This window comes from Ambystoma mexicanum, chromosome 1p (assembly GCF_040938575.1).
Source record: "Ambystoma mexicanum isolate Mex_15411 chromosome 1p, UKY_AmexF1_1, whole genome shotgun sequence".
Lineage (NCBI taxonomy): Eukaryota > Metazoa > Chordata > Amphibia > Caudata > Ambystomatidae > Ambystoma > Ambystoma mexicanum.
In genome coordinates, this window is record NC_090921.1 from 1450296912 (window position 1) to 1450873627 (window position 576716).

A 576716-nucleotide genomic window follows, 5' to 3' on the forward strand; every position below is an offset into this window, starting at 1 on the left:
GTTTGCTATGTTGGCCATATGAGGCAATTGGCTTCCGGCCAACATAATATACATACTATACACGGTCAGGGTTGTTTCTTAGACTAACAAACTGCCTCCTCTGAGCAATTCCCTATGTTGACATGGGTATCCAAAAGTAGTCATCCAAGTATGCCATGCAGAAGTCCTCCATCCCATTCAGAACTTGATTCATCATCCTCTGGGATGTAGCAGGAGCATTTGTGAGTCCCGAAGGCATTACCTTAAACTGGTAGAGGCCTCCTTGGTTAGAAAATGCAGTTTTCTCCTCGACATGGTCTGTCAGAGCTATTTGCGTATAGCATGATGTTAGGTCAAATGTAAGGAGAAACTTGGCCAATCACCTTTGGGTGCATTTCTGTAACCCAGGAGACTAAGCACAGGGAGTTTTGGGAACCTCCCTCGCTTCCTGCCCTGCCAGACACGCTGGAGCCAGAGGCGGGCTTCACCAGAATCCCACCAAAGACAAAATGAACAAAGGGACCAAACCTGGTTTGGCACACAGAGTAAATCTCAAGAACGACCTTTTCAACAAGAAATGGTGAAAAAAGAAGATCAGGGCCCTTTTGACAAAATGGGCAACCATGGGTGCAATACTTCGGCTGAGGATTCAGCCTGTGGTAAAAAGACACAATGGTAGGAAAAAGTAAACCACTGCCACCAGCCATTAATTGTTAAAAGGGTAACATAAACATGTTACATGAGAAGATAGACACAGGGGATACTAAGTAACCCCTCCAGCACTCTATGTAAGATATTGTGTGCTGGGTCTACACAGAGAAAAGGGTTAGTCAATTTCACTTTACTACTCTTGCAAACAGTAGTTTATCCAAGAGAAGGTATTTAAACCTTATGAGAAATCCAAAGGACTTCTCCGTGACACTGCACTGAAAGTGTTGTGTGTCACAATGTAAAAAGATGATGCCTATGGAGTTTGTCTGACTCCAAAACCAAAGGAAACACAGGGTTCAAATCAAATAGAAATACACGAGAGAGTGGGAAAAAGGTCTCACTCTCTGCAGGATAAAAATTAAAAGTCCTAAAGTCCAACAAAAGAACTGGGGGTCTCTAATGGTAGAAGGAAATTAGCACAGAAATGAAAATCCTCCCTAACACCTCCTTCCCTTCCACTTCCTGCCTCTTACTCTCATGATCCTAAGACCAACCTCCTCCTTTACTACAATCTCCCTCCTGAACTAGCCATCTCATCTCCTACCACCACAGTCATGTCTTCACTATTTAGGTGTGGCAAAATAACCAGACGGCTGTGAAAACAATGCACAACTTGTTGTGCTTTTTTATGTTTAGATGGGCTTTGAATTATCAGTAACACTCACCCCATGTTACGCAATTATTGTGAATTATTAATTGAATTTGAACAGTTTTAAGTTTCAGTTTTGAAATTGTCAAATTAACTCCCAAATTGTGTATGATTCCAAATGCAGGCTTTTCACACCCTCAATTGATGTGACTATATTAATACAATAGTAAGGTATGATTTATTCACTTGTGTGTGGTAAATAAACATACACACAATTTTTCAGCATGTTTCTTTGGTAATTGTGTGACTATTAATAACTTTTGGAGTTCGAATAAAATAATGGCTACATTTGAATTCATAAAATACCTTAAGGAACCTCATTATCGAAGTAGCTCCACTTTCAAAATTAGACCTTTTAATGAAGTTGATCAATGAAAATTGAGTTTTCAACTAGATACCTTTCTCACACTCAATAATCTAATTCACCATTTACACAAAAGCAGTCTCTTCCTCCATGTCTTTCTTGTCTGATCTCTAAAATTTCAAGTATCAAGTTTTCATACCATAAAAACGCACATGGTATCATTACCAGTTTGGCGGTTTTAACCAGAAGTAAATCCATTGAGCGCATTTACAGTTACGGCTACAGCTGGATTAACGCATTGGAACTGGAAGTAAATCCCCCAGATTCCAAGGTAGTTGTATTCCCCAATATGCCTTTGAAACACGTGGATAGGCACGTTATAAATGCCATTCCATATCATATCACAATAGGGACCCATAGGGGTTTGAAGGAATCACTGCTGTTGGAAATAACTCCATTTGTTGGAGGTAAAGTGGAGGAAATATCTCAGGCTAAGTACTGGAGGTCTTTTTCTTTCTTTTTACTTCCAAACATGGAACCTGCTGATTTAACAAAAGTGGCATTAATTCCATTACTGCCACTTTTTACTGCACTGCCGTATTTATAATTAGTACTACAATATAGCATGCTTTCATCATTGAAGAGCACATACTATTAAGCACTCTTATCTACAATTCTGATGTTCACTTGCCATTATTTTTAAGTTATTGTTTTGCGAAGGTGAAATAATTTTAATATAACAGGTATTTGTATCAAGCCATTTGATGTGTACCCTGAAAGAACATTGTGCAGCAAACCAGTAAAATATCAAGTAATAGTGAATGCCATATATCAACATATGTACTTATTTATTGTGCATTTGTTAGGCGCTTATACAGTAAGTCAATTCTGTTTCAAAGTGCCTACAGGGCAGCAGGGAGGGAACATGGCATTGAAAAATAATGAATACAGTGGAAGATAAAGACAAGCCTACTATACCTTGTGAGTATTCAGAATGTGCAAGTGCAGCGAGAAAGGGGGGAGTGGAGGGTGGGTGTAAGTGCTGGAATGTCCGTGCTCGTGGGTGAGCAGCAGAAGAAGGGCATAGTAAGGTAAGTGCTATGTAGCCTAGGGCCAAACTGGGTAAAATCTTTAAACCTTCAGCATTATGGATGGTGTGTGCTGAGGCAAGTGCTGAGAGGTAGACAGAGGCTAGGACAATTGGCTATGGGAGGCTGTGGAGTCAACGTCGGCCTGGCCATACAGTTTCCTACGGCAGCATATCCTCCTTGGCATAGCCTGTCTGTGCCTTTGCAGGGTGTTGGTGGTCATGGCAGACTTGAGGGCCTGGATGCACCACTCCCAGGTGGGTCTGCCACCTAGCCCTCCTCGGATGCCTCTGGCAATGCTTGAGGGCATGTAGGGGACATAGGAAATGTCATCAGGTATGGATCCCTCAAGGGTGGTGTCATGCGAGACACATTTACTATGGTACAGAGTGGCACCCCATACATTTGTGCAGATGGGCATGGTTGGTCAGGGGAGATTGCATGTGGGCCCAGCATTATGGGGATGGTTACTGCAATGAGTGTGTGACACATGGCCAGTTGTTCTTTGGCCTATGTGTTGGGGTGGCAGGGTGTCGATGCTGGGGCAGCTGATGTTTGACATGCATGCTTCTGGTCCTTCATGCCACCACATCCCCTCCCTGGATGGCCCTCTGCTTCTGTGGGTGGGGATGGTGGCTTACTCCATGGCACCAGCATGACTCTATGGGGCACTGCTGTGCAGCCAGCAGGGTTGCGCTGTGATGTCCAGTGATTGGCTAGCTGAGACCATGTTGGTGTATGGGGACAGGTACTTCCCTGTGTCTTGTGTGCCATGCACCACAATCCTGCGGGCACAGGATGCACCAGCAGTGGTGTGGTGTGCATGGCACTTGTATAGGACACTTGCCACCCCTTTCTGCTGCTGTAACACACAGGGGTGCCCTTAGTGCCCTGCCACATGGCTGCTGTGGAGGGTGACTGATGTGCCACCCTATCACTGCAGCCTGTTTTTCCTGCCCAACTTCTGGGTCTGCTGACATGTTTCCCTGTCCCCTGGGGAATCTTATGCTAGACGGTCATTTGTGCATGCACTTGTTCTGGGGCGGGGGATTGACACACTTTCTGTCTCCTGGCTGCTGACACCCGCCTCCTCACCTCCGACTCCCTCTAGTCCCTCCATATCCAGCGCTGTGCTGCACTTTTCCTCCCAGGCGTTGAGGACCAGTGGCTCTACAGTTCCTCCTATAAGTCGCCAGGGACTCCTGGTGGTGTTGTGTTGGGTCAGCAGTGCACGCGCCCTGACTCCTAGTCATTCCATCATTTATGACAATCCTCCCAGCCATGGAGTAAATGGCCACAGCTGTCACTTTCTGGCTATCGGAAGGTCAGATGGCTGTCCTGCACTGTGCTGAGATTTTGATCACTGTGAGCAGCAACCTCATGGATGATTACCACCAGCTCCCCCTCACTAAACTTAGGCTTCCTAAAATGATTTTCGATCACCTTGCCTCTGTTTCCAGGTCCCGATGGCTGCAGGAAGAGGAGCTATGTGATGAATTGTTTTTTTTCGAAATGCCCACCGCAAAGCTTCCTGTTCCGGCTATGACGCAATTTCCTCCGGCGCTAAAAGCGCCTTGGTAGGCAGCCGTAGCGCTATTAGTGCTGGGTTTTCAGCGGTAACCCTTATTTTGGAGCAGTTTTTGCCAGGTGCTAATAGCATTACCGCTGGAATCAGACACGTGTTCACTCCAGGTTGTGATGCAGATCTTATACTGCTGCACGAAACAGCAGTAATGCTATTTCTGCACAGCTGAAATTGTGCCAGTTTATCGCCAGACTTGTGATGAGGTCCTATGAGTTGGGCAGAAAGTCCCCCAGCTTTACCTCCAGCTTTCTGCTGGAGGTAAATCTGGCCAGTTTCTGCTAATTTGTGGCGCTATTACCACGACACAAATTGCTACACAGTAATAGCACCCAGCATGAGTCCTATGAACTCTTTTAAAAATGGGGACTTACAGCCTTACCGCAACTCAGGATCCGGCGCTAGTAGCGCCACACCGAGTTGTAGTAATGCTATTTGTGTTTGTGGTATCCAGACAGATTTATCGCCGGGATACCGCCAAGCTTCTGATGAGTCCCTATACCTTAAAAGGCCCTTCCCTGGCTAGGAAAGAGGAAAGAGGGAGCCTAGTGCCCTTAGAGCAGGAGATTCCAATGCAGTTCTTTTCGCAAAGCTAGGAGTCTTTTTTAGGAGTCTGAACAAGAGTTGGCAAAGCCAAACAGCAGTTTTTAATTGTTTTCAAGCATTGGAGCAATTGTTGAAAGGTTCTTAGCAGTCCCTCGCCCAATCCAACTATCTTACGGGAGGCCCAGGCAAGGATCCTTGACCAGAATGCTACCCATCATGGTCTGGTAAGGCAGAGGTAGTGTAAGGACTTTACGCTTTTTAAACCAAATGGGTTTGGGGCACGATCAGATGCGTTTACTCAACCTCTGTAATCCAATTCACTCAAGGACCACTTTGCCAGCTCCTGAAATTTCTGAGCCCCTGTGCTTTGTGTCTTGATTCTGTAGAGTGAGGTCCAGGGGCCTTGGGTGCAGAGGTCACTTTCAGCATTAGGGTTTTAACTCCGACTAGTGTGCAGTTCTGCGCTCTGTTGATATAGTTCCTGGGACCAGACATCTGGATGAACCCTGGGATGTAGAAGAAAGGACCACCACATTGTCAGCAACCTCAGAGGACCACAGGAACATGATGCAGGCTGAGATCTGAGATGGTCACTTGAAGAAAAAGACGAACGACGGCCCTCATGGCAGAAACAAAGAAGCTGCTTCTGTACTGCCCCTCTTTATGTTGGAGAACTGCTATTGCAGGGGAGGCCACTTGTTACACAACGTGGCAGAATGGGCCCGCGACGTGCAGCGCAAGGACAAAGCTTCTCCTGGGTTTGAATGGGCTGCGGGTGAGAGCGGTAGTGGGAACCTGCCTGATTACCCACAAAGGAAACAGTCTCCAATGAGAATGGGGTTGCTCTCACACTGCACACACAAACCAATTCTCAAACAAATTTGCAAATGTTAACAGTTTTAATCAGCACTGTTGCAGCCTGACACGTGTTTCGAGCATCCCGCTCTTCTACTGAGGCTGCATTAAGAACAATACAGTTTGTAGGTATACAAAAACGCCAACAAAAATTGAGCATAGCAAATTAATTGAGTGAACGTCCAGTCCCAAACAGTCAGGACATTTTGAGGTGTAAAAGGCAAACCAAAGTTAAATAAACATTTGACAAGTATCAAACAATACCAAAGGATATGTGAAGTCACAGATGCCGTGTTGTGATACCAAGTATTAGAGGGAAAGAAACAAAACAGAAAATTGTTTGAGAAACATAAATACGTTCCAGGTACCAATTGTGAGCAACCAAACAGAACATGTGTGATCGAATAGCCAAGGATAAATTGTACAATAGTCGTTGCTTGTCATTAAGCTGGATTCTAAAGGATTGTCGAAATTGAGACAAACTCAATAAATAAATATATAGATTGCCAACAATGGGCATTAAATTACATTTTAGATTGAATTGGTTGGAATTTGAATTATAGCCAGGGAAAGCGCACTTACCCAAAAATGTATGTGACTGGATTCAAAAGATGAAATATAGTTGTGGGCTCCACTACAAAAAATTGCAAAAACTACATTGTTTATCCTATGTGTTAGCTGTCAATCTGTGTCATAAAACAAGCAAATGATACTGCCAAGTTCATGTTATCAATAATAAAATAAGGAATGAAATTAGAGGAACATACCATTTGCGTGCTGTTGCTGGACCAATTTGTTGTGTAAATTATATTTTGGACTGATGGTCGAATCAGGAGGGATTATCCACCACGGGATTACCAGACAGACGAAAGGGAAACAAAGGGGGAGACCAATTAGCACGTTAACTCATGGGGTCGTCTAGACTCGCAGCTGATTGCGAAACGACCCTGCGATTCTAGCAGGGACCTTCACCAAAGTATGTTTTGCTTACCAGCGTGCCCATTCAAACCCAGGAGAAGCTTTGTCCTTGCGCTGCACCTCGCGGCACCCTTTCTGCCACGTTTTCTCTAACTCTTGTAGGCTATAGAGACGGAGCAGCAGACTTCTATTTTTCGACTATGGCTTTGCCAGCAGAAAAAATTGTTGAGAAACAGATAGACTACCCCTCTATTTTAGTCTTATATGGATCTCAAGTGAGAGCTAAGGGCAACCTATCTACATCATTGTTTAGGTTGTCGCCTTGTTGAGAAATATTGCGCCGAACACTGCAACTTGTTACAAAATATCTATCTCTTTAATGGTTATAAAAATATCTTAAAAAAACATTTCAAACTTGATTATCAATCATACCATTCAGTCATCAATTATCTCATCTAACAGGGGAGTTCTAAAGTTAAGAAAAAACTTTGTGCATTACATTTAATCAGAGTATGCATTTTAGACATGGAAAAAAACATTAGATTTTCCTTAGACAGTCGACATATGTTTCGGCCCATTATAATATACCACTTTTGTCAACGGTGGTCACTAAAATGAGTGTGGGGCCATCTTCAGGACAGCAATTACTTTGTGGTAGATCAATGTTGTTCCCCATTAGTACACAAACACATCTACAAAAAATACATAAGTGTACATATATTAGTATAATATAAAACTTTGTGTTTTAAAAAAAAAGAAGACAGAAAGATTGTATATCTCAACTGAACTGAGTTAAGAGCGATGGCTAGGTTTATATTTTTCTAGACACACCTTAGCCCCACTTAGCCCATACTGTGTGGTTTAGACTATTGAGAATGGTCAGACTTTCGGGTATCGCTAAATGTAAAAATTCCCTAGTCTGAAGTTTCTGTATTAAATAAGAAACTCGGAATTGTGGCTATTCTATTTGTACAGATTTTCATAATGTATTGAATGAGCCAGAGGAACTTACATTTGCACGTTCTTCTGTTTGTGTGTCTAAGATTCCATCTTGATTTAACTGTGGCTGGCTTGCTATCTTGGAGTACTCAATCGTCCTCACAGGAGTGGCTTGAATCAGCAACCCTGATGTTTATACCTACAATAAATTGAAAACAACTACTTAGATATGGTGATCTTATTGATCTCTCATGGTGAATACTGAGTGAAAAATAACTTACAATTTAGCAACTGCTGTTTTTGTGTTGAAGGCTGGTCTTGCTTTAACTGAATGCAGCCAGGTTCCTTTTGGAGGATTAGTATGGACAAAAGTTCCAGAAGTTGATGTATTTCCTACGATAACAAAACAAAGGGAGCGCATGAACATGTAGCTTCCCAGTTTTGAAGCAACTCATCAAATTGAGCTGAGCCACATTGCATTTTGACATTCTACTATGCTTTTTTCTAGCCGTGTTGTTGAAAAACCAGAACATTCCGGTCTTTTTACTGCATAACGTTGCATATCAGTGTACCGTTTGACTGTTTACAATCATTATGAACCTAATTCGCATTTGCGTGTTCCGAGATTGTCGGCATGTAAGCCAACAGTCTTTTAGAAGTGAAAAATGCCTTGAAATGTTTTTAAAAAATGTTCTTTTGTCATTAACAATATACCTAAGGTGAACCAGTTGCGCAATGGACAGTTCTTCCTCATGCAAAGTCTGGTAAACAAACGGAACGGAAATAAATGTAACGGAAATAGACATACGTTTTAGTGCTGAAAAAAGCAGGAGGCTGGTGCCTCATTTACCTTAGTATGCGCTGTGCATGCGCCAGGGAAAGAGGCTTGTCTCCGCGAGTAAGCAAGAAGTCTCACTGTGGGGCGAGACTTGTTTAAGTTGGATCACGCGGTTTTGAAATACCGGCACGTGATCACTTAACGTGTTTCTACGTCACCATGAGGCTGTTGGGACTTGTAGTGCAATAAAACGAAATGGCCTGATTTCGTTTTGCTTATGTATTTTGAAATTTTGAACTGTTGTACTTACACTTTTTCGCGTATTTGAAATGTGACTTCGCCTGGGTATACCTCATTTTGAAATACACTTGGTGTGATTTAATTTACAACCAACTATAGCTGGTTTGCCTAAAGATGTCAGTAATTAGATCGCACCTTTTTAGGTGCATTTCTCACATGTTTAAAATATTCACTTGCCTGTGTATGGTTATTTTAAAAAAGGCTTATTTCGGTCCTGTTTTCAACCTACTTTAGTTGTTGGCAAATTATGTTAATAATGCCACCCGTTTATTAAGGCGGAGCGCCCAGATTTTTTACAATACCGCCTCCATCAAAAATAGAGATGTGCCCAATTCCCCCTGACAAAGCTATTCACTTATTGCTCAGAAGGATCACAGACCCGTTTATCACTGTCAATGTATGTCACTGGAGAAATATGTCATTTTCCACAGTGGATGGATAGTCGGTTTTTCCTGGCAAGGTCAGCCAAAGTGAAAATATCGCGAATAGGTCATGCTTGTTTATGAAAGTTGGGGCACTTATTACAGTTTGTGCTGATATAATAAATGTGCCACTGTTGACATGGTGCTACGATATATTCGGGTGCTGTTTCTGGACCTATTAGTTCAAAAGAGCAATATATAGCTCATACTTAAAGATGACATTAGAGAAGTGTATTCCATTCTATGGCGATGTTAAGTCCATGTTTGACAGTATCAAGGTTATATATCCATTTCTGCTCACATCTCGTTAGGTTAAGGTCCATGTTTCCTCCCCTAGGGGATGTTTTGATAACCTGAATTACACACCAAAGTAATTCTGTGCACTTGTGTTGTTTATGAATGTAATGGGCCACCAAGGGTTTGTTGTCAATTTTATTTTGAATACAGGATTTGTGTTTGTAGATTCTCTGACGTACCTGTCGTTTTGTCTTTCCTATATATACTAGATTGCATGGGCATTTGATAGCATATACAGCCCATTTGGTGAGACAATTAGTGAAAATCTTCAACTGTATTGTGGTGTTACATAATGGGATACTTTTCATTGTAGTTGTCTGTGCACATACCGAGCAATTACCACAACAATGGTGGCCCACCACCGGTGGTAGGCCCCAGTGTTGGGTGTGGGTGGTTATCACCCTTAGGAGGCTAGGATAAGTGTGGACTAAAGAATCCTTAATGTTGCATTGCCTTTTCTGGTGCGACGCACCAGAACACTTAATAGCGTACCCACTGCATTCATTTTAGAATGCATTAGACTAGCCCTCACAGAACATTGTTTTCTATACAATGGCCGGTATTATAACCAACTCAAAGGTACAAGCATGGGAGCAACTTTTGCCCCAGATTTGGCCAATCTATACATGGATGACTTTGAACAACAATCCATTTTCGACCCATCCAATCCTTTCTCTAAGTCGATTATAACCTGGCTACGATATATAGATGATGTCTATATGATTTGGAGAGACACATCAGACAATTTGGTACAGTTTCACAAATGGTTGAATACTCAAAACTCTAATATACAGTTTACTATTCACACAGATCTACACACCATCCCATTTCTGGATCTCTGTAATGCTCACCTGACTCCCACGGAGACGCTGACCAGGTCTGGGCTGCTGCAGCCTCTTCTAAGGTGATGCGCAGGACTCGGAACACCGACTGGGCCGGACCCCCAAACCTCGCCTGTCTGATGCGTAGGAAGATCTTTCTGTAGATGGGGAAAAGGATTTTAATCACCTGCGGAGTGACGAGTCGAACCCCTCCTTTCCCCTTTTACTCTCTCTTCAAACCACCTCTGAACCTTCCCGTTAATTCTCACCTTAAGATTTGAAATGATGAGCTCTCCATCCTGCTTCTGATGCAGGGGTGTGGTAGAATGTAGAATCCAGTTACTTCACTGGTTATTGGACGGGCATTCAGGTCCAGTTGCTTCACTGTTTCTTTGGATGAATAAGGCACTTTCGTAAGTATATGACTTATTAAGTTCAAGGGTTGTTCTCCCTTCCTTTTTGGCCTTTATTTTCAATGGACTGCTTTTAGTCTTTTAGCGCAGGTGCAGAGCGAAGATTCCACGTAAAGAAGACAATTCGCTGTGGATAATTCAGGTGAGCTTATGTTGGGGTGGTTTTTCTAATGTCTGTATGTTCACCCACTAATGCGCGTGTTCTTTTTTCCCCATAGGGGCCGGGGCGCGGTACTGCCAAAAGGTGTGCCGACCGGAGATGAGGAAGGATTCTCCCCCACCAATCGCCAGATAAGCCTTCTGGCAAATCAGTTTTTTCCCAATGTTTTCTCTGGCTCACCTTTTGTTCTTCTCTTTTCCTTCCTAGGTGCTGGATTGCAGCGGAATGTGTGGATGGTCGTAGGAGTACGGAATTCCTTGTGGAGAGGTGAATTGAGCGCAGCGCTGCAACGAGCAACGCGAGGAATCCAAAAATAATGTCTTTTCCTTTAGGATCGTCGGCGTGTTGGCTCCGGATCCCATGCAATATCAGGTAATGTCCTTTATTCACCTTCTCTTCTTCTCTTCTTCCTTTTAGGTGTTCCAGGACTGAAGCAGGTGTGGCTGGAGTCAGGATGCAGGAGCAGACACGGTGAGCGTCCAGCTGCTAGGAGCAGAGCAACGCGAAGCCTGAGCTGATGTCTGGGCGTGGCTTAAATAGCTTCCAAACAAGTCCCATTATGTATCCTTCCCCAATCAGGTATGTATCCTTCCCTGACCACGCCCGAGTGGCAAAATAGTCCCACAGGTAAAGTAGTTCCTTTCAGGCCTCAAAGAGGTCTGGATCTGGCAGCATGGTCTGCCTCAGGTAAGTCCACCAAAAGCACTCCCTTTATGAGCCTGGCCCCTACGGCGCCAGGACTGATGTCCAAAATGAGCCTGGCGCCTATGGCGCCAGGACTGTGTCCAAAGGACCCCTATTTGGGGTTTCTGGACCTTCCCTTTGGTACCTGATGTGTGCTTCCGGGGCTGCCGGTCTTGGACTGGCTCTCGGGGAGTATGCATCATGAAAATCTCTAAATACAAAAAACAAATACAGGAGACATAGAAACGACCCTTTATAGGAAACCGACAGATAAAACCACGTTGCTTGACTACCATAGTTTTCATCCATTGGGCCTGAAAGAAGGCCTGCCATATGGGCAATTCCTGCGCGTCCGCAGGAACTGTACACAAGTGGAGATGTATAAACAACATGGAAAATCCTTAAAAAGAAGGTTACAAGATAGAGGATATCCCAAAAAGACCGTTCATCAGGCATACAAAAGAGCACTACATATCAATAGGACCACCTGTCTAGAACCTATACAACGGAACAAAGAAGAAAAAATAACATGTGTGAGCACATACAGCCCCATTAGCAGCCACCTCAGGAAAATAATTAAAAGACATTGGCATATGATTAAAACGTAGGACTTCAATCCTTCTATGCCCCGTTTTGCATTCAAAAGGCAATGCAACATTAAGGATTCTTTAGTCCACACTTATCCTAGCCTCCCAAGGGTGATAACCACCCAAACCCAACTCTGGGGCCTACCACCGGTGGTGGGCCACCATCGTTGTGGTAACTGCTCGGTATGTGCACAGACAACTACAATGAAAAGTATCCAATTATGTAACACCACAATACAGTTGAAGATTTTCACTAATTGTCTCACCAAATGGGCTGTATATGCTATCAAATGCCCATGCAATCTAGTATATATAGGAAAGACAAAACGACAGGTACGTCAGAGAATTTGCGAACGCAAATCCTGTATTCGAAATAAAATTGACAACAAACCCTTGGTGGCCCATTACATTCATAAACAACACAAGTGCACAGAATTACTTTGCCGTGTAATTCAGGTTATCAAACCATCCCCTAGTGGAGGAAACATGGACCTTAACCTAACGAGATGTGAGCAGAAATGGATATATAACCTTGATACTGTCAAACATGGACTTAACATCGCCATAGAATGGAATACACATCTCTCATGTCATCTTTAAGTATGAGCTATATATTGCTCTTTTGAACTAATAGGTCCAGAAACAGCACCCAAATATATCGTAACACCATGTCAACAGTGGCACATTTATTATATCAGCACAAACTGTAATAAGTGCCCCAACTTTTATAAACAAGCATGACCTATTCGCGATCTTTTCACTTGGCTGACCTTGCCAGGAAAAACCGACTATCCATCCACTGTGGAAAATGACATATTTCTCCAGTGACATACATAAACAGTGATAAACGGGTCTGTGATCCTTCTGAGCAATAAGTGAATAGCTTTGTCAGGGGCAATTGGGCACATCTCTATTTTTGATGAGGGTGGTAATGTAAAAAATCTGGGCGCTCCGCCTTAATAAATTGGTGGCATTATTAACATCATTTGCCAACAACTAAAGTAGGTTGAAAACAGGACCGAAATAAGCCTTTTTTTAAATAACCACACACAGGCAAGTGAATATTTTAAACACGTGAGAAATGCGCCCAAAAAGGTGCGATCTAATTACTGACATCTTTAGGCAAACCAACTATAGTTGGTTGTAAATTAAATCACACCAAGTGTATTTCAAAATGAGGTATACCCAGGCGAAGTCACATTTCAAATACGTGAAAAAGTGTAAGTACAACAGTTCAAAATTTCAAAATACATAAGCAAAACGAAATCAGGCCATTTCGTTTTATTACACTACAAGTCCCAACAGCCTCGTGGTCACGTAGAAACACATTAAGTGATCACGTGCCGGTATTTCAAAACCGCGTGATCCAACTTAAACAAGTCTCGCCCCACAGTGAGACTTCTTGCTTACTCGCGGAGACAAGCCTCTTTCCCTGGCGCATGCACAGCGCATACTAAGGTAAATGAGGCACCAGCCTCCTGCTTTTTTCAGCACTAAAACGTATGTCTATTTCCGTTACATTTATTTCCGTTCCGTTTGTTTACCAGACTTTGCATGAGGAAGAACTGTCCATTGCGCAACTGGTTCACCTTAGGTATATTGTTAATGACAAAAGAACATTTTTTAAAAACATTTCAAGGCATTTTTCACTTCTAAAAGACTGTTGGCTTACATGCCGACAATCTCGGAACATGCGAATGCGAATTAGGTTCATAATGATTGTAAACAGTCAAACGGTACACTGATATACAACGTTATGCAGTAAAAAGACCGGAATGTTCTGGTTTTTCAACAACACGGCTAGAAAAAAGCATAGTAGAATGTCAAAATGCAATGTGGCTCAGCTCAATTTGATGAGTTGCTTCAAAACTGGGAAGCTACATATTCATGCGCTCCCTTTGTTTTGTTATCGTAGGAAATACATCAACTTCTGGAACTTTTGTCCATACTAATCATCCAAAAGGAACCTGGCTGCATTCAGTTAAAGCAAGACCAGCCTTCAACACAAAAACAGCAGTTGCTAAATTGTAAGTTATTTTTCACTCAGTATTCACCATGAGAGATCAATAAGATCACCATATCTAAGTAGTTGTTTTCAATTTATTGTAGGTATAAACATCAGGGTTGCTGATTCAAGCCACTCCTGTGAGGACGATTGAGTACAACACTCCAAGATAGCAAGCCAGCCACAGTTAAATCAAGATGGAATCTTAGACACACAAACAGAGGAACGTGCAAATGTAAGTTCCTCTGGCTCATTCAATACATTATGAAAATCTGTACAAATAGAATAGTCACAATTCAGAGTTTCTTATTTAATACAGAAACTTCAGACTAGGGAATTTTTACATTTAGCGATACCCGAAAGTCTGACCATTCTCAATAGTCTAAACCACACAGTATGGGCTAAGTGGGGCTAAGGTGTGTCTAGAAAAATATAAACCTAGCCATCACTCTTAACTCAGTTCAGTTGAGATATACAATCTTTCTGTCTTCTTTTTTTTTTAAAAACACAAAGTTTTATGTTATACTGATATATGTACACTTATGTATTTTTTGTAGATGTGTTTGTGTACTAATGGGGAACAAGATTGATCTACCACAAAGTAATTGCTGTCCTGAAGATGGCCCCACACTCATTTTAGTGACCACCGTTGACAAAAGTGGTATATTATAATGGGCCGAAACATATGTCGACTGTCTAAGGAAAATCTAATTTTTTTTCATGTCTAAAATGCATACTCTAATTAAATGTAATGCACAAAGTTTTTTCTTAACTTTAGAACTCCCTGTTAGATGAGATAATTGATGACTGAATGGTATGATTGATAATCAAGTTTGAAATGTTTTTTAAGATATTTTTATAAACATTAAAGAGATAGATATTTTGTAACAAGTTGCAGTGTTCGGCGCAATTTTTCTCAACAAGGCGACAACCTAAATAATGATGTAGATAGGTTGCTCTTAGCTCTCACTTGAGATCCATATGAGACTAAAAGAGAGGGGTAGTCTATCTGTTTCTCAACAAATTTTTCTCCATAGATTGTCCCTTCCTTCAGATTAGACCCCCCGTTAACAAAAAATAGGGATTACCCATTAATTAAAACCTTTGCCAGCAGAATACATTTTAACAAGAGAAGATGATATTAAGGCTTTATTTGACCCCAGGGGCTCGACTTTGAACCCTTTTAAAAGATTGACCTCAGAATCAGAAGACCTTAGATCCAAATTTATTAAACTTGAACGACTCAGCATCAGAGAGATTAACAAATTCTGGGAGAAAAACACTCTCACTCACTACTTACAAGAAAATAAAATCCCTAGGGGTCTATGTATAATGATTCTGACAGATTTTTATGATCCGGCAGACAATGATCTTGCAACCGAATGGGAAACCAACTTAACAACTAGTTCGGACAATATGTTAAAACTACTTATTGAACACGCTAGGAGAGAACATGGTTGCATTGTCACCCAGATCGACACCCTAAAAGAAGAGATTGCCCTTTTTGATGCACCTAGTGCTACTATTGACAAGAATTATAAAACACTTTACACCCGCTTACGCAGGCATCAGGATGAAGTCAAACTACATGTCGCAAACATGTTCACGTAATGACAGGGATTATCGTGATAATCGGGTGTATACCTATCAACCCAAATATGACCAAGAGTCTTGTTCTCGCAGTAGTAGTATAGCATCATCACCCGCAAGCTCGGAAGTTGAAAGTGATGCGGATAGACCGAATTCTGAAGCAGACCTCGAAGAAGCTACAAGTAGTTCTGGGATTAACCCCTCTGATGACACTGAGTTTATAGAAGGTGACCCAACAGTAACTACACAGCCCACGCCTTTTTTAGAACAAATATGCAGGTACAAAAAAGGCAATCGACAAGCGACCCTTGCGGCTATGAAAAAGGTCAGATACCAAACTCCATTAGTCACAAATACTCCAATCCCAGGCCCAAGCCTCGGGGCACCAGGGGTGGGCAATTAACCAGGCGTAAACGCCCCACCCGTCCAATGCAGAGTAACACCGGCAACATACCAACAAACCCTGATGAATCAGACAAGATAGATCTAATTCATAACTTGAGTAGTTATTCACTTTCTTCGGATGAACGCGCTGTCCTCAACAGAGGGCTCTCCTTCGCACCAACCGGATTCAATGAATATGTTTAAATTCAGATAGATTTATTTAAATTCATACGCAAATTAAAATTAAAAAAATGTTTTGCCACCCAACTCAAATACTATAAAAGCAAGCCCTAGGACCCCCCACCGTCCGACATCACATTGCAAACAATGCTTAGTACTCATGTACTATTGTCCATCGATGAGTGTGAACTTGATCCTAGTATAAATGTGATGGATCTTTTGCATGATTTAAATATCCAACAACAGAGCTTGAAAATAAAAGAATTATCGAACAAATCGAAATGTATTCCTTTATTTCCGAAAGATAACTTGATTGATACATTTCATCAAGCAGTGATCAACGATATCCACAAACTACAAGACTCCTCCAAGCACAAGTTTATCAGATATAATCTCTCAAGTAAAGAACAAAAGGCATTACACAGTTTTACTACCATTGACACCATAATTATCAAGGAGGCAGATAAAGGGGGGAATGTAGTTATCATGAACAAAGCAGACTATATTGCGATGGGCCTTGCCCATTTGAATTCCCCAGGTTGTTATGAAATTCTGCCAGGGAACCCTCTGCCCCAAATTCGAGAAACAATCAAATCTGTGGTGTCCAAGTGGCATACTTGTGGTCTGATAACTGATGTGGAAAGGTAATTCCTAATGGTCGATGGCCCAATAATGCCCACTGCCTATTTTCTGCCAAAGATACATAAATCTTTTGATAAGATACCGGAGAGCAGACCTCTTCTAAGTGGAGGCAGGGGCATTTTAGAACCAATCTCACTTTACATCAACAAATGTCTTGCACCATTGGCTAACACTATACGTACATTTATTCAGGACACAATGCATATTCTTCAAATACGTGACCAACTCCCAGTACTACCCAACCTGGTGCTAGTTACACTTGATGTGAAAGCTCTTTATATGTCTATCAATCATCAGCAGGCAATAACTGGTATTGACTATGTTTTTCTGCACATTCAGCTTCTTTTTTCGAGCATATCGAAATCATAAAGGACTTACTCAAAGTTGCCCTATCGAATAATGTGTTTCTTTTTAACAATTCATATTACAGACAGCTTATTGGTATTGTAATGGGGGCTAGCTATGCCCCAGCTCCTGCAAATATCTTTATGCATAACTTTGAGCAACAGTGTGTCTTTTCTAATCAGTTATTCCTACCACACATCTATTTGTGGAAAAGATATATTGATGATGTGATTTTGGTCTGGCAGGGGTCCATTGAATGTCCAAATAATTTTGTATCACATCTTAACTTAAACAACTGGGGCATCCAATTCACCCATACTTTCAGCTTTGATACTATTAATTTCCTTGATCACACAATCATTATATCTGAGAACCAGTTTGTCACTAAAACATTTCGTAAGTCAACATCTGTAAATGCAGTCTTGCATGCAACAAGTTGTCACAGGAAAACTGTAACTTCAAATATTCTGAAAGGAGAATTTATCCGTGCAAGACGAAATTATATGTTACAAGATGATTTCATTAAGGAATGCTCTGTCATACGCCAAAGATTTTTGGCTAGAGGCTACGATGTGAAATAAGTAGATAAGGCTGAAAAGGACGTGAGAGTCATGAAGAGAAGTGATCTACTCACACCTAAAGTTCGCACTGATACTGCACACTCTCAGAAATTGAAATCCATCACTAGATTTAATGCAGATAGCTCAGTTTTCTACAATATTATCAAGAGGCATTGGCACTTTTTACAACTTGATCGTGATATCACTCCCTGGGTGGATAGCTCACCCAGTTTCATCTACACCAAGGCAAGGCAAGTAATACTCTCTCCTTCCTTTATGTCAATTCCGCTACATAAACATACTTGGCTACATCAGCCCCAATATCAAGGCTTCCGCAAATGTGGCGGTTGCTCGATGTGTGCCCATGCATGTGAAACATCTGTCATTGATTTTGGACAATTGGGCACTCACAAGATTAAGACCTTCATCAACTATAACTCTAAATTCTCCATTTATTGCATTAAATGCATTTGTGGCCTCTTTTACATTGGGCGCACGATTCGTCCGCTCAAAATTTGGATCAGGGAACATCTATCATCCATCGCACAACCTGATTCCAAATACCCTCTAGCCACACATTGCCAACAGGTCCACCAAATGGACAAAAAATATATGATCAAATTTGCAGGGATGATGAAAGTTTCCCTCCCTCAGCGCGGAGGGAATTTGGTTCTTAGACACAGGCAACTAGAAGCCCGCCTTATTTGTCAATTCCGCACTGTAGATAATGGTCTCAACACAGACCATGAGCTATCTGTCTTCTTGTGATGCATGTGCTCACATGTTTATATATCATTTCACTGCAATCAGGTTGAAGTGTTCTGTTAACAACTTATGTTAAGTATACTTATTATTTATTTCACAAGCTACTCCAGTGGTGACCACCCATACAGCCCATGTGTATGTACATTAGATGTTTAAAATAATGGGCATTCAGTTCTATAAGAACTGATTAAATTGTGACATCGATCGGGATCCATAGGCATCACCAGTTAGCATGCTTTAACGAATGTGTATACTAAAAACGTTTTTCATTACGGTCCACAGTTTGCGCTATTTAGCATCTTCTAATATCAAAATAGAGCATGGATTTATTCTTTACTGCTCTTCCCCTAGGGTCTATTTGCGCTATTTAGCATCTTCTAATGTCAAAATAGAGCATTGATTTATTTTCTACTGCTCTTCCCTTAGGGTCTACTTGCTGCATGATCTTGCAGTGCTCAACTCACAGTAACTGTTACCATCTTAGTTATACTTTTGAGGCCCCACTGTATTGCGCAATATTACTTTAATAATTACTTTTGCGTCGCCTCTACCTCTATAGGCATTGCTTTTAAAAAGTTATATGGTTGTGCCCATGAGTTTCTCTAGTTTGCCATTACTTCCCGCGGCCATCAATACTACCAAGATGGCGGAGGGGCTTACACTTAGTGCAGGTTAGCTGCACGCAGACACGCCTTTGTGGCCTCAGTTATACACGGCACAGAGGAGCGCCCGCCCGGCTCCTGTTACACATACGGCAGCATACACGCTGGTAAGCAAAACATACTTTGTTGAAGGACCCTGTGATTCTAGGGTCATTTCGCAATCAGCTGCGAATCTAGAAGACCCCATGAGTTAACATGCTAATTGGTATCCCCCTTTGTTTCCCTTTCGTCTGTCTGGTATTCCCGTGGTGGATAATCCCTCCTGATTCGACCATCAGTCCAAATAATAATTTACACAACAAATTGGTCCAGCAACAGCACGCAAATGGTATGTTCCTCTAATTTCATTCCTTATTTTATTTTTGATAACATGAACTTGGCAGTATCATTTGGGTGTTTTATGACACAAATTGACTGCTAACACATAGGATAAACAATGTGGTTTTTGCAATTTTTTGGAGTGGAGCCCACAACTATATTTCATCCTTTGAATCCAGTCACATACATTTTTGGATAAGTGCATTTGGCTATAATTCAAATTCCAACCAATTCAATCTAAAATGTAATTTAATGCCCATTGTTGACAATCTATGTATTTATTTATTGAGTTTGTCTCAATTTCGACAATCCTTTAGAATCCAGCTTAATGACAAGCAACGACTAAGGTACAATTTATCCTTGGCTATTCGATCACACATGTTCTGTTTGGTTGCACACCATTGGTACCTGGAATGTATTTATGTTTCTCAAACAATTTTCTGTTTTGTTTCTTTCCCTCTAATACCGGGTATCACAACACGGCATCTGTGACTTCACATATCCTTTGGTATTGTTTGATGTATCACATTATGTGTTTAATTTGTAAATACTTGTCAAATGTTTATTTAACTTAGGTTTGCCTTTACCACCTCAAAATGTCCTGACTGTTTGGGACTGGACGTTCACTCAATTAATTTGCTATGCTCAATTTTTGTTGGTGTTTTTGTATACCTACCAACTATATTGTTCTTAATGCAGCCTCAGTAGAAGAGCGAGATGCTCGAACCACGTGTCAGGCTGCAACAGTGCGGATTAAAGCTGTTAACATTTGCAAATTTGCTTGAGAATTGGTTTGTGTGCGCAGTGTGAGAGCAACCCCATTCTCATTGTGCACTTGTTACACAAGTTGAGTGTCTGCAGAATCTCAAGTCCAAACTCAGGGCAATGATTGATGCAGCAATCTAACCCACGAGGAAGTTAATCAGCCCACAGGATGGCTCTAGGACACTTTCCACAGCTCCCAAGGGTAGGTTCCTCAACGTGGGGCAGAGTCTGGTTGTTCCCACTATTCCAAGGCTTACAGTACTGATGAAGGCCAGGATGGCTGATGAAAAGAATGCTGGCTGGCTGTAATGATGAGTTCTGGGTCTTCGGTGGGATTGCCCGTCTTCGTAGGAGTTTTGGCTCCAACAACGATCTGATGAATGGCTGCAAATGTCCTTATTTTATCTAGGATTCAAACTGGAGTTGGCCCCAGCCCATCAGTGGTAAAGATCTGCACCATTCAAAATGGCAGGGGCCATTCAGTCATGGACAGTTAATGTTAATGTTAATGTTAAAGTTAATGTTAATGTTAAAGGACATTTGTACCATGCACTTTCACCACCGGAGTGGTCCCCTGGTGCTCTGGCGGCTTTGAAAAGGGAGGTGTGGGTGAGTTAGTGGGGATAAGCTGGAAAAGTGCAGGAGAGCAGTGATGTGCTGTTGGCGGCCTCAACCCAGAATTCTGTTGGCTGGGCTTGGGGTGTTTTCCAGTCGGTAGCTGTCGTGTGCTGTTGTGTGAGTCTATGTGTGGTTTGTTTTGTTGTTGCAGTGTAGTGAAGTTTGTGCGGATTGTTGTGTTATAAGCTTGTGGTTGTGTTTGGTTAGAGTTTGAGAGGAATATGCAGAGGGGTGAAATTGTTAGTGGATTGGTTAATTGGGCAAATGCTAACAATCAGAATTCTGTCTAAATGTGGCGCATGCTGATATTTTCAACCTATCTAGATGCAACACTGTCTAGTGTTTACGATTATGTCTAGATGCAACGCCGGCTAATGTTCATGACAACGTCAAGGTGAGGCACATGCTGATAATCACAATTCTATCTGAGTGTGGCACATGCTGACCTTCACCATCCCTTCTAGATGCAACGCCGGCTAATGTTCACGATTAATTATAGCGGTGACGGCAGTTAATGCTCACGATTACGTCTAGAGGCGACACCGGCTAATGTTCACGATTACAAAGCGATGCCGGCTAATGTTCACGATTATGTCTAGGTGTGGCACATCTTCTCATTCACAATTCCATCTAAGTGTGGCATGTGCTAATAATCACAGTTCTAACTAGGTGCGGCACGTGGTGACCTTCACTATTATATCTTGATACGACGCTGGCTAATGTTCATGATTATGTCTAGGTGTGGCACATGTTAACATTCACAATTCCATCTAAGTGTGGCATTTGCTAACAGTCACAATTATAAGTAAGTGTGGCACATGCCAAAAATCACAATTCCATCTAAGTGTGTAATATGCTAACATTCACAATTCTACCTAAGTGTGGCATATGCTAACATTCACATTTCTATGTAAGTGTGGCACATGCTAATAATCACAATTCCATCTAGGTGTGGCATATTCTAACATTCACAATTCTACCTAAGTGTGGCATATGCTAACATTCACATATCTATGTAAGTGTGGCACATGCTAATAATCACAATTCCATCCAAGTGTGGTATATGCTAAGGTTCAAACAAGGGGGGGTGTCCTGCCTGTAATAGTTTGGTATTTGCAACGTGGTTTAGTGCAAATTAATTAATTGTAATACAGAACATTAGTAGGCAATTATTACTTATACCATGTAATGTGTAAGTGTGCAAAAATACAAGCATACACTCAATTGTGGTGATGTAAGTCAGAATTTCAGTGTTTGAATTAAATTGTTGGCTAATGTGGAGCAGAAGTAAATCTGTAGTCAAACAAGGGTGACGTAGTTCATTCCCTCTATACACTGATCAGATTTACTTGGTACAAAAACAAAATGTGAACAACATAAGCAAGGAGTTCACAACAAACATTAGTTCACACAGCCAAACAAATTGGTACAGAGAAATGCAACTTTAAGACAACACTGTGGATTGAATAGGCAACTAGAAAAAAACGGAGTCCACAGCAGACATTGCTTCATACAGATAAGAAAGAAAGTTAATGCAAAGCAATGCGACATGTAACAATAAGTGCACATATATATTGACCACATTGGAGTACCTAATACTACAATGTTGGTAAACTATGTAGACACTTATTCTTTGTTCATTTGTAACAACCTAGAGAAGGCATAACTAATATGAATAGTCTAGGAAGGAAAAAGACCTTTGAAAGGTCTACCAGAGGCAGGCTAAAGGGTGACCTTGTAATGGGTCGACGTCAAGAAAACATATCATAGTCCAAAGTTCAAAAAGACACCAAATGGTGCTAGAATATGCAGACGTTTCGGCTTTGGGAAGTTGTCAACCTTCTTCTGGAGCCAAGGCGTAGATTGCCCTGCAATAAGCAGAAGGGGAGGAGAGTTAAAATAAGGAAGGGAATACTCTATTAGTATCCTATCAAGTGTGTGTTGCAACCTGAGTAGTATGAGAGTATTTGCACAACATAAAAAAGGGGGTTAAAAAGAAAACTCAATTCCGGTCCTTCACTGACCTTAACAAATCGTGGCACCCAGTGTTGGCGCCTTCTGGCTGAGAAGTGGAGGTTGACTGAGGTAGTCTTCCCTAAAGGAATGGTGTAACAGATTGTCCCCTTAGTAGGCTGGAGGAGGGGCACTGGAAACTGAAATGGAAATGGAATAGTGCCCAAATAAGTGTGTGTTCAAGGGGCCATGTTATGCATACATAGTGTGCTTGGTCTTGACAGGTAGGTGGACATAGAAATATTGGTACCTTGTCCGCAGATAGAGGAGGTCAAGCCTATTTGTAGCTGATTTTCAAATAGCGGCTCAATCTGCTGCACTATGGGTCCGTAGCTTCCATGCTTGTAAGAACGAGGTGTGTGTGGCTAAAAGTAAAAGAAACATTATGTAATTGAGGCCGTTAGAGGAATACTGCTTGGGGGCATGACGTCAGAATGACGGCAGAGTGGATCAGGCCAATGGGGAAGTGCTCAGGGCTTACCTAGATACTATTGCATTGCGTGGATGCAGCACACTCCATATGCTAAGAGTCACAATTCTATGTAAGTGTGGAATATGCTAACATTCACAATTCCTTCTAGGTGTGGCATATGCTAACATTCACAATTCCTTCTAGGTGTGGCATATGCTAACATTCACAATTCCATCTAGGTGTGGCATATGCTAACATTCACAATTCCATCTAAGTGTGGCATATGCTAACATTCACAGTTCCATCTAGCTGTGGCATATGCCAACAGTCACAATTCTATCTAAGTGTGGCATATGCTAACATTCACAATTCCATCCAGGTGTGGCACACGCCAACAATCAGAGTTCTGAGGTAGGGTAATGTAGAGAGGCAGGGTTTTTTGGAGTAGAGTAATTGCTCTACTCCCCACCCATGCCACCCTTACTGGGTGTCCATTATAAGGTGGGGCAGGCCAATCACGTCTGGGGAGAAGCAGGGGGTAGGGCTATGGTACAATGTGGAAATGGGTAGGGGAGAAGGGAGCACAGGCAGGTATGGCGTATTTCCGTGATTTTCAAGCATGTACTTTGAAAACATTTGGGAGATGCAGATGGTGATGGGTCAGGGCTCTCAGGCACTCACCTTTTCTCAGGAAATGGCGCAATGGCGTGGACCTCAATTGGCATCCAGGTCATTAGGCCTGTGTTTACCCATAAAGTATCCAGCCAATCAAGTCTGGAGGGAGGGCTAAGGGTGGGCTATGGTACAATGAGGAAATGGGCTGGGGAGAAGGGAGCACGCGCAGGGATGGTGTTTTTCCATGCTTCTCAAGCACATACTTTTTAAAAATTTGAGAGAAGCAGTTGGCAATGGGTCAGGGCTTTGGGGCACTCACCTTGTCTCAGGAAGTGGTGGCAATGGCGCGGACCTCAATCCGGCGTCCAGGTCATGGCCACCACAACTGCATGGCCACCACAACTGTCTGGTCACCACAACTGCCAACTGCTTAGCAACAGACACATCTTTGCCATGGATGTAGACTGGATCAGACAGTCATGGACCACACAGCTGCCCACAAACACATCAGCTGCTTTGCACAGGAAAATGGAGATTCCTTCACGTACTGTCCTATTGACTATTGTCCTTCAGGCCCTCTTTAGTCTTTGTTTAAGGTGATTTCAGTCTCCATCTTGATTGTATTCATGTTACTTGGCCATTTACTTCTGTTATTGATTCATTTCAACTGTCTCCGCTTACCTACACCTCAATTTCAAACCTATGGTTCGAGATGTAAGTTCTTGCTCTACTCTTCAATTGTCAGCTATGGTATCTTCACTTGAGTCCCTATACCTTCCCTCTTCTGTTATTCATTTTAGTAAGCCACCCCCCCCAGCCATAGCTGATCTCTCCTTTGCAGTCTACTCATAACTCTTAACATTGATTGAAAATAATGATTGAAGAAATCCCATTTCCCTTCACCTCTTGCTGCACTTTCCACTCCTCAAACTTTCTATAATCTTGATTAATTCCATGCCAAACAGATTTACTATCAAAGTCTTTCCGGTCCCTCTCACTTCGCTCTCATTACTTATTCTCGTTCTCCTAATAGTCCGGCCCCTCATTCACCTGACTCCATTCGGAGCTCCCCACTTTCAACCTGACTGTGTGTCTTACTTTACCTCTACAATTGATCATCTGCTTTCCTCAATCTCTCCTGATACTTCTCACTTGTCTCCCACTCTGTCTTCCTCTACTTTAGCTATTTTTTCTGTTTTACCCCCCTTTCTAAAGACTTAAATCTGATGGTCCTACTTGTCATCATCCGTTCTGCCCCATTCAATCCCCTTCTATAGTCCATATTTCCCCATTATGTAACCTCACCTTCATGGCTGTCAGAGAGAATGGAGCGCTGCGCTGACAGCCATGCAGCACTTGCAGCATGGCTGTCAGCAGGGTGCTCCAATTATTAGAGGGCGCGCCACAGAGAAAACCATGTGACACTGGCCCAACGCTCCCGTAATTAGAGGGAGCGCCTTTCTGACAGCTGTGCCATCAGCGCAGTAACTCTGGGGGAATGGAGAGGCTTCCCTCATTTGCCAATCGATGGTATAATGATTTTCGGGGCCATACCAGCTCATATAGCCTGGAAAAGTATAACATTCTTTTATACCTGTCTGGAACTTTTGACATGGAAGATCATCTAATTGTCTTACTTCTCTTATTCTAGCCCCTGGTGATCTGGGGTATGACAAGGTTCTGTCCCATGCCATGTATCATCCTCTTTTTTTACAATTCACCTCTCTTCTATTAGTTTTTCATTTTGCCTACACTTCAGTTTTTATGATGACAATTCTAAGACCTTTTTCTCCTTCTCTGCCTTTTCTCATCAACTTCCCTCTCTTACTGTTTCTCCATCAACAAGCTCTTGATGCTCACATACTCTCTCCATTTTAACCCAACTAAAACTGAGGTTCTTTATTTTAGACTCCCTCCCCTCACGACTCTCCTCCCCCTTCCTCTATTGACTGTCTTAACAGGTTGCATTCTCTCTCTTTATATGCCTGTAATTGCCTTACTTTCCCTTACTGACAGCATTACTTCTCTCTCTAGTTCTTGACCTTGTCAGCTTTACACGATCTGTAAACTCTAACCTAACCTTCTCTGCTACTAAAACTCATACTCCCTCATATTTCGGGACGATTTTAATGTTATTCCACACTCCTTTTTGGCCTCCCTTATTATGATCCCACCCCCTTTGAGTGAATGTTCAACTCTGCTATTCGTCTGCTATTCGACTTCTCTCTTGCTTCACACCTTCTCATATCCCTTGCATCCTAGTCTCAGGTGGCTTTCTTGTCTTGCTTTTCTTCAGTTTCATCACTTACATATTGTTTTCAAACATGTGCTTTTCCATGTGCCAATTTATATTTCTAGTATTGTTTTCTGTTTATTCTCCTAGCCGCACTGTTTGTTGTTCCAACATCTCCTTTTGGCTGTCCCTTTTGCTGGGTCCTTCTCTCCTTCATTTTTTCTTCTTACCCTAACATTTTGTAATGCCCTCCCTCACATTTTACACCCTACCCTCACCCTTGCTTCCTTCCACCCGTCTTTCAAAACTCAACTTGTAAATACTCTCTGCTATTAACAGATAAGCGTAGGATTTTATTTTTCTAAATTATACAATAATTTAGTCATCCAGGGGCATGTAAACTTTCTGCCTCTGCTTCAACGGAGTGGACTGATACACTGGCATTGACTTTTCAATGCAAAATAATAAGCATCAGAAAAGAAATAGCCCTGAAACTGGGTGATGATGACTCCAAACAGACTGCATAATGGAATAGAAAATAACTTCCGTCTGGTATGTGACTTTGTGCCTGTAACTGCAGACCATGTGAGTAGCTTAATCTCTTCTATAATTCTCAGAATTTGTCCTGGTGACCCTTGTCCATCGAATGTAATTAAAATGTGCAGTTCCACTGCAACACCTTTGATTACTATTTCTTTTAGCAAATCCTGGACAAAATGACCACCAAACAGTTACAAGAGTATCTGGCAATAACATCAACTACTAGGAGACTTTCAGTCAGGTTTCCGTACATGGAGGAGTTACGAGACTGCACTAATTGGTGTGAAAGACCATCATTTTAGGATTATGGACAAGTGTTCTACATCTTTGCTTATGTTGTTGGACCTTTCGGCAGCTTTGATACCTTTGATCATCCCTAAGTGTTGTCCAGATTGGAAAATGTCACCACCATTTCAGATAATGCGTCTAAATGGCTAAATTCATTCTTAAAAATTGACCAACTTGAGTCGAAAGAACACCTCTTAGACTGCACAGTACTTCAGGAGGTGTGCTTGTCCCTTCTCGGGTTCAATGTCTATTTGAAACCGCTTCATGATTGGTTATTGTCTCAGAATGTCATCTTCCTTAATTATCCGGATGACGCACAATTAACCACCGGAACTCTGCGATCTATGGAAAGAAGCTAGAAGATATAAACAAAATCTTCAATCACAATGGGTCCTGGCTTCTTAGCCAACAAAACTTTCATTATTAGCCATGTAGTGTTATTGCTCCATTAAACACAGGGCCTAAAAGATTCCACATGATAGTGCATTTGGAAAGAACGGGAGGATGGCATGAAGGCGGGATGGGGTAATTTGCTGCTATAAACGTGCAGGTGAATATATGTGACTAAAGTAAGTTTTTATGAAGGGCTGGGCTCACCCATCCATGGAATAGTAACAGCCACGTTTAGTTTTGTTTATTATTTGTATAGTGCCGCCTGGCCCTGGGGCATCCAGGTGCTTGAATTGATTACAATATATCAATATAATACAACATGGTCTGTAGGACAATACAGAAAGTTTAGAACATTATCAAGCAGTTACTGGTAATGTACAAGGTATGGCAAAACAAGTCATAATTTACACAGTTGCAGGCATTAGGTACGATAGCAAGGTAGTGTAGGGCGTTCTAGGCTTCTTTTGGTCAGTAACCGGGATTTGGCGCTATGTCTGAATCAGTGGAAGGACGGTTCAGATCTAAGATCAAGTGGTAGTGTGTTCCATAGTTTAGTGGCAAGCACTGGGAATCTTGAGCCTCCTGCTTTTGGAGTTTGTAACTGGGGGTAGTTAAACAGTGTGTTTGAACTGATCTGCTTGGAGAGATGGGGTGTGGTGTGTGAAGTTGTCTGATAGGTATCTGGATGCTTGGTTGGATAGGCATTTGTGAGTGAGCAAGAGTGTTTTATATTCAATTCTCTGAGATATAGATAGCCATTGGCAGGTACGTCGGATGTGTTCAGGTTTGGGTATGTTCAGAGCTGCTCGAAGGACGTTATTTTGGGTAACTTGCAACTTGTTAAAGTTTTTTTGGCTGGTACCCAGGTATAGAGCGTTACAATAGTCGACTTTGGAAATAACTAGCACTCTAGCTAAGGTGGTACAGTTGGAGGGTGAGAGGTAAGGTCTGCTGGCATTGATGAGCTTACAAGTGTAAGATGGCGTTGATCTGTCTTGTCAGTGTGAGGGTTGAGTCGAGGTAAATCCCAAGGGTTTTGATGCTGTTGGAGACGGTGATGTTGTTTCCGTCGATAGTGAATGTCTGGTAGATTTTGTCCAGTTTGTTGAGTCTGGGTTGGGAGCCTAGGAGAAGAAGCTTGGAATAAATGTTATTGAGTGCTGTATTGTCTGTGGAATAGTCACCTGTTAATGGGATAAGTATTTGAGTGTCATCTGCATAATTCAAGTAGATGACACCCAGGCGGTCCAGTATGTCGAAGAAGGGTTTTGTAAACACATTGCATAGTGTGGGGAATTACAGGAGCCCTGAGGGACGCCACATGTGACTGGGGCTGGTTTGGCAGAGGCTGTAGGTGCAAAGACCCTCATGGATCTGTTGTTCAAGGAGGACTGGATCCAAGCATTGGCTTTATCCGAGAATTTGGCTGCTGAGGTTAGATGTTTACAGAGGATGTCATAGTTGACCAGGTCGAAGGCGGCCAACAAGTCGAGGAGGAGAAGGAGTGCAAGTTTGCCATTGTCTTTGATGTTGTCCATTTGTGTCTTGAGGTCAATCAGAGCAGTCTCAGTGCTGTGGTTAGGGCGGAAGCCTGATTGTCTAAGTCCCAGTATGTTGTTTTTCTCAAGGTGCTTCTGTATCTGTAGTTAGGCAGCTCTGTCAAGGATTTTTAGGAGGAAGGGCACAGTCGTGATAGGTCTGTAATTGGTAGGGACACTAGGGTCTAGGGTGGGCTTCTTGAGTAAGGGTAGAATCCAGGAGTCCTTAAGGTTGTTAGGCACTGTGCTGGATATGAAAGATGAATTAATGAGGGATGTGATAAAAGGAGCAAGATGTTTGGCTGCGTTTTTGATGACTGGCGCCGAGGAGATATCGCCTTGGCATTTGGAAGGTTTCAGCAAGTTATTTATGTCTTCAACCTCTTTGGTGGTTATGGTGGAAAATTCGAATAGATTGTTGTCATCCATTTGTAGGGTGTGGGTGGAGGGGGTAGGGTTATCAGCGAAGGTGAGACTTTCTTTCTTTGACTCGATTTTGGCTTGTAGCATGGCAATTTTGCCTAGGAGTGCTTTGTGTATGTTCGTACACCAAGAGATGTCTTTGGTACATGTATCTGGAATGGGGGAGGGGGGATTTGAGGTCTCTCAGGATGTTGAAAAGCTCTTTGGTATTGGATTTGGCATTACAGATTCTTTCGTTATACATGTTTTTTAGTCTGGATGATTGCTGATTTGTAGATATTGGAGGCAAGTGCGTAGGATGTCTTATTATTAGTGGATGGCGTCTGTTTCCATGCTAATTGAGCTTGTCTTTTGGTTTTACGGAGCATTTTTAATTCAGTAGTAAACCAGGAATTGAGATGCGCGCATGGTTTGGCTTTCCGTAATTTGAGTGGTGCTACGGTGTAGTGGTAGTTCAGTGGGGTTAGTAGTTGTGGGTGGAAAATCGATGATGGGTTGGAGTACAGGGAGGAGTTTCTCTACTGTGATGTTTTTGCTATTTCTTGTGAGTGTAGGTGGAGCATCATGAGGAGGACCAGGTGTTTGGGTGCCTTTGTTGATGGTGAAAGTGATGAGATAGTGGTCGGTCCAGGCGCATGGTGTGTTGGAGAGGATGATGGTATTGCAATTGAGATCAGCTTTCCAATCAAGGATGCGGCCTTTGTTGTGTGTGGGTTGCGAGATGTGGTGGGTGAGTCCTAATTCTGAGATGGTGTTGGCGATGGTGTTTGCTTTGTCATCTTTCTGGTCGTTGAAACCTAGATTGAAGTTGCCTAGGATGAGTAGTCATGAGTTGGGTTTGGTGTTGTTGGAGAGCAGGAGAGTTATGTTGTCGTTGAAGGATAGTATGGGGCCTGGCGGACTGTCGATTAGGTGGGTGGTGATTGTGCTTGTGTGGATTGTGGATAGTTTCATGGTGAGTAGTTCTGTGGATGGGAGAGATTGGTTTTGTATGTGCCTTATGTTGAGGGAGCTTTTTGCGATCATGGCTACTCCGCCGCCTTTGTCTTTTTGTCTGTCTGCGCGGTAGATTGTATAGTCATTGGGTATAGCTAGGGATAGTGCAGGGCTGGAGGCTGGGTGGAGCCAGGTCTCGGTGATAGCTATGAAATCAAGTTCATTGAGGGAGATGATGTTGGCTATATCTAAGGCGTGGGCGACTAAGGATCTTTGGAGGCTGGAGGTATCTTCTGTACAGTCCGACTCAGTGAGGACAGACTGGAAAAGATTTATATTAGGTAGGAATGGGGTGGGACAGGGGATAGGATGGTGTCTTGGGCATGCTGGTCTGCTAAGGCCGTTGGGGTGGCAGAATTGCAACCCTGTACATGGGGTGTCGTGGGGACCAAGCAGAATGGAAACATGATGAAGAAGGTCCAGGGGAACATAGCTGATGTTGGATTGGCCAGTGGGATTCTATGATACTGTATCACTGAGCTGGCATTTTTTCAAATGTCCAAATGATCCACATAAATTCACTGTATGTGCATTTTCTCATGCATACAGATTGCGCATATCCTGAGAACCTGACACTGTTGATAAGCCCAGATTTAATTTCAGCAATTATCCTCTGTAATGTATTCCTCTATGTGCGCTCTGAACTGATACGTATACAGCGCTCTTCATAGTAAATGCTTTCACAGCAAACCTCCTGCTTGCGTTAAAAAAGGGCCAGTGCTGGACTGTTTCAGCAGTCATAGAATGTTGTGGATTACACGCTTCCTCTGAATACCTTTGTTGCTGCCATGTTTCTTCTATTTATACAGTGTAAACAGTGTGCATGCTTTTGTAATATGAAGAAAACATCACGTCTACATTTTTACCAAAGATCTCACTGCATTAAAAATCTTCAGGTAGCGGGACTGAAATCATAAGCCTGGTGACGTCACCATAAGTGATGCCACGTGGGCTTTGACAATGATGGATCACAGGAAGTGCCATCACAGAGTTAAAAAAGCTAACATTTCATGAAATACGAATAGTTGCTAAAGAAGACAAAATACTATTTTAGTTGCCAGCCACATTTTAACTAGGGTGATGCCTTGATATGCTATGAGCTGTTTAAAGTATGACCTTACCCAGCAAAAGCAAAACAGCATGGCACTGTCTTAATGTGTCGCTGTAGCCCTGCATCGCAAGTTGTGGTCAACATATGGCAGTTAATGCCTCAAACACCATATTATTATTATTATTATTAAAGCTCCACATTTCCAAATGCTGCCACAATACGCCGAGTGTAGATCTCATATACAAAGCTGTCACCTTATTCTGCTATTGATCCACATGTCAGGTATGGTCATATATTAGAAGTGCAGTCTTACATACACAATTGCTGCCATCATATGGAATGGGTAGCCTAAAATATCCCAGGCAAGGCATACTTTGGCAGCTAATGCATCATGGTCCTGTTATTGGCACAACTCCTTCAGAAGCTTCCCTAAACCAATTCAGATAGATTTCACATTACTCAGGAGGTATGTCCCCTTTTCATATTTGAGCACTCACCTTAAATGTAAGAGTTTTAGTGAGGTCAAGGGTACCTTCCAAAGGGAAATTCTTATGGCCATCTCCCTGTGGGGGCTCCAACACCCAAAGTAATTGCAAGTATCCGGCCAATAATGGGCGCACATGAAATATGTTTGTGTACCTTTTCCCGGGAACATCATAGACTGTCCCTTTACCATTCTAACAACCAGGAAGAATCTTCTTTTACACATTGCCCATGGGAGGAATGGAGGGTACCTACAGCTGCATCTAAGGAAGATTCTAGTTTAACATGGCCCAAGGTGGGACACGTATACACTATTGACGCTACATGATAGGGACTCCATTAACCTTGTTCCCTTATCTCGCTTGGCCTTGAGATCTTTTATTTAGATCCTAGAATTGGGCATTCACTCTAAGATTCCCTCCAGTACTCTGGAATCTGCCATCAGCTCTCTGCTATGCTGCTCTCCCCTTCCCATAAAAGACTATAGTATGCTATAACTACAAATGTCTCTATCCTATTTTGTTCTAGTCTTGTCCCCTTTCCTGACATATCTGGGTCTACCCAGTTGCCATAAAGTATTACTTTCTGCAGCCACAGGAGAAACAATAATCACACAGGCGGCTCTACTTTGAAGTCCATCGAGAGGTTTCAATGAAGCCTCTTGAATATCCTTTTTGCATGCAGAGGGATTGGAAGGAGAGCAGTCTGCACTCCTGGGGCCATTTTACAGAAACTTTGCACCGGTACAAGTGCAAAGTTGCACAGTATTAGCACTAGGGCAAAGTTTGCCCTATTTTTAAAAACACTGGGACATATAAGAAAACTATCGCACCATGACAAGTACAGTTTGGCATGATATAAGCACTAGGGCAAAAATGGTCATAATGCAAAAAAGATACATTTTTGATGCTTTTTTCACCCGGTAAAAGTTTGCTCTAGTGCTAATACCATTTCGTATTAGCACTAGGGCAAACTTTGTCCTGTTTCAAAAATGCATTGAAAATGTATCTTTTTTGCCCAAGGGTAATGTTTACCCTGGTGTTTCTACCCTACCAAACCGCACTTGTCATGGTGCAATAGTTTTCTATTATGCCCCAGTATTTAAAAAAATCGGGCAAACTTTGCCCTAGTGCTAATACCGTGCAATTTTGTACTTGCACTGGTGCAAAGTTTCTGTAATCTGGCCCCTGTTATCTTCTCAGTGTGTCATGACGATCCTGGGCCTGACATCACAAAAACTGTCAGAACAATCCGGGCCGCATATAAATCCAAACTCGGATCAAGCCAGCCGCAGTTATCCGAATTAGATTTAGTTTGTTACAGCTGTAGAGAAACAGACATTTTTTACTTATTATTTCTTTTTATTATTTATTTATTTGTTTATACGGCGCCGGAGCCCGCAGGCATCGGGGCGCCAACATAAACACAGAAAACTCTTAACATTCAAGCCACAAGACAAGGGATTTCATAGGATTAGAGATACGAGGTCATAGACTAACTCAGGGAGAATTTATCTAAACAAGTGTGTCTTGAGTTTTTTTATGGAAAATAATGTATGATGGCTCAAGTCTTATTTGAAATGGAAGGTTGTTCCCTGAGGTGGCAACTTTAATGTGGAAGGCTTTGCCCAGTCCATTGGTTTTCCTGAACCTAGCGATTGCCAGTTGGCCCTGGGCTTTGGATCTGAGGGCACGACCCGGCACGTAAGTGACCAACTTCATTTTGAGGTAGGTTGGACATTTCCATGGATACACCTATGAGCCACAGTCAAGGCCTTAAATTGGATTCTGTCTTCTACGGATAACCAATGAAGGTTTCTCCTGTCTTCGCTAATGTGTTCCTTTTTCATTTTCCTTTTTATAATTTTCACAGCACTATTTTGATTTTTTTGACACTTTGCAACATCCCTTTGTTTGCCACCAACAGGAGTCCATTTCCGTAGTCCAATCTGGACAAAATGGTTGCTCTTGCAATTGTAGCACAATTTTCCTCACTCAAGTAAGGGCGTATTCTATGGAAAAGTCTTATATAGTAGGAGCAGTTCTTGTTAAGTTGCACAACCTGTGCCTGTGCGCTCAGTGAAGCTTCCATATGCATCCTCAGCGTCTTAACTTTATTTGTGACTTTTATTTGGGAATCGTTAATGTGAAAAAGCTTGTATTGATGGCTTTATTTGGCCCTAGCTATGTTAGTCCCAAAGAACATTAGTTCTGTCTTCTTGGCATTTAAGCACAACCAATTGTTGTTCATCCAAATTTCGAATAGTTTGTAAAGTTTCTCAACATTAGCACTGTCCTGGGAATAATTCCCACTTAGTTCAACCACCAGCTGGTTGTCATCGGTGTAGTTGATGAAAAATACTCTGATTTTCACGAGGACCACACAGAGGAACCTAATGTATAGGTTGAAAACGAGCAGTGATAGACGTGCCCCTTGTGGTACTCCACAGCTGATTATCTCTTCAAACGAGAAATTATCCCGCCAGTGAATCTTTGATTTCCTATCTATTATGTGAGCCAGTCAATCGCTTCTTTATAGCAATTTGCTCCTTTCTCAAGAGCCTGTTTGAGCTGATTGTGATCCAGCAGCCCAAATGCTGTGCTAAGGTCTAGTAGTATGAGTAGCCCGGTTTTCCCATTCTCCACTATGCTTAGCATGTGGGACTGGAGATCGAGCATTGCCGTTTCGTTACTATGTGCCACACGGAAGCCAGACTGTTGGCTATGAAGAATCTCATTAGCTTCACTAAAGGTCTGAAGTTGGTTGGTGGCGATCTTATCCAATACCTTTAGTATGAAATTACAATTGGTAACATGCTTTTTTACCAAGGGTGTGATTGTGACCGTTTTGATGTCAACCGGTACGTGACCATCACGAAAAGTAGCATTCACCATCTTGGTGAGTAGAGGGGCAAAGATGTTTGCATTCTCTAGAATGAGTTTAGTTGGAATTATATTTTCGGCACCTGTGGTGGATTTCATTAATTTTAAAGTTCTTATCATTTCTTCTGTCATAATTTTGTGAAATTTGAAGGATTCTTGTTGAAATGGGGACTTAGTGAACGTTTTTGGGCTTCTCTTAGCACGTCCCTGGCTATCCTGATTTTTTCTGTAAAAGCTTTTTGAACATTATCACAGGCTTCACGGGACGGTGAAAAAGGGGGAACTAACACTTTAGGCTTTTCTATTGCCTTAAGAAATTCAAACAGTTTACTGGTCGAATTTTCTGCTGATTGTATTTGTTCATTAGTTCCTTTTTGTGTCAGTGACACATTTTCTATAAGTTTTTTCACTTTCTTTCCAAATATCTTTGCTGTCCTGTGATGGATATTTTTGCCATCTATCCTCCCCTCTCCTTTTTCTTTTTTCAACTCAACTAAAGTTGTGTTGAACCATTTCTGGTGGTTGTTGTTGTGTCTTACAAGCTTGCATTTAAGCGGGACCTTTAGCTCCACTAATTGTTGAGCTTGGGATATAAAATCTGCAATCAATTTGTCGCATGAGTCATCCTCCTTTGATTCTTTTAGTATTCTCTCTATGCATTGTTCTAGATGTTCTGGTTCAATTTGTTGTGGTTCCTGCTGTTGATTTTTTCAGGATCGTTTCCCTTGTTGTTCTTGGTAGGAGTTTTATGCTCAACATAAATTTAACTGTTCAGTGGTCGGACCAGATACAGGGTTTGGTTTCAAATCCATTTGTCTCCAGTTTATTTGGAATTATCCAATCCAGTTGGTTGCCATTTTTCATGGTTGGGTCAGAATTCATGACCCTGAAATCGATATTCTTTAAGGTCTTTTCCAGGTGAGTTGCTGCCTTGTCTTTTGTGTCCCATACCATCTATTGAAATCCCCGAGAACTAATGTAGCAGTGTTGCTACCCTTCAGTGCATTTAATTGTTGGGTGATATCCTCATTAAACTCAGAGATGAGAGATGGAGGTCTGTATAATAATATGATTTTAAAACAACTGTTTGCTGTGGGAGTACGTTTGAGGTTCAGAATTTCACAGCCTGTACTTGTGGTGGTGGACGGTGAAAACTCTTGGGGTTTACCTTGACTCTACCCTAACTATGGACTGGCAAGTCAGCGCCATCTCATCCGCCGCTGCCCTCACCACAACAATTATAAATGCAGTAAAACCCCACCTTTCTACAAGCAATCTCCTTAACATTGCGAGAGCCAAAATTCGAGCAAAACCTGACTACTGTAACATCCTTCTCTTAGGCACTTCTGCCAATAACATTAATAGACTACAGATTGCACAAAGCAACGCCTTCAGAGCCACCCTCAGCATCCCCAAGAGAGAGCACATCTCCCAGGCAAGAAAGGACGCCCACTGGCTCCCAATCAGAGAACGCATTACATTCAAAGCCCTCACCATCACACACAAGTGCCTCGCCAAGACCGCCCCAGCCTACCTAGTAGACAGAATACACCAGACTCCAGCCCACAGACCTAAACATGACCAATACTCCCACCTACTATCGGTCTCAGCGTTCAACAGAGCTAAAGCTGGCGGCACCAGCTTTGAAGTATTAGCCCCAATAGCCTGTAACGCAATACCTCTCAACTTAAGAAGTAAAGAATCTCTCACAGTGTTCAGAAAGATGCTAAAAAGAAAATTATTTAACTAACACCTTTTACAAATGTACTTTCTCCACCGTGTTCCACTGTAACCCTTGGAACTCTTTCTCAACACTGTCACTGAACATGTACCTACCTCTTCACTACCTATGTATTACCTGTCCTACTGTACTAAGTAACTTCTGTAACAGCGCCACAATGCCTCCGGGCCGCTGGGCGCTTTATAAATTCAAATAAAATAAAAAAAATAAAAAATTAGGATGGTCACTCTAACTATCATGGCCACTCCTCCCCCTGTGCCAGATTCCCTGCCCTTGTGATAAATCATGTAACCCTTTGGGGCTGCAATGGAGTATGTGGACCATATAGGTTCCTGTAGCCATGTCTCGGTTGTACATGCAATGTCAACCGCTTCCTCAATTATTAGATTGTGCACACCTTGCAGATGTTTATTTAAGGATCTGGTGTTTAGCAGGCATACCTTCAGTTGCCTTAGCTTATCATCGCTATCTGCCTGTGAGCTTTTACTAACATTTTCGATTTTCACTTTTAGAGCTTTTCATGGTGGTTATACTTTTTGCGAGAGTGTGCTTGGGGTGTTGTTCCTGCACTGGTATGCTATAAACCATATCTACTTTTGGCTTATCTCTTTCAGGTGGCCTTTGCACGACCATTCGCGCCATTTCCATACAAGCATAATATGTTGGATTGAGTTCCAGGGGATTTGAGTATTTCTTCCTCCTTCTTACCTCTGTACCAGGGCGTTTTAATCTGAGGATGAACAGCCAAGATCTGTGGTCTTGTGAACGCTGTGGATGGGGTGGACCGGCGCAATACCGGCTTGGCTTTCGAAGCGCCGGCGCTGAAGAGTCTGACGTCTAGCTAAGTAGGTGCCGGGTGTTCTGGCACTTGTAGTCCTTGGTTGGAATATATCACCAGCAGGAGTCAAATGCAATCAACCTCAGCTGCTGTTTAAAGGTATGCTCGCTTGCGCTCACTGCAGTCAAACCTCAATTATATGACAACGTATGAATTCAAGAATACAACGCAACACTTCCTCTGATGTGGGAAGTTCTAATAATGACCAACAAGTCTACTGTAATACACATTTTACACCATGCACTGCTTTAAATGTTCACAGCGCGTGTATGCGTGGCATTTAAGCAAGATGCAGAATACAGATTTTACAGATTAGCACACACACAGTTTGGCTACCTTAGATTTACCAAGATTGGCTCCTTAATCAAAATGCACTTCTTCCTTACATAGAAACCAACAGAGTATCCTAGTCCTGAGAAATCACACCAAGCGAACTTGGTTGAGTGGTGGAAAACCCTGTAAACCTGCTCATTGAGACTCCCTCTTTGCCTCAATTTGTTCTCTGATGACTCCTTCACTGTCTGCGGCCCAACTATCACTGAGGTATGAAGGGTGATTTGTCTTACACAGCTGTAATCTTCAGCAGTCTGAGGCAGGTGGAGTCTGTAGCCGCTCCTTGAAAAAATGCCTCTGAATCTGTTTGTCTCTCTCAGGTTATGCCAACCGTCATGATCATATGGACCTATCCACTGCGAAACATGATCTTTAAAGTCCTGGCTCTATTTCACAGGCCTAAAGGGGATCTTGGGGCCTGCTAGAGACGTTATTGGTGGGCGATGTTCGTTTTCTGGGAATAGAGAAAGCCCTGGGCAAACAAGGCTAGGGATAATTTGGGGAACTTGTGAGATCCCGCTTGCCCCACCTTCAGGGCCAGAAACGGGGAGCATGTGGTAGTCTCTTGCCCACTGGATTCCCCAATCCTCACTGCCTCACCTTCTGCATGTGATCCCGTCACATAACCCTGTCCATTCAACATTGAGACTCCACGCTATCATCTTAATCTACTCATTGAAGATGCTTCAAGAAATGGTGTATTCTAAATCAGTTGGCTCCTTTTGGATGTTCTGGGTCTAACCTGCTTCAATTTCAACAAGAGGCGTATGACAAGAGTCTGGCCTTCGGACTCAATGGGCAGCAGTCAGGTCATTTAGGGAGTCGTCCTTGCTGGTGGCTAAGGTATGTTGTATTTACTTGTGGTGTTTTTAACATGCTTATACGATGTTGATGAATTTGCATAGTATGTTTGGTCTTATTTTATGGATTTTCATTTAAAATGATCCATTATTGCCTTGGTGGCTATGCCTAAGAATGTTATTTGCTAGTTTGGTCCCCTACTTGGGCCATGGTTTATCCTTGTAATCTTATGACTGTCCTTCATAATCTTTTTTTACCTCACTTTGAACCTTTGGATGTAGTAATAATAAGTAACCCTCTTTATAATGTCTTTTCGTGGTCACAATTACTGCGGCTAGGCACAAAGGTGAGCTTTGGGCTCTTCATTATCAGGGGTTTGATTTACTTATAAAGGCATACAATCCTGTCCGCCTCCAGATCCGTAATATAAATTAGAGGGTTCCTCTCCTTTCACTACTTTGAAGATGTCATTCTACTGCCAATTGGTACTTCTCCTTCCACTCCCAGGGAAGAGACGCCTCCTTGTTTGGAGGTGAGCTGGATTGTTTCTGTGTCATCTGTTTAGAAAATATTAATTTTAGAAGTCAAATAGTTTATGCATCACCTTTTTCTCATATGGGGCAGAGTAACAAGGCATCTTCTATCATTTGATGTCCCTTGCTTCTGGACAACATTGCATCGGCAGTACTTTTGTGGCCATGTTGTGCCAAAACCTCTCCGATAAGATATACTGCAGTTTGTAAGGATTGGGCAGGAGGGAGTCGCGTGGGGGTGATTACGTCTGGTAATCACCATTAGTCTTAGTCCTACTTCTCCTTGTTCACAGTTTCTGCATCCCTTCCTGCCCCTGTAGGTTAGGGGCCTCCCGTTTGAGCATTGCTTGCGAGAAGGACAAGAAGCACTATTGGAAGAAGCCACCTGTGTTAGGAAAGAGGGCAGGGGAGGAGCCTGACCCCACCACGGAAAGTAAAGAAAGTACGTGCATATCCTGTAGTGGTAGGGGGTAGGGGGGATTCATCTCTGTTATTTAGGACTGTGAATAGGACTATGACTTATAGTGAGTACTGACAAGTAATCCATGCATTCCCTGTACTATTCACCCTGTGATTCAGTCTTACAACAAGTCAGGGAGAACCTCATAAGTTGTGCAACTCATAGCCATAGTTGGGCAACTTATGAGGTAAGTTCCATGGGAGTCGCCTGGGAATGACAGATGTTACCCCGGTGTCCTTGCAATTCTAAAAGCCACTAGCAAATTCAACAGTTTGGGCTTTTTGTAGACATGGGAGAGGCATTTGCAGGGCACTGACATGATGATTACTACCTGGCCAAAAGATGGCAACAGGTGGCAATCTCACAATGCTTATGATGTGAGTGCCTGGCAAATTCTTCTGTACTACCTATACGCAGGCCAAAACGGTTGGCTTTAACAATGCTTGTTTTTAACAAGACTTCAATGTTATTACAGAACGAGCTCATTCACAGATGCAATTAAGCCATTGGTTATCAGAAGACTGCTTAGAAATAGCACCGGTTGGATCTATGCAGCATCAAGTTTGATGTTTCTTCATGGTAGAGCTAGTCCAAAGAGATTCCAGGAGGGTGTGTTTTGGGCAGGGAGGGGAAGGAAGTAAGTGTGAATGGCTCTTTTCTTAAACATGTTTCATTTTTTATTTGCATTATAGTTTATTACAAACTTTTAGCGAAAGAACAGACAACATCCAGGAATGACCATTCCTAAATCTCAAGCCTTCTTACAGGCCAACCTTTCCTTCCTCGATTGGTAAAAAGGATTATCATTAATCTCATTGTTCTCAAACTAAACTTGTCTAGGTTAGACTCTTCTATCCCAAAATTCGCATCAGTTACTGATGCTGTGATTAAGTAGGTCTTCTCCCACACAAACATTTTATCCACCATTCCTCAGCCTATAATTTTGCTGCATTCAAATTGTGTTACCGTTTACAATTTGAAATGTGATAAAAGCATCTTACTACATCTGGAAGAAAGAAAGAGAGAACGAAAGAAAGAAAGAACGAAAGAAAGAAAGAAAGAAAGAAAGAAAGAAAGAAAGAAAGAAAGAAAGAAAGAAAGAAAGAAAGAAAGAAAGAAAGAAAGAAAGAGGGAGGAAGGAAGGAAGGAAGGAAGGAAGGAAGGAAGGAAGGAAGGAAGGAAGGAAGGAAGGAAGGAAGGAAGGAAGGAAGGAAGGAAGGAAGGATAGAAAGAAGGAAGGAAGGAAGGAAGGAAGGAAGGAAGGAAGGAAGGAAGGAAGGAAGGAAGGAAGGAAAGAAAGAAAGAAAGAAAGAAAGAAAGAAAGAAAGAAAGAAAGAAAGAAAGAAGAAAGAAAGAAAGAAGGAAAGAAAGAAAGAAAGAGAGGGAGAAAGAGAAAGAAAGAAAGAGAGAGAGACAGAAAGAAAGAAAGAAAGAAAGAAAGAAAGAAAGAAAGAAAGAAAGAAAGAAAGAAAGAAAGAAAGAAAGAAAGAAAGATGCTTCGACTGCATATATTGTACACAGTATTGCAATTTGGAAACCAAATGAGCACTTTTACGATATCCTTAATGCACGTTTCATTTAATGGTGGCATAACGATTCGCACGTGGTCCAGAGATAATTACAATATAACGATAAAAACATGGTAAGCATTGGCCATTACTTTCATTGTAGCTGTGCTGGAGGGTAGTGTCTCTAATGCACCTGGACAGTGTCAGATTGCACATCAGATGCTCGGATAGGCTGTAATCCATTTTGAGATGCTCCGAAACATGGCTTCAGTCAGGCCTCGGGTAATGGATCACAGACACGTCATTGTGCTCCACGGGGCATTCCTTATGTGGGATGTTTGGTGTGTCCTTCCCGCATTCGCAGGAATAGCTGCACGGTAATGCTTCTGATTTCCTGTTTATTAGAAAGGAAAGGGAGACAGCAGGGGCGGCATTTCTGTGAGACTGAGTGACAGCCGATTGCAGGAGTGTTGTTTAGATGAATCAGTCCCGAGTGACAGTACAAGTGATGGGCTTTCCCCTGATGTGTGCTTAGCAAGGCCGGAGAATGCCATTTACAAAAGTGATTCTTTGAGTGTGCCTTGCTGAAAGGATGAGTTGTGGAGACCTTTGGACCTGCTTTTTTGATGTGCGCCTGATTTACGGGTTTTTACACTAAATAATGTATGACCGTGTATAATAACTCTGTTGAGACTACAAAACTCTCTTTTTAAAGCGGCAATTAAGGAAAATGGGCAATAAATTGCTTTTGATACTAAAACTGAATTCTAAATGTACTGCTCTAGTAATTCACTGTTTGGCACGCCCGGGACTTATTGTATTTGTTTCAAGACCTGGTATTTATTGCTCATATCAAACTCATGAGACTTTGTAAATATATTTCTGCAGGAAGAGTGTATGTGTGTCAGCATGTGTCTGTGCGGAGAGAGGGAGAAAGGGAGAGGGGTAAGGGGGAAGGAGACAGATAAGGGAGAGATGCAGTGTTCGGTGAGCGCGTGTGTTTCTGTGTTGCGAGCTGTCATGGAAAGTAGCCATTATTAGGGAAGACGTTCACTTGTGTTTCCTACACTTTTACCTATTTCCAGTCGGCCTTAATCCCAGGTGCAGTTTGCTAATAATCCCGTGTGTGATCACATTAGTCCTACTTCTCCTTGTTCACAGTTTCTGCATCCCTTCCTGCCCCTATAGGTTAGGGGCCTCCCGTTTGAGCATTGCTTGCGAGAAGGACAAGAAGCACTATTGGAAGAAGCCACCTGTATTAGGAAAGAGGGCAGGGGAGGAGCCTGACCCCACCACGGAAAGTAAAGAAAGTACGTGCATATCCTGTAGTGGTAGAGGGTGGGGGGGATTCATCTCTGTTATTTAGGACTGTGAATAGGACTATGACTTATAGTGAGTACTGACAAGTAATCCATGCATTCCCTGTACTATTCACCCTGTGATTCAGTCTTGCAACAAGTCAGGGAGAACCTCATAAGTGGTGCAACTCATAGCCATAGTTGGGCAACTTATGAGGTAAGTTTCATGGGAGTCGCCTGGGAATGACAGATGTTACCCCGGTGTCCTTGCAATTCTAAAAGCCACTAGCAAATTCGACAATTTGGGCTTTTTGTAGACATGGGAGAGGCATTTGCAGGGCACTGACATGATGATTACTACCTGGCCAAAAGATGGCAACAGGTGGCAAACTCACAATGCCTATGATGTGAGTGCCTGGCAAATTCTTCTGTACTACCTATACGCAGGCCAAAACGGTTGGCTTTAACAATGCTTGTTTTTAACAAGACTTCAATGTTATTACAGAACGAGCTCATTCACAGATGCAATTAAGCCATTGGTTATCAGAAGACTGCTTAGAAATAGCACCGGTTGGATCTATGCAGCATCAAGTTTGATGTTTCTTCATGGTAGAGCTAGTCCAAAGAGATTCCAGGAGGTTGTGTTTTGGGCAGGGAGGGGAAGGAAGTAAGTGTGAATGGCTCTTTCTTAAACATGTTTCATTTTTTATTTGCATTATAGTTTATTACAAACTTTTAGCGAAAGAACAGACAACATCCAGGAATGACCATTCCTAAATCTCAAGCCTTCTTACAGGCCAACCTTTCCTTCCTCGATTGGTAAAAAGGATTATCATTAATCTCATTGTTCTCAAACTAAACTTGTCTAGGTTAGACTCTTCTATCCCAAAATTCGCATCAGTTACTGATGCTGTGATTAAGTAGGTCTTCTCCCACACAAACATTTTATCCACCATTCCTCAGCCTATAATTTTGCTGCATTCTCTAGGAAGCGACTCAAGTACTTAGACATACGCAATGATAAGTCAGTGCAGAGCAGGGAGATCTGATGGAGGATTTCCAGTACCCCCACTTCCTTACAAAACCTGCATGTATAATCCTTTAAGTGCTCAGGAACTCTTGATGATGACACCTCTTTTGTCTTACATAGATTTAATCTGATCCTCATGAACCGTGCTATATAGAAGGGACTAGGGAATTTCCTCAGCTATTCCAAGGTGTCTCCCAGAGGTCGGGTCTCGTTAGATAAATTATAAAATAACTTGTTCGCCTCTTCATGCATGCAGATCCAATCTTCCTCTCACAACTTCTGCTTAACTTTATTGGGAGTGATTGTCAGTTCCTCCAGTGAGGCGGTAAATTGGTCTAATAGTTTCAGACAGGTGCCCCCCCCCCCAGCGCTTTACCTGACTCCAGTCCTGGCATCATCGAGTACCTGCAGAACTTCTTTTGTACAATTAGTGCTTGGTTTGCAAGCATGTTTGCTTTTCCGTTCAGCGCAACCATGTTGTTGACTTCGGTCTTGCCCCTACCAAAAACGAATCCCAAGATATTTGAAGGATGCTAATTGCTCTACTTTTGAGGAATCCAAGAACCACTTATGTGATGGTTTGTTCCTGCAGAGACCCTTTTCCGGGATCAAGATCTTAGTTTTTGCTGTATTAATTTCGAGGCCATTTTCCATAGCCTACTCTTTCAGCCTTCTTAGCTGTCTCTGCAAACCTACTGCAGTACGATTTATTAAAACTAGGTCCCCAGCATACATCAGTCGGCCTACCTCTTCTCCACCAATTTTTGGAGGAAAGCATGTGATTTTCTTAATGTATGGTCCCAGGTCAGACAAGTATAGATTAATCAGAGCGGGGGCTAGCGGACACCTTTGCTTAACCCCTCTGCATGTCGGTATTTCCTTTGTTAGGAGTCCCGCTGCATTTAATCATATTCTTAAAGTATTGCCCGTATGTAGGTTTTCCAACTGATCCACCAAATCTTCAGGGCATTTCCACTTTTCTAATTTCGACCACAGCCTTTGCCTATTAATACTGTCAAAGGCTTTGACTAGGTCTACAAATGCCAGATAGATATTGTACTTCTTTGTTAACGCTATATATTTCAATGTTGAACGTATGAAGATGGATGCAGTTGTCCCCAGGCCCCTTACAAAACGAGTCTCAAAAGGGTCAAGGTGGCCTCTCTTGGACCATATATTCAGTCTTTTCAGGAGAAGAGAGGTGTACAATTTGCCAATAATGTCCAAAAGGGCAATGGGACGATAGTTGTTTGTAGCGTCCACATTGCCAATCTTGTGTATCGGAACCACTATCGCCCGCCTCCATGTGAATGGAATATTCTGCTAGCTCTCTATGTTATTCAGTATTGCTGAGATTAGTGTAGCCCATATCTCCGGGTTTTGCTTTAGGACTGCATTATATAAACCGATGAGTTAGGGGGCATGGGAAGTACTTGCCCTCTTTATTAGACCAACTAGTTCTTCATGATCAAAGTCTATCTTCCATACTGACAGTTTTCTCTGCCCTTGTTGTTCTTCTGGATAAGGATTGGAGTACATATTTTTGAAGTGTTTTGTCCATTCTGTGTCAGACACTCCATTTACTTGCTGCAGTTTCTCAGAAGTTCCCACAGATTCAATTAAGTTCCAGGTTTCTCTTGCTTGTTTATTTCCTTCAATCCAGATCGCTTTAGAGAAACTCCTTTTCAGCTGGTTTTTCAGGATTGTAAAACCAAACCGAAGCATTTGGAGACTCACCTCTTCATCTAATATCAGCTGCTTTACTGATTGATTGTAAATGTTTATTTGAATAAAAATATACATCAAACACATACATATAGTAATTCAAAGATAAAACATAATCCATTGGTGCATGTTAAAAATCAATCGCCATAACACTTTAGGTTAATTCCAAAAGAAAAATAACAATAAAACACACATTTTACACATTTTTAAAATGCAACAACTTGTCCTCTTAAAAGCCCCCTTCTATAAAACATGGCAGCCTTCAAATACGACAGCAAGGCCCATGCCGTAAATTTTGTTTCTACCCTTAATAAAAAAGACATTGATGGCCTATGTTGGCGCAAATCGGTATGTTTTAGAACATGCAGGATGCTCTGTTTTCTTATTTTTCCATAACCAGGGCAAAACAAGATGTTGTATCATGTAGGTGACCCACCTAGTTCACTGTGTTACCTCTCAGCCGTCAACAATCGAATTGTGCCCTTGTAATGAGTCAGCTTTGATGTTTTTCCCTGGCCCATACAAAGTACAGCTGTAGAGTTGGTGTCCCACTTATGGACTGATGGAAATTGTCCACTTTTGACCCTGATGCTACATTCATGGGTTTAGTCACAATTTCCATTGTTACGGCTTCCTTAGATGATCTTACCTCCTGTGGTAGTAACATCATAGTGAAAGGTGGCACAACCGGAACTTCGCCTGACACATTAACTCTTTTGCTGACCTTTACTGGGGAATTTTATGCCACAAATCCCTATTCAATGTCTCCTTTATTATAAAGTGACACAATGTGGCATTTTTGTTCCCCCGTATTCTTAGCCATAGGATGCTTGGGGCAACCGCCCAGTCATCCTCCAGAAAGGCTATCCCCAATTCTCTGTACGCAGAGGCACAGGAAGTCCCAAGAGCTTTTTAAAATAACGATTTTCCCTGGCCTACATGTCACCAGGCTTGCAATATCCCCATAGAGCTGCTCCAAATTGTGTGGCTGCCTTTACCTGCATATTATACACCTTGAGGGCAAATTCCATCTGCTGCCCCTTCCAATTAGCAGAAAAACAGGTGAGACCCTCAAAGTATTGGCACATTTTCAAGGACTGTTTTTTTTTTACAAGTGCCGTTCCTGTTAGGGGGTCCAAAAATCTGAACACCAAGTAATCATACTCAGCACCCATTGGGATGACTTCCCCCCCTTGCAGATTATGGGACATATCTTGATAAGCGTTCTGCCTCCACTACAGCTCATCACCGCTGATTTAGTAGAATTGATTTTAAGACCTAAATTGGTCATAAAGGAGGCATAAGCGTCAACCAAAGCCTGCAGGGCACTGGGGGTTCTGCCCGTAAGCACTGTGTCATCGGTGTATGCCAAGACTGGGAATGGCCTCCCCTCCACTCTCAAAAAGTCAAAAGCAGTGCTCGGTAAAGCCTGCAGCAGCCCATTAATATATAAGGTGAAAAGTATAGGGGCCAAAACACACCCCTGGCGAACACCCAATACAATATCGAACCACTCGGTGCACCTGCCCCCGGGCCAACTGGACATTAGCTTTGTTGTCCGGGTAAATCTCCCGCAACACTCCCAGGATGCCCACAGGGCAGCCAATAGACTCCAGCACGGCCCACAACATCAACTTTGCTGAAAACTGTGCTTAAATCCATAAACGCGAGGTAGACTACACCCCCCTTGCAGAAGACAAAAGGTACAATCCAGGGCAAAAACTGAACTGAATATCAGTTAGGATCTCTGCCTCAGTGAGCCACCGCTGTATGTGGCCCAACATAACCCGGCCAAAAATCTTAAAAGTAGTGTCCAAAAGAGAGATGGTGCGATACGAAGAGGGTTTGGTTATATCCCCCTTTTTAAAGATGGTTGCTGTCTTCCAGGATGGTGGATAATGCCCTGAACTCAAACAGGCATGTCAGCACTGGAGCCCATAAATCAATTTGGCTCATAAAGAGATATGCCAGTATGGCATCCAACCCAGGTGCTCGATTATGTGACTGGGCCCCTCTTGCTTTGGCAACCTCCTCCAAGGAAAAACGTAGAGACATACCCCCAGACAGCTTTTCCTTTCTTGCAAAACCATCATTGTACAAAGTCCCAAAGTAGGAGACCCAATCCGATACTCCTACATGAGTGCCCTATGGACATTGTTTTCCCTTTACTGGAGGACCCACGTGTTGCAAATTCCCAGAAGCCTTTTGCATCATTCATCCTAATGGCCTCTAAAAATTATTTCCAGGCCATGACTTCCAGCTCCAGTTTCCTTTGATCAATCATCCTGCGATAGTTAGTACGCTTTTGCCAGCCTACATTTCTGGTCAAACAGACCCACTTTCCAGGATGCCCATGTTGAGACCCACCACTTCCCTTTGGCTCTTAGATTGGTCCATTATCCCCATTAAATCACTTTGTTGGGTGGCTAATATTTTCAAATGCAGACCAGAGCCTAGGATTTTCCCCCATTTAATTCTTCTAAGTGATGCCCCATCACTGTCCACTTGGCACAGTGGGCTAGACATTTGCACCGCCCCCTCAACCAGACCTTTAAGAGTTAAAACCAATGGATAGTGGTCGCTATTCCCCACTCTTGCTACTTCAAAACTCACAATGACTTTCCATAGGTAAACAAAAGTAGTCAATAATGGAGGATTCCAAATGGTTATTAAACGTACCTTTACCAGGGATGTTGGGATTGATGCGCCCTTTCACTGGTCGCAAGCCCCCCTCTTTGAGCCAGGCGCTCAATTGGAGACCCCTGGTGCAAACCCTATTATCCTCCAATTGGGGTACCAAAACCTTTAACAATTGTTCCTCGATGGGTTTATAAAGATCTTTTGGCAAGTCACGACCCATTTTGACATTGAAATCTCCTCCCCAAATGAGTCTATTCTGGCTATTCATTGAATCCTCCATATACTTATCCACAAATTCCTTCAATTTTAACCAAACCTCCCCCTCCACCTTATTGGGGCTGTTGTGGAAATTTAGAATATTGAACCCAACTGTGCCAAAGGTTTTGAACCTCAGAAGTTGTAAAAATTCCAATTTGGTCTCAACCATCTCCACCCTACATGGTAAAGAGGTCTTGACCATAACAACCAAACCAGCAAAACTCTGCTCTCTCCTATTCTTTTTGGCAGGGATGTAATAAGAGGCATAACCGTCCAGGCAGGGCACCTCCAGCTTCCATGTTTCCTGTAGTAGGATAATCTCGTGGCACTTCAAGAATTCCACGTTCTCGTACAACTGCATTTTACCCCTAGAGTTTGCTATGTTCCAGGATACAATTTTGAGTTTGGTAGCCACCACCGTTCGTTCTGTCCCCCTACCTGCAGGACTCATCAAGTCCCCCACTATGGGTAAGCACTGCGTTACCTCCTGTCAATCCTGGTTGTCCAATGATGATAGTGGCTCAAATATATTTTGAGCTGCAAGACTCCAAATGGCTTCTGCCCCCCCTTGTCGTTCATGACCATTTCCCCTCACGGTTTCCCATATAGGCACACTTACCGCTCTGGGGATGGCATAGGCAACTCCACCACCCCAGCACAAATCCCCCAGTGTGTACCTTTCCCTATGGCCCGATGGTGGGGCTGCCACCAACCTCCCTTGGGGATTAAAGTTGTCCAAACCCACCAATCTTCTATCTAGTTTCGAGCCATTGGCCCTAAAGCCCCATGTTAAGTTCGAGGTCACCATGTGACTAACTATAGTGGGGTTAGAAAATGAGACCACAATGCAGTCTCCGTCAACCAAATTCCTGGTGGGCCCTACCCAGCCCACTCTCCTAGCCATTAGCACTGATTTAGGGTCTATACTAGGACCCATCAGATTTGAATTTATCCAGTGTGTGGCCTTGTTCATCAAAGATGAACCAGCACACCCACTCCCTCCTTTCCTGTAGCTCTCTGGCCGGCCTCCCTTGGCCCTCTTCCTGCTCCCACCTGCAAGTCTAAAAACCTTGGGGTCATCTTCGACTCCACACTCTCTTTCTCTCCTTACATCTCTGACGTCTCAAAGAAGTCACACTGCCAGCTGCACCTCCTCAGAGGTATTCTTGCTTTCCTCTCCTTCCCCCAGAAGCTCACTGTCTCCCAGGCTCTACTTCTCTCTAGGCTGGACTATTGCAACAGCCTCTTTCTAAATCTGCTGCTCTACTCTCTGCCCTCTGCAACTCATCCAGAACCGGACTGCAAGACTTGTCCTTGGCCTTAAGCCCAGGGATCGTATCTCTCCAGGACTGAAATCTCTTCACTGGCTCCCAGTGGCTGCGAGGATTAAGTTCAAAACCGTCTGCATCGTCCACAAGGTCTTTTGGGGCCTGGGGACTCAATGCCTTCAACTCTCTCTTCCTAAATATCTTCTTGCTCAAGCTCTTTGCTCATCCACCTCCAACTCCCTCAGGGTCAGTAGCTTCTCCAAGCAACAAGTTGGTGGTAGATCTCTCTCTTTGGCTGGGGCCTCCCTCTGGAACAGGCTCCCTGCCTCCCTGAAACTTGAGGAGAACCACCTTCTGTTCCAGAAGCACTTTAAAACCCTCCTCTTTGCTTCTGCTTTCTTTCCCCCTCTCCCCTGCTGAATTGGCAACCCCACTGCCACTGCCTCCCTGGCAACCCCTGCACCTGGGGACTGTTTTCTGTATCCCTACAGTCCCCCCCACCAGCACTTATGTCTGCACTCACCCTGCACTTGCTACCAGCTGGCCATTTTTTTATTTATCGTGTTTATTTTCTTATCCCATGTACTGCAAGCCCCCGACCCAGCACTTTTCCCTTTCCCCCTTCCCTTCCACATGCGCAATCTGAATGGCACCTGGCCTAGTAAGATTGTTTTCTGTCTTCCCTCTGTTCCCTCTTCCTTGCCTCGTCGCGCCTTGAAACACTTGTGTATAGGCGCGTTATAAATACCATATCATATCATAAAGATGAAATTGTTTCTAGGGCTCCCCTGGATAGGCCCTGGACCCCCATTATCACACCAACGAAGGGAGCATTTGCCCTGCTTACCCGACCATTATCCAATGCTTTCGGCAAATCACACGGAAGAGGGTTTATCCCTTCCGTTGGCATCCCTTGTCCGGTGCAATTTATTGATGCACCATTCGGTGTGGGCAACATAGGGATATCACCTGTGACTACACCCTCCCCTGCCCCCTGACCTATCTGGCTTCTTTCCCCAGTAGAGGTTTGCACTGTGCAGGGCCCTTTTCCTGCACAATTCTGGTTAATGGAGTTCACTTTCATTTTTAAATCTCTAATTGAGTCATCTATTATCGCCAGAGTGTTCATAACCCCTTTTTATAAAGTTTGAAGCAGGACGTAGGTATCCTCTATTTTGGTTAGCCATTGAGCATCGGGTAAGTGACCCCCAATCAGAGGCCCCCTATTTACTGCCAAAAGTTGGAATAATGGTTTCAGTTTATTATCTAGTAAAGCCTCCAACCATGCCTTTTCATCATCCTTTGTCGATGAGGCTATTGAATCAGCCCCTAATAGTGGAGTAGGCCCTTGATCACCCAAGTCCTCCACCACATCCCCAGGATGGGCCAATATGGTTGCTTTTTCCCCTGCACTGCCAACTGGTTCAATATCCTGTCTAGGGGGCAGCACCCCGGAGGCCCCCTCCATGACAGTCTTCTGGGTGCTTGTGCTTCTCCCTGTCCCCCATCCTCCACTACATTAATAGCCCCTATTGAGGAGGCGGCTTCCCAAATTGCTTTTTCCATTACTTGTATCCTGTCTGCCAGGTTCCCCACCATTGATTTTAAATAGGAATCTAGTGAGAGTTGACTCACTGCTCACCTAGGCTTAGGGGTCCTGGTTACGGGTTTACTTATAACCTTGGGAGTCCTTATTTGTTTAGATTTTCTGGCACCGGTAGCCATGGAACCCGCCTCTCTTAGTTTCCTTTTTAACATTCTTGGGCCACGTCACTCATCACCAGCCCAACCCACACAGGGACCTGCACCCACACTAGGACCACTGTGGGTAGTAAGCAGGGGACAGAGGACAGAGAGACAGAGGACAAAAGGGCAAAAGACAGAGAAGAAAACAGGGCGGGTAAAAAAGTGGTGTAAAACAGAAAGCTGCAAAGTCTAAAATGCAATCCGCAAGATACTAAAATGTAAAATCTTCCTAAAAAAATACCAACATTAAAATTCATTAAACTCTACATACAATAGAAACATATTAGCACCAATGTTAAAAATGGCATCTATGCAAATAAATGCAAGATGCACGCCAATATAAGAGTCAGCAGAAGCAATAAGTCAAAGTGCAAGTGTGCAATGTGTAAGCTATAACTAAATGAAAAGCTCAAAAAAATGGGGTTAGAAACAGCCCCTACTGATGATCTTGGAGCTGGCCGGCTATATTACCAAGACAGGGAAAATGAGACCCTCACGGCCCTTGCAGCCCCACTAACAGCAAATAACAGAAAGATAGTATTAGTTTTCACTGCTGCCTAAGTGAGAAATGTGCCCTGGGCACTGGGGAGAGAAAAACCTTGCAGCCCCTTTGCAAGAGGGTCCATTAAACAAGTCCCTTGAACAAACTACCAAGATACCACATTGTAAACAGGGGGAGAGAAAGAACTTGCAGCCCCCTTAATGAGAATGTCAGGTAAACAAGTCTGTTTAACAAACTTCCAAGATACCATGTTGCAAACAGGGGGAGAGAAAAACCTTGCAACCCCCTCAACAAGCAGGCTACTTGACTAACAAGCACCTTGGCTATCATATTGATTGCAAAAGGTTCGGGTATATCAAATATTATCAAGAGTCCGAACACTTGACAATTGTTCAACAAGCCGATGAATTAGTTAATTAGTCTTTGTAATTTGCCTTTGGCTTTGCTACAATTCAAAAGTGATAGAATAGTCAGCAACAAAGCCCTCTCCTTGGGAAATGGTTGAGGAACACACCCCTGTAGAGGAGGTCCCAAATAAAGCCTGCATTCCCATTGTCCATTTTGAAGTACCAGGAACGTTCACACAAAAATATGTGAACGTATGATGAGCAAATAAACGAGCAGAGAGCCGCAGTAGAGCTCTGCCCAGTACCCATCAGAAGAGCAAGACCTATTGAAGTACCAATACCGAGAGAACCAAGCACAGTAAGGTATCCATTGAGAAAACCCAACCAACAAATGAGACGAAATGAAGATTGCCTAATTACCGTCCTGGTAGAAACCAAAAAGGCCTCAATGGAAGTTGAATGGTGACATCACGAGAGCCTGGACAGACTCACAGATAGAAGAAATGACAACGAAAAAAAAATGACACACAGAGACGAAATACCATGAATAAAGATATCGTGAACCCAAAGGAAGTGAACGATGTCGAAACACAAAGAAGCTTAAGCTGTAAGCAGGATGAAGATATTTAACCAGCTAACACCTGTACATATGCTTGGAACCGCAAGAAAGCTAAGAAAACACTGCAGCTTGCTATGCTAAGTAGAAGAATAGCGCAGCAAGCACCATTATACATAATTTACCTCAAAACGAAGCACAGTATTATAAGTGCAATTCCACTTTGCACGAAAAGCAGAATCAACACAGGTTACTAGAAGCCAAACAAGACAAGTTCATATGCTAGCAAAATGAGAAGAGATGGCTGAATCAAAACTCAGCAGATGCAACTCGTGCCAGGAGAGCCAAGGCCATATCAATAGAAGGAACGAACAGTATCTACATCTAATTGAAATTTAAGAACAGAATATCCTGTCTTTGAAAGGTCAAGATAAGAAAGCGTAGGCAGGTGGCAAGCCAAATAAGAATTAAATGCACAAATTGAGAGAAACTAGGCAAATTCACAGTGTCTGCATCACATGAGCATCCGAGCGAGGAGAAGCACGTGGTCACACCTACGCTTGGCATCCATCCAGGAAGAGATATCGGAACTTTCCCAGACAGAAGATGCAGTTTTGAGGCCAACCAAAGTAACATAATTGACACATAGTTGTTGAAGTGATGATTGATTGTTACTTTAATTGGAGGAAGGCCGGGTAGCTGAGTGGGCACCCTGCACATGGCTGACCATTCTGCGTGCTGCTAAGTAAAGTGGAAATGTATACATGGGGTTGGTGCCAACCCAATCACAATGGACCAAATAATCTAGGGTTCTATAGTTAGTTATAGTTAATTATGACAAATTTTGAGTATAAATGTCACTGTTTGTATGAAGTTCGTTGGAGTTGAAACAAGACGGACTATCGCATCACTGCTGATTGCCATGACTCCCCCTTTTTTGTACTTGTCATTAAACAGACTCTCTTTGCCAAACCATTGAGTTGTTCTTATTCATTGGTGCTGGAGTAATAAATCTGCACCCCCATTCATCTCAAGGTGCAGCTATCTCGTCTTAAAGTACTTTGGAGCAAACCTCGGCTCTATGGGCCAGCTGGGGGTCTCCTGAGCACACCCCAAATAGGAGCAAAGATAGGAACAGCATCCACAATAAATGTGATTCCTTTGCTCCAGACGGCTTTCTCACTCCTCTTGTGCCGTAATCATCCGGTGTAATAACAAACAGAATAAGCCGCGTAGAGACGGGCCGGAGGGCTGGGCATCCCCAACAGCTTAGGGAGTTGCCAATGTACGACTCTCCCCCTCTTCCCCCCTAAACCCTACGATATTACCCTGGGGTAGTGTTAGTAATGTTGACAGTGTGGCACGTAGCAGGATAAGTCAGTTGACACCCATATTACGAAGAGAGCTGGAAGACATACAAACAGTTTGCGTTAACTTACTGCACGGTCCCTCTGCTCAATACATTGAGCCTCAGGTAGGGTAACAGACGTGAGTTCACCGGTCCACGAGTTGAAGGAGGGGAGCACTCAAGCTCCTCCGCTCATACAGCAAAGATCACAAGGACTCTGCAGGACTCTTCTTCGCTCCGCTCTCCATGGCCCTTTTGAGTGTATTGGCTCCTCCTCCACCAAAGCAACTGAAAGCAGACCTGGGATGTTAGGCGGAAACCTGTGCAGTTCCCTCTGGGACCACTGCAAAAGATTTAGGACTACAGGTGTTTGGCAGTAAACCCACTTGGTAGCAGTCTGTACCACACAGATTCACTTGGTAGCTGTGGCTGAGCAGTCAGACTTCCCTCAAGAAGAGTTAGGCAGTATGTGGAGTATACAAAATAGGGCAATTTACACAGTAGAACAAGCAAACACGGAACAGAGCTTCGGTGTAAAGATATATAGTTATTTATTTATAAAAACACATCTATGAAAAACACACTGGCACTAATACGGCAAACAACTTCAATTACAATTACTATAAGTAAATCAATCCCCCTAACAATAGTTCGACAAGTCTAGGTTCAGCGGCACCACTTATTTGCAGACAGAGGTGAATGCTTTAACCTAGATGGCACTCTAGTATTCGTTAAGACGGGAGAGAATAGGCAGGGTATGAAATCAACTCAGTACCAACACTTTTTCGAACAAATGCACGGCAAGTAAGGCAGAGTCTACTGTAGATCGAAAAGTTCAGAGGCCAGGGCCACTCGGAGAGAGGCAAGGTGATATGTCCCAAAAAGTATCACAGTGGAAATGCACTTCGAGTCTTTGTCGCAAATTGTCACAGAAAGATTGGACCAGTTCAGAACAGAAAGTTAAGAAGGCTTGGAGGTGACCCAATGAAGAGGCGAGGATTAAGACACCTCACGCTAACCGTCACAAGGGAAGCGAGGCGGACACGGTACCTTGTATGTGGAGAGACAGCTCCGGCGGGGGCAGTTGTTCCTGGTGGTGGATGCAAGTCGGGGCTTTGCCAAGAGAAGAGATGCTCTCGTCGTCGAAGGAAAGTTGAAGATCGTTGCACCACCAGGGAAGAGACCAGCCGCGGAGTGCTCCATCACAAGGCACCACCTTTTGGTCGCGGTACGGGTTAGTGGCTATCCGGTTGCCGGGGTGCTCAGCACGGGCAATTCGACCACTACGCCCTGGAAGCGAAGAGAAAGCAAAGGGGACTGGTTGTGCCCACCAGTCAGGGGAAAAAGACTCTCCGGCGGGGAGATCTCCTCTGTCGTTGGGAAGTTGTGAGTCGGTTCAGCAGGGCTCCACCGGAGGTGTCGTCGTTGCAGGTCGGCTCAGCTTTACCCTCGTCGGATTCTTAGGTCCTGTGGTGACTTCTGAAGATCCAGTCCCAAAAGTCCTGCTTTTATGCAGAAAACCCCCATTCATTCAGCCTAGCTGTCAATCAAAAAAACGCTAAGTGGTGAGCGGGGTGGTTCACCACTTGGGCCAATCACACCAGAGTGCGACTTGAGTTGGCAAGGAAACTCAGTCCAGGGTGCCTAAACCCCCTCCCACACCCCCTGTGGTACCCAGACAGAATGGCACCACTTTGGTGGGCCCCTGTGCAGAAGCCCGCCAAAAGTGGAACAAAGGGTTCAACCTTTGGTTTAGGAGTCACAGAGACGAACACAGATGCCATTTTAAAAACCGAGTTCTGGCAGAAAATACCAACCGATAGATTTATTTAAGATAAATAAACCGGTGGTATGTTAGAGATTAACGAGAAAAAGTATTAACCTCCAACAATGGGAAGAATCCCATAGGGTTATATTCGGGGTCGAATATAACAAGTAGTTTCCACTGCCACCAGCCAAAACTCGACGAGGGTGGACGGGACAGTGCCCCCTCGAATAACAGCCCAGGGGTAATCGAATTACCCCTACTAGTACGTCCACAATAGGATGGTTTGTACTAGTTCTGTTAGTAAATTTAGGTCTAGTAAAGCCAATGGTGACTTTACATGCCCTGGGAGACAGTAGTCAGTCCCAGGGTATGGAGTCTATGGTGGGGATCCTCTAGGATGCCCCAGTGTTACAGCACGGAGGGTGCGGTGTAACACACATAGAAAAACATATGAGACCCTATGGAGTAAAAGACCCCATAGCCCATAGAACACATTGACATTCAAAGGAATTAACCACATTCATGTCCAAGAGTGGGAGGAAAAAGAGTCACACTCTTGGCAGGATGGAAAAAACAAACTCCAGAAATCCAGCAAAGCTGCTGGGGGACTCACTAGGTTAGGAAATTCAGCCTAAACAGAGAATCCTCCCTAACACTCCCCCCTTCCCCCAGGCTAAGGGACAGGAGGATTTAATCCACTCCTGGATGAATCTCATACCTCTAGTCGATGACATACATCCTAGAGAGACCATCAGCATTTTGGTGGTGACACCCTGACCTGTGCTCAATGGTGAAATCAAACCCTTGCAGGCAGATCGACCATCTCAGTAGTTTTTCAACCCTTCACTCACCCAGGTAGCCCAAGGGGTACCATCATGCTTTTTTAAAATACTGGGAAGGGGTCTTCCCGAACCTAGCTATCAAAGCTAGTTTCACACTTTCGTAATCCTTCTTATCCACCTCCCCCAACTCCATTACCACATCAGTCGCAACAGGGGGAAGCCTAGAGAACAACCAGGGAAGTAACTCATTCCCTGTGATGTCCTGGAGCCCATGATTATATTTAAACAGTTTTAACCAATCCAACACATCCAATCTCGGTTCATATATACCCACTAATTCCTTAGGCATCCGGGGTCTTTTAGGACTGGAACTTCTAGAGGAATCAGAGGAGAGAGAAGCATTTTCCACAGATACCTTTTTCATCTCTAACTCATGATTAAGTTCTATTATTCTGAGCCTTAACTCAGCTTGCTTCTGCTGAGCCTGGGCATTCATCCGTCTGATCTCTAGCTCTTGGTTTCTTTCAGATTGAGCTAAAAAACGCTTGTGCTCTAATTCGAGCTTTATTTTTTCAAGTTCAAAATAAGCAGGGATACATGTGGGACCTGGTATGGGCCCGTAGGTACAGTAGGTAAGGCAGACAGAGGCTCAGAGTGCCTAACTTCATTAGGTTCACTTTCCTCTTCTGACTCATTATCAAGACTTTGATTCAGATCAATACCATTACTGTTTTCTACATTTGCTGGAGAAGTTGGTTCCTCTGAACCAGTACCCAGACTTTGGTTTTCCAGCAATCTCGCTATCAGTTCTACTTTCTTGCCTCTTACAGAAAGATTCTCTTGTCTACAGAGAGCTCGTAAACTCTCAGTATTTTCACCTGCCAAGGACTCTTGACTGTAAAGTTCCATAGTAGACATGTTTTTGAAAGTTGCTTTTTAGTGCTACGCTTTGTGGTTAGTTATCCTAAAGTGTTGAAAAGCACTCTAAACTGTATACTCGATACAAATCCCACCGCTGCCACCAGTGTTAGGCGGAAACCTGTGCAGTTCCCTCTGGGACCACTGCAAAAGATTTAGGACTACAGGTGTTTGGCAGTAAACCCACTTGGTAGCAGTCTGTACCACACAGATTCACTTGGTAGCTGTGGCTGAGCAGTCAGACTTCCCTTAAGAAGAGTTAGGCAGTATGTGGAGTATACAAAATAGGGCAATTTACACAGTAGAACAAGCAAACACGGAACAGAGCTTCGGTATAAAGATATATAGTTATTTATTTATAAAAACACATCTATGAAAAACACACTGGCACTAATACGGCAAACAACTTCAATTACAATTACTATAAGTAAATCAATCCCCCTAACAATAGTTCGACAAGTCTAGGTTCAACGGCACCACTTAATTGGAGACAGAGGAGAATGCTTTAACCTAGATGGCAGTCTAGTATTCGTTAAGACAGGAGAGAAAAGGCAGGTTTTGAAATCAACTCGGTACCAACACTTTTTCGAACAAATGTACGGCAAGTAAGGCAGAGTCTACTGTAGATAGAAAAGTTCAGAGGCCAGGGCCACTCGGAGAGAGGCAAGGTGATATGTCCCAAAAAGTATCACAGTGGAAATGCACTTCGAGTCTTTGTCGCAAATTGTCACAGAAAGATTGGACCAGTTCAGAACAGAAAGTTAAGAAGGCTTGGAGGCGACCCAATGGAGAGGCGAGGATTAAGACACCTCACGCTAACCGACACAAGGGAAGCCAGGCGGACACAGTACCTTGTATCTGGAGAGACAGCTCTGGCGGGGGCAGTTGTTCCTGGTGGTGGATGCAAGTCGGGGCTTTGCCAAGAGAAGAGATGCTCTCGTCGTCGAAGGAAAGTTGAAGATTGTTGCACCACCAGGGAAGAGACCAGCCGCGGAGTGCTCCGTCACAAGGCACCACCTTTTGGTCGCGGTACGGGTTTGTGGCTATCCGGTTGCCGGGGTGCCCAGCACGGGCAATTCAACCACTACACCCTGGAAGCGAAGAAAAAGCAAAGGGGACTGGTTGTGCCCACCAGTCAGGGGAAGAAGACTCTCCGGCGGGGAGATCTCCTCTGTCGTTGGGAAGTGGTGAGTCATTTCAGCAGGGCTCCACCGGAGGTGTCGTCGTTGCAGGTCGGCTCAGCTTTACCCTCGTCGGATTCTTAGGTCCTTTGGCGACTTCTGAAGATCCAGTCCCAAAAGCCCTGCTTTTATGCAGAAAACCCCCATTCTTTCACCCTAGCTGTCAATCAAAAACACGCTAAGTGGTGAGCGGGGTGGTTCACCACTTGGGCCAATCACAGCAGAGTGCGACTTGAGTTGGAAAGGCAACTCAGTCCAGGGTGCCTAAACCCCTCACACACCCCCTGTCGTACCCAGACAGAATGGCACCACTTTGGAGGGCCCCTGTGCAGAAGCCCGTCAAAAGTGGAACAAAGGGCTCAACCTTTGGTTTAGGAGTCACAGAGACGAACACAGACGCCATTTTAAAAACCGAGTTCTGGCAGAAAATACCAACCGATAGATTTATTTAGGATAAATAAACCGGTGGTATGTTAGAGATTAACGAAAAAAAGTATTAACCTCCAACAATGGGAAGAATCCCATAGGGTTATATTTGGGGTCGAATATAACAAGTAGTTTCCACTGCCACCAGCCAAAACTCGACGAGGGGGGACGGGACAGTGCCCCCTCGAATAACAAACCCAGGGGTAATCGAATTACCCCTACTAGTACCTCCACAATAGGATGGTTTGTACTAGTTCTGTTAGTAAATTTAGGTCTAGTAAAGCCAATGGTGACTTTACATGCCCTGGGAGACAGGAGTCAGTCCCAGGGTATGGAGTCTATGGTGGGGATCCTCTAGGACGCCCCAGTGTTACGGCACGGAGGGTGCGGTGTATCACATATAGAAAAACATATGAGACCCTATGGAGTAAAAGACCCCATAGCCCATAGAACACATTGACATTCAAAGGAATTAACCACATTCATGTCCAAGAGTGGGAGAAAAAGAGTCACACTCTTGGCAGTATGGAAAAAAACAAACTCCAGAAATCCAGCAAAGCTGCTGGGGGACTCACTAGGTTAGGAAATTCAGCCTAAACAGAGAATTCTCCCTAACATGGGGAGGAAACAAAATGCCACGGACCACAAGGACACTGCAGGACTACGCTGTTTCATTACAATTGAATGGAGGTGGAAATAGACTAGATTCATGCGGTCTTCATGTGCAAATTCTATCACCACAATATGTTCGGTATTAATTTGTCGTAGGAATGGCACACAGTGCAAAAGAATAAGGACATTTTGTCTATTTAGGATACAGTCATCTTCTCTATGCACCACCCTTTCGAGTCTCAGATATTGCAAGTAATCTCTCACCAAGGCTTTCTTAGCACTAATCTTGTCCTGGGTGGTTTTAGTAATGTTAGGCTGACCGGGGGCTTGACTTCAGTTTTTTACGTATATGGGAATCCAGTTGAGGGTCTCTTTTCCTCCATCGACTCATAATCAGTCAAGTTTCTTTCTGCAACTTCATTGACAGCATACCCTTCCTTCTATTCAGGCAATCTTAGGTTCACTGTTTTTTGCACTATCATTGGTCTCAGCTCACCCATCTTGAGTTCCTTCCATCGTGCAATGCTTGTTTCTGTTCCCAGTTTTCCACTAGATCTAAATTTGTCATCTGCTAACGCTCTCTTCTCAGCCATTGTCAAAAAAGGTTTGGTTTTTAAGCTAACTGTCATCACCAAGGTCCCCAAGAGAATACCGAAATTAGATCTTGATAAAGTGTTGTCAATCTGTGCAACCTCGTTATCTTCAGTCTCATCTACAATGGAGTTTTTAGCAACATCGTAAGGCCAGGCACTATTTGTGCTTGGAGGGTGCTTTTGGTGTGGCCCATCTCTCCTCTTCCTGTTTTACTATTGACTTTGTGTCTGACATAAGCTAAAGACCTTTTTTCGACCAATGTAAGGAATGGTCTTACTTGGGTGGTCTCAATAGGTGTCAGGCTCTTTTAATGCAATGGGTCTTTCATTATTAATAGAGCATTGTCATTTTGCCTAGAATTAATTTCCTCCATTTCTTCTATTTCTTCTGGCAATTAATGTGTAGATAGATTTAGCATGTTGTTGAACATCTCAACCTCTTGGTCAACCTCAATAGTTTTTTTGTTGGCCTGGTTGGCAGTATTCTCGCTGTCCTTTTTGTGATTTTTATGCAGAGGTTTCCCTCTTGGGTGTTCCTCTGCCGATGGCAGATTTAAAATTCTCAGGAAAGCCCTTAAGTTGTTTGATTTTGTCACTGTAGCCGTTCTTAGCTGTGTAGCTGTAGTTTTCATTGTGAATCTTCTTTTCCCTCTTTTTGACCACACATCGACTTACAAGTTTAGTGTGATTATCTTTGTTCCATTTTCTTTCACTTTGGTACTCCCACTAGTGATATTCAAAGTAGAAGAATCCAGCACAGCCGGATCAATTATTTGCATAATCAAGCTTTTGGTCTGGCAGCTAAATGGCAGAGGTGGTATTTACTTGCCACTTCTTTCCGTTTGGCTTGGGGTCTGAGGTTTTGTCAGTTCAATCTGGTCTTGAGCCCCCACATGTAGGTCTGCATTAGTATTGAAATTATGCTTATCAGAATTTTCTGATGGCCGTCCAGAGCCTTCTCACCCCTTAAGCAGATGTCATCCACTGACCCTGTACCCCATGATGGTCCCTCAATATAGATGATCTTGGAATGTAGCATTGCCTTAGGGTTGTCTGATTCTTAAGGGTATCGCTGAAGGCCTTGTATAATCTAAGGAGTGGAGCCAGAGCATGTGAGTGAAGACGTCATGGCGGTCATTGCAGGTAGTTTGAGATGAGCTCCTTTTTGTATCTTTCTTCTTGTGATGCATCTCAGATAGATCAAGAGAAGTTATGGGCGGGGGAGAGGCACACGTTCCGCAACATAGAGGAGTTGCCGTTGGTGGTCTCCCCCTTCACCACCCAACTCCATCTCCCTTACCAACTGTAGCTCCCTTCCTAGATCTCCCAGGTTACCTTTGAAGGTCTCCTGCAGAGTCATGTGTTTCTCTGCATGGCCACTTGTCTGAGCAGCGGTGCCTACATCCAAAGGGTTCCGTCTACTAGTTTGATTCCCGAGAGGGGACATTCATCCTGAGTCGACAAGCACAATCATTCAACTGATTATTTCTATATCCCTCTGTAGAGATATCACTGCTGGACTTCTTCCTTTCGATGTACTCTCTCAGCCTAACAAATCTCTTCTGTTGGTTCGAGTTAGCTCTTCACTGTGAACAGGAGGATTTGTCGTCAAAGGGTCTTCCGCACCGACGTCCAAGACTGCTTGCTCTGGATTTAACAAACTCTCAGTCTCCTCTTGGACATCTTTTGGCCCGTACTGGCCACTATTTGGGATATTTCTTCTCTGTGAAAGATTGTGAGCTAAAGACTCTGGGTAAGTCTCTCGTAACCAGGACTAATGGCTGGCAGAGGGACGCCCAGGACCCCCCTTGTTAATTTGCATATTTAAGTAACTTTGGGTCTCACCCTAAGTTACTAGGGGAATCCAGACGTGGACCCCTTGCTCACTACTCTTAGAGAGGCACAGCTCCTCCCTAATGATGAAGTCCAACCAGACCGAAACACGTGTCTGGGGATGCTGTTGGTACTCTTGTTCGTAGGAGAATTGCCTAGCATTTCGGTGCTGGACTGCCCCAGGGCAGGACAAAGACTGATATGGTTGGGATATTTCTTCTCTGTGAAAGATAGTGAGCTAAAGACTCTGGGTAAGTCTCTTGTAACCAGGACTAATGACTGGCAGAGGGACTCCCCGGACCCCCCTTGTTAATTTGCATATTTAAGTAACTTTGGGTCTCACCCTAAGTTACTAGGGGAATCCAGACGTGAACCCCTTGCTCACTAATCTTAGAGAGGCACAGCTCCTCCCTACTGATGAGGTCTAACCAGACCAAAACACATGTCTGGGGATGCTGTTGGTACTCTTGTTCAGAGGAGAATTGCCTAGAATTTCAGTGCTGGACTGCCCCAGGGCAGGACAAAGGCTGATATGATTGGGATATTTCTTCTCTGTGAAGGATAGTGAGCTAACGACTCTGGGTAAGTCTCTTGTAAGGACTATGTCTGGCAGAGGGACTCCCAGGACCCCCCTTGTTAATTTGCACTATTTGGGAGGACCAGGCTCTCTAACAATGTCATCTTCACTGAATTTGAGGGGTGGGTGGTCATAATTTCGAAAAAAAAATGTCGACAGACAAAAATGTCGACAAAAAAATGTCGAAAAAAAAATGTCGACTTTCGTTTTTTTTTAATTATATATTTATTTTAGGGGTTCGGGAGTTAAAAAAAGGGAAAACATTTTTTAAAAAAAATTAAAAAAGGGGGTTGGGGGGAACCCCCCATTTAAAAAAAAAAATGCATTGAAAAAAAAAGTCGACATTTTTTTTTTCGACATTTTTTTTCGATATTTTGACTTTCGACATTTCTGTTGTCGAAATTATCACTGTAAACCAATTTGAGGCTCCAACAAGTGTCTCCAACAGTTTGCCATCTGTAATTTCTGTTTTACTTTGTTCCACTTCATTTCATTCCCTCTCTTTATTTATATGTTGCTAAGAAATGGAGGTGAGGTTGTTTTTAACAGGTGGTATGATGTTACCTCTCCAAGTTTTTACAGAGGTGAGCATTGTGGGTCTCTGTTTTAGTGCTACTCCTTTTGCCCTCCACTTTACGCCGGCGTCTGTCAGCTTTCCCGTGCCATCGGTACACCACTCATAATTTTAGTTAGCGGGTTTGCTTCATCCAAGACTTCCCAGCCTTTTCCACTGTGTTAGTTGCTCTTTTTCATTCAGAGGGAAGTCTTCCTTAATCTGTTTTTTCAAACGCTGGGACTCTGCCAAAGAGCGTGACTCTGAGTCTCCTTGCTGATGCACAAAGGCTTTCGCTATTACCTTTTTTGCAGTGAAGGTAAATGGAGTAGACAAACAAGTTGAAGTCTTGGAGAACTGGCAATCTAATTGATTGCGTGTCAATTTAGCCTCCCCCTCTCTTTTATCCGGAGTAATAGAAAAATTTTGTATGCCCGCCTTTGTGTCGTCTGACCTCTTAACAGAACAAGATGATTCATTATTGAAAAGTGTGATTGTCGTTGCTTTCTCAACCTCCCCAGTTGTATTAACCCCGGTAAGATGTACTCCTGGTTCTCCTATCCCGTGCATGTTTTTGGATATGCAATTTACATGCGTTGTAGTGGGGGATAAGTAAAATTCAATAGTCCTCCAGCTCCATTGCAAGATCTTTGTTACAGTGAATGGAGAAGTCTTACCCAACAAGGCATTTTTCTCCATCACCACACTTCATTCAGCAGGCAATCAAGCACTTCTCAAAGTCCTGGTCCAGTCCCTCTCTCCCTATTTTCACGGGTCATGAGGATTTTCACCATCACTGCGCCATGAACCTTTTCGGCCACTGGCAAGTGATTGGACTCACTGCAGGACTCTGCACAGGGTTTCCGTGTCAAAATGTGGCTGATAAAAGTTTTCTTTCCTCTTAAAGTCACAGTGCTGCACGCTATCAGTAGCAGAGTAAACAAGCAGCAGTCTCTTTAACGGCCTTTTCACGAGTGACTAGACTCTCTGCAGGACTCTGCGCAGGTGCTTCACGCCGTCAAGTAGTTATCATACATTGGTCCCATGGCATTCAAAATTAAACGAAACAGCGTCATTGGGACCAAATGTATGAAAACTACTTGTTTTTAATCACATGTTGTTAATTTTTCTTGTATGTTGCTTCAACTCACCACAGCCTTGACAATGACAAGGGGGTCGAAACACGTGTCGGCTGTTTCGTTTTGGAAGAATACATTTGAATCTTTGTGAACTATTTGAATCATTTCAGTGATATACTAACTGGATACTGGTGGACTCTCTCCAATATTCAGGGGTGCTGAGTGTGAGAAACCTTCCCGAACGTCAAATCCAATGTTTACTTATTTCCAAACTTTGTGGGAAGTTTGAGGGAGATAGTGTACTCGCTGCCATTCATTGTCTTCTTTTCAGAAATAATTGTAGAGCATTAGAGAAATATATCACGTGAGTGGTCATTAGCGCACCAGCAGAGATCAATCCCACAACAACAATCAGGACTTTAATTTTTCGATCATTTGGTGCATGTTGAATCCCACTACCATTATGGTTGATTATATGAGCAATGAGCAATAAAGATGAGGATAGAGTGGCTTTGTTTGCTCCTAGGGGGAATATATCCAACCCCTTTAGTAGCAGTTACCATACAGTGGAAACTATGAGACAGAAATGTATTAAACTGGAAAGTTTATCCAAACAGAACATTAATAAGTACTGGGAGCATGCCTCCCTGGCTAACTATTTGGAGAATGGCATCATCCCTAGAGGTTTACGAGTACTTATTTTCCGAAACTTTGATAATGATGAGGCTGCTGATCTGGCAGACAATTGGGACATTGAATCAGGAATCATCTATAGATTTATTCACCATCTGTTATGATTTAGGGGTGAATACTAGACATCTAGAGATCAGAGAACTCAAACCAAAATCCAAATGTACACCCCAATTAGGGATGGATAACATAATTTAAATTTTTTATAAAGCTATTACTAAGATCAAATCTGAGTAGAGATGAATGTAAAGCATTAGAGGATTTAGCCAAGGATAAGTCTATAACAATTAAAGAGGCTGATAAGGGTGGAAATATTGTGGTGATGTATACTACTGACTATGCCTCCATGGCTATGTCCCACTTAAATACTCTGGATTGTTATACCTTGTTGAAATCAAATCCAACCAAGAGGGTTGTAGGTGAGATTTTGTATCTAATACTTTTCTGGTACAACAAGGGGTTCCTAACAGAGGAAGAAAACATATCTTTGACCAATACAGATCCTACCAGGCCCACCCTGATTTTTTTACCCAAGATACACAAGCCTTTCAACATTCTACTGGCAGTAAGACCTACAATGAGTGGTATAGCGTGGGCAACAGAGAGGTTGTCCCAATACCTAGATGAAGACCTGAAACCATACGTTCTCAGAATAAAATCATATACTAGAGATAGTACGCATGTACTTCAGTTTTTGAAGACTTTGAAAATGGCTACTTTAGATGTTTCAGCTTTGTACACCCAAGTATTGCTAATGAATTGGCAATACAAACAATTGATTACATGTTTCGAGACTCATCTGCATCTTATTTGGAACATGTCAATATGCTAAGAGTTTTCTCAAATTTAAATTAGACAACAATGTTTTCATATTCAATGATCAATACTATGCACAAGCAAAAGGAGTGGCATGGATGCTAAATTCACCCCATCGTTGGCAAACTTATTTATGGCTCAGTTTGAAGAGTCACACGTATACAATTAAGAGACCTTTAGAATGAACCTTATTGCATGGAGTCGTTTCATAGACAATGTTTTAATTGTCTGGAAGGGAAATTCTGATTCATTTGACACGTTTGTTTTGCACATCAACAACAACAATTTTGGTATTCATTTATCGGGATCTGCCAATTCAGTTTCCATTGATTTCTTAGATTTACATATCTTTGTTGAAGGTGGCTTGTTACAAACCAAAACCTATTGTAAGCCCACAGAAGTCAACTCTGTACTTTTTGCTCATAGTAGTCATCAACGTTCCACTATCAATAATATTCCTGCAGGAGAATTGTATAGGGCAAGAAGAAACTGCAGCAGAGATGAAGACTTCTTGGAAGAATCTAATGTTCTCACAAGAAGATTTCTAAACAGAAGTTATCACCCAAACACCATAAGTAAAGCTGTGAACAAATATTCTAGATACAGTCAGATTTGCTACGGCAGTATACTAATTTGAAAACTGAACAGAAGCAAATTGCCACAATTAACACATTTTCTCAAGATTCCTCTACTCTATACCATTTGGTCTCTAAACACTGAAACATCTTGAAATTAGATAAGGATCTGCTACCATTTATGTCGGAAAAACTTAAATTTACTTACACTAGAGCTCAGACAATCAAGCAGAAAATAAACCCTTCTTTTCTAAACACTAAAGATGATAGTCTTAATGAGAATTGGCTCAGTAGAAGTACGGGTCTTTTCAAATGTGGCTGTTGTAATTATTGCAAATATGCTCATGATAATTGTCAAAATTTCACTGATGCTAATGGAACTCTCATAAAGATCAATGGGTTTATTAACTGTAAAACTTGCTGTGTAGTGGATGCTATCATCTGTGCTTGTGGCAAACTATATGTAGGTAACACTATTAGACAACTGAGATTTTGAATCAGGGAACATCTGGCAAGTTTGAGGAGCATTGACCCTAAATCCCCACTAGCCATACACTGGCAGGAAGAACATCAGTTGAGTAATAAAGAAGATATACGTTTTATTGGATTAATTAAAGCTAAGAAGGAAAAAAAGAGGTGGCAAAGTTGGGCTCAAACTCAGACAATTGGATTGTAAATTAATTTGTTTTCTGAGATGTACCCAGGTTGGTCTCAATTGTGATCATGAGATGCATGTGTTTTTGCAATTATTCTTTGGAGGCCTTTGATGAAAATTTTATTATTTATAGACTGTGAAACCTATCTGCCTATCCCATACTATAAAGGAAGATTTTTTGGACTTTACATGTCCTATTTACTTGGACACTGCTTACTGGGATGAATATTTCCCCATTGTTTTTCTTGGCTAGTTAATTTGGTAAAGTTAAAAGGACAGTATTTCATGATTTTAAATTAAATAGTCTATTTGGGACTGGACTCATTTGTGATCCTCAAAGGAATATTTTTTTTGCAATAAATCAAGATTCCGCCATTTGGAATTGAGCGGTAAAGTTCTTCAAGAACAACATTATCCTCTATATGTGCCAATAAACTCATCTGGGCTATATTATGCCATTTCGGAGGACAATGTATTGCTTTTGACCCCTGACCTCATCGTGTCTCACTATTCTTTATTTGCGATGTAATACGCAATTTTTACTCAGTTTCAAAAATATAATTTGATGTGACTTTTGACATCTGTCTGCATAACTTGCATTAGATACCCAATCGATGTAATGAATATATTAATTTGCCAGAGACCTGTACTTTAGACAACCAGTATCTGGCCAGTACAGCGGTAAACGGAAGTTACGTGTTGGGAATGTTTTTTTTACCTTTGATGTCATGCGCTGGCCGACGCATGACATCATCATGTTGCAGACGCAATTTGAACAATCTTCCCGGTCTTCTCATTTGATCACTCCCGAGAGGCACAGGTTTTCGTATATCGGCCGCATACTTTCGCAGGGAATTATCCCTTGTAAAGAGCTTGACACACATCTAGTAAGTATTATCTTCCCTTTTATTGAAATTAATGAATCAAAAAACGCTATACGTTTAACATGGGTCTGAGTTTTACTGTGGCTCACTTATTGAACACACGGTAGTCACTTTGGGTTATTACTTTCCAATACAATGGATGTAGTGATAACTGCAACATGGGATCAAGCTCTTGTTTTTCTTGAGATAAACTTATAGTAATTGGTGTAATTTCCATGTCATTTAATTAGCTGAACGGCTCATACCATGAGGCAACTGATTATTACCTATATCCATTTCGGGGCACCGATTTTGCAGTTAACAGCATTTGAATTTTCAACGAGGCTGTGGTCTAGCCATTATTCAGTTACTCAAAAGCCCAGCAGAAGTGACAATACTTTAGGTCAGATTTCAGACATGGATTTTGACAAATCAAAGGAATTAGTTATCCTAATGATAGATGCTTTACATAATTATTTCTTTCTTTCTCTTAACGTTGCAGAGACTGGATAGTTTGTCTGTATTTAGTTGTACTCGCATCTAAGCTGGTGATCTAACCACCACCAGTGAAATCATTTCAGCCTATTTAAGGACAATATATTTCTGACATACATATGGGGTAAACCATGTACACAATAATATGAATGATTGCTGCTATAATGCACTATGCACTTTATTCAAAATAATAGACAATTTAGCAATATGGAATGATTGTTGCTATAATGCACAATGCACTTTATTCAAAGTACTAGACACTTTAGCAATATGGAAAGTGCAACATACGCATGACGCACTATGCACCTTACTCAAAGCATCAGACAGTTTAGCAATCCGGGAAGTGCAATATATGACGTAGAAATAACTGAATGCAGATTACGTCGGGCATTTCCGTTTGGTAAAGAATAATAACTCATGGATGCAAAAAAATAAAGATGAAGTCATTTTCTCCCAAAATAAATCAAAAAATTATATTGGCACTGAGGTGCCATTGTTATGTTATTATAAATGGCAAGCACTATGCACTTTATAAAAATAATTAGTATTTTGGGAACATGAATGAACCATCAATATTGTTGATAGGTTGCGCTGCATTTCGAGCACTATGCACTTCATGCAAAGCACAAGACAACTAGATTTTGTCAGTATTTCCCAATGTATTTGACTATTCCAAGATGGCACTCAGAGAAATAGGAATTGTGAACAAGGATTTTGTTCAATGGAAAGCAAAGAAGAACTTTTTGTGTTTGTAAAAGTGTTTTGTAGAAGCCTGTTGTTTATGTCTACAATCTGACGTGGCCCGCAAGGGCGAAACGCGTTTTGTTTTGTTTTCTCGTGAGCTACTTGTCCACTGTATCTGCTAAAATAAAGGACGTTTGATGGAGATCCTTTTGTTCGTGTCCGGGTGATTTTTATTATTGAGGAGAGTGCCGTCCAGAAAGCTGCAATTCGCTATATATATATATATATATAGGGGCGCTCTCCAGTTCCCTGCACAACCTTCTCAGCCACTGGTGTACTCCTCCGACCGGTTTCTGTGCTCTTACACGTCATCAGGGAGGCAGTCTTAACATGCAGCTCACAGCAAGTGCAGGTGATGATAATCAATGATGATTTCTTTTTTTTTTTGTTAAACTGTTTTTATTGTTCAACGGTGGTCTCAACAGTTACAGCAACATACCCCATCAAGAAACACAAGTCGATAGGCAAAGAAAACATTTACGTTCAACATTATATGGATATTTCATCATCTGAGAGCAACTCACACAGATAGGTTCGGAAGGGGCCCCATATGTCTTTTGGTCGGCTTGCCCCCGGCAAAGTCAAAACAAATTGTTCCTCACATTCATTAATGTATGTAAGTTCGCGAAGGAAAGTGGTCACATTTGGTGGCACAGACATCTTCCAGGCTTGCAGGATACATTTCTTAGCCATAGCACATGCGATATTAAATAGCCTCCTGGTTTTCTCCGAGCACTTGCCAATGTCTCCAAATAAATATTTCTGGGGGATCAGCTGTGGGGGTATCTGTGTTATTTCAGTCAATATTTCGGCCACCTCTCCCCAGAATCTCAGGAGAGCTGGACACTTCCAGTACATGTGAAAGGAGTCCGCATGTAGGGCCCCACACTTGGGGCATTCCTCCCCATGTTCCGCAGCAAATTTTGCCATCTTAGCTGGCATGTAGTGTAACCTATTTAGGAGTTTAAATTGTATCAAATGTAATCCTGCATTCAATGAAACCTTTTTTGTGAGTGAACAATATCTGCTCCATTTGTCCTCTGGGATAGGCATTTGCAAGTCTGTCTCCCATTTGTCCTTGACCCGGTTCACCGAGGGGGTGTGGGCCTGTACTGCCCCATATAGTTTAGAAATGCCTAGCCCAGCCTTCATTGTGATGAGTTGTGTACAGGGGTGTTGAGGAGGTTCATCTGGGAACAATGGCCACCTTTTCTGAAATGCGGCCCTTACTCTGTAGTATTGTAGTATTTTGAGTGGCCCACCCCCCATCGCTCTAGTAAAGTCCTCTCTGGTTGCAAATTTACCATCTATGAACATATCGCCCACCCTCATTTCCATGTGTGGATCCCAGCCTTCCTGAATACTCAGATCCGACATAGGGGGGATGCCCGGAAAATTCCACAAGGGGACTACTGGGTTGTATGGTGTTTCCAGCTTTAGTCGTTTAAATAATTCCCCCCAGGCACTGACCGTGCAGCTAACCGGATCGTAATCACAGGTATCTTTATGACGTGAATTAAATAGGACCAACTTAATGTCCGCTGGGAATATAGTTTGTGCTTCCACCAAGGTGTGTGGTGCAACCCCAGGTTCCTCGTACCAATATTTTGCAAACTGTGCCTGTGCGACCAGGTAATAGAGCTCAAAGCCTGGAGCCGCTCTGCCTCCGGTGTCATAGGGCTCTGTCATTTTCTCCCACCCGATTCTGGCCGCCTTCCCGTTCCATATAAAGGTTACTACCAGCGACCGTAATCTCAAGAAAAAGTCTCTACCCAGCCATATGGGTATATTTACAAAAAAATATAGTAATTTGGGGAGAGCTATCATTTTAGGTATGATATGATATGATATGGTATTTGTAACGTGCCTATACACTTGTGTTTCAAGGCGCGACGAGGCAGGGAGGGGGGGACAAGGGGAGACAGACAACGATCTTACTAGGCCAGGTGTCATTCAGATCGCGCAAGTGCAGGGGAGGGGGAGGGGGAAAAGTGCAAGGGGAAGGGGAGGGGGGGAAGTGAAGTACAAGGTAAGTGGCGTAACGTAATAAATAAATAAATAGGGCCAGCTGGTGGCAAGTGTGAGGTAAGTGCAGAACAAGTGCTGGGGGAGGGGGGGCTGTAGGGATACAGAGACAGTCCCGCAGTGCAAAGGGGTTCCAGGACTATCCTGCCGCACAGGGATATAGGGAGGTGTCCCCAGATCTGTAACTTGGTGCCCAATGTTTGCAGCGGCTTCTCATGGTTGTCCGCGTAGAGGGTTTGCCCGGTCCTAGACACTAACACCCCGAGATATCTAATATATTGGTCTGACCATTTAAGGCCGCAGGTGTTCGCAGGGCATTTAGTGTGGGGTGTGAGCGGGAATATTTCCGATTTGGTAATATTGATGACGTATCCTGAGTAATCCACGAAATCATGTATGTCAGTCATAATGGGTGCTATGTTTATTTCTGGCTCGCGGACATAGAGTAACGTATCGTCCGCATAAAGTGAGATTAGCTGGATAGAGCCTTTCATGTTAATTCCCTTGTCCCTGTGTCTCAGCCGAAACGCAGCTGCCATAGGCTCAATAGTTAGGGCAAACAAGATGGGGGAGAAGGGACAACCCTGCCGAGTTCCTCTACCCAGTTGGAACATCTCAGAAATGGTTCTATTAGTGCAGACTTTGGCGCCCGGAGCAGTATAGAGCAGCATTACGAATCTGATAAACGCTGGCCCCACCCCAAACGCTTCAAAACTGTGAAAAGGTAGACCCATGATACAGAATCGAACACCTTTTCGGTGTCTAGGGCTACAGCTACTGCGCTTCTGCCCGGGTCAATCTGTGCTATTATACTAAATAGTCTGCGGAGGTTCAGCGCGGTGGACCTCTGGGGAATGAAACCATTCTGATCGCGATGGACTAGAGTGGAGACCAGGGGCAACATTCGATTCGCCAGTACTTTAGCAAATATCTTGGTATCAACATTGATGAGCGAAAGGGGCCTGTATGATGACATGTCGCTAGGTGGGCGCCAGGGTTTGGGGAGCACAGTGATAATGGCTTTCCTCATCGTCAGGGGTAGTATGCCGCCCGCTAGAGCTTCCTCCCAGGTTTCCAACATTATAGGGATCAGTTCCGTGCGGAACTCCTTATAGAATTCAGCCCCCAACCCGTCAGAGCCCGGTGCTTTGCCCGACGCTAGCAACATGATTGCCTCACTCATTTCTTCCGCAGTGACCGGCTGATCTAGTGCCATTTTACTCTCGAGTGAAAGTTGTGGGAGCCCTAGCGACGCCAGATATATTTTAATCTCAGTAGTCGTCTTCCTATCTTTATTTGAATACAGCGTCTGGTAAAATTTGGCAAATTCTCCATTTATCCCCTCTTCACTCGTCAGTACCTCGCCAGCAGCGTTTTGTATGCTAGTGATTGGGTATGGCTGCCTCTCATTTTTAATCAAGTTAGCCAATGTTCTGCCTGCCTTATTGCTTTCACCATATCTGCGTGCTCTGGCAGGGGCCGCTATATATTGTATTTCTCTAGCAGCCAGCTCATTAAAGGTTTGGATATGTTTATTAATCTTGGCCAGAACGACATTGTCGTGTGTACGGCTATACGTCCCCTCAAGGCTGTTCAAGGCTGTTCAAGGTATTTTCTACCCCCTCTAGCTCCCTCCTCACTCCCTTCAGGAGTCCAGTGGATTTTGAGATAATTGCCCCCGTAGCCCAGACCTTAAAGGTTTCCCATACCGTGGAGACTTGTGCCACCGACCCAATGTTATTCTTGAAAAACTCTGTTATTTCTTCCTGTAGGGTCTCCGCTACACCCGGTTCACCAAGTATCCCACCCAGCATACGCCATCTTCTGGCAGGTCTAGGAGCATCTCTCAACCTGAGCTCCAGTGTAACAGGGGAATGGTCGGACAGTGTGCGGGACAGGATTTCGCAGCTGTGCAGTGTCTCGGAGAGGTTCTGGGATAAAAAGAAATAGTCTATTCGCGATTCACTGTCGTGCACGGATGAGTTGTGGGTGTAATATCTAACGCATGGGTGTAATGTGCGCCATGCATCTATTAACGCCATTTGTGGAAGGAGTCGTCCCAGTGTTAGTACCATTTTGGTTGGTGTCCTCGTTTTCGTACTGGTTCTATCCATTACTGGGTTCAGGGCCATATTGAAGTCCCCCCCATATTATGGAGAAAGTATCTAGTTTGTTGAGGGTCTCATATATGTTTAAATAAAAATCTGGGTCATCGATGTTGGGACCATATGTATTAACCAAAGTGATTTGCTTACCTGCTAACTTCCCCCACAAAAGAGCGAACCTCACCATCGCATCCACCTTGTGCCCCTCCGCCCGGAACCCCAGTGAGGGATGAATGAGAGTGATGACCCCCCGTGACTGGGACAAATAGCTTGTATAATATCGTGTCTTACCCCATTTGGGCATTATATTCATATTTACTCCGCCCATAGCGTGGGTCTCTTGTAACATCACGATCTCAGGGCAATATCTAGAAACATAGTTATTGACCTTCCTGGCCTTCATCGGGTTATTTAAACCTCTTACATTCCAGGACAGCAGCGGTATTCGCAGTCCCCCTGTGTTAACATTCCCATGTGTAATGACACTTGCCATACCATCATCCAATTCCAGTATTCACACGGCGGGGGCAGCAGCCGCAACTGCGAGACCACTTAACCTTCAAACCAAACTTAACCAACTTATCCCCTTCCTCCCTTTCATCCACAGCTCAACGCAGCCAACTGTTGCCTCGTAACCTGACCCCCCACCCGCGTCATCTCCCCCAACTCGACGATGCAACCCATGAACACTCATAACTCGCCCGGTGGGCTTTCCTACTGAGTTAGTGGACATTTCCAAAGGGGCAGCCACTGTCGACACTTGGCCGCCCACGCCGGAGGTCCCAGGCTCAGTAATTACGGAGATCAGTCCAGTCCAGTTGTGTCGACTTATATGAAGGAAGGTGAGCAAGATACCATGGCGGGGATGGTGTGGTTTCATCCATTTGTCAGATCTCTTCAGTCTTCCCCAGGATTGGGTCTCGCATTTTGATCCACATCTCGGTCTGTAGGCAACGGGAGGGAGGCCTCCACGTATTCCATAGCTTCAACAGGGTTCTCAAAGAAATGGGCCCTCCCTCCGTGTTGGATTCTCATTTTTGCGGGGAACATTAATGCGTAAGGGACACCACAAAGCCGTAGCTGTCTTTTAACCATCTCATAGGACCTGCACTGTGATTGTATGTTTGCAGAGAAATCTGGATAAATGTGGATTCTATTTTCCTCATATTGTAGTGTACCTTTTTCTCTGGACAGCCGGAGTATTGTATCCCTGTCCCGATAGTTGAGGAGCCGTGCTATGATGGTGCGGGGTGGAGCACCCGGCTTCGGAGGCGGTGCAAGTGTACGGTAAGCTCTTTCAACAAGGAAGTGGTCCAAAAGGGATCCTGCCCCCAGCACAGACTTTAGCAGTTCCTCCACTTGCCTTTCCATGGAGCCCCTGCCGAACGTCTCCGAAACCCCAACTATCCGAATGTTGTTTCTGCAGGACCTCGATTCGAGATCCTCGCACTTATTCAGGGTTTTGCATAGCTCGGTTTGAAGTAGAGCTATGTCGCGGCCATGTTGTGTGAGTACATCTTCGTTGGAGCTTATTCTGTTCTCTGCCTCCGTGATGCGCAAGCTTTCCTTTTCCACTCTCGCCTTTAGGGAACCAATTGTAGCCACTATGTCGTCCAACTTGACGTTAACAGCCAGGAACCCATTCTGCACGATTGTTGCCAGGTGATCCAATTAGTCCGTGTCTCGGCTTTCGGATGCTTGTGCCGCCGCCCCACCCCGTTATCGCCTGCGGTTGGGAGCTGGCAAAGGTGTCCATTGGGCCGTTTTTCTTCCCCCCTGCAACCTTCTTCTCAGTGCGGCCCATTAGTTAGCACCACTGGTGTGGGGTGGATTGTGTTCTCTAATGTGTATATGATGGGTCCCCGCAGACCATAGTTTAATGAGCAGGTGGTGTAGCAGCCTTAGCCCTGTCTGCCAGCAAGGATCTTGTCGCAACCCAAATGAGGGATTGAGGCTTGGCGTGATGAAGGTGTATTCTCCCGTCCTCGGGTCGTTATTATTGAGCTCTCGCGACCCTCTCCCTGGATCACTCACCGCGCCAGCGGCACATGAGCTGGGCATCCGCTTCGATGTGGGAGAGCATTGCTGCAAAGCCTTCGACCGGGTCTTGCCTTCCTGGTCCGACGCGATTGTGTCTTTTCCCAGGCAGGGGGCAGCGATGTAGTGCATTGCAGTCCCTCAGCCGCGCCCAGGTGTGGACGCGTTGCCCCTCGCCCACTCGGCCGGCTCATGGCTACAAGCACCGGGCTCACGTAGATGCCGTGTGGAGCCCTCGGGCGGCCGTGTTGCAGCCCAGCAGTCGCCGCAGCCTCACACCCGGATATCTCCGCTGTTCCGGGGCCGCCGTAGTCAACATTTTCAGGATTCCTTCCTTAGACCTTCCACCGCAGTATTTTATGGTCAACCGTCGACCAACTTGGAGCTGGAAGGATGACTTTGTTGCAAGGATTTTGAACGAACCGGAGCTCTCAACCTAGGCGGCCATCTTGAACGTGCTCAACAGCGCCCCTCCGATAATCAAGGATGATTTCTGCTGCAAGGGCTTCTGGTAGATGTAGTCATCAGGTTATCAAGGAAAAAGCTCACGCCCAATCCCACATTGGAGAAAGGGGGCGAGTAGCCTGCAGTGAGGCACTCCAAAGCAGGGGATATATCACCCCGGTGCAGCACCCTATCAGGTCTTGAAGATTCCACCCTTCAATCCTGGAAATATGGTAAAACGAGGCACACTCCAGTTCCCTGCACAACCTTAAGACTGCCTCCCTGATTATGTGATAGAGCACAGAAACCGGTCCGAGGAGAACACCAGTGGCTGAGAAGGTTGTGCAGGGAACTGGAGTGCGCCCCTATTTTTGTATATTATAAGTTGGACTCACAACAGGGTCTTTTCACATTTCTGGTGCCGATATCAATAACGACACACTGGTAGAATATTGACTGTCATTTTAATAGGTTAGGCATTTTGGTTTCACAGCGGTTTCTGGGATGAAGGTTTTGGCATGTTTGTCACCAAGAATCACCAATCATGCATTATGAATGTGTCTAAACTGGTTTTCAAGGTATTATTGTCATATAAAAACATTTGCATAGCGTGACCAAGGCTACTTTGGTCATATTGGTTCATTTGTGGTTCCCCTTTACTTTCATTTAATTTCGAACCAACAAATCTCCATTTGATCTCAATCCTCCATCCCAGACCTGTGACACATAATGGTATGTTTTTCAAATTTGTAACAATTTTAATTACGCTGTTTCATTAAATTTTGAATGCCATGGGACCAATGTGTGATAACTACTTGTTTTTGATCACATGTTGTTCATTTATCTTGTATGCTGCTTGAACTCACCACAGCCTTGACAATGACAATGACCAGGGGGTCGAAACACGTGCCGGCTTTTTCGTTTTGGAAGAATACATTGGAATCTTTGTGAACTATTTGAATAATTTTACTGATATACTAATTGGATACTGGTGGACTCTCTCCAATATTCAGAGGTGTTGAGCGCGAGAAACCTTCCCGAACCTCAAATCCAGTGTTTACTTATTTCCAAACCTTGTAGGAAGTTTGCGGGAAATAGTGTACTAGCTGTCACCCGTTGTCTTCTTTTCAGAAATAATTGTAGAGCATTAGAGAAATATATCATGTGAGTGATCATTAGCACACCAGCAGAGATCGATCCCACAACAACAATGAGAGCTTGTAGGTGTCGTTTGGTTATTTGCCCACCTATTGTCTGCATATGACCATGCTAATCCCTATGGCCATTCCCAGGCAGTTCCTGCCACTCCCCGCCCAACACACCTCCTCATGGGAACACTTTGAGCTTTGAGCTTGCTTTAATCAAGCCTTACCATCAAGCCTTGCTCTCAGTGTGCCTGCCAGTGTTATTCAAAGCAGTCTACTGAGAGTTAACAACTTAACTAGAGTTGTAAACCCGCTATTGGTGAAATAAAAAATGTCTTAACCAGGTCTACAGCAGTGCCTTTCCTATGCCTACACAAAAGCCGAAACGGTTGGCATTGGCAATGCTTGTTTATAAATTGCTGCCTGTCTCAAGTTGTTCAGGCACCTGGCAGCTCCCCTCTATGCCCAAATATGAAAATAGATACCTCTGTATATTGTTTCCAAAACAGTTTAATTTTGCATCTCAGGTTAAGGGCTTTAGCTGTTGTTCAGGTTTCTGTTCACAGGTACGATTAACCCTCTCCTAACTGCTCTTAAAAGCAGGGTGGGGTTGATGGGTGTGAAGTGCTTCCTAAGGATGGAGGCCATGGTTACTCTGGTCCATCAAGGTATGGACGTTTTGTCCTCTCTATTAAAACCAAGAAAGTGATTGTCAAATGCATTTGGTAAGCTAAAAAAGACAACTAAATACAAGCTCCTCAAACTCTCTGAAATCCTTTGTGTTCTCTCTGTGTCGGGTTCAAGTAAAGATAATGGCCCTTCTCCCAGAAACAAGTGCAAGCATGTGAGCAGCCTCTTGGTGTAAGGCACTCCTACTCCCGGAAATAAGTATTCACCCACAACTAGACAGAGGAATGATGTGAGGCTGCCATACAGGACTACCTGAAGAATGCATGAGACACTGTGCCACCGTGCTTCCTTCAGTGTCAAAGACAGATTTAATTATGCTATTTGACTTTCCCATGGCCTGACTTATGAACCCCAAAAATTGTTTGTGCTCAGACCTTCTGTAACGCTCACCTGATTCCCGCAGAGGCGCCGGTCTTGACTGGGTGAATGCCGTATCTTCAAAGGTGATGTGTAACACACGGTTGGCTCTTTGGGCTGGACCTCTGTGCACTGTATGTCTGACTCGAAGAGTAAGATGTCTGCAGATGGAAAATATGGGATTAATGAACTGGGGTAATTGGGTGCCTCTCTCCTCTTCCCTTTCTCTTCTCCTGTAGAACCCCAAAGGTTAACACCCTCACCTTAGGTAAGTGAACGCCGAGCTCTCCATCTGCCCCGGGGCAGGGTGCCGTAACCAGTTTCTTCACTGGATAAGGGTGCAGGCCTCTTGACCTCAGAGGACTGCTGTCCGTCGTTAACTGCACGAACGGTAAGTTCTGGGCACTTCAAATGTCTTAAAAGTCTTTTGTAATGATATCTCTTGTTTTGCAGGGTTCCGGCGAAGGTGGATGGCGGGCTGATGAGAGTTGAGGATCGAACCCACGTGAGGAATAGAAGCGCCTGGAAGCACGTAAGTAAGCGCTTGTAGCCTGCTTCACGATGCGCACTAACTGTCCCTTTTATCTGCAGGTACAAGTTCGGAGCTTTAGAGAAGCTGAAGGGTGCTGGAATACCCACTGGATTCGGCGTGGGAAGGAGTAATGGCACGTGAGTAATAAAGTTGCCAATGTCTTTAAACGCACCTTCTTTTGTCTTTCAGATGCGGGATGCAGCGCCGAAGGCCTCCGGAGCGTGCGAAGAGCTGGTAAGCTTTTGTCTTTCAGATGCCGGAATGCAGTGCGAAGACCTCCGGAGCATGCGAAGAGTAGGTAAGCCTTTGTCTTTCAGATGCCGGAATGCAGCGCGAGGCGTTGGTGACAGCCGATGGACCAGGTAAGAGATGCGCTGCCACTGAAGAACGTAGTGCTAACCTGTTCTTTCTTTGTCTTTACAGGTGCTGCTGAAGACTGGATTCCAGGATGGTAAGCCTTTGTTCCCTTAGGCCCAGGATCAGAAGCAGAAGACACGATGAGCGTTCTGCTGCAGAGAATGCAGAATAACGCAAAGCACGATGCATCCATCGGGTGTGGTTTAAATAGCCTCCTGTTGTGCTTAGGTGTCTCCTTCCACAGCCACGCCTAGGTAAGAAAAGAGTTCCTGCTTTCCAGAAGAGTTCCAGTGTTCTGAACCTAGGGAGTGGCTCCTGCCCCACCCAACAGGAAAAGTAGTCCCAAACAGAAGAGGATCAGGGGTTCAACTGGCAGGTAAGTAAGCAGCATGGTCTGCTGCAGGTAAGTCCACCCAAGCATTATGAGCCCGGCGCTTCCAGCGCTGGGACTGGGCATCTTTATGAGCCTGGTGCCACTGGCGCCAGGACAGGGTCCAAAAGGTCCCAATTGGGACTGGCTGGCACTCGGAACCGGGGTTATGGGTCTGCTTCCAAGGGAGTTGGGCAAGTCCTGATCTTTTGGAAGCAGAGATCATGACAGCACCCCCCCTCAAGGCCCCTCCCAAACCGGTCTTCTCCGGGGGTTTGGGCTCGTTAGGAAATGTTCGATGAAATCTTTTGATTAGACGAGGCGCGTGGACATATTCTGCAGGTTCCCAGGATCTTTCTTGGGGACCGTAGCCTTTCCAGTCAATCAGGTAAAATAGTTTAGATTTGGAGATCTTGGAATCCAGGATCCTTTTGACTTCAAACTCGAGTTCTCCATCAACTAGAATAGGTTTTGGAGATGTAGTTAGTCGGGTTTGAGGTTGCACGGGTTTTAATAGAGAGACGTGGAAGACCGGATGTATCTTCATGTGAGGGGGCAAGTCCAACTTGACCGCTACTGGATTTACTATGGTAGTGATGGAATAGGGACCAAGGTATCTTGGGTTGAATGTGCGTGGTCCTTTTAGAGGTAGATATTTGGTGGATAACCAGACTTGATCTCCTACTTGATATTGGGGGGCTTCCTTCCGATGTTGGTCTGCTCCTTTCTTGTATTGTTCTTTAGCCCTTTGAAGGTGAGAAACGGCTTCCTTAAAGGCTTGGGTGATTGTAGAATGCAGGCGGTCTACTGCTGGTGTTCCAAGATCTTGGAGTGGATCCAACTCCGAAGTTCGAGGGTGACTACCGTATAAAAGAAAAAATGGGGTCTTCCCAGTTCCCGAGTGGACAGAGTTATTATAGGCATATTCGGCTATCCAAAGGATATCTTTCCAAGTTTTTTCAGTTTGTTGTAGCATGCAGCGCAAATACTGTTCCAGAGTTTGATTGGTCCTCTCGGTTTGTCCGTTGGTTTGAGGGTGGTGGCTGGTTGAAAGTCTCACATCAATTTGAGCCGACCGACAGCAACTTCGCCAAAAATGAGAAATAAATTGACTACCTCGATGTAACGCTCACCTGGTTCCCCCGGAGGCGCAGGTCTTGATCTGGCGAGGATACTGTCTTCAGTGTTAGGCGCAGGGTTCGTTTTGCTCCCGGACTGGGCCCCCTTCCTACCGACAGTTTAAGCTGAAGAGTGAGAGGTCTGCAAGGGTAAACCAAGGTATTAGTGTTTGGAAGGTTGGGAAAGTTCCTTGCCCCTCTCGCCCTTTCTTTCCCCGTGGAACTGGATTGTTATTGCGCTTACCTTATATAGGTAATTGCCGGGCTCTCCATCCTGCGTCTTGTGCAGGGGCGCTGGGTCCAGTTCCTTCACTGGATGCGAGCTCTGCCTCTTGATAGCAGAGGATTTGCTGAGAGCGAAGACGCCGTTAATGCACGAGCGTGCCTTGTAAGTACTAAAGTTCCTTTTAGATTGTTCTCTTCTCTTTCAAAAGTCTTAAATCTTTAAAGTCTATGTCTTTTCCCTTTTTAGATGCTGTGGCGATGAAGATTATCCTTCTAATGGCACGTAAGTAGAAAGACTATTCTAGCGCTGTAGAATGCACCGTAATGTCTCTTTTGTCTTTGCAGGTGCCGAGGAGTCGCGCAAACAGATTGGAAGCAAACGTAACACAGGTGAGCAGTCTTGTAACTTAGCGTTACTAACCGAAGTATCTTGCCTTGCAGGTGCCGGAATGCAGCGCGAGCTGAGTTGGTATGGGCGTAACACAGGTGAGCAGACTCCGTAGTTAAATATTCCTGACCGATGTTCTTTCTCTTTGCAGATGTCGGATGCCGGAAGAGAAAGGCAGAAAAAGGCGCTTCGGATGCTGCCGCTGGATTAGGTAAGTAGATTCGCTGCCTTTGCTTTAGCCTAACCTGTGCCCTTGTCTTGCAGGAGCTGCAGAATACTGAAGAAGACTGAAGGTTGGATCCCAGCAGGTTATTTCGTATTCACAGGATCTGGAGCTGGAGGTTTGCTGGAGCTGACACGGTGAGCGTCCTGCTGCAGATGCAGAATAACGCGAAGCACGTGAAACCAATCGGGTGTGGTTTAAATAGCCTTCTGTAGTGCTTAGGCGTCTTCCTCCACGGCCCCACCCAGGTAAGAAAAGAGTTCCAGATTTCTAGAAGAGTTCCTGTGTTCTTCTTCCAGGGAGTGGCTCCTGCTCCACCCAGACAGAAAAGTAGTCCCAGGCAGAGAAGGATCAGGAGACCAGTTAGCTGGTAAGTAAGCAGCATGGTCTGCTACAGGTAGGTCCACCAAGCACTCTTACCTAATATGAGATATGAGCCCGGCACTTCCAGTGCCGGGACCGGTCACCATCATGAGCCTGGCGCCACTGACGCCAGGACAAGGTCCAAAAGGTCCCAATCGGGACTGGCTGGTTCCTGGGATCAGAGTTATGGGCCTGCTTCCAAGGTCGTGGGGCAAGTCCTGACCCCTTGGAAGCAGGGATCATGACAGCACCCCCCCTCAAGGCCCCTCCCAAGGTTGACTTCTCCGGAGGTCTTGGTTTGTTAGGAAATGTCCGAAGAAATTTCTTGATTAGTCGGGATGCATCTACATGTTCTGCAGGTTCCCAAGATCTTTCTTGGGGGCCGTAGCCTTTCCAGTCAATCAGGTAGTGTAGTTTTGATTTGGAGATCTTGGAATCCAGGATACTTTTGATTTCAAACTCAAGTTCTCCGTCGACTAGGATAGGTTCCGGAGATTTAGTCAGTCGGGTTTCTGGTTGAACAGGTTTTAGTAGTGAAACATGGAAGACTGGGTGCATTTTCATGCGAGGGGGTAAATCCAACTTGACCGCTACTGGATTTATTATGGCAGTGACAGAGTAGGGTCCTAGGTATCTTGGGTTAAAGGTGCGTGGTCCCTTTAGGGGTAAATATTTGGTGGATAACCAGACTTGATCTCCTATTTGGTATTGAGGGGCTTCCTTTCGATGTCGATCTGCTCCTTTCTTGTATTGTTCCTTGGCCCTTTGAAGGTGGGTAGTAGCTTCCTTGAAGGCTTGGGTGATGGTTGAATGTAGGTGGTCAACTGCTGGTGTTCCAAGATCCTGAGGTGGATCCAGGTTAGAGGTTCGAGGATGATTACCATACAAAAGAAAAAACGGGGTCTTTCCGGTTCCAGAGTGAACTGAGTTATTATAAGCGTACTCGGCTATCCAAAGGATGTCCTTCCAAGTTCCTCCTGTCTGTTGCAGCATGCAGCGTAGGTACTGTTCCAAAGTCTGATTGGTCCTTTCGGTCTGACCATCGGTTTGTGGGTGGTGACTGGTGGAAAGCCTCACATCAATTTGAGCCAACCGACAGCAACTCCGCCAGAAGTGGGAGATGAATTGACTTCCTCTGTCTGAGATTAAAACTGAAGGAAAGCCATGCAACCGAATGATGTTTTCAAGAAATTCTCGAGCCAGGATTGCTGCTGACGGTAACCCCTTTAGTGGAATGAAATGTGCCATTTTTGAAAATAAGTCTACTATTACCAGGATTGTATTGTATCCGGAACAGGGAGGTAAGTCAGTGATAAAGTCCATGGAAAGGGTATGCCAGGGATGAGGTGGGATTTCAATTGGTTGTAAGAGGCCTGATGGTTTTTCCTTAGGACTCTTGTTCTGGGTGCACACTCCACAGGACATGACAAAGTTTCTGATGTCTTTTCTCCAAGATGGTCACCAAAAGTGACGCTTGACCTTTTCCGAGGTCTTGGCCATACCGGGGTGTCCTTCCATTAAGGAGTCGTGATAACAAGAGATGACTTGATTTTGTAAGCTGGTACAGGGTAGATAAAGTCGTTCCTTGAAGTATAATAAGTCGTTCTTTACTGTGAAGTCTTCCCCCTGAAGCTGCCATTTTTGTATGTCTGTTGGAGTTACAAGTTGTTTCACCTGGGCTTCAATTTCTTCAATGGATTGCATGCCGATCAGACCCAGGATTCTTTGTTCAGGAATAATAGGTACGAGCTCAGGGTTAACCATGTGGTCATCTACTCCAATTCGAGAGAGGGCATCCGCTTTACCGTTCTTATTGCCTGGTCGGTAGGTGATTATAAAATCAAATTCGGCAAAAAATAATGCCCAGCGAAGTTGTCTGGAGGATTGAGCTTTGGATGATTTCAGATACTGTGGATTACGATGGTCAGTAATGACAGTGACTGTGTGTCGGGCTCCTAGGAGATAATGCCGCCAGGCCTTAAAGGCGGACTTAATAGCCAACAGTTCCTTATCGGTAATGGTGTAATTGATTTCTGGGGCTGATAATTTGCGAGACCAAAACGCCACGGGGTGCAACTGGTTGGTTTCTGGATCTCTTTGTGAAAGCACTGCTCCCATAGCAAGGCTGGAGGCATCGGTCTCGACGATGTAAGGTAGTTCCGGGCGGGGATGTTTTAAAATTGGGCGGAGGTAAATTTAGTCTTTAGCTCCTGAAAGGCTTGTTCTGCCTCGGTAGACCATTCAAAACGTTTGTTTTTTCTGAGGAGAGCTGTAATGGGTTGGACTACCCGAGAGAAGTCTGGAATAAACCTGCGATAGAAGTTGGCGAAGCCCAACATACTTTGAACCCCTTTTACAGATGTTGGTGAGGGCCACTTGATGATTGCGTCTACTTTCCTCGAGTCCATGTGAACTCCGTTAGGTGACAAAATAAATCCCAAAAATTCGACCTCAGTGACATGAAAGACGCATTTCTCTAATTTTGCAAAAAGTTTGTGTTTGCGGAGCCTCTCCAGTACTGCGGTGACGTGTTTTTGGTGTTCTGCCTCAGAGGACGAATAAACCAGAAAGTCGTCAATATATACAACTACACACACATCAATGAGTTCACGGAGCACGTCATTCATAAAGAACTGGAATGCGGCCGGTGCGTTACACAACCCGAAAGGCATCACTTGATACTCGAATAGTCCATACTTGGTACGAAAGGCCGTCTTCCATTCATCGCCCTCCTTTATTCGCACCAAATGGTAGGCTCCTCTGAGGTCCAACTTAGTATATATGCAGGCGTTTTTGACTTGGTCAAGTAGTTCTGGGATCAATGGCAATGGATACCTGTTCTTAATTGTAATCTGGTTCAGGGCACGGTAGTCTATACACGTTCTTAAGTCTCCCTCCTTTTTTGGTACGAAGAACAGAGCTGAGGAGGCCGGGGACTTCGAAGGACGGATGAATCCATTAGCCAGGTACTGGTCCAAATATTGCCTTAGGTGGCGATTTTCAGGTTCAGTAAGGGCATAAATCCGACTGCACGGAGGAGTGGATCCGGGAATCAGGTCTATCTGACAGTCGTATGATCTGTGGGGAGGCAAAGAATTAGCTTGGTCTTTCCGAAAGACATCTTGGAATTCCTGGTATTCAGGAGGCAGTTGTGGACTCTCAGAAACAGTTGCAGCTAGTTTGGTGGAGGGCTGAGGGTAGCAGGTAGAAGCGCATTCTGGAAACCGGATTGTCTTTGCTCGCCAATCAATTTGAGGATTGTGTTTCTCCAACCAAGGAACTCCCAAGATGACTTGAAACTGCGGGGCCTTGATCACATCAAACACAATCTTCTCTTGATGCCCATCTTGGCTTACTAAAGTTACTTCCATGGTGGTGTGAGTTACGGGTCCGGAAGCTATTTCCGTCCCATCCACGGTGGTAATGACGTCTTTCACCGTCTTTGGACAAAGAGATAGATTCATCCTGGCGGCCAGTTCACAGTCCAAGTAATTCCCGATTGCGCCACTATCAATGTATGCTTTAATGGCATGCATACGATTAGGTTGTTCAGGACTCACGAGGACCATGGGCATGATGAAAAGCGAGGTCAAAGAACTGGTTTAAACGCTCGGCAAGCGGACCTCTACTCTTGCCGGGCGAGGTCGTTTCCCGGCTCAGAATTCTCGGTACCTTTATCAGACGCCCCTACTATCTTCTTCTTGGGCTTCACTGGACAATCTCGAAGAAAGTGCCCTGAGTTTCCGCAATAGAGGCATAATTGCAGTTGTCTCCTCCTTTCTCTCTCCTTTTGGGTTAAAGGTCCTTTTACACCCCCTATTTGCATGGGTTCCACAGAATCAGTTCCTTTCGTAGAACTTTGTGGCCTTGAAAAAGGTCGGGTTTCAAATCTGGATCGATCGGCTTTCCGATTCTGTAGACGATGATCCAATTGCACTACCAGATCGATATATTCGGAACAGTCTTGTGGAGGGTTTACCACTTGAGCCAGAACGTCTTTTAATTCCCCACGCAGACCTCTGTAAAACAGTGTGATCCTCTTATCCTCTGGCCATCCGGTTTCCACCACTAGTCTGTTAAATGATGCAATATAAGTCAGAAGATCTTGATTGCCCTGTCGTAGTGAAAGAAGTTCATTGTCCAAGGCCTGTCCCTGATAGTGCCTTGCGAACATTTTCTCCATACTGGCTTGGAAGTCCTGGAAGTTATGGAGAATGGGGTCATCTTGAGACACTAAAGGAACAGACCAATCTGCGGCACTGCCACTGAGATAAGAGAGCACGAAGGCCACTTTAGCCTGGTCTGTTGGAAAAGCGGCGGGTCTGCAGAAAAAGTGCAAGCGACATTGATTGAAGAACACAGCAAACCTTTTCGGATCACCTGAAAAGCGTTCGGGCGGAGCCAAAGGTATATTTCCTGGTAGATTGATTTGCACCGGATTCGAGGAAGCTGGAGGAGCGTGGCCCCCACTTGGGGTTGGTAGAGGAGTTTGTCCAGCTTGGGCTTGCAGCAATTGTCTAGCCAAATCGTCTGTTCGCTCTTTGGAGACCACTAACTCCCTCCTTAGGGCATTTGTTTCCTGGCGTGCAGCGTGTACTTCCGCCCTCAACTCCCCGAGTAATTGGGCCAACTGGTCTGTGTCTGAGGTTTCCATTGCGCCTGGGCGGGAATTATGTGGTAAGGCTTCGCGTTCTGTAACGCTCACCTGGTTCCCCCGGAGGCGCAGGTCTTGATCTGGCGAGGATACTGTCTTCAGTGTTAGGTCGCAGGGTTCGTTTTGCTCCCGGACTGGGCCCCCTTCCTACCGACAGTTTAAGCTGAAGAGTGAGATGTCTGCAAGGGTAAACCAAGGTATTAGTGTTTGGAAGGTTGGGAAAGTTCCTTGCCCCTCTCGCCCTTTCTTTCCCCGTGGAACTGGATTGTTATTGCGCTTACCTTATATAGGTAATTGCCAGGCTCTCCATCCTGCGTCTTGTGCAGGGGCGCTGGGTCCAGTTGCTTCACTGGATGCGAGCTCTGCCTCTTGATAGCAGAGGATTTGCTGAGAGCGAAGACGCCGTTAATGCACGAGCGTGCCTTGTAAGTACTAAAGTTCCTTTTAGATTGTTCTCTTCTCTTTCAAAAGTCTTAAATCTTTAAAGTCTATGTCTTTTCCCTTTTTTGATGCTGTGGCGATGAAGATTATCCTTCTAATGGCACGTAAGTAGAAAGACTATTCTAGCGCTGTAGAATGCACCGTAATGTCTCTTTTGTCTTTGCAGGTGCCGAGGAGTCGCGCGAACAGATTGGAAGCAAACGTAACACAGGTGAGCAGTCTTGTAACTAAGCGTTACTAACCGAAGTATCTTGCCTTGCAGGTGCCGGAATGCAGCGCGAGCTGAGTTGGTATGGGCGTAACACAGGTAAGCAGGCTCGGTAGTTAAATATTCCTGACCGATGTTCTTTCTCTTTGCAGATGTCGGATGCCGGAAGAGAAATGCAGAAAAAGGCGCTTCGGATGCTGCTGCTGGATTAGGTAAGTAGATTCGCTGCCTTTGCTTTAGCCTAACCTGTGCCCTTGTCTTGCAGGAGCTGCAGAATACTGAAGAAGACTGAAGGTTGGATCCCAGCAGGTTATTTCGTATTCACAGGATCTGGAGCTGGAGGTTTCCTGGAGCTGACACGGTGAGCGTCCTGCTGCAGATGCAGAGTAACGTGAAGCACGTGAAACCAATCGGGTGTGGTTTAAATAGCCTTCTGTAGTGCTTAGGCGTCTTCTTCCACAGCCCCACCCAGGTAAGAAAAGAGTTCCAGATTTCTAGAAGAGTTCCTGTGTTCTTCTTCCAGGGAGTGGCTCCTGCTCCACCCAGACAGAAAAGTAGTCCCAGGCAGAGAAGGATCAGGAGACCAGTTAGCTGGTAAGTAAGCAGCATGGTCTGCTACAGGTAGGTCCACCAAGCACTCTTACCTAATATGAGATATGAGCCCGGCGCTTCCAGTGCCGGGACCGGTCACCATCATGAGCCTGGCGCCACTGACGCCAGGACAAGGTCCAAAAGGTCCCAATCGGGACTGGCTGGTTCCTGGGATCAGAGTTATGGGCCTGCTTCCAAGGTCGTGGGGCAAGTCCTGACCCCTTGGAAGCAGGGATCATGACACTTGATCCGAAATTAGAACTGAAGGAAAACCGTGCAGTCGGACGATGTTTTCGAGAAATTCTCGGGCCAGAGTTGCTGCTGTTGGTAAGCCTTTGAGTGGAATGAAATGCGCCATCTTGGAGAATAGGTCCACAATTACTAGGATCGTATTGTATCCGGAGCATGGAGGTAGATCGGTGTTGAAGTCCATAGAAAGCGTATGCCAAGGGCGAGGCGGGATGTCAATAGGGCATAAGAGGCCGGCTGGTTTTTCCTTTTGACTCTTGTTTTGGACGCATACTCCACAGGACATTATAAAGTCTCTGATATCTTTTTTCCAAGACGGCCACCAGAAGTAGCGCTTGATCTTTTCCGAGGTTTTGGTCATACCGGGATGTCCTTCCATTAAAGAATCGTGATAACAAGAGATTACCTTTTTCTGTAAATCTGTGCTGGGCAGGTATAACCGTTCTTGGAAATATAATAGGTTGTCCTTCACCGTAAAGTCCTTTCCCTGCAGATGCCAATTCTGTATGTCTGCTGGAGTTACCAGTAGCCTGGCTTTATCCTTAACTTCCTCTATGGATTGTGTGGCGATTACACCTAGAATTCTTTGTTCGGGAATGATAGGTACAGGTTTAGGATTGATCAAATGTTCTTCCACTCTCATCCGAGAAAGGGCATCAGCTTTACCGTTTTTTGTACCAGGTCGATAGGTAATTATGAAGTCAAACTCGGCAAAGAATAGTGCCCAACGGAGTTGCCTAGAGGATTGAGCTTTTGCGGTTTTCAAATATTGCAGGTTTCGGTGATCTGTAATCACAGTAACGGTGTGTCGGGCCCTCAGAAGATAATGCCGCCAAGCCTTAAAGGCGGACTTGATAGCTAGAAGTTCCTTATCAGTAATAGTGTAATTGATTTCAGGAGGCGAGAATTTGCGGGACCAAAATGCCACGGGATGCAACTGATTGGTTACTGGGTCCTTTTGTGATAGAACTGCCCCCATGGCAAGGCTCGAAGCATCAGTTTCAACGATGTAGGGGAGTTCTGGGCGAGGATGTTTTAAGATCGGTGCAGAGATAAATCTAGTCTTCAAATTCTGGAAAGCTTGTTCCGCCTCGGTAGACCATTCAAAACGTTTGTTTTTCTTTAACAAGGCAGTGATGGGCTGGACTATTCGAGAGAATTCGGGGATAAACCTGCGGTAAAAGTTAGCGAAGCCTAACATGCTTTGAACACCTTTTACGGAGGATGGCGATGGCCATTTGAGAATTGCATCGACCTTCTTTGAATCCATACGCACTCCGCTAGGTGATAATATGAATCCCAAGAATTCAACTTCAGTCACGTTGAAAACACATTTTTCCAACTTAGCGAAAAGTTTGTGTTGACGCAATCTCTCGAGGACCATTTTCACGTGTTTCGATGTTCAGTTTCCGATGAAGAATAAATGAGGATGTCGTCAATGTAAACAACAACACACACATCTATGAGCTCTCTGAGGACATCGTTCATAAAATATTGAAAGGCGGCCGGGGCATTGCAAAGTCCAAAGGGCATGACCTGATATTCAAATAGCCCATACTTGGTGCGGAAGGCTGTCTTCCATTCATCGCTCTCTTTTACTCGTACCAAGTGGTAGGCTCCTCTAAGTTCCAGCTTTGTATATATGCATGCTTTTCTGACTTGGTCCAGGAGTTCAGGGATCAAAGGTAACAGATATCTATTCTTCTAAGGTCCCCTCTTTTTTTTGGAATGAAGAACAAAGCTGAGGAAGCAGGGGACTTGGAAGGACGAATAAACCCATTCGCTAGGTATTGATCCAGGTATTGTCGGAGGTGAAGATTCTCAGGCTCGGTGAGGGCATAAATTCTACTACAAGGAGGAGTACATCCAGGTATCAGGTCTATCTGGCAGTCATAAGACCTGTGAGGAGGTAGAGAGTTAGCCTGATCCTTCCGGAAAACATCTTGGAATTCTAGGTATTCAGGAGGTAACTGAGGAGCCTCCGAGGAAATTGCTGCCAGTGCAACACCAGGTCGAGGGTGACAAGTAGAGACACATTCTGGAAACTGAACCGTTCTTGCTCGCCAATCGATCTGAGGATTGTGCTTCTCTAACCAAGGAATTCCTAGAATAATCTGGAACTGAGGGGCCTTGATCACATCGAACACGATCTTCTCATGGTGTCCATCTTGACTTACTAGCGTCACTTCTTGGGTGGTATGCGTTACTGGTCCGGAGGCTATCTCCGTACCATCCACCGTAGTAATGACGTCCTTTACAGCCTTTGGACAAAGAGTCAGATTCATCCTGAAAACCATTTCATGATCCACATAATTGCCGATGGCACCTCTGTCGACGTAAGCTTCAATCGCATGTAATCGATCCGGATGTTCAGGGCTAATGAGGACCATAGGTATCACGAAATGCGAGGTCACGGAACTGGTTTTAATGCTCGGCAAGAGGACCTCTATTCTTGTCGGGCGAGGTCGTTTCCCTGCTCAGAGTTTGTGACCCTGGTAACTGCAGCTCCTACTGCCTTCTTGGCTGGTTTCACCGGACAGTCTCGAAGAAAGTGCCCAGAGTTTCCGCAATAGAGGCATAATTGCAGCTGTGTTCTCCTTTCCCGCTCCTTTTGTGTTAGTGGTCCTTTCAGGCCCCCTATTTGCATGGGTTCCCCGGAGTCTACTCCTTTGGTAGGAGTTGGTGGTTTAGAAAATACTTGAGCATCAAACTTGGAACGATCGGCCTTCCTGTTCTGCAGTCTGTGGTCAATTTGAACGACTAAGTCAATATAGTCCGAACTGTCTTGCGGGGATTCACTACTTGGGCTAACACATCTTTGAGCTCTCCACGTAGACCTCTATAAAACAGCGTAATCCTTTTGTCCTTAGGCCATCGAGTTTCCACTATCAGTCTGTTGAAAGATGCAATATAAGCCAAAAGGTCTTGATTACCCTGTCGCAATGAAAGGAGCTCATTGTCCAAGGCCTGCCCCTGTGAATGTCTTGCAAACAGTTTTTCCATACTGAGCTGAAAAGCTTGAAAATCATGGAGAACCGGATCCTCTTGATTAACTAGAGGGATCGACCAGTCTGCCGCATTGCCACTAAGGTACGAAAGCACGAAAGCTACCTTAGCTTGATCAGTTGGATAGGCTGCTGGCCGGCATAAGAAGTGCAACCGGCACTGATTAATAAATACTGCAAACCTCTTTGGGTCACCAGAAAATCTTTCGGGCGGAGCCAGAGGTACATTCCCAGGTAGGTTGATCTGCACTGGGTTCGTAGAGGATGTTGAAGGAAGATTTGCCCCTGATGCGGGTAACAGAGTTTGTCCGGCTTGTGACTGTAGCAATTGTCTAGCGAGATCGTCTGTTCGCTCCTTGGAAATAATCAGTTCCCTTCTTAGAGCATTTGTTTCCTGACGGGCTGCATGCACTTCTGCTCTTAGTTCCCCAAGTAACTGAGCTAGCTGGTCGGTATCCGAGGTTTCCATAGCGCCTGGGTGGGAGTTTTGCGATGGGCTTTGCGTTCTGTAATGCTCACCTGATTCCCGCAGAGGCGCCGGTCTTGACTGGGTGAATGCCGTATCTTCAAAGGTGATGTGTAACACACGGTTGGCTCTTTGGGCTGGACCTCTGTGCACTGTATGTCTGACTCGAAGAGTAAGATGTCTGCAGATGGAAAATATGGGATTAATGAACTGGGGTTATTGGGTGCCTCTCTCCTCTTCCCTTTCTCTTCTCCTGTAGAACCCCAAAGGTTAACACCCTCACCTTAGGTAAGTGAACGCCGAGCTCTCCATCTGCCTCGGGGCAGGGTGCCGTAACCAGTTTCTTCACTGGATAAGGGTGCAGGCCTCTTGACCTCAGAGGACTGCTGTCCGTTGTTGACTGCACGAACGCTAAGTTCTGGGCACTTCAAATGTCTTAAAAGTCTTTTGTAATGATATCTCTTGTTTTGCAGGGTTCCGGCGAAGGCGGATGGCGGGCTGATGAGAGTTGAGGATCGAACCCACGTGAGGAATAGAAGCGCCTGGAAGCACGTAAGTAAGCGCTTGTAGCCTGCTTCACGATGCGCACTAACTGTCCCTTTTATCTGCAGGTACAAGTTCGGAGCTTTAGAGAAGCTGAAGGGTGCTGGAATACCCACTGGATTCGGCGTGGGAAGGAGTAATGGCACGTGAGTAATAAAGTTGCCAATGTCTTTAAACGCACCTTCTTTTGTCTTTCAGATGCGGGATGCAGCGCCGAAGGCCTCCGGAGCGTGCGAAGAGCTGGTAAGCTTTTGTCTTTCAGATGCCGGAATGCAGTGCGAAGACCTCCGGAGCATGCGAAGAGTAGGTAAGCCTTTGTCTTTCAGATGCCGGAATGCAGCGCGAGGCGTTGGTGACAGCCGATGGACCAGGTAAGAGATGCGCTGCCACTGAAGACCGTAGTGCTAACCTGTTCTTTCTTTGTCTTTACAGGTGCTGCTGAAGACTGGATTCCAGGATGGTAAGCCTTTGTTCCCTTAGGCCCAGGATCAGAAGCAGAAGACACGATGAGCGTTCTGCTGCAGAGAATGCAGAATAACGCAAAGCAAGATTCATCCATCGGGTGTGGTTTAAATAGCCTCCTGTAGTGCTTAGGTGTCTCCTTCCACAGCCACGCCTAGGTAAGAAAAGAGTTCCTGCTTTCCAGAAGAGTTCCAGTGTTCTGAACCTAGGGAGTGGCTCCTGCCCCACCCAACAGGAAAAGTAGTCCCAAACAGAAGAGGATCAGGGGTTCAACTGGCAGGTAAGTAAGCAGCATGGTCTGCTGCAGGTAAGTCCACCCAAGCATTATGAGCCCGGCGCTTCCAGCGCTGGGACTGGGCATCTTTATGAGCCTGGTGCCACTGGCGCCAGGACAGGGTCCAAAAGGTCCCAATTGGGACTGGCTGGCACTCGGAACCGGGGTTATGGGTCTGCTTCCAAGGGAGTCGGGCAAGTCCTGATCTTTTGGAAGCAGAGATCATGACACCTTCACAATCTCTGAATCTGTGATACTAGCCACATGGATCGCTCTATCTTTAATTCTAAGACTCTTCATCCTTTAAGGTTTTCAGAGGTGTGCGACTCTGTTGCCCTGGTCCACTTTCTGAAGTATACTTAGAGCTGTAAAACTCGAGAGGCGGATGCCTAAAGTAAGACTAGCATTTGTTGTATAATATATTTGAGATTACCGAGGAATACATGACTAAAAAGGCAAAGGTGTTTCCAGCTTTTATGCAAAGCTTATAATGCCACAGTAGAGAGGAGGGTGATGTTTATTTATTTAGACTAGAACTTGTTGTCTCTGGAATCTAAGGAGCCAGGGCAAAAAGCTTCAGGAGATATTCTCAGTGTTAACATTTTAAAAAGTGTTAACGTCCTAGGTCGATAATTTGACCATCACACAAGCACACGCAACTATAATAAAGGCGTTTCTTATGAAGGTTTTCAGAAGGACTTAACAAGGTGAAGCTCACCACACTGTCCGATTGTTTTGCTACCGTTCTTTTTCACTGTCAAAAGGAAGCATTCGGGCTGTTTCTCTAAGAATGAGCTCATGGGTCACTGAAAAGACATTCGAGCAAGATAATTCCTTTCTCTGTGCAGACACTTTTAATTATTCCCTCCTCTAAGCTTTATATTATTGGCTGGGATTAATAACCAATCTAATGGCCTCAATTGATAACCGGTGAGTCTGATTTGCCAGGATTTAAACCTGTGTCCTGCAGACTGGTCAAACATACAGGTTGTACACTCTCTCCTGAGAGAGCTTCATTATTTGCAGGGATAGAGTAGGATATCTTGGACGTCATGTTCAACATGCCTCCCGCAATCTCAAATCTAGATAGAGCTCTATCAGCATTTAGTTCTTCTAAAGTTGATTAGGTACCCTCAAACTGGTTGTTTAAACCATATATTATTACAGTGCTTAGAAGTGGGAGACATCTTACATGAAAACTGGACCACGGTGACACCTCCTTGGTCACTGCGGCAATTTGAGAACAATTCAAAATCCTTCATAAAATACCTCTGGCAAGTCTCTTTCAATTCAAGTACACATTCCTTTCAGAAAGAAAAATCAGAGATAAATATCGTCTAATGCATTTTCTGATACATTGATCCTTTGTAAGTGAACTGTCAGAAAGGGTGCGCTATATATTGTTTTGCCTCTCCCAGTCCCCACTTGGCCTTCATCTGCCTCCTCTCTTTTTACAACCTGTGAATGTTGACATTCTTTTGAGAATGTCCTTTTGCACTCTTTGTAAAGCTTAGCTCATGGTTCAAGCATCGGGTATGAAGCATGCACTAGTTAACAATGATATGTTCATTCAAATAATATCAGCAGGAATGTGAGTGACATTTTCTGGCCCGAATCCGACGGCGTATCTAGCGTCACCATGCTCTCTTGGGGACAAGTGTGAACACCTTCATGGACAGAACTACCTTTAATATAGTAATGGTGTTTTATTGACTGAAATTGGGTAATGTTGTGAACCATATCAAGGGTCCTGGGCTGCAGTGTTCAAGATCCAGCATTATTATTTTTTTTATATGCACGACAAGGAAAACCATGGGCAAACGCTAGGAGCTACTTTACACGTTTTTGAAGCTAAGTCACTTATTGTGCTACCAATAGCAACATTATGTAGATTTTCCAAGAAATTCATCCCACTGTTGACCTTCTGACTAACTGAGATAGGGAAAGTCAAAGACAGACCCTCAAAGGCAAACTTTCACATTATAACTCATAATCACCTTTCTAAAGGACAGTTGGTGCCAACCAATAAGCCAATCCTTATTCCAAGTTTCATAAATGGCACCACTTAACAGGCACACTTCGTTACCCTTCCATACTAAGTACAAAAAGATGTGTTCAGCATGGGAAGAACCTCTCATGTTGCCCACTTCAGTCAATTTCAAAAGGGACTTTATGATATGATATGATGTGGTATTCATAACACACCTGTACATGAGTGTTTCTAGGCGTGACAAGACATGTAGGGGAACACAAAGGCAGGACAAAATAACGATCTTACTAGGCATTGTGTCATTCAGATCGCACAAGTGCAGGGAAGAGGGAAGGGGAGTAGTGTCAGGGGTGACAGGAAAGGGCAAGTGCAGTGAACTCACAAGTGCAGCCAGCGAGTGGCTCATAAGTGCAGAGAGAAGGGACTGTAGAGATGCAGACAGAGACCCTTAAGTGCTTGGGAGCCTGGAGGCAGTGCAAGGGCAACTGGACATTTAGGAGCGTGGGCCTGAGTTCAGAGAGTGACCAAGTGACCAGTGTATGGAGCAGTCAGGTGCATCAGCAGGGGAGAGGAAGAGGGAAAGCGAAAGCGAAAAGGAAGGTCTTGCGTTGCTTCCGGAACCGGAACCACAGGTGGTCTGCTCAAGTTTGAGAGAGGCAGGGAGGCTGTTCCAGAGAGAGGCCACAGTCGAGGAGATAGATCTGCCCCCAACTCCCTGCTTGGAGAAGCGTCTGACTCTCAGAGAGTTGGAAGTGGATGAGCGGAGAGCTTGAGAAGGAAGAGAACGTTGGAGGTAGAGTGGTCCTAGGCCCCAGAAAGCCTTGTGGATGATGCAGAGGGTCTTGAACTTGATCCTTGCAGCCAGTAAAGAAATTTCAGAGCTGAAGAGATACATTCCCTAGGCTTGAGGCCAAAGCAAGACTCGCAGTCCTGTTCTGGATACGTTGAAAAGGTCGAAGAGTATTCATTTATTTATTCGGATTTGTAGAGCGCACGTCAGCCCGGGGGCATCGTGGCACTTGTTACAGACATATCTTAGTTGCATATACACGCGTAATACATAGATTTACAGGAGCAAGTATGGCATTTGCACAGATTTACAGTGAAGTATATTTACATAGGTTAGCGAATGTTACATATTATTGTGCAATGAAGGAGATCTTCAGTTTCCTATGAAAAATCAAGAGTGAGTTTTTCGCTCTAATGTCTGCAGGTAGTGCGTTCCAGGACTTGGCAGCAATGTAGGGGAAGCTTAGGCCACCGGCTTTGGCTCTATTGATGCGTGGGATATGGAGTAGGTTGGTGTATTGCGTCCTGGTGGGACGTGAAGAGGAGGGTTTGGAGATGGTCTCTGATAGGTAGGAAGGGGCGGAGAGAGAGGCATTTGTGTGTGAGGGTGAGAATTTTTAGTGTGATCCGCTCTTTGACCGTGAGCCGATGGGCTGAGTGTCTGGCCCGGGAGTTATGCTCTCTTCTTGGGATGCTAAAAGCAGCCCGGAGAGCATTGTTCTGTGTGACTTGTAGTCTGTTTAGGTTGTTTGCTGATGTGCCTGCTAGGAGGGCATTGCAATAGTCCAGTTTGGCTCCAATGGTTGCTCTGGCTATTGAGAGGCAGTTAGGTTTTGAGAGGTATGGTTTGATGGCGTTTATTAGTTTGGTGGTATGCGCAGATGAGGACATGATTGCGCTGACTTGTCTGGTCATGGATAGTGAGGAGTCTAGGTATACTCCCAGTGTCTTGACAGCTGTGGATACGGGGATAATGGAGTTGTCAATTGAGAAGTTGGCGTACAACTTATCCAGTTTGTCTAGGGTACTCTGTTGACCTAGTATCATGATGTCAGTCTTGTCTCCATTAAGGCAGAGGCCATTAACTGCCATCCAAGCCTGGATGATGGAGTAAATCGTGTGGAGTGCCTTGGCGTCTTTGTGGTATGATCTTGAGAGAGGTAGAAGTACTTGTGTGTGGTCTGCGTAATTCGTATACGTGATACCATGTGAGTGAAGCTTATCAAAGAGAGGCTTAGTGAACAAGTTGTAAAGTGTGGGTGCTGTGCAGAATCCTTGAGGGACTCCGCAATGGATTGTGGTGGGTGTGCCGTTAGCTGTGTCCGAGAAGACTTTCATGGCTCTTCCCTCAAGGAAGGAGGTGACCCAGAGAGCCGATTCTTTAGAGAAGTTAGCTGAGTGTGTGAGGTGTGAGGTGAGGGTCTTGTGATCGACCAAATCGAAAGCGGCTGAAAGATCTAGGAGGAGCAGTAGGGCTGGCTTGCCTTTATCCATGATTTGGGTGATCTGACTCTTCCGATCCACCAGGGCTGTTTCGGTGCCGTGTCCTGTCCGGAAGCCTGATTGCCTGGTCCCTAAAATGGAGTGGGTTTCCAGGAAGTGTTGGATTTGGCAATGGGTGTCTTTGTCCAGTAATTTCAGAAGGAATGGCACTGTAGTTATCGGTCTGTAATTGTTGGGTTGTAGGGGGTCGAGAGTAGGTTTTTTTTAGGAGGAGGACCCAGGCCTCTTTGAGGCTAGCCGGGATAATGCCTGATTTAAAGGAGGCGTTGATGAAGGCCGTGAAAAGCGGCGCAAAGCAGTCTGCGCAGTCTTTGATGAGCTTGGGTGGGCATATATCGCCTTTACAAGGGGAGAGTTTGAGATTTTTTAGTAAGTTGATAACTTCTAGTTCATTGACGTCCCTGTAGGAGAAATCAGGTATGGCGGGCTTGGACGAGGCAGGTGTGGAGTTGGTAGGCTTGGCCCCTGTCTGTTGTGGTAAGGCTTTGCAGTGGTCCTTGATTTTCTTTTGGAGAAGGTCAATTTTGTGTAGCATGGCAGCTTGGATACTAGCACACCAAGCTTCATCTTTGATTATTTCATCAGGTGTATTGGGGGGGAGATGAGCTCATTAAAAATGGCGAAGATTTCCTTAATGTGTGATTTGGCATTGGAGATTTGTGTGTTGAAGGCGTTGGCTTTGGCAGGGGTGATGGCTGTTTTGTATTGGTGGGAGATTAGGTTGAAATTGTTTTTGGCACTGCTGAAGGGGTTGGTTTGGCAGTTTTTTAATGCTGCTCTTTTACAGGAGCGCAATGAGTGCAGTTCTTCTGTGAACCAGGAGTTGGTGTGTAGTGATTTGTGTTCTTTTTTCCCTTTGAGTGGTGCTATTTCATTAATAGCTTTAGTGATGACATCTTTGTAGATGTCTGCTAGAATATTGGGGTTGTTAGTGAATGGGGGTGCTAGTTCGGGGATGTTGAAGTAAGGGTGCAGGTTGTCCTCTTTAAGCTTTTTAGAGCTTCTAACTTGTGCTGCGATTGCAGGGGTCAGAGTTTTGTGGTTTTTGGTGAGGGGAACAGAGAATTTGATACAGTTGTGGTCGGTCCAGGGCAATGAGGTGTTAGAGGTGATAGTAGAGAGACAATTAGTGCCATACGCATTACATTGAATATTGGAGCAGAAAGTAGCTATGCAGTAGGCAAGAGGTGCCAGGTAGTGGTTGAAGAGCCAGGGAGAGAGGTTAGACCCCTGGGGAACACCACAAGTAGAGAGGGAGATTGAAGAGATGAAAGACCCCAGTTGGACCTCAGAGGGTCAGTAAGCGAGAAAGGAGGTCAATCAGGCCAGGGCCTGATCAGTAATACCAAGGTTGTCACGCAGGCGATTGAGCAGGATGGCATGGTTGACTGTGTCAAAAAGCAGAGGATAGATCGAGGAGAATGAGGACAGAAGGGAGATTAGAGTCAAGTTTGGAGAGCAGGTCTTCATGGGTGTTCAGGAGAGCAGTGTCTGAGCTTCTGGCAGCTCTGACGTCAGACTGGTGGTCATGGAGGCAATTAACAGATTCAGTATGTATATTAAGCTGGGAGATAGCCAGCTTTTCCAAGAGTTTGCTAGGAAAGGAGTGATGGAGATCATGCGATAATTAGCTGGAGAGGAAGGATTGGCCGAGGGCTTCTTTAGAAGGGGCGCACAAGAGAGTGCTTAAGGGGGAGGCGAAAGTTCCATTGGCAAAGGAGTGATAGCAGAAATCGGCCAAGGCTGGAGCAAGGGTTTCGATATGGTTCTTGATGGTTCTGCATGATGGACTACACAGTACTATTTTTTATATTTTTCAAGACAAAGCCACCTCAGCTGGGGAAGTGTTCAGCCCTTTGCTCATTATTTTGAATCTCAAGCAGGACTTCATCAAGATGGCAGTTCACTTCCTTCTTTGATGACTTTGTTTCAGTAATGAAGTGCACATAGCTGAGATCATTTGTGGAACCTACCTCATCTGGCAAAGGTTATATCTGGGTAAGCCCCAAGAACGGCGGATGTTCCTCGGTTTTATAGTTCATCTAACTTGTCTGTACCTCTTGTGGGATTACTAGTTCACTACTATTGTGACTGTACACACTGGGTTGATTTCTTTACCAACAAGGGTATGAAATTTGAAAAACATCCCTGATGTATACACTAGGTTGAGTTCTTTACCGACAAGCGTACGAAATTTGAAAAACATCCGTAAATGATTACAAGTGGCCCATACCTATCGTGAAATCAGTCAGGTGAATTGCTTTCATTAAATGATGAACTATGCCCTCTGCCATTTCTGAATTTAGACCACAAGATTTGTTACTTATTTATATATTTGTTTATTCCTCAGGTTTTTCACGACTTTTGAAATACAAAGATATTAACCTTATGTTAAAGAATTATCGCTCTTGGCGAAAGGTATAATCCCAAAACGCGAAGAGCTCTGTTTTATGTTTTTGTTTATTAAAAGATATGTGATTGAAGACAACACATTTTGATGAATGTTTATACACATAGTTGAACTCCTAAACATTCTGAAATTGTTTAACAGTTGACTTATTGAGTTCAGTATTGATGGCGTGCAGGGACGGGATTGTCCTATACTTAAGGGATCTACTCTCTTCCAGGTTCACAGTGGCAGCTTCATGTGCCAGACCTGCGGCATTCTCCCTTGCACCCTATGAGATAATCAGACAATATTGAAATGTTCATTCCGATGCATAACATACAATGGTGTGCACATCATTGGATCATATTCATTTTAATAGTAATATTTGGGTCATCAAAACACTTTTTCATTCACAGCAAAAGGGAACCTTAACGCAAACTTAGTTTTCTTAACTGTTTCATACAGTCATCCCATGATTCTTTTTTCAGCTTCTGATATCTCCATTTTTATACTTACTGTTATTTTATACAATTTCACTTATTTCTGCATGTGCTTTTCCTTACACAGGTTTGCTATATTAGGGTTTGATGTCAGAAATCCAACCATTCCATTTTTCCATGGCTTCATAATGTATTTGTACTAAGCTGAGCCTTCTTTCCCCTGAAGGTAAGCTTTGCGCTAAGGCTGACATCAACACTGTCAGCTTAGGGTACTTCAGGCAACCAATTGCTGTCCAGAGTGTTACCCTACTGGAATATTACATACGTTATCAATATTTAGGGGTTGAGCACAAGCCATAAACAGTATATCCCTCACACCATCAAAATCACATTGCAATATGAGCATCACTAAAATGTTCATCTTCTAAAACTTAATATTTCCAATATGCGTAATCAAATATACTAGATGCAAGTCCATTAAGGTTTTGTAGATGCTATATCTCATAATATATTCAAATTTATGAAACTCTACTTTGAAAACAGGAAGAAAGGCTCTTAACTATGCAACACAGCTCGTTTGAATTTCACAAAAGCTGTATGAGAAAGATTCACAATAAAGAATTTATTAGCAATTCATCAATAGATGTGGCTAACATTCCTAAAGGCTTGAGGTAACCTGCACGATTATTAATCCCAACACACTCGTTTTGTCCTGAATCATTCATGTTTAAGAAAAACGTATTAGAAGAATGAGAGCAATTAGAAAGAAAGAGAATCAAACCTTTTTGCAATTTGTCAGTCAGTCATTCGGCTTTATTGGGCGTTAGGCAAAAAGCAGTAGGCAATACAACAATTACATTTACAGAAAAGTATAACATGACTAAAAATGATTAAAATACAGAAACATATTCAGAATAAGATCAATGAAACATTAAACAGGCGACTGTGCAGATCTGCAAATGGGAAGATGTTATAAAATATCACAAAGAACGGTGGGCAACTTTCGCGACTAGCACGAGGTCACAGGCTTGTTAAATGGAAATCATGACATCACCAATTTTAGTTCGCTTTAGCCATGCCCTGTGAATGTTTTTTTTTAATCAAAATGTTCCATCGTCAGGTTACTGGCATCATTGCAAAGGTTTAGGGCTTCCTCTACAAGACGGATTCTGGCTAATCTGAAACGTGGCAACAAGTATTGTTCTTGGAAGCATTCATAGCCTTTGCAAAAGAGCAAGGATGAATGCTGGATTCTTCTATGGCCCGCAGACCAGACATGCTTTACCCCTTGACCCTCGCCAGTTCTGCATGAAAGATGCCACCTTTAAAGTATTACAACTAAACTGTATATATAAGCACCGAGCAGATTGCGGACTGATCATGTCCAAATAGGGCTCAATCCAGAAATAGATTTACACTGTCAGTAGTGCGGCCCTATGCTGAGAACAGTACAGTCCTCTACCAGACTATGATGGAAGCAATTACCACCTGCGGATTTAATCTGTCATCAATTTGGGGGACCTCCAATACTGGTCCCTGTTCAACTTTGACAATTCTGTCTTTACAAATGTAAACCATGGTACGGATTTGGCCCCTACCAGAGACAAGAAATGCACCATTGTTTGCATCTATGTTGATGGACAGGTCTGGTGAGGTCCATATCCTTATCCAATACAAAAGGGGCTTTACATTCCAAATACATACTGGCACTAGGCAAATAACTGGATAAAATAAGTATATTTTAAAAACATTTCCTTTCAACAGTAGCCAATGATTTCACGTCTAGGTGGCATATAGCGCAGCACTGTATAGTGATGTGGCAACTTCCTGCATCTGAGGTAATTTTAGAGATGGGCTAATAGCGCCAGTAGGATGGATATGATGGAACCGCACTTTTCCAGCGCAGTACTTTTCAAGTGTCACTGAGTCCTTCATTGCCTGCTGTCACCACAAACCGTTCTCCATAAACCTGACTCAAAGACAGTCGTAAGATGAAACCTGCTCTAAAATAGTGCCGTCCACCTTAATGGCTACCTTAATAGATTGGGCTGAATGGGGTATAAAACCCAATGTTTTCGTTTTTTTAAATTTAATTCAAGACACAAATCATTGCATTTCTTGATTAACTTAGCCAAGGTGGTCATAAGGCCCATTGGGGATGCAGCCAACAGAACAGCTTTGTCCACAAATAATAGAGCAGAAAACTCAATACTCCCCAATCTTGGTAGGTCAAGGCAGCGTGCTTCAGCTCCTCGATAACCTCATTAATGTAGACGATGAAGAGGAGCAGGGCTGGCATGCAGCCTTGCCTCACTCCTCACTCTATGGTCATTGGGTCTGTCAATTCATGCCCCAATCCCCAGGATACTGATGCTGTATTGTTGGCGTACAGGTGTTGAATTGGAATTAACAAGTTTTGGGGGATACCTTTGTTGCTCAATACTTGGCACAGAGAGTTTCTGGGATGCTGTCGAAACGGTATTTAGGTTCAAAAAGACTGCATATATCTTTGCTCTATTAAGTACAGTGTACTTGTCCAGAATTAGGCGGAGTCGGAAGCTCTAGCCAATTGTGCTACAGACTTTCCGAAAGCTGGCTTGGAGGTGACTAATAATACCAGCTGTATCCACCCAGCACTGTAAACTTTCAAAGATGACTTTAGCAATACTTTTCCCCGCCCCATCAAGAAGGGATATGGGGCAGTAGTTTGCTGGCTGGTCCCTTTCCCTTTCTTAAAAATCAGTATAATTTTCACGTTGCACCATGACCTTGGGATCATGTACTCCAGCACTACTTTAAATATGCAGCACAATAAAGGGGCCCATATTGGCAGCTCATCTTTAAATAGATCCACTGGGATCTTATCTGGGCTCAGTGCTTTATCCCTTGATTGTGCTTTGATCACACTTTCTACCTCCTTTACTGTTATCTTCAAGGCCTTTGCATATGGAGTGGGTGCGTTCACTTGTGTTACATATTCCTCTGGCTGGACAGCCCTAGATTGGTACAATTCCCCAAAGTGCTTATACCAATAGGAGGAGGATATACTACAATGTAGGGTGTTGGGGGCATGAAGTTCTTTCCCTACCACCATCTTCTAGAACAGGCAAGTATCGCCACTTGAGCACGCCAAAAGCAGGGCATCCCATGAGTCCAGATTGTAAGCTGCCTTTTACTTCTGAGTCAGAGATTTGTATGCAGCCCTAAAATTGTAAAACCTTTGTTTATTGACCACTATGCCTTCTGTGAGGGGCCAGAAATGCAAGGTGAACAATGTTGTGAAGATTTTTTAAAAGATGCCATTTTATCAACTAAAAAGGTTGGATAAATGCCTCACTACCCCTAACCTGACAAGGATTTACCTGCCTGAAATAACCTAAAGGAAACACTCTAACAAAAGGTTTCTGTCCCTCACACGTGTACATACAACAAATCAATAATGTAATATATGTCAGTTCAAATAAAACAAATGTATCAGTTAGGTTCACAACTTGATAACAGTCTCTCCTTATAATCTGGTTGAATTCTACTATCCTAGAATCAAGCAGAATTCTATATCTAGTTCCAAAAGCATAAGGAAATCCTTTCTCATTCTTCTTTTGGTTCTTTCCGTTCTTTTGGTTCCAACTTTGATAACAAAAAGCTACAACTTGAAGTCAGCCAACAGTTCACACATGTTCAACAAGGTTTTGCTCTTTCCGCGTGTGACAAAAGAGCTAAAAACAGCTTCTTCTCATAAACCAAGAATACTTCCATAGTTCATTAGGGCCAACAAAAATGTTGTCAGGATAATTCTGAAACAGTCACAAAACACTTGTTTTAACAATATTAGATAATTCTGCAGCAGTTCACACAACACTTGCTACAGTGATATTAAGTTGGCAGGATGGTCTGTATCAGTTCACAAAAACATCTTAATTGTTCTACCACTTCTTCTTCAAGACTTTTAACCACACTACATTACTTCATGACTTCCCTGGACCACTCACCTGCCAGGCCTATTACGCCCTGGTGTACTCTCCTGCCAGGACCGAATAAACTACTAACTACAAATACTGCTGTGGTAAAGGTTTTCCTCTAATAAAGTAGCAGTGTCATTTGCTTCACAAAATCAAGTTTAAATATTTCTTCTGGGAAAATTAGAAACACATTGCTGCTGTTTTTTAAACATTTGCGATTGCTACACACAATGCAGGTTATGATCCACTCCTCCTGAATAGCTTCTATCAGAAGGACAGCCCTCCTGTCACTCTTGTTTCCCCACTTCTGCATCAATCAAATGCTGACAATGGTTCTTTCTCACTCTCACACTCCTGTGGATTTGGAAATGTGGGTTTAAGACTTATGACCTCCTTTACACATGGACAATATTCTTTACAAACACTTGAATTCTTATTTGCCCTCTCTTGGCAATGTCGGTTCTCGATAACTTATCTTGATATAATTCTCTTTTGGCTTTGGCAACGTTGTCTGTCTTGGTTTCTCAGTTTATTGCCCTCTCTTGTTGGTGGCCTTTAATCTGACCCACATAGTTATAATCACACCCTTCTGGTCTGGTAGATGAGTTCTTATTCTGCCACCTGCCCCCTTTTGAGTCAGCTTGGTTTGCAATAGAATAATTAGCATGCTTTATATCATTTCAGTATTCCAAAAAAAAGTTTCTTATTCCACTTCACTCTCTTCATATCATTTTTTTGCTTAAGTACCTTGGACTTGGCCAGCAGGCGTTTACAGAGTGCTCCGGTATCACAATCTGCAAGTGAACTCGCAGGGTCTGACCTGTGCGTCTGTTTGCCTTACTGCCTCCAGGTAGGCTGCTTCTGCTTCCCCTCACGGCCCGGCAACCTCTATTTCTCAGCTTCCTGTGGCCCATGCCAGCCGATAGAGGAACTTTCCTTGCTTCCACAGCTCTCCAGTGCTCGCCGGCCACTGGCGCTCAACTGACAATGGGGAAAGTTTTCAAATTGCATTCTTCCCACTGTGCAACTTCTGTAGCTGTGGTCTCAGTTGGAAAGCTGTGCAACCTCTGCTATCAAGGTCTCGGATAGACAAGACCCTCCCTGGACTGGCAGACATTTGGCACATGACGGATGTCCCAGCGTCTCTGCTCTCCTCTAACTTCTGCTACCACATAGAGGTGCCTCAAGTACTCCACCTCCTGCTACTGCTCGTCCCCAAGGTATGAACTGAGGGGGCCTTTTATGCCTCCCAAACTCCCTCTGGTGTGGGTCTGTAACCCTAATAGGCTGCAACTTCCAGTCTTGTGCCTCTGTAGTTCTCTTCTTCATCCCAGTTCGTTGGGAATTGTGGGACTTGGAGTTCACAAAGTAAAAAACAGCTTTCCTAATGGAATTATCAGCACCAAGTTCAATTCTTTCCTTAATTATATATGCTGGCTACCACCCCAGGGTCAGGATCAGGAAGGGTCTGCCTTTCCTTGGCCACCTGGGAGGACACTTTAGGCAGGGTCTTTGTGAGGACTCCATATGATTCATTATACTTCCTTCAGGCAACATATTAATTCACACCTTGCTGCTCTCCACTGCTCATCAAACCACCCTTCCATTGCTAGCTCCTTTTGCTTAATCTGCCTAGCAGGCTTGGTGAAAGTTGTCTGGGGATTTTTGATTATGGCGTCATAGTTGCCCAATATAAATTCAAGACCAAAACTGGGAGTGCAAACTGCTTAAATGTCACTCAATTTTGTGAGATACATTTTGGGAATAGAGTTGTTTCTTAGCACATCGCCCCATTTTACCCTTTGTTTTGCCAGACCCATTACTTCTATGTCTACTGATCTATGAGGTGTCTGTGGGGGAGCTGTGAATAGTTTGCATATGCGACTTATGGTCGCTCTCATTATGGCCGAGAACAGAACAATAAAAAATCAAGGGCCATGTTTCGATGTTTATTCACATGTAGTAGATCCTAGAGGACCCTTTTGGCCCAGAAAAAGTAACCCTGCATACTGATTAGCCCTTTGTCTGCCACTGCAAGCTCTTAGACCTAGGGTGTTAAAAATATGGACCGCATTGATAGCATGTGAATGGGTTCTCGGGGGGTAGTCAGCAATCAATAGTGGAATCCCCCAGGTAAATTCTTGGTCAGCCGATAGGATTTCGAGCTCTCACAGTGGCTCAAATTGCATGTTCACATCTCCCATTACCAGGAAACACATGTTACTTCTGGCATAGGCATCACAGAATCTAGTATCTCCTGCATAAAAACAAGGGGTTTATTTGGGGGGTTCCCGAATGGTCTGTTGTCGATATTAACCAAATGGGCTATTTTGTTAGTCTCTGTTGTTATTATAAGGTGTTGCAAATCCAGGCAAACTGTGGGGATATCCACAATAGAACGGTCAAGGCCAGAATCCACCCATGTTAATAGACAGCCCCATGTCCTTCCTCTTGCGCCCTTTGCGGCAGGAATTCAGTCAACACTGTATCCATGGGTAGAAACTTCTTCCCTAGCCTATGTCTCCGGGAAACAAACACTGTTGAAGCCTTGAATGAACTGTAGCCAACTTGGGATTCCAAATGATTTTTAGACCTACTATATTCCAGGACAAAACGTTTCTGGCCTGACGTACATCAGTTGTGGTGGTGGCAGGGGCAGCCTTAGGGAGCCCATAAACAGGGGTTGAGGCTGTTATAGGGAGTCAATCCACACCATCCAAACCATTTGTCCTTCCTGTGGCCTCTCCACTATCCTACCGGCTCCTTGAAACCTCTGGGCATGTTGATAATTTGGGGATACATCTCTCATGATGATTCTAGGAATCCATATGGACAGCCTCTTGTCTGAAGAATTGGTTCAATTTTAGAACCTCTATCAATATTTGCAAATCATTACCTAAGGCCCTTTGGTACCCAGATTAAGTCATATACAAATGATACCGCGGATGCCATTGAGAGAACTGGAAAATGTTCACTTTGATCCTAATAATATTTGTTTAATTGGTACTCATATTATATCTCTGTATACCAAAATTCCCTAAAGTGTGACACTAGAAGTTGCGGAAGAATGTCTCTGGGCTTGACAAGATACAGATCCTGTCCTTAACTCCTTTATGTTATTGTATATAGAATTGGTTCTCACCCAGAACCATTACGAATTTGGAGGCTCGCTAGAGCAACACATCAAGTATACAGCGATGGGAGTCATAATGGCCCCTAGCCTAGCAAAAATAAATGTAGAATTATTTGAAAAGAGTACTATACATGTAGATATGAATCCGTACAACCATTCCATAAAAACAAGCAAGCATTATATCAACGACTTAGTGATCTTTTGGGTGGTCTCCTATGAGAAAGCAGCACTCCAATTTTTTAGAATGGGTAAATAATCACAATACATTTTTGAGGTGTACCTATAATATTAGTCAGGAACAGATTCATTTTCTGGACATTACATTGTACCACAAACAGGGAAAACTATAGATAAAATAATTTCACAAAGATACTGATGAAATTGCTTTATTGCACTAGCAAATCCATCAGACTACACATACTATAGCTATCCTTCCGCTTGGTCAATTTCTTAGATTGAAAATGAATAATGATAATAATGTTGTGTTTATTTATATAGCGCCGTAGTGCAAAGCACGTTATAGAGCACATATTTACATACAATATCACCAAACCAAAATTGGTACTCATTTAGCAACCTCGGAAGGACGAAAGGCTGAGTTGGTCTTGCCGGGGCTCAAACCTGCGACCTGCAGGTCACGCTCAGATCGCAGCAGCAAGCACTCAACACACTGAGCTATCTTACCACCTTTAACAGTAGTACTAAAGAAGCATATAAAAAAGAGGCTGACTTTTTAAGTACAAAATTAGAAGCAAGAGGAAATCCCAAGAAAGTCATTAGAAGAGCTGCAAAACAGGCCTATAATAATAATAGAGCGTCCTTGTTAGGATATGATAAGAAGAAAGAAGAGACAAACAGAATAACATGGGTAAGCAGTTACACCAATCTTTCATTGAAAATCAAAGGACAATTAGGCAAATCTATTAGAGACATGGTTATGCAAAAGGTGAGCAAGGAAGTTATTAAACAAAGGAGGCTCACAGAAAATTGGGGCACATCCCCAATAATAGGGCATCATCCCTGTGGTAAATGCGAGATATGCAAATTGACATGCAAAACAAAAGAAGTGAATATAGGTCAGGAACACCTATGGGTTCAAAAGCTAATTGTGACTCTGAAAATGTCATCGATATCATTACATGCCTGTGCGGATTGCAATATTAAGGAATGACATAACGGAAAGTGAAAATGTGCATCTTTGAATGTAGGAGTTGTCTCAAATAAAAAGCAGAGAATGCACAGATGGTGAAAGATTTCATAACAATGAATCAAAAATGTGATGATTTTAGATGGACTGTGATCCAAAAAAGAATGGCAAAAAATAAATTCCAAGAAAAATGGTTGAAAAGAGAACAGGACTCTTTTTTATTTAACCAATAGTTGGTGTACTGGCTGAACAAAGAGATCGGGTGGCATACAAGTGCGGGCCCCTGCAGCAATGCATCATTATAAGTAGTGATGCATAGCACACCTACGCAGTACACTTGAGTAGAAACTTCCCTATCCACCCAACGATTTGGACATCTAAATTATAGAAAATTGAAATATCAAGGTATAGTAATTAAATGTAATTTTCAAAATAAGAAACTAAGCTATAATACATAGAAGATGGCACCACAGTTTGCAGTTAGTATATGGTCCTGAAGGGACATAGGCAACATGAGAAATATGCTCATCCAAGATGGTGCTAAGAAAGATAACGTCACACGTAGGATGATGTAATCACTTGACTATGTGTAGCAGGTCCTATATAAAGGACATGTATACAAGATGGCATTTACTTACCATGCAGAGATGCCAACTATTAAGGACACAGTGAACCTGTCAAAATACAAGATGACGCAAGACCAGATATATCCAACCTTTTGGGTGAAGCCATAAAACATACATGGAAAATGATAATAGGTGCATTCAAAATATAATTATATGATATGATAGGTTATGTATAACACGCTTAATAACCAGAGGTTTCTAAGCGCAGACCCGGGGATTGAACCTGTGTTGCTCTGTGTCTTCTTGCTTCCAAAGCGAGCACATTGCCGCTGAGCTATTCTCCTGAGAAAAAATACATTTTTAATGGACATGTATATATGCATGTTTCTACTTTAGGAAATGGCTACAAATAAGATGTGATGCTTCTATTAGACAATGCACTGTGATAATAGATGCTCGATGTAATATGATAGTTTATTTATACAGGCCATGAACACAAAGGATGTGAAATTAACTATCGTACTCGGCCTGACAACATTTCAGATAGTGCAAGAGCTAAGACATAGATAAGGAAGGGAGAGGGAGAGTGGGAAGGAAATGGAAGCAGGCAGGCGACTACTGTACTAGGCCTGACATCATTTCTGTTAGAACTGGAGAAAAACAAAAGGTCAGGGAGAGGGGTGCAGAAAGGGACGGGAGGAACAAAACAAGCGACTATCCTACTAGGCCTGACGACATTTCGGATAGTGCTGGAGGGAGGGACAAGTAAGGAGAGGGTGAAGGAGACAGACGAGGTTGCTATCATACTAGGTCCAGGGACAATTCTGATAGAGTAAATACATAGAAGAAAGTAAGGTGAGGAGGGGAGGAGATAGGAAAAGGGAGAGGAGGAGAGAACAGAGAGTAAGCAGTCAAAAAGAGTGGAGAAGCAAGAGGGGGGAGCGAATACAATTGCAGAAGTCAGTAGTAACACATAATGTTGCAAGCCAGGATACAAGATGGAGATGGGAACAGCATGATTCAGGTCCACCATGAGTACAAGATGCAAAGAAAGTCCAGCATGAGAGTTGAGAAAGGGTGATGCACAGTGAATCAATGAACTCCATAAAAGTCAAATCCAGCATTGGCAACAAGACGGTGATGGTGACACCAGAATCTATCAGGACAGACTCCTGCAGAAGTAGGCTGGAGGGAGCGGAGGGGGAGAAGGGTAGAGAAATCAATCAAAATATGCAACACCTGTGTGCGAGAAGGTTGGGGGGCACAAGGGAATGTCAGAGGGGGACCAGATGGGGTGGGGATGGCCTGTGGGGACATAAGGTGTAAACACATGTTGGTGCATGCTTACCTGCTGTCTGAGCAGAGGGTCAGACCCTGGGTCCCCTGGTCTGAACAGGTCCAAACAGGAATTGCCCTTTTCTTCATCAGCCGTTCGCTTTGGGACGCCCGGGCGAGATGCCCTTGATCTAAAACTTAAGAGCAGGAAGGTGGGTGGTGCTTAGGCCAGGTGACCTAGATCCACTTGCACCTGCTCCCCATCTGCAAAGGAAAAGAGGCTGCAGGGCTTCTTAAGTAGGGAAAAAGAGCAGCAACCAGGAAGGCACCAGGTGCGAGGGGCTTGCTAAGTAGTGCAAAAGAGCGGCAACCTGGAAGGCACCAAGTGGGTGGGGCTTGCTAAGTGGGGAAAGAGAGCTGCAACCTGGAAGGCACCAGGGAGCCGGGGCTTAGGCCAGGTGACCTTGATCCACTTGCACCTGCTCCCCATCTGCAAAGGAAAAGAGGCTGCAGGGCATCTTAAGTAGGGAAAAAGAGCGGAAACCAGGAAGGCACCAGGTGGGCAGGACTTGCTAAGTGGGAAAAAAGAACGGCAACCTGGAAGGCACCAGGTGGGTGGGGCTTAGGCCAGGTGACCTAGATCCACTTGCAACTGCACCACATCTGTAAAGGAAAAGAGGCTGGAGGGCTTCTTAAGTAGGCAAAAAGAGCAGCAACCAGGACGGCACCAGGTGGGCGGGGCTTGCTAAGTGGGAAAAGAGAACAGCAACCTGGAAGGCACCAGGTGGGTGGGGCTTAGGCCAGGTGACCTAGATCCACTTGCAACTGCACCAGATCTGTAAAGGAAAAGAGGCTGGAGGGCTTCTTAAGTAGGCAAAAAGAGCTGCTACCAGGAAGGCACCAGGTGGGCAGGACTTGCTAAGTGGGGCACAAGAGTGGCAACCTGGAAGGCACCAGGTGGGCGGGGCTTGCTAAGAGGGGGTAAAAAGCGGCAACCAAGTAGGCACCGGGTGGCCGGCGCTTAGGCCAGGTGACCTTGATCCACTTGCACCTGCTCCCCGTCTGCAAAGGACAAGAGGCTGGAGGGCTTCATAAGTAGGGAAAAAGAGCGGAAACCAGGAAGGCACCAGGTGGGCAGGACTTGCTAAGTGGGAAAAAAGAACGGCAACCTGGAAGGCACAAGGTGGGTGGGGCTTAGGCCAGGTGACCTAGATCCACTTGCAACTGCACCACATCAGTAAAGGAAATGAGGCTGTAGGGCTTCTTAAGTAGGCAAAAAGAGCAGCAACCAGGACGGCACCAGGTGGGCGGGGCTTGCTAACTGGCAAAAAAGAACGGCAACCTGGAAGGCACAAGGTGGGTGGGGCTTGCTAAGCGGGGAAAAAGAGTGGCAACCAGGAAGGCGCCAGGTGGGTGGGGCTTGCTAAGTGGGAAAAAAGAACGGAAACCTGGAAGGCACCAGGTGGGTGGGGCTTGCTAAGCGGGGAAAAAGAGTGGCAACCTGGAAGGCGCCAGGTGAGTGGGGCTTGCTAAGTGGGGAAATAAAACGGAAACCTGGAAGGCACCAGGTGGGTGGGGCGTAGGCCAGGTGACCTAGATCCACTTGCAACTGCACCCCATTTGCAAAGGAAAAGAGGCTGGAGGGCTAGTTCTTAAGTAGGCAAAAAGTGCTGCAACCAGGAAGGCACCAGTTGGGCAGGACTTTCTAAGTGGGGAAAAAGAGCGGCAACCTGGAAGGCACCAGGTGGGTGGGGCTTGCTAAGCTGGAAAAAGAGCGGCAACTTTGAAGGTGGCAGGTGGGCGGGGCTTGCTGAGGGGGGAAACAGAGCAGCAACTTGAAAGGTGTCTGGTGGACGGGGCTTAGGCCAGTTTATCTTGATCCACTTGCACCTGCTCCCCATCTTCAAAGGAAAAGAGGCTGGAGGGCTCCTTAAGTAGGGAAAAAGAGCAGCAACCAGGATGGCACCAGGTGGGCGGGGCTTGTTAAGTGGGGAAAAAGAACAGCAACCTGGAAGGCACCATGTGGGCGGGGCTTGCTAAGTGGAAAAAAAGAGCGGCAACCTGGAAGGCGGCAGGTGGGCGGCGCTTAGGCCATGTGACATAGATCCACTTGAACCTGATCCCCATCTGCAAAGGAAAAGAGGCAGGAGGGCTCCTTAAGTAGGGAAAAAGAGCTGCAACCAGGAAGGCACCAGGTGGGCAGGGCTTGCTAAGTGGGGCAAAAGAGCGGCAACCTGGAAGGCACCAGGTGGGCGGGACTTGCTAAGTGGAAAAAAAAGAGCGGCAACCTGGAAGGCGGCAGGTGGGCGGCGCTTAGGCCATGTGACATAGATCCACTTGAACCTGATCCCCATCTGCAAAGGAAAATAGGCAGGAGGGCTCCTTAAGTAGGGAAAAAGAGCTGCAACCAGGAAGGCACCAGGTGGGCAGGACTTGCTAAGTGGAAAAAAATAGCAGCAACCAGGAAGGCACCAGGTGGGCAGGACTTGCTAAGTGGGGCAAAAGAGCGGCAACCTGGAAGGCACCAGGTGGGCGAGACTTGCTAAGTGGAAAAAAAGAGCGGCAACCTGGAAGGTGGCAGGTGGGCGGGGCTTAGGCCAGGTGACATAGATCCACTTGCACCTGATCCCCATATGCAAAGGAAAAGAGGCAGGAGGGCTCCTTAAGTAGGGAAAAAGAGCTTCAACCAGGAAGGCACCAGGTGGGCAGGACTTGATAAGTGGGGCAAAAGAGCGCCAACCTGGAAGGCACCAGGTGGGCCGGACTTGCTAAGTGGAAAAAAAGAGCAGCAACCTGGAAGGCAGCATGTTGGCGGGGCTTAGGCCAGGTGACATAGATCCACTTGCACCTGATCCCCATCTGCAAAGGAAAAGAGGCAGGAGGGCTCCTTAAGTAGGGAAAAAGAGCTGCAACCAGGAAGGCACCAGGTGGGTGGGACTTGCTAAGTGGAAAAAAGAGCGGCAATCTGGAAGGCGGCAGGTGGGTGGGGCTTAGGCCAGGTGACCTAGATCCACTTGCACCTGCTCCCCATCTGCAAAGGAAAAGAGGCTGGAGGGCCTCTTAAGTAGGCAAAAAGAGCTGCAACCAGGAAGACACCAGGTGGGCGGAGCTTGCTAAGTGGGGCAAATGTGCTGCAACCAGGAAGGCACCAGGTGGGCAGGGCTTGCTAAGCGGGGAAAAAGAGCAGCAACCAGGACGGCACCAGGTGGGCGGGGCTTGCTAAGTGGGGAAAAAGAATGACAACCTGGAAGGCACCAGGTGGGTTGGGCTTAGGCCAGGTGACCTAGATCCACTTGCACCTGCTCCCCATCTGCAAACGAAAAGAGGTTGGAGGGCTCCTTAAGTAGGGAAAAAGAGCAGCAACCAGGTGGGCGGGGCTTGCTAAGTGGGGGAAAAAGAGCGGCAACCTGGAAGGCATCAGGTGGGCAGGACTTAGGCCAGGTGAGCTAGATCCACTTGCACCTTCTCCTCATCTGAAAGGAAAGTAGGCTGGAGGGGTCCTTACGTAGCGAAAAAGAGCAGCAACGAGGAAGGCACTAGGTGGGCAGGGCTTGCTAAGTTGAGAAAAAGAGCGGCAACCTGCAAGGCACCAGGTGGGCGGGGCTTAGGCCAGGTGACCTAGATCCACTTGCACCTGCTCCCCATCTGCAAAGGAAAAGAGGCTGGAAGGCTCCTAAGTAGGGAAAAAGAGCGGCAACCTGGAAGGCGGCAGGTGGGTGGGGCTTGGTAAGTGAGGAAAAATAGGAGCAACCTGGAAGGCGGCAGGTGGGTGGGGTTTAGGCCAGGTGACCTACATCCATTTGCACCTGCTCACCATCTGCAAAGAAAAAGAGGCTGGAGGGCTTCTTAAATCGGGAAAAAGAGCGGCAACCTGGAAGGCGCCAGGGTGCCGCCTTCCATATGCCACCATTCCATATAAATGAACCAGACGTTTTTGGTCTTTGTTTAGGTAAGCAAAATATGCATCCGTAATAGGACTTTATTCTTCTTAAAAAGTGATCACCAAAAATAGATTATAAACATTGTTGTTTATATACATTTACTTTTGTATTGGATATAAAGAAAGAAAGACCCATTTGGAGAAAAAAATAAATGACATATATTCTTCACAGAAAGAAAATTCCACTTTTTTGGGATATCAACTAAACGGAGATTTAGAAGAATTGAGAAAGTTAATGATGAACTCAATCCCTGAACTCAATCCCTAAAATATGTTAATATATTAAGTCGTTCAATCTGAAGAGAATACATTATTGTGTTATTTGCAGATGGTTGCAGCATTATCAAGACAACAAAAAGAAGCAAAGTAACCCTGCTAAGTAAGGAACTCTAAAATCAAAACTTCTGACAAAGCTCCACCTTTATAGACAGATGATGAGAAACATGCTATGTTGAACACATTTTGAATATCATATAAGAAGGATATGATGTATAGTATTGCAACATATGATTTATACAAATAAAGATATTAATGGTTGCAGCAGGGAACATTTAGCAGGGAAATAATTGTTTGTCATTGTTACTGCAATATCCTTGCATATGTATTGTTTTAACTTTTAAAGAGAGGGGGTGAACCTTCTTGATTGACAGTTGATTAATTGTTATAACGTGAAAATGTCCAATTTGATGAACTATGTTAATTTAATGTTTAATTGATGTAATGTGAATCTACAAATGATTTTTGAAAATATGCATACAAATATTTTCGGAACAAAATGAAACCAATAAATCCTTGCATGTAATTTGCTACAAGATGCATGAAACCTTTTCAAAACAGCCTTTTTATATTGGAAAGTGAATAGAGTCCGGGTCAGGCTGTATTGGTTATTCCCGGGGTTCTCTCTTTTTTGTAGATTATCTTTCAACTTGCCATGAAACTATTGTTAGTGACACTATAATTAAGAATATGTATTTGTTTCAATGATGGGACGCAGTGAGCGCTTGAATTGCTAATTCAAACAAATAGATTGCTATCAGCACCTCATATTAAAAACCCGGGGGGCTATTAACAATAATAAAAGTAAAAAATATCAAGGATAAATAAGGAACTCCATAACGGACTAAAAAGTAAAGACAGAAAAAGCAAATCAAAATGGCCGCCACAGCGCGAGGAACGCGATGACGTCATCACGTTGCGGGCAGCAACATGGCGTGTGGCGTGATGACGTCATCGCGACCCGCGCATTTAGTATAAATTGAAAACGAAACCACAGAGTAGCTGCGAAAGCAATCAGCAGCACTCTGTTGAGCGACCAGGACCAGGAAGGACGTGTTTTTGATGAGAAATCCAAAGGAAACCCAGGTGAGAGCATTTAGCCCTTTTTGGTGGTTATTAAACTAGACTCCAAAGCCATATTTTTAAATAGAAAATTAGTTAGTTAAATTTAAATAATTTAGTTAAGCCTTCTCTGTCTCTACAGAATTCGAAAGGAGTCCGCAGCAGTGAGCTGATCAAGATAAAATATTATACAAAATTGAACAATCAATAGAAATAAAGATTGATTTATACAAGAAATTTGGGACAAGTGAAAGTACCTATAAAAAGCTCTTTTTGAAGGATTTATTTAGGTGAGTAATATAAGCACTGTATATTCATTATGATATGAAGCAAAGTAATTTGTAAAACACTAAGGTGATATTGTTTTTTTCTTTTTTGTATTCTTTCCATTCAAAAGCTAACTTGACTAGAATCTACTCTCCTGAAGAACCATTGCAAAGAGCGATGGGGAAACACGTGTATTTAAACAAATGATTAGACATTTAATTTAAGTACTGTCGCCAGGGATAAACTTAATATTTGGTTGCACGATTTTTCTTTTTTATATTAACAATAGTACCCCTGCTAGTAGCTGAATTGGGTGGTAGCGGCTCTGTGGCCCATCGTTAAAGGCATGGTCTAGTAAAAATGTTTATTGTCCCAACGGGTCGGCCATGTTTTTTTAAGCCTAAGTGGCTCGATTTTAGAAAGCTTTCCTATGGACCTTACCCGAGTTTTCGTCCATTAAACGCACGCGAAAACAAGCACCAGGGAGCCGCCATTTTGTGATAATCCTATCACTTGCCCCATCGCCCTGGCTGACCTGCTTTTGCGGCACTAAATCAATTGCCCCGGCCCAGAGCCTGTCATCAGCAGACTCGTACCGCCCATTTCCCAACGCCAAAGCACGTCTCGTGTCAACATTTGCTGCGCTTCAGCTAATGACGTGTCGCCATGGAAATGGAAGGACACCTCTATCCTCAATAAGTATAAACAGACCGTTTCACAACACACAGCAGCCGATTTTCGATTCCATTCCTCTCTCTGTGTTACTTTGAGTATTCTGTGACTCGTTTCAGTGCTCTGGTCAGCTACCTTTGCCGCTTGTAGCCCGTGTGAACAGATACCAGTACCACCGCTATCAATTATTTTAGTTTGTTTAACACACAATGGCTACAATAATGCCCTACATGTACGAGCCCAAGTATACCGAGGAGGAACTACTGGAAAGGGAAGCGCGCGGAAACGATGGGGATTCGGACGGCAGTTGGCAGGACGAATCAACAGATAAAGAGCCTGGGCCTAGTCGAATGGACGGCGTCTCCACCTGGTGCACATGCAATCGGTGCGAGCTAATGCCAACTGAGGACGAGAACTGCTGCTGCCGAGAAAACTCGGGATGCCTGGCCTACATTTCGGAAGGCGAGCCACGACCGCAATGCATCACCGAGCTGCCAGACTTCAGGGCAGCCTGCCTCACACGGGCCGTGTTGAGAATAATGATGGTGCTTATGCACAAACTTCGAGCAACTGTTCGTCCTCGTAATCCGAGTAACGAGTAAGTATACTCTGCTTGTCATGCCACTGTATCCAAAATTACATCTACTTATCATTGTAACGCATGTAAGTCATTCAATAGTGTGCATTGTCTAGATAGAATTTGTCCGTGTAAAATGCCATTAGTTACAAGAATTGTCATTGACAACAAACGTTTATTAAACTTATCTGTGTCATTTAAAAACAGTTTGTTTCATTCCTTTTCACAGGTGGTACAGGCTGGTGGCCTATCGTTCCTTTACATGGTGGCATCACGGGAGGCTTGGACACCGCGTTCGAAGAGTGATACCCGCCTGTGCCATTCGTGCCATTAGAGAAACGTTCCCGAGTGACAGCGGTCAGTACAGGGGATTTTCTCTCGCTGTGCTGCAACCTGACCTGTATAATCTTTAAAGTCTTGTATTTTTGTGTCATGAAAATAAGATACAAAATAAAACACCACATATATTTTAACAACGTTTGTCTCGATTTTTTAAATGAATCAAGTGTGTCTCCATTCAAGGATGGACGTCAGACATCTGTGCTCCGAATGGGTGAAGGTCAGGTCGCTTGAAGCGGGGTGGTCACTATCTATCTAAGCTAACATAACATATTCTCAATAATGCATGCACTAAATAACACTTGTTCAAAGTCTTTGAGTAGGTTATCTCTCTATAAAAGTAACACATCGATCTATACTAACAATTACCATTGGATTATACAGGCCTTAGGGTCTTGACCTCTATAATACACCGGTTGAAGTGTGGGTCTGTGCTCACAAGAATCTCCGGTATGTGGCATTTGTTATTGATAAGCAACGATATACTATCATTGATATAAAGGCGATATACTGTATATTGATATAAAGGCGGTTCGCGCCGGTGGATGCGCGCTGGCATGGGGGGCTGTGACGGGCGCAAACGGCCAAGGTGCCAAACTACATGTACACTTCAAAAGGTGTCCCACGCCAAGGGGCCATCGTTCACATGGCCTCCTCAGACCCTGTGTCTCCAGGCAGGCCTCCCCTGAGGCAGGCCGCCCCCCTGCAATCCACATAAGTGTGTCTCCATTCAGCAGTCTTCCTGTGCCTTATCTGCAAGCCCCAGGCCCATCCATCCCACCCCCCTCTATCAAAGGCGGTTCACACCCGGGGATGCGCGCTGGCATGGGAGGCTGTGACGGGCGCAAACGGCCAAGGTGCCAAACTACATGTACACTTCAAAAGGTGTCCCACGCCAAGGGGCCATCGTTCACATGGCCTCCTCAGACCCCGTGTCTCCAGGCAGGCCTTCCCAGAGGCAGGCCGCCCCCCTGCAATCCACATAAGTGTGTCTCCATTCAGCAGTCTTCCTGTGCCTTATCTGCACGCCCCAGGGCCATCCATCCCACCCCCCTCTATCAAAGGCGGTTCACACCCGGGGATGCGCGCTGGCATGGGGGGCTGTGACGGGCGCAAACGGCCAAGGTGCCAAACTACATGTACACTTCAAAAGGTGTCCCACGCCAAGGGGCCATCGTTCACAAGGCCTCCTCAGACCTCGTGTCTCCAGGCAGGCCTCCCCTTCAAGCAGGCCGCCCCCCTAATACCACGACATACATACGTCATTCATTCACAAACGTACTCCAGTTTCTAATACTTTAAAAACCACTCAATATGTCTCATGAGAACATCTTTGTGCTTTGCAAGTCAACTCTTGAACGTGCTACCTGGGAACCACTGAGATCTATGCTAATCTGCTCGTCGTCGTGCTATCCGTGAACTTCTGTGACCGCTTCGAGCATACCCATCAGTGTGCTACCTGTGGCCATCCACCTATTCTCCCGCAACATACTGCTCTGCTTGCTGAATCCAACTGTTTGTTGGTCAAGGTAAGGCCATGTATCCTGGTCACATTTCGCAGATTTTTAAATTTCTATCTATTTTCGAGTAGAGTACACAATAGTGCTATGTTCATTGGTCTCATTGGTATTGACTTGAGTTTCCATTGCTATGCTATCACTAGATCTATTTATTTTCATCTGTGACTATTGTGATTGAATTGCATCCTTCGGGGGTCCAGTCAATAATTTTAGCATGTTTCCTTCTCGTGCAAGACAGAACATCCAAGGGACGAGTCACATGTTCAGATTTCAGTCACATCAATTATACATTTCTGCAACTTATGCAAATACTAAGCAGCACATAATGAACTGGTATAGTTCCTGCGACCAAAACAAACCTTGCATTGATCATTGTATGATTCATTTACCTTTGTATCAAATCTTTACTCTTGAAGATTGTATAATAATGTCGATATTTACTTTTCAGATTTATCAACAATGCCTGCCTGTTCGATTAGCGGTTGCCCTTCAAAGACCCATGCGAAATCTGAAGGAACTACAATGCATGTATTCCCGAAAACTGTTGATCAAATAAGAGAATGGGTCAGACATTGCGGATATCCACTGGATGAGCTGAAAAGTAGAGTCCAACAAGTCTTAGAGGACAAGAGGGGTGATCTATACCGCATCTGCAGCCGGCACTTTTCCTTGGACATGTACACAACTTCTTGGGTAACAAAGAAGAATAAACGGCGAACGACACGGAAATTGCGCGAAAACGCTATTCCCACTCTATTCGTCCACATTCCGCCACCGGTGAGTCAAGTGTCCGGATTTAGCTTTCGGCCTTGCAGTAGTGTGTAGCCGAATGGATTGATAGATATTGTAGGTGTTCTATCCCTTGTAATAATTTCGATATTGATATGAGTGTATAGTTTTTTGAATAATTACATTTATCAGTATATTCTTTTTCGATTTCATAACCCACAAACGCAATGTATATATATATATGGGGACAGGGAACTGTGCTGTATTGAGCATTTTTCAAGTATTCTCTCGGCTTACATGGCTATTTTTAATATTGGCATTTCATTATCAATCATTAATTGACCTTTACAACTTCTTGACTATTCCTTGAATCTGAAGCAAGAACATTCTACATCCTTGAAGTGGTCGCAGTTATCAACCACTTCTAGCGCGTATCAGGTAATCTTACTAGGCTAATCCGCTACATACTTGTTTTATGCATGTCAAGTAATAGTTTTATTCTATCGTGTAATTATTTTACCGAATGTTTGGTTACTGCTTTCCAATTGATATACACCTTAGTTATCGTCCACTGGTGTTTTTTTTCAGTTATAATTAGTGTTATCCATACTAATGCAAGTACTGTCTTTCAGGGAGATGCTGAAGCGTCCGCCACATCTACAACAGTTCTAGATGTTTTTCAAAATCAGGAGGTATGGATACTGACAGCTCCATCGAGCGTCATCATCAGAGCTGGAATTCTTGCCGTTTGATTGTTCTACACAATGTTTCATTCGTGGTTAGCCGTTGATATGTACCTGTGCTGTCGACTTCAGGTGTGTGTTATGTTTTCACAATTGTAATCCTCACTAATGCAAGTACTATGTTTCAGGCAGTTGATGGAGCGTCAACCCCTGCACTTGATGCAGAGCCTGACATTCAAGTATACGAATCGGCGCAACAGCTTTCGGAAGTGCGCACTTCATTTGCAACATCTATAGATATTCTTCAGCAGCACGAGGTATGGATAATGACAGCTCCATCATGCGTGATCATATAACATGATTCCATTTGCTATACTTTCTTCCCTATTAACGCAAGTGCTGTGTTTCAGGGAGACGACGAAGCTTCCACCACAATCACAACATCTCATTTAGATGATGCAGATGTAAAGGAATCGTTGAAATAAGTTGATGAAATGTGATCATATTTGGATTTTCCTTGATTCTTTTGGACAATGCATCTTTCGCGGTTATCTCTTTATATGTACTTGTGCGTTCGACCCAAAGTGTGTGTTGTGTTTCCAATATTGAAAACCATACTAATCCAAGTGCTCTGTTTCAGGGAGACGACGTAGCTTCCACCACAATCACAACATCTCATTTAGATGATGCAGATGTAAAGGAATCGTTGAAATAAGTCGATGAAATGTGATCATATTTGGATTTTCCTTGATTCTTTTGAACAATGCATCATTTGCGGTTATCTCTTTATATGTACCTGTGCCGTCGACCCCAAGTGTGTGTTGTGTTTCCAATATTGAAAAGCATACTAATGCAAGTACTGTGTTTCAGGGAGATGCGGATGCCTCCTCTCCAATACAACCATTCATGGCAGTCCATGCAGACCCAGAGGTATGGATACTGACAGTTCCATCGAAATAGATCACCACTGGTCGAATACTTGTCGTTTGATTGTTGCACACAATGTTTAAATCGTATTTGGCTATTGAGATGTACCTGTGTGTTCGTCCTCACGTGTGTTTTATGCTAACAATATTTTGATACATAGTAATGAAAGTACTATGTTTCAGGGAGACGATGGAGCCTCATTCCGTGCTGTCTATGCGGATACAGAAAATATAGTCGTTGCAGCGCAAGAGGAAGGGAGGACATGCGGAAACGAATCGGAGCTACAGCGTGCAGATGTTGAAGGTCCAGTCAAAAAAGTTGCAAAGAAAAAAAAACAAAAAAAAGTTAGTTACAAAGAGTTCATAACTTTAAAAAAATGGTTGTGCTGGGGACTATTTTATGTTTTTTTTCCAGTCAATTCTACTACACTCCATCTTGTGTTTAAACTGAACATCCCTTTTCCAATCTCTCGTCCAGTTACCTGTGGGTGTCAGAACTATACACACGCAGACAGTGAAGCGAATGAGAGATGTGGCTTGTCAGACCGTGTACACTATGGAGGAACTATTAATTGAGGCGAGGCGTGTTCAGGCTCGAGATGCTCATGTCCAATGGCCAGAACATGAATTAACTGTGTTTGGAGACTACAGCAAAGTTGCATTGGACCATAGCTACAGTGCGACCGCATCACCACAAGAAGATGTTATTGAATGTATTGAAGATAGCTCTGAAGTAGTTGCAGATCAATTTACACAATCTACACCCGCCAAAAATTTGCCACCATAAAACCTGTCGACATTGTTGTGTTCTCCCATCAATGTCGAAGTAATAGATGTTGCAATGACAGAGAATGAACCAGCCGCAGCATCCATAGACGCATCAGAACTTGATATCAGCGATATTACTTACCAATGTGTTGAAATCTCCACAACGTCAAAGGCCGAAACAACGTTGACGCAGGATGACAATCTAATGAAAGAGAGCAAATACATGGTATTCGACAGTTGTTTGATGGAAATTATAAGTATGCTGAAATGTGTGCATTCCATTAGAGGGAAAGTATGTGGGAATCCATTGATTAATGTGACTCGTCAAATAAAAGGCAGTAAAGTCAAAATAAATGCCGCCTGTAGATTAAATCATAGGTTCTCATGGTCTGCACAACCAATGCTGGGGAAAATGCCAGCAGGCAATCTACTGTGTGCAGCTGCATCACTTTTTAGTGGCTCCAGTTTTAGAAAGTTAGAGGCTTTCTTTCAGTTTGTGGGACTCCATTTCATTTCTAAAGCGCTGTACTACACATACCAACGTGATTATCTGTTTCCGGCCATTAGTGATGCTTGGAAAATTGAACAATTGTATCTAGCAAGTACATTCGAAGGCAAACGATTCAGGCTAGCCGGCGATGGACAGTGCGACAGCCCTGGATTTTCTGCCAAGTACTGCACCTACCACTTTCAGGACATGGATAGTAAGAAAATTGTGAGTTCGGTGGTCGTGCAGGTAACACAATGTACATCGTCAGTGGCCATGGAGAAACTAGGTTTTTATAAAATCAGTGGAATATCTACAATCGAGGGGAATGCACATCGACCTCATAGCCACGGATAGACACGTTTCAATTGCCAAGACAATGAGAGAGCAGTTCCCACATATTAAACATCAATTTGACGTATGGCATCTTGCTAAATCAATCAATAAGAAAATCTCGGCTGCAGGGAAAAAAAAAGGTTTTGAAAGTATTTTGCAGTGGTCACATTCTATCACCAACTATCTTTGGTGGAGCTCAAAAACTTGTGAGGGGTCAGTGGAAATACTATTTGAAAAATAGCGGTCACTGATGCATCACTGTACCAACGTTCACCGCTGGACAGCAAATGAACATTTCCACCAATGTGAACATGGCCCTTTCTCCCCAGAGGAGGCACGGAAGAAGAAGTGGTTGATTCCATCTTCACCAACACACAAAGCCATTGAGAAGATTGTTTTCGACAAAACTCTATCAAGAGATTTGATAGGACTGACAGAATTCTGTCACACAGGAGATTTGGAGGTGTTCCACAATATGTGCCTAAGTACAGGCCAAAGCGCGTGCATTTTAGCTTTCGGGGCATGAAACATCGCACTCTTCTAGCGGTCTTGGCCCATAACAGCAATGTCGGACGTGAACAATCTAGTACTAGGGGAAAAGTAAGGATGCCTCGCTACACTAAGGTGTTGTCAAAACGAAGTAAGCAATGGGTGATCAAACCAGTCTATGATGAAATGCAGTTCGACTTTGTGAAAGGCCTTATTGTTGCTGTGTTAGAGAAGCACAGATATGGAATTTTGGACGTTTCTGTGTAGAGCAGTGATCCATTGCCACCGAACATTGCGACTGTGCCATGCCCACCCGATGCACAGCTGATTGTGAAGTACAAATCCCGGTTTAAATAATTGCAATACGATTGTCTTTTTGTAAATAAATGTTATTGTACAGTGTACCTGTAAACCTAACCCCTACCTTCACCATCATGGGTGGCGAAAAAGCTGGGTGTCATCTTTGAATTCTCTCTATTCACCTCACATATGTGTATATATATATTTTTCTCATGTCTCATCTCATTTAAATGTAAATGCTGCACACTGTTAACGGAGGGGAGGCTTGCGTATTGCAAATAATAATACAAACAAACAAACAATAAATATCACTTTTAACTCAACTCCTGTGGTACATTATACTTTCCCTGACCTTCCGCCAAAAATGAAATGTCTCAATTTGGGCTGCAAAGCTCGCAGACAACGGGGACAAAATTGGGGCACTTAGAACGCGCCAGCCAAGCAGGCCGTGGCATTTGGGAGAGAAGCCAGTTTGCATTTGCACATTGAGGTGCACTACATAGACGGATTCTAAACTTCAAGTTCTCATAGATGCCTATACTACGTGATGTTGCAAATAAAGAATACGAAGGACAGCGCCCAGATGAGGCACATAAGTCGCACTGGAAGTATAAGGTTCTATTGTTTTTTGACCTTGAGACAGGGACCATGCCGAAAGAACTACATTTGAAGGGAGTGCGCAATAACGTAAGAGACGATAAGGCAGAAAATTCAGAAACTAGACCGAGTTTCAGTTTTAGGTCAGTATACGAAAAATCATTGTCAAGAGCATGGTCCGTTTTACAGACTGCATTACGAAGAGACACAATGGAAATTTCAAATATAATGTAAGTAAATCTTTACACGCTTTTATACCGGAATGAAGATCTAATGAATGGATGCATGAATAAATGAATGAATGAAGAGCTAGGAAAAGCAAGTAAAACTGTTCGTAGTGGGCACATGGGCATGCAGGTCCACTGGTCTCACCGATCTCGGTCCTTGGCCCAGCCACTTTTCCCTGCACTGCCTACCTGCACTACGGGACTGTCTCTGTATCCTTCAGCCCTTTCTCCCGGCATTTACCTTGCACTTGCCACCAGCTGGCCCTATAATTTAATTTGTATTCAACTAACCATGTACAGCCCTTCCCCATGCCTGATCAGAAAGACACCTGGCCTAGTAGGATCGTTGTCTGTCTGCTCTTGTTCCCTACCTGCCTCGTCACGCCTAGTAACACTTGAGTATAGGCGCGTTACAAATGCCATATCATATATCATATCATTCCTCATGCATGTAGACTGTCGTTTATCATTGTGTGTTGGCCTCGATTTATCTCGTTACTTTTCGCATTGATTTTAGAGACGAACATACTCCATTGAACTACCCTTGCAAGCAAATAGTTTCTGATCGGCCGTAATAAATAAAATGAGTAATATTAATGAAGTTCGGCTAGCGAGACTAATTATCATTTTTTTCTTTTCATAACAGGTATTTGATCCCTTACTGCCACTGCCATCTGTTTGAGACACCGGCGGACGGATTCTTCAGCAGACACCTGCAGCTTCGTGTCAACAACTGGAGCACGATCACCATATTATGGGACGATCGCCAAGGGCCCACATGCCCTTACGCTGTACTAGTGGCTAGAAGCAACATATCAACCTTTAGGATGGACTAGTGCCTAGTTGATGGAACAGCCTTGCGGTTGACCGTGCTTCCAAAGTGATTCTTTTTGCGAAAATGAACACCCTGTGTACCATAAAGGAACAGCGCGTGACTCAAGATGAAACGGAACAGTTATTGCGGATACAGATAAAAGAAAATAAATGGCTTCCGGAGTTCATATGTCAATTGCTGAATATTCTCTAAACATTTAATGTCAAATAAATGTACTTTACCAAATGTACTGTGTTGCTGTTTCATTTTAAAGTACAGTTTCATATTCCGAATTGTGGCGCGCTGTGTTGTGAGTTGATCTGTGTTGGTTTCCGGGTTCTGTGTGGAGTCGCGCAGAAGACGACTGGGCGCGTTTGCCTACGCAGCACAGTAACGTCACGGGGAGAGGTGGGGAATATGAATGTTTTGATAATGTCAGGCTCAGGGGCGGGGGAATTGATTTAGTTCCGCAAAAGCAGGTCAGCCAGGGCGATCTGGGAAAAGATAGGATTATCAGAAAATGGCGGCTCGCTGGTGCTTGTTTAATGGACGAAAACTCGGGTAAGGTCCATAGGAAAGTTTTCTAAAATCGAGCCACTTAGGCTTAAAAAAACATGGCCGACCCGTTGGGACAATAACATTTTTTACTAGACCATGCCTTTAAGGCACTCATGCTAGAGCCTTGGGCGCTTACTGGCTCAGGTATTATTGCTGTATTAGTGTCCATGGTGGATGCCACATCTAATGCTGTTGCTAGGATTGTGGGTTTAATCCCACAATCCAAGCATACATTCAGAGCAAGCTGAAGGTTGACTCCATCCACCCCACGTCACCCCACCATCGTGACCCCACCCCTTTACTTCCCTTTTCCTGCAATGCCTACTGTCCTCCAGACTCTGACCCACTCCCACTCCACTCACCTGTTGTTCGTTGCTCCTAGCACCCTGGTACATTAACCCGTGTTGTTAATACAAATAATTACCGGGTCCCTGGGCTGTACTGGATGGTAATGTTCTTGGGTCCCTCGTTAAAGGCCCTCACTTTGCTCTGACCTATTAACTTGGGGAGCGGGCCATTACCACCTGATACAGCTTCGGGTATCGGTTATTATTGCTACAGTACATGACAGTGTTTTTTCAAATATAAACCATCCTCCTGTAACTTTTAACTTCATCCATGAATGTTTACCAAGTTTTAATAAGCAACTGATCCCGCATTATCAAAATACTTCTATCAAATTTGACTGTTTTAATGTAGAACAATAATATTGAACATGTTTTCCATTGGGTTTCCCAAAACCCATAAAAAACATGCTTTTTGGGCTAACGGTCACGTAAGTGTCCCCTTCAAATGTCGATGTTCAGATATTCACTTGTTAGGAAAAAAAAAAAGCATGCAGAGTGACACCAATATCGGCCTAGAGGATGATGAAAACAATTGCAGGCGTGAACGTTTGTGAATGAACAGAGCAAACAGTAACTGTGCAAGAAGTGGATGAAAATACCACACAAACAAGAAGAATTTGTGAATAGAAACGCCACATCTATTTGAAGGACAAATGAACACACAGAGTGCTCAGTTTATTAGAACCAAAAACCCAGGACAAAAGAAACCCATAGGTAGAAGGGACATACTCTGCACAGAATGCCTGCAGTACAACCGCAACAGCACTGTAAAATCACACTGTCCTAATGAGGGAATTATGCAAACCATAAAATAAACAAGTATACAAGTTAGCAAAAAACAAAACCTATTCAAGATGTTATCCCAAAATAATGAGTTGACAAAATCCCTTAAATTGACTCTGTGGGCCTCATTACGAGTGTGTCGGTCCGTTAACAACGGTGCCTATAAGCCTACCCACACCATTGTTTCAACTCTCACAGCTCCATATGCTCTGCAGAGCTTTCATCAAAAAAGATGGAAACAGGCTGAATCACCACCAATACGTCAGTCTTAAAGTTCAGGGTTTCGATTTTGCCTATTACGTGCAGTGCAGGATGGTGGGTGACAGGGGATTTCAATGTTTCAAATCAGCGACTGCCCAAGTGGGTTACAATGAAAGACTGTTAGCATAAGTGCAGATAATACTTTTCAGGGGTCAAATCCTAAAAATCTAAGTGGGGGAGTCATCAACAAACGCAATGGGATGTGACCAGAAATTAGCATATCAAAGTGAAATATGCACTGGGAAAGCCCTGTTAGTTAAGGGCTGTCTGTGGCTGTTTTACGCTCTGCACCTCCTCTTTTCTAAGTACCCTAGCACCACCCACTATTACCCACAAACCTATTTACTCAAAGGACTCCTCCTTTTTTCGCGTGTGCATTTTGGGAAAGCGCTGTTGGTTAAGGGCTGCCTGTGGCTGCGTTACGCTCTGCTCCTCCTCAACATTCTCAATCTGCTCAACGCTTCCAATGCTTTACTGAACTGCGAGCTGACGGTATGAATCTCAACTAACCACAGTTCACGCCAAAGAGTTGGAAGCACTGATTCAGCATGATACTTACGTTTTCTATGTGTTTCTAGGTGGCGAACTGTGGATATTTTCTAAGTGACCTAGCACCGCCCACTATTACTCACAAACCTATATACTCAAAGGACTTGTGTTTTTGCACACGTGCTGTTTGGGAAAGCGCTGTTAGTTAAGGGCTGTCTGTGGCTGTCTTGGGGTGGCTGGGGGAGCAGGGTGGCTAGGATTTACGAATTTAATTGTTTAGTGGCTTAGTTGTCTTCTTTCACCCCAGACTGTTCAATGATGATGAATACACGGTTACATTTGAGTCAATGACGATCTCAGCATGCAATGTACTCACTTAAAACATATATGCCCTTATTACTAAAACCCAATACACCTCACTGCAAGTAGAATCGAATCATTCAAATCTCTCTCCCGCTCAGCTTGCAGTAAAGAAAGCCATTCTGTCTGCATCTTCTGCTCTTAGCAAAAAACCTGAGGGAATCGACATTCGCTGTTACTACCCTCCGCACAACAAACCTATGTCCTTGACCATTTAAGATCCTTTCGTGTCTAACAAAACAAAGTGTGCCTTAAATTTACCATCTCTAGATGCTGTGAACCTTCTCTCAACACTTCAAGCACCAGATATGAATGGAACCCCAACGAGTGCCCCTGATGCAGTCACAGCGGCCAATGTGCACCCAGCATTTGCCGCACTGGTGTGCTCTCGATCAGTTTATCAGCAGACTGCGGTAGAAAACACCATCAATCCATCATATTCTAAAGACTTAGATCTAAGCATCCCAACATCGGCAGCCTTGATGGTTGCGGAGAAGCATTTTCCTGCAACTGAAGATAGCATCATAGATTTATTTACACAGTCAAAGACACACATATCATCATTTGCAACTCCAGTGTATGTTCATCCACCAAAATATGTAAGTGATGAGACTGAGAATCTCTCACAGTCACCATTAATGTTTCAACGTTCACCAAAAAATCTGACTATGTCTCCAATATCCTACTCTAATCCAACACCACGGAAAACGACACAACCAATAAAATGTTCTGCTGATAAAGCAGCACTTAATCAAACAATTTCTTCTACTCCTTTGGTGGAACTAACTCTAAACACCATTAACACCACGTTGTCCTCACTATTTCAATTATTTGGGGTCTTGGATGATAAAATAAATCGTCAGTCCAACTTGTTAAAAATGTTATGTCATCAACAATTGCATAAGGAGCTAATTACCGTCCCCAAGCTACCTATGCCGATTAAAGCGTCTGCATCATATAGTTCTGCTCTTAACAGTTTCATGACAACTAATGCTACCATTTTCAGCTGTAGAGATCCCATGAGGTGTACTGGATTTGAAGTGCTTCCCATGTTTGCCAACATCATTAAACCTCAAGAGCCGGGTAAGCTCTTACCCCACTCATCGCCTTCTACGCCATCCATAAAGGACAAGAGGCAATCAATGAGTCCTGCGTGCAAAAAAACTCCAAAGGAGGCATATAACATCTTCGATCCGCTGCCATCTACAAAACAAACTGCAAAACTGGATAAGCCTGCTAGTCAGCCGAAGAAGAAATCTAAGAATATTGCATGTGCTCAAGCTCCAAGTTCTTCAGCCACAAAATGTTTTGTGAGGGCTATTTCACTTAAAAGATCTCAGAATGTGATTTTGACCACGGTTAGTGGAAAAAACATAGTAATTTAAAACAACAAAACAAAAGTCTGGAACTGACGTCACATCTTGCACCAACTAATCTACATTCACGACAAGCGGAAATACATACTTCATTGCTGCCATTTTTTAGTAAACAGACCACAATAGCACAGATTACACCAGTAATTACATGCACAACCTCTTTTCCAATACACTGTTCACTTGATTTACTGCAACAGCAAACAGCAATAGTAAGGGATACGCAATCCTTAAGGATGCAAACTCAACTGAAACCAAAACAAACCATTTTAACCAGACCACAAGTGGACCAAATCGCAAACAAACGAAAGACCTGACGTTATCCTGCACATTTCTATTGCTTACTGCTGAAATGCAGATCAGCGCCCTTTCCGTTATTTGATTTAAATAGAGCAATTGTTCTGAATATTTTTGATGAAATTCCAAGTCTGCATGATGTATGCTCAGCGGACATAAATCAAGTTGAGTTTTTACATCAAAATTACCTTTCTGCGGTTAGACTATTAATGCAATCTGGCGTGGCCTTTAACACCTTATGGCAAGCCAAGAAAGATCTCTATGATCTTGGCTTTGAACTACAGCAAGACCTGTCTCCTAAGCCCTTCAAGCCAGAAACTCGACATTCCATGAGGCCAGCGATCCAATTGCCTACAAGTCGAAAACTTTGACACTCTCTAATCGGTTTTCTGCATTACAAGTGAATGCAAATCCAACTAACATTTTGCTAACAAGACCTGAATTTCCTCCACAGTCATAAAAACTCAGATCGAATCCACAGATCACAACCCTCTTAAATAGTTGGAATACCAGAGGGCATGTGCACTTGATGAATAACTTACAACATGGCCTGAACAACTTTCACATTGTTCTACTCCAAGAAACATGGCTATTAGAAGATCCCATTTGGGATAGATACCAGATATCTACCGTCAAAGCTATATCATCTGGCAAGGGTTGCCTGTTTCCTGGATTACTTGTTGCAGTCCAAATAGCAACTGGGTACACATGTGAAGCATTGGCCTCCCCAAATAATTTTCTGCAGCTTGTTAAAATCATCCAAGGATCTTACACCCTAGCTCTTATCAATTTATATTGGAATCATTCTAAAATTACGAATAAACCCTTTTTGGAAGACCTAAACACCCTCATGCTACTGATCGCTTCTACACCTGCCATCTCAGCTACCATCTTAACAGGGGATTTGAATCTTCATTTATTCCATGACACATGGGCCCAGGATAGCCAGATTATCCATCAGTGTAAAACCTTTACAAAGGCTCATTCTTTACATTTAGCAAATGATGCGCCCTACCGTATACATGGTCAAGAGGTTATCAACATTCCATTATTGACTTTGTATATTTGGATAAAGTTACCTTTGCAAATGCTGAATACCTAGAGGTGTTCAAACAATCTCACAGCAATCATAACATGCTAAAATTAACCTGGCGGTGCAAGTGCCCTGACACACAGATAAGCAAGTCTCTGTATCCTGGACAGCTAATCATCAACTCATTAGTCCATGGTCCATTGAGAAACATGGGCAGTTTCAAAATATTCTAGAAAATCAGCAAGAATCCATTCCAGAACACTGTCGGTTTTCAGTAGACGATTATGTCAACACGCTGCAGCTTTTTGCTGTCACTCTTCCAATGCAGTGAAACCATCTCACGGTCCTAAGCATGCACATGATCGAGAGCTGCGAATGAAGAAAATTGAATATCGCAGGAAGAAGCAAGCTACATAACATCTTGATTCTATCGATAAGGCTGGGGTCTTAAAATCCTTCAAAACTCAGTATCTGAACTGGATGTGAAATAGACATTATTGACTCCCCATCTCGCCACCAGCGAGATGGGGAGTCAATAATGCGAGTGCTAGTGTCAAAATTGTCGGCAGCAACTTGGAGCATTCTAAACAATGCAACAACACATTCCAAGAAGCAACACAAATGAATGGAGTCACGGTTAAGGCGTGGTACGATCATTTTCTCCATCTCTATGCGATTCCGAAGGTGACTGCAGTTCCACAACTGACGGAGGAAATATCAGTGACAGAGGGGAACAACTCCGACTTCGATATTGTCATCATTAAGGAAGACATTGTGCATTATATACAAATGGCCAGCCGACCAAGGGCCGCCGGGCCCGACGGCCTCAGCAATAATATGTTCAAAGCACACCCATTGGAATTGGCAGCTATCCTACAGGAGATCTTTCATCAGGTCATAACCTTGAAAGTATTACCAAGTTCATGGTTAAAGTCAGTAGTAATACCGATATGCAAAAAAGAAAACAGACAATCACCAATGAATTACCGCTCAATAGCATTGCTAGATGCTCCAAGCAAAATATTTACTCGCTTCATCCTGGAAAAATTAAATCAATGGAGCTTGGACTCTGGAAATTGCGATATGTATCAAACGGGCTTTGTAGCAATATTGGGCACATCAGTCAACTTGATGCTCATTTCCACTATGCAAGCACAAGCCTGAACGCAAAAACAACAAGTATATTTCAGCTTTATAGACTTCCGGCCCGACTTTGATTCTGTTTCAAGACATCTTTTGTATCCAATGCTTAGAAAAGTGAATTGCCCGATATCCAGACTGACTTTGATCATGCTTTTTCATACAAACACCTCAATCCAAATACGGCTTTCTTTGAATGGGCTGTTAACACAACACATTCCCACTTTTAGAGGCCTGAAGTAGGGTTGCATCCTTGCTTCAACCCTCTTCAATTTCTTTATTGCGGACCTGGTGAAATACTTTATGTTCCTGTTGACTGATGCACCGAAGTTGGGCCCTCACTGTATTCCGTTCCTATTCTACGCACCCGATTTGGTGCTGATGTCCAAGACACCAAAAGGACTTCATCGGATGCTTCATGCGTTGGCTGTCAATGCTGCTAAATATTCTCTTAACATCAACTTAGAAAAAAACTAAGGGATGATATGCCCAGGAAGAAAGCACAAGAAAATCAATATGAGAATTGGGACATTTTCTCATACACCTATTGAAAATGTACATCAGTACATCTACTTATGTGGCAACACAAATGACCAACCAGCTGATACTCCATACTTAACTTCCATGACCCACAAAATGCGCGTGGCTATCTCGCAAGCTAAAATCATACACGCTAAGTACAGGAAGTCCTCATGCCTACCAATCTTAACCTTTTTTTTTAAAACAAATATTTTATTAGATTTTCAATTTATAACACATAGAGCAGTAATGATAAGAAGCAGTTCGATAGAGTACTTCCTACGTACATTCAACAAAAATAAGAGCAACAGTAGGTCATCTCCTAAAGCCATTGAACAGTTAATAAACAAAAATCGATTATCCTCCCCACTACATTTGGCAACCTTATTACGTAGTCCGATTTGGCTTGAGATCGATTATGCAACATAAAGGGGGTACTTTCGGGAAGTATTTTGCCCGCAGCAATGGGTTCTAACTTAAGGTCATGTTGTAAAACTTCGCAATACATTGCCTTCCTTGCTTCATCTCCCCGTCAATGTTTTACTGAAGCGTTAATAAATTCGGACTACCTCTGAAGGCATTGTAAATGACAACTCTGTTCAACTCAATTAATTACCACCAGTGCTTAGGCCATTCTCTTTTGGTGTTGTTTCGAAAAGAAATTGTGCTTTTAGCCAGCTTTATATACACAAAATCAGTTTCACTTACATACATTATATAGGATCGAGTTGTGTCTTAGTGACAGTCCATTCTAAGGCTGTTTTTCAGTCCGACATTACCATTTCGGTCTAGTTTCCATGACTATTTTTGGTTCCAGGGCACATAAGCTTTTACAGCATAGCTCTTGAGCACCTTGGACTCTTATGTTCTACCTTTTACTCAAGTTCTTGTCTTACAGAACATTATAGTTCGCATTACCTCCTGAGGTTCCCCAATTCTCTCCCTCCCTCTCTCATCCCTCCTCTCTTGCCCCTCCATTTATTTTTATTAGTCCCTCAATCTCTTTACAATTCTCAACCCCCCTACAAGTATTATTTTATATTTCAGAGTCCAGGTTTTTAATCGTGTTCTTCCCTTTCTTGACCAGGCGTCTCTTTATTTTTATTTTTGAGAGAGTTCAGGTTACGTGTGTGTTTCAGAACAGGCGAGGTTTGAAGAAATGGGCTTCTCTGTCCCGAACATGTTCATGAAATGGATTCCATATAGTTAGGATTCTTAGGTATTTTCCAGTGTTGATGGCGCATATCTTCTCCATAGCCATCACCCCCCAGATCTTAATTCCACCAGCATGCTGAGATTCTTTGTTTTTCCAATTTTGTGCGAGAGTCATTCTAGCTGCTGATAGTAGATGGGTGATGAGTTTAGCTGTCGCTCCTGACATCGCGTATTTCCCTTCTATAGGGACCCCTAGGAGGATTGTCTTCGGAGATCTCGGTAGATCCACCCCTGAGATGTCTATTATGTAGCTTAGTATTTCCTTCCAGTAGGCAACTGCTTTAGGGCACGTCCACCACATGTGGAACAGGTCTCCTTTCTCACCGCAGTTTCGCCAACAGTTTGGTGAGTAGGACTTTGCAATTTTGTGGATGCGGTTCGGGACATATACCATCTGAGGCACAATTTGTACGCAGATTCATTTATTGTGGTGCATCTGGAGGTGCTGTGTGCACGTGCCCATATTTGGTACCATTCCTCCTCCGTTAGTGACTCTTGCATATCTCTCTCCCAATTCGTTTTGTATGCGAGATGATCGGTTGGTAGGTCATTGGAGAGGAGTTTGTCGAGTCTGGAGACCCCTTTCGCGGTATTGGCTTCTTGAAGCGACATTTCTAGGCCTGATGGCGTCCTCGTGCCCGCTTTCTTCACCATTGGGTGTGTAATCCAGTGTCTGATTTGCGCATATCTATAGCGTTCGTTTTCCCCTATGTTGAATTTTAACTGGCAATCTGTGAAGAGCAGTGGAGCGCCGTCTTTGTACAAGTCTTTCAGTTGCTGTCATGAGCACTGCTCCCGAGAAGCCAAGTCAAGCCCAGCATCCCCGGAAGCAGGCTCACGACCCTCGTCCCCGGCTCCAGCAAACCCCTATTGGCGCCAGGCTCATAAGGAACCTTAGTCCTGGTGCCAGGGGCGCCGGGCTCATAATTCTTGCAAAGGTGCTTGGGTGGACCTACCTGTAGCAGACCATGCTGCATACTCACCTTTGCAAATGCTGGCAGGATGAAGTCCCCAGCCTTTTGCTGGGAGGAGCTATTCCCTGAACTGGGACTACTTTCTTACCTGGGTGGGGCTGGTGCCACTCCTTAGCTCTGAAACACAGGAACTCTTTTACCTGGGCGAGGCTGAGGAAGAAGACACCCAATCACTCCAACACTATTTAAACCACACCCGATTGGGAAAACGTGCTTCGCGTTATTCTGCATCTGCAGCAGGACGCTCACCGAGTCAGCTCCAGCATTCCAGTGTCATCTCCAGCTTCAGCTCAGCAACCTGTGGAAGAAAGACACAAGAACTATACTTACCATCCAGGAATCCAGACACCGGCAGAACCTGCAAGCAAAAGAAACATAAGGTTAGCAAGTTGCAAAACGTTCGCAGCCGCGCTCGCTTACCTGATCCATCTGTGCTTTCACGGATTCTTCGCGGCCTTCTCTTCAGCAGCCTAACGGCACCTGTAAAGACAAAGAACATTGTTAAGTAGGAATCGGGTGAAGGCAGCTGCATTTACTTTTCTTACCTGCTGTTGTGCGCGTATTACGATCTCTTCAACCGCAGCAGCCCGGCACCTGAAAACAAGAAAAGACATTATTGAAGTGCCATTAAAGACTGCAAGAAAGCCTAACACTTACGTGTTTCCCCACGTGCATCCGCGACTGGGAAAACGCCTGCAAGGTCCCGACACCTGCAAATAAGAAAAGAACATTGTTAGAGGTGCTATAATAAGGTCACAGATCATTATACTCACGTACTTCGCACGTGCAACAGCAACGGACGAACAACGCCCTCAGCATCCAGGCACCTGAAAAAGACAATGCAAAGACTTCATTAAAGGTGCCCATCTCTTCAAGACTATAAACTCTTCATACCTACTGGCATCCGCTTGTGCAGTAACGGCGGCATCACCTTTTGGCATCTCAGCACCTGTGCCACTTCTAAGGCCACAAAAGACTGTGAGGAGCTCCAGTGACGTAACTGGAACCCACGCACCCCTGCATAAGTCGCAGGATGGAGAGCCCAGCATTTATACGCCTAAGGTGAGAGCACACCAGGACATTGGACTTTCGGAGAGTTGGCGATTAGTGAGGAGGAAGTCCAGCCAAATGATCATTAACCCTTTTTTCTTCCGCCTGCAGAAACCTTACCCTGCAAGCCAGACGGTCAATAAGAGGAAGCCCAGTCCAGAAAGTCATCCGAGCTCTTCGCTTCTCAATTGAAGAGACTATAACAGTTCAGCTGGGACCAGCGCCTCCGTGGGAATCAGGTGAGCGTTACAGTTGCATCAATTCTGCCCCTGACCAGCCCACCCAGTATCCCCGTTGGAGACCCGGTGTGAAATCCGGATTGCCCATCAGTGGCGTATATGGGCCCAATCCACCAGGAATGCGTTTCTTTTTCCGGGGTTTGTCCCAGTTTAGTAAAGAACATTTCGTCATTTCTAGTAGAGCTTCTCTGCTGTTACGGTTTTCTTTGCTCAGGCTCAAGAGGGCTATTAGGGGGACGAATGAGACTGATTGTTCGATTTTGCACCAACCTTTATGATCCTCTGGTTTCGCCCATCGCAGCATTGGTGCTAGTTGTGCCGCCCTAATGTATCTGTCAATTTCTGGAACTCCCAGATCGCCCAAATGTGGGGAGCACATTAGGATTTGTTACTGAATTCTAGTTTTCTTATTATGCCATATAAATTTGAATATCGCATCTTGCAATTCTCGGATCTTGGCTGGTGGTATTGGCATTGGCAGTGAGCTTACCACATAGAGGAGGTGGGGAGAATTGTCATTTTGACCGCTGTGATGCGGGCGAACCATGACAACTCCTGGGAGTCCCATCTGCGCAAGTCTTCCTGTAGCTGTTTCCACAGTGGCGTTATGTTTGTCTGATATAATTTGTGCGGATCACTGGCAAGGTTAATTCCTAGATATTTCAGTTTTCTTTCAACCCAGCTCATCGGAAATGATCTCGCCAATGTCTCAATGTCTTCTCTCTTTGCCGTTATGCTCATAGCTTTCGATTTGGGGAAATTTATGGAGAACCCCGAGACTCGTCTGAAGTCCTCCAGCTGGGCTATAGCACTGGGCATTGTATTTTTTGGGTCTCCCATAAAGAGCATGATGTCATCCGCATATAGGGCTATTTTGTGGGTTTCCTGACCTATTGTAACTCCCTTGATACTGACGTCTTGACGGATCTGCATAGCACATGGTTCCATTGCCATTGCGAAAATTAGAGGGGAGAGAGGGTAGCCCTGTCGAGTGCCCCTTCCGATCTTCACAAATTCTGTGCTCCGACTATTGATCCTGAAGCTTGTCGATGGATGCTGGAAGTTGGCAAGCACCATTTTCGTAAATTCCGGACCGCAACCAAACCGTTCCAAAATCAAGCTCAGATAGCCCCAGTCCATGCTATCGAAGGCTCGGGTGACGTCCAGAGCTGCCACAGCAAATGATTGTTGTGATCGTCATCCAGCATCAATGACGTCCACTGCCCTTCTGACGTTGTCTTGTGTACGTCTGTCTGTGATGAACCCTGCTTGATCATCATGTATTATATTTGGAAGGATTTCCATTAGACGAGTTGCTAAAATTTTTGTGTAGATTTTTACATCTGTGTTCAGCAGTGCTATAGGCTGGTAGCTTGCACAGTTTTTGGGATCTTTGCCTGGTTCTAGCGGCAGTATAGTTATGGACTTCCCCATATCTTGCGTGACCTTCCCCTCTTCCCTAATTGTGTTGAATAATTCTGACAGCAATTGTGTACGGAATGTCTTGTAATATCCATTGCCAAAACCGTCCGGGCCTGGCGTCTTATTTGCTGGTAGTGCTGTAATAGCATCGCCAATTTCTTGGGCAGTAATTGGTTTCCCAAGATTGATTCTGTCTATCTCTGTAATTTGGGGCAGTTGGAGAGAGTTGATATAGCAAGTTGATGGGCTGGGTCTAAATTTTCCCCCTTTAATAGTTCCATGTGAAATCGTTTCATTATTTCCGTCTTGTCCAGCTCTGCTGTGTGGGATTTCCCATGGGAGTCATTTAGCTGCACTATGTAGTTCCGGGTTTTTTTCTCAGTTTTGCTGCCAGGAATCTATTAGCCTTGCCCCCATGTATGTAGTAGGATTTTTTTGTCTTTAGTAGGAACTGAGCCACCTGGCCCGCCGTGTGGTTCTCCAGTTGAGTTCTGATTTTTCATAATGCCCTTAAGGATTTCCTAGAGCATCGAGTCTTATGTTGGGCCTCTGCAGCTTCCACCTCTTTTTCTAGTTGGTTTGTCACTAGTGCCCTTTCGCGGTGGTATGCTGAGGCTTGTGACATGAATTCTCCCCTGAACACTGATTTTCCTGCGTCCCATATTACTCGCCAGGCCATTTCTCCGTTATCGTTTTCTTTAAAGTAGTTGTTGATGGCGGTCTCCATCTGAGTTCTTAATGCAATGTCTTTTAGGAGGATTTCATTTAATCTCCAAGGTGGTCTAGCACTGTTTCCTTCCACCTCCCAGTCAACACCCACCATAATTGGTGCATGGTCTGAGTGGTATTCCACACCAATTTCTACTTATGTTATTTGCGGAACTAATGTTGTGGATATTAGGATCATATCTATCCTGGAATAACCAAGGTGGACAGCTGAGTAGTAGGTGTACTCTCTCCGGTCTCCATGGAAAAATCGCCAGGTTTCAATCACTCCTAATTCTCTGTAGAAACGACCCAGAGCTTGTCTGTTATACTGATCAGTGGTTGTTGGGGGAAGAGTCTTATCCAACATCGGGTCCATAACAGAGTTGAAGTCTCCACCCACAATCAGTTGGCCCTCACACCAGCTGCCAAGACTGCCCAGCAGATCCGTTAGGAACATATCTTGACTTTTTGGGGCATAGATTGCTATGATTGTGTACAATTTCCCTTTTATCAGCCCTTTGACCCCCAAGTATCTGCCCTCTTTGTCTTTGCGAGTTCGTAGTTTTTTAAAGTTGAGTGCTTTCCCAATTAGTATGGCCACCCCTCTTTTTTTCTCTCCACTTGAATCGAAGTATTGTTGTGGAAAGTTCCGGCCGGCCATGCGCTTCTCGTCTTTGGGGAGGAGATGTGTCTCCTGCAGAAGCCCAATCGCCGTCTGGATTGATTTCAGCCTGTTTAGTATCGCTCTGTGTTTTATTGGTGAGTTCAGGCCCCGTACATTCAGAGATATGACTCTTGACTCAGCCATTTTGGTATAGGAGGGGTTGCGCTGGTGTAGGCTTGGATTGGGCTATATCCGTGTTTTCCACGTTTACTTTTGGGTGCCCTAGGACTCGGGGTCGTGCTGTTGCTGTGGTTCTTGGTTCGTTTTGCTCTTCTCGCTGTCTAGTAGTCCTCCCATTCAGCTCCCACCTTCTAGGAGTGCATTTCTCTCTCCTCTGTGTAGATTTCATATGTTTCGATGTGTTGTAGGTCTTCCTCATTATACAGCTGTTTTAAGTTCCCCGATTAGTCGTTTCTGAGAGCTCCTTTCCACAACTTGTCATTCCTGGCTCTGTTGCTGGGTTTTGGCCTTCTCTGTTTTTTGGGTTACAGTCTTGGTACAGTTGGATGTGGGAGCTATTGATTGTGAGGTCGTTGTGGAATCTTGCTGCCCTCAGTATATCTTCTTTCTGACAGTAAGACTTTACCGCTATTAGTACATCTCTGGGTCTTGCGCCAGGGTCATTCCGTTTTTGGCCTACTCGATGTATACGATCAAAACCAATTTGGTCTATTTGAATTTCCAGCAGAAGGCTGCTGAAGCACAGTTGCATTGTATCTTTAAGGTCACAGTCCTGGATCGTTTCAGGGAGACCTTTGACCCTGATGTTGGATCTTCTTGAGCGGTTTTCAAGGTCTTCTGCCTGCAGTTCTAAGTTGGTTGTTGCGCTGGCCAGTTTTTCCAGGAGGAAACTGTTCTGGGTAGATTCTTCTGCAACAGTTGATAAGCCATTTTCGACTATATCTACTCTATTTCCCAAGTCCGTCATTTCTCTACTTACTTCCTGGAGGCAGGATTTCAATTCTTCTTTCATCTGTTCCAGCTGGTTGTGGAACGAGTTCGTAAGTCAGGCTTCCATTCCCTTCAGACAGTTCAGAAGATCCTCCTATCCTCCTTATCTGACGACATTGTGGGTGGTATTGTTTCTACTGTATGTTCAACCAGTAGGGGGGGTGACTGACTCTCCTCTGGTCGACTCCGACCCCGGCACTTTTCAATTTGGCCTACTTGAGCTTTGACTTGGATTCTTGGTTTTGACTGTCCAGCTCTGCCTCTGACCCCTGGCATCAGAGCTGACCGCTTCAGTCGCCGGAGCGCAGCAATACACTTGCTAAGCGCGTCTTACCTATTGTCCTTGATGTCACGTAGCTGCAGGGAATCACTACCACAGGTTCCTCACTGACCGATAGCGCTCGACAGGTCCGCCTGGAGCGCCAGCAGTTCGGGAGGAGGGGGACTCGGGTTGAATAGGGGGCTATGTGGGTTTGCATATGTTATGGGCTGTGAAGGATGGAAGGAGAAGGAGAGGTTTTTGACAGGCAGGTAGTGCCACCCTCACTGGGGGAGCAGTGGGACGCCGCTCCTGTAATGAACAGGTGTGATTCCCGGGTGCTGGTAGTAAGAGTGTGTTCAAAACGATTCCCCTGAACTTGGATGCCAATGGGGGTCGGGGCTCGGCTCAGTGTTACACAATACTGGATTCGAATCCAGGTCCGTGTATCTCTATGACCGCGTGGATTGGCAGTAGGTCTTGTTATGGAATTCCCGCAACCTCAAGAACATTAGGGATAGAAGGAGCTTTGCAAACCCCAGGTAGTAAGATTGTGTGATTGCTAAAAGTAGGCAATGAACCGCAGCTATAATGGGTTTCAGTAGGTTTGGGTGGGGTTTCCTTCCGCCCACTAGGGACAGCCGCAGGTCACCAACACCGCGTACCGCTATCTATCCCAATGCTCGAGGAAGCTGAGTACTCCCTAATTAAATGTCCTGGGTGTGTTGGGCTCATAGATTGCAGAGGGCTAGCGACGTTCGGTGGCTGCAGCCTCTCCCAGCAATGGGGCAGGGTCAGGGTCCCCCTTGGACCAACAGTTGGACGCTACAGTGCCGGCATTAGTGTCAGAGCTTGCCAAGTGTCTATCAGCGTAAACCCTTATGCGTTGTTCACCAATGCAAGGCAATGATTGCTGCCACCCGTGTGGATGTCCAGGGCGCATCCAGGTGTGATATTGATCCGGCAGACAAGGATGATGTAGAGGATTGGCGGTTATGGTAGATATCACGAGTTCAGGTGACAATTAGTGACAGTTTGCGCAAAGAGTTTGCTATAGTCCTTGGCAAGCGAACTTAGAGCTGATAGTATAACCCTATGTCCAGTTCTGTAGCAAACCCAATAAAACGACTGGAGGGTGTGGACCTTGGTGTTTGTACACTTGTGCTATGGACAGCAGATAAAGATAGATTTCAAGCATTCATGACTCCATGGGTCCCTCCATTGTCCGTGCAGTTTGATTGTACGTAGTGCCCACTAGTCTCTCTGAATAGACTGTGTCCTCCCAAGTATCACAGCACCATCTATTTCACACAGGAGGCTAAGTTCTCTAGGGGGTGAAGTGTGTTTTGGACGTTGTACACAGTGGTCCCACTCCGTACTGGGTCTCTGAATCCTGGGGAGCGATGCTCTGCAGTTATGGTGGTTGGAGCTTCAAGAACCCGCTGCATTTCGTTTCGTCTTGCCGTTTCGGTTCCTTCTGTGGGCCTCTCGGCCCCTACCTCCCCTGCACGCACCACAATATATGCTGTAGCTCTGCACCGTCCCTGGGGAGCAGAACAGCGTCGGCGCAGCCTCCTGGTCCCGCTGCACCACTGTCATCACCCGGAGCGGAACCCGTAAGCATTATGGGCAGAAGGGGCAGGTACGCAGTGTGTCCCCGAGGGCCGGTGGGTGTGTTTGACCCTCCCGGGGACGGTGCGGCAGGAGAGGGATCCTCCTCCAGACAACCGGTGGGACAAAAAGTAGCTCCTCAAGTATTATACGGAGCAGAAACTAAACAAATTACATCAGAACTATTCTGGATAAGATTGGAGGGCAAATACTGGAAAAAACTTTTGTGTGTGTCTAAAGCCACTCCCATCCGACTGGTGAGACATGAATTGGGTATATCCTCCCTGTATTGCTTATGTTTATGGAAATGATGCTTATGTTACAGGAAGTGTATTTTGTTTGCAAATTGACATTTTTTATTGCCAGTTTTAGCTGATTTCTTCAGGATCTCAAAGCTCAGATTCAGTGTAGAATGGTTGAAAACTGTGACTAATGCATTTGCCACAGCAGATGTTATTGATGATATTCTATTGAATGATCCAACATGCGCAACACACAAATGATTGCTATTTGATTTGCCAACAACATGCCAGCTATGTACGAACTATAGAGATTTCAATCAGAACCTATTTGCCTCTAAAGCTTTGGGTATGTTTGAGGGTTATGTGACCAAATGCCCAGCCCCCACGCTTAGAAGTACATGGTTGTGACTAAGGCTTAATTTATGGCCGACCAGACAAGTAGTGGCTTGTCGCAATATAACATCAACCAATCAAAAAAGTTGTCGATACTGTCACAAAATTGATCACGATGAGACGCTAAAGCATCTATTAGAGGAGTGTGTTAGCTTGAGTGAGCAGCGTAATTTATTCTTTAGACCACAATTCTCACACTATCAAGTTCTAAATATTGATTCCTTTTTGACTCTAGTGTTTACAACTGATAAAATTTCTGTGACAATAGCTACAATTAATTTTTTGGAAGCTCTGAATTGGAATAACAAAGACTAGATATGCCCAGCTAGCTCCTGCTCCATATTATATTTTGAGCTAAAATCATCAGAGATGAATCTTGTATGCATTGTTTTAATATCTGTATTAACTGTTAATTTAAATTTCAAATCATTGTGTGCGGTTTATGTATGTTGTCACCCAATTTATGTTTGCTTTAGTTAAGATCTTATTAGACTTACTCTCTCCCTTTTTTATTTTATTTATTATTGTTGTTGTTTTAGGGTCAGTTAAGCACATCAATTATAGCAATGAAATTTATCATTTGGAACAATTGTATGTTAACTGATACTGTGCAAGGTTGGAAAAAATTAATCTGTTCTTACATTTTGTAAAGTTTTTAAAACATATTGAACAGTTGTTACAATCAATTAAGTCATGAATATGCACTTTTCATTCAATTGGCTTTGCATATCCACCTAAATTGCAGAGGATGAATAGCATTTACCTTTCATAAAATCAACACACAGACAAAAACCAAGAGAGAATATATTTGCTTCTAATAGTGTTTTTGAAAACGTTAAAAGGTGTGCATGTTTTAAACTCTTAAGAACCAATATAAATGTTTTCCCTGGAACTTGCAGTACCGTAATGAGGCATTTCACCTTTAGTTGTTTGTTATTTTTTATCAGGTTGTATAGTGCAGTGGTGAAATGTCCGGCCTGCAAACCTTGCGACTATGGTTCAATCTCTGAGGTCGGCTATAATTCAAAAATTCAAAGAGGATTCTGTCCACCCTCGTGTATCATTGACTTGAGCCCTGATGTGGCTTCAGAATCACCCCCAAAGACAAACAATCTACCCAAATACACTAATGTCAATTAACTGATCGACATGTTTCTCAGTAGTTTCTCATCTATACCAATCGAGACAAAGAAATATCAGTATTTGTCCAATTAAGTAAAAAACATGTTTTAGAAGCAAGTGGTAAGTATTTTTCTCTCCCTTTCTGTAAACCACCCAATCCCAGGATATTAAGTAAGTAAATGTAATTGATGGATATTCATGCATCACTAGCTAAAGAGGCAGTTTGCTGCGTGTCATGATGGGAGGAACAACCAAGCTCTCAAATGTAGGAAACCTCCTTTATTTTTAGAGTGGAATGAGTGGGATGTATGCCCATGCGAAGTCAAGGGAAGTATAAAAGAACAAGATGGTTGCTTTATGAAAACAGGGACCAGGATGGGGAGGAAAAAACAGTAGTGTGGGGAGTTATAGACAAAGTGGCCCAGTAATGGAATTATTTGATTGTAAAATCTGGGATTTGCGCACCATTCTGTGTGTGAAAGCCCGTTCGTCGATTCATGGAATCGAATGAGTGGCACTTTATTTAAACTTGCAGGGACTTCACACAAGCTCGGCAAGTCTCGGCGAGCGGCCGAGTGCCTTCCACGAGACACTATGCAGAGCATTGGCGAGGCCTGCGCAGAGGGCGAAGTAGGGTGCAGAACTCAGAAACTGAGGAAGAATAAGGGAAAAAGAGGGCGTTACGAGAGACGGGCTGCAGGCAGTCTATAGCACGCCCACAAATGCGTCGACAAAGCGTATTCATGGAGGTGTCTGTGCAACCTCTCGCCTGCGAAATGCCCACACAAATCTCTCCATCTCCCCGCCTCCCAAAGGCAAGTGTAGGAACACTTGGCATAGGAATCGCAGTGCAGAGGTGGGTTTGCATATCGGATTTAGGGGTGCATGTAGGTAGCAGGGATCTGATCGGATTAATGGTGCGCATACGGAGTCTAGTGTGGTGCAGGAACAGTTCGCAGGGGATCGCACACAGATTCTCAGAGTTTTAGCTGAGTTAGGATACATCGTACGCACTTTGTTGGGGTGCAGGTAACAGTTACACGGTACCCCGTGCATGGTCCCAAAGATGAAGGCCCACTTGCGGGGGACCCCATGCACTGTATGAAGGCTTCTTGTATTCACACGGGTGTGCATGCAAAGGTTGCTGTTCTGGCTGTTATTACTTTGCATGGGGGCATGTCAGGGGTGTTCAAGCCGTGACTTGTGTATATGGTTACTTTGTGCAGAAAGTTCCATGAATAGGTGGGGCGCACATTTTATATTCTTCACTCAAACTCGTGCAGTATTGTTCTTGGTGCACAGCCTTTGCAGGAAAGATGTGCACTATGCCATGAATTCACCCCATAGTGTCAGAGGCCTTATTAGTGGGCGGGGGTGAGGGAGCTATAGCCCAGGTTCTTTTGGTTGTAGCCCTGGAGATAAGTTCAGGGATGTATGGGAGGAAAGGTCTTTGAGACCCCCCTCCCCTCCATTCTAACACGTGTGCAGATTATGTTCGTCCAATGGCCACCCATGCGCCTGTGGCCAGGGATGCGGGATGGCTGCGGGACGACCTATATGAATTCAAAACTCAGCCAGAAGGCTGACCCCAGACTCCATTTTGTACCACACTCGGACTCCATTTTGTACATGATAAAATAGGCCTCATGAGCTAAAGCAGCCTGCAGAGCTGCAGATCTCCCCTCGAGATCGCGCACACTGGGCCAGTTACTTCCCCCACCCGCCTCTCCCTTGTGTCCCTGCAGCGGACCTGTTCTCACGGGAGACTAGGCACAAACAGGCTACAAGACAAACACTGTATCTTTTGCCTTCCGCAGTCCATCACTGCGCTGCAATTGACAGAGCAAAAGCTTGGGCTCGAGAAAAACAATCCATCTCCACAAACATGTCCCGCCCCGATGTAGACTCTACATTTATGACATATGCTATGGATAACCCCCCAACCTCGCCCCCCGTTTGAAGTAACAGATACATACCCCACGCCTGTGTGCCACTCTGTTTCAGCCACACTGCTAAATCTCTGTAAAAGCTATTAATCCCCTTCTGTGGTTGTGTATTAAGGGGCTGATTCTATGTAATGAAACAAGATGATCTTTGCCTATTTCACTGCGCATAAAGCTATGGTTTATACGTCTAGGCCCATACTGTTGGTTGAATATTATCCTTTGACAAAAACTCACACTGATCTATGATATGTTAATTTACATATTCGAAATATTGCAAGGTATAAGATCTAGATGCTCAAAGGTTTTCTAATATTATGTAGGTTGACTCATGTGTTCAACTAAAAATACTTTTCTTATACGTATTATATTGTTATTAGAAGCTTGTTCATTATTCAATGTACTTACAGCCACAATGATCTAGTTTTACCTCATCCTAATGATTCACACATAACCCTACAAAGTGAACAGGACCCAGGGCCTTCTCTCCCTGGCTTGCAGTGCTGCGCACTCAGCCCCCACCATCCTCTCCCCTAATGCTGGGCTGATGGCTGAAGGTGCTTTTTCTCACTGACGCTCTGATGTTACAAAAGTAACCTCACACCCTTCCGCTGAGCCTGCACCAAGTATCCACCCTCCCCTCAGCCCTGTCACTCATGATGCCACTATGAACTTGCTTCGCATCCCCAGACTCTGGTTAAATAAATATGGGCAATAAGCCCCTCACCCCAATGCCTTTGAAGTAAGATTGCATGCCCCTCATCAGCGTACCACCCCAGTTCACCCAAGACCCCTGATCCCATGTGTGGCAATATATTCTTTTCACGATAACAAACAATCAATAATTGTCTTATAAAATCCAAGGGAATGGTTGATGAATGAGACAACATAATCTTGTGGATAGGTTAGGCACCTGGACCCCATGTATTATCACTTTTATTGTCCAAGTCAGATGTCTGGAAATATATTTTTCATACGCCAAAGTAGATAGATATTGTTCAGGGTATGTGTGGCCAGAAAGGCATCGCTATGTAGCATAAATTGTAACAGCTCAGACATCATCTGACCCTGCACTCCACCCAGAAGAGCACCGCTGACCCGCACTGGCACCACGTGGATCTCTGCCAATCCTGGAGCACCGGACATAAAGAATACATAGGGCCTCATTATGAGTTTGGAGGCAGCCATGGTGCTATTAGCACCATGGCTATTAGCACCATGGCTGCCTCCATACCGGGCTCCAAAACCGGGTTCCTTCAATGAGGAATAACCGGGTCATTCCAACATTGGAGGACCCGGTAATTCCTCCTGGAAGGAACCATTCCCCATTCCCATTTGAGCCCCCATAGGGCTCAATAGGAATGGGGAGGGAGCTAATAATGGGCACGTAAATAATGGCCCATTATTAGCTCCCTTTTCCCCTCGCCGGACCTGGAAAGGACGTCTGGTAAAACCAGACGTCTGTTCCGAGTCCCGAAAAGGGAACCTCGTATTAGGTGCTCCCGTAATGAAGGGTGCCGGTCCCGTACCGGCACCATTCATTACGGGAGCGCCAGGGTCGTAATGAGGCCCATAGTTTCTAGACTTCCCCATCCAATCCCCACGACGTATGTGCCCCCCTATAGTTTACATCACAGCTGACGTTATTTTGTAATAAATACAAATGTTTTTCTTTTGTCTGGCAGAGCGCTGTCTGAGTTTGCAGAGTTCTCTACTTGCCCTATTTGGATTTGGATAAACTTTACTTTTTATCTTCACCCGAACTTGGTCCTGGTCTCATTCCCTCCTGGGGTGTGTCCATTACTGACTCTCATTGTGGAGTTATCATTGCATTTTTGGGGGATGCTCACTTTCAAGTGGTGACCCCGACGTGATTTTGCCCTTTCGTTCCTTTTGGCATGAGAAGTCCTCGGCCACAGCAGAGACCCTTGGCGCGCCCCCTCAAGAGAGCTGCCCGCTTACGGCAACCGGTACACTTAGACGTGCGCACGCAGTAGGGCGAGAGGGTACGGGTCCCACTTTGCAAAACCCACTGTACCGCTCGCCGGAGCCAGGGGCAGCCATTGAGTACAGGGCAGCCAGGGGCAGACAGACCGGGTCCGGAGGGTCTCAGATCAAGAACGATACGTGAGTATCAAGTGCGAGCGAGCGACGCTAAAAGAAGCCAGAGGTGGGATACAAGTGTAGCATATGGAGTCAGCTGAAGTAAGGGGGGACTAAATGAGGGTAACGGGTAATACAGCTAAGGGGGGTTTTGTGGGTTTAATCTATTGTTTCCTATTCTTTTTTGCATATGGTCATTAGGACAGGTTAAGGTGATTACGAGGTGAAAGAGGAATACAGGAACATAGCTCCGTAAGGGGGTGGAAGGCGAAGCCGCATAGTGCTATCTCCACTAGTGCTGGGTATAAAGGGAGAAAATAAGTGGAATCAGTAGGAGTCTCACATAAAGGGAGACACAGAGTATTACAATTTAGAAACGCTTTATTCTTTTTTCTTTGGGCAGAGGGGAAATGAAGAGAGGACAGAAACAGAAAAGAACATAAACTATCAAGGCACAAACAGCAGGGGTAAAAGGAGACAGTCAGGGAGGATTTATGTTAAATGTTGCATGTGATATGTTTTCTGGTTAATGTCATGTGATTGTCTTATTGTGTTTGTTGCGTATAGTGTACACGGACCAGTCGTGACAGAATAAGTATTGTATTACTGTTTTACATACATTAGCAATTGGCAAAAAATTGAATATTGTGAGACAGAATTGGCATACAAAGGCATAAAGTATTGTAGTATTGTGAATTGCATTATCTGAAACACAAATCTCATAAATTGGGGAAGAAGGTGTTGGGGACAGAATGGGTGCAGAAACACTGTTAGCCCACACCCTGTCAAAGATTGCCAGGTTATGCAGAAATAATCAGTAAATATCATGATCGGTGGATCACAGAGTTAAAAGGGGAAGGCCTGCCTCAGGTATGGCCCAAAGGAGGATAATTCGATAAAAATGTCCTCGACATGGTAGCCACATGTCTGTATATGAAATATAAAGGCTAACAGTACCACAATAGAAGAGAGATATTAGATCTGTGGAGGCTTTTTGAGGAAGTACCTCCAATTAAGGGAAAATAACCAATACAATAACAGAACTAATCTCCCCTGGCAGTAGGTAAGGGTGGGAGGGAGGGGGAAGAAAAGGAAGGTCAAATAGATATTTCACGACTATATCCCCTCCTGCAAAAGCCGATACCAACTGAAGGGTACAGTGACCCAGTGTATGTGTCAAAGCCTACGCCCCCACCCGCGCCCCAATCCACAGCACCTCCACCATACGAGTGCCCAAGACCAGGTGGACAGGTGAGTACTCCAGCCATAGATATCGAGAAATTCACACACAATCTAGACTCACAGTTAACAATGGCTGAAACTGAGCTATCCCAATTGAGATATATATGCGAACAAGGGGGGTCTGGCACCTTTAGAACAGAACAGACACAAATGTCACAGTCACTTGACAGTTCCACGGAAGAAGGGTGGAAAAAGGGGGAAATACTGTTCCGGAAAAATGACACACCAACGAGAATAATAGAGATAGGACAGGAAACAAATGAGAGGGGGGCAGAAGGAGGGGGCATGGCATCAAACAGAGAGGATGAATTTTGGTGCGACATAGAAGATCAAGAAGAAAGGAGGCTGGGGATCGCAGCAGGTGGAGGACCAGTGTGGAAAGAACAGACTCCTTTGGGAAGGGTGATGGAAGAAGAGTGGAACGGGAGGTTGAGAAACAGAATGGGGCGAATAGCAATATTGGGGAAAAAGGGGCCAAAGGTGAGTCCCGGGAAGATAGCCAAAAGCAAGTTGCAATTGCCACTGATACACAGGGGGGGGAGGAAGACCTAATTACATACCCTGGGTCCAAATGGATATGGCAAATTTACTAAAATTGTTGCCCCCGCTTTCAGGAGGGGCAAGTAAATGGATATACGCATTTGAGAAAAACACTGCCAGGGTTTCCTTGGCAATAGGCGATGTTAAAAGTTTGTTAGTGTCCGCAGTAGGTGACCAAGCTGACAGGGTTTGGGCAAAAGCAGGTTTTCCCGGAATAACACTAGACGTGACCACCATGATGGAGCATCCTTTAACACAGTAAGAGCGAGAGCAGGGGATGCACTAAGAGACTCTTTCCCCGAAACACCAGATTTACAGTCTGTAATGCAGTGCACAATGGGTGAGGAGGAGAATGCAATGGCCTTCATTTTACGGGTGCAGGAGATGTGGAGGGCAGAGACAGGCACGGCTTGAGATCAAACCACCTCCCTGTTCTACTTCATAATCAAAACACGCCTCCCGAAGGAAGTTCAGAAGGCTCTCGATAAAATAGCTTGGATAGAAATAGAAGCCTAAGGCTGACCAGAAATACATAGCATTATAATACATCATTGCAAAATAATCAAAGAAAGAGAGAAAGAGATAGTACAGAAGAGACTGGCAGACGAGGCGAAATGTATTCAGACAGAACTAGTGAAGGTTACAGCAGCAGTAGCTGTCCTCCCCACAGACAGAGACCGAGAGGAGGAGGAAGGGTCAATAGCAATACAAGCCACGATGGCAGCAAACTGGGCAGTAAATGAACAGGAGCAGTGGAATGGTGAGGAACAATATGGAGGGCCACAATGGCAAGCAAGGAGCACCCGTGGAGGAAGAGGTGGGTACAGAGGATGAAGAGCTGGTGGATACGGGTACAGAGGGTATGGAGGTCAGGGTCCCAGAGGAGGACAAGGGAATTGCTGGAACTGTGGGAGGTGGGGGCATTTCTCAAGGGAATGTCGAAGCCGCCCCATGAATAATTATCAAAATGACCAACAGTAAGGCCATCCCCACCCAGGGAGCCTGCATGGGCTGCCAAAGGATGGTGGGAGGAGAAAAGAGCAACCTGATCAGAGGTACACAGATGATCACCGAGCACCCCCATAAAATGTACAACAACACCCACAGTCCCGAGACCATATGGCCCTGGTTCGAGGTAACCCCTTCGCCACAACAGCAAATGGTGCCCCCACACCCTTCGGAGGAGTGGCAGTGGTATCAGGCAATGTTTTTGATAATGAGGGAAACACTAGATATTCAGCATAGGACAGCCCACAGGGAGCACTTGCGTGTCCAGTACTATCAATGACCCTCAACGCAGCTGAGGAACCACTGGTGGGGGCGGAGATAGGAAACAAACAGTTCATCTTTATGGTAGATTCGGGAGCAGAAAAATCATGCCTACGAGAAGGCAGGTTTCCGTTATCAAATCTTAAAATGGAGACGCAGTGGTTCTCTGGGGCAGTGGTCGAGGTTCCATACACAGAAGAATTGGATGTACCAGTGGGTGGAAAAACAGTGAGAGCACCGCTATTGTATTACGAAGAATCACCCATAAATTTGCTGTGGAGGGAGCTCCTTAGTAAACTTAATATGACCATTTCCTTTACATAAAGGAGGATAGTGAAAGACCAGCTAGCCCGAGTCCTGACAGTCCCGACATTAGCATAGCCCTGGATCTTTTCCAGACCTAGCATCAGCCCTGCCTATTTTCTGTGTACAACTACAATTTCCTAGTTACAAAACACAGGTTCATGGATTTAGGCACCTGCCTACTAGCTCCAGGTTACCCACTGTCACTGGTGTTTGTTGGCTTCTCCTTGGGGAGCCCCTTGGCTCAGATATTAACATTGGATTGCTTCTGTCTCAGATATTAGAACTCACATGAAACAAACTTCCTTCCTAGGATGCTGTAGACACAGCACACACTTGCCAGCACATACTAATGACTCCTGAAGAACCCAGGGTCTATCCAAAATGATTACCATCAGTAATCTCACCCCTCGCGTGCTTTAACACGTTATCCTCCCTCACCAAACAAGCTCAACTTCCTAGGCTAGAGCTTTGGCCATAAATAGGGAAGGATTTTGCTTGTTCTCCTTCTGGTTCTCCTGCTCCAACCAAGCTCTGCAATCAACCTTTCAGCAGGTTTCCAAAGTTATTACACATTCAGGATTCCTCTGGCTCTTGCCAGGATATGTACTAAGGCACCTAGCAGGCCCTTGGCAATGTGCATTCCCTCATGTCTAAATCTAGAGAGGAACTGTGTTGCAATGGTCTGAAAGTTGCTGCTCTATCCTATCCTCACTCTCTCTCCTCCAGCACCGTATCTCTACCGGACTTCTTCTACCTCCTTATATATTGCTAGGTTGGTGATTCTAATTTGCTCAATAATATCAAGGATTCTTGGGGCCATTTACCTATTAGTATGGGTCATATGATTAACCAGTGTTCTCTGAATCCACTTCAACCCCATGTGTTTCCCCTCTCCTTATACCTGCACCCACATAATGTGGCTTTCCTTTACTGCCAAAATAGATAATTTCCTAACTGAATGGGTGAGCACTGGCCAAGAGCTTAGAGACTACCACATTCATTTTAAGGTCTCTAAGGCCCGTCAAGGTGGTCATGCAGCCGCATAAGCTTGCTCCTTGAATTGCTGCTGTTGTTCTCCTCTCAGCAAGTGAAGCACAAGCAGGTTCATAAGCTACTTGTCTAACCCGCTGGTCCCTTTCAGTGTGAGCCAGGTTGTATTCAACTTGCTCTCTCACGTGTACAAATGTTGTATAGTGAATAGGGTTGTTATTGATGAATATTATGTACCACAGGCTGGAAAATTACCTCCCTTCTTGGTCTCCATACATGATGAGTCATCTCCCCTGGAGCACCCATCTGTAGTAGACTGTGGTGGGGAGGGAGCTCTGCAGGTCCACCTTATACCACTTCCAAGGCTTGCTTCACTGAATTGGTGTCTTCCACTGGCCCACAGTGAATCCAGGTCCCTCAGTCTGACCACCACATGGGACTGTTTTACAACTGAACATGTTGTATAGATGGAACCGTGACTTATGGAATTAAAGTTAAGAACATGTTGCAATTATTTAATCAACGTTTGCTTGTGTTTGTATACGTGATAGAGTACCACAATGAAATAAAAAATGAATAATTCCCATATTAAAGAGGCTACACATCTATTATGGAAAATAATGGCGATAGGGGACAGGCACTGTGTGTGCCCCTTGTCCTGTCAAAAAAAGAAGAGGTATTCTAATCAGCAAGCTTTGAAGCTCCAAGGTTAGGATGTGTTCTAATGTAAATTCTTGTTTCGGAGTGGATAAATCAACAAGGGTGTTTTCTGTATTAGGTCTTGTTGCAGTGTCTTCGTTAAGAAGTTTGACATCAATAGCATTGGCAGCTCTGGCTGTCAATGCCTTGTTTGGAGTTGACAGCCTACTTTTTTTTCCAAACAGTGATATCTTCTCTTTAGTTGATGTCCATCAGTGGATCCCGTAAACATTTACCACATGCAATGAGTTATTTAAAAAAAAATCCATGTGGGGGTGAGGTCACGCAATGTAACAGTGTTTAAATGTAAATGAAATACACAACTCACATGACTCCCCAACTCACCAGGAAGTCTTATTTACCAAACAGCATACATCAGTGCTAGGTTTCAAGCACCATTGTGGTGGTCTACATAGAAGAAGAAAAACCTGCTACAATCCACTAGCAGGAGGTTGTGGCTCTTATGTGTTTACCGATGATCGGCTCAGTGACTGGACCCCGATGAATGATGTTTTATAAGTAAGCTTGGCTGGGGGGGTATTTTTAGACTAAAAATGTACATGCTGCCCTATGTGGGCTCTGGCCTCCCCTTGCAGTGACTATTAAGAAAAATCGTAAGTTTAGGCAGGGATTCCTGAGTAATTCAGAAGCCCCAGGCACAGGCACCATGGGTAGTCATGGGTCACCCAAACTTCCAAGGACATAACCGCACATTTTTATGGATGCCTTTTCAGGAGGTTCACCAAGGCTTATTCATAATTATGATGCTGTGATGTATGCAAATGCCCTCACTATTGTGGTCTGCCGTGCACTCATGAAAGGGTTTCAGTCAGAATATTCTACTATTAGTAATGGCGTATGTGGTAACAAATTAATGGCAATATTATGTTGTCTTCTCTTGACTATTTTACTGCTCTACCTTCCTTATAGGCCTCCCTGCCTGAATTACTGAATTTCTGAAGATTCTGTGAATCCGGTACCTGGCTTCACAGAAACACCAGGGGATTACGACCCCCAGTGTTAGAGTCCCACAGGACTCAATGGGAATGGGGATGATGGAAGCACCGGCACCGTTTATAGACCTGGCAGACAGGACGGCAGCCGCCTACAGACTCAGAGTGTGCCGGTCCAGTAACACCGTTATTGCCAGACCGGCACACTCATGATGAGGCCCTATGAGTTTTTTTTAACTGCAACAACTTTAACGTACGCTACTGGAGCTGGAATTACCTCAACTGCTGGCACCAGACTTTTCCTCCAATGGACCGTTGTTAAAGGATTTAAAGTGCACTCATTCTAATTATTGGGCCTTGAAAGTGTCCTGTATTTTTTATTTTTTTCACTGCCTGGGGTAATTTCGGTGCCTGCAGCCTCCTGGTCTTGGTCTGATGAATGCATGAATCCTGGGAGGTCAGAGCTCTTCAGCATGTATTAGCTCTAGAATTACCACAGTTATCCAAGTGTCATATGGAGAGATCAAAGGAACGATAACTGATTTGATGAGCCATTAGCAGTTTCACTGTACCGGCTGTGTGTACTTACACGTGTATGGCTTAATCTTTGAGACAAGCAAATGGTACTGGCAAGATCAACCAGGCAGCCGCACCTGCTGGAGGGTGGCACCGGGGGGAACTGTGCACCCATCTAAGGCTGATCTTTGCACCATCCAAGCTATCTGTGGGACCCGAGCATGCCCTGATGCCTACAGTTTGGGTGGACAGGTCAGTCACGCGGGTGCCAGAGGCCCAGTGTGCTCCACCACCTGGAGGGGTGGGAGGGAGAGGCTGGGCCCAGGCACAACTTGAGGTAGAGGGGGCTCCTGCCACACAAGCCTCCATTACTGGTGTGGTGAAGGGTGGGGCGGCACCCCACAGAACAGTGGTAGTTCTGGATTGCTGGGGAAAACGTACTTGGTGGAGATGGGTAAGGGCATGGCTCACATGGGCCTGTGACTGCCGCATGGTGGCTTGAGCCTGTGGCCAGCCGACCCACCATCCACACTGACCTGACTGCTAGGTAGCTGCTAGGCTGCTCTCCCTTTGCACTGCTTGGAGGGGAGATACACCCATGTAAGCATGTAGAGCAGATAATTGGCAGTTTAAAGCATCACAATCTGCATTAATGGCGCATGCCTCTGGTCTCCTGGCAAAGACCCCCTGCAGCGTGGACCCAGGAGGCAGAACACAGGGGTAGGAGGGTGGGCGGTGGGTCCATTGGTAGGGAGGGCAACTGCTAAATGCACAGGGTGTAGCTGGTCCGGTGCAAGCAGAGTGCATGCTAGGTGTACTATAGCTGTCAAACTATCCTGTTTCTTGCAGGACTACTCTAGCCAGTCATAATTATTTTGAGCACAGCATGGTCATGTGAGTGGGTGGAGTGGTCTCACTAAACCCACTTGGGCCCTAAAACATCCAATAGCATGTAGCAACATGCACCCCTGACAGTTTGACCTTAAAGCATGCAACATGTACAGACACCCATTGCTGAGGTACAAACAGCAGTGCTGTTGCTCCCAGCCCCAACAAATAACATTACATGTCATGTCTGTCCCGTCATTCAGTGGGCTGACAGACTGCACAGCAGTTCTTAAGAGTACATGCACCAACATGTTATTACCAGACATTTATAACCATGTGTCAGTCTCAGCTGCTGAGAAAGGATAATGCAATCATTATTTGCAAATGAGCAACCCATTGAGGTGTTATGCATGTATGTCCCACACATGCCGCCAGCATCTAAATCTGGCAACTGTACCTATTTGAGTACTTGCTATCAACTCGCATTGCATGCACACAAGTGCACTAACTAAGAGCTGACAGTGGGCATACCTACACTTGCACACTTCACAGGTGTCTCCATGCAGGTGAAGATTAGTGCAACACACATGCTGTGTACAGAAGAGATTAACTCAAATTATGCATACCCATACAGAACACACAAGCACTTTAGAGCAGTAGACCCCATGAGTACCTGCCAACAGCTTGGATCCACGCCTGCTAGTCAGATGATCTGGGTGTGAACTTCTGAGTTGATCCTCTTCAGGAGCCGGATGTGAAGGGTGTGAAGGGGTGTTATTTGATGGTGGGCCGCACAGTTCGCCTCCACGGTAGCACCTGCCTTGAGGGACATCTTCACCTTCTCATGGCAACGGTGCTTGAGGTCATCCCAGTGCTTCTTGACATGGTCCATGGTATGATATTGGTCCATGGTATGGACTGCCGCCCACTCCATGTTGATGGCAGCCATGATGTCTTCCAGATCGTCAGACGTCTGCCCGGCCCAAGCTGTGTCTGTGGATTGAAGAATGCACCATAGTTACCAGGACCTCATAAGCCAGGGTGCCAACGTCGGTGGCAGTGAAGTTGGCAGCCTTCTGCCACACCCTGTGGGTGTAAGGCAAGGGAGTGGATAATGAGGCAGGTGTGACGGAGCTCGACCCTGACAGTTTGCTGTGTAGCTGTGGTGGTGGAACAGAGAGGAGGAAGTCCCAAGATGTCAGAGGTGGTCACAGAGCCTTATAGGTGAGCCACAGGAGAACAGGCAATGGGGGAACAGCAGGGACTCAAAGGTAGTACTGGTGGTCAGCAGGCACTTACATACTAACAGGCAGCAGCAGATGGTTAGGTTTGGAGGCAATACAGGGGAGAAATGGCACAAGGCAGGAGGAACCGGTGTGGCTCATGTACTCACAGGGAGGCAGTAGTGTGAAGATACGAAGAAGGGGCCCTAGCGTGTAATGTACACACTACATGCGTCATGCAGTATGCACCTGACATGGCAGAGACATTGAAGGGACACGACGCCTATTTCTTACATTTCACATTGCGCATCTTAATGTCTTTGTTGGGGGTACCTCATGATCCCATTGTTTATGCTGGGCATCACACATCTTATGCTTTTGTTGGTGATCCCTCGCGGATTCTTGTAGAACCACTTTTTTTATGTTGTGCATCATGTAGATTATTTGGTTTTAGGGTGCATTGAAGATTGACTGCGCCATGAGTGGGAAGGCTCTGCAGAGTGGGAGAGGACAAGGGTAAGGATAAGGACGAGGGCAGGAGAGTGTTGATTCTACATATACTCATGCACCACCAAGGTCTAATAAGGGAAGAGGGGCCAGCCTGCATATCAGGAAGATGCGCTTCACTGCGGAACACTATGTGGAGCTGTACACTTTGGCAGGCTGTACCCTTACTCCAACTCATCGGAAGAGGAAGTGGCAGGCGGTCACAGACCTGATCAAATCTGGTGGCGTGGAGAAGCGCAATGCAGTACAGGTCCACAAGAAGATGGGGGACATCATGGGACGGACCAAGAAAAAGGTCAGTGGAAAACTGGCCTTTGCGCAGGCCACTGGAGGTGTTTCACCACAGGAGGAGGAGCTGACTCCATTTGAGGAGGTCCCCAGTGGACTTATTAGCAGTGAGCAGATGGCTGGCATGGGAGAAGTGGACATCTATGAAGCCTCATCAGGTGAGTGACGTGTGCATTTCATATGTGCTTTCTTTTCTGCATGATATGCTCTCCAATGTTGTGGTACTGTTGGCTGTGGTCCCCCTCAGCCACCCATTGTTACTGTGGAAATGCCACTGTGTAAACCTCCATCACAGGTTCTGCATTCAGGGAGGTGCTTGCATGGTGTCTGTGTGCTGTTCACGTTGATCTCACAATGCACATCTCTGTATATGGGATTTCACTGCTGCACCAATACAGCTATGTGTGGCAATACCATGTGTAAGGAAGGCATAGTATCAACAGTAAATATGCAAGACAACAGATGCAAGTTTCAAAACCTTTATTCAGTAGTCAGCAGGGTTGGAGTAATTCCTAACCGGCCCTAATCCTAACCTGGGACTATTCTCAAACATGAAACTAAAGAAAAACCAGTCCTTGTCAGTTTTAGTCAAAATAAAAAGACCTATACTAAAGAAACCTACCCTAGCCCTCCTTCTATAATAGCAAATGTGTACAGGAAAGTAAAGAAAGAGTTGTGTTACAAAAGAAATGTCAGATTGGCTTGAATAATAGCTCCCTTCCCCGTGTCCAATAGCATGGGGGTATTTGAGAGTTCATATGTACAGGCGGCTGTCACAGTTTTATCAAGCTTAGCACACTTCGGCTTACTGAGACAACTCGATAGTTCAACAAGTCTTTCAGGCTCCCTATGCCGTAACATCAATGGACAGCTCACTTCCCAACTTATATTGAATCACAGTTCCACACAGGCTTACCTCTGTCGGGCTCGAGTTTGTAACACTCTCCGTCTTCTTGGGATTCCCTTCCCCAAGTTTCTATTCAACTCAATACAACTTTGTCAATAGGTTTCTGACTGCTGAAGACATTCGAAACTGCAAGGATTTTGTGTAGACCTCTGCATGACCACTTTGACTTTCCCTCTCTCAATAGTTCTTAGCTTTCCCAGTATTCAGATAGCATTTAGCAGCAATGCATCTTGGTATGTGTAGTTTCTGTTAAGTTCAAACACACTTGTGAAATGTTCAGTGTTTCCTCACTTTGCCCCTTGGCTTTTCGCATTCATCGTATCATAGTTCCTTTTCTCATTCACATTCACTGAGAGTCCTTTGAATGGGTGATTTATCCACGCCGGGTCACTCGGTGTCAAACCTTTCAATTCAATGAGTTCAGCAACAGTCTTTCATGTTATGCGATTACAAGCCTAACCTCCAACTTTGGTTATCCTGGTTTCATTCCCTCTGAACACAGACCGTCCCCGTATCAGGCTTTTAATCACTCATCAGTCGTGTTCACTCAGCCTTCTCTCGGCAATACCTTCTCTCTCTGCACAAGGCCATTGCCTGCGTCTCCCCTGCACGTTCCCAAACTCGCTCTTCGTTTGGGAGGGCAGCTGATGATCCCGGAGCACCTGGCAGGTATGCCCCTCCTTTTCTTCCGAGCCCAACTCAGATCCCTCACGACTGCACGATAATGCAACATTCACGCCGGCATCTTCTCTGCTCCTGGCAAGTGGTTTAGCAGCCTCTTGGCTATCCCTCACTGTTAGCCTGCTCCGTGGCAACACGTGAAGGGTTGCATCCTCTCGTCTCCAGCCTTGCTCAGAGTGTGCTTGTGTCTGTCTTCTTTTATCGGGATACAGAGTGTTAACAAATGTCAGATGTGTGCAATTAGGGTTACGTGCCTGACTCTGCCTGACCTCATTATTGTGACATGGCTCTCGTGAAACCTTAGAGGTAATCTTTACAGTCTCATTCCTCATCTTCCTCGTCTCAGTAGTAGTTTTGTGAAAATGTAGTGGGGAGGAATTGTGGGAGTTGTAGTCACCCATGAAATAGAAAGGGACAAGGGTTTCCGAAATGGTTTGAAAAGGGGGATACCACATGTCTCACCATTGGGTGTTTCTCCCCACTCTCCGAGGACTCCCTACCCAGGTGATTCTCCTTCGCTTGTCCACCCCCGGGTCGGGAACCAAAAGCGATGGCCCTTACCTGGCCACATGAGTAAGGGATCCCCACGAACTAGGATGTGAAACACCCTCTAGTTTTTCACACATGTAAGTGGTCACCAGAAGAGGACCTTATGATAACTCACCATTAATATTAGAACAGAGAGAAACCTTTTGTCTTAAACATTTGAATTCCTTATCACCAAATGGGATAAATGAGAAAATCAGCTGCCAATGGTATCTGTAATAAACCTAACAGAGTTGTGAAGAGTACAGCATCTTAGGTGGATACACAAGAAGAAGCAACATTTTTTTTAAAGTGTGGAATGTTGTTAGTCTAGCATTGACATTAGTATCAGAAGATGAAATAATGTATGTGGGGTGTGCACTGAGCATTGCAAGGAATATATAAGTATGTTTAATGAAACCAAAGCCATCTATGGTCATTATATTGAATTCTCAGTAATGTAACAGTATTAACTTCAAACACATGTTACTTAAGTAATGGAGCAGAAATGTAAGAATTTGCAAAATATTGTGATCGCCAAGAGACGATCTACATGTTATCGTTTGCATATGCAACAGATGTATAATATGAGAGATACTTGCTATGTAGGAATATTATCAACACTTAATGTAGCATAATCATTTTATAACTTCATTCAGCGTTGATGTTATATCAGCAGAAGATGTTTAAGAAGCACCTGCTGTTTAGAAATGTTGATGTTTAATGCAGGAAGCATGTGGAATGTAGAAACATTAACGGTACTTACTATAGTATTACACATTTCATTAAGAGAATGTGTTATACGAGCTCTGCCATTCCGTATTGTTTATGTTGATCAAGGCCATGCGTGACATAACCACGCCATCTACGTCACATGCCAGTGACGTCGATACGTGGTTGACATCACACGATATGCCGCAATCACAGCAAGAAGCACAGGTAATGAAGGAGCCGTAAGGGCCAATGCCAGTTAACCGCTTGCACCTCCCTGTGGCTTGAATCTTACCACCAGTGAGGTAAGAACGGTGGTTCCATCATCACCATTGAGAATCATTTTTGAATGATATTATTTTTTAAATAGGAGCAGGCTATCAGTTGGCACTACTCCCAACTAAAAAAATCCCAGGTATGAATGCAGAAACTACTTAATCTAATAGGAAGAGTTTGTGATAACCATTTTATTCATGTATTGTTCACAATCAATTCAGGAATAAGCACACAACAGTATTTAAACTCTAACATATTTTTAGGCATGTTACAGTTAGAATCAAATAATGATTGCATTTCTAAACTGTCTCCATGATACTCTGGGTATCTCAGAGAGGGCACTAGATTGGCTGACCTCCTTCCTTACTGACCATTCATCCCAGGTTATTCTGGGCACCTTCTCCTCACCCACCTCTTTCTCCACCTGTGGGGTCCCCCAGGGTGCACTCGCTCTTTAATACTCGCTCTTTAATACTTACCTTGCTCAGCTGGCACTCCTCATTTCTTATTTTCCCCCAACTTGCAGTGTTACACAGATCACACACAACTTTTTTTCAAACTTCCTTCAGAACCTCTTGCATCTTCCATCATCCCAGACTGCCTATCTGCCATCCAGTCCTGGTGTACTTCCAACAATCTCTGCCTCAATGCCAGCAAGACTGAGATCCTTCGAATTGGCCACCTGCTCCCTGTTTCTTCCCCTCACTCTGGCCATCCTCTATCTGCTCTTCCCCTTCTCCTTCATCTGAAGCCAGAAGCCTTGGAGTCTTCGACCCATCTCTTTCCTTCAACCCTCACATACAGGACATTGTCAAGAAGTCCAGCTTTCAACTCTTCCTCCTCAAAGGAATGTTCCCTTTTTGCCCACTTTCAGCCAGAAGCTCAATGGTACCAGAGCTCTGGTTCTCTCTAGGCTAAACTACTGCAATAGCCTTCTCTCAAATCTACCTTCTTCCACTCTACGACCCCTACAGCTAATTCAAAATAGGGCAGCAAGGCTTATCCTTGGCTTCAAGCCCAGGGATTGAATCTCTCCTGCCCTACAGTCTCTTCACTGGCTGCCAGTTGCTGCAAGGATCAAGGTCAAATCCCTCTACATCATCCACAAGGCTGTCTGGGGCCAGGCACCATGCTATCTGCAACTTGTTCTTACTAAATACTCTCCCGAAATACTGGCTTCCACCAATCTAGGCCTGCACTTAGCCCATTTATTTATTTTTATTTTTTACAGATGATAGTTCCCTAGCACTTCCTACTATGTGCACTTACACCTGTTGCTCACTCACAAGCATGAGCACCCCAGCACTTAGCCCCCTCTCCCTCTTCCCCTCTCCTCTCTCTGCACTTGCAGTCTCTGAATGTTCGCAAGGCCTAGTAGGTTTGTCTTTATCTCCCAGTGTATTTATTGTTTTCTATCCCATGTTCCCTCCCTGTTGTCCTGTGCACGCTTTGAAACGCAATTTATTTGTTGTATAAGCACCTAATAAATGTCCAATAAATAAATAAATACAATGTTTTGGAATGTTTTGGCTTGTTTTCTTCTTTTCTCCTTTTTTCTTTCTTTTTATCTGTATGTACGTTACATTTGACTGCATTTGGTTTGTTGCAACTAAAGGGTCTAGCCCTGAGGACAGACCAAAGTCCGAAATGCGTTGGCTAAATATGACCTGTAAATATGAATGACTGCTTCTTCAGTTAAAATTCGTTTTTACTTACAATGAAAGCTTGACAATCAATAAGTTTATGAAACAATATAAGAATATAAGCTAACAAGGACCAACATTACAGAATTGAGAAAACATTGCACCTCAGTAGAGCAATACACAAACACATGGGGCCTCATTACGGCATGGTGCTCCCGTAATGAAGGGTGCCGGTACGGGACCAGCACCGTTCATTACGGGATGCCTGATTACGAGGTCCCCTAGCGGGACCCGGAACAGATGTCTGGTAAAACCAGACATACTTTCCGGGTCCCGCGAGGGGACCAGGGACCTAATAACGGGCCCGTTATTAGCTCCCTCCCCATTCCCATTGAGCCATATGGGGGCTCGAATGGGGATGGGTTTTTCCAATGAGGACTTACCTGGTCCTCCATGGTTGGAATAGCCCGGTAAGTCCTCATTGGAGGAACCCGTTACTGGAACCCGGTATGGAGGCAGCCATGCCCTCCTCCATACCCGTAATGAGGCCCATGTACTCCTAAGGATGACTTGGGTGCAATGCTGTGATTTGTACTCTAGTACCTAGCATTTGACCATTGTGTTTTCCGAATACCAGTATTAATTTTCCTTAATAAATTAAGTGGTTCATAGTAACTTTGAAACTAATAGACGGTGCCACCTTATGTTATTTTAATTTTTTTTATTTTAAATAATAGCATTCAAGACACATCTCATTGGAAACATTCACAGTATCATGCATGCATATAGTGCATTGTGAATGCAAATCATGACTCATAGGGAATCACACCAAGGTGTGGATGATGATACAGACATCCATTCACTGGCCCTGACTGACTGAGCAACAATGTTGGTCCAAAGAGGCATGAGGCTGCCTTCCAGACAGAAGTATCAGTGGCCGGCCAATAGATGTTTGAGTGATGTACAGTCCACATTTGGAGTGTCAAAATACCAAGTGGCCATGCAAGTGTGCACTGATCATGTCCATGTCTCACTCTCCTCACACATGGTTGAGATGCATGTGAGAGTGACTACCACATATCTGTCTGAGTGCAATATGGTGAAGGGGGTTAGGGTGATTATAGCAACACATATGCCTGCATGTAGGTTAAGTCAGCAGATGTAGAGGTCAGACTTCCGCATGTTGCAAATAGACAAGGTTGGAGTAGAATAGGGGCTCACTAATGATGCACAGCCCTCCATCCGTCCACTGGCAGGAATCCCACTCTCAAAAATTTCTGTATGTATGTATGTTTTCCTAATTCTCCAAACCATGGCATGTTGCATGGCCTAATATGCTTTGACATGATTGCACAGGTCATTGAATGTCAGTCAACTGTGCCGTACAGGTCACAGTGTCCTCAGTAACAATGATATTATATGATATTTTATTTGTATTGCCTTCGTACACAAGTGTTTCAGATCACGACTAGGAAGGGAGGGGAACAGGGGAGAACACAGCACAACATAAAAACGTTTTTGTTAGGTACAGTGACATTGAGACCACGCAAGTGCATGGGAAAGAAAAAGGGAAAAGGTGCATGGAAGGGGGAGAGTGGAAAGTGCGGAGCCGAGGAGCGCAAATAAATAAAATAAATAAAAATACATAGAAAATGGAGGCAAACTGTGGTAGTGCAGCCAGCAAGTGGCAATTCCTGTGTTTAAGGCAGCAGACTGGGTAAGTCTGAATATGTGCAGAAAAAGAAGAAAGAAGGGGTGGGGTTGCTGTCTGGGTACAGATACAGTCCCCAGTGCAAGGGGTGGCCAGGAGGTAGTGCAGGAAGTTGGCTGTATGTGTGCCTGGCCAATTTGTGAATGTATGCATTGTAATTCACATATGCATGTTTTGCCAGGTACAAATACCTCTATATGTTGTTGTCTGTCTTTGTGCAGGTGATGATGCAGCAGATGGAGAGGGGGAGGATGAGTAGGATGAGGAGGAGGAGGAGGAGGATGCACAACCGTCCACCATTGCAGATTGGGGTGTTGTGCCTGTTGAGCATCCCATCCTGCTGCATTTTATCATCAGCAGGACTAGATACCCTTCAGATGAAGCTGCCAAATCGGATGTGGAGGACATATTGTGGGACATGGTGGAGGAACCCCAATTGGTATTCGGATGCCATGGAACTCCAAGAGTTCCTTGAGGCTGTTGAGTGAGAGGAGGAGAGCCAGGAGACCCTTGGCCCAGCCCTTCGTTAATGGTGGATTTTTTGTCTGCAAGATTGCCGTAACCAATTATGGACCCATGAGTGGAGGCTGGTGTCAAACAGAGGGTTGCAGAACACCAGCTAATGATGGTGCATTCACTTTGACGTGCCTGGACTTTGGCAAACCCGGCTTGGTAGGCCCCGCAAACGTGGTGGACATGTGCCTGTCAGGCACTCTGAGTGGGAGCAGCAAATGCTGTGAGCAACTGTCAGACATGACTATGTCCTTCAGGAGATGGCCAGGTACATTCATTGCCTGGCTGAACATGTCATCGCCTCAGCAGTGGCCCAAACTGATGAGTATTTGGCCTCCAGGGAGCACCAGTAGGTGTTGATGGACACCTTGATGGAAACAGTACATGCAGAGATGTTGGCCTCAAGGGACTGCCAACGTCGAGATGCTGAATCCCAAATGAAATGCCTGCAGGCAGAGATGTCATCTTTGGAGGAATCCCTTCATAAAGATGTGGTAGCCTAGAAAAAAAAACTGAAAACAAACCCTGCAGCTTGAGTTGTGGGCATACAGAACATCCCACGATCAAGACACAGAGTCCTTGAAGCAGTCGCTGCATGATGAGATGTTTACCTTAAGGGACATCTACCTCCAAGAGATGGCCACACTGAGACAAACTCTTGCCGTGCAGTTGGAGACATCACGAGTGAGCATGCATAATAAATCTGTGGTCACTAGTGACGAACATCATCAGGACCTTGTTGCAATTGGGGCCCTCCTGCACATGCCTGTCTCACGAGTGGCTGAAGCCAATGAAGACCAGTCTTTAGCATTGCGTGATCAGAGTGTACCAGTTGCACCACGCCACCTCTTCTACCTGTGCTCTGGTGTCAATGAGCGCATGGAGGGAGTATGTTTTTTTTGTTGTTCACATTTGTGGAACCACCTCCGGCCGCCAGGGTGAACTTTTTAAATATATTTCACCCTGTCCATTTTTTTGTCTCCATTCATGGTGGACTTGGTATGATTTGTACCCCAGTTCAAGGTGGACTCTTCTTATGTTTTTTTGTCCTTGTCCAGGGTGGAGTTTCTTCGATTCATAACCCAGTTCAAGATGGACTTTTCTTATGTTGTTTTGTCTTCGTCCAGATTGGACTTAGCTTGATGTGTGCTCCCGTCCAAGATAGACTTTTTTCCTATTTGATTTTGATCCCTCATGTCATGTTCATTTTCCTCTCAAAGCCATTTTGACTTGCAGGACTGCAGATGCAGCCATGCGCAGTGGAGTTAACTGCCATGGTTTTTTGGACTGCTACAGCCTCCCACATACAGGTGTGAATTCCATTCTCTATTGATTCTCATATGTGCACTCTGTATGACTGACTCCTTTAGCTGGTCCAACCCAATGCTTTGTGTTCTTACAGGTATCTTGCCTCACCTAGTGGCCGCACCCCAAGGAGGTCCACCCAGCACCCCCTTTTCCATCCTAGACCCCATTTCCTCTGCTGGAAACTGGCCTTCCATGCCCCAATGCAGTCGCACAGTGTTAGGTGGAGGTGGAGAGGGAGTCACAGCAGATCAGCTGTACCAACAAGTAAGGTTGAGCACTGTCAATCATGTTCATGGCTGGTGATGCTTGCACCCCAATAGTGGCATGGGGTGGCACACACAGGGTTGATGTGATTTGGTGATGTTTGGGTCATGGTCAATGCCGCTGAAGATGTCAGTTTGCTGACATGTCGGTGTGTGTGCATTTCTGCTTCATCTGCCATCCATGTGCTGTGGGTTATCGATTGCACATCCACAAATAACTGCAGACTCAGAGGGTTCTGCTGCACTTGTCCACCTTAACCTATTAGCAGCCTTTGACACTATTGACCACAGCATCTTCACGGACAGACTCTACTTTCTAGGCATTAGGGACTTTGCGTTAAGATGGAGCTCCTCTTGCCTCGCTGTTTACAGATCACCTTTCTCCAAGCTTTCTCCTCTCCCCCCACCCTGTCTCCAATGGGGCCTAACATGGGGCCTCCCTTTGCCCCCACTCTTCAACCTCTACCTGTTCCCCCTCCTGACCTTTATCTGTTCACATGACCTAACCTGCTACAATTACGCAAATGACACCCAGATCATATTCAAGATCCCCAAAACACCGGCATCTACCAATCCTGACCTTATCTCCTGCCTCACTGAAATCGACCACTGCATGATGGCTAACCACCATCGCCTTAATCCTGGTGAAACTGAAATCCTGATCTGCAATAATACAACACTCTCTTCCTCAACCCACCCGCTGGCCGTCCTTCCTGGGCCCACAGCATCAAACTCAGTAAAGAACCTGGGATGGACCATGGATATTGACTTAACCATGTCTAACAACATCACCTCTGCATCTAGATCCTGTCATCTACACCTCTGCATCCCTAGACGGATCCTCCCCTACCTCTTCTACCCTCATAAAGTGACAGCAATTTTGACTGTTAACCTCTCCGTCCTAGACTATACCAATTCCCTTTATCAGCACGCCCCTGCCTATCAACTCTGAAAGCTCTAATGGATCCAAAATTCCACAGCTAGGCTCCTCCATGCCCTTGCTCCCAGAGACAACCTCACTCCTATGCTCCAGGTGCTCCACTGGCTTCCCATCAGTCGACAGACTACCTTCAAGGCCATGTGCATCACCCACCCTGCCCGCCACAAGACAACTTCACTACCAACCCAACACAAACCTTAGATCAGGCTCTGCACTCCTCCTTGTGATCCTTCTTTCAATTCCACTGGAATAGGAGGATCCTCTTTCTCCGTCCAGCTCCCACACTCTAGAACTCCCTCCCGCTCAGCATCTGCCATGTAGAGGACCACCTTTCCTTCCAGATGTGCCTCAAAGCCTGGCTCTTCCCTTCCCCAAGCCGGACACGCAATGTCCCAGCAGAGCTTGGCATGATGGGGACACCCTGCTGGCCCATGACAGTGTTGTAGAAAATGAAATACCGGTGAGGTTTTTCTGAGAATTCTGCTTTTTTTCCAGCCAGCAGGGTGCCTGACCAAATAGAGTACCTCAGCTGACTTGCACACAGGTGGAATGGTGACCTGCCCATGTGCCTCCCTGCCTCCCTGCACTCCACAGGACCGATTTTGTTCACTTGGATCATCTAGGATTGGACTTCTTGGCCAGCCTCGGCTTGTGGAAATGGCAGTCTCCATGTGTGGGCCCTGACAGCCATTACCTGTGTTTTATCCCGCCCCCTTCCTGGGAACAAAAAATCCTAGGGCTGGGCTCTAAATAAGAGGGAAACGACAGCTGGGGAGAGAGGACCTGTGCTCCTTATCCCCCAACCTGTTCGATTTTTCCATAAGTAGACATCCCGGCCTATCTGCCTCTTCTTCCATCTCTATTTCTCCCCCCCTTCTCTATGCCCTCTTGCTCCCTTCCAGCCTCTTTTCCCCTCATCTCCCCACCGTCTATTCTCCTCCTTGTTCAGATGCAAGTGCACTGCCCTCAGGTGAGCAGAGGTATCGTCGTAGAAAGAGCATCTAACATGGCGTCAGAACATCGGCAGTGACGTAATTACCACATGCCATAACAGTAGCAGTGCTCATAAGTTTAGGCTAACAATCAAGAGGTAACAATATAGCACACAGTAGTACATTTTTTGCTTTTCCCATAACACAGGCAACGGTTGCTTTATAATGTTGCTTTGCCCAGCATTGTGGCACATAACATTGCATTTCTTGAATACACTGCACTTCATAGAGAGAGTGCAGCACATCATGTTTCATGTAGGACATTGCCCCGCATCTGAGCATGACCCACAGCACACTGCATGACGCAATATTTCTCACCCCTTGCCTGCACGACATGATTGCCAGAAAATACCAGATGCAGGGCACCCCCCTCCTGCATGCATCATACTTCATAGAAAAGACACAGCACATTGTGTAACAAACCTGCACACAGCCTAGCTCATGACACCACATATTTGAGTTCCATGACAGCTCGACAGAAGCTGCATAGCACAAAGACACATAGGGCCTCATTACGACCCTGGCGCTAAGTGTTTAACGGCGCCGTAAAAGGCTGAGGCGCCGTTAACAATTTAGCGCCTTACTACGAGATCCCTTTGCGGGACCCGACCTTAATGGCTGGTCTAAACCAGCGTTAAAGTAGGGACCCGCAAAGGGACCTTGGTGCTAAGTACGGTACCGCAATTTGCGGTACCGTACTTAGCGCCTTCTCCATTCCCATAGAGCCCTATGGGGTGAAAATGGGAATGGGGTAGGGCCATGGTTCAATGGGGAATTACTGCCCCGCCAACCTTGGAATGGGGTGGTGATTCCCCATTGAACCATGGTGGACCCGTTACAACACCGGCACCAACCATCGTGCTAATAGCGCCATGGTTTAGCGCCGGTGTTAGCACGCACACACACACACACAGCTTGCCATGTTATATTTTCTCAAATAATAGGCATGAGCACTTTTTACTTTTGGTCATTTTAGAGCACAAAGGGCCTCATCACGACTTTGGCGGTAACCCTTAAATCCGGCGGTCACGCTATTACCGCCAGATTTAAGGGTCCGCCAAATCAGGGCTTTGGCGGATTTCGCCCCAGCTCTGAGCTGGGGGGAAATCCGCAGAAAATTTGCGCTATTACCGCCGGCGGGAAATCTGCCGGCGGTAAGAGTGTGAAAATTCCCCATTAACATTACCGCCAAACTTGTGACCCGGCGCTATTAGCGCCGGGGAGTTCACCGGTTGGGCTAAGTCGTGATGAGGCCCATAGTGTGAAGCACATGACACAGCATTATTTTGTTTTGTGCCTGTGGGGATGCTAGGTGCTATGAGCAAGAGCTCTGACAGTTTGAATAGGCCTCGGTAAGAGGCACTAAGCTGTTGTTGTAGTGTATTTGGCCATAGTTGTTTTCTGAGGACACTTGATTGAATTTTATCTTGTCTTGCAAAGAGGCTGAGAACTCAAGGGATGGTGGGGAGCAGTGTGAGGTAGTTGCCAGCTCTGTATTGCAAGGGAAGTGTTTCTCAAGGGACGAATGCCTGGTCCAAAACAACAAGTGCTGCCTCATCAAATTGAAAAGACTACATAATATTTGTGAAGGTCGCATCAAGGGTTCTCAGGCAGCCACCATATGAAATGTGCTGAATACTATGGAGAAATTAGCAAATATTATGGCCCAGGATCGGTGTTGAGCAGTGGACAGGTCCCGTTTTTTCTAGAAGGCCATTCATTGCAGGAAGGGTACAACCACACGGTGTACCAGGACTGGCAACATGGAACAAGATATGGAGTTACATAATGAGCCAGTGCAGATAGTGAGAATGGGAAATTAATAGAGGAGGTGTGTGCCATGTTGGTTTGATGCTTATTGGCCCACCTCGGTGGGATGTTGCGGGACCACTTATCTGAGGTGTCATGGTCCAATTAAAATGATGCCCTTTATCAAACTGTTTTCCCGAGATAGGATTGGCAAATTCTTTGGGCTGGTCAACCATGTTGGGTGGGTGTTGTTCTTTTGTGATGAAATGTTAACTGCCAATCTTTTTTTAACCATGTATTGGGTTATTTAGGTTCTGGTGATGACTAGCCAATGAGAATGTTAGGATGATGTTTTTGTTACATTTTGTATTGTAGCTATAAAATGTTGAGCCCGCAAGGGGAAGTGGGATGGGGGGTCAAAGCAGGCTTTTCTGTTCATCTTCTCAGATGTTATGTACAAATACATTTTGTGTTTTTTCCTGCATGTAGCACTCTTTTTGAGTGTTTGTGGGTTGATTTTTCCCTGCTTTTGGACCTGTGTTGGGAGCGCCCTAAGCTCTACATTTGGAGGCCCCCATGCGATTGCCATAACCTGAGGGGCTGGGGGCACCCTGCTGCATGCAGAGGTGAAGTCAGCCCACGTAGACCAGTTCCAGTGTGCAAAAATTTGGAGTTTTAGCAGAGGCGGAGTTCACAAAAGGTCTGCCTGATTTTATTTGTATGGCCACCTGCCCCAGGAGGTTCAGGCATTTGGGAGAGGTTCAGAGTCGGAGACGTAAGAGGATTGACCTACACGTGAGTGCACCATTGCATGACAGCAAAAGCACAGCATGGTATTTGAATTTGTGGCTTTGTCCCTTTTCTCTTTTTTTATTATTGAGTAGTGCAGTTAGTGCAGGGAACTCCCCACTGTTGGGGAAATGCTCTCTTGTGTAGTAGTGCATGCAGATTGGAAAATGGACCTCTCCAGAGTTGGAGAAAGATGGCACGTGGCAGTGGTGCATGAGGATTTTGTGATGACATCATAAGTAGTGTAATATTGTAGCATAGTAGTCCATGTGGATTAATGAAGGGGATCTCCCCTGTTGAGAGGAACAGTGACGTCAAGATAAGAGTAGTGTTCATATATTAATGTTGAGTAATTCTTGTGATAAATAGATGCCACGCTGAGCAGAAGTGATTTATTTTTGGTTTGTGAAGGATAATAAATAATTGTTGTGTCTAGAAGTGTATAATTTGGAAGTGTATTGCTGTGGCTAGGGGTGTGTTAGAGGGCAGCCATTTATTGTTGCGTTAAAGGCAGGATCGGGTGAGGTATTTGGATTGATTGGGTTTTTTGGCGTATTTTTGGTTGTGTGATTGGAGATTGATGGGATGCGTGTGTGTATGAGGAATGGGTAAAATTATGCATCGTGTGGGTTTCAAGAAGTGTGGAGTAACAGGTGTGGGTTGTGTTAAAGATGTCTAGTAATCCACCAGTTGACAATTGGCATTGTGAGATTGGGGGACTTAAATTGACCTTTGAAGTTGTAAATGTATCCTAGAATTGTATTGCATCAGTATTGACAAGAAGGGAACACACAGAGGGAAGGGTTACTGGGCACTGCTGGCACAGTGTTAAAAGGAGATCAGGGGGAGGTACACACGGCACTATGGGGACTCCACTGGAGCACATGTGGAGATATTCCAAAGCACCAAGACCAGATATTGAAATACCAGTTTGCGTGGGTAAGGGACACAGCGGGCACCTTTTCACAGCATGTCCCAGAGAGGGTACCCACGAGTGGGATATAGTCGGGCATATGTATGTCTATCTCAAAGTGAAATACAAGGGTCAAAATTTGAAGAAAAGGTGTTTCGGAAATGTGGAAAATATATGAGGACCAAGAGGGAGGGCCAATTGTCAAGGGTAAAGGATTGTCGATATGAATTTTCCATCCCATGGTCAATTTGAAACTGATTTAGATTGTCGGGTCAGGGAGGAGGAGGAAAAGGGGGAAATATGGTTGCATGAGCAGCAGGAAAAATGGGACGGAAGGCCATGGACAAAGAGATTTAGAAGAAGGCTGACCCGCATTGCTGTAGCTACAACCAAAATGGGCAGAGAGAAGAGTGGAAGAAGCAGCTCTCCCTATTACAGAAAGGTTAACGAGGTACCCAGTATGTACCTCAGACAAATATGGACAAAGAGAATTTGATGAATAGTTTGCCATCCCTCACCATGGGTGTGGGGAAATTGAGTTATGCCCTGGAAAAAGGGATGGCAGGGATAACTCTGGCAGTAGGTGACATGAAGAGTATGTTTGTTACCCTACTGCGGGATCAAGCTAATGACTTATGGTGGAAGGCAGGGCATGAGGGGATGACAATAAACAGTGATGCTCATGATGGCACATCATTCAATAACTGCCGGACAAATGTATGGAAGGCACTAAGGGAGATGTACCCAGATTCGACCGACATGGAGTCCATCTTCGGTCGCGCGACGCGTCCAACACAGTACATTCCAGAGATTAAAGAGAAGTGGCGTTTAGGAACACAACAAACATGGGACACTAACATACCTGTTTTATACCACATCCTATTGGGGGGCCTCCCAGCAGAAGTAAAGGCTGAACTAGGGAAGGTAGTAGGGATAGAGAATAAGGGATCGTCAGAGACACAGGCCAACATAGTACATCACTACAATGCAAAACAGGATAGGGAAACAAAGAATGTAGATGATTCCCAAAAGGCAGAGACAAAATTAGTACAGAAAAAATTGGCTAAAATAAGCATGGAAGGAGTGGTCCTAACTGCCCTTCCACATGGAGGACCCATGCCACAAGGGGATTTATACCACAAAGTTTCGTAAAGAGGGGACAGAGAGGGGGGATACAGCAAGGAGGGTTGGCACCCCAGGGAGGGTTTGCACCATAGGTCACCTTCGCACCACAAGGGGTTTTCACACCACGAGGAGGGTTTTCACCCCAAAGGGGGTTTGTCCCACAAGGGGGTATTTTCTGAGAGCACGAGGGGGGGTTCCAAAGAGGAAGGGGATTTGAGTATGGAGGAGCAAGGCTGGAATATGGAGAGCGGTGTCAGGGTTGTGGAGCAATAGGGCACTTTGCAAAGGAATGTGGGAGCAGAAATCAAACACAGTATGGCCCTGATGGCATTCCATACTACCACAACATGCCTTAGCTCTTTCAATACATATTTCCCCATAACAGCGTATGCCACAGCAGCAAGCACCGCCCATGCACCTCACATTTCCCCAGACCATCCAGAACATGCCACCACAGCAACCCTCTATTATCCCGAGTAACCAGAATGCACCCTCAATGCCCAGCAGCACAGTCTAGTACCAACTGCACAACCAGCTTCAAAGCCGCAGCCACCATTCGTCCTGCCCACTGGTGGCTCCCCACAGCAATATCAGTCTTGTAATCCTCTCCAGGGGCAAGCACATGCACAAAACCAGGTACATACAAAAGCATAGAAAACCAACCAGCAATGGGACACCAACTTGTTTCCCCAGGGCACAGTACCACACTATACAGGAGCAGTGGTGTTGGTAGGCAATTCTTTTCTACCTCCAGGCACAAACATAAATACACAAAAGGACAGCCACAGAAGGCTCTGGCATCCCCAATCCAATCAGTAACTGCTGACCCGGGATAGGAACCACAGGTGGCAGTGAGCATAGGCGGCAAGACATTCCCATTTTTGGCTGTCAAAAGGCTACCAAGTCTTGCATTAGAGAAGGAAAATCCCTTAATTGGACAGAATAATGGACACACAGGGATTCTCTGGGGCTGTTGTAATAGTTCCTTTCACAAAGGATCTACCCCTTACCATTGGCATCAGGAAATAGTTGTGCTCCTATTGTATTCCAAAGTCACTCTGATAAACATATTGGGCAAAGATATTATGTGCAAAGTGAAAATGACCATATTGTTCACTGACAAAGACATAGTATGTTCCACTCTTGGGATGTACTACAACTGAGCATGCTCAGTGCTGCAAACACTGTGTGCCCACAGCGCACTGAGAGGGGTCCCAATATACCTCCAGTTGTTCCTGTATGGGGTGCAGGCAATATTAGGATGGGTACCAAGGATAAGAAACCACACCTTCCGATTGCCCACAGAATCTTTGTTCAGACCAGCAGCGCACAAGGAAGTGGCGCCAGGGACTCTCATCACAATACAGCTAGATATGGTAATAACAAAAAAGGACAAGGTGATCTTACAGGGGGTAGATGGGGATGGTATTGTATGGTGCACTGTCCTGTGTATTGCCCCGACCCAATGATTGACTGACTTAACCAATTAACAACTTCTTGATGACAAGAAGGACATAAAAGAGATGGTGTTCGAGATTAGTATACTACGTCACTTGTGTATACAGCATGGGGAGGTTCCACAACTGGCACTCCTTACAATGGAAATGTCGACCCACCTGCAGGGAGATTTGCATAAGGTGCCCGCAGAGATTTGGACCAGCTGGCCCCAAGACATAGGACCTTTGAAGGGGATAGGGGCAGTATGCATCAAACTTAAGGAAGGGGCCATGTTGCCCTGGCTCAAGCAGTAGCCCTTGTTCAGGGAGGTGGATGAGGGGATCTAATACACCATTGTAGCATTATGCGAACAGGGCATAATACAGTATTCAGCTTCCCTTTATAACACAGCTGTGTACCCTGTGCAAAATGCAAAAGGGGGTTTGGAGGATGGTGCAGGATCTCTGCCCACTGAACAACATTGTGGAGGCAGAGTTTCCGCTGGTACCAAACACAGCCATGATTGTGTGTAATATTTCCACCTGGACAGCATGCTTCACAGTGATTGACCTTAAGAATGTACCCCTTTTGATACTATTACACCCAGATTCCCAGTACCTCATGTGTTCACTTACCGTGGTCAGCAATTTTAACATACCAGACTTCCACAAGGCTACTCTGAGTCCCCAAGCATATTTAATAGTGTACTAAAGGCAGATTTGTAATATTTACTGATACAGAGCACAGTGATACAATGCGTGGCTGCCCTCCTGGTGTGCAGTGCCAAAGAGGAGCAGTGCAGGGAGGATTTGATAATACTGTTCGTGTTATTAGCAGACAAAGGGTACAAGGTGGATAGATAAAAGCTGCACTATTGCCAGAAAGAGGTTATTTACATAGGGCCTATATTGTCATCAGAATGGAGGAGATTAACACCTGAAAGGGCAGCAGCCGTACAGAATACCACCCCAGCCAAACACATTAAAATAAATACAGCAGTTCCTGGTCTTCTGCAAGTACTGCCAGTCCTGGATTTTGGACTCCTCCAGTTACACTCTACCATTACTGCAGGTGCTCAAGGCAGCACAGAAGGAGAAAGGCCCCATCACCGGGATGGCAGAAATTATAAGTTCCTTTAAGCAACTAAAAGATGTACATGCAATTCCAGATTACAACGAATAATGTTTCCTGTTATCCCATTCTAACGAGAAAGTGATGATGGCTGTCCTCACTCCGAAAAACCCCCAGGGACACAAACCCCTGGCTTATTACAGTGGTATTTTAGATACACTGATGCAGGGTAATTTTTCATGCGGCAAGCGCATGCAGCATTAGCTTTCACAATTGAAATATCATATGCCATAATGATGCATTGTCAATTGATGCTCTATGTAGAGCATGCAGTATTTGTAAACCTGGAAAAATCAAAGTCTACTGTCACTAACCAACGTGTGTCAGGGTATGAGGTTATTCTTTTGAATCCAGCAATTCACCCTGTGAGGTACCATGTTGCCAATCCTGCGACTTTATTTGTACAGCCAGTACAGGATACAGGAGGGTGATGATGTACATGATTGCACCACATACGAAGAGGGACTACAGATTCAGTATACTGTGAGAGAAGAAGCACTAGAGGAGGGGATATTCTTTGTTGATGGTTCATCGACAGTTGAACATAACACAGGATATCGACCACACTGGGTCAGAGGTTGTGCGCTTTGCGGGGGATGATTTTGAGGTGATCACACAGATGGGATTACCATCACTGATTCAGCACAACCCGGCTGCCACTCTTTCCTCTCTCCCCTCTCTCCCCAGTCTCCTCGCCCTCTTTCCTCCCACTCAAACTTTCCCTCTCCAATCCTTCCCCTCCTCCCTTGGTGTTCATTTCCCTCCCCTGCATCAAAGGTACCCCTCAGGCCGCCGGGTCCCATGAAAGTGGGCGTGCCTAACTTGCATGCCTGCCAACCCTGACCCACCATGTGCCCGCAGCCCAGGGCATACAAACCCCTCTGTCCGCCATGCCTATTGTACTCTAACGGCAATGAGTTTACTTCTCTGCCAGTAATTAATCTGTTGCCGAGTTCTGATTTTGGTGTATTCTGTGGTGCTCACACTTTTTGCTGTAATCTGCCTGTTATTGCCAGAGAGGGGACACAGTCTGTATGCCCACACAACACACTCTCACCGGGTCTGTTAATCCCTGGTCCAAAACTGTGGCTCTGACTTGGGTCTCCCACATGGCCTTCCCCATTTTGGCCCGCCTTCCACATATATAGGCTGATATTTGAAGCAATTGGCTTCCACCTGCCTTGGGAGTGTTTCCAGTGTTTGCGCATCAGGGGAAGTCTGATGCACACCACACCTCAGGCAGTCTGGGTTAGTTTCAGCCCCTCCAGAGATGTACATGGCTATGTGACTGATGATGGCTGGAACAGGCTCTCAAGGACAAATGCTGCAAAGTGAGACGAACATTATTCGTAAACAACACTTGCACTTTTTTCTGTATGCATCACTCCTTATATGGAGGTGTGTTTTACTAGTAGCCTCTACACCTGCATATTAGGGTGAGACATGACTTGAGTGTGCAGAGGAGTCACCAGGTGTTGGTACCTGCTTATATTATATGCTGTGCCTTTCTACATCTGGACTACTATGTCTTATTGGGTGTCTGATTTGCACAAATATTGGTGGGGAGCAGGACAAACTGGTAACATGATGTCAAGACTTTGTTTTGTCATTTTGAGTCAGCAACAAGGATACTATTGTTTTCACTTGCTATCACTGTGTCCGCGGTTTGTGCACTTGATGTTGTGAATGGGGGGATGTTGTCAGTTTCTTTTGTTAGGGGGCACACACAGTTTGTCTCTCTAAGATAAACATTCTCAGGGTGTTGTTATGGCCAAGCTAGATTGGCTCCACATCATCAATGAAGGGCATCAGGGATGTGGCTTCACTTTGTGCGCTCCAAAGGGGCTGCAGTTCAGGTGAAGTATCACTGTACCACCTGATTCCACATGTCCTGTGCCTGTGCCCTTTGGCCTACTACAGGAATGGGTGGTGCCTGACTGAGAGTGGTGTCCCTCCTGCAGCTCAACTGCGATGCCACGACATGTAGCAATATTGTGCAGGACACAACATGTCACAATGATCTTACATACTACAGGCATTGCATATAGCAATACACCACCTGAGGGGCCAAGGGAGGGCAAGCGTGACTTAAGCACCCTGAACGTGTGCTCCACTATGCATGTAGAGCTATGTGTGCTGCATTGTAGTTTACCTGACCAGGGGTGGCTGATTCTTGAAGGGTGTCAGCAGGAAAGGTGAGAGCAGGTAGACACTGTCCCCTGCGAAGGAGGACATGTTTTTTGTTTGCATTGGTTGTCATTGCTTGTTTTTCTGTGTGTCATGTGTCTGCTTGTATGTGCGTGAGAGTTGATACTCACCCACCAGCCAAGTGTTTCCGAAGGTTCTCAATGCAACGGCCTAGTATATGGGTCTATTACGGATGTAGCTGTAATGCGTGGATCCCAGGTAATTTGCATTGAGGTGCACTGGAATTTTCCTGTTACAAGGACATGTAGGACTGTTGCCACCTTCTTCAGGGGTGTCACTTCATGAGAGCAAATGACGGGTGATGCAAGGTAATTCTCCCACTCCGTGACAAAGCCAAGGATGACATGGGGATGGAATCTGTATCTTGTATACACCTCCTCATCTGGGATTCCAAATAATGATGTTCGAGGGTGAAAGCTTATGGCTCTCATCATCACCCTCCTCCTACTTCCATGATTTAGGATCAGTGCCACTAACGCGGAGTCCAACATTGCGGAAGTCCTATTTTGAATGGGGTTGCATTGCGCTTTTATACTTGGGCTTTCTTTGCACTTTGTACATTGTGATGTGTATCATGTGGCGGGAACATTACGTGATGTCCCTTCTACTTTGGACACCGGGCAATTGCACGATGAATTCCATGAATAGGGTTTTCTTTACACTTGATAGAGCGTGTTTTTTGTTTGCGTGGTGCGTCCCTCAACAAGCGCATGCTATTCCTTGTTCTTCCTAATTTTGCACAAACAATTGGAAAAATGCATGTTCCACCGCATATTTATTTCTTTGTGCTGGCCCTTCCCACTCTTTGCGCTTTTAGTTGTGCAAAGCCATCAGCACAGCACAAAGTTATAAGGACCACCGCAAAATCTGATCTATGAATCGTCAACTTACATTTTGCGCTGTGCAAAGTGTACGTTTTCGCTTTGCGCCAGACAAAACTTTCTGTTTGTGTTAGCACCATATTTTTAGGTAGTGTAAAAAAAAACTTGAACTTGTGAAAGGCACATATGTAATATATAATAACCTGGTTTTGATCAAATAAAACATCACAAGGAGAACACGTTTTAAAAAAAATAATAATGTCTGGATTTTCTGTTTCTTGGAGGCGTGCTTTGATTTGCTGAGTATGTCCATTATAAAAATAGTCCCAGATGCGACTGTTTATCACTGATAGAGAATGCTAAGGAGACCGTCTGTTGTGCCCTAGCTGTACATCATTGAACAAAATATTTCATGCTGAAAGAGTAAATGTGTTTTTGTTTTCAGAGTCGAAGTTAGGTCAGCAGGAGACTGCTACAAATATGATTACTCGGGTAGCGGAGACATGATTTACTTAAATCAGCCAATTTTGCCATTAAAGCACTGAAGCCTCAACTCATAAAGCGACTCTTTAGCAGATGAACTACAGCATCGCCTGGCATTTGTCATATTAGGTGATTTGAATGGAATGAATAATTATGAACTTGAATGTATTTCTCTGCTGAAAGAAAAAAATGAATTGCAGCAGGGGGTGCTTAATTTTAACGTACAGCTGATTTTTTTTCAAGGCATGCTTCATGATTAAAGAATGCACATATGCATGAGCTGTCTAGCCATCCGAGGCAGTCACATTTGTACCTTTCAATGGGCTCTCATGTGAAGGGTTTGACCCACACTTGACCCTTTGGTTTAACTAAAAAAAAGACTAGTGTTGCACTGGCCCAGCAAATCACGTCTGATGTCCAACGCATGGTATGCGGTGGGGCGGCCGAGCCACCATGTTTCTCATCCCAGAGGGCCTTGATACAGCTTTGGAAATCGTGGACCTTCGTTACAATTGTGCGCAGAAAATAAAGATTACATCCTTTCACTCCAGAGGCTTCAATGACGTCCCATGGAACCTGGGAGGAAAATATATTTCTAGGGAGGGAAAGGGGTATTTTTGAGGTCGATGCAAAGGCCTATCTGTTTTGGGGGGGTCACTTTTCTTGGGGCAATAGGCAAGAAAGACAATATAGTGCATGTCGACAACATACTAATATTAGTATTATTATTATTATTATTATTAATAATAATAATAATATAATAATAATAGTCGATCCAAATGCAAACTATTAAAAAAGAGACAACCGCGTGGATTTATTAATGTAGAAATTGTTCTAGGTATTGATTTTAATAATTATAAAAAACGCAAACGAAAGATAGCCTGATTCATGGAATTATCTGCGCGTAAAACACAGATTTGCGCGCCATTATCCCCCGAAAATCCCTGTTTGAGGTATGGGTATTTTCGGGCAGAATGGAGCGCAAATCTGCGTTTTACGCGCAAATAATTCCATGAATCAGGGGCACGTATACATTAAATGACAGCAGGAACAAAAAGTATTTTAGACAACCCAAAAAAAGGGTTGAGGATACATAAAGGCGATCTTTTTAATGATTTAACGTGTTTGCTTCCTTGGATCTGAAGAGTATGTCACAATCGGCAGTGATCCTGGCTATGAAGAGGACTTAAGCGAGCCACTATTCTAAATGCTTTGAGGCACTGCTGCTAGAGGCAGAGGTCACACAATTAATACAGATAGTCTATTAAGGGGTGCCGTTTGCTGATTCCTGGTGTCAGTTTTCATGCACGTCTCGGGTATGGGCATTCTCAGATATTAACTCAAGGAACACAAACAGGACGTGTTTAATGTCTGGAAAGTACTGTTTTCCATAGAAACTCGAGAAAGGGAGAGATGCATTGATGTGAATACCTTTTGGACTAACAGCTGCAATGGCACGCTCCATGACAGGCAGGTTCTCTCGGTGTTGTTATTCCCGTGTAGGGACTATGCGTAAATCTGTCATGGCTGACATTAGGAGCATTGCCTTGCTAGAATGTATAATAAAAAAAATACACGGTGGCCTTTGCTTGCCCACAAAATGAGTTTCAATAAACTGGTGTTGTTGGGTTTACGTGCTTGGTAAGCTGACACAGGCACCAGGAGAAAATAAAGCTTTATTCAATGCTTCCTGGTTTGTGTCGCAGCAGCTCTCTCACGCAACGCACGTAGCCGAGAAAAGCTTCCCGCACAGGTCACTACTGTGGAAAAACAGATCACGGAAACGTAAGGGAAGAGAGCCTGGCGCGCGTGTGTGTGTGTGTGTGGTTGTCAGTGCGGTGCATGTCTGCATTTGGTGGCAGGAGAAAGGAAAGGGGAGAAAAATGACAAAATAGATTAGAAATATAAATTAGAGCTACACATTTGCCCCTGTAGCAAAGTCTGATATGGCATAGCCTATTACTTGCCAATTTAGAGATGTGCAGTTGATTTATTCCAGCACTTGAGCTCTGGCCTACTGAAATTTAGCTAAGAATAATGTACTGGGCGGTCATTTTGTGTGGTATTTACATGAAACACTGGAGCTGTGTTTTTTTCTTTAGAAGGTCTCAATGGAAATAAAATAGCGCTTTACAATGTCGTGTGTTCTTAGGCAAACACACTTTTCCAAAATTGGTTTTATTTAGTGTGTAGTGTTTTTGTTTTACATACAGCTGCACTTTTAGATGTTTTAATGGACACCAGTCTAATCCTGTGTTTTAGTGTGCAGTTTTTTCATGTTGACAAAACAATAATATTACTAAATGAGATCTTCAAAAATAATCCGACCACAAACACAAGAAATGTGCATAAGTAGTTTCTCTCATTGATGACAGACCAATATGAGAGTGGACGACATGATTGCCAAGCGATTATGCTGGAGGTGGAAGAAACTGGTAAGCAAAGCCGCTAATTAGTAGTGTTGTGTTTTTTGGGGGGAAGAGAAGTCCTATGTCTTTATGAGAGCTGTATATGATATGATATGGCATTTGTAACGTGCCTATACACAAGTGTTTCAAGGCGCAACGAGGCAAGGGAGGGGGGAACAAAGGGAAGACAGACAACGATCCTACTAGGTCAGGTGTCATTCAGATTGCGCAAGTGCATGGGTGGAGGGAAGGGAAAAAGTGCAAAGGGAAAGGGAGGGGGGAAGTGCAATACAGGGTAAGTAGAATAACAAATAAATAATAGGGCCAGCTGGTGGCAAGTGCAAGATAAGTGCAGACAAGTGCTGGGAAGGGGAGCTGTAGGGATACAGAGACAGTCCCGCAGAGCAGGGGTTGCCAGGGAGGCAGTGCAAGTGGAGAGTGGCTGGGCCAAGGACTGAGATCGGTGAGAGTGGCCCAGTTGCAGATTTAGTGCAGTTTCAGTCAAGAATTTAGCAGGGGAGAGGCGGAGAGAAAGCAGAAGCAAAGAGGAAGGTTTTGAGGTGAGTTGGAAACGGATGAGCGAAGAGCTCGAGAAGGAAGATATTTACAAAGAGAGAGTTGAAGGTATTTAGGCCCCAGGCCCCAGAAGGCCTTGTGGACAATGCAAAGGGTTTTGAACTTAATCCTCGCAGCCACTGGGAACCAGTGTAGAGATTTCAGTCCTGGAGAGATACAGTCCCTGGGCTTGAGGCCAAGGACAAGTCGCGCAGTCCTGTTCTGGATAAGTTGCAGAGGGCGGAGAGTAGAGGCAAGCAGATTTAGATAGAGGCTGTTACAGTAGTCCAGCTTCGAGAGAACCAGGGCTTGGGAGACAGTGAGCTTCTGGGAGAAGGAGAGGAAAGGAAGAATACCTCTGAGGAGGTGCAGCTGGTAATGTGACTTCTTAGAGACGTCAGATATGTGAGGAGAGAAGGAGAGTGTGGAGTCGAAGATGACCCAGAGGTTTTTAACCTTGCAGGTAGGAGCAGGAAGAGGGCCAAGAGAGGCCGGCCAGAGAGCTGCAGGGAAGGAGGGAGTGGGTGTGCCGATGAGTAGAATCTCAGTCTTACTGGCATTAAGGCAGAGGTCATTGGCGGCACACCATTCCTGGATAGCAGACAGACAGTCAGAGATGAGGGAAGGAGAGGAGGAGGCCGAGGGTAGCCTGAAAATGAGCTGGGTATCATCCGCATAGCACTGAAAGTTGGGTCAGAGAGCGGCGATGCGGTGGGCAAGGAGTGCCAGATACTGGTTGAACAGCCAGGGAGAGAGGTTAGATCCCTGGGGCACACCACAGGTAGAGAAAAAGATGTCAGAGAGGAAAAACCCCAGTTGGACCTGGGCGGGTCGATTGGAGAGGAAAGACGTCCGCCATGCCAGAGCTGACCAGTGATACCCAGGTTATCACAGAGACGATTGAGCAGGATGGCATGGTTGACAGTATCAAAGGCAGAAGAGAGATCGAGCAAAATGAGAACACATGGAGTGTTGGAGTCAAGGTTCAAGAGCAGATCCTCACGGATGTTCAGGAGAGCAGTTTCCGTGCTTCTGGCAACTCTGAAGCCAGACTGATGGTCATGAAGACTACCAACAGTTTGTCATTGATATGATATGGCTTATAATGCGCCTATACAAAAGTGTTTCAAGGCGCGACGAGGCAAGGGAGGGCGAACAGAGGGAAGACAGACAACAAACAACTAGACCTGGTGTCATTCAGAACGCGCAACTGCAACGGAAAGGGGAAAGAAAAGTGTGGGGGAGAGGAAGTGCAGTACATGGTATAATAAATAAGATAAAAAGAAGACCGGCCAGCTGGTGGCAGTGCAGGGTGAGTGCAGACATAAGTGCTAGTCGGGGGACTGTAGGGATACTGAAAACAGTCCCCAGATGCAGGGGTTGCCAGGAGGGTAGTGTAGGTGTGCAACTGGCAAGGCTAGGGCCCAGGATCAGATGGGTGACCATGTAACCAGTGCAGTCTCAGTATCAGCCAGGACTTCAGCAGGGGAGAGGGGGAGAGAAAGCAGAAGCAAAGAGGAAGGTTTTAAGGTGCTTCTGGAACCGACAATGGTTCTCCTCAAGTTTCAGTATGTGGATGTCAGTTGCCAGTGGGATGGAGTGGTTCTTTGCCCCTATTAGTGGTGGTTCTCCTGGGCACAGTATAAGAAGTTCATGGCCCAGGGAGTGTTCTGGTCTCCAGTTTTGGTGCTGTTGTATGTCTTGGCTGCACTATGGGTAAACACACCAGAAAGCGCAGACTCCTTGCGCTGTCCACTTCTTCTTCTTCCACTTTCTCTGGGCATCGTCTTTCAAGAAAGGGGAAAAAGTTGAGAGGTTTTTCCTTGACCAGGAAAGACATTAAAAAGTTACTTCATCAAGGTCATGGGCACACACGCCGCGTTTTTCATCTTCATCATCCTCCTCTTCTGAGGCGGAAGTCTCCTCAGGCAGTTCCCCCTCCTCATCGGCTGATGCAGAAGGGAAATATCTGGACAGGGAAGAGGTGAAGGAAGTGCTTACACAAGTTTGGGACAGTATGGTGTTTTTTCGGAACGCTTGATGCAGGAGGATGGGACTGACCCCACAATTAGACAGTATAAGCATACCCCAAGGATGGGGTTGCCATTGGTCCCTGACATCTGTACTAAAATCCTTTGTGAGTGGCGTGATCCGTAGAGGATTGCTATGCCCCACTTTATGGCCAAACTCTACCCATTGAAGGGGAGTGAGAAGTTGCTCTCGGACGCTGTTGAAATTGATGATATCCTCGCTAGTCTGGTGGGACGCTCCACTTTGTTGGCTGAAGAGGCGGCTGTCCAAGATCCGGTGGACCGTCAAGTGAATTCCAGCTTGTAGAAGGTTCATGCTGGTGTGCATCTGGCCCGCATGGCAAATGTCAACAGCTCCTACCCTGCAGAGACGGTTCTGGGTAATTTCAAGAAGTTGCAGGAGGCCGTGGAAGGAGGCTCTGACTGTGCCCCCCTTCTGGCAGACATGCAGCGGCAGGTTGAACTCTTGTCTGATCTGGCGTTTGATGGGGTGCGCGGCTCGGCCATGGCTACAGGTGCAGGAGAGTCGGCCCGGAGGCATGATTATCTGCGGGATTGGAAGACGCAAGGTTTGCAGAAGGTGGCTTCCCTTAAGCTTCCCTTTGACATTTCCAAACTGTTTGGTGATTTATTTGAAGATAAAGTGAAAGTGCATAAAGCATTTTGGGCTGACAAACCCGCTGATAAATTATGACAGAGGTCTTCCTCGACATTCAAGAAGTCCTCTTCTGAAGAGCGTGCAAGGGCCGGACAGTCATTCGCTGGTTCCTCCTCCCACTCTTTTTGGAGATCCAGAGGAGGACATGGTCCACTGCGCTCTTCTCGTCCAGGTCTGGCTCAGAAGTTCTGAGAGTTTGAGCGGGCCGGCAGGTGGACATTCTGGCTGTTTTTTCTGATATGGGACAGGTGGTGCTCAGATTCTTGGGCTCTGGACACTGTCCGAGAAGGTTATCTTGTGGATTTCCTGTCTACCCCTGTCCAGGGTTGTATGGTGTAAATGATTTCAAAACAGCACTCCACCTAAGTCAATTCCTAGCGTGTGATGCACAGTTGGAACCCTTAATTATATTTATTTTTGTCTATGAGTTCTTTTATTTCTGAATGATGTACCCTTATATCACGCCCCTCTCTTTCAATCCCCCCATCGCTCCCCCCCCCCCGGTCTCACTGAACCAGGAAGCAGGCTGTTTTGCAAAGTTAAAAGATTTATTTTGAGAATTTGAACAATATCTAGATATCACACTATTAACATTTATACAATGATGAGCATTGGGTGATATCACAACAATCAACAATCTCTTTAATCAGAATGAGTATGGATAAGACAAATAATGCAGCCAAGAATAATACTTGATATAAATAGGAAAACAATGCAGCATAGAATAATACTTGATAGGGATTCAATCAAATGCAATGTCACTTATTCCCCCTGCACACTACTCAGTTCCCAATATGCAATATAGAGGTGGAAGGAGAGAACACAGGTTTCAGGAATAAACACTCAACAAATACAGTTTCAATCCCAGTACCCCCCTAGCAAGTAGAGAGAAACAGAAATGATTTCAAAACAGTTCAAATGCTTTTGAACGTGGCTTGGAATGAATGGGAAAAATGCTAAAAATGGATTTAAATCACTAAATTGGATTCTAAACTAGTGGGAGCCGCTTTGACACTTTCGTTTCTAGCACGTACGGTTCAGAAGTTACAGAGGTTTTAGTAGAGGTCGATTTTTCTCAGAAAGAGTCAAGATTTTCAAATGAAAGATGCGCTTTTGAATTACAAACAAGAATATTCTGTACACTAGGGAGGCTATGAAGATGCAAGATACCCAACAGACAGCCATCAGAACAGCGGTGCCTCTGCTCTGACTTTTGCCTGCCAAGACACTTGTCTTTCTCCAGCAAATATATTAGCGCAAAGATGATATTATCACTGCAATTACCAAAGGACTACATGGATGAGGGAAAGATTAAAAAAAACAAGAAAGATTCTGCCATGCAGTTCTAGATATGATAGAATGGTTTGTATTGGATTACTTAAGGATAAGAGATTGGCTATGGACAATGCTATGCTATAGATACTCACAACTATGGTTTTGGAATAGGCCCATCAAAGATCTGGTCAAAGGTTTTGGACTGGAATTCTGTTAGCCCGCCGGACAGGATTCAGGCACCCGGTTCTGCACTCAGCACGGCACTCTGGTCTCTGCACAGCTTCTGAACTGGATCTGACGGGTTGATTCTGGGTTACAGCTATCAGGTAACAGCTCTGCTCTACTGGTATGGACCTCTGGGTTCTAGCAAGAGTTCTTGGCAAGAAGCAGAAACAGCACAGCCAGGCTGTTCAATTTTTGGTGTGCCCCTTGGAAGTCTGGGGTTAAAATCAGGTTTCAAGATTTTAAAGGCCAAGCTGAGAAGGATTCAGCTTTGGAATTGGGCCTTCTGCTTTCAGAGTTCTGGAGTCTTGGATCTGGTTTCTCCTGCAGAGTGCTTCACCGACAATCAGTTGATGGGTAAAAGTGTGTTTCTAGGTCCTAAGCAGTCTCTATGTATTTCCCAAAGGGGTGGGTAGGCTGAATTATACTAAGCACGCCCTCTAGGATTCCTATTGGTTAGAGTATTTCCCCTCTCCTGATTTGAGAAGGAAATCTAGTGTCATAGTGATTTTACAACCCAGGCAGTACCTCACCCTGGTTTCTGTACAGTAAATCTAGTTTCCACATAAATCATATTTACAATATCGCCAACTTGCTAATAATACATATTCACATTACAGATTTAGTAGGGCACATATCCGTCTGAGCCCCAACTCAGTGAGAGCTTTAGTTCCAGTTTTACAGTTTTTCGTGCTTTTGGTTGGGTTACCCAGTGTCAGATCTGTCCACATTTTTCTCCATACATGTGCATGACATCTGGGCATAATCCTGTAAACTTTCATATTCCTAGCATAATTACAATTGCTACAACATCCAAATTTCGTTAGTCCTGTTTCTGAACATCGCACAGAGTCCAGAATAGTTTCAAACAGTGAGCAGCATTCTCATATTAACAACCTCTAATTTACAGATTTGTCCACATTTTTCACAGTTTTCTATGAGTCTTTTTCAAAAAGTTATTTTCTTGTAATCTAAGGTACACAAATCTGTCTGGTCCCACCCCCATAGTTGATGGGCCCAGAGCAGTCCAGGGCTCTCTTCCCACTGGCAGTTAGTTTCTGTTGACACCCAAATTTGCATTTCCTTTCAGTCCAGGAAGCCTATTGTCTCTCTCCCAGAGAAGCAGAGCAACACCCCCTCCTCCTTTCATTAGCATTTAAATGATAGTTCCTGGGCAGAGAGCAAAACGAAGGCACTCTTTGTTGGAGCAATCTGTGGAATGTGCTTTTGAAGTCCTCTGGCTGGTATCATTTTACTGTAAAACACTTTGTTTAACCTTGTCTTTTCTAAATAAATTTACATTTTCAAAAAATATACCCACAGATCTCTTCATTCCAGTCTTTTTAAAACATAGAAATTGAATTGTATCAACCTATATTGCTTTTGATGGCAAGTCTCTTCTTTTCCACAATTTAATTTTAAGACACAAGTTTTAAACTGCCAGTACAAGTAATTGACAGCTTTGACACAGGCAGGCAGCGGTACTGCACCCATATTCTGACCTATTTTTCCAGGCAAGCTTATTTTTGAATGGGGATATTTGTGTGATGAAATGTGCTTCTCCTGACATTGTGCTTATGGGGATTACTTAAATAAGGTGATGTTTAACACCCAACAGGGATGTTGGATCTTTTCTGAGGTTAGAGAACCATGATTTTGCAATTTCAACAGCCAAGGAAAAACTGATTTTAAAGCACTTCTGGGTTTTCCCTGGCATGCAACACTGCCTTTTCAAGTGGTTCCATTTCACTCTGTGGACAGCCCAATGACAGGTTTGGCAGTGTGGTCTCCTGTGTTACCACTGAGATAGGCAAAAGGGATTGGTGGCTTATTTTTCAGGTTTTCCTGCGCACTTCTCAGAGATTTGTAGCGCACATAAGGCTTTTCGGCGGCCATTCTGTTGTTTTTGGTGAAAGCAGCACGCAAAGGTGAAAATATATCAAGCTGACTGGTCCAGGAATTTATCAAGGTGTTCCCAATATAAAGATTTCAGTATCTCGCTGTTTGGTATGAAGCGTTACGGTATGACATCAACATTTTTATTGAAATATCTGTCACCGAAGGTCCGTTCTGATTACCTAAGATTTAGATTCAATCTCTGGAGTACGCATGAGGTCCTCTGTAAATGGAAACTGTTGACAAGTGACCAAAACTACTGTAGATATTGCCGGTCTCCACAACAAAGGGAGACACTACAACATCTGGTAGTTGATTGTAGAGCCTTGAATGAAGTACGGGCGAGATGTTTTGATAACGTGTTTTCGATTCACACAGATCTGGAGAGTGATCAAATATGGCAAATGTTGTTTGCAAATACACGTGTAAGGGTCCAGAATGCTCTAGTACAATTTTTACGTATAATATTACCATGTATAAAGGAAATGTAAATGAGAATATGTATTTAGGAAAATGGTAGATAATAGTTTAGCATAGACTAACTAAGATGGGTTATTTTAGTGTTTTATTCTGATTTGTATTCATTGTGTTATGTAAGATATTAATGTAATTGTATGTATTTGTGTATATTAATTTGAAAAGTTGTGCGCAACTAAATCAAAAAAAAAAAAAGCAGCACACAGTGATGTTGCAGGGCAGAGCCTAGTGGGTCAGAACATCCCACAATGGTTCAGACTGCTGTTCCCCGCTCTCTGCCCAAGAGATTGGCTATGTCAATGGCTCTGCCGAATTGTTGCGGAAGGCAGCTGTCATACTGGTTCCTCTTCCACAGCTGGGTCTCAGATTTTACTTGAGGGTGTTTCTGGTCCCCAAACCATTGGGGAAATTTCACCTCATTTTAGATCTCAAGGCTCTGAACTGCTTTGTCCCGAACAAACGGTTCAAGATGGAGACTTTGCAGAACATTCTCTTGATGTTGCACAGAGGAGACTGGCTGGCGTCCCTGGATCTCCAGGATGCATATTACCGGGTGTCTCTCTGCCCCTGCCAGATGAAGTTTTTCTGGTTTGCTGTGGGGACTCAGCATTTACAGTTCCGAGTACCTGCTTTTGGGTTGCGATCAGCCCCCAGGGTATTCACCAAATTGGTAGCTCCCCCGGTGGCACATCTCCACTTGAAGGGCATCCAGATTTTTCCCTACCTGGACGACTGGCCCTCCAGTCATCCAGGTTAGCCCTCCAGTGGACGGTCCTGGCAAATCTGCAGCTGGTCTTCCAGGCATTACGAGACTGGGGGTTTCTGGTGAACTAGCAGATGTCTCAACTGGAGCCCTCTCAGTATCTGGTATTCATCAGTGCTCAGATTTTCCCCAGAATGGGGAGGCTTTTTCTTTCCCTGGAAAGAGTCCAGCGCCTGCTGTCCGTCCTGGGCAGGGTTCTCAGGTGGCAGGGTGTCACAGCTCGCCTATTGCTCGTGCTTTCGGGACACATGGTCTCATGTGTTTTATGGTCCTTTGGGCTCATCTTCATGTATGTACTCTGGTCTCTTATCTGCTGACCCACTGGCTCCCGGCTTTTCAGGCTTACGAGGCCCTGATCCTGGTATCATATGCTCTGACGGCTGACTTACAATGGTGGTTTCAGGTTCCAAATCTCCGGGCAGAGGTGTCCCTGATCCAACCCCCGAAGACCATTCTTACTACAGATGCCAGCGGGTGGGGTTGGGGTGCCACATTGGGCGTCCTCTTGGCCCAGGGGTTGTGAGCTCTGGAGGTGCTTCCTTGCACCTCCAATTGGAAGGATTTGTGTGTCATTCTCTGGGCCCTGTTGTCTTTCTGGTTGCTTCTGGAAGGCCGGGCAGTGGTGGTCCGAACAGACAATACCAAAGCTTTGGCCTATGTCAACCGCCAGGGGGGTTCTGGCTGCTCCTTGAATGCTCTGGATGCACAGATAGGTTCCTGGAGGAGGCACACCTGGTATCCCAGGTGGCTGCTCACGTCAGGGGAGTGGACAATGCTCAGGCTGATCGGCTCAGCCGCCGATCCTCTTCCTCTTTGGAGCTGGTTCTGTCGGAGAGGGTGTTTGCGGAGATCTGAATCAAGTTTGGGTGCCCGTTTCTAGATCTCTTTGCTTCTCCAGCCTCTGCAAAGGTTCCTATATTCTGCTCCTGGTTTCAGACTGAAGGGAATTGGGGGGTGGATGCCCTGAAAATAGAGTGGCCTTGGGGTCTCCTTTATGCATTCCCTCCTTTCCCCCTTCTTCATCAAGTGGTTAAGTGCATCAGGGAAAACAAGGCGACAGTGCTGTTGGCTGCTCCATTTTGGCCTTGTCAGAGCTGGTTTCCCTCCCTCGCGGAACTTCAGTCCCAAGAGCCTTGGTTGATTTTGAGGTTGCCTTGTCCCCTGCAGGCGGGCCTGGGGATAGGGGCCAGGAAGATTCAATGGGCAGTTTGGCTATTGCACAGTCTTGGTTAGTCTCCCAAGGTTTTTTGGGTCCTGTGGTCGAGTCTATCCTTAAAGCTTGCAGGCCTTCTACAATGATGGCATATGACAGGCACTGGGGCCACTTTCGGGCTTGGTGTGGGCAGTCTGGGATCCCCCCTCCGATCTGGTCTGCCGGCTGTTCTCCAGTTTCTCCAGGAGGGTTTTGACAAAGGTCCGGCCATCTCCACACTTTGCTCCCATTGGGCCTCCATTGATATCCACATGGGCGACTCTGATGGCCTCGTGTAGGGGGAGGTCTTGGTGGGGAAGTTTCTTCGGGGTTTCTATGCTTCCCATCCATGTGCCTATAAGGGCCTTCCCTCTTGGGATCTCCCTGTAGTCTTGAGGTTCCTTCAGGGGCCTCCTTTTGAGCACTTGTCTGAAATTGATATCAAGCACCTTACTCTGAAGACTGCTTTCCTGATTGCTATCACGTCTGCCTGTTGGCTGGGGGAGGTAAGAGCTCTGTTGTGTCGACCTGCCTTTTGAGGGTTCTATCGGATTCTGTGGTTTTGCGATGTGATCCTAGAGTTTTGCCTAAAGTTGTGTCTCGATTTCACACGTCTCAGGATCTGGTTCTTCCTACATTTTTTCAAGACCCGCAGACACCAGACAAGGTGGCTTGGAATGCCATTGATGTGCGGCGGGCAGTCCTGGAATATTTGGCTCGGACTGCCCCTTTCCGGCGGTCGGATAGTCTCTTGGTTACTTTTAAGCCTGCTGGTACAGAGCGGGAGGCCTCTGTGGTTTCCTTTAGCCAGTGGATCCATACAGTTGTCACCATGGCTTGTTTGGCTTCTGGCCTGCCTGTACCTGACCACGTTCAGGGTTGTTCTACCAGGGGTATGGCTGCTTCCTGGCCTGATGCTCGGGGGGTTTCTCTACAGGATATGTGTAGGGCTGCCATCTGGGCGGATCAGAGCACCTTTGTCAACCACTATGGGTTGAATGTCTCCCACTCCGGGGATGGTTCTTTTGGGTTTGGTATTTTGTCTTTATGTTTCTGCTCTTCTGTCTCTATGTCTCATTGCGGCTTCTCCCTGTTGCTGCTCTGGAATACCTCAAGAGGTGAGTACTGGGATGAGGAAAAGTGGATGTGGAGTTATTGCTCTGATTACTTACTGGTAATCATTATTACTCCTAGTCCTATTCTTCCTCATCACAGTACTGCCGACCCTCGTCTGCCTCCCTGCAGGGAGGGTCTGTTATGCTCACCTGGTATCCACAGGGATGCCACCCAGCCGGGTTACTCGCTGGTATGCTTCTCAGCTTTGCCCTGATGTGGTCTGCGGGGAAGGTTCTGCCTGAAAATACAGGAGGATATGATATGGCATTTGTGATATGATATGATATGGCATTTGGACTGTGGACTGTGGACTGTGTTCAAGACTGACCGACTGGGTTAAGTATCCTCCCTCCACCCCCGTATGATTTCAGTCCCTCTGGCGCCCTCTCCTCACCTTGTGGTAGAATTATGCGTGCTCTCCGTCCTGCATTCTTTGCTGGGGCGCGTTGTCTTTCATGGGCGAGTGCGGTCCAGTTACTTCACTGACGCCGGCCCGTTTGATATTGTTCAGGTAGGCCTTCTTGCTGTTCTTTAGTTTTGTTGCTATCCTGCATGCCTTTCTTTGTTTAAAATGTCTCTTTTTTCTCCCTTAGGTATGCAGAGCTTCAGTGCGGCGAACTTGCTTGGTTGAGCCCCGCTGGTAAATGATGGCGCATTAAGAGCGCTATGATGCGGTAAGTAAGCGCTATGCGCAGCGCTGCGAAGTCTTGCATTTGCTAACCTGTGTTTTCCTTCCTTGTAGGTAGCGGTGTTCTTCAGCGTGAGAGGAATGTCTGGAGTGGTGCCAGCCGAGAGGCGACCAGCCAGGTAAGCCTTTTGAGCAGTTCATAATTTGTAAATGTGTCTACTGCTTTCTTTAATGTTGCCTCTATCTTCCTCTTTCAGGTCGTTCTGTCTGGGAGGCTTGCAGATTCGAGGAAGCTGTTCTCAGTAGCTGCAAGTGTTTGAAGATGAAGACTGCAGGTAAGATGCTGCTGCTAATGATGTTCCTTTTGTCTCCTTACAGGTTCTGCTTCTCTCAGGTTCGAGGGAATAGCTGCACACAGTGAGCGTCACGTTGCAAGCTGCAAAGTAACGCAAAGCGTGTTGTCTTGTTCGGGTGTGGTTTAAATAGCCCCAACAAAATAGTCCAGGTAAAGTAGTCCCTAGGCTACCACACCCAAAACACTAGACCGCATAGCTTGGTTCTTATGAACCAAGCTATGTGGATGCCTCCATGTTGGCTGACAATACAATAAAGTGGTTCCCAAGCACATTGTTTTTCATGGTGTATGAGCCTGGCGCCATAGGCTCCAGGACTGGCCCCATGAGGGCTTTTGAAGAGGATGCCAGGCTCTAGAGGCCCGAGTCCTGACTCCACCTGGCCAATGGGTTTGCCAGAGGGGGTTTTAGGCGAGGGTCGTGACAGCCCTCCCCCCCAAGGCCCCTCCCATGGTATTCCTTCTGTCTGGCCCAGGTTTGGTTGGGAAGTTCTGATGGAATTTCCTGATTAGATGTGGTGCGTGGATATTCTCACTGGGCTCCCAGGATCTATCTTGTGGTCCAAATCCTTTCCAATCGACCAGATAATATAGCTTGGTCCTAGAGTATTTAGAATCCAAGATATCTTTGACTTCGAATTCTGGTTCTCCGTTAACAAGTATGGGCTTAGGTGGTGTCCCAATCCGTGTGCCGGGTTGCATTGGTTTGAGGAGGGACACATGGAATACCGGGTGGATGTGTAGATTAGGTGGTAAATCCAGTTTCACGGCTGCTGGGTTGATAATTGCCTTAATGGTATAGGGTCTTAAGATTCTGGGATGAAAGGTCCGGGTTCCCTTGATGGGTCCGAATTTAGCGGCTAACCAAACTTTGTCTCCTACTTGAAAATCAGGGGCCTTTTTCCGGTGTTGGTCGGCAAATCTCTTTTGTTTTTCTTTGGCATGAATAAGGTGTTCCTTTGCCCCTTTCAAAGCTTGAGTAATGGTTGTGTGTAGAGTCTTTACCGCTGGCATTTCCAAGCTGGCTGGAAGGTCTAGTTCAGAGGTACATGGATGTCTGCCATAAAGGGTATAGAAGGGCGTTTGTCCCGTGCTTGAATGCAAATAATTGTTATATGCATATTCGGCTATCCATAGTAGGTCTTTTCAATTCCTTTGTTCGTGGTGCAGAATGCACCGTAAATATTGCTCGAGTGTCTGATTGGTTCTCTCGGTTTGGCCATCCATTTGGGGATGGTGACTGGTAGATAGCCGAACGGGGATCTGCGCCATTGCACAATATTTTTTCCAGAAGTTTGAAACAAACTGGCTGCCTTGATCAGAGACCAGAACTGAAGGGAAGCCATGAAGCTTAACCACGCCCTCCAGGAACACTTTTGCTAAAGTGGCTGCGTCTGGGAGACCTTTGAGAGGAATAAAATGGGCCATCTTCGAGAATAAGTCCACAACTAAAAGGATGGTGTTGAACCTTTGGCTTGGAGGTAGATCAGTGATGAAGTCAAGAGAAAGAGTGTGCCATGAAACTGGAGGAATGTCCAATGGTTGTAGGAGACCAGATGGTTTTTGTTTCTGTGATTTATTTTGTGCGCAGACACCGCATGACTGAATATACTGAATGATGTCCTTACGCCAGGTAGGCCACCAAAAGTTCTCTTTCACCTTAGCTAGGGTTTTGGCAATCCCAGGATTCGGATGCTGAGATGTACTCTTTTTTGTAGATTGTCTTTGATGCTTATATCTGCACATTTGCTTTAAAACTGATTGAACACTTTCATGGCATGTAACATCGTCTCTCAATGAAAGCACATGAACAAATGGTAATTTTTCATGGGTCCCGAAAAAACAACTAAAAAGGAGCCCAACAAAGTAAGCAGACATCCATAAGGGAATGTGCCCCTAATACACTTAGATGACCATGAAATATTTACAGTTAATTGGAACTGTATTTCTCATACAAAGACAATATGAGAGAGAGGAACATGTAATTTTCAGTAAAGGAAAAAAATATTTCCAAATATTTGAAATAAGTCCTTTAGCATCTACAATTAATGATATAAATAACACCACAAGCAAACTAAATTGTTTTATATTGACGTGCTTCATTAAACAAAGCGAATTGGGACAAGTAAACACAAAACACTTTCTAACATACGGAGATCAGCCCATAATTTGGCGGCCGAAATAGAAAGAGCAGAAGGACTTACGTTACATAGCAACGTAAGCCCATAAACAAACTGCAATCGGACGGACAGAGTAATATGAGGACAGGAAGGCACAACACGCAGACGACGAAGGTACGGTCTATAACAATACTAGCCCACCAGCACTCCTAGAAATAGAATAGCAACACAAGGCACGTGGACCCTCATGGAATCTGCTAACAAATTGAGATATGACACACAGTTAAGCCACGCGGCGAACATTCAAACAGGAGCACCGCACTGAGAGCAAATAGACATGCGAGATGAAAGTAAACCTCGCGGTGCATAACAAATATAAACAAGGCTTCTGCCACGTACGGAATGTGACATAGCATGGCAGAAAAGTTAAATAATAATTTTGCCCGTGCGAAGCCATAGTTAAGAGAGAATAAGAACACTCACACAATAATGTTCAATATCAACAAGCACATTACGCAGGACAATTACAAAGGCACACTACACAAGAGTCAACCAAGTAAAAAATGTTCATTTCAAATACAAACGAACGTACACTTAGGGAATTATGACAATATTGTTGATTTTTAATGTTGAGATACAGATTCATTGACTGAAAGAGTGTAAATGTATTTATTAATAGGACAGGGATTATCCCATGACTGGAAGAAAAGACTGTGAGGATATTTTCAAGCCATAATTACTATCGGGTAAGGATTTAATGGAGAGGAAACAAGCCATTATGATAAAGATGACAAAGAGGTTCTAATGTATTTGTACGAAACTCATGAATGGTAATGTCATTGTATTTTCTCTTTTTTCTTTCTTTTCTTTGTCTTCCCTCAAACTTCCTACCCCTCTCCCCCTCCTTTAAACATGGCCATGTTGTTTTTCTAATTTTGTTCATTATACAATGTATGCACTAATGCTTGTTTTGCTCAACAACCAACATGGCCTTGCGATATTTCATTTGTCTACTTACCAAATAACATGGTAATGATTGTGCTACTTGCAACCAACTGTGGTACTAATTTATTTTATTTTTCTATTCATACTAATTTCTGAAGCCCTGATTTGAGAAAGACGTTGCAGACGTCGAAACACGTGTCATCAACATAGGGCATTACATTTCTTAAAAATTGATATTGTGTGGAAGAAAATATTATTTCAGAAATATTCAGACCAATGGGCGCATGAGTACACCCAAAGGGTAACATTTTTCAGAAATTGCCCCTTCCTAATGAAGTAGAGGAATCAAGGACTCCATTGTTACCCGGGTCAATGCGACCTCATATACCAAGTGCCTAACTCAAGACATAGGGCGCAGAGTTCTATTTCACAAGTACCTTGAATAGATTCCTCACCATCTCATAGTTCTTTAATGTTGCCTATATCTTCCGCTTTCAGGTTGTTCTGTCCGGGAGGCGTGCAGATTCGAGGAAGCTGTTCTCAGTAGCTGCGAGTGTTTAAAGATGAAGACTGCAGGTAAGATTCTGCTGCTAATGATGTTCCTTTTGTCTCCTTGCAGGTTCTGCTTCTCTGAGGTTCGAGGGAATAGCTGGACATGGTGAGCGTCACGTTGCAAGCTGCAAAGTAACGCGAAGCGTGTTGTCTTGTTCGGGTGTGGTTTAAATAGCCCCAACAAAATAGTCCAGGTAAAGTAGTCCCTAGGTTACCACACACAAAACACTAGACCGCATAGCTTGGTTCTTAGGAACCAATCTATGTGGATGCCTCCATATTGGCTGACAATACAATAAAGTAGTTTCCGAGCACATTGTTTTTCATGGTGTATGAACCTGGCGCCATAGGCGCCAGTACTGGCCCCATGAGGGCTTTTGAAGAGGATGCCAGGCTCTAGAGGCCCGAGTCCTGACTCCACCTGGCCAATGGGTTTGCCAGAGGGGGTTTTGGGCAAGGGTCGTGACAGGGTCCCATGCTCCTGCTTGGTTATAATAAAACTGAGGGTTGTCAGTAAAGGAGAGGAGTTATACAGAAAGAAGATATAGTATAAGGTCCTGTGTCGGAGGCAGGGGCCTCAAGAGGTAAGTACTGTGACCATAAAGAGTAGGACTAGGAGTAATGAAGATTACCGGTAAGCAATCAGAGCTATCATGGCTGGGTGGCCGTCAGGGAGCTTGTGTGGATGTAGATTCAGCTGGATCCACAAAGGTGTTTCAAACTCCTCTGTCCTTGATGGACCAAATGCTCACATCCGCACTTTCCATTTAGGACAATATGGGTTCACTAGAGATACTTTAAGGTTTTCAGGTTGTGTGTGTGTGTATGTTTGAACTTGACATGTCCATCCAGCCCACCATGGGGCTGGGGACGGAATGTATAAGAGAAAGAAAATAAAGGAAAGAACCCTGGAACAGAACTCCCCTGCCCAAGAATGGGCTGAGCAGGAAAGAAAAGAGTTTTGATAATTGTTTTTAAAAAATGGAAAGAAACAGAAGAAGACAGTTGAAAAAGGAGGAGGAATAAGAGAAGAAACAGAGGAGAGAAGTAGAAAAAGACTTATCTAGGGTCCACTGTATTGAGTGATCCTCCAAGCATCTGGGTGCGGGCCCCTCAGAGAGTGAGCCCCTCAGAGAATAAGTCGGGAGGGGGGGGGGCGAGCTGCTTATGCCAGGGGAAGCTCGGGTGCCCTGGGACAATGGTGGGTGTCTGCCTGCCCAGGGTCAAGACCGGACATGCCCTAGTATTATCAATTGGCCGGGTAGCATGCAGGGTGCTGCCCTGATCCAAATGAAAAGCCCAGCCTGGCCCAAGTGAGAGGGGCAGCCCAATACAGGCTTGCTGGTCATGCCACCAGTCAGCCCGACTCATGGCCAGCAATGATGGCCTTTTATAAAAGTCCTCCCAGGCCATGTATGTTAGGAGCAGCCCATTAAGTGAATTGCGGGAAAGTCCCCTCCACACAAGAGAGCAGAGTGGTGAAGCCCAGGTGAAGAGGAGGAGGGAGGAAAGTCCCCCATGGCTACACTGGGCAGCCTGGGTGAAGCAAAGCCCTGGCTGCCTCGAAGAGCACCCGGGGTGAAGGTCAGGGCCAGTTGAGTAACTTTGCTGAAAATGTTGGGGGGGTCATGACATCTGAAGAAAAGGTGCCCCAGCCAAATGAATGGGGACAAAATAGTGTGCCATGAAAGTTGAAGGGGACAAACACCCCTGTCCCCCCCTGAAATTACACCTATGTTCAGGGCCCACCCCCTGTGTCTAATTATGTATTGCTGAGGGGATGGGCCAAGAAACCCCAACAGGCCATGGTGAATGGCAGTGACAGCAGTCACCCCATTGTGACATAGGGCTTCATTACGACCCTGGCGCTTATGGGTTAACGGTCCCGTAAAAGGCTACGATGCCGTTAACACATTAGCGCCTTACTACGAGGTCCCTTTGCGGGACCCAACCTGAACGGCTGGTCTAGACCAGCCGTTAAAGTAGGGACCCGTAAAGGGACCTTGGTGCTAAGTACGGTACCGCAATTTGCGGTACCATACTTAGCGCCTTCCCCAATCCCATTGATCCCTATGGGTCAAAAATGGGAATGGGGAAGGGCCAATGTTCAATGGGGAATTACTGCCCCGCCAACCTTGGAATGGGGTGGTAATTCCCAATTAAACATTTGCGGCCTCTTTACAATACCGGCACCAACCATGGTGCTAATAGCGCCATGGTTTAGCGCCAGTATCGTAATGAGGGCCATAGTGTTATATGTTGTATATATGTTGTATGAGAATGTATGTATTCAAGGAGAACACTTTAGTTGCAGGGACATTCAGGTGAGAACTTAATTCAACAAAACCCTGAAAATTCAGATAAAGCCACCTTACCATCATGTCTTCTGTTGCGCAGACTATGAACACAATGATGACCTCACAGATCACATCACTGATGACATCACTAACTACATTAAAACAGTAACTGGCATTAAGCATGGCCTTCATGAAAGGGATGAAAGGAGTGGCAAGAAACATTGTAATCGGTTGTCTCTGTTATGAAATCCCAGAACACATAAATGTGATTAGCAGAGAACCACACATTCAGTCGAGCAGTGAAGTAAAGGCGGAAACATTCACATACATTATTTTTCTGAGGGACCACAAAAGCTGTGCAGGCGAGAGCACTTGTATTGCATTTCCTGCACGGAACCATATATGAAATATCACAATATAAAGGTTGAAAACATGCATGTATACATTTGTTTATGAAGCAAATGCAAGATGAATAAACTGAAGACAATCAGATCTTTTACTGAGCAACACATCACTGTCATAGTAAAAGAAAACCCGCTGAAAGCCCTCAAACTAACTTAAGCATCTCTGACTTGCTGTGAAGGGTGTCCCTGTGTAAACCGTACACTCATTTATTGTTCCACTCTTTCTAATCCAAAGTAAACTAAAATAAAACTCTTTTCCTGACATGAAAATGATTCAACTACAAAAATAAAATCCACCCGACCACATAAGGACGACTCCGGCATAGCCAGCGGATTTCAACTTTCATTCAAACTTTTCATAAATTCGACCTTGGTTCACATTTTTTTTAAACACCTGCAATTACGAGGGTTCGAAGTACGAACAAATACATTCCCCCAGGCTTATTAATGAGGGTTAAAATGTGTTTGGATGTCTGCTTTCTTGAGACCTGCCTTGGTTTGATGAACCTATTTATAAAGTAAAAATACATTACAAGGCAAAGCCAATTTTCTAGAGCACAAACCATGATTTTGAGATGTTTTGAATTCCCAAAATGCACTGGCTTCGAACTGGAGGTATTGTGTGGTCCTGTGGCATTTGTGACTCAACTGATATGGTGTATTCTGCTCTTACATTTTAGGGAGAAGGTTTTTCCATGCTTTTTTAAACTCACCATAACTTCGATGGTGTTTTGTAAACATATCACAATGCCCCTACCTCAAAGATGTTGCTTTGTACTGTACTAATGTTCCCTAAAGAGGGTGGAATGTGTATGTAGTGCTCTGCAACTTTGGGAACTGTCTGCTTCCTGTTGATAACATTATGTAAAGCTTTTGCTGTCCTAGTAAGCAAAGGCAGTATTCTTCAACAAATAATGTGCCCAGGAGATAATTTGCACATTTGTATTTGTGTTAAATTGTAGAACAGGGTTGTCAGTTTTGATCAGAAATGTCTTACATTTAAAGATGGTGGAGGCATTCACAGAAGGGATTCTGTAGAATAGCACAAAGATGAGAACAAGTGGAGAGCCAGTTGATGAGGGCTTGGACAAAGTGGAGGCAAAATAAGCAAAACAAATGTGGTCACATACAAAGTAACATTAATTCACTGGGGAAAAGCTCATCAAAGCAAAGAGTAGTACTGTACAAATGTAAACAAAATACATTATTATATTATTATGCTGAACTGTAGTGAATGATGGGGTCAAATATGGAGGATAGGGGTGCATCCGCTTTAGCAAGTATGTGAAGTGTAATTCAAGCTTTGAAATGATCCACAGTTACACATTAGATGCAAAACGCACACAGCCCCCCACGTGGAACACTATATCTCACACCACCATTCGGCGGATGATATACTTTGGTGGACTTTGGATACGGTAATAAATTCATGCAATACCCACATGGCTCTTCTACATAAGGAAGCGTGGTGGATCCACAAACAAGGATCCCACACCAACCAACTGAATAAGGTATTGAACTTCCCTTCAGCAAGAGAAATGCTTAAACAACACATCGCCCTCTCCGGGTCAGCAAGGACATTCCAGGCAGAAAAACTTCTGAGGAACTTCAGAGACAGCACATCAGTGCACCGGTGCAATAATACTGCGCCTCATTACCAATGGACCTGGCGGTATACCAGGCCCGACACCCAATATTGAACTACACCATTGCAATTAAAACATCAAGATCTTAAAAATTATAGAGATGTGGATATATAACAATATAAGTGAGGCACTGCACTCACTCCATATGAGGAGTGCCTGCTCACTCAACAAAAGTCAAAGGGTATGGATCTGTAGCCCCATACACCCAAATGAAACTCCCTATGGGAAGGGAAAGAATGGGTACTCTTGTTAAAAATCTACAGAAACTTGGCGATCAGTATCGGAAGAATGCAGGGATGGGAATTCAATACTGTTATAAGCAAAGGTCTGGATTGTACATAGAAGCACAATGAATCAAAAAGAAAAAAAAGTGATAGGTAAAATGAATGCGGATGTCTTTAATTTTGAGCCCGAGTCACCATTACGATAAGCATCAGCTACGTGACTATAAATCTGACGCTGCAAGATAGCGAGGAATCGTGGTTGTCAGAACGCCATTGGTGAGCCCAGTCGCTTCAGCACTTTTACACTGACTTGAGCCTCTGTTTACTAACAGTGCATTAAGGTTGCTTTAGTCCCCTTTTATTTACTTATCTATATGTAGACATTCACATGCAGGTTGTCCTCTGCCTCGAATACCCGAATATACACGGATACGCAACAGTCATGATAATGGTAAGTGCTCTCTTCTGGTATCATGGTACTTAATGTAGGGGACAAGTGCTGGGGTTGGATCCACAGTGCACATTTTTTATCTGATTTATGCATCAGCCCCTCCTATCTCATCTACAGATCAGACCCACCTAGGAACTGGCCGTATATACCAGACAATGAGCCATAAAAGCACCTCAGCTACAGGCTTAAATGAGTCCTGAAAGACCCACCTGAAGCCTGCTTACAAGGAATACATAATTGGCATTGTAGGATATAATAATGTAAAGCTTAATTTTTGTGGTTTCCGTATATAATAGCTCGTACATCATTGCTCTTAACATCAGTGACTTTAAGCACTGATGTCAAGCCGCTTTCGCTCGCTCTTTCTCTCTCCCCCCATCCGGAATGGGGGATATAATTAAAATATTAAAATTAAAATATAATTTTGAAAGGTTGAATTCTTCAGCCAAACAAATAATAATAAAATAAAAAAATAAAAATATATTATCCCCAATTTAATCAACAAAAGCATAGTGTTAGAAAGAGAGGGTCTAGACCAATAGATACCAATGCAAATACCTCTCTTATATATGCCTTACAGACCGATTGAAAACTTCTGGATGACTTTGATCCTTAGATAAACATCCAACAACACGGGGTAAGCATAGGAACATTTTGTGCATAGGCCTCTAATTATGACAATAAAGCACAGGGTGTTGAATAAATGAGCTATAACAATTGCCTGGCTTTCCACACAGTGTTTGCAAAGAAAAAGGAAACCCAACCAAGGAGGTCATGCAACATATATCCTAAAGAGAGTCAAGGAGATGCCAAGCGGGATGCAAGGCAAGGTGCCGGCTAGACTTTTAGGAAGATGCAGTTTGGAACTTCAGTACTTATTGCATTTAGTTTTAGACAATGAAATATGTGTTGCTGATGCACTTATTATTTATGTTGTTTTTCAGGGTCAGGTGACAATCTTATGTGGTCCTGAAGAAGGTGTTTAACTAGCTACTACACCGAAAAATCAGGCTAGGACAGGGCAGTTGGTATAACATCCCCGCAAACCTTTTCCGTCACATTAGAACATTGACTTATACTTTCTGAGACGTTCACCCTGTCTTAAACAATTTTCATTCAGTGTAATTTTTGTATAGCACCACTTGAGTGTTTAGAAGAAGCACAAAACATGGGGATAGATGAGGAATGGAATTTGTATTTTCCTGTATTATTTAAATGAATGTTTTGTTTGATAATTTGTATTGAACTTATATTTTTTCTTCTTTTCAAATAATGTATTGTGATGCTGCATAATTATTGAAATAATCGAACTATCAGCTAAAAGGTGTACAAAAGAAATAGGTATGTGAGATCTTTAAACTAGATAAATAGATAAACAATAAACTAGATAAATGAAGACCAAGTGAGAAGAGAACATATAAAACAAGAATATGTACCAATACATATTGAAGTTGCTTTAATCACTGAGTTCCATGAACATGATTTTTTCATTAGCTGAAACTCGCAACAACAAAAAAAATGCAAATGAAAAGAAATAAGTGCCCTTCCTCTTCTGAATGTGTTTACACACTTTGCTCCCATACAAATCTCTGGGTTCAGCTTGAAATGCCATGAACACATAGGAGGTCATTTTATTTGAAAAAGCAAATTGTCAGGAGGGGAGTGTTTACATTTGCACTTGTGTGCAAACTGGTCCCCTCTGAGCAATGAGTGTAAAGAGACGGCGGAAGCCTCTCTCACTTCTCTATTTGCACTCTGCATTGCAAATAGAGTAAACAACACCTTCCATGTATGCAAGGCAGGCAGCGTTTACAATGATTGTCTATGGAAAATGTTCTGTGTCCCGCTGGCCTGAAACGAATTTGCTTTTGATGGCAGTCAAATGGGAGGCGGAAACATAACTCCTGTTCTGCCCCGGTCTCTGCATTCAAAAACTATGATAATCCCCAAGAGTGTGAATGGAGGCGTTAAAAAAAGGGTAATACACAGTTCTTAAGACAAATACAAATGTGCAAATTACCTCCTTGGCTCCAGGGACTTTGAAAATTAGCTCCATAATGACAGAGGGTTGTGGATGGCACCTAATCAAAGTTATGTAATACAATTGTTTGCCAGTCTCTTCATTGCAGCACACTGGCATACCTATTGATGATCTCCCTAACACATCACAATCCTGCAGTCTTAACGTTAGAATCTACTCTCCAACCTGCCCCCATATGCAATAGTCGGCAATTACATGAAGGTCTTTACCATTTGGGATGGTCTACCACCTCACATAATTCAAAAGAAGGACTTGCCTACATTTCAGGTACCTCAAAAGACACACCTATTACAGGCGGTGTAGGATTTAGAGACCGCCCTGCCTTCTAAACTGCTTTTCAGACTTGTGTTAGAGTCTTTTGGGCTGCGGGACACCCAAGGACTGCTTCTCCCCTTGCATTTACGGGAGTATGATGCCACGGTGGTGTAAGTGGTTTCAACCCAGCACTCCACCTAAGTCAATGCCATGCGTGTGATGCCAGCTGGAACCCTTAATTATATATTTTTATGTCTAAAGTTCTTTTATTTCTGAATGATGTACCATTATATCACGCCCCTCTCTTTGAATCCCCCCCGGTCTCACTGAACCAAGAAGAAGGTTTTTTGTAAAGTTAAAAGATTTATTTGAGGAATTTAAACAATATATATACATCACAATTTCATGAATTGGAATAATATCTAGATATCACACTATTAATATGTATACAATGATCACCAATGGGTTATATTACAATCAACAATATCTTTAGTCAATAGGAGTATGGATATATGATTTTATATGAATAGGGAAAACACTGAAAAATGACTTTAATTCACTAAATGGGATTCAAAACTAGTGGGAGCCGCTTTGGATAGCTTCAGGTAACAACTAGAAATGATGGTTGAATGACTGGCAGATAGGAAACTGAATTCAGAGGTTGAGTGCAAGAAATAGCTATTTTACAGGTGATGAAATTGAGCCAAATGCAGATTTGTGGCAAACTTTTCAGCACGCGGGATTACAGAAAAACTATAAGGAGGTGGAATGCTGCGGATGTTAGCTTCAATCTGACGTTTAAATTTCGTTTCTAGCATTTACGGTTCAGAGGTTATGAAGATTTTAGTAGAGGTCAATTTTTCTCAAAAAGAGTCAAGATTTCAAATGAAAGATGCGCTTTTGAATATTACAAACAAGAATTTTCTTTACACTAAGGGAGGCTATGAAGATGCAAGATACCCAACGGACAGCCACCAGAACAGCGGCGCCTCCGCTCTGAATTTTGCCCGACAAGACACTTGTCTTTCTCCAGCAAATATATTAGCGCAAAGATGATATTATCACTACAATTAACAATTAATCAATAGGAGTATGGATGAGAAAAATACTGTAGCATAGCATAAACTTTGTGTGGGTTCAATGAAATGCAATGATAGGAAATTAATGCAGCACAGAAATAATAAGTTTGTGTGTTCAATCAAATGCAATGTAATCACTCTTTCCCCCTGATACTACTAATTCCCCCCCCCAATATGCAATATAGAGATGGAAGGGGAGAAACCAGGTTTCAGGAATAAACACTCTACAAATGCAATTTTCAATCCCAGTTCTCCCCAGCAAGCTTACAGAAAAACAAGAATGATTTTAAAACAGGTCGAGTGCTTTTGAATGTGATTTTATATGAATAGGGAAAACACTGAAAAATGACTTTAATTCACTAAATGGGATTCAAAACTAGTGGGAGCCGCTTTGGATAGCTTCAGGTAACCACTAGAAATGATGGGTGAATGACTGGCAGATAGGAAACTGAATTCAGAGGTTGAGTGCAAGAAATAGCTATTTTACAGGGGATGAAATTGAGCCAAATGCAGATTTGTGGCAAACTTTTCAGCACGCGGGATTACAGAAAAACTATAAGGAGGTGGAATGCTGCGGATGTTAGCTTCAATCTGACGTTTAAATTTCGTTTCTAGCATGTATGGTTTAGAGGTTATGAAGGTTCTAGTAGAGGTCCATTTTTCTCAAAAAGAGTCAAGATTTCAAATGAAAGATGCGCTTTTGAATATTACAAACAAGAATTTTCTTTACACTAAGGGAGGCTATGAAGAGGCAAGATACCCAACGGACAGCCACCAGAACAGCGGCGCCTCCGCTCTGAATTTTGCCCGACAAGACACTTGTCTTTCTCCAGCAAATATATTAGCGCAAAGATGATATTATCACTACAATTAACAATTAATCAATGGGAGTATGGATGAGAAAAATACTGTAGCATAGAATAAACTTTGTGTGGGTTCAATGAAATGCAATGATAGGAAATTAATGCAGCACAGAAATAATAAGTTTGTGTGTTCAATCAAATGCAATGTAATCACTCTTTCCCCCTGATACTACTAATTCCCCCCCCCCCAATATGCAATATAGAGATGGAAGAAGAGAAACCAGGTTTCAGGAATAAACACTCTACAAATGCAATTTTCAATCCCAGTTCTCCCCAGCAAGCTTACAGAAAAACAGGAATGATTTTAAAACAGGTCGAGTGCTTTTGAATGTGATTTTATATGAATAGGGAAAACACTGAAAAATGACTTTAATTCACTAAATGGGATTCAAAACTAGTGGGAGCCGCTTTGGATAGCTTCAGGTAACCACTAGAAATGATGGTTGAATGACTGGCAGATAGGAAACTGAATTCAGAGGTTGAGTGCAAGAAATAGCTATTTTACAGGGGATGAAATTGAGCCAAATGCAGATTTGTGGCAAACTTTTCAGCACGCGGGATTACAGAAAAACTATAAGGAGGAGGAATGCTGCGGATGTTAGCTTCAATCTGACGTTTAAATTTCGTTTCTAGCATGTACGGTTTAGAGGTTATGAAGGTTCTTGTAGAGGTCCATTTTTCTCAAAAAGAGTCAAGATTTCAAATGAAAGATGCGCTTTTGAATATTACAAACAAGAATTTTCTTTACACTAAGGGAGGCTATGAAGAGGCAAGATACCCAACGGACAGCCACCAGAACAGCGGCGCCTCCGCTCTGAATTTTGCCCGACAAGACACTTGTCTTTCTCCAGCAAATATATTAGCGCAAAGATGATATTATCACTACAATTAACAATTAATCAATAGGAGTATGGATGAGAAGAATACTGTAGCATAGAATAAACTTTGTGTGGGTTCAATGAAATGCAATGATAGCAAATTAATGCAGCACAGAAATAGGTTTGTGTGTTCAATCAAATGCAATGTAATCACTCTTTCCCCCTGATACTACTAATTCCCCCTCCCCCCCCAATATGTAATATAGAGATGGAAGGGGAGAAACCAGGTTTAAGGAATAAACACTCTACAAATGCAGTTTTCAATCCCAGTTCTCCCCAGCAAGCTTACAGAAAAACAGGAATGATTTTAAAACAGGTCGAGTGCTTTTGAGAGTGATTTTAAATGAATAGGGAAAACACTGAAAAATGACTTTAATTCACTAAATGGGATTCAAAACTAGTGGGAGCTGCTTTGGATAGCTTCAGGTAACCACTAGAAATGATGGTTGAATAACTGGCAGATAGGAAACTGAATTCAGAGGTTGAGTGCAAGAAATAGCTATTTTACAGGGGATGAAATTGAGCCAAATGCAGATTTGTGGCAAACTTTTCAGCACGCGGGATTACAGAAAAACTATAAGGAGGTGGAATGCTGCGGATGTTAGCTTCAATCTGACGTTTAAATTTAGTTTCTAGCATGTTCGGTTCAGAGGTTATGAAGGTTCTAGTAGAGGTCCATTTTTCTCAAAAAGAGTCAAGATTTCAAATGAAAGATGCGCTTTTGAATATTACAAACAAGCATTTTCTTTACACTAAAGGAGGCTATGAAGATGCAAGATACCCAATGGACAGCCACCAGAACAGCGGCGCCTCCGCTCTGACTTTTGCCCGCCAAGACACTTGTCTTTCTCCAGCAAATATATTTCCGGAAAGAGGATATTATCACTACAATTAACAAAGGACTATATGGGTAAGGCAAAGATTCAGAAAGACAAAAGAGATTCTACAATGCAGTCTGGATATGATAGAATGGTTTTGGATTGGATTACTTAAGGCTAAGAGATTGGCTATGGACAATTCTATGCTAGATACTCACAACTATGGTTTTGGAATAGGCCCGTCAGGATCTGGTCAAAGGTTTTGGACTGGAATCTGCTAGCCACCGGACAGGATTCAGGCGCTTAGTTCTGCTCTCAGCATGGCACTCTGTCTCTGCATGGCCCTCTGGCCTGGATCTGATGGGTTGTTCTGGAGTTTACAGCTATCTGGTTTCAGCTCTGCTCTACTGATATAATATGATATGATATGGCATTTGTAACGCGCCTATACACAAGTGTTTCAAGGCGCGACGAGGCGGGGGAGGGGGAACAAGGGGAGACAGACAGCGATCCTACTAGGCCAGGTGTCATTCAGATCGCGCAAGTGCAAGGGTAGAGGGGAAGGGAAAAGTGCAGGGGGGGAAAGGTAGAGGGAAAAGTGCAGTACATGGTTAAAGCATACAGGATAAATAACAAGGGCCAGCTGGTGGCAAGTGCAAGGTAAGTGCAGACAAGTGCTGGGAAAGAGGCTGTAGGGATATAGACACAGTCCCGCAGTGCAGGGGTTGCCAGGGAGGCAGTACAGGGGAGAGTGGCTGGGCCAAGGACCGAGAACGGTGAGTGACCCAGTTGCAGATTCAGTGCAGTTTCAGTAATTTTAGCAGGGGAGAGGGGGAGAGAAAGTGGAGGCAAAGAGGAAGGTTTTGAGGTGCTTCCGGAACTGGAGATGGTTCTCCTCAAGTTTCAGGGAGGCAGGAAGGCTGTTCCAGAGGGAGGCCCCTGCAGCAGAGAGAGATCTGCCCCCAACTCGTTGTTTGGATCTCTGGGTTCTGGCAAGAGTTCTTGGCAATAAGCAGAAAACAGCACAGCCAGGATGTTCAATATTTGATGGGCCCCTTGGAAGTTTGGAGGTAAAATCAGGTTGCAAGATTTTAAAGGCCAGCTGAGAAGGGTTCAGCTTTGGAATAGGCCTTCTGCTTTCAGAGTTCTGGAGTCTTGGATCTGGGTTCTCCTGTAGACCGCTTTGCCTGTAAATCAGTTGTGTGTGAATGTTGTGTTTCTCTAGGTCCTAAAACAGTCCTTATTTATGTGTTTCCCAAAGGGGTGGGTAGGCTGATTATACTGAGCCCACCCTCTAGGAATCTGATTGGTCAGAGAATTTCCTCTCCCCTGATGTGAGAAGCAACCAGAGTGTCATGATGTGTCATGATGACGCTGTGTTTATGGTCCAGGGAAAAACCTCCCCTTTGTTTCTACACAGAAAATCAATTTTTCATATAAAACATATTTACAATATCACCATCTTGCTAATAATACATATTCACATTGCATATTTAATAAAGCACGTATACGTCCAAGTCCCATCTTCTTGAGAGTTTTGGTTCAAAACTGACAGTTTTTCATGCTTTTGGTTGGTTATCCAGTGTCAGATCTGTACACATTTTTCCACATACATGTGCATGACATCTGGGCATAATCCTGTAAACTTTCATATTCCTAGCATGATCACAATTGCTACAATGTCAACATTCTAGTGGTCCGGTCTCAGAATATCGCACAGATTCCAGAGTAGTTTCAAACTGGGAGCAGAAATTTCATTTTAACAACACTATATTTACAGATTTTTACCAATTTTGTTCAGTTTTCTATGAGTCTTTTTCAAAAAGATATTTTCTGTGCTTTCAGAATAAACAAAACTGACTGTCCCCTCCTCCAAGGTTTGGCTGACCCAGAGCAACCTGAGCCTCTAAATGCCAGCAGTTGTTTTCTGTCGGCACCCGCATTTGCATTTCCTTTCAGTTCAAGAAGCCTATTGTCTCTTTCCCAGAGCAGCTGAGCAAATCCCCTCCCACCTCCATTAACCACCCCAGGCCAGTTCCTGAGCGGAGAGCAGGGGGGGAGATGCTTTTGGTTGGGAGAAACTGTGGAATGTCTTTGAAGTCCAGTGTGTCTGCATTCGTTCACTTTTAAAACACTGCTTAAAATTGTCTTTTCTACAATAAAATTACATTTTCTACAAATATCCACACAAATCTCTTCAAAACATAGAGATTGAATTGTAACAACCCATATTGCTTTCAATGGCAAGTCTCTTCTTTTCTACAATTTGATTTTAAGACACAAGTTTTAAACTGACAGTATAAGTAAGGACAGCTAGGACGCAGGCGAGCAACGGTACTGCGCCCATTTCTGACATGTTTTTCCAAGCAAGCACCTTTTGAATGTGGATTTTTTTTTATGATGAAAGGTGTGTCGCCTGACTTTGTGCTTATGGGGATTCCTTAAATAAGGTGACGGTGAACACCCCACAAAGATGATGGATCTTCTCTGATGTTTGGGAACCATGATTTTGCAATTTTCAACAGCCAAGGAAAAATGGATTTTAAAGCACTTCTGGGTTTTCCTTTGGAATGTAGCACTGCCTTTTCAAGCAGTTTCATTTCACTCTATGGGCAGCCCAATGATAGGTTTTGGCAGTGTGGTCTCCTGTTTTACCACTGACATAGGCAAAAATTGATTTGGCAGCCTATTTTTCAGGTTTCCCTGCGCAATTCTGAGTGATTTTTAGCGCGCATGAGGCTTTCTGGCGGCCATTCTGTTGTTTTTGATGAAAGCAGCGCACAGTGATGTTGCAGGGCAGAGCCAGTGGATCAGAACATCCCACAGTGGAGAGTCCAACACCACATTTTATCTGCCGACAGTGCATGTGAATTGGGCCACCGCCAGATGAAATTGTCAGTAACGACCATTACCATTCTCCCTGTGCGCTCCTCAGCTGTTTCCTATTGTACTCTTCTCTCTACCACCCTCAATTTTCTTTTAGTGCCTAAAGATGACGAGTAGTGTTAAGACATTTTTTTAAACAAATATATATACTGGTTGTTTTCCAACAACAATATCTGGTGATGTTCTGATGAATTATAAATTCGGAAATAAAGTTATTCTTCCCAAAATGAGACCTTGTGATGTGATTAGTAGGAAAGCATTTAGAGAGGCCTCATCAATATAATCACTTTATTTTAGTGGTGTTATGGTTATGTTACTGTATGATCCACCTCTGGCATCATATTCAGGGTCAGACTGGGTCATACAATTGGCTCAGGCACCAATGAAATAGTGAGCCACAGTCGCAAATGGAAGTTAATTCCCTTTTGTGGTAGACTGAGCGGTACCAACTGGGGAGTTTTGGCACAATGGGCCTCATTAAGCGGTTGGTGGTAGTCATGGCGCTATTTGCGCCATAACTACCACTGATAACGGTACTATGTTCGGTTTGGTGAGATGGGGGCTTACCGGTCCAGTCCGACCTTGGTGGGACCGGTAAGTCCCCATTCATCAAACAATTCCCCATTCCCATTTGAGCCCCCATAGGGCTCAATGGGAATGGGAAGGCGCTAATAATGGTACCGCAAATTGCGGCTCTGATTTCTATTAACGGGTCCCGTCCATAACGCGTGGTAAGACCAAAAGGTCGACAGGTCAAATGATCGAATTTATTTTTTAGTTTTTTCACATTTTTTTTTTTTTTGGGGGTGTCCCCCAACCCCATTTTTTTCCTAAAAACCCCTTTTTTCCCTAAACGAAAACCTAAAAAAATATATATAACTAAGAAAACAATGTGATCATTTGTCCTGTCGACCAAATTGTGTCGACCATTTGTCTGTCGACCATTTGACTAGACACCGAGGCCAATGTGTTTTAAATTGCACATTTTAAAGGATATGAGTTCAGTAAAGATGGTCATAACTTCTAGCTGTGTAATGGAGTAACTCAAAATGGCCCAATTGGACCAAAGACAACCGTCCCACACGGGCAGGTTGGGCCTGCACTTCGAGCATTGCCTGATTGCTCAATAGGCCACTCCCATCCTGATCACATAATGTTGCATTGGTACTAAAAGTAAACCTTAAAACACCAAATTCCTGTTAAACTTTCAACTATCCTTCATTTGTTTGTATATGCTGGTGTCCTTATTCCGCATCACGCACAGAGTATGTGGACAGTATGTTTCAAAGAAGGAGGGTGGGCCAGTTCCCTGTAGACCTCCAGCAAACGTTTCTGTCTCTAAAGAATAAAGGCTATCCTACGTCTCTTGTGTCTGGCACAGATTTGACATTACATGCAACAGAGTTGCGAGAGTCTAGACACACTGCAATCCAGCAATAAAGCGAGCCCTTCTCTGGGGTGATGTAGCAGCGCATTAGTTGTTAAATCAGTCCTTTGCCATCCGAATCCCCACACAGTACCTGGCAGCAGGGACAGTGCGCCTCACCCTGCCAAAGACAATCAATACACAGCCCTTTAGCCCTAATCTGTTATCAAGAACAATTCCCCTGTCTGCCTCTTGGGTTTCTGATCCCAGCTGAGCTGATGTTCCTGGCAAACGTGTATCAGGCTTCTTTCTATTTTTATGCCCAACTGTCATCATAAAATTACCCGAGCGCTATTTCTATCATGTCAAATGCCAATCTGCTAATGATCACACACAACTAAATTGTGTTTACTGAAAGCCACAAGTGTTTGCTTCAAACCTGATACTAAAAAAAAATAACATATGAACTAAAGGAGGAAACTCACTGTACAATGTAGCGAAAGTGATCTGTAAGGGAGTTGCAGGGTGTGCTCAGCTAATTCCTTTAGGAAGTTTCCAATATGCTGACATATTCATTATTGTGTCTCTGCATCATTGAAATCTTGTATAATGCATTTGGGCTTAATCATGTAGAAAATGTGAATGAAAAATATTCGAGCCACAAATATAAAAAAATATATAAACATAGGGCAATGTGTGCTCGATATTAAGTGCAGATAAAAAAAATGGTCGTCGTGAATTTATAGTTGTTAATTATCCTAACCGAAATAGGTAAACCAGAATAACACATTATTGTAATATCAATTTTAAAACAGCAAAATCAAATGTATTTATTACATTACTGCACATTAACTGTCATATTTCCTTCCAGAAACAGACACTGAAAAACATACAGATACACATTATACTAAAACACATTGCACCCATTGTTTACAAAAAGAGAAAGCAACAGTCATGCTTTCCCTTCTCAGATCCAAAAAACTATGAAATTATTAAGGGGCTCATGTGTGGGTCTGCTAGGGTGTAAGCAATGCAAAAACTTGGCATAAAACGGTTGCACAAAGTTTATCCCCTAGTTTGTATACTACAGTAATTTTCTAAAGTTGTGCAGGCGGAGTGGTGGCATGAAACAGGGTCACTGCTTCCGCCTGTCTTTTCCATTCGACCTGCAAAACCTCCAGTTTTCATGCCAGCATGACATTTTCCTGCTCTTGTGAGACTAATGGTAAAAGCAGGTGTATTTCAAAGAGATCCATTTTAAATCATCTCTGCCTTGCACAATTGATAGGCAGCATTTACAATGTTTGACCCACGTAGTGCCTCATTAAAAGATTGGCTGTGCAGTTAAAAAGTAGCGCTAATGGGATACCGGCCAGCTTTACCGCACATTGAAATATAAATGTGAATACTGAAACTCTAAATGTTATGTTGCGGTAAATGTGGTGGTAATTGCATTACCAGCACTTTTCTACTGCACTGCCAAATATTACTGGGGTCCTGAGTATAACACAAAGGTGGTCAGGTGATTTTGTCTGTTTAACTCTTGCATGGGCGAACCAATTGTTTGTATGTGCAAAAGTTGCAGGTCCCCTACAGACAGTTACTGCTTTGGGGAAAGACTGACCATCATGTTTGTGTGTTCATAAAATATATAGGCCCTCATAAGATAAATGGGGGGCGATACTCACATTACATATTTCCTATGGTGTGGCTTGTAGGCTGGTGGGAGAGTCCACTGATATCACTTGCCAGCAGTAAGCAGTTTGAGCCTGTATTAGTAAGGGAACATGCACCATGCGAATGTGGCCAGCCATCCTTGGTGTAAAAGGATTGATGGTCAAGTACAAAGTCTGCACACTTTTGAACATCTATCAGCTGGCCAAAAAGTGGATGGATTTCGTTGTGAGATCTCCTGTTCGAAACCTACACCCCGTGGGGACCCCTTTGTTGCAAAAGAGCACATGACTCATATCACACTGCGCCAGGTAGAGACATTTCGGCTGGCCAATTTATGGGGCTAGGCAGTTATTGGCTCATGGGGAAATTATCCGTTTGGCTCCTTTTTTCTGCCAAGCTGCATGGAGTGGATTTTCTAATTCCACTTCACCCTGAATTTCAACACCCAACAACAATAATAACATTCCACGAGTAAAGCTGACCAGAAAAAGTGAAAATAAGCATTTGGTTCAACAGAAACTAGTTGTGTTACATGTCATACCTTTACTTTGCGTAACTAGATGCGTAAATAGATTAAGGTCTGGTAATTTAGAAGTTTTGAATCATGACTAAGAATATCATCAAATGCAAAGATTTCAAAAGAATGATTTAGCCGGCTGACCTAGTACACACTATACATGACACATTGTGAAGATGTGCATTAACATGAATTGAACAAAAGAAAGCCTGCAATCAGGGGTCGAATTCCTGTGCTTGTGACAATTGGTCTTTGTCTTAATGCATTATACCCAAAGTGTGTTGTGCTGTAGGAAGTGTGAGAGACACAAAGGAAAGAGATGTCCAGAGAAAATCAAGATGGTGGAGCCCTTCCTCAAGTTCCCACTGACTACATGAACTTCACTCCATTCCTTTGCCCACAGACTCAAAGGTCCTTTGGTATGCAACACGCTGGTTTGAGGATAGTCCCTCTGTTTAGGGTGTGCCCTTTGATTCCTGTTTTCCAGGACAACTCCTGCTGGAGATAGGTGTTACCCAACTTCAGAAAGTATAAAATGAGAGGCGTGGTCTTTCAGTCTCTTGTGCTGCTGGATGACAGAGACAGGATCTACGACAAGAATACAGACAACCCTTCCACAACTGACTTGGTTCACAGTGTTAACATGTACATGATTCAAATCAGATATGGCTTTACTAAGCATGGCTTATGTGTAAAGATTAAACTGCCACCAGGATGATTATTCCTCATAATTATGTAGGTTTGGAACAGACGTGCACAGTATAAATGCAGGCTTTGCACTGCAGTGACTTGGATGTCACAGCAGCTGTCAAAAGGGCAACTCTGACCCCTAAACCTGCTCTGCGCCACTGGAAAGCAGGTGCTGCAAATCAGGAGACTGATGCAGCAAGGTACATGTGTCACTGTGCTTTTGTTATGGAGTTTTGAGGAGAGGGAGGTCTGGTTAGCAAACCACCATTTCTGAGATGGAGTCACCCGTATCATTATGTTTATTTTTTATTTTTTTTAAGCAAGAGCTTCTAGACCCCGAGCAGCTGGCAATTCCCCACACTCATCCCCTCAAGGTGATAGCTCCACCTGTACATGTCATCACTGCAAGGCTGTGCTTGATTGTCTCTTAAAGGGTTAGGTTCACCCCGACATCCCTACTCCTGTCTGATCGTGCTCCCTACATTCACCATTACACAACCAAGGCTTGGCTTTGTCACTTCTGACAGTTGGCTTTGCAGTCCCAGCATATGTCTATGGGGATTGGTGGGGGATGCCTAAAAACATGAACGGTTAAGCCTCTGAGCTTCAAGCACATCTCAGGCCCATCACACAACCATGTTAATTCTAGGGTTGTATACACATTGCTCGTGTTACAATTGTTTGTGGAACAATTGCTCGAATCCAAACTGATTGTGAACACAATTGGTCGTTTGGAGTCTGAATTCATTGAAAGATTTGTATAAATACACACCCACAGTTACAAAAGAATATTAATTTAGCAAACATTTGTTTTTGTTACTGTAAAATCGGTTTGAACTACAGGCTGCTTACCGAATGGCAATGCGTTGCTTCCTTTGCCAATGGGTCGTACCATTATACACAAATGACACTGCCAAGAGCATACGGCAAAGTAAAGAAAAAAACATGCACGCGTAATAAATGCAACCAAAAGGGAAAAAGATTGACATATAGATGTAGATCGCAGCTTTGTAAGTACGATGCTATGCGGTGTAAGGCAAACACTGAAGGTTGTAAAAAAAAGGCACCTAAGAGTCAGCATAGATAGAACAATCCATAGAATGGGGAAATCTCATGAGAAACACATCTTTCATTGTGAACACTTCCCGGTCATCTGAAACTGTCAAACTAATGCAAACTTGCGTTTGTGAGGAGAAAGTACATATTGATACGTCGGAGGCATACATAAAACAAAAAAAAGAAAACATTTCAATTGATTTGGAATGTTTTCCGGAGAACGAATTAGAAGAAAATAATAAACCTGTGAGAAAAGTAAGGAAAACATTGTTTTTTGAAATAAGAGAAGGGACTATTTATCAGGTAAGCGAATTATAAAGTAGTAAAAATATAGTTAATATTGGAAAATGCATTTAGAAATGTGAAGGCGAAAATGGTTAAATTAACATATTCATTTAATATATCATTGACTAGAGTGAGAATTGAATACGTTAAAAACATGGAAAAAACACAATATGTTAAATCTGAAAGAGGCAATGACCAACTAACGGATACATATATCATTTGGAAAGATTCCGAGAAGAGCGAAAGTGGTGGAAGTGCATTTAGTACAGAAAAATCATTGTAGAGGTGGAGCCTGTACTGATGGAGAATTTATACAACACACACACTGTCACAATCATGAACCAAATATTGTGAAAGTTGAAGTAAAAAACAAGCTGCATGCTTTTTTTTAAAAAAGCAAAAAGCGACGCAGGCACAAGCCAACAGCTAGTACGTCAAGTGTTAGGAGAAATACCATCACACCGAGCAGGAGAAATGCCATGTAGTAAATTATTAAAAAACAAGTGCTGTACCAACGAAACCTAGGATGTAAGGTGCCAAAAATTCCAAAAAATATGAGTGACATCGAGATACCAGAAAATTTGACTAAACCGCTTCAAGGAGACAAATTCTTTTGCTATGATAGTGGAAATCAACCAAACAGATACATGATATTTGTAACAGGACAGAACCTAACAAGACTATCATTAAGCAAAAATTGGATGATGGACAGCACTTTTAAGTCTTGCCCAAAACCGTTCAAACAACTATATAGTATACACGGAGCAATCAATAAAGACTTTTCCTCACTACTCTACATTCTATTGAGTGAAAAAAGTGAATAATGCTACAGAGACATTTTTACTAAAATTAACGAAGGGTTAACAATTCTATTAGAGGAAAACAAAAACTGCAGCATGGACTTTGAAATTGCAGCCATAAATGCAATCACAAATATATTCCCCAATATGAATATTCAAGGTTGTTATTTTCACCACAACCAGGCGCTATGGCGCAATTTACAAAAATACAGTCTGCAAAAAATATATTGCTCAGATAGTGAGTTTTAGAATAATATGAGCAAGCTCTGTGCATTGGCCTTCTTGCCCAAAAGTGATGTACTAGTCAGCTACACAGCGCTAATGAGTGTGACCCATTATAAAACTCCTGAATTTTTACAATGATACATGGCTGGGTGCACAGACCAGTTTTGGTTGAAACGTTCCCTTAATCAAAGTGGAAGACTGGAACTGTTTTGAGGCAATGCTGCATGAATCCCCAAAAACGAACAGCAAACTCGAAGGTTGGCACAACGGCCTAAATGTAGCAATGGGGCATGCAAAACCAACTTTGTGGAAATTCCTAACTGTATTGCAATCCAAACAAGAAAGGCAGGAAACTGCAATAATTCAAACACCAAGCGGCATATATATGTAAAAAGAACCTCTAAAAGCATTCAAAATGTAAAAGAAATGAAAGAAATCACTGAGAAATTTGAACATTTATCCTTGTCAGACTATTTAACCAGTATGGCCCTTTGCTCTTACTTTTGTAACATTGTAAATGGACCATGATTAAGAAACCAGAGAGTAAAAAAGTTAATGTACAGTTGTAACATTGATGAATTGTAAAATAAAATATTATACTGTCCATAATGCTTATTGTTTCATTCCATACCAAAATAGAAAATAAAAGAATATTGAAGAGAAGAACAGGTAAGAATTACAATATCTAAAGAATATTGAAGAAAAGAACAGGTCAGAATTAAATATCTAATTGAATAGATAAGAATTAACAATATAATTGTTCAGAAGGTCAATTGTGCAGAAGGTTAATTAGGACCTCTATAATTAGGTCAATTGTGCAAAATGTCAATTGTAAAAGGTCAATTTGTGTAATACCAATTCTAGTTGTACGTTCCGAGTACTATAAACTATCATCCCTCTCAAATGCTTGTTATCCTTTACCCTTTTCCTGATCAGCATTCCATCTGATCCACTACCAATGGCTACACGTACATCACTACCACTACTAAAAACGTCTGCTCCCTCATCCACTTTGGTATCTTTCCAATGATGAGTTTGTCTTCTATCCTTAACCCCTTAAGTGCAGAGGACGAGCTATCTTGTTATCCGCACTACGTTCACAGTGCGGAGGACGAGATGGCTCATCCTCTGCACTACTCACCTCCGGGGGGGTGGATTGCCCACCTATTGCAGTGCAGATCTCCCTGACCCCAGGCAGTCAAGGGGAGGACTTCCCCTTCCATGCCTGGGGGCCGGCAGGTCGCCCTGATGATATTGGTGCACATTAGGTGCGCAAATGTCATCAGGATGTGATAGTTACATGCTGAAGCCGAAAAGCTTCAGCTTGTAAATATAGCAGCATTTCTAGCCCGATTTCCTTGAGTGAGGCCTCAATGGAAAAGGGTGAATCCCACCTTTCCAAAAAGCTCTTGCTCAAGGAGATCACAGGTCTATGACCATTGGATCCTCAACCAGCAATCACCATTGGAGCACCCAGGAATTGATTGTGGGCTGGGCCACCCCGCCAAGACAAACAGCCTCGACCCACACCAAAATTATTTTTTTAAAACATGGCACAATGTTTTGGCTTCTTTGTGAGCAGATGAGTGCTGTTGTGCAGCCATTTGCCCCCAAGGAAAAATCCATTTGCCAAAAAGGCACACTTGGGGGCATTAAGGGCTGGTGCTGGGCCTGTGGACCACCCCCTCAGAAATCTCCACAGGGAGGGGGCAGATTCTTGCTGATTCCCAGTGAAGGCAAGATGGAGGGTCTGACCCCATTTTGCCACCACATGGAAGCAGCAAAGAAAACTAGGCCACCAGGGAATTGATCTTGGGGGTGGGTAGCCCGCATAGGCCCCCAAAAGGCCAATCTGCCCCCCACTGTCACCCGCAGAAAATGGCAACCAGATGGCATAATGTTGGTTTGCCTTTTGGGGGGGGTAAATTGGTGCAGTTTAGCACTGATTGGCCCCCATGGAAGGCAAAACAACATTACACTCAACATATAGTGAAGTGCTTGGGGTATCAGGGGCCCCCTTAGGATTCACCCCCGAGGATGGGCAAACTCTTGCTGCTTCCCTGTGGGGGGCAAAATTGGGGTTCTGTCCCCATGTTGCCACTCCTGGGAATCAGCAAGGATCACTGGGTCAGCAGGGATATGATCTTGGCCAATCCACCCAGCACCCTCACTCGCAGAAAATGCCAACAAGATGGCATAATGTTGTTTTGCACCCATTTACCCCCAAGGAAGGGAAAACTACATAGGGCAATTTTGCCAGAGGCACACTTGGGGTGAATCAGGTGGCTGGCCCTATGCCTGTAGGGTCAGCCCCATCAGGAATCACACCCTGCAGGGGCAGATCCTTTCTGCTTCCCTGGCGGGGGAAATTGAGGGTCTGGTCCCATGTTGCCAACCGTGGAAGCAGTAAGGTGCACTAAGCCACCAGGGAAAAGATGTTTATTTGATTTGTATTTATTTATAACATTTGTTACACACCCAAACCCGGAGGTATCACGGCGTAAGTTACATGAAAGCAGGCTTAACTGTTTACAGGGAGAATTATATTATTACAGTGCATTAAGGGTAGTTGATTAAGCCACCGGTATTACATTTCAAAGTGTAATATAGTTATAATGCAATACAGGCAGTACAGTTTGAGGCATAAAATCATTATAATACAATACAGACAGAGCAAAAGGTGGGTGAATAGGGGGAGTGGGGCTCTCAATGAGGAGATTAAATGCTTAGAACTTGTTGACGAGCTGGTTTTGATGAGACTCTTGAAGCACTGATGGCAAAGCTTGTTTCTGATATTCACGGAGAGGGAGTTGCAGGTTTTTGATGCAGACACAGGGAAGCTGCCCCCCTCTGCTCTGGTGCACTTGAAACTTAGGATGAAATGGTGTGTACTAGAGCCTGTTCTAAGGGATCGAGTGTTCTTTTTTTGAGTGACAACGTTGTTGAGATATGAGGGGGCAATGTTTTTGAGACATTTATGAGTGATAATGAGAATCTTAAATAGGATTCTAGTTTTGATGGGTAGCCAATGTACTTCTCTCCTGATGTGGGAAATATGATCTTTTTTTTTAGTCCAAAAGCTGCCCGTAGGGCTTCGTTTTATAGCAATGCATTTTCTCATGGTTAGTATTTGAGGTTCCTAGTAACAGGATGATACAATAGTCCAGTTTCAATTGAATGAGGGCTCGAGCTAGGGTGAGGCAGTTTTGTGTGGTAAGAAATTGCTGACTGAGTGCAATGAGTTTAGCAGTGTAGTCTGTCGCAGAAGCAAGGCCACTGATATCTTTGCTCATTGTGAGGTTGGAGTGTATGTGGACGCCTAAGGTTTTGACCTGGTTAAGTACTGGGATGGGTGTGCCATAAATGGTAATGGTTGAGCAGCTGGCATGGAGGGTTTTTAGTTGGGACGGGTGACCTACAAGGAGGATCTCAGTTTTTTCATCGTTGAGACACAGAGTGTTGGTGGCCATCCAATTTTGAATAATGCTGTAGATCTTATTAATGTTTGCTGAGTCTTGTTTGTGGTCTCCCGTGATGGGGATGAGGATCTGGGTGTAGATGACACCCATGGCATCCAAGGCTGCAAAAAGTAGTTTTGTATATGCATTATAGAGGGTGGTAGAGAGGCATGACTCTTGAGGGACCCCTAGGGGGACGGGGAATGGGGTTAGCAGCCTCAGCACCGATGGAAACCCTTGAGGATAAATCCGCTAAGAGTGACTTAACCCATAGAGTGGCTTCTGTGGAAAAGTTGAAGTTCTCTGCAAAGGCGTTACATAGCTTGCCGTGGTTGACCAGGTCAAAAGCAGCGGACAGATCAAGTCAGAGCAGGATACACATTTTCTTGAATCTCTTATGCTGTCCATCTGGATTTTGGGTTTTAAGGTTGTTTCTGTACTGTGCTTGGTACGGAAGCCAGATTGTCTAGCTCATAGCACTTTCAAGATATTCATGGACTTGGGTATAGGCTATCCTGTCCACTATTTTCAGTAAAATGGAATAGTCATGATGGGTCAGTAATTAGTGGGTATGGTGGAATCTAATGAGGGTTTTTTTAAGAAGAGGGGTGACCCATGCTTCTTTGATGCCCGTGGGCACAGAGTCGGTATTGAATGAGGCATTAATGAAGTTGGTAATGATAGGTGCTAGCAAAGTGCACAAAGTTTGACTAGGCGAGCTCGGAAGCTGTCGCCTATACTGTTGGAGGGTTTCAATGTGGAGATAGTGGTCTTGGGAGACATTGGTGAATCTGAATTGTGTTGTCGTTTTTGAGGTGCATGCCTCCTTCGCAAGAGAGGGCACATTTTTGTTGGCCAAGAGGTTCTTTTTAGTATGTATTCTGTTTTGAAGTGTGAGGATTTTGGAGGCAAGTGCATTTTGGATCATAGTGCATCATGCTTTGCTAGAGTTGATGGGGGTGGTGGCAAGAATGGGGGCTTCCAGTTCTCTAAGTATGGAGAATAAATCCTTAGTGTTGGAGGAGGCATTATTTATGTGGGAATTCAGGGAATTCACTTTGTGTGCTATACCTGCTGATTTGGGGTAGGGGCTGTTTCACACATTGCCCCTCACAGTACCCCCAGTCATCCTGGTCACATTCCAGATTTTCACTCCAGGGATGATGGGGACCATGCCGGGGCATCTTGGGTCCAGCACTGGGAATATGGATGGTTGACCCACATGGGAGACAGCCGCCCAAACTTGGCGGTAGCAACCACAGCCACCCTGGCACTCTGGCAATGCCACGTTACAGATTTTCCCTCCAGGGAGGGATGGGAGCCCTACTGGGACATCCCATGACCTCTGCTGGGCTGGGGAGCAGTCGATCCATGTGCAAGCCAGAAAAAGCCAAGTATGGGGGCAGCCCACCTAACCATCCTAGAGCTCTGCCTGGGCTGCATTATAGCTTTTCCCTTCAGGGAGGAATGTGGGCCCCGCTGGAGTACCCTGCAGCCACCACTGAGCTGGGGGGTGGTCAAGCTTTGTGCGAGACAGACACCCAAGGCCCGGAGCAGCACCCCCGGTTGTACTAGAGCTGTGGCGGGGCAGCATTATAGCTTTTCCCTCCAGAGAGGGATGAGGACACTGCCAGGGCTACCTGCGACACAGCTGGACCTGGGGACGTGTGTCCCATTCAGAAGACAGGCACCCAAGGTTGGGGGATGTACCCTTGGATGTCCTGGAGCTCTGACCATGCCACGTTCCAACTTTTCCCTTCAGGGAGGCATGGGGACCCTGCAAGATTGTATAAGAGTACTGGACCACCCCCCTCACTCTGAATACAGATATGATGACAGGCTGATCAATGGTTCCAGTATTGCAGAAATGAGATTCATAGCACTTTTATTCTAAGGTAAAGAGTGCATATAGGGCGATATATATTTTTAGGGTCAGATTGACCCAGGAAGTGGATGGTGTCTTGGGTATTATATGCACATCATGAATATCTCAAAAATATTCTGGAAACTGGATAGAAAATGAGTTATGTACAAAAGTAGATTGGTTTGCCATTTGGTAGCCGAACGTCTAGGCTGAACAGACGTGAGATAGATTCTAAGATGGATGCCAAATACAAAGTGGTATCTTGAAATGCAGGTGTGCAATGCCCTGAATCATTCTGATGTTGAAACATTCTAAATCAAATACGTGCATGGGAAAGATACCAATTAGACAGAACAGCTGCTTATTTAGCAACAAATAAGATAAGCTCATAAGGTTTCCCAAAGTGTGAGCTGCTAAAACATTTTTTTGACAGGACGCCGAGGAACAGATTAGAACTGTTTCTTGGCAGGATTTGAAGGATGTATAATTATGTTTAGCTGACACTGGAATGGGCTTATCAGTCTATGTGTCAGTCAGACGAAGCGTGACAAAAATGAGCTAATGTGGCTTGGTGAGTGGCAGATAAGCCAACCAATCAAGGACAAGAAGGGGTTTATTTTTGGCTGAAGGGACCAATCAGATATGTTTCTGAAATTGTATGAAGTATTGCATCATTCTCAAAAAGCCTATGAAAGGCAAGCTGATTGTAGGAGCCCTGTGTGCTTCCAGTACATCTTTCTGAACTTGTATTAAAGATGACTGTGAACTGCATCTGGGCACCCGTTCCTTTGTTCTTGATCCAGTGCCAGAGTCCACAGATGTCCAGGCTGAGGAGGTGATGAAGAGGGTCCACCTTTACACGGGACAGTTGTACAATGGGACCCTAAAGAGCTTTCAGGGACAAGAATCCAGAGCTATGCTGAAAGACATAGGCGATGCCCCTGAGAAGTGACAGGGTAAGTGAATCTGCAGTGTGCCCTCATTTGTCAGGGAAAGTCTCCCTATGGCTGTCAGCATAGCGTGGCATGGCTTTGACATCTGTGGATTATGGTATGTATTGTGGGGGACAGAGACAAAGGAAGAAAAAATGAAAAACATGTATTATGTATATAATTAAGGGGTTTGTGATAATTTAGAAAAGTAAACAGTGGGTTCTTTAGAAAAAGATGAAGTGCATCTGTGAGATGAAGAGCGCTGAAAGCCTGGTTTCCTACCTCAAAGCAGGTCTAGAAGGAGTCATTTCAAAATCCAAAGGGGGTAAATAGGCAGCACATAAACAGGTTTATGATAGGGAATGACTCAAACTCCTATTAGGGTATACTTAGGGGCAGAGATACAGTGAAGATCACTGATGATTAATAAGTCAACTAGTCTGTTTGTCTGACTATATGTCTATTTTGAAATTAAGGTGTCGAAGAGCGACAATGAATTGTATAAAGTGAGATGAAGTCAAGAAATTACATTATTTATTTAGGGGAGGTGATTTGCACCAACCCAGAAATAGGCAGAAAGCAGTGAAAAAGGCAGAGGTGTGAGCAAACCATTGATGAGCGCGCTCATATATGCTGTCTCTGGAGAAAACCCCAGAGCAAATAATAAAAAATTAAGCCAAAATTGTGACTAACTTTGCACCTCTTGAGGCGATTCAGTGGAGGCAGGTAGTGGGTTAAATTATATATGCTTGCATATATAAGAGTCTTAGCTGGCCAAAAAGCTTTACAAATTAGAAAACCGCCAAATGCATCATGCAAACAAAGAAAGGATAAGGCACGCCATGTGAAAGAAAGACATTGTGCTTCAAACCGGGAACTACACAGTTAGAAAGAAAGGGATAAATATGGGTTTTAAATCAAAGTGGCACTAAATCTAACTTCACATTCCTTTCCTGCTTAGGAAAGTGAAGATAATATGATATATGACATGTTTTAAAAATAACATTTTGCAGTGATATGATCACTTTTGTATGCAATACCCAGCTAACAAAGGCTACCGCTGACAGTGCACAATGAAGACTTATGGCAAACCCATGCTGAGAATAGTTAAAAGCTCTTGTTCAAGGCTAAAAGATAAGGAGAATAATTAATGGTTGTAGGAAAAAACAGAAGCTGCTTTTAAAGTTGAAAACATGGGATAAACCCTAAAAAGTAGAACAGCTGTTGGCTAATTATATACAGAAAAGAACAGTTTGCTGCTTCTGTTGGTAGGAATGACAAAATGTGTGTGTGTGTGTGTGTGTGTGATTAAAACAGAAAAATTAATGAAGATTCATGGAATGTGACCAAAATGAGTAAGATTAAAGATCACATGTGTACAAGCATGCAAGAAAAATGTTTAATGATTCATTTGTGTAGTTTTTAATAAATTAGTTTTTTTTTGCAAGGCTGAAATTGAGCCAGGGTTGTCTCCGACTCCTATGAACATGTAGAGTTGAACCCAAACTCATTAAATAAAGTTTTAATTTTTTTCGAGGTATTTATGGTACATATGTATATTGTTTGTGTTTCTTAGTAGGGATGCTTAGTGAGGGGTTGAAATGACTGATCACCAGTAAATTGACAAATAAGTAGGACTTGAGAAACAGCATTTTTCATGGCATTAGTGTATAACTGTTGAAACCAAGTGCTGAGAGTAGCACTGGGTTGGATTAAAGTATTGTGGGGTAAATTAAACCTTTGTTGTTTAAGTCAAGCAATTGTGTATATTTTGAATAATTGTACATTTTGTCAGGAGAACCGTATGTGGTTGAACTGTATTCTGAATATATTATTTTGCACTGAGGAGGCTGCACCCAGTTATTGTATATGTGTGAGCTGGGGAGGCCCCATTGAGTCACTGTTTAGGATCACAAATGTCACCTCCCATTATAAAGGGGTTGTTGGTTATTTCTGGGATTGGTGGTGGATGCTTCCTTGTTGGGCACACAGTTGATCACCCCTGATTTTCTGATTTTATGTTGGGCAAGTAGCAGTTCCTTGTTGGTGATTGATATGACATTTTGTTGAGAGAGTATAGATCATATGGCATGCATGGGCTAATTGTATAGATGAGGGAGAGAGAAAAATATTTTGCTAAGAAGTTTTCAGCACGCATTGAAAACAAAGACAGATTAAAAATGAAAGCACAGGAAAGTGCTGTAGGTAACCAGAATGGTGAAAATACAGGAGGTCGGGGACAAAGAGAAGAAATGGGATATGCACTACAATACAATATAACGTCAATAGGTGTCATACATGAAGGTTTACGCATGCATAACAAGACCAGAGCAGATTGGAGAGGTGCCAATAAGGGGGGCATTGTTTCCCCACCATACAGTATAGCTATGCAATATAGTGGCATTTGAAGAAGAAAAGGAAACATGTGTCTAAAATCACACACATTGAGAAGCATGGCGCTGAGAGTAAACATGCAATTATGAGTGCAAATGACCTAAAAAAAAGTAGGCTGATGTAATAGTGAATGAAAGTGAACTAAGCACAGTGAATATTTATAGGGAATAGCAAGAATAAATTAGATAAAAACACCTTGTTTGGTAAAAATATTCAAAGTGTATGTATTGATGAAAAATGTGTATTTAAAAATAGGAAAGCAGTAAGTAACGAGGGGAAGTGCTCGCAAATGCACCAGTACTAAGGTTACACACAATATGGATGAGGGGCATGATATATTTAATAGTTGTATTGAGTAGAGGCCTCAGTTAATAAATAGGAGATAATGTATACTAGTTTAGGGATCAAGCTAAGCATTATGCACAAGAAAATATACTAGTATTTTTAAAAGGGTCTGAGCATACAAAGGAGTATTTATTATAGAAGCACACACCTTGATTAGTATGATTTTCAGAAAAAGAAGTGCATTATTTAGATTTTTGTGGGGTTTCTTTAAGTAAAATGTATTTATGAAAAAAGTACAAGCAGGCTGAGGCACTGAAAAAGAAGAATGAGGAAGGCTTGGCACAATAATTGAGCACAGAACGGAGTATTATTATACGTCATGAAGTGATTTATTGGGGTAAAATAGAGATGATTAAGGTTAGAATCTCTGTTATGATCTCTCTCATTTGTTATTCTTCTGTATAGGGTATGCAGGCATACGTAAAATGTCTCTGATTCCTGCCCTTAAGAAGTCAACGATCCGCACACACAGGGCTGCTCTTGTGTTTCTCCTGAGCGCTGAATCAGTCTACACTGCGTGGGCTCTTTTGACGTTTCTGAAAAGAGCGATGTATTTCAGAAATCGCATTGTGAAACTGCAAGGTGGCGAGGGCCCGTAAGAAAACTCTATAGTACCTGTACTGGGTTAAAGTATTTTGTATTGTCTTTTTAAACTAATCTTCACTAAAACAACTTTTAATGTAGTTCATGTCGAGGCAACCGCCTAACTGCCAAATGTATTTGTATGCTGCTTCCGCCAATGTTTTTAACTATTTTTTCTCATGGAAGTGTAATCTTAAGATTTTTGTAATTTGAATTAGTGTAATAATTGTGTTTACTTGTCGTTTAATGGTTGCTTTATACAACCGAATAAACTTGTTTGAATTGAATTGATATGTTTACAAAGAGAGGGGAAGTAACGCACATGCACAAACACACACTCACACACAAACACGCACATACACACATGCACATGCAAACACACACATGCACACATATATGCAACACACACAAATGCACACATACAAACACACACATGCACACACACACACACATGCACACATACACACACACAACACATGCACACACACATGCACACACACATGCACATTCACACCTGCACACACACACATATACACACACAGACACACATGCTTATATGCACATGCATATGCACAGACATACACACATGTGTACACATGATCTTATAGAAGCACAGGCAAACAATGAATTATAGGCAATGCATTTAAAAATACACATAGGCAGTGAGAAGAAGGAATTCATTATTTTTATTCAAGCCGTTGTTTTTTTAGTTCGATCAACAAACTTTTACAACATTTCTTTAAAATATATTAGAATATATTTTCTTCTTATTGAACATTTAAAACACTTTTTTCTATTTAATAGTTTTCCATTTGCTATAGCCCATTGATTGGGTCTATTAAAGTTCATTTTTAATATTCTATTTCCAACATGTATAAGCAATTCATTAGTTATGCATCGTTAAAAATCCTCATATTTCCATATTATTGTTAGATCTACATACAACAAACATTCATGTCAAATTGTACTACGACAAAAATTCATGCATAGACTTAGAGAACTGGTATAAGATGTAAGGTTACATAAAAGCTGCATTGATTTCAAAGTTTCCCAAAATAAACAGATGATATGCAATTACAGTGCTAATGGCATCAACACTGCGCTTGCCCATTTTTCATTTGGAATAACTTCTCCAGTTCATTGTCTATAGACTTTAGAAGTCGACATAGGGCTAAAATAAAACTTGTTCGAGTCCCCCACATACAGTCAAGCCATAGCCATTCCTTTGATGCATCAGTTGATACACAGTAAGGTGTAATTGTTAATATGCGTGCTGACTCAAAGTATGGACAGAATATAACCATGTGCTTCAAGGTTTCCAGGGTCGCACCATCCTTACACAATCTACACCCTAACCCCGCTAGTTGTTTCCAGTGCGGGCTCCAGGCATATATTCGCTCCAAAGTATGAAATTGATTCAATTTAAAGCGAAAATAAATATCCCTGGCTTTGCTACAGGGGAATTGAATTATGTAAGGTTTATGCGGCCGTCTAGATGAACAAAAATGAGCTGCCTCCTTGTAGCCCTTAAGTGCCGCCATGCCAGTTACCGTTCTACACCAGTCATTCTCAATAATCCGATGTTTGACCTAATCTGGTCTATATTGCAAGTCAGCTGTTGTAAGTTCAATTTCATTAAGAAGAGCAAGCATTTTCGCATAGTAAATCGTGAGAGAAGATCTTTCATTTGCGATCATTATTTTACCCAAATCTTCATATAGACAATTTACAGGAGAATATAACATCCTAGTGAAGTTAGCCAGCATACGCCAATTTCTACGTGCAGAGAGGGCAGTGATACCAAGTTCCTGCCTTATCACAATATTGGGTATAGATTTGGCCAACCTCAGCGCCCCCTTCCACACACAACCTTGAAGTTGGTCGAGATAGCTGTTAATGTTTACTATACACATGTCTAAGGCAAAAAGAATGATGGACTCTACTTTTAAGATGTAAAATTGGAGTAAAGGAAGCAAAGAAAATTTGCAGAACTTTAGATAAACGATCCGCATTTGTGTGGAGAGGGGATCAGCTTTTTTATTTAAAACATCCCTCCACATTGCCATCGACTGCGAATCAGTTATAGTGTATCCGAAATAGCGAATCTGAGGAACTATAGTTAGTGGGAAGTTGTCAATTCTCCAATCACGGGTGATGTTCTTCCTCTTAAAGTTCCTGAATACTACTATGTTGGATTTTTCCACATTGCATTTTAGATTGTGCGTAAGACAGTATGATGAAAATAGGTCTAATTTAATTTGCATGCCTTTAGGCGTACGATCAAATAATACAATGTCGTCCGCAAAGGCCAGCCATTGAATTTTAAGATGTCCCAACCTTGGTGGATACGAAATTTGTTTGTTCCATATATCATTAATTCCGCATAGGTAAAGATTAAACAGCGTAGCAGCCAGGTTACATCCCTGCTTAACGCCAGTGTTGATCTTTATTGGATGTGTAGTTGCACCTTCGTTGCTCACTCTAACCAAGTAGAAGGTGTTAGTGTGGAGTTTTAATAAAAGTTGTATGATGTATAATGGTATGTTCATGGCAGCCATTTTTTTCCACAACAATTCACGGATAACACAATCAAAGGCAGAGGTGAGATCTATGGAAGCTATGTATAACGGTCCTGAGTCCTTGATTTTGTGCTTAGCTAGAAGATGCGCCATAATTGTGGCATTTAGGGACGTGCCCATCCTTGCACGGAACCCAATCTGATATTTTGACAAAATTTTTCGCTCCTCAATACACGCTTGCAGTTCCCCCAACAGCAAGATGGCAAACACTTTTGCAGCGGTATCAGTGCTATAGGACGAAAATTGCAAGGTTGGGATCTTGCACCTTTTTTATAAATTGGCACAATAATGGAATTTAGCCATGACGGAGGAGTAAAGGAAGTTGTCAACATGCCGTCAAACAGTTCTTTCAAGATGCAAGCCCACATAGCTGGGTGCCGTTTGAGAACACACGCGGGGATCCCATCTGGGCCTGCTGCCTTCGAGTATTTAAGGGAAGATATCGTGTTCACTATACTCGATATATTCCAAGGTGCAAAGGAAGCAGGAACCAAACGGGTCCATTTAAATTCAATTTTGTCAAATGTATGCGGGAGGGCAAACTTTTGTTCAAAGTAATCCCGCCAGGCCTGTGCCGATATCGAATAGGACTGGTCAGCGGGGAGTACAGTGGACCCTGCCCTGAGCAGACCCCAGGTAGAACGTCTATCTCTATGACAAAGTGTGTTAAACATTTTTAAGTTATCCTGGGTGTGTATAAAGTGTCTGTGATCTCTACATTTATTGCGATAAGTATTCAACACACTTTTTTTCTCAATCAAATATTGCTCCCATGTCTTTGAGGTTTTGAGGAGTAGCCGCAAAGCTACCCTCTTAACTCTTTTTGCTTCAAGAATGAACTTAGAATTCTGCTGAGTCGCACACCGAAGAGGATGCGGTGCGCTGGCCTTCAAAGAATGCAATATCTCAGATATTACATTGGATATAATGCAAGCTTGTTGGTTCGAAGTATTCTGATCAATAAAGGAACTGTGGTGTAATTGCAAGTGTAGAGCGATCATGTCATTTACCTTATTACAGAGTTTGTTGTCCCATCGAAGTGACAGTCCTGGACGATAACATATCAAGTGATCTTGTTGCGGATCGATGGCGAGGTGGGTGACACATAAGTCCAAGTTTAGCTGTATCATATGATGGTCACTACAACTAGGATCATATATTGAGATAGTGTCAGAGCGCGCCTGAAGGCCTCGTGATGTGGCAAAGTAATCAATACAGGTAGCTCTATCTCCTCTTCGCCAAGTATGACAGCAATCACTGCAGGAGAAAGGGAGAATATCGAGTTCCCAAGATTTCAGATATTCCAGCCACAATCTACCTCTGTGGTGCGCTTGAAGGAATAATCCAGAATTTGCATGGGCTAAATTAACTACGATACAATAGGCATTAAAATCCCCTCCTAGAACAATCTCACATGTAGGATGTCGAGTCAAAACCTCATCAAAAAGTGTGTCCAATTCTTGAAAAGCATCCGATTGATTGAGTGTTACTGGGTTGTGATATAAAGATACTACTAGAAGAAGTGTTACCGGCGGGCCCCAGAGCAAAAGTAAGGCAGCCAGCATTACATTTGCATGAAAGACATCCAATACCAATATGTTTAAATGTGTATTCAAACAAACCGCCAGCCCACCATAAGGCCGACCGTTTGTACTACGCTTCGCCCTAGTTTGAAGAACGATAAATCCGGGCAACAAGAGTTCATGCACACACATGGTTTCTTGACATAACATGATGTCACATTCAGTTCCTAGACGCGGTTTACAGAACCAAGATTTAAGATTGTTAAACCCGCATGAATTCCAGGATAGAATAGCTAAAACTACAGGCTACTTAATGAGGAGTATTATTCATGGCTGAGTTTTGGGTGTTTTGGCGAGCAGATAACCATGACCAGTCCTTACTGGAGTTGGATAAGCTTACCAATTGGGGAATCACTTCTGTATTTACACCAGTTACTGGAGCCCCAACGGCCATATTTGGCAGTTGTAGAGGCGGGGGCGCCAGAGGCGTTTCATTGAATGAAATGGCATCATCAATTGAATCGAACGGATAAAGCATTAATCCACTGAAACGTAACTCTTCAGTGAACTGCACAAGGAGATTAGTAATGATGGCTGATTGCACCTTGCATACCATGCGATGATTTTGAAGTGGTGGCAGTGTAATCCATTCAATGTCATTAGTGTGCAGTGTGCGAAGCCCGGGTATACGATTAAAAGCTTGCACTAAAGCTGAGCGATTAAGTCGCTTTGTGCCATTGCTAAATGATATAATTTACCAACCTATGATGGTTGCGGAATGCTTGGTTGGTTCCCCTAGTACCTTGGATCCCTCCGTATGCCCCCCTAGGGCAGCTCTGTGGAGGTTTTGCTTAACCCATGCACCCTTTGTGTCAGGCAGGGGGGAGATTTTCCTAGCATCCCCACGAGTAAGGTCAGAATGGGAAGGCTTCAAGAATTCATCACTGCATTCAAGAAACTCAGCAGCAGTCACCGGAGCCCTCACCATCTCAACGGCATCATCGAGAGCCCCTTCTACCTTTCCTATTTGCGATGTTTTATTCCCGATCGGTTTAAAGAAGTTAGGTAGTTGTGTCTGAGATGAAGAGTGCTCAATCTCTTCAATTCTAGACTGTGGCGTATGGAGAAGAGATTTTTTGGATTTTTCTTTAGAATTTTTTTCTCCTAGGTCCGTCCCATTCCCAGGGATTTTCATCGTAGCAGACTTAGTCTTTGAGTTGACTGCAATGTTATTCACAGATTTTGTTTTTTTTACATCACTTGGTTTTGGGTTAAAACGTAATTCCTCTTGTGATGTTTTAAGGTCCTTTTTTCGATCAGCTTTTCTTTTCAAGGCACGAAAGAATAGCCTTTTCTCCTTCCTTGATATAAAGGGCCGCTCTGCAGGAGGGGGAGAGTTTTGAGCAACAGCAGATTTCTTATGTGGAGGTGTGGCTGCAATTGCAGCAGATATGGGGTCAGATGAGTTGGATGTCTCAAATAGTTTAGTTAACGCCGAAGGGGTATCTGGATAGAAAACCTGACCCCCATCAACGCAAGTTTGAGAGAGCCTCATTCCTTCCTCCCCCTGACTAGGTTGAAGAAAAAACAGGAGCTGCTCGATTTTTTCAGCGTGGGATGCCACCGCCTTACATAGCTGGGCATGCATAAGGATGTGGCATGTATTCTCAGGTTTAGGGGCAGTTAGTGTTTGTGCAAAGGATTGTGGAAAGGCATATGTAACCTGGGGAGGCATCGTGATATTAAGGTCACTCCCTGAAGCACAGGCAAACAATGAATTATAGGCAATGCATTTAAAAATACACATAGGCAGTGAGAAGAAGGAATTCATTATTGCAATGAGAACACACACACACCAGATGCTTTTGTTTTATATTAAAAACACCAGTTAGGGATATTTTGTTTTGCAAACATATGACATAAAAGATAAATAGATTTTTTGAAGACTACAAACAAAAGATGATGAGGATCCGCTTGCTTACATTTAGGAGCACTGAACTCTTGAAATGCACGAGCTGGGGGGAGAAAAACAATGGCAGTGTTTGACCATATTTTATGTCAGGGATTGCCGGGGCAGGTACGGAAGCACTTAAGAAGCATGTGGGAATGGAAGTGAAACTGTAACCTGAGATACAGTGACTATAGTGCAATCACTGCAGGCTGTTAGAGGAGAAGGATAAAAAGAACAAAGATACTAGAAAACTTCAGGCAGCCAATTTAGTTCAGGAGAAATTGTCAAACTATGCCATAGAAGGGGCGGTATTGACAAGCGGAGAAGGATTGGGAATACAGCAAGCAGTTGGTACATCACCATTGAATAATCAGCGCCAGGTGGACCAAGAAGGGAACGTATTTGTGCAAGGCAGAGGAATGGGCTACAGAGGAAGGGGTGGTTTGCAGAATAACAAAGGCATCAGAATATGCAGAATGATAATCAAAATGCACAAGGAGCATTTAACCAAGGCGGAATAGTCAGGGGGGCTCCTCCTTTGTATTGGGTATGTGGGGCGACAGAGCACTTTGCATGTGGGAGCCAAAGAAAATGTCCAAGATGGACAAATATGAAGAGGGGGGACATCTTATCTACGAGTATATAGCTCAGAAGCTAGGGAAGGTTTGCCCAGCTTCAGACATTGTATCAGACACAAGCGCTGAGAGTGCAACAAGTGCAGCAGCTACAGCTAGTGCAAAATTAATTTACTACAGGGGCAATTGCAGCTAGCCGCCATGCAGATTCAGCCATATGCAAACACAGAAGAGGTATTGACACCCAGGATAGGAGGTGCCACTGTGGTAGGAAGAACTCCTTTAACAGGAACAGGGGTATGCATGCACCCACAATAGGGCAGCTCCCAGGATGCTTTGATGCATTCCGAATTATTAGTGACACTAGGCCCCAAGAGGAGCCAATGGTTAATGTGGCGGTAGGAGACGAAATCTTGCTCTATTGGTAGACACTGGGATTGCACATCCATGAACGGGAGTAAAGGTGTACAATGGTGGGAAATGACATGGATGATCAGGTTTTTTTTCTGGAGCTATGGGTTGAGTTCCTCTTTATTGATGAATTACCCGTCTCTACAGGAGAGTGTGACATGACTGACCCTTGTTATATTCACGACAAACACTAGTTAAATATTTTGGGAAGAGATTGGATGACAAACCTTAACATGATAATTTTATTTATTGACCAAGGGATAGCATGCTCCAATCCTGGAATACACTAAATGAACACAGATTAATTTAGATTGGCATTAAAGTGCACATGGCTCTGCAAGCAGTTTCAAGTGGAGCCAGAGGTTATTCTTACCATGGGGTGAGCATTCTATTAACATGGCTGTCTGGCCTAGTGGAGATAATGGTGAGACTATTTGATGAATTCTTGTTTGGACTACATATACCTAAGGACAAAGAGGGGGGACATACTATCACTATAGAATTAAAAGCAGCAATAATATGAGGGGAAATGGCAATCCTGAAAGGAATGGACAATGAGAGTAGACCATGGAGGACAGTAATAGCTCTTGAAGAAGGGTCTAGGTTGATTTTTGTCATTGATGACAGCATATTTAGAGAAGACTAAACAAATGATGAAGTGGTGGTTCTTTAGGAGCACCACATACTGGATAAAAATATAGAGAAGGGGAAATCCTACAGCGAATGATAAAAATGCGGTAGCACTCAGCATATTTTTAGGAAGACTTGGCTAGAGTGCTAAATGGCCTGTGGGCCACAGGCCCTTAGGGGTTTATTGAAACAAATAGGGGAACACAATACAAAAGTATATGCATAAAAGGGATTATAATATAAAACATATGAGGGCTTGTGTTGTAATACGAATAATTAATGTAAGCTAATTATAAATAGGTAGCGATAAAAGCACAAGAGTGTCACAACTCCGGGACAGTGAATCAATGAGAGGAATATGATCAGTGACACAATACCATAACAGTGGCACTTACCTCCTCAAAGTGCGTGCTACAGTGGCCGTATAATGAAGAAGGCTCTGTGGTCTCAGAAGACTGTAAGCCGTCCTAATGATACACCTCTCTGATTGTTAAATATCACAATCTAAAGAAGCAATTCACGCGAAAGGGCGAGGTACCCTACCACAGGATACCCCAGGCTGGAACACCAGTAGGGTCCGGGTCTGCTGGTTTATGGCACCTCCTTCAGTTCTCCCCTAGGAACAAAAGGGGAATGATCAGAATCTTGGAAAATACCCTGTCTTCCCCCCTCCCGTGTGCTTTTCCCCCAGCCTGACCTGTAATTGAGGTAAGCTTACCTAAGGTCTGAATGCACAGTCCTCTAGAAGTCCAGAGAAGAAGGAAACATTACAAAGGGGGAAGGTTAGTGAGGGGACTAACCCGATTGAAATGAGGGCCACACTAGGGACGAGTTGGTGCACCCTGTGGCAACAGCAAAGCATCCAAATTGACCAGTGCACAAGCTTAACAACCAATAAGTCCGGAGGCAAGAACCAAGTGCAGCGGGAGAACAGGTAAGTCAGGCTGGTTTACTGTGGAGGAGCAGATTCTCTGTTGCTTGTGGGACTGCAAGTGGAACCGAAGAGAGGCCAAGGTCAAATACGTGCGCTCAGGTACAGAGACAAAACGTAAGGCAAAGGAGTCCAGGTGCAGGGTGAGTTCGGTCAAGGTGTCCGGGCGGAACAAGGTTTCAAAGGAACAGGCAGCGGAAATCTAGGGACAGGCAGGTCGGCAACAGGAAACTTTCACAGAACGCAGTAACATAACAGGTAATGAGGATCAAAGCTGTTAACCAGAAGCGCCTAGGGATTAGAGACGCCGTACTTTATAGGAATACGGAAGTCTGCATTGGTTCGTGCACACCGTGTAGGGTGTCATGTGATAACTCCTAGGTACGGTATGCCGAGTTCACAACCGGCATCTTGCTGAGAGTATACTTAGCCATGGCGACTTCACTGACAGTCTCCAGCGCACGTAGAAAGGATTGGAAACTGATCTGTAAGCTGTAGAATGGAGGGAACGCCTTGAGGCACGGGTGTTGCCATGTATGAGAGCAGCAGGGGGGCTGCGAGGACTGGCAGGCATGACAGTATCATCCCACAAAGGCCCTAACACACCCCTGCACTTGTGGAAACGGCAAAGCAACTCAGACACGTGGATATTGGAGATGGTTTCCCAAGTCCGGTCCTCAGGGCCATAGCCCTTCCAATCCACCAGGCAATACGGCACATTCCCATGTAATCGTAAATCCAGGATGTCAGACACCTCGTATTCATCGTACCCCCGCACCCTAATAGCATGTGGGCATGCAGGAAAATGGGTGGCGGAGCTGCAGGGTTTGATCAATGATATGTGGAATACCGGGTGCACCTTCCATTGGTTTGGCAAGGACAAACGCACCGCCACCGGGTTAATAACGGCAGAAACCACATACGGGCTGATGAAGCAGGGAAGCAGGGACCACTTGCCAGGAATTTTTAGATATTTAGTGGATAACCACACTCGCATACCAGTAGAATACTTGGGACCAGGTGTTTTGTGGACATCCGCGAACCGTTTGGTGTGTTCCTGTGCCAGAAGCAGATGAGCATGGGTCTCTTTATGTATAAGGACCAGGTCACGGGTACACGCCAGTGCAGTCGGATTTTCAAGAGGAACAGTAGGATCTAATGGGAAGGCCCTGGGGTGTTGACCGTATAAAGCATAGAAGGGAGAGCACCCTATGGCAGTATGCAAGCAATTATTATATGCAAACTCAGCAAAAGGTAGGACCAATAACCAGGTGTCTTGATATTGTAAGCATAAACAACAGAGGTATTGCTCCAGGGTAGAATTAGTATGTTCGGTCTGACCATCCATCTGAGGATGGTTAGAACTTGAGAACCTGTCCTCGATGCGCAGAACAAAACTTAGTGCCTGCCAGAAGTGGGACGTAAACTGGGTGCCTCTGTCGGTAATGATGATTGTGAGCAAACCAAGCAAACTAAACACGTGATGCATGAACATCTCAGGAAGCACAGCAGCTGATGGTAGACAGGAACACGGGATAAACAGCGCCAGTTTCGTAAAATAGTCCACCACCTCCAAAATGGGGCTATTGACTTGGATTAATGGCATCTCCACAACAAAATCCATGGTTTATGGGGTACAGCTAAGGGTTGAAGGAGGCCCACTGGTTTACCTGGGCAGATTTGTAACTGGGCACAGATGGCACAAGATGTGACATAGTCCACTATGTCTCGGTTCATGGACGGCTACCAGATCCAATAATGCAAGAAATCTTTGGTCTTCCCCCCACTGGGATAAGTAGCGGAGATGGAGTCATGGCCCCACTGCATGTCCTTATGTCAGGGTTCTTCTGAGGGGGGATACAATTTCCCTTGCAGGAAAGGCAATCCATTCTGAACATCTAAATTCAGTTGATGCAGTTCTGTCGGGTTCATGGCCATCAATTCCTGTAGAGGTTTGTGTAGAAGGGGTTGCGCCGAGCAGCTACATACCACATGCTCCAGAAGAACCGACACCTGATGAAGGCAGGCTGGGGTAAAATTGGCATCCAGACGAGATAAAGTGTCAACTTTGTTAATCAACCGGGCAGGCCAATGGGTAATATGGAATTCATATTGTGAAAAGAACGTGTGCCAACAGGCTCGTCATGCAGTGAGGCATTTCATGGATTTAAAGGCCTGTAAATTACGATGATCTGAAAACACTGTTTTGGGTTGTCTAGATCCCATAAGGTGATGCCGCCATTCTGAAAAGGCATCCTTGATGGCTAGGAGTTCCTTCTCCATTACTGTGTAGTTCTGTTCACACAGTGTCCATTTTCTGAAGAAAAAAGCCACTGGATGGTTCTCAGCGTAATCATGGCAGGTCTGTGAAAGTATAGCCCCCACGGCCATGCCAGAGGCATCTGTTTCAACAAAAAATTGCATTTTGGGATCAGGATGGCGTAAGACTGGTGCCATCATGAAGGCCTTTTTAAGGGCATCAAAGGCTGAATGAGCAGCGGGGCTCCATCGAAAGGGTACCTTGGAGCTGGTCAGTGAGGCAAGGGGCGAGACCACAGAGGAAAAGGAACATATAAAGCACCTATAAAAATTTGTGAAGTCCAAGAAAGATTTGAGAGCCTTGGTAGAAGTGGGAACCGGCCAATTGAGGACAAACTTAGACTTAGAATTGTTCATTCGAACCCCGCGGTTGATGAGGTCGTAACCAAGGAACTCCACCTCAGAGCATTTCTCAGGTTTCACGTAGAGGTGGTGCTCCCTCAATCTTTGTAGGACTGTAAACAAGTGTTTCATGTGTAGTTGGTATGATGGTGAGTAAATGAGTAGATCATCCAAGAATATCACCACAAAACGGTCCAAGATATCACTGAAGATTTCATTCATCAGGAACTGGAAGGTGGCTGGAGCATTGCACTTCCCGAAGGGCATTACCAGATATTCATAGAGCCCATACTGCATCTTGAAGGCCGTCTTCCACTTGTCACCTTCCTGGATGCCTACCAGATTGTGCGCTCCCCTTAATTCGAGCTTAGTGAAGACAGCCGAAGACCTCAGCTGATCCAGTAATACTGATATCAACGGCAATGGGTATTGATTTTGCACTGTGATTGCATTGTGTGCTCAGTAATCAATACAGAGCCTTAGTTCCCTCTCTCTTTTTAGGGACAAAGAATAAGGGTAAGGAAGCCGGAGAATGAGAGGGGCGGACAAAGCCCGTCCTTAAGGCTTTGTCTATGTACTCTTTTAGGATGACATCTTCTTGATGTGTCAAAGAGTAAACCTGACTTGTTGTAATCTTTGACTCTGGGAGTAGCTCAATAGGGCATTCATAGGAACTGTGAGGCAGAAGTTGTTTGGCCTTGCCCTTATTGAATATGTCCGCATATGGCTCGTACTCTAGAGGTATGATCTGATGCTTGACAGAGACAGCATCAACCAATAGGGATGTGTCCAGGAGTGCTAGACAAGGTGAGCATCGTGACAAAAATCAATGGTCGTTACAGAAAACAGACAGAAACTGTCGATGCTGTGAAACCCAATTGATTGTCGGATTGTGTAAGGATAACCAAGCCAACCCCAGGATAAGTTTGTATTGGAGTGGGACTATCAGATCAAAGATATGCATAGGTTCAGTATCAGTGGGTGGCGGGGAGCCTGAATCAGGGCACGGTAACAAAGGAGATTGGTTTCTTCTCTCACCTCTCCTTTAAGACTTCCAGGCATCAATCTGTAACACCAAGTTTAGGAGTTCTGCAAACCCTTTGGGGACCAACGGAACTGTGGCGAGTGTGTCCTTCATCTCTTCGGATAAGCCCTTATAAAACAGAGCAGGTTTTTTATCCTCTGGCCAGTCGGTCTTTGCTGCAAGCGTGCAAGACACGTCAGGAGAGACATTGGCCCATGCCGTAAGTTAAGCAACTCAAGGTCTATGGCTTGGGTTTTATATCACATGTTAAAAACCCTATTCATAACATAGATGAGTGCATCACAGTCATAGAGCAAAGGGCTATTGGATTCCAACAATGGATTGTCCCAGGCAGCTGCAGTCGCGCCAAAGTATGACAGCATGAATACCACCTTTGTGGTGGAGTCAGGAAACGAGGCGGAACGGCAAAGGAAATGGAGGCCATATTGGCTCATAAATGTGCGGTAGGACTTGGGGTCTCCACCGAAGTGCTGTGTAGGTGCCAGAGGAAACTGTACAGACATAAGTACTGGGACTGGGTCCTGTTTAGGGAGCAGGTAGCTGGAACCAGAGGCCGTAGCCCCAGCGGAAGAAGGGCCCTGAGGCGAAATCCATACTGCATCCTGCAGTATGTCTATTCAATGTTGCATGGAATCATGGGATGAGGTCATGTCATTGCAGAGTTCTGTAACTAGCTGTATCAAAGCAGCTAAGGTGTCTGTCACTTCCATAAGGCTTCTGATTCTGTCAACACTCTGGGACAGTGAATCAATGAGAGGAAAAAGATCAGTGACACAACACCGTAACAGTGGCACTCACCTCCCTGAAGTGCGTGCTACAGCGGTCGTATAATGAAGAAGGCTCTGACGTCTCCCCAGAAGACTGTAAACCTTCCTAATAATACACCCCTCTGATTGCTAAATATCACAATCCAAAGGAGCAACTCACTCAAAAGGGCCAGGTATCCTACCACAGGATACCCCATGCTGGAACACCAGTAGGGTCTGGGTTAGCTGCTTTACGGCACCTCCTTCAGTTCTTTCTTAGGAACAATAAGGGGAATGATCAGAATCTTGGAAAATGCGCCATCTTCCCTCCTCCCATGTGCTTCTCCCTATCCCTATCTGTAATTGAGGTAAGCTTACGTGAGGTCAGAATGTACAGAATGTACAGTCCTCTAGAAGTCCAGAGAAGAAGTAATCATCACAAGGGAGGAATGTTAGTAAGGAGACTAACCCGATCGAAACAAGGGCCGCACTAGGGACGAGTTGGTGCACCCTGTGGCTAAAGCAAAGCGTCCAAATTGTCCAGTGCACAAGTGTAACAACAAAGAAGTCCGGAGGTAAGAACCAAGTGAAGCGGGAGAACAGGTAAGGTAGGCTGGCTTACTGTGGAGGAGCGGATGCTACGTAGTTTGTGGGACTGCAAGCAGAACCGGAGGGAGGCTGAGGTTAAATCCGTACGAACAGGTTCAGAGACAAAACGTAAGAAAAAGTAGTTCAGGTGTCAGACTGAGTTCGGTCCAGGTGGCCAGGCAGAACAAGGTTTCAATAGAACAGGCAGCAGAAATCCAGGGACAGGCAGATCGGCAACAGGAAACTTTCATGGAATGAGGTAACACAACAGGTAACGAGGATCAAAAGACTTTAATCAGAATCACCGGGGGATTAGAGGTGCTAAACTTTACGGGAATATGGAAGTCATCGTTAGGTCGCGCACGCCGCCTAGGGTGTCATGTTTTAACTCCTTGATAAGGCTCGCCGAGTTGACAAGCGGTATCTCACTAACAGTATACGTTGCCATAGTGACTTCCCTAATAGTCTCCAGCGCACAAGGGATTGGCAAATGATCTGTAAGCCGTAGAATGGCGGAAACATTTTGAGGCAGGGGTGTTGTCATGTATGAGAGGAGCAGGGGGGCTGCGAGGACTGGCAGGCATGACAAAGAGTAAGAAGCTCAAAACTAAAGGATTCACAACAGTTCAGGGGTGAACTAACTAAATAAATAAATACATTAGATTGAATAGATATTAACGCAGTGAAAAGCATTAGTGAATAAGATATGCAGATTTGTAAACAATGAGTACAATAGGTGGTGCTGGTAATAAATGAATAGTGTAGTGCATTTTAATAAAAATAAAATATGATTAATGAAAGGCCAAAGGAGTGTGGATGGCCAAGATAAATCCAACAAATGAGCAAAACCTTTAGTAGAACTGCACAAAAGAACATATCAGAGTAAGTAATAAAAACATTGTTTGAATGAATGTGATGATGTTGATTTATGTTTTACAGATTAAGATTATTGCCATTGTTGAGCACAGGAGGAATGTCTACATGTCCTTAGCAGAGTATAGCAATATGATGGGAAGAAACATTTGTGACAGAGGCAAGTGCTAGTGGACAAGCAGAGATAGAAGAGGTAAGTAACGGTTCACACAGCAAGTGTGTGAAACAAACTATTAATCATTATGAGGAGTAAGAGGACCCAGGTGAGTACAGAAGAAAGGCAGTAAGGGAAACAGTCTTTCAAATAGCATTTTCCCAAGAAGGGTGCCAACAGGTGTGAGCACAGGATAGCGTGTGTATAGGAATATATATATATATATATATATATATATATATATATGCACACACATACCAAATGGGTACCTTTGGCAAAATGCATGAAATATTAAGGATAGGCAAAACAATGAGCCTCATTACAAGGTGGGCGGTAAGGTTTAACGGGCACCGGTAAGGAGACCGGTGCCGGTAAACCCTTACGGCCCTATTCCGAGGTCCCTTAGAGGGTCATGCTATGGGTGCCTGGTTTTACCAGGCGCCCTTAGCGGAAGCCGCTAAGGGACCAGGGAGCTTATAACGGTATTAGCAAGCCCGTTATTCGCTCCATCCCCATTCCCATTGAGCTCTATGGGAGCTTGAATGGGAATGGGGAATGGTTCTTGGAATGGGGACTTACCGGGTCCTCCAAGGTTGGAATGGCCCGGTAAGTCCCTATTTCGAGAACCCGGACCCGGAATGCGTTAAGGGGGTAGCCATGGTGCTAATAGCATCATAGCTACCTCCTACCGCGTAATGAGGCCCAATATATGTCATATGTGCATGCATTTAATAGGAACAGTACTGGGTTCCAAATAACAGGGGTGGGTATGATTAGTGAAGGTAGGACAATGAAACATGTCAATTATGTCTCAACAGAATAAACACAGCAAAGAAATAAGAAGACCACAGTCCCATGCTAGCAGGAGGAGGACTTCAAAAGTACAGAGAACATTTTCAGCATGGTAGAAAAAATTAAAGAAAGACAGGCCTGATTGCTAAATCATTTAAATGTGCACCAATTATTTTTTTTTTACTTTACAGAAGAGCAGCTTACAGTTCAGTGGGCTGAGAATGGCCAAGAGAAGATCTCAGTAAAACTATTTTTAGAAAAGAGCAAAGGAGTAATTGATAACTTTGCTAGCGTAAAGAAATTAATCTACCTCTATTTCAGATTTCTATAGAGCGCAGGAATCCACACCAGCATCTTCTTCTTCAGTTACGGATGCACCAAGAAGAAAGAAGGGGAGTGATTGAAGAAGCACATTCTTTTTTAACCTGTGTTTTAAATGTGTTATTATGTCTGCCTTGTTGTGTATTATTTTATCATAAAACAGGAGACTGCATGATTCTTTGGTTTGAGAATGTCAACCGGAGGTAATGTTTCCATTAGTGCAATATGCAGTTATTGGAAGATAAGAAGGCCATGAAAAATAGGGGAATGCAGAAAAAGTAAAAAATGAACGTCTTTTATGACCTCAGATCATAGCCAAGTCCCGGTATCAGCCAGTGTGTATTTAGCATACAATAACACTAAGATGTGCGAAAAGAGAGAAAAAAGCAGCAACCCTGTTATATTAGAAGAATAAGATAAAGAACGTAACACAGGTGCACACCTAATGGTTTGTGTGTAACCATGGTTGGTTTAAAGATAGTAGTGAGGTGCAAAGGAGTGTAAAGCAACACTGACACTAGGTTGCATTATTCAGAAAACAAAGGAGAAACGTGTTCACGTGCAGTGGAACACTTGCGTCCCCTGCACACTCTAGGTTATTGTCAAACGACAAACAATAGTTGCTTTGAAATTCAAACAGGCTAATGTCCGTGTTGTCAGTGAATTCGTATTAGCAAGTGGACCCACCACTTGTATCATTAGTGCTAAAGTAATTACCCTGTAGTCTTTATATCAATTTTCATTATAAATTGTATTCAAAAGAATTATTTTACTGGTGACAAAAATATATACATTTACATCACATTTCAAAAATTAACAAACAACAATAAGATTCACATTTTTGACAGACATTGTACACAATATTCAATAAATATTGTCTGGTGCATATATGTCTCTAAATTTGATATCACACATGTTTAACAATGAGCTCTGTGAGTTTCGGGACTCTAGTTCCCTTACTCAGGAGCAATAACTTATCTAGTGTCCATGTGAAGAATAGATCGGATTACAACTCTAAAAATTCCTTGGACATCTTAATGAAGACAGTGCAAAAGCATAAGCACAGATGAACCTCAAAGCACTAGGCAAGACAGCAATTAGACTTTTAAAGATATGTAAGCAATAGAGTTTTTCTATAGCTTTGTTGTAAATTTTCTTTGAAATCCTGCCCCATATCAATACTGAACATAGTGACAGATCGTGAAATATGCATGTAACCTTCAGTGAATCAAAGAAAAATGTACTTGTGATTGAATGTAACAATAGGATGCAATTTGAGGTTGAATTGTTCCACCATTGTGAAATAATGGGAACAGGTCCAGTTTATTTGAAAACAAAAGTAAATCACCTTGATAACACACGGATGCCAGACAGAATATCAGAACAGATTGAATAGAATAATACAATTCTAGATTAAACTACTGCACCAATGAGATAGAATGGACATGGGCCCATTCTGTCCTACAACACAAGTGAAGTACTTGTGGAATGCAGGGATAGTAGCCAGAATTCTAGCAAGACCGATTATTTACCAAAACATGACCACATATGATATTCGAAATCAGCTATATAATGTTCAAATCCAATGATCCAGGAAACACAAGAACATCAGACACGAGGCGTTTCAGATGTCACTTAGACTGGGAAACAGCTGATAATAACAGAAGACAGCTCATCATAACATAACGTGCCACGTATATGGAACACAGGAACATAATGATATTTCACATAGAGGGCACTTCGACACGTAAAGTATAGTTTCACAACTAAGGATGTACAGACATCCACTATTGTTCATTATTACATGCGTAGTGAAAAGAAAGAAAAATATACATTTCTTTAGTAAGCTTTCTTGGGAAACTAGATTTCCCAACATTCTAGAAGTTGGCAGCACGGCGCGTAACACTAGAACACGTTCATTTTTTAAGAGTTTCTTAGCAACAGACTAACTTTGAACACCATGGCAGGGACAGGGAAACAAGGAGTGCACGCCGCACTGCAAGGATCATAAGTACCAAGTCGTTTAAACGCAGAATGGGAGACATTTATGCAAACCTAGACTAGGGATTAAGAGGGAGAGAATATGTAATAATGCCAGGATGATATTGTCTACAGAGACCGCTAACTATCCAGCACCACCCAAAGGCAAGGTGAAGTAGCAATTATCAGGGATCCATCCATCACTACAGCTACGGCATACCCACAGGTAAATCTGTTTTTTAGCGAATGAAGAAATTATACTAAACATAGACTCATTGAACTTGGGTTACATCCCCAAGATGATTACTAATATAACATACACTCCCCAAAAAGGGTGAAAACTGGGGGTTAACATCACGGAACCATCATGGAAAGGAATAGATGCCTATATTCAAACAAGAGTGGCCAGATGAACAGGCGTAGAACGACTCTGTAAGTAACATTACTTTATCAGATTAACCTAATTCAATAAATGAATCTGTTGAAAACGTTGAGGATGTCTTCATACAAATACCTACACACTATTTCTATATCACAGGAGACTTAAATTACATGTGTGAAGAACAGTTGATACCCATGTATTATGGCCACCGCATCAAAGTGTGATACTCAATATTGAACTATTACATCCGTACATCACTACAAGGTAATTACCTTAGGCCAATGAATCAATGGTAAATTGAACACCATACATTCCTGGAATTCTAATTGAGTCTTATTTTACATTATAGGTGTATCTCAGCTGGCATTATTGAACTAAGAGTACATAATCCAAGGATAAGTACCTATTACTTCACATTCGCATCAGAAATTGGAAGTTGAGACCGAGTCAAGTACAATTATGGAATAGTCTTTACAAACTACAAACAACAAATTGATGTAACAATGATGAATCAAAGTGTACTGACAATTATTGAAAATTACATATCATTTTTGTCCTGAAGAAGAGAGTTTTCTCTCGAAATGCATAGAGCTCTTATATTATAAACTCATCTTTGAGAATCTCCGGTTTCTCGGTGTTGAGACAAAGGCTGTTTAACCCCATCCCATTTTGGATTATTGTGTAGATTTTATTGATGATCTGTGTATCTTGGTCATAGTTCCGAGTGATTGGAATGAGGATCTGGGTGTGATCAGTGAAGTTGGTATAGATGACACCCATAGCATCCAGCGCCGCAAATAAAAGTGTGGTGTTAGCGTTATAGGCGTTCGGCGATGGGCATGATCCTTGGGATACACCTTATAGCGACTGAAATGGGGTCTGCAGCCTCTTTACCAATGCAAACTCTGGAGGTGCAATCTGCTAGGAATGATTTCACCCAGTGGGTGGCATCCTTTGAGAAACTAAAGTCGTAAGCTAGTGTCGCGCAGAGTTTGTCGTGATCCACTAGATTGAATGCAGCGGATAGGGCCAATAGCAGTAGTATACAGAGTTTGCCTCCGTCCCTGATGTTGTCCATTTGGATTTTCAAATCAAGGAGTGCAGTTTCTGTGCTATGGTTGGGCCAAAAACCAGATTGTCTGGCTCCCAAGAGCTGGTTTTGTTCCAGGTGTGCCTGGATTTGGGTGTAGGCTATCTTTAAGGGACTGTTGTAATTGGTCAGTAATTCGTAGGTATTGTTGGGTCCAAGGTGGGTATTTTTAGTGGAGTTACCCAGGCTTCTTTTATACTAGCTGGAACTGAGTTTGTATTGAATGAAGTATTAACAAAGTTGGTTAAGATAGGAGTGAGGGTGGGTGCACAAAGTTTAACTAGATGGGCTGGGAATTTATCCCATTTGTAGTTAGAGGCTTTTAATTTGGATATCATATTTAACTCAAGTTCTTGGATCACCTGAGTAAAGTGGAATAGACGGGAGGAGTTGTTGGTGGTTGTGTTGGTGGTGGGGCGGGGAGAATTTTTATCAGTTAAGAGTTTTCTTTTAGTAGTAATTTTATTTTGTAGTAGTTCAATTTTGGAGGCTAGTGCATTTTGAATAGTAGTGCACCATAATTTACTGGAGTCAACTGGTATGGAGGCTGGGATCGGGTTTTCCAGTTCTCTAAGGATACTGAAGAGCTCCTTAGCATTGGAAGTGGCATTGATGATACGGGTGTAAAGAGCAGTGGCTTTCTGAGTTATTATTGCTGCTTTATAGACTTTGTTAGCTGCTGTGAAAGCATTGGCAGAATCTATTGTAAGGGTTTTTCTGTGAATATTTTCAAAGGATCTTTTGGAGCGCCTGAGCGTGACTAATTCATCATTGAACCGGAAGTTTGAACGTTTATCAGCACGCCTTGTTTTAATTATAATGGGCGCCAGTGCGTCAATGGTAGAAGAGAGACAACTATGGTAGATGCTTGCAAGGTGGTCTGGGTTGTCACTTGTTACATAATTGATTGAAAGGACATCACTTAGGATGGGGAAGAGGTTATCAGCTGTAAGCTTTAGGGTAATTCTTGTTTCGTAGGTGTGTATTATCTTAGTGGTAGGCGAGTACTTCTCGTTACTGATGAAGGTGAAATGAACAATGTGATGATCGGTCTAATCAAGGGCTGCAATTGAATCGATAGTTATCTGTACGTTAAGCGTGCGTATCCAGTCAAGTATTCTACCCTTGTTATGGGTGGGAGCGTTCACTAATTGCACGAAATTCATGTAATTGAGGGCAGTCTGGAGAGGATCTGCTTTACGCTCCTGTTTCTAATTAAATCCTAGGTTTATTTCACCCAGAATGACACATTTGGTATTGGGTTTGATGAAGGGACAAAGTAAGAGCCGGATATCTAGATCCGGGTGGGTGTTGTTTGTTATTAGGAGCTCTATAAATGAGCAAAAGGTTGATGGTTGTTATAGAGTTGGAAGTGATTTTCGCTAGGAGGAGTTCATAACCTTCTCTTTCTTCGCGGTGGCTGGATCTGATTTGCACCTTGGTTTTGGCTATTATGGCCACTCCGCCACCCTGACCCTTAGTTCTATCAGTCCTGATGATGTTAAAGCCTGGAGGGATGGCAAGAGCTAGTAGGGGGGCAGAGGTTTGGTGCAACCACGTTTCGGTAACAACTAAGATATCTAGTTGATTATCGATGATGAGATCATGAATTTCAATGGCATGGGCACCGAGTGAGCGGGCATTAATGAGGGTGCATTTAAATGTGGTTGGAAGTTTGTGTAAGGGCAGAGTGGTAGTAACCACGGGCTGTGTTTCTTTGGTGCTTAGTTGTTGATTGGGGGTTGCTTTAGCTGGTGACTTATGGGGTTGAGTAGCCAGGAATGGGTTGCGTCTGTGTAGTTTTTCGCTAATCAGGGATGCACTTAAGTGGAGATATTTGGTGCATGATCTTAATCTTTTAAGTCTGGTGATGCCGAAAATGGGGTTCGAGGCAGGTGGGTCATGTTGCTGGTAGCATTTTCAGAGAGAATCAAGTTGCAAGATGCAAGTTCTGAGAGAATCATAGGGGTGGACACGGAGGGCTTGGGGATGGTGTTGCACCTTGTGTCATTTTGAATGTTTTAAGGTGCTGGGGGGGTGAGAACAGGGGGTAGAGGGGAGGACGGGAGTGGGGCAGGGGATTGGGTGGTGCCGAGGGCAACCAAGTCTGAATAGGCCACTTCCCTGGTTGATGAAAGAGATTTTTGTGCATGTTATTGTTAAGTATTTCAATCAGGCGGTACACCCTGGTCTCAGCCTACTATGCAACACACAGCTGAAATGCTTATTTTATTACATCTATATTTTCAATATTCTGAGTCATATACCACTCACATCAAACCCCTTCTCAAAATACTCCAGGTCACGATGGACCAGGAATCAGGCTGGTTGGTTAAGGTAATATTTATTTATTTATTAAAAACTCAAATTAAACATATACTTTTGAATAGGGAGCAGCAATCACCAATGTGGTGACAATAACAGATAATAAGAAATTTAAGGCAGTTAAATTCACTTTTAGCAATACAGAATATAAAACATCAGAGAAAAGAACACTTTTGGCTTGTTTGAAAAGATAACACTTAGGTTAGGATTTCCCCCTGCAATATTCCTCAATCCACCAATAACCAATTCTGAATAGATACAAGGAAGCAGCAGATATTCAGGAATAAAGAACAGTAAACAGAATTTATATACCACCTTCCATCCGCAAACAAGAGAGAAAAATGGGTTTGAAATCTTACATTTTCTAAAATGACGTTCGAAAATGGCTGTGTGAAACAATGAAAAGTGTTCAAAAATCCTTAAATCAGCCTACATTTCTATGGGAGCAACATTGGAAAGATGCCAACATTCATGAGCTATAGTTTGAGCAACAGTAAACACTTTGAATCTTAATGGAAGTTTGGAAATAATTTAGAATGAAATTCACAATTGTAAAAATTTGCAGAAATGCGGATTCCCGCCGAAATATAACCAAACATTTTTTAAGAAAAACGGGTAAAATATACAGGTGTTGGGTATAATCCAGAGTTGAAATAAAGTCTATAGCTATTAATTTGAGTGAGTTATGCAATGTTGAATTAGAGGCATTTTTGTAAAATAATGGCATGAAAAAGAAAGCAGAAATCGATTTTTACAATGACAGTTTTATTCTACACTAGGGCATTCAGGCTAGGTAACCAGATCGAAACACAGTAAGCTCTAGAGTTGATCCGTGGAACCAACACCAACACCTCTGTGCCCACCTGGCGACCCAATCTGATTACCCAAAGGAGGATTAAGGGTTTGGGATTTCACAAGACAAAATATTTAAAGAAGTTATCACTAGCGCAAAGAATCAAAGGCAAGGTTTCCAGAATGGTTGTGACAATATCACAACTTCTTAAGGTAAGGATAGGATGACTTAGAGATTGGGATGGAACAAAACAAGGCAAGGTACGCTATTATTTTCTATGCTTCCTATTAATAATTCTCACGCTCTCAAACACTTGTGTACGAGCGCGATAGAAATAAAATATCAATCAATCAATCAATCAATACTTACAGTGCAATTTAACTTAGGATTTTGGACCATCTAGGGTTCTGGTCATCACACAGATCGAATCTAACCAAGGACAGCAGGGCACATCTGGCGGGATAGGGTCAGCTGGGCAGTTCTGGTCACCGGACTGCACTGGACTGGAGAATGCACTGGACTGCACTGGTTATCAGTGGGATGGCGAGTTTGCAACAGGCATTCATTTATTAGTAGCAAGCCAGCTGGATCAAGATGCTTCCCTTAGGTTTTTGGGATTTTTAGAGTTTGAGGCCTAGCTGAAAAAGAAGTTCAGCAATACTGAGGCCTTAGCTTTGTAAGGAAAATCAGGAATCAGGAACAAGGATGGAGAAATCCGGAACAGGGTGCCACACAAAAAATTGTTATGCTCACCTGGTATCCATGGGGGCACCACACGATACTGGATGGAGGTCTAAGTGCTATCCCGGACCCCTCTCTGCTTGGTTATGTGACAGACATTGGGTAGCGCCTATAACAGGAGAATGGAGGGTTAAGATACTGGTTCTGTGATGGGTGGACTCCCACCTCCCTCTGGTCCAAATCCCCTCCCTTGGGGTTATTGCTCAACTTAGGTTTTTGTGAGTTGAACTCTCCGTCCTGCGTCTCTGTGCAGTGGCGCATGGTTGGTGCGGGTGTTCCCTGGACCTAGTTGCTTCACTGGTTCGTGTGGCCTTATGTTAGGTCCAGACTGGCTGTGACTCTGACTTTGCTTGCTGTCTTCCAAGTGAGTTATAATGTCTTTTCTGTCTTTATTCTGTCTCTTTCTTTCCCTCCATTTTCTCTGTCTTCTCAGCATCTTGCTCCACTACGCTGTTCCCTAACAATGTCTCTTTTTGTTTTCACAGAGATGGTTGCGATCTCGGAGTTGCTGCGCTGATGGCAAGACCACGGTGAGTTATTGATGCGCGGAGCACTCTGCTGTTTATTGGTGTTAATTGCTAACATGTGTTCTCTTCCCTTCTTTGTACAGGTTGCAGTGATGTTCCGGAGTGATGAGCGATCGAAGCGCTGCTTGCCCAGGTAAGTGCTTTGTTAATGCTGACCTTGTTCCTTCTCCCTTGCAGGTTGCGGTGAAACCAGCAGGTGGGCGAGGTAAGAGAAGCGCAGGGTGCTGCCAGGACTCACTGCTTGCCCAGGTAAGAATTGTTATTAATGCTGTCCTTGTTTCTTTACCTTTGCAGGTTGAAGCAAACTCCAGAGATGGGCGAGGTAAGCAAAGCGTAGGATGGATTCAAGAACGGTTACTTCACAGGTAAGTGTTGTTGCTCAATAATACTGTTCTTGTTCTTTGAGGTTATTAATGTAATCCAGATCTAGGGCTTCAGGATCGAGCCACCAGAGAAGCAGATGAGCAGGAGCTGGACACAGTGAGCGTCATGCTGCAGGAGTGCAAAACAACACGAAGCGTGTTCTGCTGTTTGGGTGTGGTTTACATAGCCCAGGTAAAGTAGTTCCAGGCCAAGTAGTTCCAGGTCCAGCCACACTCAAAACACTAGACCGCATGGCTTGGTTCTAAAGAACTGAGCTGTGTAATAGGCCTCCATGTTGGATTAAGGTCCAAAACTGGTATTGCTTTATTCCTGATAATGAGCCTGGTGCCAAAGGCGCCAGGACTAACTCCATGTATGTTTCTGATGGAGTTTTAAGGGCCTTGGGGCCATTGTGAGGGGCTTTAGCCCCACTGCTGCCAGAGGGCTGTTATACCTGAGGGTGTCAGGGACATGGATCATGACAAAAATCAGGGAGAAATCAGGAATCAGTGTGTCTGTGTGCTGTGAGTTTCTCTTATTTATCATGCCAATGACATAACTAAAGTATATGGCAGGGGCGAAAGCACAATCTCTGCCTTGCTCTCCGCTGATTGGATGACAGAAAAGGATGTCATGTTTATGGGATGATTTTTACAATGTCTAGAACCTCACCTAGCCATTGGGTCCAAAATCTAACTTTCCCACAAATACATATTTATGCAGTTATGACCTCTAGGAAAATCAGATGCAAAAGTTACATATTGTGAGGGTCACATTTCAATCCAAATCCCAAGTCTGTGGGACCTGGTTTAGTCTTTCTGTTACATTTTAGCAATTTTAACTATGAAAGATTTGGACTAACATTTCCCAATTTTGTACATAGATGCACATTTACCCCTAGAATCTGTGTATAAAATGTTATATTCGCAACATTAATACTTTTCGCGCAATCAGTCATTCTTTATAACTTCTGTTCCCTATGCAGTAATAAGCCCTACCAAGTTTTCAAATGAATAGCATAACATTAGATTTAGAATTATGCACTTTTCACATTTCTTCTCATTCTTGCTGCCAAGTTAAATGTCTTGAAAGTTCAGTTGCAAAATAGGTATTTTTAACCAAATGTCACTTGTCAGTTGTTTTTTGCTTTTTCCCGAGTGGACGCACATGTCAACCCCTTTGAAGTAGAATGAGGGGCCTCTCCCTTGTGAGTGAAGATTCCTGCCCTTCCCACTGGAAGGGTGAGTGTCTTAGCCAGCTATAGTCTTAGCTTGGGGCAAAGACGAATGTCTAATGTGACTTGAGAAGCTCCATTGTCCTGGGGATTCAAAGCCTCCAATCTAATAGTTAGCCTTTTTCTGTTCCAGCAGTTGAGGTGTCACCCTTTCTCAGGGCTAGCAACTGGCAGAGCAGGTTTTATTTTATACAGTTTACCAACTCAGACTGGGTTTGCTTTGAGTTTCACCTTTTAAATCTTTACTTTAAACCTATGAAATTAAACAGTTTATAGGTGGATTTTTCTTAACAATAGCACATCATTTTACATTCTTAAATAATCAAGCCTTTACACAGTAATATACTTTAAAATAGGTGATTTAGCTCTTCATTCAGGAAAAAGCACATTAAACTATTTTCTTTAAATTTGGTTTTCATCTGCAACAAATACACATTTTAGTCATCTCTAGTTCTTCCCTTGAGTGCTGGAATTGTTTGCAGCATGAATAAATGTATCAAGCATCTGTTTAAAGTATTTCTCTGGACAGCTGATTCTTGCTGTTTCAGGGATACTTTTTGTAGGAGCTCTCATACAAATGAGGCCCGGTTCCTCGGTGACTCAAGTCTGATCCTGGGCATTACAGGGCCCTTTAATCACAGTGGTTCAGTAGAAATGATTGGATTTAGTGCCAAAACAGCACTTTTTAAGGTTGAAAAGATGACATTTTAAAGAGGCATTTTGGGTTTACAGCAAAGTACTGCTGCTTCTTTCCTTTGCTCCATGTAAAATGTTGCAGTGAGTACTCTGTTCCACCCCACCAGAAATGAGTGTTGGCAGGGCGGCGCAGCCTTTTCTGGTTTTTGCTAAGTGCAATTTACGGATCTTGGCGCGCACAGGCGTCAGCACAGCCATTTTGTGCTGTTTCTGGCATCAAAGCAGCAAAGTGGTGTAAAATAACACATCTAAGCGGGTCAAAATATCCCACAGAATACAATCTAGTACAACACAAAATGGAAACATAATCATAAGTAGGAGGCCTAGCATGGCTATGAGATAACGATCGTGAAGGAGTAACAAGGCTAGGGCACACAAATCAGGGTGTACTTACGTATGGATACAGGTACTCAGTAGAGATCAGATTGTCATGCACATGACACATTGCAAGTGGTGGGAGCACTAGCATAGCACAGGTGACAACCCTATAGCATCAGCTAACATGATGCGGTTTAACTCAAAGCTAATAAAAATTTGACATTACATTTTCCATTTGGGGATGACCACTTAGTATAGGTGCAATGTGCAAACTATTATAGTGGTAAACAGACAGTGTTATGACTCAATGGGTGTGAGCATTTATGGTATTAGCGATATGGAAAAAGCAATCCAACTCTATAATGGGTGAGCGTTATGGGGATAGGGAGTGCGTCATAAAGGTCCTACTGTTATGCACAATAAGTAACAGTGTGGTATATCAGTGCCCTATAATGAGAGGACATTGATACAGTGGGTTGTCATATACACAGAGGAAATGAAAAAATGTGTAGGCCGATCAGGTAAGCGGGCCAAATACCCTTACATAGACAGTGAGCTAAATAATGATGCACTCAGAGCTATCTTAGTTAACTGTGTGCAATGCAATAAACTTTAATACAGCTCAGTTTCATTTTGAACCGAAAAAGGAGTCAGATTTGTTCTGCAGCGTCGGGCAGTGGCTTTACACAGATAATGTCATTAAAGATGATAGTCTTGTATAGGGGCCTGCTCCTGGTGAGTAAGAAGCAGCACATGGACGATAGGTCTCTAGTATAGATAGGAGATCCTGTCAATATTTTTAACCCATTGAGTGGGTGTCAACAGGTACTGAATATTTCACACCATATGTGTGCTTTTTACACTTTGGGGATGAAATGAATAGTGAAGAGGGCCAGGTGTAGAGTGGAATTCAGATGATGTACTCACAGTTGGTAAATCGAGGTGCCGGTGGCAGTATCTCCTGGTGATGGCATGATCCAGCATGGACAGGCAGAGACAGGCCTTCTATGAAGGCCTTCTTCTGCCTCCCAGTGCGGACAGTAGGTGGAAGTAGAGGCGGGCAGCCAATCAGGGGCTGTGGCGCAATATTTAAAAAAATGCTTGTTGGTCCATGTGAATGCCTGGCACAACCATAACCCACATTTCCAGTAATGGCATCTAATGGACCAGCTAGATGCAACACCGGCTATGTGTCGTTTTCATCACTGGAATGCTTCGTAGGCATAATTGGCGCGCTCCGCTCTTCATATATATAATTACACCAATACAAAATAGCAATGCTTCCTAGCTCCAAGTGGAGCTTGCTATCTCACCAGATTTAATGAGGGGTGCTGATGGTGCTCCTCCGTAGTGTGCAGTAACATAAAGGGTAGGGAGAAAAGGCCCCTGCCCTCTCCTCCCCGCGGTTATTCTGAATGGTGTCTCCTGGGCACAGACAGGCCCTTTTCCGTGGTCCTTCTACGAAGGCCGGCTTCCGCCTCCCGGTGCGGACAGTAGGCGGAAGTAGAGGCGGGCAGCCAATCGGGAGCTGTGGAGCAATATTTTCAAAAAGAAAAGAAGCCCTGGAAGCGAAAAGGGCTGGTACTGTTTGGCTGCACACTGCATACTGCATATTGTTTGTGCTGTCTTGGACTCGAGTGCAAACTGCTTTCCTTTTGGAACTTTCCCCACTCTGAAGCCGCGGGAGGAGCGGCTCCTTTAATTTCCAGAAGGCACTTCTGAACAGCTGATTGCACACGTATTCTGCGTGTGCCTATAAACGACCCAAACCACGGCCCTTGCGCCGAGAAGCCCTGGAAGCGAAAAGGGCTGGTACTGTTTGGCTGTTCGGCGTGGACGGCTGCCGGCTGAACGAAATTTTGTGTCTTCATCCTATTTTATTTATTTATTTATTTTTTTTTTTTTTGCACCAGTCTCTATTCCTTGTTCTTGTGAGGAGCTGCACTTCGAGTCAGTCCAGTCCTGTTTCTACCCCCCTCACCTTTAAAAAGGTCTTGCCGGCGCGGAGTCCGGTGACGAGTCCAGTCTGCACCAGTCCGCTCCCGGGAGCTCCCGGGCTACTGCCGCTTAATTCCAGCATTGATGACGTTAACACCAGAAGGGCCCCAGACTCGCAAGAAAACGCTTCAACACCGACGAATGCTTAACCCTTGGACCGCGATGAAAGCAGTACCCGGAACAAAGGTAAGCAAACCTGCTACCCGAGCTTTGCTCGCATCGCTTACCTTACCTACAGCCCTATCAAACGCTCACTCAGATCACTCAGTGCAGCCTCCTGTTTGCCATAATCCTAATTCACGTTCTGAAGTCTTGAGCCATGACCATCCAAACGAAGCGCATACACTTATCCGCTTCTGTTCTAATGACTGCACCCCGCTTACAACTTCAGAGACGGCCTTGACAGCACACCCCCTTGTGGATCAAATCCACCAGGAAAGATATGGGGGTTCTGTACCATCGTTGAGCCGGGAGTTGCTAGACACCTCCAACGGCGATGCCCTTGAGCCTCCAGCGATCACAGCCCCCTCCCTATCTCTGTCAATCCTCCGCTGATTCTCCAATCATGTAACAACGCTGAAGAAGACCCGGCAGTTCAGACTGCCAGCTCGCTTTCTGTTGTGCCAACGTGCCTCCTGTCGAGTGCTACTGCGGCCGTTGCTTCTCTGGACATAATACACGATCTCTCGATCCACCCAGCTCCTTCAGTGCCTGATGCTCTGGCACCCCAACCTAGTCAACCAATACAACCTTTGTGCCATATCAACCACGCTGCCTCTTCCTTTCCGGTAAGTGACGACGAACTTCTAAACCTGCCAAATGATGAGGCAATGGAATGTTCCTTAAACTGTGCACAAATAGTACCGTCTGTACAGCTGAAATCAACTACAGTGGCTCTTCAAAAAAACTTGTTACAAAACCTGCATTCTTTAGGACCTGCGTCCAGTCACTTATCCTCTACCCCTCCGTTTTACCTGGCAGCAATGACCGCTGAGTGGCCAACAGACCACAATCATGCGGGCCCTCAAAGTGAACAAATCATCGAAAAAATTCACGGCCCAGCAATGCTCCTAAGAGGACGACCAGCAAAAGAGTGTGTCAATAATCCCTCCCCAAATTACACGCCTGAGCTCTCGGTCCACGGTAACCGTAGCAGCTACGCGTGTCAAGCTCCAGAGGAATCAGTAGCTACAAGAGCTTTGAGCCGTCATTCCCCAAAATTGCCCCTGACAACAGCACTAAACAAGCAATCTGAACTGGAATCCAGTTCTATTGCAAGGGCAAGACGTCTACAAAGAATTGCAGAGCTAAAGTCAAATCTTCAAACCCTCCCAAAAGCTCAAGACCATCAATTGGCCCAAGCGAGCTCCCCATTCTCTCTAAACAAGTCCCCTAATGGTGAATTTCTGCCGTCTAATCTACCACGAACCCTGTCGCCTATCAAATCCAAGTTTCATTTGGATTGTTCAATCCCATCTTCAAACGAACAAGATGTAACATCTGCTAATATTTTCCAGGCAAATATCTCAACCGAAGTTATCACGCAAATTCACAATAATGTTCTCGCGGCATCCGCAGTCGCGTTGGCACCTTTTACTAAACTATACGAAGCCTTACAAACTCAAATATCTGACCAAGGAGCAATAATGCAGATTCTGGCTCAAAAAATAGAAAAAATTGATCTCTTCACAGACTTTCTTCAAATACAAATGGAAAAAAATGCTGACCAGTCAATAAGATGGCAAGAACGTTTAGGCGACTTGGCCGCAAGACATCATTGCCAAAACGATACACTTACAGAAGGTTTGCTAGACGCTGTGAAATGGATGAGGAAAAACGTTAATCTTAATACTCAAATACATGCGGCGCCTTCAACCACAAAAAGCAATTTATCAGTTCCAAACGGCAACGAGCAAATGCCAAACGAGACATATCTTGCAGCATTCAATGTCTGCTCTTCTTCAAAACCCGATACTAGCGTTTCAGCTCCCATCCAATTGGTCCAATCTGAATCTGAGCTCCCCTGTGACTCTCTAAGACACACGGACATTGCTGACCCTTCAGAAAATGGTGCTCCCCTTCTGACTGGGACTTCCGTGGAAGCACTTAGTCAAGCAAGTATGCAACCGACCACTTTTAATATATTTAGTGGCCCAGTCAAAACTTTTGCCATATCCAAAACGACCAAGAAGGGTCCTAACATTGTCCAAAAGAAACATACCGACACTGGCCACAATGCACTGCCACAAAAAAGCATACGTCAGAAAGTAAAAAAATTCATAAGAATCCTGACTACTCCAAAGAAAACTGGTCTGTTTGAGAGAAAAACTGGCCATTCACAAGCAAGCTTATCACAAACTCAACGGTCTCCCCAACCAAAAGGTCCAAACAAAGCTATGTCTAAACAATCGGCAAAACGCCGACGCATAGACTCGGATATCCAAAATCTGTCTAGCACGGCGGAAGTAGGCTCTGTAGACCTATGTAATCTATCTACATATTCGATTGGAAGCGAAACACACAATGCTTCTTCCCATGAAGCCACTCCAACGAATGTGTTCGACAAATTGGCAGAGAAGTCAATCCTGCTGAACGAAAACCTGCGCAAACGACGCTCCTGTGAAGCTTCAATAAACAAAAATTCAACTATCGCAAAGGTCTCATTCTCACCTGTCAGCTCAAAACTAAATCCTAAGTTAACATTGAATCAGAGGAAAACTGATGTTCATCTGCGCACTAGAGCACATGGCGATACTATCTCAGAACTTGCAACAACTTCATGGAAACTCCGACTCCAGAACATTTATGCGGATGAACACGATTTAAACTTAAACAGAACTAATGTTCTAAAATTATTCGCCTGTGTCCCTCAACTTCGGACAATCACGACCGACGACATAAAAATCGTTGAGTATGCAACGGAAAAATCTACAGACCAAGTGCTGCTACATATAACTTCACGTGCTGTGAAAAACATTCTATTACAAGCAGTCGAAGAGCTGCTGGTCTTTGGTTTTGACATCACCTTGGAACCTGACTTGATACACCAAAAAGGAATTACGACCAGGAAGACAAATACAAATAATTCCGAAAGTACCACCTGCCGGATGTCCCTACGGAAATCTTTAGCATATCCACATAGATCACGTAACGACTTGGACCGCTTAGTCGGAAGAGATGGAGGCAGACCTGTTGCTAATAGAAGAAACGATCAACACCATTAACAATGAGTGACTCGGAGGAACCTTACTCTGATGTCCTGGAACACCCGTGGCTTTATGCATCTGTTCAACAACTTTACAGAACCTTGCGATGATGTCTTCATAATCTGCCTCCAAGAAACATGGCTTCGTGAAGCGCCCACCCGAGATGGATACAGTATCTTTCTAAACCCAGCCCAAAAAAACCCCAAAGGCCGTCCTTACTCAGGTTTATTAACCATGGTGAAAATTTATAACTGGATGACCCCCATTGTTGCAGTCAACCCGAATCCATTTGTGCAGTGCACGATTATCCGATATGACATGACGAACTTCAAGACACACAGTCACCTACTTGTAATCAATTGTTACTGGAATCCAGCAATGATCTCCACCCTAGATTTCATCGATAAGGTAACAACTTTAATTGACGATGCCTTCCTCAAGTACACCAACTTAGCAGTGATTGTTTGTGGCGATTTGAATTGCAGCTGGTTTCGATTCAATCCTCAAACAATCGAAAACAACCAGATACCTGAGTCTGAGGTACCTGACCGAGGCCAATCTTGGTCTCGAGCCCTTGCATCACGTAATTGTCAGATGGTAAACGGCAACACAAAAGGTGACCAACCCTGCAAGACAACCTGGAAGCGACTCCAATGTAGAAACACCTTAGACTACATTTGGGCCTCTCGAAATTTGTTCGAAAGGGTCGTGTCACTTGAGGTCGTCCCGAAGGCCGAAAGCGATCATGACATGCTATGCTTATCACTAGATCATGAAATCCATCCGCAGCCCGAGACTTATGATATACCGCTATCAACAAATGCTGCCGGAAATAGGCTTAAAACCAATGGCCCGCAAATCTTGAAACTAGCATTTAGTCTCGCTGACTCCAATGACGTTGAATACGTTCCGTTGCTCACCGCATTCTTGCCAAAATATGCTAATTCAAGATTATATGGCCACAGCCCAAAACATCTATTCAGTAACGAAATCACTGCAGCAAAAAAAGAACTGAGGAAAGATCTACGCCTGATAAGAAAGTCCCAACATGATCAAAAAGCCATACAAAAGGACTTAAAAGATCGATGTCGGGCATACAGAAATTGGCTTAAATCTCACTCGATGAAAATCGAACAAGACCGATCTGAAACAATGCTCAAGTTAATAATCACCAAAAACACGCGTGAAATATGGGCTCTATTAAATAGAGGAATTTCAAAAACAATCCCAAACATCTCAAATGAAATTTCGAGCGAGAATTGGGTCGATTATTTTACAAAGGTATACGAAAAGCCGTGCCAAGACCCACAAGTTCTTTCTTTCATCTCTTCTGAAGCTTGGGACATAACTCCTTCCCAAGAAGATTTACTACTGGCCATTCAAAAACTAAAGAATTCAAGAGCAGCTGGTCCAGACCAAATCTCGAATATCACGCTAAAAAAACATAAGCATCATTGGGCCAAATTTATGGAAAGTCTGTTTTGTCAAATCTCAATGTCAAGACAAACGCCTACTTCATGGTCCAAAGCTATAGTGGTACCAATCTACAAGAAGGGTAGCCGAGACGATCCTTCAAACTACCGGCCAATTGCCTTGCTGGACACGATGGGAAAAATATTCGGATCGTTTCTTCGACTAAAGCTGACAGCATGGGCAGCCAAGAAAAATCAAACAGACTGTCGACAAACAGGTTTTGTTGAACAAGTAGGTGTTGACGCAAACCTAACCCTACTAACCATTCTAAAATTAGAAGCCCTAAAAGCGAAGAAAAAAATCTTTTTCGCATTTGTCGACCTTAGACAAGCATTTGATGCAATAAATCGAGACAAACTCTGGTCCAAACTACGAGGGTGGAACTGTCCAGTTTCAATTCTTGACCCCCTCATAGCTCTGCATACTAACACCACAATACAAGTGAAAGTGAATTCACAAGGCGTACTTACGGAGCCAATTCCCACGTACAAAGGTGTCAAGCAAGGATGTCCACTTGCTGCTGAATTATTCAAATTATTCATTTCTGATCTACCGAATTGGCTGGAATCTGCGCACTGTTTCTCTCCAAAGATAAATGGAACTCCCATTAAATACCTTGTATATGCCGATGATATCGTGCTAATTGATCTAACTCAAATCGGCCTGCAACATCTATTGATCAGCTTAAAGGAATATCTAATAGCTAACGACCTGCAACTAAACACAGGAAAAACGAAGATCATGTGCATTGGAAAAAGCGCATCAAGGAAAGATCAAAATTTCAAATGGGTTATTGGAAAAGAAAATCTAAGTATCGTAACCTCGATTCGATACCTGGGCATCATGGTTAACAACTCCCTTTGCGAATCTGCATGGTCAACCGACCTGTTGGAAAGAGCAACGAAATTAGGTCTACAAGGAGCGAAAATTAACAAAGACTTTGGAAAATTTTCCATAGCGCCATTAATTTCATTCTATCTGCAGAAATTCATCCCCACCATAACCTTTGGTGGAGCGACAGGGTGGAATCTTGATCACTCCCTGTGGCAGCAGCTTGAAGGGAGGTTTTGGAGACGAGCATTAGGACTTCCTAAATATATCTCAATGGCGGCTCTGAGATATGAACTGACCCAGAACTCAATTTATATGACAATATTATGGCAATCCCTATCGCTTCTGAGGAAAATGTTGCTTGGATCACAAATCCCAGCGTATGAAATTTTCGTAAATGAGAAAGAAAATCCACATTCGAGCTTACTTCAAACATGGAAGTCTAAAATAAAAACCATTATGGATGCCGCCAATATATCTACTGACGAGCTGATTGATCGCCCACAGTACGCAAAAAAAAAACTTGAATCCTGGGATTGGATATCATCTTACGAGCACCGAGCAACGCTTAAATCCACTTTCCCAGACTCGACGAGTATGCTGAAACTACACTCCTTACCGAAGTATCTCACAACTTGCCCCTCACGCTACCACAGGACTCAATTCCTGAAATTCAGACTGAACGCCCTGAATACCAGAGAATCATTATGGCAACGTCGATCTAAAACCATTTCTTCAAACAAATGCAGATTTTGCAACTCAGGTGAAGTGGAGACACTAAAACACTTAATAACAGCTTGCCCTCAGCTTATCATTCCCCGAGAGTTACACTTGCTCTCCTATAAACCCATCCTATACGATGCAGACGAATGGTGGGACACTGTCTCGGCTGGGAGAAATATTAAGCTCACATGTAGCATAATCAACTTCCTAGATGCGATACTGCGCACAGACCAAACTTGAAGAAGCGAACCAAGACTTTATTTATGCGCGAGGAATGATGGATAAAACATAAAGATTTAGTTTTGAATGGAGCACTTTAACTAACTTTTTGATTTAGTGCCATGTAACAAAAGTTCGATACACTTATTGAACTGCAGTTTTACAAAAAAATAAAAAAAAAAAAAATATATATTTTCAAAAATGCTTGTTGATCCGTGTGAATGCCTGGTGCAGCCATAACACGCGTTTGCAGTAATTGCACCTAATGGACCAGCTAGATGCTACACCAGCTATGTGTCGTTTTCATCACTGGAACGCTTTGTAGGCAGTTTTGGTGTGTTCTGCTCTTCATATGTATAAATACACAAATACAAAATAGCAATGCTTCCTAGCTCCAAGTGGAGCTTGCTATCTCACTAGATTGAAAGTGGGGTGCTGATGGTGCTCCTCCGTAGTGTGCAGTAACACAAAGGGTAGGGAGAGAAGGCTCATACCCTCTCCTCCTGGCCGTTATGCTGAATAGGGTCTCCTAGGCACAGATAGGCCCTTTTCTGCAGCCCTACTATGAAGGCCGGCTTCCGCCTCCCGGTTCGGACAGTAGGCAGAAGTAGAGGCAGGCAGCCAATCAGGAGCTGCAGCGCAATATTTTCAAAAATGCTTGTTGATCCGTGCGAATGCCTGGCGCGGCCATAACACACGCTTCCAGTAATGGCACCTTATTGACCAGCTAGATGCGACACCGGCTATGTGTCGTCTTCATCACTGGAACGCTTCATAGGCAGTATTGGCGCACTCCGCTCTTCATATGTATAATTACGCTAATACAAAATAGCAATGCTTCCTAGCTCCAATCGGAGCTTGCTATTTCACCAGATTTAAAGAAGGGTTCTGATGGTGCTCCTCAGTAGTGTGCAGTAACACGAAGGGTAGGGAGAGAAGGCTACTGCCATCTCCTCCCTGTGGTTATGCTGAATGGGGTCTCCTGGGCTTTGTGTTTAAAGCTTATTCCTGCGAGACTCCTCATCCTTGTGTTCCCCAGAAACAATCAAATGCCCCCCTTTTTCTGACTTCAAATCAGAAGACTGAGAAAATTCAAGTACTTTATGATGAAATGAACAATGAACTGAAAAGGACTGTCCTATATGTAAAGGACCTGAGATCATGCTGCAAAGCAGCCCAAAGGACACATAAAATGGACTGAGCTTAAAGAAAGTTTGTGGATGCAGAATAAGCTAAAACAAGACGAATCGGGTGGAAGATGTGTCAAAGGAAAATGTACCAATGGAAGAAAATATGTATGGAGAGAGGGCAGGAAACAAGGAAATGTCATGGGGTGGGAGAAAGGTAAAAAGTGAATAAAACACTCAATGTTGCATGTGGACAAATAAAGAGGAAGATGGGCTGGTGGGTTCCCACAAGGAATGATTTATCTCGATTCTCATACTGGCTAGATATTCACCTGTTGTGTATTTTATATTTACATTTAATAGGGTAATGGGAGTGAGATCCATATAGAAGCAAATGAAATTGTTCTTGAGGGAAAACGCATAAAAGTTCAAAAAGGGCAAAACGTTGCAAATGATCTTCTGACAAAATGGAGATACACATATGATTTAGATTAAGAAAGTACAATATGATTGGAGATGTTGATTCCATAGACATGTTTTTATGATACCTCACATGTTGAAATAAATAACCACACTGAGAGGGGTGACTGAGACAGGGATGTATAGGTACACTGTATATGCGGGAGGGTGGGCACTGGGTATAGCGGTTGTGTTTTGAATATTTGTCTAACACAGACCACAGGGGGAAGTGGATAAGAGTACTATACCCCCCAAACTGAATGGAGATAGCGTGACAGGCTGATCAATGGTTCCAGTATTGCAAACATTTGAATTGTAGCACTTTTATTCTAAGGTAAAGAGTGCATATAGGGCGATATATATTTTTAGGGTCAGAATGACCCAGGAAGTGGAGGGTGTCTAAGGTATTACATGCACATCATGAATATCGAAAATATATTCTGGAAATTGGATAGAAAATGAGTTATGCACAAAAGTAGATTGGTTTGCCATTTGGTAGCCGAACATCTAGGCTGAACTGACGTGAGATAGATTCTAAGATGGATGCCAAATACAAAATTGTGTCTTCAAGTGCAGGTGTGCAAAGCCCTGAATCTCTGATGTTGAAATAGTCTTTGGCAGCATTTCAATATGAGATATGCACGTCTGGTATGCTACATTTAGAATTTCTTGGCAGGGAAAACAGACAATGATTGATAGTAAATCAGATAAGTGCATGGGGAAGCTACCAATTAGACAGAACAGCTGTTTATTTGGCAACAAATAAGTTGAGCTCAAGATATTTCCTGCAGTTTGAGCTGCCAAGTACATTTGGCAGGATCCTGAGGAGCAGATAAGAACTGTTTCTTGACAGGATTTGAAGGATGTATAATTATGTTTAGCTGATACTGGAATGGGCTTATCAGTCTATGTGTCAGTCAGATGAAGCGTGCCAAAAATGAGCTTTTGTGGCTTGGTGAGTGGCAGATAAACCAACCAATCAAAGACAACAAGGGATTTATTTTTGGCTGACGGACTAATCAGATATTTATTCTGAAATTGTATTAAGTATTTCATCATTCTCAAAAATCATATAAAAGGCAAGCTGATTGTAGGAACCCTGTGTGCTTCCAGTGTATCCTTCTGAACCTGTATTAAAGATGACTGTGAACTGCATCCGGGAGCCTGTTCCTTTGTTCTTGTTCCAGGGCCAGAGTCCACAGATGTCCAGGCTGAGGAGGGGATGCATGGGGTCCCCCTTTACAGGGGCGTGCCTTGACCACTGCTGGGCTTGGGGGTTGTCTACCTACATGCGAGACAGATGCCCGAGGCAGGGGGCAGCTCCCTCGGTTGTCCTAGAGCTCTGGCTGGGCTGCATTATAGACCTTTCCTCCACGAAGAGATGGGGACTCTGCTGGGGCTCCCTGGGACCACCGTTGGGCTTGGGGACAATTGGCCCATGTGCAAGGCAGACACACAAGGCCTGGGGCAGCACTCCTGGTCGTCCTAGAGCTGTGGCTGGCTGCATTACAGCTTTTCCCTCTGAGGATGGATGAGGACCCTGCTGAGGGTCCATGGGACTGCCGCTGGACCTGGGGACAGTTCACCCAACTGGTAGACAGGTGGCCAAGGTTGGGGGAAATACCATTGGCAGTCCTGATGCTCTAACCATACCGTGTTACAGTTTTTCCCTCTGAGGAGGGATGGGCCCCTGCTGAAGCTACCTGGACCACTGCTGGGCTGAGAGGTGTGCAGCCCAAATGGGAGACACACGCCCAAGGCTGGGAGAAGTACCCTCAGCTGTCCTGGTGCTGTGGCCATGCTGCCTTACAGCTTTCCCCTCTGGGGAGGCACAGGGACCCTGCCATGTCTTCCGATGACCGTTACTGGGCTGGGAATGGTCTACCCACGTGTGAGGCAGACACCCAAAGGCGAGGCCTGCACCCCCGGGTGTCATAGAGTTCTGGCTTGCCTGGGTTACATCTTTTCACTCCAGGGAGGGATGGAGATCCTGCCGGGGCTCACTAGGACCACCGCTTGGCTTGGGGACAGTTGCCCCATTACAGAAGCAGATGCCCAAGGATGGGGGCAGCACCCTAAGCCAACCTGGAGCTCTCGCCGTGCCTTGCTACAGCTTTAATCTTTGGGGAAGGATGGGAATCCTGCCGGGACATTGGGATGTCCCATGACCACCGCTGGGCTGGGGGGCAGTCAATCCACGTGTGAGACAAAGTCTGGAAGCAAGCAATACTACTAGAGCTCTGGCTGGGCTGCGTTAAAGCTTTTCCCTCCAGAGAGGGATGTGGATCCTTCCAGGGCTCCCTGTGGCTGCTGCTGAGCTGGCAGGTGGTCACTGCATGTGCAAGGCAGAAGACCAAATCCCAGGGCAGCATCCCCAGTCATCCTAGAGCTCTAGTTGGGCTGCTTTACAGCTTTTCCCTCCAGGGTGGAATCGGGAACCTGCCAGGGCTCCCTAGGACTGCGGCCGGGCCTGGGGACTGGTGACCCACATGGGAGACAGGCACCCAAGGCTGCGGACAGTATCCAAGGCTGTCCTGGAGCTTTGGCAGTGTCACGTTACAGCTTTTCCCTCCATGGCGGGACGGGGACCCTGCCAGGATGTCCAGTGACCGACACTGGGCTGGGGGCAGTAGATACACTTGCTAAGCAGATGTTCAAGCATGAGAGCAGCACTCACGGCCATCCTGGAGCCCTGGCTGGGCTCTGTTACAGCTTTTCCCTCTAGAGAAGGATGGGGACACTGCTGGCGCTCCCTGGGACCGCCACTGGACTTGGGAACGGTCAACTCACAAGAGAGGCAATACCCTTGTCCAGCCTGGAGCTCTGGCCATGCTGTGTTACAGCTTGTCCGATGACAGTCACTGGGCAGGGGGGCAGTCGATCCATGTTTCGAGGCAGATGCCCAAGTTTGGGGGCAGCACCCCCAGACATCCTGGAGCTCTAGCTCTGCTGCATTACATTTCTTTCCTCCATGAGTGATGGTGACCCTGCCAGGGCTCCCTGAGACTGCCGCTGGACTTGGGGATGGTTGACCCACATGGGAGAGAGGTGCCCAAGACGGGAAATCACCCTCGACCATCTGGCCTGGCTACATTACAGATTTTCCCTCCAGGGAGAACTGGGGACCCTGCCGGGGCTCTTGGTGTTCCTTGTTTTCCTTGGTGGTTGTGACACCCCAGACCCAAATGTGCAGGTTGTCCAGAAGGCCAAATCCAGTCTTCCCCAGGGTGTTTGATGTATCAGCAGTTTAGCCTTTTCCCTTTGCACCCAGGTCAGTGCACCCACACATGTGAAGTACGGTTTCATTAGGACACCTGTGGGAACCTGGGAAGGTAGGAAATGTGTTGTTGCACGCTTGTTTTGGTGGTTTCCTGGTCACAAATGTCTCAAACTTAAGGGTTTTTATCTGCAACATTTTGGAATTTGCAAGGCATTCTAGGTAATAAAATGTAGTGTGACACACGCAAGGTGATGGCTAGTGGGAGCCCTGAGGGCCCCTAAAGACGAATAATGCTGGGACATGGCTAGGTCCCCTGGGCTCCTGATAGAATCCTGGAATTTGATGGGCTTCTTACATCTATTTAACAAAACTGACCTTGGCCTGGGGTCCCACTATATTTTGTGTATGCAAGAGACCTGTCTAAGATCCAACCCAATCTGTGAGAAGTTTGAATGATACCTGAATCCAGCTGAAAAAAGGCCTAACAGGAAGACCATATTCAGGATTATAAACTCTTATAAAGGACAGGGGTTTGTGGTACGGGAAATATATAATCCTAATATATTTGTGCAGCTGTTGATTCTGGAAACTTCGAAGGAGGGTTTTCATAACACAGTAACCTTTGTGATATGTAACCTGTACTGGAATCCAGTTGTGTGCAAAGAAAATGTTTTCATTAACTCTGTGATGGGCTTGATCGATGTTATATATGCTAAGTACAACACACTTCACATTGTAATATGTGGAGACCAGAACTTAAAACTCTTGGATAGCCAGAGGCACCTACTGGACAAGAATCGTGTACATAAGCAAGCAATCCATTGGTTGGAAGACGCTAGTGAGCGAGGCCTGCATATGCCAAATGGTCAAACCAAGGGTGATATTGCAGGCCATTTGACTTGGGCTAAGGGTGACCAGAAAGCATGTTTAGATTATTACTTTGTTTCTCCCAACATCTTATCTAATGTTGACCAATTTTTGGTTGCCCCAATGACAACATGAAACCACAGTAGGCTCGAATTGAGGTGTGAAGGGATTCTTATCTCGTCTAAAATACATCTATATTCTTTGACCTCGATTTCTCAGGGGAGTAATAGACAAAGGATAAAGCCCTTGGAGGCCCCAATGATAACAGATACATTTGACCAACATCTATCAGGTCCAACATCAGCGAATGAATACGCATGGCTGCTTAAGGATTTCACTGAGACATGTGGTACCAAGGGCGGTGCGGAATTCAAACCCATGGACATTTATAACTTAAAGGTGGTGGAAGCAAGGAAAATGCTGTGATCCGATTTGAGAAAAATCAAACGAGTGGCTTACCCCAAATGGAAACTTTTGGTTAAAAAGCGTTAACAACTGTACAGAAATTGATTACTCGCAAGCAGGGGGCAAAGGGCACAGCATGATGCAGAGCATATGCTCAAAACAATCTGCAAAAGCAACACCAAAAACTTGTGAGAACTGATAAATAATGATGTCAGATTTCAATCATCCTGCAAGCTGACCCGGTTTCTGAATCGTCATGGATAGTTCACTTTACAGTCCTCTTTGCAAATTCCTCTAACAGTACCCCTAAATACGAAGTCAGGGATATTAAAACCTGGTCCTATTTTTTTACTCTGAGGATATTGTAGATAGGATTAAACAATGAAATGCATCACAGGCCCCCGGGCCGCATAGATTGGCAAATTCAATGTTTAAAGAAGCTGCCTGGGTGGCGTGGCCAAGCAGCAATGGAGATGGCCGCCTAGTTGCTGAGCTCCGAGAGCTGAGGAAACTTCCTTTCCTAATGAACATGATGTTCGACATATTTCCGATTCCAACTGCTACTTATAAATAATATCGGCTGTGCAACATGATTTCTTAATACTGCAGGCGACTGCAACTCTGAACAATCTCCTCTCAAAAGTACCAGTATCTCCAATGCAGCTTTTCATGGCGCGCACTCACCTCAGAAAAAGAAAGACTTTCACTCCGTCATCTAACTTCCAGTGCCTGCATTTCACCGATGAACAGATGAAGGTTTCTTGTTTATTTTCTTCGGCGCTGCCTGCTGCGACACTCCTATGACTCTGCCGGCGAATGGTAAATTAACTGCTTGGCTGGAATGTGGATGAGACCTGCATGAGGCCTGCAGCAGCGGACTTGCGTCATTTGATTTGCGGACGTGTTTAGTCAGCTGAGGCGGCATATGCGAGCAGGATGACCCGGTCGTGTTAGGAGACCCGTTTTATTCACAACAAAGTGCATAAGTGATATACAGCTTCTTCAGGAGGATTCTACCTCCTTTAAACACATGGGCAGTACAATACATTTGTTTTGCTGCATTTTCAACATTATTATAGCTTTTTACAACCAATCCTCCTGAATTACCTAACTAAGCAGGGTTATTTACACTCTTACTGACTAACTGCTGCATTATAAGGATAACTACCTTTCAAAACACAGGTGTGCAGCATTTCTTAGTAACTTTATGCATCAGTTACATTCACTACTTGTCTTGCATTTTTGAAGTTTACGATGTGGAGCAACCTGATACTCTTTGCCATAGGAGCTTAGTCTGTCAAGTTATACCTGATTACACAAGAGCAATCATTTATATTCCTGGATTCTTAAGCATTTGCATTCCACGAGATTTAACTGCATAATAGCTGGATATTTTCAGGCATTATTTCATTTATACCTGAACATCAACTATTTGCAATGTTCTTGGGACAACTTGCTCTTCCTGTTACAGTTACTTGTGACTCTTTTTTCTGCCATAAGTCTTAGTGTTGTGCATCATCTCTATATCCCCTGACCCACAGCTTATGGTTGAGCCTGTTATGTGTCTCCTTTGATGTGAAGCTCCCATTGCATTGTCTGGCTTTTCATTCACATTATTTCCAGACTTCATCACTTCAACTCAATTTAACTCAACGTGACTTACTCACTACTGTTCTTCGGTAGTGGAATTGTAAAATTGTACATCCTGTTTTATTGGAAGTATCTCCATTGTTTATTCATCTCCGCTCTCTCAGCTAATATCTTATATACCTTTAGCATGGCTGATATCATTAATACTAACACTCTGCCTGATAATACAACATTTAATGCTTGTATGGAAAACATTCTTGAAGAACTTGGTAATATTTGGTCCTCTTTTTCCACATTGGACTCCCGCTCCTCCTCCATACAGGAAGAGCTTAAAGGTTTTAAAAATGATATAAAGACATTCTCGGGTAGCCGAAGAACGAGTCTGTATCATGGAAGATAGATGTGAGGGCCTTGAGAGCATGCAAGTAAGACTTGAAAATGAAGTCACAGAGTTGGAAGACAGGAATCAAAGGGACAACCTTCGCTTCTACGGGATCCATGAAAAAATTGAAGATGACCCTATCAGCTTTCTTGTTAATTGGATCCCCTCAACTCTAGGAATCACATTCTCACCTCCATTGGTACTGCTATGTCCTCACAGGATCAGACCTTGCGTTTCCAATAACAACACCTGAGCCTAGACCCTTTATTGCTTGCTTCCTACAACATCAGCAAGTGCGTCAAGCCCTGCTACTTGCCAGGAAAAACTCCCTCATCCTTTTCCAGAACAATATCATCTTTAATTCCCCAATCAAACGTAGCAAGATTATCTCCCAACGGGCTAAGCAAAAACCCAACATTGTATGTCTCCAAGAGACTCATCTGAGTTTAGACGGCAAAAGCCTCAATATTAGAGCCCCGTGGGTCAGTCATACACTTTTTTCGCATGCTTTAGATAAGAAGGGTGAAGTTTGTATATTAATTAATAATCATCTGAACTTTTTATTAGTTAATGAAGAAAAAGACAGATGGTGCATTGTGGATGCAATCATTAACAACTTACCTGCTACAATCATTAATGTTTATGGCCCCAATGCTCCAAACCTTCTTTTTTGGTACAATTTTATCGCAAAGCTCTCACAGAAGAGCCCAGGCAAGCTCATTGTTTTGTGGTGATATGAACCAGATTCTTCACTTTGCTCTTGACCGTAAATCCTCCACAAATTTTATCGACTCGAACTCTCGGAACAGCTTCCTAAATTTAATACAAAATCTAAACCTAATTGACTCCTGGCACTTTTGTCATCCTGACACTAAAGAGTTTACATTCTATTCACCTCCCCACCAGATTAGATTATATTTTTGTTAACTCTGCACTAACCTACCATCTTAAAATATGAAATTGGCCCCATAAATCTTTTCAGACCATGCTCCTGTTTCCACAACTCTTGAATGGATACCCATTACCAAACTTTCCCCAAGATGGAGATTTAATTCAATTCTTCTTAAAGATAAATCCTTTATCGATAAAACTAATTCTTTCATCAACAAATTCTTCCTTAATAACTGTCTGAAGCACACCTCCATGAATAACTACTGGGACGCTTTCATAATTCAATTGGTTGCCATTAAAAAAGGCAATCTGAGCTCACTTATATCGCCCTCTTAACCTCAAACAAACATCTCGAACTATACTACTACACGAACCCGGATTCTAACACCTTTAAAGCCCTCATTACTAAACGTATCGAAATTAATAAAATTTGCAGGATCTATGTGATTATTGCGACAGCCGAAAATGCTGACTTTTTTAAAACCCCTTTGCATCACATATATAAGCGGGGAAAACACATAAATCTGGGGGTTATAATCTATACACCCCAGATTTATGTGTGTTTTTTATTTTTTTACTCCCAGTTAGTAAAAAAATAAAAATTGCCATTTTCATCCGTCGTAATTGTGAGGGGGACATTTTGGTACGATTCCAAATTTGCACTGATAAAGCTGCCAACTCCATACTTAGGTCTAGAACTAAACTTCACAATGGATCCAATAAAGCTGGAAAAATGCTAGCCTCTTAGCTCAAAAAGAAAAAAAAAAAGCCCTTATTACCAATATTATTTCTTCTGATGGTAACAGATCAACTAAACCTAAAGACATAAACAATGTCTTTTTTGATTTTTACTCTAACCTATATGCCTCTGATCCCTCTATTAGTACTTCTGAAATCTCCTCATTCTTTGAAAAAAATAAAAATTAAAATATTCCCAACCCAATTGGCCTATCTCCCCTTGATACACCTATCTCCCTTGCAGAAATCAAACAAACCATACTCAACCTCAAACCCAATAAAGCATCTGGTCCTGATGGATCTTCCACAGATTTTTACAAAACTTTCATTGACTCCATTGCACCAACACTTTTAGAATTGTATTCCCACTTTGTTGAAATTGGCCAAAGTCCTGGCTCCTTTGGTGATGCTCTTCTTGTACTTTTTCCCAAACCCGATAAAGACCCCTCTTTAATTAAAAACTACAGGCCCATTTCCCTTAACAATTCTGATTCTAAAATCTTAGCTAAAATCCTTGCAAAATGCCTAGAACTATACCTTCCCAAACGTATACACCCTGATCAATGTGGCTTCATCAAAGACCGCCACGCTTAATCTATTTCAAGACTCTTATTTAACACGCTTTCACACTCTCAAAATTGTCATGACACTTTAACCCTTCTTGCCCTTGACGCTGAGAAAGCATTTGATCGTGTCTCTTGGACTTTCATTTTCAATTCTTAAACTTGGCATGGCCTTCCTCCATACTTTATGAATCTAGTCAAAGTTCTTTACTCTTCTCCTACATCTTGTATTCTTATCAATATTTCTCTCTCCTCTTCCTTTCTTATTGAAAGAGGAACGCGCCAAGGCTGTCCCCTTTATCCCTTACTATTCAATCTTGCTTTAGAACCCCTTCTTCAAAACATTAAAACGAGCAATAACATTAAATGTATTTTTATAAATAATATAGAAATCAAACTATCTGTATATGCGGACGATATCCTACTCTTCCTGTCTAACCCAGCCTTCTCCATACAACATTTAATAAATGCCATAAACGACTTTTCCATTGTCTCTGGAGACAAATTGAATTTTGATAAATCCGAGGTCATGCCTCTCACTAATGCATGTAACCCTTCAAATACTCCTTTATCTGGCCTCTCTTGGCAACCCTCTAATATTATGAAAAAGTTACGGAAATGACTCCCAGATGGTCACTTCTTTTCCCATCGTGATGGAGATGCCTTGATACTAATAAGATGATGACCAGTCCCATTATCCTCTATTCATTATCCATGATTACCACGGTAATTCACACATCCTTTTTAAAAAAAACTTGACTCTCTTCTTCTTAAATTCCTTTGTAACCATGAAGTTCTGCGTGTTGCTATCAATAAATTAAGCCTTCCCAAATCCTTGGGAGGAGTCAAATTCCCTAATTTTCAATCATATAACAAAGCATTCATCCTAAAACAATGAATCATTTTTAAACATTATGAATCCCACCTTGATAGTGCACCGCTCTGGGTTAATATTGAAGCTAGTTTCATTTCCCCGCTTTCTGTTTCCCACTTCTTGATGACCTCTTTCCGGCCCAACATCACTACTTTCCCTTCACTGCATCTGTTTAAAGTTTTCTGGAACAAACTTCCTATCAACTGTTTCTCTAATATCAACCCTGATGACAATCTTATCTGGTTCAATAAATAAAATTCCACCAAATCTAATCTCATCACTATTTACAGATGGTACTCTTCAGGTATCAAAATCATCAAACAACTCTTCCACAACTCCGAAGTAATTCCCTTTCCACTGATTTGTTCGCAAAACAATATCCCTGCCTCAGATCCCCCCTTTTATACATCCCTCAGCAAGTCAATTACTAAATCCCTCCTTACTTTTAATCAAAAATCCCCTACACCCTTTTTAAAATTTCTTAATTAACAATCACTCTACTAATGCCACCAAACTTTATTCATTCCTAAATTACCCCCCTTCTTCCAACTCACTTAATCCTAGCATTATCAGACAATGGGAAATTGATTGGGATCTCCAACCTGCTCCGGATCATTGGACTAAAATATGGAAAATATCTCATTCAACATCTTCCGCGAATCTTACCCAAACCTATTTTGTCAAATTTCACTGGGCATTTCTTACTCCTCTGCATATATTGCCAAAGCTGTAAATAGTTTAACCAGCAACGGTTGGTCATGTTTTTAACCTAATGCAGACATTTTTCATTTAATTTTCAAATGTAAACATGTTCATGCTTTTTGGTCTATGATATGGTCACACATGCAATGTATCTTTCATTTTGCAGAACCTCTAACGCTTGCTAACCTTATGACTGGCTCTATTGTCAATCCAGCCATAAGACAGACTGATTCTCCTGCTCTTTTAAATTTGTTCATAAGTATTGCTTTTCAAAATATCATGTTTAATTGGAAGAATGCAACTAACTTATCCTATTATACCTAGTGGAATTCGATTTGCTCCACCCATAGAATAGAAAAATGTCATGCTTTATCTTTTGACTTTTTGCATAAATTTAAAAGTAAATTGAATATGTTCATACAATATCTCAACACTTATCAACCTTTTATTCATAGTATTCCTGCCCTCTCCTCTCCTATTGTTTTATGTCCTGTTTTTGTGTTTGTTTTCTCCCTTGTCTCGTCTTACCAACTGTTCAACTTTAATAAGTTAATTGATCCTAACATACTTAACTGGTTCTTGATCAACTGTATTAGTTTTAATACTTGTGACCATATTATTGTTTAGAAATGGTTTATCTGTACTTGTGCTATTTACTCCTATGCTTATCTAATAATAAAAATCTTTAAATATAAAAAAAGAAGCTGCCACTCACTGAGCAAAATTTATCTTCCTGTTCTTTAACCACGTTATGCTTAATAGAGAGGTCTCACAATCCAGTAAATAATCTGTAATAGTCCCAAATTTCAAGAAGGGCGACAGGGAAGACCCACAAAACGATCTGCCAATTGCCCTTTTGGATTCTATAGGAAAAATGTGTGTCAGTCCTGCTGCATGACTTGAATAACTGGGCGATTACATCAGGCCGATTTGACCCAAGACAGTCAGGTTTTATAAAGGGGGTAGGTACTAACTTAAACCTCCTACTACTAAATCTACTCTAACTCAACACTATTAGGTCAAAGTCGAATTACTATTTAGCCTCTATTGACCTGGAACAGGCATTTGATAGCGTCAACAGGAAAAGGCTGTGGGGCAAACTCCTTAGTTAGGACTGTCGCAGGGATTTAGTGGACGCAATTAGGACTCTGTATTCGGGAACATTTATCAAATGACAATGCAGGGGAATTAACTGAAGAGATCCACACACATCGAGGACTTAAACAAGGTTGTCCTCTGGCACCAGCCTTGTTTAATCTCTATATATGCAATATGGCAGATACATTTTACGTGACTACAGCATTCCTGCCAAAAATACAGGGTTCCCTGATCCCTTGGATTTTATATGCTGACAACATGATCATCATTGATCAAACTGCAATAGGCCTTCAGCATAGACTAACTCAGTTTACGATATACACAACTGACAATGGTCTGAGAGTTCATACCAAAATAATTAACATCTTGGTATTAGCAGTAGCCCAAAAATGATGGTAAAAAAAGGAAGACGAGATGTTTCAAGTGGACACTGGGAGGGGAGAAAGTCCCGGAAGTAGACTCAATAATATACCCGGGGATCCTGGTGGATCAAAGTATCAGTGAGAGAGGGCAGTACCTAAACCTCAGAATGAAGCAGCTGGTGGCCCAAGGGGTGGCTTTATATACACGTTATGGGTAATATATAACCACTGCTTTTATTTTTTTCCATACAAAAGGTGGTCCCAATGTTAACTTACAGTGCCCAGGCCCTGATAAATTTCCCCTGGAAAAATGGGGGATTATGGAAGGGTGGTTTTGGAAGAGAGTCGTGGGGCTCCCTAAGAGCCTTCCTGTGGCTATGATTTGTTATGAGCTGAGCCAGTCTAGGGAATCTCTGGTACTTTGGAAATCAATTTCTCTCTTCATGAAATGCATGATGTCAGACCATCTTCCCCCGTTTGAGATTCTGAGGAACTCAGAGAGGGGAAATGTTGACTGGCTCTTGAAGAAAGGGCACATTGGATGAAGGGGATAGCTTGAATTTTGGCAGGTTCCTGTAGAGATCTTGACATTGAATCCGGATCACGTTAAAAACAAAATAAAATGGGATGACTGGATTGACAACAAAGACAAAAGCTCAAAATATAGACTGGCCTTGGACCTCTACTTTGAAAGGAGGCCATTGAATCAATTGCTGGTATACTTGGTCAAATATCCATCTTCCCTGTATCGGGTTGTTTATGAGACTTTGCTTAAACATTTTGCCTACAAGAGATGTATTATATTTCCAGAAACAGCTTCTGCTGACATCCTCGATGTATAGATTTTTTTAAATAGCTAACACCAACAAATCATTGTACCATCTGGTGGTGGCTTGTGGGAAATTATCAAAGATGAGAACTCGAAATCTGGAACATTTTGTAAAAGAGGTGTTGTCACTATCAGTGCAGGAATTGTGGGAGAGGTTTCTAATTGGAGAGAATTGCTGTTTAATTTTTGCAGTTGTGAAATTGTCAATAGAGCTTTTAATAATGTATGAAGAGAGGAAGGGATAAAACACTGGAAATATGAAATATGAATGTGATATAGTGATATGATGTGAATGAATTATGAAAGGTTTGTAATAAAACAAATATAATAAAAAAAAATATGCATATTGAATACCGAATACAACTATGAAACTAAGTTGAATTACACATATTGAATACCAAACTGAAATAAACCTTGTAATGAAATAAAACTTTATGGGCAAAGCAAGTAGCTGATGAAAGCCAAAAGGGAATGTTCCCAGGTGAAAGCAGCATATAGAAAAGACTGCAAGTGTGAATCAGTGTAACAAAGAGCTGGGACATGTACCAGACCACCATAAAGTGAACTTTATGAATAGATACAGTGCAGCAAGGTCAAAGACTGGCAAGAGATGTGTGACACATTATGGCAAAGCCAAGAGGCTAACCAGGACAAGCCTGGAGAGTGTAAAACTGTAAATAAAGTGAATAGGCTTACAAAGGGAAACCAAGTGACTTTAAATCTGTGCATGATGCAGGTACCGAAGATCCTGTGTGGGCTGATTAGCCTAGGGATCATAGTGGCGCAACCTATGATGGCTGGACCCTGTGGTATGAAAACTGCGTCTAGACCAGTGACCCCTAAACTGTGAAAGCCAAAGACATTGGGCCTCACTAAAAGCAGCGTGGCTACCTCCATACCAGGTTCCAGGTCTGGGTCCTGCAAAAGGGGACTTACTGGGCCATTCTGACCTCAGAGGGCCCGGTAAATCCCTTTCGTGGAACCCAGACCCAGTACATCCCCATTCCCATTTGAGCCCCCATAGGGCTCAATGGGAATGTGGAGGATGCTAACAACGGGCCTGTTAATGACGGGCCCGTTGTTAGCATCCTGGACTGCTAGCGGGACCCGCTAAGGATGCCTGGTCTGACCAGGCGTTCTTTAGCGGGTCCTACAGCAGTCCTCGTAATAGGGCAGCCCGTAATGAACAGTGTCGGTCCCGTACCGGCACCATTCATTACGTGGCCGTCTGCCTTCTAATGAGGCCTATTTTGAAATTAACCGAAGAGAAGCACTGCAACCAAACTGGTGATGCCATTCAGAAAGAGGGTCAGGTTGACTAAAAGTTATGTTGAACTTTGAAAGACTGAACAGATACCAGTTGTTACATTAAAGTCTATGGGAACAGAAGCTAAGAGCTGGAAGAAGCTCAGAACTTTATGTTGAGCACCATTTCTTTTATTGTTGACATCCCTACACATTCTCTAGTTGTGAGGGTAAGGATAGGTTTTGAACACATACAGACTTTTAAGTTGACCTCTTTGACACAGACTTTCCTTAGTTTCATTCAAGTTTTGAAATTCCACCTTAGCAAAGGGCAAATTAGGCCTCCTACCAGCCCGACATTTGACATAAAAAAACAATTTATTTTAAACGTTAAATCTGTTGTCTCTGTCTTGTTTCATGATGCCTTCACACCATGTACAAGGAGAAGTTCTGGATTTTACAGGTGATCTAAGTGCTCGATGAAGGCATAATACTCACCCTCTGAGGGTTCTTAAAGTGATAGATTGCCATCCCTAGTTCCTTCTAGTGCATAGCAAAGACCCCATTTCTTGGTTTCATGCAGCAGCCTGGCTCACCCTCCTTTACAGTTGCCTGACATGCCCAGCATGAGCGAGGGGTCACAGGAGCCGGGTTGTCCGCCTACAGGATGATTAGCTTGCTTTTCCCAAGGTGCATTTTACCTATGATGCATTGCCCCCTCCAAGCCCACATGGGTGCAATACCTGGTCCATTGTCAGGATTATTTCTAGGTCCCAGGTGCTGGAGTGACTGCCTGAGTCCTTCATGTGTGCTTAGCATCTCACAAGGAAGTAGGGATGGCAGAGCAAAGCTGTTTAAAGGAAAGAACAGGCTAGTAGCTGACAGATAGGAAAAAGGGGCAAGTGTTCAGCGGGAGGAGGGACTTCTGGATGAAAAGTGTGTGTGATAGGCAGGAACTTGGGTAGGACAGCCAGGTTTTGAGGGCTTTTCTGAAGGCCAGGTGATCCTCTATGAGGCAGAGCGTGAGGGGGAGGGAGATAAAGGTGGGTACGAGGAGAGAGAAGCAGGCACCTCCTAATCTAGAGAACTTTAAAGGAGGGACTACCAGGAGGTGTTTGGAGCATGTTCTGAGGATTCTGGTAGGGTGGTAGCGAGGGAGCTTGTTTTAGAGGATTTCCAGGCCTTGCTTGTTGATTGCAGGGTGGCTAATGAACATAGCTTTGAAGGAGGCCTGTCGACTGAAGGGCAGCCAGTGGAGAATCCTGAGTGTGGCGGAGATGTGTTCTCTGGGGGAGAGTGCGAAGAGGAGCTTTGCTGCATAGTTTTGAACCAGTTGGAGCTTTCTCAGTTGGTCAGTGGGTTCACCAAGGTGGAGGGAGTTAGAGTATTCTAGGCTCTAAAGGATGATGGCCATGATTGCAGAAACTCTATGGGGGTAGGAGAGATAAGGAAAGATCTGCACGAGGATGCAGAGGTGGAAGGTGCATGATCTGGAGACTGGATTGATGTGATGGGAGAGGGTCAGGACTGAGCTAAAAGTGCATCCTAGGTTTTTGACTGAGGGGGGTTCAGTGGGGATGGGTCCTAATGAAAGCAGTCAAGAGATAGGTGGTGGAAGGGGAGCTGTTTTGCCACTGATTAAGATTTCAGTTTTTATGGGATTGAGGAGCAGGTGATTATTCGTTATCCAGAGGTCAATGTCTGAGAGGCAGGACGTGTGGGCTGGGGGGGGAGCAAGGTGAGTTGGGAATCTTGAGGATGATCTGGGTGTTGTCAGCATAGTTGGACAGGTACGATTGTGTGAATGGATGAGACAGGGAGGGGCAAAAGGTAGAGATTGAAAAGGATGGGGAGAGGGGTGCTCGCTGGGGTACTTGTGCAGGACTGGGTGGGGTGAAGAGGAGAAAGGATAGAGAGAGATGTTTTACAGAGCATCAGAGAGAAAAGATGACATCCATCTGAGGCAGCGTCCCTTATGCCAAGGTCAAAGAGTCTGTTTGTGAGGATGTAGTGGTTAATAGTGTCGAAGGCTGCTGAGAGGTCGAGGAGAATGAAAGGAGAGCATCTATCAGAGTCATCCCAGACAGAGACCAGGGAGGATTCAATTCCATGGAGGGGTCTGAAGAAGACTGGGCAGGGTTAAGAAGGCTGTGGGTGCTGATGAAAAGGCTGAGCTGGGAGTAGGCTATACGGTAGATGGGGTGGTAATTGGAGGGATGGAAGGGGTCTAGAGAGGGCTTTTTTAGAAATGGTTTCACATGAGAGGTTTTGTACTCTGCAGTTAGTGAGTGGTTGATTATGGATCTGGCGAGGATGCCTGCACAGTTGAAGGAGAGGAGGTTTTTGAGGAGGGCCAGTGGGCACGGGTCTCCCGGCAATCTGAGGGGCAGCTAATAGAGAGAAGCTTAGAGAACTAGGGATGGGAGATTGCAGAGAAGGAGCTGGAAATCACCAGAGTTGGGGCAATTGCAACATGGACTGTCGGTATAGGGGGGATGGGGTTGCTAGTTTAGCATGGATTTCAAGGTTCCTATCAATAGACATGTTGAAGTAATGATCAGAGAGGGTGTTGCACAGTACGAGGGAGATGTTGGGCAGAGAGGAAGAGCGATGGGACTTGGTTGAGACTTTCCCAGGGGCCATCCACCCAAGAACAAGTCAATGGGCTGTGTTCTTGCTGGTAAAGAGTTTCCCAGACCCCCCTCTGTTTTGCATACCAAGTAACATTGGGTCTCACCCTAAATTACCAGGAGAATCCAGACGTGGATGCCTTGCTCACTGCTCTTAGAGAGGGTCAGCTTCACGTCACTGATGATGCCCAACTAGGCTGAAACACGTGTATGGGGTTGCTGTGGTACTCTTGTTCAGAGGAGAATTGCCTAGCATTTCGGTGCTGGACTGCCCCTGGGCAGGACAAAGACTGATATGCGGGGAAATGTCTTCTCTGTGAAAAGAACAGTGAGCTAAAGACTTGGTTGAGACTCTCCCAGGGGCCATCCACCCAAGAACAAGTCAATGGGCTGTGTTCGTGCTGGTAGAGAGTTTCACAGACACCCCTCTGTTTTGCATACCAAGTAACTTTGGGGCTCACCCTAAGTTACCAGGGGAATCCAGACGTGGACCCCTTGCTCACTGCTCTTAGAGAGGCATAGCTTCACCTCACTGATGATGCCCAACAAGGCTGAAACATGTGTATGGGGTTGGTTTCAGTACTCTTGTTCAGAGGAGAATTGCCTAATTTATTTGCTGGACTGCCCCTGGGCAGGACAAAGACTGATATGCAGGGAAATTTCTTCTCTGTGAAAGGGACAGTGAGCTAAAGACTTTGTAGAGTCTCTCCCAGGGATTACTCACCCAAGAACAGGTCATTGGGGTGTGTTTGTGCTGGTAGAGAGATTCCCAGACCCCCCTTGTTTTGTCTAATAAGAAAGCATTTATCATTTCACTAATCAACATGGGAAGATTATGAATATTGCACCTCCATCATGCATGCTGCACACAATGTTTATGTTTATACATGAGTAGCTTAGTATACTGTAAAGAACTTCATAATATAATGCTATTTATATCAATGCATTGCTTAATGCACTACATAGCTCATGATATCTATTCCAATGCTCCTTGACACTTTTTTGTCAACATTATAATAAGAATCCCTTGTATAATCTTTTCATGAAAAGTAAATGCATATGTGATATCATCAGTGATGTCATTAATGACATTTGTGATGTCATCTTTGATGTCCTGGGTGTTATTCTTAGCAATGCACGGTGGTGGCGCGAGTTATGGTTGCTTAGCTTACCATAACTGGCGAATTTCAGGGGTTTTTCGGTTTTACTTGGAACCATAACTTCCCTTTAATAACGTTTTTTTACTGAATTTCATAGGTTTTTAATAGTGCAACTTATCAATAACCTCTCTTTATCTAAGTTTTTTTTTACTGAATATACATATACATAGTGTGAATTGGATAGATGTTTACTAGGATTCCCTTACTTTATATACATGTAACATAGAATATACTGAACCCCCTGCTAGTGATTTTGATGTCCACAGACAGTGCGTATGCCCGCGGACGGACGCAGACAACATCAACACTACCTAAAAACTCAGGGGGTATCTTAAATTGTTCTATCATGCCATATAATGCCTGAACAAGTTCAAAAAGCAGCACATGAACACATTATATGTAATAATAAATAAGAAGTGGGACCTAACTATGTAAAACATCAACCGTCCATTTAAATGGCATATGTACTAAAATGGAATATACCAAAACAATAAAGATTTGCCTCCAACATAATTACCTCACAGAAACTGCACAGCAAGAAGCAACAGCAGACCTACACAAAAGTAACAACAAAACTTACCAGAAACCAGTAAGTAAACTTCATTTTTCTTATATATTTCTAAACTTTCTTTATTAGGTACGCTTAAAGTAATATATTTGTTTTTACACAGAAATGTCCAGTACAATGGATGGCTTGAAGACAATTTTCCACATGAAGAAATGAGTGAAGACAGTGATACTAATGGTAGACACTTCTCTATCTAAGCCAAATAATAGTTATTAGTTTATGTGTACTTAACACATTTATTTTTAACAGATCATACAAACAGTGAAAATAATATAGCAAAGGAGACATTAGAAAATGCTCTGCAGTGCATGGAACCAAAAATGGATAAGCTAATGGGAAATTTCAATCTTTTAAAACATTTTGTGGAGGACCATATAAAAGAAAAAATTAAATATCATTGCCCCACATGTACCTGTTCCCCCTCTCCAAGTCCCAGTCAACTATCCCCAAACCCTCACCATGAAGAGAAACGTTATGATGAGACTTCCATCCCTTCATCCCCTCCCATCCATCCTCTCCAAACCCCTAATTCCCCTATATTTGTGTCAGTTTCTACTTCCCCCTCTCTTTCATAAATTTTATATTTGTATATAATAAAAAAAATAGTATGTGTGTTTTAATTCAGTCATCTGTGTCTTTTTTTAAAAAGGCAGTTAGGGTGTCCGCAGACAGCGCAGGTGTCCGGAATGTCTGCAATTAACCAAAATGGAGGTTTCGTAAGAACACTATATCTGTCAGTAATGTCCGCAATCAAAATGGAACTGTTCTTAGAAAACACTCGATGTCCGTAATGTCCCCAATTAACCAAAATGGAGGTGTCCTAAGAACACTATACGTTTCGTAATGTCTGCAATCAAAATGGAACTGTTCTTAGAAAAAACTCGATGTCTGGAATGTCTGCAATTAACCAAAATGGAGGTGTCCTAAGAATACTATACCTGTCCATAATGTCCGCAATCAAAATGGAACTGTTCTTAGAACACACTCGATGTCGGGAATGTCCACAATTACCAAAATGGAGGTGTCCTAAGAACACTATACCTGTTCGTACTGTTCATAATTAAAATGGGACTGTCCACACTGTCTGTAGAACATCTAGCACGTGCGCACCACACCCATAAGTCCTACGAACAACGGGCCTGTCTGTAACTGTCCGTCGCACATGTGTCGCACATTTAATTAGTTTCCTTGTGTTTAAAAAAACAAAAATAATATAAAACAACAAAAACCAAAATAAAAAAGGCTCTTTTCAGAACCGCCTTTCACAGTTTAAAAATGGAAGTGACAAATAAATAGTGCAGGGCCCTATGCATTTTTTAGGAGTCCGCGGACAGTCCGCAGACATTTATTTTTTGGGAGTGCTGCCCTATCACAACCATTGCACTTTTCTATGGGAAGAAGTGGTAGCTCTGAACGGAGCCTTTTGGTGGTGCAACACACCCAGTAAACTTTATTGACCAATCCCTTGCTCTACTCATTCTCATTTGCATGCCTCTCCACCCCAAAATCCCCGTATGTAATACGCATTGTCCACGTACAACCGCCATGTCCTTGGACATATCGAAAATCTGAGCACGATACATTTAAATTTAAATAACGTACCACATTTCCCATTTGAGGTTGGCTCTGAAAAGAGCCTTTTTTTTGCAGATGCTTGAGAGACACCTGTCATTTTGTATTTTTTTTGGGTTCTTTTTTTCTTACTTTACTCCTAAAATCTTCACATAAGCTTCTCCAAAGCAACCCTTACGTTCCAAAACAGCATGGCATTTCCCATAAAAGATAAAGAAGTGCCATCTTCTTTAAAATAAACAGCATTACTGGAATCAATATTCTCATTATTACAGAAGAACATACCAGCTATAAGCATGAAAGCAAACATGCCTCGGTTGATTGCACACCTAGCAATGTTTTGCAGAAGACAAAAAACAAAACTATTTCCCCATATTGCCCTAGGTACTAAACCAGAAAAAATAACTTTGGCATTTGGAAGGACGTTCATTACTGCTTGAACCAAGTATTCCAAATCTGCCAACAAAGTAGGGGCACTGACAGAGCCCAAATGCAAAGCAATACAGTGCAAAACTTCCACATGGGGACTGTTCATCCTACCCATATCTTCACAAACCTGTACAATTCCCTGTACATTGCAATCAGGCACAGTGCTCCACAACACCTCCACTCCTTTAACATAAAATTGTTTGCCACATTCTTGCATTTAGCAGACTGCTGTAAACCATGCACAAACATATCTCCAACCACCAACACCCCGACTTTCTCCACCTCTGCCATCTTCACAACACACAGCCTCTTTCAACACAAATCCACAACCTCAACACCTGATTGGCTAATCCCTACAGTCCCCTTTCCAGAATATGCATGGGAAGATTTACATGATTTCCTATGCATATCAAACAAAAACAAAACAAACATAGATATACTAACACCTGGAGAACTCTGCTCTCTAGATCCTGTTAATTTTTCAAGATATTTCCATCATTGCTTCATTGCTATGGTACACTTTATTTGTCATAAAACTGTTGTGCAACACTTCTTTTGCAGAAAAGAATACCAAGCCAAAGGAGCACCACAGATCCACATGCTTTTATGGATACAAGCCGAGTCATGGAATTAATGTGCGCCGAAAATTCCCACGCAGAGGTGCCAAAATGTGCGATTTGCAGTAAAAATCGCAGGGAAACCAGCACACATCGATTCATGGAAATCCATACGCGGGAAAAATATTGGATATGCGCTGAAAAAGTGCGCGGCGCACGCCGGCGGACAGGTCATCCAACGGCGTGCGCCACGCCCGCTGCGAAATCGCACATAGCGCGGCGCACATTACAAAAGTAGGCGGAACACGGGGCTTAACACTCGGAATGGGGAACAACGCGTGCAAATATGGGCGTCACGGGGGAAGTACAGAAGGCAAGTGCGCGGAATGCCCACATGCTCGCCTACAACTCGTATTCATGGAATCAAATAGGGCAAACCAGCGCACGGTCAAAGACGCGCACAGGGCCAAACAAGTACACCACAAGAAAGCAGGCGGTAGTGTCCCTGCGCCTGAAATAAATGTGCGCCAAAATGTGCGCTAACAAAAAGCACCCATATACAGCTATGATGAATGATCCATACAGTGGCCCTCTAGGACAAATGAGGTGCAAAGGGATACCGACAAACATGGACACCTGCTGTGTGAAATATAGCGTGTGTGTGTATTACGGGGTTCGTGGGAAGTTCCACACGCGATTGGCCTGGGTACGTGTATTCCAGGGTGCGCGGGAAGTTTCACACGCAAATTTGCAGGGTACGTGTATTTCGGTGTGCGCGTGAAGTTCCACATGCAATTTCAGCAGGGTACGTGTACTCCGGGTGCGTGGCAAATTCCACACGCGAATCCAGCAGCCTATGTGTATTTCGGGGGTGCCGGGGAGTCCCACACGTGAATTGGCCATGTGGGTCCTCCCAGCTGTTCCCTCTACACCCTCCACGGCCCCTGCAGGCGGCCCACACCACAGGGGACTATCCTGCACCCCTGCACATGTCCCGCAGGCAGCCCATCCACTATGGCCATGCCCCCCAGCCAACCCACTTGTCACCTTGCACTACTGCCCACCAACGCATGTCTCCCAGCACCCCCACCCCCCATCATGCAGGGGCACCCTCCACCACCTCCCCACTCATGTCTCCCTGCACCCCCACCCCCCTGCATCCAGGGGCACCCTCCACCAGGCCCCCACTCATTTCTCCCTGCACCCCACCACCCTCCATCCAGGGACACCCTCCACCAGGCCCCCACTCATGGCCCCCTGCACCCCCACCCCCCAACACCGTGGCCCACCCTCCACCAGGCCCCCACTCATGTCCCCCTGCACCCCCACCCCCCTGCATCCAAGGGCACCCTCCACCAGGCCCCCACTCATGTCCCCCTGCACCCCCACCCCCCTGCATCCAGGGGCACCCTCCAACAGGCCCCCACTCATGTCTCCCAGCACCCCCACCCCCCAGCACTGTAGGGCACCCTCCACCAGGCCCCCACTCCTGTCCCCCTGCACTCCCACCCCCAGCACTGTAGGGCATCCTCCACCAGGCCCCCACTCATGTCCCCCTGCACCCCCACCCCCCAGCACTGTGGCCCACCCTCCACCAGGCCCCCACTCATATCCCCCTGCACCCCCACCCCCCTGCATCCAGGGGCACCCTCCACCAGGCCCCCACTCATGTCCCCCTGCACCCCCACCCCCCTGCATCCAGGGGCACCCTCCACCAGGCCCCCACTCATGTATCCTAGCATCCCCACCCCCCAGCACTGTATGGCAACCTACACCAGGCCCCCACTCATGTCCCCCTGCACCCCCACCCCCTTCATCCAGGGGCACCCTCCACCAGGCCCCCACTCATGTCCCCCTGCACCCCCACCCCCCTGCATCCAGGGGCACCCTCCACCAGGCCCCCACTCATGTCTCCCAGCACCCCTACCCCCCAGCACTGTAGGGGACCCTCCACCAGGCCCCCACTCCTGTCCCCCTGCACCCCCACCCCCAGCACTGTATGTCACCCTCCACTAGGCCCCTTCTCCTGTCCCCCTGCACCCCCACCCCCCTGCATCCAGGGGAACCCTCCACCACGCCCCCACTGATGTCTCCCAGCACCCCCACCCCCCAACACTGTAGGCCACCCTCCACCAGACCCCCACCCCTGTCCCTGCACCCCCACCCCCCAGCACTGAAGGGCACCCTCCACCAGGCCCCACTCCTGTCCCCCTGCACCCCCACCCCCCTGCATCCCGGGACACCCTCCACCAGGCCCCCACTCATGTCTCCCAGCACCCCCACCCCCCAGCTCTGTAGGGCACCCTCCACCAGGCCCCCACTAATGTCCCCCTGCACCCTCACTCCCCTGCATCCAGGGGCACCCTCCACCAGGCCCCCACTCATGTCCCCCTGTACCCCCAAACCCCAGCATCCAGGGGCACCCACCACCAGGCCCCCACTCATGTCTCCCTGCACCCCCACCCCCCTGCATCCAAGGGCAACCTTCACCAGGCCCCCGCTCATGTCCCTCTGCACCCCCACCTCCAGCACTGTGGCCCACCCTCCACCAGGCCCCCACTCATGTCCCCCTGCACCCCCACCCCCCAGCACTGTGGCCCACCCTCCACCAGGCCGCCACTCATGTCCCCCTGCACCCCACCCCCCCGCATCCAGGGGCACACTCCACCAAGCTCCCACTCATGTCCCCCTGCGCCCCCACCCCCCTGCATCCAGGGGCACCCTCCACCAGGCCCCCACTCATGTCTCCCTGCACACCCACCCCCCAGCACTGTGGCCCACCCTCCACCAGGCCCCCACGCATGTCCCCCTGCACCCCCACCCCCCTGCAGCCAGGGGCACCCTCCACCAGGCCCCTACTCATGTCCCCCTGCACCCCCCTGCATCCAGGGGCACCCTCCACCAGGCCCCCACTCATGTTTCCAGGCACCCCCACCCCCCAGCACTGTAGGGCACCCTCCACTAGGACCCCACTCCTGTCTCCCTGCACCCCCACCCCCCAGCACTGTAGGGCACCCTCCACCAGGCCCCCACTCATGTCCCTCTGCACCCCCACCCCCGAGCACTGTGGCCCACCCTCCACCAGGCCCCCACTCATGTCCCCCTCACCCCCACTCCACTGCATCCAGGGGCACCCTCCACCAGGCCCCCACTCATGTCTCCCAGAACCCCCACCCCCCAGCACTGTAGGACACCCTCCACCAGGCCCCCACTCATGTCCGCCTGCACCCCCATCCCCTGCATCCAGGGGCACCCTCCACCAGGCCCCCACTCATGTCCCCCTGCACCCCCACCCCCCTGCATCCAGGGGCACACTCCACCAGGCCCCCACTCATGTCTCCCAGCACCCCCAACCCCAGCACTGTAGGGCACCCTCCACCAGGCCCCCACTCCTGTCCCCCTGCACCCCCACCCCCCAGCACTGTAGGGCACCCTCCACCAGGCCCCCACTCCTGTTCCCCTGCACCCCCACCCACCTGCATCCAGGGGCACCATCCACCAGGCCCCCACTCCTGTCCCCCTGCACCCCCACCCCCCAGCACTGTAGAGCACCCTCCACCAGGCCCCCACTCCTGTCCCCCTGCGCCCCCACCCCGCTGCATCCAGGGGCACCCTCCACCAGGACCCCACTCATTTCTCCCAGTACCCCCACCCCCCAGCACTGTAGGGCACCCTCCACCAGGCCCCCATACCTGTCCCCCTGCACCCCACCCCCCTGCATCCAGGGGCACCCTCCACCAGGCCCCCACTCATGTCTCCCAGCACCCCCACCCCCCAGCACTGTAGGGCACCCTCCACCAGGCCCCCACTCATGTCCCCCTGCACCCCCACCCCCCTGCATCCAGGGGCACCCTCCACTAGGCCCCCACTCATGTCCCCCTGCACCCCCACCCTCCAGCATCCAGGGGCACCCTCCACTAGGCCCCCACTCATGTCTCCCTGCACCCCCACCCCCCTGCATCCAGGGGCACCCTCCACCAGGCCCCCACTCATGTCCGCCTGCACCCCCATCCCCTGCATCCAGGGGCACCCTCCACCAGGCCCCCACTCATGTCCCCCTGCACCCCCACCCCCCTGCATCCAGGGGCACACTCCACCAGGCCCCCACTCATGTCTCCCAGCACCCCCAACCCCAGCACTGTAGGGCACCCTCCACCAGGCCCCCACTCCTGTCCCCCTGCACCCCCACCCCCCAGCACTGTAGGGCACCCTCCACCAGGCCCCCACTCCTGTTCCCCTGCACCCCCACCCACCTGCATCCAGGGGCATCCTCCACCAGGCCCCCACTCATGTCTCCAAGCACCCCCACCCCCCAGCACTGTAGGGCACCCTCCACCAGGCCCCCACTCCTGTCCCCCTGCACCCCCACCCCCCAGCACTGTAGAGCACCCTCCACCAGGCCCCCACTCCTGTCCCCCTGCACCCCCACCCCGCTGCATCCAGGGGCACCCTCCACCAGGCCCCCACTCATGTCTCCCAGTACCCCCACCCCCCAGCACTGTAGGGCACCCTCCACCAGGCCCCCATATCTGTCCCCCTGCACCCCACCCCCCTGCATCCAGGGGCACCCTCCACCAGGCCCCCACTCATGTCTCCCGGCACCCCCACCCCCCAGCACTGTAGGGCACCCTCCACCAGGCCTCCACTCATGTCCCCCTGCACCCCCACCCCCTTGCATCCAGGGGCACCCTCCACTAGGCCCCCACTCATGTCCCCCTGCACCCCCACCCTCCAGCATCCAGGGGCACCCTCCACTAGGCCCCCACTCATGTCTCCCTGCACCCCCACCCCCCTGCATCCAGGGGCACCCTCCACCAGGCCCCCACTCATGTCTCCCTGCACCCCCACCCCCTGCATCCAGGGGCACCCTGCACCAGGCCCCCACTCATGTCCCCCTGCACCCCCACCCCCCAGCACTGTGGCCCACCCTCCACCAGGCCCCCACTCATGTCCCCCTGCACCTCCACCCCCCTGCATCCAGGGACACCCTCCACCAGGCCCCCACTCATGTCCCCCTGCACCCCCACCCCCCTGCATCCAGGGGCACCCTCCACCAGGCCCCCACTCATGTCTCCAAGCACCCCCACCCCCCAGCACTGTAGGGCACCCTCCACCAGGCCCCCACTCCTGTCCCCCTGCACCCCACCCCCCAGCACTGTAGAGCACGCTCCACCAGGCCCCCACTCCTGTCCCCCTGCACCCCCACCCCACTGCATCCAGGGGCACCCTCCACCAGGCCCCCACTCATGTCTCCCAGTACCCCCACCCCCCAGCACTGTAGGGCACCCTCCACCAGGCCCCATACCTGTCCCCCTGCACCCCACCCCCTGCATCCAGGGGCACCCTCCACCAGGCCCCCACTCATGTCTCCCATCACCCCCACCCCCCAGCACTGTAGGGCACCCTCCACCAGGCCCCCACTCATGTCCCCCTGCACCACCACCCTCCTGCATCCAGGGGCACCCTCCACTAGGCCACCACTCATGTCCCCCTGCACCCCCACCCCCCTGCATCCAGGGGCACCCTCCACCAGGCCCCCACTCATGTCTCCCTGCACCCCCACCCCCCTGCATCCAGGGGCATCCTCCACCAGGCCCCCACTCATGTCCCCCTGCACCCCCACCCCCCAGCACTGTGGCCCACCCTCCACCAGGCCCCCACTCATGTCCCCCTGCACCTCCACCCCCCTGCATCCAGGGACACCCATCACCAGGCCCCCATTCATGTCCACCCTGCACCCCCGCCCCCCTGCATCCAGGGGCAACCTCCACCAGGCCCCCAGTCATGTCTCCCAGCACCCCCACCCCCCAGCACTGTAGGGCACTCTCCACCAGGCCCCCACTCCTGTCCCCCTGCATCCCCAACCCCCAGCACTGTAGAGCACCCTCAACCAGGCCCCCACTCCTGTCCCCCTGCACCTCCACCCCCCTGCATCCAGGGGCACCCTCCACCAGGCCCCCACTCATGTCTCCCAGTACCCCCACCCCCCAGCACTGTAGGACACCCTCCACCAGGCCCCCATCCCTGTCCCCCTGCACCCCACCCCCTGCATCCAGGGGCACCCTCCACCAGGCCCCCACTCATGTCTCCCAGCACCCCCACCCCCCAGCACTGTAGGGCACCCTCCACCAGGCCCCCACTCATGTCCCCCTGCACCCCCACCCCCCTGCATCCAGGGGCACCCTCCACTAGGCCCCCACTCATGTCCCCCTGCACCCCCACCCTCCAGCATCCAGGGGCACCCTCCACCAGGCCCCCACTCATGTCTCCCTGCACACCCACCCCCCTGCATCCAGGGGCACCCTCCACCAGGCCCCCACTCATGTCTCCCTGCACCCCCACCCCCTGCATCCAGGGGCACCCTGCACCAGGCCCCCAGTCATGTCCCCTTGCACCCCCACCCCCCAGCACTGTGGCCCACCCTCCACCAGGCCCCCACTCATGTTCCCCTGCACCTCCACCCCCCTGCATCCAGGGACACCCTCCACCAGGCCCCCACTCATGTCCCCCTGCACCCCCACCCCCCTGCATCCAGGGGCACCCTCCACCAGGCCCTCAGTCATGTCTCCCAGCACCCCCACCCCCCAGCACTGTAGGGCACTCTCCACCAGGCCCCCACTCCTGTCTCCCTGCACCCCCACCCCCCAGCCATGCGATTTGCCTGGGTACGTGTATTCCAGGGGTGCGCGGGTAGTCTCACATGCGATTCCATCAGGGTATGTGTATTATTGGTCCGCGTGAACTTCCACACGCGATACCAGCAGGGTACGTATATTACGGGATTCGTGGGAAGTTCCACACGCGATTGCCCTGGGTACGTGTATTTCGGGGTACGCGGGAAGTTTCACACGCAAATTTTCAGGGTATGTGTATTTCGGTGTGCGCGTGAAGTTCCACACGCGACTGGGCCTGTGAGAGTGGGGTACGTGTATTCCAGGGGTGGGCGGGAATATTTACTCGCGACTGGGCCTGGGAGAGCGTGTTACGTGTATTCCTGGGGTGGGCGGGAAGATTTACACGGTCGCCTACAATGCGCCAAAAAATAAAAGGTCCAATCCTGAAACACGTACGCCAGCATGAAGCAGGCGCACGTCCCGCGCAGCATAAAAGAGTGTGCAAACAACTAACAAGCTCAGACGCCAGGATGAATATACCGTTCCTAGCAGCAGTGGCAGTGGGATACCGCAGGAGGAGGAGAAGGATAGTCAGGGCCAGTATCTTCACACCCAGAACCAGCCTATTTGGTATGCCTGATGACCAGGTGTATGGGAGGTATAGGTTTCCACCACACATAATACTCGACCTGGTCAATGAGTGGGAGGATGACCTCACATCACCCAACCTGTGCTCCCAAGCACTCAGCCCCATGCAGAAGGTCCTCACTGTACTGCACTTCTTGGCTACCGGATCATTTCAGCGGACAAGTGCCATAGTGGGATGGGTGTCACAGGCCACGCAGTCACGGTGCCTACACCCGGTGTTGGCCATCATCACTGCACGCCCATCAGTCCGCAGGCACATATACCTGCCCAGAACACCTGCAGAAAGGCAGGCTGTCAGCCAGGATTTCTACAGGGTGGCACAATTCCCCAAAGTGCTAGGTGCCATTGATTGCACCCATGTGGCTCTACCCCCAGGGCATCTGAGCACATCTATAGAAACCGCAAGCACTGGCATTCCATCAACGTCCAGGTGGTATGTGATGCCAAGGGAATCATCACCTCAGTATATGACAGCTATCCAGGGTACACCCACGACAGCTTCATTTACAGGATGTCAACCCCAAACCGGGACGTGGAAGCTGGGCGGCATGGCGATGCATGGCTGCTTGGTGAGTAGAAATGCCACAGCACATGCATGCATAACAGATACAGAGTAATGCCAATACCCCACTAATGATCCCCATCACCACCTCCCCAGGGGACAGTGCCAATGCGGAACCCCATCACGCCTCCCGAGGTAAGATACAACACAGCCCATATTGCAACACGGGGAATAGTGGAGCGCACATTCGGAGTGCTCAAATCACGCTTTCGCTCCCTTGACCGTTCTGGTGGGCAGCTGTTATATGCTCCCCCAGTAGTGTGCAGGATCATAGTGGCAGCATGTGTCCTTGCAAAATACAACATGAGAACAGTGCCATGTCACCCAACCCCTCCCCAGCATGGCCACACAACACACCATGGCATGTCATGCAATGTGAGATCAAACAAATTAATCCCCACAACATGACTCAACTGTCACCAACTACAGTGTCCCTAATGGAAACTGGCCACACATGAAATGCTCACAGTAATGCAGGACCAACAACACACATTACCAAATACTTACCAATAATACCAATCACCTACACAACCTCCAACCTACCATAAACATGACAGTACGGACTTAAAAAATTGGTAGCCTCACTACCTGATAATGCCAGCACTTCGAACACTTCCAACTATACAGTGTTAGCGCCATGCAAAAGTGTAGGTGCACTGCTTACAACATGGACTCCAGTTCCAAAGTAGACCGCCTTGTGAAGACATGAGAAATGGACCTACAAATTAGGAGGATGAGATGGATGCAGAGGCACATATCAATACACCATGCAGTGTACAATACAACAACAATATGCACTCGGAATGTATACACAGTATTGACTACAGACTGCCCACACATCAAATGGGAGTCCAACGTCACCTTGTAAGTCAATGTCACTTGGGCACACCCTTTGCAAGCCCATGGAAACGGGAAGCAGGAGGGGTGTGTGTCACACAAACCCAAGCATCTGACCCAAATTCAGGACAAGCCTGCATGTGCCCAGCCACAATGCAGCCTATGCCCACGGGAGCCACACAAGGCAACACACTGTCCAACAAATCAAAAATCAAAAATGTCCATGAATGGGCCCGGGGGGTTGGGGGAGGCCACCCAGGAGGTCAGAGTACGGGGTGCACACCAAAACCCACCTGTGTGGATCTTGCGAAAAAAAAAACACCTCCATGGGCTCATGGCCTGCACGGCTACCCTATTGTGGGAGAATCGCTGCTGTCACTCTCCTCACCCTCTGCAGCTGCATCAGGAGGTGGTGGCACTATGGGAGGCAGCCCACGCAAAGCCCTAGTCTGGTCCTCCATGGCAGCAAGCATGTGGGTGTGGAAGGTCTGGTTCTGGAGGATAATTGTGCGTAGGTCCCCATGCAACAACTCGCGGGATGCCGGCCCCCCTCCCTAGTTGCCTGCATCTCAGCTGAGAGCGTACGTGTGAGACGCTCCAGCTGCTGTTCTGTCCTCGTGTTAGCTGAAGCCTCAAGCTCAACCAGAGTTGCCCTGAGCTGACAGAGTTCCACCCTCAGGGCTTCCCTGTGGCCCTGGGACTCAATAGAAATGGCTTCCCGCAGAGTCTCCAGTGCCGCCCGCCTGTCCCTGTTGGACGCCAACATGTTCTCCCTGTGAGACTGGCTAATGGAGTCTGTTGCCTGCTGTAGTTGTTCAATTAACCTTTCTTGGGGGACAATGGAAGTGGCCACCCTATCCATGGCCTGAGCCATCATCTCAGTTGATGCTGCCTGTTGTTTTGCAATACCGTATATGGATTGCTCCCATGCGGTATTGCCAGGTGGCGTACGGTCACAGCGTCGGCGGGCAACACACCTGTCTGGGGCAGGGCGAACTGCACCTTGCTGTGCCGACACTGCCTGAGGCTGCAGGAATGCATTCCCCCTCTGATCTGCTGGCCCAGGAACATGATCAGATGTAGCGGAGTGTGACCCTGCATCCGTAACCACCAAAGGCGGACCTACCAACACTCACATCCCCATTGAGGGTTCTACCCCTGGTGCAGGTGGGTTGGACAGTACAGAATCCCTCCCAGAAACACTTACCTGCGACGGCACATAGGTCTCATCATCCGAATCGACACCTGAATAGAGCTCGGGGAGGTGCACCCAGAGACACCACTTGAGATGACGGCCTGCAGCAAGTGTGGGTTCTCACCCACCACCACACCACGTCCCTCACTGGTGCCCGGTCGGGCCTGAGACCCCTCCTGGGTCTGCACCATCTCCACAACCCCAGCAGTATCAAGTGCATCATCCCCTGCAAAGACATGAAAGAAAAGAAATGGGAACAGGCATTAGCACCATGGAACACAATTAGGGCTGAGAAGCAACAGAAACAGTACTTCATTGACACATGTACCACATGACATAACCTTCCCATGCACGCACTGTCACTGCGTATGAAGGGGAGGCAAATGGCACACATTGATGACACCAAGATGGAAGACCATCAAATTTGCTGCATGCTGCCTAGCAGTGCCATCACACATTGGCCTGTGATTGGCATGTCCAATACACATACATGACACATGCCATCACACAGATGGCATGTACCCTAGCCATGTCACACATGTGACAATATGACTGAGAAATGCCTAGTGAAAGTGGTGGAATGCAGACAATCAGATTGAATGAACACAGAATAACATGCAACTATGTTGTGGCGAGAGTACAATTCAAGGGCAACTGGCGTGAGGTTGGGCTGAATGTCTACTGTTGCCAGAAGGGATACTGCATGACCCAAATCCTGGTGCATAGAATGTATTGGATGAAGCACATGGGTGACCCAAACCACTCAGGCACACACCCCCTCACCTGGCACTCAATCAGAAGCACTCACACACACACCATGCACATGGATGACACACACATGCATGTGCACTCACCAGACTATGCCTCGTAATCTAGCAGGTCTCCCCCACCTTGGATCTGTTCCTCTGTGACGTAGGTCCCAGCAACATACTTATGTGGAGTGAGTTCTATGTCCTCTGCCGGAGACCCATCTCCAGTCACTAGAGTTGCGGCATGACTTGAGGCCAGCTTTTTCTTTGCCCTGCGCTTAAGGTCATTCCAGCGCTTGTAGCAATCATTAGCTGTGCGCCTCACAAATCCAAGGGCACTTATGAGTTCCGCAATGGTCTGCCAGTGTGCCTGACGTTGTGCAGGTGTGGTCTTGCATCCTGCAGTAATCACCATTTCGCTGTCATGTGCGGACATATACTCCACAAGTGCATCAAGTTCGACCTGATTGAAGCTGGGCTTCCTTGGTGGGCCGGACTGTGTAGCCGTGTCTGGGGCATCAGCCTGTACTGAACGAGCACTCTTCCTCTTCCGCTTGGAAGGTGGTGGTGATACTGAGTGTCCTACGCCGCTCTGGACACTAGGGGCAGGAGCCCCGGTGGACTGTGGACTAGGAGTGTGGGAATGAACACTCACCATGGGACTTGGTGCAGGCATTAGCTGAAGTGTGATGTAGTCAGGGGGAACGTCAGCAGGATGGACTAGGACTGACACTGTCCTGGCTGGGACACTCAGAGCTGGGGTGGATGGAGCTGCAGCTGCACCTGCAGCCTCCCCACTCTGCCTACTCGGGGCAGCAGATGACATAGCTGCCCCTGATCCACGTGGGCTGGTGACACCAACGTGCACTGCCACACGTGGCCTAGACCTGCTGTACTGGAAGTCAGCCATGGAGTCACCCTGTGCCAGGTCTGGTCCCACAATGGGCTGGTCCAACAAGGGCTGAGCAGGGATGGTGTCAGCCACGTTACCCTCAACCAGGGGGGGGGGGAGCATGGGTGTCCCTGACTGGTCACCCACACATGGGGGGCTAGGGGCACCATGCAAGTCCTGGCCACGTCCCCTACCGTATCCACCATGGCCAGCTCTCGTGGCTCGCCCACCTTTGCCACCCTTGCCGCATGCTTGTCTCCCAACCATGGCACTGATGTTGTTGTGCGTCTGGGAGTTGCAGTAAACTATTGTCCTGGGCAATTGGGGGTCAAAGGGGTAGGGTACTAGATGGAATTCGTACCCTAGTGCTCTTGCAAGGCTGTATGTGACCCCTGGGGGAAGATGACGGGTCACGCAACGCGCAGGCACCCCGGAAAAGGGAGAAAATGTGCACGCAACCCCTCCTAGACCACGTGCGTGGAAAAATAAACCTGCACTACGCTGTGGCACTCAGAAACACAAAAATGAACGTATGTGTGTCACACGCAGCCTAGACTGACCTCTGAAGGGGTAGGCAACACACGGGGCAAGCACAGATGTCAAATACGTGCGCGACTCACCGTCTGCCAGGAAAAATCGCGTGAAAAATACGGGACATTGAGCAGGAGTTCGATGATGCCCTGGCCCAGAACATCCCGAAGTGAGCCGTCAGACTGGCCCGCTGCCCTTGTAAATAGTTCTGAGTTAGATTTCCTTTGGTTTTGCATTTATTTTGGACCATTTGGACAATGGGCCACATTTTTGTATATAGTTTTTTTTATTAGGTAGTGTTATTAGTTAGGTTTCATTTCTTCTGTTGGGATCATGGACCCTGGATTGTTTATCTGTATATAGTTGACTGTTGGATTTTCTATTTTTTTTTAATTTACCCATGGAGCAATGGTTTTCAATTTTAATTTTCCATTGGATTTACTTTTGTGAACTGTGACTTTGGACACCTTTCCTTTGGATTATGATTTGTGGTTTTACATTATTTTACGGACATGCTGCTTTCTTTTTTTTAATTCCCATTTTCGTTTGTTTATTTTTGATTCAATTTATGTTGCTTTTAATACATATTTTTTCTTCAAATTTCAATGTGTAGTATCATCTCATTGGTTTCATGCATATCATGATATGAGTTTTGACATTCACTGACACCCATTGTGTGTATGTGAGGGACATGTGTTCATTTACAAACTTGCCATTGGGGTTGTATCATGTAATTGCCATTTCTAAGTGGGTGGATGCAATACTTGGGTGGGTGTTTGGCATTTGGAGGCTGCCCATAAGGCCCAGGGATCTAGATTGTGATGACGTGTGGGCTGGGGGACATGTGTGGGGGCCTGCTGGCAGGTGACCCTGACTGGTGGGGGGTGGAGGTGCAGGGGGACATGAGTGGGGGCCTGGTGGAGGGTGGCCCACAGTGCTGGGGGGTGGGGGTGCTGGGAGACATGAGTGGGGGCCTGGTGGAGGGTGGCCCACAGTGCTAGGGGGTGGGGGTGCAGGGGGACATGAGTTGGACATGAGTGGGGGCCTAGTGGAGGGTGCCCCTGACTGGTGGGGGGTGGGGGTGCTGAGAGACATGAGTTGGACATGAGTGGGGGCCTGGTGGAGGGTGCCCCTGACTGGTGGGGTGTGGGGGTGCAGGGGGACATGAGTTGGACATGAGTGGGGGCCTGGTGGAGGGTGCCCCTGACTGGTGGGGGGTGGGGGTGCTGGGAGACATGGGTTGGACATGAGTGGGGGCCTGGTGGAGGGTGCCCCACAGTGCTGGGGGTGGGGGTGCAGGGGGACATGAGTGGGGGACTGGTGGAGGGTGCCCCACAGTGCTGGGGGGTAGGGGTGCAGGGGGACATGAGTGGGGGCCTGGTGGAGGGTGCCCCACAGTGCTGGGGTTGGGGTGCAGGGGGGCATGAGTGGGGGCCTGGTGGAGGGTGCCCCACAGTGCCGGGGGGTGGGGGTGCTGGGAGACATGAGTGGGGGCCTGGTGGAGGGTGCCCCTGACTGGTGGGGGGTTGGGGTGCAGGGGGACATGAGTTGGACATGAGTGGGGGCCTGATGGAGGGTGCCCCTGACTGGTGGGGGTGGGGGTGCTGGGAGACATGAATTGGACATGAGTGGGGGCCGGGTGGAGGGTGCCCCACAGTGCTGGGGGAGCAGGGGGACATGAGTGGGGGCCTGGTGGAGGGTGCCCCACAGTGCTGGGGGATGGGGGTGCAGGGGGACATGAGTGGGGGCCTGGTGGAGGGTGGCCCACAGTGCTGGGGGGGTGGGGGTGCTGGGAGACATGAGTGGGGGCCTGGTGGAGGGTGCCCCACAGTGCTGAGGGGTGGTGGTGCAGGGGGATATGAGTGGGGGCCTGGTGGAGGGTGGCCCACAGTGCTTGGGGTGGGGGTGCTGGGAGACATGAGTGGGGGCCTGGTGGATGGTGGGCCACAGTGCTGGGGGGTGGGGGTGCAGGGGGACATGAGTGGGGGCCTGGTGGAGGGTACCCCTGGATGCTGGGGGGTAGAGGTGCAGGGGGACATGCGTTGGTGGGCAGTAGAGCAAGGTGACATGTGCGTTGGCTGGGGGGCATAGGCATGGTGGATGGGCTGCCTGCGGGAAATGTGCAGGGTAGTCCCCTGTGGTGTGGGCCGCCTGCAGGGGCGGTGGAGGGTGTCGAGTGAACAGGTGGGAGGACCCACACGGCCGATTCACGTGTAGGACTGCCCGGCACCCCCGGAATACACGTAGGCTGCTGGATTCGCGTGTGGAATTTCCCTTGCACCTTGGAATACACATACCCTGCTGAAATTGCGTGTGAAGCTTTACGCACAACCCGAAATACACGCACCACGGACAATCGCGTGTGGAACTTCCCGCGCACCCCGAAATACACGTGCCCAGGACAATCGCGTGGGGAACTTCCTGCGCACCTTGGAATACACTTACCCTGCTGAATTGGCGTGTGGACTTCCCGCGCACCCCGAAATACATGTGCCCAGGGCAATCATGTGTGGTACTTCCTGCGCACCTTGGAATACATGTACCCTGCTGAAATTCGCGTGTGGAACTTCCCGCGCAGCCTGAAATACATGTACCCAGGGCAATCGCGTGTGGAACTTCCTGCAAACCCCGTAATACACGTACCCTGCTGATATTGCGTGTGGAAGTTCACGCGGACCCATAATACACGTACCCTGATGAATTTGCATGTCAGACTACACGCGCAACCGTTATATACATGTACACAGGCAAATCACACTGCTGGGGGGTGGGAGGGGTGGTAGAAAGGAGTGGGGGCCTGGTGGAGGGTGCCCCTGGATGCTGGGGCGTGGGGGTGCTAGGAGACATGAGTGTGGGGGTGGTGGAGGGTGCCCCGCAGTGCTGGGGTGTGGGGGTGCAGGGGGACATGAGTTGGACATGTGTGGGGGCCTGCTGGCAGGTGCCCCACAGTGCTGGGGGATGAGGGTGCTGGGAGACATGAGTATGGGCCTGGTGGAGGGTGCCCCACAGTGCTGGGGGGTGGAGGTGCAGGGGGACATGAGTTGGACATGTGTGGGGGCCTGCTGGCAGGTGCCCCACAGTGCTGGGGGGTGAGGGTGCTGGGAGTCATGCGTTGTTGATCAGTAGTGCAAGGTGACATGTGGCTTGGCTGGGGGGCATGGCCATGGTGGATGGGCTGCCTGTGGGACATGAGCAGGGGTGCAGGGTAGTCTGCTGTGGTGTGGGCTGGCTGCAGGGGCGGTGGAGGGTGTAGAGGGAACACCTGGGAGGACCCACAAGGCCAATTCATGTGTAGTGCTCCCTGCGCACCCGTGAAATACATGTGCCCTGATGGAATCGCGTGTGATGCTTCCTGCGCACCCCTGAAATACACGTACCCTCATGGAATCGCGTGTGATACTTCCCGCGCTCCCCTGAAATACACGTACCATGCTGATTTGGCGTGTGATACTTCCCGCACACCCCTGAAATACACGTGTCCTGATGGAATCGGGTGTGTTACTTCACGCACACCCCTGATGTACACGTACCCAGGACAATCGCGTGTGAAACTTCCCGCGAACCACTGAAATACACGTTCTCCGCTCAGCGTTTGCTGTTTGGCAGCCCTGTGAACTGGTCTTGGGTTAGCGCAGCCCTTTGCGATGAATTGGGAATTTTGATGGCTTTTCCTTGCGCGAGGGAATTCTTGGGGGCGTAACTGGCGCTGCTGCAGAGTCGCTGCGCCACTCTGCGCCACGGCTGGTTTTGGAGGCTAAAATCCATGAATACGCTGGTCGATGAAATGGATTTTATCGCACGCGGCTGGCGCAGTGTATCGCACGGGGACACTGTGTGCCAGCCGCGTGCGCCACTTTTGTGCGAAATTCTATGAATTACCCTGTAAAGATGCTCCTAAATTTGGTGAAGACAGTGATGCCACTGATTTACACTTTATCGAAAAATATGTCACTTGTAAAATTCATGCACAAATTTTACAATTTCAAAGACACAAATGTGGAAAATATTGTCGTTGCAAATACAAAAACAAAGGGAAATAACACAAATGCCACTTTGGTTTCCCTAGACCATTTACAGCAACAGGTCAATTAAGAACTTCATGTCTTCAGTTAGAGATAGGGAGTCATTACGACCCTGGCGTTAAGGGTTTAACGGCGCAGTAAAAGGTGTTGGTGCCATTAAACCCTTAACGCCTGATTACGAGGTCCCTTTGCGGGACCCGACCTTAATGGCTGGTCTACACCAGCCGTTAAAGTAGGGACCCGCAAAAGGACCTTGGTGCTAAGTATGGTACTGCAATTTGCAGTACCGTACTTAGCGCCTTTCCCAGTCCCATTGAGCCCTAGGGGGCGAAAATGGGAATGGGGAAGGGCCATGGTTCAATGGGGAATTACCGCCCCGCCAACCATGGAATGGGGTGGTAATTCCCCATTGAACCATGGCAGACCCGTTACAACACTGGCACCAACCATGGTGCTAATAGCACCATGGTTTAGCACCGGTGTTCTAATGAGGGCCATAGTATTAAAGGTAAAACACCTAAGAATACATATTGCATAAAAAGAACAGAAGAAACAAAATATATCAATGATTACAATGTAATCATTGCCCTCTTATGGAATGCAAACATAGATGTGCAGTACATTTCAGACAATTCCACTGCAGTTGCACGATATGTTACATTCTACTTAACCAAAGCAGAAAAAACAGAGCTTCAAGACCTCTGGGATGACCTATCATCGGACCAAACACTGTCTCAGAAATTGTACAGATTAGGCATAAAACTGTTCTCTCATAGAGAATGTTGCTGCTATGAAACTGCAGACCGTTTAACTGGTACTGCTTTGTGTGGAAAATCTGAAAATATAGTATGGCTAAGTCTTGGTCCTGCTAAATCTAGAAAAAGAGTTCTCAAATCATACAAGGACATGGAAACAATAGCCAAAAATGATCCCAAAAGCCAAGACATTTTGAAAAACAATTTACTAGACACATACTACACAAACAGGAGTACCACTTTGGAAACCATGTGTCTATACCACATAGCCCAAAACTTCACATACAAAAATAATATAAAACCAGATGAAAACAAAGGTAGATACAGAGTGACAAATTGTGAAGGCAGCTTAGTGAAACTTACCAAATGAAGCTTAATTAATCATATCAAATTGTCATTAAAAACTCCTCAACATAAAGAACTATATTACATGTCCCTGCTACAACATTTTAAACCATGGAGAAAAGAAGAAGAGTTACTAGATATCTATGACTCCTATGAAGATGCTTTCTGTCATGATGCCCGCTCCCGGGGAGCCGGTTCAAGCCCTGCGTCCCCGAAAACAGACATCCAGTCCCCAAGGAACAAGGAAGGACCCAGAAACCCCATATAGGGGCCCTTTGGAAAGTGTCCTGGCGCCTATGGCGCCAGGCTCATAAAAAAACATCAGTCCTGGCGCCATAGGCGCCAGGCTCATTATGGGAGTGCTTGGGTGCACTTACCTGATGCAGACCATGCTGCAGGATCCCGGCCTCCTTGAGGCCTGAAAGGAACTACTTTACCTGTGGGACTAATTTACCATCCGGGCGTGGTTGGGGAAGGATACATACCTGATTGGAGGAAGGATACATACCTGGAACTTCTTCCAAGGCTATTTAAACCCCACCCGAACAGCCACACGTGCTTCGCGTTGTTCTACATCTAGCAGCTGGACACTCACCGTGTCTGCTCCTGCATCCTGACTTCTGCCACACCTGCCAGCATCCTGGATCACCTGCAAAGGAAGAGAAGAAGAGAACAGAAGAAGGAAAAGTCCTTACCTGCTAAATCCGCATCCCGGAGACATCTCGCCGACAATCCTGAAAAGGAAGACTTTTATTTAAAAGCTCATCGCGTCGATCGCTGCAGCGCCGCATTCCACTCACCTTTGCAGGGCGCCTCCATGTTCAGCAGCGATCATCCGGATTCGCAGTCACGCCCCAGCGCCTAGGGAGAAAAAGACCAGAACAAAAGGTGAGAGAGAGAAGGGAATAAGGAAAGCTAAATCTCCATGTTAAGACTTACCTGTTCATTCATTCCCTCTTCATTTCAGGTCCGCGCCGCATCCTGGCATTTCCGGACCCCGGCCCCTAAGGGGAAAAAGAGACATCAGCGTTAATGAGCGAATGAAAAGACATTACCAAAAAACGCTAATTAAAGACTTACCTGATTTCTACAAGGATTTCACCTCTCATCTCGGGTCGGTGCCTGTTCCTTTAACAAAGTTTTTTACTGAATTTCATAGGTTTTTAGTAATGCAACTTAACCATAACGTCCCTTTATCCAAGTTTTTTTTTTACTGAATATACTTATAGTGTGAATTTGAAAGATGTTTACTAGGATTCCCTTACTTTATATACATATAACATGCTGAACCCCCTGCTAGTGATTTTGATGTCGGCGGACTGAGCGAATGTCCGCGGATGGACGCGGACAACATCAACAGTACCGAAAAACTCAGGGGGTATCTTAGATTGTAATATCATGCCATAGAAACACTGAACAAGTTCAAAAAGCAGCACATAAAGACAATGGGCCTCATTCCGAGTATGGCGGTAAGGGATAGCGGCCACCGCTAACGAGAGCGGTGGCGGTAATCCCTTACCGCCATACTCCGAGTTCCCTTTGCGCCATGGTGGTTTTAACACCTGCTTTTAGCAGGTGTTAAAAACCATGGCACTAAGGGACCTTGATGTTAATTACGCCACCGTAATTTATGGTGGCGTAATTGACGCCTTCCCCACTCCCATTATGCCCTATGGGGCAAGAATGGGAATGGGGAAGGGTAAATGGGGATTGGGGAATTACCGCCCCGCCAAACTTGGAATGGGGCGGTAATTCCGCCATCCACCAAGGCGCTGCCGGTCCGGGTACGGCGTCAACCAAGGCGTTAATAGCGCCATTGGTTAGCGCCGTACTCGGAATGAGGCCCAATATATGTAACAATAAATAAGAAGTGCATCCTATATATGTAACACATCAACCATCCATTTAAATACCATGGGCCTCATTACACGATAGGCGGCAGCCATGGTGCTATTAGTGCCATGGCTACCCCCTATCGCCGTCGGAGTCCAGGGTCCCGGAATGGGGACTTACCGGTCTATTCCATCCTTTGCGGGACCGGTAAATCCCCATTCTGGGAACCATTCCCAAATACCCAATTGAGCCCCCATAGGGCTCAATGGGAATGGGGAAGCAGCAAATAACGGTACTGCTATTAGTGGTACCGTTATTTGCTCTGAAGTCCCTCTGCCGGTCCTGTCCTCAATGTGTGGTCTGACCACACGTTAAGGCCGGGACCTGCCGAGGGACCTTGTAGTAGGGCGGTAAGGGATTACCGGCACCGGTGCCCTTACAGGTGCCGGTAATCCCTTACCGCATAATGTGTAATGAGGCCCCATGTGTACTAAAATGGAATATACCAAAACAAAAAAGATATGCTTCCAATTAATATAATAAACAATATAATTACCTCACAGAAACTGCATAGTTAGGAGCAACAGCAGACCCACACAACAGTAAGAACACAACTCACCAGAAACTAGTAAATAAAATTAATTTTTCTTAAATATTTCTAAACTTTCTGTATTTGGTACACTAAAGGTAATATATTATTTTTACACAGCAATGTCCAGTACTTTGGAATGCCTTGAAGAAAATTTCCCACGTGAGGAAATGTCTGAAGACAGTGATACTAGTGGTAGACACTACTCTATATAAGCACATTAATAATCATTACTTTATGTGTACTTAACATATATATATATATTTTTCATAGACCATACAAACATTGAAAATAATACAGCAAAAGAGACATTAGAAAATACTCTACAGCGCATGGAACAAAAATTGGATATGCTTATGGAAAATTTTCATCTTTTGAAACATTTTGTAGAGGACCACATAAAATAAAAAATAAAATATCATTGTCCCACATGCACCTGTTCCCCCTGTCCATGTCACAGTCAACTATCTCCAAACCCTCACCCCCAAGAAAAACGTTATGATGAGACTTTCATCCCTTCATCCCCTGACATCGATCCTCTCTAAACTCCTAATTCCCCTGTATTTGTGTCAGTTTCTGCTTCCCCCTCTCTTTCATAAATGTTATATTTGTATGTAATAATAAAATATGATATGGGCCTCATTATGCAGTAGGAGGTAGCCATGGTGCTATTAGCACCATGGCTACACCCTTACCGCATACCGGGTGCGGGTTCTCAGAATGGGTACCTCCCGGGTCATTCCAACCTTGGAGGACCCGGTAAATCCCCATTCTGGGAACCATTCCCCATTCCCATTCGAGCCCCCATAGTGCTCAATGGGAATGGGGAAGTAGCTAATAGCGGTACCACGATTTGCGGTACCGTTATTAGCTCTGAAGTCCCTTAGCGGGTCCTGTCCTTAACACCTGGTCAGACCAGGCGTTTAGGAAGGGACCCACTAAGGGATCTCAGAATATGGAGGTAAGGGATTACCGGCACCAGCACCCTTACCGGTGCCGGTAATCCCTTACCCCCTACTGCGTAATGAGGCCCTATGTGTTGTTACTTCATTCCTTTGTGTCTTATTGTTTTTTTTTTTAAAGGCAGTTAGTGTGTCTGCGGACAGTGCAGGTGTCCAGAATGTCTGCAATTAACAAAAATGGAGGTGTCCTAAGGACACATTACTGGTCCGTACTGTCCCCAGGCAAGATGAATCTGTTCTTAGAACACACCAGGTGTCCGGAGTGTCCACAATTAACCAAAATGAAGGTGTCCTAAGGACACTATACCTGCCTGTACTGTCTGCAAGCAAGATGGAACTGTTCTTAGAGCACATTCGGTGTCCGGAATGTCCGTAATTAACCAACATGGAGGCGTTCTAAGAACACTATACCTGTCCGTACTGTCCGCAAGCAAGATAAAACTATTCTTAGAACACATTTGCTGTCCGGAATGTCCGCAATTAACCAAAATGGAGGTGTCCTAAGGACACTATACCTGTCCGCACTGTTTGCAAGCAAGATAGAACTGTTCTTAGAACACACTCGGTGTCCGTAATATCCGCAATTAACCATAATGGAGGTGTCCTAAGGACACCATACCTGTCGGTACTCTCCGTACAACATGTACGCACATGCGCACCATACCTATATATCCTACGAACATCGTGCCTGTCCATAACTGTCCGTCTCATGTGTGTCGCACTTTTAATTAGTTTGAGGACCCGAATACTGTCCGTAGAACACCAGTGCGTATGCACAGGACCGTTCCTACGCATTTGGTGTCCTGCGGACACCCGTCCCATTCGCGGACATGTTCACAACGTCATCATGTGACCACACCCACACTGAGCCTGAGTCCTGATTTGCGGACACTGTCCGGGTCCCTGATCATTTAAAAAGTACTTTTTTAGACAATCTAAACTATTTTACAGTAAAACTTAACCATTGCACATGTCCCAGACAATGACTCTGGCTTTCTACATACTTTATGGAACTTTTTGAGCCTTTTGGGGTGTTTGATCTGTCCGCGGACAGCACAGCTCTCTGCGGAGCGCCCACCTGCACCCCTATAAAAGGCCACACCCCATCCTCATTGTGCTTCTGGCTACCAGACAGAGATTGTCTATATTAGCTTTTGCTAATCCTCCTGATTTTGCTGCTCTTGTTGCTACCCATCAGACCTGATGGCATCTATCCTTGCTGCTACTCCAGCTGGTGCTACTAGTGCCTCAGCATCACCCCCACCCTCTCCACCACCAACACCTCCCCAAGGGCCTGCAGAGGGGAACAGGCATGAGGATGTAGATGAGGAGGATGAGAGGATGAGGTAGTGGAAGTCCCTACTTCCAGCGCTCGCCGTGTGTCTTTGGTGTGGCGGTTGTTTACCATTCAGGGTGGGGTACCAAAAGCGCATGCAAACAAGGTTACCTGCAACCAGTGCCAAATGGTGCTGAGTCATGGTAGGCCTGGTTCGTACAGCTTTGGTACGACATCCATGAAGCAACACCTAAGGTCGTTCCACAGTGGGGCCGTTCGCAAGGTTGTACCTTGTGATAAACGTAGTAGGTTGAGTTCCTCTACAACATTCTCCGTTTCCGCTCCTGTCACCACAAGAGACACTCCTGTGGGACAGCGCACCCCTCCAGCTGCCTCACAGGCAATCCATGATGCTGTTGACCCTTACCTTTCGAGGGTCACAATATTGTGCATGTACCGCGATGCAGTAATCTGCAGGGGGTAGAGACGTCGGAGTGCTTTCGAGGCTGCAGTCACAGAGCATGAGGAGGTCTGCTACCTACCTAAATAAGGCCCACCCTACATCTTCCTCTCTCCACCTGCCCTTTCTTATCCTCATGGTTGGTGTCCCTTCCTTACCCTCCTTTCCCCTCCTCTCCTAGTGTGTCGTGTGACAAAAACAAAAAAAAAATAAAAGAACAAAACCCCCCCAAAAAAGGCTCTTTTCAGCGCCGCCTTTCACAGTTTAAAAGTAGAAGTGGCAAATAAATGGAGCAGGACCCTGTGCATTTTTTAGAAGTCTGCGGACAGTTCACAGACACCTTAAATTTTGGGGTATTGCCCTATCAAATAAATTGCACTTTTCTCTGGGAGGAAGTGGTGGCTCTGAAAAGAGCCTTTTGGTGGTGTTTGCCTGTGTTTGAAAAACTTCAAATGGTCAACACCTACTGCAAAATGGATGGCTGTAATTCCAAAAAAGGTTGCAATGCATTTTGTACATTTCTCAGAAAAATCTGATTCCCAGGATAAGTAAGATGGACTCCATCTCTGCAAATAATGTATGTGCTACGAAACATGATATTTTCATTGTGGAAGGAGGACATGCCAACATCTCATAAAAAGGCACAAACAGCCTTATTGACATTGCTCCTTGCTTTCTCCATTGGTGGACCAAATGAAGCAGAACGAAGCTACATTTGTCTCTGGGCAATACGAGAAAAAATTACTTGAGAATTTGGAAACATGTCCATGACCTTTCCAAGTCCTCTTTCATTGCAAATTGCAAAGAAATTCCAGACATATTACCTAAATTGTTCCCTCCACAATGAATTATAATTATGTCTGGATGATGCTGTGTCTCCAAAGTAGCACAGAGAGGTACCAAGTGCAGCCACTTCATTCATTGCACTCCATGCCAATGAACTTCCACTTAAGAGAATCCAAGATCTGCAGCTACTCCACAGCATTCCTCATGCACCTCCAACCAATGTATCCATGAGTCTCCCAAAATCCAGATAATCTGTTTTCTGAAACATACAGCCATATCTATCTGTTCTTCAATGAGAAAAAAGACTTTCTGACAAACTCTCTCCTTACACAACACACCCATTAAACTTTATTGACCAATCCTTTGCTCTACTCATTCTCATTTGCATGCCTCTCCATCCCAAAATCCCTGTATGTAATACCCGGTGTCCTCAGACAACCACCATGTCCGTGGACATTTCGAAAATCTGAGCGTGTTGAATGTAAATTTAAATAGTGTGCCCCATTTCCCCTTAGAGGTTGGCTCTGAAAAGAGCGTTTTATTTGTTTTTTTGGCAGATGCTTGACAAACACCTGTGTTTTTTTCTTTTTTTTTTCTTACTTTACTCCTAAAATCTTCACATAACCTTCTCCAAAGCAACATTACATTCCAGAACAGCATGGCATTTCCCATAAAAGATAAAGCAATTCCATCTTCTTTAAAATAAACAGCATTACTGGAATCAATATTCTCATTATTACAGTAGAACATACCAGCTCTAAGCATGAAAGCACATGGTTGCCTCGGTTGATTGCACACCTAGCAATGTTTTGCTCAGGACAAAAAACAGAACTATTGTCCCATATTGCCCTAGGTGCTAATCCAGAAAAAATAAGTGTGCATTTGGAAGGATGTTCATTACGGCTTGAACCAAATGTTCCAAATCTGCCAGCAAAGTAGGGGCACTGACATAGCCCAAACGGAAAGCACCACAGTGCAAAACTACCCCATGGGGACTGTTCATCCTGCCCATATCTTCACAAACTTGTACAATTCCCTGTACATTGCAATCAGGCACAGTGCTCCACACCACCTCCACTCCTTTAACATCAAAATGTTTTGCCACATGCCTGCATTGAGCATACTGCTGTAAACCATGCACAACCACATCTCCAAGCACGAACATCCTGACTTTCTCCACCTCTGCCATCTTCAGTACACACAGCCTCTCTCAATAGAAATCAGGTCCTCAACACCTGATTGGCTAATCCCTACAGTCCCCTGTCCCTGCTACATTTGCTGGAAAACCCTGGATGTGGCACGCCCTGTCTGCAGATAGCCGCGGTGTCTGAGGACCACATAACTCTTGGACAGCCCTTCTACCCTTTCCACTTCACTCTCTGTGCCATTCCCTTATTGGATACAGCTAAGCAGTCACACAATCATCCACCAATCACATCCAAGACCTCTACATCTAACTCCATCATCAGAGATCAACACTTCAAATGTACTGTTGATCACTCTGAGTACAAGTTTCATTTCATTGGAAAGCACCTACTACAGAAACTACTGTACAAGTCTCCAAGATGTCTACTTGCAACTGCATGCATATCCACATGCATGAATACAAACCACAGGTATGCATATTTTATGCAGAGTACATGTACAACTCTTATAAATGCAGATAAACAGAGTAACTGCCCCTTAACCTGCATAACCTATAAAATAAACTTACTATTATTTTTCCATCTGCTATAATAAACTGTCACTTCCAAACCTCTCTGCTATCTAAATTCTTTTTTTACACACACAACTATATAAATAATTATAACATTAAAAGATGGGAAAAATTTGTAGAAAACCACTTAGTAGTGTATTATAAAATTATACACAGTCAGGATAAGTTCATGCATCTTTATACACTCACACAGATAGGCACCATCATTAAAAAGCTCACAAATAACACCATACATTCTATGCTTTTCTATACAGTTTCTGCCATTTACCTTACAAAAATTGCAAAACAAGTACATCATTATTTCTTCTATCTCCTAACATGCAATAACACAGCCCTAAGAAACCAAGTGAGTTTCATATACTTACTATTCTACTCATTTGCAAAGCATGTTGAACTAACATATGGAAATAAAATATAAAGGCTGCACATAGTCAAAGGAAACTGCATACACACACTATGTTCAGTAATCAAACAAGAATACTACTACAAAAACATAAAAATCAATGTCTAAATTAACATCAGTGCTATAAACACACAAAATGACTAAATTCTTTCTTTTACAATTGCAGTGAAGACCACTCCCCTGAAAAGCAGCAGCATCTGAAGTACAAACAACAACTCAGAAGTAACCTGCTCATTCCAAACAAAAAAAGTAAGTACAATACTACCATATTATTCTTACTGTTACACAAACACACTGTGGGGTTAATTCATGGAATGTGTGCGCCAAAAAAACAGAGATTTGTGCTCCATTCTGCCCACAAATCCCCATTTGTTAAACAGGGATTTGCAAGTACAATGGCGCACAATCCCCGTTTTTCGGCGCACAAATTACTATTAGTGCTTCTCCTCACCAATAGCTTACTTTCTACTGTCATCTGAACCCCAGGATACTAACACACAAATACAAGAATAGCCTTCCCAACTAGTTGTATCTATCCAATGCACAATGACACACCACCACTTACATCCTTAACATAATACTCAGACACTCATGCACACAGCACACATACATTGCAGAACAGCCCAACCCATACCTTCTTTTTTTTCAACAGACCCCAAAGAATGCCTACCAAAAAGCAAGTCCGTAGAAAGCAACAAAGAAGCAGAGCAAATGAAAATAAAAGTGTCCAAAATAGCCATGCATCTCTAGCAGAATTTGTACAAAAAGTTCAAACAAAAGATCTAATAGAGTCATTAAGCAAAACAAAACAAGCTTCCAGTACAATAACTTTCCCTCCTCTTTCAAAATGTAAGACGAAACAGAAAGTGATTAACAATAATTCAGCTACCACTACTGCTAACACTGCTCCTATACATCTTGATGAAGTGGCAAGTACCACACCAAAAAAATAAGTATTTTAGAAAAAATGTTCCGCCACAGAGTACTTCAGAATCTTATAATAACAGGAGTGAAATCATGCACAACCCTTAAAACCTACAGTAGAAAATTAATCTTAGAAGCTCTCATAGACAGTGCAATCCTGCTCAATAGGAAGATATTTATTTTAGTGTTAAACAGTATGAAACCACTAACAAAACTAACTACTACATTACAAAAAAGACTTCTCAATAAACAGAATGTCAACAAAAATAACTTCTTAAATATCTGTGGAAGTGAATGGAGTCACACCACGAGCACAGAACCATATTTCAATGAGGAAGCATACAAACAAAAGCAAACAAACACAATTGCCATACATAGTAGTGGACGAGGGTATGAAAAACTTAATACCAGAATGGAACAAGAAATACTGTTTACAAAAATATCCCCAGAAAACTCAGTATCACCTCTCCATTTGACTGAACCAGAATGTCCAGTATACAAATGGCCATGCACGTCAATGTGTATCGTTGCCAAAAAATCTTTCAAATCTTTACGCCAGTTCCTCAATCAGTATGTGAAAGGCAAAGATCAAATAAAAATGAAACTTCTGCAAAATATTTATACCGGTCCAGTGCGCAAATAGATAGGACTAGAAGGACATTCATTAGCCAGCATTTCAGGACCTATTTGCCAAAGAACCTTCCATCAAATCAAAATGATATCAACATCATTCAACTATATGAAATATAGTCTATAAACTGTACTATGCTAAAAGTCCTGCTTTAGCACAAGCCAATTTAAATAACAATCTTCTACATGGTACAGCCAAAGACCTACTCAAAGAAATAGAGCATATCCAGAAAAAACATTTTGGAAGTGAAAGCCACTTACAAAATGAAATAGCTTTACAACAGACTAGCAACAATTGTACAGATGGCAACCTTCTACTACACACATACAAATAAGAAATACTAAAATTTAAAAGTACATCCGCTGAAGTACCAAACCATGTGTGTTTGTGTTGCCGCAGAACTTTTTATAAAAGTAACACAAAAACTGTAGACCTGACATACAAAATAGAAGACAATGAAGATTTCAAATGGTTTGAATTAGCTCTCTACCTCATAGCAGAAAACAAATATGAAATAACTGACCCCTTAATACTTTGCACTTACCCCACTACAAAACTTGACAACAACCAAACTCCTTCACGTGCTATCACAAATAACTTGGAATTATTCCCACTACCAAAACCCCTGCAACAACTCAATTTATATGAGAGCATCATAATTCAAACAGTGCGCCCATTTCAAGCAATAATACGTCTTCAACCAAAAACAGCAAAATGACCTCCCTTGAATTAGTGAAAGGCATTTGTGGCAAAGTAGTTTATTTACCATTAGATCTAAAAGAAAATGGGCACACTCTGGGAGTGCAACGTCCAATAGAGCAATCTTTAATTGTGCTAGTAAAAGGTGTACCTACAAAAGACAAAAAAATTGGTGACACCTCGAAGACTTACATAAAGTTAGACAAGCCTTGCAATATCTAATAGACAATAATAAATACTACAAATAAATGAATATTGAATAAAACGAGAGAAACCACTGCAATAAGTCAAGAGTCACCAGAAACTGGTCAATTTGAACTTCTAGATCTTGCTACAGTATCCAATATTTTAGACCATTATACAATTCATCCATTACACTCTAAAGACACCATAGATGATGCACTAGAAACGTACCAATTGCGACAAACCAAAGGATCACCAATCAGCAAATGGGAAAAAAGTGTAGAAGCACATGCGTTTCCTCTACTCTTTCCTACTGGGAAAGGAGGAAGGTACAATGATAGACCATTCAGATAACAGCATCAGAGTACCGCTCATTATGAATGTATTCTGAAGATCCCAGATTTAGACAAAATGTGGAATGCACATTCCACCTACTCTTTGAAAGTGAACTAGCAACTCTATGCTACGGAGTTGAACACACATTGAAATCAGATACCCACTTTCAAAATATGTCAGCTATGCAATTACTACAAAAAGTCAAAGAAAAAGATGAGGTTTTACAATCAAGCATTACAAATCTGTTAGCAAACATGCATGGTACTAAAGAGTACTGGTTCCAATGTCACAGAGATGTACGTTGTATGATAAGAAACCTTGGCCCGCCCTCTTGGTTTGTTACATTAAGTTGTGCAGAATATGCATGGGAAGATTTACATGATTTCCTATGCATAGCAAACAAAAACAAGACAAACAGAAATACTAACACCTGGAGAACTTTGCTCTCTAGATCCTGTTAATGTTTCAAGATATTTCCATCACCGCTTCATTGCTATGCTACAGTTTATTTGTAATAAAACAGCTCCTCGACTCGTTGAAGTGCAACACCTCTTTTGGAGAAAAGAATACCAAGCCAGAGGAGCACCACATATCCACATGCTTTTATGGATTAAAGATGCTCCTAAATTTGGGCAAGACAGTGATGCCATTCTTTTACAGTTTATCGAAAAATATGTCACTTGTGAAATTCCATCAAAGGCAACAAATAGTGATCTTCATGCACAAATTGTACAATTTCAAAGACACAAATGTGTAAAATATTGTCATCGCAAATACAAAAACAAAGGGAAATACTACACCAAATGCCACTTTTGTTTCCCTAGACCAGTTACAGAAACAGATGAAGTGAACAAATTCATGTCTTCAGTTAGACATAGTGTGAAATGTAAATCACCTAAGAACACATATTACATAAATAGAACAGAAGAAACAAAATATATCAATCATTACAATGAAATCATCGCCCTCTTATGGAATGCAAACATAGATGTGCAGTACATTGCAGACAATTCCACTGCAGTTGCACGATATGTTACAGCCTACCTAACCAAAGCAGAAAAAACAGAGCTTCAAGACCTCTGGGATGACCTATCATCGGACAAAACACTGTCTCAGAAATTGTACAGCTTAGGCATAAAAATGCTCTCTCATAGAGAATGTGGCTGCTATGAAGCTGCAGATCGTTTAACTGGTACTGCTTTATATGGAAAATCTGAAAATATAGTATGGCTAAGTTTGGTCCTGCTAAATCTAGAAAAAGAGTACTCAAATCATATGATGACATAGAAACAATAGCCAAAAATGATCCCAACAGCCAAGACATTTTGAAAAACAATTTACTAGATACATATTACCCAAACAGGAGTACCACTTTGGAAACCATGTGTTTATAACACATAGCCCAAAACTTCACATACAAAAGTAATATAAAACCCGATGAAAATAAAGGTAGATACAGAGTGACAAATTGTGGAGGCAGCTTAGTGAAACTTACCAAATGAAGCTTAATTAATCATATCAAATTGTCATTAAAAACTCCTCAACATAAATAACTATATTACATGTCCCTGCTACACCTTTTTAAACCATGGAGAAATGTGGAAGAGTTACTAGATATCTAGGACTCCTATGAAGATGCTTTCAAAGCAAATAAAATAACTATTACTGACGTAAACTTTACACAGTACAAAACAATGTTGCAAAATGAACAGCAACATAAAGAAGAACTCCAGGCCTAACTAGATAAGGACACTCCTGACAGTAGTCAACCTTCTGTAACAGGAACCCAAGAACCACAGGGACAGCTACTAATAGCAAATGAAGCAGAATTAGCTATGACAGAAGTAGAAAACACCCTGGGCCTCATTACAACTTTGGCGGTAGCCATGCCGCTATTGGCAGAATGGCTGCCACCAAAATCGGGTCCGGGTTCCCAGAATGGGGAATTACGGGCCATTCTGAGTTCGGAGGGCCTGCTAATTCCCCCCTCCAGGAACCCGGGCCCTGACCTTCCCCATTTCCATTTGAGCCCCCATAGGGCTCAATGGGAATGGGCGAGGGAGCAATCAACAGGCCAATTAAGAGCGGCCCGTTGTTTGCTCCCTCTTCCCCTCGCGGGACCTGGTAAGGAGGCCTGGTTTGACCAGGCTTTCCTTACTGGATCCTGCAAGGGGAGCTTGTAATGAGGCAGAATGGGCTTAACTGGTCTGCCTCCTTTAGCGGAGCCCGTTAACCCACTCCGCCTCAGTTGTAATGAGGCCCCATGTCTCACTATGAAGAAGATACAGAAGATTTAACTGTACTGCAATCAAAACTGAACAATGTCCAGCATAGCATTTTTCAAGAAGTAACAATAGAAATTGCACATGGTGTACAACATGAAAATAAAGAATGTACCTGCCAAAATTACTACCATACGTCAGTGGTCAAGCTGGTTCAGGCAAAACATTCTTAATCAAAATCAAGTAAAACTGTTGGCAGCATAGGAAATGTTAACTTTCGGCAACATTTCCAATACAGAGAATTAACAGAAAACATGCGCCAGTCTGCAGACCTCACCTACGCCAACATTTTAAAAAGTATTGGAGTTGGTGCACTATCTCAAGAAGCATAAGCAATATTAAACACCTTTATGGCCATAACTCATGTGCTACTGATGTCATGGAAGAATTAGCACACAAAAATGTCAATTGTATGTCCTTGATTCCAACTCTTGCAAGCTGTTCCAAATTCAATTAAACAATGTTGAAAAAAGAAATGCAAGGAATAATTGAAATTTGCACCACACACAAACTGGACGTACATGGTATGACACTACCCTTGTGTCAACAAGCCAAAACAAGACTATGGGCCTCATTACACGGATGGCGGAGAACCATGGCGCTATTAGCGCCATGGTTCATGCCGGTAAAATACCGGCACCGCCTTGGCGTAAAGGGGAATTACCGCCCCATTCCAAGGTTGGCGGGGCGGTAATTCCCCCTTCCACCATTGCCCTTCCCCATTCCCATTTTTGCCGCATAGGGAATAATGGGAATGGGGAAGGCGCTAATTACGGTACCGCAAATTGCGGTACCGTAATTAGCTCCCTGGGTCCCTTTGCGGGTTGGTTTTTAATGCCTGCAAAAAGCAGGCGTTAAATCCCCCAACCCGCAAAGGGACCTCGTAGTAAGGCGGTAAGGATTTAACAGTACTGGTATTTTACCGGTACCGGTAAATCCTTACCGCCATCCGTGTAATGAGGCCCTAAATACTTTAGAAAAGGTTTGGAGAAAATATTAAAATTATCTTTCAACTGTAGAGTAATGCTTAAACGTAACCTTGACATGGAGCAAGGACTAGTTAATGGAGCACTTGGTACAGTTGTTGGCTTTCAAACATACCCACGTGACAACAACATGTAGTTTGTCAATATTCTCTTTGACAAACTATCAGAAGTAAAAAGATAGGATGCTCAACAGCTCGTTTCCTTCTTTTCAAAGATATGTATGTACGCAGAGAACAATTTTCTCTAACTCTAGAATACGCAATCACCATTCACAAATCACAAGGTCTTACCCTAGATAAAGCATTGATAGATATTGGCAACACAGTCTTTAAAGAAGGCATGAGCTACGTAGCACTATCACGCTTACGTACACTTGACGGTCTATTTCTAATGAACTATGATGCAGGTGAAGTAAACGCTGATATTCCTTGCATTTTAGAATACAACAGACAACGTTCACTATACACCCCCATCTAAAAACATATCCTTTTCCACAAAAAGAAAAACATTGTAAAAGAAAACTTCAAACAGAAATGCAACAGGATCTCACTGCAAATTCTCCAACGAGAGTAAAAGAAGCTAATACTTCATCAATTGCTACAACCACAGATGAATCTACTACTCAAAGTAACTCGGGTACTTCTTCAAAGAAGCACCACTATCTGGTCCATTCAAATTTTCTAATATAACTGGTGTAAATTGCTATGCAAATGTAGCAATAAATATTCTATTCCAATTGCCACCAATCGTTGACAACATTTACCTACACAATACAGACCAATTGTGTTTGCAAATGTTATTCCTTCATAGAAATGCAAGCAACAATCCTGACAACACATACAGTGTTCAGGGAATAAGACAAGAATTGGACTTCTGTGCTGGAATGGTGAAATTCACTATAAACTCACAAGAAGATCCACAAGAATTTCTAATGTACTTACTACAAGTACTGGAAAACAAAAACATACCTATAAATGAAATCTTGCAGATTAAATACATGTGGAAACATACATGCACTCTGCGCAACAATATGGCACAGGAACAAATCTCTAATGAACTCTTTGTGTATGTACCCATACCTAACTGTGAATCCGATCCATTTCAGCATCTTGTACAAAATGCAAACCATGACAGATTATGTACTATGTGCAATTCAGATAATTGCTCCACCTTAAAAATACAAACACATAGTAAATACGTAATATTAATGTTTCTACGTTACAATGCAGATGGCACCAAAAACAACTGCAAGCTGTCTGGATTCACACATGGTCAAGTATTACTTGGTAAGAAAACCTTCACAACCATAGGTATAATCTACCACGCACACAACCAATGCAGGTCACTAAACTGCATATATAAAAAACAATTGTGGATGGTTTGAATGTAATGATAGTACCATTACTGTAAAGCATAGATTACCAGCAAATCTTATAAACGCTTATTTAATCTTCTTAAAACCATCATTTAATAACTAATCTATACATAAACATTATCAAAACTTCAATTAGAAAACTATAAACAGTTAGAATACGCCAACAGGTATCTAACTGCCCCAAGATACTGCAACAACCAAACAAATAAATCAATACCACTAAATTATAACAAGAAATAAAAAGTTAGAATACGCCAACAGGTATCTAAGTTCCCCAAGATTTTGCAACAACCAAACAAATAAATCAATACCACTAATAATGAATCTGTGCATAAACATTAATAAAACTTCAATTAGAAAACTATAAACAGTTACAATACGCCAACATGTATCTAACGACCCCAAGAATCTGCAACAACCCAATTTGACAACAGGTATCTAACAATCTGCAACAAGCCAACAGATAGAACATTAGCCAGAAACAATAAGTAAACACTGAAAACAAAGAAAGAAATGTACTGGACCATAACAAAAAAAGTTTTTTTTTAATTCAACATGGATTTTTTTTTCCCATAGACCCAATGATTTAAGCAACAAACACAGGAACTGAGCAAATTGCACAGTACACTGGTTTGTAAACTACTAGATATGAGGGTCGAAATAAAGCAGAAATGTCTATTATGCAATGTAATAAGTCTTTATAAACTACCTACACTAACATGATCTTTTCTTTAATCACAGAAATTGAAAAAGAATAACTGCTCCAGTTACCCAAGTCATGAAAAAAATATATCCAATTACAAAAAATCGAACAGTAAGTATATTATAATACAACTCATAAATTCTGCTCCATAACACAACCATTGAAGCAAACATCTAACCATACACCACAATACAAAATGTTTACTTCCATGGATATGTTATACTGCAGTGCTTGTTACCAAACTCTACAATCTTAATGACATGACGTAGCCAAAACTTCACATACAAACTACACAAATGAAACAGTGGCCCTCATTACAACCCTGGCGTTGGACCATGGTGCTAATAGCACCATGGTCCATGCCGGTAACTTACCGACTCCACCATGGCGGAATGGGGAATTACCACCCCATTCCGAGGTTGGCGGGGCGGTAATTCCCCATGCCGCCATAGTCCTTCCCCATTCCTATTTTTGCCCCATAGGGCTCAATGGGAATGGGAAGGCGCCAAGTACGGTGCCGCAAATTGCGGCACCGTATTTAGCACCAAGGTCCCTTTGCGGGTTGGTTTTTAATGCCTGCAAAAAGCAGGCGTTAAAATCTCCACCCTGCAAAGGGACCTCGTAATCAGGCGTTAAGGGGTTAACGGCGCCGCCACCTTTCACAGCGCCGTTAACCCCTTAACGCCAGGGTTGTAATGAGGGCCAGTAAATAAACTGGAGATTTGCAAATATTTGATAGATGTTTCATTCTATGGGTGTGATAGGCTGCAGTGGTTGTGGCAAGGGACTAGAGTCTTGGGTGCATGGCCTACGGCCTTCGGCCATGCACCCAAGACTCTAGTCCCTGGCCACAACCACTGCAGCATATCACACCCATCGATCACACCCATAGAATCAAACATTTTAACTGGCTATAGGGGCTACTGCATTGCATTTTTTTATGTCCACGGACAGCCGTGGTGACCGCGGACATGACAAACACATCAGGGGTGCCTGCCACCTAAACAAATACAACATTTGACCCATCTCTTACTCCCCCTCCCTCCCCAAGCACTCTTACACACCAACACATTTGCCAAAGTTGTATTTGTTTCCTGTTCGTCGCCGCGCTGTTTGCAGATGTCCGCAGATCCAAGATGGCGGGCGCATCAAAACAATTTGAAGCACCTCACGCTTCATTCCAGACAATCAGCGAACACGTCACGTGTCGCAGACATGACACAAACCGATTAGCCAATCGGTGTCCTGTCCACGGATCGAACAGGGAAGTGTGTCCGCAGAGTGGACATAGATATCACTAATTTATTGTGACCTACTTTTTGGTCATTTTAAAAAAAACTACTTGCCGGATTTTCACCAAATTTACAAAAGCACATTTTCCAGATCGGGCCGCTGCTCCTGCCGTAAATTAGGTGAAAATCCGTCCAGCGGTTTGGGCTGTAGGCGTGAGCAAAGTTTTTTTCCCATTCAGTCTATGGGAAAAAAAGAAATTTTGGGACCCCCACCTGTAACTTTGCCCCACTGGACCAAACCTCACCAAACCTTGCAAAAGAATTCAGAGGCCATATACTATTTTTGCAAAGTTTGGTGAGGATTTGTCCAGGGAGAGCGAAGTTATAAGCCACCCAAAAAGTGCTCTTCCTCTGGGATTAGCAACTTAACCATAACTACATGGCCACTACCGTGGCCGTGTAATATATATATATATATATATATATATATATATATATTTAACACAAAAAAAACTTTGTTGAGGGGACGTTATGGTTAAGTTGCCCTAACAAAAACCTGTACACTTCAATAAAAAAAAAATTCCTCCTCCCCTTATGCTTCAAATTAAAACCGAAAAACCTGTGAAATTCAACAGTTATGGTAAAGTAAGCCCCAACCCTGCCACCACCCCTGTGCATTGCTAACACTAACACCCAGACCATGAACGATGTCATCTCAAATGTCAATGCTGACATCAATGCCGACATCACTTGTTTAGCCCCTTTCCCTTTCCTGCCATACATATATATGTGCATTCAGTAAAAAAATGTCACTAAAGGAATGTTATACTTCACAATGCAACCACACACCACTGCACTTTCCCCCATTACAGTAAGCTAAGCAACCATAACTCGCACCATCTACCTGCATTGCTAAGACTAACACCCAGGACATCAAAGATGACATCACAAATATTAGTGATGACATCACTGATGGCATCACATGTGAAAATAATATTCCATCAAAGTCCCTGCCTACAAGGGCGTCTTTCTATTATGTTGGTAGCAAGATGTCAGGGGTGATTGTGTAATGTTACACATGTAATAACTAGCTCACAAATCTACACTTAATACACACTTGTACTAAAGCAAACAATACATATGCCGACCCAATGCATATAACTGAGCGGCACATACAGGGAAACTGAAGTACGGTAGAAATAACTAGCAGCATCCCACAGTTTATCTTCCTGTATAAAAATGAATTGTGTGTTTGAGGCCTGCCATTGCCCCATGCATGTGCATCATGAGCTGACACCAGACCCTAAGGAAAGTACTTTAAGAACACACGACAAGGGTAACGTTTCGGTATACAGTACTGTTGCAATTTTCATATTGTGTTGGCCAGTGAATAAAACCACCTAGCCTAAATGTTTCAATGCACCAAAATAACTGAGGCACACATGTGCAAACACTAACACACCTTTTTCTTTCATCACATAAATGGAAAAAGTGATACTTCTGCCAAGTACGATAGCCAATTAAAAAAAGTGTATGGAATCTGAACAAAGTAAGGAGTAATTATATTGGCAGGCATTTTGTAGACATGGGAATCTACATGTCTAATCTATGGTACTAATATGCTGCAGTCCCTGTAGACTGCCCTTCCATCTTTGGTGAGTGACCTACCACCTATGCCTTACAACCAAGGTACAAGAAGTACAGTTCCTTATCACAACCATCGCTGCATATGGAAACCATGGTCCTTGTAAATTAGCTACTTGTAAATTTACTTTTCGGACCACCGTCTACAGCCATGAAGTTAAGACACTAGGGCATCAACACAACTATCACATTCCACCACACCCATATTGACTTGTAACTCCACTGCTTATGACTTCATTCTTGCGTGCATGGGCTTTAGCCATGCACCCAAGAGTGCAGGGTCTCCCCACAACTGCCTCAGTGATGTGTGGCAGTGGGGTTTATTCTATACGTGTGTTATCCTTCAGCACCTCTGCCCAGAGGCTTCCCTCCTAGCTGTATGTCTGTAGATCTTACATGGGATGGGTGTGCAGTGTCTTCCAAGTCTAGTACTTACCACTTTGTTCTTGGTTGCATGGCCTTCGGCCATGCACCCAAGACTGCACGCACTCCCCACAACTTGCCAATCAAAACACAACACTACGGGTGTATGCATGGGTAGCACATGCGGCAGTGGTTGTGGCCAGGGCCTACAGTCTTGGAGTCAAGGCCTTCGGCCAACGGCCATGCATCCAAGACTCTAGGCCATGGCCACAACCACCGTAGCATGTGCCACCCATGGCAGCGTACTAATGAATATAATAATAGCCATTTAAAAAAATAATGCGTTCACGCCATATTGTCAATTACAATGTTCCCTAACACCACACGTGTCCTTACAAATATAACAACTCCCCCGTGCACTGAACGGTAGAGTTCCTATCCACAACCATCGCTTCATATGGAGACCATGGTCCTTGTAAATTAGCTGCTTATAAATGTACTTTTCGGACCATAGTCTACAGCCATGAAGTTACGACACTAGGGCATCAACACAACTAGCACATTCCATTATGAATTCATTCTTGCTTGCATGGCCTTTAGCCATGCACCCAAGAGTGCAGGGTCTCCCCACAACCACCTTGGTGATGTGTGGTAGTGGGGGTTATTCTATAGGTGTGTTATCCTTCAGCACCTCTGCCCAGAGGCTTCCCTCCTAGCTGTATGTCTGTAGATCTTAAAGTCTAGTATTACCACTTTGTTCTTGGTTGCATGGCCTTTGGCCATGCACCCAAGACTGCACGCACTCCCCACAACTTGCCAATCAAAACGCAACACTACGGGTGTATGCATGGGTGGCACATGCGGCGGTGGTTGTGGCCAGGGCCTACAGTCTTGGAAGTAAGGCCTTTGGCCGATGGCCATGCATCCAAGACTCTAGTTCCTGGCCACAACCACCATTGCATGTGCCACCCATGGTGGCGTACTAATGAATATAATAATAGCCATTGGAAAAAATGTATGCATTCACGGCAATTTCAATGTTGCCTACCAATACGCGTGTGCTTTCAACAGTTACAAATTTGCTGTCCACTACATGGACTGAGGTGTTACAAATTTCCTGCCCACTACATGGACGGAAGTGCTATCATTATTACACCCCACATTTACTGTGCGTACAAGGTGTCCATAGAAATTGCATCATGACGACTGAAGAAGAAATGCATTGATCACCCATGTCTTACTGTCTGAACCTTTCCCAATGCTCTGTGACACAGCAAAATAGTTTCATGAAAAAAGCATGTGTACGCTGGTTGTTGCTCCACTTTCCGCAGATCCAAGGTGTCGGGCGCATCCAAACCATCTGACGCAGAACACGTCTCACAGCAGCCAATGGGCAGAGACGTTGCGTGTCCGCGGTCATGACGCCAGCCCCTTAGCAAATCGGTAGCTAGTTCCGCGACCGAACAGGGAAGTGTGACCACGGAGCGACCATAGATATCACTAATTATTTCCGACCTACTTTTTGATAATTATAAAGAAACATACTGCACGGATGGTGACCAAATTTACAAAAGCACGCTTTCTGGACCAAACCCCTGTACCTGCCGCAGATTTTATCAAAATCCGTCCAGCGGTTTCACCTGTAGCCGTGCGCAAAGTTTTTCCCCCATTCAGTCTATGGGAAAAAAAATAAGTTTTGGGACCACCTCTATAACTTTGCGCCCCCTGGCCCAAACATCTTCTAACTTTGCAGAGTGGCCCATATACTTTTTTAGCAAAGTTTGGTGATGATTCGTCCAGGAGGAGCAAAGTTAAAAGCTGCCCAAAAAGTGCTCTTCCTATGGAAACCGCAACTTAACCATAACTACATGGCCACGTTTGGGAACGGGTGTAATGGTTTTTAGGGGTGGTGGGTGAAAGGTTGTAGAGGTTGTAGTGGTTTCACTATGCATTTTGCTACTACTTTGAATTTAAAGAGAGTGAACATTCAAGATTGAAACACTCGGCAAAGAAAACATGAGGTGTAAAAACACATGCAACCCCTTAAGTGGGGCACAACAAATCTAGTGGGGACGCTTGAATTCTGCTTTTCATTCAGTGTCTCGTCTAAGAGATTGAGCTCAACAATTGACCATATAACTCACGTTTTTTGTGTCATTCACTGGTTAGCTACAACTATTTCCAAAGGTTGTTTGCTTTCAAAGGGTACATTTGCCAAAAGCCTACTTGCCTGATCTCTTCAGCTGTTTGAATCTCAATATCAGGAGCAGATTGTTCATAGGGTGAACAAAACTGAAGCTCAAAGTGGGTATTTTCTCAGGCATCTCCATGCTTTGGTAACTCACTACCTTTAAAATGAAAATTAAATTATCTCCCTCATCACTAGTAATTGTAATAGTTTATTTATACAGTGCTTATACACCGGTGAAGTGATTCAAAGTGCTTCAAGGAAGGAAGGTAATAAGGGAATACAGTAATCATTCTTAGGCCTTGAAGTTTCCGAATGATCTGAACAGAAAAACTAGTATACAAGGTCTGACAGCATTTCCCCTAGTGCAAGTACATGTACTGTTATAGTTTCGACCAAGCTAGGGTTGGGGGATAGAAAAAGGTGGGGGAGGGGCAGGACAGACGAATTTACTAGTCCTAGAACATGTAGTTAATGCGAGGAAGAGGGGGTGAGGGGGAAATCACATCCGGTCCAACACAACAGGGCCATGGGTTAAGTGCAGAGAGGTTGCCTTGCTCATACAGCGTAAGCAGAAAGTGCAGTAGTGCTAAACATAGTGCAGTGGCCAGGGGGCAACTGCAAGGACTGGCACGGTTGGGGGGGCTGGGAGCTGTAAGACTCTGAATGTGAACCAGGCAACCAGTCAGCAAAACTGAGCGGAGTTTGGGAGGAGAAGGAGAAATGAGGGTGAGAGAAAACAACAGAGGTTAGCATGGTAGAGGGAGAGAGCAAGAGAAAGAGAAGAGGAAGGTCTTGAGGAGTTTTCAGAACTAAAGGTGCTCCGGCTCTAGACGGAGAGAGGCAGGGAGGCTGTTTCAGAGGTAGGCACCGGTAGAGGATAAAGATCTTCCCCCAAATTTCTTTTTGTAAAAGTGGCTCACCCGCAGAGAGTTGGAGGATGAGGGAAGGGATCTAGAGGGAGCGTATTTAGGAAGAGAGAGTGTACTAGATTGTGCAGGCCCTGGCCCCAGAAAGCCTTGTGGACTATGCAAAGTGTCCTGAACTTGATCCTTGCAGCCACAGGGAGCCAGTGGAGGGATTTCAGTGCCTGAGAGATGCAGTCCCTGGACTTGAGGCAAATGATAAGTCTTGCGGTTCTTGTCTGGATGAGTTGCTGAGGATGGAGAGTAGAAGTAGGAAGGTTGAGAAAAAAGGCCATTGCAATAGCCAGAGAGAACCAGGGCTCTCGAGGTAGTGAGCCTCTGAGGGAAAGTGAGGTAAATGAGAACTTAATGAGGAACTTAAAGCTTTTCTGATTGTCAAGTGTTGAGGCTTTCAGGGTAATTCATAGAATCCAGCGCACAAGTAGCGCACGCGGCTGGCGCACAGCGTGCGCCTGCGATAGTCTGCGCCAGGCACGTGCGCTAAAACTGATTTCCGCGCACAGCGTATTCATGGATTTCATGCTCCCAAACCAGCCGTGGCGCAGAGAATCGCAGCGAGCCTGCAGCAGCGCCAGTAACGCCCCCAAGAACGCCCTCGCGCAAGGAAAAGCCATCAAAATCGCTAAATCATCGCTAAGGGCTGCGCTAACCCTGGACCACTTCACAGGGCAGGCAAACAAGGAAAGCAAAGCGGGCAATCTTCAAATCAGGAGTACGCGGGAAGTACTACACGCGACTAGGCAGGGAACGTGAATTACAGGGGTACGCGGGAATTATCACACGCGAACAGCCAGGGAACGCGTATTACAGGGGTACGCGTGAAGTAGAACACGCGATAGGCCAGGGAACGTGTATTACAGGGGTACGCGTGAAGTAGAACACGCGATAGGCCAGGGAACGTGTATTACAGGGGTACGCGGGAATCATCACACGCGAACAGCCAGGGTGCGTGTATTACAGGGGTAGCGGGAAGTTCAACACGCGATTGGCCAGGGTACGTGTATTACAGGGGTACGCGTGAAGTAGAACACGCGATAGGCCAGGGAACGTGTATTACAGGGGTACGCGGGAATTATCACACGCGAACAGCCAGGGTGCATGTATTACAGGGGTAGCGGGAAGTTCAACACGCGATTGGCCAGGGAACGTGTATTACAGGGGTACGCGTGAAGTAGAACACGCGATAGGCCAGGGAACGTGTATCACAGGGGTACGCGGGAATTATCACACGCGAACAGCCAGCGTACGTGTATCACAGGGGTGCGTGGGAATTATCACACGCGAATAGGCTGGGTGGGCCCTCACAGGTGTACCCTGTACACCCTCCACGGCCCCTGCAGGCAGCCCACAAAACAGTGGACTACCCTGCACACCTGATCATGTCCCCCTGCACCCCCATCCACCAGGGGCACCCTCCACCAGGCCCCCACCCATGTCTCCCACCACCCCCAACCCCCAGCAGTGCAGGGGCACCTGCCATCAGGCCCCCACCCATGTCTCCCACCACCCCCACCCCCCATCCACCAGGGGCACCCTCCACCAGGCCCCCACCCATGTCTCCCACCACCCCCACCCACCAGCACTGTGGGGCACGTGGCCAGCAGGCAGTCAGGCAGCAGCAGATGGCAGGTGGGAGCGTGCTCAGGGCTCTGGGGGACTGTAATTTGGCCTCCTGGCCAGGAGCGTGGTCTTTCGTGTTTGAACGTGTGGACAGCCTGATAGGGAGTGATTTTGCACGTGAAAACCCCACACTCAGCGAATCGCGCGAAAACCCGTCACCAGCATATGTGCGTCTATAGTTACCTGCACGTGCAGTGTCAAAGCGTGTGATTGGTGAAAATGGATCTACACGCAGGAGTGACAAAGCGTGTGATTGGTGAAAATTGAGCTACACGCAGGAGTGTCAAAGCGTGTGATTGGTGAAAAAGGATCCACACGCAGAAGTGACAAAGCGTGTGATTGGTGAACATGGGCCAAGCACGTACACGCCGTAAGTGACGCTGTACGTGTGGGCCTGTATATAAGGTAGTGTTGAACACCATTTCCTTGTACGTGCTTTTCGTGGAGAGCGAGTGGGTGAATTCTGTACTTCTTGTCGTTTCACACGCGATTTACTTCACGGCGTTTCCAGTTCGTACTCCCTGTTACCTCTGACAGCTTTTTCTCTTTTTCCTCTTGTACTGGTTTACCTGGGCCTGTTCCCTCAAACAGTGTCCCCTTCTACTGTTGTCCTGTCTCCTCAGACAGCGTACACATCTTCTTTTGGCGGGGGTGTTGCCAACCAAACGCGCTCATTTTTCACGCTCTTTTACCTGGCAGACGGTGAGTCACGCACGTATCTAACTTCTGTGCTTGCCCCGTGTGTAGCCTACCCCTTCAGAGGTCATTCTAGGCTGCGTGTGACACGCATACGTTCATTGTGTTACTGGATGCCACAGCGTAGTGCAGGGTTTTCCATCAGCACACGTGGTCTAGGAGGGGTATTGTGCACGTTCCTTAACTTTTCTGGGGTGCCTGTGCGTTGCGTGACCCGTCATCTTTCCCCAGGGGTGTCATATAGCCTTGCCACTGCACTAGGGTACGAATACCATCTGGTACCCAACCCCTTTGACACCCAATTGCCCAGGACAATTGTGCACACCGACTCCCATACGCACAATAACATCAGTGCCATGGTTGGGAGGCGTGCAAGCCGTAAGGGTGGCAAAGGTGGCCGAGCCACACGTGGTGGCCGTGGAGGATCCACTAGGGGACGTGGTTGTGACTTGCAGGGTGCCCCTGTCCCCCCCAGTCTGGAGGACCAGTCAGGGACACCCATGCCCCCCCCCCCCCAGTTGAGGGTCATGTGGCTGATACCAACCCTGATCAGCCCTTGTTGGACCAGCCCATTGTGGCAGCAGACCTGTCCGAGGGTGATCCCATCGCTGACATCCAGGTCAGCAGGTCCACTGCACGTGCACCGGTGCACATTGGTGTCATCAGGGCACGCGCATCTATGCCAGATAGGTCATCTGCTGGCCCCCGTAGCCAGGGTGTGGCTCCATCCACCCCACCTCTCATACACCCTGCCAAGACTGTGTCGGTCCTAGTTCATGCACCTCAGATCAGGCCTGACCCCATCCCACTACCCCCAATGCCTGCACCTACTCCCATGCTGAGTGTGCAATCCCACACAACCAGTACTGAGTCCACCACGGCTCCTGCCCCTAGTGTCCACAGCGGCGTAGGACACTCTGGATCCCCACCCCCTTCCAAGCGCAAGAGGAAGAGTGCACGTCCGGCACAGGCTGATTCCCCAGGCACGGCTGCACAGTCCGGCCCATCAAGGAAGCCAAGCTTCACAGACGCCGAACTGAATGCACTTGTTCAGTATGTGTCAGATCATGATAGGGAAATGGTCATCGTTGCAGGGTCCAAGACCACACATGCCAGACGCCAGGCACACTGGCAGACCATTGCTGACAGAATAAGTGCCCTTGGAGTAGTGAGGCGCACAGCTAGTGATTGCCAGAAGCGCTGGAATGACCTTAAGCGCAGGGCAAAGGATAAGCTGGCCTCAAGTCATGCCGCAACCTTGGTGACTGGAGGTGGGTCCCCAGCACAGGAAATAGAACTCACACCACACGAGTCCGTAGCTGGATCCTACGTCACCGAGGGACAACTCCAAGGTGTGGGAGATCTCCCTGATTATGAGGCATCATCCGGTGAGTGCACATGCATGTGTGTATTATCCATGTGCATGGTGTGTGTGTGAAGCATTCATGTTGGGTGCCTGTCAAGGGGGTGTGTGGCAGAGTAGATAGTGGCACCCATGTGCCTCATCCAGTATGTTCAGTGCAACACCATCTGCCCACAGCACTATCCCAACTGGCAACAGTGCACATATGGCCCTACACCATGGAAGTTGCCCTTGAATCGTCATTTTGTCACTACATTGTTGCTCATACTCCCCTGTCTATTCATCTGATGTCTTACATACCATTCCTATACTTTCCCCCAGCCAATCAAGTTTCATCTTCACATGCCTGACATGCAATGATACCACATGCTAATGCGTCCTCTGTATATAAATGCCAACCAACATGCTGTCATACTGTGGATGTTGCCTTGACATCCACCTCCTACCTGTGTGCTTTGGTACCGTCTGGTTTCGAGCCCCATTCCCTCACACTCCATGCTGCTCTTCATGGTCTATCTTCCCTGACTTCTACAGTTCAGACCATCGTGCCCTACTCACGACACCTGCTTGCTAACAGTCAAATGAGGGCACCCTGCCCTCCAATGCGACCCACCCTATTGCTGACAAGTGCATCTGAGCCTACTCAAAGCCAACTCTCACTGACATCTGCTCATACATGCCTTTGCCTGTCCCATAGACCCTTCACATGGTCCCTGTCCTCTCTCCTTGCTCCTCTTCCACCATCAATGGTGGGACCCGTTGGGGTGTACTCCTGGCCTCCTTCCAATCCTCAGAGGCCACAATTGATGTGCATGGTAATGGGAGCATCTCAGTCCAAGGCCCTTAGGCCAACCTCATTCTCCTTGAGAAATGCTAGCCACATCTCATCAACTTCCTTTCCTCTCCTGCTGTCCCCCCTCCTCTCTCCTCATCAATCCTGCACTGCCTCCCTGCACCCTCCCATGATCCTTCTCCGCCTCCCACTCCAACTCCTACACATGCTGCACCTCTGATCTCTAGCACTCCCCGTAAGTCCTCCAAGGCTGTCAACCTCCTCCACAATTACACTCCTTTCACTGCGGCAGCATCAGGCATTCCTCCGATATCTGTCACTTACATGAGGTCATGCACCTTGACATCCTTGGTCTCATGGAAACATGTCTGACGGCCAGCTCTGTCTGCATCCTTCACACACTCCTACCTGATGTTCAGGAGACCCTCTCCTTGGCCCGCCACTACTGTGCAGGGGGGGTGTGCCCTTGGCTTCCCTGAGGGTATTCCTGCCACTGTCACTCCTACTTAGACCTACTCCACTCTGGAATGGCTTGTGTGACGTCTCTCTCTACCACACCTTGACATTCACAAACTGTGCGTACTGTGTCTGGGAAAACTGGTCAAATGTACTACTTCCTTTCTGAGTGTCCTCACCTCTCCTCCTCACTCATGTCCCCAGACACAGAAATCCTCTTCCTTGTTGCTGTACGCATCCACCTGCATGCTTGTTGACCCCCCCACGTGACCTTTCTGTGACCTCAGCAACTCCCTCTCACCCTCTAGACTCCCGTCTGTCCCTACTCATTCTGCAGGGCACACTCTTGATGCTCTGATCTCATCTGACTTTCCCCTCTCCGTCTATCTCTGCACTCCTCTCTCCTGGAGTGATCACATTCTCCTCTCCTCCCAGCTCACCCTCACCACACCACAGGCAAAGCCACCCTCACCACTGTCACACACCTTCTTGGTATTCCAACCCATGAAGTGTGTGTCAGTCGAGGCTCATGCTGCCAAAATCTCCCCCCCATCCAGCTCCCCCTTAGGCTCACTCCCATCCTGACAGGGCCCACTCCATGCTCCACTCTATGTCAGGTACACTGGATGTCTTTGCCACGGTCATGACCACCTGTCTGAAGCCCCATGCCAATGCAGAGTCCTGGCATGACTCGGATCTTGTGAACCCAGACCACAGGTGCCGGGTGGCAGAGAGGGAATGTCCTGCATCATGCTCATCCTCTGGCAAACTGGCCTGCCACATGCTCCAAAGGCAATAGCGCCTCACCCTTTTCACCAAGATGAGATCCCCAATCCAAGGGCACATATCTGCGGCATGTGACAACTCTGCAGGACACATAGAAATCTGCAAGGACCTTGCCGAGCCAGATGCAGTGTGTACCTCCCCTGTCCCCTCCGAGCCCACAGCACTGCATGATTGTCTCTGTACCCCTATAGGCCACCCCCCCAGCACTTGTCTGCGCCTAACACCATCTGCCCTTGACGTTAAGTCCTACTTACCTTGTACAGCACTTCCAGCCACCACTTCCCCTTGCACTTCATTGTGCCACCCACCCCTGCACTTGCGTGACATGAATGACACCAGCACCAGTAGGATTGTTGACTGGCATCCCCTACTGCCCCACCACCCCTCAGTGCTCCGCTGTACCTTCATACATTTCTGGACCGGTGCCTCACGAATGCTATATGATTCCTTTACAGGTGATGGGGAGGTGGAATCTCATTGTTTACTGCATTTTGTTGATGTAGACAAGGCACTGTGCATCGTGGCCAATTTGGACTAGCAGATCCATGTACAACATGTCAACTTATTGATGTGATGATGCAATGTCAGGACCAGAGTGGTAGAAATCCAATAAAGTTGCCCTCCTCTCCCTCTTCACTTGGTGGCTATGTCACATGCCATGTGTGTGATGGCATGTGCCTTTGACATGGCAATCACCGGCCAATGTGTGATGGCAGTGCTAGGCAGCATGGTGAGCAGGCGTTGCTCTCCAATCTGTACATTGTATGCCCTGAGCCTCCCCTACAGACCCAGTGATGGTGAATGCATAGGAGGTCTCCCAGTCATGTGGGACATGTGTCGTAGAACTACTGCCTCTGTTGTTCATCAGCCCTTGTTGCATGCCATGGTGCTAATGCCTGTTTCCATTTTTCTCTTTCATGTCTTTGCAGGGGACGAAGCACTTGTTGATGCTGGGGATGTGGTGGTTGAGCCGTCCCAGGAGGGCAACCCGGGCCGACCTTCCACAAGTGAGGGACGTGGTGTGTTTGTGGGTGAAAACCCACAAGTGCTGCAGGTCGTGCTGTCGAGGGGTGTCTCTGGGGGTTCCTCCCCCGAGCAGTATTCAGGTGTAGACTCGGAGGATGACACCTATGTGCAGTCGCAGGTGAGTGTTCTTGGGAGAGAATCTCCTCTGTCCGACCCACCTGCAGCCGGGCCATTGCCCTCAATGGGGATGTCAGTGTCGGCAGCTCAGCCTCCGGTGGTTACGGATGCAGGGCCACAACACACAATCTCTGATCCTGTCCCTGGGGCTGCAGATCAGAGAGGGAATGCAGTCCTGCAGCCTGAGGCCTTGCCGGCACAGCAAGGCGCAGTCCGCCTTGCCCCAGGCAGGTGTGGTGCCCGTCAACGTGGTGGCCGTATGCCACCTGGCAATACCGCTTGGGAGCAATCCATCTACGGTATGGCCAACCAACAGGCAGCATCATCCGAGATGATTGCACAGGCCATGGATAGGGTGGCCACTTCCATTGTCCCCCCAGAAAGGCTGATGGAGCGACTGGAGCAGGCTACAGAGTCCATCTGCCAGGCACACAGGGAGGATATGTTGGCGTCCAACAAGGACAGGCGGGCGGCACTGGCGACTCTGCGGGAATCACTTTCCATGGAGTCCCAGCGCCACAGGGAAGGCCTGAGGGAAGAATTCCATCACCTCAGGTCGACCCTGTTAGAGCTTGAGGCTTCATCCCATAGAAGGACAGAGGAGCAGCTGGAGCGTCTGACACGGACGCTCTCGGCCGAGATGCAGGCAACTCGTGCGGAGGTCAGGTCATCCCGGGAGTTACTGCATGGGGACCTCCGCATGATTATAACCCAGAACCAGAACTACCAGACCCGCCTGCTTGCAGCCATGGAGGAGCAAACTCGTGCTTTGCGTGGGCTGCCTCCCATTGTCACACCATCTTCTGAGGCAGCTCCCCCACCTCCTGAGTCAGCTGCAGGGTCTGGCCAGAGCGATAGCGACTCATCTCCCACAACAGAGTAGCCGTGTGGGCCACGAGCCTATGGGGTGTTTTAGTTTCCCATGATCCACACAGGTGGATTGTGGCGTGCATCCTGTCCTCGGACCTCATAGGTGCCCCCCCCCCCCGCCGGCCCTTTCATGGCCATTTTTTCTCAATTTTCTTTTTTCTTTTCCAAGAGTGTTGCCTTGTGTGGGTACTTGGGCATACACTGTATTGTGGCTGGGCACATGCAGGCTTGTCCTGAGTTTGGTTTAGATGCTTGGGTAGCAGACATCCACACCCCTCCTGCTTCCATTTCCATGGGCTTGCAAAGGGTGTGCCCAAGTGACAGCAAATTACACGGTGACATTGGACTCCCATGAGCTGTTGGCCAGTCCATAGTCAATACTGTGTAGACATTCATAGTGTACATTGTTGTTGCACCTAACTATGCATGATGGTTTGATATGTGCCTCTACTTACATATGTTGCTCATGTTTTGCAGGTATTTCACACAGTTCTTCACACGGGCATACTCTCTGGAGTCAGACTACATGTCGGTAGATGTGCACTGACACTTTTGCGTGGCGCCATCACTGTACATCTGGACGGTGAGGACATACCAGCAGAATCAGGTAATGAGACTACCATTGATTACATGCATTGTGTCTTGTTTGGGTGGGCTTCAGGGTGGGTTGGTGTGTAATTTGATTGAAATTACTCTTACACAGGTGTGTAGTAGTGGCTCCAGCGCGGTTAGCTGTTCAAGTGCGGCTATGTTCCATTTGGGGCACTGCTATTTGTGACACCGGTGTCATGTTGTGATGGCCAGTTTGTTTGCTCTCACATACCATGACATGGTGTCCTCAGTGGCGGGACTGTGAAGGGAATGGGTGACATGGCAATGTTGTCATGTAGTGAATCGCCTGTGGCAATGCATATTTGATTGATGGAGTTGTGTCTTCTCGTTGTGATGCATTGCTGGTGTATGTGTAGGTAGGGGTGCACACATAGTGACACTTCCATGTTGACAATCTCAGGCTGATGTGTATCTGACAGTTTATTGTCAAGTAATTTTGTGACATTGTCAGGTAGTGTCATCATTGATTGTCAGATGGTATGTGCCAGAGCAGTGTGCACTAGCCAGCACTGTGATTCCTAGGTGAAGAAGTTGGCCACCAGTTGCGTACGGGCTGCCACCCCCCGTGCCCTTTCCCCTCCCATGCGCAGCGGGCGTGCATGTGGTTGTGGATGTGGGGGCACCACCATGTCCACGGGCAGGCCCCGGCGTGTTGCAACGTTGTGCAGGACACATGCTGCCACTATGATCCTGCACACTATTCGGGGAGCATATAACAGCTGCCCGCCAGAACGGTCAAGGGAGCGGAAGCGTGACTTCAGCACTCCGAATGTGCGCTCCACTATGCCCCGTGTTGCAATGTGGGCTGTGTTGTACCTTACCTCGGGTGGCGTGGTGGGGTTCCGGATTGGGGTCATCATGTGGGGGCTGATAGGGTAGGCACTGTCCCCTGCGGAGGTGGTGATGGGTATCATTAGTGGTGTTGTGTCATGACCCAGTATCTGACATGCATGCATGTGCAGTGGCATTCATGCTCACCAAGCAGCCATGTATCTCCATGCTGGCCAGCCTCCAGGTCCCGGCATAGTGTAGACATTCTGTAGATGAAGCTGTCGTGGGTGGACCCGGGATAGTTGGCATATACTGATGTGATTATTCCCTTGGCATTGCATACAACTTGCACGTTGATGGAATGCCAGTGCTTGCGGTTTCTATAGATGTGCTCTGTTGCCCTGGGTGGACGTAGAGCCACATGTGTGCAGTCAATTGCACCAAGCACTTTGGGGAATTGAGCCACACCATAGAATTCCTGGATGCACGTCCGCCTTTCTGCATGAGTCCTGGGGAGATATATGTGCCTGCGGACTGATGGCCGTGCAGTGATGATGTTCAAGACCTGGTGTAGGCAGCGTGACTGCGTGGCCTGTGACACACCACCCACTATGGCACTTGTCCGCTGAAAGGATCCAGTGGCCAAGAAGTGCAGTACATTCAGGACCTTCTGCAGGGGGCTGAGTGCTTGGGAGCACAGGGTGGGTGATGTGAGGTCATCCTCCCACTCACTGACCAGGTCCAGTATGATGTGTGCTGGAAACCTGTACCTCCCATACACCTGGTCATCAGGCATCCCGAATAGGCTGGTTCTGGGTGTGAATATTCTGGCCCTGACTCTCCTCCTCCTCCTCCTTTGGTAGCCCACTGCCACTGCTGCTAGGAACGGTATGTTCATCCTGGCATCTAGCTTGTTTATTGATAAGTGCGCAAATTAATGCCTTGCGCGTGTTCTAGGCGAGCGTGTGACCCTCGCACCCCTGGAATCTAGTTCCCACTCCAATAGCGTGTGGAAATTCCCACGCAGCAGGCATACAGGTGCGCTGACGTACTTGCGTGTGTAAGTGCCCGCGCACCCCTGTAATACACGTACATAGGCCAATGGCGTGTACGCGCACTTTTGGCCAATTACACGTGATGACACTCTGACGTGCAGTATTTCCACGTGTGCTCCGTCATCACGTGCTGAGTGGGGAACGCCCGTGCGGATCACGTCAGACGCGCTTACGCGGTGAGGGACTCTGGTCCAATAGAATCGCGTATGCGTGCTGATGCACTTACGCGCTAAGGCCCTTTCCTCGGATTTGACGCTGACGTGCAGGAATTTCACGTGCCAAATCACTCCGTATCAAGCTGGCCACCCGAAAACACACGGAACACCACGCTCCTGCCCAGAAGGCCGAGTTACTGCCCCCCCAGTGCCCTGAGCAGCCTCCCACGTGCTATCTGCTGCTGCCTGCCTGCCTGCCTGCCTGCTGCCACCGTGCCCTGCCATTTGGTGCCTGCACATCAGCCATCTGCAGGGGTCCAGTTGCTGTGTCCACCCCTGCTGGAACTGAAGACTCCCAACTGGGATTACATCGCTCCACAGCCCAGCCCCAGGACCCAGTTGCCCACCCACACCTGCCTCTGGGGTTGCCATGTCGGGCACTTCGACATCTGGCACCAGTGGCAACCCCAGGCCAGAGGGGCAGAGGGGCACCAGCTTCACTGCCACCGAAGTTGGTGTCCTGGTGGAGCATGTCCTGGGGCAGTATGATGCCCTCTTTGGATCGTCCTGCGCCAGCAAGGAAGGACGGGAGAGGATCTGGGCCGACTGTGTGGTTGCCATCAACGCGGAGGGGGTGGCAACCCGCAACGTCCAGAAGATCAAGAAGCGCTGGGAGGACTTGAGGTCCAGGACCCTTGTGAAGGCCCGGCGCCTCGTGGAGGGGGGCCGGGGCCGCATGAGTTCCATCCAGAAGAGGGTCCTGGAACGCGTACGCCCAGCGCTCCACGCCCAGGTCCTTGAGAGGGAGGCCCGTCTGGAGTTGAGCGGTAAGTGTGCAAGCATTACTGTGTGAGACAGGGCATGTTGCGGTGTGCTGGTTCTATGATACTTGCCTGTATGTGTGCCATGGGCCATGTATGCATGTATGTGTGCAGGGACATCATGGTAATGCATGTGCGACCAGTGATGTGTGACCCACATGGTTGTTGCATGTGTTGAAATGTGGCATGGGGAGCCCTATGCAGATTTAGGACATGAGAGCATGCCAGTCTCTGTACCTGGACATGGATGGGGGTGAAGGATCGGTGCTGATGCCAGGTACATATATGGTAGCCATGTCTGTGTGCCTGACCTGCGTGTCTGTGACTTGTGCATGCCATGGATGCATGACACATGTGTGTGACAATGCACAGATTCTGTGACGCACCCAACTAACCCTTGTTTCGCCTGTGTTCGTTGTGTTTGGGGCCAGATGGATGTGACTGAGGTGAAGTGTGTGCATGTGATATGCATGAGCCATGATGCATGTGAGTCACATATCATTGAATGTTTCAAGAGTCAATTGGACATGCATGGAAATGTGCATGGCATGCACCATGCCTGTTACTGTGTGTGTTTTGCCTGGACTGACCCATGTGTTGTGGAGGGACATGATGGAAGTGTACTTTGACAGGGGTGCTCATCTGCTATTGCTTCCTGTCTAGGGGACCATTGTACAGTAGCCTGATGCTTGTGTCCTTTGTCTCCCTCTACGCAGCGGCTAGTGAAGAAGAGGGCGGAGACGGCGCTGTGGAGCAAGGCGGCGGGGATGCCCCCACGGCTGCAGCGGAAGGGGTGGGTGAGCCCCCACAGGGGCCTGCTACGGCGGGAGACGGTGAGGAGCCATCCAGGTTGGTGGTTTGCACAGAGGAGGAGGAGGCCGACACTGGTGCACACATGGGGCCTGGTGGGAGCATCCCTGCTGGTGCAAGTGGTGCAGTCCAGGGCCAGGGGCAGGAGGCAGCACAGGTCACCGTGGAGGTGCCTGTGCATGTCGCTGTCCCTGACCCTGTGAGTGCACCACCATGCACCAGCAGGGATGCCCCGTCCCAGGCCCGTCCGCAGGTAGTGGGGATGTCCATGTCAACTGACTCCCCTCCACCTGCGGCCGTGGGAACCCCTGGCCGCGTGGAGCAGGTCCTGATTGGGGTCGCGATGCGCACGGCTGTGATTCGTGATGACGTGCGTGCTTCCCGGGAGGAGCACGCACGTCATCACGAAGTGCACCGTGCCGACGTGGCCCAATTGGGATCGGCCATGTTCGGGGGGTTCCTGCATGTGTTGGCCAATCTGACGGCCCTCTCCTCCTCTGTGCAGGCTATCCAACGGTCGTTCTCCTTGCCGTCTTCCGGCCCAGATGCCACCATGGCCCCCTGTGGACCTGCCCCGACCAATGCAGCCAGCTCGGTGGGGATCCCATCCCTGCCACAGTTGGGAGTCGGAGGTCCAGCAGGGGTGGACGACACAGCAAGTGGACCCCAGCAGATGGAAGATGTGCCGGCATCATCGGGCAGGGCACGTGCACGACGGCGTCGGTGGTTACCATCAGCCTGGATGCCGTCGTGCTGGCAGAGGCAGTGGCGTCGGAGGCAGCAGCGGGCTCGACGTGGGAGGCATCATGGCTCAGGGCCATCAAGATCAGAGGGGCAGGCATCGGCCGGAGGGCAGGGCAACCCTGGCATGGCGGTGTGTTCCGTGTGGGAGGAGTTTGGCCAGCGGATAGGTGCGGAGCGGCAGCGGGCGGAAGAGGAGCGGCTCGCCAGGGCGGAGATCTCCATGCATCGGGCATTGAGGCGGGCTGAGTGCCTCGAGGAGGCTCGCAGGGATTTTGGTGAGCACATGGGGTTGTCCCTGCGAGACCTCGGGGCCAGGACAGAGTCCCGCCTCCAGGACATTGACATGGAGTTCGAGGATGCCCTGGCCAGCATCACCAAGTGAGCCGCAGGACTAGCCCGCTGCCTTTGTATATAGTTTTTTAGTTAGTTAGTGCTAGGTTTCCTTTATTTATTTTTATTATTTTGGACCGCTCGGACAATGGCCACTTTTTTGTACATATTTATTTTATTAGTTAGTATTAGGTTTCATTTGTGCTGTTGGGCTCATGGACCCTGGAACATTCCTGTATATATTGTTATATTTTGGGAGATACATTTTTTAATTTTTTTATTGTTTACACCATGACGTAATGGTTTTTCTTTGATTTCCTACTACATGGTTTTGCTTTGGACAAATTATATTGATTTTTTAATCCTTTGTTTTTTGGTTTATCATTTTTGTTCTCGGACATGGACCTTTTATTTACTTTGCCACATAGTTGTATGTTTTATTGGTTTACTTGATTTGTGTTTTTAATACATTTTTATATTATCTTACACTTGTGTTATTTTCTCTTTGGTTTCTTACATGTCATGATATGGGTTTTGACATTCACTTGCACCCATTGTGTATGTGTGTGTGACAGACATGTGTTCTTTTGCATACGTGCCTTTGGGGTTGTGTCATGTGATTGCATTCACTATGTGGGTGCATGCAATCCTTGCCTGGGTGTTTGTGCTGGGTATGCTGGCCATTACTGCCATGATTGTGTATCGTCAGGACCTGGGGCCAGGGGGACATGGGTGGGGGCCTGCTGGCAGGTTCCCCACAGTGCTGGGGGTGGTGGGAGACATGGGTGGGGGCCTGGTGGAGGGTGTCCCTGGTGGATGGGGGGTGGGGGTGGTGGGAGACATGGGTTGGACATGGGTGGGGGCCTGCTGGCAGGTTCCCCACAGTGCTGGGGGTGGTGGGAGACATGGGTGGGGGCCTGGTGGAGGGTGTCCCTGGTGGATGGGGGGTGGGGGTGGTGGGAGACATGGGTTGGACATGGGTGGGGGCCTGCTGGCAGGTTCCCACAGTGCTGGGGGTGGTGGGAGACATGGGTGGGGGCCTGGTGGAGGGTGTCCCTGGTGGATGGGGGGTGGGGGTGGTGGGAGACATGGGTTGGACATGGGTGGGGGCCTGCTGGCAGGTTCCCCACAGTGCTGGGGATGGGGGTGGTGGGAGACATGGGTTGGACATGGGTGGGGGCCTGCTGGCAGGTTCCCCACAGTGCTGGGGGTGGTGGGAGACATGGGTGGGGGCCTGGTGGAGGGTGTCCCTGGTGGATGGGGGGTGGGGGTGGTGGGAGACATGGGTTGGACATGGGTGGGGGCCTGCTGGCAGGTTCCCCACAGTGCTGGGGGTGGTGGGATACATGGGTGGGGGCCTGGTGGAGGGTGTCCCTGGTGGATGGGGGGTGGGGGTGGTGGGAGACATGGGTTGGACATGGGTGGGGGCCTGCTGGCAGGTTCCCCACAGTGCTGGGGGTGGGGGTGGTGGGAGACATGGGTTGGACATGGGTGGGGGCCTGCTGGCAGGTTCCCCACAGTGCTGGGGGTGGTGGGAGACATGGGTGGGGGCCTGGTGGAGGGTGTCCCTGGTGGATGGGGGGTGGGGGTGGTGGGAGACATGGGTTGGACATGGGTGGGGGCCTGCTGGCAGGTTCCCCACAGTGCTGGGGGTGGTGGGATACATGGGTGGGGGCCTGGTGGAGGGTGTCCCTGGTGGATGGGGGGTGGGGGTGGTGGGAGACATGGGTTGGACATGGGTGGGGGCCTGCTGGCAGGTTCCCCACAGTGCTGGGGGTGGGGGTGGTGGGAGACATGGGTTGGACATGGGTGGGGGCCTGCTGGCAGGTTCCCCACAGTGCTGGGGGTGGTGGGGGACATGGGTGGGGGCCTGGTGGAGGGTGTCCCTGGTGGATGGGGGGTGGGGGTGGTGGGAGACATGGGTGGGGGCCTGGTGGAGGGTGTCCCTGGTGGATGGGGGGTGGGGGTGGTGGGAGACATGAGCAGGTGTGCAGGGTAGTTCCCTGTGGTGTGTGCTGCCTGCAGGGGCCGTGGAGGGTGTACAGGTAATGCCTGGGAGCACACAGCCATATCGCGTGTGGAACTTCCCGCGCACCCCTGAAATCCACGTACCCGGCCATATCGCGTGTGGGACTTCCCGCGCACCCCTGAAATCCACGTACCCTGCCATATCGCGTGTGGGACTTCCCGCGCACCCCTGAAATCCACGTACACGGCCATATCGCGTGTGGAACTTCCCGCGCACCCCTGAAATCCACGTACACGGCCATATCGCGTGTGGAACTTCCCGCGCACCCCTGCAATCCACGTACCCGGCCATATCGCGTGTGGAACTTCCCGCGCACCCCTGAAATCCACGTACACGGCCATATCGCGTGTGGAACTTCCCGCGCACCCCTGAAATCCACGTACCCGGCCATATCGCGTGTGGGACTTCCCGCGCACCCCTGAAATCCACGTACACGGCCATATCGCGTGTGGAACTTCCCGCGCACCCCTGAAATCCACGTACCCGGCCATATCGCGTGTGGAACTTCCCGCGCACCCCTGAAATCGACGTACCCGGCCATATCGCGTGTGGGACTTCCCGCGCACCCCTGAAATCCACGTACCCTGCCATATCGCGTGTGGTACTTCCCGCGCACCCCTGAAATCCACGTACCCTGACTAATCGCGTGTGGAACTTCCCGCGCACCCCTGCAATCCACGTACCCGGCCATATCGCGTGTGGAACTTCCCGCGCACCCCTGAAATCCACGTACCCGGCCATATCGCGTGTGGAACTTCCCGCGCACCCCTGATATCAACGTACCCGGCCATATCGCGTGTGGGACTTCCCGCGCACCCCTGAAATCCACGTACCCTGCCATATCGCGTGTGGTACTTCCCGCGCACCCCTGAAATCCACGTACCCTGACTAATCGCGTGTGGAACTTCCCGCGCACCCCTGCAATCCACGTACCCGGCCATATCGCGTGTGGAACTTCCCGCGCACCCCTGAAATCCACGTACACGGCCATATCGCGTGTGGAACTTCCCGCGCACCCCTGAAATCCACGTACCCTGCCATATCGCGTGTGGAACTTCCCGCGCACCCCTGCAATCCACGTACCCGGCCATATCGCGTGTGGAACTTCCCGCGCACCCCTGCAATCCACGTACCCGGCCATATCGCGTGTGGAACTTCCCGCGCACCCCTGAAATCCACGTACCCGGCCATATCGCGTGTGGTACTTCCCGCGCACCCCTGAAATCCACGTACCCGGCCATATCGCGTGTGGAACTTCCCGCGCACCCCTGCAATCCACGTACCCTGCCATATCGCGTGTGGTACTTCCCGCGCACCCCTGAAATCCACGTACCCTGAATAATCGCGTGTGGAACTTCCCGCGCACCCCTGCAATCCACGTACCCGGCCATATCGCGTGTGGAACTTCCCGCGCACCCCTGAAATCCACGTACCCGGCCATATCGCGTGTGGAACTTCCCGCGCACCCCTGAAATCCACGTACCCGGCCATATCGCGTGTGGAACTTTCCGCGCACCCCTGAAATCCACGTACCCGGCCATATCGCGTGTGGAACTTCCCGCGCACCCCTGCAATCCACGTACCCTGACTAATCGCGTGTGGAACTTCCCGCGCACCCCTGTAATCCACGTACCCGGCCATATCGCGTGTGCAACTTCCCGCGCACCCCGGTATGCACGCACACGTTTATTTTTTCTCTCAGCGCGTGTCTGTGTTTGTGGGTACCCCTTTGTACGTCATTTGTCCTGGAGGGCCACAGTATTGGACATTGATCATGTCTGTATATAGGTGCTATTTGTTGGCGCACCTTTTAGCGCACATTTCTTGCAGGCGCAGAGACGCTACCGCCTGCTTTCTTGTGGCGGTCGTGTTTGTGCCTGTTTGTGCCTGTGCGCTGCTTTGAGCGTGCGCTTTTTTGCCCTATTCTATTCCATGAATACGTGTTGTATGCGAGCGTGTGGGCGTTCCGCGCACTTGCCTCCTATAATTTCCCCGTGCCGCCCACATTCTTCCCCATTCCGAGTGTTGTGCCCCATTTTATTCCCCATTCCGAGTGTCCCGCCCTGTGTTCCGCCTACTTTAGAGCTGTGCGCTGCGCTCGGAGTGATAGCGCAGTGGCCGTGGCGCACGACGTTGGTTGACCTGTGCGCCGGCCTGCGCCGCGCGCTTTTTCAGCGCACGTCCTCTGCTTTTCTTGCGCACGGACTTCCATGAATCGACGTGCGCTGGTTTCCCTGCGCTTTTCGCTTATTTTCGGCGCAGCGCACGTATTGGCCCCTCTGCGCCGGGATTTTCGGCGCACATTTATTCCATGAATCGGCCTGTTTGTATCTCTGTTTTTATTTCTAGTTTCATTTTCAATGCCTTTTCCTCCAACATTTCTTTCTAATGTTGCTATATTATTCTGTTCTAAAATCATTTACACATTCTGATTCGTTTTTGAATGTTTTCATTTTCTGTCTATTTTATGGGCGTATTGTAAAGTTGTATCACGCTGGACAGCGCTCAGTGGGAATTTGGAGTCTCAATACGTAGTATCATATAATAATTTGAGAAAAAACATCCCTATTTGTTCTCCACCCTTACCCTTTTTTTTGTTGCCACTATTTTCAATTGTTCTTACAATTCAAGCAGTTTAGCCATCGTTTTTGATCAACTGTTTATTAAATTGATTTGTTTTAACTTACAGTCATTTCACTGCTTCAGTTCGGGTTGTAAGCCCGTCTCGCCCCTGTGCCTTAACCTGCATAGCATCATTTTGGACTGCCATTGCCATATCTCCATGTGGCGCGCTAGTTTATTTTCGTCATCTGTGTGTGTCTGTAGGCACTAACTGACTCGCTATAGAGCTGTGTGTGAAGGCAAAGCCAGGTTTGGCTTTTTCAGGCTGGGAGGCATGGCGGACGCATCACACTGTTGGTCCACTGTCCCAAATTACTTACGGGTTGTAGTTATGGCACGATGTATACCAAGGTACTACCTTCACTTTTACACAGTAATTTCACTTGTCATGTTTTGTGATTCCAAGCCCCCTTACTTATTTATAATGGATTTCAAACTATGGTCCTTCTCTAGGAATGTTTTATTTGTTCTCAATTATAATAATATATTTATCACTTTAAGGACCCTTAATAGAATTAGGGACAACAACACTGAGCATAACCCTAATACCCCCTAGCTATGTTCATCTCCCAAACTCATTTGTCTGAAGCCACCTGTCATACCTTTCAGTCTTCAGTAGCCTGTGTTTTGGTTTACGCCCGTCCCATAATGCTTCTGCCATCTGTCGTTGCCAACTTTACTGCTCATTTACGCTGGATATATTGTTGATAACCAAAACCTGGATAAATAATGATTGCCAAAACATTTTTCACCTTTTCGTCCCTGCTGGGTTCTCTATCAAGTGGACCAACAGGGATACCTGCTGGGGCGAAGGAGTTGCCATTATTTTTAAGCCCTCCCTCTCTCTTTTACAAAATGTGAAGCAGTACAAATGTAAGACTTGTCCAAAATCTACTCCTTCATTTTTAATGCTACTATTTCAGAAGCAATTTGTACCATATTCATTTATCAGCCACCTGATTCAGCAAGTCATTTCTTGTCATGACTTTCTTTAATTTAATTTCAGAATGAGAAGCTTCATATTCTGGGTGACATCAACGTCTGGTTGGAATCCTCTCATTGCAATACATCACTCAGACTTCTTGTCCTATTAGGTTGCCACTCACTGAAATTCCATGTTTCACCTAGTTCACATAAAGACTCAATTTTTAAGATGCCATAAGTCCTAGAAATGTTAATCTAATGCTCTATGCCACACTTGTTCTCTCTTGGAGCAATCATTTTTTGAGACACTACACTATCTATTTTTTTCCTCAGACAATTATCACTCTGTTATAACTGAGCAGTATAGATCCATAAAGGCACTATCTCTGGTCAACTGAGACACTTTTATTTCCATCTACCAAACTGTGATGAAGGCCTCACCATTACACCTTTTTTAATCATTGCCAACTCTCATTTAAATCAGTTGTCGATACCTTTCTTCCTCTGTCTTGTTCACGAAAGATTTGGTATCCTCCAAATCTACTGTCTTTGAAACAAAGTTATCGGAAGAAAGAAAAACAGTGGTGGAAAACTAAAATGGCCTCCTACTTGAGTGATACACATACGGCACTTGAAGCTCATAAAAGTGTTATTTTGTTAGATAAAACTACCTTTCTTCACAGCAGGGTTAATTTGCCCATCAATAAACCTGTGGCGCCCTTCTCAATTGTGAACACATTTCCTAACCCTCCTAGTTCCTCTCATACATTGCCAACCTCAACTTCTCTTGCCAAGGAATTTAATAAATATTTCACAGAAAAGATTCACATGATTTGTTTAAACATTATACACAGCAAAATATTTCCTTCTCTTCGGAGCTCTTTTTACATTTCATCTAAACTTTCTTTCTCTGTATTAGATGTTTTACAAGTCACAGGGCCTCATTACAAGGTTGGCGGAATGGGTTTACCGGCACCGGTAATGGTGCCGGTGCCGGTAAACACATTCCACTTTATTAAGAGGTTCCCTTGCAGGACCCGCACAGAGCATCTGGTCAGACCAGACGTCCTTTGCGGGTCCCGCAAGGGGACCAAGGAGCTAATAATGGCCCTGTTATTAACGGGCCCGTTATTAGCTCCATCCCCAATTCCATTGAGCCCTATGGGGGCTCAAATGGGAATGGGGATTGGTTTTGTGAATTTGGAGTTACCGGGTCCTCAAAGTTTGGAATGACCCGGTAATTCCTCATTCACAGAACCCGGACCCGATTTTGGAGGCAGCCATGGCGCTAATAGCACCATGGCTACCTCCAAACTCGTAATGAGGCCCATTAGAGGTCAGTACGAGATTGGAGGTATCCATGGTGCTGCTAGCACCATGGTTGCCTCCAAAGTCGTGTCCAGGTCCGGGTTCTCTGAATGGGGATTTACCGGGTCATTCCAACCTCGGAGGTAACTGGCACTGCCATTAAAGTTGTGAGATGTATGCAAATGTTTTTAACCGTGAAGGAAACCCACAAGAAATACTGTCAGACAATGGTGTTCAATTTATGTCGACATAAGTACAGAGTTTTATGAGGGAAAGAGCTATTGAACACAGAACAACCTACTTATATCATCCAATGGCCAAAGGCTTAGTTGGAAGGATGAATGGGTTCATAAAAAGCATAATTCATCTAGCTATTGTGAATGCTTTACTGTGGAAAGAGGCACTAAAAGAAGGTTTGAATACATATAGGATGACACCACACTCGGTGACAGAAGAAGAACCTTTAACATTAATGAGACGGAGGACAGCCTTCAATAGGCTTAGAACTGCTTGTTGGTATCTAGGAACAATAGGCAAAATGACATGGAGAAAATAGTGAAAAGAGTGAAGAAAAGACATAAGAAATATAAGGAATATTATGCTGTCAACAAGTGTATAGCAGAGAGTGAGATCAAAGAAGGAGATTGGGTCTGTGTCAGAGAGCCCAGAAAAATACTGAACGTTCATTCCAAATATAGAACTCCCCAAAGAGTTGTGAAGTGCTCAAGGAAATCTGTAATTCTAGAAGACGGCAAAAGATGGTTGTGCAGTGATGTTGTACCGTTGGAGAAGGACATATCACAGGAGAAGTATGTGGATGAGAGATCACAGGTGGTCAGTCAAGGTTTCAGAGACATTGGTGGGAAGAGTGTCATGTCATCAAAGAACAGAAGAATAATACAACATTTTAAGAAAGACTTTATTTATTACTAAAGGAACATTGGGATTCCAGATATGATTAGGTTCACAACTCCCAGCTTGGTTAACATCTGTGTTCCTGTGGAGTGGACTGTGGACTTCAAAATTATATCCTTTTTAAATGTGCAGCTTAGACATTATGGAAGTTACAGGTTACAATGTTGTTGTTGACATATTTTGTTGTTGTTGGGTTACCATTACATAGGTGATAGCTTATCTTGTTCCTTTTCTTTTCTTTCTTTATTGCATTCTGTGAAATATGTACAGGGGGAGATGTTATAATATATGTATCTTGCCCTATGATGCAATGTGATGCAGTATAGTTCTGTAATCCCTTGGTTACAGAACTATACGGCAGTCTGAGTTGAAATGAAGGGAGAGTGCACTCAGCTGGGGACTCTCAAAAATAAATACTCAACTATAAAGTAATCAACATGTGTCAGCAAACTTATCATTTATAACAGTCCCTTCTGTGAGGGAAATATTAACAAAGTGTGTAACAGGGTTGACCAGAGTCTTGGCATGAACTTGTGCTCTTATAGTTGGAAGAACATCCACTGTAGTGCAATCAGGTTTAAATGTGCTGATTAAAGTAAAGACATGTCAATTATTCGTTTCCTTAATGCTGAAAGTGGAATGATGCGATCTCCTCAATAAACACATGTGTTATTAAGGGCATGGATACCTCCATACTCGTAATGAGGCCCTTGGAGTTATGTGTGCTATACTACACTCTGGCCCTCATTACAAGTCAGGCGTTAAGGGTTTGACGGCGCCGTCGGCACCGTTAACCCTTAACGCCTGATTCACACTTTAACGCCTGCTTTTTGCAGGCGTTAAAGTCCAAGGCGCTAAGCGACCTTGGTGCTAATTACGGCACCGTAATTTACGGTGCCGTAATTAGCGCCTTCCCCATCCCCATTATGCCCTATGGGGCAAAAATGGGAATGGGGAAGGGCAAATGGTGAATGGGGAATTACCGCCCCACTCACCTTGGAATGGGGCGGTAATTCCGCTATCCACCATGGCGGAATCCGGCTTGGACCACGGTGCTAATAGCACCATGGTCCACCGCCTGACTTGTAATGAGGGCCTCTGTGTCATGTTCATCCTGAAATTCTTCAGATCCTTTGCTGCTTTCCCCAGAACTCCAAGGCAACCTTGAAAAACAGTCTGCTACAACATTAGACTTGCCCGGAGTGTATCTCACACTTACATTATATTGCATAATGTCTAACACCCACCTCCTGATCCGGGGCAATACTAGATGTGGGCTTTTGGAAATGAGAACATGAATTCATGGTTTGTGATCTGTCCTCAGTTCAATCGGAAAACCCCAAATGAGGCTTCTAAAATGTTCTAATATCCACCTCACACCCAAAGCTTCTCTCTCAATGATGGAATAGTCTCTTTGCGCCCCTCTTAATATTCTAGATGTGAATGCAATCAGCACTATTCTGCCCTCCTGGACCTGTTCTAAAACGCCGCCCAATCCAAAGTCACTGGCATCCACGGAGATTACACTTCTAGCGCTGCAATCATACATCTTCAGTGTCAGAGCTTTATTTATGTTACTTTCACCTGGTATACACGGGGGCACCACACAATGCTGGATGGAGGTCTATCCCCGAGCCCTCTCTTCTTGGTTATGTGCCAGACATTGGGTAGTGCCTATAACAGGAGAATGAACGGTTAAGATACTGGTTCTGTGATTGGTGGACTCCCACCTCCCTCTGGTCCAAATCCCCTCCCTTGGGGTTATTGCTCACCTTAGGTTTTTGTGCGTTGAACTCTCCGTCCTGCATCTCTGTGCAGGGGCGCGTGGTTGGTGCGGGCGTTCCGTGAACCTAGTTGCTTCACTGGTCCGTGTGTCCTTATGTCGGGTCCAGACCGGCTGTGACTCCAACTCTGCTTGCTGTCTTCCAGTTGAGTTATAATGTCTTTTCCGCCTTTATTCTGTCTCTTTCTTTCCCTCCGTTTTCTTCTCGGCGCCTTGCCCCACTACGCTGTTCCCTAACAATGTCCCTTTTTGTTTTCACAGGGATGGTTGCGATTTCGGAGTTGCCGCGCTGAAGGTGAAGACCACGGTGAGTTATTGATGCACGGAGCGCATGCGCTGTTTATTGGTGTTAATTGCTAACCTGTGTTCTCTTCTCTTCTTTGTACAGGTTGCAGTGATGTTCCGGAGTGATGAGCGATCAAAGCGCTGCTTGCACAGGTAAGTGCTTTGTTAATGCTGACCTTGTTCCTTCTCCCTCGCAGGTTGTGGTGAAACCCGGAGATGGGCAGGTAAGAGAAGCGCAGGGTGCTGCCAGGACTCGCTGCTTGCCTAGGTAAGAATTGTTATTAATGGTGTCCTTGTTTCTTTACCTTTGCAGGTTGCGGCGAACTCCGGAGATTGGCGAGGTAATCAAAGCGCAGGATGGATTCAAGGCCAGTTACTTCACAGGTAAGTGTTCTTGCTTGCTAATGCTGTTCTTGTTCTTCCAGGTTATTAATGGAATTTTGATCTAGGGCTTCAGGATCGTGCCTCCGGAGAAGCAGATGAGCAGGAGCTGGACATGGTGAGCGTTACGCTGCAGGAATACAGAATAACTTGAAGTGTGTTCTACTGTTTGGGTGTGGTTTAAATAGCCCAGGTAAAGTAGTTCCATGCCAAGTAGTCCCAGGCCCAGCCAAACCCAAAACACTAGACCACATGGCTTGGTTCTAAAGAACTGAGCTGTGTAATAGGCCTCCATGTTGGATTAAGGTCCAAAACTAGCATTGCTTTATTCCTGATACTGAGCCTGGAACCTTTAAGGCCCTTGGGGCCAGTGGGAAGGGATTTAGCCCCATTGCTGCCAGGGGGCTGTTATACCTGGGGGGTAAGGGGCATGGATTGTGACATTTACATCTCTTTGCTTGTTCAAATTCATGGCTGCAATCATCGGACAATGTAATCTTGCACATTTACTTATCAGTTCTCTCATATACATGGTCTTGTCTGAGTAGCGATGTATGAATTTCAAATAATGTTCGGTTAACCCCAAAAAGCTCTGGAGCTGATCTTTATTTGCTGGTTCAGGAATATTTAAGAATGTATCCACTAAGGCGTTCGTTGGTCTTATTCCCTCTGCATTTATGCAATGACCCAAATATGTTACTTCATTCTTTTTGATTTTGCATTTACCTATTTTCAACGTGAAACCTCTCTCTTGTATTACTCGCAAAACACCAAATAATTTTGTGTTGTGGTCCTCTTCTGTCATTGCGGATATTAGTATGTCATCTTGAAAATTATGGACCCCATCAAGACCATCAAAGAGTTGATGCATTGGTCTCTGAAATACAGCCGCCGCTGAAGCTAGCCCAAAAGGCATCCTCTTGTATCTGAACGCTCCCAGCCATGTGACGAATGACGTGAGATGTCTCGATTCCTCATCTAGTACCACCTGGTGATAAGCTGAAGATAGATGGAGGGTCATGAAAAAATTTTCTGGCTTCATTGTTGTTAACATCTCGCCTATATTTGGCAAGGGATGTCTATCCATCCAAATGTTTGCATTAAGTTCTCTCAAATCTACACACATTCTGATTGTCAGGTTTACCTAGTATGACAATTGGAGACAACCATTATGAGATCTCTATTCCTTCACACAACCTTGCAAGTTCTTTCTGTAACGCTTCCTTCGTGCCAATGGGAATATTTTTTACCTTGTGCACAACTGGCTTGGCGCCTCTCTTTAATATGATCCTATGCTTGAAACCTTTCAGTACTCCAATGGTCTCATTGAAAATCCTGGGGAAAATCTTTGCCAGATTCTCCCCAGTGTCACAACTGTTGTCAGATATACTTAGAATACGAATATTCTCTCCAGATGTATTCAGATTTGCAATGCAGCCTGTTCCCACCATCCTACAATAGATGAACCATTTTACGCTACATAAAGTTTGCAGTATGTTGTTCTTTCTTTAAAGCACAAGTGAACCCAATCATATCCAATTATGCTGATGGGAGTCTTTCCATAGCCCGTAGCTCTCACTCCCGTTGCTTGCAACTTTTCTCTTTTCCCTTTCAATTCTTCAAGCTAAGTCTTCACATCCACCATGTTATACGGTGATCCTGTATCCACTGTGACTTGTAATAACACTCTATTTATATGCATGGACACCAGGGACCTACCCCTTTCTCACTAGATATGAGGGTTAAAATCTGGACTTCTTCCTCCAATTCATCTGTGATGGATAAAAGACTACTCGGTCCTCCAGTCTCCTCCAGCGCCTTAATGCTTGTCTTATTGTTGCCTTCGAACAGACTTCCTTAATTCTGTAATCTGCTGTTAGAATACCATCCAAATCTTCTACTCCCTCTGGCATTCTGGCAAACTTTGCCAAAATGACCTGTATAACCACACTTGAAATACTCAGCAGAATATGCGGGACATTCTCTCTCTATGTTTGTATGTCTGCTTCTGCCACATTTATAAGATCGACCTTGAATTCTGCTAATCGGTTCTCCCTCCATTTTTGTAACAATATTGGAATTATTATTTGTCATCTTCTTCTCCAATGCGATCAGTATCTCCTTATCATTTTCCTTTCTTTCATCTTGGATTGCTTTCACTTCTTTGCTTTCCATTTTACTCTGCATGTCTCGCATGCACTTCTCCCCCAACTCCATTGTACTAGCTATCTAAATCGCCTGTTCCAAAGTCGGGTCCTTTGCTTGCCTCAACCTCTGTTGAATGCGGAGATCTGCAACTTGCAGTACCAACTGGTCTCTCAGGTACCCATCGGCCACACCCGTAAATCTGCACATTGAAATTAGCCCTCTTAGTGCAGCGATGTATGTGTCTACACATTCCCCCTTGTTCTGGCAACTGGAGAAGAAATTATATCTTTCTAAAACAATATTGGTCTTGTTTCCAAAATGTCTCGATAGTTTTGATACAGCGACTTCGTACTTCTTTTTATTGCTTGAGTTGGATGAATCTCCTGATCCACCATCAATGTAAAATTGGTCTGGTAATGTATGGAATAAACAAAGAGCCTCTGCACCTATAAAATGTAACAATGTAGCATATTTCAAATCACCATTGAATTTAGCACCCCCTATTTCCCTTAGGTACACCTGGAAGCCTATCCATTGTTCCCATGTGTATGCTGGATTTCCTGGGTTTGCAAGAAATTGAACTGGAGCTAGGATGTTCTGCATTTTGTTTGATGTACTATAAAGTCCTTCCTTCAATGTCTATAAAGTCCCATTTCCCACATTCTTATTTGCTCTAATTTACTGTTGGTAACTAATATATTGCCCTTCTCCTTTTATATTCATATAATATTTATCTGGTGGCAGACCTTGGATAACTACGTTTGTTTTATCCCTGTATTCTCACTGCATCTGCATGCCACATTTGTTATTGCACTCTGATACACTCATTGTGGTCCGTTACTCAAAATGTGTTTTTTTTTTATGGAGATCGGCTCTCTCCACCATTGTACACACTGATATCACTACGTAATCATCGCAATGTTATTGTACTTGCTCGGTACGTACTGTGCTGCTCACACTCCTCTATTTCATTCGTGAGCCATTGTATACAGTTGCCATGCCAACATCTTGCTACTTTGCAAAATGGCCGCACGTAACAGATGTTTCATAAGGTCCTTTTCTTTAAACTGTTATTATAGCTCACAACCACGGCGTTCGTATAATGCAGTCAAGGCCATTTGTATTTCCTCGACAGTAAGCAGCAATTTCCAGTATTCTTCAAAACTCTTTGGCCCTCATTACGACCCTGGCGGAGAGGGGTTTACGCCAGCGTAATGCATGGCTTACCTCTCCGCCAGATTAGGACTTTCCGTAGCGCCATGGTGATTTTTACGCCCGGATTTTCCGGGCGGAAAAATCCATGGTGCTACGGGTCCCCTCGTTAATTACGCCACCGTATTCTACGGTGGCATAATTAACGCCTTCCCCACTCCCATTATACCCTATAGGGCAAAAATGGGAATGGGGAAGGGTAAATGGGGATTGGGGACTTACCGCCCCGCCAAGGTCGGAATGGGGCGGTAAGTCCGCCAACCCCCATGGCGGAGTTGGCAGCTCTGCGCCATGGTCCATGGTGCAAATTGCACCATGGACCTCCGCCAGGGTCGTAATGAGGGCCTTTGTCACAGTACCTTAATCACCGCTGAATATTTATCCGCTTCAATTCCCTTTTAGTTTGCTCTGCTTGGAAGGCCTTATTTCCAATCTGGGCACGAGTGTGTTCACAAGTTCATAATCTTCAATTTCCTTGCCGGGGACTCTCTGTGCATTCGCAGCAAACGCTCCTCGTCGCCAATTTGTTATAAATGATATGTTTGCTGACACATGGAGATTACTTTATAGTTGAGTGTTTATTTATATGAGAGTCCCCAGCTGAGTGGATTCTCCCATCATTTAAACTCAGACTCCTGTATAGTTCTGGAACCACAGGATTCCAGAACTATACTGAATCACATTGCATCATAGGGCAAGATACACATATTATAACAAAGGGACTGTTCCTCTCAACTTGAAAACTAATATAATCACACAACTGATTAAGAAACCCGTTCTTTGGCCAACAGTAAAGGGGAACTATCAACCCATTGCCAGCCTACTTTGGATGGTCAAGATTCTTGAAAAATATGTGTTCTTAAAACTGATGGATTTTTTCAGAGTAATCAAATTGTGGATCAGTTCCAATCTGGTTGTCGGCACACCTCGTCTCAGTTTGGGATGATCTGTTAAACTACTATGACCAAGGGCATTTATTTCTCCTGGACTAGAGTCACCTTCTCTGCTTTGGAGCTTTTTGTACAACAGATATTTTACGTTAACCACCTCCTCCGTTACATGCTGAGTACTTTGATTTTTGACATTAATATCTTACCTGTAATGACCCTTATACAGAAATGTTACATCTCCTACCATTTGGATTCTGCCGATATCCAATTATTCTTCATGATATCCTCGAGGAGATTAAATCATGGCGGACCAACAATATACAATTTAAACCATCAGAAACGAAATCATGCTCTTGGGCCCCAAATATCAGTTAAATTACCCTGCTCGCCATTCCCCCCCCCCACAGTTATTCGGTCTTCACACAACCTTCTATACTAAGGTCACAAATCTTGGAACTACTTGGCACCCAGATTTAAAACTCATTGAACAAGTAAATGAGGTGATCAAATCGGCCTTCTTCTGTCTTTGTTTGCTGTGTCTACCCTTCCTTTTCTTCCTAAATCAGATCACGCTACTGTGGTAGTAAGCTGGTCAACTCTCGGTTGGACTACACCAATGCATTATACGGAAGTCTGCCTGATTATCATAGTGCTGTCTTCAAATAACACAAAATACAGCCATCTACCTCATCTTTCATCTACCAAGAAACTCTTTAGTTTCTGGCCATAGATGCTCCCTTTACTGGCTACCAATTGGCCACCAAATCATCTTTAAGAACCTCTGTTTATTTATAAGTATGTCCAAGGCCTATTCCTGCAATATCTTGTACACAAAAGCCTTGCCCATCATCCTGCAAGCCCTCTACATTCAGCACAGCATCACCTATTCATCATTCCCAAATCCAGGTGAATTACTAGAGGGGATTGATGATTCTCTGTTGCTGGATCACACCTCAGGAGTAATTTGCCAGCTTAACTTTGCTCTTCCTTGGTATTTTTATTTAAATAAATCCATGATCCCAAAATCTTAATCCATTGTTTTATGTCCCTCTTTATATCAAGCACACACCTAGGTGCACAGGATTCTGCTTGGTGCACTGCTTACTATTCTGCTTGTTAGAATTTTTCAAAATCAAATAAGTTATTTTTTCAATGAGACTTTCTAAAACAAATCCAAATAATATGATGTTCAGCATGGATAAAGAAGAGTGGTATAGATGACAGTGTTTTTTCAGGTCTAATCAGGAATTATAGGCACATATTGCATTTTCACTAACTTAGAGTCCTACCACTATTATAATAATTGAAAAGCAAAATCTCTTTAAATACAGGTGTAACAGTTAAAAAATCTACATATCATAATAGAGTTTTTTTGATAAATAAAAGGGTACTTAAACTATATCAGGTTTATTTAGTGATACTATTTTCTATTCAGAGTATCTGAGAGTTTGAAAGTGTATGTTTTGCACCATCTTATATTGCAGGATTGAAGGCAGGTATAGTGAAGCTATTGCTGAGCATTGGCATTATGAACAATTATTGTGAACAGATCTCTCAATGCATTGCTCAATAAGGGTTTGGTTTGGGTGCCAACCTATGTTGTCTGATGATGTTTTTGAGAGTGAAATGTTTTGAAGAATCACAATAATAGGTGGAGCAATGTATCAGAAAAGGGAAAACGTGTATTATACTGAGCACAGATAATTAAAGTCCACCTCTTTATGCAAAAAGTGAATGTGGCATACAGCTGTAGAAATCCTTGAGCCATTCCCAGTTGTTATCATATGTATCACAATCTCATGGAATAAATCTGTGGATGTTTATTTGGCTAGACTGATCTACATAGCTCACAGGTTTATTTTTTTTTAAAAAAAACATTGCGGAATGTATAATGGAGACTTGGATTTGAGAGGCATAAAATAGATTAAAGTACAATCTTCTTCACAAAAGTGAACCATCAAAGGAAATTCTACCAAGATACCACCTTACATAACCTCGAAGATTAAAGGCATAATAGACCAATACCGAAAAGACAAAATTCCTGTGTAGCCCACCCAGGGCCTAGAATAAACACTCATGTGCCCCTTTGATTGTCCAATTCACAAGACAGTTGAAGACTCCTGACTTAAAGGAATACTTCATTAACCACTAATGACAGAAACACAGCAAATTGTTGAACCTGCTCTCTGGTCATCAATTTGGGTTCAGTCCATCCAGAGGAATTTGCACTATTTTTATGAGGGACAAACTCCTGAAAAGCTTATATACAAGGACTCTTGCTATCCCCCATCCTGTTGTATCTATCAACTGCTTCTGACACTGTGAATCACTCTTTCCAGTATCATGAAGCTGTAATGTCTATTAAGGGATGTGCCCTAATTGGTATCTTCTTTGCTTGACAATGAAATCTGTCTCCTTCCTCTCTAAAACCATGTCATCAAATGGGGAATGACTATAGGTTCAGTGCTATCTCTGTGTCTTTTGAATGCCAACATGGAGCTGCTAATTGACCAAATTTCTCCTTGTGCTAGGATTTTCAAACATATTTGGATGAAACTCATGTTGTCTTCAGCCTACAGAGACCACCTCTTCTGCACAATGCCGTCTTGTCCTGAATCTCCCTTATTCATGAATGGATGAGGGACAATATATACTCCCTGACATCCTCTGTGATAGCAAATATCCTTGAAACTGACCTACCCCTGCTCAGCTTCCATTCACATCACCTGCTACTATAAGATACTCAAGCACCCCTGCCACTTTAGGAAATATCCTAGGTTATATCACTGATGGATTGCTTTCCTTCACTCACCAATTTCAAGAGCTCACAGAAAATATCACGCCACCACTTACACACGCTTAAAATAAGTATTTCTTTCCTGAACATGTCTCACAAAGTGATGGTGACAAGGACAATGGTCCTTTGCAATATGGATTAAAGTTGGAGTCTGTAGGCTGGTCGCTCAACAAACTTAATGCATTAAGTTAAACTAATACAGAATACGGCAGAACAATTTATTCTGGGTCTTACACCCAAAGACCATGCAGTACCAGTTTTAGAATCTTGCCATTTGCTACCTGTTGAAGCAGGAATCAAGTTTAAAACTCTGTGCTTTACTCATTGTGCTTACTGTGATTTAGGGCCCACCTATTGTCAGTGAAAAACAAAAAATAAACACTGCCCTAGTAGACATCCGTGTTCCTCTAGGTCCATAGACACTCACAATGAAAGAGGTTTGGTGGATGAACTTTCACAGCAGCACATGCACACTGTAGTTCCACACAAGGAAACAAAGAAAGTCACCTGAGATTTCAGGGATAACTAAAAGGTTTGTTCTTCAAGTAAGGCTATGGCACTTGATTTTTCTCTGTGGTGCCCACATGATGCCCCTGAACTTAACAGTATGAATTCACGTGTCCAATTAGTTGAAAATCATTTATCCTGCCCTTTACATGGGTGTGCTAGCCACAACTATGAATGCTATGAACTTTGTGGTCACTTTCATTCCGATTGCATTAATTTGTCCATAGTTCTCTATTTTTCACTGTGGTATTGTCATACCAGAACTGTGTAACTTGTACTCTTGCCACTGCAGTGTTGCTTTCCCTCGCACTTGCAGCTCCCTTTTAATCACCCAACCCTTACAGTGGCCAATTGCCCTGGGAGCCGCATCTGCTACCTCCACTTTAGTGAAATATCTTGGCTGCACCGTGGACACAGACCTATCTCTCTCCAAACACATCAACTCCATATCCAGAACTTACCACTTCCACGTATGCATCCTAAAATTATCTTTCCCTACCTGCCTTATCCCCAAAGAGTCTGTGCAATACTGGCCATCATCATCCTCCGCCTAGACTATGCCAATTTCCTCTATCTCGGAGTCCCGGCACGCCAGCTCAGGAAATTTCAATTAATCCAAAATGCAGTTTTACAATGGTAGCGGGCGCCCCTCTCTCGAAAGAACAGACTTGATAACCTGTTCAGTGGTTATTAACCACTTGAGAGTTCGCAGCCACTGCTTTTACTCACTTTGCCTTTCACAGATGGGAAATATCCATTTGCAACCACTGAACAGGTTATCATGTCTGTTCTTGCGAGAGAGGGGCGCCCGCTACCTTTGTAAAACTAATCCAAAATACAGCAGCCATATAGCTCCTTGCCCTCTCACCCAAAGAACACATCACCCCCACTCTTACACTGCTGCACTGGCTCCCTGTTAGCCTAAGAACCACGTTCAAAGCAATGTACATCCCTCCGTAATACAGGACCTGAGTTCCTTCAGAAACAAATCATCCACTACCAATCCCCCAGCGACTCCACCAGAGTTGGCGGCTCAGTATTCTCTATCCTAGCTACCACCATCTGCAACACTCTCCCTCCAGACATCTGTCAGACCAAAAAAGACCTGTCTTTCAAAAAAGTCCAACTCCCAATCCAAACTTAGAAACACTCAGCACCAGGCGACATTGCATGCATTCACAGTGACCCCAACCTCTCAGCAACTGGCGGCGCAACGGCTTTTGCAGCCACCCAGACCACACAAATCAGCATGTACCAATCATTCCTGGACTCATTCAAGCACCACCAACTGAATCACACCCGTTCATATATGAAATGACACAGGATTTATGAATCACTGGACTTGGCTTGTATGGGAAACACACTGCACTCACAGTTGTTGTGATAGAATCAACACGCTCACAATCAGACAGATTTGGATGCACTCCAGAGAATTGTCAGGGGATGACGTGGGCTAAGGCCATGTACCCCACCAGTAGGCCAGGTGGGGGTTCCCACACACAATACTCCAGGAGGGCATTCAAGAACCAGCCCTGGAACCACTATGGAAGAAAAGGCGTAGGGGCAGTTATTGCACATGTAAGAACCATAGGATGGTCCACCAGTGGTAACAGTAACAACTGAAAAGGTTCAGTAAGCGCTCTATAAATGGGTAGACTTGCCACGTTATCTGTCTAGAAGAACCAGGAAGTACAACCCGTGGCCCACTTGTTGCAAATAGGTGGAGCATAGACTGTCGCTGTTGCTAACTATTTTATCACAGCCACAAGAATCAACAGAAGAAGCCTATTACCTGAGCAGGCGCATAAACAACAAATAACCACCGAACTCCCCAGATATGTATAAAGCACCACTCCGTTTCACACTGACTGCAGGCATGGCTATCCACCCACATCAGAATACAGCAAGGACTATGACAAAATGTGGTTGTGCAGTTCGCATAACTTTCTGCCTACTCACACTAGACTATGCCTCAATACCTCTGACATCAGAATGCAGAGCGACGTATGACAAATTCAGGCATGCTGGGCACATAGTGAGTCTATTGCACTCATGCCATCCTCTGACCCCTCTCAGCACCCACCCACACACCTATCCTAAAGGGTTGCTCTCTACTGGAGCCTGGCCAGCCCTTCTGAGCCTTATATTGGCCAAATGCATACACGCATCGTAACTTTGCTCCATGACCTCAAACACTCTGGACTTCAGTCCTCCAAGTGCCTTCCTACTAACAGAAATTGAGACTAGAATAATGGTAAAGGGTGCTATATAAATGACAACTACAATACACTACAATACATGCAGGTTAACACATGTGTTACACTTATTTATTTATTATTTATTTATTGTTAATTTATAACACACTTAATATCAGCCAGTGGTTTCTAAGCATAGGATCAGGATTCTAATCTGTGTTGTGCCACATTGGGCCTCATTACACGGTAGGCGGTAACCATGGCGCTATTAGCGCCATGGTTGCCGCCAGTATTTTACTGTGTCCGCCTTGGCGAAATTACCGCCCTATTCCAAGGTGAGCATGGGCGATAATTCCCCATTCACCAAGGCCCTTCCCCATTCCCATTTTCGCCCCCATAGGGCATAATGGGAATGGGGAAGGCGCTAATTACGGTACCGCAAATTGCAGTACCATAATTAGCACCAAGGTCCCTTTGCGGGTTCGTTTTTTAACGCCTGCTAAAAGCAGGCGTTAAAGTACCAACCTGCAAAGGGACCTCGTAATAAGGCGGTAAGGGTTAACGGTCACCGGTACCCTTACCGGTAACGTTAACCCTTACCGCCTACCGTGTAATGAGGCCCATAGTCTTGCTTCCAAGACAAATGCGTTTCCTGTGAGCTATCCTTCTGTTAGTCTAGAAATTAGCCTCCCATAACATAGGCGATGTATTTTATTGGCCGAAAACCAACCACATCAAGTGTTCAGCATTGTTAGTACAGACTCATGAGCATGACCAGACAGCGTTCATTTTGTAGGAATAGAATTTGCCATTTTGATTAATTTTCGCTTCTTGCTTTCTGTTCAAACTGCTTTGCTGTAAGCGTATTCTATTCCGTTGTTGCTCATGCAATAGAGCAAGGCCACAAGATACATGTTGAAACACAAGGCAGGCAACCCAGACAGCAATGCCCAGTCTCCTACCTCACAAGTCCTTGGACGTAAGCAACAAGGCATTTAATCACTACGCAGGTGCCAGCTAGTCTCGCTGATGCGGTAGAAATGGTAGGAACGAACAATTAGTGGCTTGAATAATGCTCTCTTTTACGGCCCCCTTCACTGAGCCCTGTAGAGCGAGTTGACCCCTAGCACACAAATAGAAACTGGAAGATAGTGAGGCCTGGACTGTGTCTCTCCCCTGCATGTAGCTTGCTTGCAAGAACAAGGGCATTATGTTCCCTAAAACAAAGAATCGTGTCTGCAAGTCTGCAAGTTGCAAACTATTGCTAAATAAATGTCTGAAGGTGTCATATTTGTCACAATTGTCAATCATCAAATCTATTTCAAAGGAAGTACATTATGGGCGGTATTGAATATGTTATTTCTGATAATAAAATGTTTGTTTTGTATATATGTAACTGTTGTAGAATGCTCGCTCGCATGTGTCCCTCGGGGTCTGGGGACACACGTTGCGGGACGTGAGACCCAGTTGGCCAACTGAGACTATTTGCTTTGCAATAAACCCTAGATTTTGGGAATTGAACCTCATGTCTGGCGTATCAGTTCGTGTGTGGTGATTGTGCCTTGTTTCCATACGCAAGTGTCCCCTAGGGGCCCCATCAAAATGGCGCCCGAATAGGGACCCTCCCTCACTTGTTTCATTGTATACATTGTAATATAAAGAAGGCAAGGGGAGAAAACGAATCGAGGACGAAACGGTCGAGACGGGATCAAGAGTTGTTCGGGGAACCCCTGTGAAATTGAGGAGAGACTCCTTTGCAGATCTGTACACAGCTGATCCCTGATCGACGTGTCCGGCCAGATAACAAGGAGGGGAGGGTCCTGAAACGAGGCAGAGTGAGCCAAGATGCGCAGACACAACGATTTTTGGTTGTGTCAGTATACGGACGAATTGCGTCTTTAAAGGCGATTTGATTGATCAGGTGAGTCGTGCCCCGATTCTAAATAACCCTGATATTGGTTGAGAGTTGGTTTTGCAAAATCAAACACCCAGGGTAAGGTTAATTAACTAAGGGTAAGGTTAAAACATGCCTGGGGTATTGTCTTCCTGCCTAGTGGGATTTTTCCACTGCGGTAGACAATCTTTGGATACTGGCCAGTTCGCGCCATCCGTGGGGTCGCCGGCATATGAGATGTATGTGAAGTATGGTGTAGGGGCGATAATGTTTTGTGAAATTTGGCATAGGCAAACCAGACACAAAGAAGATTTACAATGGCCAAAACATGGGAGTTATGTGATTGCGAGGATAGAATATTTGGAAAAGGTATTGCTGCGTAAAAAAGCACGCCCTGCGGCATTTGACATCATTTGAGACTGGAGGAAGGAAGCTATGCTTCGTTGGAAAAGCAGGGAGAAAAATGCGCACAGGCACAAGTCAAGAACAGAGAGAGTGAAGGAGCAGGATGAAAAGGAGTGGGATTATAATTTAAGAAAGTCAGAGTGATGTGGTCAGTTGGGAGTATACAAAATACATCTTCAACAAGAATTGCATTCATCAGATGAGCTAATAAATAAAATATTAACTGAGAAGAGACAAGAGCGCCCAAAAAGAGAGGCTAATGGAATTGCACCAGTGCCCATTGCTCAACCCCCTTCAGTTGCCCGGCCCATCCCTGTTGGTCAGATCCCAGTGCAGCCGCAGACCATACAGCAAGTAGCGCTACGGCCCACAACTCCAGCGCCGCAGCAGCCACTCTCTCTTCCCATTGTCCCATCCGCACCTCTCTCTCAAGACATTCCCCTTCCCCTTCCGCCCATTGAACTTGAATTAACTGTAATAGGAGAAGATGATACCGGGAGAGAGGGGACGGCACAAAGTGAGTGCACTAGAGTAGCCTGTAGTGTGGTCAACAAGGAGAGAAAACGGGAGTTGAAAGAACAGGCGGAGATGTATATAGATGGAAATGATGAGACATCAACTCTGGATTCGATGTATGATTTAATTAAGACTGGTGAAAAACAGGTACTGTTGGAATGCATGGGAGAATATTTAAGAGAGATGGAAGCAGTTAATTGGAATGGTACTGCCACAGAAGTTGCGGGATTTGAATGCATTGGCGCGATGCAGAGAGAGAGATGTAGAAATAAAGGAACATGTGGACAGGCTTTTTGAATTTAAAAATGAACTTGATGATGCATATGCTGAAATGTTTGCCATGCCAGGGTATGGGAATAAAGATATAAGAAAGGATAGGAAAGAGGCGGTACTATACATGCAGCATCGATTTCTTTCATCGTGAAGACAGGCTAGTGAAAAAATGAGGCGCTAAAATGGATTACAGATCCTAGTGTTCCCACGATGAAAGTGCACAAAATATTTGATCAATATACATTGCCAATGAAGAGAAAAGCACTGCAGATGATGGTTGAATATTTGCAGGATAGAGATATAGAAAATAAACAAGCTAGACCCCCCGAATTAATGGCAATATATAAGAGAGCTATTGAACGAGGAACAGGAGAAACAGCTGTATCACTTGATTTGGCAATAGTATTGCATATGAGGGAGGGAGGGGGAAAAGGAAGTGCTGTATTTCCGATGAGGGAAGTCCCACCTACTTTTGTACATGTCCAGTTCTCCAGACAAGAGGTGAATAATATAAAACAAACGATTCTTGATTTGAGGAAGAATCCGGTGGGATTCTATAAGGAAATAGAGTCCTATTTGAGGTCGTCCATTTTTCTATGAATGATATAGACTTATTCCCAGTAATTATGCCAGCAGACATATGGAAGCAAATAAGGAAAGTGAATGATGAGGATGCCTAAGGTGCCACATGGGAAAATCTAGCAATAGAGGATAAGAATAGAAAAGCAAGCGAGAAACCATCAACAAATATGGCAGCGCTACCAGGACAAATAATACAAAAACTGGAGGAAATAGTTCCAGAAAAAAGAATTGTATGGGACAAATTAACTGCATGTGTTCAAAACAAAGATGAGTTATCCACAGATTATTTCAATAGATTTGAGGAAGTGTTTACAGATTTTAATGGACAGGATGTTAGCACGGAGGCAGGTAAAAGATTGTTTGTTGATAAGTACGTGAGATGATTAATACCTCCAATTCAAAACTTAATAATGACATTGGAAAGTGCATGGCAAGCAAAATAATTGAGTGAAGTATTGCATATGGCCCAGTATTATGAAAATAGGGTGAATACAGAGAAGGAGAAAGAGGCGAAGGATAGGGTAAATTTGAAATATAGAGGGAGAGGAAATACAGAAGGGAGCAGTAATTCTAACATGCATGGAGGGCCTCTGGGATTAAATCAGTGTGCATATTGTAGAGAAGAGGGTCATTGGCGAGCGCAATGTCCACACTTGCAAAATAGGAATGGGTATGGTCAGAGAAGACCGCACAGGGGACACCCGGGAACAAATGGACAGAGTAGAAATAATAATATGCAGCAACACCAGAATAATCACGGAAATGGCACTCAGAATCAGAGCCAAGATCAGAGTCAGATTCCTTATAACCAAAATCAGAGTGAGCGAAATAAAGGCAGGAGCGGAAACATTTTTGACACACAACGCAATACATATTATTGTGGCGATTATACATCGGATGATGTGTTGTTTCCTCAATAGGACAGCCCAAGACAGGGGTCAAAACCAGTGTCTATTCCCGTGAATCAAAAAGGACCAGACGTAGAAATGAAAGTCGGGAATAGAGAGCACAGCTTTCTCGTAGACACAGGTGTGTAGAAGTGCTCAATAGACCACCACTTAGTTCCGGAAATACCACTGTCAGGGCAAAGAAATATTTCAGTAGGGTTCGCAGGTACTCCAGTAATCAATCCAGTGTCCTAATCAGTACCAGTAACGTTAGGTCCATTTACTGAATATTGTCCATTTCTCTTAACAGAAAATTGTGGGGAAAATCTTTTAGGAATAAACTTGTTGAAGAAACTGAGTGCAGTAATCCATTGCACTCCTGATGGAGTGTTCTTGACAATATCGCCACATAATTTACCAATATCTGAGTTCCTGTCCAAACCTTTGCCAGGGGAGTTGAGTGAAGTAACAGCTTGTATATGGGCGATGGATGACAATGATTTGGGATGCTTGAAGATAGAACAGTAAAAATTGTTTTGAAGGAGGGAGTGACATTGCCACGTATTCCTCAATACAAGATTTCAATGGAGGGAGAGAAAGAATTGAAAAGTATTGTTTCAGATTTGGTAAAATTGAAGGTAATTGAAGAAATTACAGGTTGCACATGTAACAGCCCCATTCTCCCGGTGTATAAGAAAGGAGGTAATGAGATACCGTATCATTTCATAATTGATCTGCGCGCATTGAAGAAAGTGGTTGATCCTCAATTCCCATTGGTCCCAGACGTCACCACGATTTTGACAATGATACCCGCCTCGGCAGAATATTTTAGCGTGATAGACCTTAGAAATGCATTTTTCAGCATCCCAGTAAACAAAGATAGCAGATACTTGTTTGGGCATTGAAAGAACAGTTAGATATGTTAGAACTACCGGCAGGTTGTGTATTGTTACAATATATAGATGATTTATCAATTGCTGCTGATACAGAGGAGATTTGTAAACAGAGTACTGTCTTGTTTTTGTCACACTGAACAGAGCATGGCCATAAAGCAAGGTTGAAGAAATTCCAACATTGTCGAAAGGAGGTGGCTTATTTGGGCCACCTACTTTCGAGAGAGGGGAGAAGACTGACACCACAATGGATAGAAAGTTTCTCTAGTATGCCTATTCCAAAAACGCAAAAACGCAGAAACGAGTCAGAGCCATAATCGGCATGGCTTCCTATTGCCGGCAGTGGATAGTGAACTTCGCGATGATTGTAAAACCAATGGTGGCATTGACAAAAAAGGATGCTGTGATGCCTTTGCAATGGAATGAAGAATGCCAGAAAGCATTTCATCTGCTCAAAACTGCATTGTGCTCCGCCCCAGTTCTGGGCACACCAAACTATGAAAACATTTACAGATTATTGTGCATGATATTGAAGGCTGCGTGTTGGCTGTTTTGACAGAGGAACAAGGTAGAAGAAATAGACCATGCAGCTATTTTTCTTCTGCGCTGGACCCTGTCGCTTGCGTGTTACCACGTTGTTTGCGAGCTGTTGCAGCGGCTGCTGCATCAGTGAAACAAACTGAAGGAATGGTGCTGGGGCACACTTTAATTTTAATGGTGCCACATGCCATAGACGTTCTATTAAATAGAACGCAGACGCAACACCTCACGTCCGCTAGATTGACTAGATACGAAATTGTCCTATTTGCACCACACATTCAAATTATGAGGTGTAGCGCTTTGAATCCTGTAGAATTAATGCCACTGCCCAAAGTAGAATTAGGTGAGAATGAATCACCTCCCCATGATTGTTTAATGGAAGAAACGAAAGGAAGAGTTGATTTAACAGACACCCCACAGAAAGCGCCAGATGGAGAACTGTTTTCTGATGGCTCCTGTTCAAATTACCTGATGGCACATCAACTGCTGCCTATGCTATTACGACACAAAAAAGTATTGTAGAAAGTAAAAGAATCCCCTACAACTCCGTACAAGCTGCAGAGATAATAGCATTAACCAGAGCATGTGAAATTTCTGAAAATTTGAGTGTAAACATATATACTGACAGCTAATACGCCTTTGGGGTGGTACATAACTTTGGCTGACTCTGTGCTGAGAGGGGTTTCTTGACATCACATGGAACCAGGATACAACATGGCCATTTGATTGTACGATTGCTGTCTGCACTTGCGTGTCCAAAGCCCCTAGCAATAGTGAAATGCGAGGCGCATAAGAAAGTAACATGTAAAGTGGGAGAGGTAAATGCATTTGCAGACAGGATTGCCAAACAAACTGCCACTGATGTGAGTACCAAGATGTTAATAGTACAATCAAAAGAAGCACCTTGTATGATAGAGAATGGAATTGCCAGTGTCAAAGAGATGCAAGCAGAAGCAACTGCTGAGGAAATACAAGAATGGGCTGATGGCTCTGCAGAACTAGATCTAGAATGTTGCTGGGTGGACAAGAAAAGTAGAAATTGGATGCTACCCAACTCCTATGTAACCGCAATGGTCACAATGGCCCACAGACCCACGCACATTTGTGCAAAGAAGAGCACTTAGCTACAGTATGGCAGAACACACACATAAAGTAAAATGCAGAAAGACTGGTACAGAATTGCATAACGTGTCTGCAACACAATGTTGGAAAAGGAACGGATACACCAACAGGTAGCTACGGCCCCCCTCTATGCCATTCGAGGTAGTCCATTTTGATTTTATAGAAATGGAAAGGTGTCAGAACTTAAAATACGTCCTAGTGGTTGTGTGTGCATTCAGTAAGTGGGTAGAAGCATATCCATTGAAGGACTGTACTGCCATGAGCATTGCAAAAGTGATGTTAAAGGAGTACTTTTCATGGTTTGGCTAGCCCCGGGTCATATGGTCAGACAATGGCCCGCATTTTGTGGGCGCAGTGGTTTTACAGATTTGCGCAGATCTCCAGATTGACAAACGATTCCATTGCGCCAGACATCCCATGAGTGCCGGTCTTATTGAGCACTAAACGGCATATTGAAAGCCAAAATTAGCAAAATCTGTGCAGGGAATAAGATACGTTGGACAGATGCATTGCCCGTAGCGTTATTGTGCATGCGCACATCTGTGCAGGCACGGACTGGGCTCTCCCCATATGAGATTGTGATGGGGAGAACTGCGAATGTTTGGTGTGCACCACAGCCAAGGCGATTAAATGAAATCGAGTACCCGGTGCTTAGTACGTACTGTAACCTGTTAATACAGAAATTGCGTTTGATTCATCAGCAGGTGCAGGAAGCTCTTCCCATCAGATACACTGGTCCGGGGCATTCTCTGCAACCAGGCGATTGGATATTAGTGAAAAACTTTGACAGAAAATCATCGCTTGCACCCAGATGGCGTGGACCCTACGAGGTACTTTTGGCAACACAAACAGCAGTTCGTGTGTACGGTAGGAAGTCGTGGATACATGCCACGCATACAAAGAACGTCCCATCGTCCTTGAAAGAACTGACCGATCCAGATGACAAGAGAGAGGCAGCTGTTTCTGAAACGAAGGAAATTGTTGCCAGTTCTTTGCCGCAAAATTTGTCTGAACCTGAAACAAAGCCTGGAAAGTTTGCTATAAAGGAGAAAGGGCTAAGAGTGCCCCAACGTTGCCCAGCAGAATCTGCATCACTCCTGGCTGACACGAAGCCTGCATCGACACTTTGGCGCCCACCACTTATCATTGCGCCGCAGGCTGACTCTGAGCCTGAGTCTGGAAGTGCACCCGCACTATTCATTGATCACACAGTACCAGGAGCAAGGCGATATAATTTACGGCCTCGAAACAAGGAGTGATCAAATCTTTGTTTTATTGATCTTTGTTGTCTATGTTTCCCATCACGGATGAAGTGGGAACCGGAGGCCTAGGGGAGAGAGGCGTGGGAGTTGTGCAAATCCGACAGCTCAGGAAGGCGGCTCCCCGGTGCTATCTTTGAAAATACATGTGTAGATCACCCCTCATGGACAAGAGGGGCTCATATGGTACGAAGGCAATTGATAACTTGTCTGGAGTTCTTTGAGCAATGTGCAGAAGCACGATAGTCTTGCCCAGCGTATAGCAATCCAGGCTGCTGAGAACTGGCAAAACACTTTGTTGACATTCCTGAACTTATTAAGTTTGGAACAACTGCAACGGTAAGAGATATTCACAATGAACATTGTTGGCAAAGAAGGACCATGAGAGAAACAATGCCTGCACCAGCTTTTGCCCCCTCCTGCACCACTGCTGATAATGAGTTAACTGTAGAGACGAAAACATTGTATGCTGATCCTAACAATAGTCATCTGTGTTATGAGTATATTAGCACCGATAATGAAAGTACTGGTATTATGGTATTTAGAAGAAATGCACCCATTAGAAGGGTTCTTACCTATTAGAAATATTTCTGCCACTGAAAGCCCGGTCCACGCAATTTCCTATACTTTGTCCCAAATGGAAGAGAGACACAGGGAAGGATATGGAAATAACACATAACTCTTGATAATGAATAACACACACTCATTTCTGAGGAAAAACAATTGTTGGGTGTGTGCTCACTTACCACAGCATGGTGGTAACGGAATAGGTTGGTATGTGTAGCCATTGCCTTTGAATTCTGCATGTTACGCATCCTTAAGTGCATTGTACTATGGGAAATGGAATAAGAGTGAAACGGGTCAATTAGATAAAACAAATATGGATGAATTCGAGGAGGTAGTAATGAAACCTGTAGGTTGCTCTATATTTAGCAAAGCAAGATTAATAAGACCAGCAGTTACCCACAAGATAGATTATATGTGTCAGGATTGGTGTGCAGCCAACAACCTCTGCCTTAATGCCAGTAAGACTGAGAGTCTACTCATCGGCTAACCCACTCCCTCCTTCCCTGAAGCTCTCTGGCCGGCCTCTCTTGGCCCTCCTCCCACTCCCACCTGCAAGGCTAAAAACCTCGGGGTCATCTCCGACTCTGCACTCTCCTTCTCACATCTCACATCTGTGACGTCTCTAAGAAGTCACACTAGCAGCTGCACCTCCTTAGAGGTATTCTTCCTTTCCTCTCCTTCTCCCAGAAGCTCACTGTCTCCAGAGCCCTTGTCCTTTCCAAGCTGGACTACCGCAACAGCCTCTATCTAAATCTGCCTGCCTCCACTCTCCGCCCTCTGCAACTTATCCAGAACAGGACTGCGAGACTTGTCCTTGGCCTCAAGCCCAGGGATCGTATCTCTCATAGGACTGAAATCTCTACACTGGCTCCCAGTGGCTGCGAAGATTAAGTTCAAAACCCTCTGCATTGTACACAAGGCCTTCTGGGGTCTGGGACCGAAATACCTTCAACTCTCTCTTCCTAAATATCTCTCTTCTTGAGCTCTTTGCACATCTGCCTCCAACTCCCTTAGGGTCAGTCACTTCTCCAAGCAACAAGTTGGTGGCAGATCATTCTCTTCAGCAGGGGTCTCTCTCTGGAACAGCCTTCCTGCCTCCCTGAAACTCGAGGAGAACCATCTCCGGTTCCGAAAACACCTCAAAACCGTCCTCTTTGCTTCTGCTTTCTCTCCTCCCCTCCCTTGCTGAATTCCTGACTGAGATTGCACTGGCTACCTGGCCACCCGTTCTGATCGCTGGCCCAGGCCCTGTCAATTACCCACCTGCACTGCCTCCCTGGCAACCCCTGCACTTGGGGACCGTTTTCTGTATCCCTTAAGTCCCCCTACCAGCACTTACGTCTGCACTTCCTTGCACTTGCCACTAGCTGGCTGCTTAGGTTTCTTATTTATTCCACTTCCTATGTACTGCACTTTCCTACTTCCTTCCCCCTGCAGACTTTTCCTTTCTCCCCTTCCCATGCATTTGCGCGATCTGAATGACACCTGGCCTAGTAGGATCGTTGTCTGTCCTCCCTTTGTCCCCCCTTGCCTCGTTGTGCCTTGAAACACTTGTGTATAGGCGAGTTATTAATGCCATATCATATCATATCATATAAAACATCTGTAATCACGTTTCATATGAACCTAGAAGGAAATAAAGATACAGTGCCCCCTCCTATGCAGTAAATTACAGTCCACAATCTGTTCCATTTTGCTTAAAGAAAAAAGGCTCATGTTCAGTAGGGACATACACCAGGTGTATGAACATTGCAATCCTTGAGAGAGAGGAAGAACCAGTGTATATAGGTGACCCTGTCTATTTCATATGTGGAGAAAAAGCTTATCCCTGGTTGCCTAGAAATTGGGGAGGTACTTGTTACTTGGGGATTCTGTTTCCAGGGTTGTATCTTTCAAAAACAGCAGACATAGCCAAACTATCTAGATCAAGACCACGACGAGACGAGGAAGGAGGATTAATTGCAGAGGACATAGCAAAATCATTTATACCATTTTGGGGCCAAGCAATGAACTCCTATAATATAAGACAACTGTCCAGAATATTACAGAAAACGATAAATGGGACAATGGACATATTATACAACATGACGTTGGAGGAAAAAGGGATTAGATTGATGACACTCCAAAATAGGATGGCTCTTGACATAATTTTGGCTGATCGTGGGGGAGTTTGCAAAATCGTGGGATCATCGTGCTGCATATTTGTAAGTGACTCATCGCCTACGATTTTTGAAGCGATAAAAAAGTTGCACGTTTTGAGCTCCGACCTCCATCCCGCAGAAGGTAGTTGGGAATTAAACATAAGCTCCTGGTTTTGGGAAATATTACGCTCATGGGGATGGAAACTGGTTGCAATCCTAGTAGCAGTGCTAGGAGTATTTACGACATGTTGTTGTTGCATACACTGTTTACCAATAATTTGCACTGAAATAAGTGAGGAGTGCGTACATATAGTAACACAAAAAAAAAACTCCTGGGTTGAATACTCAAATGAATTCTGAAATGAAGACAGTGAAAGAATCCATGTCAATCAATATTGATGACAATGATGATGATTATAGTAGTATGCAAAGTTCGGAATCAGATATTTGGTCAGAAGAGGATGCAATGTTTGGATGATGCACTTGGCTTACTGCCAAGAGGAGGGTTTGTGAGTCTAGAAATTACCCTCCCATAGCATAGGCGATGTATTTTGTTGCCCGAAAACCAACCACATCATTTGTTCAGCATCGTTAGTACAGACTCATTAGCATGACCAGACAGCGTCCGTTTTGTAGGAATAGAATTCGCCATTTTGATTCATTTTTGCTTCTTACTTTCTGTTCAAACTGCTTTGCTGTAAGCATATTCTATTCCGTTGTTGCTCATGCAATAGAGCAAGGCCACAAGATACATGTTGAAACACAATGCAGGCAACCCAGACAGCAATGCCCGGTCCCCTCCCTCACAAAGTCCTTGGAAGTAAGCAACAAGATATTTAATCACTACACAGGTGCCAGCTAGTCTCGCTGATGCGGTAGAAATGGTAGGAACAAACAATTAGTGGCTTGAATTATGCTCTCTTTTACGGCCCGCCTTCACTGAGCCCTGTAGAGCGAGTTGACCCCTAGCACACTAATAGAAACTGGAAGATAGTGAGGCCTGGAATGTGTCTCTCCCCTGCACGCAGCTATGTTCCCTAAAACAAAGAATCGTGTCTGCAAGTCCGCAAATTGCAAACTGTTGCTAAATGAATGTCTGACGGTGTCATATTCGTCACAATTGTCAATCATCAAATCTATTTCAAAGGAAGTACATTATGGGCGGTATTGAATATGTCATTTCTGATAATAAGATGTTTGTTTTGTATATATGCAACTGTTGTAGAATGCTCGCTCGCTTGTGTCCCTCGGGGTCTGGAGACACACGTTGCGGTATGTGAGACCCAGTTGGCCAACTGAGACTATCTGCTTTGCAATAAAACCTAGATTTTGGGAATTGAACCTTGTGTCTGGCATATCAGTTCGTGTGTGGTGATTGTGCCTTGTTTCCATACGCGAGGGTCCCCTAGGGGCCCCATCACTTCCTCCCTTAGAGCATTTACACTTTATAATGTTTAGCCCCCTTATGACGCTCGAAGATTTATGTTGGTAACCTATAACTCCTTAAGTTAGCCATTGTAACGCACAGTGGTTATATGCAGGTATCCTTGATATCTCATTTAGTAGACTCCTTTGGTCAGTGTGTATGGAACTTGGAAGCTATGTAGTAAGACTATAAAAGTAACCTGTCTATTGTGCTTAGGATATTCCATCATCCTAATTTCTATGGTAGCCTGTCGGTCGCGAATAGAAGATGTTCGAGGATAGCAAGTCTGTTGCACTTGGTAGACTTGAGGGTAGCCTATCCTTGTTGTCTAGAAAAGTCAACAAATGTAACTGCCTTTTTCTTCTTTTCTACACAGACAATTGGATGACAATGTGACATCAAAGATAATCTCCATCTGAGGTATGTATAAACACACCACTTCAGTTGACATCTGCCGCAGTCATGGCTATCCATCCACGCACTTTAGAATGCAGCTACGACCACAACAAATTAGGTCTAGCTGGTCACATAACTGCTTTGCATTGAAACAGTAGAGTTACCTCAACACCTCTGCCATTTAAATACAGTGACAACCTACGACAAAGGTCAGTTTAGCTGGGTACATATCGAGTTGTGCAGTAGCACCTTTTGGGCGTGTATATGCACAGAATGGAATTACCATAACAAATAATCCTGGACCCAAATATCCGGACAGACTCAAAGAATGTGAAAGTACTACCTTATTATCAGCTCAACAAAGTAGGGAAATCTGGCAAACAACAAATTTCAGTCCACACAATCTCAGTTGCATTTCAGGTAAACAAAGGCATTATACATTGATGTACGTCAGCTATGATGTCATTGTTCATGGCAAATAATAAAACCTATCGGATGGAGGGATTGGTTAGGAGAACATGTCTACTTACAGTCCCTATAACATTATTGGCTGCCCCACATCTAGTAGGCATGCCTTGAAGTTCCCTCTAACTACGTATAATACAGACTATAGCAGCATAATATCAGCGGATAGGCTTCTGCAACAATGCATGCTCACCATTGCATAGGCCCTTTGATTGGTTGGTATTATCTCCCAAACTTGGACACTGAGCTCACTAGCAGCACGTAAGCAAATTGAAACCCAGATGCAGAGAACGTCAGACTACTGCCCATTTGTCCAATTAGTCTACAATCTCTCATCAGCCGAGCCATCAGCCAAGGCTTCTCCTTTGTATTTGACCTTGCTGGATGTTCTCTTCTCAGGAACTTTAAGGGAAGTTAAGGTACATTGTTTTTTTTGTTGCCTGAAGCTAATGAATAGGCCTTGTTTTCTGGTCTTACACCACATGTTAAGAGACCATATGATTTTGTCAATTTTGCTGTTTATTTTGTACTATTTTATTCATTTATCCTAGGTGTTATTACCCTCTTTGGCCTGTGGAGACATGTTTTTTCCGTCTCACATATGCTTTTCTGCATCTTTAATCGTCAATACTTGGCATTCACAATATACACTCATTTACTTAATCTAAGAGAAATATGTTGTGCGTATATTGCTTATCCTCATTGACTCCGCTTATACCCTTCAGTAGCTTCTCGTTGTGGCATCCTTGATCTCTGGCCAACAGCTATTCTTTGTACGTGCAGCCCTGTTCTCTCTCCTTCGAGCCTTTTGCTTACTTTTAATTGGAGCGGCATCCATCTTTTCAACATGGCTGCTTCGCCCATGTTATATTCTTTACTGCAGCAAGCCTCTATGTGACTCATCTACCTTGCGTTTCTGTGTCTACACTTTAATTTCTAATCTGGTTACTTATCGTCTTTGTGTATATGGTTTCTTCTCACTTGTATCTATGCTTACTCTTGTTTCTTCAGTTATTTATTTGTTCTTTAAGTATTCTTATATTGTTTCAGTGCATCATTGTATCTTCTCCTTATGACATCACTTTGCACCGGTCAGGTTCTCTTTACAGCTCCTTGATATTCAGTAGTGGATGCAAATCTCCTGCTACCACTTCAGTTTGAGAGTACATTCGGTACTGTTGTCTGTGAGCATAACGTCCCTAATACACTCGATTCATCCAATAGTTGTAGGCCAGGGGGTGAAGTCTATATGTGACATGCACAACTGCTCCTATACATTCCCTCCTGTGGTCGAGTCCTCGGCCCCCTACTCCTCCTCAATTCTCTTCATTCTTCTTCCACAGAATGATTTCTTCAGCATCCATATCATAGTCATCCCCCTCAGGTCACCAGCATTCTTGATGTGTTCATCCACGCTCCAGGTCATATGGTAGCATTCTCCAGTTGGTTGACAGAACACCCAACAATCTACATAGTTCTTATGATCCTTAGGATAATAGAACTGTGTTCTTCCCTTGGCCCTCCTCCTTCCCCTACCTGCGAGGCTAAGAATCTCTGGGTCATCTTTGACTCAACACTTTCCTTCTCCGCACACATCTCTGAAGTCTCTAAAAAGTCAAACTTCCTACTGCACCTCCTTAGAGGTACTCTGCTTGTCCTCTCCTTCCCCCAGAAGCTCACTGTCTCCCAAGCTCTGGTTCTCTCTAGGTTGGACTACTGTAACAGCCTCTTTTTTAAATCTACCTGCTTCCACTGTCCGCCCTTTACAACTAATCCAGAAAAGGACTGCAAGACTTGTCCTTGCCCTCAAGCCCTGGGATTGTATCTCTCCAGCTCAGAAATCCGTTCATTGGCTCCCAGTGGACACAAGGATTACATTTAAAACCCTCTGTATTGTCGACAAGGCGTTCTGGGGCTACCTTCAACTATCCCTCCGTAAATACTTCCCCTCTCGAGTCCTTCGCTCCTCTACTTCTAACTCCCTCAGAGTCAGTCGTTTTTCAAAGAAACAATCTGGGTGTAGATCTCTGTCTTCGGCGGGGGCCTCCCTTTGGAACAGCCTCCCGGCCACCTTGAAACTTGCAGAGAACCATCTCAGGTTCTGGAAGCACCTCAAGACCTTTTTCTTTGCTTCTGCCTTTGCCCCTCCCCTGCTGATGTTTTTTCTCTCTCATCACCATGCTCCTGGCCACCCTTTGTCCTTCAGACCCAGGTACCTGCTCACCCCCCTGCACTGCCTCCTGAGCCACCACTGCACTGGGATCTGGGACCCATACAGCCCCCCATCTGACGAATTACGCACTTGCCTCTGTCTGTATTTATTTTTATTTATTGCATTTATTTATTTATTGCACTTATTATTTATTTTGTTCTCTCCTTTGTGTCACACGTTTCACTCCTCCCCCTTCCTCGCATTTTCCCCCTTCTCCCTTTTCCATGCACTTGCACGTTCTTAATGTCACTGGGCCTAGTAAGTGTGTTGTTTTTATTCTCCCTTGTTCCCATCCCTTTGCTTGGTCGCGCTCTGAAACACTTGTGTATTGAGCGCAATGTAAATAAAATATCATATCATACCGTTGGGGTGCCAGAGGACTTTCATTCAGGTGTTCACAGGTAGTATTTTCAGTCTGTGTGTGCCCATCGATCAAAGTATTCACATCAATCATTATCTTCATGCCAATTGCTTTCTTTGCTGTCTTCTTGCACTGACAATGATGCCAGCACAAATGCCGGGGCATTTGTATTGCATAGAGGAAGGGAGGTGGCAGAAACACAAGTTGCGTTTAGCCCCACCTCTACGCCATAAGTGTGATTTACTTTACGGCTCATTTAAAATGAGCGCCTCTCAGTACTGTGTCCATTTGTAACCTATGAATGGCAATAGCATGTTGCATGCTTGCCTGTAGCGCTCTGACCTAGTTGTTTTACAGTCTTCACTACAGAATTTCTTTAAAATGTTTACATTTCATTGCCTTTACATTTGAGAGCTCATTTAATGACATCTCAGTTTTAGGGGCAGCCTTTCTTGCCCCTTACAATGCGTTCTCCTGCCAGATTCGAGGACATATTCATCCTATTGTGAAGCAATTAAAACAGATCAGGATACGATTTCTCGTGTGAAGCAATCACACTGTAATGGTGCAATGAGGCAGGACAGATTTCATGCATTTCCAAGACAGAGGTTCCGCACAGGTCTCCGCAGTTGCTCAGAAGTCACATTAAGTCTGTATCCATGGCCATGCCTTGTAGTTCAGCGAGCACTGGAGACAGGCGTTATGGCAAAACAAAACGATGGCAATAAAATGTATAGCAAGCGGTATAGAATCATTACCCATATCCTGTTCCTTAATGTACATACACACGAGCTAGCCCACCTCCAACTGCATAGTAGTTCAGGAAGGTATTTCCCTTTTCCATCCATTATTCCAACACTCATTTTGATATGGCCCAGGCAGTGACACATCAGCTGACACGGTTTGACCCCCGCGGTCTTTAAGTAACAAGCTGTAAAGTAAGCCTGACTGCTGAGAGAAAGCTTCCAGTGGATGAACGAGTCGCCTACAGTCTTTGTCGTGTAATTCCCCTTTAATACAGTCAGGCCCAATTCAGGCAAGCTTGGATCCATGAACCCTCAGGAGACTGATGCCACCACTCACTATGAGCTCGCGGCTGACACCGGCAGAATCGCCGCTGCTGATCTGGCACCGCGCGCGCCTCTGCAGGAAGCACACTGCGCGCTCACTTCCTTTGTCATTTTTACGTGCAGTCGAGCAAAGTCAGTGCCAATGAACGTCATATTTTTTTCAGACGTTCACGGTCTTCTTCACATTATAATCTACACCAACACCCACAAACGTCTCTTTCCACATTTCTGCCTTTTTTTCTGAAAAATATAAAACCTACCATTTCTTTGGCGCCTAATACACATGTAGTATGTTTTAATACTATACAAGCTAATACTACAGGAATTAATACTAATGTTTATTGATGGACAGTTTAATGTGTAAATAACTGACGTTTATTCTGGCCTAAAATTATTTTTTAATCATGTCAATAGAATTTTCTAATATGATCACTAATCTGATCGGTCAAAGTCTGTCGCCTCTGCATATGATAACATGATATGATTGTGCCTAACGCTACGGAACTATTCCTAGTGTCGCAACACGCTGGCCTGTGTTAGCTCCGGCAATTCATGTCTGTGTTTTAACAATGATATAAAACTTTGAAGAACATTTTAAATTCTGTCAAAAGATAAGATGCTTGTCAGCTGTAAACGTTCAACACTTTGCACTATTGTGGCCATTCAGCTGATAGTATTATTATTATTATTATTATTATTATTATTATTATTATTATTATTATTATTATTATTATTATTATATTATTAGTAGTAGTAGTATTATTACCAGTAAAATAGAATCCTGAAAACATTTTATAATTATTTTAAAGGAACTGTATAGCGTGAACTGCAAAATATTAGTTGAAGAGTTTGGGCCTTACGTATTAAATGACCATCGATTTTTATATATGCAGGTAGTGTACAATTCTGGGACTTAATAGAGTCACATTTGAAGTAGAAGTCATTTGTAAAGCATCTTTACCCCATAGGTATGGCCTCAAAGCACTTGTGGGTGAATGCCTTGGGGGACCGAAGTCCAAGTTATGGTAAAATTGTCAGAAAGGTTAGAATGCGTGCGTGCGTTTGACCAGAAGGAAGGTGGGTGCGATGGCCGGACCTCAGTTAGCTACGCATGTCAATCAGGCATGTGGATGGGAGCTGTGAGGTGGTCAGGAGAGTGCAGTGCGCAAGTGCAGCAGATTTGTTATATGTCCTCCTAGACCAAATTTTTGTTGTGGGACTTAGCTGCATTCTGATGGAAGAGATGTTGTGTAATGTTTTTAGATTGGCTTATGGAGACAAATGCGTGCGGGTGGGCGGTCGTACCTGTGTCTAGTGTCCAACGAAATGGTGTGTAATACGTATGCTTGTGTACCAGTTGGTTCTTTGCTTTCGATGTGGCCATTGAATATATTTGTTAGGTCTGTTCAGAATTATACTTTACCTTGCTCTGGAGGCAGCCTGGAGAGGCAAATAGTGTCATGGCCTAGATGTTATGAGGGTAATTGTGAAAGAGCAATTGTCAGGTTGCAGAAGGGAATAGCCAGGTTTTGAAGGCCTATCTGAAGGAGAGGTGGTCCTTTGTGTGGCAGATGCTGAGTGGATTTGAGTTCCAGAGCATGGGAGTTTTGGACGGAGAAAGAGGACCCTCCTGTTCTAGTGGAATTGAAAGGGGGGACCACAAGGCAGAGTGCAGAGCCAGATCTAAGGTTTGTGTCTGGTTGGTAGCATGTACATTTGTTTGGAGAAATTCAGAGCCTGTCTTGTGAAAGAAACAGTGGGTAATGCACATGGCCTTGAATGTGGTCCGTGCCAGTGTAGCACCCTGAGGGCAGGAGTAATGTGTTCTCTGGGGTGAAGCAAGGAGGAGCCTAGCTGCAGAGTTTTGGATCAGTTTCAGTTTTCTGAGTTGATAGACATTACCGCCCCAGATAGAGGGTACTGGCACAGTCCATGTGGGAGAGGATGATAGCCAAGATTTCTGTGACTCTGTGACGGTAGAAGAGATAGGGGAAGATTCATCTGAAAATATAAAGATGAAAGTGACCTGAACGAGATAGAGTGTTGATGTGGTGAGAGAGTGTTAGATCTGAATTTAAGGTGCATCCCAAGTTCTTTACCGAGCTGGATGCTGCAGGCAGAGGTCCTAAGGAGGACGGCCTGGGGATGTGTTGGGGGAAAAGTGCTGTCTTAGCACAGATCAGGATATGGGTTTAACCAGGATTAAGGAGGAGCTGGTTGGCCGTCATCCATTGGTCAATTTCTGTGAGGCAGGAAGCAGGTCAGGATGGGGAGAAGCTGGGGTTTTGGGATCATGAAAATGATCTGGGTTTTATCGGCGTAGTTGTAGCAGGTTAGGTCATGTGAGCAGATGAGAGTGAGGAGGGAAATTAGATAGATGTTGAAGAGGAGGTGGAAAGGGAGTGCCCCTGTGGAATCCGATTGGAGACAGGAGGAGGGGGCGGGGGTGGGAGGTTAGTGATTTGTCAACGGTTGGAGAGGAAAAAGGAAATCCATTTTAAAGACAAGTCCCTGATGTCTAGAGAGGGGAATCTGTCTGTGAGGATGTTGTTGCCGATGGTATCAAAGGCTGAAATTCTTTTCATGTCATCCCAGATGGGGACGAGGGAAGTTTCAGTTCCTCAGAGGGGTCTGAATCCGGCCTGGGCAGGGTCAAGCAAGCAATTGGATCCTGTGAAGAGGCTGAGCTGGGAGTGTGGCTTGCGGTCTAAGTTTTTGGCAATGAAGCACACCCCCGGAAGTGCCTCTGAAGTGCCTGTCGAGCCTGGTGAGAGTTTGGGGAGAGTTGCTGTGATTTGAGTCTGCTGCGATGCTACGCCACCTTCATTTACCTTGGCATGCGTACTTTCCATGCCTAATCCCATCCTCCCTAATCAGGTCACTTTCTACATAAGGCACAGGCACGCATCCCTGCGGGCCCACCCCCAGAAGTGCCTCTGAAGTGCCTGTTGAGCCTGGTAAGAGTCTGGAGAGAGTTGCCGTGATTTGGGTCTGCAGCAACGCTACACCACCTTCATTTTCCTTGGCATGGTGTGTTTCACTTACTGGCGTTGTTTTACAGACGTTATAACTCACTGGACTTATGGTTGGACTTTTATCTCATTTTTTTTTCTGCAGCGTACTTGCCCTGCCTAATCCCGCCCTCCCGAATCAGGTCACTTCCTACATAAGGCACTGGCACGCACCCCTGAGTGTGCACCCCGTAACAGCCTGTGAAGTGCCTGTCGAGCCTGTCTGGCTCTGGGTGGCTCGGCGGCTCGCTCCACTGTGACATAGCTTTTTGCTTTGTTTTTTATTTTACCTTCTGACATGCCTTCTTAAAGAGAAATTTCATCTAAACACTCTACGCCTTCACCCATTTGGGTTTTCATCATAGCGGGTGCATGAGTGAACGGTAAAGACGCTTGACGTTGAATGACTGGTAAGATATTTATTTTTCTCTTCTTTTTTTCAGTTTTTTTTTTCAATTTGAACCAGTCCCCTCATGGGCTTTTTTCCTGGTGTGTCATAGCAACTGCCAGAGTACACGCGGCTATGGTTTTAAGCCTTGTCACTTTGCTTTTGCATTGATGTTTTAGTAATGCTCGTAGTTTCTAGCACATGCTTAAGTTTGTACTAATTGCTTCTGCTCTGGTCTTTCCATATCTATATATTTAGCATTTGAGGTCTTTAATGTGTTAAACATATAGTTATCTATCCCATCGTATCAATGCCTCTTCACAACTAGAAGACACGTAACAGTCTGCCACTGTTTATGGTATCTTGCCGTATGTTGTAGGTGCGACTTTGTTGGACAAGTGCACTGACTGTGACTGAAAGTTATTGTATGGTGATTTGTGTTTTTTAGATCTTGCTGAAGGCACCTTCATCAAACGTGCTTGAATTTCTTTTGCATAGTTATTCCAAGCCGGGATGGCATTGTAGTACTTAATAAGAATTTCCGTAGCGAAAGAGTTACAACATGGATAGAAGCCTGAGGAGCGGTAAATGCTTGAAAGAGCCCCTCCCCCAAATTTCAATATGTTCCCAGCTTCCTCAAGTTGGGAATCCTATGCTCGATTTATGTCTACAAGAAAAGTCTAGTTCAGCATGTTCTAAGAATGTTTCCACTGCTATTGGTGATGATGCCTTAGGAGCTTTGCCTCCCTTTCTCCTTTCTCCCTGTATCACACAGTCAGAGGCCCAAGTTCACATGTTAACCTTACCATCGAAGGACATGTCTTCCTTTTCTTTAAAAGAAGTTAACAATGTCCAATTAACCACAGTTGACACTTTATGCAACATATCCAACAATAACAATTCCTCTTTACACAATCCAGAGGAACAATTTCAAGATTCAATAGCTGACATCTCGATGCTTGCCCCAGTAGTTAGGGCAGAACTCGATAAGCGAGTGCACCTTTCTCTGGGTCCCTCGACTCCTGTTGCAAGGTCCTCGGCACAGTTGGAACAAGTGCATTTGCACAGAGCTAACATTACTCTTCAACATGGGCTCCCGTCATCTAGGTGTGCTTCTCCAACAAGAGACTTTAACAATGCAAGTTTGATGGCAAGCTCTCAATCACCCCTGACCCTGAGAATGTGGCTAATACTAATTGGAACAGCCCCATGATTTTGACCACCTGAATGCTAAAAGGACAAGCGCAGGAGAAGCATGCATTTTAATAGCTTGAAGGAACAAGCTTTTCAATTTCCTCATGAGGAGCCATTTCTTGAGTTTAACAAACACAATCCTCAAACGTCTCCTGTTTTGACACGCATTCATAACCTTTTGGATAAGGGTCAGGATTTTACCCACTATGCTATTAGAGAAATTAAAGCGTCTATCTCTGATATGTCAGCAAAACTTAATAAGAGTGAAGGGTTTATGCTAGCGCATAAGTCTTTCTCGCTATTTCAAGATACGCACATGAAATTGCCTCAGCCAATTGTAACCCCCTCACAGTCTCCTTTTGGTTCCTCAACCAACAAGACTACCCAAACTTATTATTCACATGTTAACTTAAATGGGCAACTAAGATCGTATGCCAGTCTAGTTAAAGGAAAGGATTTACATCAGCCATCCCATCTCCGCAGGAGATTCAGCATATAGATCTTATCCAGGTGGCTAAGCTTCAACATGATCAAATCTTGGTAACTGAGCATCTGCTGACTAAGGTGAATATAATTCCCCAAGGTGTTCTTGAGCTGGTACAAAATCAAACCTCTGCAGGTTTACATGATAGTTCAGGTCAAGATACTCTAGTCCATCTGCATTAACAGTTCTTCTTGAGGAAGAATCTAGCATCCCAAATGGTATGTCTGAACTGATGGAATCACATCCAGACAATGACAACTCTCATCAGTCAAAACACTTTTTGTCACAAAAAGCTAAAAGACAATGGGGTTCATTCTGAGTTTGGAGGCAGCCATGGTATTAGCACAATGGCTGCCTCCAAACTTGGGTCCGGGTCTGTGGTGTCGGAATGGGGACTTACCGGGACATTCCGACCTATGCAGCCCCGGTAAGTCCACATTTCGAAAACCATTCCCCATTCCCATTTGAGACCTCATAGGGCTCAATGGGAATGGCGAAGGAGCTAATAACGGGCCCGCAAATTCCGGGCCCGTTATTAGCTTCTTGGTCCCTTAACAGGTCCCGCTAAGGCCGGCTGGTAAAACCAGCCGACCCTGTTGGGACCCACTAAGGGACCTCGTAATAGGGCAGTAGGGGGTTAATGGCATCGGCATCCTTACTGGTGCCGTTAACCCCCTAACACCAGGGTCAGAATGACCCCCAAAAATTTAGAGCCCAAAAAAGAAGGCTAACTACATGAACACTAAAACCAATAGCATACAAAGTCTTCAAATAAAACACAAAAAGATGTGCCTGCCTGCAAGATCAAAGGACACAATTCTAATGTTAAAAGGTTATGCGACATTTCACTTGATGATGCTGGACTAGACCTAAATCAGCTCAATGACGAGAACAAAGCTCTCTTGCAGCTCAAGGGAGCTGACTTGCAGGGGCAGAATTCTCATTCTATCATTATCACAACTCAAACATCTAATCCACAAGTCATAGACCCAAAACCTGTCCAGACTCAGGATTCTACTTCCCCTGCTCGATTGGGCGGTCAGCAACTACTCTCTGACCCTATAACTACACTTCCAGTAGTTCTCAAACAGACCCAATTATCCAATTATCAAATTTATTTCAAGCAACCCAAAATGTAAAATCTAATCATGGTGAGCGCCATGTTTCTGGTTCGTTAAATACTGTTACCCCACTTGGAACTTTAAAGATAGCAGATGCATTAATACCATCCGATTCAAATACTCACTATAAAGTACCTATCATTAATCCACAGGGTCTCCCGCGCCAACTTTAAATGATACTGGGATCCCTGGGGTGACCCAGAACACAGGGGCAATATCTCTATCAAATTCCTTCACAAACTCTGACATGCAGAGTGATGCGGGGCTGATTGTGCTACCTGATCCAACATTCTGCACAGAACCATTACCCATTACTTTTTGGGCCTCCTCCATCTATGTCTTTAGCGCCTGCTCTCACTTTTGTCGATGTGCCTGCTGACATGAAACACATCATTGGTTGGGCCAGTGATGCGGCCCCCAATGGTAAAGATGGGATCAATCGTTCGTATCTGCTGAAAATGTTTCAACAAATTCCTCTTCTTCGCAGTCTAAACTCAGCTGATGTTGAGTGGATACAACTCTCTTCACTTAATACCAATCAGATGTTATATAAAGGTCAATCCCAAATCATAGCTAAAATGCTTTGGGATCAACAGACAGACTTGGCCCTGCTTGGTTTTGAACTACAAGCCTTTGCGAACAAGGAAGACCCTTGCATTTTATTAGAGTGTAATCCCATCACAAAACAAGATAAGGGCATCTTGGGTCATGATGGCTTTCCTCCCTCAGCCCTAAATCCCGAAATGCTAAATCAACTTGCCCTATTTGCAAATGCAATAAAGGACATGGCGTGGTTTGAGCCCTACATGAATCAGGTGCCTAATAATCCCAAAACCCTTGGGCACTCCTAATATACATTTCTCTGCATACTATCCTAAAATTGTTGTGGATTCAAAACCTTCTGTCTTGGCATGACTCTTATTTGGCCACCAATATTTCAAGCATTGTTCTATTACAGGTGTCTTAAACACATTGATCTAGATGGTTTTATGTTTTTTTCTCATCCTGAAAAAACGTGGTTTGCTTGGATATCCTTATGACAGTCTAGCAATTTTGATCTACAACAGTCTAAAACTCTCCACAGACCTCATTCATTCATCAGATGAATTTCTGGTCATTGAAGTGTGCACTGATGATGACCCCTAACTATGCTTCCTAGTCATTTCCTTATATTGGAATCCTATTTCCACTGCTCAGGCTTCAATACTGGCAAATCTAAATTCAATATTACAAGAAATGGTTATTCGCAGGCCTGCATATGAGATTATTATTGGCGATTTCAATTCAATACTTATTGAAGGTGAAAAGTCACATCAACCTATGTTTGAAGGTTGTCATAGCACATTATCTTGCCTGAGAGTTATTCGCTGGGCTACATTTCTGGAAGATTGGAATATTCACATCATTCCAACAGCCGTGAATCAAATGGAATTCACCTGGAAGTGTGGGTCACTTAGGTCATTTATTAATTATATTGGGGTCTTGCGTAATCTGATAGGTGTCAGTCTCCCCATCACCATTTCCAACCCGGGTTTAGGTGGCCATATGATCATATGTTCCACTATTAACATCTCTATTGAGCTCTTTCAACAATGTCCTGTTTTGTCCTTAGTGGAATCGCATAGATGTGCTCTATCAATAAATTGGTATCCTAAGTTGTGTAGGCAGTTATCTGCCCTGGTTAGTCGTGATTTCTGCGTTATGAAGGATGCTCCATCCATAGGATTGGCTAAGGAGTTTGTAGTAGATTGGAACTTGTTGATGATACAATTCCGACGACCTATGCACACAAAAATAAATTCAACAAAGCAATTGCAGTGCTCAAAGGTGCAAAAAAGAAAGAGTTAAGACTCCTCAAGAAGGCTCCAGACATCTTGCTTTCTTATAGAACAACTAAAAGACACATTCTATCCAAATATCAAATTCAATTAAAAAAGATCCAGTTTGCACGTCATTTGAGAAACAATCAAAATATGATCATGCATCTCTGCAAACGCAATATTAAAAACATTTGGGCAATAATGAGAAATCTGCCTATCAGAACTACTTCTTGTTTTGATTCTGCAATATCTAGTGAAACCTGGTCGAAATACATCAAAGCCAAATATTGTCTTCCTCATGGTTACCTCCTTGTTGACACTTACACCTTAGTCAAAAGGATTCCAGTAAAATGTCCTTGGTCATTGGAGGATGTGCAATGGCCGATTCAAAAATTGAAATTTTCGAAAGCAGCAGGCCCAGATGGGCTGCCTCCTTGTGTATTAAAGGATGTATTAAAGGATGACCCTCATTTTAAGGCAAACACTTTAAAGCAAAGATTTGATCTGATTTATCAAAGAAAACTCATTCCTCTTTCCTGGCTAATTCCTATCATAATTCCATTACATAAAAAGGTCCCATTGCAGATCCATCCAACTACAGACCAATTGTGCTCATTGATGTTTTCGCGTAGGTTTTTGCTATTCTCATTTTAAAAGAACTTGAGCAGTTTATTGCACGCATCACTTGTCCCATTACCAAATCGGTTTCGCAAATCGATGGGCACAGCGCTAAATGCAACCATCCTCGCAAACCTTCTTGAAACCTCTCATAACTCTCAAAGTGGCCCTAGCTATATGGCATTGCTGGATATGTCTGCCGCTTTTGACAGTGTCATAAGAGGAGTACTGTGGAATAAAATGCCTGCCTTTGGCATACCCAAACATATAGTAGGCATTATTGCTTTACTCCGTGATTGCACAAACTATAGAGTTTGTATCAATCAATCTGGGCTCTTAACTGATGCAATCCTGACAGAAATTGGAGTCAAACTAGGCTGCAATTTAGCTGCAACACTCTTTAATTTGTATTTATGCCACATTGATCAAATTTGGAATAGTCCCAACATCTACCCAGTAAAATTGGGTTGTTTTTGTATGCATTGGCTAGCGATTGTGGACAACATGATTTTGTTTGACCACATACCGTATGGGCTACAAAACAAACTTGGACTATTCTCTTAATATGCCAAAACTCACAATCTTGCAACAAATTCCTTGAAATCCAATATAATATTTTTTTCCAACAGTCAAACTAATCGTAAATTTATATGGGTGATTGATGGCTGTCCTATTCAGCATGTTTTTTCTATGCGATATTTGGATTACAACCTCTGCGATTCCACCTCTCTTACAATGTGGGAGAGCTCCTTACATTTTAAGGTTGTGCAATTAACATCTCAAATGAAATGTATGTATCACAGTTAATGCAAGTTCTCGCTTTTGCCCATATTCGAATTTTATGTGCTGAAGGTTCAAGCCATTGGGCTTCATTATGAGTTTGGCGGTAACCGTGCCTGTTTTATAGGCACGGCTACCGCCAAACTTGCTAGGGGCACCGCCACACGTTATTGGGCAATAACCAGCCCATTACGAGTTGAATGGGCCGGTAATTGCCCATTCGTGGGTGGCGGTATTTCCGGGTTCCCGATCCCCATTCTGCCCCATAGGCATAGGGCAGAATGGGGATGGGGAGCATGGTTGCACCGGCACTGTTGATAACGGTGCCGGTGCAATTACAAGTTATGCTCGCGGGTGCCGCACAGCCCGCCAGGTCAGACCGGCAGCATGGTATGAACGGTGCCGTTGCCGTACCGGCACCGTTCATACCATGGGGGTCATTCCGAGGTTGGAGGTAAGTATTGGTTTTTACTGGCATGGCGGAAAGAGCGAGTCCGATCTGATACCACGCCGCTATTTACAGGCTATTCCAACCTCGCGGGCACGAGCTTTCCGCCATGCCGGTAAATCCCCTAGCGGCATACCGCTAAAGGGCCCGTTAAACCCCTTACCGGCATGAAGCGAGACGTTCTTAACAACACCACCATCGAAGCGGGAAGGAGCGCGGCAGCCATCTTTAAAAACACAATCCATTGCCATCCTCTCCAGGCAGCACCCTTGGGACGAACCTGAACCTCGGAAAAGGCCTACACAACCGCCAGCTATGCCCAAAGCCCCGAAAAAGTCAGCGGACCGCCTCCACAAGCAGCGCTTCAGCCCCGAGGAGCTGCAGGCCATGGTGGGCCACCTGGAGGAGCACGCAGATGTAGTGTTCAGCAGCGACATGCGCAGAGAGGCAGTGGTCCGGAAAAAAAACATATGGGCAGAACTTGCTCAAAGGGTGAGCGCAGTAGGCACCACCCCCAGCACCCCCAGGGACTGCCGCAAGCGGTAGGACGACTTGCGGTTGAGGGTGGGGAGCATCCTCGCAGCCAACCCCAGCCAGGCACTGCAGACAGGAGGTGGACCAAGTTCACCAATGAAACTAGCGCCATGGGAGGAGACATGCGCTGCATTGATTGGCACAGAATCAATCGAGGGCGTCGGTGAAATGGAGTGTGGGGCTCCGTCGTCTGCTGATGGAGGTGAGTGTCCAAAGTCAACACTGCCAATGGCAAATACATGCTGAATACACTTCCAAGCCCCATCCAATGCACCTTGTCATACTGCCCTCCACCCATTCTGATAATGACAAGACAACTGCCACCAATGGACAAGTGCTACCACATAACGCCCACCAACCACAGTGCAGTAACTAGCACATCCCAATAAGCACACTGTGCAGCAGGCTTGGCAGTGTGCGAGTGAGACTGCACATGACCAGGCCAGGATTAGTGACTCCGACACCTGCGTACATATCCGACACATCCGTAGAAACCAGTGATGTAGGAACGGCCAAAATGCCACCAATCCAAAATGACTGAAATGTGAATGCTGCCATTAATGACATTAGCGTCTCACACAACCACTCATGTTGTACCTTTGTTCTACACCCACAGGCAGTGAGCATGAGGGCGATGAGCCTGAGAGAAGCCGTCCCACCACATCCAGTGCCAAAGGCAGGGATCACCGCTTTACCGGCCAGGGAGGAAAAAACCACCGCAGTTTCTCCAAGGCTTATTGAGGTTGCACCACCCCCATCCCTCACTGCATCAGCGCCTGCAACAATCACCACACCAAGGTCAGAGGAGTCCAGCATCTCTGGGGAGGTGGCAGCCACGGCCCCTCTGCAAATCATGGACAGCCCCTTGTCCATCTGTGGGGCATCAGAGGAGGACTCCTACCCCACTGTATACACCCCCGAGCCCTGCAATGCCCCCCAGGTGTCGTGCATGGACTCTGGGGAGGGTGACACACCAGTCCGAAGTGCACGTGGCGATGCACCGGGAGACGCAGATCCCGTGCCCACTACCCCATTCGAGGCCCCCTCAGGGCATGTCGACCCAATCCCCTGCAGGGATGATACGCCATCCCAGGAAGCGCTACGTGCAGGACAGCTCACTACCCTCATCACTGACTTCAATGAGTACAACCGCCAGGGCAGCTTGGAGTTACTCGAGGAGCTCAGGCAAATGCGTCAGGTGTTCACGGAAAGCACCAACCGTGTGTGTGAGGCACTTGGACGCATTGCAGACGCCCTTGTGGCAGCACGTCCCATTCATGCGACTCAGCAGGAGGACACCCCCTCAACCAGTACCCCCACCCCAGCAAGCCCAGCGCGCCGCTTGCTGCGTTCTCAGCGGTGCAGGAACATGCCCCCCCGGGCACCGGGAGCATGGATCAATAGACAATGCTGCCACATGTGGCCTCAATGTGCCACACGGGACTACTGTTGCGGAGTTGGGGGGAAGGGGGTGAGGGTTTGTATGGGAGTTGGGGGGAGGGGGTGAGGGTGTGTATGGGAGTTGGGGGGAGGGGGTTGAGGGTGTGTATGGGAGTTGGGGGGATAGGCGGGAGGGTGTGTATGGGAGTTGGGGTGAGGGGGGCGAGGCTGGAGGTTTTGTTGTTCACGTGTGAACCTACTAATACAATACACCGGTTGTGCATAAAAAATATCAGAGTGGACATTGATCAATGTGCATGTGTTTTTTAATGACTCACAGTGCATGGTGTACATGTATCCCCACAGCCAGTGCCTGATGCCCTGTCATCCTGACACCCTCAGCTGACTTGAGTATCAGAAATATTGTCCAATCAATGATTGCCACACGGCACATCCCTCCTGTGCATCTGCACTGTGATGCTGTCCTGCCAATTCTTCATCCACCCCCTGATCATCATCTGGTGGTAGCAGTCCCAGGTCAGGGGGCAGTGGCACTTTCCGACGGATACACATATTGTGCAGCTTTACACATGCCATGGTGATCCTGGCCACCTTCTCATGGCTGTTGATGAGTGCTCCACCCGAACGGCTGTGGCAACAAAATGGTGCCTTCAACAGGCCAAATGTCTGCTCTATGGCCACCCGTGTACGGGTATGGGCTCGATTGTAGTCCTCCTCATGCCTGTTCTGTGGGTTGCGGATAGGGGCCATGAGCCACGGCTTCGAAGGGTAGCCACCATCACCTGCATGGAAGGGGAATGAAGGTAAGTGTTTGTACATTGATGGTGGCGAACTGTAGCAGTCTTGCATGGCAGCTGGTGATTCCTGGCCATACACACATGTCCCTGGTTGCATCAACCCCATTGCTGGCCCGGCTATGTGTCCTGTGCCATGGAATGATGGAGGGGTAGCTTCTTCAAGATGGCTTATGGTGTGCACCCACATCTTGTTGCACGTGCACCGTATATGCGTGCAGCAGTGTTGGCCTGAATTCATTGATGTATTGGGTTCTGTGCGATTTGGTGGCAGGGGGTGTTGACTGTAGTCAGTAGCATACTTGACTTACTGCACTGATCAGTACCATGTTGACTTGCACCACTACTATGGGTGTGTGGAACCAGTGACACGCTGCTGTATCCCTGTTGGGCTCACTTCTATGCACTCCCAGGGACGTCTGTCTTGTTTGGTGGGATGCAGGAGGCTGCAAGATAGTGCATATGCAGTGCATGGTGCAGGATGCCCTTACGGTGTGTGAGGTCCACCGATGAGTGGTGCTTGTGTTGTGGTATTGGGCCAGGTTACCTGTCGGACGAGTAGTGTTGTATTTTCTACATTCTAGCATCGCTGTGAGGTTAGGCAGTCATGTGCCATATCGATTGCCTTGGGGCACTGCGTTCTGTGGGGTCCACACTGTGCACCGGCGTCAACATTCCCACACAGGTGTAGTATGCACCCCCCCCTTTCCCACCAAGTTGGGGTATGCATCCACCCTACTCATGGCCACAATGCGCTGCCATGGCCCAATCAGGTGACTCACCAAGCAGCCAGACACGTTGTCCAGCATGTTGCTCCATATAGCGTGGTAGCGTGGAGTTCCGCAGGACCAGGGGGTCATGTGTTGATCGGGGTATCAGGCACAGCAATGTGTGATGGCTTTACTGGCATTTCATACCATCTGGACGTCAATGGAGTGGTATTGCTTGCGGTTGCGATACGCCACCTCCATTGCATGTGGAAAGAACAATTCCACGTGGGTGCAGTCGAGGGCACCTATGCAATTTGGCATGCCTGCCAGTGCATGGTAGGCAACTTATGTATCCAATGTCTCCTGGTGTGTCCGGGGGGGGATATGTAGTCCCTTGTGTGTTTGATGAGGGCATCCAGCACTTGGTTGAGTATCTGTGAAAATATGGCCTGTGGTATGCCATGCATGTGCCCCACTGTATGCTGCTACGTGCCTGTGGCAAGGAAGTGGAGAACAGACACTACAGTGTGGATTTCTATGAGGCTCACTATGTCGTCATGTGTCAGGTCCACTATGGTGGTGATGGTGTCCCGGTCAAGGCGGTACAGGGTGTGGATCTGCTCTGGTGTGAGGTTGAAGGGGGAGGCTCTGATGCGAGGGATTGGGGGCTGCCGGCGTGGTAATGGTGACTGCACCGGTAGGGCATGCTGGGCCTGTCTCACCCTCCTTCTCCTCCTGTGTATCCTCTGTGGTGGGGGCTGTGGTTGTTGTTGTTGCTGTTGTTGTCGTTGCTGCTCCAGTAATCCTGCTACAATTGGTATCATCTTGGTGTGGGAGGGGGTGTGGTGAGTGGGTGAGCTCCTTTTGTGCTGTGCCAGACTCCATTGCCTCCACCTATGGTGATTGAGTGCACCTGTGCCTCTTGGAAACACTGCTCAGGGTTCTTAACACCTTCTCGGCGATGCCGGTATTTACTACATGCCGGCAAGGTACTTTGCGGCCTTGTAGAGGCCGTTTTTTGCATGTCCGCATGACTTGGGATCAGCTCCGGTTTACGCCATGCTGCTAATTTCAGCATGGGGTGTCGAGCGCGCGCCACAAGACCGCTATTTACGGCCTCGTACTTTACGGCGGTGTAAATAACGGCCCAGAGGGTCAAAATGGCCCGTAAAGGTAAACGATGCCGGTAATCCTTTACCAGCATCGTTTTTCCCTTGACGCCCAACTCGGAATGACCACCCAGGTCTGCCAACATTATAATGAGGCCCATTGTGTTAGATGGGTTAGATCTTTGTCTTCTGAACCTTACCAAAATCCTAAACAAGCTGCATGGAAACATATGGCAAACATATGGAAAACGGTTTTAGGGCTCCCAAAACCATTACCTAATTCCATTCTCATACACGAATTTGGCCTGAATTCGTTGACATTGAAATTCTATTGGAGGATGTTAACGATTTATACTAAAATAATGCAGCCTCCAATCAACTCACTATATGAAGACCTTGCAAAAATGTTGTTTAATGCACATCCAGTATCAATCGATCGCTTTGATAGGAAAATGAAATCTATACTCCAATCAATAGAGATGCAGCCCATAGATCTTTGTGTGCATTCCGCCCTAGTAAAAAAAAAAGGGTTTTCCAACACGATTGGTCAAAAACTATTGTGACTATTGCTGGGCATACAGCGTATAAAGTATAAGTGCAATTTGGTCACAGCCAACGTCCACATTTGGCATATCTGCTATGTATTCCCTGTAACAAGGCTAGAAATCTCTATCTTAGATTTAAACTAGACTTGTTCCACACTACTGCCCGCTCTAATAACTGGTGTACAAATAAGGCTGTATCCTCTGATGGCTATTGTAGATGTTGTGCGTTGTGTTTTGAGTTAGAAACTCTAAAACATTTTGTTGTATTTTGTACATTTTTGGGAAACGCAACGAAAAGTGTCCTTTGGCAAATATCTATGTGATGATTCACCTTTTTCACGCAATTTACTGTAGTTACGATGCATGTGGGGCACTAACAAGCCATTAATATTATCTCTTACTCATTTTTTATATTCCTTCCGGGTAAAGTTAAACGAGTTTGAAAATTGAAAAGTAATAAGCGGTAACATTAAGGGTACTTGTTGTGCCCTACTGCTATGAGGACCAGGATGTAACTATGTAAGCTAATCATAGCTTATTTTGTTCCTTTTATGAGAGGGGTGGTTTTGTTACTATTGCCTTAAATCTACCTTATCATATGACTATAATATGTCCTATGCTAGAAGATCAGCTATGTATAGAATCAATTAAGTTCAGTCTTTTGTAGGTTTGGTTCTTAAATGTTAATTCTACGCTGCCATCAAGCATGTGCTGTATATTATAATTTCTATGATAGCTTGATACTTCTTTCTCATGCCCTATGTTTGAAGATCTGCATGTGTAGCAGATTATGCTTGACTATGGCTAGAGGCATGTGCAGCCTTTTACAACCTACTTCATAGCCTGAAGTTCTATCAAAAACCATGGCGAATGATTCCAGTATAGAATTGGTTGGTTTAAAGAAAAAGTGTTAGTACAAATTGCATGTGGGATTAATTTATTTGTAAAGAAAATTCCTGTAATAGTTAACTGATAGACTGACTCAGTGATTTTGCCGAGTTTGTGTCTCCACTGCTATTAATGTAGCCTTATTTCAAACAATTGCTGAACAGGATGCAGGAGCCGCATCCTGTTCAGTTTTTTAATAGGCTGGCATCGCTGCAAATTCTAGGCGCAAAGAGAACACCCTAGATCTTTAGATAGATATTATGGGTTAAATTCAATCTGTGAACATTCTGGTTTCTCTTTTCTGATTGATTGGATTCAATTAAACATTTCGTGTGTATTTGAATAACGGGATGTCAATTTTAATCAGAAAGGACCTACAATAACACATTTACAGACTGTGGATCATTCCCATGAAGCATGCTTGTACAACGGCATACATGGGTAGCACGTTATCAACAAACGTACAGGAGAACATGTGGATGCAGAGTTACCATACACCTAGGGGGCAAGGGCTTCAAACTATGCTTCAAACTATGCAAATTATGATGCATTATTAGAGGGAGTGGTGGCATCAGGTATAGAGACTGGGGAAGAGGGGTCGCCCCTTTAGCAAGAAAGTGAAGTTTAAGCCAACCTTTGACGAGCCACAATTCATGCTAGCTTTGATTGTTTTGGGCAGTCTGTTCTGGTGAGGCAAGAAGGGAGAATGAGCGTATGTGACAGTGAGGCTGAGAGCAGACGAGGATTCGAGGGAATGAGATGGTGAATAAACTGAGGTACAATAAAATGGGTAGATTAGGAAAACGAATTTGAGATGCAAGCAGTTGTGATGTAGTACTGACCCAAGAGTAGGACGACAATGTTGTGGATTGTTTAAAAATGTGTGCTTGGCATTTGTCTCAACTGTTTCTGTGCTTTTTTTTTTGCTACACAATAACTTTAGAACCAGAGGCTCCCAAAGAAAACCACTGCATTCTAGATTCTGAGCACCACATCTGCTGTTTTCTAACTTCAACCATTCTTCTTCACAAACCCACAGAATATTCCCTCTATAGTTGAATATTTTGACAAACCATGGCTCTTAAAGTACTGTCGCTTCTTGTCATCAACTTCCTGCACACAGTCCTATTTTCCACTCTAAACGATACTGTTACTTTCCACAATCTATTACGGAAGGCAAATGCTAGATTTCCTGCATTGCCAGATTCTTGGTACTCCAACTTTGTAGGTTTGGTTAATGCCCTGTTTCCTGGAGGTTGTAAGTTCCAGTGGGGGCTGCCTACCCGTTCCCACTGCTGTGCTCCCCACCAATACCTCAACCTCCTTCAAATTGGTTTTCAAATGCCTAAAATCAGCCACCATAACAGATGTAGATACAATTTTGGCATCCCTACTACTGGCACGCCCAGAATAACTCCCGGCTGCCAGCGGATATATACTCTATCCTTGCTGTCCTGCTTCTTGATTCTCCTTAACTGTAATTATTGACTTGACCTTGATTTGTCAATAAATGTACTTACTGTACTGACTCACAGACCTACCTGTAACCTCTGGCCGTCCTGCCTGTTGATTGCGAGACCTATCTGTAACCTTTGGTCAACCCACCTGTTGAACACCTATGTATGTTTATGTATATAAGTATGTTTCCTGTAACTTAACATTGCCCTTAACATTGGCCAGTTACCTCAGGGTTAGGTGCGTGATACAAATAAACAAATACAAGAAAATACAAGAACAAATCAAATTCAGCTTATATGGTGTATGTTTGCATTTCATAGTAATTTCTGTGCTCTCAATATGTATATGCTGCTCTCTGAAGTCCTCTGACAACTTCTAACCCAAGATATATGCATGTGTTTGATTCTTTTCTATAAGAAGATAGGAATCATTCAGTTGGCATTATTAGAAACATATCTAGGTGTGTGTGTTATCCAGGATTCAGATATCTATGTAACAATCGACTTTTGTTTATTATTAAGACTTGGGATGTATTGTTTGAAGACATCCAGTTTATTATGTGTTTTAAATTGTTTTATTTGCAAATTATGCTACGAACTGTTTATGAAATTGTAAGAAGCTTATAATGTTTAAATAGGGTCAATTTGTTGTTTTGACATCTTTTAAATATATTTTTATACTGTGGCATTATTTTATTCTGCTTATTTGTAATGCATATATGTTTGTAAAGGTTCATGTGAACCAAATACAAATATTTAATAAAGAAAATTTAAAAAATGAAGCTTTTGCTTGAGATTGGAATGTAGTTGGATGGAAGTGGGAGATCAAGGGAGGGCTTTTTGAGTGAGGGTTTGATGTGAAAGGTTTTGAATGTTGCGTGGAAGATGCCTGATGTCAGTGAAGGGTTATTATCGATCTTGGGATGCTGCCTGCACGGTTGAGGAGAGTATGTCATTAATCAGGGATGCCAGGGCAAGGGTCTCCAGGAGATTCAGAAAGGAAGCTACTGGATAGTAGCTTAAGGAATTCTGAATGGGAAATGGTGGAAAAGGAAGAGAGGAGGGGTCATGCAGAGGGAGGGAGAGAAGAGTAGGGAGAAGGGGGAGATGAGAAAGTAGTGATAGGTTCTAATTTGGTGCTGATGGTGTGGTTTCTTTCGAAAGCAATGTTGTAAAAGTGATCTGACAGGTCATCGCAGAGTGCCTGGGAGTGGGAGGATGAGTGGAAAGAACAGAGAGGGGCTTTGAATTCTGTGAAGATCCTGTGGATTTCCCTGCTGGAGTTATGGGCATTGGCGATACAGTTTCCATAGAAGGATAGTTTTGCGTTTCTAATTTCTGCTGTGTAGGCCCTGATCTGCCTGGAGTAAGTGTATATGGTTTGGGAGAATGGGATGGCTGGCCATTTGTGCAGCAGGCAGCGGTTAATGGTTTTGAGGGATTGGACGGAGGGCGTGAACCACTTGGGACTAGAGCCTAGTCTGTGGTAGGTGGATCTTGTTGGGATGAGAGGGATGGGGGCATTAGAGAGCCATTGGTGGAAGTGATTGCTAGAGGGTGGTCCTACTTGGAGAGGGAGGTTGGGAAGGAAGGAAAGCATGGGGTTAGCCTGGTCAGGGTTTACAATGACCATGTTCCAAACTGGTACACAGGAGGATGGGACGGTGGGTGGCGCTCATAAGTGAGAAGAAGATGGCAGCATGATCAGTCCATATTAGCGGATGGTGAGGGAGTGTGGAGATCAAATTGGTAGAGGTGAATATTGCATCAAGGGTCTGCTCTGCTATGTGAGTGGGGCTTGATATCAGTTGGGTTATGTTGAGGGCTTACATTTTGTCGATGACTGAACGGGTCATGGGGTTGGTAGGGGCATCAAACCAGATGTCCAAGTCTCCTAGCCTGGTGAGGGAAGGGTGTGAGAGCAGGATGGCTGCTCAAGAGTCACTAAGGGTGTCTGTTAAGTTTCTAACGTATCCTTGATTGAATTGTTTTAATGCATTGAGAACATTTACAACTGGGGGTCATTTTTAAATATGTGTGTCTCAACATTAACTTCATGAACTCGTAATATTATAGATTATATTGGTATTATAAAGTAGCAACAATGATTTCCTCCCAGTTGTACTCTCTTTGATAATGACTCAATGGGCCTCATTACGAGGTAGGTGGTAAGGGATTACCAGCGCCGGTAAGGACCCGGTGCCGGTAATCCCTTACCACCCTATTCCGAGGTCCCTTAGCGGGTCCCTTCCTTAACACCTGGTTTTACCAGGCGTTATGGAAGGGACCCGTTAAGGGACTTCAGAGCTAATAACGGTACCGCAAATTGCGGTACCGTTATTAGCTCCATTCCAATTGAGCCCTATGAGGGCTCGAATGGGAATGGGGAATGGTTCCCGGAATGGGGACTTACCGGGTCCTCCAAGGTTGGAATGACCCGGTAAGTCTCTATTTCGGGAACCCGGACCCGGAATGCGGTAAGGGGGTAGCCATGTGCTTATAGCACCATGGCTACCTCCTACCTCGTAATGAGGCCCATTAATGTGTTGGATACATTTTGACAGTATTTTTCTCCATTTAAACTCTTTTTATACTTTATGGAACTACCATGGGCCTCAACACAAGTTGGGGTGTAGCCCTTAAATGTGGCGGTAAAGGTTTTACCATTGTAGTTAAGGGCTGGCTGTCTCAGGAGTTGGGCTCTAAATGTGCTATTTTACCTCCAGGTATTTTCTGGAGGTGAAAATCCCATTTAGCGCCCTGTGGGCCTCATCATGAGGTGGGCGGTAGCATTTAAATACAGTGGTAATGGATTTACCACTGCATTTAAGGGTCTGTCCAATCATGAGCATGGCATGTTTAACCCCAGTTCAGAGCTGGGGGTAAACATGCTGGAAAAATGCTGATTTTAGGTGCAATTACCGTGGGGTAATACTGCTGGCAGTAATTGTGCCAAAAAATCCCCAATGGACCCAATGGGGAATAAAATGTGCCACCTAACCCGTGATCTGGTGGGAATACCACCAGACGGACGGGCGGCAACACAAATAAAGTTGGCCGGTGTCCCAGTCGGGATACCGCCCAACTCGTGATGAGGCCTTGTATTATCCCGGCTGTTTTAGCGTGCAGTATTAGCACCAAAGATTCCTCATTGGGTCTAATGGGCACAATGGGTATTGAGGATTTACAGTTAATGCCCAACCCGTGATCCAGCAGTAATATCGCCAGACCGGTGGGTGCTAATGATATTACCATTGGGCGATATTACAGCCGGGATACCGCCCAACTCATGATGAGGACCTATGTACGATTTAATACTGCCGGACGGGTGTGCGGTACGCAAATAAATTGGGCGGTATCCCAGTCGGGATACTGGCCAACTCGTGATTTGATTTTGATTTGGAGCATTTATGCCACACTCCAAACAGACTTAACTGTATACAGAAGCACATGGAAACCAAAGCCTCGAGATGAGGTGCAGAGCAATTTGTGTACAAATAACATCCCTTAATTGGGCAATTCTATTTAAACAGGTAGGTTTTAAGAGCCTTCCAAATCTGGGACAATGACTGGAAGGATCTAATCTCCACAGGAAGGTTATTCCATAGTTTGGGTCCATAGACTCCAAATCTCCTATCACCTCTCGAGACAAACCTTGTGCGTGGGATATTCAACTACAGATTATCCCCTGAGCCCAATGCTCTTACAGGGAGTTATCGACAGACTTTGGCACTAAGATACTCCGGGGCCAGCACATTAACACTTTTAAAGATTAAACAAGCTACTTTAAATTTAATTTGATCCTCGAACGCCAACCAGTGCAGAGTTCTGCGAAGTGGGGTGACCTGGTCCTATTTCCCAACTGGCCCACCAGCATTCTGGGCCTTCTGTAGTCTGTACATTTGAATGACCGGGATACCAGGTGGGTGTTTGTCACAGCCCCCACAACAGCCGCATGATCTGCTGGTAGGAATGATAAAACGTTCCTAATCATCTGCAAAAAGTAATACACTGCCTTAACCTTGACCCCCATCTGGGTTTCCCTGATGAGATTCTCCTGCCAAACACAGCCGAAGTTCTTGATTTTTTAGGCGAATTGTAACTTCTCGTCAAGGATGCGAGGGATAAAAGATTCCTTGCATTCAAAACTCGTTGCTTGGGACCGAGCAGAATAATCTTAGTTTTTGTTGCATTAAGCTGCAGCTGGTTGTTGGCCATCCGACCAAACACTGGTTAACTCTAATGAAGGCGTCCTGCATATTCTTAGTCTCAATATAGATTTAAGTGTTATCGGCATATGAGTGGAAGATCAAACTATGACACCTCACTATATTTAAGACCGGGCGTATGTAGAGATTAAAAATCAGTGAGGACAGCGACGATCCCTGGGGAACTCTGCACCTCAGGACAATAGCTATGGAGGTGATGAGGCCCTTGCACCCTGCTTTCTGTGTAATTACTACCGTCTGTATTAGCGTGTGGTATTTGCACCGAAAAAATGCCCCATTGGGTCAAATGGACCCAATGGGGATGGGGATTTACCATTAACGCCCAACCCATGATCCGGCGCTAATAATGCCAAAAAGGCTGGTGCTAACTATTTTACAGTTGGGCTGTATTACCACCAGGATACCGTTACAACTGTTGATGAGGCACAATGTGTTGAATTGTATGGGCTTCATCATGAGTTTGGCCTTAGCCCTTAAATGCGGCAGTAACGCTATTACCGCTGCATTTAAGGGTTGGCCCAATCAGGAGTCAGGCGGTAAGTGGGAGTTTCACCTCCAGATTTTTACTCAAGGTAAAATAGGGATCGCCCGTTTTCAGTGCTATTACCGCAGTGATAATAGCACCCCCACTGTACCCGATGGGCAATGGGAACTTATCACTGTACCGCTACTCGTGATCCGGCGCTAATATCGCTGGACCGAGTAGCAGTAACGCTATTTGCGCTGGCGGTACCCCGGCAATATTACCACCAGTATACTGCCAGACTCCTGTGTATTTTTAATCCATATTAACTAATTCATTCATGCTTATATTCTAAATGCATTTATGTATTACCTCTCTACTTAAATTTATGTTACACCTTATGGAACCACAATGTACTTTCTACAACGAGTTAAATTGCATGTGTCCTTTGGAAAAATACGTGTTAACGTACAACTTTATATTCTTTCAATATGAAACCTTCATTTATTTTTAAATATTATTTAATATGTTGCTTTCTGGTGATTGTTATTACAAGCTACTTATTATTCGATTGTGAACGTGTATCATGTTTATCTCTTCATCTCTGATTTTTACTGTCACATGTTTTCCATTGCACTTTGTGTCCTTTAACTTTATTCATACAGGTGAACTCCTTTTTAGAGGAGGGACCACAGTACACCTTAAGCTTTAACTATGCAGTTCCCTTCATATCACGTGATGATGGCATGCTTACGTCATCATGATGCACTCACCTAGGTCTTTACGCATTATTCAGAACGGTTATCTTTGTGCTAATATGGCAACACCTCTATGCTCCCTATGCACCACAAACGAATTCACACTGGTAGCTTATGTAATCAGAGGTTTCCTATAGTTTGGCTATCTTTGGTAGACTGCCCTTACTTATCTTTCCTGATTTTCATGGTCACATTTCTGAACGTTATGCATGAGTAATCTACCCGGGCGTGTAAGATGTTTTCTTAATGACGACCCAACAGAACTAAGGACATTTCTCCAACTCTGATGTGTATATTTTATGCTATCGGCATGACTTACCTTTCCATGTTATTTGGACTTCTACAATGCATTACTACTCTGTGAGGTAAGCTCTTTCGATTTAGCTCTTTTAAATCTTCAAACTTCACTCTGCATTCTGTCACTAGACAAACTGTGGGCCTCATTCTGAGGTGGGCGCAAAAGGATACCGGGCACCGGTAATGTCACTGGTGCCGGTAATCCCTTTGCACCCTATTCCGAGGTCCCTTAGCTGGTTCCTCCCATAACGCCTGGTATTACCAGGCGTTATGGACGGGACCCGTTAAGGGATACTGGGGTCAATAACGGACCGCAATTTGCGGTACAGTTATTGACGCCTTCCCATTGAGCCCTATGGTGGCTCAAATGGGAATGGGGAATGGCTTTTACAATAGGGACTTACCGGTCCCGCCAAGGTCGGACTGACCTGTAAGTCCCCATTGAACGAGGGCGGACACGGTCCCGTTATTGGTGCTAGTCATGGCCCTAATAGCGCCATGACTAGCACCAACTTCGTAATGAGTCCCTTTGTCTTTTCAGATTCCTCGGTCATTAGTGATTAAGCTCTATTGAAGTGCCTGTGTATATAACATGATTTCTCCCTACAAACTGAAAATTGAGAAGGGTTACTCCTGAAACTATCCAGGTGAATTGATTCTGAAAATCGCATGAGAGTGAGAAAATATTTAAAATTACTGTGTTACTTCATATGTTGTACTTGTTTGTCAAAAATATTTTTTTTAATTATAGATTGTGCCTATGTCTAATGAAGATCTACCCTGTATCTGCTCCAGATGGGAGGTATTCTCTCGAAACGTGTTGAGCTTTTTTAACTAAATCTATGTACCTTAACTACCTATTGATACACTCACCAAGGTGTTCTGCACTCAGCCTCGTCACGGGAACTGGGCCACTCACAAACGGGCACAGAGAGTGGTCCCCGTGGACTGTGATCTGATTGCTGTCATGTGTGGCCTGTGTGGGCCAATCTGCAATGGTCTGGTGGAAGTGGAGGGAGCGAGGCAGGACAGGGAAGGCTGGGAGCACAAGCAGAATAAGCAGAAGCAGAGCAAGGGAATGGAAATCAAATGGCTGTACGACACAACAAAGTATAATTTACCAAGGTGTTCTGCACACGGCCTGGGCACGTGAACTAGGTCTCACACAAACAGGCACGCAGCGTGGTCTCTGAGGGCCAGGGTCTAATTCTGGTCACGTGTGGCCTGTGCAGGCCAATCCGCACTGGTCTGGCAGGGGGTGGGAATGAAGGGAGGTGGTTGTCTCTATAGGGAGGGTGTTACCTGCCCTCAAAAGGAACAAAGAACAGCAAGCCCACAGGCTGCAGTACTGCTGGCTACAGCCAGAACAGCCTGGCTTGGGAAATACTCACAATCATTTCACAGCTGAGCTGGGGTCACAGGGCTGACACATATGTGAAATCAAGCTGCTGTGGCTTCGATAATTATGAGACATGCTGTTTACCATTCTTCAAACTCAGGTATGGCTTATATTTAAAGTTTAGTGCACCACCAGGACAGCATCCTCATAGTTATTTAATTTAACAAACATGATAAAAGAACATACAAGAGCTCTAAAAAAAATTCAGCACTTCAAAAATTCATCAAATAACCATTGTTAAAAATTGACCAATTCGGAAATTCATCAAATAACAATTGTTTAAACCACCTTTAAAATCGTAATTATAAAAAAAATGAAACATGCAAAGTGAACAGCTACAAGCTCTGCCATTCCCTTCAGTACAGTGATACCTGCACTAACTTAGAACCCTCCAACTGCAGCGAGTCCAGGAATCGAGTCACTGCTATTACCGTGAGGTTGTACATCCTCAAGACACTGGGCCTCATTACAAGTTTGGAGGTAGCCTTGCCGGTAAAACCGGCAAGGCTACCTCCAAACTTGCAAGAAAGTCCGGCACCCGCGAATGGGCAATTTACGGGGTAATCGGGTGATCCCCATTTCAGCCCCATAGGACTCAATGGGAATGGGGATGCCTGTAGCACCGGCACTGTTCATAATGGTGCCTGTGCTACAGGCATGCTGTGCTTGCGGGTGCCTTTCATTCTGCCAGGTCAGACCTGGCGGAATAAACGAAACCCGCAAGCACAACTCGGAGTTTGACGGTACGGATACAACGGTACCGGCAAGCTTACTGGTACCGTTGTATCCGGACCTGCAAGCTCGTAATGAGGCCCACTGACTGTAAACTGTCTCCTCCTCACCTAAACTGAACAGGTTTCTAAACTTGTTTAAATGAATAGCATGTTTACCATGAACTGCATGACACACTGTAATCAGGTGTTTCAGTGAATCCATTACATCCTTTCCTTTACAGAATATACAATCTGTGTGTTCTGTGTGTAACAAACCATACCTTGCAACAACTTCTCTTTGGAATCATTTGGTCCCATTTAAACCTCAGAAAGTTACACCTAATTCCTCCTGTCGGGGTAAATTGCAAGGTAAGGAGCCAACATTCCAGCTCATTTATGATCTCCCAGAAGATGTTTCAGTAAAGCATACCCATTCATTTTATTCTTTATAAAAACCACATTATTTTCATACAGGATCTGCTTCACTCTCCCAGGATTGGCTAGCAAATCAAAGTGCAGCAAATCCCAAAACCAATCTGTCCCCCTTTGCATTGATAATAAACTTTAAATCAGAAAACAGAGATTCAATGAAGGGGTTTAAAAACATATCATAAAATGCTAAAAAGGCCCATTGAGTCCTGCCTTTTAATGAGTAGAGGCCAAGCTCATATCTAATAGTTGCCAAGCAGCCGATCCCTGTGCCTGGCACAACTGGCCTGTCACTTACTCCCTGAGATTGAAACACCTATTTACCACCTCCCACTACCACCACGAAATGAACTGGACTATGTTTGAGAAGCATCACTAACCCATCATTTCTGATGAGGAATTTGCCATCTTTCAAGGAGGATGTTAGTTTCTTCGGGGCCCTGATGGCTAAGAATCCAAAATGCTTGAGGTCAAGGCTTTAGGAGACTAGCACAACAATGTATATTTGGTGTCTGTGCGCCCGCACTGCATGGATGACCTCACAAAACAATGAATTCGCTTGAAGAGGGATCCCCACAGTAAATGTGTTTACACATTGATTCAGTCCACAAAGAGAGGAGGCAGATAATCACCTTGACTAGCTCTAAGGCTAAGGAATAAGAAGACCCTCATCATTATTGATTTCAAGGGCCTGTTCCAAGCGGGAGGTCTTGAGAAAAAAAGAGGAGATGGGTGTAGTTTCATTCATGCACTACACATGCTTGTTAGCCAAGGCCTATTTAATTGAGGTCCAAAAACATGTAGCATGAAGCTTACTGATACCATGACTTTTGTTAAAGGTGGCCGGCTGGAGACAGCTCAAAAGCGTGATGTGTGAGGAGATATGGCTGGCGGGGCTTGTAATGGCCACCTTGTGTTAGACAGCTGGCTGCCCTGGTTGCATTCCAGGCTCTCAACGCACTGCAAAGTGATGGAACTCCACAATGAGCATTGTGAATGGAATTTGGTTGCAGAAGGCCACTTCAGAGAAGTGGGAGTGATTCATCTGCATTCCCCGTGTTTCTAAGATTGAGTCAGGGGTCCCAGGAAGGATCAGGAGCTAACTACTACATAATCAAACAAGAAGCAGAGAACAAGTAGGAGTGCTCTTTGGCAGCAGTCAATAGACAATATCCCTGCCATGGGAAGTTGTCACTGCCAGGGAGCCTGCTCTCGGAAAATGAATGTGGGTCACTTCACCCACATGTTGGTGGCACAGCTCTGAGCTGAGACTGCATGGGTCACCTGTGTGTCGATGCAGTGCCCAGTTGTGGGGTAGTGGGTGAAAGAGGTGTGGCTAGCCATGGCTAGTAGTCTACTACAAGGCAGTTGGCTAGCCCATGAACCTGATAGCTACTTGATTGCTCACCAACTAACTGGCTTGCAGATCAGACAGCAGGAGTGAGTGGCCTGCAGTAGTCTCAGAAAGGGAACCAATGAGAGGAGTCAAACGTTGTGGAAGCTTTCTTCTCACCCAGCCAGCACCATTTGGAGATTCTGAAAGTGGATGCATCAGATATGAAGACGTCTGTCTAATATGGGTGATAACTTAGACTGTCTGATAGAAAATGATATCTATTCCACTTGCATGGAAAGCTAAAAGCGCTCTCTTCTAGGTACATAGGCAGCAATATGGAACTAAAAGAGGTAAGGCCTTACTAAAGATGCTTTATTGCTTATTCCTGCGGGTTAGTTGAATTGAGAAAGAGATAATATCAGCCTTTTATAATTTCTCTGAAGAGTCTTATAGGTTATGCTAATGCTATCATAGGTGAATCAGGGGGAGAACAGGAAGGTGCTTTATAACTCCTAAGCAACAGGCTCCTCTCTGGTGATGCAATATAAAATCCACCTTATCTACTTATAGCTGTCAGTCTTCACATAATGTCCGAAAAGTACTTGTTCTCCCTAAGAATCATGTTTTTGCTGCGTATCCCTTCAACTTTAAACATATGTGCTGCAGACATCAACATGTAATTCTACGAGGAATGGTAAACCGATGAATATATTCTGGACGCCTACACAGTAATATCTGGGCAGGGGAAGGCATACGAAAGCAGAGGGGAAACCTCACAGTTTGGTTTGTAAGTAGAGCTATTCACGGTAAGGCTGCTTAATAAGTTGAAATCCAGTCAGCAATGGCAGACCTCAAAAAATACTTTCCTGCATGAAACGGGCTACAAACCTGGAAAACACTGAAATTTAGTTTGGATCTGGTAAAATGACTTGACTTATATTCAAACTGAAAATGGTGAACACCAAGCAATCAATGAAGATGTTGATCACCACTCCTCCATCCATCATCTTGTAGAAGCAGCTGTTGTTTAACAATCGATTGTTAAGTATACGTGAACGTTCCTGTTTGTTTTTTTTTGTTCACTTTGGAGGCTAAACAGGCTCATTGTACTTCTTTGGACGAGGCAGCCTCACTCATCGGCAACTGTATTAGGGAGGAGAGTCCCATTGAGGAAACCTAAAGAACAATGAGAACATAGGGATGAAGATCATCCATCACTCTCCTAGCAAGAGAATTAGCTCCCATTTCTGATCTCTCTCTCTGGGTTTCTTATCTCCTGAGGAGCTCCAAGGTGGTGTCCACATTACTGTCACAGAGTGAATTATTTTAAGGAGATTCATCTGTAAATACCATAAACCGCTTCTTCTCATCGGTCCCAATAGGGTACTCCTTGATTGGAGGCTTTCTTTGAGAAGAATGCTCCTTCTGTTGCTTTCAGGGATTAAATAAACATATTGGGGGTCATTACAAGGTAGGAGGTAACCATTCCGCTATTAGCGGCATGGCTACCCCCTTACCGGGTACCGGGTACCAGGTCCGGGTTCCTTGAATGAGGAATTACTGGCCATTCCGACCTTGGAGAGCCCGGTAATTCCTCATTCAAGGAACCTGGTACATCCCCATTCCCTTTCAAACTCCCATAGGGCTCAATGGGAATGGGGAGCATGCTAAAAATGGGCCCATTAATAACAGGCCCGTTGTTAGCAAGCTGGTCTGCTCGCCGGACCCGCTAAGGATGCCTGGTAAAACCAGGCGTCCTTAGCAGGTTACCGCAAGCGGATATCGTAATAGGGCGGTAAGGGTTTGAAAGCTCCGGCACCTTTACCGGCACCATTAACCCCTTACCGCCTACATCGTAATAACCCCCATTGACTTAATTTACCTATTCACTTAGCTTGTTGGTAATGGCCTTTACTGCGATGATGATAAGTGAAGATACCAACAAGACCATAGAGGGTCTGGTTGTTGGAGACAGTTCTCACTGGGATTGGGAGCTGCTCCATTTTACCTGTCAATTCACTCCTTTCGTGGAGGTCGCTTCAACAAATGGCTTTTCACTGCATATTTGCACCATGGCAAACTTTGACCTAGTGCTAATATGAAATGGTATTAACACAAGAACAAACTTTGCTCTGGTGCAAAAATGCATTTAAAATGTATCTTTTTTGAATGAGGGCAATTTTTGCCCTGTTGTTTATAACATGTCAAACTGCACTGTCATGGTACAATGTTTTTCTAATATGCCTGGGTGTTTTTAGAAATAGGTTGCCCTAGGGCTTACATCATGCAGCTTTTCACTTTGTATCTTGCCACTTTAAATCTTGCCATTTTGACTTTTACCACTGTGAGGTTTTGCCAGTGAGGTTTTGCCACCTTTTCTTTTGCCACTGTGAGGTTTTTACACAGTGAGGTTTTGCCACTGTGACTTTGAATATTGCCAGTCCGAATTTTGCCACTTCGAGTTTTGTCGCTGTGAGTTTTTGAAACTTTCACCATTGCAAAATTGAGATTTCTGCCTTTGTGAGGATTTGCCCCTTTGAAATTTTCAGCTGCATCAGGGGTCCTCTAAGAGCATGTAATTAGTAATTTACCAGAAGTAATCAAACAAGGAGCATACATCAGGCAAGAAGAAACACTGTTTATTACAGCTGGGCAAGCACAAATCATACAGCACAGTGGAACAGAGATGATTGATGAGAGCTGACAAAACTGCCCTGTGCGGTCAGAACTTTTATACAGCGAATACAATGTTTGCATGGTTATAAACAGTTACACTTAGTGTTTCGAGTTGTTGTGTGTCCCACGAAGCTCATTGGTGTGGTCACATCAGTTCCCTATAGCTAGGCATAAGTAAGTTAGAAATGATTGGAGCAAAAAGACCTGCCCTCCCCTGGCTCATCCCCTCCCCTTGTGGCACCACTTCCTGTCCATCACGTGAATTAATTGTTGTTAGAAACTACATAATGGTGCTGACCTCTGGAACTTTATTAGCCTGCCATTGGTCAGCACAGATAGGAAAAACATGAGACAGCTTGAGCTGGTGGGAAGGGAGATTCACACGTCATCCCACCAATGCGGGGCCCCGTACACAGCATCAAGGACACAGTATACTTGTTGGTTTTCAGGGACACCAAAACTCACCTTCTGATTGGCTGCTCCTGATCGCCCCTTCATCCCACATCCTCCTTCCCAGATCCACCTGCCAAAGGGCGATTTGAAACCACGGATTGTTCTGTGAGGGTGTCTCCCTGAACATATCTTGATGAATTTGAATTCCCCTGATCTCTGCGAGCACCGTGAGACTGGCTTGCCATCCTTGTATGTATAGACTAGTTCTGTTCCCAGTGACTGCTGTCTCCTGGGGACGGTCAGCCTGAATGAATCTTCCCCCACCGCACAGCTGTGGCCTGCTGTGAAGGGCCTGCCTGAACCATCCCCATATATTCCACTCACCTGTGGTCTTCACCTGACGCGAGCTGTGCAGCAGCACCCTATGGGCCTCATTACGACCCAGGCGGTAAGTTACCGCCTGGGCCGTGACTTTACCACCATGGTGTAAATCCCCATTTTCCCATTTTCCCTTCCCCATTCCCATTTTGCCCCATAGGGCATAATGGGAGTGGGGAAGGCGTTAATTACGCCACCGTAAATTACGGTGGCGTAATTAACATCAAGGTCCCTTAGCGCCATAGATTTTAACACCTGCTAAAAGCAGGTGTTAAAACCTCCATGGCGCTAAGGGACCTCGGAATCAGGCGGTAAGGGTCGGCGCTGTTTACGCCGCCGTAAAACCCTTACCGCCTGAGTCGTAATGAGGCCCCATGTGTTTGTGACACCATATTTATTGCACCCCCCCATGTTCCCCTTTGAGCATCTGGCTTCTCGGGCCATGTACATGCTCTAGGCAGTTGAATTACAGCCATCAATAACACCTTGTCCCACCCCGAGGGTGTCTCCTCCGATACCGTTATTCCAGCAACTGGTAAATGTTACCAGCTGGATGGCACTCTATCAGCAACTTTATCGCACTGCTTTGAATTTTCACACCTTCAACTTTACTGCTTTCAAATTTTAAAATTTTGCCACTGTGAATTGTCCACGGTGATTTTTGCCAATGTTAATTTTGTCACTGAGTTTTGCCATCTTTGGCCTCGTTATTCAGAGGTAAATCCTCTAAGATACCACCAAACAGATTTACAGTTACCACCAGTTGGTCCTGGAGATGTACCACTGGATTACAAGTGGTGGTAGGTGGTGTAAATCCCCATTTTCTGTAGTCCATGGGATTTCATTTGGGATTTTTGGTGGAATTACCACTGGGGGAATTAAGAGTGGTAATTCCACCAACGTTTGGGAGGAAAAGTTGAGGATTCACCTGCAGCATCATGCTGGAGGTACATCCTCCACATTTTCTCCAAAAATCACTTGTAATTCCACCAGTGGTAATTCCACCACAACTTGTAATTTGGCAGCGTGGGAAAAATTGAGGAAACAGAATTTCGTCCACTTTTTTCCTGCACCACCAAACTTGTAATGAGGCCCAACTTGACATTTGTGACTGTGAGGTTTTGACACGGTGAGTTTTTGCCCCTTTGAATTTTGCCCTTTGACTGTCACCACTTTTTATTTTGTCACTTTGAGTTGTACCACTCTGAATTTTGCCACTGTGAATTCTGCCACTGCGAATTCTGCTACTATGAACTTGCCCCTTTGAACCTTGCCATTTTGAATTTTGATGCTGCAAGGTTTTGAGACTGTGAGGCTTTTCCACTTTGACTTTTGCCACCTGGATCTTTACCACTGTGAGGTTTTGATACTGTGAGGTTTTGCTGCATTGAATTTTGATGCTTTGAATGTCGTCACTTTGAATTCCGTCACTTTGAGTTTTACCACTCTGAATTTTGCTATTTTGGAATTCTGCCGCTGTGAATTCTGCCACTGAATCTTGCCACTTTGAATGTTGCCACTGCAAGGTTTTGACACTGTGAGATGTTGCCACTTTCGATTTTGCCAGTGTGAATTTCGATGCATTATAAATTGTATTGCTTTGAACTATGCTGTCCTAGAAAATAGAAACTCCCAAATGTTTCCACTTTTGATTTCTACTACTGTAATCTCTATTGCTTTAGAAATCTGACTACCTTCAATCTCACACAACTCTTAACTCTGCCACTTTGAAATCTACCACTTAACGTCTTCACTCTCCACCTTGAACTTCTCCCACTTGAGTCATTCCACTTTGAATTTTATCAGTTTGAACTTTGCCAACTTCTCCAACTGGAATTGCGATTTTCAATTCCATCACATCAAGAACTAGCTCTCTGAACTTACCAGTAAACCTCTGAATCCTAGAATCCTAGAATCCTGTCACCCCTATTCCGACCCCTGTAAGCCCAGCCACCTCAAACTGTGTCACTGTGTGAATTCTTAAAATCTCATAACCAAGAGGGTTAGTGACCAGGAAACGACAACCAGAGGAAGGAAGGATTCCTCCCCAGGAACCACATTTTTATTACTGTGAGTTCAGCCACTCCAAACGTTGTCACTCTGAATTTCTGAGACCACCCCAACAGGATGCTTTGAGACCTTGAGACAGCCACCACTGTAGGACATCTGCCCCTGGGAACCATTGACAATACGAGTCCTGGACAAATACAGGCCTCCCCCACCGTGATCCTCTAACCACAGTGAGGCATTTGCCACAGTGTAGCACAGTAAATGCAGGTCTCCACAAAGTTGCATAGACATCCTGATAATATCCAACAGAAATCTGTCAGCCAGAGCAAATCCTTCCCATCCTGCGAGACTACCACTCAGATAGCTTGACGCACAGCGAATCTCCAGCACCAATTGATCAGCAACCCACAACAATCACAAGACACCCACAACTAGAGCTATGCCCCAATACAAGAAGAATAAACAAAGAAAAATGGAAAACAGCAAGAAAAAAATAAAGACTCCACATCCCCTCTGAACAACAGGAACCACCTACCAGAATTCACTACACCTCCACATTATCACTAACCTCTACTAAACAATCTAAACATGTAGACAAAGATGAGACCAAAAGCACCATACATCTCTCGCTACCTCCAAACCAGCCACATCAGAAATCAAACAATCCAAAAATAAGGAGCCAGTGGTCGCTGGAGGCATCTCTACTATGCTACCTAGAACAAACTACCCACCCAAAACACAGAACCCATCAATGCACAAAATTACCACCGAAAGACACCTATAAGAACCAGAGCAAAACTGGAATCCCCCACCACAAACAATTCTTTCATAACTAGTGATTGGGTAAAAAAACAATCAAACGTCTAACTACTATGACACAGAACAGAGAGACCCATTGCGCAACCTATTGGAACTCATCAATGAAGGGGCAGATGATATAACCACGCACCCAGAAACTAACACGCCCAACTGTGAGTTAAATGACTGACAAACCCAATCCCCACCGAGCTACCGAAAATAAAACACCAAAAAAAGCAACCCAAAACACACTGTAAAGACTGGAAGGGGTATCTGTACTTCTGCCCTCTATATGGTTGGAACGCAGGTACAGAGCCCCTGAGCCAAGGTTCTCTATATGTTAGCTTGGCCGAGCAAACAAGGCTTAAGCACTCAGGAGGTGAGGCAGGACCGTTCCTAAGTACAGTACGATCCAGGCCCCACAAAGGAATGTCAAGACACTATGTTAGGTGATAACACAGCTTCTTTATATAAAATATGGTTCAATAATATACATAAATATAAATATTAACACTTTGTACTCAGGCAGTTCTATTCAAAGAATAGCAAATATATACACTCTATGTGGTACCACACACTACTTAAATTCAGCAATACATGCACAAACTACAGGTAGTTTCAAATAGGCATGTCAATTCTTAAGTGAGGTGTCAGCATACATTAGGGAAGGAATGCAGGTTAGTTATGAACTGTGGCAGAATGCTTTAGTTATGTGTGAGGATCCCCCCTCCAGGGCAACCTAAAAGGGAAAATTTGGGAGTAAGTTATCTTGTCTTTTACAGCCAAGTAAAAAAAAATCAATAACACTCTACTTTCTTTTTAAAGGCTCTACCCTACCAACGTACCTGAGAGACCACAGGAGAACAGGATCCAAGGTGAATCTGGGACCCCTGAATGACTCCTGAGGCTAGAAGATGCTTTTCCTCATCACAGTACCTTTGGTTCCCTAGCAGGCGAAGTGGCTGAGTTTCTCAGTTTCACTTGACGTTTCCCTTCGAGGATGGGCCCCATTAGAAGAAGGAGCCACTGCGATGTTGAGTCCAAGAAGAAAAATCGAATCAAAGAATTTCTGAAGTGCAGCAGTTTTGCACTTCGCAGTGCTCACTGTTGGTCGATGATTTCTATGACTGGAGCGGTCCTGGGAAGATGAAACTGTGAGCTCCCCAAAGGCTTGACAGATGAGAGTAAGAACCCTAGGGACCTTCGATGACTTCTTGCAGTGATGGGTGCAGAGGTCACTTTTGGTGTCAGGTTTTAGGATTTCACATTTTTCCAACTTCCGGTTCTTCAGTGCTGCACCTGCAGCACAGACCTCTGGATGGCTTCTGGTGACCTGGACTCGACCACTGGAGTAGACCACGGGCTCTCACAAGTCTAGACCCTCGGAATGTCTTTGTTGGATTCTGGAGGTGGGAAACCCACCAGCGGTCCTTCTTCTGCACTCTGTGACCCTGGACCTTCTCTGTCCAGAAAAAGTGATCAGTGATGATGACAAGGATGTCCCTTGAAATATTGTTCAACAGTTTGGAACTTTCACAGCTCCAGGTGTCAAGCAGCACTATGCCAGGATACCCCCTCTTCTGGGCACTACACTGCAGCAGGCTTTCAATGGTCACAAATGCTCCTCCGGGCCCTTGGTGACACCACTGGACTTCTTCAACTCAAGATGTCCAGGCAGTACTCTTCTGAATTCACAAAGACCCCTTCTCCGGATGGCAGGCACACAGGACTGGCTTCCTGGGGACTTCAGCTGGACTCCAGGGATCAGCTTTGGTTTCGACTTCAGCTTCTGAACAAATTGGTGAGTGCAGGCACCCTAGTTATACACATGTGTTCTCAATTTACTCAGAATGAGCGAGGCTAAGTCACCCAATCATGCAGGAGGGCATTCATGCAAGCAGGCCGCTAATCAGGCTCACCGACATTCAGGCCATTCACTCCACCCAGACACTCATAACAAAGAATGTGGATTGGGGTAAGCACTTTTCAGCACACTACACTACATTCATGTAAGCCTCAGTCAGGGCTGTCTCGGCCATTGTGTTACACACATAAACCAAACACCCACAACACAGAATGGGAGTTCACCTCAGACGCCATTCACATAGGTCCCACCCCAAGGTTGTACCTACAACACGCAGCCCCTAGGAAGACTCCAGTCAGTCTGACAGAAGGCAACCCCAGAGACATATATGCCATTCCACCCAACAGCCAGTCAGGAGGAAAGGGACAGCGGCAAGGCTTCCCAGGACTTTTGAAAACAAAGTAAAAGGCAATAAAAACCAAGAGGCCACACTGGCCATCTTGCCTTTCTTCAAGAATCTATTGATTCCTATGGCAGGGCTGGGTGTCCCAATAATGGAGGACACTCAGAGCCACTGCCATGTCCGCATGTAGCTTCCCCCAGCATATAACCTGCTCTGTGGGCAACACAGAGGTGCCCAAAAACACACATAAGGGGTACAAGGGCAGGGGTCAAGTCCTAAAAAGTAGGGGGACTCATCAACAAACACAAGGGGGTGTGATGTCGGCAAAAATTAGCATATCAAGGTGTAATATGAACATTTGATTACAGTGGGTTTGCATTACCACCCAAATTGAACAGGACAAACAGCATTTGCCTTTCATAAAATCAGCACTCACACCAAGAGAGGATATTTAATTCTATAGTATTTTTGAAAATATTAAAAGGTGTGCATATTTTGAACTCCAAGAACCAATACAAATGTTTTCCTTGGGACTTGCAGTACCGAAATGGGACATTTCACCTTTAGTTGTTTGTCATTTTTCATCATGTTATATACTGCAGTGGTGAAGTGTCCGGCCTACAAACCTGATGACTGTGGTTTGATCCTGAGGTTGGCTTTAATTCATACTTTCAAAGAGGACATTCAGTGTTTCTCATTTAGTCCACGCTCTGAATAGAGTGGGTGGACTCCGTCCCCCCGCGTGTACCCCCAACTTGAGCCCTGTACAAGGGTGTGCCCCAACGCATGGGTGCTTAAGGGTATCCTATGGGTGTTGTTCACCTAGACATGAAGAGCTGCACTGCCACCTCAGTAGCAGAAAACATAAAGAAAACACACACAGAGAAGTGGCAGGACATGCCCTATTAGGCCCTGTCCCTCCAAAAGGCATTTCCACCCCCCCCCACACACACACACACTACACTGCAGCATACTAAATGTACGATTTATGGCAAAGCACTAAACAGAAACCTGCAACCTACTAAATGAAGGCAGCACTGGTGCCCTCTTTCTCACAGAAACAATTACACATTAATCGCTCATGAAGCTATTCCCAACAAATTGCTAATATAATCTAACCAAGAAACCAGAAAAGGAGGAGGAATCACTGTAACATACATAAAACACATACTTACTACTATCAGACTTAGAAGACTGCAAATCACTCTTAATCAACCTCAAACTCAACAAACAATCTAACATGCTCTTCTTTCTTATTGACAGACCACACACTACACCCCTAACTTCGCCACAAAACTCAAAGATACCATAGACAGCCTAGCCGTAAACCTCAATGCAATCTTCTGCAGGGATGGACTCTCGACCAGTACCAATCATATGGAGTGACCATCATATGATCCCTTTCACTGTCAAAATTCCAAGCTGCACGATACCCACAAAAATAAAATGTGTGGCGACAAATAAAAGAAACTGGAAATGTCTTGACCTAGGAACATTAACACAACTACTAGAGACCACCAAACTCGATACCTCCAACTAAACAAAATGACACCAGACACCATCGAAGAGAATTGACACCCTTAAAATTCTTCAAACCCACACCAAAAAAGAGAGAACTCAAGAAAACAAACCATAAACTAGAAAAAAGATGGAAGAAAAATGACAATCAATTGGACAAAATTAACTACCAACGACAAATTTGGTTAGGCAAATCAGCAGTTCTGAAAGCCAAAAAAAACCACTATGCCACAATAATCCAATCAGCAACAAATCCACAGAAAGAAATGTACAAAATCATCAAGGAAAAAAAAACAACTTCATGTAACAAAAACATTGTACTCTCACAAATCTTATGCAACAATATCTCGGACCACCTAAAAATACACTCAATCAAAAAGGCAATAGACACATCGTGCATGCCCACAAATAACTGATTTGAATCTATAAACAAAAAAATGTTTGGCAACCTTCTAAAAGAAACCAACATGGCCAGATCTTGCAGCAAACCAAGTCCACTGGATATCTACAAAAAGCTACTTACCCTCAAAACACCAGCCCTCTACACCCGACTACTAATGAATCTATCCCTAAACACTGGGATAGTACCAAAAACATACAAATCAGCCTATATCAAACCTCTCTTAAAAAACGAGACAGGAAAAACAGATGTCCCCGGCAACTACAGGCCAATCAAACCTACCCTACCCTGTGAAACTCTTGGGGAACCGTGTGTACAAAGAACTGCTCTATAATGTGGAAAGCAATAGACTACTCAACCAATCCCAGGTCGGTTTCAGTCCCATGAGAGGAACTGAATCAGGCACTCCTCTCCATATGGGCCAACCTAAATATTAATTCGGACAACAACATACAATTGAACCTCATACGACTGGACATATCAGCTGCCTTGAATACATTCAAACACACCGCATTAATCAAGATATTAGAAGAGTTCCTGTATTCAAAGCTCTGCAATACAATGGCTGAAATATTTCCTCACAGACAGTCCCAAAACAAACGTCCTGCTAACACTTACGTCAAACACAAAAAAATCACTTGCGGTATACCACCAGAAGGAAGTCTCTCTCCATTCCTCTTAAACATTTATGTGACCCCTTTAATGAAGCTCATTCAAATGTATGGACTGACAGCCTACAACTATGCAGATGAGACCCAAATCCTCTTCAAGATACCTACTAAGTATGACCCTGCCAACGCCCTCAATAAATGCCTCACCGATATAAACATCTGGATGGCATACAACATCCTTAAACTAAACCCAACCAAAACAGAAATAATGATTAGCCCACTAGATAACAATCTAAAACAGACATCTCTCATCTGGCCCTCGAGCAAGGGAACACAACCGAAGACGTCAACAGTGACAACAGATCTGGGAATTCTCAAGGACTGTGGTCTCACCTTAGAACCACAATTCAACAGAATAGCAAACAAATGCTTTTACCATCTTTGACTAATAAGAGTCCCTTACCTCAATTTCCCACCCAGAACCCTTGTGATCATTTCCTTGGTTCTAACAAAAATACACTAGCCCAATAGTCTCTACCGAGGAATGCCTCACTCAAAAAAATCAATCCATCTAAAATACTGCAGCAAGACTACCTCTGTGACTAACAGAAGAGAGCACATCACACCAGCTTTGAGAAGTCTTCACTGGCTGCCAGTAAACAATCATATGAACTTCAAAGTCCTTGGCATTGTCCATAAATCACTATTTTATTTTATTTATGCATTGGGAATTTGGATGGTGCCTATACCCAAGTGTTTCCAGGTGCCACAAAACAAAAAAACGGGTGGCGGGGGCGGGGGAGCTTAGGGAGAGAGCACCAACAATAACTGTCCTACTTGCCCTTGTGATATTCATACTGTGCAAGTGCAGAGACAACAAAGAGGGAGGGAGGGAACAGGGAGAAGGGCTGGGGAAGGGATAGTGAAGGAAGGAAGGGGTGAAGTGCAGGAGTGGGAGGGTTCAGAGGGCTGAGCAAGTGCTGAGGGGACCCACGGAGGGCAAGTGCAGGGGAAGCCGGAATGGGAGAAGTGCAAACGGGAGCCAAGAAGGGCAAGGGCAAGTGAGGTGGCAGAGGGAGAAGTGTGAAGGAGGGGTGAACCAAATTCAAGCTGGTCCGAGAGGGATGTCCGGAGGCAAGTGCTGGAAGGGAATGCTGAGGGGGGTACTGGTCAAGGAAGGCATGGACCCTGTGAGACTCATAAGCGACCAGACAAATAGTCACCCAGAGCCATTTGAGAGATTCTAGGGCTGGAGAGATTTGGTCCCTGGGCTTGAGGACAAGCATAAGTCTTGCAGCCATGTTCTGGGTTAGTGCGAGAGAAGGCAAAGGGAAGAAAGAGGCAAATTGAGGAAGAGGCTGTTGCAGTAGTATAGCCTAAAGAGAGCCAGAGTTGTGGAGACATTGAGCTTCTGGGGGAAGGTGAGGAAAGGGAGGATGCCTCTGAGGAGATGGACCTGAAAGTTGGACTTCTTGGCAAGGTCTAGGATGTGCGGAGAAAAGGAGAAGGAGGAGACAAGGATAACCCCAAGGTTTTTTGCCTTAAAAGAGGGTCACAGGGACCCAAAGAGGGTTGCCAGAGAGGGGGGGATGGGCAGGGAGCAGGTGCCACTATGAGAAGGATCTCTGTCTTACTGGCATTAAGGCAGAGCTCGTTAGCAGAGAACCACACCTGAACAGCAGTCAGGCAGTCAGGTATGAGGGAGGACAGGGCAGAGGTAGAGGATGGAAGCCAAAGGAAAGCTGAATGTTGTCAGCATAACACTGGAAGTGGAGGAGATCAAGTGGGCCTAGGGAGCAAGGTAGATGCTGAAGAGCCATGGTAATATGATAGAGCCCAGAGAGACGCCACAGGTAAAGTGAGGTGGAAGAGAAAAAAGAACCCAATTTCTCTTGGGGGTGTCGGTTGGAAAAGAAGGAGGTCAGTCACGCCAGTCCCCGGTCTGTGATCCCCAAGGTATCACAGAGGTGATTTATGAGAACGGCATGATTGGCCATGTCAAAGGCCGAAGAGACATCAAGAAGGACTACAACAGAGGGAGAGTTAGAGTCCAGGTTTGAGAGTAGGTCTTCACAGGTGTTCAGGTGAGCAGTTTTCAGGCCTCTGGATTCTCTGAAGCCAGACTGGTGGTCGTGGAGGCATCCAGCCAATTCAGTGTGATGGGTCATTTGGGGGATGACCAGCTTCTCTATGAGTTTGCCCAAGAAAGGGGTGAGAGAGATAGGGTCAATAGTTGCCCGGTCATGAAGGGTCCGCAGACAGCTTTTTTAGAAGAGGGTGCACAAGAGAGTGCTTGAAGGGTTATGGGAGCCAGTGGCAAAAGAGTGGTTACAGAGGTCAGTTAAGGAAGGGGCCAGAGAGGAGATGTTGTTCCTTAATAGTTCTAGATTAGCAGGGAAGCACCTGATTGAAGGATATGTTCATAACGCGGACTACTCTAGAAACCTTTTCCGGTGCAATGTGAGCAAATGTGGAGAGAATGGGAGGTGGGGAGAGGGGCCCAGGCAGGAAAGAGAAGAGGGGGTGTGGAGAGGGGAGTAGATGACACTTTTGTTGCAGAAGGTGGTGGCAAGAGCAGTGCAGAGAGCTTGGGAGGGTAGAGGAGAGGAGAAGACCTCAGTAGGATTGGAAAGTTCCTTGCACATTTTGAAAAGTTCAGCTGTGTTGTTTGTTGCCCAGAGATACAGGCTTGAACATGAGCCCTCTTCTAGAAGTGGATGGCGAGACGATAATGCCTTTGGAGCAGGCTCTAGACCAGTTTGTCAGAGGATGTACCTGAAGCTTGTCACTTCTGCTCGGCAGCTTTGCACTTGCAATTCAAGGCTGCTAAGTTAGACTCATACCACAAGTTGGATGTGGAATGCAGGCTTCATGCGGATACTCTTGGCAGGGTCCAAGATGTCGAGAGTATTAAAGATAGAGAGATGGAGGTTAGCAAGAACAAAGTTGGTCAGAGAGTCAGAAATAGGGTTGGGAGGAGGGATGAAGGGGGTGGCAAATGGAGGGACTGACACACGCTTCATTGGTTGAATGGCAGAGAAGGAAACTGGCAGTGTGGATGGAGGCATCATTTGGGGCTCAGGGAACTCAAGATGGGAGGGGAGGAGGGAGTGGTCAGACCAGGAGTGAGGAGTAGTTATAGGGTTGAAGAGAGGGATAGCTGAAGACATGAGAGCATCCAACGTGTGTCCGGCAGAGTGGGTTGAACCAGAGAGGAGAATAGTAAGGGAAAGAGAGTCACTGGGGTCACGAAAGAGTACAGTGGTCAAATCAGGTGAATCAAGATGGATAATAAAATCCCCAAGAAAAAGGAGATTGGGGAGGAAGCCAGGAGAGAGGAGGAGATGTCTGCCCATTCTGAGAGGAAGAGGGTGGTAGGTTCATGGGGCCTGCAGATAGTGGCAAGAGTGAGGGAGAGGGAACGAGAGACAGACAGCCTGCAGATGAGACATTCAATGGAGGAGTAGGATTGAGTGGGAATGATGGTGGCCGGAACCCACTCAGGGAAAATCAGGCCCACTCCGCCCCCGGACCGGGTAAGCCTGGGATTGAAGAGGATCTTTCAGCTATTAGGGGAAAAGAGCATCATAAGCAGTGACCAATCTGGCCTTGAACCACATCTCAGTGAGAGCAAGGATGTCAAGGTCAAGGTCTTCAAGGAGGTGACAGATGTCTGAGGAGTGTTTGACAATGGAGCAAGAGTTCAGGATGGCTAAGTGAAGCTGTTGCCCACTTTAAATGTTTTCCAAGGAGGGGTAAAAGGGTGAGGTACCATTCCCTGGAAAATGAGAAGTGAGCCAAGAGCACTTCCTATCTGGTACCATCATTAGTGAGTGAGGAGGAGAAAGGGGAGAGGACAGAGACCATATGGGGAGTCCATAGGTTAGGCGAAGGAACGGCATAGAGAATGTCAGTGACACTGTGCCTGGAGGAAGCATTCATGTAGGTGTCTGCTATGGGAAGATCTAGGTTGGACACCAGGAGTGCTTTCTTGAATTTCTTTCTTCCAGACTTCGAGAGAGGATAAGTGATGGAGAAGCAGTTAGAGTAGATAAGACAGATGGAGTGCACCATCGGGATGAGGGTGGGATCAAGGGTGCCCAGTGGAGGGAGTGGGAAAGAACTTTACAGTGCACAATAGAACTCACCAGGCGGCTTGGCGGCCAAACAGAGCAGGAAAACCGGCACTAGTAGTAGGATCCCAGCAGGGGAGCACAGTTAGAGGTGCATGAAGAGGTTCAGACGTACATGTGGACTGTCAGACCACAGAAAATTTAGTACAGAAAAAACGCCCAGGTTAAAAGTTGTTTAGCACAGGAAAATGCTAAGAGTGCATTCCAGTACATCACTAAAAATGCAGTCAAAAACAAGTCAGTGAGCAGGTGTAGAGACACAGCTAGATTCAAATGTTCAGTGCAGCACTAAAAATGCAGTAAAAAACAAATCAATGAGCAGGTATAGAGGCACAGCTAGATTGAGGTTGCAGAAATAACAGAAGTAAAGAGGCAACAAGGATCAGCGCGAACAGTCAGGGCCTAGTGACATCACAGTTGTCAGTAAAATAGGAGAGGCAACAGGATGCATATGAGAGCAGTGTGGGAGACGAAGACTCAATGTGAATGCAGTGTTAAAACAGAAATGGGAACATTATGTAGCAACGTTCAATCAACACAGTCTAGAGGAGTGCAGGCTTCCAAAAGAAAGTTTGAGAGAGGCTGAGTGTTTTTAAGGCAGTCTGAGTTCCCAGGAGATCAGGGGTGTGCAGGAGATGTGCTCTTATTCTGAGGCTAGAGGCCACAATAAGGGGGGGCTCGAGTGCAGTTTACGAGTGAGAGACTTACCAGCAGAGAATCGCTGATGGATCAGGGGAAGGCAGCAACAACACGTATGAGGCAAAAAAAACTTCAAGCCTTTTAGGACCCGGACAGGCCCAGACAGGGTCTAAAACAACCCTTTAAATGAGGCCCTTGAAACAGGGGCTGGCGATCACCTGCCTGCTCCCTGGGCACCAGTCTTTGTTCGTGATGCGGGCCAATTGCCTCTGCCTCCAGGCAGAAAGACTCAAGACAGAGTCAGATGGTGTCAGCCATGTTCTGGAGGCCTCACCAGATAAAGTGGAGCCCCTCCACACGGTCAAGTGTGGTGAGCAGCAGTGAGCCCTGCAGTGAAAAAAGAATCAATAGGCCCAGACAAGGTGTAACACAACCCTTTAAATGAGGCCCTTGAAATGGGGGCCGGCGATTGCCGGCCGGCTTCCTGGGCAACAGCCTTAGTTCATGATGTGGGCCAATCGTCTCTGCCTTCAGGCAGAGAGACTCAAGACAGAGTCAGGCGGTGTCGGCCATGTTCAGGAGGCCTCACCGGACAAAGTGGTTCCCCTCCACGTGGTCAAGTGTAGTGAGTAGCTGTGAGCCCTGCAGTGAAAAAAAAATGAATAGGCCCAGACAGGAACACAACCCTTTAAATGAGGCCCTAGAAATGTGGGCCAGCTCCCTGGGCAAATGCCTTTGTTCGTGATGTGGGCCAATCGTCTCTGTCTCCAGGAATAAATACTCAAGACAGAGTAAGGTGGTGTCAGCCATATTCTTGAGGCGACGCTGGACAAAGTGAAGCCCCTCCACCGGTCCATTGTAGTGAGCAGCTCTGAGCCCTTCAGTGAAAAAAGAATGAATTGGCCAAGACAGGGTCTAACATGACCCTTTACATGAGGCCCTTGAAATGGGGACCGGCGATTGCCTACCGGCTCCCTGAACAACAGCCTTTGTTCATGATGCGGACCAATAATCTCTGCGTTCGAGCAGAAAGACTCAAGACATAGTCAGACAGTGTGGGCCATGTTCTGAAGGCCTCACTGGACAAAGTGGAGCCCCACCATGTGGACCGGTGTAGTGGGTAGCTGTGAGCCCCACAGTGAAAAAATAATTGATTTGGTGTGGAAAGGACAAGGAGCTGAATGTCTCCAAGCAAAATTCAGTCAATACTGTTAGTAAAGATTTCTCTTTTGGCAACTTTCCCTCCATACATTCTATTGGACTCCAAATCTTTTTGCTTTGTATTTCAACCTAATTTGACTTTTTGAGGGAAAGTAAAGCCTTCAGTTCACTCAGTTTTGCTCATTTGTCATCGTGAAACTGATCAGACCTTCAGACTAGTAATGCTGAGAAACTATATTTCCCTTTTTACCTTTTCGGAGTACCTGAGCTCTGAACACCCTTATTGGTGCTTCACCCTTTGCAATAGTGGGATCAACTAGTCTTGATGCTTTGCCAAGGATCCAGCGATCCTGGGCCTTTGGAAGTGAGCATGGAATAACAGCTGGACTGACCAGCTCTCTCGTTGGCTACCATGTCAGTTCTTCAGTTGCACCTGGAAGTTCAGTGATCACCAGCTTGTGGTGCAAGTCGCTGTCTTTGCGAGTTTCAGCATTCAAGTATCAAGGGATCAATAATCATGTCCTAGAGAAACTTCTTCAACCGCGACTAGAAAGACAACAGCTGTCGTCTGTGTGCGATGGCTGTCGCTAGAACTCGCCTTCCCCCATCCTTTTAAGTGTCCTGAGGAGGCCTGCATTGGTAAAACTTGCATTTCTCCATCGCAAGGGGTTGCATGGTGCATCTGGACCTGACCAGAAAAATCGTTCCTTTGTGCTTTATTTCAATAAAATACCATACAAGCCAACACAAAAATACACGATAGCAGTAAAAACAAAGTTACAATCATTTGTGACATAAGTAAAAACCAATTCCAATCAATAAAGGAAAGGTCATCAAAGGCACACAATGGAAACATTCTACTCTTAACCTAAACAATCTATGCCGTTCACAGTCAATTCTTACAAATTGCAATTAATTAATTCACTGTTTGAATGCCGAACATAATCCCCCAAGATCAGATATCCATACAGAAGGGCATGGAAGGAAAAATTACATTTCAACCTTGAGAGCTATTCAAGATTATCAGTCACTACCTTTTGCTTTACAAAAGTTAGTACTAGCAGAGTCCAAGAAGATACACCTCATGTGAATGCAACTAAATACAGAATACCCGCCTATAAGCCACTTGAGCTAGTTAACATATTTGTTTGGATCTTCTTCTCCAAGCCCTCAGTAGGTACCAGCCCATTGCAAAAGATGCAGCTTCATCTTTGGCAGCCAGGCATAAAGCCATGGCATCGGCAGTGGTGTTGACCATGCGAGCAATGAGGAGAGGCTTTAAAGATCCTCTCCTCATATTGCCATAGTATGGACAAAGTAGGACAACATGGACCATATCTTCAATTGCATACATACAAAAGGGGAATGTCGGAGGAGCGCTACAATTCCATTTGTGATTCAAAGCAGCCAGCAGCAAAATGCCCATACGAGCTTTCATAAACAAGGTTTGCATTTGTTTTGGGTGAATTTGGTCCAGATAGTCTTCATATCCTACAGTCTGTTTTAGTGCCAAGTATCTAGACAACTGATTTGAAGGGGCCAATCCCACATTGATTTCAACTTCCCTTGCTGTCCCAAAAGCACATATAAGGTGAGTTTTAGAATCTCTACCAATAGTGTCGGGACTGGTCCAGTAATTAAACAAACCTGTGGCTTGAAATTTCTTCTTCATGAATGCAAACCGTGGCAAAATCATGGCTCCTTCCTGGGACATTACATCCTCTATTGTCTATCTGTACTTAACCAGGTGCTCGCTAGTCCAAAGCCTTAGCCAATAGAGCAACGGTTTGACCCTGCAGGCTTTCTCGATAGGAGGAAGATATAATTCAAGGCCAACAGGCAGGTTGGGTGCACAGATACGTAAATCCAGTAAGCTCTTCAAAAATGTGTTTCCAATTACTGCTAGGGACATGCCATTGGTCCAGCCCTGCACCTCTGTGCCATAGAGGGCTGCCTGCCAGACCTGGGCCTTAAAGGCCTCAAGAGCAACCCCCAGAGCTCCCCTTCCTGCTCTCTGGTAAACTTCACTAGAGCACTATTATACCTAGTAAGCGTCATCCCAGATTTGTCCAATTGCTTATTCCAGGTGCAATCCCTATGGAAACCTTTCACCCACAGCTCCTGGGCACCTCACATCAGAATTAATGTTGGGAAATCCAACCTCTAGCGACCCCCAGTGGACCCATCGAGTCATCTGGGAAAATCAGACTCATAGGTTAAGTAGATAAAAATCACTTGTGCCCCCCATCCTCCATAGGATACCATTGGGAACCAGTCCAGTGGCTTTTGGTTTCGAACATGGATAGTATTACTCAAAGATAAGAAAACAATTTACTTACCTGGTAACCTTGTTGAATGTCTTCTTTTGAACCATCAACAACACAAGTAAAATAGAACTGCCACTAGAGTCTACATTTTGGGGAGAAGCATTGTGGCTCCTGTGACTTTTGGGCACAAGGCCACATTCTTCTTTGGGACTGGACTGCTGAAATTAGGGAAATTCACTTGTGACTTGGTTCCCTGTTTACTGCATTCATTTACTTACCTCATATGTTGATTGAGTCATCTGAAGGCATTTTGTGTTGAATGTATATATGTTTAGTATTGAGTCTTGTGCGATAGTATCACCTGCTAGTTTAATTTCTTTATTGTGTGTAAAGGCCTAGAATAAATATTTGTATGTTTATACATTCCTGTCTAAATTAAATTATTGTGTGCTTCACTGTGTGAACTCAGTGTGGACTCCTGACCCCGCTCACAATCTCCTGAGGATAGCCTTGACAGCTCTCCACGGTTACATTGATTGGGTTTAGGCTAACCGGTCAGAGTTCCCTGTTCACTTAAACTAGGGTGGCCTCCTAAAATCTGTCCACAAGACCTGATTCTAGAAATCCATTTTAACAAATACAAACCCAGAAGAGCTTTAAGATCTAGTACCAATCTACAAATAGAAAGAAGACACTACGAGAAAACAAAGTTCGGAAGACCATTTTGTCCTTTCTGATAGCTAAACTATGGAACTCGATCCTGAAGGAAATCAGAACAATGGAAGATCACCTAACTTTAAGAAAGTTGCTAAAAATCTGGTTACAAAAAACACTAAGCAGGACCTACTTATTCGTATTGTGGGGTCTGTACCTACAGAAAAACCTGGTTATTCAACTCACCGAGATAAAAATGGGACAAAAACAACTACACAATAACCATCCTTATAACTCGAGTACGCCAACCGCATGTAATGCCCAAACCTCATCAGCAAACTACAACCTGGAACTAAGAAACTGCAAGATAAATGCCCACAAAGAAACTTTAACACAGCTTCACAATAACTAGTGACCACCTAAAACCACTACCCATTCAATTTTCTCTTCCGCACCTACATACCTCACAATTACCATACACACCCAGATGGGAGAGAACAACCCTGCTAAAACATGCAAACTGCACATCACTATCTAACCAAGTTACAAAGCTAATGAACTCACATGCCAAATCACACAATGATGGGATGCCACCGACCTGGACACAACATGCCTCAGTGCACAAAAACAAAGCACACCTAGAAAGCTCACATGCGCAGATGCCAGTTACTCCTGGGTATACACGTATCAACACATGAGCACAACATCTATCCTAGTCCTTGCTCCTTCACTAACAAACCCACCCACTTTACCATACAGAGCCACAAGATTGCCTGGAGACCAGGGTAATTGCTGTGGTGTGCACTATATATCAACTTAACACATAGGGCCTCATCACGAGTCTGGCGGTAACCCTTAAATCTGGCGGTAGCGTTATTACTGCCGGATTTAAGGGTCCGCCAAATCATGAGTTCGGCTGATTTCCCCCCTGCTCTTAGCTGGGGAGAAATCCGCCGAAAATTCCCGCTCATACCACCGGAAATCTGCCGGCGGTAAGAGTGCGAAATTTCCCCATTGAGCCCAATGGGGAATGGGGCACTCCCGAATGGGCTCAATGGGGAATGGGTATTTCCAAATCCGCCAAACCCACCGGCGCTATTAGCGCCGGATAACGTTGGTAGGGCAGATAATGGTGGTGCTATTAGCGCCGGCGTTACCGCCCAACACGTGATAAGTCCACTAGTCTTACAAGGCCCAATCCTAAGGCACCTGTCTTCTCCCTGTCTGCTTCACGTTGCTTCCCACACCCCTCTGGTTCCCTGTTATGTTGTAGTGTGCCCCCACCCCCTCTCCCATCCCCCATGATGTTGTAGTGCGCCTCCCACCCTCTCTGGTCCCTGGTGATGTTGTAGTGTGCCCCCTCCCCTCCTCTGGTCCCTAGTTATGTTGGTATTTGCCCCTCCCCCTATGTCTCCCCCTGTGATGTCATTGTGTGCTCCCCTCCCCTCCTCTGGTCCCCCCATTATGTTGTTGTTTTCCCCCTCTGGTCCACCGCAATGTCATTGTTTTCCCTTTTCCCCCTCTTATCCCCCAAGTGATGTTGTTGTTTAACCGCCTTCCCCCTTTGTTCACCCTGTGATGTTGTTTTGTGAACCCCCTCTGGTCCCCCGTATTGTCACTGTGTTCCCACCCTCTGTTCTGGCCCCGCCTGATATCCTCCTCCCCTGCCTTCCCTAATATCTTCTCCCTCCTCCCCCTCATTATCCCTTTCTGCCATTCCCCCCTCCCATTCATTGCAGGAGTTGTCTTGTTTCACAAAGGGTTCACCAGCAATGACTTATTGCCAACACTTGTAATTTGACTTTTGGACTCATTGACACTTGTTGCTTCACTCCCTCAATCTCTCATGCTGGACCTCCCCTGGATCTCGCACTCAGGATTGGCTGTACCCATCGTCACCGTGAGTCCTTGGCTACATTTTCTGTTCCCCTGCAACATTATGTGTTTCAGTGACCTCTGCAACTGTATTCACTCTCCCCTCTGCTTCTCTGCTCCCTTCACTGTTTTGTTCTCTGTTCTCTTCTCCCTTCCCCTTCTCTCTCTCTCCTCCACCCTCATTTACTTTTTTCTATGCACTTACTCTATCAGAATTGTCCCTGGAACTAGTATGATAGTAACAATTGTTTGTCCCCCACCCTCCTGACTTGTTATTCCCACTCCCCCTTCAGCACTATCTGAAATATTGTTAGGCCTACTACGATAGTCACTTGTTTTGTTCCTCTCCTTCCTTTCTCCTCCCCTCTCCATCAACTTGTGTAATACTCTGGCTGTACCAGAAATGTCATCAGGCCTTGTACGGTAGTTGCCTGTCTGTTTCCAATTCCTTCCTATCCATTTCTTTGCACTTGCACTTTCTGAAATGTCGCTAGGCTGAGTACGATAGTTAATTTTACATTCTTGTTGTTCACGTCCTCTAAGAATGTTTTTGTATTTTCCCTTTTCCCTGCCTTGTCGTGAAGCGCTTTGAAACACATTGTGTATAGGCGCTATATAAATAAGGCCGAATACAATTGCAAAAGTAGAGAGAGTAATGAGCTGCACCAAAATATTTTCACAATATACAACTTTTATTAATAATCATTAAAAAAAATCATAAAAAACATACAGATGCTAAAACCTAGTAAAATAAAGTGCAAGTGACACCAAGCGAAATTGTAACAGTTCATCACTGGTCATTTAATGGACTAGAGCACAACTCCTATTGACACCTTAATGAAACATATACAGGAGAAGGAAATTCTTAGTCAGCGAAGACCCAAAATACACAGACCAGTAGATCTAATCACTGGTGTTATGCCTCGACATGTTTCAGTTTGTGTAATTTCTTTAGAACTTTCTTCAGGAGGACGTTTTTGATCTGTCACTTTCTCTTTAACATTCAATGTGGCACTTCATCATTATAAAGTGCTCAACCCAAATGGGTGCTGCTGAAAAACATTTAAAAAGAACTCTGTGAGTCTACGTGTTCACTACAGAGAAAACAGATTCAATCTGCTTTAGCTTGGCAAAAAGAAAAACAAATACATCTTTTACCTAGCATCAGGGTGGAAGTAGTACAGGGGAAAGCTGGAAATTATTCAGTCTTCAAGCACAAAGTGCACCCTTTATAGATTCAATTTCTGTGAAGATACATACAAATCGCATCAAAAATGACTATTTGTGCAGAAGGGGCTGGACCTAGAGGTTTGGGCTGAACCAAGCCTGATTTGCATATGGTCTTTCATCATTTTGTAATGGCTTGGCAGGCTAATGAAGGATGGTATTGAGGGTTGGGCAGAGCTGTGCCAGAGGTTGATGTTCATTCTAAACCTTCCAGCCATCACCTTTTGTTTTGCTTGGGAGGTTTACCGCCATTATAATTAAATGCTCTCTAATCGGTATTCCACTACAAGTCCTCTGCTAAGGCATAAACTGGCTGGGCTGGAAGGGTTTTGGAAGGGTACGAACATATTTACATATCTGATGAGCATGCCTGTATTTTTATGCCTAATACAGAGATAAACTTGGTACAATTCGATCCATTAAGGGCGACATCCTGCCACTAGCACAAGATGGATGATGCCGCTTGGGAAAAGGGAGAGCCAGCCCTCCTTTGTTTCACCATGGGGATATGGAATGTCTAGATATATCACTATTAGTGGTCAAATCCACATTCACTTGCCATTGGCAGTCCCCTTATATTCCTGGGATTGATGACCAGCTTGGAAATATGTGGAAACTCTTAAGCACAGAGAACATGACTCACATTCTATACAGTTCTGTGTCCACCTTCTTTGAAACCATGTGGCGTTTTCTAGTTTGTGTCACATCCAGGAATAGGTTTACACATGCCTGCCTGGATTTACTAAACTGTACTTAACTAATGTGCTTTGTGCATTATTGTGATGAGCTCCAGCAAGCAGGAGAATAATGTTATATTATACTATTTTGGACAACAAGGTGCAAGTGGAAGGAGGTAGGAGGAGGAGATTCCAGGTGTTTTGTTAATCTGAAATGTTTTCCTCTTTTTTGCTTTTTGTAAAACATTTTGTTTATGATTTTCTTGAATAAAATAATATGATCACAAAGAAATAGTGTGCTGTGAAGGGCAGTACATTATAACACTGGCCTTTCTGATGACCACTTCTGATTAGATGGACTATCCCCATTCCACCCTACTTTACCCCAACACTGTGTCCCAGCCTCACCCTAACATCATAATGGTATATCTTCAAGTGACACAGAGGCTAGAGGAAGGACTGGATTGTGAATATTGTCATTAGAGGAAGACACATCATAATGAGAGGAGACCCTAAAAGAGCCAAAGAGGTCAGAGTTTGCTGAGCTTGGCAGCAGTCAGCTGTGCAAGGCTGTGTCACCCCAAGTGCCGTCCTCCCATCAGTCTGTCCAAAGTATGGCCCTCATCGTGGCAAAGACTAGGGCGATATATGCTATGCAGAAGCTATTTCTACAGAATTTAAAAAAGCAAGTGAAGACTATAGTCCTGGTCTCTCATGTCTGAGAGTGCACAAAGTAATGTATGCATGTAGCTAAAATGGCTGGGACAACACATTGGGGGAGGAATCTATGGAAAGAAAGGAGGATGCAGAGGCAAGGAAGGAGACAACCATGGCTAGTAAAAAAAGATTAATCAGGCCTGCCAGGGGTTAGTTTGTATTTGTAATGATTATAGATGGGCGATGGTGTTATACCAGAAACACTGAGATGCATGTTTTTACTTCCCCTAGATTCACTTCACTATATATTCACTTAGCCACATTTGCCTCTCAATTTATTTACTTCTCCTGTACCCCCCCTTCATTAACCCCGTATTCCACCCTCTTTGACCCCAATCCTAACCTTTACCTATCCTTAAGCACATGCATTACCGGTTTGGAGTGAAAATGTCTTTTTTGCTTAATCGCATACAAAAAAGACAGTTTTCGAAAGATTGCTGTGAGGCCACCCAGAATGGTCTTCCTAAATCAAACTGTCAATTCCCCTGGATGCAGACGAGTGTGCGCAGAGGCTGACAGGCATGGCCGGCACTGGCAAGGGAAGATGGAAGTTGCGACCGTGAGGTAAGTTTTTGACTGTGTGTCTGTGTGTAGGTGTTGGAGTAATGTTTGTAGTGTGTAGGGTGTTGAATGTCAGGCTGATTATGTCGCTGGGCGCATCGCTGCAGTAGGAGTGGCAATGTGAGGCAATATAAGGCAGGCCAATAAATCAGGAGCTGAGACGGGAGCGTCATGACAGGTCTGTAATTTAACTCAAACTGCCGAACTGGCGGTAATCCCGCCTCCTCAATCATGTGGGTCGCAGCCCACTCATAACTCCAATAAAGAGAGGACTGATCCTCTTAAACACACTAACAACAATGGAAGTAGGACATTCCATCTCCCCCTCCTTAACAAACAATTTACCAGTGTTCAGTTGAATTCTTCAATCCATCTCGTGGGTCTGCGAATGACCCATTTGGATGGGCTGCGCAGAGTTGGGGCCTGGTTCACTGGGGTGCCGTCACTATCACTGCCGCTGTCATCAGCATCTCTGTCCTCTTCCTGATACTCAGAGTCTATCTCTGAAGAGTCATTTGGCAGTGTCATTGAAGTGCTGACGGGGTTATCCGTGTTACTAAATGTCCTGAAGAAAGATGAGTTCCTGGTGACCGTGCCCTGTGGGCTGGCTGCCGTTACCATCAAGCCTTGGATGTGGGTTACTGTCATGGGGTCCGGCTTGAAGGCAGGCATGTCCTTCGTGACTTGTTTTTGCCTTACTAGTACTTGATCCCCAACGTAGATTTGGCTTGGTCTGGCCTGTCTCCTTGCATCTGCATATTTCTTCATTTTGTCTTTGCTCTCTCGGTCTTTGCTTCTGGCATTCTTTGCGTGCATGGCTTCAGCCTTGGCTCGTATGTAATGAGGGTGACTTGTTTTGATCACACGTCCGAACATTAGCATTGATGGGCATTCACCTGTAGAGCTGTGAGGCGTGTTCCGGTACTCCCGCAGCAATGTGCAGATGGCTTGCATGAACGATCCATTTGTGATGGAACAAATCTGGAGAGTGCGTTTGAGATTTCCCATGAAACGTTCCACCATTCCATTCGCTTGCGGCCATAGTGGTGTGACCTTGTGGTGCTGAAACCCTAGGTGTTCTGCAGACATTGCAAAGTCATTTCCAGTGAAAGGAGGTCCATTATCTGATTTCACTCTGGAAGGAATGCCATAGTCCACGAAGGTTTTGTCCAGCGCTGGTATGACGGCTTGTGCACTAGTCGAGTGGATCAGGTGAACTTCTGGGAATCGCGACATTTCATCTATGATCACTAGCACATATTTGCCGTTTGCCAGAGGCCCAAACATGTCCACTGCTACCTCGTCCCACACCTGCAGAGGCATTACAGATGCTTGAATTGGTTCAGGAAATGTGTGAGGTGCCACCGCCTGGCAAGGTAGACATTTCTTTAGTAGTTGTTCCACCCGTTCGTCTATGGATGGGAACCACACTTTTGTTCTCAATTGTCTTTTGGTTGATACTATCCCTCTGTGTCCAGCGTGTGCAATGTCCAATATCTGGTTCTGCAGGGCTGCCGGAATAGCTATTCTGTTTTCCTTCAATAACAGGCCTTCAGGTGATATGGACAGGGTGTCATGGACGAGTTTGAATGTGCGAAAGTGTTGTTCCTCCTCCGTGGACGGGAGTGATGCCCCTCTTTGTCTGTTCTGCCACTGGTTAGATTTTAGACATGACTGTACCGTCTGGAGCAGGTGGTCTTTCTGTGTCGCCTCCAGCAGTTGTGCTGTGGTGATGGACTTGGGTAGTGCACTGTCAATCAGATAGCGTAGATATTGGTTTGCTTTGTGTGATTGCCGCTCATCTTGAGCTGGAAGTGGATATAGCGACAGAAAATCTGCGGGATTGTTGTCCTTGCCCGGATGGTGTATTATTTTGAATGAGTACTCTTGTAGTCTCAGACCCCATCTAGCGATGCGTGGTGGCATTTTGGCTGTTGGTTTGCCATAAATGGTGGTGAGGGCCTGGTGATCCGTGATTATGGTAAAGAGTCGCCCATACAGGAACAAGTGATAATGTTTGCACGCCCATACTACTGCCAGGCTCTCTTTTTCAGGTTGGGAGTACGCACATTCTGTGGTGGAGAGCCTTCGGCTTGCATAGGCTACAATTCTCCTCGGGGAGTCAGGTGATGCTCCGCGCTTGGATTGCACTAGGATTGTTCCTAACACAACTGGGCTGGCGTCTACTGTGAGTTCTGTGTCAAGGTCGGGGTCGTAGTATGCCATGCATGAAGCTGTTGCAATCCGTTTTTTAATTTCTTGAAATGCTTCTTCGCAGGTATCAGACCATTGGAATTCTTGATTCTTCCCAGTGAGCAGTCGTAGGGGCGTGCTCACGGAGGCAAAATCTTGGATATATCGAGTACAGTAGCTCGACATTCCCAGGAATGAGCGTACTGCTGAGACTGACGTGGGTGTAGGGGTCTCTACCAGTGCTTGGACCTTTTCCGGATCTGGTTTTAGACCATCTTTTGAGAAGATATGTCCGAAGAATTTGAGAGTGGATTTGCTAATCTCACATTTGTCTGGGTTGAGTGTGAGATGGGCATTCTCCAGCGCCATGCAGACTCTCCTTAGTGTGTCATCATGGCTGTCTTGCGTGGTGCCGAAGATTAATATGTCGTCAGAATAGTTTAGACAATTGGGAATGTGCTTTATCACCTGGTGTATTTCGTTCTGAAAGATTTCCGCAGCTGAAGATACCCCAAAGCTGAGTCTTTTATATCTGAACAAACCCAGGTGGGTTGAGAAGGTGGTGATATATCTTGAGGCAGGGTGTAACTCCAGCTGGTGGTATCCCTTATTTAAGTCTAACTTTGAAAACACTTTGGAGTCATGCAGTAAGTGCATCATATCAGTCATTCTTGGGGCAAGGTGTCGTTCTCGCTCTATGGCCACGTTTGGGGCCCTCATGTCGACGCATATGCGAATGCTATCCTTGTTGTCCTTCTTTGGCACAGGCACAATGGGGGACACCCACGGAGTTGGTCCCGATGCTGGTTCTATGATATCCTGCTGTAAAAGTGACTGAATTTCGTCCTCCACGTGTCTTTGTATGTTGAGGGGTATGCCCCTGTAATGTTGCGCTATTGGGGGGGTCTGTGGATTAATATGCAACCTTACTTGTTTGTCCTTTAATTTTCCCAAACCTGTGAATAGAGAAGGAAACAGTTTTGTCATCATGTCCTTTGGGCTGGTCGTGTATTCCGACATTATTTGATACATTATTTGAATAAGTCCCATTTGAATTGCCGATTTGAAGCTTAGGATGCTGACGCCTGGTACATCCCCTTTTATGACATAAATTTTGATCTTTTGACTCTTGTCTTTGTATTGACAGTGGGCAGTAAACATCCCTTGGCAATTGAGTGGCTTGTTGGAGCTGTAAGGATAGATCAATGTATCTGCTTCTTTCAGTGCCTTCTTGTAAGTGAGTAATTTGTATGTCTCATCATTTATAACATTGACCGTCGCTCCCGTGTCAATCAGAAATTCTTTGTTTTGTCCATTTACTTGTAGTAGCAGAGTGGGGCTGTATTCCGCAGCTATGCTGTTTCCGATAGCATGTACATATCCCCTTTTTCTGTCTCCGCTGGATGAGGACGACTGTAACTCCCATCTTCTGTGAGGTGAATTTTCTAGATATCTGATCTTTTGTCTGGAGTGTCGTCTTTGCGAATCATGTCTGGTACTGGTGTGGCTTGAATATTCTCTTCTTTCTTCCCGCCTTCTCTCCTCTCGCGGGGAGTTGCGTGATGAATATTGAGGTTTATGTCTGGAGACTGTGGGTGAATGTCTCTTGCGGGATCTCAAGCTTTCTCTTGCCGAGTGTTGATCTTGCCTCCGTGTGTCCCTGTTTGTGTCCACTGGCTGGAAGAAGTTGATGTTTCTACACACTGATTGGAAATGATTTTCACCTCCGCACTTGTCACAGTTGTGTCCAATGGCAGGACATGGGCCGACATGTGGAAATTTAAAGCTGCACCTGTAGCACTTTTTTTGTTCTGCCGGGTGAGGGTCTCTTGATGTCCTAATGGGGCATACTGAAGCAGTGGAGGCAGACTGTGTAATTCTGATGTTACCTAGTGGTTCCGTCTGTTGCATGAGAGCAGAGTCAGCTCGTGCGAGTTGTAGTATTTCTTCAAGTGTTCTGCTTTTCTGAAGTAGCTTTTTCCTAAATTCATGTGACGCGCAGCCAGCAATGGTTTGAGATTTTAGTGCTTCATCCGTTGAATATTTGTCGAAGTCGCAATATTTTGCTCTTTTCCTTAGACGCATTACAAAATTGTCCATGTTTTCACCGCTTTCCTGTGTTGATGTGTGAAAGATGTGCCGTTCATAGTCAACATTTCGCAGTGGTGCAAAGTAGGCATTTAGTGCGTCAATGATACCTTGGAAAGTGTCAGTGTTGTACTCAGGCATTTCAAAGACGATGTCACGTTCTACTGGGCCTAATGAATGGAGTAGGATGCCTCTCAGACGGCGCTCCTCCCTTACACCTGATGCATCTATGTAGATGTGCAGTTCTTTGAGCCATCTGGCCCATCTGGGGGCGAGACTGCTGGTGTCCGCCATGTCAAATGGTGGCAGAGCTTGTAACTGTAATGATTCTGAATCACTATCTTCTTTGTGAGTGGCTTGGCGAGGTGTGGAGCTGGAGGAAGGGCTCAGGATTCCACTGTCTGGATTGTCTTCAGACATGATTGATTTCTACCAGATAATGGCAAAGCATTGTTTGTTTGTGGGTCTCACTCGGCTCGGTGAGGTGCAGATTCGTGGAGACAAGCTGTGCTTTTATTAGAAACGCACGCACGTGGCTGGGCCGTGTCAAATATTGCAGTGTCAGTTTTACTGCAAAGCGCGTTGAACGCTGCGACTGGATTTGCTTAGAAATGTCCCTGGACCGCGTTAAGGGCGCACGCGTATTGATACGCCGGCTCCCTCATGTATTACGCGGTGCGCGTAGCACGTGTGCCGGCTGTCTCAAGCTGCTCGCGCGAGTGCCGTTTAGTGGGCGATGTTCCTTACTTGGATGAATTGCTTGCGTCGCGTGTGTTGCAAAACAGCTCCGGAGTCTTAATCAGGCGTGATGAGACTGTTTCAGCGTCGGAGTGGCTAGTTGACTCTCCGGGCTCCGGTGCCGTTCTGCAGAAACCTCGTCGCCATTGTTGAATGTCAGGCTGATTATGTCGCTGGGCGCAGCGCTGCAGCAGGAGTGGCAATGTGAGGCAATATAAGGCAGGCCAATAAATCAGGAGCTGAGACGGGAGCGTCTTGACAGGTCTTTAATTTAACTCGAACTGCCGAACTGGCGGTAATCCGGCCTCCACAATCACGTGGGTCGCAGCCCACTCATAACTGCAATAAACAGAGGACTGTTCCTCTTAAACACACTAACAACAATGGAAGTAGGACATTACAGAGGGGGCTGGGGAGAAGGTAAGTGGCACTGTGTCTATGTGGAGGAGTATTCGTTGCCCGGATGGAAGGAGGTCTGTGGGCAAATATGTGTGTGTGTTTCTGCATATGTGTGTGTTTGTTTGTGTTTGTTTGTGTTTGCGAGTGCGTGTGTCTGTAAGGGAAAGGGGGTTGGTAGCAATTGTAATGGTGGGCAGAGGATGGGTGAGTAAAGGGGAGATTGGGCGTGTACCCTCCCATTTTAAGGGTGATAGCAGCAGGCTATTGTTTTGCACAGAACAGTGATATTAGCAAAAATTGAAAGTTGAAGCATATGGGCCAAAAGAAAATCATCTTTTTATCTTGCGGCTTTTAATAGCTGAGAATATCACATAGAACCGCCTTGCCACCTTCACATTATGAAGATGCAGATGAAGTAAAGGCATGAGGAAGTAAATGTCTGGTGAAGTGAAGGTAAACTCAGTAAGTGTAGGGGAATTTTTCTAGGTGAAGTAAAGTGGGGGGGATACCAAACACTGAACTGTATTGACAGTACAGAATGGATCTTGTGACAAACTCAGGGAATTGGTAAGCCAGCTTTGGGTGTCTAACAATGCTGGCAGCCTTGTCTTTTGAAAAAAAAGGAGAATTTGCATGTGGAATACTTTAGTCCTCTCTCCCTTAGTCTTTTTAGCTGGAATGGAATAGCAAAATGGTCGGACCAGGCAAGTGGGAGAGGCCTGGACAGATGAGGAGATCAATCCATTGAAAATATCACATGACGTGTGAATTTGCAAACATATTGATGGATTTGAAGAGAATTAATATTGCCATGGAGGGATCTTGCTGCAGGGCAAACATCTTGATTCATCCACATATGCAAAGCTGCAAGAAGGTGAAGATGGGAAGATTTAAGAAACGTGTATGCAATTATAACAGTACAATTATCTGACAAAAATCATGTTTTGAGAATGTCGCCACATGATCTTGTGGACTGACAGTAGGGTGGTCATAGTTACTGGTTAGATGTAGGGCTTGGAAGGGCATAAATGGGGCATCCCCAGACAGACGTTGCTGAGATAACCAGATAAAGCTGTACATTGACCCCATTGTTATCTCTGGGAGGGCTCAAGCACCAGACACTTGCAGACAGCCTTATCTGCTTGTGCCTGGCTCAGAGGAAGTTGTCCCTCTCAGTTAACTTGAGACTGGTGTCCAGTATAGGAATGGGTGTCTGCCCCTTTAAGGTATGTAAGCGGAAGGACTCTGAATCAGGTAAACCTCTAGTGAGTCGATATTATCTTCAGCAGCATTTCTGAGTAACATTAACATGGCGCAGACAGTGAATTTTATACAGAGATCTGTAACTTGAAAGTCTAGGTTTGGCACATTCTGCAGATGAAACAGACAGCAAGACATGCAGGACTGGCGTTCATAAAATCTTACCACAAGCAGTGAATATACAGCATTACACGTGCCATTACATACCGAAAGACTTCCAATTTGGCCACTGATTTGGTATTTGAATCTTCAATGCATTAATCAATCTAGGGAGAGTCCCAGTACAGAAGGTGTACAGAAATGGCCCCTGCGTACAAAAATGGGCTGTCAGATAACCCTGAAAATGATCGTCCAATATCCTTATTGTATGTAATCTAGAAAGTCTTTGTGAAAGCCCTGCTTAAACACTTGCAAGAGTGGGTTAGCTCGCAGGGGGTCATTACCCATCTACAAGCAGGTTTCCAGGCTGCCAGAAGCACGATAGACCAGGGCTTCAGACTTTTCTTAATCTTACATAAGTATGTCATCCTGATGAGAGTGAAGATATATGCAGTGTTCAATGACCTGAACCTGAAAACTACCTTTGACGTAGTCCCACAAGAGCAGATGTAGGAGGGGCACCGAGGCAGGAATATTCCAGGGCATCTCCCTACACTAGCACATACACAAACAACCAAGCAGCAGTTTGCTTCGGTATAGCGTGGGAATTAAAACACCACATTGATGTCACAGCGTCTATACACAAACAACCAAGCAGCAGTTTGCTTCGGTATAGCGTGGGAATTAAAATACCATATTGATGTTGCTAAGGGAGTTAGGCAGGGATGCGTATTGGCTCTGTTGTTATTTTGTGTTTATATCAATGAGGTTATTAAGTAAATATTAGTGAATAGCCTAGATCCCCCGAGACTTGGCCCCGGGACTAGGCCAAGACAGGATCCTTGCCCTCTTCTGTGCTGATTACGCTGTACTGCTGGCGACAACTGCAGTGGGGCTCAGGAAAACTGTAGACAGTTTTAGCTTTAAAAGTAAAACTATGGGACTAAAGATAAATGTAGGCAAAACCAAGGCGATGATCTTCCACCCCAAACATACCAAGAGTAATGGGCTGAATATTTGTGTTGACAGGAGAAGACTGCAACAAATACCAATGTACGATTACTTGGGTTTTAATTTTGCAGAAAACTGTCAATGGGTTGCACAAATTGCTAAAGCAAAAATTACTCTGGAGAGGATCTTTTGTTGGTATATTTATTGGATATTTATAAGGCGCCTATACAACAGAACTGTGTTTCAAGCCACCACAAGACAAAAAGGAAGGGGACAAGGGAGAAAATAAAACAATAACAATGCCAATGAATAAATAATAAAGCAAGATCCTTCCCACTATGCCTTGTGACATTTGGAACATGTAAGTGCAGTAAAAAGAAAGTGGGGGTGGATGTAGGAAAGGTCAGGGGAGGAGGGGTGAAAGAACAGAGCAATGAGTGCTACAGGGGTCCCAAGGAGGCAGTGCCAGAGGTGCCTGTTGGGGAGGCAACAGGTAAGTGCAAGGGCAGAGATTTCCCAGGAGGAGGGGGAGTCAAACACCCGGCAGGAAAGTGGAGGGGCAGGGGTGATCCAAGGTGGTGGATGTCTGCTGTCCGGCAATCAGGTGTGAGTCCAGCGAGCAGTGCAGGGGGTGAAGCTGGTGGCGACTGGGCAGATGGCCTGGACCCTATTGGACACAGGAGGGACCAGGCCATCAGTCTCAGTGGCAGTGGAGTGGATTAACAAGCGAGGGAGAGAGGGAAGGAGGTGCAGAAAAGGGAGGTCTTGAGCTGTTCGCAGAAATTGAGATGGTACGGTTCAAGACAGAGAAAGGGAGAATCCCTGTTTTACTGGCATTGAGATAGATATTGTTAGAAGCACAGCAAGACTGAATAGCAGACAGGCAATTGGGAATGATGGAGGAGGAAGAGGAAGAGGGGAGCTTGAAGAAGAGTTGTGCGTCATCTGAGTAATACTGGAAATGAGGAGAGAAGGCAGAGATCAGGTGAGCGAGAGGTGCAAGGTAGATTTTGAAAAGCCAAGCCGAGAGTATAAAGTCCTGGGGCACACCACAATTAGAAAAGTGGTGGGGGAAGAGAAAGAGCCCAGGTGCACCTGTGAAGGACGATCCGTGAGGAAGGAGATCAGCCAATCCAGTTCCCAGTCTGAGATACCATGGGTGTCTTGGAGCCGTTTTATGAGGCACGAGAGGTTCACCATGTCAAAGTCAGAAAAGAGGTCAAGGAGAATGAGAACATCAGGAGAGTTGGAATCGAGATTTGCGAGCGATTCTTCATCGGTGTTCAGGAGAGAAGGGTCTGTGCCTCAGGATGCTCGAAATCCAGATTGATGGTCATGAAGACAACCAACAAGTTCAGTGTGATGGGTGAGGCCATGAGCAAATGTGCAAAGAGACATGAGTGTGAGGCAGCAACACCAACAATTGAGATATATAAAATGCAGGCCAAATCCTCAGCAATGTATGGGGCAGATATCTGTGGGTATTCTAAAGTTCAGGCTTTAGCTACAACTTCAAACACAATTTTGAAAAGCTGCTTTGGCTCCCCCAAAGCTGCACAATGATTTACTACACATGGAAACTGATATAAGATCTATCATGGAAGAGATAGGAATGAGGCCTGCTTTGGGACTCCTCTGATTCAACCAAATTCAAGGAAGCCCTCCGATATGTAATGGCCTTGGAAGGGGGGTGTTCATTCCCATTGGTGCAGCATATTAAGATCTTATTGGTGTCTCTTGGTCTTGTCTCTTATTGGTATATTCCTTTATCTATTAGTGCTGAATCACAGGTTATAGTGAAACATGCAGCTGTGATTTTAACACCTACAAGGATGGAGGCTTCCTGTCTAAGCTTGTCTGTGGGTCTTTGATACCTGCTATGTAATTTGGACTTTGGATGTGAAGCGTTTTCGGCCAATGTTTCCCACCTCATGCAAGTGCACTTTATTTGAAGTTTAGAATGGGCATTTTGAGCGCGGCTAAGTTCACACGCTCATGGAATCCATTAAACAACAGCGATTTTCCTGTATGCAGGAAGGGGAAAGAGACACTGATTCATTTTTATGTTTTTCTATGACTTATTTATAGAATTAAGGGTCATGTATCTAAGCCACTTCTCAACCCCCACAATATCCGCAGGCTCAGCCATGCTATGACCATGTGCGAATCAAGCAAGATCCCAAGGTAGTTTATTTTGTGGCTAAATATATTCACTGGGCTTGGTTAAGATGATGCTTCTTGATAAAGCACGAAACACAGAACTAGAGGTTATTGTGTAGCAAAGAGCTTTCACCGTTCTTTTATCCAACTTGTTTTTTTTAATGCAAATAGTGCTTATAATTTGATTTTAATAATTCACGGTTACATTTTAAAGATATTAATATTTTATAGTGAAATGTATTTTTTACTGCCTAATTACCTTTGTTGAATAAAGGTATTGTTGACTGAATGACTGACTTCCGTTGGCTTACCTTCTCACTTATGTTTCACACTTTGGATAGCTAGTGGGACTCAGAGGGAAGCAGGCAGTCTGAGGACAATTCTAAGGGGTAGAGAAGGGCAGTCCTCACATATTCAAGGGCATATTGGAACCCTGCATGGCAGCAGGTCCTGATATAACATCAATCCATGGCCCTTAACTCCCACATTACCCCAGGCACATAGTCCATTCCCAAAACCAGGTCAGCTCACCCCAATCAGGTGCAACGTAACACATTCCCTAAGGTTCCACCACTGGGGATGAGAAACCACACTATAAAAGCAGGCTTGGTAATTCCCAGGAATGGGCTGTTTGGGTATTTTATTTATTACATTTGTTATACGCCCAAACCCGGGGTATCACGGCATAGGTTGCAGGATGCTTACATCTCTGGTTACAGTGGAATAATAGTTACAAGTAATACAAAAGTTTGTGTCACTTATTCAGAACACAGCAAGATTACACATTTGATTTGCTGGTTACAGTGGGGAATTAAGATTGCATTTCGTACAGATGTTCACATTGTAAGTCACAATCAAGGGTTCAGTTGCAGTTCAGATATGTCCGGGGGTTCGTATCATCCGAGTGGCAAAGGACACTGTTAGAGGTTTAGTATTTGTTACAGAGCCAGGTTTTTAGTGTCTTCTTAAACCTCTGGTGCGATGGCTCATTTTTGGTATAAGGGGTAGGGAGTTCCATATTTTGGGGCCACAACTGAAAAGCTGGTCCCCGCACCCATGTGCATTTCAAACGTGGGACAAAGAGTTGGGTACTGGTGTTGGATCTCATAGTTCTTGTGGCCTTGTTATGTATAATGGTGTTATTGAGGTAGATGGGAGCTGTCTTGGTGATGCATTTGTGTGCAACGCAGAGGTTTTTGAAGATAAGTCTAGCTGTAACGGGGAGCCAGTGAACTTCCCTCCTGGTCTTGGAGATGTGGTCAGATTTCTTTTATGGCAAGGGCTGCACGCAGCACTTTATTTTGCAGGAGTTGGAGTTTAGCCAGGTTTGTGTTTGAGGAGCATAACAATAGTATGTTACAGTAGTCTTAGACAGAATGAGTGCAGGGGCAAGTGTGGTACAGTTTTGCGGGGTCAGAAATTGGCAACGTAATGTAATGAGCTTGGAGGTGTAAGATGTGGTAGATGATTGGGAATTAATATGTTTGGTCATTGTTAGATTAGTATCTAAGTGGACACCCAAATTTTGACCTGCTTGAAAACAGGGATGGCCATTCCATCAATGGTGATGGTGGAATAGTCAGAGTGTAGAAATCTGATTTTGGCGGGTGAAATTGCAATGAGAATCTCGTCTTTTCATCATTGAGACATAGACTATTTTTAGCCATCCGGTTTTGGATTATGACATACATTTTATTTACAGTGATTGTGTCTTGCTCATGGTTGCCGGTGATGGAGATGAGTATCTGAGTGTCATCAGCGAAATTCGTGTAGATGACATCATGGCATCAAGCGCACCAGATAGCAACTAAGTGTAGGCATTATAGAGGGTGGGCGAGAGGCATGGCCCTTGTGGTACCACTATGGGGACTAAAAGAGGGTCTGCAGCTTCCTTCCCTATGGAAACTCTTGAGGTGCGTTCCGAGAATAAGGATTTCACCCAGAGGGCGGCTTCATGAGAGAATTTGAAATTGTCCGACAGAGTATTGCATAGTTTTTCATGGTCCACCAAATCAAAAGCGGCTGAGAGATCTAATAAGAGTAAGATTCACAAGTTACCTGAGTCTCTTATGGAGTCCATTTGGATTTTAAGATCTAATAATGCTGTTTCAGTGCTATGACTAGGCCGGAAGCCGGATTGTCTGGCTCCTAGAAGGTGGTTCTGTTCAAGATGGTTTTGTATTTGAGAGTAGGCAATTTTGTCAATTATTTCCAGCAGAAAAGGAACTGTAGTTATAGGGTGGCAATATGTGAGTACTGTGGGGTCTAGCGTAGGGTAGGAGCTAGATGACGGTGTTCGGATGAGAATGGTGACTAAGAGGTGCATTGAGAAGAAAGAACTTTGGAGAAGGTAGTTGGTAGTTTGAAGGAGGATTTTGCTTTGAAGTAGGTGATTTATTGTAAAAAAAAAAGTGTTTGTTACGAGAAGGAGGTCACATTGGAGGAGGTGGTTCACCGTCTGGAAATAGCAGTTCAATAAAAGGAGGGTGTTTGGTTGGAGGAAGCTTATCATCAGAGAAGGACATTTCTGTACAGATGGAGGACCACTGGGAGAAAGCTGATAGAGATGCCAACTGGCTAGAAGGGGAGATAGTCACCTTAAGCCTGAGATGGTGGAGACCAGGCTTTCCCCTAACTGTCTTCCGAGTTAAGAGGTTCCAGTGGGCAGGACTGGTCAAGGGAAGATTCTAGAGCTGGATAGAGTAGCATGTCAGTTCAACTCAACCAAGAGCAAGGGAGTGTATGGTAGGCCCATTCATGAAGGGGTAGTCCAGGGAACCAAAACCTAATTGCAGATAGGTGACTAGGGGATGAACACACATCCCATTGTGCCCCAAAATGCCTGGGAGCAGATTCTGCTATTGGAAGAACTCTGAATCTGCCTGAGACTCCTGGAAGAGATTCTGAGAATCTGCAACATTTTGGACAACTTGAGAGAAGCCTGATAACAAGACACGTTGAAGTAGGTTCAGGAACCCGTGAAAACAGTGGATGGTGGATTGGATTCTGACGAGTGGCAACAAAAGTCTTTTGAAAGAGACTTGTTTTATACCCACTACTGTGGTTAAGAAATACTGTTCTCGTGTGGCGACAAATAAAACCTTGTCTTTAATGAGAACCTGTGTGCCAGCCTCTTTGGGCTTATCGCTCAGGGTCATCAAGTTACAACGTCAATGGTTTTGGTGTCCATACAACAAAAGAAAAGAGTGCATGACTTTATTTTCTAAAATCTGGCGCTGTACCAGCAGAGATTTACAGTGCAACAATTTCGGGTGGGACCATGTTTTAAATTTGTATTTGAATGCATAAGAAAAAGCAAATCAACCTTCAATGTTTTACTTATATTTGTGGAGGATGATCTCATAGCCAGAGGAAGTAATGTCCACGATAAGAAGGGTGAGGTAATACAAAATCGTACAACCATGTTTGTATGCTAAATAAAAGGTCAATCACATCATTCACTAAATAAGATTTTAAAAATGTGTCCTATTTGGAGCTGCAGATTTAGCGCTAATTACCAGAGTAAAGATGAATCTGTGTACCATCATTAGGCCTTGGATGTATCACACGGTGAACATAACCCCAAAAAATAGGTTAAAACGTTTGTTTGTTTGTATGTTTGTTTTATTTATTTGTATAGCGCTTCAGACCAGTAAGTAGAAGGGCGCTTAAGGAAGCAGTTACAAAGAATGAAGTAAACATTTACAATGTACAACAATTTACATAATTTACAAGCATATTTAAGCAATCAGCAAGTTCACAGATATTTAAAAGAGGAGGTAAATGCTATTCTTTATTCAGTAACCATCCAATAACCTGTTTCCTAAAGATCGGAAAGGACTCAATGGTTTTAATGTTGAGTGGTAAGATGTTCCAGAGATGGGAGGAAAGCACTGTGAAGCTGGTGCCTCCTGCTCTTTTTAATGTAAATCTAGGCACTAACAGGCATAAGGAGTTGGATGATCTGGTGGTTCTGGTGACAGATTTCATGGTGAATTTGTTGGTGAGATACGGTGGGGCTAGGTGGTTTAAGGCCTTGTATGTGAGGCAAATGGTTTTAAGGTCCATTTTTTGTTGTATGGAGAGCCATTTGCACGATTTCCTAGTTGTGGAAATGTGCTCTCGTCTTTGGATGTTGAGTGCAGCACGTAGTTCATTGTATTGGAGTACCTGGAGTTTGTTGAATATTGATTGGTTGGCGCCTAGGTATAGGCTGTTACTGTAGTCCAGTTTGGACTCTATGAGGGCTCTGGCAAGTGTGAGGCAGCTATTAGAAGATAGGAATGGTCTGCTAGCCCTAATCAGCTTGCCAGTCTAGGCAGTGGCTGAGGCGGTTATATTGATTTGTTTGGTGAGATTGGTGTTGGCATCAAGGTAAAAGCCTAGGGTTTTCACACTTTTAACAATAGGGATGGTGTTGCCATCGATAGTAATGTTGTTGTACCAAGGACTGAGTTTAGACAAGTTGCTGGGAGAGCCGACAAGGAGAAGCTCCGTCTCCTCATCATTCAGGCAGAGGCCGTGGGTGTCCATCCATGTCTGAATGATAGAGAAGATTTCGTTAATCCGGGTGACATTGCGTTATAGTTGCCTGAGCTGGTGAAGAGTATCTGGGTGTTGTCTGCATAGTTGGTGTAGGTGACACCCGGGCGGTCCAGTTTGTCGAAATGCAGCTTTGTAAATATGTTAAACAAAGTGGGGGAGACACAGGAGCCTTGTGGGACTCTGCATGTGATAGGGATGGGGTCCGCTGCTGCTGTTGTTGAGAAAACTCTCATAGTTCTGTTCGCCAGGAAGGATTGTATCCATGAGGTGGCGGAAGGGGAGAAGTGTGCTGCGATAGATAGGTGGCTACAGAGGATTTCATGATCGACTAAATCGAAGGCCGCTGAGAGGTCTAATAGGAGTAGGATAGCCGCATTACCTTTGTCTTTGATTTCATCAATCTGAGGTCAACAAGGGTGGTTTCTGTTCCGTGTTGAGGTCTAAAGCCAGATTGACGTATACCTAGAAGTTGGTTGGATTCTAGATACTGCTGAATTTGGAGGTAAGCGACTCTGTCCAAGATTTTTTACAGGAATGGGACTGTGGTGATGGGTGTATAATTGGTGGGTATGGCTGGGTCAAGGGATTGTATTTTTTAGGAGAGGGAGAACCCAGGATTGTTTTAGGTTGCTGGGGAGTGAGTTATTAGCAAAGGAGAGGTAATGAGTTTAGTGATAAAAGGGGAAAGGTCTCTGGCTGCGTCTTTTATTATCTGGGCAGGACAGCTGTCCCCTTTGCAATTAGAGGGTTTTAAGGACGTGATGATTTTTTGGACTTCTGATGTAGTAACTTTCTTAAAGGTGAAGCCTACATTAGCATCGATAGGTGTAGGTGAGCTTGGGCTGGTAGACTTGCTGCTGAAAAGTTGATGTCATTTGTCTTTAATTTTGGTTTGGAGTCCTGTGATTTTGAGGTCGAGGGCGTTCTGGATACTGGTGCACCAGGGTTTGTCTTTCGTGCAGGTGTCTAATGGTGGATTGGGATTTTCTAGTTCCTTTAATATTTTAAATAGTTCTTTGGTGGAGGAGCCTGCCTGATCTATCCTAATGTTATAGGCATCTTTCTTTGTGCGGATTATCTTCTTATTATTTAAGGCGGATGTATTCCTAAAATTTGATTTATTTTCCGCTGATGGGTTAGTTTTCCATAGGAGCTCTAGTTTGGCTTTCTGTTTCCTGAGTAGTTTAAGTTCGGGGGTGTACCACAAATTCAAGTGGGCTGTTGGTTTACTGTTGTGTAGTTTCAAAGGGGCAATGGTGTCAATAGCATTGGCCATGCAGTTGTTGAAGGTGTCAACCAGTAGGTTAAGATCGGCATTAGCTGATAGTGTGTTTAGGGTGAGTAGGACCAGGGGTAATAGGGCCTCGGCAGTAATGTTATGTTTGTTTCTGGTCGGGCAGGCAGGTGCCATGGGGCACTTTTTAGTAGCTACATGGTTAATGTTGATTTCGAGATGGATGAGGTAGTGATCCGTCCATGTGAGAGGTTGGGGGTCCTTACAGGTGGTGTTGCAGTTGAGAGTTCCTAACCAGTCGATAATTCTACCTTTCTGGTGGGTGGGTAAGATACTGAGTTGAGCGAAGCCGTGCTCAGTTAGAGCGTTTGCTAAAGATGTAGCTGGGGCGTCATTAAGTTCGTTATAGCCAAGATTGAAGTCACTGTGGATAATAGTTTGTGCTAGAGGCTTGGAATTTTCAGCAATGAGCGATGTGATGTCTTCTTCCAAGATTCCAGGTCAGCCTGGGGGTCTATATATGAGGTGAAGTGTGATCGTACTTGTGGGGGAGGTTTGTAACTTTACTGTAAGTAGCTCACAGGATTTGAGTGATAGGGAGGAGATTGATCTGCAACCTAGTAGTGATTTAGAGATGATCGCTGTGCCACCTCCCCTACCATTAGGTCTGTCAGCTCTGAGTATGGAGTAGTTGGCCGGGATAGGTAGCAATATATATGGCCCTGATGCCTCATGTAACCAGGTTTCTGTTAAGGCGAGGAAGTCGAGATCATTAGTTAGGATGGTGTTGGCAATTTCTGTAGGGTGTGCCGCCAGGGATCTGACATTGAGTAAGGCTCCTTTTAGGGACCGTGGTTCGGGTTTATTAAGGGCCTCCAGTTTCGTGACGGTTTTGGTGTTGAGGTTGGCAGAGTGCCTACTGATTTTAGGGGGGAGCCTAGTGCCTAGTCTATTGTTACAAGCTTTCAGGTTGGGGTTAGCTGAGAATAAGGGTTCTGGGGCCTTCGGAGTGGGGGGTTTGGTATAACATTTGGTATAGTTGGGCTTGGTAATGGGCGAGACGCTGCCTGGAGCACTGGGTCTGCGGTGATTGAGAGATTTATTAGAGATAGTGTTGGCTAGGAGGCCGATGTCTTTGGAAGAGGTAGGGTGAGAGTAGCAGCTCAGTGGAAAGGGTGGCCGGGATGGTAGGAAGGGTGTGGGGCAAGGGATGGGGTAGTGTCTAGGACATCCGAGATTGGGTAGGCCATTCTTGTAGGCTATGAAGTTGCTGGCACTACAAGGTAAATTATCCTGCATGACACAAAAGGGGAACATGATGAGAGTGAACCAGGTGATCATGGTCTAGAATATAACCTGGTTAAGAATATAACCTGATTTCCAGTGATTAGCCCTAGATCAAAAACACTGCAGGGTGTCAGGGTGTTCCACTGAAGGTTGTGTGTGTAACAAATTGACTTCTGCTCCTCAGGATTACAAGCGTGGGTAGAGGCTAAAATGCCCACTCAGCCTTCACACTTCTACAAACCATGAGCCAATACAATCATAAAGGTAAAAAAGGCCAAGTCAAAAGATATACCTCTTTTGCTTTTTTAGTAACATGGGCCGAGGGAAGGCTACACTCTTAAGAGGGGTATGAATGTGGTTCAGTAGCAACCCAAACAGTGAAGTATTACAGTCCAAAATAAAAGAATGTCCAGTCATAAAACATAAATAGACTTTATTTAAACACACCTTTGAGGGACAGATGAATATATCATCCAGAGCTACTGCCCCTCCCCCAGTCCAATACTGTATAGGGGAGAAATGCTACTCCTTAACACAACCCTACTGGCCCTATCGCCAGTAGGTACAACAAGGGATGAACATTATGTAAGCTGAAGATGACAAGAACAACTAAAGCTGATAGTAGAACCATACATATGCATCCAAAGACATGAAGCAAACATGCACTCAACATGAAGAGAACACACTAGGTCAAATATGCATTTATACATGAAGAATATTAACATTGCAAATATAACGATATGAAGAATAACAACATAAGCCATATATAAGCTGAAAATAACATAAACAACATGCATATAACCACTGACATAGAAACACAAAAGTAATGGACAGCCATCTTTTCTAAAATGGAAGCTGTGACACTCTTCTAAGTAAATGAGAGACTTCAGGCTTCCCGAGATTTCAAAATGCTGAATTATGGAAATACAGATCCATACAGAGCCCAGACAGTAGCTTGAAGCCAAAGTCAATTTTACTGAGAATTTCGTGAGGGTCTGAATGTTACAGAGCGGGCACGAGATAAGGGTTCCCACGACGCAAGAAATATACTCCCAAATTAATTAAATTCTGGGGAAGCACAACCGACTATTATGAGCCAGGTACAGGATAATTATAAACCAGAAGACTCCATGAAAAATAAGACCCAGAGTGACCCCAGAGTTGGAAGAGACCATAACACTGGTATCAATATTAGCTAAAATACTCATAAATGAATGGTAAAATAATTCTGACCGTGGTCCTATCACACGTGGCCCATAATTGAAGAACACTGTTTATTCATTAGCAGAGAACACAGATAGGACACCTACCATAACTTTGCATGCATATTGCCAGGCAATAGGTGATGCACAAGGCTAACTACAAAGGCACCCTGGCTCATGGACTTGGAATAGGTGAAGGTTTCCTTTTTAATTGAAAGACAGCAGCCAATGGACCTTTCTCCCCTGCTCCTGTCTGGCCCATATCTTGATGACCTGTAAGTTGTCCATGCTTGGACAGTAGAATGCCAACAAATCAAAACCCCTGATGCTAGGACACCCCAGTACCTATTGTGCCAACCAATAGTCAATCATATAAATTATGTTTTATTATTGGTATCCATTTAGAAGTGTTGACAAAAGGAGCCATAAGATAGGTATCGTTCAATCAGAAGTTTAACCCATATAGAATACTAGCGGTACCACCCAGCATTGCACGGGTCTGTACTGATATATACGGGGGGTCTGCTATAGCTTTGTGTATGTTTTATTGTGTCATAACTTCCTATTTTTGAAAAAATCGTCAGTCTCCCAAAATCGCTTATACTGATAGCATGGGCCGGACCCTGCTCCACCCCTGTGCAGGGCGAATGGGTGGAGTTGGCCAAATGTCACTATCGCCAGTACACCCCGGACTGGTATGCTGACCTTGGGCCGAAGTTTTAGCCTGCCAACTGTTACGGGGCTGGAGCCAACCCGAACATCCAAACACACTTTCACAAATATATATATATATATATATAGTGAATTCCCCTAACCAATCCCCTCAACCTTTAGGTTTTATATTATGATGGCATGATTCTGACGTGTTTTTGGTATAAATATTGTTTTGTATGAGATGGTTGAGAGCGGTGACCCTTTAGTTTGTATGCTGTCACTGCTTTATTTTAAGTGTTAATAAAGCTGGGTTTTGCCTTTCACTTTGGCTATTTCCATTATTGAGTCTGAGAGTTTCTGCCTTACTCATCCTCTGCATAATATTGGGGTTACCCAAGCCATTTTATAAACACCATGTACAATAGTAACTCACTAAAAAAAACTACGCAAAACCCACACCTGAAGAAAGAACACAGAAAAGCCAAGATAGTAGATGCAGCACTCTGGGAAATGAATCAGGGGTTAAAGGCATGCAAAAGCACCAATATTCTTGAAGAAGAATATATAATTGTGAGAAAAAGGGGTTCAAGTGACCTAACCAGTCTCCAAGGTGCAGAAATTGACCAAGGTGACAGTTAGCAGTCAAAGTACCTTCTTTGCAGTTCTTGGTAGTTCGACAGTGCCAAACCAGATTTCTTGGCACATGTTGAAGAACAGGAGAGGGCAAAAGGTAGAAACGGCTGGTCCTGTCGGTTCAAATGAATTGAACAGTTCCTGAAACATGCTCCAAGCAATGTGACGGCCAAAACATTAGGATCTCAGCTTTCTTGGCTCTCAAGGCATTGTGAGTCCCAATCCAAGGGGCTCAGGTACAAGAGGATTCATTTCCTCATGTTCCCAACCACAGTAAGGTCCTGGGTACTGCTGTGGCTGGCACAGAGGTGTTCTTGCTCCAGTAGCAGGTCACTTCTTAGTTTGCAGTGAGTTCTACTCCAGGGACTCAGGGACAAGAGAGATCCCTGTTCTCGGGATTCCAGACATGGCGAGGCTGGAACACAACTGTAGGGGTCCTTCAAGATGGCTGTAACTGCAGCTGTCAAATGGCCAGCTGTGACCTCTGAACTTGCTCTGCAGCACTGGTAGAGCAGGTGCTGTAAATCAGGATACTGATGCAGCAGGTCACAGATCACACTATGCATTTGACATTGAGCCTATGAAAGGAAATCTGAACTGCAGATTGCCCTTTCAGCGATGGAATTACCTGCATCATTTTAATATTTACTACAAGTCAAAAAAGTGAGGCCTTTCACACCCTTGCCAGATGGCAACTCATCACAGTGTGCTCTAATTTCATTAGACTGAAAGATTTAGAATTCGGGAGTAAACTATCTTTGATGGAAAGCAGGGCTGGCAAGATCTGGCATGAACGCCTGCCTCTGTTTATCAAATGAGACCCACATTAACAGTTAGAAGTGAAAGTGCACAATCACGAAAGAGATTGAGTATGTTTTTAATGTTTGGAATGGAATTGGTTTAAGTTCAGAAAGTAAAATAGTACATTGTGCTGTATGTAACCTATATTGATTTCTAATTGTTTTGAGGTAAGCACTAGTGATTAGATTGTTCAAAATATCACAAACAGAATTTACACAGGTAGTCAAGGTGATTGGCGGAATGATTATGGTTAGTAGATTTGTAGAATACTTTCCAAACCTAACTGTTACTTTTTAACAAAATCAATGTTGAACATGTCATTTAGAAGAGCTGAGATGTCACACAATTAATAGACTACAAGAGGTGGTGATGATACTACTGCCAGTCTTTAGCTCGTAAACAAGAAGAGTAATTTCCTGTGCCCCAACCCAGAGGTCTGCAACTGTTGGCTCTCCCCATGTTTTGGGCTACAACTCCTATCAGTACTACCATGCTTGTTTGTTTGTTTATTTATATTGCACGCACAACCCTGAGGTATCTAGGCGCTTAAACTTAGTTTCAGTGCTTCAGTTTACATAAAAGGAAGCATAAGAGGTGAATTACAACATTGTGGAACGTGCAAAGGTAATACATCAAACGCAAAGTGCAAAAGATAGGTACAATGTGATCACATCCATTGAACCTGGCCCCATGTTACAGGGCGCCAGCAACACACAGAGCTGTATTGTCAAATCAGTGGGCAAATACACGGTGCCTACCCCATGTTGCAGGGCGGCAGCAAAACACAAATGCGAAAGTCCAGCAGTAGGCAAATACACGGTACTTGCTGCATGTTGCAGGGTGCAACAGCACACAGATGCGAAGGTCCAGCAATATGAATCATTGGGCAAATACATGGTGCCTACCCCATGTTGCAGGGCGGCAGCAGCACATGAATGCGAAAGTCAAATTAATGGGCAAATACATGCTGCCTACCCCATGTTGCAGGGATGCAGCAGCACACAAATGCGAAAGTCCAGCAATAGGAATAATGGACCATGGACCTTTCTCCCCTGCTCCTGTCTGGCCCATATCTTGATGACCTGTAAGTTGTCCATGCTTGGTCAGTAGAATGCCAACAAATCAAAACCCCTGATGCTAGGACACCCCAGTACGTATTGTGCCAACCAATAGTCAATCATATAAATTATGTTTTATTATTGGTATCCATTTAGAAGTGTTGACAAAAGGAGCCATAAGAATGGTATTGTTCAATCAGAAGTTTAACTCATATAGAATACTAGAGGTACCACCCAGCATTGCACGGGTCTGTACTGATATGTACGGGGGGTCTGCTATAGCTTTGTGTATGTTTTATTGTGTCATAACTTCCTATTTTTGAAAAATCACTAAATCGTCAGTCTCCCAAAATCGCTTATACTGATAGCATGGGCGGGACCCTGCTCTACCCCTGTGCAGGGCGAATGGGTGGAGTTGGCCAAATGTCACTATCGCCAGTACACCCCGGACCGGTATGCTGACCTTGGGCCGAAGTTTTAGCCTGCCAACTGCTATGGGGCTGGAGCCAACCCCGAACATCCAAACACACTTTCACAAATATATAAAATATATGTCCTGGGAGGATAGCTCAGCGGCAGCGTGCGCGTCTTGGAAGCAAGACGACACGAAGCAACAACAGGTTCGAGCCCCGGGTCCGCACTTAGAAAACCTCTGGGTGTTTAAGCGCGTTATAAATACGTAACTAAGACACAAAAAAAACACAATTACGCAACTAAGAAGAACAAACAATTCCTGTAACAGCGCCTCGATGCCTGCGAGCTGTGTGAGCGCTTTATAAATGTTAAATAGATATATATAGTGAATTCCCCTAACCAATCCCCTCAACCTATAGGTTTTATATTATGATGGCATGATTCTGACGTGTTTTTGGTATAAATATTGTTTTGTATGAGATGGTTGAGTGCGGCAACCTTTTAGTTTGTATGCTGTCACCGCTTTATTTTAAGTGTTAATAAAGCTGGGTTTTGCCTTTCACTTTGGCTATTTCCATTATTGAGTCTGAGTTTTTCTGCCTTACTCATCCTCTGCATATTATTGGGGTTACCCAAGCCATTTTATAAACACCATGTACAATAGTAACTCACTAGAAAAACACTACACAAAACCCACACCCGAAGAAAGAAGACAGAAAAGCCAAGATAGTAGATGCAGCACTCTGGGCAATGAATCAGGGGTTAAAGTCATGCAAAAGCACCAATATTCTTGAAGAAGAATATATAATTGTGAGAGAAAGGGGTTCAAGTGACCTAACCAGTCTCCAAGGTGCAGAAATTGACCAAGGTGACAGTTAGCAGTCAAAGTACCTTATTTGCAGTTCTTGGTAGTTCGGCAGTGCCAAACCAGATTTCTTGGCACATGTTGAAGATCAGGAGAGGGCAAAAGGTAGAAACGGCTGGTCCTGATGGTTCAAATGAATTGAACAGTTCCTGAAACATGCTCCAAGCAATGTGACGGCCAAAACATTAGGATCTCAGCTTTCTTGGCTCTCAAGGCATTGCGAGTCCCAATCCAAGGGGCTCAGGTACAAGAGGATACCTTTCCTCATGCTCCCAACCACAGTAAGGTCCTGGGTACTGCTGTGGCTGGCACAGAGGTGGTCTTGCTCCAGTAGCAGTTCACTTCTTAGTTTGCAGTGAGTTCTACTCCAGGGACTCAGGGACAAGAGGGATCCCTTTTCTCGGGATTCCAGACATGGGGAGGCTGGAACACAACTGTAGGGGTCCTTCAAGATGGCTGTAACTGCAGCTGTCAAATGGCCAGCTGTGACCTCTGAACTTGCTCTGCAGCACTGGTAGAGCAGGTGCTGTAAATCAGGATACTGATGCAGCAGGTCACAGATCACACTATGCATTTGACATTGAGCCTATGAAAGGAAATCTGAACTGCAGATTGCCTTTTCAGCGATGGAATTACCTGCATCATTTTAATATTTACTACAAGTCAAAAAAGTGAGGCCTTTCACACCCTTGCCAGATGGCAACTCATCACAGTGTGCTCTAATTTCATTAGACTGAAAGATTTAGAATTCGGGAGTAAACTATCTTTGATGGAAAGCAGGGATGGCAAGGTCTGGCATGAACGCCTGCCTCTGTTTATCAAATGAGACCCACATTAACAGTTAGAAGTGAAAGTGCACAATCACGAAAGAGATTGAGTAAGTTTTTAATGTTTGGAATGGAATTGTTTTAAGTTCAGAAAGTAAAATAGTAGATTGTGCTGTATCTAACCTATATTGATTTCTAATTGTTTTGAGATAAGCACTAGTGATTAGATTGTTCATAATATCACAAACAGAACTTACACAGGTAGTCAAGGTGATTTGCGGAATGATTATGGTTAGTAGATTTGTAGAATACTTTCCAAACCTAACTGTTACTTTTCAACAAAATCAATGTTGAACGTGTCATTTAGAAGAGCTGAGACGTCACACAATTAATAGACTACAAGAAGTGGTGATGATACTGCTGCCAGTCTTTAGCTCGTAAACAAGAAGAGTAATTTCCTGTGCCCCAACACAGAGGTCTGCAACTGTTGGCTCTCCACATGTTTTGGGCTACAACTCCTATCAGTACTACCATGCTTGTTTGTTTGTTTATTTATATAGCACGCCCAACCCCGAGGTATCTAGGCGCTTAAACTTAGTTTCAGTGCTTCAGTTTACATAAAAGGAAGCGTAAGAGGTGAATTACAACATTGTGTAATGTGCAAAGGTAATACATCAAACGCAAAGTGCAAAAGATAGGTACAATGTGATCACATCCATTGAACCTGGCCCCATGTTACAGGGCGCCAGCAACACACAGAGCTATATTGTTAAATCAGTGGGCAAATACACGGTGCCTACCCCATGTTGCAGGGCAGCAGCAAAACACAAATGCGAAAGTCCAGCAGTAGGCAAATACATGGTACTTGCTGCATGTTGCAGTTTGGCTACAGCAAACAGATGCGAAAGTCCAGCAATATGAATCATTGGGCAAATACATGGTGCCTACCCCATGTTGCAGGGTGGCAGCAGCACATAAATGCGAAAGTCAAATTAAAGGGCAAATACATGCTGCCTACCCCATGTTGCAGGGATGCAGCAGCACACAAATGGGAAAGTCCAGCAATAGGAATAATTGGGCAAAAACATGGTGCCTACCCCATGTTGCAGGACGGCGGCAGCACGCAAATGCGAAAGTCAAATCATTGGGCAAATACATGGTGCCTACCCCATGTTGCAGGGCGGCAACAGCACACAACGTGAGGGTCCAGCAATAGGCAACTACATGGTGCCTACCCCATGTTTCAGGGAGGCAGCAGCACACACATGGGAAAGTCAAATCATTGCGAAAATACATGGTGCCTACCCCATGTTCCAAGGAGGCAGCAGCACACAAATGCGAAAGACAAATCATTAGGCAAATACATGGTGCCCACCCCATGTTTCAAGATGGCAGCAGTACACAAATGCGAAAGTCCAGCAATAGGCAAATAGATGGTGCCTAGCCCATGTTGCAGGGCGGCAGCAGCACACAAATGAGAGAGTCCAGCAATAGGCAAATAAATGGTGCCTACCCCATGTTCCAGGGCGGCAGCAGCACACAAATGCGAAAGGCAAATCATTGGGCAAATACATGGTGCCTACCCCATGTTGCAGGGCGACAACAGCACACAAATGCGAAAGTCCAGCAATAGGCAAATAGATGGTGCCTTCCCATGTTACAGGGTGGCAACAGCACACAAATGTGAAAGTCAAATCAGTGTGCAACTATTTGGTGCCTACCCCATGTTGCAGGGCAACGGCAGCATGTAAATACAATACAAAAATTAAATAAAAGGCATTTTCGGATTAGAAAGAGAGGGATGAGGTGGGAGAGCGGCAGGGCTGCAAGGGCAGTAGGAGGAGTGGGGGCAGGCACAACAGTACAGGAGACCAGGGGTGTGGGGGGGACACACAACATCACAGGCAACCGGGGGGTTGGGGGCACACACAACATCACAGGCAACCAGGGGCAGGCACACACAATATCACAGGAGAACAGGGGGATTGGGGGGCACACACAACATCACAGGCAACAAGGTGGGTGTGTGGGATACGCGCATCATCACAGGTGACCAGGGGGGTTGGGACACACACACAACATCAAAGGCGACAAGGGGTTTGTGGGGCACACACAACATCACAGGTGACCAGGGGGGTAGGTAGCATCCATGTAGCGGGCAGGGAGCAGACAGGGACCTCATCATGGGCCTTGGTAGACCTGGGCCGGTTCCCACTTCTGTGTTTCCCCTATTGGCCTTTCAAGGTCAGGCAGCCAATGGGAGGGGGAGTGGAGCCAGGCAGAGCCAGGCAAAATAGTGCAGCCATCTTGTAAAGCCACAAACACAATGATGCACTAAGAGTGCAAAGTTGCAGGTAGATCTATATTTTAAAAATAAGGTAAGAGTCAGTGCAGGGATTATCACATCCTGCAAGTGTCAGGCTGCCTTTGAATTTAGGCACAATTTTGTGATCGAATGACATAATCCGGTGGCAAGGGCGAAGCACAGAACATTAGCAATGGGCTTACCCCAGCAATGCGGGTGCTCTGTAGAGATGGTAGTAGGCAGTAGAGGTGTTGCAGGAGCCCAGGCAGCATGGCTCGTTCCCGTTGCTGTAGAGAGATGAAAGATGAGTGATAGCCAATGGTGATGGATCATGGGGGTCGAAGTCCAAATCATATAGAGATACATATGTTGGAGAGCCCTGTACTAACATAAGAAACTGGGCTAGTAATGGAAACCAGAGGATTAAATGTGCCCCCTTTTCCATAAAAACTATTTGAAGGATGATGTCACAAAATTCATATTGGGATGGGTCAGCATTGTTAAATTGGTGTATGATTCAGTGAATGTCAAACACCAGTTAATTGAGAAGGTACAATTCAGCAGTTTACTGTTATTAGTACATTTTCATTAGCTGCATGACAGTATGAAGAGGATGAATGGGCAATTTCAGGGAATTGTGCAATGAAGTATGGAGTGAAGAAGAGACGGTATGCTAAGCTAAAAGGGTGTTTAGCTCATAGCTTACACAAATACTCATGTTTGCCAATAGCATAGGATACAAATTGGCCTTCATACCCTAAAGGTCAGACATATCATTAACACTGTATCTATGTTTGCATCCCAGTGCACTTTGGCTGATTAATACTAGTCAATAAATAGGAAAGTGTTTGGATAACAATTTATGTAAAATTACTAATCTTCATGTTTTCTACATTAAGGTCTACACGTATTTCACTCAGTCAAAAATTCAACATGTAGAGAAACTGTCATTTAGAGAAATAGATACATGTTAGTAGAAGGCTGCCATTAATAAATATTTACATATCGAGTACTGAGATTATGCCTATTTCCAATTTTGATGAGGAAGAAGATCAAATATTATCAACCAGATGGGATGAAAATCTAAACAAGGCATCAATTAACATTAAGAAAATGATAGTCGAGGATTGTGAGAAAATGCATAAAGCATTGAAGACAAAATACAAACACTGAAAAGGGAAATTGCCCAGTAAAAAAAAAGAATTATGACATTCTGCCAAGAGTTTCTAAGAAATCTCAAGACGAGGTGAAATTAAAAAAGGCTATATAATATTTCTTAGATGAAAGAGACTATGGAGATGAACACGTATATACTTTTCAATCGAAGTATGACTCACTTAGTAAATATAGAAGCAGAAATAACACATCAACTGTAACACCAGTTAGCTCAGAGACCAGAAATTTGAGATGAAAGTAGCAATTTACACAGTAACAGTGGTCAGAACCCTCCTAGTGTTATTATCAAGAAAGATTACTTAGCAGAAATCAAACACTACAGAAGCGGAAACAAAATATAAATTACCAAGAGATTAACTTTCTAAGAAGCAAGACAGTCAAATACCGAATTAACTCCTACAGACCGGGAGGGGAATGTGGTGGGAGAGAAGTCAAACAGAGAAAGAGAAAAAGAAACAGTGGTGATATCATGAGCCAGATTGGAATTGAGGGAGAATAGGACACATTATTGGAACATGATGTAGTATACAACTTATCCAATTTAGAATTAACCACTACAGACCATCAAGTATTCCACAAGGGTTTTTTGTTTGCAACAATGGTCACAGTAGACTCTGTGAATGTGTATATAGATTAGTACAAATTTACCTTCAAACGAAAAGTGAAAGTATTCTTCCACAACAAAGAATTTCACTCAACAAAATACAAGGTTAAAATCCCCCCAAAAATATCTGTACAAGTATATATAATTTAACCCCCTAGCTGCCTCCAATCAATCACCTCACGGGGTGCAAACTTAGTCACAATTTTGGCTTCATTTATATTATTTCCTCTGTTTTTTTCTCCATAACATTTCACACAGGGCATATGAGCGCACCCCTCAATGGTTTGCTCAAACCTCTGCCTTTTTTACTACTTTCTATCGATTTCTGGGTTGGTGAAATTAACCTCCACTTAATAAACAAGGTAATTTATTGACTTCATCTCACTTTGTACAATTCATTGTCGCTCTTCGACACCTTCATTTTAAAACAGGCATATAGATAGAAAGACAGACCAGTCAACTCTTCACATTATTCGTCAGTCCTCTTTGCTTTATCTCAGCCCCTAAATGTACTCTGATGGGGGTTTTAAATCATTATTTTACAGGGACCTGTCCTCTGCATCTCCTATGTTAACTTCACTTGAAGTGTATAATAACTTCTTCTAGTCCTTACTTAAGGTAGGAAACCAGGCTTTCAGATGCTCTTCATCTTTTCTAAACACCCCTGTTACTTTTATACACTGTATTACCTATCTAAACTTTGCTTTTCCATTTAAACTTAACATGTTATTTGTTCCTTCTTTGCCTGTCCCCTATCAATACATACCATAATTTACATATGTCAAAGTGCGTCATCATATCATGCTGCCAGCCATTGGGAAACTTTCCCTGACAAAATGGGGGCACACTGCAGACTTACCCTGTCACTTTCCTGAGGCATCTCCCCATCTTTGGCAGCATATGTCTGGGTTCTTGTCCCTGTAACATCTTTAGGATCCCTTCAAAGTGATCACCATGTGTAAAGGGAGACCGTCTGCCCTCCATCAGCTTTAATATCTGTAGGCTCTGGCAATCGAGGCTGGACAAAGTAGGAAACGGACGCCCAGGTGCAATTTCACAGCCATCTTTAATACAGGTTTACAAGGACATTCTGGAAGGCACAAAGAGCTGCTTCATTCAGCATGCTTTTATCAGCTTTTTTTTCCAATGACATAATGCTCTTTGTTTTTGATTGGTTGGCTTATTTGTCACTCACAAAGCTCACATTAGCTCATTTTGGCAAGCACCGGCTGACTGACACATAGATAATAAGATTATTTTGGACTCAGCTAAACACAATTGTACACCCTTCAATGCCTGCCAAAAAACAGCCCCTATCTACTTCTCAAGGTCCTGCCAAATTTACTTGGCCGCTCATACTCTGAAACACTCCATGCGCTCATTTCATTTGTTGGCAAGTAAGCAGATGTTCTGTCTAATTGGTAGCTTTTCCATGCCTTTATCTGATTTTCTATCAATCTTTGTCTGCTTTTCCTGCCAACATTTCTAAATATACCATCCCAGATGTGCTTTATCTTACTGTGAACTGCTGCAAAAAAATATTCAATATAAGTATGATTAAGCTCTTTCGACACCTGATCCTAAAGCCATTTTGTATTTTAGCATCCATTTTAGAAATATCTCAGTCTTTTTTCAGCCTTGCTGCCAAACGGCAAATCAATTTACTTTTGACCAGAACTCCTTTTCTATTCAGTTTTCAGTTTATATTTTTACATTTTCATGATATGTGAGTAATAACGGAGACACCCTTTACTTCCTGAGTCATTCTGACCCCAAAAATATATGTTACCCTATATGCACTCTTTATCTTCAAAAAATACTATAATTCTGATTTTTGCAATACTGGAACCATTGATCAGTCTGTTATGTTATCTGCATTTAGTTTGAGGGGCAGGGGCTAGTACCTATTATACAGTATACTAGAGAGAAGAATTTCAGACAGAAAATGATTGTGTTTTTTTCTTTTTCTATAGTATGCTTTTCCCCATTATTTCCATTAGCTTATTAGAAAATGATAATTGGAATATTGAAGAATCTTATTGAATATAACTACTTTACTGAAAAATATAAAGTAAATGAGTCTAAGAGCTTATTTTTTAGTACAATTTTTTACCTGGAAAGGTGGTTCCTAAAGGAACCCATTTTGATGTATTTTTTATTTTTTTTTTGCAGGAGAGGCTAGAAAGTAAGGTGGGGAGGGAAACAAGGGAAGGAGCACCAACCACAGATATGGAGGGGCAGGTGGCCAGGGGAAGAGGTTGTGCATGTGTTAAATCAAAGGTAGGGGGCATTGTTTCTCATGCTCCTGAATTACAGCTTCAAAAACACTTCAAAATTGCAACCCCCTGCAGAGTGGTGTGTTTCAGTATATAAAGAGAACTGTTGTCTCTGAAAGATATGGATGTGGCCCACTCCATTGGTGACGGTGCACCATACAAATACCTTTGACATTACCATTAACAGCCTCTTTTATCACTTGCCTGGTGGGATTTTGTGTCCCTCAGAAGTAGGCTGTGTGGTTACAGTATTGTTTGAGGAAGATGAAGAAGAGGAAGACAGCCAACTACTTCCTAAGAAAGGAACAGCCTTTCTGAGAGCATTGCGGTGGACATATTTGGTGTGGTGGCACATGGAGGTGGTCTTGTAGGAGTAATGTCCAGGTTGTCCGAGACTGAGCACAACGTTGCTCTCAGTGAATTTAACTTTGGTAGCTTTAGCCTTTGGTACATTCCCAACAGTGATAAAGAACTGCCAGGATTCACGATTAAAAGTCCATGATTCTCTCTGGGTGCTAGAGGTAGGCACTTCCTCTACCTCATCTTCCTGATCCTCTTCATTGTCTTTTGAAGTATTGCACTTCTTTTGTTGTTTAGGTCCTCCAGCTGGGGAGGAGGGATGGCAATAGCTGATGCCATTTTTAATATAAATTACAGTTTTGCTACTATTCTTGTAAGTATGTTCTGTATGCTAGATTGTTAATGGATAATGAGTAAGTATCAGTGTAGGAGCTGTGCAACGGTACATTTTCAGTTTAAAACCTCCTAGATCAGATGGATATGCAGATTTGAGATGTTCGTGAAGCACAAACTCTTTCATGAAGTGAGGATGCGTTCGTTAACACGTCATCATGCCGCACACTCATGGTCACGTGACACTGTTTGGAAAGTCTGCGATGATGTCAGACATTTGTGAAACATCGACAAACACAAAAACAGTGGAAAAAGTTGCAAAGATGTATATAAGTGTTAAACATGATGCTAGAAGGTGGGGAATGGCAGAGTTTTAAGGTGACTCTTTCTAAAATAGACATAAATGTATAAATGTTGCTATATTGGGGTAAGTATGATATTAGTATGTTGTACCAAATTAGGGTGCACTGGTAAAAACACATGAAATTCAGTGAACAAACACTTTGTTAGAGGGAAATTATGGTTAAGTTGCACCAATAAAAACCTATGAAATTCAATTAAAAAACTTTGTCGAAAGGACGTTATGGTAACAAGTAAAACCAAAAACCCCCCGAAATGCACCAGTTATGGTAAGCTAAGCAACCATAACTTGTGCCACGACCATGCATTGGTAAGATAAACACCCAGTACATGAAAAATTATATCGCAAATCTCATTGATGACATCGCTAATGACATCACATATCTGGGCCACTTGTTTTTGTTCACTGGCATGTATAGGCTAGTTTTTCTTTTTGCTGACAATGAGAATTTTAAAAATTGAAAAAGTGTTATATGTAAACTAACCTTTGCATATCTTCTTAAAGTACTTTCCATAGAGTTCGATTTGACCTCATAGTGCACATACATGGGTCAATATGCAGGCCTCAAACACAATTAATTTGTGTACATCATAATCAACTCTAACGTTATTGTCATTTTTTTGGTGCTGTTGTTTCTTTCTTCCTTACTTTAGTTTCCCTGTATGTGGCTTTACTTTTTATGTAGCCCAGTGTGGGTTTTTATATGTATTTTCTGTACTAACTCAAGTGTGTTGTAAGTTTGAAATTGTTAGCTATTTATTCCATGTTCAACATTACGCAAAACTTTGATAAGGTAGCATTTATTGTTTTACTATCAGAAATTACCAGATTAAAAATACTTCTTTGGTACATGCTGCAGTCGTGCCTATGTGTATGTATGATATGATATGATATGATATGATAAGGCATTTGTAACGTGCCTATACACAAGTGTTTCAAGGCGCGACGAGGCAGGGGGGGGAACAAGGGGAGACAGACAACGAGCTTGCTAGGCCAGGTGTCATTCAGATCGCGCAAGTGCAAGGGTAGAGGGGAAGAGAAAAGTGCATGGGGGAAAGGGAGAGGGGAAAGTGCAGTACAGGGTTATTAGCATACAGCATACAGGATAAATAACAAGGGCCAGCTGGTGGCAAGTGCGAGGTAAGTGCAGACAAGTGCTGGGAAGGGGGGCTGTATGGATACAGACACAGTCCCGTAGTGCAGGGGTTGCCGTGGGGGCAGTGCAGGGGAGAGTGGCTGGGCCGAGAACGGTGAATGGCCCAGTTGCAGATTCAGTGCAGTTTCAGTAGTATTAGCAGGTGAGAGGGGGAGAGAAAGCGGAGGCAAAGAGGAAGGTTTTGAAGTGCTTCCGGAACCAGAGGTGGTTCTCCTCAAGTTTCTGGGAGGTAGGAAGGCTGTTCCAGAGGGAGGCCCCTGCAGTGGAAAGAGATCTGCCCCCAACTCGTTGTTTGGAGAAGCGGCTGACCCTGAGGGAGTTGGAGGCGGATGACCGAAGAGCTCGAGAAGGAAGATATTTAGGAAGAGAGAGTTGACGGTATTTTGGCCCAAGGCCCCAGACGGCCTTGTGGACAATGCAGAGGGTTTTGAACTTGATCCTCGCAGTCACTGGGAGCCAGTGTAGTGATTTCAGTCCTGGAGAGATACGGTCCCTGGGCTTGGATGAGTTGCAAAGGGCGGAGAGTAGAGGCGGGCAGATTAAGATAGTGGCTGATACAGTAGTCCAGCTTAGAGAGAACGAGGGCTCTAGAGACAGTGAGCTTCTGGGGGAAGGAGAGGAAAGGAAGGATACCTCTGAGGAGGTGTAGCTGGTAGTGTGACTTCTTAGATACGTCGGATATGTGAGGAGAGAAGGAGAGTGTGGAGTCGAAGATGACCCCAAGGTTTTTTGCCTTGCAGGTAGGAGCAGGAAGAGGGCCCAGAGAGGCCGGCCAGAGAGCAGCAGGGAAGGAGGGAGTGGGAGTGCCGATGAGTAGAATCTCAGTCTTACTGGCATTAAGGCAGAGGTCGTTGGCGGCACACCATTCCTGGATAGCAGAAAGACAGTCAGAGATGAGGGAAGGAGAAGAGGAGGCCGAGGGTAGCCTGAAAATGAGTTGGGTATCATCCGCATAGCACTGAAAGTAGGGGCAGAGAGCGGCGATGTGGTGGGCGAGAAGTGCCAGATACTGGTTGAACAGCCAGGGAGAGAGGTTAGATCCCTGGGGGACACCACAGGTAGAGAAGAAGATGTCAGAGAGGAAAGACCCCAGTTGGACCTGGGAGGGTCGATTTGAGAGGAAAGAGGTCAGCCACGTCAGAGCCTGACCAGTGATACCGAGGTTATCACGGAGACGGTTGAGCAGGATGGTATGGTTGACAGTATCAAAGGCAGAAGAGAGATCAAGCAAAATGAGAACACATGGAATGTTAGAGTCAAGGTTCGAGAGCAGGTCCTCACGGATGTTCAGGAGAGCAGTTTCCGTGCTTCTGGCAGCTCTGAAGCCAGACTGATGGTCATGAAGACTACCAACACATTCAGCATGGAGATTAAGCTCTGAAGCCAGACTGATGGTCATGAAGACTACCAACACATTCAGCATGGAGATTAAGCTGGGAGATGGCCAGTTTCTCCAGGAGCTTGCCCAGGAAGGGAGTGATAGAGATTGGGCGATAGTTAGCTGGGCAGGAAGGGTCGGAAGAGGGTTTCTTAAGAAGGGGGTGCACAAGGGAGTGCTTGAGAGGGGATGGGAAGACTCCAGAGGCGAAGGAGTGATTGCAGAAGTCAGCAAGGGCAGGAGCCAAAGAGTCAATGTGGTCCTTGATAGTTTTGGAGGAACAGGGGTGGACCTGTTTTGACGAGACTTTCATAGATCGGACTTGTCTTGAAACCTCGTCAGCAGAAAAAAGGGGAAAGGAAGAGAAGGAGAGAGGAGGGGTGGCTGCAGAAGAGCCAGAGGAAGGGCAGGGAATAGAGGGGGGGAGGTTATAGGAGGAGAGTGAGGACAGGATGTCCTGAGTTTTTTAAATGAAGTGAGAGGCCAGTGCCGTGCAGAGGGCCTGGGAGGGGACAGGAGAGGTAGAGACTGCAGCAGGGTTGGCCAGCTCCTTGCAGATTTTAAAGAGTTCGGCCGAATTGTTAGATGCCGCAGAGATGCGGGCTTGAATAAGGGCTCTCTTCTTGGTGAGAACGGAGAGCCGGTATTGCCTTTGGAGCAGGCGACAGGCCAGTTTGTCAGAGGATGAACATGAAGCATGCCATTTCCTCTCTGCCACCCTGCACTTGCGTTTAAGGGTGACGAGATCCGAGTCATACCAGGAGCTACATTTGGCTTTGGGCTTCATGCGGATTCTCATGACAGGGGCAAGGATATCAAGAGTATCAGATATAGCAGAGTGGAGAGTGGAGAGGGCTGTGTCAGGGTGGGAGTCAGCCGAAGGGGGACGAGGGGGCAAGAAGGTAGCAGCGAAAGCCTCCATTGACAAGCGCTTCATGGGTCGGATGACCGAGAAGGAAGGTGGCAGTGATGTGGGTGGCTTTGCCTGTGGGGTAGGGAGGGTGAGGTGGGAGGAGAGGAGAAAGTGATCACTCCAGGAGAGAGGAGTGGAGAGAGGGACAGAGAGGGGAAGGTCAGAGGAGATCAGGGCATCAAGAGTGTGCCCTGCAGAATGAGTCGGCCCAGACGGGAGAATAGAGAATGAGAGAGAGTCGCAGAGGTTGCGAAAGAGTCCAGAGGGGGGACAGGAGGCATCCAGGTGGATGTTGAAGTCTCCAAGAAAGAGGAGTTGAGTGGTTGAGGACAGGAGTGAGGAGGAGAGGTCCGCCCACTCGGAGAGGAAGGAGGAAATTTGACCAGGTGGCCGATAGATAGTAGCCACGGTAAGGGAATGGCTAGGAGAGAGAGAGAGTCGGCAGACAAGACATTCAAAAGAGGAGTAGGTCTGCATGGGAGTAACAGTGGCAGGAATCCACTCGGGGAAGATAAGGGCCACACCTCCCCCCGCACGGTTGGGCCTGGGCACAGAGAGGATCTTGTAACCGTCGGGTAGGAGTGTGTCAAAGCTGGTGACAGAGCTGGCCGTGAACCATGTCTCAGTGAGACCGAGTACGTCAAGGTCAAGTTCCTCAAGAAGGCGGCAGATATCAGAGGAATGTTTGACGGCAGAGCGAGATTTAAGAGTGGCAATGTGGAGAAGTTTGCCATCTTTGAAGGACTTCCGGGGAGAGGTACAGATCAGAGGTACGCCCTGCGGAGGTGAAGAAGGAGCACGAGAGGGGGTGGGGAGGGAAGAGGCAAGTTAGTCGAGGACAGAGGAGGGGGCACAGCAGGAGAGGAAAGGAAGTTGATGAGGCATGGGAAGCGTCTATCGAAGAGGTGAAGGTTGGCCTAAGGGCCTTGGACCAAGATGGTCCCATTAGCATAGACATTAATGATGGCCTTAGAGGAGTGGAAGGAAGCCAAGAGGACATCCCAACGGGTGCCACCATTAATGGGAGAAGAGGAGAAAGGAGAGAGCACAGAGACCATATGAAGGGTCCATAGGTCAGGAGAAGGCACGAAAAAGAGGATGTCAGTGAGAGTTTCCTTGGAGGAGGCACTAGTGTAGGTGTCAGCGATAGAGAGGCCTGGGTTGGAGACCAGGATGTCCTTTTTAAACTTGTTCCTACCAGATTTAGTGAGGAGAGCAGGATAGTCAATGGAGAAGCAGTTAGAAAAGATTGGTGAGATAGAGAGCACCATAGAATAGGAGGGAGTGGGTGGGGGAAGACAGGACAAGCACAAGCGGACAGGAAGAGAGCGGCAGCCGTTAGTTTACCACAAATTCAGAACATAGTAAGCGTATCAGGTACACAGTGGAGAGGCCACTTAAGTTTGAAAATCCTGCAGAGGGAGAAAAAATCCTAGTTTACCACAAATTCGGAACACGGTGAACACAGTAAGGTGTATCAGGTACACAGTGGAGAGGCCACCTAAGTTTGAAAATCCTGCAGAGGGAGAAAAACCCTAGTTTACCACAAATTCGGAACACGGTGAACACAGTAAGGGGTATCAGGTACACAGTGGAGAGGCCACCTAAGTTTGAAAATCCTGCAGAGGGAGAAAAACCCTAGCTTACCACAAATTCAGAACACAATGAAGTGTAGCCACACTGCGAGGAAGTGAACAGGTAGGGGTGGGGTGGGCCGAGGGAGCAGGTGGAGCTCACAAGATGAAGCGGTGGAATGGCCCTGGCGTCCCCTGCGGACACCTGCAGACACACCGGGAGCCGCAAATGATTAGGTTACTGTATTAACAACAACACTTGAATATAATGTTTTCTTTAGATGAGAACATTCTTTAATACATTAAGTGGTTTATGATAGACCTCCCGATCACCCCTGACATCTTGTTACCAACATTATAAACACTACCCATTGTAGGGACTGTTCATCAAAATGTATGATGGCATCAGTTATGTCATCATTGACATTTATGATTTCATCTTTCATGTACTGTGTGTTTGTCTTAGCAGTGCACAGTGGTGGCGCGAGTTACGGTTGCTTAACGTACCATAACTGTGAATTTCTGAATTTTTTTTTCTCAGGTTGTCATGTTCCCAGTGTAGACACTTACCCACAAGACCACAAACATTTGTTTCATATTGGCATTTGGTTTACCAGGGAATATTTCACCACAGATTGCTAGGTTTAAAAGGTGAGCACCTTTCATACTTTAACAGCATATTTATTGGAACATTTCCTATCTCGTGTTATTTTTCTGGAGTTCATTACTTTTTTTTAAAAGTCCAATTCTATTTTGTCTTGTGCACTTTCTCCTAAGGGGAAGATGAAATTAACAAAATGTGTACATTTCACTTTAAGATGTATGTTCGCTTACTGTGCGTATATTCATTGATTTTCGCTATGGGTGCAGAAAGTACCGGGGCATATGTTATTCTTGCAGCCGGTCATTTTGTTCTAGTTTCCTTGCTGCTTAGATGTGGTTAGTTGGGGTCACGCGATGTATCACAACAGTCCCCAAAAGACCAGCTGTAAAACAAGGGGCTTGAAGCATGTTGCTTAACCAAATAGGGTGGTCCATGGCAAATGATTTTATCTCACTGCGCATTGCCTAAAACATTGTGAGTTCTCAAAGCCTGCAATCTTTTATACATAACAATATCAAAACAGGACAAAATCAGTTTGTGATTGATGATTGTCTTTGAGCAATTCATGAAGGCCATGGCTAGTGGTTTGGTAGCTTTCGGCAGTGCCCACCGGACATGGCCGAAGACCATGCTAGTGGTCTGGAAGTGTTCTAAACATCTATGGAATAACAAAACCCTTGAAATTTAAGCACAAAACTTTAGTTGCAGGGACATTAAGGTGAGCAATACACATTGTAACAAAAGCTTTGAAATTGACGGAACAAGTGTTGGTTGCAGGGACGTTAAGGTGATAACTTAATGCAACCAAACCCCTGAAATTTAGCTAAAACCACCTTACTTGGCGCCCCCTGTTGCACAGCCTATGGCCACAATGATGACATCCCAGATGGCATCACTGATATCACTAAGTACATGTTATATGACAGCACTGATGACATTACAAATCACATCACTGATGCCATCACTGGTGACAATACTAATTACATTGTATGTAACTGATTACATCAATAATGGAATTAAACATAACATCGTTAGCTCATGAAACTTAGATTACCTTAATACCAATTTAGGACTTGGATTTGACCATGACAAAGTCTGCGGTCACTGGCCAGCACCAAAGGCTATAGCTAGTGGTCAGTAAGTGTTCAAAATATCAATGTGCATGGTTAAAAGCCATGCCTAGTAGCTCATCACTGTTTCAAAATATACAGAAGGCAGCATTTTAAAGTTGTAGTCAGTGGCCATGGCTAAAGGCCATAGCTAGTACCCAATAACATGTTACAATATGGGTAGTATTCTGTTGAAGACTATGGCTAGTGGCTTGTTAGTGTATATGCTATCCATGGGACATGGCAGAAGGCCATAGGTAGTGGCTGGTTAGTGTTGTATAATATACAGTGGGCACTGCCAATGGCCATCGCTTATTGCATTTTATTATTTTAAAATATATATAGTGGACATGTCCAAAAGATGTACGAACTGCTCAAGGTCAAATGTCATGTTTAATGGCCCATTTATATGTTAGAATATATAGTGGAACAGCCAAAGATTGTGGTCATAGGCTGCGCAACAGGGGGTGCAAAGTTAAGGTTGCTTTAGCTGAAAGTCAGGGGTTTTATTGCATTAAGTTATCACCTTAACGTCCCTTCAACTAAAGGTTTTTCCTTGCATACATATATAGTTATGGTTAAGTTGCTAAATGCATAGGAAGACCGCTTTTTTGCGGCTTATGACTTCGCTCCCCCTGGGGGAATCCTCACCAAACTTTGTAAAAAAAGTATATGGCCCACTCTGAATTTCTCTGGTGAGGTTAACTGCAGTCGGAGAAAAGTTATAGGGGGTCCCAAATATTTTTTTTGTCCATAGACTGAATGGGCAAAATGTTTGCACATGGCTACAGCCTGAACATCTGGACTGAATTTCACCAAATTTGCGGCAGGAGCGGCGGCTTGGTTCCCGAAAGCGTGCTTTTGTGTGTTTGGTGGAAATGAAAAAATACGTGATATCTGGCTCCGCTCTGCGGACCCATTTCCCTGTTTGCTCCGCGGACAGAAGTCTCATTGGCTTGGAGTACGTCGTGATGTTGGCGAACATTGGACGTGGCCAGTGGTTCGTTGGAGGGAAGTGTGGTGTGCATCAACGCTGCCATGGTGTTTCGGAGGACAGTGCAGCGTCGAAAGTGACTGAGCAATATAATGTAAGGCATGTGGTGGTGGGAAGAAGGGATGGAAAGGGAGGGGGAGAGAGAAGTGGTTCATCTGAGATGTGTGATTATTAGGTGGAAGGAGATGGTGGTGTGCCTGCAGTATCATGCATACTGCGCCAATTCGCCAGTCCCTGCGCAGGCGACTACCATGGTGACGGGTGGCAGCTGATTTGCAGAAGGGTAGTGCATTGGAAAACCTATATTACGCCATGTGGTGGTGGGAAGAAGGGATGGAAAGGGTGGAGCAGGGAGAAGTAATTCATCTGAGATATGTCAATAGGTGGATGAAGACGTTGTTGTGCTTGCAGTATTCGTCCGTACAAGGCCAATCCGCGGGTGTCTGCACAGGCCACTACCATGTGTGTTGAATGCAGGCAGGATTTGGTACTGCAGGACAGCTGTTGTGGAAACCTCTTTCCGTGGTGACTGGTGAGTGCTCAATTGTAGAAGGGGAGTGCATTGCACATGACATGCACATTGTAAGATAGCATGTACTCTGGTGTGTTCCATGTGGTAAGGCCATAGCTCATTCGATGTACGGATGCAGGCTTTGCACTGACCACTATGTGGCGTGGTTGCAATTATGTTGGACATTGTCGCCTTCTCTGTGTGTGGTTCATCAGCAGTGCATACATTGTGAATTCCATGGGTGTGGTGCTTGATAGCATATCCTACAGTATTCAATCCATGGCTACAGCTAATGGAGTGAACAGTTCCGCTGTGTGTGCACTGAGTGTAGTGTTGGAATACTGTCAGTATAGAAGAGGGTAGGGTTGAAGTGCATCTTCTATGTGCAAGGATAGTACAGTGCGTGAAGTGGGTGCAATATTTAAATAGTGTGTGCATAGAGGTGGATTGGGGTGAACTGCATATTTCATAAGATTGTGTAGTTTCCATTGTGCACAGTGCGGACTAGTGCGACTATGAGGTATTGCTTTTGTGTACTGCATAGAGTACTCCATGTGATGATGATAGGTTATTTATAACGTGCTTAATACCTAGAGGTTTCTAAGCGCGGACCCGGGTATCGAACCTGTGTTGCTCCACGTCGTCTTGTATCTAAGGCCAGCGCGTTTCCGCTGAGCTATCCTCCCAAAACTGTGGTGGTGGGAAGATGGGATGGAAAGGGTGGGAGAGAGAGAAGTGGTTCATCTGAGATTCTTCAATAGGTGGACGAAGACGTTGATGTGCCTGCAGTATCTGTGCATACAGCGCCAATTTGTTGGTCTCTGCACAGGTGACTTCCATGTGTGCTGAATGCAGGCAGGCTGCATTACAGCACGATAGCTGGTGTGGAGACCTCCTTCCATGGTGACTGGTGGGAGCTCAATTGCAGAAGGGGAGTGGTAAGCCGGTAGCCCATTCGATGCTCGGATGGAGGACTTGCACCGACAACTATGTGCAGTGGGTGCAATTAGGTTTGACATTGTTGCCGTCCATGCGTGGTTCGTCAGCATTGCATACATTGTTGCAGCCATGGGTGTGGTGCTTGTTAGAACATCCTACAGTGTTTACTCCATGGCTACAGCTAATGGAGTGAACAGTTCTGCAGCGTGTGCACTGTGTGCAGTGTTGGAATACTCTCAGTATAGAAGCGGTTAGGGTTGAAGTGCGTCTTCTGTGTGCATGGATATTGCAGTCTGTGAAGTGGGTGCAATACTCAAATAGTGTGTGCAGAGAAGTGGATAGGGGTGAACTGCATATTTCATAGGATTTTGTTGCGTCCATTGTGTGGAGTTTTGACTACTATACTGCACTATGAGTTATTGCTTTTGTGTAGTGAATAGCGTGCTGGGAGCAGGGCCACTGTTGCAGCCATTTTTATGGTTTGGTTGGCAGTAACGCCATACTGTGTGAATGAAAGTGGGTATGGGTGCCGGAGGCTGTCGAATATTTGTAGAATCTGCTAACTGTTGCATGTTTCCATGCATAGCTGTATTAAGGTGTGGAGGTTGGCTAGCAGTGGCAGTGGCTGTGGTACGTGTGTGGTACTTGGGCACATGTTTTCATGCATGGCTGCATTACGTTGCAGTGGGTGTGGGCAAGGCATAGACTACTGGGTGCATGGCCAAAGGCTGTAGGCCATAGGCCATGCACCCAATAGTCTAGGCCTTGCCCACTTGCACCGCATCAATGCAGTTTAGACTGCATCTGTCAGAGGGTGCTCACCTTTACGGAATGGTTGTGGAGCATATTTTACTCTTCATAGAGCACCAGAAGTGCACTGACATGCATACATTTTTGCTTCCAGAGGTGCGGTCATTGTTAGAACATCCTACGGTTTTCGGTGTATGGCTGGAGATTGGGCATTGAAAAATCCTGCAGTGTGCCCACTGGGTGCAGTGTTGGAAAACTGTCAGTATAGAAGAGGGTAGGCTTGAAGTGAATATTCTATTTGTTTGGATAGTCTGGTTTGTGTAGCTTCCTGGGAGTAGGCCCAATGTTGTGAAGATTGTGTGGTCTGGTTGGCAGTGACACAATACTTTGTGAATGTAAGTGGGTAGGGTGGCAAAGGCATTGGTATGTTTGCGGACTCTGCTAACTTGTTTCCATGCATCGCTGTCTTATGGTGCTGGGGTTGGATAGAAGTGCAGCTGGCTATGTTACGTTTGTGGATTGTGGTTTCTGGCCACATGTTTGCATGCATGGCTCCATTATTTTGTGCTGGGTGTGACCAAGCAGTAGACTCTTGTGTGCATGGTTAAAGGTGTGCTGGGTGCCGCTCTGAATGATTTTGGATGCTGACATCATGGATTGTTTTCCAGACTTTTGTACTGAAGGTGCTTTGAAAGCACACGCAACCTGTACTTGTAGCGTTCAACGGTAAATATGGAGGGCTGTACAGAAATGATTGTGTTGGCTGCAGAGTTCTTGGCTGTGATTGCTGCATGCATGCGTGATTATTTCACAATACTCAATGAGGGAGTGCTGGAAGAAGAACAGTGGAGATAAGACAAGGACTGTCCCTGCTTCACTGGGGTATAGCCCTCGCTGTAGCTGGGAAAGTGCATGTACCACATCCTGCCATTTTCAGCATGGGGGGCATGCAAAATGAAACTGTGGGGATTAGAATCAGGTGTCAAGGGTGTGGTTCACAGGAAGGGGTGGTACTACTTTTTCCCAATACTCTCTGTCTAATGAGGTTGGTAGAGATGGAGAGGCGCACAGTGCTGGTCGTGGGTGATACATTTGCATAAGACATGCACAGGTATGCCGTGCAAAGCGGCGTTGCTGCTATTCTCGGGTTGGAAGGAGTGGATGCTTTGTGGGCCAGTTTCTATGCCTGCAGTTTTGGTGGAATGGTTCGACTTTGCAGATATGTCGCCTCTATCGTGACTGGTCAAGTTGTCGTAGTGCATTATGGAGGTCTACATTTGGATTATATGTCATGCGGACGGTTGCTCCGTCACCTGAAGAAGTTGATGAATGCAGTGATGTGGATTTTTTCCAGCGCCATGGTCGTTTTCTCTACAATTCCATCAAGAGGAGTATGGGACCATGCCGGTGTAATTTGTCCCCAGCCAGAGCTCGGAAGGTGTCTTATAAACAGAAGCATGTCTGCATTCATGTGCACTGATGGAATGTTCTCCACCCACTATGTGAGCATGAAGCTGCAAAATATACACTGCTTCCATGCAAATAGCATTTCTTTGAACGTCTTTGGCAATACCATTTTCTTTTACACTGTGCAAGAAGTGTTGGACATAAATAGGTAAAAATTGAAGTTGAAACAAACAGAAACTCATACAAAGAGAAAAACAAAAATGGTTGTTTGCAAACACTTTAAAAAAAAGTAACAAAATAAAAATTAAAAAATAAACTTTTCAAAGGGACCACTAACAACCCAATCCCCTACCCTGTTTCACACTCTACCCTCAGCCCCCTTCCTAGAACGAACACTCTGCGGATTCTACAGTAGTTTCTGGATTACTCATGCCACATCCGGCCATTTTCAGGATGGGAGCCATGGAAATGGGACTGTGGAGGCTACGGCATTGCGCAATAAGGTTTGTGGTTGTGATGTGTATGCAAAAACTGTGCCAGAAGGTCTCTTTGCACAAAGAAGTGCAGAAGGCTATGGTGGAAGTGTGCAAGGTAAGGGCCAGGCATCCTGTTTGTATGCATGCACTGTATGTACTTGTCTGAAGTCGGTAACATGCATTCAATGCTGCTTTTGTGCGATCATTTTTTAAAAGTTTGTAGTAAGTGGGGTACTGTAGAAAAGAAAAAAACCTGTAAAGTGTACAAGGTAAGTGGCAGGCATCCCGTTGTTATAGATGCAATGTGTGTATGGTATCATATGAGGTGAAATTGTATGATATGCCATTTATAATGCGCCTATACACAAGTTTTGAAAGGCGCAACGAGGCAAGGGAGAGGGAACAGAGGGGAGACAGAGACAACAAACCTACTAGGCCAGGTGTCACTCTGATCACCCAAGTGCATGGGGAGGGGAAAGTGCAGTACATGGGAAGAAGATCAAATGACAATAAGTAAAAATACGGCCCGATTGTGCCCATTTCAAGGAGAAGTGCAAACATCAGGTGGTGGTGGAACTGTTTACGATACACAAAACAGTCCCCAAGTGCAGGGTTTGCTAGAAAGGAAGTGCAGGGGTACTACTAGTGTGGTGAGGTGGCCTGGGCCCACCATCGGAGAGTGGCCAGGCAACCAGTGGAGAATCAGTTGCAGCCAGGAAGTCAGCCGGGATACAGAGGAGAAAGAGTAGATGCAAAGAGAAAGGTTTTGAGGTGCTTTCAGGAAACCGGCGATGGTTCTTCTCAAGTTTCAGGGATGCAGGGAGGCTGTTGCTGAGGGAAGCCCCAGCCGAAGAAAGAGATCTACCACCGACTTGCTGCTTGGAGAAGCGACTGACCCTGAGGGAGTTGGAGACGGATGAGGGAAGAGCTCGAGCAGGGAGAAATTTAGAAAGTGGGAGTTGAAGGTAGTGTGGTCCCAGGGCACGGAAGACGTAGTGCATCGTGCAAAGGGTTTTCACCTTATTCATTGCAGCGACTGGGAGCTATTGCAGACATTTCAGTCCAGGAGAGATACAATCCCTGGGTTTGAGGCCAAGGACAAGTTGCACAGTCCTTTTCTGGATGAGTTGCAGAGGGCAGAGAGTGGAAGCGGGCCGATTTAAAAAAAAGACTGTTGCAATGGTCCAGCCTAGAGAGAACCACAGCTGTGTAGACAGTGACCTTCTGGAAATTTGCTTTAGGCTGGTAAAATACATTCATTGCTGGTTTTGGTGCCTTATTTTTATGATTTATGTAGGAGATGGGTTAGTGGGGAAATCAATTTGTAGCATTGTCAGAAGGAAAGAAGAGAGTTTCTGTTTCGATATTGCAATGTATGATATGGGTAAATGACAACATTGCAAGCACATGCCATTGAAGTGCCACTTGATGCTAGGGGATGGGAGAAAAAACAGTATGCTTTTCAAGAACGTAGTGGACGCTCAGTGGCAGACACCATGTGCAGAGGCACTTATAACAGAGTTGTAAACATACTGCATAAAAAGTATTTATACCTCTACTTTGTGGTAAGAGGGGCTCATGTGGATGAATGTGGATGCACACATTTTGCTGAACTTTCTACTGGACATGCTTTCGAATGACAAGACACTTGCAGGCTGATTTTGTAATGGTACATATGAAGTGTTGTGCAGAGCTGACAGTGTTAGATGCTAACGTCTTCAATGGTATTGGTGGATTCGTGTGTGACTATTTACCCGTACCCAATGAGGTAGTGGTGGACAAAAAATAGTGGAAGGGAAGAAGGACTGCTCCTGCATTACTGGGGCGTGGCCCTCACGATCCTTTTGGAAGCACACATGCCACATTCTGCACTTCCCACCATGCTGGCCAATGGAAATAGGACGGTGGGGATTATCCAATCAGGTACTGAGGGTGTGGGTCACAGGAACTGGTAGTCAAACTGTTTTACATTACTCTGTGTAGTGAGGCTGGCTGACATGGCAAAACGGATTGTGTTGACTTTGGGTGATGCCTTTGTGATATATCTGCACAGGTAAGCCCTGGAAAGACACTTTGATGGCAATTTGGGTTGGACGCATTGTAGTGCGCTGTATTTGACCACAGTTTCACCGATATGCATGCACTTTGCAGAGACCTGGCCACTTTTGCAACAGTTGACGTTGTTGTCATGCACTACGGCGGCATGCATTTGGGTTACATGGCTTGTTTAGGTTTGTTCCGTCAACTGAAGAGGTTGCTGAATGTGGTTAAGAGGCTTTCTACCACTGCAAAGGTGCTTTTCCCATCCATGACACCAAGAAAAGTATGGGAGAATGTAACTGGATGTTGTTCCAAGCCAGAGGTTGGAAGGTGTCTCATCAACAGAAGCATGTATACTTTTTGTCCAATGCCTGGATGTTCTTCTGCAACAATTACCTCATTAGTTGTGGAAATGTGTTTCCAAGCAAATGGCATTTAATTGTCACCCATTGGTAATGTTCTTTTGTTTACCTGTCTACAGGATGCATTGAAGAGTTTACTTTAACAATGTGAGCACAAGAAAATACAACATTCTATCAAAGCCAGAATCATCTTTAAAACATTATGTATCACACATAAATGCCTGATGAGAAAAGGTCCCATCTACCTCAATAACACCCTTCATCCTAAAGATGATAGAGGATCACTAAGATCTAACAACAAACTCCTCCTGGCTCCTCCCCGCTTCAAATCCACTAGAGCAGGGGGTAGCAGTTTCACTGCTCGAGCCCCGAAACACTGGAACACCCGACCTATTAATATCAGAAAAGAAATCTCCTTCATAACCTACAAGAAACTGTTAAAAACCTGGTTATTCAAACAATATTAGCACCCAAGATAGGTCTCTGTATCGGAGCACCCTATTAGTTAATATTTGCACACTGTTATTATGTGCCTGACTGTCTATATTGTAATTTAACCAATGTAACTATGCATCACTAATTGTTTAAGCTGTCTTGTAACCTCGCCTTGACACCCTTGGGTTTGGGCGTGTAACAAATAAATAAAATAAATAAATAAATAAAACATCAAATAAAAACCAAAAAAAGGTGTTTCACTAGAAGCACCTAAAAAATAAAAAAGGCTCTTTTCACCAATAAAAATGAACTCCCCTACCGTGGTTGAAATTTATTCCCCCACGCCTGCATGCAGCATGAAATCCACATCCTGGGATTTTGAAGCTGTCCATGGAAGTGGGACTGGTGTACCGAACTGATACTGTTACATGGAGAGCTTTTCAATGTGATTGGTGGATGCGTGTGGAACATTCTAACAGTATCTAATGACGGTGTGCTGGAAAGAAGAAGGTGGAAATTGAAGAAGGAATGTTTCTGCTTTATTGGTGCACAGCCCTCGCCGTACTTGGGGAAATGCACATGCCACATAGTACCGTTTTCAGCATACTACCCATGGGAATGGGACAGTGGGGAATATCGCAACTGAGGGTGTGAGTCACAGGAAGGCACGTTAATACTTTTCTCCTTTACTGTGCGTACTGAGCCAGGCTGATATGGTTGCCATTACGTGCAAAGGCAATGTAGCACAGCAGATTTGGTCCATTATCTCTTACAGAGCAAACCTATGTGGCCTGCTACTCTGTTCTGAAAAAACACAAACAGATTGCGGAGCAGCTCTGGGGTGTGGCCTTTTGTAGGGCAGCTGTGGAGAACTTGCACCGGAAAAAACATATATACATGTGCACTGGCACAATGTGGTGTGTTGTGAGCGTGTACTTTCCGGACAACACTACACTGCACTTTTCTGCTGTCCGAAGGTCCGAATTGTGTCCCCGACATAACGGCCCACGCACAGCATGGGTGCGGTCACATGGTGACATTGCCACTGTTCTCCCTTGAGATGGCTGTCTGCAGGACGTGTTTTGGGTGGCATACGTTGTGCGCATGTGCATAGATGTGCTATGCACACCGTTGCCACTTCTCTACTGATTAATAGTGTGACACGTGCACCGACTATTTTTGGAGACGCTGGGTGTTCAGAGGTTATAGCAGGTTGAATGTTTACCTGTATCGCTACCTGTAGTTCGTGGGTGGGCAGAGCAACCTAAATATTGTGCGTTCGCATATGGTGCACAGTGGCGGTGTCACCAGGACACAGAGTAACAGAGCACTTGCAAAGTTATAGTGAACTCCCACATTTTATTTCTCCATAAACGTAATGGAAAACATTTTTGCACAAGCCTACAGCCCGAACTGCTGGACGGATTGTCACCACATTTGAGGAGTGGTGGCTTGGTCCTGAAAGCATGCTTTTGTAAATTTGTTGTAAATCCGTCCAGTAGGTTTTTTTTTTAAATGACCAAAAAGTAGATAAAAAAAATTAGTGATATCTGGGTTCGGTTTGAGGAACCATTTCCCTGTTTAGTCTGCGGACAGGCATCCGATTGGCCCAGAGGGTGCAGTGATGTCCACGGACATCAGACGCACCGACTGATTGGATGGTGAAAAGCGTGAAGTGCATCAGATTTTTGGAAACACCCGCCATGTTGGATTCGCGGACATCCGCCGGTGTCCACGGATACCACGGTAGAAACAAATAAAAAAACATAACATTGCACTTGTCAAACATATCTGGGAGGTGAGGGATTATGAGGATGGGATGGAATATGGTCGTAAGAAGTAAAAAAAATTGTGCTTTTCACCCCTGAAGTCCACGAACAGTCCGGATGTTTGGCCACAGTCCTGTGATGTTCATGAACACTTCAGATGTTCGGGGGCATCAATGACTATTTCTGCATTAAAGGGTTGGTGAAAAGTAGTTCTTGGATGGCTTATAACTTTGGCGCCACTCAATGAAACTGCATGAGATTTGGGAATTCTGTTCTAGACTTGAATCTGAATGGTTCTGCAAAGGGTGGAGCTATTTTGTCAAGAGGGAAAACATTTTACAACATAGGTTTTTATTAGTGCAAATTAAACATAATGTCCGTTTAGCAATGTTTTTTCATTGAATTTTGATGGTTTTTATATTAGTGCAACTTAACCATAATGTCCTTTTAACAACGTTTTTTCATTGAATTTCATAGGTTTTATTAATGCAGCTTAACCATAATGTCCCTTTAACAAAGTTTTTTCATTGAATTTCATAGGTTTTTATTAGTGCAACATAACCATAACATCCCTTTAAAAATGTTTTAACATTGAACTCTGTAGGTTTTTATTAGTGCAACTTAACCATAATGTCCCTTTAACAACGTTTTTTCATTGAATATATATATATTCAGTGAAAAAAACTTTGTTAAAGGGATGTTATGGTTAAGTTGCGCTACTAAAAACCTATGAAATTCAGTGAAAAAACTTTGTTAAAGGGACGTTATGATTCCAAGTAAAACCGTAAAACCCTTGAAATTCGCCAGTTATGGTAAGCTAAGCAACCATAACTCGCGCCACCACCATGCTCTGCTAAGACTAACACTCAGGACATCAAAGATGACATCACAAGCACCCCTATAAAATACCACGCCCAAGAGCTTATTCCCATTGTGTTTCTTGCTGTTCTTCAGAACACAGTGATTTTTGCTGCCACCTGCAGACTACACCATCATCGACATGGCATCCTTGGCTGCTGGACTGCCACTTGGTGCTGCACCTACTTCAGCACCACCACCACCCCCTCCACCACCAAGGGCCTGAAGAGGGGAACAGGAGTGAGGATGCGGAGGAGGAAGAAGAGGATGATGAGAATGAGGTAGAGGAAATCCCTACTACCCGCACTAGGCGTGAGTCTTGGGTGTGGCGGTTATTTACCATTCATGGGAATGGTCCTAAGGCTTGTGCGAACCATGTTACCTGCAATGAGTGCAAAATGATACTCAGTCGCGGGAAGCATGGTAACTACAGCTTTGGGACCACTACTATGAAGCGACACCTGAGGTCATTTCACTCTGGGGCTATTCGCAGGGTTGTACCTTGCGAAGAACGTAGCAGGTTGATTTCCTCTACTTCATCCTCTGTTTCTGATCCTGTCACCACAAGGACCACCTCTGTGGGACAGCGTCTTTCTCAAGCTGCCTCACAGGCCATACAGAATGCTGATGACCCTTACCTTTCGAGGGTCACAGTTGTATGTATGTACTGTGACACAGTACTCTGCAGGGGGGAGCGACTTCGGAGTGCTTTTGAGAATATCGTCTCAGAGCACGAGAAGACCTGCTCACTACCCAAATAAAACCCACACTCTACATCTTCCTCTCTCAGCTCGCCCTTTCTTATCCCTGTGGTTGGTGTCCCCCCCTTTACCCTCCTTTACCCCCCTCCCCTACTGTGTCGTGTCTGAAAAAACAAAAAAAATACAAAATTACAAAAATAAAAAAAAAATAAGGCTCTTTTCAGAGCCGCCTTTCCCAGTTAAAAAATTGAAGTGAAAATAAATGAAGCAGGGCTCTTTGTATTTTTTAGAAGTCTGCGAACAGTTCGCGAACATTAAAAAAATTGGGTTACTACTCCATCACAAACATTGTAATTTTCTCTGGAAAGAAGTGGTGGCTCTGAAAAGAGCCTTTGGGTGGTGTTTGTAAGTCAAAAATTGTAAATGCTTAACATCTACTTCAAAATCGTTGTTGTAATTCCAAAAAAGGTCACAATGCATTTTGTACATTTCTCAGAAAAATCTGATTGCCAGCATAAGTAAGATGGACTCCATCTCTGCGAAAAATGTATGTACTACAAAACATAATATTTTCATTGTGAAAAGAAGACATGCCAAAATCTCTTAGAAAGCCACAAACAGCCTTATTAACATTGCACCTTGCTTTTTCCATTTGTGGACCAAATGAAGAAGAACGAAGCCACAATTGTCTCTGCGCAATCCGTGAAAATATCACTTGCGAGTTAGGAAACATGTCCATAACCTTCCTCAGTCCTTCTTTCATAGCAAATTGCAAAAAAATTCCAGTCACATGCCCTAAACTGTTCCCTCCACAATGAATTACAATTATGTCTGGATGTTGCTCTGTCTCCAAAGTAGCACAGAGAGGTAGCAAATCCAACCACTTCATTCCACATACTCCATGCCAGTGTACTTCCACATGTGGGAATCCAAGATCTACAGCTACTCCACAGCTTTCTGCATGCACCTTCAACCAATGTATCCACGAATCTCCTAAAATCCAAACAATCTGTTTTCTGAAACACACAGCCATAGCTATCTTTTGTTCTCTCAGCAAAAAGAGTATCTCAAAAAATCTCTCCTGGCACAACACACCCACCAAACTTTCCTGACCAATCCCTTTCAGTGCTTATTCTCATTTGCATGACTTCTGAACCCAAAAATCCCCGGATGCAACTCCCGATGTCCTGGAACTACCGCCATGTCCGCGGACATATCGTAACATGAACAGCCCTTCTACCATTTCCACTACACTCTCTCTGCCATTCCCTCATTGGATGTACCTCAAAAATCACATGACCATGCACCAGTCACATTCAAGACCTCTACATCTAACTGCATCATCATAGATCAGCACTGCAAATGTACTCTGAATCTCTCTGAGTACAAGTGTCATATCATTGGCAAGCAGCATCTACCACAAATACTGTACAAGTCTTCAAGATTTCTACTTGCAGCTCCACGCATATCCATATGCATGAACACAAACTTCAGGTATGCATATTTTCTGTATAGCACATGACTTAGCGATCAACCATTTTTGTTTTACAGGCGGGTGAAATCACCCAATTTTGTTTTTAGCGAGTGAGACGCCCATTGGAATGAATGGGCGTGCAGGAGGCTTGGCGGGTGAGTCTGCCCTTTACAAGGCGTGTGACACCCGCCAAAAGCGTGTGACTTGAGAGCTATGGTAGATGAACACATTTTCAAACAGACTTTTACCTTGTAAAATCTGTTAAATGAATTTACTGTACTTTTTTCAATTTCCTAAAATCAACTACCACTTATACACCTTTATACTTTTTACTTTCTTTAAACACACACACACTCAAATCATGTTAAACTAACATTTTTTAAATGAAATATATAGACTACATATATTCAAACAAAATTGCATGCAAACACAATGAGGCCGATTCATGGAATAATTAGCGCGGCGCAAGTGGGCAAAAACGTGCGAATCGCAGTGGAATAGCGAAAATCGCAGTGCAATTGCGAAAATCGCACGAAAAGCAGCGCACGTCGATTCATGGAAGGCCGTGCGCGAGAAAACCAGCGGATGTGCGATAAAAAAGTGCGCGGCGCACGTTGGCGCACAGGCCATCTAACAGCGTGCGCCAGGTCACAGCGAAAATCGCACAGGGCACAGCGAAATTCGCACATAGCGCGGCGCACGCAACAAAAGTAGGCGGAACACGGGCGTAACACTCGGAATGGGGAACAACTTGTCAAAACGTGGGCGTCACGGGGGAAGTACAGGGCACAAGTGCACGGAACGCCCACACGCTCGCCTACAACACGTATTCATGGAATAGAATAGGGCAAAAAAGCGCACGCTCAAACCAGCGCACAGGCACAAACACGACCGCCACAAGAAAGCAGGCGGTAGCGTCTCTGCGGCTGTAAGAAATGTGCGCCAAAAGGTGCGCCAACAAATAGCACCTATATACTGCCATGATGAATGTCCCATACTGTGGCCCTCCAGGAAAAATGACGTGCAAAGGGGTACCCACAAACACGGACACCCGCTGACAAAAAATACGTGTGCGTGTATACCGGGGTGCGCGGGAAGTCTAACACGCGATTTCAGCAGGGTACGTGCATCACAGGGGTTCGCGTGAAGTTATTCACGCGATCGGGCCTGGGGGAGCGGGCTATGTGTATTTCAGGGGTTCGCGTGAAGTTTCACACGCGATCGGGTCTGGGGGAGCGGGCTACGTGTATTACAGGGGTTCGCGTGAAGTTCCTCACGCGATCGGGCCTGGGGGAGCGTGCTACGTGTATTTCAGGGGTTCGCGTGAAGTTTCACACGCGATCGGGCCTCGGGGAGCGGGCTACGTGTATTACAGGGGTTCGCGTGAAGTTCCTCACGCGATCGGGCCTGGGGTAGCGGGCTACGTGTATTACAGGGGTTCGCGTGAAGTTCCTCACGCGATCGGGCCTGGGGGAGCCGGCTACGTGTATTCCAGGGGTGCGCGTGAAGTTCCACACGCGAATAGCCTGGGCGCGTGTATTTCAGGGGTGCGCGGGAAGTTCCACACGCGAATAGCCTGGGGGCGCGTGTATTCCAGGGGTGCGCGGGAAGTTCCACACGCGAATAGCCTGGGCGCGTGTATTTCAGGGGTGCGCGGGAAGTTCCACACGCGAATAGCCTGGGGGCGCGTGTATTCCAGGGGTGCGCGGGAAGTTCCACACGCGAATAGCCTGGGGGCACGTGTATATCAGGGGTGCGCGGGAAGTTCCACACGCGAATAGCCTGGGGGCACGTGTATTTCAGGGGTGCGCGTGAAGTTCCACACGCGAATAGCCTGGGCGCGTGTATTTCAGGGGTGCGCGGGAAGTTCCACACGCGAATAGCCTGGGCGCGTGTATCTCAGGGTTGCGCGGGAAGTTCCACACGCGAATAGCCTGGGGGCGTGTATTTCAGGGGTGCGCGGGAAGTTCCACACGCGAATAGCCTGGGGGCGCGTGTATTCCAGGGGTGCGCGGGAAGTTCCACACGCGAATAGCCTGGGCGCGTGTATTTCAGGGGTGCGCGGGAAGTTCCACACGCGAATAGCCTGGGCGCGTGTATTCCAGGGGTGCGCGGGAAGTTCCACACGCGAATAGCCTGGGGGCGCGTGTATTTCAGGGGTGCGCGTGAAGTCCCACACGCGAATAGCCTGGGCGCGTGTATTTCAGGGGTGCGCGGGAAGTTCCACACGCGAATAGCCTGGGCGCGTGTATTTCAGGGGTGCGCGGGAAGTTCCACACGCGAATAGCCTGGGCGCGTGTATTTCAGGGGTGCGCGGGAAGTTCCACACGCGAATAGCCTGGGGGCGCGTGTATATCAGGGGTGCGCGGGAAGTTCCACACGCGAATAGCCTGGGCGCGTGTATTTCAGGGGTGCGCGGGAAGTTCCACACGCGAATAGCCTGGGCGCGTGTATTTCAGGGGTGCGCGGGAAGTTCCACACGCGAATAGCCTGGGGGCGCGTGTATATCAGGGGTGCGCGGGAAGTTCCACACGCGAATAGCCTGGGCGCGTGTATTTCAGGGGTGCGCGGGAAGTTGCACACGCGAATAGCCTGGGCGCGTGTATTTCAGGGGTGCGCGGGAAGTCCCACACGCGAATAGCCTGGGCGCGTGTATTTCAGGGGTGCGCGGGAAGTTCCACATGTGATTTGACAGTGTGGGTCCTCCCAGGTGTACCCTGTACACCCTCCACGGCCCCTGCAGGCAGCCCACACCACAGGGGACTACCATGCATCCCTGGTCATGTCCCGCAGACAGCCCACCCACCATGGGCATGCCCCCCAGCAAAGGCACATGTCTCCTTGAACTAATGAACACCAACTCATGTCCCCTTGCACCCCCACCCCCCAGCACTGTGGGGCACCTGCCAGCAGGCCCCCACCCATGTCCAACTCATGTCCCCTTGCACCCCCACCCCCCAGCACTGTGGGGCACAATCCAGCAGGCCCCCACCCATGTCCAACTCATGTCCCCCACCACCCCCACCCCCCAGCACTGTGGGGCACCTGCCAGCAGGCCCCCACCCATGTCCAACTCATGTCTCCCACCACCCCCACCCCCCAGCCACCAGGGTCACCCTCCACCAGGCCCCCACTCATGTCTCCCATCACCCCCACCCCCCAGCCACCAGGGTCACCCTCCACCAGGCCCCCACTCATGTCTCCCACCACCCCCACCCCCCAGCCACCAGGGGCACCCTCCACCAGGCCCCCACTCATGTCCCCTATCACCCCCACCCCCCCGCCACCAGGGGCACCCTCCACCAGGCCCCCACTCATGTCTCCCACCACCCCCACCCCCCAGCCACCAGGGTCACCCTCCACCAGGCCCCCACTCATGTCTCCCACCACCCCCACCCCCCAGCCACCAGGGTCACCCTCCACCAGGCCCCCACTCATGTCACCCACCACCCCCACCCCCCAGCCACCAGGGTCACCCTCCACCAGGCCCCCACTCATGTCCCCTATCACCCCCACCCCCCAGCCACCAGGGTCACCCTCCACCAGGCTCCCACTCATGTCTCCCATCACCCCCACACCCCAGCAGTGCAGGGTCACCCTCCACCAGGCCCCCACTCATGTCTCCCACCACCCCCACCCCCCAGCCACCAGGGGCACCCTCCACCAGGCCCCCACTCATGTCACCCACCACCCCCACCCCCCAGCCACCAGGGGCAGCCTCCACCAGGCCCCCACTCATGTCTCCCACCACCCCCACCCCCCAGCAGTGCAGGCTCAACCTCCACCAGGCCCCCACTCATGTCCCCCTGCACCCCCACCCCCCTGCCACCATGTGCAGCCCCCACCAGGTCCTCACAATCCCCAATCATGTGCGTAATGGTCAGCCTCCACAGCCAAAAAGCCCTACCAAGTAACCCATTCACCCACATGGAAATGGAAATCACATGTTACACCCCCAATGTACATGAAGCAAATGAACCCATGTCCGTCACACACATATTTTCAAATTGAATGGGAAAACACACAACATGACATGCATGAAACCAATGAGATGAAACCACACAGTGAACAATGGAAAAAAAATGTATTGAAAAAAATACAAATGCCAAAGAAAGAAAACTAACTACAATGTAAATGTGAAAAAATAAGCTGCATGTCCGCATAAAAACACAAAACTAGAAAATCAAATCCAAAAAATTATGTCCAAAGTGAAATGTAAAAACTCTCCATGCAACAAAGAACTATGTACAAAAATAACAAGGGTCCATCATCACAACTGAACTAAGGAAACCTCCTAAAAAACCTACCTAAATATCAACTATATACAAAAAGTGGAGCAGTGTCCGTCGACTCCAAATAATAATAAGAACGAAAGGAAACCTAAAACTAAAGAACTATATACAAAGGCGGCGGGCAAGTCCAGCGGCTCACTCTGTGGTGTTCCGGGCCAGGGCATCATCGAACTCCTGTTCGATGTCCCGGAGGCGGTCCAGTTCCATGGCCCCGAGGGTCCGCAGGGACGACGCCGTGTCCTCCTCCAACCCCCTGCGGATTGCCTCGAGGCACTCGGCCCGCCTCAGGGCCCTCCGCATGGAGTTCTCCGCCCTGACCATTGTGAGCCGCGCCTCTTCCGCCCGCCGCCGCTCCGCACCTATGGCGTGGCCCAACCGCTGCCACACGGAAGACACTCTCTGTCCTGGGTCCTCCTGCCCTCCGGCCGATGCCTGCCCCTCCGATGTCGAAGGCCCCGAGCCTTCATGGCTCCCACCATCTTGCTGCTGCTGCTGCTCTGCCTCTGCCCGTGCACTGCCTCCTGCTGCCTGCACATCCTCCGCCGGCTGGGGTGCACCTGTTGATGTGGCCACCCCTGCTGGACGTCCGACTCCCGACTGTGGCAGGGATGCCTCCTCCACCAGCCTGGCCGCAATGTCAGAGGCAGCTCCACAGGGCACCCAGGTGACTGATGGGTGGGAAGATGGCACAGAGGACGACTGGCGCGTAGGGGGTCCAGTTGAGGAGGGGGTCGGAGCAAGCCCCATCAGACAGCGGAATCCGGCCTGGGTGACCTGTCCCAGCAGGCTGACGTGGTCAACGAGCCATTCGAGATGACGTGCAGTCTCTCCATGAAAAGACTGCAGGTCACCTCGCATGGCCCGTTGACGCAACGCCACACCAGCCAGGACAGGCTCAACCCGGACCTGGATGGCCACGTCCGCAGGCAGAGGAAGGCCAGTTGACGTCAGCTCATCCCCTGCCTGAAAACGGGTCTGGACGTAGGCATCCCTGCTGGTGCAAGATGATGCAGGGACAGGATCGGGGACAGGATTGCACACAGGCACCTCCGCGGCCGCCTGTGCTGCCTCCTGTCCCTGGTCCTGGACTGCACCACTAGCACCAGTGGGATCCCCACCTCCAGACCCCGTCTCTGGTGCTTGCGCGGCCCCCTCCTCCACCAAACCCCCCACCAACCTGGATGACTCTGTGCCATCTTCCCCTGTTGGGCCCTGTGGGGTCCCAGCTGCCCCTTCTGCTGCCGAGGAGTCCAACTGCAACCTCCGCCTCTTGGACCTCCGCCCGGCAGCTGCGGCCTGGGACGCGGCACCGGACTCCTCACTCCCCGACGAGATGACAACACGGGAGGGGAGCCGGGCCTTGCGTCTCCGGCTGGCGGTCGGATCCCCGCCGCTGTGCTCCACAGCACCTTCTCCGCCCTCTTCATCAGTTGACGCTGCAGACAGGGAGAAACAAAACACAGGCATCAGGGCACTGTACAATGGACACATACACGCATGACAGTTGCACATGAGTGGCATTGGCAAACCTCAGACATGTCATCACAATCCCCAACACACATGTCATTAATACTGGCACACATGAGCCATACCACAGCCATATCGCAACTGCCACCACCATCCCTACACATACAACAGCATCAGCAGCCAAAGGGGAGCCATACATCACATGCAACACAGGAAGTGCACCACACATGTACACACACCACCACACTTGCATGCATGTCTACACCTCTGCCAAGTGTCGCACTGTTCAGACGGGCATCCATGTCACATCTGCCAATCAGGCTTCCACATACCGCTGTCACATGCATCCATGTAGCATCACTGTTGCACCTTTGACAAATACACACACATGCACATGTACACAGTGCTCATACATGCAGCCGAAAACAACATACATGCCTGACATCACGGACATGTCTACTTACATACACATTCATCCAAACATGTGTGCACGCACAACTGCATTTGCCATGCAAGCCCACACACACAAGCACCATCCATGTCTCACACATTACAGCCCTCGCATGTGTCAGCCCCACGGCCCTGTACACCCCCACCCATACTCCACCCCATACAAACAGATGTGCAACCGGCACAATGGGGAATGATCACCACACGCCCTGCTCACAACCAGGATGCATGTACACTCACCGCTCGACTCCAGACGGCTCTGCTTCTCTAGGACCTGGACGTGGAGCGCTGGGGATATGCGTTCCAGGACCCCCATCTGTTCTTCCGACAAGTGGCCCCGGCGCCCCTTGGCATCCGCTGCCTTCAAGAGGCGCCGGGCCTTGTTCAGGGTCCTGGACCTGAAGTCCTCCCAGCGCTTCCTGACATGTTGTAAGTCCCGGACTGCCACCCCCTCCGCGTTGATGGCAGTCACGATGTCAGTCCAGATCCGAGTCCGTCCTTCCTTGTCGGCGCGGGAACTTCCAAAGAGGGCATCATACTGCCCCAGGACTTGCTCCACCAGGACACCAACTTTGGTGGCACTGAAGCTGGTGCCCCTCTGCCTCTCTGGCCGGGGGTTGTCAGTGGTCACAGATGGTGTTAGCCCCGACATGACAACCCCAGAGGCAGGAGTGGGTGGGCAACTGGGTCCTGGGGCTGGGCTGTGGAGCGATGGAATTCCAGTCGGGAGTCTTCTGTTCCAGCAGGGGTGGTCACAGCAACAGCACCCCTGGCTGATGTGCAGGCAGCAAATGGCAGTGCACGTGGGCAGCAGGCAGTCAGGCAGCAGCAGATAGCAGGTGGGAGCGTGCTCGGGGCTCTGGGGGGCAGTAATTCGGCCTTCTGGGCAGGAGCGTGGTCTCCCGTGTGCTCACGCGTGGCCAGCTTGGTACGGAGTGAATTGGCACGTGAAAATCCTGCACGTCAGCGTGAAAACCGAGGAAAGGCCCTTAGCGCGTAAGCGCGTCAGCACGCATACGCGAATCCATTGGACCAAAGGCCCTCAGCGCGTAGGCGCGTCTGTGACGTGACCCGCACGGGTGTTTCCCACACAGCACGTGATGACAGAGCACACGTGGAAAGACTGCACGTCAGAGTCTCATTGCGTGTAATTGGACAAAAGTGCGTGTACACGCGATTGGCCTATGTACGTGTATATGAGGTGTGCGCGGACACTTACACACGCAAGTACGTCAGCGCACCTGTATCCCGGTGTACGGCCATTTCCACCAATCACACGCAATGAGACTCTGACGTGCAGTCTTTCCACGTGTGCTCTGTCATCACGTGCTGTGTGGGAAACACCCGTGCGGGTCACGTCACAGACGCGCCTACGCGCTGAGGGCCTTTGGTCCAATGGAATCGCGTATGCGTGCTGACGCGCTTACGCGCTAAGGGCCTTTCCTCGGTTTTCACGCTGACGTGCAGGATTTTCACGTGCCAATTCACTCCGTACCAAGCTGGCCACGCGTGAGCACACGGGAGACCACGCTCCTGCCCAGAAGGCCGAATTACTGCCCCCCAGAGCCCCGAGCACGCTCCCACCTGCTATCTGCTGCTGCCTGACTGCCTGCTGCCCACGTGCACTGCCATTTGCTGCCTGCACATCAGCCAGGGGTGCTGTTGCTGTGACCACCCCTGCTGGAACAGAAGACTCCCGACTGGAATTCCATCGCTCCACAGCCCAGCCTCAGGACCCAGTTGCCCACCCACTCCTGCCTCTGGGGTTGTCATGTCGGGGCTAACACCATCTGTGACCACTGACAACCCCCGGCCAGAGAGGCAGAGGGGCACCAGCTTCAGTGCCACCGAAGTTGGTGTCCTGGTGGAGCAAGTCCTGGGGCAGTATGATGCCCTCTTTGGAAGTTCCCGCGCCGACAAGGAAGGACGGACTCGGATCTGGACTGACATCGTGACTGCCATCAACGCGGAGGGGGTGGCAGTCCGGGACTTACAACATGTCAGGAAGTGCTGGGAGGACTTCAGGTCCAGGACCCTGAACAAGGCCCGGCACCTCTTGAAGGCAGCGGATGCCAAGGGGCGCCGGGGCCACTTGTCGGAAGAACAGATGGGGGTCCTGGAACGCATATCCCCAGCGCTCCACGTCCAGGTCCTAGAGAAGCAGAGCCGTCTGGAGTCGAGCGGTGAGTGTACATGCATCCTGGTTGTGAGCAGGGCGTGTGGTGATCATTCCCCATTGTGCCGGTTGCACATCTGTTTGTATGGGGTGGAGTATGGGTGGGGGTGTACAGGGCCGTGGGGCTGACACATGCGAGGGCTGTAATGTGTGAGACATGGATGGTGCTTGTGTGTGTGGGCTTGCATGGCAAATGCAGTTGTGCGTGCACACATGTTTGGATGAATGTGTATGTAAGTAGACATGTCCGTGATGTCAGGCATGTATGTTGTTTTCGGCTGCATGTATGAGCACTGTGTACATGTGCATGTGTGTGTATTTGTCAAAGGTGCAACAGTGATGCTACATGGATGCATGTGACAGCGGTATGTGGAAGCCTGATTGGCAGATGTGACATGGATGCCCGTCTGAACAGTGCGACACTTGGCAGAGGTGTAGACATGCATGCAAGTGTGGTGGTGTGTGTACATGTGTGGTGCACTTCCTGTGTTGCATGTGATGTATGGCTCCCCTTTGGCTGCTGATGCTGTTGTATGTGTAGGGATGGTGGTGGCAGTTGCGATATGGCTGTGGTATGGCTCATGTGTGCCAGTTGCAATGACATGTGTGTTGGGGATTGTGATGACATGTCTGAGGTTTGCCAATGCCACTCATGTGCAACTGTCATGCGTGTATGTGTCCATTGTACAGTGCCCTGATGCCTGTGTTTTGTTTCTCCCTGTCTGCAGCGTCAACTGATGAAGAGGGCGGAGAAGGTGCTGTGGAGCACAGCGGCGGGGATCCGACCGCCAGCCGGAGACGCAAGGCCCGGCTCCCCTCCCGTGTTGTCATCTCGTCGGGGAGTGAGGAGTCCGGTGCCGCTCTCCCAGGCCGCAGCTGCCGGGGGGAGGTCCAAGAGGCGGAGGTTGCAGTTGGACTCCTCGGCAGCAGAAGGGGCAGCTGGGACCCCACAGGGCCCAACAGGGGAAGATGGCACAGAGTCATCCAGGTTGGTGGGGGGTCTGGTGGAGGAGGAGGCCGTGCAAGCACCAGAGACGGGGTCTGGAGTTGGGGATCCCACTGGTGCTAGTGGTGCAGTCCAGGACCAGGGACAGGAGGCAGCACAGGCGGCCGCGGAGGTGCCTGTGTGCAATCCTGTCCCCGATCCTGTCCCTGCATCATCTTGCACCAGCAGGGATGCCTATGTCCAGACCCCTTTTCAGGCAGGGGATGAGCTGACATCAACTGGCCTTCCTCTGCCTGCGGACGTGGCTATCCAGGTCCGGGTTGAGCCTGTCCTGGCTGGTGTGGCGTTGCGTCAACGGGCCATGCGAGGTGACCTGCAGTCTTTTCATGGAGAGACTGCACGTCATCTCGAATGGCTCGTTGACCACGTCAGCCTGCTGGGACAGGTCACCCAGACCGGATTCCTCCGTCTGATGGGGCTTGTTCCGACCCCCTCCTCAACTGGACCCCCTACGCGCCAGTCGTCCTCTGTGCCATCTTCCCACCCATCAGTCACCTGGGTGCCCTGTGGAGCTGCCTCTGACAGTGCGGCCAGGCTGGTGGAGGAGGCATCCCTGCCACAGTCGGGAGTCGGACGTCCAGCAGGGGTGGCCACATCAACAACTGCACCCCAGCCGGCGGAGGATGTGCAGGCAGCAGGAGGCAGTGCACGGGCAGAGGCAGAGCAGCAGCAGCAGCAAGATGGTGGGAGCCATGAAGGCTCGGGGCCTTCGACATCGGAGGGGCAGGCATCGGCCGGAGGGCAGGAGGACCCAGGACAGAGAGTGTCTTCCGTGTGGCAGCGGTTGGGCCACGCCATAGGTGCGGAGCGGCGGCGGGCGGAAGAGGCGCGGCTCACAATGGTCAGGGCGGAGAACTCCATGCGGAGGGCCCTGAGGCGGGCCGAGTGCCTCGAGGCAATACGCAGGGGGTTGGAGGAGGACACGGCGTCGTCCCTGCGGACCCTCGGGGCCATGGAACTGGACCGCCTCCGGGACATCGAACAGGAGTTCGATGATGCCCTGGCCCGGAACACCACAGAGTGAGCCGCTGGACTTGCCCGCCGGCTTTGTATATAGTTCTTTAGTTTTAGGTTTCCTTTGTTTTTTCTTATGATTTGGAGTCGACGGACACTGCTCCACTTTTTGTATATAGTTGATATTTAGGTAGGTTTTTTAGGAGGTTTCCTTAGTTCTGTTGTGATGATGGACCCTTGTTATTTTTGTACATAGTTCTTTGTTGCACGGAGAGTTTTGACATTTCACTTTGGACAAAATTTTTTGGATTAGATTTTCTAGTTTTGTGTTTTTATGCGGACATGCAGCTTCTTTTTTCACATTTACATTGTAGTTAGTTTTCTTTCTTTAGCATTCGTATTTTTTTCTAATACATTTTTTTTTACATTGTTCACTGTGTGGTTTCATCTCATTGGTTTCATGCATGTCATGTTATGTGTTTTCCCATTCAATTGGAAAAAATGTGTGTGACGGACATGGGTTCATTTGCTTCATGAACATTGGGGGTGTAACATGTGATTTCCATTTCCATGTGGGTGAATGGGTTACTTGGTAGGGCTTTTTGGCTGTGGAGGCTGACCATTACGCACATTGTGAGGACCTGGTGGGGGCTGCACATGGTGGCAGGGGGGTGGGGGTGGTGGGAGACATGAGTGGGGGCCTGGTGGAGGCTGCCCCTGCACTGCTGGGGGGTGGGGGTGGTGGGAGACATGAGTGGGGGCCTGGTGGAGGCTGCCCCTGCACTGCTGGGGGGTGGGGGTGGTGGGAGACATGAGTGGGGGCCTGGTGGAGGGTGACCCTGGTGGCTGGGGGGTGGGGGTGGTGGGTGACATGAGTGGGGGCCTGGTGGAGGGTGACCCTGGTGGCTGGGGGGTGGGGGTGGTGGGAGACATGAGTGGGGGCCTGGTGGAGGGTGACCCTGGTGGCTGGGGGGTGGGGGTGATAGGGGACATGAGTGGGGGCCTGGTGGAGGCTGCCCCTGCACTGCTGGGGGGTGGGGGTGGTAGGAGACATGAGTGGGGGCCTGGTGGAGGGTGACCCTGGTGGCTGGGGGGTGGGGGTGGTGGGTGACATGAGTGGGGGCCTGGTGGAGGGTGACCCTGGTGGCTGGGGGGTGGGGGTGGTGGGAGACATGAGTGGGGGCCTGGTGGAGGGTGCCCCTGGTGGCGGGGGGGTGGGGGTGATAGGGGACATGAGTGGGGGCCTGGTGGAGGGTGACCCTGGTGGCTGGGGGGTGGGGGTGGTGGGTGACATGAGTGGGGGCCTGGTGGAGGCTGCCCCTGCACTGCTGGGGGGTGGGGGTGGTGGGAGACATGAGTGGGGGCCTGGTGGAGGGTGACCCTGGTGGCTGGGGGGTGGGGGGGGTGGGTGACATGAGTGGGGGCCTGGTGGAGGGTGACCCTGGTGGCTGGGGGGTGGGGGTGGTGGGTGACATGAGTGGGGGCCTGGTGGAGGCTGCCCCTGCACTGCTGGGGGGTGGGGGTGGTGGGAGACATGAGTGGGGGCCTGGTGGAGGGTGACCCTGGTGGCTGGGTGGTGGGGGTGGTGGGTGACATGAGTGGGGGCCTGGTGGAGGGTGACCCTGGTGGCTGGGGGGTGGGGGTGGTGGGTGACATGAGTGGGGGCCTGGTGGAGGCTGCCCCTGCACTGCTGGGGGGTGGGGGTGGTGGGAGACATGAGTGGGGGCCTGGTGGAGGCTGCCCCTGCACTGCTGGGGGGTGGGGGTGGTGGGAGACATGAGTGGGGGCCTGGTGGAGGGTGACCCTGGTGGCTGGGGGGTGGGGGTGGTGGGTGACATGAGTGGGGGCCTGGTGGAGGGTGACCCTGGTGGCTGGGGGGTGGGGGTGGTGGGAGACATGAGTGGGGGCCTGGTGGAGGGTGACCCTGGTGGCTGGGGGGTGGGGGTGATAGGGGACATGAGTGGGGGCCTGGTGGAGGCTGCCCCTGCACTGCTGGGGGGTGGGGGTGGTAGGAGACATGAGTGGGGGCCTGGTGGAGGGTGACCCTGGTGGCTGGGGGGTGGGGGTGGTGGGTGACATGAGTGGGGGCCTGGTGGAGGGTGACCCTGGTGGCTGGGGGGTGGGGGTGGTGGGTGACATGAGTGGGGGCCTGGTGGAGGGTGCCCCTGGTGGCGGGGGGGTGGGGGTGATAGGGGACATGAGTGGGGGCCTGGTGGAGGGTGACCCTGGTGGCTGGGGGGTGGGGGGGGTGGGTGACATGAGTGGGGGCCTGGTGGAGGCTGCCCCTGCACTGCTGGGGGGTGGGGGTGGTGGGAGACATGAGTGGGGGCCTGGTGGAGGGTGACCCTGGTGGCTGGGGGGTGGGGGTGGTGGGTGACATGAGTGGGGGCCTGGTGGAGGGTGACCCTGGTGGCTGGGGGGTGGGGGTGGTGGGTGACATGAGTGGGGGCCTGGTGGAGGCTGCCCCTGCACTGCTGGGGGGTGGGGGTGGTGGGAGACATGAGTGGGGGCCTGGTGGAGGGTGACCCTGGTGGCTGGGGGGTGGGGGTGGTGGGTGACATGAGTGGGGGCCTGGTGGAGGGTGACCCTGGTGGCTGGGGGGTGGGGGTGGTGGGTGACATGAGTGGGGGCCTGGTGGAGGCTGCCCCTGCACTGCTGGGGGGTGGGGGTGGTGGGAGACATGAGTGGGGGCCTGGTGGAGGCTGCCCCTGCACTGCTGGGGGGTGGGGGTGGTGGGAGACATGAGTGGGGGCCTGGTGGAGGGTGACCCTGGTGGCTGGGGGGTGGGGGTGGTGGGTGACATGAGTGGGGGCCTGGTGGAGGGTGACCCTGGTGGCTGGGGGGTGGGGGTGGTGGGAGACATGAGTGGGGGCCTGGTGGAGGGTGACCCTGGTGGCTGGGGGGTGGGGGTGATAGGGGACATGAGTGGGGGCCTGGTGGAGGCTGCCCCTGCACTGCTGGGGGGTGGGGGTGGTAGGAGACATGAGTGGGGGCCTGGTGGAGGGTGACCCTGGTGGCTGGGGGGTGGGGGTGGTGGGTGACATGAGTGGGGGCCTGGTGGAGGGTGACCCTGGTGGCTGGGGGGTGGGGGTGGTGGGTGACATGAGTGGGGGCCTGGTGGAGGGTGACCCTGGTGGCTGGGGGGTGGGGTGGTGGGAGACATGAGTGGGGGCCTGGTGGAGGGTGCCGCTGGTGGCGGGGGGGTGGGGGTGATAGGGGACATGAGTGGGGGCCTGGTGGAGGCTGCCCCTGCACTGCTGGGGGGTGGGGGTGGTGGGAGACATGAGTGGGGGCCTGGTGGAGGGTGACCCTGGTGGCTGGGGGGTGGGGGTGGTGGGAGACATGAGTGGGTGCCTGGTGGAGGGTGACCCTGGTGGCTGGGGGGTGGGGGTGGTGGGTGACATGAGTGGGGGCCTGGTGGAGGGTGACCCTGGTGGCTGGGGGGTGGGGGTGGTGGGTGACATGAGTGGGGGCCTGGTGGAGGTTGCCCCTGCACTGCTGGGGGGTGGGGGTGGTGGGAGACATGAGTGGGGGCCTGGTGGAGGGTGACCCTGGTGGCTGGGGGGTGGGGGTGGTGGGTGACATGAGTGGGGGCCTGGTGGAGGGTGACCCTAGTGGCTGGGGGGTGGGGGTGGTGGGTGACATGAGTGGGGGCCTGGTGGAGGCTGCCCCTGCACTGCTGGGGGGTGGGGGTGGTGGGAGACATGAGTGGGGGCCTGGTGGAGGGTGACCCTGGTGGCTGGGGGGTGGGGGTGATAGGGGACATGAGTGGGGGCCTGGTGGAGGCTGCCCCTGCACTGCTGGGGGGTGGGGGTGGTGGGAGACATGAGTGGGGGCCTGGTGGAGGGTGACCCTGGTGGCTGGGGGGTGGGGGTGGTGGGAGACATGAGTGGGGGCCTGGTGGAGGGTGCCCCTGGTGGCGGGGGTGTGGGGGTGATAGGGGACATGAGTGGGGGCCTGGTGGAGGCTGCCCCTGCACTGCTGGGGGGTGGGGGTGGTGGGAGACATGTGTGGGGGCCTGGTGGAGGGTGACCCTGGTGGCTGGGGGGTGGGGGTGGTGGGAGACATGAGTGGGGGCCTGGTGGAGGGTGACCCTGGTGGCTGGGGGGTGGGGGTGGTGGGTGACATGAGTGGGGGCCTGGTGGAGGGTGACCCTGGTGGCTGGGGGGTGGGGGTGGTGGGAGACATGAGTGGGGGCCTGGTGGAGGGTGCCCCTGGTGGCGGGGGGGTGGGGGTGATAGGGGACATGAGTGGGGGCCTGGTGGAGGCTGCCCCTGCACTGCTGGGGGGTGGGGGTGGTGGGAGACATGAGTGGGGGCCTGGTGGAGGGTGACCCTGGTGGCTGGGGGGTGGGGGTGGTGGGAGACATGAGTGGGGGCCTGGTGGAGGGTGACCCTGGTGGCTGGGGGGTGGGGGTGGTGGGTGACATGAGTGGGGGCCTGGTGGAGGGTGACCCTGGTGGCTGGGGGGTGGGGGTGGTGGGTGACATGAGTGGGGGCCTGGTGGAGGCTGCCCCTGCACTGCTGGGGGGTGGGGGTGGTGGGAGACATGAGTGGGGGCCTGGTGGAGGGTGTCCCTGGTGGCTGGGGGGTGGGGGTGGTGGGTGACATGAGTGGGGGCCTGGTGGAGGCTGCCCCTGCACTGCTGGGGGGTGGGGGTGCAGGGGGACATGAGTGGGGGCCTGGTGGAGGGTGACCCTGCACTGCTGGGGGGTGGGGGTGGTGGGTGACATGAGTGGGGGCCTGGTGGAGGGTGACCCTGGTGGCTGGGGGGTGGGGGTGGTGGGTGACATGAGTGGGGGCCTGGTGGAGGCTGCCCCTGCACTGCTGGGGGGTGGGGGTGGTGGGAGACATGAGTGGGGGCCTGGTGGAGGGTGTCCCTGGTGGCTGGGGGGTGGGGGTGGTGGGTGACATGAGTGGGGGCCTGGTGGAGGGTGACCCTGGTGGCTGGGGGGTGGGGGTGGTGGGAGACATGAGTGGGGGCCTGGTGGAGGGTGACCCTGGTGGCTGGGGGGTGGGGGTGGTGGATGACGAGTGGGGGCCTGGTGGAGGGTGACCCTGGTGGCTGGGGAGTGGGGGTGGTGGGTGACATGAGTGGGGGCCTGGTGGAGGCTGCCCCTGCACTGCTGGGGGGTGGGGGTGGTGGGAGACATGAGTGGGGGCCTGGTGGAGGGTGTCCCTGGTGGCTGGGGGGTGGGATTGGTGGGTGACATGAGTGGGGGCCTGGTGGAGGCTGCCCCTGCACTGCTGGGGGGTGGGGGTGCAGGGGGACATGAGCAGGTGTGCAGGGTAGTCCCCTGTTTTGTGGGCTGCCTGCAGGGGCTGTGGAGGGTGTACAGGGAACACCTGTGAGGACCCACCCAGCCTAATTGCGTGTGATAATTCCCGCACACCCCTGTAATACACGTACCTGGCCAAATCGCATGTGAGAATTCCCGCGCACCCCTGTAATACACGTACCCAGCCGAATCGCGTGTAGAACTTCCTGTGTACCCCTGTAATACACGTACCCAGCCAAATCGCGTGTGATCATTCCCACATACCCCTGTAATACACGTACCCTGGCCAATCGCGTGTAGAACTTCCCACGCACCCCTGTAATACACGTACCAAGCCAAATCGCGTGTGATAATTCCCACGCACCCCTGTAATACACGTACCTGGCCAAATCGCATGTGAGAATTCCCGCGCACCCCTGTAATACACGTACCCAGCCGAATCGCATGTAGAACTTCCCGTGTACCCCTGTAATACACGTACCCAGCCAAATCGCGTGTGATAATTCCCACATACCCCTGTAATACACGTACCCTGGCCAATCGCGTGTACAACTTTCCACGCACCCCTGTAATACACGTACCAAGCCAAATCGCGTGTGATAATTCCCACGCACCCCTGTAATACACGTACCTGGCCAAATCGCATGTGAGAATTCCCGCGCACCCCTGTAATACACGTACCCAGCCGAATCGCGTGTAGAACTTCCCGTGTACCCCTGTAATACACCTACCCAGCCAAATCGCGTGTGATAATTCCCGCGCACCCCTGGAATACACGTACCCAGCCAAATCGCGTGTGATAATTCCCGCGCACCCCTGGAATACACGTACCCAGCCAAATCGCGTGTGATAATTCCCGCGCACCCCTGTAATATACGTACCCAGCCAAATCGCGTGTGATAATTCCTGCGTACCCCTGTGATACACGTGCCCTGGCTAATCGCGTGTAAAACTTCACGCGTACCCCTGATATGCACGTTACCCGCTTTGCGTTCCTTGTTTGGCAGCCCTGTGGACTGGTCCAGGGTTAGCGCTGCCCTTTGCGATGATTTAGCGATTTTGATGGCTTTTCCTTGCGCGAGGGCGTTCTTGGGGGCGTTACTGGCGCTGCTGCAGGGTCGCTGCGATACTCTGCGCCACGGCTGGTTTGGGAGCCTGAAATCCATGAATACGCTGTGCGCGGAAATCGGTTTTAGCGCACGTGCCTGGCGCAGTCAATCGCACGCGGACACTCTGCGCCAGCCGCTTGCGACACTTTTCTGCGAAATTCTATGAATTACCCTGAATGTATGTTTAAACCTTTATAAAAATACTTATACAATTTCATATTTTTTGTTTTTATTTATTTATTTACTTAATTACTTTAAATTAGACATGACATTGAGGCGCTATTACCTAGAACAGTTTACTTACAGAAATAGTGGTATTCACTAATATATTATAAATTTCACAAGACATAGTAAAGATATTTTATTTTTGCTACAGTTAGTCATTCAATACAATTTGTTCATTAAGAACATATCATATACACTGAACTGATGCAATGCATCTTATGTAAATAAATTAGTTTAATAGTTTTACAGAAGGCACTGAGGATTTCAATAAAAAAAATCAATATCTAAATTAAACACAGTGCTATATACAAACGAAGGTACTAATTTGAAGCTTTCACAGTTGCAGTGAAGACCAGTTTCCTGAAAAGAAGCAGCCGAATTCGAAGAAGAAAGAAAAACTAAGAAGTTACCTGTTAATTTAAAAATAAAAAGTAAGTAAAATATCACCATATTATTTATATTATTAATCAAATATACTATAACATTAATACCAGCTATTTTGGTTTCTTAAAATAGAGATTTTGTACCATTTTGTCCAAAAATGTCCATGTCGTAAACAGCGATTTACAACCAGAATGGCCCACAAATTTCTATTTTTGGACACACAAATTAGCCAACTGAACCACTACAATTTTCATATTATAGAACAAACAACTGTTTTAATTGTATACATTACATTTACTATTTGTACTTTTCCACATCATTAGCTTACTTTTTTTTTGTCATCTGACCCCCAGTTTAGTGACACATAAATTCAAGAATACCTACCCCTACTAGTTTTAGTTCCCAATGCACAATCACACACCATTACATACATCTTTATCATCTTACTCAAACACTCATGCACACAGCACACATACATTCCAGAACACCCCAACCCATATCTTCTTTATTTTTTTCAACAGACCCTAAAGAATGCCTACCAAAAGACAACTCCGTAGAAAGCAACGCAAAATTAGAGCAAATGAAAATAAAGGTATCCAACATAAGCATCCATCTCTAGCAGAATTTGTAAAAAAAGTTGAAACAAAACAGCTAATACAATCATTTAGTGAAACACAAAAAGTTTCAAGTACAACAACTTCGCTTCCTCTATCAAAATGTAAAACAAACCAAAAAACCATTAACAGAAAATCACCTATCAGTACAGATAAAACTACTTCTTCAAATTTTAATATAGTGCAAAGTAAGCATACCAAGAAAAGTATTTTAGCCAGAATATACCGTCACAAAGTCCTTCAAAATCTTATAAAAACAGGAGAGAAATCAGGTTCAAAGCTTAAAACCTATCTGAGGAAATTAATCTTAGAAGCATTGATGGACAGTGCAATTCTTCTCAAAAGAAATTTATTTATTTTACTGTTAAACAAAATGAAATCACTAACAAAACTAATAACTAAATTACAAAAAAGACTTCTCAATAAGCAAAATGTCAACAGAAAGAACTTCTTAAGTATCTGCGGAGGTGAATGGAATCACACTACGAGCACAGAACCATATTTTAATGAAGAAGCGTACAAACAAAAGCAAACGAATACAATTGCCATAAATAGCAGTGGTCGAGGTTATGAAAAAGTGAATAATACCATAATGGAACAAGAAGTACTCCTTAAAAAAATATGCTCTGAAAACTTAGAATTACCTCTCCATTCAACTGAATCAGAACTTCTAGTGTACAAATGGCCATGCACGTCAATGTGTAACATTCCCAAACAATGTTTCAATTCCTCAATAAATATGTAAAAAGCAAAGACAAAATCAAAATTAAATTACTGCAAAATATAGATACCTGTCCAGTGCGCAAGTACACAGGACTACAAGGACATTCATTGGCCTGCATTACAGGACCTACTTGTAAAACCACTTTCCATGATATCAAAAGGATATCAACACATCATTCAACTATAAGAAATCTAGTCTATAAACTGTACTATGCTAAAAGTCCTGCTTTAGCACTAGCAAAGTTAAATAGCATCCTTCTACATGGTACAGCAAAAGACCTACTTGAAGAAATTCACTATATCCAGAAAAAATATTTTGGAAGTGAAAGCCATTTACAGAATGAAATAGCTTTAAACCAATTAAGCAACAATTCTACACATGGCAACCTTTTGCTAAACACATACAAAAAAGAAATACTAAAATTTAAAAGTACATCAGCTGAAGTACCAAACCATGTATGTGTATGTTGCCGTAGCATTTTTTATAAAAGTAACACAAAAACTGTGGACCTATCATACAAAATAGAAGACAATGAAGATTCTAAATGGTTTGAATTAGCTCTCTACCTTCTAGCAGAAAACAAATATGAAATAACTGAGCCCTTAATACTTTGCAGTTATTGCACTACAAAACTTGACAACAACCAAACTCCTTCACGTTCTATCACAAATAATTTGGAATTATACCCAGTACCAAAACCTCTACAACAACTTAATTTATATGAGAGCATCATAATTCAAACAGTCACCCATTTCAAGCAATAATACGCCTTCAACCAAAAACAGCAAAATTACCTCCCTCTGAATTGGTAAAAGGCATTTGTGGAAAAGTAGTTTATTTACCATTAAATCTAAAAGAAAATGTGCATACTCTAGGAGTGCAACGTCCAATGCAGCAATCTTTAATTATATTAGTAAATGGAGTACCTACAAAAGACAAAAAAATATGGCAACAGCTGGTAGATTTATATAAAGTTAGACAACCCTTCCAATATCTTAAAGAGAATAATGAATATTACAAAGAAATTAATATTGAAGAAAACTTGAAAGATACAACTGAAATAATTCAAGAAACACAAGAAAATGGTCAATTTGAGCTACTAGATCCTGCTACAATATCAAATACTTTAGACCAGTATAGAATTCATCCTTTGCACTGTAATGACACCGTACAAGATGTACTGGAAACTTACCAAATGCGTCAAACAAAAGGATCGCCAATCAGTATATGGGAAAAAAGTATAGAAGCACGTGCTTTTCCTCTACTCTTTCCAACTGGCAAAGGAGGAAGATATGATGATAGACCTATTCAAATATCAGCTTCAGAATACCGCTCATTACGGATGTATTCTGAAGATCCCAGATTTAGATAAAATGTGGAATACATATTCCACCTACTCTTTGAAAGTGAACTAGCAACTTTATGTTACGGAGTTGCACACATATTAAAATCAGGATCACACTTTCAAAATATGACAGCTACACAATTATTAGAGAAAGTGCAACAAAAGGATGAGGTTTTACAATCAAATATTACAAATCTATTAGCAATGGAGATGTACGTTGTATGATCAGAAACTTTGGCCCACCCACTTGGTTTGTTACATTAAGTTGTGCAGAATATGCATGGGAAGATTTACATGATTTCCTACGCACATCAAATAAAAACAAAACAAACATAGATATTCTAACACCTGGAGAACTTTGTTCTTTGGATCCTGTTAATGTTTCAAGATATTTTCACCATCGCTTCATTGCTATGCTACATTTTATTTGTAACGAAACTGTTCCTCCCCTTGGAGAAGTGCAACACTTCTTTTGGAGAAAAGAATACCAAGCCAGAGGAGCACCACATATCCACATGCTTTTATGGATTAAAGATGCTCCTAAATTTGGTCAAGACAGTGATGCCACTGTTTTACAGTTTATTGAAAAATATGTCACTTGTCAAATTCCATCAGAAGCCACAAATAGTGATCTTTGTGCACAAATTTTACAATTTCAAAGACACAAATGTGGAAAATATTGTCGTCGCAAATACAAAAACAAAGGCAAATACTACACCAAATGCCGATTTGGTTTCCCTAGACCAGTTACAAATACAGGTCAAGTAAACAACCTCATGTCTTCAGTTAGACATACTGTTAAAGGAAAGTCACCTAAAAATACATATTACATAAAAAGAAAAGAAGAAGAAAAATATATCAATGATTATAATGCAATCATTGCCCACTTATGGAATGCAAACATAGATGTGCAGTACATTGCAGACAATTCTACTGCAGTTGCACGATATGTCACAGCATACTTAACTAAAGCAGAAAAGACAGAGCTCCAAGACCTCTGGAATGACCTGTCATCAGATAAAACAGTATCTCAGAAATTATACAGCTTGGGCATAAAAATGCTCACCCATAGAGAATGTGGACCTGCTACAACTCTTCAAACCATGGAGAAAAGAAGAACAATTACTAGATAACTATGACTCATATGAGGATGCTTTCAAAGCAAATGAAAGCACTATAACTGATGTAAACTTTACACAGTACAAAACAATGTTGCACAATGAACAGCAACATGAAGAAGAACTCCAAGCTCAACTAGATAAGGATACTCCTGACAGTAGTCAACCTTCTGTAACAGGAAGCCAAGAACCACTGGGAGAACCACTAATAACAAATGAGGCAGAATTAGCCATGATAGAAGTAGAAAACACCATGTGTCAGTATGAAGATAAGGAAGACTTAACTATACTACAATCAAAACTAAACAATGAGCAAAGTAGCATTTTTCAAGAAGTAACAAAACAAGTTGCACATGGTGTAAAACATGAAAATAAAGAATGTTCCTGCCATAATTATAAACCTATACTACTGTACGTCAGTGGTGAAGCTGGTTCTGGCAAAACATTCCTAATCAAAATCATTAGTAAGTTCCTTCAACAATTGACAAACAACAAACTGTCAGCTGTTGTCACTGCCCCCACAGGTTTAGCTGCCTACAACATAGGTGGTGTTACATTACACCGATTACTACTATTACCAGTAGAACACCAGAACAAATTAGACTATTACAAACTTTCTGCAGAAGCTGCAATGGAATTACGCAGAGTATTGAAACAAATGAAAATGCTACTAATAGATGAAGTGAGCATGGTCTCCAACCTGATGTTAGCTTTGATTCACCTCAGATTACAAGAAGTACTCAAAACAGACTATGAAGAGCTCTTTGCAGGAAAACACATTATTGTTTTTGGAGATCTGCTTCAATTAACACCAGTAAAAGGTGAACCTATTTTTAAAACATTAGGGCACAAACTCTGCCGTAAAACTGTTGGCAGCATTGGAAATGTCAACCTTTGGCAACATTTCCAATACAGAGAATTAACAGAAAACATGCGCCAATCTGCAGATCTAACTTATGCCAACATTTTAAAAAGTTTGAGAGTTGGTATACTTTCTAAAGAAGCAAAAGCAACATTGAAAACCCGGCACATTAATGCACTTTATGGCGATAATGCATGTGCTACAGATGTTATGGAACAATTAGCCCACAAAAATGTCAATTGTATGGCCTTAATGCCAACTCTTGCAAGCTGTTTCAAATTCAATGAAATCATGCTAAGTAAAGAAATGCAACCAATAATGGAAATTAGCGCCACAGACAAACTAGATGTACATGGTATGACACTACCCATGTGTAACCAAGCCACAACAAGACTAAATAATTTAGAAAAATCAATCTCAAACACAGCAGGCTTAGAAAAGATGTTAAAATTATCCTTAAATTGCAGAGTAATGCTTAAACGTAACCTTGACGTGGACCAAGGACTAGTTAATGGAGCACTGGGTACAGTTGTTGGCTTTCAAACATACCCACGTGACAACAAAATTCAGTTTGTCAATATACTCTTTCACAAACTTTCAGAAGTAAAACGGATAGGACGCTCAACAGCTAGATTCCTTCTCTTCAAAGATATGTATGTACGCAGAGAACAATTTTCTCTAACTCTTGCATACGCAGTCACAATTCATAAATCACAAGGTCTTACCCTAGACAAAGCAATGATAGATATTGGTAACACAGTCTTTAAAGAAGGCATGAGCTACATAGCACTATCACGCTTACGTACACTTGACGGTCTATTTCTAATCAACTTTGATGCAAGTAAAGTAAACGCTGATATTCCTTGCATTTTAGAATATAATAGACTTCGCTCACTATACACTCCCCATCTAAACACATATTCTGTTCCACAAAAACTAAAACGTTGTAAAAGAAAACTAAATCAAACTGAAATGCAACAGGACGTCACTCGAAATCCTCCAAAGAGAGTAAAAGAAACTAATACTTCATCAAGTACCACAAACAGAAAAGAATCTATTAGAGAAAGTAAACCAGGTACTTCTTTAAAGAAGGAAGACAAACTCCAAAAAAAGCAGTTAGATACAGAACTACCTGCACCATTTAAATTCTCAAATATAGTTGGTGTAAGTTGCTATGCAAATGTAGCAATGAATATTCTATTTCAATTACCACCAATTGTTGACAACATTTACTCACACAGTACAAACCCATTGTGTTTGCAAATGTTAATACTTCACAGAAATGCAGCAAACAATCCTGACAACACATATAGTGTTTTTGGAATAAGACGACAATTGGACTACTGTGCTGGAATGGTGAAATTCACTATAAACTCACAGGAAGATCCACAAGAATTTCTAATGTACTTACTACAAGTACTGGAAAACAAAAACATACCTATGAATGAAATCTTTCAGATTTCAAACATGTGGAAACATACATGCACTCTCTCCAACAATGTGACACAAGAAGAAATCCCCAATGAACGCTTCATATATATATCAATACCAAATTGTGAATCCATTCCATTTCAGCAACTTGTACAAAATGCAAACCATGGTAGATTATGCTCTACCTGCAATTCAGATAATCGCTCCACGTTAGTAATACAAACACATAGTAAATATGTAATACTAATGCTTCTACGTTACAATGCAGATGGTACCAAAAACAACTGCAAGCTGACTGGATTCACACATGGTCAAATATCACTTGGTAAGAAAACCTTCACAACAATAGGTATAATCTACCACGCAGGAGCCACAACCAATTCAGGGCACTGCACTGCATACATAAAAAAGAAATGTGGATGGTTTGAATGTAATGATAGTACCATTACTCTAAAGCAGAGATTACCAGCAAATCTTACAAACGCTTATTTGATGTTCTTAAAACCAAAATTTGATAAATAAACTGTATTTAAACCTTTAAGTAAATTTGTGTTACAAAAATATAAACTGTTAGAATACTCCAAAAGCTATCTAACTGCTCAAAGATTCTACAACAACTAATCAGATAAATGAATACCACTAAATTAGACCAAAAAATACACAGTTAGAATACGCCAATTGGTATCTAATTGTCCCAAAATTATAAATGTGTGTTAAAATAATATAAACTGTTAGAATACTCCAAAAGCTATCTAACAGCTCAAAGATTCTACAACAACTAATCAGATAAATGAATACCACTAAATTAGGCCAAAAAATACACAGTTAGAATACGGCAATTGGTATCTAATTGTCCCAAAATTTAACAATATCCAAATAGATAAATGAAAACCACTACAATATATTAAAAAAATAGACAGTTAGAATACGCCAATTGGTATCTAACTGCTCCAAAATTTTATAATATCAAAACAAATGAAGAATCTGTTACTGTTCCAAAAAAAATACAACAAAGCAAAGTATAAAGCATTAGCCAGAAACAACAAGTGAACACTGAAAACAAACAAATAAACTGTAGCATAACAGAAAAATGTTTTTTTTTAAATCCAACATGGATTTTTTTTCTCACACAGAACCAATGATTTTAGCAACAAATACAGAAACTGAGCAAATTGCACAGTACTCTGATTTGTACTCTACTAAATATGAGGGTCGAAAAAAAATAAAAGTATATTGCTTATACAATGTAATAAGTCATTACAAAATACTAATACTAACATGCTATTTTCTTTTATCACAGAAATGAAGAAGAAAAACATGGACTCCCATTACTAGACCAAACAGTAAGTATACAATAATAAGGACAACCATGGCAGCACATCACATCCATAGTATCTAATACCTTTGTTCCTTATACATTTGTTTTTCACCCAAAGTTATAAACAAATATGAATGTGATATGCTGCGGTGGTTGTTGCCAGGGCATAGAGTCTTGGGTGCATGGCCAAATGGCCATGCACCCAAGACTCTATGCCCTGGCAACAACCACCGCAGCATATCACATCCATAGAGTCAAACATTTCAACTATGATCTATGGGAAACTGTTAATGTCCGCGAACAATGTGAGTGTTCTTAGAACACTTTCAACTTAACAACGAACAATACGGACAGCGTCCTAAGGACACCCCCTACGAACATTCCAGGACACCGGAAGTGTTCTCAAAAACGTCTTCAGAACACCCCCATCTTGTTTATTTGCGAACAATTCAGGACACCGCGAGTGTTCTTAGGACACATTCAACTTGACAGAGAACAATACGGACAGCGTCCTCAGGACACCCCCTACGAACATTCCAGGACACCGGGAGTGTTCTCAAAAACGTCTTCAGAACACCCCCATCTTGTTTATTTGCGAACATTTCAGGACACCGCAAGTGTTCTTAGGACAGACTCAACTTGACAGAGAACAATACGGACAGCGTCCTCAGGACACCCCCTACGAACACTCCCCGGACACCGCGAGTGTTCTGAGAAGCGTCTTCAGAACACCCCCATTTTGTTTATTTGCAAACATTTCAGGACACCGCGCGTGTTCTCAGAACACATTCAACTTGACAGAGAACAATACGGACAGCGTCCTCAGGACACCACCTACGAACACTCCCCGGACACCGCGAGTGTTCTTAGAACAGTTTCACTTTGCTTGCAAACAAAACTGACACATTTTGACTCCTTAGAACACCCCCTAGTCAGTTTATTTAGAAAATTTCAGAACACCCGTGATGTCCGCAAACAAATCGAACACAAAAAGAACGTCTAACACATAAAAAACACAACTTTCATCCTATCTCACACACTCCCACCCTCCCCAAACACTCCTACACACCAACACACTCTACAAAATACACATTTTGAACAAAGTTTCACCGCGCTGTCCGGGGACGTCCGCGAATCCAATATGGCGGGCGCTACCGAAAAATCTGACGCGCTTCACGCTCCACGCCGTCCAATCAGCGAACACTTTGCATGTCCGCGAACATCACGCAAGACAATTGGCCAATCAGGACACTTTCCGCGGAGCGAACAGGGAAGTGTATCTGCAAACCGAACACAGATATCACTAATTTTTTTTTACCTACTTTTTGGTCATTTTTAAAAAAAAACTACTGGACGAATTTTCACCAAATTTGCAAAACCACGCTTTCGGGACAAAGCTGCTGCTCCTGGTCCAAATTTGGTGGAAATCCGTCCAGCGGTTTGGGCTGTAGACGCGAGCAAAATTTCTTTCCCATTCACTCTATGGAGAGTGAGTATAATGTATACAAATATGAGCATATAGAGGGAACGTAGAGTAATAAAAATAAAACTATGACAAAGTGCTGAAAACCATAATGATTATCTTCATGCACAGAAAGGATTGCTCTCTCTCAAGCCTGTATCTTCCGCTATTTACATGTTTCATATATGATGTGACAGGACCCCAAGTCTACAAATATAGTACCTTTTCAATTTTTACTTCCTGACTGTTACTGTAGAAAACTATGTGGCTTCGATATGTCAGTAAAGGATAAAAAGGGAGAGCCAGCCATGTGATGTCATCAGTTATGTCATCAATGACATTTGTGATCTCATCTTTGATGTCCTGGGTGTTAGTGTTAGCAGTGCACGGTGGCGCGAGTTATGGTTGCTTATGTTACCATAACTGGCGAATTTCAAGGGTTTTTCGGTTTTACTTGGAACCATAACGTCCCTTTAACAAAGTTTTTTCACTGAATTTCATAGGTTTTTAGTAGCACAACTTAACCATAATATCCCTGACATGTAACATAGAACATACTAACCCCCTCGTAGTGATTTTCATGTCCGCGGACTACCGCCATGTCCGCGGACACATCGAAAATCTGAGCGTGGTGAATGTAAATTTAAATAGTGTGCCCCATTTCCCCTTTGAAGTTGGCTCTGAAAAGAGCCGTTTTTTTTTTTTTTACAGATGCTTGACAGACACCTATTATTTTATATTTTTTTTCTTGTTTTTTTTTCTTACTTTACTCCTAAAATCTTCACATACCTTCTCCAAAGCAACCCTTACATTCCAAAATAAAAAGGCATTTCCGGTAAAAGATAAACAAATGCCATCTTCTTTAAAATTAACAGCATTACTGGCATCAATATTCTCATTGTTACAGAAGAACATGCCAGCTCTAAGCATGAATGCACACATGCCTCGGTTGATGACACACCTAGCAATGTTTTGCTGAGGACAAAAAACTGAACTATTGTCCCATATTGCCCTCGGTAGTAATCCAGAAAAAATTACTTTCACATTTGGAAGGATCTTCACTACGGCTTGAACCAAGCGTTCTAAATCAGCCAACAAAGTAGGGGCACTGACGTTGCCCAAATGGAAAGCACCATAGTGCAAAACTACCACATGCGGACTGTTCATCGTGGCCATATCCGCACAAACTTGTACAATTCCCTGTACATTGCAATCAGGCACAGTGCTCTACACCACCTCCACTCCTTTGACATCAAAGTTCTTTGCAACATGCCTGCATTCAGCGTACTGCTGTAAACCATGCACAAACATATCTCCGAGCACCAACACCCTGACTTTCTCCACTTCTGCCATCTTCACCACACACAGTCTCTTTCAACACAAATCCACAACCTCGACATCTGATTGGCTGATCCGTACAGTCTTCTTTCCATGTTGGATTTCCTGGAAAAACCCGGATTTACCACGCCCTGTCCACGAACAGCCGCGGTGTCCGCGGACGGCATCCACTTTACTCTCTGTACCATTCCCTCATTGCATACAGCTAAGCAATCACACAATACGAATAACGTCCTCAGAACACCCCCATTTTGTGAATTTTCGAACATTTCAGGACAATTATCATTTCATCATTCTACATATTAACATTACAAATATTATACTTTTATCTTGTACTCTGCACACAATGCTATCTTTCTCCATTAGCAGCTCATTATACTACATAGAATCCCATAATACAATGCTATTTATTGATATAAATGCATTGTTCAAAGCACTAATAACGTTATGATATTTATTGCAAAATCCTTGACACTTTTTTCGGAACATTATAATGAAAATGCCTAGTACACAAATTCCATGAAAAGTACATACACATGTGATGTCATCAGTGATTTCATCAATGACATTTGCGATGTCATCTTTGATGTCCTGGGTGTTAGTCTTAGCAGTGCATGGTGTTGGCGCGAGTTATTTTTCATAGCTTACCATAACTTGCTATTTTCAGGGGTCTTTCGGCTGTACTTAGAACCATAACGTCCTTTAATCAAACTTTTTTTAATATCACGCAAACAATATACAAACATGGCGTGCAAAAACCAACTTCTACAGATGGCTTTACACAGAATGTTGCAAAGTAAGAATTTATGCTCGTTCACAGTGAAGGTCAGCTGCTTCCATTTTTTTCTCGGGCCCCGGAGAGGCTCACGAAGCAGACTATAAGGTTGTATTGTGTTTTGACCTTGACAGACAGAGATTGTGATGAAAGACTTCTCTTGAAGGAGTGTTGCTAAAACGTAAGAGAAGATAAAGATGAAATTTCTGAAACAAAACCACTTTTACATATTATATCACTATGCGAAAGATCGTTGGCACACGCGGAGTCGTATTTTGGGACTGCACCACTCGTAGACATTGGAAATTGCAATTGTACTGTAAGTAACCCTTTACATTACTTTATACCAAATATAATTACAATAGCGTAGCATTAAAGACCGCTGAAGTTGAACTTGTTCGTTGAAAGTGGCATAATGTTTTCTACCGCGCACTATCACCGCCGAATTGATCCCCTGTCGTTTAGAGGGCTCTGAAAAAGGCAGACGACACAGAGTGGGTTAATATAAATAATTTAACCGGTCTATAGGCGGTCAAGTGATCTACTCGCTGTGTCACTTCACTGTAGCCTGTCAAGTGGCACAGCGAGTACAGCGCTCGCTTTGACATCCATGCACAGTTTGCTAACGCAAGTTCGAATCCCGGCAAGGCCAAACTCAGCCTTTCATCCTTCCGTGGTCGATAAATGAGCACCACACACCGTGGTTAATAATAAGCACCGCTTAGATACCTCACAGTTCTTAGCGCTATATGAATGGGAAAATATTATTATTTTAATATAAACATACTCTGTTGCACTATCTTCGATAGCAAATAGTTTCACGCCCTAATAATTAAAATGATGATTTTTAATAAAGATCGGCTGGTGAGATTAATTTATGTTTTTTAAAACAGGTACGTGGCCCCGTTTTGTCTATGTCATGATTTACAGACTCCAGCGGATGGGGTCTTCAACTGCCAGGTGCAAGTCCAAATATGCAACTTCATGACCCTCACCATTTTATGGGACAATCGCCAAGGACCAATATGCCCTTACGCAGTATTAGCGGCTACAAACAACATACCAACCAATACGGTGGTCAAATGGCTCCTTGTTGGAGCAACCTTCCGATTATCAGAGAGACCATTTACTGCTTTTATCATAAACCAACAGCCTATCTACCGCAAAGGAACAACGCGTGGCTCCAAATAAACTTTTGCTGATCGACAGCAGAGACAATAGCAAATTGCTGAATATTCACTAAACATTTCATGTGAAATAAATGTACTTTACCAAATGTACAATCCTGCTGTTTACTTTTAAACCACAGTTTCATATTCCGAATTGTGGCGCACTGAGTTGTAACCTGATCTAACACTCTCTGTACCGCAAAGGAACATCGCGTGTCTCAACATGAACTTTTGCGGATCGACAACAAAGACAAATACAAATTGCTGAATATTCTCTAAACATTTGATGTCAAATAAATGTACTTTACAACATTTACAATCTTGCTCTTTCCTTTTAAATCACTGTTTCATATTCTGAATTGTGGCGCGCTGTGTTGTGACATAATGTGTGTTGTCTTCCGGGTTCTGTGTAAAGACCCGTAGTACTGGAAACGACTGGGCGCGTTTCATTACGCACCCTGTAACGTCACGGAGAAAGGCGGGGAATATGAATGCTTTGATAATATCAGGCTTAGTGGCGGGAGATATGATTTAGTGTCGCAAAAGCAAGTCAGCCAGGTCAATAGCGCCAGTCATAGGATTATCACATAATGTTGACGCACACCAGCCGGATTTATCGTTTCTTTAGTGGACAAAAAGTCGGTTGACGCCCCTAGGAAATTGTACTATTAGCGAACAAAAGGAGTGCTCTTAAAACACTTTCACCCTGACAACGAACAATACAAACAACGTTCTCAGAACACCCCCATTTTGTGTAATTGCAACCATTTCGGGACACTGCGAGTGTTCTTAGAACACATTCAACTAGACAGATTACAATACGGACAGCGTCCTGAGGACACCCTCAGTTTGTGTATTTACGGACAATTAAGTACACCGCGAGTGTTCATAGCTCATTTTTACCGTCCTTGCGAACAAAAATGACACATACTCCGTCCTCTAAACACCCCACCATTTAGTTTATTTACAAAATGTCAGAACAGCCGTGTTCTCCGCGGACAAATCGAACGCAACAAAAAGGTCTAGCGTGGCCCCGTTTTGTCTATGTCACGATTTACAGACTCCAGCGGATGGGGTCTTCAACTGCCAGGTGCAAGTCCAAATATGCAACTTCATGACCCTCACCATTTTATGGGACAATCGCCAAGGACCAATATGCCCTTACGCAGTATTAGCGGCTACAAACAACATACCAACCAATACGGTGGTCAAATGGCTCCTTGTTGGAGCAACCTTCCGATTATCAGAGAGACCATTTACTGCTTTTATCATAAACCAACAGCCTATCTACCGCAAAGGAACAACGCGTGGCTCCAAATAAACTTTTGCTGATCGACAGCAGAGACAATAGCAAATCGCTGAATATTCACTAAACATTTCATGTGAAATAAATGTACTTTACCAAATGTACAATCCTGCTGTTTACTTTTAAACCACAGTTTCATATTCCGAATTGTGGCGCACTGAGTTGTAACCTGATCTAACACTCTCTGTACCGCAAAGGAACATCGCGTGTCTCAACATGAACTTTTGCGGATCGACAACAAAGACAAATACAAATTGCTGAATATTCTCTAAACATTTGATGTCAAATAAATGTACTTTACAACATTTACAATCTTGCTCTTTCCTTTTAAATCACTGTTTCATATTCTGAATTGTGGCACGCTGTGTTGTGACATAATGTGTGTTGTCTTCCGGGTTCTGTGTAAAGACCCGTAGTACTGGAGACGACTGGGCGCGTTTCATTACGCACCCTGTAACGTCACGGAGAAAGGCGGGGAATATGAATGCTTTGATAATATCAGGCTTAGTGGCGGGAGATATGATTTAGTGTCGCAAAAGCAAGTCAGCCAGGTCAATAGCGCCAGTCATAGGATTATCACATAATGTTGACGCACACCAGCCGGATTTATCGTTTCTTTAGTGGACAAAAAGTCGGTTGACGCCCCTAGGAAATTGTACTATTAGCGAACAAAAGGAGTGCTCTTAAAACACTTTCACCCTGACAACGAACAATACAAACAACGTTCTCAGAACACCCCCATTTTGTGTAATTGCAACCATTTCGGGACACTGCGAGTGTTCTTAGAACACATTCAACTAGACAGATTACAATACGGACAGCGTCCTGAGGACACCCTCAGTTTGTGTATTTACGGACAATTAAGTACACCGCGAGTGTTCATAGCTCATTTTTACCGTCCTTGCGAACAAAAATGACACATACTCCGTCCTCTAAACACCCCACCATTTAGTTTATTTACAAAATGTCAGAACAGCCGTGTTCTCCGCGGACAAATCGAACGCAACAAAAAGGTCTAGCACATAAAAAAACAAAGCATTGAACCTATCTCATACTCCCCAACCCTCCCCAAACACTCTTACACACCAACACACGGCACTAAATACAATTTTTTATACATGTTTTACTGCGCTATACCCGGTCGACTCCGAATACAAGATTGCGGGTGCCACAGAAAATCTGACGCGCTCCATGCTCCTCGCCGTCCAATCAGCGAACACGTTGCATGTCCCAATCGGGGTGCTGTCCGCGGAGCGAACAGGGAAGTCCGTCCGCGAAGCGAACGCAGATATCACTAATTTTTTTGCCTTACATTTTGGTCATTTTTTAAAAAAACTACTGGACAGATTTACACCAAATTTACAAAAGCACGCTTTTGGGACCAGGCCGCCGCTCCTGCCGCAAATTTGGTGTAAATCCGTCCAGCGGTTCGGGCTGTAGCCGTGCGCAAAGTTTTTTCCCATTCAGTCTATTGGAAAAAAAAAAGTTTTGGGACCCCCCCTATAACCCCCTCCCCTGGACGAATCCTCACCAAACTTTGCAAAAACATTCAGGATGACCCAACTACTCTTTTTGCAAAGTTTGGTGAGGATCCATCCAGGGAGAGCGAAGTTATAAGCCGCCCAAAAAGTGCTCTTCCTATGGAAACAGCAACTTAACCATAACTACATGGCCACTACTGTGGCCATGTAATAAATGAAACAAACCGTGCTGAGCACGTTGCAAATGCACTCCTCCACTGAAAATATGCACAAAACAGCAGGCATCAAGTCCTTTAGCAGCACACATACCTTTATTAATGGATCCCTCAGCAGGGACAAAGAAAGCCAGTATAACATGTTTCACAACAACGTGTTGCTTGATCACATACCATATATATATATTCAGTGAAAAAAACTTTGTTAAAAGGACGTTATGGTTAAGTTGCGCTTCTAAAAACCTATAAAATTCAGTGACAAAAACTTTGTTAAAGGGACATTATGGTTCCAAGTAAAACCGAAAAACCCCTGATATTCGCCAGTTATGGTAAGCTAAGCAACCATAACTCGCGCCACCACCATGCACTGCTAAGACTAACAACCAGGACATCAAAGATGACATCACAAATGTCATTGATGACATCCCTGATAACATCACATTTCTGGCTGCCTCTTTTTTCCTTTACTGACATAATTAAGCCAAGTCAATTCAAATATACATATAATTAATATTCAAGTAGTATATTTGTAGAGTTATAGTTCAAATATGTTCTTACAGTAATTCACTTGGGGTTCACTCACTGCATATGAAACATAAACATAGGGGAAAACACAGATTTGGAAAATAGCAATGCTTTGTGTGTATAAAGATAATCAGTAAGGTTATCAACACTTTCTTATAGTTCTGCCTTTTTTTATTACTTTACTTTCCTGGATATGCTCATATTTGTATACATTTTATGCACACTACTCTCCTTAGGGTCGAGTCACATTATATGATAGTTATACATAGGAAAGTAGTAGCTTTGAAGGAGAGTGATCATTTCTGTGTATAAATTTAATCAGTCGGGGTATAAAGATTTACTGGTAATACTGTTGTTTACTTCATTTTCCCTGTATATGCTCATATTTGTATGTGTTGTTGTTATTTGTGTTTTGTTTCGAATAATGCAATTATGCAGTAAGTGGGTTTTATTAGCTAGTTATTAAATGTTGCACAGTAGACAAAACTAATAAAAAGCATTTATCATTTTACTATTCAACATGATAAGATTAAAAAGATTACACATCGATCATGTATGTTGCACTCAATGCCTATGTTTCTACATTAATAGCTTGGTATACTGGAAAGAACCTGATAATAGAATGCTATTCGTATCAAGGCATTACTTAATGCACTACGTACCTCATGACATTTATTCCAATAATCCTTCACACTTTTTTATCAACATTACTATAAGAATCCCTTCTACAGACTTTTCATGAAAAGTAAATGGACATGTGATGTCATCAGTGATGTCATCAATGACATTTGTGATGTCATCTTTGATGGCCTGGATGTTAGTCTTAGCAGTGAACGGTGGTTGCGCGAGTTGTGGTTGCTTAGCATACCATAACTGGCGAATTTCAGGCATTTTCGGTTTTACTTGGAACCATAACGTCCCTTTAACAACGTTTTTTTCACTGAATATAGATATAGATAATGTAAGTGTTATAAATGTTTACTAAGTCTCCCTTAGCTTGCATACATATACCATGGAAAATACTGAACCCCCCGCCCTGGTAGTGATTTTGATGTCTGCAGACCGCGCGCATGTCTGCGGACGGGCACGGTCACCATCAACACTATCCAAAAACTCAGGGGTTATCTTACATTATTGTATCATACAATAAAAACACCAAACATGTTCAAAAAGCACCACATAAATACATTACATTTAATAATAAATAAGAAGTGGAAACTGTATATGTAAGACACCAACCATCCACTGAAATAGCGTTTCCAATTTAATGGAATATACCAAAACAAAATAAATATGCCTCCAACAGAATTACCTCACAGAAACTGTGCAGCAAAAAGCAAGAGCATACCTACACAGCAGTAACACCAAATGTTTGTAAGAAACTAGTAAGTACACAATATTTATTTCATATATTTATACATTTTCTGTATTACGTACAGTAAAACTAATATATATATTTATTTTGCACATAAATGTCAAGTACTTTGGAATGGCTGGAAGAAATTTCCCACGAGATGAAATGAGTGAAGACAGTGATACTAATGGTAGACACAACATTGCTCTATATAAGCCAATTCATAACCATTACTTTATGTGTAGTTAACATATTCTTTTAACAGACCATACAGACAATGAGAGGCCGATTCATGGAATTAATGTACGCTGAAAATTCTTGCGCAAGCGTGCGAAAGCGTGCGAATCGCAGCGCAAGTGTGAAAATCGCAGCGAAACCCGGGCACAATGATTCATGGAAGTCCATGCACGTGTAAATCCATGGATTTGCGCTAAAATCCTGCGTGGCACACGCTGACGCACACGTCTTCAAACAGCCTGCGCTACGCGCACAGCGAAAGCAGACATAGCGAAGCGCACACAACAAAATTAGGTGTAACACGGGGCGTAACACGCGGAATGGGGAACATAGCGTGAAAATGTGGGCGCCACGGGGGAAGTACAGGAGGCAAATGCGTGGAACGCCCACATGCGTGCCTACAACACATATTCATGGAATCGAACGGGGCTAACGCGTGCGCCAAAAAAGATGCGCTAATCCGGAAACACGTACGCCAGCAGGAAGCAGGCGTACGTGGACCCACGCAGCATAAAAGAGCGCATAAACAACAAACAAGCTCAGACACCAAGATGAATATACCGTTCCTCGCAGCAGTGGTCGTTGGATACTGCAGGAGGAGGAGGAGGATAGTCAGGCCCAGAATTTTTACACCCAGAAGCAGCCTTTTTGGGATGCCTGATGACCAGGTGTATGGGAGGTACAGGTTTCCACCTCACATAATACTCGACCTGGTGAGTGAGTGGGAGGATGACCTCACATCACCCACCCTGTGCTCCCAAGCACTGAGCCCCTTGGAAAAGGTGCTCAATGTACTGCACTCCTTGGCCACTGGTTCATTTCAGCGGACAACTGCCATAGTGGGGGGGTCTCACAGGCCACACTGCCTGCACCAGGTGTTGGCCACCATGACTGCACGCCCATCAGTCCGCAGGCACATATACCTGCCCAGAACACCTGCAGAAAGGCAGGCTGTCGTCCAGGAATTTTATGGAGTGGCACACTTCCCCAAAGTGCTAGGTGCCATGGACTGCACCCATGTGGCTCTACGTCCTCCCAGGGCAACTGAGCACATCTACAGAAACCGCAAGCACTGGCATTCCATCAACATGCAGGTAGTATGTGATGCCAAGGGAATCATCACCTCAGTATATGCCAACTATCCAGGATCCACCCATGACAGTTTTATTTACAGAATGTCAACCCTAAACCGGGACCTAGAAGCTGCGCGGCATGGCGATACATGGCTGCTTGGTGAGTATAAATGCCTCTGCACATGCATGCATGTCAGATACTGAGTAATGTCACAACCCCACTAATGATACCCATCATCACCTCCCCAGGACACAGTGCCTACCCACTCAGCACCCACATGATGATGCCAATTCGGAACCCCACCACACCACCTGAGGTAAGATACAACACAGCCCATATTGCAACCCGGGGCATAGTGGAGCGCACATTCGGAGTGCTCAAGTCACGCTTTCGCTCCCTTGACCGCTCTGGTGGGCAGCTGCTATACGCGCCCCCAGTAGTGTGCAGGATCATAGTGGCAGCAAATGTCCTGCACAACATTGCAACATGCCGGGGCCTGCCGGTGGACATGCTGGTGCCCCCACATCCCCAACCACAAGCACAGCCGCTGAGCATGGGAGGGGAAAGGGCACGTGGGGAGGCAGCCCGTACGCAGCTGGTGGCTAATTACTTCACCTAAAATCACACCCCTGTGGAGTGCACACAACCCTGGCACATACCAGCTGACAATCAATGATGATGACATAAGGGACAGTCAACTGTCACAACCATACCAGCCTGAGATTGGTCACCTGGAATTGTTACATTGTGTGCATCCCTACCTGCCGAAAGACAACCAATGTTGTGTCACAAAAAAACACACATTTATGCTGCATGAATGACTACCCCCTTGCAAAATACAACATGAAAATAGCGCCATGTCACCCAACCCCTCCCCAGCTCTGCAAACCAAACACCATGGCATGTCATGCAATGTGAAAGCAAACAAAGCAATGCACAAGACCTGACACAAGTGTCACAAAGTACACTGTCCCAAATGGAAACTGCCCACAGACAATATGCTCCCAATAATCAATAACAAACAGCACACATGAACAAATACTTACCACCAACACAATACAGCAACACACCATGAAACATTGCAAAAACATGACAGTTCTCATGATCTAGCCATAAGAGGAGTATCCCTGGAAGTAAAATCTCTGATATGGAGTGATCATTCCCTTTTGGAATTTAAATTGCTCAGTCCGACAAAACATGTTGAAACTGACATTGTGGAAGTGGAAATAAATTCAGGAAAGAATGAGGTCAAGTGGGTTCCTAGGATTGCATCAGCATTCTTGTCTGGAATTGTAAACTTACCAGTAAATAAAATGGCCCGTCTATGTACAGCAGAGGGATTCCCTACGACTGTGAGGGAGTTGTTAGGTAGGTTAACAACAGATAGAGGCTTTACCCATATGGTGGCAAATAGGAAAGATTCCCACTTTTTTGATGTAGAAGTTCAGGTATATAAAAAGGAACTACACCGAGAGGTGAGGCATCTCAAGAAATCTGCACCTCCAGGTTACATGGAAAAGGTGCAGAATCTAAAACAAACACATAGGAACTGGGTAAAAGGTAGAACGTTTTTGCTATACATTAAGGATGCTGAGAGAATGCTGGCTTGTATGTCAGGGAACAGGCCTGGAATATTTTGGGACCTAATTAAACCAAAAGGTACACAAGATTATCTTCAGGCACATGCGGTCAGTGACATTGGTTGGGTGAAACATTTCACTGATTTGTATAGGGTGGAAGGTTTGGACCAATCAGTCACCTGGGTAGAGGCGGATTGGAAGGGTGCCTTACAATGGGACTTGGAGGATATAAAGAATTTGTAAAGAAAAGCAAGTCTTCGAATGCACCGGGCCCAGACGGTCTTTCTAATCTGACCTATAAAGGTAATTTAGTAGTATGGTCACAGGTACTGTCTGCCTTATTTTCGGATATTCTGGGTAACAATTCGTTTCCCTCTACCTGGTCAGCAGCAACCCTAATCCTGATCTTTAAAGGTGGGGATAGGTCTTCTCCAATTTATTATAGACCTATATCCTTGTTGGATGCTTCTAATAAAATATTCGCGAAAATGCTGCTGAAAGCTTTGCAAAAATGGGCGGTGGAATCTGATTCCCTAGATGTTTTTCAGTCAGGTTTTCGGCAAGGGATGAGTACATCTTCTAATTGTATGGGGTTAGATTTATTAGCACACCAAGCAAAGGTTCAAGCACGGCCAGTATTTTTTGCTTTTTTAGATATCAGTAAAGCGTTTGACATGGTTAATAGGGCTCTTTTGTGGAAAAAACTATATGATAGGGGGTGTCCGGCAGCTCTGTTGAGTATTTTGGTGGGTCTCCATACAAATACAAGGATTAGAGTAAGGTTGGATGAATTAGGGAATTATTCCACCTGCATACAGACAAATAGGGGCTTAAGACAGGGGTGTGTCCTGGCACCCTTTCTCTTTTGCCTGTATTTACTGGGAATAGGAGGTTGTATGGAATCTGTAAAAGCTTTCCCTCCAAGATTGGGTGCTATGGTTGTCCAATACTTGCTTTATGCGGACGACATTGTTAGATGTGATCTTACAGCTATTGGGCTCCAAAGAGCATTAGAGGAGGGGTTTCTGGAGAAACTAGACTTAACATTAACATTAAACACTACAAAATCAAAGGTCCTGGTGTTCAAGGGGGGTAGGAAAAGTTGTAAAATAATGCCCTGGTATTTGAAAAATGGTAAGCTAGAAGTTGTAAATAAATGTGTGTACTTAGGGCTGGTAATTTATGACAAGCTCTCAGGTCCTGAATTACAGGAAGACTTAAGGGTAAAATTTGCAGGGGCAGGTGTACAACTCCGAATTTTCGATGGAAAATTCGGTAGATACTCTCTTTTACCAGTCCTAAAGTTATATAAACAACAATTAATCCCAAAACTAATTTATGGGGCCAAAACTCAGAGTCAGCTGATTAACTGGTCACAATTAGAGGGGGCATTATGGAAAGGCCTGCTTCAACTCCCGCAGTCAGTTCCTTTAGCAGGGATCTTGTTTGAATTAGGTCTGTTACCTATAAAGACTATGGTGGATTGGGGTAAGCTTCAGTTGTTGGTAAAAATACTGAACCCACCAGGGGCGTCAATATATGAACAGTTAAACCTGGTAAGAGTTCAGGGTGGCTGTAGGGTTCTTGGGGACTGGGTTTTGAACTGTCAACTGATGCTTCAACAGGCAAATATTCCAATGGAGGAATTGGAGCTGACACCGAAGGTTGCCAAGTTAAGATGGTGTAGATATGTATGGTCTAACTTGAGAACCAACATAATGGAGTATAAATGCTTTGGGGGTCACTTTCTCTGGTCATGTAAAAGTTTTAATACTCCAGCATCTTACCTTGAAAAACATCCGTCGAGATCCTTTAGGACACAAGTGCTAAGACTTAGGTTGAATTTGTTACAAACAAAAGAAGTATTGGGCCGCCGTGTGGAAATTCCACAAGAACATGGATTATGTCGGCATTGTAACAAAAATATTGAGACGTTAAAGCACTTGTGTGTGACTTGCCCTAAACTGGTTGATTTGCGGTCTTGTTTTTCAGCAGGCTTGGTTTTCTCCTCCGAGAATGAATTATGGAGGAGGATATTGAACTGTAATGAAGTAAGCTTGACCATATATGTTTTAGAATTTTTAAGGAAAGCTGCAGTAATTTAATAAATGTTGGATATATGTACGTTGGATTGTGTATTTTGTATATGTGTTAAAAGTACCGTGGTACTGTAGAACACAATAAAATAAATAAATAATAAAATAAAAACATGACAGTACTAAGTCAAAGTAGTGGTAGTCTTACAACCTGAATAAGCCAGCACATCGACCCCTTCCAACTGTAGAGTGTTGCTGCCACGCAAATGTGTCAGTGTACTGCATACAACATGAACTCCATCTGCAAAGGAGACGGCCTTCTGAAGACATGAGGAAGGAACCTGCAAATTAGGAGGAAGACATGGATGCACAAGCACATATCAATACACCATGCAGTGTACAATACAACAACAATACCCACTAGGGATGTACACACAGTATTGACTACAGACTGCCCACACAGCTCATGGAAGCCCAATGTCACTGTGTAAGTCACTGTCACTTGGTCACACCCTTTGCAAGCCCATGGAAATGAGAAGCAGGAGGGGTGTGTGTGTCACGAACCCAAGCATCTAACCCAAACTCAGGACAAGCCTGCATGTGCCCAGCTGGAATACAGTGGATGCCCACGGGAGCCACACAAGGCAACACACTGTAAAAAAAAAAAAAAAAAAAATGGCCATGTGGAGGATGGGGGGAGGCCACCCAGGAGGTTCGAGGACAGGGTGCACACCAACACCCACCTGCGTGGATGTTGCGAGAAAAATAAATACCTCCATGGGCTCATGCCCTGCACGGCTATGCCATTGTGGGAGAACTGCTGTCGCGCTCTTCACCCTCTGCTGCTGCATCAGGAGGTGGTGGCACTATGGGAGGCAGCCCAAGCAAAGCCCTGGTATGGTCCTCCATGGCACCAAGCATGCGGGTCTGGAGGGTCTGATTCTGGAGGATTAAAGTGCGGAGATCCCCATGCAGCACGTCACGGGTTGGCTGCACTTCTGCACGCATGGCCTCGCGGGATGCCCGGATCTCCTCACGTGTTGCTTGCAGCTCAGCTGAGAGCGAACGTGTCAGCTGCTCCAGCTGCTGTTCTCCCCTTACATTTTGGGAAGCCTCAAGTTCAAGCAGACTCTGCCTGAGGTTATGGAGTTCCACCCTCAAGGCTTCCCTGTGGCCCTGTCACTCTATTGATATGGATTCGTGCAGAGTATCCAGTGCCGCCCATCGGTCCCTGTTGGACGCCAACATGTCTTTCCTGTGTGATTGGCAAATGGAGTCTGTTGCCTGCTGTTGTTGCTCCATCTGCCTTTCAGGGGGGATAATGGAAGTGGCCACCCTTTCCATTGCTTGAGCCATTATTTCTACTGATGCTGCCTGTTGGGTTGCCATACCGTACATGGAATTTTCCCAAGCAGTATTGCCTGGTGGCACACGGCCACCGTATCAGCGGGCACCACACCTGTTCGGGGCAAGGCGATCTGCACCATGCTGTGCTGGCACTGCCTGAGGCTGCAGGACTGCATTCTCCCTCTGATCTGCTGGCCCAGGAACAGGATCAGATGCTGTGGAGTGTGATCCTGCATCAGTAACCACCAAGGGCAGACCTACCAACTCTGAAATCCCCATAGAGGATTCTACCCCTGGTGCAGGTGGGTTCGACAGAACAGAATCCCTGCCAGAAGAACTGACCTGCAACAGCACATAAGTCTCATCATCCGACTCAGCACCTGAATAGAGGTCTGGGGAGCTGCACCCAGAGGCACCCCTCGACAGTATGGTCTGCAGTAGCAAAGTATTTTCACCCACCACCACACCACGTCCCCCACTGGTGCCTGGTCGTGGCTGAGAATCCTCCTGGGTCTGCACTATCTCCTGAACCTCACCAGCATCAAGTGCATCGTCACCTGCAAAAACATGAAATACAAGAAATGGAAACATGCATGAGCACCATAGCACACACATAGGCCTGACAAGACAGAGATCCTGTGCATGCTTTACACATGCCCCACATGACTATAACCCTGGCATGCATGCACTGTCAATCATTTTGAAGAGGAGTCAAAAAGGCAGACAATGAGGACACCAAGATGGAAAAGCAACACATTCGCAGCATGTCGTGTAGCACTGGCATCACACATCAGCCTGTGAGTGGCATGTCCAATACACATACATGACACATGCCAGCACACAGATGTAATGTAGCATAGCCATGGTAAATTAGACAACTACAGCGATATGTCAGTGAATGAGTACTGTCACACATCCATGTGACATGGACATTATGAGAAGATTAATGCAGAATAGTGTTGCAAAATATGCATGTGCCGCACACTGCAACACATCCAGTGTACAATTAGACAGTGATTGTAGGCAGATGTACACATCAATGGTTGGTCACTTCAACATGACAGGAAACAACTATCATGTTCCACATGCAAACAGGCCCTAAAAATAAATTTCAGCAGGCCAATACTCCCTCACCCTGAATGGTTAATCATTCACATAACCAGATACTAAAGTGGCACAATGTGGGGTGTAAACAATGACAGAAGCATGTCACATATGTGGCATTAGGGATGAAAAAAGCATATGAAAAATGGGAAAATCTAAACAATCAGCCTGAATGAACACAGAAAAAAATCAGAACAATGTTGTTGCAAGATGATAGTTCAAGTGCACCAGCAGTAATGTGGGGCTAATTGGCTACTGTGGGCAGAAGGGATACTGTCATAACCAAATCAAAGGCACGTGAATGTATTGGAGGAAGCACATGGGTGACCCATAACACTTAGGAGTACACACCCTCACCTGGCACTCAATCAGAACCCGACACCCAAACAACATACACATGGATTAAACACACATGCATGGGCACTCACCGGACAATGCGTCGTAATCAGGTAGCTCTCCCACGCCTTGGATCTGTTTGTTTTGATGAAGGTCCCAGCAACAGTCTCATGTTCAGTGAGTTTGTTGTCCTCTGGTGGAGACCCACCACCATTCACCAGAGTAGCAGCATGATTTGAGGCCAGCTTGTTCTTTGCTCTGTGTTTCAGGTCATTCCACCGCTTGTAGCAATCATCAGCAGTGCGCCTCACAAATTCAAGGGCACTTATGAGGTCTGTGATGGTCTGCCAGTGTGCCCTACGTTGACCAGGTGTGGTCTTGCACCCTGCAGTCACCACCATTTCGCGGCTATGTGCCGACACATAGGTCACAAGTGTATCAAGTTCGGGGTCATTAAAGCTAGGCTCCCTTGACGTGCCGGACTTTGTAGCCGTGTATGGGGTCTCACCCTGTAGTGCCAGAGCACCCTTCTTCCTCTTTTTCAAAGGTGGAGCAAAGCCTGAGTGGCTTGCACTGCTCTGGTCAGTAGGGGCAGAGGGGCAGGTGGACTGGGTACTGGGAGTGTGCAAAGGCACAATGGGCATAGGTTGTGGTGCAGGCATTGGCTGAAGTGTGAGCAGCAGATGACAACGCTGCCCCAGATCCACGTGGCCTTGCGACACCAACTTGCACCGGCACACGTGGCTTAGACTTGCTGACCTGGAAGTCAGCCTGGGAGTCATCCTATGCCGGGTCAGGTGCCACAATGGGCTGGTCCAACAAGGGCTGAGCTGGGTTTTCCCTCAACCATGGGGGGAGCATGGGTGTCCCTGATTGGTCCTCCACACATGGGGGTCTAGGGGCACCCTTCAAATCCTGGCCAAGTCCCCTACCGCGCCCACCACGCCCACCTTTTGAAGGTCAGTCACCTTTGCCTCCCTTACCGCTTGGTCGCCTCCCAACCATGGCACTGATGTTGTTGTGCGTATGGGAGTTGCAGTAAACAATTGTCCTGGGCAATTGGGGGTGAAAGGGGTAGGGTACTAGATGGAATTCGTACCCTAGTGCTCTAGCAAGGCTGTCTGTGACCCCTGCGGGAAGATGATGGGTCACGCAACGCACAGGCATCCCGAAAACAAAAAGTAACATGCACGCAACCCCTTGTAGACCACGTGTGTGGAAAAATGAACCTGCACTACGCTGTGGCACCCAGAAACACAAAAGTAAGCATACGCGTGTTAGACGCAGCCTACAATGACCTCTGAAGGGGTCGCGACACACGGGGCAAGCACAGTTGGTAAATGCATGCGCGACTCACTGTCTGTCTGGAAAAAGAACATGAAAAAAATGTGCGTGTGCGCGTTGGCACACCCCCGCCAAAAGAAGAATTGTACGCTGTCTGAGGAGACAGGACAAAAGAAGAAGTGAACGCTGTTTGAGGTAACAGGGAGTACGAACTTGAAACACTGTGAAGTAATCGCGTGTGAACCGACAAGAAGTACAGAATTCACCCACTCGCTCTCCACTCAAAGCATGTACAAGGGAATGGGGTCCTACACGTACCTTTTAAAGCAGCCCATGCGTACAGCGTCACTTACGCGTGTACACGCTAAGGCCCTTCCCTAAAATTACACCAGCTGTCACTCGGACGTGCAGTTTTTGGATGTGTACGATGAACATGCACCCGTGTTGATGGAAACGCCCACGCACGTCACGTCACTTACGCACGTAGGCCTTTTTCTCAGATTACACGCATTCACACGCGGACGTGCAGTTTTTTCACGCGCGCTGAACCACTATGCCCACGTCTCGAGGGAAACGCCCGTGCGAGTTACGTCACAGAAGCGCTTACGCACTAACGGCCATTGGACCAATTAAACCGCATACGTGTGCTGATGCGCTTACGCGCGAAGGGCCTTTCCTCAAATTACACGCTGACGTGCAAGATTTTCACGTGCCAAATCACTCCGTATCAAGCTGGCCATGCAACAACACACGGAAGACCACGCTCCTGCCCAGAAGGCCAAATTACTGCTCCCCAGAGCCCCGAGCACGCTCCCACCTGCCATCTGCTGCTGCCTACCTGCCTGCTGCCCACGTGCCCTGGTATTTGGTGCCTGCACATCAGCCAGGGTTCCAGTTGCTGTGTCCACCCCTGCTGGAACAGAAGACTCCCTACTGGGATACCATTGCTCCACAGCCCAGCCCCAGGACCCAGTTGCCCACCCACGCCTGCCTCGGGGGTCAACATGTCGGGGCAAACACCATTTGAGACCACTAGCGACCCCCAGCCAGAGAGGCAGAGGGCCACCAGCTTCAGTGTGAAGGAAGCTGGTGTCCTGGTGGAGCATGTCCTTGGGCAGTATGATGCCCTCTTCGGAACATCACGCGCCAACAAGGAAGGACGGGAGAGGATCTGGGACGACATAGTGGTTGCCATCTACGCAGAGGGGATCGCAACCCGCGACATCAAGCACGGCAAGAAGTGCTGGGAGGACTTCAGGTCCAGGACCCTCCACAAGGCCCGGCGCCTCGCGCAGGGGGGCCGCGTCAGCATGAGTGACATCCAGATGAGGGTCTTGGAACACGTATGCCCAGCGCTCCACGCCCAGATCCTTCAGAGGAAGACCCGTCTGGAGTTCAGCGGTAAGTGGCCAAGCATTGTTGTGTGAGACAGGGCATGTTGCAGTGTGCTGGTAGTCTGATACTTCCCTGTATGTGTGACATGGGGCATGTATGGATGTGTGTGTGCAGGGACATCATGTTCATGCATGTGAGACCAGTAATGTGCGAACCACATGGTTGGTGCATGAGTTCCAATGCAACATGGGGAGCTGTATGGCAAATGCACACATGAAAGCATGCCAGTGTCTGTTCTTGCACATGGTGGGGGTGTGAGGGATGGGTGCTGCTGTCATGTACATGTATGGTGCACATGTGTGTGTGTCTGAGAAGTGTGTCTGTGACTTTGATACACCATGGATTCATGACACATGTCCGTGATGATGTGTACATTCACTCATGCAGTGCGGTCACCGTTGTATGCACTGTGTCTATCCAATGTGTCTGTGGTATACAAGGCATGATGCATGACCCTCCGGTGATGTGTTTGCATGGGATCAGTGTGAGCCATGATGCCTGTGAGTTTGAAGGCATCATTTGGATTAATAGAGGCCCTTGTACATGGATGCTGATGTTGATTGCAGGCGCTGTGCCTGTTTATGCATGTGTGTTGCGTGCATTCACCCATGTGTTGTGGAGGGACAATATGGAAGTGACATTAGACACTGCCACTCATGTGTTATTGCTTCCTGTCTAGGCGAATGTTGTACTGTACCCTGATGCTTGTGTTCTATGTCTCTCTCTACGCAGCGTCAAGTGAAGAAGAGGCGGAGACGGCGCTGTGGAGCCAAGCGGCGGGGATGCCTCCACTGGGCAGCGACGCAAGGCCCAGCCACTCTCCCAGGACTTGCCATCATCCGGGAGCGAGGGGGCTGGTGCCGCGTCTGCCACTACGGCTGTGGCGGAAGGGCCGGGTAAGCCCCCACAGGGGCTTGCAATGGTGGAAGACGGTATGGAGACATCCAGGTTGGTGGTCTCCACAGAGGAGGAGCCCGCTACTGAGCCGCACATGGGGCCTGGTGGGGGTAGTACCACTGGTGCAAGTGGTGCAGTCCAGGGCTAGGGTCAGGAGGCAGCGCAGGTCACCGCAGTGGGGCCTGTGCATGTCGCTGTCCTTGACCCTGTGACTGCACCACCATGCACCAGCAGGGATGCCTCGTCCCAGGCCCGTCCACAGGTAGGGGAGAGTACCATGTCATCTGCCTCTCCACTACCTGCGGACGAGGGGTCCAATGAAGGTATGGGCTCTGTCCTGATTGGTGTCGCGTTGCGCACGCGTGACATTCGTGATGACGTGCGTTCTTCCTGGGCGGAGAACGCACGCCATCATGAACAGCAGCATCGCGACGTGGCACTGTTGGGAGGGGCCCTGGTTGGTGGGTTCCTACATGTGACGCGCACTCTGGCGGACCTCATCTCCTCTGTGGAGACTATGCGCCAGTCGTTCTCCCTGCTGTCTTCCAGCCCAGATTCCACCAGGGCCCCCTGTGGACCTGGCCTGACCAAAACAGCCAGCTTGCTGGAGATCCCATCCCTGCCACAGTCGGAGGTCGGGGGTCCAGCAGGGGTGGACACCACAACTGGAGACCAGCTGATGGAGGATGTGCAGGCATCATCGGACAGGGCACATGGACAGCAGCAGCAGGAGCAGGCTCTAGGTGGGAGCAATGATGGCTCGGGGCCATCGACATCAGGGGGACAGGCATCGGCCAGAGGGCAGGAGAACCCTGGAATGGATGTGTCTTCCATGTGGCTGCGGTTGGGCTAGCGTATAGGTGCGGAGCGGCAGCAGGCGGAAGAGGTGCGGCTCACCATGGTCATGGCGGAGTTCTCCATGCGTCGGGCGTTGAGGCGGGCAGAGTGCCTCGAGGCGACTCGCAGGGAGTTGGAACAGGCCATGAGTGCCTCCCTGCGAGACCTCGGGGCCAGGACAGAGGCCCGCCTCCAGCAAATAGACTTGGAGTTCGATGATCCCCTGGCCAAAAACATCACTGAGTGAGCCACTGGACTTGCCCGTCACCATTGTAAATAGTTTATAGTGTTAGGTTTGCTTTTTTTTCTTTATTTTGGGGCTTTTGGACTATGCCCCACACTTTTGTAAATAGTTTTTTTGTTAGGTAGGTTATTAGATAGGTTTCATTTGTTTCGTTGGGCTCATGGACCCTTAGAAATTTGATTGTACATAGTTGGACATTGGATTGATTTTGATTTTGTACGTGGATTCATGGATTTTTCTTTTGGCCAATGGATTGTACATAGTTGGACAATGGATTATTTTGAAGTTTTTCTTTTGATTTCACCATGGATCAATTGATTTTTTTAACGTTTCCTTTGGATTTGCGTTGGTGGAGGGAGAGTTTGGACTATTTTTCTTTTGGATTTCTTTGTATTGGTTATACTTTTCATTTACTCTTCTTTTGCACATGCTTTTCATTTCATGTTTGCTATTTTGTTATGCTATTATTTTATTGATTTATTTTTGTTCATAATACATTTTCATATTTGAGTTCCATGTGTGGTATTTGCTCATTGGGTAAATGCATGTGAAAATGTGGGTTTACACAATCAATGCCAACAAGTGTGTGTGTGTGTGACGGACATGTGTTGATGTACATAGTTGAATTTTGGTTTGTGTCTTGAGATGGGCATGTCAGTGTGGGTTTGATTGGGAAATCATTGCATCTCAGTAATTGGGTGGCGTGCTGTGGTATTTTGGTGTAGAAGTGGGTCATGGTTGTGCATCTTTATTTCATGTAGGGGGGGGCATGAGTGGGGGCCTGCTGGCAGGTGCCCCTCACTGATGGGGGTTGAGGGTGCAGGGGGACATGTGTGGGCGCCTGCTGGCAGGTGCCCCTCACTGATGGGGGTGGGGGTGCAGGGGGACATGTGTGGAACATGTGTGGGGGCCTGCTGACAGGTGCCCCTCACTGATGGGGGTGGGGGTGCAGGGGGACATGTGTTGGGGCTGCTGGCAGGTGCCCCTCACTGATGGGGGTGGGGGTGCAGGGGGACATGTGTGGGGGCCTGATAGCAGGTGCCCCTCACTGATGCAGGGTGGGGGTGCAGGGAGACATGTGTGGGACATGAGTGGGGGCCTGCTTGCAGGTGCCCCTCACTGATGGGGGTGGGGGTGCAGGGAGACATGTGTGGGGGCCTGCTGGCAGGTACCCCTCACTGATGGGGGGTGCGGGTGCAGGGGGACATGTGTGGGACATGAGTGGGGGCCTGCTGGCAGGTGCTCCTCACTGATGGGGTGTGGGGGTGCAGGGGGACATGGTGGGGGCCTGCTGGCAGGTGCCCCTCACTGATGGGGGGTGGGGGTGCAGTGGGACATGTGTGGGACATGAGTGGGGGTCTGCTGGCAGGTGCTCCTCACTGATGGGGGGTCGGGGTGCAGGGGGACATGTGTGGGGGCCTGCTGGCACGTGCCCCTCACTGATGGGGGGTGGGGGTGCAGTGGGACATGTGTGGGACATGAGTGGGGGCCTGCTGGCAGGTGTCCCTCACTGATGGGGGTTGGGGGTGCAGGGGGACATGTGTGGGGGCCTGCTGGCAGGTGCCCCTCACTGATGGGGGTGGGGATGCAGGGGGCATGTGTGGGACATGAGTGGGGGCCTGCTGGCAGGTGCCCCTCACTCATGGGGGGGTGGGGGTGCAGGGGGACATGAGTGGGGGCCTGCTGGTAGGTGCCCCTCACTGATGGGGGTGGGGGTGCAAGGGGACATGTGTGGGGGCCTGCTGGAAGGTACCCCTCACTGATGGGGCATGGGGGTGCAGGGGGACATGTGTGGGACATGAGTGGGGGCCTGCTGGCAGGTGCCCCTCACTGATAGGGGGTGGGGTGCAGGGGGACATGTGTGGGGGCCTGCTGGCAGGTACCCCTCACTGATGGGGGGTCGGGGTGCAGGGGGACATGTGTGGGGGCATGCTGGCAGGTGCCCCTCACTGATGGGGGGTGGAGGTGCAGGGGGACATGTGTGGGACATGAGTGGGGGCCTGCTGGCAGGTGCCCCTCACTGATGGGGGTGTGGGTGCAGGGGGACATGTGTGGGGGCCTACTGGCAGGTGCCCCTCACTGATGGGGATGAGAGTGCAGGGGGACATGTGTGGGGCATAAGTGGGGGCCTGCTGGCAGGTGCCCCTCACTGATGGGGGGTCGGGGTGCTGGGGGACATGTGTGGGGGCCTGCTGGCAGGTGCCCCTCACTGATGGGAGGTGGGGGTGCAGGGGGACATGTGTGGGACATGAGTGGGGGCCTGCTGGCAGGTGCCCCTCACTGATGGGGGAGTGGGGGTGCAGGGGGACATGTGTGGGGGCCTACTGGCAGGTGCCCCTCACTGATGGGGGTGAGAGTGCAGGGGGACATGTGTGGGACATAAGTGGGGGCCTGCTGGCAGGTGCCCCTCACTGATGGGGGATGGGGGTGCAGGGGGACATGTGTGGGGGCCTGCTGGCAGGTGCCCCACACTGATGGGGGGTGGCGGTGCAGGGGGACATGTGTGGGGGCCTGCTGGCAGGTGCCCCTCACTGATGGGGGGTGGGGGTGCAGGGGGACATGAGTTGGTGATCACTAGTGCAACGTGACACATGGCCTGGCTGGGGGGCATGGCCATGGTGGATGGGCTGCCTGCAGGACAAATCCAGGGGTGCAGGGTAGTCCTCTGTGGTGTGGGCGGCCTGCAGGGGCCGTGGAGGGGGTAGAGGGGACACCTGGGAGGACCCACACAGCCAATTCACGTGTAGGACTCCCCACGCACCACACTGGATACAAGTACCCTGCTCTGACAGTAAATTTGTGTGTGAAAGTTCCCGCGCACCCCAGTAACACACGTACCCTGCTCGCACAGGACCAATTGCGTGTGAAAGTTCCTGAGCACCCTAGTAACACACGTACCCCGCTCGCACAGGGCCAATCGCGTGTGAAAGTTCCCGCACACCCCAGTAACACACGTACCCCGCTCACACAGGGCCAATCGCGTGTGAAAGTTCCCGCGCACCCCAGTAACACACGTACCCCGCTCGCACAGGGCCAATCGAGTGTGAAAGTTCCCACGCACCAAGTAACATACGTACCCTGCTCGCACAGGACCAATCGGGTGTGAAAGTTCCCGCGCACCCCAGTAACACACATACCTCGCTCGCACAGGGCCAATTGCGTGTGAAGTTCCCGCGCACCCCAGTAACACACGTACCCCGCTCGCACCGGGCCAATCGAGTCGAAAGTTCCTGCGCACCCCAGTAACACACGTACCCCACTCGCATAGGGCCAATCATGTGTGAAAGTTCCCGCGCACCCCAGTAACACACATACCCGCTCGCACAGGGCCAATCGCATATGAAAGTTCCCGTGCACCCCAGTAACAAGCGTACCCTGCTCGCACAAGGTCAATCGTGTGTGAAAGTTCCCGCGCACCCCAGTAAAACACGTACCCCGCTCGCATAGGGCCAAACGCGTGTGAAAGTTCCCACACACCCCAGTAACACACGTACCCCGCTCACACAGGGCCAATCGCGTGTGAAAGTTCCAGCGCACCCCAGTAACACACGTACCCCACTCGCACAGGGCCAATCGAATGTGAAAGTTCCTGCGTACCCCAGTAACACTCATACCCCGCTCGCACAGGGCCAATCACGTGTAAAAGTTCCCGCGCACCCCAGTAACACACGTACCCTGTCGCACAGGGCCAATCACGTTTGAAAGTTCCCGCGCACCCCAGTGACACACGTACCCCACTCGCACAGGGCCAATCGCGTGTGAAAGTTCCCACGCACCCCAGTAATACACGTACCCTACTCGCACAGGGCCAATCGCGTGTGAAAATTCCCATGCACCCCAGTAATACACGTACCCCGCTCGCACAGGGCCAATCGCATGTGAAAGTACCCGTGCACCCCAGTAACACATGTACCCTGCTTGCACAGGGCCAATTGCATGGGAAACTCCCCGCGCCGGGGTGTACATGTATTCGGAGGGGTGCGCGGGGAGTTTTACTGAGGTTTTCGTGGTTCGGGGCCTGTGCGCCATGTACGAGTTTGTGTGCTGTGCATGGCGTACGGGGAGGGGTTGGGGGCATAACTGGCGCTGCTGCCGGGTCACTGAGCCACTCTGCGCCACGGCTGGTTTTGGATGCTAAAATCCATGAATACGCTGTGCGCGGAAATGGATTTTAGCGCACGTGGCTGGTGCAGAAAGTCGCACGAGCACACAGTGCGCCAGCCGCGTGCGCCACTTGTGCGCTGGATTCTATGAATTACCCTGTAAGTATAATATACCAAAAGATACATTAGAAGATCCTCTGAAATGAATGGAACTAAAAATGGATATGTTAATGAAAAATTTCAATCTTCTAAAACAGTTTATTGAGGACCACATTAAAGAAAAGATTAAATATCACTGTCCCACATGTACCGGTTCCCCCTCTCCATCTCCCAGACAACTATCCCCAAAACCTCCCCAGCAAGACAAACTTTACGATGAGACTTCCATCCCTTCCTCCCCTCCCATACATCATGTCCAAACCACTAATTGCCCTGTATTTGTTTCAGTTTCCTCTTCCCCCTCTCTTTCATAATTTTTATACTGTTAAACAATAATAACATTTTAAGTGTGTTCTTAGTATATGCCAGTGTCTTATTTTATTTTGAAAAGGCACTTAGGGTGTCCAGGATATCCGTAATTAACCAAAATGGGGTGTCCTAAGGACACTATAGCTGTTCCTACTGTTTGTAATTAAAATGGTGGTGTCCTTAGAACACACAAGATGTGCGCCTGTCCGCAATCACCCAAAATGGGGGTGTCCTAAGAACACCCCCCCGTTCGTAATGTTCGCAACCAGAATGAATATATCCGTAGAACACATATCCCCTCCGCCTGTCCGCAATGTTTTGATGCACATTTATTTTATTCAGGGACTTCAACACTGTTCGTAGAACACCCGCACACATGCGCACCACACTCTTGGGTCCTACAAACATCGCGCCTGTCTGTAACTGTCTACCATACGTGTGTCGCACTTTTAATTAGTTCGGGTAACCGAACACTGTCCGTAGAACACCTGTGCCCATGCGAACAACTGTCCCTGTGCATTTGGTGTCCTGCGGACAGCCGTCCCATTTGTGAACTTGTCTGTGACGTCATCATGTGACCGCACCCACGCTGAGCATGTGTCCTAATTTTCAGACACTGTCCGGGCCCCACAACATTTAAAAAGTGCTTTTTTGAGCAATCCAAGGTATTTTACAGTAAAAGTTCACCATTGCACATGTCCCAGACAATGGGCCTCATTACACGGTAGGTGGTAAGGGTTTACCGGTACCGGTAAACCATTACCACCTTACTACGAGGGACCCGACCTTAACGGCTGGTGTAGACTAGCCGTTAAAGTTGGGACCCGCACAGGGACCTTGTTGCTAATTACGGTACCGCAATTTGCGGTACCGTAATTAGCTCCTTCCCCATTCCCATTATGCCTTATGGGGCAAAAATGGGAATGGGGAAGGGCCATGGAGGACGGGGGAATTACCGCCCCGCCAACCTTGGAATGGGCTGGTAATTCCCCTTTCCTCCATGGTGGTACTGGTATGGTACCGGCGGCAACCATAGTGCTAATAGCACCATGGTTTACCGCCTACCGTGTAATGAGGCCCAATGTCCCTGTCGATCTACATACTTTTTGGAACTTTTTGAGCCCTTCCTTGGTGTTCGATGTGTCCGTGAGCAGCACGGGTGTCCGCGAAGCGCGTACCTGCACCCCTATAAAAGGCCATACCCCAGAGCTGACCCTCATTTTGCTTTTGGATTTCCAAGATTTACAACAGGACACTTGTGCAGGTTGTTGTTCTTGGTTCCTGGTTCCTGGTTATTAACCTTCCAGGTGGCATCCCAAATTACTTCTGCTGCTACTGACTCAGCATCAGCACCCCCACCCCCTCCACCACCACCACGTCCCCAAGGGCCTGGAGAGGGGAACAGGCGTGAGGATGCAGAGGAGAGGGATGAAGAGGATGAAGAGGATGAGGAAGTGGAAGTCCCTACTACTAGCACTCATTGTGAGTCTTGGGTGTGGCGGTTATTTACAGCCATTGATAGAAAGGCAAAAGCTCATGCGAACAAGGTGATCTGCACTCAGTGCCGCATGATACTGAGTCGTGGCAAGCCTGGTTCGTATAGCTATGGTACTACATCAATGAAGCGACACCTAAAGTCGCTCCACGGTGGGCCTATTCGTAAGGTTGTACCTTGCGATATACGTAGTAGGTTGAGTTCCTCTGCAGCATCCTCCGTTTCCTATTTCCTACTTTTCTGTATGGGGGAAGTGGTGGCTCTGAAAAGAGCCTTTTTGTGGTGTTTTGTTATGTTTCAAAAACTACAAATGGTCAACACCTACTGCAAAATGGATTGCTGTAATTCCAAAAAAGGTTGCAATGCATTTTGTATATTTCGCAGAAAAATCTGATTGCCGGCATAAGTAAGATGTACTCCATCTCTGCGAAAAATGTGTCTGCTACAAAACATTATGTTTTCATTCTGAAAAGAGGACATACCAACATCTCCCAAAAAGGTACAAACAGCCTTGTTAACATTGCACCTTGCTTTCTCCATTTGTGGACCAAATGAAAAAAGAACGCAACCACATTTGTCTCTGCGCAATATGGGAAAAAATTACTCTGGAGTTTGGATACATGTCCATGACTTTCCCAAGTCCTTCTTTCATTGCAAATTGCAAAGAGATTCCAGACACATGTCCTCACCTGTTCCCTCCACAATGAATAATAATAATGTCTGGATGACGCTGTGTCACCAAAGAAGCACAGAGAGGTACCAAATCCACCCACTTCATTCCACGCACTCCATGACAGTGCACTTCCACATGAGGGAATCCAAGATCTACACCTACTCCACAGCGTTCTGCATGCACCTCCAACCAATGTATCCATGAGTTTCCCAAAATCCAGATAATCTGTTTTCTGAAACACAGAGCCATAGCTATCTGTTCTTCTCTCAGGAAAAAGACTTTCTGACAAACTCTCTCCTTACACAGCACACCGAGTAAACTTTACTAACCAATCCCTTGCTCGGCTCATTCTCATTTGCATGCCTCTCCACCCCAAAATCCCTGTATGTAATATGCGATATCTGCGGACTAGCGCCATGTCCGTGGACATATCGAAAATCTGAGCGTGATGAATGTAAATTTAAATAGTGTGCCCCATTTCCCCTTTGAGGTTGGCTCTGAAAAGATATGTTTTTTTTGTTTTTTTGCAGATGCTTGACAGACACCTGTTATTTTTTTTTTCTTACTTTACTCATAATGTCTTCACATAAACTTCTCCAAAGCAACCCTTGTATTCCAAAAAGAATGGCATTTCCCATAAGAGATAAGGAAATGCCATCTTCTTTAAAATAAACAGCATTACTGCAATCAATATTCTCATTATTACAGAAGAACATACCAGCTCTAAGCATGAAAGCACACATGCCTCGGTTGATTGCACACCTAGCAATGTTTTGCTGAGGGCAAAAAACAGAACTATTGTCCCATATTGCCCTAGGTACTAATCCAGAAAAAAATACTTTGGCATTTGGAAGGATGTTCATTACTGCTTGAACCAGGTGTTCCAAATCTGCCAACAAAGTAGGGGCACTGACATAGCCCAAATGGAAAGCACCAAAGTGCAAAACTACCACATGGGGACTGTTCATCCTGCCCATATCTTCACAAACTTGTACAATTCCCTGTACATTGCATCCACACCACCTCCATTCCTTTAGCATCAAGATTGTTTGCCACATACCTGCATTGAGCATACTGCTGTAAACCATGCACAAACATATCTCCAAGCACCAATACCCTGACTTTCTCCACCTCTGCCATCTTCACTACACATAGGGCCTCATTACACGGATGGCGGTAAAATATCGGTACCGGTAAATCCTTACCGCCTTACTACGAGGTCCCTTTGCGGGTTGGGGGATTTAACGCCTGCTTTTTTCAGGCGTTAAAATCCAACCCGCAAAGGGACCTCGGAGCTAATTACGGCACCGCATAATTGCGGTGTCGTAATTAGCGCCTTCCCCATTCCCATAGAGCCCTATAGGGCAGAAATGGGAATGGGGAAGGGCAATGGTGGAAGGGGGATTTACCGCCCCTCCAACCTTGGAATGGGGCGGTAAATCCCCTTTCCACCAAGGCGGTGCCGGTATTTTACCGGCATGAGCCATGGCGCTAATAGCGCCATGGCTCACCGCCTACCGTGTAATGAGGCCCATAGTCTCTTTCAGCACAAATCCACAACCTCAACATCTGATTGGGTGATCCCTACAGTCCCCTTTCCATGCTGGATTTTCTGGAAAACCACGGATGTGACATGCCCTGTCTGCAGACAGCCATGGTGTCTGCGGACCGCGTAACTCTTATACAGCCCTTCTACCCTTTCCACATCACTCTATGTGCCATTCCCTCATTAGATACAGCTAAGCAGTCACACAACCATCCACCAATCACATCCAAGACCTCTACATCTAACTCCATCATCAGAGTTCAGCACTTAAATGTACTGTTGATCAATCTGAGTACAAGTCTCATATCATTGAAAAGCACCTACTTCAAAAACAACTGTACAAGTCTCCAAGATTTCTACTTGCAGCTGCATGCATATCCACATGCATGAATACAAACTACAGGTATGCATATTTCCTGCACAATACATGTACAACTCTTATGAATGCATATAAACAGAGTACCTGCGACTTAAACTGTATAACGTATAAAATGAACTTACTGTCCTTTTTCCCATCTGCTATAATCAACTGTCACTTCCAAACCGGTGTGCTATCTAAATTTTCTTTTACACACACAGCTATCTAAAAAATTATAATTTTAGAAGATGGGAGAAATAACAGTATAATTGTAGAAACACACGTAGTAGTGTATTATAAAATTACACACAGCCAGGATAAAGTCATGCATCTTCATACACTCACACAGATAGACACTATCATTGAAACGCTCCCAGCTGCAATAACACCACAGCCTGTAAATCATATCCTTCTGCTTTATTACCCACACCTTCACAAATGCATGCATTCCATTCTTTTCTATACAGTTTTCTGCCATTTACCTTACAAAAATTGCAAAATAAATATATAATTATTTCTTCTTTCTCCTAACATTCAATAACACCAATAACATAGCCTTAAAAAACCAAGGGAGTTTCATATACTTAGTATTCTATTCCTTTCCTAAGCATGTTGAACTAATACATTGTAAGTAAAATATAAAGGCTGCACATAGTCAAAGGAAACTGCATGCACACACTATGTTCAGATGTCAAACAAAAAAACTACTACCAAAACAGAAAAATCAACATCTAAATTAACATCAGTGCTATAAACACACAAAATTACTAACTTCTTTCTTTTACAATTGCAGTGAAGACCACTCTCCTGAAAAGCAGCAGCATCTGAAGTACAAACAACAACTCAGAAGAAACCTGCTCATTCCACACAAAAAGAGTAAGTACAATACTACCATAATATTTTTACTGTTACTCAAACACACTGTGGGGGTGATTCATGGAATGTGTGCACCGAAAAACAGAGATTTGTGCACCATTCTGCCCACAAATCCCCATTTGTTACACAGGGATTAGCAGGAAGAATGGCGCAAATCCCCATTTTTTGGCGCACAAATGACATAACTCAGCCCCTAGAATGTTAGTATTACAGAACAAAGAACTGTTTTCATTCCATACTATTATATTTAGTATTAGTGCTTCTCCCCGCCACTAGCTTACTTTCTACTGTCACCTGAACCCCAGTATAGTAACACACAAATACAAGAATAGCCTTCCCAACTAGTTGTAGCTGCCCAATGCACAATCACACACCACCACTTACATCCTTACCATCATACTCAGACACTCGTGCACAAAGCACACATACATTGTAGAACAGCCCAACCCATACCTTTTTTTTCAACAGACCCCAAAGAATACCTACCAAAAAGCAAGTCTATAGAAAGCAACGCAGAAGTAGAGCAAATGAAAATAAAAGTGTCCAAAATAAGCATTCATCTATAGCAGAATTTGTACAAAAAGTTCAAAGAAAAGATCTAATAGAATTATTAAGCAAAACAAAAAAAGCTTCCAATACAAAAACTTTCCCTCCTCTTTCAAAATGTAAAATGAAACAGAAAGTAATTAACAAGAATTCAGCTACCGCTACTGCTAACACTGCTCCTATAAATCTTGGTGTAGTGGCAAGTAACCATATCAAAAAAAGTATTTTACAAAATATGTTCCACCACAGAGTCCTTCAGAATCTTATAAAAACAGGAGAGAAATCATGGACAACCCTTAAAACCTACCATAGAAGATTAATCTTAGAAACTTTGATAGACAGTGCAATCCTTCTCAAAAGGAAGTTATTTATTTTAGTGTTAAACAGAATGAAACCAGTAACAAAACTAACTACTAAATTACAAAAAAGACTTCTCAATAAACGGAATGTCAACAAAAATAACTTCTTAAATATCTGTGGAGGTGAATGGAGTCACACCACGATCACAGAACCATATTTCAATGAAGAAGCATACAAACAAACACAATTGTCAAACATAGCATTGGACGAGGTTATGAAAAAATAATACCATAATGTTACAAGAAATACTGCTTACAAAAATATCCCCAGAAAACTCAGCATCACCTCTCCATTCGACTGAACCAGAATGTCCAGTATACAAATGGCCATGCACGTCAATGTGTAACATTGCCAAAAAATCTTTCAAATCTTTACGCTAGCTCCTCAGTCAGTATGTGAAAGGCAAAGACAAAATCAAAATGAAACTACTACAAAATATGGATACCTGTCCAGTGCCCAAATACACAGGACTACAAGGACATTCATTAGCCTGCATTTCAGGACCTATTTGAAAAAGCACCTTCCATCATATCAAAATGATATCAACACATCATTCAACAATAGGAAATCTAATCTATGAACTGCACTATGTTAAATGTCCTGCTTTTGCACTACCCAATTTAAATAACAATCTTCTACATGGTACAGCCAAAGACCTACTCGAAGAAATAAAGCATATCCAGAGAAAATATTTTGGAAGTGAAAGCCACTTACAAAATGCAATAGCTTTACAACAGACTAGCAATAATTGTACAGATGGCAACCTTCTACTACACACATACAAAAAAGAAATACTACAATTTAAAAGTACATCCGCTGAAGTACCAAACCATGTGTGTGTGTGCTGCCGCAGAACTTTTTTATAAAAGTAACACAAAAAATGTGGACGTAACATACAAAATAGAAGACAATGAAGATTCCAAATGGTTTGAATTAGCTCTCTACCTTATAGCAGAAAATAAATATGAAATAACTGATCCCTTAATACTTTGCACTTACTGCACTACAAAACTTGACAACAACCAAACTCCTTCACGTGCTATCACAAATAACTTGGAATTATTCCCACTACCAAAACCCCTGCAACAACTCAATTTATATGAGCGCATCATAATTCAAACAGTACACCCATTTCAAGCAATAATACGCCTTCAACCAAACACAGCAAAAATACCTCCCTCTGAATTAGTGAAAGGCATTTGTGGCAAAGTAGTGTATTTGCCATTAGATCTGAAAGAAAATGTGCACACTCTGGGAGTGCATCATCCAATAGAGCAATCTTTAATTGTCTTAGTAAATGGTGTACCTACAAAAGACAAAAATATTTGGCAACAACTCGTAGACTTACATAAGGTTAGGCAAGCCTTGCAATATCTAAAAGACAATAATGAATACTACAAAGACATGAATATTGAAGAAAACTTGAGGGAAACCACTGAAATAATTCAAGAGTCACCAGAAACTGGTCAATTTGAACTTCTAGATCCTGTTACAGTATCCAGTATTTTAGACCATTACACAATTCATCCATTACACTCTAATGACACCATAGATGATGCACTAGAAACGTACCAAATGCGACAAACCAAAGGATCACCAATCAGCATATGGAAAAAAGTATAGAAGCATGTGGTTTTCCTCTACTCTTTCATACATGTGTTTACGCAGAGAACAATTTTCTCTAACTCTAGCATACACAGTCACCATTCACAAATCACAAGGTCTTACCCTAGATAAAGCATTGATAGATATTGGAAACACAGTCCTTAGAGAAGGCATGAGCTACGTAGCACTATCACGCTTACGTACACTTGACGGTCTATTTCTAATCAACTTTGATGCAAGTAAAGTAAACACTGATATTCCTTGCATTTTCTAATACAATAGACTACGTTCACTATACACCCCATCTAAAAACCTATCCTGATCCACAAAAATCAAAACCTTGTAATAGAAAACTACTTCAAACAGAAATGCAACAGTATCTCACTGTAAATCTTCCAAAGAGAATAAAATAAGCTAATACCTCATCAATTACTACAACCAAAGAAGAATGTACTACTCAAAGTAACTCAGATACTTCTTCAAAGAAGCAACGCACACTCCGAAGAAATGACTTGGACACAGAACTATCTGGTCCATTCAAATTTTCAAATATAATGTGGAAATTGCTAGGCAAATGTAGCAATATTCTATTTCAATTGCCACCAATTGCTGACAACATTTACTTACACAATAGAGACCAATTGTGTTTGAAAATGTTAGTCCTTCATATAAATGCAAGCAACAATCCTGACAACACATATAGTGTTCATTGAATAAGACAAGAATTTGACTACTGTGCTGGAATGTTGAAATTCACTATAAACTCACAAGAAGATCCACAAGAATTTCTAATGTACTTTACTTACTACAAGTACAGGAAAACAAAAACATACCCATAAATGAAATCTTACATGTGGAAACATACATGCACTCTGTGCAACAATATGGCACAGGAACAAATCCCTAATGAACGTTTTGTGTATGTATCCATACCTAACTATGAATCCGTTCCATTTCAGCAACTTGAGCAAAATGCAAACCATAGCAGATTATGTACTACCTGCAATTCAGATAGTCGCTCCACATTACAAATACAAACACATAGTAAATACGTAATACTAATGCTTTTACGTTACAATGCAGATCGTACCAAAAACAACTGCAAGCTGACTGGATTCACACATGGTCAAGTATCACTTAATAAGAAAACCTTTACAACAACAGGTCAATAGCTCTAATCTACCATGCAGGAGCCACAACCAATGCAGGTCACTACACTCCATATATAAAAAAGAATTGTGGATGGTTCGAATGTAATGATAGTACAATTACTCTAAAGCAAAGATTACCAGCAAATCTTATAAACGCTTATTTAATATTCTTAAAACCAAAATTTAATAACTAATCTGTGCATAAACATTAATAAAACTTCAATTAGAAAAACGATAAACAGAATATGCCAACAGGTATCTAACTGCCCCAAGATTTTGCAACAACCAAACAAATAAATCAATACCACCAATAACTAATCTGTGCATAAACATTAATAAAACTTCAATTAGAAAATTATAAACATCTACAATACACCAACAGGTATCTAACTGCCCCAAAATTCTGCAAAAACCAAACAGATAAATCAATGCCACTAAATTATAAAAAGAAATAAACAGTTAGAATACGCCAACATGTATCTAACTGCCCCAAGAATCTGCAACAACCCACCAGATAGATTAGCAATATGAGAATAAATAAAAAACTATAACCAGTTACAATTCGACAACAGGTATCTAACAATCTGCAACAAGCCAACCGATAGAACATTAGCCAGAAACTACAAGTAAACACTGAAAACAAAGAAAGAAATGTACTGCACCATAACAAAACAGTTTTTTTTTAATCCAACATAGATCTTTTTTCCCACAGACCCAATGATTTAAGCAACAAACACAGAAACTGAGCAAATTGCACAGTACACTGGTTTGTAAACTACTAAATATGAGGGTCGAAATAAAGCAGAAATGTCTATTATTCAATGTAATAAGTGTTTATAAACAACCTACACTAACATGATATTTTCTTTTATCACAGAAATTGAAAAAGAATACATCTGCTCCAGTCACCCACGTCATGAAAAAAATATATCCAATCACATAAAATCAAACAGTAAGTATATTATAATAAATACAACTCATAAATACTGCTCCATAACACAACCATTACACATCTAACCTTACACCACAATACAAAATGTTTACTTCCATGGATATGTTATACTGCAGTGCTTGTTACCAAACTCTACAATCTTAATGACATGACGTAGCCAAAACTTCACATACAAACTATACAAATGAAACAGTACACAAACTGTAGATTTGCAATTATTTGACAGATATTTGATTCGCTAGGTGTGATCTATGGGTGTGATATGCTGCGGTGGTTATGGCCCAGGCCTTGAGTCTTCAGACATAGATATCACTCATTTTTTGTGACCTACTTTTGGTCTTTTTTAAAAAAAACTACTGGACAGATTTTCACCAAATTTACAACAGCACAAATTTGGTGAAAATCCGTCCAGCGGTTTGGGCTGTAGGCATGAGCAAAGTTTTTTCCCCATTCAGTCTATGGGAAAAAAATAAATTTTGGGACCCCCCCTTTAACTTTGCCCCCCCTGGACCAAATCTCACCAAACTTTGCAGAGTGGGTCATATACGTTTTTTGCAAAGTTTGGTGAGGATTCATCCGGAGGGAGTAAAGTTATAAGCCACCCAAAAATTGCTCTTCCTAATGGATTAGCAACTTAATCATAACTACACCGCCACTACTCTGGCTGTGTAATATTACACAGCCAAGGTAGTGGCTGTGTAGTTATGGTTAAGTTGCTGTTAACTTAAAACTTTGCTCCCCCTGGACGAACCCTCACCAAACTTTGCAAATAAAGGATATGGCCCACTCTGCAAAGTTTGGTGAGATTTGGTCTGGGGCGGCAAAGTTATAGAGGGGGTCCCAAAACTTCTTTTTTTCCCATAGAGTAAATGGGGGGGGGAAACTTGGCTACAGATTGAACCGCTGTATGGATTTTCACCAAATTTGCGGCAGGAGCAGCGATTTGGTCCGGAAAGCATGCTTTTGTAAATTTGGTGAAAATCTGTCCAGTAGTTTTTTTTTTAAACGATCAAAAAGTAGTTCTAAAGAAATGAGTGATATTTATGCCCGATCTGCGGCCACACTTCCCTGTTCGCTCCACGTACAATATAACGATTGGTTTATCGGGCGTGTCATGTCCGCAGACATGTGACGCGTTCGCTCATTGGATACCATCTTTGATCCGTGTTTTGGCGTCCACGGACATCACTGCAAATACATATAAAAAAACAAACATTGCACTTGTTAAACTTATCAAGTACTGTCTGGGTAGGTGAGGGTTAATGAGGGTGGGATGGGATGTGGCAGCAAGAAGAAAAAAGAGGTGTTTTTTTGTCACGAAAGTCATACGGTATATTTGGAGGTAGGGTGGCCAACCGTCCCGTAATTTGCGGGATTGTCCCGCAATTGCCGCCTGTGTCCCGCAGTTTGCCGAGTGGACCTACGGGACGCGGGTTGTCCCGACTTGCTCTGTTCGAGCACAATTTGTGATCTAACAGAGTAAGTCAGGAGTCACAATTAATCATGCTGGGGGTTGGGGCCGACCAGGGAGGGGGTCATATACATACATTTCCCGCGAATGGGAATAACAGTGGCTGGCAAGTGGCAGCTAATCTGTAAATAAGAGTCCTATTGCATTGCATTGCAACCGCAGCTACTGACATGACAGGCTTGCAGGCCGGTCATGTCAGTAGCTACGGGTGCAATGCATTGATTCTGCCAGGTGAATGACGCTGTGACGTCATCACCACCTTTTGTCCCACAAAGGGATGTGACAAAGTTGGCCACCCTATTTGGAGGTGTTCCTCAATATAATGTTCGTCAAGTACCGGCGAACGACTAATGTGTCTGTGTTACAATGTATTTAAAATAATATTGGAGTTAGATTGGCGCCCCCTAGAGTTTGGCATCTGAGGCAGCAACTTGCAGTGTATGATGGAAACAGCGGCCCTGCACGTGTATGCGAGTACCGGTTCTCATGAATGCGTTGAGCCATGTTGTTGCAAAGTGAGAATGTATTTAGATTCTGAGTGAAGGTCACCAGCTTTGATTGTTTGGTTGCGAGCTAAGGAAGCCCATGCATGGGACAGAAAGTATAAGGGTCAATTGTATTTTGACCTTGAGAGAAAGGGAATATTTTGTGCTTAGTGAGTGAGAGGAGGTTTGTAATAATGAACATTTGATGAGGTTATGCATTCCAAAAGTGTGTACGGAACATATAAAATCATTTAATGAAGAATCTTTGATGCGAGACATTGAGCATTCCGGTCTGAGTTACGCAAAGAGAATGGAGACAGTGAATATCATGTAACTTTGCTTTTGACGACTGTACACTGGAAGGAGCTTTAACTTATTATTATCTGAAGATTAATTTTGGCACTTCAACTCAAGTACTATATTTCTGTGTGGTTGTCTTTTTTATGTGGTTATGGGGAGTGCAGAATCTAGGTGTATGTCAACTATTAGATTCACCCAGGTTCAACACTAATATTTCTTTAAAATGTCATGTATGACCATATGGAATTGTGTATCAGTTTCCAGGTTCTTTTTGTCTTTTTTGAGATTGTTTGATGTGTTTGCTAATCGTTAGTTTAAACTCTATGCCGAATTAAGAAAACAATAGATATATTGTAATAAAGGTCGGGTATTGAAACATATTTTCTGTTATGTTTTCCAAATAGCTGCATGATGCCTTACTGCGATTGCCCTGGATTCCAGATGCCAACTGATTGCTTCTTCATTCGTCAGTTGCACGTAGTCGTCAACGGCTGGATTACTGTGACTGTTTTGTGGGATGATCGCCCAGGGCCCATGTGCCCGTACGCTGCACTAGCGATTAGGAGTAACATAACATCTTTTATGGTGGTCTAGGAGCAGGTTGATGCAGACGCCCTGGAATTCAATGTGCGTCCCAAGCTGTTCCTTTATTGAAAACTAACACTTTGTGTATGGAAAAAGAACAACGTGTGCCTCATGATTAACATTTTCGATCACGAGCGAAGAAACAAATTTGCAATTTGATTGAACATGGGAATAGCCGGATGTCCTCTGAGAAATTATTGTGAAATAAGAGTACTTTACAAATTGTACAGTGCTATTGTTTTCTTTTAAAGACTGGTTTAATATTTTGAATTGTGACATGCTATGTTGTTAGTCGATGTGTGTTGATTTTCGGGTTCTACGTCACATCACGTACGTGATTATGGGCGCATTTGGCTACACTGAAGAGGAACGTCACCGAGAAAGGTGTTGATTATCACTAGGGTTGGTTATGTGAGGGTCAGGGACAGGGCATATGATTTATTGACGTCAGGCCAGTTTACCTTAGGCCGATGCAGCAATGGATAACAATAGCACAAGATGGACGAGCCCTGCTGCCAGATTTCGTATGTTTCTCAAAGAGGAACATTTGAGGTAAGGTGAATTGGAAATGTATTCAATAGTTCAACATATGTACAAAAACACATGGTCGAACCCTCGGGACAATAATATTTTCTGAGCATTGCACTTGTGAAACGTATGAAATAATGTTTGGGGAGGTGAGGGGTGATGGGTGATGATGATGGGTGGAATATTTCTGACGTGATTTCCAATGAGTTTACAAAGTTTGTTGGGATTTTGTACACAGCTTATATGACAAATCATTTGTGTATTCTGTTGACAGTTTTGAAAAAATAAAACGTGTGTGGATTTACAGCAAATTTGCGTAAGGCTCATTGGCAAGGATCGAAAAGCATGGTTTTGCAAATGTGGCTGTGTTTTCTAAAAAAAAATAGCGGTATAGCTTTAGTGCCTGAGGGGTAGGCTGTAGCCTTGGGCAGTGCCCAGAATGTCGGGGTCATGGTATTTATTTATTTATTTTATTTATTGCATTTATTACTCGCCCAAACCCTTGGGTACCACGGCGATGTTACAGACAGCTTGGTTAAAACATTTCTTAGAAATTGCCAATCGGGCGCAGTGCAAGTGAATACAAAATAATCATACACGAGACATTTAATGCAGGGCTTCAGTACAGTGATATTTCTTTAGTCTTGGTTAAATAGCCACGTTTTCAGGGATTTCTTGAAACCTGAGAAAGTTTGCTCATTTTTGATGGGGAGGGGAAGAGAGTTCCAATATGTGGGTGCGAGGTATTGGAAACTACTGCCTCCTGCCTTGGTTGTCTTGTAGCGGGGGATGGCTAGGAGTAGTTGACTGTTGGATCTGACGGGCCTCTTTGATACTTTTTTGGTGATGGCGTGGTTGAGGTAGATGGGGGCGCAAGAGTGGATGCATTTGAATGTGACGCACAGGGCTTTGAATATGACCCTGGCTTTGATGGGGAGCCAGTGATGGTTTCTTCTAATATTTGAGATGTGATCTGACTTCCTTAATCCAAGGGCCGCCCGAAGGGCTTTATTTTGAAAAAGCTGTAGTTTGTTTAGATTGGCTTTTGAGGTACCCAGGTAGAGTGCGTTGCAGTAGTCGAGCCTGGATAGGATTAAAGCTCTTGCCAGCGTGATACAGTTGGTGGGTGTCAAGAATTGGCGACTGAGAGCAATACGTTTTGCGGTGTAGGAGGTAGAGGAAGAGAGGGCGTTAATGTGCTTGGTCATGGTGAGGTTGGCATCTAGGTAGACACCTAGTGTTTTTACTTGTTTGAGTACTGATATGTTTGTGCCATTGATGTTGATGGATGAGTAATCAGCATGTAATGCTTCTATTTTGGATTGGGAGCCCACAATGAGAACCTCAGTCTTCTCATCATTGAGACAGAGGCTATTTAGTGCCATCCAATTTTGGATTATGGCATATATTTTGTTGATAGTGTCGGTGTCTTGAGTGTAGTCTCCCGATAAAGGGATGAGGATCTGGTTGTCGTCTGCAAAGTTGGTGTAGATGACACCCATGTCGTCTAGCGCTGAGAAGAGGAGTTTAGTGTATGCATTGTATAAAGTTGGTGCGAGACAGGAACCTTGGGGACACCAATGGGTACTATGATGGGGTTGGCGGCTTCTTTACTTATGGCGACCCTGGAGGTGCGGTCAGCAAGAAAAGATTTGATCCAGGTAGTAGCTTCGGTGGAGAAGTTGAAGTCTTTCGCTAGTGTGGCGCACAGTTTATTATGGTCTACTAAATCAAACGCTGCGGAGAGATCGAGTAGGAGAAGGATGCAGAGTTTTCCTGAGTCTCTGATGGTATCCATCTGGATTTTTAAGTCATGATTATAAGGTCATGATCCGGACAATGTGGCTACTGGCCATGATCACAAGGGACAAAACATAGGATTAAAGTGGTCATGTCCACCTGGGACTGGCTTTGTGGTAAAGTTATTCGCAATTAGGATAGATTTGAAAGGGAAGAAAAATGTGCTCATGTTAATATGGTTAGAGGGATTTCTTTTTGCCTTTTGGAGGCTGCCATGGAAAGCAAAGAGGGGCCCTGTATGGAAATGATGGTTTCCCTTTACATGGTGGCCATCTTGGAAAAGCATTTTCTTCCTTAAAATCCCCCCATTATGCTGCGCAGTAGTACCTGGAGCGTTCTTATGTGCAGAAGGGAATTACCATAACAAATAATATTGGATGCAAATAACCAGACAGACTCAAAGAATATGGCAAAATACTACTTTATTATGAAAAATCCTTTAGGATGAAAAATCCTCTTTTTAGTAGCATGGGTTACCGCTTTGGAAACCTAGGCTGCTAATGGCATTCATCCCCCAATTTAGGGGCTGAAATGGGGGTAATGGTCCAGAGACCTCATTATCCACCCTTGCTTCTCTTGGGCTGATAAATTGGGCTACTGGGCTGTTATCCACCGTTCCAGTCCTTGGAACGGCGCATGAACGCTACAATATTCCCATTACTGTAACACAAAATGCAAATGGAAATGTTGGAAAATCTTATTGCGTCTATGTGTTTTACTGAGAAATACAAAGTAGATGGAGTCTATGCGTTTTTTTTAGTTCTATGTTTTAACTGTGAAAGGTGGTTCCTAAAGGAACATTTATTTTGTTTTTGGTTGGATTTTTTTTGGCAGGAGAGCTAAGAATGAAAGGTGGGGAGGGAAATGAGGGAAGATGCACCAAACACTAATATGGAGGGGCAGGTGGAAAGGGGAAATGTTGCGTGTGTGTTATTTCTAAGATAGGGGGCAGTGTTTTTCATGCTCCTTGATTACCGCAGTGGTGGTGTCTCTTAGGGAGGAGGGATGGCCTTAGCTGATGTCATTTTAACATAAATAGCCGTTTTGCTAAAAGTATGTACTGTGTACTAGATTGTAAATGGATGAGTACCAATAGGTGTTGGAGCTGTGCAAGGGAAATGTTGAAGTCGGAAGTTCCTACATCAGTAGAAAATGTAGTTCCAAACTGTCCACGAGGCACAGATGTTATTGTGAAGTGTGTATGGGTTCTCGGACACGTCATCATGCTGTGAGCAGGCATATGGTCATGTGGCATTCTCCGGAAGGTGTGCAATGAAGTCAGATGTTCGTAGACATTACATTACGATTTAGTTGTTTATATAGACATTATGGTTAAGTTGCGCTAATAAAAACCTATGAAAACAAGTAAAATAACGTTGTTAAAGGGACATTATGGTTAAGTTGCACTACTAAAAACCTATGAAATTCAGTGAAAAAACATTGATAAAGGGACGTTATGCTTAAGTTGCGCTACTAAAAACCTATGAAATTCTGTGAAAAAACATTGTTAAAGGGACGTTATGGTTACAAGTAAAACCGAAAAACGCCTGCAATTCGCCAGTTATGGTAAGATAAGCAACCATAACTCGCGCCACCACCGTGCACTGCTAAGACTAACACCCAGGACATCAAAGATGACATCACAAATGGCATTGATGACATCACTGATGACATCACATGTCTGGCTCCCCCTTTTTTCCTTTCCTGACATAACTAGGCCACATGGTTTTCTTCAGTAACAATCAGGAACTAAACATTGAAAAGGTACTATATTTGTAGACTTATCCTTCAAGTATGTTCTTACAGTAATTCCCATAGGATCCAGTCACATCATATGCAACATATACATAGGGGAAGACACAGGCTTGAAAGACAGCAATTCTTTCTGTGCATGAAGATAATGAGTAGGGTTATCAGCACTTTCTGATAGTTCTGTTGTTTTTTTATTACTGTGCGTTCCCTGTATATGCTCATATTTGTATACATTGTACTCACACTACTTTCCTTATGGTCCAGTCACATCATGTGATACATATACATAGGATAAGTAGCAGCTTTGAAACAGAGCAATAATTTCTCTGCATTAAGATAATCAGTTAGGTTATGAACACTTTCTGCTACTACTGCTGCTTTTTTACTTACTTCACTTTCCCTGTATATACTCATATTTGTATGTCTTGTTGTCTCTTTGTGTTTTGTCTATAATAATGCAATTATGTAGTAAGTGGGTTTTATAAGCTACTTATCACATGTTTCACAGTACGCAAAACTCTAATAAGAAAGCAGTTATCATTTCACAATTCAACATTCAACATGGCAACGTTATGAATATTGCACCTCCATCATGCATGCTTCACACAATGCCTATGTTTCTACATGAGTAGCTTAGTATACTGGATAGAACTTCATAATAGAATGCTATTTATATCAATGCATATCAATCCATAACTGGGGAATTTCAGGTTTTTTTTGGTTTTACTTGGAACCATAACGTCCCTTTAACAATGTTTTTTCACTGAATATATATATATATATATATATATATATATATATATATATATATATATATATATATATATATATATATGTATTCAAGAAGAAAATGTTAAAGTGCAGTTAAGGTGACAAAACATAACGCAACTAAACTCTTGAAATTCAGTGATTTGGGAAACTCAGGAACGACTAAATTTTCGTGTTCCTGCTGATCTCCCCCATAATGCCATATCCCCCATTATGCTGCGCAGTAGTACCTGGAGTGTTCTTATGTGCATAAAGGAATTACCATAACAAATAATATTGGATGCAAATAACCAGACAGACTCAAAGAATATGGCAAAAAACTACTTTATTATCAGTTGAATTTAAAGTAAGAAGACCTGGTGAACAAAAGATTGCAGTTCACACACTCTCGACTACGCTTCAGTCACAAAAAGGCTTTATACCTCGATGTGCATCATCTATGACATCATCCTACGTGGCAAATAATAAAACCTATCGGATGGGGAGATTGGTTAAGGGGACATATCTACTTATAGAGATGATAAGTGTTAATAGCATAATTGGCTGCCCCACATCTAGTAGGCATCCCTTATACATCCCTGTAACTAGGAAAAAAACATTATATCAGCATAATAGCAGCAGATTGGACCATGCAACAATGTATGCTCACCATTGCATAGGCCTTCTGATTGGTTGGCATTCTCTCCCAACCTTGAACACTCAGCTCATGAGCAGCACGTAAGCAAAATGAAACCCAGGTGCGAAGAGCAACGTCAGATTACCGCCCGCTTGCCCAATTAGTGTACCAACTCTCATTAGCCAAGGCTTCTTCTTTTTATATGAATTTGCATAATGTTCTCTTCTCTGGAACTTTAACGGCAGGTAAACTACATCGTTATCTTCGCCTGGAGCTTATGGATAGGCCTTTTTTCCGGGTCTAACACCTCGTGTGAGGAGACCGTGATTTTGTCCATATTATATTCTACTTAGTGCTATTTGATTCAATTATCCTGGGTGTCATTACCCTCTTCCGCATCTGGTGACTTGGTTGCTCCATCTCACATATGCTTTTCTGCATCTTTAATCGTACATTCTTGGCATTGAGAAATGTTCACTCATTTACTTAATCTAAGAGAAGTATGTCCTACATGCATGGCTTATCCTCATTGACTCCCCTTGTACCTGTTAATAGCTTCTCACTGTGGCATCCTTGATCTCTGGGCAACAGCTATTCTTTGTGCGCAATTCTGTGTTTCCAGCCTCTGTCAGTTCTGCAGTCATGGTCTTCTCCATAGAGGCTTTTGCTTACTATTATTCAAAGCTGACGTCCATCTTTTCAACATAGGCGCTTTACCCATGTTATTTTTTCTACTGCAGCAAGCGTCTATGTGAATCATCTACTTTGTGTTTCTGCATATATACATTCACTACTCATCTGGTCATCTATCTTCTTTGTATATATTGTTAAATCTTGCTCATATTTATGTTTACTTTGTTTCTTCAGTAACATCTTCATTCTTTAAATATGTTCATATTGTTTCAGTGCATCATTGTATCTTCTCCTTATGACATCACTTTGCACCTGTCAGATCTTCTTTACAAGTCCTCGATATTCAGTGGTACCTGGAGATCTCCTGCTACCATTTCAGTTTGAGGGTACATTTGGTACGGCGGTCTGAATGCATAACTTCTCTCATATACTCGATGCAGGATTGAAATGTTATCTGGTGGCGTGCATGTTGCCTTCAGGTTCTTCATCCAGTATGACAAAGCTGAGGGGGCGGGTTCTATTAATGACATGTACGTCTGCTTCTCTACATTGCCATTTTGTATGGCATTGTGAATCCCTTCTCTTATAATATATATGTGCTCTTGGGCTTTGCAATGGGAATGTGCAGAGTTATGCCCATCCTGAATGTTAAGGTTTTGTTGCACTATCTTTAGTCACCTTAACTCCACTTTAATTATGAAAAATTCCTGAATTTCAAGGGTTTTGTCATACCATTGTTTTTTTCAGAGCCACTGGCCATGGTCTTTGGCCATGCCCAATGTATACTTTTCAGTGCCACTGGCCATGGCCTTCGGCTGTGTCCACTGCATATTTTAAATTTGCAACAAGGCCGGGCCCACAATTTATATGAAAACACTAATGAACCAAAAGCCATGGACTTCAGCCATGACAAGTGACTAGGTTAGAACACTACCAGACAACTAGTCATGGCCTTTGGCGATAGCTGGTGGGCACGGCCAATCTATATTTTAAAATACTTGCAACCCATCGCTCAAAGATGTTCATCAATCATAAAATGATTTGGACCAGTTTTGACAGTGGTATTGTTATACATAAAAGATTTCAGGCTTGGAGACTTGCAATGTTTTTTGGCAATGCGCAGTGAGAATACATTATTTGCCATGGACCACACACTTCGGTTAAGCAGCACGCTTGTTTTATGGCCGGTCTCTTGGTGACTCTTGTGATACATCGCATGACACCAACTAACCACATTCAAGCAGCATGCAAACTAGAACAAAATGACCGCCTGCAAGAATAACATTTGCCCATGTACTTTTTGCACCCATAGCAAAAATCAAAAACTGGCACCCATGAATATACGCACAGTAAGTGAACATATATCCTAAAGTGAAATATAAAAATGTAGTTCATTTGAACTTCCCCTTAGAAGAAAGTGCATAAGACAAAATAGCATTGGACTTTAAAAAAAAAAGTAATGAACACCAGAAAAGTCACCTGAAAGAGGAAATGTTTCAATAAATATGCTGGAAAAATATGAAAGGTACTTTTAAACCAAGCAATGTATAGTGACATTTTCCCTGGAAAACAAAATCCCAATAGTGCTTGTGGTGTTGTGGATAAGCGTTTGCACTGGGAACATGACAACCTGAGTACCTTCATGGTAGACAAATGCTTGTGCTAGCTTGCAAACCTAGAAAATAACAAGGTGGTGAACCTGTAAAAGGTTATGCTGTCCATCCACAGGTGTCCTTTGCTTGTGCCCTGAAAACTAGCCACAATTAGGGGCATATAAATGAACCAGTGTCCAGGATTGCAAACTCTCTTGCCACATCATAGGTACATATTCATCCCCATGCCTGCCTTTCAACAATAATCTGCTTTATAAAGATAACTTGAAAACTATACATACCATAATGTCACTCAAATATATAAATCCTTATAAAACTATGTTAGGCCAAAAGTGTACAATTAAGGCATCATTCCCCACATCTTGATTGGGAGACTACAAATACCAGAATGCAATTAAGCAAAAGGCAAATAAATGGTCGCTGAGTGCAATACTTTGAAGGACTGAGAGTAGCACGATTTAAAAATAATAATGTTGATGCTGTGTGTTTTCTTAGTCTTTTATGAGATATTGAAAACTAAGAAAGCACATGGCATCCTGGACTGTGGACTGTCTCCCATCCATGAAGTAACCAGGAACTTACCTTCAAAGTGATGAAGGTGCCGCCACCATCAGGCCATGTTTCTTTAAGTGGTGTTGTAACTTGGGTCATTTATTAGGCAACATGGCCTGAGGGGGCCGGCCCCTTCCTCAATTTGAATCTAAGCAGGGTTGGTTTAAGCCATGACCAGTGATTTTTCAACCCCCAATGTCACTTTGCCTGTAAATGTTTTAAAAAAAACATTTTTCTATAGCCACGGGTCCTGCAAGCTATGTTCCCTGCAACTTTCCTTTTCCCAATATTTTACCACATACTAGGATAGACACCAGAAAAGCTTAGTACTGGGCAAGGTACACCAGATTCTTGTAACACTGTATACCATAAATTAAACAGGCCACACAATAACAAATTACCACACAGGCTCACTATTGAATTCTGTATATGAAGATTTGCAGACCTCCCCATAGGCATTGGTTATAGGATAGAAAACAATGTATGTCAAACATTCTTTCACATTGGTGATGTGTAAAAACAAGAAAAACATACTTTTATCAGTGCATGGTGTTGGAGAGAAAGGAAACAAAACAAACAATTCCACACTGACAGTTTTCTTTGTGTTCCAAAAAAACCAACTGCCAGTCATTGACAATGTAGTTGATACTCCCCTGTTTACCACCAATAGATTGGGATGAAATTAGGAGACACACTGGTAAACACTTTAGTTGGTTATGTATGGGAGGATAGGTCCAAGAGTCCCCCCTCCCCTGCATCCTCTCTCCCCTGTGAAGTCCATGGCTCATCGGGGGTCCCCCCTGCCACCAGGGCCCAGGTGGTGGGTGGGCCACTGGCTGGAGACATTGACCAAACAGGCTGAATTTAGCTAGGCCCCCGGAAACCATTTTTGTGAAATAAAGTTGGCTTGAGCCCTGTGCACCGCAGCGCGGCCCCCACCCTTGGAGAGTTTCACTCATCCCTGTGGCCGCAGCTCTCTGGCAGATCCGCTGAGAGCCCGTTCCCACGAACAGACGGACATGAGCTAGTGTTAGATACCAACACTGTAACATTTCACCTTCCGCAATTTATCGCTGTTCCCAGTATGACCCGGTCAGCAGAGCCGGGGTGGAAAAGAACTGTAAAATGGTCCCCTGACAAAAGCAGAGTCCCCAAACACTAATGAGCAAACCACCTGTGATGAAACTTTTCTCTCCACGGCCTTTCTGACTAAAAACCTGTAACCTCCATGAAGATGGTAGAATATGTGCTTACATGACATTCGGAATGAAGTACCCACATCCCCGTAGCTATGTGTAAATAGTAAAAGATGTCCCGGGGGTTTTTCGTGTTATGTGTTTCACCGAGAAGACTGCACTATGCATAACTGAACTAATGCTGCTAGAGTGCAAAGGAAGTCAAACGCAGCCATATTGAGAGCTCATGGAAGGGGTGCAAGAAAAGGCACCATTTGTAGGTCCAAGCTCACTATGTGTCACTACCGTCAGCCCTGTTGACGGTTTGTTCCTGCGTGCTCCACCAACCTTACTACTACCTCACTTACCGCACATGTATAGAAATGTAACAGAATGTTGTGGGTGTTAAATACTTAGCGTATAGATAACGCATGTTAATTGGCCATGTGAAAGGCACTAACAATGTCAAAACATAAGCTTTGAAAAGACTCAATGGGTACTGTATATTATATGAATGTTTATGTCTCCTCCACTTAAATCTGCAACACACGAGGAAAATACCTTTGTGAGCACATGCAAGGCCATTCCCCCTTCCTCCCATTGAAGCCTGCCAGACGAAAAAGCAGAGGCCTGTGCTGCTCTGCTCCACCTCCCCCAATTCGGCCGGAGCCACTTCAGACATTCACATTCCCCCGCAACACCCAAGGCCACGGCCTGCCACCTGAATTATTTACGACCCAGCAGTAAACCCCGGCCTTAAAACACAGATCCAAAGGCGCCCTTTTTTAGGCTCCACGACCCACCGGTTTACCTTAGGCTAATGGCCCCTGTAAAATTAGGACACCCAATATTATAACAACACTACAGGAACACATTCATAATGACTTCTAACGAGACATGATAACTCGGCCAGCCGTCCCATGCCCTGAGACCCAACCTCGCGACCTATGATACCCGGTCAACAGGACGATGGTAACCATGTATTGATGAATCGCCAAAAGACCCCACTCTAGGTGCATTCCTCCTGTGTTGCATTAACCTGTAGAATAACCTATTGGAAGATTTACCGGGACAGATAATGTTGCAATGTTGAATGACTGCGGTGTGCGTGGCCTTAGGGCAGAAAGTCAGGAAAGATGTTCATCACTGACAATGGTCACGGCTGGCACAACAGCACCGCCCGGATGAGCCCAGCTGACCTGCCCGGCCCAGCCCAACCCACGAGGGTAACCAGTGACGTCCACCAACCACGGCAAACCACATCGCAGCAGCACCTATAGTTAGTCGTCGCCACCCAATCCCCATGAACTTGTGCCCCCTATAGCAGGTAGGTTCTTATGGCGCTTTTTGTAAATATATACGCCTGTCTTTGCTATTGTCAGACAGAGCGCTCTCGGAGTTTGCAGAGTTCTTTGCATGCCCTATTCTGGTTGATAAACTCCCATTTAAGCTCACCCGCACTTTGTCCTGGCCTTATTCCCATCCTGGGAGAGTCCATTATTGTTTCTCATTGTGGGGAGGATCGTGCTATCTGGGGACGCTCGCCTTCAGTGGTGACCCCGAAAGCGTGATTATTATTTTCTGCTAATATATATATATCCCTACCGTCCCCTTTGGCACGAAAATCTCTGGTCGAAACGGTGCACCGGCTCCGGAAGGCTACCCGCCAACGGCGACCGGTACGCTCAGAAGTGCGCACTCAACAGAGAGAGGGTGCGGGATCCCGGTTGAAAAATCCCCTTTGAGTACCGCTCGCCGGAGCCGGGGCTGACCGTTGAGCGTACGGCAACACTGCCTGGATGGACCCAGTTTCGGAGACTCTCGGTTCAAGACGGGCACGTGAGTATTAAGTGCGAGCAACCATAAAGGGAGTAGGGGAGGAAAATAGGACAGGGAACGAGGCTGGTTGAAAGGGGACAATTTGGGACTACTAAGAACAACTCTAAACCTTCTTTACTTTTTCTTTGCATATGGCCATTAGGTTTAAGAGGTGAAAAGAGATAAAGAGACGGGAACCTAGCTCCCTGAGGGGGTAGAAGGCGGCGCTGCATAGTGCTATCTTGACTAGTACTGGGAATATATGAAGAAGTGGAAAATAAGATAAAGGTGTCTGGTAAAGGAAGACACGGTGAATACATTAGTGACTGCTATTCTTTCTATTCTTCTCTTTGGGTTCACGGGTAAAAACAGGGTTAGTACGAAAAAAAAAAAAAGAAGAGATAATTTAAGTAGAAAAACAAGTTTATGTCAAAACTAAAAGACGAATTCATATCAGGGTATGACGGAAAGGGACAGCTGGCAAGGGAGGAAAGGGAGTACAAATTAGGCTATGAATAGAGTGTTGCCTATGGGTGTGCAAGCGTCGTATGTGTCAGAACATATTTGTTACAATGAATGTGTAAAGGTGGTCATTAATGCATAATTATGGTGTGGTTATGGTAAGTGTGACCAGAAGAAATTTTACAAAGAAGAGTGCAATGCGGTAAAGTGATCGTTTATTTTTGATTTTTTGGTCAAATTGCTGAAGATATTGATAGTGTACGAAGGGCGATTTGCCTTTGTATGTGCCCCCTAAGGTATATAGGATAGAGGCTGTGCGCGACTATTGTTATATTGTCCAGGTGGCGGAAACACACACAGGTCCCCGTGCGCAGTAATACGCAAATACTTAGATACATCTGGTGATAGACTTATGTAAAGATATATAAATATATAGCTACCAGAAGTCCTTGCAGCAGAATCCTCACTAAGTGGTAACACCTGCACTTGCTGTGAGCTGCAAGTTAAGACAGCCTCCCTGATGACGTGTATTGGCACAGAAACCGGTCGGAGGAGAACACCTGTGGCTGGGAAGGTTTACTGTGCAGGGAACTGGAGTGCGCCCCTCTCCTCTTTTTTTCAACACATTTGTAAGTTTTCTGAAGGGTGGAATCTTCAGAAATCTAATAGGGTGCTGCACCGGGGTAATTTATGCCCAACTTTGGAGTGCCTCACTGTAGGCTACTCCCCCCCTTTCCCCACTGTGGGATTGGGTGTGAGTCTGTTCCTTGCTAACCTGATGACTACAGCTACCAGAAGTCCTTGCAGCAGAATCCTCACTAAGTGGTAACACCTGCACTTGCTGTGAGCTGCAAGTTAAGACAGCCTCCCTGATGACGTGTATTGGCACAGAAACCGGTCGGAGGAGAACACCTGTGGCTGGGAAGGTTTACTGTGCAGGGAACTGGAGTGCGCCCCTCTCCTCTTTTTTTCAACACATTTGTAAGTTTTCTGAAGGGTGGAATCTTCAGAAATCTAATAGGGTGCTGCACCGGGGTAATTTATGCCCAACTTTGGAGTGCCTCACTGTAGGCTACTCCCCCCCTTTCCCCACTGTGGGATTGGGTGTGAGTCTGTTCCTTGCTAACCTGATGACTACAGCTACCAGAAGTCCTTGCAGCAGAATCCTCACTAAGTGGTAACACCTGCACTTGCTGTGAGCTGCAAGTTAAGACAGCCTCCCTGATGACGTGTATTGGCACAGAAACCGGTCGGAGGAGAACACCTGTGGCTGGGAAGGTTTACTGTGCAGGGAACTGGAGTGCGCCCCTCTCCTCTTTTTTTCAACACATTTGTAAGTTTTCTGAAGGGTGGAATCTTCAGAAATCTAATAGGGTGCTGCACCGGGGTAATTTATGCCCAACTTTGGAGTGCCTCACTGTAGGCTACTCCCCCCCTTTCCCCACTGTGGGATTGGGTGTGAGTCTGTTCCTTGCTAACCTGATGACTACAGCTACCAGAAGTCCTTGCAGCAGAATCCTCACTAAGTGGTAACACCTGCACTTGCTGTGAGCTGCAAGTTAAGACAGCCTCCCTGATGACGTGTATTGGCACAGAAACCGGTCGGAGGAGAACACCTGTGGCTGGGAAGGTTTACTGTGCAGGGAACTGGAGTGCGCCCCTCTCCTCTTTTTTTCAACACATTTGTAAGTTTTCTGAAGGGTGGAATCTTCAGAAATCTAATAGGGTGCTGCACCGGGGTAATTTATGCCCAACTTTGGAGTGCCTCACTGTAGGCTACTCCCCCCCTTTCCCCACTGTGGGATTGGGTGTGAGTCTGTTCCTTGCTAACCTGATGACTACAGCTACCAGAAGTCCTTGCAGCAGAATCCTCACTAAGTGGTAACACCTGCACTTGCTGTGAGCTGCAAGTTAAGACAGCCTCCCTGATGACGTGTATTGGCACAGAAACCGGTCGGAGGAGAACACCTGTGGCTGGGAAGGTTTACTGTGCAGGGAACTGGAGTGCGCCCCTCTCCTCTTTTTTTCAACACATTTGTAAGTTTTCTGAAGGGTGGAATCTTCAGAAATCTAATAGGGTGCTGCACCGGGGTAATTTATGCCCAACTTTGGAGTGCCTCACTGTAGGCTACTCCCCCCCTTTCCCCACTGTGGGATTGGGTGTGAGTCTGTTCCTTGCTAACCTGATGACTACAGCTACCAGAAGTCCTTGCAGCAGAATCCTCACTAAGTGGTAACACCTGCACTTGCTGTGAGCTGCAAGTTAAGACAGCCTCCCTGATGACGTGTATTGGCACAGAAACCGGTCGGAGGAGAACACCTGTGGCTGGGAAGGTTTACTGTGCAGGGAACTGGAGTGCGCCCCTCTCCTCTTTTTTTCAACACATTTGTAAGTTTTCTGAAGGGTGGAATCTTCAGAAATCTAATAGGGTGCTGCACCGGGGTAATTTATGCCCAACTTTGGAGTGCCTCACTGTAGGCTACTCCCCCCCTTTCCCCACTGTGGGATTGGGTGTGAGTCTGTTCCTTGCTAACCTGATGACTACAGCTACCAGAAGTCCTTGCAGCAGAATCCTCACTAAGTGGTAACACCTGCACTTGCTGTGAGCTGCAAGTTAAGACAGCCTCCCTGATGACGTGTATTGGCACAGAAACCGGTCGGAGGAGAACACCTGTGGCTGGGAAGGTTTACTGTGCAGGGAACTGGAGTGCGCCCCTCTCCTCTTTTTTTCAACACATATATATATATATATATATAAATATACATCAGTGTCGAGCAACAACAAACTATGGGGGCAGAAACACCTTTATCACATATTTGTAAGAATTTACCTGGGTACGCTGAACGAATTAAGAAATATCATGATCAGTGGATCACAGAGCTGAAGGGGGAAGGATTACCTCAAATATGGCCCGAAGGGGGATCATTTGACAAGAGTGTCCTAGATATGGTAGCTACATGCATTTGTTTGAAATACAAAGGAAAGCAGCTACACAATAGAAGAGAAATATTAGACCTATGGAGATTGTTTGAAGAAATACCCCCGCCTAAGAAAAGGGAATTAGGAACTGATCTGCCATCTACCACTGACAATCCATTACTGATACCAAAAGATGACAAGGTGTTGCCAGGAGGGGAGCCACCGGTAGAGATAACTAGGTTGTACCCAATACTGAATAAGCCAGTGCCCGCAGAAGGGTATAGTGACCCAACCTATGTACCCCCAACAACAGTCACTACGACTCAAGGGCCAACAGCACCCCCACCGTAAGAGAGTTATAGAGAGCGAGACCAGGTAAGTACGCCAATAGTGAACATAGAGAAACTAACAGAAGATCTAGAGTCCAGGCTCTCTATAGCAAAAGATGAGCTCTCGAGGATAAAAGGTATATGTGAACAGACTGCGACCAATGCTGCTAGGTCAGAGCCTATATCAAGAGCGCAGAGTGAGAATAAAACCATTGAAAAAGGGTGGAAGAAGGGGGAGATATTGTTTAGGATACAGGAACAACCAACCCGAATAATTGAACTAGAGGGGAGAGAGGAGCGCACTGATGATGAGATAAGGACTACAGGAGGTAGAGAGGAGCTATTGTGTGATATAGGAGAAGACTTAGAGGAAAGTGAAAGGCTAAGCATGGCAATGGGAGGAGGAAGCGAGGGGTTGGATGGCACATGTTCAGAGAGAACCATGGAAGAAGAGTGGACAGGACGGCTAAGGAATAGGTTGGGGAAAATGGCACCACTAGGAAAAAACGGAACGAAGGTGAGTGCAGATATGACAACAAAGGGGAGGCTACAACTCCTGCTAATACACAGAGGAGGAGGGAGGCCAAATTACATACCTTGGGCTCAAATGGATAAGGCCAATCTGTTAAAGTCATTGCCCCCGTTATCAGGAGGGGCAAGCAAGTGGATATATGCATTCGAGAAAAACACAGCCCGGGGTACCCCTAGCAATAGATGATGTAAAGAGTCTGCTAGTATCAGCAGTGGGGGATCAGGCTGACAGAGTATGGGTAAAGGCTGGCTTCCCGGGAGTAACTTTACACTGCGATCGCCATGATGGTGCCTCTTTTAACACAGTACGTGCCAGGGTGTGGGACGCCTTAAGAGAAACATTCCCAGACACCCCAGATTTGCAGTCAGTAATGCAATGTACAATGAATGACGGGGAAGATGCTATGGATTACATTTTTCGGGTCCAAGAGATGTGGAGAGCAGATTGATACCAGGGCACGCCCTGGTATCAATCAACATCGTTATTCTATTTTATAATAAAGAGGGGGCTCCCTAAAGAGGTACAAAAAGCACTTGACAAAATCGCAGGCATTGAGGCAAAAGGATGGCCCGAAATACAAAGCATAATAGTTCACCACTGTAAACGAATAAAAGAGAGGGAAATGGAGATAGCGCAGAAAAGATTGGCAGACGAGGCAAAATTAGTACAAACGCAGCTGGTGAAGGTCGCTGCAGCCGTAGCCGTGCTCCCACACAGCAGGGAGGGAGAAGAGGAGGAGGAGGGGCTGGTAGCAATACAGGGGAGGATGGCAACGAATTTGGCAGGAGCAAGGCAACGGCAGTGGAACGAGCAGGAGCAGAGTGGAGGTCCGCAGTGGTAAGAGTGGGCCCCTCGAGGGGGACGAGGTGGGTATACGGGTCGAAGAGGGGGTGGACAAGGGTACGGGGGAATGGGAGGAAATGGGTGGCAAGGCCCGAGAGGCGCGCAAGGAAGCTGTTGGAACTGCGGGAGGTTGGGGCACTTTTCCACAGAGGGCAGGAGTAGAACAAACAACAGATTTTCAGAGGTAGAACACTATGGCCACCCTCACCCGGGGAGCCCATATGGCCTCCCAACGGGGCAACAACAAAGGGAACCAGAGCAGGGGTACCCAGAGCAAAGGGCAGGCGCATCACTACAGAACACAGAATCACCCACAAAACAACGACACTATGCACTACACCCCAGGCAACCCTTTCGCAACGAATGCAAATGGAGCCCCAGCACCAGCCCCCTATAGTGGTGTATCAGTAGTTTCAGGGAGTGTGTTCAACCAGGGGGGGGACAATGAGACACCCAGCACAGGACAGCCCACAGAGAACACTTGCGTGTCCTGTTCTATCTACAACCTACGATGCAGCAGAGGAACCTTTGGTAGGGGCGCAGATAGGAGACAAGCAGTTCATATTCATGGTGGATTCGGGAGTGGAGAAATCATGTATTCGGGAGGGCCGGTTTCCGTTATCTAACCGGAAGTTAGAGACGCAGGGGTTCTCTGGGGCTGTAATTGAAGTTCCTTACACAGAAGCTTTGGATGTGACAGTGGGGGGTAAAACGGTAAAGACACCCTTACTATACTATGAACAATCACAAATAAACCTGCTCGGAAGGGACCTTCTTAGCAAGCTTAACATGACAATATCATTTACAAAAAGAGGAATAGTGTGTTCGACACCAGGAATATGCCCATTACGCGTAATGCTGGTAGTGCAGGCTCGGACAACGGCACCGGAAATCTGTGGCATGCCAGTGGACGAGAGAATGTTCATCGAAGGCTTAAAAACGCTGGCCCAAGTAGTTCCGGAGCTAAAAAAGTTAGAGTGGAGAATACCTGCAGAGTTTGTCTTCCGCCCAATAGTGCGCCCAGACATAGCACCAGGGTCAGTGGTATCCTTAGACTTGCATGCTATATCAGCAAAAGGATTGCAGTAATTGGGATGGACATAGATGGGTGTGAATGGCGCACTGTACTGTGCATCACTGCTAATATTGCCCTACGGGATTTATCTGATGAGGATCTCTTTTCTGATGCAGAAAATGATGGCAAAATAATAATGGAAATAGCAGTGCCCTGTGACATTTTGATTCAGACAAGACAAATTCCCGTCCAATTGATGGCAGTGGTGGGAACACCACCGTCCTTTTTTGACGATGATATGCGACTGGTGCCAAACAATTTGTGGACGACAGGACCCCATGATGTGGGGTTGTTGCATGGAGTGACACCAGTGGTAATAAAGCTCAAACAAGAGGCAATTTTGCCCCGAGTGAAACATTGTCCCGTGAAGTTGAGGAAGGGATAAAAGAGACAATAAATGCATTATTAGCACAGGGGATAATAGTGCCTTCAAATTCCACATGCAACACCTGTATCTACCCGATCAAAAAAGCAAAGGGAGGGGCTTGGAGGATGATCCAGGATTTACGTCCCCTAAATGACGTCAGAAAGAGTTCCCTTTAGTTCCAAACCGTGCGTCAATATTGTGCAGCATCCCAAAAACGGCATCACATTTCACAGTGGTTGATTTGAAAAATGCATTCTTTTCCATCCCCTTGGCAGAGGAGAGCAGATACCTGACAGCATTCACATTAGGGGGAAAGAGATACGAACATTGCAGGTTGCCCCAGGGATACTGTGAAAGCCCAAGCATATTCAACCGCATACTACACGAAGACCTGGGTAATTTATTAGTTGAAAGCACGATCATTCAGTACGTAAACGATTTGCTTGTCTGCGCACAGAGTGAAGAGACGTGCAGAAAAGACTCAGTAACACTTCTGACACTGCTGGCGAATAAAGGGTACAAGGTGGACAAGGGAAAGCTACAATACTGTCAGACAGAGGTGTTGTACCTGGGGCAGCTGATATCAAGAGACGGGAAAAGGATAATCCCTGACAGAGTGGAAGCAATAAGGTCAGTGAGAGAACTCACAACAGTGAAGGAGATGCAGACATTCTTGGGAATGTGTAACTATTGCAGAGCCTGGATATTATATTATGCAGCCTACACCAGGCCATTACTGCAAGCACTCAAAGAGGCCCAACAAGAGAACCAGAAAATAGAGTGGTCAGAAGAGATGAGTGACTCGTTTAAGTCACTAAAAGAACTGATTTCGAGTGCTCCAGTACTCGCCAATCCTGATTATGAGCGCAAATTTTACCTATTTTCACATTGTAAGGGAACCCTTATGACAGCGGTACTGACACAAAAGACTTCCCTAGGACACAAACCATTGGCTTACTATAGTGGCACATTGGATGCGGTGATGCAAGGCCACTTTGCGTGCAAGCAATCTCTCGCCGCCGCCGCATTCGCCATTGAGAAAAGTGCCACAATAGTACTGGGGTGCCCTGTCACATTGTTCGTGGAACATTCATTATTCGCAATACTTGAAAGATCAAAAAGTACACTGACCACCCAGCGAGCAACTGCCTATGAAATAATTTTGTCAAGCGCTAATATCCACGTGGTACGGTGCAGGACAGTAAACCCGGCAACATTCATCACAGAACCATGCACACTAGAGGACATGCAAGAACACAATTGTGCAACCTGCACAGGAGAAACAGGGGAGGGAACGGTGGTGTGCGAGAATGCCCTGAGCGAGGGGGAGGTTTACTTTGTGGATGGGTCAGCATCGATTGATATGGACACAGGAGAGAAACATGTAGGATTGGCAGTAGTGAGGTTAGAAGAAGGTGAGTATGAAGTACTACTACAGTATCACCTTCCATCACATTTCTCAGCACAAGCAGCAGAACCTATTGCCCTGATAGAAGCATTACATGCAGCTAAAGGTTGTGCAGTAACAATATATACAGATTCAGCTTACATGACGACAACAGTACATGGAGGTCTAGCAAGGTGGGGGCGGAGAGGGTTTCGAAGGGCAGATGGGACTCCAGTGCAACATGCTGAACTACTGAAAGAATTGATTGAGGCCCTAAAGGATCCAACAGTGGTAGCAATAGTGAAATGCCAAGCACATACGTCCAACACAGACGTTGTGTCTTTGGGGAACGCGGCAGCGGACGCTGCTGCCAAGGAAGCCTCGTATTTTGATAAACATGGAACAGGTGAGTACATATTGCAGCACAAGACGAACGAAGAACTCCCAGAAGGATATAATGCCATGCCCATATCACAAATACTAGAGCTGCAGGAAGGGGCCAGTGGTGATGAAAAGATGGTGTGGGAAAAAAGAGGGTGCAGCCAATCGGCAACAGACCTATCATGGCGCCAAAACAACTCAGGAAAAGTAGTAATGCCCGTTAAACTGTTGGAGATAGCATTTCAGCAATTACACTTTCCAGCGCACAACACCAAGCAACACATTGCAGCAGAGATACAAGAAGACTGGTTCGTGCCCTGTCTCCAGGAGCACATATCTAGATTGACAATGGAGTGTACAACGTGCCAGATATACAACTCTGGAATGACACTACGAACGCTCAGGGGAACAATTCCAAAACCCATAGGCCCCTTCAGAGAACTGCACATTGACTACGCGGATATGGGGGAAAGGTGTAATGGGGCAGGCTACATGATAGTGGTTGTATGCCCATTTTCGAGGTGGGTGGAAGCAGGCCCATGTGCACGACCTGATGCTAAAAGCGCTGCAAAGTTCCTACTGAGGGAAGTATTCCCGCGTTGGGTAATTTGCGACGTAATTCGCTCAGACAACGGCACTCACTTTGTGAATGAGCTCTTCAAAGAAGTGACCACATTGTTGGGGATAAAACATAAATTGTGCTCGATTTATCATCCTCAAAGTAATGGCGTTGTCGAAAAGATGAACGGACTGTTAAAAGGGAGACTATCTAAATTGTGTTTTTCGTTAAAGAAAAACTGGATCTACTGCTTACCCCTTGCGCTGCTCGAGCTGAGGAATCAGCCGAGCAAGGACCACCATCTGTCCCCGCACGAAATCGTGACAGGGAGACGGATGCACACTGCAGATTCCCCACTACGCCAACACTCAGACGCACACAGAAGCGCCACGATACTAGGAGATGAGTTCACAGAATACCTGAAAAAGCTAACTAGGGCAGCGCGTGCAATATCAAGGCAGCTCTCACCACCATTCACGAGGGAAGAAGGGAACACAACGGTGTCCCTTGCGGAACCTGAAACACAGGTACAATTAATGCCAGGAGAGTTCATTTATGTCCGGAGCTTTGTGCGCCGGTGGAATGCCCCAAGGTTCCATGGGCCGTACGAAGTAGTATTTTGTACCCCTACAGCTGTAAAAGTAAAGGGGCTCAAATACTGGATACATTTGACGGATGTGCGAAAGGCATATAATACTGTGCAGGAAGAGGTGGATGAGGAGGCACAGACAACAGCAAACAAAACTAGTGAAAATGATGAGTGAACGTGAACATGTGAATGGAGGGGTGTAACTGACAGATAAAAACGTAGATGAGAAATATTATATTACAGGTTATCGATGAAGATAAATGATTTAAAAAAAGAAAATTAAGTGTAAATAATAGTGTGAAGAATAGGTATATTGCCTGCTCCCTTCTCTGTCCATCCCCACCCACCTCCCCTACCCAAACCCATCTCCCTTCCATGACCTCTTGGCACTAGTAGTGCCAACAAAAATGTTTACATGCATGCACTTAATGCACTTTTATATCTCAAACAGGAACTACCATGGCAACAAACGGGCAGCCCGCAATGGATAGATCTATTATATATAGAGAATTTTTAGCTGAGAGATGTAGATATTCGTATGAGTGTGGATTGTCTGTATGTATTACATTATTTTTTACAATACTGTTTGGCCTGGTTATGTATTGGTTTATAGCGTTCATCTCTATCGAGATGAACGAGGGGGTGGGGAATAACGGGATTAATGTGACAAATGAAACAGCAATTGTAAATACAAAAGAAGGTGATTTTTTGGTATGGGATGGATCTAAACTGGTATGGGGGTATTACACGACACCATCTAATGTTGCTATTTCGCCAAATGAAAGTTTGCAGGAAGAAATGCGAAACAGCACAACTTCCCCGCCAAAAGTATCTAATTACAATGCCCATAGTTTAAATGATTGTAACCCCTCTGTTATATCATGGTTATACAACACCCCCACCAGCGTGCCCGCTCCTGCAACAGAAAACACACTGCTAGATAGCATGAAGAAAGAGAATGAAAAAAGGCCAGCGAGATATGAAGCATTATATGATGACTGGGCAAAGTGGGGTGAGAGGGAGAAAGGGGGGCCCACACTGTCCATCGCCCATGAAGCTGGGAAATACCTTAGAAATAACAGAAGGAAAAGGGAGGCGGGAAGGAGAAAATACGATGAATATTGTGGGTTGGGGCTGGATAAAATGGAAGACCCACGACACCCCCACAAGACAAATAAATGGTATGCGGACATGAGTGCAACAGCTAAGCAAACCACAAATGAGAGCTGCTATGTCTGCTCCCTCATTCCCCATGCTTCAGGTACACCCAAAGTATTGTTACCCAAAGAGTTGCCTATTGTCGATTCCCAGTGTCTCCTTCATCTTACGTTGTGCAGGTTTAAGAACACCTTCCAGGCACATGAGGTGACTTTTAAAATGCTGCAGAATGAGAAGACCTGTTATCCGAAGGCGGTAGGGGTGGTATGTTTGGAGGAGCCATTTTTTATAATACAAGGGACATTTTTTTCAGAAAGTAAGTGGAAAGACGAAGAGATAATGTGCAATGCTGAAGCACTGCGAGGTGTGGCACCAGGAAAACTGCAATGGATAGAAGAGACATGCACACCAGTATGGAAGGAACACATCTCAAAATTGACTTGGGTAACGGCCATTGAAAAACCCTTCAAGCTACAGAAAGAAATAAACTATGAACTGTGCTTCAAGGGAGACGGGAAAACCATCATGGGGGTAAACAACAATTGCAACAAGACCCTAACCATCCCAGATATGAGAAAGGGGACAGCGGCCCTCATGGACACTTATTGGGTATGTGGCAACCAGGCATACCTACACCTCCCGCAATCCTGGGGTGGCAGCTGCTCATTGGCCACCCTAAACTCCGCACTAATGGTGATCCCGGAAAGCCACATTGATGGGAACAAGAAAACGCGAGAAAAACCTCAGCAGAACGAGGCCCAGCCAACTGCAGAGTCACAAGTATATGTCCTGTCCTCCGGGAACAAGGAGGAGGTGCTGGCCCGAAACAAAAGATCATCGAACTACATATCAAAAGCATCATCAGAACTGCTGGCACAGATCCCGGATAGATATCGATTATTCAGCTCTGCAGAAACATTCTTTGCCTCACTCATCCCAAGCATCCCAGGTGGTGGGTGGGCCACTGTTTGGAGACATTGACCAAACAGGCTGAATTTAGCTAGGCCCCGGAAACCATTTTTGTGAAATAAAGATGGCTTGAGCCCTGTGCACCGCAGCACGGCCCCCACCCTTGGAGAGTTTCACACATCCCTGTGGCCGCAGCTCTCTGGCAGATCCGCTGAGAGCCCGTTCCCACGAACAGACGGACATGAGCTAGTGTTAGATACCAACACTGTAACATTTCACCTTCCGCAGTGTATCACTGTTCCCAGTATGACCCGGTCAGCAGGGCCGGGGTGGAAACGAACTCTAAAATGGTCCCCTGACAAAAGCAGAGTCCCCAAACACTAATGTGCAAACCACCTGTGATGAAACTTTTCTCTCCACGGCCTTTCTGACTAAAAACCTATAACCTCCATGAAGATGGTAGAATGTGTGCTTACATGACATTCGGGATGAAGTACCCACATCCCCGTAGCTATGTGTAAATAGTAAAATATGTCCCAGGGGTTTTTCGTGTTATGTGTTTCACTGAGAAGACTGCACCCCACGGTCCCGCGCCATAACTGAACTAATGCTGCTAGAGTGCAAAGGAAGACAAACGCAGCCATATTGAGAGCTCATGTAAGGGGTGCACGAAAAGGCACCATTTGTAGGTCTAAGCTCACTATGTGTCACTACCGTCAGCCCTGTTGACGGTTTGTTCCTGCGTGCTCCACCAACCTTACTACTACCTCACTTGCCGCACATGTATAGAAATGTAACAGAATGTTGTGGGTGTTAAATACTTAGCGTATAGATAACGTGTGTTAATTGGCCATGTGAAAGGCACTAACAATGTCAAAACATAAGCTTTGAAAAGACTCAATGGGTACTGTATATTATATGAATGTTTATGTCTCCTCCACTTAAATCTGCAACACACGAGGAAAATACCTTTGTGAGCACATGCAAGGCCATTCCCCCTTCCTCCCATTGAAGCCTGCCAGACGAAAAAGCAGAGGCCTGTGCTGCTCTGCTCCACCTCCCCCAATTCGGCCGGAGCCGCTTCAGACATTCCCATTCCCCCGCAACACCCAAGGCCACGGCCTGCCACCTGAATTATTTACGACCCAGCAGTAAACCCCGGCCTTAAAACACAGATCCAAAGGCACCCTTTTTTAGGCTCCACGACCCACCGGTTTACCTTAGGCTAATGGCCCCTGTAAAATTAGGACACCCAATATTATAACAACACTACAGGAACACATTCATAATGACTTCTAACGAGACATGATAACTCGGACAGCCGTCCCATGCCCTGAGACCCAACCTCGCGACCTATGATACCCGGTAAACAGGACGATGGTAACCATGTATTGATGAATCGCCAAAAGACCCCACTCTAGGTGCATTCCTCCTGTGTTGCATTAACCTGTAGAATAACCTATTGGAAGATTTACCGGGACAGATAATGTTGCACTGTAGAATGACTGCGGTGTGCGTGGCCTTAGGGCAGAAAGTCAGGAAAGATGTTCATCACTGACACTGGTCACGGCTGGCACAACAACACCGCCCGGATGAGCCCAGCTGACCTGCCCGGCCCAGCCCAACCCACGAGGGTAACCAGTGACGACCACCAACCACGGCAAACCACATCGCAGCAGCACCTATAGTTAGTCGTCGCCACCCAATCCCCACGAACTTGTGCCCCCTATAGCATGTAGGTTCTTATGACGCTTTTTGTAAATATATACGCCTGTCTTTGCTATTGTCAGACAGAGCGCTCTCGGAGTTTGCAGAGTTCTTTGCATGCCCTATTCTGGTTGATAAACTCCCATTTAAACTCACCCGCACTTTGTCATGGCCTTATTCCCATCCTGGGAGAGTCCATTATTGTCTCTTATTGTGGGGAGGATCGTGCTATCTGGGGACGCTCACCTTCAGTTATGAAAGCAAAGGCATTTTCGATACAACTTCAACTCCCATTTACCTCTTAAAGTCGGGTTAGTATGAGGTCAGAGGTAATGGACTCTCCTGCATGGCAGAACAAACGCCATAACCAATTTTCATTCAGGTAACTAACTTCATTCCTGGCTACCATAGGGATAGAGGTAGTTATGCCTTCTTGGTCAGTTTCAGCTGGACAAATCACCCTGCAAAAGAATCCCAGTTAATGTTGGCCCTATTAATACTCACACCACTTCACTTGAGACTTTGGTGAACCCAGTGTTTCTGGCCTTTCTGCAGGATCAGCTGCCCTCATCATCATCCCCCACCTTACAGCTCAGCCCCAGATTGGGCTGCTCTCTGTTGCACTGCCATCCCAACTTTAACATGTGACAGAGCCTCGAGAATCTTCCAACCCTTCCTGCACTCATCTCATGTATTTTTCCAGATCAGCCCTAAGTGGCCTTTGAGCAGCATTCAGCACATAATGTAACACCCTTTTTTCCACTCAGAAGAATGAGCATTTCACAAACTCTAATCTAATCTTCATTCCCACTCTTCCGCAGCCCCACAGAATCTCGCAAATACATATTCCACTCTACGCTGGCAAGCTGAAATTAGCAAGCCACAGCCAGTGTATTTGTCCATGCGCAACCACAAGGGGTCTGCAGCCCACACATCCAACCCCTACATCAGCTGTTTGGATAAAAATCACCCCCATTTCAGTTCCTACTGCTACAGCCACCCCCCTTTGTTAGTAATCCATGTTAGTAATTAATTTTAGTAACCCATTTATTACACTACAGAGAACACATAATGTGCTGCACTATTAATTAGTATATGTCAAAATTATTAGCACACAACCTCCATACAGTACAGAACTTCAGATACCCTCAGCTATTTGTAGTCATATTATAGCCACAAATGTCAGAAGAACTGCCAATAAAATGCTTTCCTATCCCCAGGCCCTCACCAATTGTCCCCCTTCTTCTGTGCCTGCTCCCCTACTCTCCTAATGGCCTTTGCACCTCCCCTGCCCTCTCCCATTCCCCACATCAGACAACAGGCTATTTCTGTGACACAGTTTGCTTTCAAATTTCAGCTATTTGTGGCTATTTTGTCTGTAGCCGAGTCTACAGAAAAGCTTGGTGTTGCAAACTCAGGCCCAAGACCCCCTACAACTCCCAAATGACACTTGGTGTCCTTTAGCCATCCCCATCTCGAAACTGATGACATTTGCATGTTTTTTACCTGCAAATTGCTGTTTTCCTGCATTTGATTTTCCAATAACCTCAGCTATAGCCACAGTTATCTCTTGCATCGAGTAAAAACACAGATGGCGGTTGTTTCATTTTAAAAAACACCCAGTTTTGACATTTTCACAAGATATAGCTATCTTTGTAACCCCCTTCTCCATCAAATATTTTAAAAACCACTGCAAGGAATAGCCCCAAACAAGAAAAGGCCTCCAGTAAACTCTTCATGCCCAAGTTGTTTTGGACCTGGTCCAAATATATCCAGCGGTTTGGGCTGTGCGGTCCGGCAAAAGTGTTCCTTGTTTGTCTATGGGAAAATGAATGGGAAGTAAGCAGCAACTTTGATATTTTTCTTCTTAATAACTTTTTTCTTTTTCAAATCAAATCATTCCCAGATTTTGCAGTCTGCGGTGGTGGGTAAGATGTTTGGTGTGCGCCACTAATGGACTTCAAAATCTTAGCCAAATACATTGCACAAATCAAAGGTTGTTAGCCATAGACTTATTTGACTTAACCCAACTATAGGATGGAGACCGCTGCCCTATAATATAGGCCATGCACCCAAGAACAAACTTGTAAGCACTGGACGTCCCAGCCACTGCACACCCATACCATGTAATATCTATGGACATACAGCTAGGACTGCAGCCTCTGGCCAGAAGCACTGAAGGATACCACACCTACAGAAAAACCCCAACTTCCACACATTACTGAGGTGGTTGTGGGGAGACCCTGCCAAAGGCCATGCACCCAACAACAAAGTTATACCCTCTTCACTTACAAGCCAACATGGGTTTTATCTAGTGCGGTGGTTGTGGCCAAGATGTATACTTTTGGGTGCATGGTTGCAGGCTGTATGCCATACACCCAAGCATGTACACACTGCCCACAACCACTGCAGTTTATCACATTTATACTTCACACCCACGCAATCGATTATGTATCTGGCAGGTGTGGCCAGCTCCCAGAGTTTTGGGTTCATATTCAGTACATGCTACATTTACAATGTTTCTTTCTATGGGTGTGCTACTGATTTTTAAGCAACCATGGGTGTAATATGCTGCGGTGATTGTGGCCAGGGCCTATGATGATGGGTGCATGGCCATAGGCCGTAGGCCGGACGCCATACTTCCAAGACTGTAGCCCCTGCCCACAGCCACCACAGCATGTCACAGCAATGGGTACACCTGTAGTATTCATTATTGAGCAGATGGTTGTGGGGAGTGTGTACAGTCTAGGCCATGCAGCCAAGAAGAAACATCTAAGCACTGGAGTTATAAGCTACTTCACATCCATATATTGAAATGTATGGACATACACCTAATATTTTAGGCCCTGCCCACAACCACTGCAGCATTCCACAGCTATAGAGACACCCCTAGTATTGAACATCACTCAGGTGGCTGTGGGGAGGGTCTGCAGTCATGAGTGCATGGCCGCAGGCCATGCACCTAACAGCACAGTTATATGTAGTGTACTTACAAGTCACAATGGGTGTGATATGATGTGTTAGTACATCACTCAGGCGGCTGTGGGGAGGGGCTGCAATCATGGGTGCATGGCCGAAGGCCATGCCCTCAAAAGCATATTTGTATTAGTGTAGTTACATGCCCAAATGGATGTCATTTGGTGTGGTAGTAGTGGCCAGGATGTAGAGTATTTGAACAAAATATTAAGCACTGCCGTTGTAAGCAACTTTGGATTTTATATACTGTATACCCATACATTGATAGTGTAATGCGGTATTTGTGTGCACGTCCTAGCATCTTGGCTGCATGGCTGCAGACGATGGTCCCAAAAGTTAACTGTTTGCATGCTGTTGCATTTCTGTTTGATTTAGCTTTCTTTTACCAAATTTCACATTATCTTGAACAGGATATTGTTTCAGATGGGGGGTTTACAGTGAACGCAGTCTATTGTATTCTAGAATGCAAGGAATATTAGCTTTGAATTTACTTGCATCAAAGTTCAGTAGCAATAGACCGTCAAGGGTACGTAAGCGTGATAATGCTACGTAGCTCAGGCCTTCTTTAAAGACTGTGTTTCCTATATCTATGAATGCTTTGTCTAGTGTAATACCTTGGGATTTATGAATGGTAACTGCATATGCAAGAGTTAGAGAAAATTGCTCTCTACATAAATACATGTCTTTGAAGAGAAGGAATCGAGCAATTGAGGGTCCTATCCTTTTCACTTCTGAAAGTTTATCAAAGGTAATATTGACAAACTGAATGTTGCTGTCACATGGGTATGATTGAAAGCCAACAACTGTACCCAGTGCTCCATTAACTAGTCCTTGCACGATGTCAAGGTTACGTTTAAGCATTACTCTATAATTTAAGGATAATTTTAATATTTGTTCCAACCCAGCTGTGTTGGAGATTGAATTTTCTAAACTATTTAGTCTTGTTATGCTTTGCTCACACGTGGGTACTGTCAAACCATGTATGTCTAGTTTGTCTGTGGCACTAATTTCAATTATTGGTTGCATTTCTTTATTTAACATTGTTTCATTGAATTTGAAACAGCTTGCAAGAGTTGGCATTAAGGCCATACAATTGACATTTGTGTGCGCTATTTGTTTCATAACATCAGTTGCACATGCATTATCGCCATAAAGTGCAGGAAATGTGCCGGTTTTTCAATACTGCTTGTGCTTCTTGCGATAGTACACCAACTCTAATACTTTTTAAGATGTTGGCATAAGTGAGATCTGCAGATTGCCGCATGTTCTCTGTTAATTCCCTGTATTGGAAATGTTGCCAAAGGTTGATATTTACTATGCTGCCAACAGTTTTACGGCAGAGTTTGTGGCCTAAGGTTTTAAAAATAGGTTCACCTTTCACTGGTGTCAATTGTAGAAGATCTCCGAAAACGATAATGTGTTCCCCTGCAAAGAGTTCTTCGTTTTTACTTTTAAGTACTTCTTGCAATCTGAGGTGAATCAAAGCCAACATTAGGTTGGAGACCATGCTCACTTCATCTATTAGTAGCATTTTCATTTGTTTTAATATTCTCTGTACTTCCATTGCAGATTCTGCAGAAAGTTTGTAATAGTCTAATTTATTTTGATGCTCTACTGGAAAAGTGACACCGCCTATGTTGTAGGCAGCTAAACCTGTGGGGGCCGTTACAACATCTGACAGTTTGTTGTTTGTCAATTGTTAAAAGAACTTTCTGATGATTTTGTTTAAGAATGTTTTTCCTGATCCAGTTTCACCACTCACATACAGCAGTATAGGTTTGTAATTTTGGCATTTACATTCTTTATTTTCGTGTTGTACACCATGTACAATTTGTTTTGTTACGTCTTCGAAAATGGTGCGCTGATCTTTGTTAAGTTTTGCTTGTTGTACAGTTAAGTCTTCTGTATCTTCTTGATACTGATGCATGGTGTTTTCTACTTCTGCCATAGCTACTTCTGCCTCATTTGCTATTAGTGGTTGTCCTAATGGTTATTGACTTCCTGTTACAGATGGTTGACTACTGTCGGAAGAGTCCTTATCTAGTTGGGCCAGAAGTTCTTCTTCCTGTTGCTGCTCATTGTGTAACATTGTTTTGTACTGCGTAAAGTTCACATCGGTGATAGCACTTTCATTTGCTTTAAAAGCATCTTCATAGCAGTCATAGTTATCTAGTATGTCTTCCGCTTTTCTCCATGGTTTAAAAAGTTGTAACAGAGGCATGTAATATAGTTTTTTCTGTTGAGGAGTTTTTAATGATAATTTTACATGATTCTTTAAGCTTCGTTTGGTAGGTTTCACTAAGCTCCCTTCACAATCAGTCACTCTATATCTACCTTTGCTTTCATCGAGTTTTATATTATGTTTGTATGCAAAGTTTTGAGCTATGTGGTATAGAAACATGCTTTCCAAAGTGCTACTCCTGTTCGGATAGTATGTGTCCAGTAAATTGTTTTTTAGAATGTCTTAGCTGTTGGGATCATTTCTTGCAATTGTTTCTATGTCCTCATAGGATTTCAGCACTCTTTTTCTAGATTTAGCAGGACAAAGACTTAGCCATACTATGTTGTCTGATTTTCCATACAAAGCAGTACCGGTTAAACGATCTGCAGCTTCATAGGCACCACATTCTCTATGAGAGAGCATTTTTATACCTAGGCTGTACAATTTCTGTGATAGTGTTTTGTCTGATGCTAGGTCATCCCAGAGGTTTTAAAGCTCTGTTTTTTCTGCTTTTGTTAAGTAGGCTGTAACATATCGTACAACAGGGGTAGAATTGTCTGCAATGTACTGCACATCTATGTTTGCATTCCATTAGAGGGCAATGATTGCATTGTAATCATTGATATATTTTGATTCTTCTGTTCTTTTTATGTAATACGTGTTCTTAGGTGATTTACCTTTAACACTATGTCGAACTGAAGACATGAAGTTGTTTACTTCACCTGTTTCTGTAACTGGTCTAGGGAAACCAAAATTGCATTTGGTGTAGTATTTACCTTTGTTTTTGTATTTGCCACATTTGTGTCTTTGAAATTGTAAAATCTGCCCATGCAGCTCACTATGTGTCTGTTGTGAAGGGATTTCACAAGTGACATATTTTTGGATAAACTACAAAACAGTGCTATCACTGTCGTGACCAAATTTAGGTGCACCTTTGATCCATAACAGCATGTGATTATGTGTTGCTCCTCTCGCTTGATATTCTTTTCTCCAAAAGAAGTGTTGCACTTCTCCAAGGGGAGGAACAGTTTTATTGCAAATAAAGTGTAGCATGGCAATGAAACGATGATGGAAATATCTTGACACATTAAATGGATCTAGAGAGCAAAGTTCTCCAGGTGTTAATATATCTATGTTGTTTTTGTTGCTGTTTGCTATGCATAGGAACTCATGTAAATCTTCCCATGCATATTCTGCACAACTTAGTATAACAAACCAAGTTGGTGGTCCAAGGTTTCTGATCATACAATGCATGTCTCTCTGCCGTCGGAACCAGTATTCCTTTGTACCACACATGTTTGCAAACAAATTTGTTATACTTGATTGTAAAACCTCATCTTTTTCCTGTACTTTTTGTATTAACTGCGTAGCTGACATATTTTGAAAGTGGGTTCCGCATTTCAAAATGTGTGCAACTCCGTAACATAGCGTTGCTAATTCACTTTCATAGAGTAGGTGGCATATGTATTCCGCATTTTGTCTAAATCTGGGATTTTGCGAATGCATTCGCAATGAGTGGTATTCTGATGCCCCAATCTGAGTGGGTCTATCATCATATCTTCCACGTTTGCCAGTAGGAAATAGCAGTGGAAAAGCATGTGCTTCTATACTTTTTTCCCATATACTCATTGGTGAACCTTTGGTTTGTCGCATTTGGTAAGTTTCTAGTGCATCATCTATGCTTTCATTGGAATTCAATGGATGAATTGTGTACTGGTCCAAAAGAGTGGATACTGTAGCAGAATCCCGAAGTTCGAATTGTCCAGTTTCTGATGGCTCTTGAATTATTTCAGTTGTTTCCCTTAAGCTTTCTTCAATATTTATTTCCTTGTAGTACTTGCTATTGTCTTTTAGATATTGCAATGCTTGTCTAACTTTATGTAAGTCCACCAGTTGTTGCCACATTTTTGTCTTTTGTTGGTACACCATTTACCAAGACTATTAAAGAATGCTCTATTGAACGTTGCACTCCTAGAGTATGTACATTTTCGGTTAGATCTAATGGCAAATGAACTACTTTGCCACAAATACCTTTCACCAATTCAGAGGTAATTTTGCTGTTTTTGGATGAAGGTATATAATTGCTTGAAATTGGTGAACTGTTTGAATTATGATGCTCTCATACAAATTGAGTTGTTGCAGGATTTTTGGTAGTGGGAACAATTCCAAATTATTTGTAATAGCATGTGGTTGTTGTCTAATTTTGTAGTACAGTAACTGCAACATATTAGGCGTTCAGTTAGTTCATATTTGTTTTCTGCTAAAAGGTAGCGAGCTAATTCAAACCATTTGGAATCTTCATTGTCTTCTATTTTGTATGCTATGTCCACATTTTTTGTGTTCCTTTTGTAAAATGTTCTGCAGCAACACACACAGACATGGTTTGGTACTTCAGCCGATGCCCTTTTAAATTTTAGTATTTCTTTTCTGTATGTGTGTAATAGAAGGTTGCTATGTGTAGATTTGTTGCTACTATGCTCTCAACTATTGCATTTTGTAAGTGGCTTTCAATTCCAAAATACTTTCTCTGAATACGGTCAATTTCTTCTTGCAAGTCTTTGGGTGTACTATGCAGAGGAGTGGTATTTAAATTGCCTAATTCTGAAGCTGGACTTTTTGCATAGTATATTTTATACACTAGATTTCTTACATTTGAATGATGTACTGATATCCTTTTGATATCATGGAAGGTGCTTTTGCAAATAGGCCCAGATATGCAGGCTAATGAATGTCCTTGTAGTCCTGTGTATTTGCGCACTGGACAAATATCCATATTTTGCAGCACTTTCATTTTACTTTTGTCTTTCCCTTTTACATACAGATTGAGGAACTGACGTAAAGATTTGAAGCTTTGTTTGGAATGGCACACATTGATGTGCACGGCCATTTGTATACTGGACAGTGTGGTTCTGTCGAATCGAGATGTAATTCTGAGTTTTCAGGGGATACTTTTGTAAGCAGTGTTTCTTGTTCCATGATGGTACTATTGATTTTCTCATACCCTCGTCCACTGCTATGGATGGCATTTGTGTTTATTTGATTTTGTTTGTAGGCTTCTTCATTAAAATATGGTTCTGTGGTTGTCGTGTGACTCCATTCACCTCCACAAACATTTAAGAAATTATTTTTGTTCACATTACGTTTATTGCTGAGTTTCTTTTGTAGTTTGGTTCTTAGTTTTGTTAGTGCTTTCATCCTATTTAACACTAATATAAACAACTTCCTTTTGAGAAGGATTGCACTGTCCACGAGAGCTTGTAGGATTAACTTTAGGTTAAGGTTTTAAGGGTGAGGATGATTTCGGTCCTCTTCTTAGTAGACTCTGAAGCACTCTGTGACGAAACATTTTTGCTAAAATACTTTTTTTTACTATGGGTTCTTGTTACTATATCAGGATTATTAGGAGCATTGTTAGCTGTACTGGTAGCCGTTTTTTGCCACGCTTTTTGTGTTTTGTGACACATTTTGATGGAGGAGGTAAAGTTTTGGTAGTTGAAGCTTCCTTTGTTTTGCTAAACGACTGCATTACCTGGTTTGTTCCAACATTCTCTACAAGCTCTACTACAGATGGATGCTTTGATTGAGCACTTTTATTTTTATTTGCTCTATTTCTGCGTTCCTTTCTACATAGTTGCTTTTTGGTGCATGGGCAGAAAAAGGAAGATTAGAGGGGGGGAATCAATAAAAGGAGGGGGGGTGGAGGGGGAAGAGTGTTGGAGAGGAAGAATAAGACTTCAGTCTTATCGGTGTTGAGAGAGAAAAAGTGGGATGACATCCAGTTTTTAATGGCAGTAAGACAGGAAGAGAGATTCAGGTGGAGGTCAGGAGTGAAGGAAAAGAAGGAAGGGAAGAGCTGGGTGTTATCAGTGTAGAAATGGGGACAAATTCCGAAGAAAGAGATAATAGGTGCGAGAAGGAAGGTGTAAAGAGAGAATAGGAAAAGGCCAATAACAGAGCCTTGGGGTACACCGTAGTCCAAGGGAAGAGTAGAGGATGTATGACTACCCCAGGAGACAGCAAAAGAGCAGTAGGAAAGGTAAGAGGAGAGGGCCTAGGGCTAGGATCCACTGACCAACCAGGATTGAAAAGTTTCATGGAAATCCTTATTACAGTTCAAAAGATATAAACGGTCAAAAAAAGGATGTTTTTTTCACTTTTCCATTTGTTTTGTCAAATCTTTGCTCACCCGCACAGCCAGACCCATGGAAGCCAAAAAGTTAGTCACATTTCCCACAATTTCCATTATGCATTTCGAGAATCAAGTTATGAATAGACATTGCAAAGTGCCCTAAAGTGCCCTAAAAAAATATAAAGGGTGAACATGAGTGTGTTCTGAGCACAGGGATCATCAGGCAAGGGTAATGAATGATGATTGGTGAAGGTTTGAGGTTTGGGGATAGTGTAGTTGCACAGATCGAGAAGTGCCACGAACAGCAAATACTCGGAAACTATGAAACATTGATATTTGGAAAACAGTTTGGTTGCTAATTAGAGGACAATGAGTATTTTAAGTTAATATAGGAAGCTTTTTTTTAAATATGTGCATTTAAAAAAATGCATTTTTAAATTAACTTAAAATGTGCAGGGGGTTGAATTAGGGTGATTTAATGTTCTGCGTTTTTGTATTGAGATAGAGAACTGTGTAATTTAACTTTGTTTTTAAGAAAATAAAGTGTGTCACTAAGACGTGTTCATGGCTGATCCATGGTTACGTTGGCCCTCATTACGACCCTGGCGGAAATCGAAAAACGATGGCGGAAATGCAATACCGCCATCGAATAGCGCTCGGTGCGATTATGACCCGTCACCGCAAAGTACGATGCCATTAGCGACACCGCAGTGAACGCCAACGCTAACTGCACCAAGTACGCGCGCGCGCGCCATGCCAAACCGCAATTACCACCATGGCGCAACGGTACGCGAATTCTGACCCCAGCGGACATGCACCTAACGCCATCAAGCACGGCGGAAAGTACCATTCCGCCATGGTGAGAAGTACGGCATCGCGAACCAACCGTAAACGGCCCTACTGAGTGCCTGTACACCGCTCCCTGGCCACATTGTACAACTCCCCGTAGGTGCAATGAAGCCACACAATGCAACCAGTGAAATGTACAAGTCATCCATGCCTGCCAACGAACAAATGAATCTCAAGAGGGGCCAATGGAAGCTGCAGGGCACAGATGGCACGAATACAGAAGACACACAAATGGACATGACCTCAGTCTCCCTCCAAGAAACGCACGCAAACACAGGCACCTGTGACCAGCCATATTCTGATAATCACATCATACCACCAATCCAACTGGCTGACCGGCATCTGTTACACAAAAGCCATTCCCCCGCCCCTGAGCATCACATCATCAAAACAGTCACATTGGCAGCCCACACCCCTGACCTCACTGGGCTTCGTAGGCAAACGCGCCCAGCACAGTACCACGCAACTATACTCCGAAGCTGGAACCCAATGCAGATCTCCTCACAATACATCGCTCCCCAAATAGGAATATGACACATCACCTGCAAAGAAGAACGCTACACGGTTCATATCAGAATAGGAATTTAATGCACAACAAATTCACCAAGCCCATACAGCCATCAGGCCATGAACTCCAAAATACATTTCACCATTGTGGCCTGCATCCGCAATAAATGACTAGCTACTTCTTGTGTGACGCCCTGTACCCTCATGGCACACAGGGGCTACATTCTCGTACGAAAAGGCAACATGGAAGCGCCTCGACCCGCAGGGCCGTCCCAATAGGGAGGCACTAGTCCAGCTGAAAGGCCGAAATGTTGCTCCTAGCCACTAGTACTGCGTAAGGGCATGTGTCCCATAAGATCGTACTGCTGCTCCACTGATTAACACGAAGCAGCAGGTGTCGGGAGTAAAATCCATCTGCAGGAGTGGCATACAGATGGCAGTGGCAAAAGGGGAGGAGATACCTGTCACCCAAACGAAATGAAAAAGAATAGAATGGCCATCAGAACTACATTTGAATAACTCACTTCAATGATCACACCAAATCCACAGCCATATGCATGCTAGCCCACTCCAAAGGATCATCACCAACCAAAAACCACTAGCGAATCATAACTATCTATATCGAGGTGAAAACACTATCACAAACGCCTGCTTCCATACTCACATGACATGTGAAACTTCCATTGAGTCTGTGCGTAATGCAGCCTGCAAAATCCACTGTTCCCCCAGCCCGTAATTCCAGTGTTGTGAAGCAACATGTAATTGGGAACGTCCGGCCTTATCGCCCACTTCGCTATTGCGCATCCCATACTATTCATATCAATCATTGCATCCTCGCCATGGCCCCTGTCCCAAGGACATTGAACAATAGAACGTTATATTCGCAGTCAGACCTGTGGGCATCTCCTCGCCGCTAGCTGAAAACCGAAAGCGCCGTCCTTCGAATTCCTCATTTGCAACATCACGTCGAAAAGGCATCTGTGGCCGCTTGAAATCACAAATTAATCCATCTAGTGCGGCTGTGTGTGAAAATGGCAACTGCCTTCACTCACAAATGGGACGCCCCGCCCGTCGGTGAACCTCGGTGCAGTGTTGCATGAGGGTCCACCGTTACTCGAGTACTACGTTCCACTGACCCTTCACAAGTCTGTTCGCGACTGCAAAGATAGTATGTGAAACAATGGGACCAAAGCAGAATGAACATATCAACCAATGCTACACTGCCATCGGGTACAAATACATGATTGTAATGGCAAGATGCCATTCGTCGAATTGCAGCGTTGTGTGCGGGACGTGCTCGCCCAAAGGGGAGAGCAGCTTGCACAGGTGGAATGAATCACCACAGGTGGAGGCCATACAGCCTGGAAACACATTAATTGCACACCCAACCCCCTCCCACAACCACACCCACTCCGAAATGCTACCTGCAGGACTAGCCATGTTGGCCCTGGGGGACCTGATAGCACTGCAAGTACTCCAACTTCAAGAAGAAGACGAACACCGACTACAACTGGCCGCACGGAGGAGACGCAGGAGGAGGAGGAGGAGGAGGGCAAGGCAGGGCCAGCAAGGGCCGCCAGCACAGCCACTACCACCACGCAGGCAGCCCGCTATCCCACGCCTCCGAGCACATCCGTTCAACCTCACTGATGAGCAGATCCACACCCTCTACCGTTTGGACCGGGACACCATAACCGCCATTGTGGACATGACACAGGCTGACCTTGTCAGCATGATAGATAGCCCAACCGCCATCCCACCCCTACTGAAGGTGGTGTCTGTACTCCACTTCCTGGCCACAGGGACCTACCAGCACACAGTCGGACAGTTGCATGGCATTTCACAGCCACTGTTCTCACGGACACTATTGCAAGTGCTCGATGCCCTCCTGCTGCACGCAGACGACTACATCTCTCTACCACGCTCGGAGCAGGAAATTACGAACGCAAAAGTGGGATTCCATGCACTTGGCGGCATACCGGGTTGCATTGGTGCCATCGACTGCACCCATGTGGAATTGGTTGTCCCACATGCCATGGAGGCCCAGTACCGCAACCGAAAACAATTTCATTCCCTGAATGTACAAATGGTGTGTGACTCCAACAGGATCATTACACATTGTTGTGCCCGATTCCCAGGATCAACCCATGATTCTATGGTCTTGAGGAACTCTACTATAGCACGCTACATGGAGCGACACGCAGGGAACAGATCCTGGCTACTCGGTGAGTCTCATTTCAAGCATGATAGTGTGGGGTATGTGATGCGGCAATGACCTGGCAGGAAGGGGGGGGGTGCGTACGTAGCAATGGCATTCCTCAAAATAGCTTCATTGTCCACATACAGGTGATGCCGGGTATCCACTGAAGAGATGCTCCTTACACCAGTCCGCAACCCACGGGACCAGCATGAGGAGGACTACAACCATGCCCACTCACGTACCCGTGTAGTCATTGAACAGGCATTCGGCCTACTGAAGACTCGTTTCCGCTGCCTCAGCAGGTCTGGCGGGGCACTCCTGTACCGACATGAAAAGGTTGCAAAGATGGTCATGGCATGTGTCATGCTACACAACATGTGCGTCATGATGGTGGGGATGTGGCAGCACCTCAAGGAGTCTGCGAGGCACAGGAGGGCCGTGACATTCGTCAGCATATCATAGATGCATGCTTCTAGCACTCACGCCTGGTGGCTGATACATGGACACGGGACTTGTGGCACTGTGTGTGTCTGGAACATGCACAATATGGACTGTACGCCTATAAAGGCCTCCTACACAAAGATCAATGTCCACACATCTCATTGTATGATCGTGCATTGTTCATGGCATATGTGATATCATGTTAAACACCCTATCGACCCGCCACCCAAGTAAGCCCAACACACCCCCTCCACCCTCCTACCTCCCCCCCGAACACCAGTGTCCAAAGATGCTCATTGTCAGTGGGCAGACGCTATTGCAAGCCCCCTCTCCGGGTATCAGGGGCACCCCTGCCTGTGGAGCGCAGGTTCCTCCCAGATCTACGTTGGGGGCTGCCCTGGACGGAACTTGCAACGGATGATGTCTCTGCCTGCTCACGTCCATGCATGTCCCTAAGGGTTTGTGAGAGCTCAGTGAGCACACGCCGCACAGCGGCAAGTTCAGCACATACGTCTTTGGACGTCGCATGCAGTTCCCCCCTCAGGCTCTCGGTGCTTCTCTCCATTTGTACTCTCAGGCTCTCGGTGCTTCTCTCCATTTGTACTCTCAGGCTCTCGGTGCTTCTCTCCATTTGTGCCCTTAGTGTCTCTGTACTTCTCTCCATTTCTGCCCTAAGTGTCTCAGTTGATGTTTCTATGGCTGCCTTAGTACCCCCACATTCATCAGCATGGTCCTTGAGGAGCGTGGCCAGTTGCTGCTGTTGCACGATCACCTGGTCGAGGGACTGTTGCCTCTGCTGTGCCATGGCCATTTGCGGTGGTGTCACAGAGGGGCTGGTCACCTCATGTTGCCTTGCCACAGGGCTTGTGGGGGATGGCCAGTCGTCGTCTTGTGGGTGCCCCTGCGTGGTATCCTCATGGTGTACGGGATGAAACAGACAGGGGGATTGAGACAGGTCATGGATGGATCTAACTTCGACATCCCCGTTTTCTGTGTCGGAGCATGCTGCCATTAATGCAGTGTCACCTATGGTGCTGCTGCCACCAGAAGCAGTGCCTACTGTGGCATCCATTGGGGGGACCTGTGGTGGTGCTGTTGTGGGCATGCTGGCTGCTGGGGTGCCTGTTGGAGTTCCCTCCTGTGTGCTGCCACTCGATTTGTGCTGCTGCCGTGTCTTGATGCGTGCAGCTGAGGTGGAGGGTCTTTGGCCGTTGGTGATGGCCCTCTTTGCAGGTGTGCTGGTAGGGGTGTCCTGGAGCTCGTAGTTTGAATCGGACCCTGTGGTGGAGTAAAGGAGGGCGAGCGTTATTAATGGGTCTGTGGAAATTGGAATGGCAATGTATCACATGCATTGGGGTGGTACCTGAGGGTGATTTGGGTTGGGGCCTTGGAGGTGGTTTCATTTGTGTGTGGAGTGAGGGTGCAGTTGTTTTGCAGCCTGCAGTTAGGGTGTGCCTGCTGCACGTGTAGAGGGTGTTTTTAGGATTTTTAATTATTTATGTATTTAATGTGACTTTTAAAGTGTGCTATCAGGCCTATGCATGTGGCCGTTCTCCTGGACATGTGTTACTGTTGCACTATGTGGACACGTGGTACTTCACATGATTGGACATTGTGGTTTTGGCATTGTTTCATTTGGGGCACCTACCTGATTCTTCGGTTGTCTGCACTCCTTTCTCCATCCCTCCGACTCCCTCTATACTCTCCATTCCAATGGTGGAGGCACAGATTTCTTCCCAGGGGGTCAACTTGATGGGTGATTCCGATCCCCCACCGGTAGCTGTGGCAATGTTGCGGTTGGCAGAAAGTATGCTACGGACGCGGATCCGCAGGTCGTCCCATCGCTTTCTGCATTGCTGTGGGTTGCGGGGTGCGGTCCCCACCGCACTTACCCGCTGTGCCACCAGGGCCCATATGGCCTTCTTGTTCGCAAGTGCCGTCCTGGTCATTTGCGTGGAGAAGACGGCGGCAGCATTCTCCTGGAGGGTCTCTGTGAGCACGGTGAGTTCCTCACGGGAGAAGTGGACCTGCCGCTTGCGGTCGCACGCTTTCTTCGCTACTTTTCCCATTGTTCTTGGTTTCACTAGGGTGGCTGACGGGTTGGGATGTGTCTCAGGGTAGTGTTTTTAATGGTTGTGTGGAAATAGTGTTTTTATAGGTGTACGGCGTGATGTTTCCCGTTCCGGGACCATGTTTTTACTTCCGTTTCCGTATATTTCCGGTCACCGTACTTTCCGGTTGCCGCTCATTGCGGTGACCGCTAAGATGGGTGGCGGAATTGCACCTAGGGCGCCGTACGGCGGCGGTGTGGGCCGTTTTGGGGTCATTTCCGCCATCGCGGACTTTGCACTTCCGCCATGGCGTGGTGCTCGTGCCCGATGGGTCGGAATGAGCCGCACTTTGCTCCGTCGTGCAATGGCGGAAACGCTATTTACGCTATGGCGGTCCGGTCGGTCGATTTCCGCAAGGGTCGTAATGAGGGCCATTGTGTTTTGTTTTGATTGGATGAGGTTTTCACATGATCTGA